The 524,837-nt window shown below is 46.0% G+C and overlaps 1 protein-coding gene across 1 annotated transcript; it reads right to left on the reverse strand.

Annotated features, from left to right (window-relative positions):
• Positions 1-110,752: 110,752 nt before the first annotated feature.
• CNTN2 (contactin 2) lies at positions 110,753-433,953 on the reverse strand. The gene is made up of 23 exons (XM_078644632.1): positions 433,120-433,953; positions 359,265-359,380; positions 327,773-327,917; positions 326,826-327,001; positions 322,543-322,638; positions 262,307-262,516; positions 257,431-257,533; positions 253,655-253,830; positions 247,815-247,951; positions 244,963-245,092; positions 232,672-232,822; positions 227,586-227,713; positions 213,055-213,230; positions 212,057-212,177; positions 209,414-209,572; positions 207,572-207,721; positions 203,819-203,889; positions 199,749-199,983; positions 155,630-155,745; positions 152,412-152,598; positions 151,141-151,253; positions 133,243-133,411; positions 110,753-112,453 (listed from the first exon to the last, which is right to left on the reverse strand). Exons 2-23 carry the CDS (start codon positions 359,317-359,319, stop codon positions 112,350-112,352), a joined length of 3,108 nt encoding a protein of 1,035 aa, XP_078500758.1. The 5' UTR covers positions 359,320-359,380; positions 433,120-433,953; the 3' UTR covers positions 110,753-112,349.
• Positions 433,954-524,837: the final 90,884 nt, after the last annotated feature.

Raw genomic sequence — 524,837 nt, forward strand, 5'->3', positions numbered from 1 at the left:
GCTTTCTGTGTCATACGATTAGTAACTGCTTAGCTGCAAAAAAGCTAGCAATTTATCAGACACTCTTTTCATTCTCGGCCCACCACAGGCATCAGTAACTGGAAAAAATGCTTGTATGTGTTTTGAAGATGCACAAAATCAAGCCTTTGACTTTTACAGAGTGCTCAAAATCTTGTCTTGTGATAGATGTACTGGCGAATTTGTGTTAAAAAGTCTGGTAGCAGTTTACAAATAGCGCTTTCTGCTAAAGAAGTGTCACTGTAGCACCGTGTTACCCTGAACAATGCCTCTCACACCCTTGCCCATTAGATTTAATAGCCACCACTATGCCCACGCTGTGTAAAAACAAGGGCTAATCGAACCTCCCTGCAGCCACACCTCTGCTCTGATGTCTTCCAGAGCAGCATATGCAGATCACTCTTGTACGAGCCCGGCCCAGGCAGCCACTGTGATTAAGAGTGGAAGGGGCTGCCGACGTACGAGGTGATTGGTGACAGGATCGCCACTTGCATGAAAACCAGGCCCTCATGAGTACCGGTACTCTCCTTATTCTAGGAAAAGTGATGCGAGAAAATGAACAAGTGCCGGTACTCAGTACAGGTGAGTACCGGCCCATTTAAAGCACTGGGAGTACTGCATCATCTGGTAAGCCTGCTCAAGCTGGGCCGCCAGAGGAAGGCGTGGTTCAGAAGAAGGGGCGGGGCTAGGGCTGTGCTTTTTCAGAGTGCCCGCCCCCTTGTGCTGCGACAGTCATTTTTTAGGTTTTGCCTGGCGAAAAGATGCGCTCTGCGCATCTTTTTCGCGCAGGCGAAATCCTGATGAGATCTGTAGTGTGGCTTTGGGTCGGCCCTCGTCATTGATTGGCTGGCTCCATAAATGGAGCCTAGCCATTGGACGAGGGGCCTGTCCGTCAATGCCGGACCAGATTCGGGGGCGTTCCCGCGTTTCTTTGGCTTTTGCCGACGTCACGCGACGTCAGCCGAAAGCCGGGAACGCCCCCGAATCTGGTCCGGCCGGGCCGCAGGCAAGCGGGAAGTCGGCGCCGGTCTTTCTATGCCAGGAGAAAGGAGTGCAGCTGCCAGCGAGGCCCCGGTGCAGGAGAGCCCCGCCCGCGGCACCCGAGAAGAGAGCCCCGGCAGAGGTAGGACACCGCATGCGCGCCCGCCATCTTGCTCGCCCCTCCTCCTAGCTGCCCGGCTGCCGGTGACCCAGCATCCCCGTGCCTGACCAGCAGCAGGAGAGAGCCCGGGAGCGGAACCCGAGGCACGGCAACATGCAGCTGCCGCCGCCCGGCCACCAGTGATGGACCTGCTCTGCTGTGCCGCCCCGTCGCGCCTGAACATCTCCCCCAGCCGGACCTCGGCTCTTTCCCTGTGCCCCGGCCGCACGCAGCCTACTGCGGCCTCTTAGTGCAGGGGCGACCCGCCCTCTCCGGGACACAATGCAGCAGCAGCCCGAGGCCCCACCTGAGGTGAGGAAGATGGCGCAGCCGGCGCCCGCAGTGCCCAAGAATGCCCTTATCCCGTTCCTTTCTTGGCAGAGTGAGAATGCCCTTATTGTGGCAGAGGTAGGTGTTCATTGCAGTGCCCACACTTGTGCATATTCTCATGGCCTCACCCCTTGAGTTTTTGTTCATTCAGGGAGAGGGTGGTAGATGGAACTAGAGTGAAGTCCAAACAATTACAAGTTGTTTATTCTATGTCTTTCTTTCCGAATGACTTGCAATCTGGTCCCCTGAAGTCCACATAGCAGTGAGACGTGGACTTCCATTACAGATTGTTTCTGCCTTCGGGTTCAGTTGTATTTTGTGTGCGTTCTGGTGTAAGGGTGTATGCTCCTGCCACTTTTAGGCACTAAAATAAAGAAATCTGCTTCAGGTCTGTGAAAAGGGAACCAATCTGAAGTCTCCGGACTCATGCATGAGAATGGCCTGGCAGTTGGGCGATAGATGTCCGCCCGTCCCTGAAAAGCCTTCATTATCTTTCCCATAGTGTGCCTCTTTCCATGCGAGTGACTGCTGCCCAGGGTCTGCAGCAGCTGACTGTGAGGGGACCTTGTTTTGCAGCTGGTTACTCCTGCCGTTGTACCTTCATGCTTGTGGGTTGACTGGTGTGCTTGGCCTTAGTCATGTTGTGGATTCCTTGTAAAAGATGCCTGTACATGTATGTGGGTGGCTTGGTATGTATGCATCTGCACTGGTGAACTCTGCATGGCGGGCGAGGTAGTCTGCCAGCACAGCTCCTTGTGTAGCACAGATTTCCTTACCTATCGTGAAGGCAACCCCTCCCTCACTTTCTGCATTTTGGCCATCTTCCAGAAGCACACTCCCAGCTGAAATTAGTCACAGCGACCACTAGGTAAGAAACCTGGCATTCTCCATGATTTGTGGTTAATGATTGCAGTCTCTGCCTTCTGGCTGCAGCAGTACATGATGATGCGAAGTCTGCCAAGAAATTAATCAAGAATAGTAGAAGTTTTATGCTGAGATGTACTCAATGAATGCCCTTGTAGGTGACCAACTCTCAATAACCAGACGTAAACATGACCATTGCAGGCTCCCAAGCTGGCTAAGGACACGACTCTTCGACGAAGAGTCCAGGAGTGGGAGCTCCTGCACGGTCTTTGTTCTGCTTCCCTGTTGCTTTTAAGACTTTTGCTCCCTGCCTCCTTGTAGGTTTGGCATTGTTTCATAATGTTCTAAAAGCTTGCATGCTTGGCATGGTCTTTATGCTCAAGGTGGGCAGTCAATCATCGCCGAAGGCATTTCAGGAATAGGCGGTTCATCTTCCTTGGAAGGGAGTGGTGGCAGTCTAGCGGGTCCTGGTCAGCTTCTTGCATTGAAGTCGTTACCTCCGGTCGATGGCGAGGATGACAGGTAAGGTCATGTGATGGCCTCTGGTGTACCCCTTCCCTTTCATAATTTGTTTGACTCGGTGATGGAGTGTCCTGTGACTTCGAAAACACTCTCCAGTACTCTCCTTTTGTACCTGCTGTTCTGTGCTTACAGTATTGGGTGGAATTGTGCATCTTGCTATGCATCAGGGTTTAATTTTGTAGATCTGAACCCTAATGTAATACTACTATGTTATAAAAGAATTATACACCGGTGAACTTTGGACAGCACTTTTTGGATGGCCTTAACTCCACTTAAACTGCATTTAGAAACTGTGTGTCTTAAAGCACACGTTTCCGTAACAGCAAAGTACTGCTGTGTGTTTGTGATGCGACACAAACTTTCAGAAGTAAAGTGCAATTTGGAGTTCATGTGTTAGATTGCAGCTCACATTTATTTAATGTATTTCTTTAGCGCAAACTTCAGCACATGGGCACCAGAACACTTTGGAACAATAAAAAAAGGAATGTGTTCACAACTGCAGTAGACGGAGAAAGTAATTTTGATATTCTCGAAGAAAGGTGAAGGCAAAGAAGAGTGGAGACCTGTCATAATTCTTGGTGGTGAATATTCCATGCTCACAAAACAGCTGAAGATGTGGTTTGATTTGATGTTAGTGTGTGTGGGGGCTTGCAGTGTGTTGGGGGCTTGCAGTGTGTTGGGGGGGGGGCTTGCAGTGTGTGGGGGGGGCTTGCAGTGTGTGGGGGGGGGCTTGCAGTGTGTTGGGGGGCTTGCAGTGTGTGGGGGGGGCTTGCAGTGTGTTGGGGGGCTTGCAGTGTGTTGGGGGGCTCGCAGTGTGTGGGGGCTCTCGCAGTGTGTGAGGGCTTGCAGTGTGTTGGGGGGCTTGCAGTGTGTTGGGGGCTTGCAGTGTGTGGGTGTGTGTGTGGGGGGCTCTGTGTGGGTGTGTGTGGGGAGGCCTCTGAGTGTGTATTGGGGGGGCTCTCTGTGGGTGTTTGTGTGTGTCATTTGCGAGAGATCAAGCTAGTGGCATTGTAAATGACAATGCTATTTATTTATGTTAAAAAAAACATAAATAAAAATATTTTCAAGAGCAATGCCAATAGCTCAAACTTTAACAAAGGCAAAACCGTTGCATTGTAAATGCTTGTTAGGTTTTGCCTGGCGAAAAGACCGAAATCCTGATGAGTTCTGTAGTGTGCTTTGGAACGGCCCTCGTCATTTATTGGCTGGCTCCATAAATGGAGCCTAGCCATTGGACGATGGGCCTGTCCGTCAATGCCGGACCAGATTCGGGGGCGTTCCCGCAATTCTTTGGCTTTTGCCGACGTCACGCGACGTCAGCCGAAAGCCGGGAACGCCCCCGAATCTGGTCCGGCCGGGCCGCAGGCAAGCCGGAAGTCCCGCCGCCGGTCTTTCTCTCCGGGCCTCCCTCCCTCCTTTTCCTTGTTGCCGTGTTGCCTCTGCCCCGGACGGGCCTCCGCAGAGCTGTGCCGGGCATCGGTCCGTCGCTGCAGAAGCCGTTCAGCGAGTACCTGGAAGCGCAGCGGAAGAAGCTGCACCACACGGCGGAGAGCGGAGCCCCCCCCCCCCGGTAAGTCCCTGATGTTTGCCATTCACGCTTTGCATGCTGACCTTTTTGAAATCCAATACTTATGAGAAAAGTAAACCACACGCCTCACAAGGCAAAGCATTCAGGCATTTAGAAATGTCTGAAAGTGTCACACTGCTGCTTATTTTCATGCCAGTGTAAGGGAAGACATGATTCTGAACATGTAATCGATGCGTTTTATAACATCATGCACAAAAAGAAGTACACTTCAGTTTATCTGAGTCTCGGTTAAATTTTTTGGGGCGGTAACTAAGGTAACTGCAAAATAATAGCAGCAAACACTGTTTCTGTTTGAACACTGATTGTTTTTCTAGTGTATGGGATCATCAACCATGTAAGAACTTTGTACCCATGACTGCTGCGAGTAATGGACTAGTTCTTCGCCATGTTTGAACTCTTGGGACGTTTCTGTTCCACAAAGGAGACAGCAGGGAGGGCCTGGTAGGAGGAATGTGACTTTTTTTTTTAAGTGCACTGTTAGCACATTGTATCCTATGCCTGAGAGAAGGGCCTGTGCGAAGCTCTAGCGGCCCCAGTGCCTATGTTTGGTCGGCCCGTGGCCAGTGCACGGAGGCAGGGTGTGTTGCACTTTTTCCCCCTTGTGCTGCTTCTCTGACATCCTACTGTTGTGGTGTGCAGTGTGTATTATCATCAGAGACAGAGCCTCTGCAGCCAAAAGCAAGTTGTTAGGAAGCACACTTTGCATTACTAAATGTATATTGCGCACACTGCGTCCTAGCAGTCCAAGTGCCCGTGGCGAGGTGTCACACAGAGCTGCAGCTGTGATTTTGGCTTCTAGAGCAAGCAAGGCCGCACTCTGTGACCCCTCCATAGGTTTCTAATAAACAGATCTTCTGTCGCTTACATTACTGATGTGACCGTGCAACAACCGCTCTAGATTGGAGACCTGGGACTGTGCTATGACAATGTCTTTGGAGTTCTGCTTTGGCAGAGGGTTGGCTCCCTAGCTAACGAAACACGCGATCAGAGACCGACAATCGCTTCAAGATTCACAAACACACCATGGTAAGTAGCAGTACTAGCATTCCCTGCCTGACAGAGTGTGAGAGAGTCCCTCCCCCTATCCCTCTCTTTCCCTCTCTCTCTCTTTCCCTCTCTCTCTTCCCTCTCTCTCTCTCTTTTTCCCTCTCTTTCTCTCTTTCTCTCTCTTTCTCTCTTTCCCTCTCTTTCCCTCTCTCGCTCTTTCCCTCTCGCGCTCTCTCTTTCCCTCTCGCTCTCTCTTTCCCTCTCGCTATCTTTCCCTCTCACTCTCTCTTTCCCTCTCTCACTCTCTCTTTCCCTCTCGCTCTCACTCTCTCTTTCCCTCTCGCTCTGTCTCTCTCTTTCCCTCTCTCTCTCTCTTTCCCTCTCGCTCTCTCTCTCTCTTTCCCTCTCGCTCTCTCTCTCTCTTTCCCTCTCGCTCTCTCTCTCTTTCCCTCTGTCTCTGCCAGTTAACCAAAAACCCAGTAGAGACCGAAGGGACATCACGCCCTTTGACACCCCCACATGACGTCACCTGGTTGACCCTTTGTTCCACTCTTCCCAGCCTCCCCTGTACTGCGCAGGGACATGTAGTAGGAGAAAACAGTAAAGGAAGTGTGCTCTTTTCTGTTTCTTCTGCTGCCTCATGACCTTTGAGTAATGGTAATGCAAAATGGGCAGTGTCAGCCAAGGGTATCAGCTGCTGCCCTGTGGAATACAAATTCATATCACTGTGAGAAAAGGGAGTGCGCTGCTGGCAGCCCACGATTCCACACTAACAAAAAGTAAATTACCATTGCATACATGGAACTCTTACTGCACTAGTGGCGCATGCTACCTCGAACATAGAACAGCTACTGCATTGCAATAATGAGGGCAAGCCTCTGTGTGCACGTTTCATGTTGTGGGTTGGTTTGTATGATAGTGGACGCCAGTATGCTTGGTAGTTACTGATGACCTGGCATTTTGCCATAGAAACTAATACTATTTGATTTTAGAGTATTGTTGCCAGAGATTAAAAAAAAAAAAGATTTTTTAAAGTTTGCATTGAGTAATAATTTTCTAGGACAAGAGAAGTGTAACACATTGCGTTTTGAATTGAAATCCATGTGCGCACTTTCAACAATGCATCCTGCATCCCTCCACCCTTTCATCCTTCCATCCATACATCCATCCTTTCAACATCCACATTTCAATCCATCCAACAATCAATAATCCACCCACATTTTCACACATCCATTCATCCATGCAACTTTTAATACATCAATCTTCATATTCTTCAGAAGGTACCTTATTAATGTTTTACAACAATACATGCACTCACATTCTAAGACCTTGACCTCCTTGTATATGGTGTTTCAGAAAATTTCTAAGCATCTGCCTGCGTCCATCTAAGAGTGGCTTCAATAAGATATATTGTACACCATTGTATAGTTACAAAAAAATATATTCTTCATAATAAAAAGTTGAAAATAACTCTCCAAAGATTTATAGAACTCTAAGGGCTTACTATACATTGCCAAACAAGGGGACAGCTTTCTGTGTGTGAGCAGGGTGGCTCTAAGTGTGGAGGGGGCTTTGTAGGAGGTGACTCGCAGTTTATAGAAGAGGCTCACAGTCTGTGGAGGGAGCTCAAAGTGTGTGTGGGGGGGCTCGCAGTGTGGTGGTGCTCGCAGTGTGTGTGGGAAGGGCGCAGTGTGGGTGTGTGTTGGGGGCTCTCTGTAGGTGTTTGTGGGTGTCATTTGCAAAAGATAAAGCTAGTGCCATTGCAAATAACAATGCCATTTAGTTATGTTAAAAAAAAAGGTCAAGAGCTTTGCCAACAGCTCAAACTTTAACAAAGGCAAAACCATTGCATTGTAAATGCTTGTTCCTATATATGATTATCCCCCTGTTTCATGCAGCTAGTGTTCATGTACGCCGCTGTGGTAACTTTTCACCCCGTGCCAGCTTGGGGGCTCAGCGTACGTTGTGTAGGGTTTTCCATTTTCTTCACTCTCCCCAGCAGTTCCACGGCCTGTGCAGCCAACGCTGGCTTTCTAGACCTCCAGTAGGAGGTGTTCGAGGCTGCCCCCGTCCCGGTATTGTGCCCGTTCTCCTGCTCGGCTTCTGTCTAAGTCCTGCCTAAGTCCTTGTTAGACTCGCAGCTTGTGAGTTTCAAGCACTTTGCTCCCCGGCTATCCGCTGTGCGGTATCTGGCACATGCGGGAGGCGACTATGGCGTTAGGCGGGGTGGACAAGGTGGTATTGGTTAGGCGCCCCCGCTCAGTGGCCATTTTCCTATTAGTCATTGGGGGTGGGGAAATTGGCGCGCTTTCCGGACTGTTGTCTGATGGTTGTGCCTCGCCATGCGCTATGTTCCCCATTCCTGGGGAGGAGCACTCTAGCCTCAGTAGCCTTCAGCACATGTTTATGGACGAGGAGGGGCATAAGTTTGGACCGATCGCCTCCTTGTGGGGGGCGGTCCGGTTGTTGTGGCTACCAGTGGAAGGTGGAACTGAAGCCATTGGTTTTATGTCTTTTATGTCTTAGGTGCAGAATTTCGTACAGCACGGCCATTTTAGGGGCTGTTTGTCCTCTGGTCCGACGCACGTTGTTAATGGCGTCTGTGTGCGGCCATTTTTGGGGCACTCCTGATGTCGTGCGCATGAGGTTAGGGCGCCCGGTGCGGCCATTTTCTTGGGCAGTTTCCGTCGAGATGTCCGGCGCATGGGGAATATGGTGCCCGTTGAACGGCCATTAGGCTTCTGTTTCATTTTGTGGGAGTCATGCATGTCCTATTCTATGACTAAGTGTACAGAAGTTTGTGTAGCCGCATCTCTCTTTGCAGCTTGTCTATCGGGGGGGGGGGGGGGAGCAGGCCTCGTGGATTGCGGCCGCCGCGCGCCAGGACTTTCGGGTCGTGCCCGTGCTTTTATTCTCCATTTTGGAAGCCATTTATAGGCTCACTCCTTCGGAGAGCGTTAGGCCTAGATCTAGAGGTTCCTGGTCGGTGGCTGGGGTCGGCATATGCCCTTGAGTGTTTAATTATTCACCACCACCCGGCGTATGTAACGTGGTGAATCAACTCTTTGCTCTTTCCTCCGTGGGACAAAGCGTGTTTTTCTTAACAGCTGGTCGCCGAGTGGATGAAGGACAGCCACCTGAAACTGAACTCGGACAAGACGGAAGTCCTCATCCTGGGATCTTCACCCTCCGCCTGGGACGACTCCTGGTGGCCCCCAGCCCTGGGCACCGCACCCAAGCCAACCGACCACGCACGCAACCTGGGCTTCATCCTGGACCCCTCCCTCTCGATGACCAGACAAGTCAACGCCGTCTCCTCATCGTGCTTCAACACCCTGCGTATGCTTCGCAAGATCTTCTGCTGGATCCCGACCGAGACCAGGAAGACTGTCACCCAGGCACTCGTCACCAGCCGACTGGACTACGGAAACGCCCTCTACGCCGGAACCACAGCCAAGCTACAGAAAAGACTCCAGCGCATCCAGAACGCCTCCGCCCGACTCATCCTGGATGTCCCCCGACGCAGCCACATCTCCAGCCACCTGAGGAACCTGCACTGGCTCCCCGTTGGCAAGAGGATCACGTTCCGGCTCCTCACCCACGCACACAAGTCTCTCCACGACCTGGGCCCCAAGTACCTCAACGATCGCCTGACCTTCTACACGCCCACCCGCCAGCTACGGTCCACCAGCCTCGCCCTCGCAGCCGTACCATGCATCCGAAGAGCCACCGCCGGAGGAAGATCCTTCTCTTACCTGGCTGCCAAGACTTGGAACTCCCTCCCCATCCACCTTCGGCTGACCCAGGACCATCTCGCCTTCAGGAAACAACTCAAGACCTGGCTGTTCGAGCAGTAGCATACCCCTCCCCCCAAGCGCCTTGAGACCCTCCCGGGTGAGTAGTGCGCTATACAAATGGCATGATTGATTGATTGATTGGTGAATGGGAGCAGAGTGGCTCGATATACCTGTAGTTGCTTGGCCTTTCTGCGGCAGCGGGCACATTTGCAGTTTAAAGGAGGGCTTTTGCAGTGCCCCGTGGACTTTCTCGAGCAGTCGGGCGGTGCGTGGTGTCACCACAGCCAGGCCGCATTAAGCCTGGACACGTGTAAGGGAGTTCGGGGGTGGCCTAAGAGCTTGTTTCGATGAGGCTTTCCGCCTTCGTCGTTGGGCCGAGGTTTGTGACTTGAAGGGCAGGAGGTTTCCACGGGATTGGTAACTCACTTCTTTATGATCTAAGTTGAAAGGGCTCGCCTAGGCTCCTGTATATACGTATGTGCCGCTGCGCAGCTCTGCTACGTAGGATGTTACGAGGCGCGGTCGTGCCATGCCCGCCTCCCTCTGCATCTCCAATTTAGTACCTAGGTCTCGAGATTATGTTGTTGCTAGTTTGCCAGGTTACCCCATCTTCTTATCGGCAGAATACTGGCTCGTGTGCGACCTTGTTCCAAGAAGATCATAGTTGCGCACGCTAGGTGGAGGTATCATGGCCCCTCTTGAGACCTGTGTATCGGTTACGGTGCCTTTTATAAACAAGGTGTTGGAATGACATGGTCGGACTTCGGAACGACGCAGGATTTTTACTTTGCGGGGGTAGTATTGACCGGGCGCGGCGTTTGAGCGGCATTCTATTAGGTATGCGTTTTAGTTTGTTCCCCTGGCCAGTGATGAGACGCTATTATTGGAGGCAATATGATAGGTACTGAGGAGGAACCTTGTTTAATCAATGCAGTAGCTCTAGGCAGTTATGGGGAATTATTTTTACTCCCGGAATTTTCTTCAGGCCGTTATACCTCTTCCCCAGCTTGGATGGTGCTTTTGGTTACACCCCATTACAGTTTTCGCTAGCATGTCTCACAAATAGGTCCTTGGGTGACAGACTCCAGTCTTCTAGTGTGGCGGGCTATACTGCTGAGCCAGCACGCATTAGGATGCCATACACGTAACGTTACGATATTCATACTAGAGGACCACATCCCAAGTATCTTATAGGTATATCGGGAACTTATGTCACCTGCATACGAATTTGAGTACCTGGTGAAGTACTAGTTTGACTATGGCTTGAAGTTATTTATGCTACACCAGAGGTAGCAAAAGGTACATTACAAGCGTAATGTGGCATGAATACAAGTTCAGAAGCGTTCTATGTTCTGGTAGAGATTATTTCTGGAATGCTTGAAAGGCAGTCAATTTCATTTCAAAGGGTTCAGTAGACTATGATGACACGTGTGCAAATACTGGAAGCTAAATCCAGGTTAAGAAGGAGCACTATGTATGTTACTAAAGATATGTGTCATGTGCAGGTTACATATAGTACCAATCTCAGGTAAAAAAATTATTACTGCACTATATGGCAGACTCCCATGCACATGAACACACAGGTAAGACACTTCCTTAGTCAAGGGGATTATCGCTAGCTTTATGTATTGTTCCCCTTCTTTTATTAGAGGGCATATTTGTATTTGGTTGAGGTCAATCTGAAGGCCTGGGATGAGGTGTTCTGGGAAGAATGGTAAGGGGACAAGTAAGGGGTGAATTTTATCACTCACTCCTATGTGCATTTGTCATCTTTGACTGTGCCTTCCATTAGGGTTAGTTTGCATGTCCTCCTCTTTTCCCCATGGAAGGGGCAGCTTCTCGGCATGCTCCTTGCTGTGTTCTGCAGGCTATGACCATGCATGAGTATGTAGGGCATGGTTTACCTTTACAATTGCATTTTACACACGTACTCCAGTACCTCCAAGTCACAGACGTGCCCATGTCTCTTTTTCGGAAGGGTTAGCACTTTCGGGAGCCACGACCCAACCAGGCCATGGTTGGTTCTCCAGCAGGGTCACTTTTGGCCAGCAGGTAGGGTCACCTGGGTTAGGACCACAGCAGTAAGCTGCAGGGGATTTGTAGGGGTTCCCCCACATGGGAGACAGTGGCTTCCTCTGTCCTTTGCAACTCCGATTGCAACAGGATTTTGTATTTGACAGGGGGAGACGATTCATACTTTCCTCTTCCTTATTCAGACCAAGCATTACACATTTGGTCAACTGGAACTTTCTTTTAGTACTGCCTCCTGGTTATCATTATTCAGCGGATAATGCATATGCACTTATTAAGGAACCAGCGCCATCTCTATTTTCCACATTTCTGATGGAGAAGGGTGTCCGGGTGCCTTGCCAGAACAGTGACACATGCTTTACGCAATCTTGAGCCTCTGTAAAGGCTGATTGAATTGCTACCTGGTACGTGGACCCCCTCCCCCCTATCATGCTGCTGGGCAGTAGATTGGCAGGGTCTGTGACTGACAGGCAAGGGCTTTCACGGGCCTGTATTAGCAACAGGGTCAGGCAGGGTGTTCGGCACTTTTGCCACATCGCATGGGGTGCGGTGGCGCCACAGTGGACACTTTTCATATTTTCCAAACCAGGCAGGAGTGCATACGCGGCACAACACACATGCGGTAGTATTTTAGGTTGCCCTTGGTAGATACTTAGTTAGGGGGCCCTGTTTTGATCAGCTTTGTATTCGATACAGTCCAGCTGTTTAGATCAGCTTTGTATTTGATACAGTCCAGCTCTTTCATACCCTCTTAGGGAAGAGTTACTGACAGTGCCCGGGCATATCTCCTTCTATTTCGGAATGTGTTTCCATACATTATTCGGGGATGGTTACGTGTTTGCAACACGTTTACGCAGCAGCTCACTAATAGTAATGGAATTATTGGGTGCCTCTTCCAACTTGCATTTGGAGGTTCAGTTTTGATCTAAAAGTAACCTTTTAGTGATGTTATAACAGTAGAACACATTGCCCTGGCGGCGTAGCGTGCAGCTTTGCAGGGAGGCATACCAGGCTTGTTTATCTTTACGCGGTGGGTCAGTAGCGCGACCATTGGTGTTGGTTTCGCTCTCACAGGTTGAGAAGAATATAAAGAGACTTGGACTTGGTCGGCGTCATTCTGATAATAGACTGGGTTGGCGTGCTCTGGATGAGGCGAAGCCGGCGCAAGCCGTTTTCCCCCTTCAGCGCAAGGTGTGTCTTCACGCAAGGCATAGTTTGCATGTGCTCATCACCGTACTACGGTGCCAGGCATTTCAGTCTGACTGTGCAAGTTGTGTTTCTCTGCTCTATCTGAGCTACGCAGTCTCATACCACACCTGGCACTGTGTCTCCCATAGTAGCGTAGCTTTGTTATTGTTTCACACAGGCACACTTCCAGCTCCGGAATAACTGACAAAAGCAGCCTTAAATCCTTGGCCTTTTAGAGTCTCTTGTTGGTCATTTGGGTGTATTTACTGATTGGGTCTCACCCAGCTTCATTATTCGATCGCTGGCAAGAAAGTGTTATTCAGGTCTTTTTATGTCACTCTTAGTGCACTGAAATGATGGAAATGTCACACATAGCAGTTGACATCTTGGTAGCTATGGATGGGGGCGGCTAGTTCTTGGTTGGCTATGCAAGAAAGCTATATTTGTGGCTTAGTTATCTTATGCACTAAGAAGCCTTTACTGGACCAGCAGATGGGCTTGTTGTATGGTAGCGCTTGTGTTATGGTTACTTTCCCTTTAATGGAACACTGTGTTCTTTACATCATTGTTAGAATGTTTATATTCTTAATACTGAGTCAGTTGCTGTGGATTGCTGTTGATGGTTGTATTAATAAACCTGCTCTTCCAACTTTACCTGCTTCAGAGCTTTTATTAGCTCCCTTTGTAGTTAAGATGAGAGGCATTGGCATAGCGGCCAATTACCAAGCAATTCTCAGCACTTTTGCCTGAGCAAGCTGTGCAGCCCTGCAGATTAGTTGTGCCTGCATTGCCACACATATAACTCATACATCCTGGCCCAGCCGAGACACTCACATAGTTGTACCCAGCATTGCCAGTTTTCTTTATCCTGGCAAATTGGCACTATGGTGATGCATTGGCAATTCGCACACATACCTCCTCCAGTCTGATCCCACTAGACATCTCAGCTCTGGCTCCACTGCGGTTCAGGCTGATACTTTATAGCCTCTACTTGTTTATTATCGTGGGTCACATGTGGGCACTTATGCAGCCATGTAGGCGATTGCTTTACGTGAAGGGTCCGCAAGGGGCAGGAATTACTCAGTCTATGTCCTACAACAGGGGTTAACTCGCAGTGGAGGGCCCTTGGCCAGGTGCTTGGGTAAGCTTTTCACCCAGACAGTATCCATTTAGTTGTTATTCAGGTACGAAGGTCTGGACTCCTTTTGCAGTGTTCTCATCCAGGAAGTAAGAAGAGGAAGTATTAGTTCCCCTAGTTACACAGGATGCATATACAGTTGTATAGGCTGCTTGTTAAAAGCTTCATAGGGTCCAACGAAGGCCAGGCACAGGGGGACGACTTGCACAAGTGTATTACACAGGAGATCCTCTACACAGTGTTATAAGGGATGTTGCCTGAGCAAAACTCTACCTGGCCTTTTACGCTTGATGGAGAAGCTTGCGGCCAGCGGTGGGCTGCCCAACTAATGTAATATGTTATGGAGGCAGGCTTGCACTAAGAGATAGATCCTCGAGATCTGCCAAGACAGTCAATACGACTCGATGGCGTTCCCACTGCCCAAGATGGGTCAAGTTTTGTTCTGGTAGCTCCCCCCCATACCCGGCTGGTACACTGGGACAGCCGTGCATATGTCACACTTCCCATGGCACGACAGTCACCCAAGGTGGGAACGGCCATTTTCAAGTCTTGACAGGACAGGACCAGCCACTCGCAGTATCTGGTAACTTTTAAATAAATGCATGTTACAAACACTGATCGGGTGTGCTGGGCCCAATGCCATTAACCAAAGTTTCATGGGGACATCAGGCTGTCAGATGTCTTTGAGGGACGGAGAAGGGCATTAGGGGCCTAGTGCATGACGCAGTATTTGCAGGGGCACAGATGTGTCCCAGCGGAGCCCCCAAAGGTATTTCTGCGAAACAGGTGACACAGAATCTGGTAGTCCAACACCGTTCTGGTGGAAGTTTCAAGGCCCAAACAGGTTGCTAGCAGGGACCGGGAATCTGTGTCCGGTCGTAGGGTCCGCAAGCAGGGTAGGCTGCACTAGTTGGCCCTTTATGGAGGAATCAGTGCCGATCCACAGGCAACACACTCTCATTTCCCTCCATCATGCTGTGACACCTTACTGTGTCGCCGTGGAGCTATGGAGAGGTACTGTTATTTTCTGGGCTTTGGGGCTCTCATGCACCCTAGAAGTAGACCGCAAGGGAACGGGCCACCCTTTGGGACAGGTGAGCTTAGTGGTCGGTTTTTCCTATCCTTAGCTCCTGTGGCATGGTGCTCTGTCGGGGACAAGCGATGCAGCTGGCTCGCAAGATGTTTTCTGCGCCATGTGCAATATTTTGAAGAGAGATTTGGCTTTATTGACTTGTGTGCTACACGCCAATCTCCCATGGTGTTTCAGGACGTTGGAGTCAGCGGTCCATTTTGCATGGACCTGATTTTGCTGGATAGGGAAGAGGCCCTAGTAATAGCGAGTATAGAACAGCTAAGAGTAATGCCGGCCTTGGTGGGGGGCCCTGGCTGCGACGGTCGCCACACCCAGGGCTGTGGCGGAGTTACAGGGCGATCCAGAGGCGGAAAGGTACCCGGGAGTACCCTCTTCAGGAGCACAATGGATGCTGAGGCCTAATATCCACAGGAAGTCTGTGCGGTGGACCCTGGGGGTGCGACGGCGCCCCGCTATCCTACGGGCGGTTGGAAACCTGTACAACCGGGGGTCGCTTGAACGCTCCGCCCCTCGTAGGGTGGGCATGAGCAAGAGGGTGGACCAATGGTTCACCGGAAGTGGGAGAGGCTAGCTCCTCACCACAACCGCTAAGCACCGATTGGCTAAGGCCACGATGCAAATTGGCCCACCAGGTGGTAGGCCGCGAGGGGCGGCTTGCCTTTGGATCGTCTGTAAGATAACCCACCTTGTTGGCATTTGTGTATGCTAATAAACCTGCAGCAATTTTTCTCCAACAAAAAAGTTGTCTGTCTGCTTAATTATGCGACATGCATGTTGCTGCAAGAGGGCTGGTGAGTGGGCCGATATTGGCACTATGCAGGCGACCGACACCTCCCCGCAGGGGACACTAGTAAGAGGGCGGCCCCCATAGTGCCACAAGATGGCACACGGGGGGAAGCCCAGTGCTATGTGATCCCTGCAAGGGTCACGCCCGTCACTTCCGGGCTGGTGTGGGCGGGGGAGAGTATATATTCCTCCCCCGCCCACCTAGCGGCCTCTTTGTCCGCTGTCCCCTCACCCTGACGCCATTTCCCTCCCTACCGCATACCCGGCGTTTTCAGAGTGGGGGGAAATGTCTTCTAATCTTTTCTCTTTTGTGTTGCAGGCGGAGTTACAGGGCGATCCAGAGGTGGAAAGGTACCCGGGAGTACCCTCTTTAGGAGCACAATGGATGCTGAGGCCTAATATCCCCAGGAAGTCTGTGAGGTGGACCCTAGGGGTGCGACAGCGCCCAGCTATCCTACGGGCGGTTGGAAACCTGTACCACCGGGGGTCGCTTGAACGCTCCGCCCCTTGTAGGGGGGGCGTGAGCAAGATGGTGGACCAATGGTTCACCCGAAGTGGGAGAGGCTAGCTCCTCACCACAACCGCTAAGCACCGATTGGCTAAGGCCACGATGCAAATTGGCCCACCAGGTGGTAGGCCGCGAGGGGCGGCTTGAATTTGGATCGTCTGTAAGATAACCCACCTTGTTGGCATTTGTGTATGCTAATAAACCTGCAGCAATTTTTCTCCAACAAAAAAGTTGTCTTGTCTGCTTATTTATGCGACATGCATGTTGCTGCGAGAGGGCTGGTGAGTGGGGCGATATTGGCACTATGGAGTGTAAGGTCTTTGCTGCGATATGAGAATAGGATCCCGTAATTTGTGGGCTTTTGGGATGCTGCTGGACATTAAATGTGGGACTTTAATATTGGCAGTGTTTCTGAGCTCTCTTCGCAACATCGGCACAGATAAATTATGTACTCTATTTACAAAAGCATGAGTGGTAGAGAATGGATGTGGGATTTTGGTATGGTCTAATGGTCACATCTGCTGACTTTCAAACTGAGGGTCCGGCATGGAGTCCTAGCGTCGGCTCCTGTGATTCTGGGCAAATAGCTTAATAGTTGCAAACAAGTTATGCTTGAGGTACTTCTGCGCAAAAGTTGCTAAGATCGGATGAGCTGTTTTAGTTGCCCATTAAAACCTGACGATTGGATGGCTCATAACACGAAGCAGACAGCTTCTGACGAGTCTTCTCAAAGGGGATTTCCGGGCTTTTGGGAGAATATGGCGCTCCAAATAAACCCCTGCAAAATATTTTAAAGAGCATTAATCAACCTTTAACGTCGCCATTCCACAGCCGTTTGTCTGTCATTTGATGTATTTTACCTTATTAGTTATTTTGCTCAGGGAAAAAATATGAAAACGTCATAATTCTCTCTGCCTATTTTTCCTTTCCTGGTGACGTTTTTATATTTTTTCCCTGAGACAGTTAACTAATAAGATAAAACATATTATTCATGGCAGAGAACCCTGTCACAGTGAATGAATCTCGATTGTGTGTCTGGCAGCAAAGCGATGCATTAGGTGAAGCCTAGTAATGATATAGGCCTGTCCTCCCTGAATGTTATTTTATTTCTATACATACATATTATAAAACGGAGGCATACGTCCTTTCTCCATCTCCGTGCAATTTTTTAGTCTTCCTTCCCATTTCACCATGTTCCTTTTCAATGTTCCAGTCTTTCGTGCTCTGTTCTATGTGCTCTTTCTTTTAACTCTCCCCTCTGAAACTACTTCTCACCTTTCTTGCCCACTTTCCTTTTTCTCCCTTTACACGTTTCCCCTCGGGGTCAGCTTTTTCCCTTTCATTCCCTTTCCACTTTTAATTATCTTCATCCTCCCTTCTCGCACTCCAATTTCTGCTGTTACCGGTTCTCTTCAATCTTCTCATTCCTCTGTACCCTGTCTTTGGCTACCGCTCTGATATCTTCTCCTTCCTACCACTCCCATTTATGTTTTTATATCTTGCCGAGGCAACACGTGTGCTGTCTCTGCGAGAAATCTTGTATTCAGAATATTGGCTTTGAACTACACCTATTTTTAAGGACTTTCCTTATTACATGTAATGTTACTTAGACAGTTTGTGGCACTATTTGTTCCTTTAAGCTAGAACACTTGAGACCAGCACTTGTAGCTTACCACCACTCTGTTTTACACCAGTCACTCTGCTTTACTCTACACAACTCCATCCAACTGCATTCGGCACAATGTCACCCCACTCTACACAACTACACTACTTCATCCAGCACCAAACAACATAGCGCCACCCACGCAACCCACTCCTCCACACAATACGCCTCCGCTCTATGCAACACTAATTCAACCAACTGCACTCCACACAATGCTTCACAACTGTACTCCACTTTACTCCACTCAGAGCCATACAGCACCACTCAATACAACGCCAATACATACAGCCACACCACGCAACATAATTACAATCCACATAATACCATCCAACACCACATAATTCAACTCCACCTAATTTCACACTTCTCATTACCACATAAATCCACTTTATACCACATAACAATCCGCATAAAACACTCCACATAAGTGCACTCAACTTAATTTCACTCTATATCACACTGTTCCATGCCACACTATTCAACTCCACTCACATCCATTGCACACTCGATAATTACAAAAAAAAAACATTATTCCACAAAAACACAATTCCACTACACAAAACATACATCCACTTCAATCCATAACACATAGGTAAGCAAGATTTACAACGCCAATAGTACTAACTCTTTCTCGTTTTTTTAACACACATCTGAATCTTAGCTCCTACCTATTTCCTCTTTTTTGCCACCAAACAGGTAAAGCTTTCCATATTGTCACCGACTCTTAAGGGCACTACTTTGTGTGGATTTACTTCTTGTGAACGGTAAGAATGCCACCACTTGCAGTAAAGTTAGAGAATGGCTGTAGTGGACTGGCCCACTGTCCTGTCCCAAGCTGTAGGCTGCAGTGGATGGATGAAAATGCGAATGACACAATAATAGACCAATTGATGAAAAGGGTTGGCTGAAAGCCTCTATAGCGAAGTGTGTGTGTGTATTTATATATATATATATATATATATATATATATATATATGTATATACACACACACACACACACACACAAACAGGATCCTCACTTCATCGGTGAGAATAAACAAGCCACTCCGGTTGTAAGGGGGCAGGTTCTCGGTTTTAATGGCACAACAAAAGATGCGTTTTGACCTCTCTCGGGGGTCTTGGTCACATATGTAATTTTAATAAATTCTAAATGTCTTGTCCAGGGTTCTTCAAAATCAGTCATGGAGGGCTGGAACAATGCCAGATTTGTAAGGTAACTACATGTATCTAAATGGGGGGGATGCAAAAAAATATAGCATGGATCTTGCCTTCTAGGACCGACTTTGGAGAACCCTGGTCTTGGTTAATGCCCGCAATAGAATAGAATGGAGTCAGGTAGGCTCCTTGCCTTGTATTGAAATCAAATTTGGTGGCAGAGAGTCCTGTTAGTGTCAAGGGTGCCATTCGAAATGCAAATAATTTTGCTGTTAAATTAGGGTGCCATATGGGATTTCTTACATTTAATGTCTATCACCCAAGTATACATTTTTTATACTATACTTCCTTCTTTTAAGAGCAATGTCTTGCAGTTGTTACTATTACACTCTTTTATCTTTCTCAATGTTCCAATCTCAGAAGGATGGTTGACTGAGTTTGCTCTAAAACTCAATGCCAATCCACATCACTCTACGCTTCGTCATTCTATTCGATAACACCACTCTACTCTTCCATTCTGACACCACCACTCTGCTACCACTGTTCTCAATGCCCCTTTACTCACAACTTAAGACCACTGCATTTCATGCCAATGTATTCTACGCCACTCTACTATATAACACTGCAGTCTACAACAGTCTACTCTGCCCTTTCTGCCACTGAACTCTACGCTACTGCACTCTAAGTCTCACCACTCTTTTCTGCACCACTATTCTGCTCTTTGCTGCTGCACTCCACTGTACTCCGACGCTCTGCAAGACTGCACTCTACTCCAATGAACTCAATGCCATGCTACTCTGCACGACTGCATTCAGTCACTGCACGCTACACCACTCTACACACCTAGCTTTGTCACTTCACTCTGCACCCCTGCGCTTGTCACTGCACTCTATTCTGCACTGCTCAACTGTACTGTCCTCTGCATCACTACACACTGCATCCCGCCATACCACTCTAATCTATTCTGCACCACTGCAGTCTATGCCACTGAACTCTACCCTACTCCGGTCTACACCTCTGCAATCTACGCTGCTCCACTCCACTCTACTCTCCACTCCATATTTAACGCAGCGCAGCACAATTGCATAATTCACTAATGGCATCCTCCTAAGAGAGTGTATGAAAGCTTCTAAGTTCTTTCGCTATTCAGCAGTCAGTAAGCGCTCATTACGGGGTCTGCCAGGATGAGCTGCCAGAGGTGGGAAGACTCCTCCGCACTTTTCCAAATGGCCATCCACACCTTATGCATCAGCCGTATCCGGCGTTGCGATTGCTTATGGCAGAAATTTCTGAATATCATTTTATGTTCTCCTACAATCCCCAACGCACACACACAACCCTACGCTGGTCAAAACATATATTTTACCAAAACAACTTCCATTCTGACCAATCTCCATCATATTCAAGAGGGTTTTTTTAAATATATATCGCTAATACTAGCCTGCCACTCCTGAATTTGTTTAGAGCTTGCTTGCTGTGCCAAGAGGGGGCGCTCAGTTTGGACAATTGTGGAAGCTGTGACTGTAGCACAATCTTTCTGGTACTACAGGGGGCAACTTGGTCCACAAATTGCACCTCCGCTTTAGAATATCACATACTTTCAACCAGTTTATCAGCCAGCCTATTACATTCATATCCAACATGAGACGGTCAGTGGTGACGTCACCCAGCGGCGTGCTGTTATCTCACTTTAAAATAACTGTGGCCTCTGCTTTCTATGTCACCTCACCCCCCATATGCGCTTCCACAAGCACCCCCTCACCCACCACATGCACCCCACCTCAACCCCCACATGTGCCCCCCACTTGCGCCCCCTCACCCCCCACATGCTCCCCCTCACCCCACACATGCTCTCCCTCACCCCCCACATGCCACCCCCTCCCCACCCACATGCGCCCCCTCACCCCCCACTTGCACCCCCTCACCCCCCACATGCGCCCCCTCACCCCCCACATGTGCCCCCCTCACCCCCTCACATGCTCCCCCCACTTGCACCCCCTCATCCCCACTTGCACCCCCTCATCCCCACTTGCACCCCCTCATCCCCACTTGCACCCCCTCATCCCCACATGCGCCCCCTCACCCCCCACATGTGCCCCCTTCACCCGCCACTCCTCTCAACAACTCTTATCACTTGCCTGGCTCACTCTTACTGACTCACTCTCTCACGGACTCACTCTCTCACGGACTCACTCTCTCACGGACTCACTCTCTCACGGACTCACTCTCTCACGGACTCACTCTCTCACGGACTCACTCTCTCACTGACTCACTCTCTCACTGACTCACTCTTTCACTGACTCACTCTCTGACTCACTCTCTCTCACTGACTGACTCACTCTCTCTCACTGACTGACTCACTCTCTCTCACTGACTGACTCACTCTCACTCACTGACGCACTCTCACTGACGCACTCTCACTGACGCACTCTCACTGACGCACTCTCACTGACTCACTATCTCACTGACTCGCTCTCTCACTGACTCGCTCTCTCACTGACTCGCTCTCTCACTGACTCGCTGGCTCTCACTCACTCACTGACTGACTCTCTCACTGACTAACTTACCTTCACCCTCCTGTTATTTATGCCTCCCCCCCCATACCAAAAAAAACGGCAGATACAAGTTGCCAGCATTGAAAGGACAAAAAAACCTCCAGACGTTATTTAATATGGTCGTTAAGTTGTACATAATGTTTCTTTGGTCATATCTAAGGTAACAAAAATGCTCCTGCCACTTCTTTATTATAACTTTTCAGCATGCAGCAGAATCTGTACAGCACAGCTTAAAGACATTGGTAAAGTCAATATATCTTGCTAAACACTTAAAAGTTCCCAAAGGCGAGACCTATTGGCTATGCCAATGCTTGTTATTATTTAGTTGTGTAAACCAGATGCTTCATCCATAGAACATTGGAGGCATTTCCTATTCATGCCCCCAGTGCTTTTCTTTGCACTTCGTAGGTATTATGTGATTGATTTTTTTTCAGCTTAACCTATTTGATCATTATGATCATATTCTAAATAATGTAATAAACACTGGATATTAAAAATAAAGTAAATACATAAGAACTATGCTATATTTTACTACTAAAAAGGCAGCCACAATTGCAGTTACCTTGCAGTTAAAGGGACTTGATTTGAATGGTGCAGCAGGTGCAGTGGCACCAGTGTCAAAAGCTCCAGGGACTCCACTAAACCCAGAGTATTGCTAACATTTAAAACTAAATAGGCAGTCACAATTTCAGTTACCTTGCATGTGAAAGGGGCTTGATTTAAATAGTGCAGCAGGTGTAGTGCCACCAGGACCAAAAGTTGTCATAACTGCACTAAACACCAAATATTGCTATATTTTATTACTAAAAAGGCAGTCACACGTGCAGTTATCTAGCAAGCACTAGGGCCACAATTTCAATAGTGCAGCAGGTGCAATGTCATCAGGACCAAAAGCTCCAGGCACCCTACTAAACACCAAGTATTGCTATATGTTATTCCTAAACAGGCAACCACAAGTGCAGTTAGCTTGCAGGCAACAGGGTCATCATTTCAATGGTGCAGCAGGTGCAGTGACACCGGGTTCCAAAGCTCTAGGAACCCCTCCAAACACCAAATATTGCAATATTTGACTACTAAACAGGCAGTCACAAGTGCAGCTACCTTACCGGCAATAGGGTCATGATTTAAATGGTGCAGCAGGTCCAGTGGCACCGGGCCTAAAAGTTGTCAGAACTCCTCTAACATCAAATATTGCTATGTTTAACTACTAAATAAGCAGTCACTAGTGATGTTACCTTGCAGGCATTATCAGCATTATTTGAATGGTGCAGCAGGTGCAGTGGCACCGGGCCAAAAGTTGTCAGAACTTTACTAAACACATAATATTGCTATTACATCAATTAATTCTGTTATTTCCCTCTTTGAAAAGTTTGCTATTGCTTACCAGCACTAAACCACTAGTAACGGCGCAGTATATTGCCTTTTTGTACATAAATGAGTCATAACACTTTAACAGTTTCTGTAACATATTGTACAACTACTCAGCAACCTACAACTCACAACAAAATACCAGCCTATTATTGATCACATAGGTGAAACCTAATGCGTTTACAAATGCTTGTTGGAGTAATCTGTTCTGCAAACAAACTAAGAAACTACTGATTTCCTAACTTCTTGTGTATGGCAAAGGTTTACACATTACTCTTCCAGATATATTAACAAAACATCCGCATATTGAAATAGTAATGCTGTAAGGAATACAGCCAGAACCAATCCTAAGGTAATACATCCCCATCATGAAGTCATGTGTGTGTGTGTGTGTGTGTGTGTGTGTGTGTATATATATGTATATGTGTGTGTGCATATGTGTGTGTATATATGTGTATATATATATATATTACCTACTGGCGGTCGCCAGTAGGTATATATAGTTAGGATTTTTTCTCTATGGGTTTTTTGAAAATTCTATGTCTAATAACTTTGGCGTTTGTGGACGGAATTGGCTGAAATTTTCAGGAAAATGGAACATTTTGTTTCTGAGCAGCCCCTGAAAATTTTGGGGGGGTTCGTCCAGGGGGGGCCGAGAAAAAAGGGGGGTCCCAAAACGTGTTTTTAACATTGAGTTTTCCATAGGGCGGTTAGCCTCACTTTTAGCCCGAACGGCTGAATGGATTTGCACGAAACTTGGCAAAATTGTAGGGACTGGTAGCCCGATGTGCCTTTTGTAGGTCTCAATATATGTGCTCCAGTGGATTTTGAGAAATTAACGTTTAAAAAAAGATATATATCTGTAAGCGCGCTCTGGGCAGCACTCCGGTCCGCGGACCTTAAGCGTACCGGAACTTCGCGTAGCTAAGCTGATTGGCTCTCCGGTGTCTGTCAACATTCTAAACAGTCCGGAGCGGCCGCCATCTTGTCTCTCGGTAGGATTGAGAGACAAGAGGAGGCCAAAACAAAGGGGGAAATAACCATAAGGGGGCATACTAGCTCCTCCCTGACCCCCTAGGTTTGATGTGGAGGCTTTAAAGGGGCCCCGCTAAGCAAAAAAAAAAAAAAAAAATTTTTTTTTTTTTCGTGGTTAGCGCCCGGTACGCGAACCGGGAAGCGTTCTGGGGAGCGTATCACAATGAAAAATGAATGATAGACTTTTCAAATGCTGTATGTTAATTGATTGTTGGTTTTGTTGATTATTATTTTTTTTTTTTTTTAAGTTTTTTTTATTGTGTTTCATAATTTATTAAACTTTCTAACATTTCATTGTCAGAAATTTCATAATCATGGAATATAGATTGTAGTCTCTGAGGTTGTAAAATGTCCTCATTTGCAAGGAGGTTATCTACTGCTTGTACACATTGCAGTAGTTCTTGGTCCCAAGATTCATCCATAAATTCAATCTCATTTGGATCAATGATTTCTGTGTTGGACTCTGGAAGGACAATTTCAAATGAAATGTTTTGTTCACTTTCCATTTTTCCTGAAATTTGCATAAAAAAAATATATATTAGTAGAGGTAGGGCACTGTTGGGATTAATTTTAGATAGGCAGTTTTTAACAGAGAATTTATCTTTGGGCAGTGTATAGTATCAGAGTGGAAGTAGGAATATAAAAAAGTGTATCTAAATTTATAAGTACTACAGAGGGATAGTATATAACTAACAGAAAAAGTTTGCCATATTAACTTAAAGTGCTCAATATACTTCAGTTTTAAAAATAACAACTTACCTTTAAAAAGAAGTTGAAGTTATTAATGAAAATTCTAATAGAAATGTACACCAGGAAGTAGTAGTCAAAATGGCTGTGTTTCCTTCTCTTCCTTTATATATATTCGGGTACATAACCAATCAAATGTCAGGTAAAAAAAGTAGAAAATGAAAGTAACATTTTAATTGGTTGTCAATTCCAACACTTCAGATGTGTTTTGTGAAGTAATTTACCTCACGGTATTTAGTGAGTTCTATAGGCTAAATGGTTAAATGGAATTCCAATCAAATTTGTGAAAATGGTAGGGATTGGTATGTAGTATGAGCTAATCTATATTTGGTGAAATTGTCTCAAGTGGCTTTTGTGTGAACTACTTTCCCACCTTTTTTGATGGTGCGCTTCCCAGGAAGCGACCCGGTACGCGAACCGGTGAGCGCCCTGGTACGCGAACCTTAAGCGTAACGGGAGTCCACCATTTTGTGTTTCGGTCGAATTATGATACAAGATGGAGGGCAAATAATGTTCAGAATAGGTAGAAGGGGGCATGGTAGACTTATCTTGACCCCCTAGGTTTTGTGAGGGTGGCTGAGGAGGCCCATATGTGCGAAAAAAAAACATTTTTTTTTAAAATTTCGCGAGGTTAGCTCCCGGTACGCGTACCGGGTAGCGCCCCAGGGAGCGTACTTTGTTGAAAATTAGTGAAAAAAGTTAGAGTAAAATAATAATTGTGAGTGATTAGATGTAGGGTAGCTCTGAGAAGAGCTTTTGGGGTTATGGTACATTTTGGTACTTATAAGTAGGTACCAATGCACATTTTTAAATTCAGAGTGAAAACTCTGTTGCCCTCATCTGAGAAGTGAACTCCATCTCCTCTGTAGATATCTTGCATGTAGTAACGCAAGTTATTGTTGTACAGGGAGCCCATTCCATGGTCTCTCATGTAAGCTGAAACAGATTTGTTTACATGCTTCCTCGACTTCTCAATTTGTGGACAAAATTGGTTTGACCACCTCCATTTCTGTCTTTGGCATATATTTGAATATACCAAGGCAGTCTGAGGAAAAAGTGCCATCAATTGCTCAAAGGTGTCCTTTAAAAGCATTTCCAGACCTACCCCAGTCAAAGTGCCCAAATCATTACCTCCACAGTGCACAATTAACAGGTCAGGTTTTGGCAAATGCATAAAGGTTTTCACCAATGGTATCAATTGGTGACATTTTAATCCTCTGTGGCCAAACCACTTAATTTCCACATCTTGTAAATTGAGGTTAGGTAAATTCCTGCTTTCAACGTACCTTTGAGCCCAGTGAATATAACTATGACCAACAATCCAGACAGAAAACATGGTGAGAGAAGGTTCTCCTGCAGTCAGATGAAGTGTGGCAATGAAATGGCAGTTGAAAAAATGTGAGTTTGAAATGAAAAAAACTGTGGAGTTTCTGTGTTCATGAAGTAGTAACAGTGATTGGTGGATTTTGATTGATGAAAACAGAAAGTTAGGGTGTAGAGATGTGTTCTTTGAAAGATGTATTTTGAGTGGTCAATAAAAAATCATTAAATGAAAGAAAGCACTGGATATGCAGGTGCACTGAGAGTTCAGAGTTCAATTGCAACATTGTTGTGTGAATTTGCAAACACCAGAGTTTCTCCAAGAGGTGGTTGCTATGGAAAATAGGCAGAAAGGGCAGAGGGGGAAGGGTTTTCATTTGAAAAAAAGTGAGGGAAGAGTTTTGATTGGGTGACATGAGAAATATGTGTGAAGAATTACACCATTTCTGTGCTTTTGATAGCTGCAGACTCTGGAGTGCATACCTTTTGCTCTGCTGAAGACAAATTGGTGTGTTTCTGAGACTGTTTTCAAACTCAAAGTATTTGCTAAGGTGAGAAAATATTTCTTTACTTTAGATAGAGAATAGTGTGCTTTAAGGAGAAAATTATGATTTATGTGGCGCAAATTGCTTGTAAATATGCTCTCACATGTGCATGGAAAATTTAGATTTTGAATGTTTGTGTTAAATAGCTATGTTAAAAGTGACCAAACCATGCTGGGAAGGCAATCAAAAAACGCTTTCAATATATATATATATATATATATATATATATATATATATATATATATATACATATATATATTCACAGAAAAAACCATAGGTTATAGACCATATATAGTTAGGAATTAGCATTTACAAAACCTTGAAAATTCACTGAAAAAACCATAGGTTATAGACCATATATAGTTAGGAATTAGCATTTAGAAAACCTTATTTTACTCACACAAAACCATTGAAATTCCATATATAGTTAGTTGCACTAACTATATATCGCGCACCCGCAATCCACTGCTGATGATGTCACATATTACATCATTCATGACATGGTCAGTGACATCACTGATGACATCACTGATGACATCTCAAATGACATCACTGATGACATCATCTAGTGTCTGTGTGTTTTTGTAAAGTTTAAATACGTTTTACATATTGAAGAATGAGTGGATGTATGGAAGACTGAGTGTGTGTGTGGCTGGCTGGGAGGTGTGTGACTCTGTGCATATCAATGTGTACTTGTATCAGTGATTGTATAAGAGAGTAAGTATGTGTTAGTATATGTGTGAAAAGTATGGTGTTCTGTGTTTAACTATAGATGAGGAAATCGAAGTGTGATTGATTCTTCACAGGACTGACTAGGTGTATGAGTGCATATGATAGTGTTCTAATAATAACTGACTGTATGTATGAGTAATTGTATGGGTGAATGAGTGAATGTGTGTGTAGACGTACGAATCAGTGAGTGCGTATGTAGTAACTGGTATTGGTGTGTCATGATGTCATCAGTGATGTCATTTGAGATGTCATCAGTGATGTCATTTCAGATGTCATTAGTGATGTCATCAGTGATGTCACTGAAGTATGGTGTTCTGTGTTTAACTGTATAGATGAAGAAATGGAAGTGTGATTGATTCTTTACAGGACTGACTTGGTGTGTGAGTAACTCCATGGATGAGTGGCAGTGTGTGACTGTCTGCATAGGTGTATGAGTGCATATGATAGTGTTGTAATAATGAGTGACTGTATGTATGAGTGATTGTATGGGTGAATGAGTGAATGTGTGTGTAGACGTAGGAATCAGTGAGTGCGTATGTAGTAACTGGTATTGGTGTGTCATGATGTCATCAGTGATGTCATTTGAGATGTCATCAGTGATGTCATCAGTGATGTCATTTGAGATGTCATCAGTGATGTCATCAGTGATGTCACTGACCATGTCATGAATGATGTAATATGTGACATCATCAGCAGTGGATTGCGGGTGCGCGATATATAGTTAGTGCAACTAACTATATATGGAATTTCAATGGTTTTGTGTGAGTAAAATAAGGTTTTCTAAATGCTAATTCCTAACTATATATGGTCTATAACCTATGGTTTTTTCAGTGAATATATATATATATATATATATCTATCTCAAATCAACAACTTGGCTCTCCGTTTCTTTTGCCAAATAACACACGAACTCCAAATGCTGAAGAAAAAGCCTTTAATGCAGTTTAAAGGCAACCAAAATACTCTACGCGTTTCGGGAGCTTACCTCCCTTGCTCATGAGTGAAAGTGTTTAGGATCTCAATAGGTTTTAAATCAACATGTGACATTTCCTGTGCATAATCATAGAAAGCAGACTAGTGCTGCAAAGAATAAATGTGAATAGTAACTAACGAAAACATTACTACATATTCCCAGTTCATATGTTAGACAGCTATATAGTACATATTCTGAAGAAAAATGTTTTATAATTTCTCTTAAACATAATTATTACAATAAGTTTATAATTTTATGGAATTTCCAACCTGGTTAATTTTCCCTTGGATTAACAAAAATTGTGTTTTTCCTCACTAGCTCTTGGCTAATTAATTACTCTATATTTTTCCACAGAGCTTCCACTTTTCTCTTGCCCCAGTGGGCATATGAAATTCAGTTCATTTCCGTTTGTCCAATTAGTTATTCCGCCCAAGTGGGCATCACCTTCTACCTCCCTCTATGTTCTCATAAGCTCTGAAACATTCATTCTCTTCATATATCGTCTCACTTGAAAGCTGCCACTAGTTCATATTTTCTTCCTCTTTCTGTCTTCGTTAGTATCTAAGAAATATATAAACAAAGAAAACAATTTACCACTTCTATTCTCCCATTCCCCATTGTGATTAAAAATCATTCTTTTCTTATTGTGAGACAAATATACTTCATCATTTCGGTCCTAAAGACTTACATGGTTAAAAAAAACTGTGGTAACCCCTCAGACAGTTAACAGAAAATTCTCATTTAGGTCCGCCATTAACTTCTTACAAAATGTCTATACTCTCATTACCTCTAACACCTCTTATAAGTTCTCAAAGCAAAACTCAAACACATGATTTTTCTTAGCTATTTCTGACAAGGCATAGTTTGCTCAATCCTTTACCCTAGATGTGTTTCTAGTTCTTCGTCACAGTTATGTCCTATCGGGGCTGTTGTTTGATACTTAATAATGAATCTGGATTCCAACCTCCGAAGTTTTTGTATTTTGTTCCCCCCTCTTTCATCATGTTTCACCATGTCTAAAACACAGAACCTCAGTAAGTTGGTATTTTGATTATGTTCGGCCTGGAAATGTCTTGCCATGGGGTATGCTTTATCACAGTTTTTTATTGCCCTTAAGTGTTCCAAAATCCTGATTTTGGCTTTATGTATGGTACTGCCTATATAGGCCTTTCCACAGGGGCAGAACAAAGCATACACTGCGAACTCAGTGTTACATGAGGTATATTCCTGTATTATGAAGGGTTTAGTCATTGGTGAGAGTTTTACTTCTTTACAGTTCTTACTGTGTTTGCACGCTTTGCAATTTCTACATGGAAAGAATCCTTGTATTCCCCTTGGTTTTTCCTTCCCTTGTACTATTGCACTGCACAATTCATCTTTCAATGATTTAGATTTTTTAAAAGTTATTTGGGGATATGATTCAACATATTCCGAAATTTCAGGGTCTGTCTGTAGAACCGGCCAGAAATTAGTCAAACTCCGTTTTACCAAGGATGCCTGACTACTGTAAGTGGTGATGAAGCGCGTTTTCATACCCTCACCTATTTCTTCATTTTGCCTCTTTTTTTCTTCCAGAAGTGAATCTCTGCTTTTTTCTGGCGCTATCTTTTTCGCCCTTTCAATGGTCTTTTCCGCATATCCTCTAGCTCTAAATCTTTCAGTCATATTCTTTTCTTCTTCTTGGAAGCTTGCGGTTGTGCTGCAGTTTCTCTTTGCCCTCAAAAGTTCACCTACTGGAATGCTCTGAATGAGTGAACTGTGATGGCAGCTGCGTGCATGCAGCAGGCTATTGCCTGCTGTCGTTTTCCTATAGAGGACACTCTCCAATTGATTATTTTCCACTTTTAACCTTAGATCCAGAAAATCAAGACTATCCTCTGCCCATTGACTGGTAAACTGCAGGTTAAACTCATTTGAGTTCAGTTCATCCACAAAGCTCTTTGCTTCTGTTTCTGTGCCTGCCCAGACCACAAAGATATCATCTATGTATCTTACCCATTTGATGACCTTCTCCTTGTACATTGACGATCTATAAACTACCTCCTCTTCCCAGTACCCCATGAAGAGACCGGCAAAGCTCGGCGCAAAGCAAGTCCCCATGGAAGTACCGAGGACTTGCCTGTAGATTTTACAATCGAAGAGGAAGTAGTTTTGGGTCAGACATAGTTCCATTATTTTCAACAACATTTGTGTGTGGTAGAGGTAAGATATTGACCTTTTGGATAAGAAATGCTTGCAGGATATATATATATATATATATATATATATATATATATATATATATATATATATATATATATATATATATATATATATATATATATATATATATATATACATACATATACACACACATACACACACACACAGACCAGACTTAAAATAAAGCTATGAGTCAGGTAGGCTCCTCTCCTTGTATTGAAGTCACATTTGGAGGCAAGGAGTCCTATTAGTGTCAAGGGAGCTGTTCTCATTGCAAATGATTCTACAGTGAAGTTAGGATACCATATGGTGATTTTTCCTACATTAAAGGTCTATCACCAAACTATGATTCATTTTTTATACTATACCTCCATCTTTTAAGCGCTATATCTTACAGTTGTTGCTATTACACGCTTTCCTATTTCTCCATTTACCAGTCTCAGAAGGATGGTAAAATAAGTTCTCTACAACTCTATGCCACTCCACCTCACTCTACTCTCTGCCCCTCCACAACACTCTACATTTTGCCACTATACTCGATAACACCACTTTGTGTCACCACTTGACATCACCACTCTGCTACCACTACTCTCAACGCCTTTCTAGGCCCCTGGACTTCTTGCCAATGTATTTTACAGCACTCTACCATATACCACTTCACTCTACGACAGTCTACTCTGCCACACTACACTCTCTGCCACTGAACTCTACGCCACTGCATTCTAAGCTGCACCACTATTTTACTCTGCGCCCCTGCACTCTTGATTCTCAGCTCTACAAGACTGCATTCTCTGAAACTGAATGGCATGCTACTCTGCACGACTGCAGTCTAAGTCACTGCAATCTGCATTGCTCTACGCCACTCTAATCTATTCTGTACCATTGCACTCTACACTACTCTGTCACTGCACTCTGCTCCACTCTGCTCTACACCTCTGCAATCTACTCTGCACCACTCCACTCTATGCCACTCTTCTCTGAAACAATCTACTTTACACCACTGCAATCTACTCTGCGCCAATGCACTCTACACCACTCTACTCAACCAGTGCACTCTACGCCAGTCTACTCTGCGCCACTGTTTTTTTACACTGCTTCAATCTAGGCTACTGCACTTTAACATACTCTAAGCTTTGATACTCCACTCGGTGATGCTCTACTCCATAAACCTCTACTCAACTATTTGCCACTCCACTCTACAACACTACTACATGCTATGTCACTCTTCAACACTACTCAACAATGCTCTACCTAATCCCCTCCCCTCCATGCCACTTTAGTCCACTCTATTCTAAAATATACTACTCCATGCCACTCCACTCAGACACTCGATTCTACAACACTTTACTCCACTCTCCTACACGACTCCACTTTATGCCACTCCACAACAATCTAGTCTACGCAACACTTAACGCCACTCTGTTCTACACCACTCCATGACACACTGTCGCTAGAATCTATGCTACTTCATCACATTGCACTTTTCAACATGCAACTCTTCTTTACCCCACTAACTTTTAGCCGTGCTGAACAGCCACGCTCGTGTACAATATGGCTAAAACATATTGGCAAATACAATAGCTCTTGCAAAGGCCAGACCATTTGGCTTTGCCAATTCTTTTTCATTTTAACCGATACTACAGACCATCGACAAAAGACATTGACAAGTCACATGGTCAAAAAGGCAAAACCTATTGGCTTTGCCAATGCTTGTTTTTGTATCCATTATTTGCTCTGCTAACAAAGTAATAAAACTGTATTTCTTAACATCTTGTGAATGGCAAACAAGTATTACTACTGGAGTTCACCCTAGAACAATACTTCTGCATTTTGACACCGCCATGCCGTAATACAGCCAGAACCCATCCTGCGGTAATACATACCCATTATTAATTAATCAACTAGTACGGTTCCAGTCACACTCTAAAGTTATCCTTGGATCATCCATGAGTAATGCAGCCTCATTCTGAAGTCATCACAAAATGATTCTGTAATATTACAGCCCCATCCTGAAATACTCAAAAGATCTTCCTGGAGTAATCCAACCTAATCTGAAATCATCATGGGCTCATTCTGGAGTAGTACAAGGTCATCACATGTTTTCTACTGAAGTAATCAGGAACCCATCCTGGAGTAATCCACCCTAATCCTGTAATCAGCATGGGATCATCCGGCAGTAGTTCAAGCTCATCACAGCTTTTCCACTGAAGTAATCAGCCCCTAATCCTGGAGTAGTTTCTCTGATGACTCTAGATAAAGTCATTCCATTTAAATATTTTGCCCTGTGGGCAGACTTCAGGATGGCTTCGGATGACATCCCCAGTTAATTGCAGGAATCGCCTGGCTGAAGTCATCGAATGACTTCAGAATCACTCCAGGATGATCTTCCTTTTTGACTTGGGTGAACCCGGTTACCCAGGTTCGAGGTCGACTGCTCTAGCCACACGGCTAACTCCTCTCCCAAAATCCCAGAAATACTTGCTAGGCCCATAGAAATACACTCCCTGAGACCACTCCTAGTTCAAAATTGATGACAACGCAAATTGTTAAGAATTCGCACACTCTGCATGCAAATGCAAATGCCAATACACCATACACCTACTTGGTGTTACGTTCTGTATTATCTGAACATATACAAAGAGAATTAGCTTGCCATAGTAAACCGCACATTTACGTGGAACAGTATATCAGACATGGAGCATCATGCATTTATTAAACTATGCTCTAATGTGGTTATTGCCCATGCATCTGAAAACAAGCCATTCTCAATGTTGTGTTTTAGTGGACACATCTACTATAATCAATGGTACACTCTTGTGAACTTAAGCGGGGATGTCAGTATAGAGCGAACGTGCTATCTACGCCAGCCTTGTTTCATGTAGCAGACCTGCCCCAGTGTGATTAAGCCAAAGTAGTTACGAGGGGCAGGCCTGTCATCTTTTATTTTTATTTTAGTGTGTTTATGCCCTGGAGTAATGCTTGTGCGTGGTTTGGTCCAAACCTTGAGGGAGGAGGACTCGAGGGCAGGTGGCCTGCGAGTCCTTCTGTACACAGGAATTTTCTGGTAACATAAGGTGAATTCTCTTGGTGGAAAGGTTTGTTGTATCTAGTCACATTTTTGCCTCATCTTTAAGTGGCATACATTTTTTTTTAACATAGTCTCTGTCTATATGATGCGCTCCTATGTCCTGTGACAAGGTTCGCGCTAATACTACCAAAAATAAAATGTGCTTTCTACCTATCACCCACACTCTTTTTATTTGATCAAAGACTTAACAACAGTGTTAACATTTGATGTTAGAGAAGCCATCTATTGGCCGAAATGCACAATGTGAAACTGGAAAATCTGGGATTACTCTCAGTTTTCTGCATGATCCTAGGCAAACACTTTATTTCACCAGGCCTCCCTTTTTAGGTCTCGCCTAGCGACGCAGTGCATGCGGTGTCCGCCTTGGCGAGACCTATTGTCGTGGGTTTTGCTTCTGAAGGAGGACAGGAGCTGTGCAAGCACGGCCGGCTGTGCAAGCACGGCCGGACAGGCGATGTGCACGTGTACGGCTACCGTTGTTTTAGCATAGGAATAGAATGGAATGGAAACTGTTCTTGTATAGCGCATGGCTACCCGGGAGTATCCCAACGCTTGGAACATAGGGAGGCGGAGTGGGCAGGGTTATTTTTTTAAGGAAAGACCCAAGTTTTTAGTTTCTTTCGGAAGGTGGGGTGGTTGGTTTCTTGACCAAGGGGGAGGGGAAGGGAGTTCCATAATTTCGATGCATTGTAAGAGAAAAGACGGCCTCCGGAGCGGGACTTCCTAATTCTGGGTACTTCTGCCAGGCGGAGGTCGTTGGAGCGCATAACGCGCACATGACGCGCTTTCACTTTCCTAGTCCACGCGCCGTGCACGAGCACGGCGTCTCGTTTCAGCCCTCGGTGCCTATAATCAGTCTCCAGTGTCAGCTCTAAGCTTGTTTCAGTTTAATATGGGCTTATTCTAAAAGACTTTGTATATATCAGAGGGAAATAAACAGCTACGAAAGGCTGTTTTACCCACCCCTAAATTTTGCATAAGCCAGGTTGTGCGAGAGAACAGTAAATTTAAGAATAAATGTACATACCCCTTTTTCAGTTGGACCTGGCACTGCTCTGTGTAGTGTGTATTAGCATCTGCACCACACAGGCTGTGCTGTCTTTTCCACATCTCACTGGCACTGCCTCTAAGCAAATTTGATGGTCTTCAATTCTGTCTTCTTGGCGGTAACCGAGCAATACCCTCTTCTGCCACACCGTCCGTGTGCCTCCCATTCAAAGACCAGCTGAGTATATACAGTGTGCATGGTGTTCATATATGAAACAAGGGGTTGACGTATGAAATCGCAGATGGCCATATTGGAGAGGTAGTTCCTTTCCGGTCAGAATCCAAATCATTAAGGCTAAGCTGCTAGCATGTTACAGTCTGAACATTTTATTGACATTGTCTTCCACAGTGATAGAGGAAACTCAAGATATTATACTTTGAGAAAATATTAATTGAATACTTTATATATGATTAACTTTCATTTTAATGAAACAAGACGTTCTAAAGATACTTTTAAAATTAATCTACTTGTTTTCTCTTTTTCAGGGCATACATTTGATTGAAAACGGGTGAAAAGCTAGAATTTTTCAATGGCTGCTTTCTTGTTTTGCATATTGAGTGCGCCAACAGGGGCGAGGACACCACAGGTTGATATGCTTGTCATTTTTCTGTTCAATGGCACACCTCTTTGAGAGACTAATAGCGATTTAACTGTATTATGGTAATGAACGATAATGTGTCGACATTATGGAGGTTGAAACTGAAAACGTGCGGTGCTTCTGAAATGGTGGCAAAGGTTGCGTGTAGTCTCGGGATGAGGAAGTTCTCTGGCTGAATGCCGGTTGAAGACTAGGACTGAGTGTGTGAACTTGGTAGGATAAGTGTGAGGACTGCTGATTACTTTCTGCCCAGCAGTTAAGCATAAATAACTCTGAAAGCCAGTAGAATAATTAGTTTAGGCTAAGAGGATGGGAGTGTGGATGACGGGTTCTGTGTAGCAACTTGCGCTGAATGCACTGGACTATTTAAGTGTACCTCAGCCACCAGTTCCTCCTGACAGACGGGCGTAAGTAACCTGGAAGAGCTAGTCCTTCTGAGCGTTTGAGTGCTGGAAGAACAAGCATTTGCAATGCAATAGGTCTCGCATTTACACGAGTTTAAGCTATTGGCATCGTAAATGACAATACCTTTTATTTATGTTTTAAAAAACAAAACTAATAGGCACTGTCATTTACAATGTCAGTAGCTTAAACTTGCATAAATGCGAGACCTATTGCATTGTAAATGCTTGTTGTTCATAGTCACAGAATAGAGCACCTTCAAGTATGTGAGTGCAGGATGTCTGCTGCTGAAAACGTTGCTTCTGTATAACTTAATAGCCTATCATGTACCGCAATTTATTGTAAGAATTTAGGGCATATACTAGGTGCACATCACCCCTGCCTTGTCTCGGAGTTCCCTAATAGCATTGCCCTCATTGCGCGGGCAGGAACATTCCATAGTACATTTTAAACTCTCACTTGTATGTATGTATGTATGTATTTTTGTATAGCGCATTACTCACCGTTCGGTCTCAGAGCACTCGCGAATGGGCTGGGCTATGGAGGACTGGCGTGGAATTTAATTTCTGTTAAAAAGCCAAGTTTTAAGGTTTTTACGAAAGGTTTTGTGGTTTGGGTCCGTTCTAAGAGATAGAGGAAGGGTGTTCCAGGTGGAGGGGCCTATTTTGGAAAAGCTTCTGTCCCCATTTCTGACTGTCCTGACCTTGGGGACCTTTAAATAGTGTTTGTTGGATGAACGCAAGGTTCTCCCTGGGCAGTAGCCTTGGAGTTTTCTCTGCAGGTATTTAGGTCCTAGACCATTGATGGATTTATGTACCAAACAACATATTTTGAATGAGATTCGCTTTCTTATTGGAAGCCAGTGAAGGGCTTTCAGGCATGGAGCTGAGGGGGTGCGCGGAGGAAGATCAAGTGTCAGCCTAGCAGCTGAATTTTGTAGAGTCTGGAGTTTGGTCAGAGCGCTATCATTTACATCAGCCAGTAGCGCGTTACCATAATCAAGGCGGCTGATTATGAGACCCTGAATGAGAGGTTTACGGGAGGCAAGTGGGAGCCACTTGAAGATCTTCCTAAGGCTTCTCATTAGTCCTATACTGGAGTGGACAACCTTATTTATGTGTGGGGCCAAGGACAATTTGTCATCAATGGTGACTCCCAGATTTCTGACTGAGTTTTTTGGGGTTGGGCATAAGCCTAAAGATGGAGGCCACCATTCCTCTGTCCAGACTTTGTTTGCCATGCCAAACAGCATGATTTCCGTCTTTTCTGCATTTAACATTAAATAATTATTTGTCATCCATTCTTGGATGGCCATCATGCACTGTTGGAATCTTAATTTGGCATCAGCTGGATTGGGGCCTAAAGTTATCAGAATCTGGGTGTCGTCGGCATAGGATACTGTATCAAAGCCATATGATTTGATCACCTTCGCCAGTGGGGATAGATATACATTAAATAATGTAGGGCTCAGTATAGAGCCCTGTGGGACACCTTTATCGTTATCCACATAGGAGGAGTAGAATGAGCCTATCTTGACCTGTGACCGTCTCCCTGATAGATAGCTCTGAATCCAGCTGTGCGCACGACCTCCGACACCAATCTCCGCCAGCCGTCTTAACTTGTACTAAATACTTTGCCATGCAGCAGTATAATTTGATGTACTGAGGTGAAATGCTTTGCATGTTCAAAAACTACACTTTTTAATTGTAAAGATACCTTATAATATTGTAACATGATCTTTGTGGCCTGATGTACACCCCAAATATGTTCATGCTTTGCAGAGCCATGGGGTCTTAGAGCCAGAGCCGGCCTTTGGTTCTACTGTTGCTCAGCTCTTCCTGTCAGTTTGTTGACTTGCCTACCTCTATTGTATTGTATTGTATGTAGATAGCTCAGTGGGTTACTGCATTTGTAACAGAGATCATTTTGTTATTATCAGTTAATAAGTCATAATCGGTCTAGTATAGCACATTGAGATATAAACCATCATCAAGGAGCTGCATGTAATCTGAAAGAGATGGCTTTTGGACCCTGTCTTAATCCTCATTCTTTTGTTACGCCAAAACTGTTATAAAGGGTCCCTTGGATATCCATGAAGTCTATTAGCACATGCAACCACTGCATAGCATTTTAAATCCCGACTTTGTCCTTCTCAGGACCAAGTGTTCTGAACATATGATGCCTACTAATTTGGAGATATGTGGCTCCAACACTTTGTAGCCCTCATTTGTCTCGTGTGATATTCCCTGTACATTGATTTGCACACTTCTATGACTCGTTTTTAGGGCTCGGCTTACGCCCACGAAGTGGGTGGAGCTTCGAGCTCCTAATGTTAAAGAGAAAAAATAGTATCTCTAGGGCTTTGGCCAGACACATTCCTTAGTGTTTTATGTCATCTGCCCAGTGATTCGTCTTCACTGTGGTGTCTTTTTAGTAGCCTTGACGTGATAGGCTAAATGTAGTTTTCGTCCGCCATGTTTGGCATTTTTTGTGCGTGTGCGCGCACAGAAGTACATTAATTATAATTAGGAGCGGTCAGGGTGCCTCCGTAAGTGAATCCAGATGGCCGGGCGCGTTCACCATTCAGCAGCGCTCAGCGCGCAGCTGCTGCATGCCAGGCCGGGAAAGGGCTTCATTAGCCTCACTCATCCGGCGCTGAGACAGCAAGTCCCGGGGGCCCACGGCCCCCTCCCTCATCCGTATCTGCGAAGCTCGGAACGTCCTGCCTACCACCTGCCATGCAAACGAGAAGCACCAGTATCGAACGACAACCCTCCTGTGTGCATTTATCACGTGTCCTTGTACATGGGCATCGTCACTCCCACATCTACGTATGCACATACGTACTTGAGGATATATACATTTGAATCCAGTGTACCTGTGCTCACCCGCACCTATGTAACAGCTGGGGACCTGCGCGCGACTAGACCCATGTACCCGAGCCCCGGCGGCGCACAGCACAAGCTCCTCGGCCGCTACACTTGGGAGGAGGAGCTGCTCTCGTACCCGGAGTGGATCAGCAGGAATATACTTCTATTACTACACATATTGTAATCGGCAAAAAGAAAAAAAGTAATCTCGTGAGCAGTTTTTTTTTTTTTACAATACGCCCCCGTTGGGAGAGCAATCATGCACCACTGAAGAGAAATCACTCTCTGCCTTTCTCTCTCTCTCTATATATATATATATATATATATATATATATATATATATATATATATATATATATATATATATATATATATATATATATATATATATGTATATGTATATGTATATATATATATATATATATATATGGTGTGGAATTGGATATATATATATATATGTATATATATATATATATGGACCAAAAGGAATCCTTATATCTGATTTTCCGAGTAATAGTTTGACTTTCATTGCCGGCTATTGTATATATTGTTGCTAATTTGTGTAGCTGAATACTGTTTCCTTCAATGTTTGCTTGTATAATTGCATGCCATGATGGGTGATGTACATTTTATGTCTCTGTTGACCATCTCTCATTGCAGAAGAGAGGACCAGGTGTACATGTGAAATAATGAATTGGTTTTGTGATGAATAAAGTTCCCTGCATCTAGCTTCAGGCTCCTTCCTGCTTGCCTTCGGGTCCCGGCTCGGCAGGTGTGTCCAGCTGCCCCTCTTTCCCTTGCAGTAAACCTCCATGTGTTTACTCTCCTCTGTGACACACTCCATGTCAGCCTGGTTGTTTTATAAGGAAAACATTTAACATAACCGGAGCCCGCGGCAATAATATACGGAAAGTCCGGCTGCCTCTTTCATTGCAAATAAAAAGTTGGTCTGATGCATTTTTAGGGTATGTTTGTTGCCAGTAAGGATTCGCCTCGCTTCAGATCACCCCGTAAAGATGTGGATAGTAAAGTTTCAAACATTAAATGATAGAGCTCCCCTTGATATGTGGATGCCATGGCCCCGAGAAGCATTGTAGCGCTGCGCAGAAAACGTAAGTCATGTAGCAAAAGCATCTAGCTGCAAACGAGGGGGCAGATTTATGTTAACTGGCGCATCCCCAGGGATGCGCCAGTTAACATGCGCCACAGTGCGCCACAGCTCCGCCACCCATGGTGCGCCGCATTTATGATGCGGCGCACCATGGGGCAAAAACGGCACAGATGCGTGACGCATCTGTGCCGTAAAGGTGGCGCATTGCTGGAGTTGCGTCGCAAGCGCGACGCAGCTCCAGCAAGGCTCGGGGGTGCCCATCTTCACAATGCTGCGTCAAGACCTACGCCTGCTTCAAGCAGGCGCAGGCTTTTGACGCAGCATTGGCCTGAAAGTGACTGAGTGAAATCTCATAGATTTCACTCAGCCACTTTTGCGAGGCGCACCTGCCCCGGAACGCCCCCCCTGCGCCGGAACGCCCACAAGCGGCGCAGGGCTTTACAACGTGACGCATCTGCCTAGATGCGTCACGTTGTAAATCGTTCGTAGGGATGCGCCACGTTTACGCCGCCTTGCGTGACGCAACAGCGGCGTAAACGTGGCGCAAGGGCCTCATAAATCTGCCCCATCATTTCTAACCCGCATGACAAGTTGGCGCACTGGTAAATTACACGACTCATCCAGAATCGTCATGGGTCGGTCAGTTGTCGAAGACTGGATTGAAACCCAGGCTTTTAAATCAAAAGGTCAGACATTTAGCATTCAAAACCTCTCCCCTTGCGTTGTCTTCATTAAAACACTTAAATAGGAAACGCAACACTTTCTTCAATCTGCCACGTTTGGGCTGTATGGGTACGTTTATTATTTATTTTTATACAGCCTCGATACTATCACAAATAAAAAAATAAAAACAACAACATGCTAACGGCTTGTACCTTCATACCGGGAGGCGAGGGGTGTTTACCCGGGCGATGGATGCAGAAATATGAAAGCTGCCCGACAGAAGACGTATTACTATATAACTTTGAGACACAAATGTGTGTGAACGAAAGGCTTTGCCAAGATCTGGTGACATTAGTGGGGGTGTGCGGGAGGGGGGCGGGTTGCCGAGATATTACATAGTTTACTCCCCCCGCCCCACCCAGGCCTCCTTTGGCCCTTGAAGTTGTTCCCGGAGTCCTCGCACACGCAGCAGCAGGGGCCAGAGCGGCAGAGCCCTCCGTGCAGTGAGTAAGCCCTGCGCCGGAGCCACCGGTTCTCTACAGAGAGGGAGGTGTGTGTCTGGAACAAAGATTCGATTCACGATTGTTTCAAACACCGCCCCTCGCCCCTCCACACACACACGCAGATTTCAGCTCTTTAGATTTTTGGGGGCTGCGCTGCCCTCGGTTTTTTGCTGAATCAGGCTGCTGCTGACAGCCTAGTTCTTCGCCGCCCCCTACAAAAGAAAGATATATGTGCCCGAAGAGAGGGAGTGGAGAATAGACAATCCCCCGGGGTTGGTCTGTGCTATCTAATACAGCACTGTATCAATTTATGTTGTGCCGCCACCACTTTAATAGCCTCTTGGCGCTTGAAGAAAAATGTTACTATAAGACCTCGATAGATCTACAAGACATGACGATGATTATTAATATTTACATTCTCTACATCTGGTGTTTCTAAGCGCTACAAATAGCACATATCAGTATAAAATAAGGCTTTCATTGTCAACTCAGGCTTTGATTGTCATCTGTGGAGTCTGGATATGTCTTCCAGGAGTTTGGGGTCACCTGTCATACAAAACGTTGTATGATACTAACACATGCATAAAGAAAGAAAACACCCTTGTGTTTTCATACAAAGTGCAGTTTGAGAGTGCAGATTGAGAGTGCAGTTTGAGAGTGCAGAGTGGCAGTGAGTGCAGACTGAGTGCAGAGTGACAGTGAGTGCAGACTGAGTGCAGAGTGACAGTGAGTGCAGACTGAGTGCAGAGTGACAGTGAGTGCAGAGTGACAGTGAGTGCAGAGTGACAGTGAGTGCAGAGTGAGTGCAGAGTGACAGTGAGTGCAGAGTGGCAGTGAGTGCAGAGTGACAGTGAGTGCAAAGTGACAGTGAGTGCAGAGTGACAGTGAGTGCAGAGTGACTGTAGAGTGAGTGCAGAGTGAGTGCAGAGTGACAGTGAGTGACAGTGAGTGCAGAGTGACAGTGAGTGCAGAGTGACAGCAGAGTGACAGTGAGTGCAGAGTGACAGCAGAGTGACAGTGAGTGCAGAGTGACAGTGAGTGCAGAGTGACAGCAGAGTGACAGTGAGTGCAGAGTGACAGTGAGTGCAGAGTGACAGTGAGTGCAGAGTGACTGCAGAGACAGTGTGTCAGGGTGCACATTTTGTGAGTGTGCAGAATGAGTGTGCAGGGTAAACAGTGTGTGACTATGCAGGGTGACATTGGGAGTGTGCGGGTGAGCAGTGTGTGAATGTGTAGGGGCAGTGTGTGAGTGTGCAGAAAACACCACACACACATACACCACACACACATAACGCACACACAAACCACACACCTCAGTCTCTCAACACCACACACTTGTCACCACTCAACACAACACACTCACCACCACACTCACTCCCCAGGCTCACCCCCACAGACTCACCACCACACACTCACCAGCACACAGAAAACAACACACACAACAACACACCCCCAGCCGTCAATGAATGCTTTCACCATGCACAAACACCAACAACCATCATCCATCTGTGCACGCTTTTACCAAGCACACACCCACCAGCCGTCAGTGCACCCTTCCACCAGGCACACACACCTCCAGCCGGCAGTGCACTTTACTTTTAAACATATTCATATAAAGCACAGCATGCCACCATTGGTAAAATTACAATTCAACCAACATACTTCCACTACACACCACATGCACACACTCCATAACACATGGCAAAAAGACATTGGCATTTACAATGCCATTAGCTCAAACTCAAATAAATCCGAGCCCGATTACATTTCCAATGCTTGTTTCTCTATACTATGTTTCTACGTTGTAAAGTGCTCTCAAATCATACATTAGAATGAATAGCGCAATAAAACAAAATAAATGTGTACGTTCTGTTTGCAACATTACTGTAATTAATCATACATATAGATCTGACATTCTTACAATGCATACATATCTCTTACACAGAGTGGTTGAACAAAGTAAATAAACTGTTGGCAAAGCACTTGTGAAGTTATAAGAAGCGGAGTGTCTTTGTTTTCCACCACTGAATTGATATGTAGGTGTTAGGCTCCAGATAGCACTAATCCAGGATAAGTATTTAACCAAAGGAGGGCCGATGGACGTTTAAGTGAGGCCTTGTGGCCAGCCGGAGGTGAAAATAGGAACCACGCCTTTTCTCCTAAAGGTTGCTGCTCTGAAAGATACAGAGACACCATGCGGCTGCTACTGATAAAGTCCCAGTGTTAACAAATTACACCAGCATATTTCACTGATGCTAGCATAGATCTGTCTCAACAAGAGCCGCTGTATCTGGCTGGATCCCCCACATTTTCTGCACTGATGAAAGGGAGGGGACACCTACAAGAGAGAGGCTGAAAACTAGTGCTTCAGAGGAAAGAGGTAATGTGAGCTATGCAGATTGAGGAGTTCAGAAGGATATGTGGAGAAAAGGGACCCTGCAGCCCTGGCCTCCCCTCACCGGTATGGGCATGCGAAATTGACCATGACCCAGTCTTCACCTGCAAATGCATAGTAGTGCTTTAATTTACAAATGGCAATTATATGACTATCGCTCTGTGTGCTCTCTGGAGAGGCCAAGGATTGAATGTGCATTTAGTTTGAATTAACGATTGGCAGGCACTGTGAGAAATTCGTACTACCTTCAGCTTTTGGCGTCTCAATCATGCCCATCATAAAAACCCACCCACAATCTTATCTCACCCCGTCCTGAAGGCGACTGAGTTCATAATTTGTACTACATTTGAATAATATGTTGTACGAAAATTAACTACAGTAACACATCATCTGAAACAAGGAAATGCTCTGGAGGAATGAAAGATTAATTAAAACAGGTGAAATGTAAACAGAATGATTTGCTGACTTGTATTATGTTTTTACAGGCATCGATGAGAAATAACGTTAAAAGCTTCAACATGAATATTGGAAGTCCTAGGGTGGGTCATAGGTGTAAGGGAGCTGCACAGCCTCACATTATTACCCAGGTAAGCGGTGGTATGACAGCAGGATAGCGCTAATGATGAAGGGGAATGGAGTTGGATTGGACAATGGGAGTGTTTACAGCATCAGGAGAGTCGAGGGAGTGTTAGTGTTGAGATGTTGGGGGAGGGAGGTGCAGACGGTTCTGGAAAAATGTGTCTTTTTTTTCTTTCTGCTCCAACAGGCTTACATACATTTGGTTTCCAAACAAACCTTTTTGCTGCTTGCAAAGACTGGGAGCTTTAGTTTGATCTTTGCTGCAACTAAAGGGCAACAACAAAGGTACTCTATAACTTTTAGTGCCAGAATAAGTGGTCATGGTGAAGGACTTTGGATTGGAAGGCAGGGAATTGAGCAAAGTAAGTGACCGTCTCTTCTCTGGCCTCTTCAATACATTTTAACTAAATGGGTGTGGGTCTCTTGTTTACTGCAGCAACCCTCAAAGCTGTCAGACAGGACACATCCTCCAGGCTTTTAAGTTTTTACACTGTCGTTTCACATTAAGTGTTTTCCATGAACACTACTGATTCAGCGCGAACCCAACAAATTGATCAGGGACAAATACTGAATGACTTCAAACTACTTTGGCCCATACACATTAACCCAAATCCCTGATGCACTGGGGTCAAGTTTATGTTCCTTTCTCCAACCTTTTTTACTGGAAAAAACTTATTTAAACATCCTGTAATTTCTATTTTAACATATGTAATTGACTTTTCATCTACTTGGTCGCTGAACCAACTAGCTGAATAGTTGATGGTAATGAAAATCTAAGAACATTAACAATTAATAATTTGACTAAAAGAACCACAAACCCTTTGGTAAATTTTAGTAATTGTGTCTAGTAATTTTAAATGCTCAAAGCAAACGTTATAAACTCAAACACTGGAAACCTCACGAGAGAGTAACAAACTAAGTCAATATAAGAAGAGAAGGGGGGGGGGGGACCGGGAGCTTGATAAGGTTCAGTGTCCGTGCTCCTGAATAAGTCGTTGTACCAAAATAGGACACAGTTCCGTGACAAGTGGGCGCATGTATGTCACCCACCGGACAGATACAGGAAGAGAAGAGGTAGAGGGTAGAGCAAAGGAGGAAAAAAGGGTGAAAAGAGGTAGATGCTATTCCCCGATTTCAAGGATACACCCCCGAAGGGGAAGGTCAAGTCTTGCCTCTCTTTCACCCTCACACACCCCGAAGGATGTCATGCTTCATCATCGGGCTTTTTTGTGCTCCTCGTCAGACCGGCGCTGCAATGTCTGACGGGCCCCCGAAGGGTCTCTTTGGCGGAGATCTTTTAAAAAGGAAAACACTGTATGGTGTGTGCAGGTGTGGGGGCAGAGATTGTAGCTGGGAGGGTTTCTTTTTAAGTGAAGAAGTGCGTGCTAGTGAGTTAAAAATACCTAAGGGCATCCAGCCTGAGGTACTTTTATTTATATGGTGTCCTTGGTAGAGTAAAAAAACAACAGGTTAGTGTGTCACGTGAGGCTTCTATGTGCCGATGTGACTGGTCAAAAGGTCGACATGTTTCACGCCTGTGTGTCAGACAGATCAGTGGCGTTTCTTCAGGACCTAAGTTGAAGTGCACGCCTGATTAAAAATGGTGGGGGGCACATACATAAGGATATCCGTTAATATCCTTATCACTAGTGGTGTAGTGTCCTACAACTGATCATAGGGTGCATAACAGGATCTCCGTAGGTAGATACTGATGTGTGTGCCCTCTGTCACAAGCCAGGTGCCTGAGGCTATTCGGCGCTGGTCATGCAAGCATCCAGGAATAGGTTATCGCAGAATGCTCGTGCTCCCTCACCTACCCCTTCCAGCGGCTGGAAGGGGTAGGTGCGGAAGCACCTGGCTTGTGACAGAGGGCACACACATCAGTATCTACCTACCTACTTGAGGAAGATTTTCTTACTTTGGATTCCTTCATTCACAGATTCATGTTATATAAATTGTCCTGAAGAAGGTGGGGCCCTGAGCCTTATCCACCGAAACGCGTCGACACCCCTAACAATGGTTTTTTTTAAAAACTATTTTTTATGAATTTTGTTGTTATATGTTGTTTTTAATTTGATTAAAACTGTGTGCATTTGTGATGTGAAATTAACGCGCACTAGGCACTGTATTAAAAAGTGGAACGTGTATGGTCATATCGTTCAAGCATACGTATTTGCTTTTTTAAAGAATAAAAGATTTATTAATTTTAATAAATTGTTCTATGCCAAATTATTATTGCCTTTGTGGTTCTACTACTAGATGGGATGCAATATACTAATTCTATATGTATGGGTAACTAACAATGAATGTGTGAGTGACAGCCCTTTCTCTGCACATAGGGACATAGTGTCTCTCTAAATAACAATTAACAACCCAGGGAATACTTAAAACATTTTTTGTCGTACTCCACATTACCGCACTGAAATGCATTGTCACACAAATGCCTAGTGTCTCCGCTGTCACTGAAGCGCTGCTTAAAACTGTTCCTTGTGGCAGCTGTCAGCATTTCGCCCGTGGCAAGCTCACACTGCTCCAGCAGGCTTGGGGCTCGTAGCTGAGCTATGACTGCTGGCAGGCTCAGACTCACTGCTACAATGTATCATTGAATCATTATTGTGTTGGTTCCCCGCAGCGCTGATCTCACTGTCAGCCTGACGTCATCGAGGTAGTGTCCAATGACTACTACAGAGAAAGCCAGGCCTAGTCAGGTTGTGTACGACATGCTTGTGCCGCAGTGGAACGTCACATCCTGCTGCCAGGGTAAAGAGTTCCGTTTGTTGTGGGAGGAAGGTAGCTGGCAGTGGCTACTAGTTTGCGGGCGGAACCGCAAATTTAGTGATGACTTTCCCATAGGGTGACCAACCGTCCGAAAATTTCACGGACCGTCCGTAATTGGGACCTCACGTCCGTTGTCCGTGAGGATCCCTTTTACGGACGCCTTTTGTCCATATTTTTGGCTATCACAGGGAGCAGCACTTGCTCCCCTGTGAGAGGCCTCACCCCCCCCCTTGATGGGGCCGCCTCGCGCTCCTCCTGGAGCACAAGAGCAGCCCCTCCCGCCCATTAAAATTCTGTATGCGGCTGATTGCCACATACAGAATGACAATGTGGCAGTCTTGGGGTGTTAAAGCATGTGGCGGCCTCCTCCTACCTTAGGGGCTCATTAGGATGGCGGACGGAAACGGGTACCGTCCGCCATGGTCGCGGCAAAATCACTCCCGACCGCACCGCGGAGAATCCGCGGTTGCGATTAGGATAATCAAGTCAAGAAACTCCGACCGCGGCGGACGGATCACATCAAACACCGTCCGCGGCGGACGGAACCCAACAAACACCGTCCGCGGCGGATGGAACCAAAAGAACACCCACCGCCGCGGACGAACATGACCGCGGGAACAGGCCCAACCGCCGCCATACCTGCGGAGGGTCCGGCCGCGTGATTAGGATAACTCCGCCATTCCAACGGAACTCACCGCTGTCCTCCACCGCCGCGGAAACAATACTTCGGAAAACGGACCATGACTACGGAAGGACCACACAAACACCATCCCTGCCGTCAAACCGATTACAAAATGGCAGACGGAAGTAAATAGAAAACACACCAAACAGAACACCCAACCACCTGAAACACACACCCCCAGGAACCACACGCCCCAATGACACCCCCCCAAGCACCGAAAAATGCACCAAAATCACCACACCCACAGAACACCTGATTGCCAACAACCATTGGGACAGCACCACCAAACAGAGTATAAAAAGAATCCCTCCCACTACCACAGTCCTTTGCATCACAGCATAGCTGCAAGCAAGAGCCACAATACCACGAACAGCAGACACACACAAACACACATACAACCTGCACACAAACACACACACCACACAAACCCACACAACACCATCCCTACACACCACACACTTGCACAACCCACCCCACCCCACCAACACCTTGCACATCACACACCATGGCACCAAAGAAAACCCCCAAATTCACAGACAGTGAGTTGAAGGTCATGGTGGATGAAATCATCCGTGTCGAACCACATCTCTTCGGCAACCTAGTCCAGCAGACCACCTTGGCAACCAAAAACCACATGTGGGACAGGATAGTGACCAGAGTCAATGCACCAGGGACCGTGCCACGCACCAACCACGAGATCCAGAGGCGGTGGCACGACCTCAAGGCAAGGGTGAAAGGCATCAGGGCGAAGAACCACCTGCGGGCACACCACACTGGCGGCGGCACTCCCCCGGAGCCCATACCATATGCAGAATGGGAGGAGAAGGTGCTGGGCATACTGCACCCTGAGAGCCTGGAAGTAATCGAGGAGGGACAAGAGGCTGGTAAGTACAAACCAATCACCACTATCACACTGCCATGGTCTGCCATGCACAACTGCCAACACACATCTCCCTGGCCCCAATCCATGCATGTGGACCACACAGTCACCCAAATGTTAAGTCCTGGCCTCAAATGCACACACCATGACCAAACACAAATGTTGCCTCCTACCTTCCCAGCCTTGCATGTTGTCAAAGCAGCCAGCACTACAACTCCGAACAGGCCCCCATGTCCACAGGGAGGGTGGTGGTGGGTGGGGTGTGTGAGAGAGGTGGGTGGGGTGTTTGCGAGAGGTGGGTGGGGTGTGTGGGGTGTGTGGGAGAGGTGGGTGGGGTGTGTGCGAGAGGTGGGTGGGGTGTGTGAGAGACCAGCACTACAACTCCCAACAGGCCCCCATGTCCACAGCGAGGGTGGTGGTGGGTGGGGGTGTGCGAGAGGTGTGTGGGGTGTGTGAGAGACCAGCACTACAACTCCCAACAGGCCCCCATGTCCACAGGGAGGGTGGTGGTGGGTGGGGGTGTGTGAGAGGTGGGTGGGGTGTGTGAGAGACCAGCACTACAACTCCCAACAGGCCCCCATGTCCACAGGGAGGGTGGTGGTGGGTGGGGGGTGTGAGAGACCAGCACTACAACTCCCAACAGGCCCCCATGTCCACAGGGAGGGTGGTGGTGGGTGGGGTGTGTGCGAGAGGTGGGTGGGGTGTGTGAGAGACCAGCACTACAACTCCCAACAGGCCCCCATGTCCACAGGGAGGGTGGTGGTGGGTGTGTGAGAGAGGTGGGTGGGGAGTGTGCGAGAGGTGGGTGGGGTGTGTGAGAGACCAGCACTACAACTCCCAACAGGCCCCCATGTCCACAGGGAGGGTGGTGGTGGGTGGGGGGTGTGTGAGAGAGGCAGGTGGGGTGTGTGCGAGAGGTGGGTGGGGTGTGTGAGAGACCATCACTACAACTCCCAACAGGCCCCCATGTCCACAGGGAGGGTGGTGGTGGGTGGGGGGTGTGTGAGAGAGGTGGGTGGGGTGTGTGCGAGAGGTGGGTGGGGTGTGTGAGACCAGCACTACAACTCCCAACAGGCCCCCATGTCCACAGGGAGGGTGATGGTGGGTAGGGGGTGTGTGAGAGGTGTGTGGGGTGTGTGCGAGAGGTCATTGATTTGTAGTGTTGGTACCAAAAACATGTCATGTCCACAGCATTGATCATGATAATCTTGTCCCTCAGGTGATCGCAACTTGACTGGCGAAAGCAGCAACCGCCAGCACCAGTCGCACCCCTCACAGCACGGACTCTCTGGAGATGAGCCCATTGCCAGCTCAGGCGCAGAGGACGACGTGGGGCCAAGCAGACTACCAGGGCCATCAGGCTCCCAAGATATCACTGCCTCCACCACCTCGGCCTGTGTCACCACACCAACAGCTGCCATTGTGAGCTGTGCAGCCACAACCACCACCACCACCACTACTCCTGCCTGCGCCACCCTGCCTGACCCATCGGCCGATGATGGACCATCAACATCCCAGGCAAGCAGGGAGAGTGGACGTGAGAGGACACAGGTGAGGGCACAGCTCACAACCAGGAGTGCAGTTGTCCGGCGAGGTGGGGAAGGACACCCACCCCATCCTGGCGCCGAAACCCTGGAAGACATCGCCAGAGTCAATGCCTCCTATGAGCGGTCGCAGGCACAGTCTGATCGGGCCCACCAAGACTCACAAGAGAGCAGTAATCTGTTGCGGTCTATTGATACCCGCATAGGCCAAATTGTGGACCTCATGGGCCAGCAAACTGCTCTGTGGAGGGACTGGCTATCCCGCGCCACACCACCACCCCCTCACCCAAGTTCCCAGCGGGACCGCTCACCAACACCGCCGCCACCCACACCTGAGCCCACGGACAGGGAGGTGGCCCCTGACCAACCTGCCCCCACAGCTGTCTCCGCTCCGGCTCCAAGACGGAGGGGCCGTCCGAGGCTGGATCCAGGTGAGAGCAGTGGTGTTGCCCCATCTACCCGCACTAAGAGGGGGCGCCAATGACTTCACCCTTGTCTGAGCCTGCCATTCACCCTGCAAACTATCCTGTCCCACAATGCCAAGCCTTGCCACACGTCTGTTGGACTAGCTGGACATCACACTTCGTGGTGTCCCCACGGTGTTTCATCTGCCATGACCTTCAACTCTCACTCCCCCACCAACACTTCTTTGTAAATATGCACCAACATCAATCATCAACCTGTAAATAAACATCACGTAAACACTCAATGATGTGTGGCCTCCATGTTTTAATCACATGATTGTCATAGAATGTAATGTTACCAGGTGCAGGGATCAATGTTGTTGAGAATCATGCCTCTGTGGGAGTGACCTAGGGATAATGAGAGAACAACAAACACAGGTCAGGAAAGAGATTCACACCCATCACAACACACTGTACTGCAACATCCCACAAACCACACTCATCACCAATTAAGTGGATCACAGGACACACATCAGGGAGCATTGCATGTACACCATCTTCCACACACTTGCAAACAGAACATACCAGAACAGGCATCATAGACACACCACATCCACACTCCACCACCAAACATACATCACGCATTGTCTGGCTGCACAAGCGGTAGTTACTCACATTCAAGGGAAATAGCGATCAATGAGCTGACGCCTCTGGTCCACACCTTCTTCCTCACCACTATCCTCATCAGTCGACATGGGTGGAATGGGAGGCCGAGCAACCTGTTGGTCTTCAGGGTCCATGATAAGTTCAATGTTATTGCGCAAGGCCAGGTTGTGGAGCATGCAGCAGGCAATCACGATTTTTCATACTTTGCCTGGTGAGTATGGCAGGGCCCCTCCGGTTTTGTCCAGGCAGCCGAAACCTAGACTTCAGCAGTCCAAAAGCACGTTCAATCACTCGACATGTCCTCCCATGGGCATTATTATAACGCAATTCACCAGGGGTAGTAGGATTCCTGATGGGGCTCAGCAGCCACGGCCGGTTTGGGTACGCAGAGTCGCCTAGGTGGGGGGATGACAGACACAAATTTCATTACCAGGAGTTGTGGGAACACCATGCCACACATACAACACAATTGTCCTCACAACACACTGACAACACAATTGTCCTATCAGCACACTCACCTACAAGCCACGCACGTTCTGGACGCAGATTAGCCATCAGTTGGGGGACAATGCTGCTCCGCATGATGTGGGAGTCATGGGCGGAACCGGGAAATCTGGCACACACATGCGAGATGATATTGTCAGCCAGGCACACCACTTGCACGTTGATCGAATGGTAGTGCTTCCGATTCCTATATACAGCTTTACGTGCCTGGGGTGGTATGAGACCAATATGTGTCCCATCAATGGAACCCACTACGTGTGGTAACTGGGCCAGGGCATAGAAGTCCCCTTTGACTGCTGCCAACTCTGCCGGACGTGGAAAATGGATGTAATCATCCTTGTAAAGCATCATGGCATTCAGAACATCCCGCAGTACCATGCTGAACATGGATTGTGACATCCCTCCGGCATGACCAACTGTGTACTGGAAAGTGCCAGTTGCAAAGAAATGAAGTGCCGCCATCACCTTTGTTGTGGGTGTGAAAGCTCCAGGATATATCCTGCGTAGCTGCAGATGAGGTGTCAATTGTGTGACAAGCTCCTGCAATCTCAGTCAGTCAAGCCGGTATTTGCGGATCACCTCCTCGTCAACCATGTCCTCCAGCACAGTGTGTGGTCGATGCACATTTGGAGCCCTCCTGTGTGGGTGTAGATGGCAGCAGATGTCAAATTACCAACAACACATAGCTGTGCAACACTATCACATCTTGACCAACACAACGCTAATAATACATGTTGCAGACAGTGACAATATGTGTAACCAGTCCAATATATAAGGCAATACAGCTGACTACACACACAATGTACAACCACAACGAACATTCTGTGTGCTAACATGTACAATGTAACGTGCACACATGTTCAAACATCTTGCAACAACACATGACTGAGGGCCCATATGTGGACAAGCGTCCCCACAGACACACATGTACATGCACACACAACATGAAATTGGAACACACCCTCCTTGTTTTCATGCACCCATGAACACACCTACAATGCCCCTTCAGCTGACATGCATGGGCACACAACAATAGACACACATACACAGAATGCATGTACACACACATCGTTGTTACTTGCACACACAAACCACACACTCACAACAGCTAATGAATGTGTGTACACACCCTTGCGGTACTGTGTAGATGTGTAGAAATGTAAACGTGTGTCCCCAAAACCAAAACGTCAACACGTCGCCATGCACATCTGATGCAACTTGGGCACACATCACTAGCCTTTGTTAACCACTGGCAAGGTCAACAGTATGAGCACACATGCAACAAATGGACATGAATGTCGCACGTGGTCACGGGCCATAGACTTCACATCAATATTCTTCCAGCATTCCGGACATGTCCTGACACACATGTACAACTAAGAAGATTACATTTCTGCGGAGACATGCAGTGTGTGTACATATGCCATCTGGGGACGCCTTCCACCAACACAGACGATGACCGTTTACACAGCAATTAAGCATGACAAATGCTGTATGGTCAAGGACCATCCCGGTTACACCCCTCAAAAAGCATGTGCGCACTACCACGACGGTGCAGCATTTGAATTCAATCACTCACTGGCGCCGCTATGGCGGTGCACGCATTCCGCGTGGGCGGTGCAGGCCAACACATACATTTGTTGATGCAATCTTAAATGGCAGTTGAGAAACCCCCTTACAGTGTCATTGCGGCACCCACCGCCAGGACTGGGCGGTCACCTACCGCCAGTCCAGGCCAGTCACCCACCGCCAGGACTGGCCGGTCACCCACCGCCAGGACTGGGCGGTCACCCACCGCCAGGACTGGCCAGTCACCCACAGCCAGGACTGGGCGGTCACCCACCGCCAGTCCAGGCCAGTCACCCACCGCCAGGACCGGGCGGTCACCCACTGCCAGGACTGGCTGGTCACCCATCGCCAGGACTGGCCAGTCACCCACCGCCAGGGCTGGCCGGTCACCCACCGCCAGTCCAGGCCAGTCACCCACCGCCAGTGCCCGGTCCTGGCGGTGGGTGACTGGCCTGGACTGGCGGTGGGTGACGCCCGGTCCTGGCGGTGGGTGACTGGCCTGGACTGGCAGAGGGTGACTGCCCGGTCCTGGCGGTGGGTGACTGGCCTGGACTGGCGGTGGGTGACCTCCCAGTCCTGGCAGTGGGTGACTGGCCAGTCCTGGCGGTGGGTGACCGCCCAGTCTTGGCAGTGGGTGACCGGCCAGTCCTGGCGGTGGGTGACCAGCCAGTCCTGGCGGTGGGTGACCGGCCAGTCCTGGTGGTGGGTGACCGCCCAGTCCTGGGGTGGGTGACCGGCCAGTCCTGGTGGTGGGTGACTGGTCTGGACTGGCGGTGGCTGCCGCAATAACACTGTAAGGTGGTTACTCAACTGCCATTTCAGATTGCATCAACAAATGTATGTGTTGGCCTGCACCGCCCCCGCGGAATGCGTGCACCGCCATAGCGGCGCCAGTGAGTGATTATTTTCAAATGATGCCCCATCGTGGTAGCGCGCACATGCGGTTGCCGGTGTGTGAACGTGACGGTCCGTGCACATGTAGTCAATGGGAACAGGTTACGCGTTGGGCATAAGCGCATTCAAAAATTGCGGAAGCCATGCACCGCCACACCAGTGCGAGACATTGGCTATTTTTGAATGAGGCATCAAGGGAAAACCACTTGCTGCAGACGTGTGCCACTGATATGTGCTCTGGGCCCTATATATGTGTGAATATTTTCGGCACACATTCACTCCTTCCAGCCACTGCTGCCTGCGACCGTCACCTCCACCTGCTGCTCCTGAGCTATCCAACAACTGCTGCCTGCGACCGTCATCTCCACCTGCTGCTCCTGAGCTATCCAACAACTGCTGCCTGCGACCGTCATCTCCACCTGCTGCTCCTGAGCTATCCAACAACTGCTGCCTGCGACCGTCATCTCCACCTGCTGCTCCTGAGCTATCCAACACCTGCTGCTGTAGTGCCACAGTCCAGGACCTTGCGATGTTGAGAGTGCAAGAGATCCGCTCTCGTCCCTTCACCGCAGCGGAGCTGGACGTCCTTGTGGACGGTGTGCGGAGACATGCAGTGTGTGTACATATGCCATCTGGGGACGCCTTCCACCAACACAGACGATGACCGTTTACACAGCAATTAAGCATGACAAATGCTGTATGGTCAAGGACCATCCCGGTTACACCCCTCAAAAAGCATGTGCGCACTACCACGACGGTGCAGCATTTGAATTCAATCACTCACTGGTGCCGCTATGGCGGTGCACGCATTCCGCGTGGGCGGTGCAGGCCAACACATACATTTGTTGATGCAATCTTAAATGGCAGTTGAGAAACCCCCTTACAGTGTCATTGCGGCACCCACCGCCAGGACTGGGCGGTCACCTACCGCCAGTCCAGGCCAGTCACCCACCGCCAGGACTGGCCGGTCACCCACCGCCAGGACTGGGCGGTCACCCACCGCCAGGACTGGCCAGTCACCCACCGCCAGGACTGGGCGGTCACCCACCGCCAGTCCAGGCCAGTCACCCACCGCCAGGACCGGGCGGTCACGCACTGCCAGGACTGGCTGGTCACCCATCGCCAGGACTGGCCAGTCACCCACCGCCAGGGCTGGCCGGTCACCCACCGCCAGTCCAGGCCAGTCACCCACCGCCAGTGCCCGGTCCTGGCGGTGGGTGACTGGCCTGGACTGGCGGTGGGTGACGCCCGGTCCTGGCGGTGGGTGACTGGCCTGGACTGGCAGTGGGTGACTGCCCGGTCCTGGCGGTGGGTGACTGGCCTGGACTGGCGGTGGGTGACCTCCCAGTCCTGGCAGTGGGTGACTGGCCAGTCCTGGCGGTGGGTGACCGCCCAGTCTTGGCAGTGGGTGACCGGCCAGTCCTGGCGGTGGGTGACTAGCCAGTCCTGGCGGTGGGTGACCGGCCAGTCCTGGTGGTGGGTGACCGCCCAGTCCTGGGGTGGGTGACCGGCCAGTCCTGGTGGTGGGTGACTGGTCTGGACTGGCGGTGGCTGCCGCAATAACACTGTAAGGTGGTTACTCAACTGCCATTTCAGATTGCATCAACAAATGTATGTGTTGGCCTGCACCGCCCCCGCGGAATGCGTGCACCGCCATAGCGGCGCCAGTGAGTGATTATTTTCAAATGATGCCCCATCGCGGTAGCGCGCACATGCGGTTGCCGGTGTGTGAACGTGACGGTCCGTGCACATGTAGTCAATGGGAACAGGTTACGCGTTGGGCATAAGCGCATTCAAAAATTGCGGAAGCCGTGCACCGCCACACCAGTGCGAGTCATTGGCTATTTTTGAATGAGGCATCAAGGGAAAACCAATTGCTGCAGACGTGTGCCACTGATATGTGCTCTGGGCCCTATATATGTGTGAATATTTTCGGCACACATTCACTCCTTCCAGCCACTGCTGCCTGCGACCGTCACCTCCACCTGCTGCTCCTGAGCTATCCAACAACTGCTGCCTGCGATCCTCATATCCACCTGCTGCTCCTGAGCTATCCAACAACTGCTGCCTGCGACCGTCATCTCCACCTGCTGCTCCTGAGCTATCCAACAACTGCTGCCTGCGACCGTCATCTCCACCTGCTGCTCCTGAGCTATCCAACAACTGCTGCTGTAGTGCCACAGTCCAGGACCTTGCGATGTTGAGAGTGCAAGAGATCCGCTCTCGTCCCTTCACCGCAGCGGAGCTGGACGTCCTTGTGGACGGTGTGCTCAGCCACTATGAACGGCTCTACGGTGCCCCCGGACAGGTGGTAAGTGAAGTGGGTAACATGTTGGTGGGCATGAGGTGGTCACTGACTCATTGCTTCTGCAAGGTTGGCGGTGTGCTGTGGGACCTTCACATGTGTTGTACTGCGCATGGCTACATGAAGATACGTGTTTCTGCAATGTTTATGAATGTCAAACAGTCCACTGACGATCCCCTCTTGTCTCCCATCCTGGAAGGTGAAGCTGCACCTTCTCACGGCCGTGTGGAGGACCATAGCACGTGATGTACGGGCAGTGGGGGTGTGCAATAGACGACACACACACTGCCACAAGCGCTGGGATGACATTTCCAGGCTCAGCAAGAATGTTGCAGAGATGACACTGGGGATCATTCCAAGAACAGTCCGCCTTGCCTGACGCACCATGACCCCTCTAATGCACCGCATAATTGCTGTGACGCATCCTGAGCTGTCCGCCCGGCTGAGAGGGGATCAACAGCAAACTGGCGGTAAGCAGACTGTATGTGTCTGTAACTTGTGAGTGCATGCATGTGTTCGTGCTCAGACACAGTGTTGACATCCGTGGTGCATATCTTTTGCATATATTGCATGTTGGTGGCATTAGCGGAGTGAGCGGTAGCACCCATGTCCGCCAGGTGGACATACCAGGTGATTTGTATTTGAGGGTTCCAGGACATGCCGTTGAGGTCTGGTGTCCCATGGCATGACATGTGTGGTGGCCTGCATGCACTTGCCCTGTTTGTATGATGTACAGGTTTCACCGACACCCACGGATCTATGATGTGAGGATGTGTGTCAGGGGTGGTTCGTGTCCAGGATGGGTGCTACATGTCAATCGACTGTAAGGATCGGTGTGACTTTGTAACCTTCAGTACGTGAGTGTGGCACTTAGGTTCACACCTCTTCCCTCTCTCTTCCAGCTTTGGCCGAGGGTACTGACACACAGACGATGGAGATGAGTGGTGGCAATGCATCCGGATCAGAGATGGCACACACGCAGACTGACACTGAAGAGGGCAGCCACGGAGAGGGGGACAGAACCGTCCCTGAGGACTCACATGTGGAGACACCATCGTCCTCATCCTCAGAAAGTATTGGTGAGTCAGCACTGTTGTCACAGACAGGGAGTGGGCAATCGACACCTTCAGTCGGGACACAGCACACAGGGCCCACACTGCCACCCACTGCAACATGTACTGCTCGTGCTCGCCAGAGGAGGGGGAGCAGAGTTGCCTTCGGTGCAGGCACCGCAGAGCCTTCCCCTGTGTCACAAAGTGCACTTTGTGCTGAGGCATTAGATCTGCTGCGACAGCTGTGTGTAGGGCAGACCAACATGATCAATGCATTCCAAGACCACAATAGGAAGTTGGGGCAGGTGGTGGCATTCATGGAGGGAATGCATGGCGATGTTGCTGGTCTCCACAGAACAGTTCAGTCATTGGCAAACACTGTGTCTTCAGCCATTGTACAATCGCATAGACAGGGTGCTACTTCTGTACCACCATCCACACCACTTGATGTTTCAGGGGAGAGTGAATTATCAGACCCGGCCTCTTATTCAGGTTATTTCACTAGGAGCAGCCACAGGCAGCAAGGCAGGGCACGGCGGGCACAGATACCATGCCCTAGGACTGGGATATCTTTCTCCGAAGACGACGTGAGGTACACTGGAGTTGACACACAGGATCATCAAGGGGTGTTGGGGGAAATAGCTTCACATGCTACACAGGCGTCCCCCACAAAAGGAACTCCCAAGGCAAGGGCACCTCCAAAGAACAGGGCCACTACCAAGGACAAGGACACTGCAAAGGAAAGGGCACCTCCAAAGAGCAGGGACACTCCCAAGGACAAGGACACTGCAAAGGAAAGGGCACCTCCAAAGAGCAGGGACACTCCCAAGGACAAGGACACTGCAAAGGAAAGGGCACCTCCAAAGAGCAGGGACACTCCCAAGGACAAGGACACTGCAAAGAAAAGGGCACCTCCAAAGAGCAGGGACACTCCCAAGGACAAGGACACTACAAAGGATAGGGCACCTCCAAAGAGCAGGGACACTCCCAAGGACAAGGACACTACAAAGGATAGGGCACCTCCAAAGAGCAGGGACACTCCCAAGGATAAGGACACTGCAAAGGAAAGGGCACCTCCAAAGAGCAGGGACACTCCCAAGGGCAAGGTAGCTTCAAAGGAGAGGGACACCACAATGGACAAGTCTGCACCCAGGGACAGGGCACCGTCCAGGCATCAGGGACATTCCAGAGACAGGACACCTCCCACGTCCAAGGCACATCCCATGGACAAGGGTTCTCCCATGGACACGAGCTCCATCAAGGGCAGGCATATATCACCCCTGGCTGCACTCAGGCTGATGGTTCAGGAACGTACAACACATGTGTCAGCGGTGGAGTCCCCCCATACCTCTACTCCCATCCACGCCCCGCAGAAGCAGAGGAAGGTATACACTGTTGTTGCATCCCACATTGCACATGATGCAGAGGGCAGAAGGCAGGCCCACAGCAAACGGCAGGCAGGGTCCAGCACGTCCCCAGAGAGCAGACCACCACAAGCACATGATCCAACTTTGATGTCTGATGATGCCACTCCACTTACCAGTCCAGTCATGTCCGGGGTGCCCCAACATTTCACAAAGAAACGGAGGCACACACCAGTGACACCTGACCACCTCAATGTTGCTCCAGCACATCTTTCCCCAGCTCCCAGGGCCACCCTGCCTCCTGGCCCATACAGCCCTGTGGCTCATCATTTCAGTGGTCCTTGCGGGTCAGCTGCAATTTACTCTCATGTGTCAGATAGTGGCACTGTGTCTATTGTACGCTGTCATGCATCATGTAGTGGCACTGTGTCAGTTGTGCCCTCTCCTGTTGCAGGTACTGGCACTGTGTGTGTCCGCCACTCTCATGTGTCAGATGCAGGCATGGTATTTGTTGGTCAGTGTACAGGGACATGTCCTGGCAGTGTGTCTGGGTCTATGGCTCATGTGTCAGTCAGTAGATCGGTGGCTGTGTCTCACACTCCTGTTTCTGGTGCTGGCAGTGTGTCTGGGTCTATGGCTCATGTGTCAGTCAGTAGATCGGTGGCTGTGTCTCACACTCCTGTTTCTGGTGCTGGCGGTGTGTCTGGGTCTATGGCTCATGTGTCAGTCACAACAGCTGTGGCTGTGTCTCAAACTGCTGGTGCTGGTGCTGGCGGTGTGTCTGGGTCTATGGCTCATGTGTCAGTCAGTAGATCGGTGGCTGTGTCTCACACTCCTGTTGCTGGTGCTGGCGGTGTGTCTGGGTCTATGGCTCATGTGTCAGTCACAACAGCTGTGGCTGTGTCTCAAACTCCTGGTGCTGGTGCTGGCGGTGTGTCTGGGTCTATGGCTCATGTGTCAGTCAGTAGATCGGTGGCTGTGTCTCACACTCCAGTTTCTGGTGCTGGAAGTGTGTCCGAGGCGAGTAGTTCAAGCACTCCACCAGATTCTGTGGTGTGAGGTTTATTTGCTATCACTCACATGTCATTTTACTTTGTGTGTAGATTGACGAATGTCACCACCCTGACAGTATTATTGTCCTTGTGACACGTACTTGGGTAGCCAGTGATGTACCTGCTCTGTTGGTCACAATGCCCTGTTGCTGTTCTGATACTGCATTGTGCCCTCATGTTATGCCTCTGATGGTCCTGCTCTGTTGGCCACAATGCCCTGTTGCTGTTCTGATACTGCATTGTGCCCTCATGTTATGCCTCTGATGTACCTGCTCTGTTGGCCACAATGCCCTGTTGCTGTTCTGATACTGCATTGTGCCCTCTCATGTGCTGCCTCTGCTGTAGATGTGACTTGCCATGGACTGTTGATGCACATTGCCCCTCTCACGTGCTGCCTCTGATGTACCTGTTCAGTGCAATGGACTGTTGATGCACTTAGCCCCTCTCACGTGCTGCCTCTGATGTACCTGCTATGTTGTAAACACTGCCCTGTTGCTGTTGTGATACTGCATTGTGCCCTCATGTGCTGGCTCTGATGTACCTGCTATGTTGTAAACACTGCCCTGTTGCTGTTGTGATACTGCATTGTGCCCTCATGTGCTGGCTCTGATGTACCTGCTATGTTGTAAACACTGCCCTGTTGCTGTTGTGATACTGCATTGTGCCCTCATGTGCTGGCTCTGTACCTGCTCTGTTGCAAACACTGCCCTGTTGCTGTTGTGATACTGCATTGTGCCCTCATGTTCTGCCTCTGATGTACCTGCTCTGTTGTACCCAGTGCCCATGCTCTTGGGTAGTGTACGATTATACCAATATTATGTTTAATAAAGCAAGTCAATCATGTGTCGTGGTTTGTCGTTGTCATTCCTGGTTGTGTACTTGAATTGTTGATATGTTGGTGCGATCGTAAAGGCAGTTTCAAAAACATGACACTTCCCCTCCCTATGTCACAGCCCTGGAAGGTATTCCCCTTTCGACGTCAATTGGTGTGTTGGTGTACTTGCATCGTCGTTGGTGATGGGCCATGACTTGCTGGTGGCGGAGCACGAAGAGTATCAGAAATGCGTGTAGCGCTGGGTCCATGACGGTGATCTGCTTGTGGTGGGTATCTCCGCTGTGGTGAGTCCGCCGTGTTCAGGCAGGTTGTTTTTCCGCAGCGATTTTATGTGTGTTTTCCGCCAAGGTGATTTAGAGGACGGTCGGGGACGTCATTCCGTACAGCGGTGTCTCTGGATTGGGTGCGTCCGCCGCGGGGTCGGGTGTACTTCCACGGCGGTGCGTGCTCTTCCGCCGCGTACGGAAATTTGACAGTGTTTCCCATACTAATATGGCGGACGAAGGGTCCGCGGCAGGTGGACAGAAAAAAGCCTTTTTCCGCCTACTCCAGGACGGCGGTCGTCCTTCCGTCCGCCATCCTAATCGACCCCTTGGTGTACAGCAGGGCAATCTGTTAGGGAAAAAAAAGGTAAAACGCCCATGCTGCTACGTGAAAGAGGCCCATTCATCTCCTGAGGCGCAGCCGGGAGAACGTTTCTGTTTTTAACTGAACTTCTGCTTTTAAAACTGTGTGCTTATTGCTTAAGTTTCTAACTGTGCTGCCCACTTAGGGCTCCTGTGTTGTTGCTCGATCCCCTTAAATTCTTGGCCACGCCCACCTGATAGCCACGCCCCCCGCCGAAGGCCTTTCACAGCGCTGACAACGAGCGCTCGTCAGAGGCTTTCACATCTCCTGAGGCGCAGCCGGGAGAGCGTTTCTGCTAAAAACTAAACTTTTTGTTTTAAAAATTGTGTGTTCATTTGGTTTCAACTGTGGTGTCCTCGCTGGGCATCTGTTTGCTGGACGATCCCCGAAGGCCATAAGCCACGCCCCCTCCCACTAGCCACGCCCCCAACCGAAGGCATTTAACCACGCTGAGTACAAGCGTCTGCCAGAGGTTATTCAATCTCCTGAGGCACAGCCGGGAGAACGCCATCACTTGTTTTTAACTTGTTTGCTTAAAAAATTGTTGTTGTATTTACTGATTTACCTGGCTCTGGGCACTTGTTTTCCTTGATCCCTATGCTCTGGGCACTCCCGCGCAGCTGAATCGAGCGCTGCTGCGGGCCACCACCCTTCCGCCACCATCCCCCAGAGGCTACAGGCCACGCCCACCACCTACAGGCCACGCCCCTTCCGCTTATCCCCTCCATAAACAATGTGTTTCCCCCGGTCGCGCAGCGGACGGGCGCAGCGGGCGCGCCAAAGGCAAGCCCGTCTGCGCCCGTCCGCGACCGGCAGGGACCAGGGGCCATGGACCCTGCCCTTCCCTTACCCTATACCCCAGCTCAACTCCTGTCCTTCAATAACGGTCAGTGCATTGACCCTCTTCTGCTTCAGCGCATTATTGCTCTGGACATCTTATCCCCATCAGTCCTACTACCCTTACCCACGCCATCTTCCCTCTCGTCCCAGTCTTGTCCCATTTTGGTTTCTTCTCCCCTCCCCTCCTCCAGCACGGCTACTGCCTACCTACTCAATACTAGATCTGCGGGTAGACATCAGCTGGAGATTTTCAATTTATTAGACACTGACACCCCTGATTTTCTTTTCCTTACGGAAACTTGGTTCTCTGCTGATTCCCTTCCTGATCTCCTCTCCGCCCTCCCCGACTCTTACTATGCTCTTCGGGCGGATCGTCCCACTGGTAAACTCGGGGGGGAGTGGCGATGATCATCCGTTCTAGTCTCCAGTTTCAGTCTCTTTCTTATTCCCCCATGTGTGGAGTAGATTTCCTAGTTGCCCGTTCTGTCAATCTTAGGGCCCCTCTTACTATAGCCCTTTTCTATCGCCCTCCGCAGTACATGTCCTCCTTTGTCCCTGCACTCCAGAAACTTATGGCTACGCTCGTTGTCAATAACTCCTCTGTGCTTCTTCTAGGGGATTTTAATTATTGGCCGGGCGATCCCAGAGAAGATTTGTCTTCTAAGGATTTCCCTGCTACCCTTCAGTCTCTTAATTTCTCCTCCCACATTCACTCCCCCACTCACATTCACGGTCATGTCTTGGACCAAATTTGGTCAGTTAACTGTCCCATTCCTTCCCCCACCGTCCTTCCCTGCACCTGGTCTGATCATTCACTGATTTCCTTTTCCATTGAGCTTGGAATGCAAGGGAGGCCCCCCTACCTAAAAACATCATGGCTCGAAATTGGAATCGGGTGGACCTTGACTCTTTGTGTGTCTCCCTTGCTTCTTCTGGCCCTGACCTATGCAACCTCCCTATTGACCGTCAAGTAGACGCCGTAAACCACTGGCTGTCCTCCTCTTATGATTTGGTCGCTCCCATCAGGAGAGTTAAGACCTGTCGCCCCCATGACGCTCAAAAATGGTTTTCAGATGAGCTCAAAATCCTCAAACTGGACCTTAGACGCTCTGAGCGTCATTGGAGGCGTAAATACTGCCCTGTTTTGCGAGCCAAATACAAAATGCTTTTAGCGAGTTACAAAAAAGCCATATTGCAAGCCAAAACCATCTACTTCTCGGAGAGAATATCCCTTTCAGCAAATAAACCTAAGGAGATCTTCTCTATAGTTCGCAATCTTGTTGCATCCGACAGAGCCAATTTGACCACCATCCCTTCCCAAGACCTTTGCCTTTCTCTTAATGACTTCTTCCTGGAGAAGATTGCCAAGATCAAATCTAATATTCCCTCTGTCTCTCCGTCCCCTCTTCTTTCTGTCCCCTCTTTGTCCTCTATTACTCTTAATCAGTTCCCCCCTATCTCCTTGGATGTGTTCTTGGCTCTACTCCAGAAAGTGAAGTCTGGTTCCCCAGCCGACTGTGCGCCTGCCCGCTTAGTGAATGTATTTTTCACCCATTGCCCTGACCCTCCTCTCTATCTTCTTAATTTCTCCATTTCCTCTGGTTCTGTCCCCAAGTATTTCAAATCCGCCATAGTTCGTCCTATTTTTAAAAAACCTGGCCTAGACCCCTCCCTCCCCTCTAACTTTAGGCCTATTTCTCTCCTCCCCTACCTCGGAAAGATCCTGGAGAGCTACATCACTTCTTGTTTCTCTTCTTACATCGAGGACAACCACCTCCTGGCCTCTCACCAAGCGGGCTTCCGACCGGCTCACTCCACCGAGTCTGTTGTCCTGTCCGTCTTGGACGAACTAAAGAGTAAGGCAGATTCCAACTTGCCCCAAGCCTTGGTGCTCCTCGATCTGTCCGCTGCGTTTGACATGGTCGACCATGCCATCCTTCTCGACCGTGTCAGCGCAGCGGGCATTCGGGGTACTGTCCTCTCTTGGCTCGCCTCTTTTCTTAAAGATCGAACTCAGGCGGTTCATCTTTCCGGTTACTCTGCTCCTTCCCGCTTGGTCCCCTGTGGAGTTCCCCAAGGGTCCTCTTTGTCCCCCCTTCTTTTCAACCTTTATATCCGTCCTCTTATTCTTTCCCTTCTTGATATGGGGGTCTCCGTGTACAACTACGCGGATGACCTCCAGCTTGTTTTTGATCTTTCCTCTCCCTTGCACTCCCCACCTAAATTTCACTCCACCTTGGTCTTTATTTCAGATTGGATGAATCGGAACCAACTGAAGCTCAATCTGGACAAGACGGAGCTGGTCTTGACTGGCTCTTCCTCCTCCCCTTGGTCGACTGCCTTCTGGCCCTCCATCTCTGGCCCTCCACCTTTACCAGTGGCCTCGGCAAAGACCTTGGGCATTAGAGTCAGTCGGGACCTCTCTATGCATGCCCAGATCGGCTCGGTTGTCTCCTCCTGTTTCCTCTCCCTCCGAATCATCCGAAAGGTGTCCCGTTTCTTCTCTTCTGACGCCCTTAAGCTCATTATCTTGGCCATGATTCTTTCCCGTCTTGACTACTGGAACAGCCTGTACGTGGGCATTCCAGCGTATGAACTTCGCCGCCTACAGGCTGTTCAGAACCAGGCCGCCCGTCTTATTCTTCACCTCCCAAAGTCCTCCCACATCACCCCCGTTCTGAAAACACTTCATTGGCTCCCCATCTCTCAGAGATCTCTCTTTAAGATGAGCTGTCTGGTCTTCATGGCTCAAGCCCGCACCGGCCCAGCCTTTATTAATTCCCTCATCACTCCCTATACCCCCAACCGTTCCCTTCGTTCTGCCAATCAGTTCCTCTCTAATGTACCTCGGTTCCGTAGATCCAAAACCGGAGTCACCAGATTTTCTGTTTTGGGCCCCTCCTTTTGGAACAGTCTCCCTCTTTCAATCAGATCCATCACCGTTTATTCCCAATTCCGCAAGGCTCTAAAAACCCACCTGTTCTCCATTGCCTATTCCTGTTAAACAGTTCTGGTTTCCCCCCTCCCTCCGTTTTTCACCTCTAGCGCCAGGAAGCCGCTTGGTCACAGTGCGCTTTACTAAGAACCTTTTTCATTTCATTTAAAAAGACTGTTTATTTAAAGAAGCATGAAAAACAAGTTAAAAAGAAGGGGTTATCGTTCTTTTACTGTCCCATCATTTTAGAGTGAGGTATTTTCAGTATTACATTCAACAAAGCCCTGGTTACTGCTTTTTCATTTTAAGCAACTAACACCCATTGACAAAGCCAATAGTCCTGGCTTGTTGTTGGTGTAATGATACTTGCTGTATTATACATCTGGATGCAATGACAGAAACAACTTAATACCAGTCGGGTGGAAGACTATGCTAAGCGCAGATTTTTTGCCAAGGTGTTTTAAAACCACGCCCTTAATTACATCGAACACACACTTTGAAGAGACCCCCAAGCTTTTTTACACCACTTAAAGCCGTGGAAACAACACCATGTCACAGTCACCTCACATCCTGGCACTGTGAATCATGCATGACTTCTACGTTTTCAGATTGCCTATGTGCAGAGGCATAGTGAACCCTCCCCCACCCCTTGCTTTAGGAACTTGAGCGAGGTGAAGTTCTTGATAGGCCTCTTCTGTCTGCGACTCTGCAGACAAAGGCTCAGCTCATAATGTGAAAAGGTGGGAACGTAAATAAGTAAATAAGTAAAGGAATGTGTGAATGGCTGTTTGGATTACTGAAAGGAAAGGATGAATAGATACATGGAAGGGTGAATGGATAGATAATGAAAGAAAGGATGGATGGATGAGTGAATGAGTGGAAGTATGGATGAGCGAATAGGTAAATAGATTAATGTATGGGGGAAGGGTAGATGATGGGCAAGTGAATGGGTGTATGGATGAGTAAGTGAATAGATGGGGAAAGGGTAAATGGCTGGATGGGTGAGTGAATAGATGGATGGATGGGTGGAAGAGTGGATGGATGACTGTGCGGGTGGATGGGGTGAAAGGGTGGGTAGATGAATGATGGGTGAGTGAAAGGGTGGATGAAGTGATGGATGTGTGAAATGATGGATGGATGGATATATGGTGGATAGGTTTGCAAATGGTTGAATATGTTTGGATATAGATGGGCACACAGATGGAAGGACAGATTGAATGGTGAAAGACTGATAGATGAAAGAATGATTACACCTTTTAGCACCCATTATCTTAAGTAACCTTTCCTATACAATGACTTTCACGTTAATATGAGTCATTGTCTCTATATAATGTGTGTGTGTGATGTAACGTACTCCGACACCCTGCCCTACATACTTGGGATGAGTAACACTATAAAAGAAATTAAATACACATGAGAGACGGTCTAAGTGAAGATGAGGGGCACCAATGGAGGGTGGTAGCAAGGCCGGACTGGGCATTGGGTGTTTCACTGGGAGGCGGAAAGGGGGGGGAGAGCGGTTTTGTTACTAGGGTCTGGCACTGCAAGGCTCCTTGTATTTCCAGTAGTTTTCAATCAACAATAAAAGCGGCCTCCCTTATATTCGGGTGTGGGTCACCATTGCCTGGTGACTAATGTACCTGCTGGAGCGGGATGCAAATTTTGAATCGTCTAAGGTAGCAAGCTGCGGCCATACTGAAAAACCGTGACGTGCACGATTGTCTCAACCTAATATAAACTTATTTTGACTTGTACTTAGGTGGTTCTCTATTTACTTACTTATATAGTATTGCGCGACCACCTCTGATGTGTCTGTAAAACGTAACTTTTGTCCCGAAGTTTTGTCCTGAATTTTTACCCTTTTTCCTGAATTTTTGTCCTGAATTTTGGCCCATTGTCCTGAATTTTTACATTCACCGTCCTGAATTTGTACCAATGCCAGTTGGTCACCCTACTTTCCCAGCGTTGCGTTGCCTGCTGCAGCTCGCACTGGCGTGGGCCGCTTGAAGGCTGTCAGCTGTTATTAAATATACCGACCCGAATTCAATTATTGGCCCAGCTGACAAGGGAGACGTAGAGGAGTCAATGACCCGGATTGCTGCTGCCGCCAGGATAGTCTGTCACGGGACAGACCCACCCAGGACTCACTGGACAGCCTGGACGACTATCACTGGTCTGGAGGCGGGACGGGCGGCAAACCTGAACTGCCGTGACCCGCGGCCTGAGCCTGCCTGCAGCCAGCTTTGCAGAGTCGCTGCCTGCAATTATTGGAGTGCCACCACCACAGTCCTCTGGACTCTCATCTGCGGCCCAGGTAAGTACTTGCCTGTGTGTGTTAATATAACACAAATGCCCATGGCAGCGCGCGACCAGGCAGTCTGTGGTGCCTGCCGGTGTTACTTAATTTAAGGTTGCATTGACCGGCGTGACGTTTGTTTAACTGGTTGTTCAGGTCGTTGGGGCCTCTGACGTTGGTCCTCTGTTGGGTCAGGGTACTCACGTGATGTCAGAGAGAGAGAGACCCGAGTCCTAATTCTCTCCTGATTTTGCTGGCAGAGAGGGGGGCCCCACCTATGCTGGCAATCTGTGATTTATTTTTCTGCTGGCCTGCGGGGCTAAAGTAGGCGCCAGAGGAGTGTGTTGTTGGGGCCTCACACTCCTGTTTAGGCTGGCTCCCACGTAGGAGAGACCCTAGATGGATGCTTTAAGCAGCATCATTAATTACGAAGGAGGAGCCTGGGCGCCCAGTCTGAGTTGGCAAAGGCTGGAGGCACAAAACTCAAATGACACACAACCGCAAAAAAATAGCTCATGAGCTAGACTTCAGAGCCTTGACTTGTTATGGTGCAAAGGAGCTTTGTGATATTTGTATGGTTCTAAATATATTTACTTAGCCATGAGTCTGAAAAATGGAATTTGTTTAACAATTATTTCTTACGCTTTGCAGCAGCTAACATTGAGTGTCTCATTGCTCAAATGGGTGTAATTTCTGATATTTACATGTTTCCCCCATCTTCATTGCTTGTTTTTGCTCGTGAAAAGTGTCACTCATAGTCGTTAAAATGTCACTCATAATTACTCTGAAATTATGAAAATGTCACACATAGCAATCTGAAACCTTGGCAGCCATAGGCCAAAAACACAGCAGCCTCTTACTGTTGTGGGCTGTGCCAGACGCACAAGGAACATACAACACTGTGCTTACGAGTTTTCAATATTAGTGGTTGTGCCATTTGGTCTTAAGGCAGGTACAGTGCTGTGCTGTCTGCTTTAGGAGGGTTGCTCTTGTGAAATTGATACCAGGATAAGGTGTTTAGCTGTAATGATAAATAGCTCTTATCAGAACATTAAAGTACTGACCAGTGCACTTTCAGGGGTTTTCAGCAAATTAAGCAAGCATTGAGCTGTAAAACATTCAAAGATTTCTGAGGGAGAGGCCTATTTCCCCACCACTCCCACAGTAAGGGTTAAACTGAAGCAGGCAGGTATGTTGTGGTGGGAGTAGTAGAAGTAGACTACCTGATTGATTGAAGTGGGTGGGCCTCCTAAGAAAACTTTTGGGCGCCTGTAGTTTTTATTAACAAATTTCTCTTTGTGTGTATACTAATATGCATTGTTTGCAATTGTAAAAGTGCCATTTTATATTGTGGTTGTTATGTATGCCTTGCCACTATACCTCCGCCTGTGTTATTTGAGATCTTTTCTGTTAAGCGTGCGTGTGTCAGTCTCGAGCGTTGCTCGCGTGCCCTCACCCCCTCGCCCCCAATTGTGCCTTCCCCGACCTTCTGCTCCGAGACCTTACAAAAATACCAAATGCAGCATAAACGGTTTTCCTTGACAGGGAGTTGTCCCCGGCCTCCTGTAAACGTCTTGGAAATGATGAATAGTGAGCACATTGTTTCCCCGTCTTGGGACCCTCCTGGAATTGCAGCCGAGGGCCGAGCTGCTGCCTCCTGTTCTCCCATCTTCTCGGCTAAGAGGGAGGGGCCACTATACTAGCAATCTGAAAAGAGAGGGGGCACAAATCTACATTCAGTGTGACTTGCCACTGCCCCTCTGTGGTGGAACGAGGTAATTTACAGAGCGCGCGGCCTTCGACTTCACACAGGTCAGTACTAGCTAGCACTGGGATTATCATTTTCAGGTAGGTCGACGTCGACAATGCACTAGATGTTTTGGGACTTAGAGTGCAATCTTAGCCATTCATCCACAAGTAGGTGTTTGGTTTCCCGTTTTTTAAGCCTAGAGTGTTGTTTTCAGTGGCGGCTGGTGACATTTGAAAGTGGCGGGGCGTTAACCAATTGACGTACAACAGTGTAGCGAGCGAGCCCGAACCACCTAATTCCCCAAGAAAATTTTGAAAAAAGAGTGGGCAAACGGTGCATTTTCAAGCAAATTTGAGAAAGCAGGAAGGTTAATAACGCAATTGTGAATCTGTTCTAATAAAGACAATGACTGGCAAAACTATCTATCGCTTGTTCTGCTAGGTGTGCAAAAAGAAACCAACATACTATTGGGTGTAAGGTTTGTCCCTGAAACAAGAATATTATCATGCACACATGAACACATACCCCAGTGATTTGTGGCACAAAAAGGTCAGGTGCACGCACTGCCAACCCTTTCAACCATGCACAAAGGCCAGACAATTCTCCAAGCAGCACTTGCTATGTTTCTTGGAATTCCAGGTTCCAGACTCATAGGATCTGCTTTTATTCAGTCGTACACACCTCCTAGTAGCAAGAGAAAGCAGTTTTGGTACAAAAACACATAGGGTGCAGGTTCAATATTGGCATGACCCCACTGAATTTACCCAGGGTGTGAGGAGAACGCTTCCTTCTTTGAGGGGGAATAAAGGGTATACCCCACTATCACCAGCCAGTACTGCTCCCAATCTAAGGGTCAGCCATTACGACTCGGGAGGTTACTACTCAAGATGAGGAATGCAGCCCTAGCCCCCTAGAAACCAAGCACCCTGGAACTAGTAACTGTGTGGTCTCTGTCATAGGCAACCAAGCAGAACATTTCTATAATAGGAGACACAGAAATATAATCACAAGATGGTGTATCAGCAACAAGAGCACAGGGCTTGGATCCTTCCGCTTCTACTTAGACACAGCCCTGCACAAGCTGAAGCAGACAAAAGGCAAGCACATCCCATCCTGCCAGAACAGTTGTTATTGCCAGGACTGAATGTAATGCAAGCACACCGGACAAATGGACTGAGGAAGGCAAAAGGGATGCCCAGCCCTCCACTAAAGGAGAATCCTGCAAGAGAACATCTCATAAAAAGATGACAGCCTTCACCAGTGAGGAGCATCGTTATTCAGCAATTGGCATACCTGTGTGTTGGTCAAGATGTTTGCAATCACAGCAAAGCGTGATTACTGAAATCATACCTGCGTGTGGTGCATGATTGCAGAAACAATAGTAGAGTGGGACACATGATTACAAATACCCCCGCAAAATATGGTAAAGTCAGCCTTGATTTCAGTGATCGGCCTACGCAGTTATCTATAGTACTGTGTACACAATACTTTAATATCAATGAGGTCGACTGCAATGTTGCACCACTTATGCCTCTCACAATATCAGGGGTATTGCGCTTGTGAAAAATAAATAGATTATGCCGGAAACGCTGCAAAATTGCATATTTACAGTGGTCCTGCTCCAGTAGTGAGCCCCACACATTCACAACGATACATAATTATTAACTGTCACTTTGCATACATGCATCGGCAGCTAGCACACAGTTCTTTAGGATTACTTGAGGTTTAGTTTACTTTAATATCAAGCGAGTACGCCGCCTCGGAGAGAATAAGTTAGAAGGGATCCATCAAGTCAGGCGGAATTCTGTTTGCTTTGTTGAGGGTTCATGAGAAAGTTGCTTCTTGTCTCGTCAGTCGCGGCCAGTGGAACGACTCCAGTCAAGGCCGGCATGATTCCGGGTGGGGGGGGGGAGGGTGGTACGCGCCGCGAGGGGTGCGGGGTGTCGGTTAATGTAATGAATTAAACTTACCAGGCATGAGGCATGTCCTTCGGTCCCGTGTTGCATCACGTCTGCAATGCTCAACAGGAAATACTGACTGTGCCAAATCATGAGGCTGAATGCGACGGGGGTGGGCGGGCGGCTTACCCTTGTTTCCTCATATCCTGGCATTTGATAGGGCATGGGGCGTGTCGCAGCGCTCTTGGAAATGACACACCGACACAGGGGTATGCTATCTGCTTCCTTCTTTATTCCCTGCCAGCCTCACACTGACTTACAAACTACTAACTTCCTGTGACGTCACTTCCTCTTCCTACTTGCCTGTCCTGTACCAAGCAAGGGTCAGGCGGGACGATGCTACATCTGCCCTGTTTTGCAAAGTCTCACTTCCTCTATATCTCTTCGACCAGACGTCGAGGTTTTCTTATCAGACGTTGCGGCCGTTCTCTGTGTCTTGGTGCTGGACTGTGGTGATTTGTGATTTCCACCATTCGCATGGGACTGTGGTGGCTTTGGTCACTGTTGTCACTCTGATTGGAGGAGTCACTTGAGGGTAGATTTGACACGGTCTCATGTCGGCTGCGCCGGTTGCATTTTCTAAAGTGTGAGATGTTTCTCGTTATTTGCTTGTGGTCAGCTTTGGCTGTGACCATGGTTCCTTTCCTCTTGGTGACTTGCATGGGAGTGTCGAGATATCGACTGTCTGCTTTGGCTCGCCGATCACTTCGCACTATCACCCAGTCTCCTTCTTGTATGTCAGAGTCTTTGGCGTGTCTGCGTTGATCAGCATATGTCTTCATTCTGTGCTTTTTGTTGTGATCGATTTCCACGAGGGTGTTGTGATCAACCGTGACATTTCGTTGTTGAGGAGTTTCATTCAGCATGGGCAGTCTTGTTCGAGGTGTTCTTCCTAGCATTACAGTGGCTGGGCACTGGTCAGTGGTGTTGTGCGGCGTGTTTCGATACGCTCTTAGTACTTCATTTAATGTCTGTTGGATGTCTCGGTGAGTTAGTTCTGCTTGCTGGATTGCCCTCTTTAGTGTCCCCATAAATCGCTCCACCATGCCATTTGCCTGTGGCCACAGCGGAGTGATTTTCTGGTGTTTGAAGTTAAGATGGGTTGCAAAGTTTGTGAACTCATGGCCGTTGAAGGGAGGTCCATTGTCTGTCTTTACTCGCAGTGGGATGCCCCAGGCTGCAAATATCTCATCAAGCACTGGGATCACTGTCGTTGCTCGAGTAGATGATATTAGTTGTGCGAATGGGAATCGGGAGTATTCATCCATGGCAACAATGATGTACTGTCCTGATTGTAGTGGGCCAAAGAAGTCGACCGCAATTTGTTGCCATACTCCGTCCGGCAGCTCTGACATTTGTAACGGTGCTGGCGGTTCTTCCCGGCTGACTACTTGGCATGTGATACAGTCTTTCAGGGTTGTCTCTACCATGTAATCAAGGGTGGGGAACCAGACTCGTTCTCTCAGAGCTTTCTTGGTTGCATTGATGCCTCTGTGTCCTTCATGTGCCAGGTTGATGACCCCTTGGCGTAGTTTAAGTGGAATTACGATTCTCCCCCCTCTTAAAAGGAGACCGTTGTCACTGATGGAGAGTTCCTCGCGTACCCGTTGGAATGCGGCCAGATCTTGTCGAAGTTGAGCTGAGTCAGAGGAGGACTGTTTCGTGTCCCTCCATGAGTTTGTGCGAATGCGGGTCATCACGGCTTGGACGAGAGGGTCAAGTGCGGATGCCTCCTGGATGGCCTCAACAGGAACAGTGGGAGGACATGCTGCGTCGACAACAAAATGGAGATATTCGTCAGCCACAGAAAGTGCAGAACGGGCACCTGCCAGCGGATGCCTCGACATGAAATCAGCTGGGTTCTCAGCTTTCCCAGGTTTGTGGATGATGGAGAAGACGTAGTCTTGGAGGCGCAGGCCCCACCGCTCAATGCGTGGTGGCATTTTTGCATTGGGGTTTCCAAAAATTGTAATGAGTGCCTGATGATCCGTGATGATCGTAAAATGCTTTCCATAGACAAAGAGGTGGAAGTGTTCGCACGCCCACACCACAGCTAGGCTTTCTTTCTCCGGCTGGGAGTACGCTTTTTCGGTATCCGTGAGACTGCGGCTTGAGTAGGCGATGATGTGTCGCTGGTCTGAGTCTTCGCGGTATTGGGCTAGAATGGCACCCAGGCCCACCGGACTGGCGTCTACCGTGATTTCAGTCTTCTTTTTCGTGTCGAAGTACGCCAAGTTGATGGCTGACCCCACAGCTTGTTTGATCACAGAGAATGCGTGCTGGCACGCGTCCGTCCATTCGAATGGCTGACCTTGGCGAGTAAGTTCCCGCAGCGGGTAGCTGATCGTGGCGTAGTCGCGGATGTAGCGTGCGCAATAGCTTGCCATGCCAAGGAAAGAGCGTAGGTCTGTGACATCTCGGGGCTTCTGAGTATCAGCCAGGGCCGCTACCTTTTCGGGGTCTGGTCTCATGCCCTCCTTCGAGAAGATGTGTCCATAAAATTTTAAGGTGTCTTTGTGGAATTCACACTTGCTGGCATTAAGTGTTAGGTTTGCAGTCATCAGTGCATGACAGACTCTGTCCAGGGCCGTGTCATGTTCTGTTTGGTCCTTCCCAAATACCAGCAGATCGTCACTGTAGGTGAAGGCATTTGGGATGCCTTGAATGACTCGCCTGATGGCCTCCTGGAAGATCTCGGCGGCCGAGGAAATGCCAAAGTTCAGGCGTTTGTAGCGGAATAGGCCTTGATGCGTGGTAAAGGTCGTGATATATCTCGACTTGTCGTGGAGCTCCAGCTGGTGGTAACCTTTATTTAGGTCGAGTTTGGAGAATACTGTGGCGCCATTTAGTTTGGTAATCATGTCACTGATATGCGGCCCAGGATGGCGTTCTCGCTCGATGGCGGTGTTGGGCGCGCGCATGTCGACACATAGCCTGACTTTGTTGTCTTGCCCCTTTTTAGGGACTACCACGACTGGCGATACCCAAGGGGTGGGTCCCGTCGTGCGTTCTATGATGTCTATTCGAAGGAGATCTTGGAGTTCGTCATCGACGGCTTTTTGTAGATGAAATGGCACCTTCCTATGATGTTGAGCAATGGGTGTCACATTTTCATTGATGTGGAGTTTTACTTTGAAGTGGTTAAGCTTCCCGAGTCCTTTGAATAAGTTGGGGAATTTCGCAACAATGTCAGGAGTGTCCTCCGTCATGTAGAGGAGTTCTACGAGTTTGAGTCTTTCCGCCGTGGGTAGACTGAGTAGACAGTCTGCCAGATCTGGTCCTTCCACTACATGGATGTAGGCATCAATTGTCCGGTCCTTGAACGTGAGAGTGGTGCGGAAGCGGCCTAGACAAGGTAGTGGCTTGCGTGACATCCACGTAAATATGCGGATGGCTGCCGGTTCCAATTTGGGTTTGTGTTTCATATTAAGATGTTCTAAAGCACAGATATAGTTCAAAGAGGCTCCAGAGTCCAGAACAAATTTGGCTGGATGGTCTCCTATCAGGATGTCGAGTTTTGGATATCGCTTCAGTCGGTCCGGGTCTGCAACCATACATATGTACTCATCACGGTCTGGGGCTGTTACCATACATATGTATTCATCACTGTCTTGTGATGTGGGGGTGCGCGATGGCGATTCACTGGAGGTGTCTCTGCGTGACCGATAGGATTCTGTCACTTGACGCCTGGTGCGGTGACCACTTCCGGAGCGACCTCTTGATTGGTGCGAGTAAGCTGACTGAGTGCTGGAGTTGGATGAGCTAGAAGACCTTCTTCCCCTCTCTTTTATGGCTCGGGCGCGATGACGTGGCTCATGTCCTTTGGTCGATGATCTGTGACTTGGTTGTTTGGCTTGACATGCAATCTCAAAATGATTGTCTCTTCCACAACGGTGACATCGTTGCCCGATTGCTGGGCATTGTCCTGAGTGCGGGTAGTCCTGTCCGCATCTGTAGCAGGTGGGTGTGGCTTTTACGGACCTCGTGTGTCGCGAGCTTCGACGTGAGGGTTGAGACCTGTGAGATTTTGATGTGGACTTGGTACTCTTGGAGGACCTATGTGCCTGAATACGCAGAGCGTGGTCTTTGTGATCCGATGATTTCTGTGTCCCCATCCGCTTCGCGTAGTCCTCCGCTTGATCATTAATACTTGTCAGTTCTTCAATTTCTTCCAGTGTATACGGTTTTTTTAGGAGTCTCCGGCGCAAGGTTTCAGATAAGCAGCCGTCAATGATGCGGAGTCTCAAAGCATCTTCCGTTTTGAAGTTGTCGAAGTCGCAGTATCGTGCAAGTCTTCTTATGCGCATGATGAAGTCGCTCATGCATTCATCTTTCTCCTGCGTGGCAAGGTTGAACGTGTGGCGCTCATAGTCTATATTGCGTTTGTGGAGAAAGCGTCTGTCAAGGGCAGCTTTGGTTTCATCATAGGTAGCTGTTGCTGCGTTGGGTAGTTCTTTAATGATTTGTGCAATGTCTGGACCAATCAGGTTTCTCAGAGCCACAAGTTTTTGCTTATTGTCTTGCACTAGGGAACCAACCATATAATCTTCAAAATCTTCACTCCAGGTTTTCCACGATGGGCCCATACTGTTGCCCGGGGTCAGTGGTAGTGGCTGTGGTTGGCGCATGAATGAGGCTCCGATGGGGTTATTCGCCATTGTGGGCACGTTGGTTGGAGAAGCTGGGCCTCCTGTACTGGGAGCTGGGCTTCCTGAACTTGCCGCGCCTGATGTATTTGGAGCTGTGCTAGCAGTGTCTGAGGAGCTATCAGGGCCCTGGTTGGACATCTGCGAATGATTCCCTCTGACTGGCTTTGTGAAGCGTTGTCCAGGCTGTATTTACGTATTGCTGGCTTCACGCTGTATTTTATGTATTATTTGTAGCTCCTTGAGCTTCTCTCTGTCTTGGCTGCTGCTTATTTTTGATATTGTCCCCAGAACCGAGTGGCGCCTGACTTTAAGATGGCCGCCATGGAGGGTGCGTGGTTCTGCCTGTAGGCGGGCGCCTGACTTCAAAATGGCCGCCGCGCGGGACAGTATGCCTCGTGTCTCAGCCTTGGGCTGTGCAGGCGGTGCGCGTGAGGGAAGCGGCGGGGTTTGAACTCACCCTCGCTCCACGCGCTGTATCTGGCTCTGGCTCCTCACTCCTCGGTCGCGCTTGGGATCGGGCACTGCTCTCCGGTGCCGCGCGAGCCCGACTGCACACTTCTGGGAGCACGGGCAGCGGTTGGGGTGCTTGGGGTGCTGTTCTGGCACACGCGCTCTTGCTTCTTCGCGCTTCTCTCTCCTGGGCAGCGGCGGTGAGCGCTTCACTCTGGCAGCAGTTTGGTGCCTCGTGGCTTTGGCGGATTTTTGGTTTCCGCTGCAGGGTTCGGTGGTCGGCCACGTTGGGTGGCTGAGCGATGAGCTGCTTGTGGGTTTTTATAGACATCCCACCCTCGTCGCCATTGTCGCAGCGCTCTTGGAAATGACACACCGACACAGGGGTATGCTATCTGCTTCCTTCTTTATTCCCTGCCAGCCTCACACTGACTTACAAACTACTAACTTCCTGTGATGTCACTTCCTCTTCCTACTTGCCTGTCCTGTACCAAGCAAGGGTCAGGCGGGACGATGCTACAGGGCGACTCTGCGCAAAACGCATCACCGCCCGAGCAGGAGTCTATCTACAGACGCATGCACTACACTGGGCATGCGCAGCATCCTAATGGTTTGTGAATGTGAGTGAGGGGCACCGCTCCTCACTCACATGTGCAGTCAGACCATCTTCTGGACTCCTGCTCTGGCCTGCGTGTGCAGGTGAAAGCAGGAGACATGTGCACTTTAACCCCTGAAGCACAGGCCGGCCCGGAAATGTAAACAGACGAATTGTGAAAGCTGTCAATTCGTCTGCTTACATTCCTGTTGCCCAAACTGCAGTGAGCAGTTTCTTTTGTGGGGCACTGCCCCGGCGCCCCTATGGACCAGCCGCCCCTGGTTGTTTTTAATAAACTTTTTTTGCTTCCTTCCTACTGTAGTATGAATGAGGAAGAAAGCTCGTCAAGGGTGCAAGGCACGTGCATAGCAGCGTCCTAAATGCTGGCATGAATGTTTGAAAGAATTTGTGGCTCACTCAAACTCTGGGCTGTGCCCTGTTCTGCCAGGGCAGACTGACATATTTAAAGTTCTCTGCCTTCCTGGTGGAGATCCATTCATGCACCTTTCAGAGCAGCCACTGCTACAGAGGAAGAAATGTGAGGAAGCATTGGCTCAACATCAATTTACCTGTGCAAATAAAGTTTCCTGAGGGCTGCGTTATTTCATGCGGCTGCTCAGAAACTTGTAGTTTTAGAAAAACAAACTCCCAGCCAAGCGAGACGCTGAAACACTGGCAGTTTGCTCTCGGAATGTGGAGTCATTTGTGGGGTATTTTTGGCACGAGGCTATTACTGGCAAACCCAAACAGAAAAAAAGTACATGAGGCTCCAGCCCTAAGTAGGGTGGACAATCTGTACAAGGGGTGGACTGGCCATAGCGGGGACCAGGCGTTTCCCCTGTGGGCCGGAAAGATGGGGACTGTTTTTTGACCAATGGGTGCCGTTTTTAGGTCTCCGCCTGCGTAGGCTGCGTTTGCGCAGTCTCGCTGGGGAGATCTTATGTTTTTGAGTGTGGGGTTTGAACCCGCCCCTCTTCTCCATTGGCTGGCTTCCTAAATGGAGGCCAGCCATTGGAGAAGAGGGGCGTCTGTCCGTTTAAGCCCCGTCATTTTGGGATTCGGGGGCGTGTTTTTTCATGTTCTTTCTCTCCTCTTCCCATTGGCTGGAATTTTACATTCCAGCCAATGGGAAGAGGAGAGAAAGAAAAACACGCCCCCCAGTCCGAAAATGTCGGGGCTTTTCGGAGAGCCATTTCTGCTGGACCGCGGCCGGAAGAAGTAGAGAAGCTGCCGAGTCCTCTGCCCCAGCCGGTGAGTGCTCGCTTTTCTTGCCTCTGTTCCCTGATTGTGCCCGTTTTCTTGCCTCTTCTTGCCTCTGTTCCCTTGTTGTGCTTGCTTTTCTGCCCCCTGTTCCCGCGTTGTGTTTGATTTTCTGCCCCCCCGTTCCCTCGTTGTGCTTGCCCCCCCTGGATGTTTCCGAGGCGTCAGGCAATGGTATATTGGTCAGCCGTGTAGGAAAGTTACTGTCCCGATGTCCGCACAGTATATCCACTTTAGATAAAGTATTGAAAATCACGACAAGAAAGCAAGGAAAGCACACGACTGGGCCTATGGTGACGTAGAGTAATCTGGTAACCATATATCAGATTAGCATCGAATTTGTGCTTCTGAGGTTCAGAATCAATGGGCAAAAAATGAACCAGTGACCAAATGTGTTTGAGTTTAATGCCAAGGCCACATGACCTCCCTGCCGCACCTGCTGGGGGCATGAGAGTCCGTAGAAATGTTTTCAGGGGGGGCATAATTTTAAATTCATCCATCCTCTGTGCGGTGCTGATGTCTCGGCACGCGGTAACTTCATCTCAGTAAATAGCTGCCAAATTGTGAGATTGCTAATGTGTGATATTTTACATTTGCCATGATTTTAGGTGTGACACCAATGACTTTGAGTGACACTTTATCATGTTATGGAGTACAAAGAGATTATTTGTAACAATAACACCTTTTTCTAAATCGTAATGGTCTATTTGGGCTTTGAAATCTGCTGCAATATTAGACCCACATGATGCTTGCATTGGTCAGAACTTAAAGATTCAATGAGTTGGATCCCATAAGCCATTGACAGGCAGTGCACAGCTGCCGCAGGTAGCCTGTCACCAGTACTACAGCCACCATTGTGCTCTTTACTCCTGCATTTGAGTCTGGTAAAAGTCAGACAGACGGAGGGAATACAGTGACAGTTTGGAGCCGCTATGCTAAACAGCTGGGTTACTGGCACGCCAGAGAGAGAAAAACAGACAGCATAACATGGAAAATCTGATTGAGATATTTCCTCCACCGTGCTATCTCTATGGCGAAAGTAATTCCATTTGTGAAATCTTTTCTAGATTGACTATTTTTCTCATGAGTCAGAAATGTCTCAATTTCCATCTATTCCTAAAACAAGCCCATAACTAGTCAATCACAGAACAACGCACCAAAGTCTCGGACAATCCTTTTGTTGTTTTACAGACTAGAACATTCCTAGCACACTTCTCTCTCTTTCCGACTCGCTTCTCCATCCTTCTCGTCCATTAATTCACAATCTCTTCCTGCCTCAATTGCTAGTCTTTTCCTTTTCTCTTTATGTATGTATTATCTCTTGCCTTGATCTTCTTTTTCTCGTCTTTTACCCTTTACCCCCTTATCATCATTCCCCTCTCGCTTTAATATCTCAACTTCTCTCTGTCGTCTTTCAAAACTCCTCAAGCTTTCCTGCGTTCTTTAGTGGATATTGCTTCTTGCTCCTCCTTTAGTCCCTATATCCTTCCGTGGCACCCTTTCCTCCATATTTACTATGCACTCTTCATCCCCACATATATTTGGTGCTGTTGTGTACATACTGTGAAAAACTCTCTATTATACACTGTTTAGATGCCTCAAGTGTCCCTTTACCGTGTGTGGCATTATAAGCTAGTTCTAGCTTTTTAAACAATATCACATTGCACTCTGGGATCTGTTGTTTTATTTTATTGCCCAGTGTGCAAAGTGATTCTAGGTAAACGTTCATGACTTAAGACTAGCAGAACTGGGAGTGAAACATGACTGTAGCACATGGCAGCAACTTGATATTGTGAGTGTTCCACTGAGCTCCTTAACCTGTCTTGTCATCTCTGTGTTTCTGCAGTCACCGTGATCATCTCAGATACTATCAGTTACAGCTCACTACCATCTCTGATGACATAACCATGGATACTTGGCAGCAGGGTGATCTGGGCATTGGATTTGTTGTTAACCGTCCCCGGCCTTCTATTTAGTTTACCCAATCGTTGGTCTCACCTCCACTGACGTCGTGGCTCTATTGTCTGGACTGACCTTGTGTCCTTCAAAGTGCTGCCACTCACATCACTGGATGACGGTAACAAAATGCTGCTGATCGCACAGAAAGCAGCTGGACATAGCGTGGCCGGGAAGTGCAGCTGAATAATGGAGGCCCACGGGGAACCCCCCGCGGCTGCAGAGCTGGAACAAGATCGCTGGGCAAAAGCCCACATAAAAATGCAGCGCTGGGATTGGGCACGTCATTTGAAACATGGAAGCCGCCCAATGGGTAACCAAGGGGGAGGCCAAGGGCAGAGGATACAAGCAGGGCACAAGTCCTATAAAAAGAAGTGGGGGGGACTGACAATATGCAAATGACCTCATGTCGTCACATGCTGAACATGTCCCGGTGTCTGAAAATTACACCAGGACACGTTCAGCACATTTCTGTGGGGCCCAGCTTCTTGGCAGGGGGGACAACGTCCACCCTGTGAAAAGAGTGGGGGGACGCCTGTAGTGAAGAATTCCGACACTTTTAGATTGTAGATATAATATTTATTCACTTAATATAAGAGATAACAGGTGAGAGCCAGGGAAGCGATGTCTTCCTCTCAACCGCTCAGCATACACTCTCCCGTGTTCCACATGGAACCCCCAACACAGTACGCTCTATATTCTACTCACGATGTATTAAAGGAACATACAACATAACACATCCCCCCCCTATACAATGAAAGGAAATGAAATAAAAATGTGAGGGAAAAGGGTAGCAAAATAAAAAGAATAAAGGGACAGGAAAAAAAAACAATAATTACACTGTAAAGTCCTTAAGCCAACCGGGCAAAACTCTTGTTCTTTTATCAGGTAAAACATCGACCTTACCCTGAGTACCACGTGAGTCCAAACGTGTAGTGGCACTAGCATTAGTCTGAACATTAAAACTACAACCCTCACCCACTCCCCCTTCCATACACAAAGGTGGGCTGGATTGTTTGGGCTCCAAAGAAGCAGAAGCAGAATCATTACCAAGTTGAGACTGAAGATGACTATTCTCAAAATGATCTTCTACCCAATCAAAACTATTGACATTGGGATTGGAAAACACCTCTACACAATTCTGATCAGGGTTCATTGCAATATTCTTAAGATTCCACACCCTTCCATCATCTAATCTTACCGAATTCCTTAAAATTTCAGCAACTTTACATGGCGGTTCGAAACGACTCACACCCTTAGACCCTTTTAGATTGTAGATATAATATTTATTCACTTAATATAAGAGATAACAGGTGAGAGCCAGGGAAGCGATGTCTTCCTCTCAACCGCTCAGCATACACTCTCCCGTGTTCCACATGGAACCCCCAACACAGTACGCTCTATATTCTACTCACGATGTATTAAAGGAACATACAACATAACAACGCCGTGTACCTGAGTGTACCCCCGACTCGAGCACTGGATAAAAGGGAGACAGGGGGTTCCCCTTCAGTTCATGTTTGGGAGTGCACTGACCTCGTCGTCGATTGTCAGCTCACCAATCACCAGTGGACGACAGTTTTTCTACCCAATCCCAGACGTGATTGAGCCTTTTACTGCCAAAAAAGTGCAATCTTTCCACAGTCAAGGCAAGCAGAACATACAAGTGGTCTGACATCGCTGTAGCGTCCCCCAACCAGAACAAGGAAGGAAGATATATTAGCTTATGTTACCAATCATGAGAGTCAGTGCTGCCATTTAGGGCTTTGCGCCATATAGTCCTTCTTCTGATTGGCCTGCAACCCAGAGGGGTGGGGTACGTGGTGCCAAGCCTTAATTGTGAATATCTTAAAGGAGAGGATCACCTGGCAACAGGAAGGTTCACTGATTTGCTGGATTAATGCCAGACGCAAGTGTAATATCTAGGGGGAGGGGCTGCCCCTCCCTTGTGGACACTCATGAACACTTTACTTGTAAATGTTCCTTGTTCTTCGGAAAAGGGTGATTAAGACGGACAGGCATCGATTACCATACACAGTGTCACCAAAGACTGTGCTCCAATCAAATATCTATGTTGGCGCATAAATTAAATGCCCTTGGCGAATTCTCCCGTCCAGGGCCATCACTAGGGGGGATGTGGTGCTGAAGGGAGCCTTTTCGCTCTCTCCTTAAGAAAACATATTTATGGATTTTTAATTGCAAGCAAGCCTGTTATGCTTGAGACAGTTTGAGTGGCCACACCACTAGATGGCGCCAGATGCCATGTTTTCCCTACCCCTGCTGAACATTTTATTTGAATACATGGGAACAGGTTCTGCTTATCGGGAGTGTGAGCTGCGAGGTAGGTCTTGAAGCACCTGCAGTGGTAAATGAGGTAGATAAAAGAATATATTTACAAAGAAATGGTGCAGCGCCACAAGCAATTTAGCTGCACCGCTTTGCATTGCGCCACTGCGCTGCGTCGCGTCATTTATAAAATGCAGGAATGCATCATATTTTAAAAAATACGTTGCACCCCTGTGTTTTGAATTTATACAACTCAGGCACCTCTGTGTTTCAGGGATGATTGTTTATCTGCAGGAAGGTCCACCTTCCTGCACGTAAACAATCTTTAAAGGTGATTTGCTCCTTCTATGTGTGCTGCAGAATTCAGCACACATATAAAGAGCCAAAACAGGGAGAAATTAAAGTATTTTTCCTCGTTGCGCCAATATAACGCCTGCTATTCAATAGAATTCGTTTCTAGCGCTGCCTCAGATTTACACATCCTTGTAAATCTGGGCCAGCATCAAAAAGCAATGGGTGTTGCAGTGGAACGCCCACAGCTATACTCATTGCACGCCTCTTTCATGCAGATACCTGCGTGAAAGGGTACGCTATTTACAAAGTGGCATTAAGCTGCAAAGTGGCATAACACCAATTTGTAAATGTGGAGCAGGGCATTGCGCGACCAAGCGTCCTAAAAAGGGACGCTCCGGTGGCGCACTGCCCTTGTAAATATGCCCCAAAGTGTTGCGCAGTCCCAGTTGTTGATACAGCAATCCTGAAAGAAATGCCAGTCTGGAGGATGAGTGATGAAGGCTTGGTCAGGCTGGCAACCACAGGAGGGAAGTATAAAAACAGATGGGCACTGTGGCAGACAGTAATAAAGGACAGAACGAACCTGAGAAGTGTTTAATTTAGCAACCCTCCAAATAGTGCTCAAGGTGACCTATCCCACAAAGACAAGGTTTAAGAGGCTTCTGCCTGGCCTCACCCTGAAACAGAGACCAAAAATCAGAAAAGTCTTTCAGTTTCTGGATGATTTTCATCAGATGCATGTGATGTTTGCTGTGCAGCAGTGCTTAATTTGAGCCGGTGGTTGCCGGTTGGGGCCACCAGCACTCATTTTTGGGGACCAACACTTATTTGCTTCAGACGGTAACTGAGAGGAAAAATAAACAAAGAGAAAAAATGAAGGAACAGAAAGACAGAAAAACTGCCACAAAAGGAGAAAGCATGAATCTGTAAGGGTGAGATAAAGGGGCAGAGGGTGCCTGGTGGTGGATTAAAAAGGCCTGAGATGGATTCACAACTATGCAGCCTTGATAGTGGGCGTGCCAACATTTAATTGCATAATATCAGCTGTGGGTTTCGGAGCAGAGCTTTGGGCACTGGCACTTTTCTTTTTAGAAATTAAACACTGCTGGGCAGCATGCACAAAAGCCCATGCTCTGTGGAGAATATTGTGGGTTTAAGGATTTTCAGCTGAAGGATGTGCAGTGACAGTTTTCACCACTGCAATCATAGGGGTAGTTTTGTACTCCAAAGACACTCATCAGGCATCTGGCTATCAGAGTGATGTTGGTCTCCAGGCCTACCAACAATCTTCATCCTTGTTTTTCTCGAAGAGTAAAAGAGTCCCTGTCTACAGAACCCTTTCGACCCTCCCAACCCCAGCTTGAGGCCAGGTTGGATGTCAATGACTACAAAGCTCACCAAATGGAAAAATGTTTCCCATAGTGGATGAAGCAGGAGTTCTCTGGTGGTTTGGAGAGAGTCCACAGAAGTTGTACTGCACTGTTTCCTTGTCCATGTCCCTCTGAAGCCATTCAACCCTGGATTTTGGGGCATTCACAGAGCGAGGTTCCACGTTCTACCAGGCCAGACTCAGAAAAAGAGACAGCTACATCCCGAAAAGGCGATTCCCCCTCCAACTCAACAGGACTTCCTGTGAAGGTGCCAAATGAGCTTGTGCACATATATAGGGGAAGTGTGGGTATTTTGAAATGGTTTGTGGGTTTTGAGATTGCTTGTAGAAGTTTTGAATGATGTGTCTAATGTAGCTGTTGTCATGAATCACTTGCCCATAGAAGGCATAGATTGGGACAATGACTGTAATTGATCAGTGAACTATGAGTGAATGAAGGAATCTCCGATAAGATGGTTTGGGCTAAAGCCGGCACTGTACCTGCTGTGATTTAAAGAAAGTAAGAGAGCTGATGGGATTCCATTTGAGACTTGTATTCATGGTGTATTGCACAAATGGAATGAGAGGATAAGAAGGAAGGGACCCTATTTTTTTCATGGTCATCACTAACTGACGATAACGGGGAAACTCAGAGATGGGTGGTCTACCCCACTCTGGCAATATCTCTCTAATTTGAGAGGTGGATCCAGAGAGCCTTGCTGTGTTCTCTTACAAGTGGTTAGTTTATAGGGTTAGATAAGGGCGGGAGCAGCTTAGCTCCAAGCCAAAGGAGAGATGAAATCTCAACAGACTGGTTCCAAAGCAGAGGGCAAGGACCAGAGCAAATCCCTAAGGTCCAAAGGAGGACATGGTGCAGACGGGAATTGGTTTTTAGGTGAGGAACAGAAAGGTTATACATTTTCCTCCAAATACGTCTGAATCTTTGTGAACCGTACGAAAAGCAAGGGAAAATTCATACTATACGGACCCTCACGGTGAACCGTGCAAATCATAAACTTGCTGTACGACCCGACAAGTACGATCCGGACCGGGGAACAAGAACGCGATTCGTACGGTAAACGTCGTATGAGCAATTCGTACGGAGAGCCACACAATCACATACGCACCGTACCCCTATGCACCGAACACCCTACGCACCGTACCCCTAAGCACCATACCCCTATGCACGGTACCCCTAAGCACCGTACCCCTACGCGCCGTACCCCTGCAATCATGGGGTGTACTCGCGTACCCGGGGGGGGGGGGTCTGTTTCGTACGCGGTTCGAGTCGAAATCTGCTTTTACGGACGTTTTGAGCTCCCGTAGAAAAAGAGTTTTACGGAATGTTGAGTGTTGACGTACTTGCTGGGTCGGAAAAAGCTGCTTCGATACATACGGATGTTGCGTACTGCGTGTTCCGAATGCGATTTGTACAGATTATTAAGTCGTATGGTCTTTCGTACGATTCGTACGGAGACCTGCTTTAGGTTCAGATCGTACTTCATCATACGTACGGGGACGTTTAAGGTGTACGATTCGCACGGGAAATATGCTCCATACGGATATTCGTAGGGGATTTTACCAAATCGGAATCGGCCCCTTAGTGATTGATTTAAAACATATTTTAAAATATTTTTACATTTAAAATATTTGTTGAGAATTTAAAATTATTAAACATTTTAAATTTCTTTTCAAACAAAAATTGTATTGTATTTTTAAAAACGAATACACATTTTTTGTACGTTTGAAAGCTCAATATAAGAGGGTGTTTATTCAGTCCTTTCCTTGATTTTATTTGGATTTGGAGTTGTAATAGTAAATGATTGTGGTTTACTAATCAGCACTTTTTCTTACTTTAAATGGATTTGGAATAGTAAATGGTTATGGTTTACTATCCAGCACTTTCCGTGAGTTTTTTTGGATTTCGAGTTGGAATATTAAATTATTATGGTTTAGTATCCAGCATTTTTCCTCAGTTTAATTGGAGTTGCTGTTGGAATAGTAAATTATTATAGTTTACTATCCAGCACGTTGCCTGAGTTAAGTTGGATTTTTAGTTGGAATAGTAAATTAATATGGTTTACTATCCAGCACTTTCTCTGAGTTTAGTTGGATTTGGAATAGTAAATTAATATGGTTTATTATACAGTAGTTTTGTTGAGTATACTTATTTTTGTTGTTGGGATAATCATTTTTAGTGAGGTATTATTCTGCTTTTTGTCAGAGTTTATTTTATTTGGAAGTAATTGAAATTTTTATATTATTTATTATTATTAATTTGTTGTATAGTTTATCTGTATATTGTTATACGTAAATAGATATATGTTAGTTTTTATTTTCAACATTTCTTTATGTGAAAACATTAATATTTTCATTCACAATTACAATCTTTTCATTTTTATATCAGAAAATGTATTATAATATTTAAAACATAAATCATAAATTTCGATGGTATTCATATTTTATTTATAACATACTTGTAACACATTTTTCATGTGTAAATATTAAATAATATATTTTTAAATACAATTTGTTTTTACAGTTTTGAAAAATAGTAAATTGTTTGGTAACATAGGGGCTCATTACGAGGGCAGCCCAATAGTCATGTCATGGTAAATGAAAATATTTGTATTTTTTTATTTATAAACAGTTTCATTTTTTGTATTTTTTGTATTAAAAACAATTTTTAAAAACATTTTTAAAAACATTTTGTATAATTGTATTATTTTTGAAAAAATGTATAATATGTATTTTACTATTCAGTATACTGAATATTTTGTGCATTTACATTGTATGAAATAAACATATATTTTTATATACATAAAATAATATATTTTAGCTTTTTTAGATAATATGTTAATCTATATTTTATATGTATATTTTATTTATTTTAAATATTGGGAAAAAACATTGCAATATATAAATTTATACATGTTAATGTAAATATGTTTTTCCATAGTTTCCATTATTTTCCATGGAGACTTAGTCTTTTTTTCATTTCAATTATTAGGCCATTAAAAAAAAATTCTCACTATTCTTTCTATTGGTTTTGTTTTTAGGTCATTTTGGAAGATGGAACCTCGCGGTTGGGAGCTGCTTTTCGTCCGTTCAGGTAAGTTTAATTTTATATACTTTTAACTTAGTTTTAGGGTAGGGGGAAGGTAGTAGTAGTGTAAATAGATTTGTTAAGGGGTAATTTCATTGTTTTTGGTGTAGTTAGGTGTTGTTTTGGTAGTTGAGTGTTTTATATGTTTTACGTAGTGTTAAGTATAATTAGAATGTTATGTAGTGTTAGTTATGTGTTTGTTAAATGTATAATTTTATATTTAGAGCCTGATTCTAATGCGTTAGGAAATCTTCCAGATCAAATCGGTTTGGAAATGGCTTCCTAATCGTATCGTAATCGGGTCCTAGGTGGGAATGCTTTCCTAAACGCATCGGAATCGGGCCCTTAATGCATAGTGTGGCAGGCACCAGGGGGTGCCCACCACAGGGAGTCCGATTTTCCCCAGCCACCCCTTTCTTCAATGGGAGCCTATGCATTCGGTCGGAACAAAGGCTCCCATTGAAGTCAATTGGAGTTCAACCAAATCGTATCTGGAAGCATCCGGATGCATCGTACTTAGTCGGTTGGACTATCTCTCGATCGGATTCGGTTGGAAACCATTTCCAAACCCATTCTGTTGGGAAGCTTTCCAAACCGCATCATAATCGGGCCCTTAGTTTTATGTTACAGGTATTTGTACATGGTTTTAGTTTGTTTGCTTAGTTTAGGGCCTATTGTATTTAGTGTTTGCTCGAGTGTGAGTTTTTGGTAGCTCTGTTCTTTTTTAATTGCTTCCATTAGTTAGAGTAATGTTGGTTGTCCCCTTCCTATTGTGGCTTGGACAGCATTATGCCGTCTTTCCACTGCGTTGTTTGTTTTGGCTTTTTGAGCCACAGTTCTCATGTATAAGTTCCACCAGGGGATCTGAAATTTAGGTTGTCTACAGTGCCCTGACCTATGTAACCTTCCCACCCAGGTGTCTTTGAAGTAGTCTAGGAAGGGACTTAATTTTGTCTCATTAACTTGATAGAAATGACTTTCTATAAGTAAGTTGTGGTTATTAGCTGCTTCAGTAGTTGGGACATAGGCTAGGGCTATTCATTTTGTTATTTGGTAAGCAAAGTTGCTATTTGTTGAATAATATATGCTCAAAATAGATTTCTGTAGGTGCCTCCATATGCTGTGATTAAAATGATAATAGCACCCTTGTATTGCAGTGTGTGGGTATAGTTTGAGGATGGATTGAATCATTGTCAGCTCAAAGTCTATTATGATTCTTTGGGGACAGCCATTTTCTGTGATTGTTTGACTATAGTTAGTAGTTCGGTCAGACTCCCATAGAAGTCAATGGGAGCCGGTCATACTACGCGTACATGGGCTCCCATTTACTGTATGGGTACGTCTCGCTCAAGGGCGCCCCCTACAGTGGGAACGCGTGGGTGCCATCCGCACCGTACATGCCTGTGTTGGGGAAATCCTTGGGTCTCCCCCTGTGTCCGAGTCGTAAGGCTGCGGGTGACGGGGGTCCGACATTTTGCGAGCCGGAAATTTCAGCTTGATCTGACTGTCCGACGCGTGTATCGTGCTAGCTCAGTTGGAAATCGTCTCCATTGGCATGGTTTGCTTACGGACGAGACGTACGGAGTGGTTCGGACCCGGAAACGATTCAGTCTGCGAATTTCGCATTGTTCGCATTGTACTTGCTCGCTCCTACAGCTGTATGAGTCAGGCGGAGAACACGTGTGTGGCTCGTACTTTTTCCGGCCGGATCGCGTTCGGAGCCCTTCCAAACGAGATCGGAATCAGCCCATAAGTAGTAAAAAAAAGGAATACTTACTAGTTGTAGTCATGAATTTAATTTTGTGGATGTTTTTTGTTGGTGCAGTTTGCAGAAGCTGACAAGAGAAAAGTATTTATTAGTTAAAATTGTTATTTTATTTAATTTATTGTTTATTATTTTGTTGTATTTGTTAGTTCCTTTATAAAGTTACTATGTTTGAATTTTTTCTTTAATGTAGATTTTGTAGTTTCTTGAAAGTTGTCTGTTGTCACTGTTTTTGGTGCAGTTGCATTGAAGTGTAAGCTGTGAAGTAAAGGAGAAAAGGTTATATTTTTAGTTTATCATATTATTTTCATAATTTATTAACCCACATAAATAGCTAAAGAATTGCGAATCTTTAATAGTCATGTTTAAGGAATTTCTATTTAAGAGTGATTTTTAAAGTTGTGATTTTTAATGTATGTAGGAATTGCTAAATAAATTGATATTTATACACAATCTGTAATAGAGAGTATAATATTTTGTTATTAATTCCTATGGGTGTAGAGGGTCATAGCAATCAATTGGAAACTATTTGTAGTTTGATAGTACCTATTTTGCTATTGCATTTTGAGTTGATGTATTTTAAAAGTACTTTTATTGGTTAAAAATGGGGCTATTTTGATAATTGGCTTGTTTGTGACTGGTAATAAGCTTGATGCATGTGCTAATTAGTTTTTATGTTAAAACATTTTGTAATACAAATTATATACTTACTATTTTTCATTGATGAAGTGGTTTATGTTGATGTTGCTGTTTAGTTGAATTTTGGGTCAGCTAGAAAAAGAAAAGTATCTGTTAGCAATGTTTTGTACTTTTATTATGTTTTAAAAATCGAATTAATTGAATTTTGTGTGAGTTAAGTTCTATATTTGCTTTGTTATATTTTGAATGATGTTGAGTCAAAGATTATGGGCACTAAAATGTTTCTCTTGTATTTTCTAGGTGTATTTGTAATGAAGTTTAATCTGTGATATTTAAAGAAAAACATGTAATGATTTTACTTAATTAAATGTAAAAAGTTGAAGTATTTATATGTTGTTATAAAGTTTTGTTCTTACCTGTGTAGTAGAAAATGTGATATAGTTGTTTATTTAGTTCTTCTTTCTACTCAGTTCTCTCTCTTGCAGTTTAACGCTCTTCCTCCTTGTTTGGCCGATATACGGTAACATTGCATTAATTAATATCTTGTTTTTATAGTGTTTATTTAATTAGTTAACCTTTTCTATTGGTTTGTTTTTGTTTCGTTGAAATATATTGGTCGATATATTTTTTCCGAATATTTTAGCAGTTAACTTATAATTAGTTTAACATATATATAATGTGTATTTAATGTTTGTATTTATGTTATTTATTGTTGTTATTTAAACATATTTGTAAATAAACCTAATTTAAAATATTTATAGTATATATATATATATATTTTAGTTTATTTTGGGTTTGTTGGATATTTATTTAATGTATAGTTAATTTATTTATTTGTGTTAGTATTGTAATAGTATTTGTTTTAAATAAATATTTTATTTATATATTCTTATAGTTAGTCTAATTGGGATATGTAATTTAATTATTTAATTTTAAATAGTATTTTTTAATTTTAAATCTTGTTTTTGATTTAGTTTATATGTATTTTATTGATATTTGTGGAGTCAATATTGTTGATATCGATATTTTGGGTGTATTTCTTTTAATGTTATCGATATTTTTGTTAACTAAATTTATGTTGTAGATATTTTTGTCATCAATTTTTTATAGACAATATATTTTTAACGATGTTTGTGTAATATATTGTGTAAGTATATGGTGTTGTTATTTCTGTTTACGATATTTTTTCCGCAATAGTTTTGTTGGTCGATGTTTTAGGTCTGTTTGACTCCCCCATTTCAGCATCAAGCAACAAGTATATTCTGGTTGTGGTGGATAATGCCACCGGGTATCTACAGGTGGTACCTTTGAGGAGCATGACTGCTAGTGTGGTACCCAGGGCATTCCTAGGCTTCTTTTCAAGGGTTTGATTTTCCAAGACTGTATTTCCAACCAGGCTCAACTTTCCCACATCATACCAAATACAGACCAATGGGTTAGTGCAACAATTTAGCAAGACCCTTAAGAGTTTGATGGAAACTCTACTAGAGAAACTCAGGTAGAAGTGAAATCTTCTACCTCTATTTGTCTAATGCATCTACCAGGAACTTTCATAGAAAGGGATTGGATTTTGTCCTTTTGGGCCTCTCTGTGGGTAGCCTCAGCATGGCCACCTCATCTTAGTTAGAGAAGGCTGGGAAGGACTTTCTGAGTCACTGAGGATGAAAGTATTGGACTATGTGATTGGATTCAGGAGGTTGGTGGCAGAGTAGATGAGTGAAGTGAAGAAAATCCTTCAGGCAAGCCAACAACTGATTTAGTGGTATGACCAGAAAGCAACACTAACTGGCTACCAGGGGGGTCTGGAGGTGTTGGTGCTGAAGCCCATTTGTTCCTGAGTTTTGGAGTATAAGTGGTGTGGATCTTACAAGGTAGTGAAGAAGATTTCAGAGGTGAGCTACTTGGCGGACACAATAACCATTCAAGAACCAAACAGGGTATTCCATGTGAACCAACTGAAGCCATACCTCCTGAAAGATTTTACTGTGAATATCCTGTCAATGACCGAGGAGTTTGAGGAGGGCAGTGAATCACTTGCTTACCTTTTGCATAGTGTTGAGAAGGAGGGCTCCGTTAAAGGGGTAATAATTAGCCCTGAGCTGAGTCATGAACAGCAAGAAGAGTATAGAGAAGTACTGCTGTGATTTTCCCATGTCTTCTTGTTCACCTCCGGATTGACACTTGTTTGTGTGCATGACATGTATTAAGATTGCTTGCAGCAAAGAGAAACTGGGTCCAAGAGTGCATTAAAGCTGATGTTGGAAGAATTCTGGACCTGTGAGAGAGTGACCATTCCTGTAGCACTTTGACTAGTTCAGGAGTGTTGGTGTGCAAGAATTGTCTACAGACCTTCACCTTTTTGTAGACCACCTGGCCCTCAATGAGGTTACCAAGACTGATGCCACCCGATTGCTAGAGCTAATGAATTGGGGCCAGCTGGGTACCCTTTGCTTCTTTGATCTAACAAATGACTAGTGCCAGATCACATTGCTGCCTAGTGGCAAGTAAAGGCCAAATTCTCAATGTAACAGAGCTTGTACCAGTTTAAGATCATGCCTTTTGGGCCCAAGAATGTGTCTGCCACCTTCCAGTGCTTAGAGAACTTTGTTCTATCAGTTCTTTGTGACCTACCTTGATGAGATTGCTATTTATAAAAATTTGTGGGAAGATCCCCTGAAGCACTTAGACCAGGTGTTGGTCACGAAATGGAGATCAGAACAAGCCATCGATACAACTGAGTGCCAAGTAAGGCACTTTTTAGTAGTATTCCTTTAGCATCAGGTGGGACACGGGAAGATCCTGTGGATTGCCTGCAAATAGTGGGTGGTACTTGCTAACCAGATCCAGGTGAGGGCCTTTCTACTACTCACATGTTATTATAGGAACTTTGTAGTCAATAATGCATGCATAGTTGTGCCTTGACATTCAAGAAGCAGCTTAAGAGTATGATTGTGACTGTGGGGTGTCAGAAGGCTTTCCAGGACCAATGGTCCTGTGTTGAAGGCACCTGAGTACAGTTACGCCTCCATTGTACAGACTGACGTGTCAGAAAAAGATGCTGGAATAATACCGGCTCAACTCAATGATAAGAGTAGAGACCCCATCCTGATGAAACTCCATTGGTTTCTCTTGCAGACACGCATCATCTTCAAAACTAGCTGCATAATTTACAAAGCTATAACAACCAGCACCCCGCTTATTTTGCAGACAAGCTCAAAATCTCTTAAGGATTTCACCTCACCTGCAGTCAGCACACTGTCAGACTGCAGAATAAGAAGTGTAAAAAAGAAAAAAACAATACAGCAGGGCTTTTCCATCTATGCACCCAATACTGGGAACAACATCCCCATATCCGCTCCAATTTAGGAAAGATTTGAAGACTCACCTCTTTAATGAGCATTACATACCAATGCATTGAAAATCCTTAACCCAGCTCGATCTTCTTTTATTTGTTGACTATATGTTTGTCTTTAACCATGTACAGTGCTTCACTGCCTTTTGGCTATGTTTGCGCCATAGAAATACCACATAGAAGTCTACATATATACCTACATTCAGATATTATCCAATAGCATTCATCCCTGGGAGATTGCTTCTTAGATAGCAGAACTGGGCTGACATTGACAGGAATGCTTTGTGATATTGGGGGCCTTCATGAAGAGGTTCTGGCATTACTTGTTTGATGCCACGTGTTTGGTCCAGATGGATCACAAAGCACTCCTGTGGTTAATGGTCATGAAAGGTGAGAAGTCAAAGTTATTTTAGTGGTCTCTCTCTTTACAAGACCTAGATTTCACTGTAGAACACAAAGCTAGAATGCAACACAGCACTACATTTGGACTCTCCTGTAGGTTTTGCTGATCTGAAGCCAGACTTCTCTAAAGGTGGAGTAAGATTTTGGATAGTGTTGTGAAGCACACGATCCTCTTCATGTTACACATGCATGTGCACCTGCCCTGAGGGGCGCAAGTGAAACTGGTATCCTTACTTTTTCTGGCCCAGATAACATGCTAATTTAGCATGTGTACGAGCTTAGGCCTGTCCATGCTAACTCCAACATCCAGATCCTGTTCTATGACATGGAACTATTATCCATGTCCGGGGTTGTTGACATGAAGCTCTGGAGGCAGTGCACCAATTATTATGAGTTATTAGGCCTGAACAATCAAGTGTCAGGAGAGGGGAGGATGAGTGAGAGGTGGAGTGTGTGTTCTAATGCTATTTCTGCACATGTGCCTTACTGCTACCCTGAAAAAAGTAGACTAATCCTCATCATGAACAAAGAAGACACCCTCAAAGCAACAGATAACTCAGCGCCTGCTAATGGAGGGTAAGAGGTACATTCCTGATGAGCTAACACTAGCATAAACATTTATCATTATAAATTCTCAACATGGAAATTTAATGAACTATGGGTTTATTCCAGGCCTGGGCGTAGTTCGCGGAGTTGTGCTACATGGAACTCCACAAAAGTGACAAAAAAAACTCAGCGAAGTTCCGCTAGTGGCGGAGTGCAGTGCGAACTGCTGTTCTCGCTGGTCCCCCTGCTGCTCGGGTAGAAATTCAACACGAGCGGCAGTTCACGCTCACAAACTTACCATTCGCGAGCGCGAGTGGGGAAAAAACTCAGCTGCACTACACGAAGCAGAGTTTTCTGCACTCCGCCAGCTCCCTGGAACGTGGAGTGCAGAAAACTCCACGAAAGGAGCAGAGTTCACCGCCCAGGCCTAGTTTATTCCCTGTACCTGGGAAACATACACACTTTTACCGCTGGTCCCCTAAAACCAGTTCCCATTTCATTTTATCCCAGCTTTGCATTCCCTCTTCCTATAGTTATATTTTTTGGGTTGTGAAGTTGGAGCCTCTTGACGAGACAGCGTCTTCTGATGTTAACGGGTTTGGATACGAGGGTTCTTGGGCCTGAGACTCTGAGGGGCCCATTAGGATGGCGGGCGGATCGTCCCGCCAAGCTGGCAGTAGTCACCACTGACCCGGCGGGGTGATCTGCCCGCCATCCACACTTCAAAGACCCTCCGCCATATTAGGATGGCTGGGGGGTCCGCGGCGGATGGAAAGACCGTCTGCCGCTTTTCCACCGGTCGACTCGTCGACCGGGCAGAAAACATGGTTAATATGGCTTGCCATCCATATTAGGATTACAGCGGAGATCAGCCATGGAAAGGCATGTGGTCCTTGCCTTTGAGGGCCCGTAGCGGGCCCCCAGGAAGTTGGGGGCATGGGGGGTGTACATGGGGGGGTACCTATGGAACCCCCCCTGCATTGGCATGGACAAAGTGGTAGGCACCGCGCGGTGCCTGTCACCTTGTGCATGCAAATGCCCAACGTGCATTCCCAGCATTGGAAATAGGGGATGCCACGGTGGCAGTGGCATCCTAATTGCAGGTGTGGGACCACCACACCATTTGCGGACGGTCCCGCATTCCGTTACAGTGGCTGGCGGCATCGTAATGATGCCCTTAATTGTGAAACCCAGCTAATGGACAGGACTGCACAGTGTTTTCAGATGGTAGCTGCAGCAGGTCCTCTTATTCCAGTCACGTCAATAGCTTAAAAGTTGAGGGTTCAAGGATGGCAAATTCTCTGGGTCTGGTGGCTCAGTGCAATAATGCTTCCAACCCAAAAATCTCCGTTTGACCGTATGATGACAACTTCACATCCTTGTGGGTCCACTCAGCCTTTCATTCTCCCAAGATCGATAAAATGAGTACCATTGAGTTTGGTAACAATAAGCATTTGTTATTTCAATGCCAAGATACCCTTCAGGGTGAACCTGTGGTTTACAGAAAGATGTTATTTTATTTTCAGTAATACACTCCCAATAGACCACTAACTGGTATCGGGGGGGCGGGGTGGAAACCAGGCAAAATGTATGAAGCTGAAATAATGACCTGGGTGCAGTAAATCTTTCTAATATATCACTGTTAGACCTGGCATCTTTGGCGTGGTTTCCCCTGTCTTTTTGCCTCTACCTCCTGTATTTTTGATGCTGTGCTGGATTTCGTTTTTGCTGGTATAGACGCTTTGGGCACTTTGCCACTGCTGATCAGTGTCAAAGTGCAAGTGCTCCCTGTGTAAATTGTTATTGTGATTGGTTATCCATGATTGGCATATTTGTGTCACCAAGAAGTCCCTAGTAAAGTGCACTGAGTGGGCCAGGGCTGGTGATAACAAATGCTACTAGTGGGCTTGCAGCACTGATTGTGCCACCCACATGAGTAGTCCTAAAATGGTGTCTCAGGCCTGCCACCGCAGTGCCTGTGTGCAGTCTCTGAACTGCCATGTCCTCCTGGTCAGTGTCCCCACTGACCAGGCCTAACCCTTCCCTTTCTGTACACATTGGTCACCCCTATGGTTGGCCCAAGGTACCCCCTTGGGCAGGGTGCAGTGTATGTGAAAGGTAGAGCATGTACTAGTGCATGTGACATGCTCTGGTAGTAAATTACAGCCATTTTCGTATTTCACTATTGTAAGGCTGTCTTGCCCCATAGGCTATCATGGGGAATGCTGGCTACAGTGGCTACCACCATATCTTTCCATAGGAGAAAGATAGGACATAAAGGTCTGGTATCCGTGAACTCAGAATTTAATAACACATCTTTTAGGAAAGGTTGTTTTTAAATCCTGTGTTTGAAAACAGCACTTTTAGAAAGTTGTTGTTCTCTTGTCTGACCTTTCTGTGTGCCTTGGCCTGTTTGTGAATTGACTGTCTGCTTTGTGAGTGACAGGGGCTGGGTGGCTCCCAGAGGCTGAGTGGGCCATCCCTGGGCAGAATAGCTCCATCTGCATCTAGAGTGGTGGGAGGGGTAGCACCTGGGCCTGAATAGGGCTGTGCCTGCCTTCCACAATGCTGGCTCCACCTCCTGCTGGGCGGCTGACGACCCTGCCCCTCTCTCTGAAAGGAAAGGAGAGGCCAGGAAAACAAAGTGCTCAAGAAACACCCAGAACTGGTTCAGACCGGGCTCAGAGCCCTCCTACACAAAGGGAACAAAGACTTTTAGGGGTATAAGTACAGGACCCCTGACTACAGAAAATTAGATCATGCTGGGATCAAGAAGAAAACTCTGCCAAGGAGAAAGCTGAAACTGAAGAAGGAAGACTGTCCTGCTGTTGCTCTGCTGGACTGACCTGCTGTTGCTTTGCTGCGAAGGAGAGGGAAAGGACTTTGCTTTGTGCTGTGTCCCCTTGCTTGAAGGAATCTCCAAGGGCCTGAGAAGAGCTGGCTCCCTGTTAAGAATTCCCAGGAACAAAAGGACTTCACCCCCAGCTTCCCTGAACTCTGCTGAGAGAGTTCTGTCTTGTTGCCGCTGCCAGGGCCGTTGCATCTTTCGTTTGCGGGACGCACCAGACCGTTGCGGGAAGATTACCATCGCTGGGAGTATCGCCGCAGAGCCTGTCGTCACTGAGTGAGATCGTCGCACCGCTTGCTTGCGGACCGCATCACGTCGCTGCGAGAGCCGTCGCAGAGCCATTGCAGCGAGAGGCCGCGAGAGTAGAAGAACGTCGCTGAGCTGCGCATCGTCGCCGCACCGGAGTTCGTCGCTGCCCCAAAGATCGTCACATCGTCCCTTTTGCGAGCCGCTTCCCCGAACACCTGTGCACCGGAATCCACGCAAGGTATCACATCCCTCCCCGTACAGACCTGAGTCACTGTAACACGCCCGCTACATCGAGCGGGGTTGTCGCATCGCCTCCCCAGGGTCTCAGGAATGACGCAACGCTTGCTTTTCACCGCTACAGCTTTTCACTTGGAACTTTGTTGCATCTAAAGGTACTGTTGGCTGAAACGTGACGCAACTGTGAACAATTCTAATGCAACCTTAAGAACTCTTTTGAAACCATATTCTTGAACTGTGTATGTTGGATTTTTGTCGTTTTGGTCTTGTGTAGTTTAGATTAAAATACCTTTATTTTTCTAAACGGTTGTGGAGTCAGTTTGTGGTGTTACTGTGAGTGTTGGTACAAATACTTTACACATTGCCTTCGATAAGCCTTGACTGCTCGTGCCAAGCTTCCCAGGGGGTGAGCGGAGGTTATCTAAGAGTGTTTCCTCCTTATCCTGACAAGAAGCAAGGGTCCCTATTTGGACAGGGATACCTACCTCTGCCAACTAGAGAGCCCCAGTTCTAACAATCACGGTTATAAGGAATAGTTTAAGGACTGAGGCCCCTCCGTTCTTAAGGCCTCTCTGGGGAGATGAAGGCTGGGGAGAGATTGTACAGCCTCTGTGAAGGCGAACAGTAGGGTGACGAATGGAAGGTCTGGGCAGCATGCCACAACAGTACTGACTGGAACTGGATGTAGGCAGGGTTTTGGCTGCTGTGGTTGATGGAGGTGCAGAGAAAAATACCTCTCTGCCATCCCAGGGGGCTCCTACTCTCCACAGATACCATTCACCCTTCTTCAGGGAAGCACAGTGTGATTCTCAAGGCCCAATCAAGGAGAACATTGCAGCTGAGCTCTCCCTTGTAGTGCACCAGGCTCCTGGGCTCATGTTCCTTATTGCAAGGGGTGACTGCTAGAATCATTAGGAAGCCCCCAGGAAACGCGTGGCCCTCGTGGGTCCCAGTCCTATCACAGGAAGGTCTAGCCTCATGGCGCATCTGCTCAATAATATGACAAAGTCACTTTGTGCTGGAAACCTGTCTGAGTCTTAGACTGTTTCTTTTCTCTGTGTATGTCGGTTGCAGTGACACCTATTACAGACCAGAGCCTACGTGTGAAAGGTTGTCACCTTTTAAACTGCAGGCAAATTGGAGACTCCCAGAAGTGCACCTACAAGCCATCTCGTAAATGGTACACCTTACACATACGGATGTACGATGTTACAACGCGTACATCACAACGCATCTTTTACAACGCAAGTTGTTACCACAACTTGCGCTGTAGGGTGCTGGACTTAGGAATAGTAAGATTTACTATTCCAACTCCAGCCTACGTACAGTAGGGAAGGTGTTGGAATAGTAAATCTACTATTCCTTAGTCTAGAGCACCCTCCAGCGCAAGTCGTGGTAACGACTTGCGTTGTAAAAGACGCGTCCTAATGGCACCACGGTGTTTTGACCGCGGTGTGAAGGTTGTAGACCACACATACCTAACTCCGTTATATTCGGATCCCCTCATATGACACCTTAACAATTCCAGGAGCAAGCGCAAATCACTGTTTCACTACTCACTATTACACACGAAGCAATCTGCAATCGTGATAGCCAGCATGTCAAGAAGATAAACTACTAATACAGGTCAAAAAGCACCATGCACTCCAATCTTTCAAATACCAAGAATAAACCACCCGACACTTCTTCAAAAATCAACCAGACCTTCAACAACCAGTCCCAGCTGCAAATACCAGTGATGAACATACTCACCAACAGTAACACAAGACAGCAAATGTCAACAAGCATTGGCAAAGCCAGTAGGTCTCACCTATGCAAGAACTATTGGCTTTGCCAACATGCACTTGCCATGTTGTACACCATTGTGGCTATTGTAGAGTGAAGTAAAGTACTGTGGAGTGGCATTGAGGGAGCTGCATAGAGTGGAATAGAGTGCCATAGAGTGGAGTAGATTGTCGTAGAATACAGTGACATAGAGTGCAGGAATGTAGTAAAGTGGATGGCAGAGAGTGGAGAAGAATGGCATAGAGTATAGTGGCGTAGAATCAACTAGTGGAGTTAAGTTGTGTGTCGTAAAACTAAGTGTGGTGTAGTGGCATAGAAGAAATTGTGTAGAGCATCACAGAGTGGAGTTGAGTGCCATAGACTGGCATAGAGTGTAGTAGTAACGTAGAGTAGAATTTAATGGAGTAGTGTCATAGAGTGGACTATTGAGGAGTGTAATGTGGTAAAGTGGAATGTCGTTGAGTGGCCAAAAGTGAAGTGGTGTAGAGTACAGTGGTGCAGAGTAGACTGGCATAGAGTGCAGTGGCATACACTCCATTGGTGTAGAGTGAATTGGCATAGAGTGCAGTAATGTATAGCCTAGTGGTTTAGAGTAGAGCGCAGTGACATATAATAGAGTGGTGAAGAGTAGAGGGGAGCAGAGTGGAGTGGTGCAGTGTAGATCGCAGTGGCACAGAGTGCACTGCCTTTCAGTGCTGTGTTGTAAGGTAAAGTGGAGTCATGTAGAGTAGAGTAGAGTGGGGTGGTATGGTGTGGCATTGAGTTCAATGGTGCAGAGTGTATTAGAATGGCATAGAGTGCAGTGGCATAGAGTGGAGTGATGCAGATTAGAGTGGCGTAGAGTATAGTGTCTTAGAGTGCATTAGAGTGTAGTAAAGTTGATTGGTGCAGAGTTGAGTGCAGTGGTGTAGAGTAAAGTGGCATAGAGTTCAGTGGCAGAGAGTGCAGTGGCAGAGAGTGCAGTGTTTCAGAGTAAAATGTTGAGTGCAGTGGTGTGGAGTGGCATAGAGTGCATCGGCGTAGAGTGCAGTGGCATAGAGTGATGCAGAGTATAGTAGAATAGCATAGAGAGCAGTGGCATAGAGTACAGTGGTACAAAGTAGAATAGAGTGGCGTATAGTGCAGTAGCTAAATGTGAAGTGGAGCAGAGTAGATTGGCGTAGAATACATCGGTTTTGAGTAAAGTACCGTAAAGTGCAGTGGTTTAGAGTAGAGTGGCATAGAATGCAGTGGCATAGAGTGGAGCAGCGCAATGTGGAGTGTTGCGGTGCAGTGCAGGGTGGAGTGGCATAGAGTGGGGTAGAGTGGCGTAGAGTGCAGTGGCATAGAATACATTGTTTCAGAGTAGGGTGAAGTGGAGTGGAGTCAGGCAGGGTAGAGTGGAGTGGAGCGATGCAGGGTAGAGTGCAGTGGCATAGAATAGAGTGCCATGGAGTGCAGTGTCAGAGTGCAGTGGTGCAGAGTAGATTAGAGTGGCATAAAGTGGATTGGCGGAGAGTGTAGTAGCCTAGAGTGTAGTGATGCAGAGTAGAGTGGCATAGAGTGCATTGGTGGAGAGTGCAGTGGAGTGGTGCCGAGTAGAGTGCATTGGTATAGGGTTCAGTGGTGCAGAGTAGAGTGGCAGAGAGTGCGGTATTGCAGAGTAGATTGTCATGGGGTGTAGTGGTGCAGACTGTCGTAGAGAGTAGTGGCATAGAGTGCCGTGGTGTAGAGAAGAATAGAGTGGCATAGAGTGCAGTAACAGAGTGCAGTGGAGCACAGTAAATTGGTGTAGAGTGCAGTGGCGTAGAGTGCATTGGTTTTGAGTAAAGTGGCATAGAGTGCAATGGTTAAGAGTACAGTGGCATAGAGTGGCACAGTGCAAAGTGGAGAGGTGCCACGCAGAGGGAATGGCGCAGAGTGAAGTGGCGCAGGGTGTAGTATAGTGGTGTGGAGTTCAATGGAATAAAGTAGATGGTTTCAGAGTAGAATAAAGTGGTGTGGAGGGATATAGGGTAGAATGCAGTGGCGTAGATTGACAGAATGTACAGCGTCAGAGTACAGTGGTGCAGAGTAGATTAGAGTGGCATAAAGTGGATTGGTATAGAGTGCAGTGACATAGAATGCAGTGATGCAGAGTAGAGTGCCGGAGAGCGTAGTGGTGCGGAGTAGAGGGTCGTAGACTGCAGTAGTTTAGAGTGGCGTAGAGAGCAGTGGCGTACAGGCCAGTGGTGCAGAGGAGAATAGAGTGGCATAGAGTGCAGTTGCACAGAGTGGCGCAGAATAGAGTGGAGTGGTGCAGTGCAGAGTAAGTGGTGCAGAGTGGAGTGGCACAGTGTGGAGTACAGGGGCGTAGAGCGCAGGAGAGTAGAGTAGAATTTTTCAGACGAGAGTGAAGTGGCATGCAGTGGTGCAAGGTAGAGTGGAGTGGTGCAGGGCTAGAGTACAGTAGTAGAGTGGCACAGATTGCAGGGTCAGAGTGCAGTGGTGTAGAGTAGATCAGAATGGGGTAGAGTAGATTGGCATAGAGTGCAGTGATGCAGAGTAGAGTGGTGCATATTGCATTAACATAGTGTAGTGGCATGAAGTGATGGGTCAGAGTGCAGTCGAGCAGAGTAGATTAGAGTGGCAAAGAGCAGATTGGCGTACAGTGCAGTGGCATAGAGAGCAGTGATTCTGAGTAGAGGTGCGTAGAATGCAGTAGCATAGAGTTCAGTGATGTAAAGTAGAGTGGCGTTGAGTTCAGTGGAGGAGACTGCATGGCTATAGAGTAGAGTGCAGTGGTGTAGACTGGCCTACAGAGCAGTGTCATAGAGTGCGGTGGTGCAGAGTAAAACAGAGTGGTGTAGAGTGTAGTGGCATAGTATAAGTGTTGTAGAGTAAAGCGGTGCAGAGTGCAATGATGCAGAGTAGAATGGCACACATTGCAGTGGCATAGAGTAGAGTGGTGAAGAGTAGAGTAGACTGGTATAGATTGGAGTGGCACAGGGTAGATTTTACCGGTGCAGGGTATAGTAGATTGGCGTAGAGTGCAGTGATGTAGAGTAGATTGGAGGGGACTACGCATGGTGTGGTAGCGCACTGCCATTACAGATAACACATCTTCAATTGAATTGACCATTACATTTGGACACATAGACAGTTTTACTGTTAAAAGTATACAGCGCACAAGCGATGATGGATGGAAATGTTTCACCTACTAAATTGATTTATTTTGATCGTAATAAAATGTTTGTTTCCACCACACTTCAGAATTAACTAAAATTTGCTTAATTTGTGGTTTCCTAATTCTGAGATATTATTAAATAACTGCAAAGTTCATTTACAGGCATTTACATTCAGTTGTGCGCTAGAACAAAATAACATCTTAATGCCTTCCTCCAGCACACCCTCAGTAACATGCATGATTATCACATAAACCCTTTCACTTTGAAGTCAAGGAAAGAAAGGTAAACACCAGGCTGCCTCAGAAGACATAGTCGTACATTTGACCTCTGTCTTTTTTTACACACAGCAAATGTGACAAGATAAGAACAAGATCAAAAGGCCTGTTTATAGAAATTGAACACTGGTGAAAGGATACACTAAACAAAAGATGCTCTCCCGGAGGGGCGAGCTCAAGCTAGACAGCCTCAAACAAATAAAGCCAGCAAATAGAAACCAAACAAATGTGAGTTACAAACCACAAAGCCAATGGTAAGCAAGGAAATAAGTTACTTACCTGAAACTACAGTTATCCAGTATTGGTATCTCTCATAGATTCACATGCCTGAATCATTCCCCGTCGCTGAGGCGGGAGTCCCACGGTAAATTACAAAAATAGTGCCATAAGTAAATAATAGTAGTAGGCTAAAAGAAAAAAGCCTAAGGCCTAAATCTAAGTAGCCAATCTACATCATTATAGTAAAAAGAACCAAAGGTCAGCTCCAACCAATCAGCTACCAGCACCCTCTAGAAGACTCTCAGCAGAGGCAGTTCTCCTCAGATTTTCTTAGCACAAGTGGGAAGTAAGTATCCCAAATAATAGAGAACTGACTCGCCGGGGAGGAGGGTGGGTGCATGTGAATCTATGAAAGATACCAATACTGGATAACTGTAGTTACAGGTAAGTAACTTGTTTTCCTATCCAGTATTGGGGTATCATTCATAGATTCACATGCCTGAATCAGAGTAGTAAGCAGTATGCCAAATGTACTGTCGTTTGCGGATGGTGTGAGGCAAGTGTTCATAAACTCCCAAACTGCATCTATAATGTTGAGAAAATTAAAATAACCAGTCCTTTAAGAAATCAAAAGCTATGTTAAAAAGACATTACCGATATAAAATTGAATACATAAACATTAAGATATGTATATATATATATATATATATATATATATATATTCCAAACGATTCCAAATATCGTACGCTCTCAAAAACGCAATGTGACGCCAGAAATCATTTCAGCGTGTTTATTCCTCCAACAACATGTTTCGGAAATGTAGCCTTGTTCCCTGAAATGATTTCTGGCGTCACATTGCGTTTTTGAGAGCGTACGATATTTGGAATCCTTTGGAAAATTTGAATTCCGGCGTGCTCCGCCGGCGTGTGCGCCAACTCCAGCGGGGCCCAAAGCAATCGGAAGGAGCTTCTAACGTGGTAATATATATAAACATTTCTTTAGATATATAAATATGAATGCTGCATACATTTTGAAAGCAATAGAACAGCATGTAAACAAAGAAAAAATACCTGCATCTGACCTTAATGAATGAGATGGAGTAGGACAGCCTGTCCAACCGCAGCATCTTCTTGTTGTGCAGATTGAAGACAGTAATGCTTCGTGAACGTGTGGACATTTTCCCACGTCGCAGTATGACAGATATTTTCCAGAGTCACTCCAGCAAACAATGCTGTAGAAGTTGCCATAGTTCTTCTAGAATGAGCTTTGGCTTTCCTCTGTAAAGCTTTGTTGGCCTTGTCATGGCAGAAATGAGTCGTAGATGCCAGCCATCTGGGGAATGTTGCTTTTGTCACTGCACTTCCAAGTATTGCTTGACCATAGGACATGAACAGTTGGTTGGATCGTCTGATGTCTTTAGTTTTCTGTAGGTAGAATTTTAAACAGCGCTTAATATCCAGAGAATGTAAAGCTCTTTCAGCTGGAGTGGATGGATTCGGAAAGAAAGTTCTTAATCTAACCGGTTCATTCAAATGAAACTGTGACGGTACCTTAGGGATGAATCTAGGATTCGTTCGAAGGGTTACGTAGTCCTGAGTAAAATGTAGAAATGGTTCTGTGATAGTGAAAGCTTTGATTTCACTAACCCTTTTAGTGGAAGTAAGAGCCAGTAAAAGGGAGACCTTCCAAGTGAGGAATTCGAGTTCAGCTATGTGGATCGACTCAAACCGACATTTCATTAATTGCTCTAGCACTGTGTTGAGTTCCCACTCTGGAGGGGGTGCTCGTACTGGAGGAAAGGCTCGGAAAAGCCCTTTCATGAATTGATTGACCAGTGAAGACGAACAGAGAGAAGAAAGCTTAGCACATTTTCTGAATCTGGAGATGGCAGCAAGATGGACCATGACCAAATAAAAAGTAAGCCCAGACTTAGCTAGAGAGAGCAAATAAGGGAGAATTTATTCCGCAGGAGCTTGAACTGGGTGACTATTATTCGCCTCACACCAACAACAAAATCGCTACCATTTTAAGCGATAAATCTTGATTGTGCTCTGGGCTTGAGATTTTGCCAAAATTTCACGACAGTCTTGTGAAATGTTAAGGTCCTTGAACTCTAAGAAATCAGGAGCCATGCGTGCAAGTGTAGGGACTGTGGGTCCAGATGAACCACCAGGCCCTTGTCCCTCGACAACATCATAGGCGTCAGAAGAAGACGAATCGGCTTGTCCTGAGATAGCAGCAGAAGTTCCTAGAACCAGTACTGCCGTGGCCAACGGGGTGCAATCAGAATCAGACAGCAACCCTCCAACTTCATCTTGCGGAGCACTTTTGGGATCAATGGTATTGGGGGAAAAGCGGATGCACAAGTCCCTGACCATCGCATGCACTGGGCATTCCCTCTTGAGCACTGTTGAGGGAACCTGCAGGCATAGTATTGGCATTTCTTGTTCTCTCTCGTTGCGAATAGATCCAGTGCTGGTTTGCGCCAAGCCTGGAATACTCTGCTCGCCTGTTCCTGCTCCAGCTCCCACTCGTGACAGTCTGATTGAGACCTGCTCAGCGTGTCCGCCAGAGTATTGTGGAGACCCCTGACAAGGGTTATCTTGTGGAATGTTACCCATTCCCACAAATCTTGAGCTCTCTACGAGAGCGTAGCTGATTTTGTTCCTCCTTGTTTGTTGACGAATTACATTTTAGTCGTATTATCGGAACGGACCAGCACTGAGGAATCTGCAATCCTTGGAAGGAACGCTTGCAGAGACAGAAAGATGGCGCGAAGCTCCAGTCTGTTTATATGCTGTTGTTTGTGTACATGAGACCATTTTCCTTGAATCTGCAAATCTTGCAGATGACCTCCCCATCCCTCCATGGAGGCAGCTGCAGTCAAAACGAAGTCTGGAATGATTTGAAGGAATGTGAGACCTTGGGCTAGATTCGCTGTTTGTGACCACCAATGCAGAGAATCTATCATGCGCGGTGTGACCCCGATGGAATTGTCGAACGAACCTACGGCTTCTTGCCATTGAATGTGTAACTCCTCCTGAAGGCGTCTCATTTTGAGCCGTGCCAAGGGTTTGAGATTTATTGCAGAAGAGCACATCCCCAGGAGTGAAGCAAACATCCGGACAGAAACTGACCTTCTTCTTGAAATTATAGTTGCCAGTTTTTGCAGACGTATTTGGCGGTTATGAGACAAGAATGCTTTGCACTGGACCATGTCTAGCATTTCTTCGAGAAAAGGAATGACTTGGAGCGGACGCAACTGTGATTTGCTCTCGTTGAGACTCAGCCCCAGAGAAGCGAAGAGATGAAGACATGCTGTTGTGGCAATGTTGGTTTTGTGTTCTAAAGGACCTTTGAGCAGCCAATCGTCTAAATTAGGGAATACTTGGATTGCTTGAGATCTTAATGCTTCTGCCACTGGTACCAAGCACTTCGTGAAGATTCTTGGTGCTGATTTCAGTCTGAACAGGAGTACTGATAGTGGGCGCCCGCCACTGTGAAGCAAAGATATTTGCGAAATTTGGGGTGGATAGGTATGTGGAAGTACGCGTCCTCCATATCCAGAGAAGCCATAAAAACTCCTTCCTTTAAACAACGTAAAATTTTGGAAAGTGTGACCATCTGGAAACTTTGCTTTTTGAGGAATTTGTTGAGCTTGCGAAGGTCTAGAATCGGTCGTCATTCCCCTGACTTCTTCTTGATCAGGAAGAAATGAGAATAGAAACCTGTTCCTTTCTGAGATAATGGAACCTTCTCTATTGCATTCTTGAGGAGCATCATTAAGGCTTCTTTGAATAATAAGTGAAGATGAGGGGGAGGGGGACCCCTGGGCAGAGTAGTAGGTGGCTGTTTGATAAATTCCAGGGTGTGACCGTTGGTTACTAGGTCCAGAACCCATCGATCGGATGCAGTTTCCTGCCACTTGTGCACAAAGGCTGGAATCTTTGCACCCATGGGTATGGAGGGTAATATGGTTAGCGCCCTGCGGAGATCACTGTTTCCTGTTAGTGTCTCAAATTTGATTCTGTGATCGCTTTCAACCACCCTGACGGGAGAAACTAGCAGTAGAGGATTGCAAGTATGATGATTGGTTATAAGGCTGTCTGTACTGGGTTTGGTACTGCCTGTTTTGTTGGTTTTGATATCCTCCTCTTGATGAAAAACCACGTCCTCTTGCGCCTCTGAAAGATCCGCGACTGTATTGAAGGGCACCTAACGATCTAGCGGTATCCGTGTCAGTTTTGATAGCTAAGAGGGCTTCATCAATATGTTTCCCAAACAAAGATTCTCCATCATATGCCATGTCTAAAATCTTTGTTTGCACCTCAGGTCTGAAAGTAGTGGCTTTAAGCCATCCTTGGCATCTAAGCACTGCAGCACCTGCTAGTTGACGAAAGTTGGTATTTACAATGTCCAATGCGCAATCTATGGTCTCAGATGCTGCACGTTCTCCTTCCAACAGAATTTTCCTTGCTTCCTGCCTATGGTCTTCAGGAATGAGGTCAATAAGACCCGCCATATCTGAACACATTTGGCGGTCATAACGGCCGATTATTGCTAGAGAATTAGCAGCTCTAATAGAGGCCACTGCCATGGTAGAATTTTTTTTGCCTATAAGGTCCAGACGACGTCCTTCCTGGTCCGCGGTGTAGTGATAGGCGTTGCAGGGTTTTTAGATCGTTGTTGGGTGGCTTGTGAAATTCCTAAATCAGGTTGTGGATGACCAATCAGACAAGATGGGCTGTTTGCAGGGGCACTGTATTTATTTTCTATGCGAGGGAGCACTGCCGGAATGGATGCAGGCGTCTTCATGATCTTAACTCCCTCATTCCAGATATAGTCTATGATTGGTACGGCCCTTGTGATTTTCCTGGACTCCTCCTTGAAATCATGTAAGAAGCATTCTGTCTGTTCAACAGTAACAGGCAGTTGAAATCTACTGCCACCCGCTGCATTAAATTATTAAAGCCCCCGATGTCCTCAGGGGGAGAACCAGAAGGTAGAGGAAGAGGTGGAGAAGGCATTGGTATTACATACTTGTCCCAGGGATCTGTATCATAAACATTTCCAGGCAATTTGCCCTCTTCAACCTCATCTTCAGAGGAGGTAGTGTCATGCTGCACATGTTCAGAAGGACCTGAAGGCTGAGCCGGTGTAACAGGAACCTCAGACTGAGGTAACGGATCAGGAACCACCACTGGTAGGGGTGGATTTTCTGAAATAGCCTGTTGTGGGGGAAACCTCTGCCAGTAATCCACCAGAATGCCCTTGAGTTCCTATATGAGCATAGGAGGGAGGTGACTCATTTCCCTCTGGTGTGACTCCCTGCAGTGAAATCTATGGTGTTGAACTATAATGTCCTCCTGGTAATATTGTGATAGTCTTTGTTGTCGTCGTCATCATCTTGACACTTGATTTTGAGCTCAGAAGGATGGTGAGCTGTGCCAAAAAGTCCCTCATCTTCTTCGTCTTCATAGTCATCATCCTCAACGTAAGTTTCTAGAAGATGCGAAGGCAGAAGCTGAGAAATCTTGCTGAAATCCTGATGTCTCTGAAAAGTTTTAAGTTGGTATAGTCCAGACGAAATGGGTGTTGACTACAAAGGTAAAACTATCACCGTCGATACATTAGACTATATTGGTAAATCCATCATCGATGGGCTCTTTCTTCGACAGGCTCTTTGTCGACGGGCTCTTCGTTGACGGGATCATCGTCAACGGGATTGTCGTCGACGGGCTCTTCGTCGACGGTGTCTTCACTGATGATGCCGTCATCGACGGAAAGGTTGTCGATGGCACGGTCGTCAACGGTAAAATCGTCCACAGGGCAGATGTCGGCGACGTAGACTTCGTCGATGATGAGATCTTTGTCGATGGTGCGGTCATCGATGGTGACTTTGTGATGATTTCCTCGTCGACGATTCTTCAACAGGCTTCTTAGAAGTAATAGAAATTCTGGTAGGCAGAATTGGCAAAGAAATGGCTCTCGTCTAAACAGTAGCCGTCGACGATGGGGCGGAAGAAGTCACAGAAATTGTCGACGAAGGAGTCAGAGTTATAGATTTAATGTGGCTCTTACTCACAGTTTTTGAAGTAGATGCCTTCTTGGACTTCTTGACTGATGATTAGGTTGGAGACAGCGTTGACCCAGAGGAAATCTAAGGTGACCTCCGTGAAAGGTCAGAAACATCATGGGAAGATTTATCATGTTTTTTTCTCTCACTTGAAGAGCTGTCATGGGATCTAGCTCACTTGTTAGAAGCTGAGGCTCTGTCATCCTCCTCAGCCAAAGAGATTTGAGCCACAAAAGCAGTCTTGCCTCTCTATCCCTAAGAGTTTTGGTAGGGAAAGTACGGCAGATCTTACAATCCTGTGCCTCATGCGTAGGATAAAGGAAATAAATACAGTCCTTATGTTGGTCACCAACATGGACCCTCTTCTTGTCACAGGTCCTGCAGGGCTTGAACAGAGCTTTTCTGTCAGACATTCTTAAGATGAAGAGAAGAAACTGAGTGGCACTCAGGGAGACCCCCTTCCACACGACGTGCAGTGAAAATCTGAGGAGTACTGCCTCTGCTGAAAGTGTTCCTAGAGGGTGCTGGTAGCTGATTGGTTGGAGCTGACTTTTGGTTCTTTTTACTATTATGATGTAGATAGTCTACTAAGATTTAGGCTTAAGTCTTTTTTCTTTTAGCCTACTACTATTATTTACTTATGGCACTACTTTTGTAATTTACCGTGGGACTCCCGCCTCGGCGATGGGGAATGATTCAGGCATGTGAATCTATGAAAGATACCCCAATACTGGATAATGGGCATAACACATTCTCAGGGAAGCTTTCTGAATGTCCCTCAGATGTCGTTAGCAAATCAGACAGCTGTGCTGCCTGGTAGGATTCACCCTAATATAAATCGATCTACCACACTCACGTGCCCCTTCAAATTCCAAAAATTAATCTACAAACAGAAATTCAGGCATGCCAAACTACGTAAACTTGATCTAAGCTCCAACATGATCACCCTCCTTTAAATGCCACAAATAAGCACACAATCCAAGACCAAGACTTTCATTCAAATACAAAAAAAATCTAATTCAACATCCTGACACTCTTTTAAATCCCAATCCCAAGCCTAAATCTATGGTCACGTTCATAAAGAATAACCAAAAAATAAACATATGATAAAACACGTGGCTGTTATTTACATTACAAAAACCAAACGTATTCTTTAACAGATACCCTAAAAATAGAAAAAATATAGCAACTGATATACCATCCTTCAAATGTCAGAAAGCATTTTTAGTGGCAAAGTCCAGACACTCCTGCAAACATCAGACATTAATCAAATCTTCCGTGCCCGTGCTCCCCTTCAACCAATATAAATCAACCTACGATCCAAAACCCTAACACTCCAACAAACAAAAAAATAATTTTAGACTGCATCTCCCAAAGCCTACCATAGACATAAAAAAATAAATCTACATTTGAACACCATGACCGTTGGTCAGCTACCAAAAGTTGTCTTAAGCTTACCCACCATTACCCAGATCCAGATTGAACTAGCCAAGATCACTGTTGACTCCAAACAAACGGGCCACCCTTTAACGCCAAAATGTGGCCTACTAATCACCAGCTAAATACTATAATAATGAATAGATAACACAGCCTTTAGCACCCAGATCCCCCTTCAATCACCAAAAAGTATCTTACATTCTAACAAAACCCAGTCAGCATGTCACATAACGTAAATCAACATACGGTGGAATAATTCCAGAACAGCGATATTGTTGTAAAACATTTTTGCCCTTGATATTATGTAATACAAGCAACCCAGACAGGGCAACAATCAATCAAAGTTCCAACACCCAGAAAGTCCTTCAAATGCCTCAGTTTCTCCAAACTTGCAGGAACAAGATGCTATTCCCACCACTAGGCCACAGTGAACAAAAGAAGACTACCCAGACATTTATTTATTTATTTAAAGATTTATAAAGCACACAGCTACCCAACAGGGTTTCCCGGCTCTAAGCAGGGCATGCGAGGTTGCATATAATTAAAACAGAGGAATTTTACTTGGTTATAAAGAAAGCTCTTTAGCTTTTTACGGAAGGCTAAAAGCGACTGACAGATCCTAAGTTCCAAAGGAAGGGAATTCCACAGTTTAGTTCCAAGATAGGAGAAGGAGCGGCCTCTCATATGGGTCAGCCACACTCTTGTAACAGAGAAAAGTAAGAGGCAGGCTGATCTCAGCTGGCGGGTGGGTAGGTGAGGTTTTACCAGGCTTTGTATGTACGAGGGTGCCAAGACATCCAAAAATAACTCAAGATTTGCCCAGTCCCCTTGCCACATCTTTGCAAACCCTCATACATAAGCAGCATGTGTTCAGAGATACAAAATGTGCACGCCATTACATTGTAGAATCCCCATTAAACCATTCTGAGGGCAAAGGGAGAAAGGGGTGATGCCCAAAAACAGATTCCCCAATTCCTAAAATGCCGCCCAAATAGCTCCAGGTGTGCAGGGTTTGTGTCGTGGACCTTCAGTGCCATGGGCGATCAGGTTTCCTGTGCCATGTTTGGTACACCCAACTCAATGGGCTTAACGGTCTTCACTATGGAGGAAATGAGCTATGATTTGAAGGAATACCGTATCGACACGCAAAATATTGGCTGCATTGTTGTCCTGCGCAGATTCCCAATGGAAGACTCCGTGCTGTCAGCCCCCCATTTCAAATGAGCGTCGGGGTCTTGTTCAAAGCACTGCAGCTCCTATAGCAAAACCCGCAGGCCTGGAATAACTACTTGGAAAATAGGACAGCAGGCTTTTGAAAAACAGAGAATACGTATAAATGCAAACCGATTTATTACCAAAATTGTACAGTGAGTGAAATCGAACTCAAAAACAGTCTTACGCTTGCGTGGCATGATAACTTTGTTTCATATTGTTGTGGCAGCCATCTTGAAATTCACTTTTTGGAAAATCAGGTTCATGTTTTGATCACAGCTCTCTCCCCTTACCATGTTATAACTAAGCAATACTGTGATTAAATATGTAACATATAAAAAACATTAGTGCCTGAGTTTTGATAAACACAACCTGTGAACCGAAGAATAGAGGCAAGCTGACGCAGAACCACCGTGAACAGGAAAAGCAGAGCTTAGGTTAAATTTTTCACTTCTCGATTGAAAAATTATACAAACGGCACCCTAACAGATATTTACATGACAGCCAACAATCTCCCAAACATTGAACAATCCACATTAATAAATACACGGAGGAATTTTCGAATATATAAATATGATGATGCATATATCTGAGGAAATGTACAGGCATTGTGTCTCGGTAAGAGATCTGAGAAGGTGCACAAGGGTTTGGTGCCATAACAAGACACCTGGGTATGTACAGACTTTGACAGAGGAGATCACTTTATATCGCCTCAGGGATCTCCTACATCGCACACAGCCTCACCTACACATCTTGCAACAAGTCACCTTGTGTCAACAACCATTTAATCCTTAAAGACATATATCTAGTGATCTGAAACATTTATACAGAATTTAGGAATGGCTGTTTGTTTTTCCGTCTCCGGTGTGTCCTAAAGCTGTTTTGTTTCTTTTGCTAGTGCATTCATGGTTGTTTTTGGTGTCTATGCCTTTTGTTTTATTGTTTTTTAAACCATCATTGTTGGTTTGCATTGGCACTAGGCAGGCCTGCCATCTTCTTTCATGTAATTTAAGGGGCGTTTTGGAGCAGAGAATGGACCTTTTCAAGCCCCCATTAAATCTATGCTAAAAATGGCACTTATTTGCTCATAGTAAGAAAAGATGGTGGAGTATAGTGAAAAACCTCTCAAAACAAGGGGCACTTGGCATTCCACACTGCTCTGTGGCAGACGCCTTTTCAGCTTGCTAGTGCTCCTGATTGTGGCAAAAGTCTCATGATTTTAGGGGTAACAGATTCTGAGCCATGGTATCTTTTTAGGTCAGTCACTTCCAGAATTAGGTCACTCCAGAATTTAGGTCACTCACCAGATGCCCCCTGAAATGACAGAATTTAATGAAACACTTTTTGAGGATTGGTTAGAATTTCCAGTACAGCATTGGAAAGAAAACCAAAGTCATGTAAAAAAAACATTCTTTCATTTGATATTCGTACTTGACTAGATAAGGCAAAAAATTGACTGGACAAGCAGCTTTATGTTTTGGCGCCAAATTTTTTCCCTTATTTTTGGTTTTAAAAAAGTTCTGTTTTTTTCGCTGTCCAGACCCTGATGTATGAAATGTTCTAGCTTCTAAAAAATTTTTTTCCTGATTATCAAGAAGGCCTCCTCTTTTCTGCACTTTGGACAGGCAGCCCTTTGGAGCCACCCATATTTTCTGTGGAGAAGTTTTCTGTTTTCCCCTCATACATCTTCGAGCAATCTGCAATGCCCTGGGTAGCGGTCAGTGCTGCAGAAAGCCAATCAGGGCCAGCATTATCACAGCACAGGTTACAGCGGTGGTCTTCACTGCGTTGGCTGAGTTATTGTCCACCATCATGCTAGTGCCTGTAACCAAAGCAAACACAAAGACGTTCAGTGACAAAAGTCAAAGATTTCAGAATGTTCACAAATATAGGAGTTGCATTAAAAACTATTCAGGTACAAAAACGGCTATGCTGTAATCAGGGGCATAACCTAGGCTCCTGCAGCACTTTAGCGGGTCCCACAACTTCAGGGGCCCCCCACCCAGCCAAAGGCCAATGAATATCTGTGAGATTTGGGAGACTAAGGGGCCCCTCATCATATTCTGCCTGCAGGACCAGCTTTAGCGCTGGTGGCGCCCAGTGCGGCAATATTTGTTGGCACCTCAATGACCACCTGCGCCACGGATTCTGTCACTACCACCCTTCAACAGTGCCCCCTCAAGTCTCTATAACCGCTCTCTCTCAGATGCACTTAATTAGTTTTATAGCGCCACCGCCACTCATACCAGTGTAGGGTGTCAGAGCACTGTACATCACACCCACTATACAGAGACAATCAATCATAGGTGTGTAAATCAGTATATACGAAATGTTACATAAGATAGAGGACTGCCAGGTGTAGGAGTCACATACCATCTGTACTGGTAGGCAGGATAGTTTAAGAGTGCTTGGTCTGGAGAAGCGCAAACTGAGAACTTAAAAGATAACACCATGGTTGGGGATTCACTTTAATAATCAGAATTCATTTCTCTCCAAATGAACCCTTTTTCCAACATTAGAATAATGAAAGACTGGGGAAAAATTTGTAATGCTGTAATCTATACTTTGCAGTTTGCATGCAGCTCTTTGATGATAGTTAATAGCTCACTGTTCTATGTTAGGATTATAACTTATAAACTGTAAGTAACAAAGGATCTCTCAGACAAAATCAGCAACCCACTGACCTATTTACATTATATACACATCGTGATCTGCATGGTACACAGTCTTTTCAGCAGGCATATTAACCTTCTGCGCTGCCTTACCATGAGTCAGAACTTCCACTAGACAACCATCTGATCTCTCTAGGAAGAACATTAATCACTGGAGTTATCTTGACATTTCTTTTGTTTCCTGAAAATTACTGGAGGCCAGAAACGCAGCAGCAGGTACTTTTAAAAACATAATATACTTTAAACACAATGCTCCCACCCGAAATCAGCGCCCGGTGCGGTTGCACCACCCGAGAGCCAGTCCCTATCTGCATGCAGGACCCATCATTTTGCATTGCGTCACTGTCTGTAATTGATACGTGGGTATTCAGCTGGTGTTGTGCAACGCATACGTGGCTAATATCACTCAGTTCATTTAAAAAAGTGCCTTAGTAAATACAAACTATGTAGGGGGTGTGGCCAACTGATGATGAAGTAGGATCCTTCCTCGTGGGGCTCCGTCTGCTGATCCCCATTCAATCCCATCCTACAATTATATACCCTGCGGGGTATCCATCTACCCACCACCAAGACCCCTCACTACACTGGGGGCCAGAACCTGCTGTCTTTGGCGAAACAGAGAGCAGATACCCCCGAAAACGTAGCCCGTTAGAGCTGCCCGGCCTGCACCCAAGATGGCGGCAGGCCTCGGGAGTTTAACTGCTGGGTGGACCTGAAGGCCAATTAGAGGCGCATGGTGGCAGAAGTCTGTGGAGGGAGCGATCCGGTACCGCAATTAAACATTATAAGGCAGCAAGGTGTAGATTGGGTCCGGAATCGGGACCAGAGGATAACCCTGATGGAGAACCTGCGGAGGCGCATCACTGTGGTGGAGAGAGAGAGAGGATTGCCGTCAGGCTGAAAGCCTGAGGCAGAGGGCTGCGACTGTCAGGGCCCGCAACAAGGACAACGGGGGTCTCACCCTGTGCCCTCTGGAAGCGAGAGCCGGTAAGCGGGGAGCAGCGACGATCACCCCGGAGACCCTAGCAGGCGGTGGCGAGATCCCGGGTCTAGACCAAGGCAGATGAAGAGTCCCGTTAACTGCGGGGGGCCAAGAGCACTGAGGTCAGGAATCCATAGGAGGAGGTGAGAGGGTGCTGTGGGGGCACTTGGGTGATTGGATTCCCTCGCCATTGAAGACTTGAAGAGGCGACAAGAGAAGGGACGGGATAATGAAGCAGCGGGCACAGTGCAGGTCCGGCCCCTCTAATCTCACTGAGGAGCAGTAAGTGAGCTTGAAATAACGTAGCAATACATGGCCCCTGGGAGTGAGCTGCCGGAGTACATACCCCACAGAAGAGGCAACTGGATGGTCGAAGCCACATCCAGCGAGCCCCAAGATACTTGCTCATCGTAACGCAACCCCGGGCCCAAGACAATATTAATGAGGAGGCTCTGCTCAATGGAGATCCAGGGTCGCTGACGTCTGCGGTGTGGCAGAGGAGGTAGGCTGGCGACGTGGAGGCCCATGGGTGCGGACTTCACATATTAAAGAAATACCAGGAATGAGGTCTTAGCAGTGCAGAGAGGAGCACTACTGTGGAGGCTCAGAGCACTCTGGCGAGAGATATTGTAACCCACCCGTAAGTGCGCAGAAAGTGCCAGGGTTACGTCTAGCATGCTGCAGAGCCTACTGATTGCCCCGGGGACAGCAGCACAATATGGTTAGTCTTTGGAGGGGTCCCCACGCCTAGAGATTAAGGAAGCTGGAAGAGCTTTTGACCCTTTGCAAGAATCAACCACAGACAGGTGGATCACCATAGAGACTGAACTTGGGACAAATACAGAACTGAGGCCCATGCCGGGGTCCTGGTCCACGCGAAGAGGGGAGGAAACAATCCTTTTAGGGATAAGAAGATCTGCATTGAGATTGGAGCGAGTACCTTAGAGGAGATCACGTGGAGAAGAGCACACAACTGTCCTTGTGTTTTACCTTGGTCTATTGTATGCGAGAGAGCTGCCCGACTGCCGATTCAGGGACGATGAACCTATACACCGTGAGTCGAAGATGGGGAAAACGAGCAAGGGTACAGTGGTCGCTCCTCAATCTCAAAATATGACAGACTTGGAGGATAGTTCAATCCTGGCCTCCACGCATGCGTTTATTTTATTTATTTATTTATTTTGTGGACTTGTATAGCGCAACGAATCATCCCCAGAGGGATCTCTCGGCGTTGTAGGTAGAAGAACAAGCAGTACCAACGCTCGAGGATATTCTACAGGCCATAACTGCCTCAAGTGGAGAATAAAAAAGATACAGTCCGGGAAGAAATGGGCCTGTTCAGAGTCGACCATTGGCGGTTGGCTGAGAGAGTGACCACGGTCGAAACAGATATGCAGAGCTTAACACCAGTGGTACATATGGCCACAGAAAGGCTGAAAGCAGGAGAGGCCCAAGTGAAGATCTTTTCAATGCGAGCTGAAGACGCCAAAAATGCATCGCACCGCACCAATGTGCGCCTCAGCGGGCTGCCAGAGAACATTGAGGGACGGGACATGTTGTCCTTCCTGGAGAAATGGTTCAGGGAAGTGGTGGCAACAGAGGGTTTATCCCCCTCTTTTCGCACTGGAGAGGGCACATAGGGTCCCTGCGAAGCCCCCCCCTCCCGGGGACCACCGCATCCTGTTGTAGCACGATTATTATTTTACAAAGACAGTGACCATATACTTGCATATGCTTGGAAGAAGGAACTCCTGACGGTAGACAATAGCACGGTCAGGCTATTTCCGGATTTCTCCAGGGAAGTTGAGCTGCAAATGGCATCTTATGTGGCAGTTAAGAAGAAGCTGAGGCAAATGGAGATCCAGTATGCAATGATTTTCCCAGTCCGACTACGAACTGTGACCACATTGGGCTCGGTCTTCTTTAGCTCTCCTCAGGAGGCATGAGACTGGATTGAGACGGCAGACAGGGCATTGAGCTTGCTAGAGAAACGGGGACCTGGGAGTCTGGAGTTGGGTACTGCCTTATTAGACGCTAAGGAGGAAGTAGCCAAGCAAACAGGAAGACTGTGCAGTTTCAATTACAAGAGGTACATGGAGTGCACACATGCAGAGAGGGACAGAACTGGTCCCCTGCTGGTTGGTCAATCCATCCCGGAGGGGTACCCCGGTCTTGGCCGTGCAGGATTCGGAAGAGCAGGTACTATATAAGCAGGAGGAAATCAAACTAGAATTCTACACCATGCTATATAGATCCAGGGGTGGACAGAGACTGACGCAATTAGGGAGTACTTGAATGCAATTTCCCTTACTGCTTTGGATGCAGAAGAGGCTGAGACATTAGGAGCCCCCATTAATATACAGGAAATAAGGGCGGCATTTAAGGATCTTGCCAAAGGTAAAACGCCTGGGACGGATGGGATCTCCATTGAGCTATACAGGGTTTATGCTGATGAATTGGCACCCAGGTTGGAGGAAGTATACGAGGCAGCTCTGGAGGAAGGACACCTTCTGAGGTCCGCCCGGGAAGCATTGATTGTCCCACTTCTTAAGCCCGGTAAGAGTCCACGGAATGTGATGCTTACAGACCATTATCGATGTTAAATTTAGATTTTAAAATACTAAGTATGATACTTACTATGCGACTCCAACCGCATATATCGACCCTTGTGCATCAAGTCCAAGCAGGCTTTATCCCAGGTCGTAATACGGCACTTAACATCAGATGGCTCATAGCCCTTATGACTGGATGAGGTATAGGAAGGTACGAAAAAATCGTCTTCGCAGTAAATATGGAAAAGGCTTTTGACAGCCTGGAGTGGGGATTTTTATAAGGAGTATTAAAAAAAAATGGGGATGGGATAGGAATTCTCTGCATGGGTCAGATTACTTTACTCAGGACCAATGGCTAGACTTATGACAGGGCAAACAATCTCAGAGAGCTGCAAAGTTAAACGGGGGACTTGACAGGGATGCCCCCTCTCACCGCTCCTCTTTGCCCTTGCCATGGAGCCTCTGGCTTCCCTGGCCCGCATGGGGGAGCGGTATCAAGGGATATGCCTAGGGACTAAAACACATCAAATTGCCCTCTACACGGATGATCTATTGCTCTATCTGGGTAATGCCCAGATGGATTCAAGTTCTAAGGCACTGATGGGTGAATTCGGAGAAACGTCCAGCTTGAAAATGTACTGGCATAAGTCCAAATTGTTGTCCAAATTAACCACAGGCGTTGTAGGTAGAAGAACAAGCAGCTGATGGCAGCTGGGACCCCTGTGGAGGAGTTGGGAGTTCTCACATGGGAACCCCACTGTCTGGAGTATCCCATGCCAAGTTGACATATTCAAGGGAAATCTAGGTAAGACTGTGAGGTCTTAAAGACCAATTTGGAGTTCTGGAGATGACACCCATTATCGCTAGCTGGGAGAGTGGCTCTCCTGAAAATGGTGGCATTGCCAAGACTACTATGACCTCTTCATGACACTGCCAATATGGATACCCCCAAAATGGCACGCAGAATTGCACTCTATAGTAGGAATATGCTACTTACCAGTATGCATCTGTTCTTGGCATGTAGGGCTTCTGACATTTATATCTGTGCATAGATCGCCAATAGATCGCCGTCTAGTGTTGGGTCCGGATGATTGCACATTGTTGTCCTGGAAGAGTCTTCGAATTATCACGAGATAGGTGGCTCCTGCCCTGGACTACAGTGCGCATGGGCATCTTCTCCATCCTCAGATTGTTTTTCGCCATTGTGGCAGAGATGGAGTATGATACAGTAAGTGATGACCATGCCTGAGAATAATTCTGAGTGCTACAGCTGCGACAGGCACTGGGGAGGAGGGCGGGCGATATAAATGTCAGCAGCCCTACTTGCCAAGAACAGATGCATACTGGTAAGTAGCATATTCCGATCGAGGCATGTAGGCTGCTGAATTTATATCTGTGCATAAAATAAATAGCAGTATCCTCCTTAGCGGCGGTTGCCCGTGCCAGCTGCAGCAGTCTGAAAAAGAGTTCTGAGAACAGCCTGACCTACAGCTGCTTGCTGTTTGGACTGTACATCCACGCAGTAGTGTTTGGTGAATGTGTGTATGGTGGTCCATGTGGCTGCTCTACATATATCCTTTAGAGGAATGTTACCTAGGAAAGCCATGGATGCCCCTAACTTGCGTGTGGAATGGGCTCTTGGGGGAACTGTTAATGTGTGTTTAGCCTTTTGATAGCAGATCTGTATGCACTTAACAATCCATCTGGCTATACCTGATTTTGAAATTGGGTTGCCTTTGTGCTGTGGAGAGAAGGCAACAAACAGTTGCTTCGTTTTCCTGAAATCTTTAGTCCTGTCTATGTAATGCAGGAGAGCTCTTTTAACATCCAGTGTGTGCAGTGCTCTGTCTGCCACTGAATCAGGATTTGGGAAGAATACTGGCAGGTCAATTGTTTGGTTAATGTGGAACTGTGACACCACCTTAAGCATAAATTTAGGGTTGGTACGCAGCACTACCCTATTAGCATGAATCTGAATGAAAGGCTCCTGAATAGTGAGGGCTTGCAGCTCACTAACCCGTCTTAGTGATGTGATCGCTACTAGAAAAGCCACTTTCCATGTCAGAAATTGTATTTCACAAGAGTGTAGAGGTTCAAAGGGGGGACCCATTAGTCTGGTGAGAACTATGTTTAGATTCCAGACAGGCGAAGGCGGGTGTCTCGGAGGAATTACTCTTTTGAGTCCCTCCATAAAAGCCCTAATGGCAGGCACTTTGAAAAGGGAAAGGTGCTGTCTGTTCTGCAGATAAGCTGCCATTGCAGCTAAATGTATCCTGATGGAAATATAGGCCAGATTGCATCTGTATAGGTGCAATAAATAACCTATGATGTTTTGCGTTGAGGCATCTAGCGGATGTATGTTATTATTGGAACAATAAATGACAAAACGCTTCCATTTTACCGCATAGCATGCCCTGGTTGTAGGCCGCCTAGCCTCCTTGATGATGTCCATACATTCAGGGGGCAGGTTTAGGTAGCCAAACTCTATGACCTCAGGAGCCATATTGCAAGGCTCAACTGTTGCGGATCTGGGTGCTGAATGTCTCCATGGCTCTGAGTGAGGAGACTGGGAGTGAGTCGCAGTCGCTGGTGGGGCACCACTGAAAGTTCTAGGAACGTGGTGTACCATACTTGCCTTGCCCACGTTGGAGCAACTAGGATGAGTGTCATGGAGTGCTGCCGCAGTTTGCGCGCTACCAGCGGTATGAGCGGGGCTGGAGAAAAAGCGTACGCAAATCTGTTTGACCAGTTCATCCATATCGCATTGCCCTGAGACTGCGGGTGTGGGAACCTGGCGGCGAAGGTTGGGCATTTTGCGTTTTCTTGTGTGGCGAATAGGTCTATGTCTGGATGACCCCACTGCTGGAAATACGGTTGTAGCACTGAGGGATGTATCTCCCACTGGTGCATTTGATGGCTGTGCCTGCTGAGCAGGTCCGCCATCTGGTTGTCCTTGCCTAGGAGGTGTTCCGCCATGAGGAACATGTTCCTTTGAATGGCCCACTTCCACATGCTCTGTGCTAGGTGTGACAATTGTGGAGAGTGTGTCCCTCCCTGCTTCTGGATGTAATGCATTGCAGTCATGTTGTCCGTCCAGATCGGCACGACTTTGTTGCACAAATGCAACTTGAACGCCTTCATTGCCATGAAGATTGCCATCAATTCCAGCAGGTTGATGTGCATCTTTTGCTGCTGCGTCGTCCATAGGCCCTGCACTGTGTAAAGGAGGACATGCGCTCCCCAGCCCTGGAGAGATGCGTCCGCTGTCAGCACTATCTGTGGCACAGGCTCTTGGAACGGTCGTCCCCTGCAAAGGTTTTGTGTGTTCCACCAATGCAGAGAGTTGTATGCACGACCGGTCACCACCACTAGGTCTTTTAGTTGTCCCTGAGCCTGGTTCCACTGACGCGCCAAGCACTCCTGAAGCGGACGCATGTGCAGCCTCGCGTGTGGGACTATAAAGATGCAGGAGGCCATCATGCCTATCAGCTGCATAAACACTTGCGCTGGGAGTGAGTGTTGGGGCCTGCATTTTTGAATTAGCTCTTGCATGCTGTTGACTCTTGCTGAGTTTGGCTGTGCTGTTGCTGTCAGAGTGTTTATATCTGCGCCTAAGTACTGTAGTAAATGTGCGGGTTGAAGATGAAATTTCTGGTAATTTAGTGAAAATCCTAGACTGTGTAGGAGGTGAATTGTGCGGGACATGTGGCTGGCACAATGCTGGGCCGATTTCGCTTGGATAAGCCAGTCGTCCAGATAAGGATAGATATGGATGTGTTGTCTCCGAAGGTGCGCAGCTACTGTTGCTAAGCACTTGGTAAACACTCTGGGGGATGTAGTGACCCCGAAAGGCAGGACTTTGAACTGGTAATGCTGGTTGTTTATGGTGAACCTGAGATATTTCCTGTGACTGGGGTGAATGGGAATGTGGAAATATGCATCCTTTAGGTCTAGGGTTGCTAGGAAGTCCCCTGACTGAGCAGTGGTAGAACTTGCTGCAAAGTGAGCATGTGAAAATGTTCTGACAGGATGTATTGGTTCAGGGGTCTGAGGTCTAGAATGGGCCTGAGAGACCCGTCCTTTTTTGGTATTAAGAAGTACAGAGAGTACACCCCTGTACCCTGTTGTTCTAAAGGCACGAGTTCTATGGCCCCTTTTTGCAGCATGGAGATGACTTCTTGCAGCAATAAGTGCATGTGCTCCGCGGACATAGGACGGTGCTTTGGGGGTATGTTGGTTGGAGTGGAGGTTAGTTCTAGACAATATCCGTATTGTATAAGCTGTCTCACCCACCTGTCTGTGGTAATGCCTTCCCAGACTGGCAGGAACTGCTGAAGTCTTCCCCCGACCGGTGGTACATGGTCTGGGGGCAGTGACAAGACGTCACTGTTTATTGGTGGCGGAGGATCTGGCATTATTATTTCCCCGTCCTCTGCCTTTGGTGCTGTTCCCACAGTATCCACCACTATTGTTCTTGTTATAGGTGGTTTGTGTGCCTCCTTTATTGTATTGGGCTTGCTGCGATGCTTGTCCCCTAGAAGCTCCCCTGTTACCGGAGCGACGAAAGGAACCGCCCCTGAACTGTTGTGACTGTAGAGCTCCCATGGACTTGGCAGTTTCCGTGTCTTTTTAATTTTTTCAAGGGTCGTGTCTACATCAGGACCAAATAGAAAGTCAGGGTTAACTGGCTGATTAAGCAGAGTTGTTTGGATTTCTGACTTGAAACCAGTTATGCGGAGCTAGGCATGCCTTCTGAGCATCACACTAGTGTTGATGGCCCTAGCTGCTGTGTCAGCTGCATCTAACGCACATTTAATGGATGCGTTTGAGATTAGCTTCCCCTCCTGTATCAGCATTTCTGCTCCCTCTTTGTAAGCATCAGGCAGGTGTTGCAGTAGCTTCTCTAATGTGTCGTAATGAGCCCTATCATATCAGGCTAATAGGGCCTGTGCATTTGAGATTCTCCAAATATTAGCCGCTTGAGCTGCTACACGTTTGCCAGAAGCTTCCAAGATCTTGGATTCTTTGTCAGGAGGAGGAGCATCACCACTTGTCTGAGAGTTCGCTCTCTTACGAGCATTAGCCACCACCAAGGAGTCCAACGGGAGCTGGCCTTTGATATACGTAGGGTCTACAGGCGCAGGCCGGTACTTCTTTTCAATCCTGGGGTTCACAACCCTTGCCTTTGTTGGTTCTTTAAAGATGTCACTAGCGTGTTTGAGCACACCTTTAAGCATAGGCAACGTCTTCACTGATCTTTCTGAAGTCGAGAAGGTATCAAACAGAAAGTCTTCCTCAACTGGGTCAGCGTGCATATCCACATCATGGTTAAGGGCTGCCCTCTCAAACAATGCGTTAAACGCAGCAGTGTCCTCATTAGGTGATGTTTTGACCACATAGGACTGAGTGTCAGGCGCGGTGTGTGGCTCATCAGGGTCAACAGGGTCAGTCCATGGTTGGGACTCCTCTTGATCCGTATCAATAGGATAATTAAACTGTTCTTCATTGTACCCTTCCTCTACATCTTCAGTGGCATGTGTGGGAGAATAGGTACAGTCCTGTCCAAAGGGCTGTATAGGTTCAAAAAGAGTAGGTGAGGTGGCAGAGTCCCTCTTCTTTTTGAGTGGAGTTTTGTATGACTCCATAGGATGCTCTGGAATGATTTTCCTTTTATAAATTGTGAGTCTTCCAGACTCGGAGTCGATGAATAGTTTGGACTGATTATCATAGGATGGCGCCTGGAACTGAACGTCCTCCTCCATGGGCTGAGCCTGTGAGGCCTCCGACAATGATTTGGATGTGTTGGTGCCCTTTTGGAGCTGGACCGCCTTAGGTCGTGGGGTTGGGGAAGTCCGTACTTTATTGGCGCCGTAAGCATTGAAGACGGACTGACCTGCTTTGTGGGAGGCGTAGATTTCGATTCGACCGACTTCGACTGTTCAGCATGTTGTTTATGGCCATGCGTCGACTCGAGCTGTTGGGGCGCAGCAGGTACGCTCCTCTGCTTCGATTTGATATGTTCTTTCGGGTTGATTTTGGTTTTCGACTCGAAGGCCTTGACCATTAGTGGCTTCCGAAGCTTCGGATCGAGGGTCTTTTGAGTCTTGAGTCCTCTGGTAGCGTCGCCATCTTTGGACCCTGACGTCGACGACGTGAGCGTGACGTGCTTGACTGTAGAGACGGGCTTAGTCGCTCCGATCTTCGGGTCGACACCTCCTTTCGACCCCGAGGGGCCGATGACACCTTTTGACTTGAACGATTCCGAAGTCGTCGAGCCGATGACTGTTTTCACCAGTTTCGGTTTCGATTTAGTGTCCTTAGGTTTCGGTTTCAATTTTTCCACTGATTGTGGTTGATCGACCGATGGCTCTTTCGAAATGTTCTTAGCCGGGCCTTGAAGCGGGGCTATAGAACGTGGATGAAGATCTTGGCTAAGGCCTTCCGGCGATGCCTCGACCTGAGCCTTGGAAGGTACAGAGTCTATATTGGGCCCCGCTACTGCAGTTGGGCCTTGCTCATCGCTTGAATCGTCGCCGACGGCTCCGATGGCTTGTGCGTCGTCTCCTACCTCGACGATGTCTTCATCATGGATGTAGATTTCTTCTTCGTCCTCATCATAGTTCGAGTTTTGATCCGAGGCGGGATCCGACTGTTGATCAGGATCCTCTTCTTCTACACCCTCTTCGTCGTCAGCCTCGATGATGTTCTCCGGGTCGGGCGCTGACTCTTGTGCCGACTGTCTCGCGGCACGTCGAAGCCGAAGAGTTTTCTTCGACCTGAATCGAGAACAGGCCATGCAGCTGGCCTCGTCGTGGTCCGGTGATAGACATTCATTGCACACCGGGTGCACATCGATGTGAGGGTATTTGGAGTTGCAAACGGGACATCGTTTAAATGGACTCCGTTCCATCGTCGATCGTGGATGGGGCCTTTGGTGTCGAAAAGGCAATCGGCCTTCGACGTCCGGCTCGAAAAACTGGAACAAGTTCGAGGCACCGAACGAAAGACAATACCGACGCCCCAAAGGCCTTTTGGCTTGTGAAAAAGTTTTTATATATATTCCGAACGCGAGTTAAGAAGTACATCCGAACCCAATGGCAGAAAAAAACAATCTGAGGATGGAGAGGATGCCCATGCGCACTGTAGTCCAGGGGAGGAGCCACCTATCTCGTGATACTTCGAAGACTCTTCCAGGACAACAATGTGCAATCATCCGGACCCAACACTAGGCGGCGATCTATCGGCGATCTATGCACAGATATAAATTTAGCAGCCCACATGCCTCGAACACATATTTCCTGTGGGGCACGGGTCGTAGGTGGGTTGCACTTAGAACAATGCAGCGATCGACACAGGAGGGTGGACTAACGTACCAGATTTTGAGCAATACTACCTCGCGGCCCAGCTACAGTGGGTGGCGAGGTGGATAGGAGACCTCCAATCTCAGACCCGAGAGATAGACCCATTTGCTCCAGACCTGGGAATTCTGTGGAAACTGCTGTTGGGTAGGGGCGGGGACATGCCTGAGGATACTGAAGTGGTCATGATAGCCAGACGGTGTTGGAGACGAGTTCTCCAAAAAACAAAGATAAAATTCCCATACTCACCTGACCTCCCTATAACCGCACTTCCTCGCAGAGCAACATGGGTGGGACTTGAAGACTGGGAAACAGCAGTAGTACTGAGAATAGGGGATTTGTATTACGGGGGTGAACTCATTCCATTTGACGACCTCAGAGAGGTTTTTGATCTGCCCCAGGGACACTTTCTGCTGCACGTGGGGCTAGTGGCGGCGATTAGAGCATATTGGAGATTGCACCCTCTGAGCCCCCTCCGCATGCCACTTGTGGGTACTTGGGCACTGGGGGAGGCAGAATCAAGGCTATCACATATGGGCTCTGAGTAGAGATATGGCACAACCATTGACTAGACTGCGAATGGCTGGACTGAGGACCTGGCCATCCCTATAGATGACAAATCCTGGGAAAACATATTGGGGGATCCCCAAATCCTAGAGAAATGCCAGCTTTCAACAAACTAATTTTTTCATATTGCACAGAGCCTACCTCACCCCAGGAAAATAAATTCGTTTTTTCAGAACAATGATGCGAAATGCCTGAGATGTGGAGAGGTGGGTGCGGAGCTACTACACATGCTGTGGACATGCCCTGAATTGCAAGCCTTTTGGGAGAAGTAACAACCACTACTGGGGGGACAATAGATCAACCGATCCCACCCACTCCAGCTCACTGCCTCCTGGGATAGCACACAATGCTAAGAATTAGGTCACCAGTCGATTTCAAGATTTGTCACTAGCTCTTGCGAAACGTGAGGTCACGCAACATTGGAAATCCCCCGGGGGACCAAAAATCCTCACTTGGAAGACCGAACTAGAGAAATGGGTGGCCTGTGAGGGGAGGATTCTCTCCGGAACGCCAAGAAAGGGATTGGGGCATTGGAGCGAGTATGTGACTGGGAGGCCCTGAGCAATAGCCTGAATTAACTTCGGGAAAAACGACCCCGATGGGTACGTCCCCACCAGGGACCCCAGAACCACGGGCGGTGAGGGAAGAAGACACAACACTCTAGAGAAGGGCCCTTGATATATCCCTCCATTGTAAGACGGCGGAGAAGTGATCTGCTGAGTGGGAGGAGGGCTGGGAAACAGGCCACGAAGATTAAATTCAACCTATAACATACGACTATGACAAATATAAGATGACTGTTAGAAATCTGCTAGGGGGAAGGAGGGAGGGAGTTAGATGTTGGGGTAGATAAGGGGATGAGTATTAACACTTGCGACATGTAATTGTAGCCATGAGTATAGAATAAATGCAAAGATGGACTGCATGATGGCATTCTATGTTGGAAATGTTTATTGTAAGAAAGCGAAATGTATAGCAAATGTGTTTCTTGAAACTCCAATAAAATATGTTAAAAAAAATAAAGTAAATACAAACTATGGATACTGAGGGTTCTGTGTAGGGTTTTGCGTATGCAGTAAGAATGGCGCCCTACCTGGTAGTGGTGAGTTCAAGCAATATACAACAAAGGATGGTACGGTGCTACAAGGTCAGAGGAAACCCCAATAACCCCTGATGGGTGTGGCAAGAAGAAGGTACAAATATACTTCACCTTAAAAGAAACCGTCTACTTGTGTCTACCTTGTTTCCATCTCTGCTGTTACATTGTGTTTCTTGAAACAGATACTCACTTATATCTACCATAACGTGTGCGCAGGACTTTTGTTACAAACTATGGACACTGTTTGGCAAGATTGCTGTTTGCTCTAATACAAGACCGAGGTACTTGAAAACGATGTCTGCTATTCCTAGTGATATTTTAAATCATTAAGGATTTGAAATATCACACTGTGTAATATTTTTTTCCAAAAAGGTATAAAAATCGTTTTCCTGTAAATGTGGTAGTTCAGAATGTGTAGAAAAATGCAGAGATAATCAGTTTTTCCTTTAAGTACCTTTAGTGCAATAAATATACTTGTTCGCCATAAATTTCTTCTTTCTGTTGATCACTGTGCATTTTCGAAAAATAGAGCAAAAGAATGAAAACTCGGTTCTAGTTTTTTTTTTTTATTTGAAAAGGTTAATTCAGGCTCCTTCAGGCTATTGCTCAGGGCCTCCCAGTCACATACTCGCTCCAATGCCCCAATCCCTTTCTTGGCGTTCCGGAGAGAATCCTCCCCTCACAGGCCACCCATTTCTCTAGTTCGGTCTTCCAACTGCAGCTATAATTATGCTATGCGACTTGCCTTTTCCCTTGGCTGCTGGCAGCTGGCTTATGACTTCACAAAGTAATTCTAACACCTACGTCTTTTCCTTATTTCAAGTTACTATAAATGGCACAACCTGACTGTAGTAAGGAAATTAAAGACTGGCTTTTATACACAGATTGCAGACTCCTATTTATTACGGTATGGTTAATACATTCGTACCATGGGCCTGATTTAGAGTGATGGTGGTTCTTCCTCTAAATGCATTGAAAGTGTGCAGTGTGGCGCCATCAACAAGACAGTGCCGCACTGCACACTTGGGAGTTTTATTCCGGTGGAGTGGGGGTAATTGAAATTTTTACACGTTTACATATAGCCGCGTTTTGGATAAAAGTAAACACTAGCCATTTGTCCGTGCACTCCGAATTGAGCTGTTGGACACATGGCCAGGCCTGCTATGGCCCTTACTCTGTCAGCTGTCTGAGGGTTATGTAAGCGGCCGAGATGGAGTCGTGCAAAAGAACTGAGCTATTGCCAGTGGTTAGACTTAATGTAAGAAGCCTCCCATCACCTTTTGTGTGTTTGTTGTCTCCGTTGTCTACATAACGAAGTTCTGCCAGTCGTAAATCAGGTGGTTTAACCTCCAATTTGGCAGAGAGGATACTCCGTCACCTTTGCGATGGAGTACCCTCTCTGCCAAATTCTAATTTTGGCCCCATGCCTACGGGTGCAGTATTTCACAGAAAAACACCTGATCTAGTTGTGCCAAATGCATGCTTAGGGCCTCATTTTGACGATGGCAGTGAAGAAAGCCTTCCTGCTGGGCTGCAGTGTGTAAAAAAAAGGGCAGCAATAGCTAAGCAGAAGTAGATACGGCGCATTCTTGTCCTTCTCTCCAGCACACAAACAACAGCTATGCGCCAACGCAGACACCCTTGTGCAATGGTTCAGGGGTGCCTGCATTGCAGGGATGATTGTTGTTGTGCATGAAGGGACGCTTTTTTGCTCCTTCTATGTGTGCTGCAGCACACATAGAAAGAGCAAAAAACGAGGAGAAATAAAAGTATTTCTCCTCACTGCACCACTCCTTCGCCTCCTCTGGGGAGGCATTGGATACAACGCATTCCTAGGTTTACGGTAGTTCTGGGAATGTGTCAGGTTCCATGGATGTTGCATGGGATGCCCCTTTCACACGCAGTAATGTATGAAAGGGTCCCATATTTACAAGGCCATGAAAATGTACGCAGGGTAACTTTATGTAGCCTTGTAAATATGGTCAGGCACACTGCACTGCCAGTGTGTCAAAAAAAAGAGAGATGTCGCTACTGGCAGTGCAATGGGCTTGTAAATAAGCACCTTAGTCGTCTTGGAAGAGATTCCTTGTGAAATTCAAGGGAATGTTTTTAATTGAAAATATGTCTTAAAGACAGCTGGATTTTCAAACTTTTGAATGAATTTCAGCTTAAACAGAAAATGTCAGTTCTGCACCAAGGGGCATATCTACAAGGAAACTGTGCAATGGCATATTTTGCAGTGCCACGCTGCGTCATTTCACTTAGAAAATGCTGGGATGCTCCGTATTTACAACAATATGGCGCACTCCTGTGTTTTCCCTTGCATTGGTGCTAAAAATAGCTGCCTTGTGTCACCACTGACACCCTTGTGCCATAGTGCCTGTGTTGCAGGGAATGATTGTTTATGTTATGTTATGTTATTAACACTTATAATGCGCACGCCTACTCAAAGAGGGTCCCGGCGCGAGCCAAGTGGGGGATGAAGAGAAGGGACCATTAGAAGAAAAGCAAAGTCTTCAGTCTTTTCCTGAAGAGTTTAGGGTCCTGGATACTGCGAAGGTCCAGAGGAAACAAATTCCAGGCCAAAGCTGCCTTGTAGCCGGAGAACTTCTACCAATTCTCTTGAGGCGAAAGCATGGAATAACAGCAAGAAGCAGCGTTGCTGAGAGAAGATGTCGCGCAGGGACGTAGAACCTGAAGCGATTCCTTAGGTAGAATCCAAGGGCTTAAATATTACTCTTTCAGCCACGGGAAGCCAGTGAAGATCACGCACATGTTGCCTTATGATAGATCTTACAGGAATGTTAGGAAGGCCCTTGCTGCAGCCTTCTGGACTACCTGCAGCCTCTTCAAAAGGTAACCTGGCAGGCCAATGTACAAGGCATTCGCATAATCGATGGACGAAAGGATTAAGGCAGGAGTAACCATTTCCTTGGCTGCTCTAGGGAGGAGGGGAAGACATTTTCTGAGCGATTTAAAAGTGCCAGAGCACAGCCCAGCTAGATTCTTAACCAGTGTAGTAAACAAGAGATTTTCATCGAACCAAACTCCTAGGTTTTTCATGGGCTGACCCCCGGAATTAGACATTGGATAGTCTGCCGGCCCAAGCAATCACCTGTACTGTAGTGGGAAAGTCCCAAACAGAAGGATCTCTGATTTGTCCTCATTGCATTGGAGCTGCGCAGAGAAGAGCCATTGGAAAAAGGCTGTTAGGGATGTTCTGGCACAAGAAGTGGATACATCAGTTTTGTTCCATGTGAAGAGGAGCTGGGTATCATCAGCATATGAGATGATCTTGGCACCAAGCTCCTCCACCAGCTGGATCAGCAGGGTGACATATATATTAAAAAGGAGGGGGCTCAAAGTAGGCCCCTGTGGCACTCCTGTGGTCACACTTTGAGGAGCAGACGAGGATGTGGGGAGCCAAACTTGCTGCGTTCTGTCCTCTAGGAACGATTTCAGCCAGTTCCAGGCAGACCCTGAGATACCAATGAAGGGACACCTTTCTGCACATAAACAATCATTAACGGTGTTTTGCTCTTTCTATGTGTGCAGCAGGATGCAGCATACACAGAAAAAGCAAAAAGGAGGAGAAATAAAATTATTTCTCCTCGTTGCATCAATCTAATGACTGCTTTTGCATGGCGTTAGTTTTTGGCACTGCCTCAGATTTACAGATACTTGTAAATCTGTGGCAGCATCAAAAAGCAATGGGTGTTGAGGTGGAGCGCCCAAAGCAACACCCATTGCATGCCCCTTTCACGAAGAAAACTGCGTGAAAGGGTACCGCCAAAGGCAAGCCCGTCTGCGCCCGTCCGCGACCAGCCGGGACCAGGGGCCACGCACCCTGCTCCCGCTTTTACTTACTTACTTACATCCCAGCCCAACTGCTCTCTTTAAATGCAACTCAGTCCATCGCCCCTTCCTGCTTCAGCGCATAGCCGCTTTGGGCATCTCTATCCCTCTACCCCCTTCGTCTGGACCTATGCTGCTCACTCCCCGGTTACAGGTTCCTCCCCCCCGCCCCTCTCCCCCTCTCTTCACCTATCACGGCCACTGCCTACCTGCTTAACACTAGATCGGCAGGCAAGCATCAGCTTGAGCTTTTTAATCTACTGGACACCGACGCCCCTGATTTTCTGTTTCTCACAGAGACCTGGTTCTCGGCCGACTCCCTTCCCGATCTTCTGTCTGCCCTCCCCGACTCCTACTACGCCCTTCGGGTGGATCGCCCTGCTGGCAAAGCCGGTGGGGGTGTGGCGATGATCACTCGTTCTAACTTTCAGTTCCAACTTCTTTTCTACCCTGCCATACTTTGCGTTTATTTTTTTGTTGCCCGCTCAGTTAACCTTTTGGCCCCCCTTACAATAGTCCTTATGTATCGTCCCCCTCAGAATATGCCTTCCTTTGTGCCTGCTTTGCAGGAACTCCTGGCTACGCTTGTGGTCAATAATTCTTCTGTGCTCCTACTGGGAGACTTCAATTATTGGCCGGGCGACCCCAGAGAAGACCAGTTCTCCAAGGACTTTTCGGCCACTCTCCAGTGCCCCAACTTCCTCCCCCACCTTCACTCCCCTACCCACGTTCATGGCCATACTTTAGACCAAATATGGTCAGCCAGTTGCACTATCCTTTTCCCCACAGTCCTTCCATGCACCTGGTCCGATAATTTTTAGATTTCATTCCCCATTGAGCTCGGAGCATCAGAGAAACTCCCCTTACCCAAGAATGTCACAGCTCGTAATTGGAATCGGGTCGATCTCAACTCTCTCTGTGCCTCCCTTATTTCCTCTCCTGCCGAACTTCAAAATCTTCCCCCTGATCTTCAAGTAGACGCCGTGAATCACTGGCTGTCCTCCTCTTGCGACCTGGTTGCCCCCTCAGGAAAGTCAAGGCCTGCCGCCCCCATGACGCCCAAAGATGGTTCACGGACGAGCTGAAAATCCTTAAACTGGACCTTAGGCGTTCTGAACGCCATTGGAGACGCAACTATTGTCCCTTCTTGCGAGCCAAATACAAGCTTCTTTTGGCTAATTACAAGAAGGCTATCCTCCTAGCTAAAACCACCTACTTTTCAGAGAGGATATCTTTGTCAGCCAATAAGCCCAAAGAGATTTTCTCCATAGTCCGCAACTTAGTTGCCTCTGACAGGGCCAACCCTAACCTCATCCCTTCCCAAGCTCTTTGTCTGTCCCTGAACGACTTCTTTCTAGAGAAGATCGCGAAGATCAAATCTAACATTCCTTTTGTATCTTCGCCACCTCTCTCTCCTGCTTTCCCTCTGTCCTCTTCTTCTCTCAATCAGTTTCCCTCTATCTCTCTGGATTCCTTTCTGGCTCTACTTCAGAAAGTGAAGTCAGGCTCCCCGGCTGACTGTGCTCCAGCTCGCATTCTGAGAGAGCTTTTCATTCACTGCCCTGATCCCCCCCTTTCCCTCCTTAATGCCTCCATTTCCTCAGGCCTAGTCCCGAAATTCTTTAAATCGGCTATAGTTCGCCCCATCTTAAAAAAGCCTGGTCTAGACCCCTCCCTTCCGTCTAACTTTAGACCCATCTCCCTTCTCCCTTACCTTGGGAAGATCTTGGAGAGTTATATTACATCCTGTCTCTCCTCCTTCATTGAGGATAACCATCTTCAGGCCTCCCGCCAAGCGGGTTTCCGCCCAGCCCACTCTACCGAGTCAGTGGTCCTGTCCGTTCTAGACGAGCTAAAGAGCAAGGCGGATTCCAACTTACCTCAAGCCTTGGTGCTCCTTGATCTGTCCGCTGCGTTTGACACGGTCGACCACTCCATCTTCCTCGGCCGTGTCTGCGCAGCGGGCGTTCGGGGCACCGCCCTCTCTTGGCTCATCTCTTTCCTTAAAGAACGGACTCAGGCGGTCCATCTCTCTGGTTATACCGCCCCCACCCGCTTGGTCCCTTGTGGGGTCCCCCAAGGCTCCTCCCTGTCCCCTCTTCTTTTCAATCTTTACATTCACCCCCTTATTCTTTCTCTTCTTGACATGGGGGTCTCCGTGTATAACTATGTGGATGACCTCCAGTTAGTTTTTGACCTTTCCTCTCCTCTGCACTCCCTACCTAAATTCCACTCCACCTTAGTTTTCATCTCGGAGTGGATGAATCGTAATCAACTGAAGCTTAATCTGGACAAGACGGAGCTGATCCTGACTGGCCCTACCACCTCCCCTTGGTCGGCCGCCTTTTGGCCCTCCACCTTCGCCCCCCCCCGCCCGTACCGGCAGCCTCCGCAAAGACCTTGGGTATTAAAGTCAGTCGGGACCTCTCCATGCATGCCCAGATTAGCTCAGTTGTCTCTTCCTGTTTCCTCTCCCTCCGGATTATCCGGAAAGTTTCCCGTTTCTTTTCCTCCGAAGCTCTTACACTTATTATTTTGGCAATGATTCTTTCCCGTCTTGATTATGGGAACAGCCTTTACGTGGGTATTCCGGCCTACGAACTACGCCGTCTCAGGCTATCCAGAATCAGGCCGCCCATCTTATCCATCACCTTCCCAAGTCTCTCCACATCACTCCTGTTTTGAAATCCCTTCACTGGCTTCCCATCTGTCAGAGATCTCTCTTTAAGATGTGCTGCCTGGACTTTATGGCTCGCGCCTGCACTGCCCCGGCTTTCATTAACTCTCTGATTATTCCCTACACTCCCAATCGTGCCCTTCATTCCTCCAATCAGTCCCTCCTCAATGTTCCGCGGTTCCGTAGATCTAAAACTGGAGGCACTAGATTCTCTGTACTAGCTCCTTGCTTTTGGAATAGCCTCCCTCTGTCTGTTAGATCTATCCCAGTCTACCCACAATTCCGCAAGGCCCTTAAGACCTATTTGTTCTCCCAAGCGTACCCTTGCTGATCTCCTTTCGGCAAATTTCATTCTCCTCAGCCCTCTACTTTCAGCGCCAGGAAGCCGCTTGGTCGCAGTGCGCTTTATCAAGAACTTTTTCAACTTTCAACTTTCAACCATATTTACAAAACAGCGTTAAGTCGATCAAAGTAGATGAACAGCACTTTGTAAATATGGTGCGGGGCATTGCGCCAATGGAATGTCGTTAAATGTGACGTCCTGGTGGCACAACCCCCTTGTAAATATGCCCCTTAATCTTTAAAATAGCTCAGTGTTCTGAGCACCAGCGGCAGAGATGTGTGTCAAAAGGGTAGGTTACAGGTTAAAAAATATAACGCCATCTCAACTATTCAGAGAATAATAAATTCAATACTGATGAGTTATAACACATAATTTCCAGTGCACAGAGGCAGTTACATTTTTGGTGAGTTTTATAAATTGAAATTATGAACTGGCTGTCTCCTGTGGTACATAATAATTTAGCTGTGATTAGTGGAAGTATGGGAGTTAGAAAGGTGTAGTCGTACCACTGTCCCTTGGTATGTGGACCTCAGCAGGCACGCCATCACCACCCAAACCGGTGGCCCTGATCTGCACTGTGGCATGGCTGGCATCTTCTGGCAGAGTGAGGTCCATCCGTGTCTTGGTGGTCACGTGGAGCGTGGGCGTGGAGTGGGAGTCCAGACGGTATAGCATCTATCAGGACATAAGGCAATCAAATTCATTTACTCCAATTTTTCTATTGCCTTCTTAGTGCAGAATATGGACACACAATAATAGTACAATTGCAATTTAAACATTTTCATTGGTGGTCGGACTTGACTATAGCATATGGTCAAAGGCAACAACAATCAGCAGTAATAACATATATGGGTGGACTTTGTAACAGATAAATATTAAGTGTAGAAGGTAGGATGCAACAGCAATACATGAGAGTGGATATAAGAGAGACAGGGACAAGAATGATAAGAAGTAAGGAGATAAAGACAGAGAAGGCATAAAGTTCTCACTGGCGAGGAGGTTCATAGGGGACATTTACAGAGATGCCAATAATGTAAGTGCAATGCTTCAGAATATAGTAATATGTTTCAGTGGTATGTGATTCTCTGGGCTGGTTTTGCATGAGATGAGATAAAAAATGGGTCTTGCCTGATATCAATGGTTTTGCCATGCTCTATAAAAGTTTAGTGAGCATTATATTTTCAGTAGCAGAATATTAAGGCATTACTACAAGGGAGTCTGACTAATCTCTCCCATAAAATAGGACGAATAATTGTGACTACCTGGCAACTTACTATTTTGAAGCACACTCTAATAATCTTGTGATCTTCGACAGATACGGCACCTACTATTAGACAGCCTGACATCCTCTTCCAAATGGAGAGTGCCTGGAACAATCAACTCACTCGCTCATGGACATGTATATTCCATACGGATATAAAATATTGAAAATGATGGGGAAAATAAACCTGGAGGCAGATTAGCTATCATTTGCAGAGATCCAGTAGATGCACCCCACTTGTACCTCCTATACCGTATCCTTTGAAAGCATACACTTTATCATCCTATGCATTACAAGGTCCCTGATTACTCCTTTACACCTTTAACTAGGTGCACATTGTGTAGACAGGGCAGTACGTCCAACTGCAGCAATAGTCTGCTGTCCTCAGAAATGGTGCAAACTATGAAAATTCACACTTGCTCAGAGGAGGATACATTTGTGAAAGAGAGGGCCTGCAGTTTTGAAACCACAGCTCTGTTTTTCAAAGGAGGCAAGCAACCCTCACCTGCACCTCTTGGACCCACCCAAAACTCTTTCCCACAAAGTGTCATTGGGGGTGCACTAATTGTGCCACCTCTATATGACGCACAATCAATGCTCCACCTTATGGCTGTTTCTGTAATAAGCCAGGGGTGCAATGGCAAAGGCTTCCATAATTCGCATCAGGCCACTCCCCATGCAACTGTGGGAGCACCCCCTTATGATTGCGCCGGTTCAAAATGTTATATTATAGAAGGGAGTCCCACAATCCTCTGCAGCTCCTTCCAAAATTTCAAAGTGCCCCGACGGGGTAAAAAATTGATGCCAATGCCATATACCCCTCTGGCACATTTTCCTAACATACTCCTAGATATATATGCATGAAAACACCACCCTAATATATTATCCACACAACCAACAACAACACCTTCACATAAGTACTATTTGACTTCATCACCACTATATTATTATCATATTACAGCCACCTACTGCTTAGTGACATTAACCTCCACTGGAATGACAAGAGTCATTGGCAGAGCCAATTGGTCTTGCCTATGAGAGCTATTGGTTTTGATTTTTAGCCATGCTGTCCAGCAGTGCAGCTGTTGTGCAGCATGGATAAAAGTAATGTAATAAAAGCACTATGCCACAGAGTGCTCAATTGCACTTTTCTTAACAAAATATAAAAGCTAATGGAGAAGTGAGTTGTGGGACAAGGCAACACAGAGAAGGAGAGAGTGGGAGAGAAAGTCTCAGGCGGGGTGAGAGGACATACAAAATATTCTGGGGAAGGACACAGACAATGCAGCATTGATGGCAAGCGGCCTGAATATGGCAGGGGCTGAGGAGATTGAAGAAACAGTCAGAGTCGGATACAGCCGTAACACATTTGCTAGCTGTGATACTGTATTATCTATGGTGGTTGGTGGAGCAGAGTAATACTATTGTAGGAGTTATACCCTGAAGCCAGGCTTTGACTTAAGTTCCAGAAGAAGAGGCATTAATGCAGCAGTGACATAAGTGATCGCTCAGAGTGTGGCATTGTCACAACAAGGACACACAGTGGCAAGCATGTCTTTGGTTTGGATTTCCAAGCAGCTCTAAAGTGTTGGGGTACCTAGTGCTCCTATTTACAAAGATCTATGAGGAGCTAATGGCAGAATACCTACATTATTTATCACCTTAAAAGTAATATTTTTTCATTAAAATATATGAAAGGGATAAAGAGTCTGTCACGTGACTTTCTTAAGTAAGGCGTCTGACATCAAAGGCAGTCACTGGAATAGAAACAACCTCAATTCACTTCTCAGAGTTTGTATAGATGATGGACGAGACCTATGTTTGCCTGTTACGCTGACATTGATGTATGGTCATTGATTTGTCTACTGAGCTTTAATTTTATGCACACAGTGTTAAATGCACTTGGTTGCACATTGCTATACAAAATCGATAAAAGATTTTAATAACAAAAGAAGATTTGGACTGCTTGCAAGTAGTCCACAGACCCATGTTTGACTTGTATATATTTTATGGCAAGAGGGAACCAACTATTCAAGATTTACAATAACAACCGACAAAATGTGTGCAGGGAAATCCCTTCAACAGGGTATGCCTGGGTCACATTTTGATCTGTAGGACCTTGAGCGACATTTAGGGCCTATCTACTATATTTTGACGCATGGCAGCACAGCAAGCCTTTCCGCTGCGCTGCCTTGCATTAAAATAAAAGGGCAGGAATGCGCCATATCTACAAGCTACAGTGCATTCCTGTCCTTCTCCCCTCTGCTGGCGCACAAACAGCAGACATGCGCCAACGCACGCTCCCTTGTGCCATGGTGCAAGGGTGCCTGTGTTACAGGGAGGATTTTTCTTATGCAGGAAGGGAACGCTTCCTGCACAAAAACAATCATTAATAGCATTTTGCACCTTCTAATTGTGCTTCAGAATGCAGCACACATAAAAAGAGAAAAAATTGAGGAGAAATAATAGTATTCTCCTCGTTGAGCCACTCCTACGCACAGGATTCTGACGCATTTCCAGGTTTACAACACTTTGTAAATCTGGGAACGTGTGAGGTTCCATGGATGCTGCGTGGAAACATCAACAGCAACACCCATGGAACGCACCTTTCATGCAGAATAAGGCAAGAAAGGGACCCATTTTTACCAGGCCAGGAAAAGTCATGCAGGGTGACTTCATGTGGCCATGTAAAATTGGCAGGCACACTGCGCCACCAGTGCGCTTTAAAAAGTGACGCACCGGCAGCATAATGGGCTTGTAAATGAGGTTCTTATTCTGAAGTATCAAGTGATTTAAGGGGTTTCTCTTATCGATTTGTGTGATTTGAGACATAGTATGAGTGTTCAGATCTATGTTTACATTTTCGGGCAAACAAGGGATTTGAGCAAGTTCTAGTGTAGCGGGTGAGGATTCTTATCTCTGTCTGCGTCCATTCACACTAGCATGGTGTTACATTTCCACTTTTCTCCTTGTCTTATCAGTTCAATTAGTGTCACTTGAGAAACTGCCTTGTAGTAAGTGCAATTCATGAATAGATTTATTCATGGTGGTTTCTTGTTCCAGATCAAACTAGTAATCTTTGTATTTTATCTAGGAACGAATTTGGGGGCATATTTACAAGAAAATGGCACAGCGCAGTGCTGCAAGCAAGATTGTTGCACCGAGCGGCGTCATTTTCAAAATGCACAGATGTGCCATATTTACAAGAATATAGCGAATACCTGTGCTCACCCCTGCGCAGGTGCTAAAACAGCTGCTAACGGAGGCACCCTTGCACCATGATACAAGGATGCCTGCATTGCAGGGATGATTTTGTTTGTGCTGAAAGCAACACCATCCTGCACAAAAACAATCATTAAGGGCGTTTTGCTGCTTCTACGTGTGATGCAGAATACAGCTCACATAGAAAGAGCAAAAAAAAGAAGAAATAAAGGTATTTCTCCTCATTGCGCCACTTTAATGCCTCCCCTTAAAAAACATTTGTTTTTGGCGTTGCCTCAGATTAACGAATCCAAAAAGCCATGGGTCTTGCTGGGAATGCCCACAGCAACACTCACTGCATGCTCCTTTGCCACAGAAAATTGTGTGAAAGAAGACCCACATATTTAAGCCCGTATTAAGCGAACAAGGTGGCTTAGCATAGCCTTGTAAATATGGGCTACCACAGAGGGCCATCAGAGCGTCAAAAGAATTGATGCTCTGGTGGGGCTAGGAGCTTGTAAATATGCCCCTCAGTTGTTAAGGGCACTAGAATTGCAAAAAATAACAAAATTCAATACAGGTAAAATGTGCATCTTAATCAACCATAATCGTGAACGGTAGATTATGCCATCTATCTATCATAGACTCGAGATCACCCACAAAAGGGGTGTAGTTTAATCTATATGAATCTTCCAGGTGTTCTGAGTCTAATTCCCAGATATCTAATTGGGTCTTTATGATAAATCAATTGCAGGGATTGAGGCAGTGAGTCCACTTCTGCATTGAAAAGTTGCATTTCAATTTTGGCAGTGTTCGCTCGATCCCCAGCAAACCCTGCAAAAGACACAAAGAGCTCAAAAAGTTTAATAATGACATTTGTATCTGGCTGCATATATAACACCAGGTCATCAGGTGTATTGCTTGAGTCTAAGAGACTCCGATATAGCTACCTTAAGTACCTCTGATCTCATCAGGACACTGGCAAGGGGCTAAACAAAATCATAAACAGCAGAGGCGAAAGAGGGCACCCTTGCCTAGTGCGCGGCGTGATCTTGATCGGATAGAAATGTTCCCACTTTCCAATATAAAGAAAGAACCTTGATATATTTAGGCAATCGATTTGGTGAGTGTGTCAGGAAATGTAGTCTCCTAACAAACTTCTTTTTTTTTAATATCTTTATTGAGGTTTTTTTAAAACAAAAATACCAGAGATTGTTCCACTCAAAAAGTCACACAAGACCCAGTTACATCGTGACAGTGTACTCATGACATGCATTATCAGACATCGTGTTCAATCCATATAACATATCTTACAACTGCTATGATCCCCATCGTTAGGCAGGCGGCCAGTCTCATTCGGGTGGCCATGTTCAGTCAGACTTAAATTAGTTGTCACCAGAGAATCTTAGCGGGTCACTCTATCTCCTGGTAGGGAGGGTGGAGCTCGCATTTGATGCGCACGCGCCATCCATGTCACCCTGTCTATGATAAGTCACAAAGTGTTCCCAAATATCCCTAGGCCTAGCAGTCGAGGGAATCATGTCCCAGTATGTCGTTAACAGTTCCTAGCAGCGTGAAAGGTCTGCCATACAGGCCTGCCTCGTCGGGGTCGGTTTCTTCCCTCAATGTATTGCCACCCTGCATTTTGCCAATAAAGGTAACATGGCCATCAATCGTCTGCATCTCATCGATACCCTCCTAACGAAGCCCAATAGACAAGTAAGTGGATCTGGCAAGAGAGTCTCCCCTGTGATATCACCTATCATAGCGCATATTTTCTACCAGTAAGCTGACACCCCGGGGCAGGACCACGCTAGATGTAAAAAAGTGGCCTCCGAACTCCCACAGCGCAAGCAGCCCGGGTAAGCAGCCAATCCCATTTTGTGTAGTTGTACCGGTGTACGATAGGTTCTATGTAGGTAATTAAAATGTATTAACCGTAGTCTGTAGTTGGGAGACAAATTCTCCATTTGGGCACAGCAGATGGACCATTGCGCCTCTGTAATTGTAGATTGCAGGTCCCCTTCCCATGCTACCCAGGACCCGAAGGTGTCGGTTGTCATTTCATTCTGCGTCAGTAGATTTTGTCCAGTAATAAGTTTGCATGGGGAAGTGGTTGTATATATATATTCTAGCGCTGCAAGCATGGGTGGGGAGCTAGAGAATGCGTTGAAGATCCTCCGCCAGTGTGCCCTGAGTTGGTAGTATAACAAGGTGTCTAAAAAAGTTGGTGCATGTTCCCCCGTCGTCACCAGGCTGGAACGGAACTTGCTCATCTTTGGGAATAGATCTGCAAATGTCACGATACCATGCGATTCAGCATGCCGCGCAGCCCCTCCGTCCTACAGTGGTGGGACTAAGGGGTTATCAATTATGGGCAACTTAGGTGCAAACAGCATCGGGCTGCCAGTCTGTTCGCGGCTGCCCTCCCATACCCATCGTAGACACTCTACATTGTTGATCTTCTTTTTAGGGATTTTATGATGCTGAAACACCGCAGTCCACAGCGGCAGTGGCATTGCCTGGTCATTATCCATCACAACGTGGGGCTGAAAGGGGTTGTGGTGCACCCAAGGATGCAAGAATTGCGCTTGACTGCAAAATGCATATAGCTGCATATCTAGCAGCCCCAGGCCTCCACGATGCAGCGGCAGAGTCAACCGTTCATAGGCCACCCTTGGTTGCCTACCCGCCCACACAAGCGGTATCAAGTTGGATCGCAGCCTTTTGAAGAACTGTGCCGTGAGAGGGATCGGGATGTTAACAAATAGGTACAAAACCTTCGGAAATACAACAATTTTTGCGAATGCTATAGACCCGACAGCGGGAGTATGACCCATAATTGAATTCAGGCCTCTAGCCAATCAATGACCCTTCCATAATTAGCTCTTCATACCTTCTCTGGGTCCCTACTGAGCCATATGCCCAGGTATTTGACTGGGTCCACTGCCCGTTGTAGAGGGTATTCAGTGACATACGGTTGAGTGGTATCTGTCAGGGGGAATAAGATGGATTTGAACCAGTTAATCTGGATCTCACAATGTCCGCCGTATCGTATCACCTCTCGTATGTCCAGTTCCAGATTAGCTACGGGATCTCAGACATAAAGGGCCCCATTGTCCCCATACATTGATACTATTAGTCCTCTAGTCATCAAGGCAATGCCCCTTTCAGCATGAGGTTGCTGCAGCCTGGCTGCCAGTGGTTCCATGGCAATGGTGAATAGGAGCGAGGATAGCGGGCACCCTTGTCTCGTGCCTCTGGTGATGTTTATTGGCTTAAAGATCCCGCCATTTAACCGGATACGTTTGGAGGGTATATAAGAGGCGTACTTTCTGAATGTCTTCGGAGCTTAGTCCCAATCGTCCTAGCAGTGGAAAAAGGAAAGACCATTCTAGCGTATCAAACGCTTTGGTGGCGTTCAATAGGGCTGCCAGGACTTTTTTGTCTGGGTGTAGATGATGCGTAACCGCGAAGACGGTGCGGAGATTTTGTGATGTGGCATGGCCAGGAATAAAGCCAGATTGATCTGACTATCAACGGCAGGAGGGGCAGCAGGCGGTTCGCCAGTACCTTCGCGTATATCTTATTATCAATATTAATTAATGATACAGGACGGTACGAGTCGCATACATCTGCAGGCTTGTCAGGTTTCAAAATTGGCACAATTACTGCCTCTCAAAGTGAGGGTAGCAGGAGACCCACCTCCAGCGAATCATGATACATTTCTATTAGGTGAAGAATGAGCAGAGGGGCATATTCTTTATAGAAGGCCGGTGAAAGGCCCAGGCACCCTGTCAGCTGGCAAGCTCGGAATCACACTGGCGATCTCCTCAGGAGTGACCGGAGTGTCTAGGTAGTCTCAGTGTGCCTGGTCTAGTCACAATAGCTGAATGGAGTTGAAAAGCTCCTTCAGCGCTACAGGGTCTCCCGCCACACCCGCTGGTATATGCGACTATAGAAGGTGGATATCACCTCAGGCAACTCTGTCGGGGAAGAAATAAGCTGAGAATCTGGCCCCCGCAGTTCTGCCATGTATGTCAATGCATTGGGTTTACGCAGCAGGCCTGCCAGTGTCTTCCCAGGGCGGTCGCCCTCCCCATATCTCCGTTCTTGGGCCTCTTTACCAAGGTAAGTGGGTTCCTATCAGCTTCCTCCGCAAAAGTGTATGTCGGCCAACGTGCCAGGGGCAGGATTGGCAAAACAGTCTTGCTCTAGATTCTGAATCTCTTGTTCCAGTCTACTTAAAGTACCTCGCAGTTACCGCAGCACCCCCAGTTGTTGCGCAATGTACTTGCTATATATGACTGCTTTGAATGCCTCCCACAGTGTAGAAGGCGACTCCACCGTGCCAACATTGCATGTAAAATAGTCTGTTTTTGCCACGCAGATACTCTCCTTGAAGGCTGCATCACGCATCGCATTCGGAGGGAGTCTCCAAGTAAAAGCACGAGGAATGGTCTGCAGAATTTGAAGCATTAGGAGCACCAGCGCATGATCAGAGTGTGTGTGCATGAGGTGTTTGGTCTCAGTAGTCTCGGCCAGTGCATCTCTGGAGACAAGCCTGTAATCCAGTCTGGACCACACACTGTGGTAGGAGGAGAAGCACGCTCCCTCATGGTTATGTGGTGCGTATGGCGCCACACATCCACAAATAGGTTGTCGGACATTAGTGTGGTATGTCCCCGCTGTCCAAGAATTCACTCGCAGTGCACTTGACCAGTTCAGCGCTCCCTCTAGTACAACGTTGAAGTCGTCCCACCCCTCACCCCCCCCGAGTACCATCTGTGGGCCATAGTTTGCAGCCAGCCTCCAGTCATTCAGGAAAAACTCTGGGTCATCAACATTTGGCCTGTACACAGCAATCAGAAACAGGGGCTGTTTGTATAATGTACTGATTGCGATAATATATATATATTCCTTCCTGGACAATGTGAAGGTGTATGGTGTGCCACGATATCTTTTTTATCAACAGGGATACACCCCTACTATAATTGGAATACAGTAAAGAGTGTGTCTCTTCCCACCAGTGGGCCTTCAATCTGTTGGCGGCACCTGCTGTTAAGTGAATCCCTTGTAGGAAGCATATGTCAATGTTGTGTCTGGCCAAATAGGAATGCACTAACCGGGATTTGCAGTAATCATTTAGGGCTCTTACGTTCCAGGTGAGCAACCTGGCACTAGTTATCATAGTGTTCTATCGTGATGTTGTGCCACATAGTGTTGCGTGTCCGAGGCCCCAGTCACCAGCACAGTGGCTTATATTGGCACTCGTACGGGTCAAGCAGTCTACAGTAAGTTCCACCATCCAGTCTGAGTGTTGTCCGGGATAGTTGAGTCTGTGTAAAGGTCCCTCCCTCCCTGCCCACCCCCAACTTCCCCAACAATAAAAAACTATTATGATCATCAAACACCCTCCCACTCACTCCAACCCCCAGCATACCCACTGTTAGATTTGGGGGTCTCTGGTTGGCACAGGTAAGGACTTGTGACAAGCAGGGACTCTCTCCTCTAGTCAGGATAAGGGGATTACCCTCTAAAATAACACCTACTCACCCTCTAGGCAGTGTGGCGCGAGCAGACAAGGCTTATCTCAGAGCGTTATAGGTTAAGCATTTGTGAACACATAGAGTAACTCAGTGACAACACCACACATGGACGCCACACCAGGGTTTGTATAAAAATAAGTATATTTTATATAAAGGCTTAGCACAAGGCCAAATATCGTAAGAAATAGGCCACAATACTGTTAGGAATGCAGTTCTTGGTTAAAAATGCGTAGTTTTTGGTTCTGTGTGCTTTGCGCTGTCTGTGCGGCTCTCACAAGGATGAAAACGTACTTAGGCAGAGTCAAAATAGGCGCAACAGACTCTCGGGTCCGGTGCGCACACAAACGTGGTACGAATATCACAGTACCTTTAAATTCGTAGTTTCCGACACGGACAATGCGTGTGCAGGTGAAGGTGTACCAGGAGCGTTGTCGGCCCCTCTTTGATGCGAGCCCGGCCCGTTGAAGGCGTCTCTGTGCGAGGCGTTTGAGCGGGGGCCACGGTGGGGGGGGGAGGCGGACGGTCCAGGACTGGGAGCGTTCACTGTGCGAGGCGTTGTGTGCGTCGTACCTCAGAGCGGGGATGCCTCTCACTTCCAAGCAGCACGATGTCAGGCGGCCAGTACGCTGCGAGCGTACGGGCCGTACTTTCAAGAGCGGGGCTGCCTGGTAAATCCTGGATAGCACGGTGTGGGGCGGACTGTATGCTGCAGACGTGCGAGCCGTACTCCGCCCTGCGGTGCGCTTCGTTCTTCCAGGGGGGGAGGGCGAAGCAGGGTGCGGTGCGGCCCGGGTAGCTTACGGTGCGAGCTACGGCTTGTAGAGGAGCGGAGTCACTCTGTTCGGGGCGGCAACGGCACAGGTTTCACGGCAGTCAGGGCTTCGGGCGCACCTCAGATCGCGGGTCCAGCAGTACGGGAAAAAGGGCACATTCCAGCAGCTCTTGTTGCGGTAGTGGGAGTCCAATAGTCCTGGGACTCCGTTCAGGGAGCAAGCTCACCCGCAAGCCCTTGGAGATCTTTAAAAGCACAAGTTGAACAAAGTCTTTTTCAGTCTTTTCCTCTCCTCTCCCAGCAAGGCAACCACTGCAGGCCAATCCCCCAGGTCAGGGACAGTACTCCTCCTTGCAGATTTCCCAGTTCCTTCTCGTCGGGCAGAGGTTCTTCTTGTTGCAGCAGGATCTAAATTCTTTGGAGCAGGGCCCCAATATTTATACCACAATTCTTTTGTTCTTTGAGGCCAGGGGGCCTTTGCCTAGTTCAGTCCAGTTCTTGAGCACTTTGTTGATATGACTCTGGCTTGTCTTTTCAGTGTGCAGGGCAGAGACATCAGACGCTCCACAGAAGGTGGAGCCAGCATTGTGGTGGCAGAGCACAGCCCTATTCAGAGTCCAGGTGCACTCCTCCCACCCATCTGGCTGTAATCTTCCTATTCACCACCCGGTTGCCCCAGCCTGTCTCCTGGAATTCCCCAGCCCTGTCACTCACAGAAACCAGACAGCAGATACACACCCTAGCAGAGGCGGGCTGAAAAGGTTAGGCAAGCAAATACCAACTTTCTAAAAGTGGTATTCGCAAACACAGAATATTAAAACAACCTTTACTAAAAGATGTATTTTATTATTCTGAGTTCAGGCATACCAAACTCGAATTTCTACCATGTTCCCTGAGTCTGTTAGGAATGTATATTGTAACAATTCTAACAACCCATTCTGGCCTATGAGAACTGGTAGCATTGCAATAGTGAAAAACGAAAATGACTGTAATTCACTATCAGGCCATGCCACACACATCAGGGCTTGTCCTACCTTATACTTACAATGCACCCTGCCATTGGGCCTACCAAAGGGGTGACTAATATGAAGATAAGGGAAGGTTTGGAGACTGGCAAGTAGGTGCACTTGCCCAGTCAGCATGGCAGTGTTAGACTGCATGCAGGTTCTGCAATGGCAGACCTTAGACACATTTTACCAGGCTGCTTCTGTGGGTGGCACAGCCAGTGCTGCAAGCCCACTAGCAGCATTTGGATTTACAAGCCCTGGGCACTCCTGGTGCACTTTACCGGGGTCTGACAGTAAACCAAATAAGCCAATCATGGAATCCAATCAACGTATACATTTTATACAGGGAGCACTTGCACTGTGGCACTGATTGGCAGTGGCATAGTGCTCTGAGCAGCTAACACCAGCAAAACACATGAGGCACAGTAACAAAAAGTGGAAGGGAGACCCACGACAAGGTGCCAGGTCTAACACCCACCCGCCTCAAAAACTTCAAGAAACCCAATAGCATAACAAGGTGGGATTATAGTTGAGACTTTTGGGGTGGGCATTGTCAGTTACGCCGATGATACACAACTGCTGTTTAAGCTCACGCCCGATCACAGAGAAGACGCCACCAACTTCTCTAACTGCCTCTCATCTGTAGCAGCCTGGATGAACCGCAACTGTCTACGCCTTAATGGCGATAAAACCAAGTTGCTGGTAGTAGGGAAATTAGCTTCAGCATGGTCGCATATGTGGTGGCCTATGGAACTGGGCAGTCCTCCCCGTCCGGTGGAGTCGGTGCGTAACTTGGGCATAACCCTGGACTCTGATCTTTCCTACAAATCCCATGTTAATAAAGTAACAGCCAGGTGCTTTAGTATACTGAAGGTTCTCCGTAAGATTCTGGACCTCCTACCTATCGACTCGAGAAAGACTATAGTCCATGCCCTGGTAACCCCCCACCTTGACTATGGTAATGCCCTGCTTCTAGGTTTGAGCCAAAAAGGATTACACCAACTCCAGTACGCTCAGAATGCCGCAGCTCGCCTTGTACTCAAACTACCCCGCAGAGCATCAGGGAAATCCGCTCTGTCCAAACTCCACTGGCTACCTATAAAAGAGCGTATTAAATTTAAGTCCCTCTGCTTCGCTCATCGGATCGCTCAGGGTATAGGCCCGGCTTATCTTCAAAACCTTCTTACGATACATCGCCCCAGTAGAGACCTGAGATCAGCCGGCACGATGATGTTTAAACTCCCCAAAATTACCAGAGCCAGGATGGGCGGACGCTCGTTCAGATATTTAGCAGCCAAATGCTGGAACGAACTTCCGCTCGGACTCCGGATGGAGCCCTCTGAGAACATGTTCCGAAGAAAACTTAAAACCTTTCTCTTTCCCCGGACATAATCTTTACTCCGTTTCTGTTGCCCTTCTGACCCAACCCTGTCTCGTCCTCTAAAGTTATTTTGCAGTATTCAGCGTGGGGACACACTGTTTTTGGGTAACCAGGCGCTTAATAAATGGTTTTATTATTATTATTATTATTATTATCCTGTGGGGCCATGGGTCACCTGAGGTACGACCCTCTCTCAAGGACTAGGATGGCCGAGCGGTTTATGGAGGGATTAGTAAATATCTCTTTACTATGAGCAGTGCACACTGCCCCCACCATTACCTACATCCACATTTAAGTGTGTCCATTGCCTCAATTTGTCTTCTCATCTGCACCTTAAGAAAGATCCCTGGAAGGGGGATCCCCGTCGTAATCAGTCATTATCACTTGTACGGCCTTCTTCTGCCGAACGGGGGGATATGGATGGGGCTCGCCGGTTCTTACTTAGTTGCTTGTCCAGTTTCATTGTAGCTGCTGGGTCCATGAATATTTGCATGTTTCCATCGTGTGTGACTCTAAGTTTCGCAGGATATAGCAGGGCATATTTCACCCCCAGTTGTTGTAAGGCTCACTTGGCGGGCAGGAATTCCTTTTTCGCCACCTGCACCGCCAAAGTGAAGTCCGGGTAAAATGAGAGGGTGTTTCCTTGGTGGTGCACCTCTCCCCGTTCTCTGGCCTGGCTCAGAATAATGTCCCGGTCACGATAGTTCAGGAGATGTGCTATTATGGGTCGAGTTGGGGCTCCAGGGGGTGGACACAACACCAGAGTGTTGTGTGCTCTCTCGACAATGAAGAGGGCGGAGAGGTCATCTCCAAATAGCTCTCGCAGTAGGTTTTTGAGGTAATCTTCCATTCTGGATATATCTGTACTCTCCAGAATACCAGTAATGCGGATATTATTTCTACGAGAGAGTGATTCCAGATCCTCGTTTTTTTACCCTTATTATTTCAAGTACTTTGTCCCATTTTTAATAATTTTTGCCTGTCTTCCACGTGCTGTTCCTCTAAGTCTGAAGTACGTGCTTCAGTTTGCGTGAAACCGTTGTTGTGGGTGTCCACTCGTTGCTTTACCTGATCTAGTCGAGCAGTGAAGAGGTCTAGCTTATTGTCAAAAGTTTTCAAGCTAGACTTCATGTCCATAAGAAAGGATCAGGTGTCTTCATCCGGGAGCGTTGTGTTCACAGCTTGTTCACTCTGCCCCTCACCATCTTGAGAGGATTCTCCCAGACTTGTGTGGTGCTACCCATCAAAGGTCAGTTTGGGCTGTTTAGCTTCTGGTTTGCCCATGGCTGGTTTCCTCGATCCACACATGCATTGCACCTCATGTCAGCATCTGGCGTTAGCTATAGAACATCAGGCTGCCCATGCTTTGCTTGTTGGTGGTCCTGGTACCAGCAACCCACCAGACGGGGGAAACCACTGCTGCGGTGTAGTCATCAGATTGTTTTAGGGCGGGCAAGGGACACTCAGCAAATGTTATTTCAGCAGGATTCAGGGCAGTAACCATTTACTGGGTATCATTGTCTGGTGGGTTGCGCAGGGGGGAGCGGGCCAAGGGAGAGGTCCGGATCGTGACACCTCTACACGGCAGCCAACCTCCCAGCAGTGGTGCCTGCTCGCGGCGCAATATGTATCTAACACGAGGTCCGCAGTACACGAGGCCCTTTTGCTTCCTCTCTCACTGCCACAGGTCACAGCTGTGCCAGCTCCCTCAATCAGCTGGTGTCCCCTCTGCACTATTGCTGTGCCATCCAGGCATATTTGCTGCCCAATTGCGGCTCACAGTCACTTGGCCCACAGGATTATTGATAACCAGCTGGGAATCTCCTGGGTGAAAACAGACAATATCCCAGGCGCAGGTATAGCTGGTGGGGGGAGCACCGGTGGGGGAGGGGGCTTGCACCGGTCAGCTTGCCGGGTTCTGACCCACAAGGAATTTCAGAGGCCTCACCCACCACCACACCCAGTGCCCTGCACACCCATCTGGTGGTAAGCGTGGCTCCGATCTTCTCCAGCAGTCTGCGACAGGCAGCGTCGGAGGGGGGCAGCTCCCTTGTCGCCTCAGACCACACACCATGCCCCACAGTCCACAGCTCCCGGCCCTCCAAAGCCGAGCTCGGCCACCAGGCACCACGGCGTGTCGCCCATTGGGGGAGGCCTGTAGTCCTCAGAACTCAGAGGCCGAGCCCAGCCACCGGGACCCCCGCCATGTCTCACAATTTGGGTGGCTTTTGTTCCTCAGCACTCCGAAATCAAGCTTGGAATCCACTTCTCGTAGCTGACTGCGCCAGTGTTAGCACACCTCTACATCTGTTCCAGCTCTCACACGGCTGTCCCTCCACTCGTGATCCCTGCAGGGCAATTAGTGCATGGAGGCCGCGTGGTAGGCCACAGCGCTCGGGGGTCTTAAGTCGCTACATGACGTGGTCCAGGATGAAAAAAGGCCGCTGTTTCTGTTGTGTGCCTCGGCGTTCCAGAAGATGGACTATCCCATTTGTTTAGTGCGGGTAGAGTCCCTCAGTATGCCGGATTATTCTGGATTTTGTAGCTCAGCCGGCAGAGCCCACTTAGAGTGCAGCAATTTTGCAGCCAGGCAAAGCCGCACCCCCCTTCCTCAAGAACTTTAAACAACAACTTCCAAAACTCCAAGTCAAGCACTTTCAAAGCATCTATGAAGAGCACTACTGTAAAAATCATATGCGCAGTGAAGTGTTTTATTGCCTCATGCATATTTGAGTAAAGCTGAACAATTTTTGAGTGTTTATGTGCAGGAAGAGACACCTTTCTGCACATAAACAATTATTAATGGCATTTTGCTCTTTCTTTATGTGCCACAGAATGCAGCACACATAGAAAAAGCATAAATGAGGAGAAATAAAAGTATTTCCCTTTGTTGTTCCATTGTAACACCTGCTATTTCATGGCGTGAGCTTTTTTAGCACTGCCTCAGATTTACACCTCATGGTAAATCTGGGACAGTAACAAAAAGGAATGGATGTTACGGTGGAAATCCCACAGCAACACCCATTGCACGCCCCCTTCACGCAGATACCTGTGTAAAAGGATAACATATTTACAAAGCGGCGTTAAGCCACAAAAAGTGACTTAACTTCACTTTGTAAATATGGTGCAGGGCATTGCGCCACCAGAACATCAAAAAGAAGTGATGTTCCATTGGCGCAATCCGATTGTAAATATGCTCCCTGTTGTTTTCATTTATTTTGTGGTATAGAGATCCTACTCAGTGATGACATCACAGTATCACACACTTATTTGAAAGCTTCAGCAGTGTAAACAGCAAATATTAAAACTGCATTAAAGCAAATACTAATTCCACATCTCCCCAGCCCTGGGTATGTTTGACAACTGAGAAAATGGAACAAATTGCAACATTACATTGCCATTTGGCAGATAATGAACCTGAGATGTTTTTGACTAACAAACACAGGCTCTCTATCTGGCAAATGACAATCTAATGATGCAATTTATTCCCCTATCAAATGGTAATTTCAAGCTCAAATTATGTTCTCTTTCACACAATAGTGTTCTCACACATTTCAGGCCAACAACAGCGTAAATAATTTTACAACTGCGCACTTTCAAAATGTAATACAAATTTGACCCCAGAACATACAAAAGAGCTCAGCAAAACGGAAAGATCCCCGGAGCAAGAACATTTCGGTCTGACCCCATAGGCAGCTTTATATTTTCCCCAGCTTCATACTCTCCAAAGTAATCACATCAAAAATAAATATAGATATACAGAAATTGAGGGGCTTTCAGGCAGTCCTCGTCATTCATTTGTTTGTTCAAGTGTTTTTCACATTTTCTTTCTGAGGCAATCCTCTTCATTCATTTGTCTGTTCAAGTGTTTTTCACATTTTCTTTCTGACGCAGTCCTCTTCATTCATTTGTCTGTTCAAGTGTTATTCACATTTTCTTTCTGAGGCAGTCCTCTTTATTCATTTGTCTGTTCAAGTGTTATTTACATTTTCTTTCTGACCATCTCAAGGCCTCATTTACTATATTTTGACACACGGCAGCACAGCAAGCCTTCCCTCTGTGCTGACATACATCAAAATAAAAAGGCAGAAATGCGCCGTATCTGGAAGATACGGCGAATTCCTGTCCTTCTCCCCTGCACCGGTGCACAAACAGCAGCTATAAGCCAATGCAGACACCCTTGTGCCATGGTGCATGGGTGCCTGTGTTGCAGGGATGATTGTTGCTGTGCAGGAAGGGACACCTTTCTGCACAAAAACAATCGTTATTGCCGTTTTGCTCCTTCTGTGAGGAGAAATAAAGTATTTCTCCTCGTTGTGCCACTCCTATGGCTCCCCAGGGGAAGTGTAGGACTGTGACGCATTTCCAGGTTTACTACACTTTGTAGATCTGGGAATGTGTCAAGTTACATGGATGTTGCGTGAGAACACCCATAGCAACACCCATGGAATGCCCCTTCACGCAGAGTAAAGCGTGAAAGGGGGCATATTTACAGGGCCATGAAAAGTCACGCAGAGTGACCTTATGTGGCCTTGTAAATATGGGCAGGCACTCTGCGCCGCTGGTGCATTGAAAAAAGTGATGCACCGGGGCACAATGGGCTCGCAAATGAGGCCCACAGTCTATAGAGCGCGGCAGTTGGGAAGCCCACCTCAGTTCTTGGCGCTCGTTACTATGAGTCATGACATTACGTTCTTGCACATGTGCTCCATGTCAGAGCCAGGGCTGATAGCCATTCTATGTCTTCCTATTTTTTAATTCATGTATTTTGTTGTGGATCATTCTTGTGATGGGTTCGTTTTTATTTACTTTTTTGGTAAACATATGTACGCCACCTTTAGACATTTTATTATTTTTATTTGTTTACTTTTTATTACTTTTTACTTTTTTACAGTCAATTTAATGTTTGCAAAATAAGAAATTTGAAAATCGCAGGCTTGCTAAGACCAGACCCATTAGCTCTGCCACTAGTTGTTTTCTGTGCTACTACAGCACCAAACTGTTGTAAGCAACCAGGGCAGCCAAGGTCAGACCCAACTGCATTATGCTTCAACCTATGAGTTTTTGGACATTGTGATGTTTATAAAGCACGGTGTGACATTGTGTAGTTGTCTGTGCCACACCCTTCATGGCACTGCCTGGAAGTGACACCCTGTGGTGCATATCCCAAAATTCAGACTGGCTCCTTTACAATCAAGCTAATGTTTTTTACACCTTCGGAAGGAGGCCTTACCTTGTACCCAGTAACATGTGATTCATTTTCCATCGCTACGACCGGGTCCCACTGGAGTCTGACGTTGGAGCCAGAGAGTTTCCAAGTGATGTTTCCTGGGGGGCGACTCGGTGCTAGAACACAACAGGAAGATGAAACAGGCACACAGGTGAGGTATTTTCCTGTTAGGACTCCCATGTTACCCCCCTTCTCTTGACTCTCCACCCTCGAAGCCTCATGACCTATCCATCACAAGTCAGTTCCCCCATCTAGCCTCCTTCTATTCCATTTGTAAACTCACACTTTATTTATTTATTTAGTGTTTTTATAGCGCGAACATGACCCAATCCTGGGTGTCGGAGCGCTTTACAACTCAACAGCAATTTGTTTTGTTCATAGTTTACAAATTACAAATAATATACATATTGCCTCTTCTGGGCGACCACTCGGGTTATGGTAGTACATGACATGACAAATTTGCATATAAAATCATTTCTAAAGAAATCGTGCAGTCAGAACTGGATGACAGTTGCAGGACCAGACCAATATCCATGGCTTGGTAGAGGTACCTTCATTAGCCAACGTCCCAGAATCTTGCATAAGGACTAGAGCATCCCAACAGGTCTGACTGAGGACCATATGGGAGACTCGATGAAAGCGACTTTAATTCTCTTAGGCCTTGCAAGCTTTCTCTCCAGGGGTTCGCACATTCATTTATCAGGCTTCGTGGCGTTTCCCTCCAGGGGTCGCATGTCCACTCCCTCCCCTTCATTCTCTGCCTAGCCTCGTGAATTTTCTCAGTTGGACCACATGCTCCATTCTCTAGCTCCCTCTTCCACACTCTTCTCCGCCCTCTCTCCATGCCTCTGTCTTGTCTTCTTCTCCTGCTCTGTTTCACACGCTCTATTTCGCCATCCCCTTCTTAGTGTCTCTCTATTCCTGTCTGACTCTCTTTATCCCGTCTTTCGTTCTTTCTCCCACCGTCATGGCCATTACCTCCAAAACCTCGCACTTTGAACTCTGCCTGGCCGTACACTATCTGTACTCTTTTCTCACCCAACATTAATATCGTACACCTGCTTTGTTTCTCGCCCAGGCCTCTGAAGAGAATGCGCACGGGCCCAGGTTGTTTAGTCTTTGGCTACCAGAGGAAGAAGGCCGGTAGGGCCAACCGCGTCCTCTCCCTCCTTGGACCCATTTTGTCCACTTATGGGTGAAGCATTTAAAAAGCACATAGACTGAGTCATAAGTGAACATATATGACACGTTGTGACCCCCTGAGGTGTGCTTACGTGCTTTGGTAGTGGTGAGGTTGGCGGAGGGGCTGGGCGGCCCAGTTCCTGCGCGGTTGTAAGCGCGGACCGTCACATAGTAGGTGGTGTCAGGCCTCAGGCCGGTGACGCGAGCAGAGGTCTCCAGTCCGGCCGTCCTGACTCTGTCTGCTGCCGCCTCCTTGTCCCCGTCCTTCCAGTACCGGATCTGTGCAAACAAGACGACTACGGTAAATCTATTTATTCTGGAAACTAGGCACCTGCATTGCCTAATACACTAAGCTGTTTTCAGATAAGTCACAAGGACGCAACCTCTCCCCTCGACTTCTGTAGGGTACCCCCACTTACAATAATACCAAGCATTGGCAAAGGTAATAAATGGGTCTCGCCTTTCTAATGAGTGTCCAGCCACACGCTCTGCCAATGCTTGCTTGTACAACATTGTTGAAAATAAGTATAAGAACAAATTCAAAATACTGGGGAATAAACATATCTTAAGCTATCTCAAAACTGTACATTTAATTCCATATTTTCACTTATAAATGCCATGGTTTATTTTTCAAATACTTTTCATTCAGGAAATGATTAACAGAATAAAAAAAATAAACAAGTGTCAGAATGTAAAGAAAAATATTTGTTTTAGTTTCCACAGGATTCAGAACTTAAAGACATGTTCCAGCCAATCGGACCCCTGCAGTAACGCAGGGAGCAGAACTATGGGCCTCCAGGAAAAGAGACATCCCCTTTCCAGTCATGCTAAGAACACCATTTGCCTTAAACGTCAAGTCAGTGAGTGCAGCAGCCAGCCGAACTCCCAGCATCATAAAAGCCTTTGTCAGACAAAGCATGTTCTTCCATGCAATATGCAGAGTCAAGGAGATAAATAAAAAAAACTTCCCTTAACTTCTGCTCTTTAGTCCTACCCAAGGAAAAATATACCTGTTGTGCTTTCACTGGGAGACGGGTGAAAGCAACAATGAGAGAGCAGGGGCGGTGGCAAGTGTTTGAGGGGGAAAGCAGTACACGAGGTAGAGATTTATAAAACATATGTTCACTCATTGAGTGCTGAATGAAAAAAGAAAGAATAGTTCACTGAATGTGAGTCATTGAAGGAGACAAATCGTGCAATCAAAAGGGTGGTAAAGAAGCCATGCTTCATGGAGGAACAAAGACAAGAAGGTGAAGGAAAGCTATCAAACTAGAAGCAAGCAAATGAGAGTGACAAGACAGCCAACCAATGGTATGCAATGGTCCTGTGCAAAGCCCAGTGTAGGGTTTTGGCATGGTCTATAAGAGATCTTTCGAAAACACACATCTAAAAGTTATCTGTAGGCAAGGCCTAAAAATGTATACTTAGTTGTATTCTCTGGTAGTGAACTTTTTTGTGTGGACACAGGTGATGCACCACATCTTTCAATGAAGAAAACAATGCCATCACATGCTGTTTAATTAAATGCAAAAATGCAGTTTAGTTCTTGATAAAAGCAAACACAGAAATCATACCGTAGGAAATATTTAGTGCCACTTTTAGAAAAAGTGTTTGTGTACTTTCACTGACTTGCGGTGTTAGTGAAGAAACACATATTGATTCTTAGGAATGTATTACTTCATTGACCCCAGAACTATGGTGGTGAGGTATTCCAAGGAGCTGGCTGCCTACCCCCCGTGCATGTATGATAATCCAGGATGCAAAGCTGGTCTGATAGTAGGGTTATCCAATCAGTGCATGAGGGCAGGTGCCTTTAACAAATCATTCATCAAGTGACTGATGGTTTACCAAACAAGTAGTAAATCTGCACACATTAAGTACTCCTTGAACGAGTGCAAATTTACAATGTTTTGGAATTCACAAACATTGGCAGTAGTAAGCTTGGAAGGTTGTTCTTGTCTCAAACTTCCAGGTATACTACTGGCAAATACCCAGAAGCTGATGGGATGAATGCTTGTAAAGAGTCTAACCAGTAGCAATTACTCAGGATAGCATTCCAACCCAAAGATTTGTGCCCCTTGTGCCACTCTAGATGGAGACCCATCTACTAAAAATCAGTACTGACCCTGATCCTCTTGGAAACAGCCCATTCTGAACAATGGTCATCGCACTCTTCCACCCTGTACCCACTTCTTTTTTAGTTAGGAATTTAGCGATTCTCACTCCTTCAAACCGCCCAAATCGCACTGACCAAGTAACCTGCCGTCCAACCTCTCGCCCAAAATACATCCACACTGCCACAATTCCATTTTTCCAACCTTTCAACCATTCATTATCTAGCCTTTATCCATCAATACATTTTGTACCCATTCTCTCCAAACACAGACTATCCCTTCCTTCCATTCACACATCCGTCCCACCTTTCACCCTTCACTCTGCCATGTTTTTATCATTCAGCCATTTATCCTTTTTTCCATCCGTCCATTCTTTCACCATTCCATCCATCCATTGACCATGCCATCCTCTCAGCCATTTTACCCCGTCAATCTTTCATCTATCTATACTTTCAACCAACCATCATTTCTCTCTCCTTTCCATGTTTGCTTCATTTCACTTTTCACTGTTCCCTTCCCTTCCCTCCTCTCCTTTCACTCTTCCTCATACCTTCCTTCCCCATCTTCCCCCTATCTATTTAGCTCTCTTTCTTGTATCCCCTTACTAGTCCATTCACTCTATTTCCCACTTTCTGTTTTAGGTTTCGCCAGCACAGCGCTTGATATCATTTCTTCCCTTGCCCTTCATTGAACTTGGCTCATTTGGCAGTCCCTGGCCCTCACTCCTCAGCCTTACTGGTATTCCCATTCAGTGTTATTTATAAGCTGGTGCCGGCAAACTAGGCCTGGGTGATTTTCCAATTATGCTGGCGTAATTTTGGAATTTTCGTTTTAGGCTTGTTACGCAAAATTCCCCAAATTCTGCCGATTATGTAATTATGCTGCTGTTCATGGTAGATATATAACAAGGGAGAACGGTAAAAACACAAACACTCAGAAAGCAAACTGCTGTTGTTCACTGCAATTGTGTTTTTGTGCTATTTATTTAGTGCAAAAGTTGATGCAAACAGCTTTTTCCCACTAAAATATAGTGCTAAATGACAGATTTGCATTTCACATAATTATGCATAATTTTCCCAAAATTTCAAACATTTTGCACACGCCTACTGCAAACATGCATACTGAAAAGAAACCAGACCACCTGACTGAAATGCTAAAACAGGGGCTCACAACTCCAATAACTTCAACTCACTTACCTCATAGCCCTGCAGCACTCCATTGATGTCCTCCTCCTCCACGGCCTTCCAGGTAACATCCATGTCAGACGCAGACAGCGCCTTGGCGCTCACGTCACTGGGAGCCACACGGGGTTCTGGGAGACAAGAGAGATTGGTGCTGATGACTCACCAAGACACACTTATCACTGTTCTAACAGAGACTGAGGCCAAGGCCACCTGTGCCATACTGATGCTGCATCCCTTTAGGGGGATGCGTTATTCCTGCTGGGGGTAGTGAGAGCACAACACTTGTCAGAGGATGTCTGAGGAAGGCCACACTAGTCCTCATAGTGAAAATGCATCAGCCCACATTCAGAAACCCAGGAGTTTGGAATCTGAGTTTTAGATCAGCAGGAAGCAGTGGCGGCTGCTCCGCTAAGGCTGAGGAGCATCGCCCCACTACTATTTGAGCAGTGAAAACGATAAAAATGAAATGGTAATGACAAGATGTTATTATCATTTTATTTTTTTGTGCGGGACTGGAACCAGGTCGGGCGGGGCTCACTACTGTCAGAGTGAGGAGTTGTTTGAATTCCCTAAGTGCACATAACCTCTTGGGTAGGCCAAACAGTCATGCGCATTTAGCATGTTCTCCGCCTGGCTGTGTTGCACAACCCAGTGGAAAACATGCCCAGGCTCCCAGGCACTGCCAGAGCAGTCTAATAGGCTGCTCAAACCAATCACTATGCTCATGTGATTGGCTGGGAGAGTCTGAGAGCCTGGACGCTTCCGATGTGCAGCAGAATGAGGATGGAGGAGAGGTCACCCCCTACCCCCCGTTTTGATGCAGCCGCCCCTGGATCAAGGATCAGTGTGCTGAATACTCATTGCTAAAATGTGTAGAATCATGAGTCAGAATCTTGGCAAGGAAAACTAAGCCTTCCATCCTTTTAAATAACAATTTCTGTTATTTACAGAGATTAGAAAGCACACAAGAGGGGTATGAAGTGTGATGCTAACAAATACTGACAACGCCAAAGGGTGTAGCTTTATTGAGCTAATACATGCAAGTTAAGCAATGAATAAATGGTATTAGCACGTGTTAGCTCATGAAAGCCAGACATATTTGCCTTGACAATGCTGGTATTACCTAGGCATTATCACATCTTGATACAAATGAGGCGAGTTTAAAACATGGCATTTTTTTTCAAACTACATCATATAACAATCTAAACATGATAAACAACCTCAACAGCCACTAATCACTAAGCTTATGTACACTGCATCACACTTAGATGAATTGTTAATCAAGTAAAATAAAGAGAAGAGTGCTAGTTTGCATGTTTGTGATTTATACTGTTTTCCAAACAACAGCTTTAATCAGCTTGCGCTGCCAAATAGCTAATCTGTAGGCATAGTTCTAAGAAATACCCCACATTTCCCTTGTAAAAGGAAACACATTTTTAAATACAACAGATGCACTCCAAGTTTCCATTGAGTGCCTTTAACCATGTGTTCCTGTTTGGTATAAGCAAAGTTGAAAAAAGAAGTGAAATGAAGTCAGGCTAGCCAGGAAGCTTTTTCTACAATCCTGCTTTCATTTCAGTGACATAGAAAGATAAACAAATTATATTAAAGATTTCCTTGCAATCTGACCATCTTTTCACATAGAAAAACAAACAGGACTTCGAGAGCACCCTTGCTATCCCATAGAGTAAAGCAAAGGTCAGGCAGCAAGCTGGAATTCATCATAGTACTGTATTTGTTTCTATGTGAAACAGAAGTCAGTAGAAAATGAACCTTCATTATAGTCAGATTTTGTTTCTATGACAGAAATGAGAGCAAGAAAATAATGTGGCTTCCTTGATATGCAGTCTTTGTTTACTAAGACACAAAGCAGGACTATAGTGATGGCTCACTTGCTATCCAACCAAGTGAAGTAAAGATTGTATAGCAAGGGAGCCTTAATTACAGTCCTGCACGTCTTCCTATAGAAACAAACGTATGATAGGCAGGGGACTTTAATCTTAGTCCTGCTTTTTTTTCGATGACACAGACATGAAAGCAACATTATCGTGGAGATATACTAGTCTTGAAGATAGAATCAAAAGAAATATTGGGGCATATTACCTACAAACAGCGATATTTATCGCTAAGTAGGGTTAGCGGCAAAATTATTATCGCCGCGCTTGACCGATTTTTATCGCTGAGATAACTTGCTATTAGCAAGGTTTATCTCAAAAGCGATAAAAATCAGGCGAAATGCGTGAATATCGCTGACAATACAGCGATATTCACGCATTAGCGTGAAACAGCTCTTAGCCATGTTATCCACCTCCCATTGGATAACATGGCTAAGAACTGGTATTAGCAGGCGTTAGCTTTTGGAGATATTCACGCTTAGCGCGAATATTTCCATCACTTCGCCTTTGTAGGTAATAGGCGATAGCGATGTTAGCGGCTGTTTTCAGTCGCTAACATTTTGGCACGCCCACTTTGCATGTCATTAGCGATAATTATCGCTGACATGCAAAGCGGGACCCAAAATGCTCGCTATCGCCTACAAGCTGTCGCTAACTGGTATTAGCGACAGCTTGCTAATTGGGCGAGGAAATTTTCGCCGCTTTAGCGGGAAAAAGTCGCGCTAAAGCGGCGAAAAGGCCCTTGGTAATATGCCCCTTTGTGCTTTGGCAGAGGGGCAGATAAGTCGATATAAGCTACAAAAAAGAATGAGTCAGCCCTGCTGGCAGCGCAAATTAAGACCGGCATTGGCAATTGGTTTCGCCTATGTGAAATCTTTTGGCTTTGTCAATGTTTTTTTTTTAATGTTGCACAGCAGTGCAGTTTACATTGAAAAATAATACTGGGAAAATAAATAAACTCCCACACAGCAAATACCAAAATAAACGCATACACAGAGCCACTGACACGAAACTTGAACATGACTCACCCATTCCGAAGTCAGGATTCCTGACTGTAAGTGCAATATAATTGCAACAAAATGCTGTTTAAAATAAACACTTGCACAGAGAAAGCGTAAGACCCGCCCAAACAAAGATCTGAACACGATATGGAGACTCCAATAAAAAAAAAACACTTGCACAAAGCCACTGGCATAAAGTACATTAGAAATTAAATTTAACGGCGAGCGTAGCTTCGGCGCTACCGCAAGATGGCGGTTTCCCTGTAAGCTCCGCTCGTCTGCGGGACTCGCTTACGGCGAAGAGCCGTCTCCTCAACCAATTAACCCACCGGAACAGTGGAATTTAGTATCGGAACATGCCGTGAGCAATTTGTTTTCTTTTTGCTCGTTTTTTATCTTCCAGTATCACCGCAACGGCTCCTGCTTGTTCTCCCTCAGCTGCGAGCAGCCGCCATTTTGTGCCGCCCGACTCGCGTTTTTTCAGCCAGGTAACATCTGAGGCTTTCCTTCTTCAGCGCTGCTGATTTTACTGGGGTTTAAATGTCTTCCTTTACTTTTGCAAGCATGGATGCCTTCATTGCTGACTGAATGCTGCCTTTTTGCAAACCATGAATGGCTCTTTCATTTTTCCCCAGCATACAATCTCCTCTGCGACACAACGTACTCCTCCTCTCTGTTGCCCTTATTTGCCTTGCAACCTAACTATCTATAATTGGATGCCACCTTGATACTTCTCAGGTACTATTTTTTTTTTTTTTAATGTGCGCTTTTTCTGCATGGAAATTTTGCCCTTCCCTCAGGATTTTGGAATGCACTTGCAATTTCCTAACGTTGCTAAATATATAGCATTTTGCTTTCGTGTGGCGGTTTGGGCTACACCACTTTCCCTTCCCATAGCCTTGCTTTTCGCTGTTCTGTTTAAGGGAGTGGGCGGCCGTCTTCATTGACCGCTGAGCCCATTCCTCCCTACATATTTTCCTAGCAGGCTAGCGGGGGATATTTGAGAATTGATTTCTCTATTACCAAGTGTGGATGAATTTTTCTCTTCCTTTGTACCGATACTTCTCCTGAGGCATACCATTTGCGCACATCCTCTGTGTATCATCTCCTATCTCCTTTATCTATTACAATGGCAAATGAGTCACATTCGGCTCGGTCCTCTGTAACTGGCACAAAGCCTAAAAGGCAGAAGAATGATCCCCCGTCACCTATCTCATCATCTTCTAACCCGGATGAGGTGCGAGGCCTCCAACCCTTCATGACTGCCACAAATGAGAAATTACAACAGATAGAGGATAGATGGATTGTTATGGAGAGTAAAGTATTAGACCTGGAGCAACGTGTAAGTGACTTACAGGATATGTCCACTAAAATTCCTGCACTTGAAATGGAAATTCATAAATTGAAACTTCATGCTGAGGATTTGGAAAATCGTAATCGTCGCAACAACCTACACTTATACGGTCTTCCGGAAAATGTTGAAGGTCCTAATATGGTTCTATTTCTCCAAAAATTTCTTCCTGAACTTCTCAATCTACCAGCTTCTGAATCTCCCCTCAACATTCAGAGAGCTCATCGTCTGGGTCGCCCTACTTCCAATCCTGCTAGACCTCGAGGAATTATTATGTTATTTCTGGAGTTTACTGAACTTATGACTGTTATGAAAACTGTTAAACTACGACGTCGTCTCACTTGGTCTGGTCACAATATCTTCATCTCTCAAGACATCTCTAATGCGACTAATGCACGTCGAAAAGAATTCTTGTCCCTAAGGCCAAAATTAGAGCTCTCAACATTCAATATGGTATCCTTCACACATGCCTCTGCAAGATTACTCATGATGGCCACTCTCGAACCTTCGAGGATCCTGGAAAACTTAAACTGTTTCTCCAGTCCTTTCCTTCCACTGGAATGGACACTAGCACTTGATCTTCTGTTAGTTCTTATTTCTTACGATATCTCTTTGTTTATCTGATTTATTTTTTCTGAAACATTGCTTCTCTCTTTCTACATTTTCATCTAATTGCGTATTTATTTCCCTCTTATTTCCGTATCTTCTTTCTCATCTACCTCTCTTATCCACCCTGTTCTACTTGTCAAGGCTCCTCTCGCTCTACCCCCTAGTTGTTTTCTATGTAGTCGGTCTTGCCTCGCGTCACTATGCTCCCTTGTCATTGCTCTTTCTTCTTCTTACAGATCTGGCTGTCCTGCTTTGATCTGTGCACGCCTTTCTCTATTTTTAACTTCTCTCTTTTCTTCCCCCTCTGTTCTGTCCTTTCTTCTTTTTTCTCTATTATCTTATCCTTTCTTGCATTATGGTACTTATTTTTATACCTTGGTAATGTAGGTCTGTATGTATTTTGTTCCATGTATAATTCTCTTTTGTGGTGTGTTTCTTCATTTAGTTCCATCCCTGAAATTTGTCAACTCCGAATATGTCTTATCTTCCATGCCCTCCATTATGTGTAATTTTGTCACGTGGAACGTTCATGGTCTTGGAAACCCAGTCAAGCGTCAAAAGGTACTGTCTCACTTGTCAAAATTTTATTCTCGGATTTCTTTTCTTCAAGAAACACATTGTACTGATGTTGAATCTCTTAAACTGAAAAGACAATGGGTAGGCCAGGTGGTGTTTTCTCCTGCTTCCCATAAAAAAGGTGGTGTTGCTATACTTTTCCACAAGGCTTTGGCAGTGCAAATTTTGTCTACACAAAATGATACTGATGGGCGATGGGTAATGGCAAAGATTGTTGTTCAAAATAAAACATTGGTCTTATTGAATATTTATGGTCCTGTTAAACCTGACCCCAAATTTTGGAATGAGATTAAGGTTCTTCTTTCCTCGATTGATTGCCCTAATAGTACTGTTGCAGGTGATTTTAACCAATGGCTAGACCCTTTTTCAGACAGATTGTCCAAATGTAAATCTCATCCCGATAAAACCCACAAAGCTTTTTAATCGGCCATTGCCTCTCGTCCAATGTATGATATGTGTAAGACATCTAACCCTGATTTATGTGAATTTACATATTTTTATAATGTTCATCATACTCGTTCCAGAATTGACTGTATTTTGACTAGTAAATCTTTATTGCCCTCTATCCATAAATCTGAAATTGGCTCTATCTTTATATCTGATCATGCCCCTGTATATGCTGTCCTTGATCTTACACATGTTTCCTCTAATTTTAGTCATTGGAAGCTTAACACCTTTTTTTTGGCAGATCAGTTTTTATTACAGAAGCGTCTTCTTTTATTGAAGAATTTTTTTAATTTAATAACCCATCAGATACTTCTATTCCTAACAACTGGGATGCCTTTAAGGCTTCCTTTCGGGCCTTTACCATTTCTTTTGTCTCTAAGAAGAAAAAGGCCTCGAAGAAGAAATATGAAGATCAATTACATAAACTTAAAGACTTAGAGCATGTTTATTTTACCTCCCGCTCCTCTGATGCTCTTCATGATTTAGTTAAGGCAAAAACTGAACTTAAGAAATTGGCACAACTGAAGCATGTAATATTTTGCTTAAAGTTAAATCTAAATATCATGGTGGACAAAACAAGGCTGGAAAAATGTTAGCTAATTATTTAAAAGTAAAATCGGAACGTAAGACTATTGGCCCCGTTTTGAATGAGTCCACTAAACATTTAGCTTCATCGGATGAGGATATTGCTGCGGTTTTTCATGATTATTATAAATCCCTTTACTCTGATGACACTTTTCCCACTACTCAAAATAAATTTGGAAGCCTTTTTCTCTGGTTTGCCCTCCCCTCCATCTCTCCCTGATGAATTTACCATGTTAGATAAAGACATTTCCTCTCAAGAGATTCTTACTGCTGTCAAAGCCTTAAAAAAATGTAAAGCCCCTGGACCTGATGGTTTACCTATTGAGTTCTATCATTCTTTCCACTCTATTTTTGTGCCTAAACTCCTTCAACTTTTTAATTCCTTCATTGCAGATGCAAAAGCTTCTGGCTCCTTTATGGATTCTTTAATTGTAATAATTCCCAAACCTGATAAAGACCACTCCCTATGTAAAAATTATCGCCCTATTTCATTAATTAATTATGATTGTAACATTTTTGCAAAATTTCTTGCTTCTCGTCTTGACACCATTATCCCCCTCCTGATTAAAACTGATCAAGTCGGATTTGTGAAGGGCAGATTGGCATCTGATAATGCCCGCATGTTTGCTAACATTATTTCCTATGGCAAACACTACAAATCTCCTCTTGCAGCTTTGTCCTTGGATGCTGAAAAAGCATTTGATCGTATTAATTGGCAATTTATGTTTCAGACTCTTCAATGGTTTGGTTTAGGGCCTTCTTTTATCTCATAAGTCAAACTCTTATATTCCTGTCCCCGAGCAAGCATTTTTGTTAATAATCAATTTTCCAGGCCATTTTCTTTATCAAGAGGCACACGGCAAGGTTGCCCCCTTTCCCCCCTCCTTTTTATTTTATGCCTTGAACCATTCCTGGAACGCATCCGTGTTAACTCCCAGATTGCAGGTTTCAAGCATGGCTCTGTTGAATCTAAAATATCTGCATATGCTGATGATATACTCATTTATGGATGTATGACGGTACCACGCGTACTTTTACAACGCGTACTGTTACAACGCTACTTTTACCACGCAAGTCGTTACAACGACTTGCGTGGAGGGGAGCTGGATAGTAAATTTTTTAATTTACTATTCCAACTCCAGTCCCCGTGGACTCTAGGGAAAGGAGTTGGATAGTAAATTAAACTATTTACTATCCTGGAGCGCCCCCCAGCGCAAGTCGTGGTAACGACTTGCGTGGTAAAAGTAGCGTGGTAACGGTACCGCGTTGTAAAAAATGCGTGGTTACCGTTGTATACCCTCATTTATATGTCTAACCCTACTGACTCTCCCTCATTTTATAAATGAAGTACGATTATATTCCAGTATCTCTGGATATAAACGTAATCTTTCTAAAACAGAAGTTTCACCCCTAAATGCTACATGTTATCAATTTATGTTTCATGACACTAATTTCGCTTGGTGCCCCTCAAAAATTAAATACCTTGGTATCTGGTTTTCGTCCTCTCTTAGTGACACCATTAAATTCACATTTTCTGCATTATTTGATAAGATCCAATCACTCCTTCTCATATGGTCTTCCTTGTACCTTTCATTGTGGGGCAGGTTGGATACTATTAAAATGATGATTGTTCCTCATATTTTGTATACCCTATCTAAGCTTCCTATAAAAATTCCCAATACTCATTTTTCCAAAATTAATTCTATATGTACTAAATTTCTTTGTAACAATAAACACCCGCGAATTGCCCTACATAAACTTATACGTCCTAAAGATGAAGGTGGTGTATGTTTCCCAGATTTTTCAACCTACCATTCTGCCTTCCTGCTTAAACAATCTTTCGCACTGGCCTATGATTTTATGGACAACCCTGTTCCCAAATGGGTTCTTTTTGAAAGCTCCCTCCTGAAAGGTTTTTCTTTTCAACAGATACTTTTTATGTCAAATTGTACCTTTATATCTACTAGTCCTATTTTAAAATATTCCCGATCTCTACTGTACAGTACTTTTTCTAAAGGTTTTACCCCTCTTCAATGTTTCTTATCTTCATGTGTATGGTTTAATAAATTCCTCAAGTTTAAAGGTAAATCATTTTACTATAAATATTGGAAAGAAAAGGGTATTGTTTTGGTTCTCCAATTTTTGTATAATTTTATTATTATTCCTTTCTCTACCCTCCAAACTACTTACCAATTACCTGACTCTTTCTTTACTGAATATGTCCTTATTGATAATGCCATACAGTCTCACCTAAATACTTTGTCCCTTTCACATATCACACCATCTTTAACACCCTCTACTCCTTTATACTCTTTATTTTCAATACACAGACCAAAAGCTGCCCTTGTGTATAAATTACTAATGTCAAATGTTTCTGAAAGACCTAAATCTTCAATTGAGATTGCATGGGAAACTGATTTGTCCTTTTCATTATCTATTGCAACATGGGACAAACTTTGGTCCAAATTATTTAAAGTTTCTGCTGCTGCTCGTATAACTCAGTCTTTGTATTTTATTTATCAAAGAGCTGTTATTACTCCTGTTACTATTTGTAAATTTTCACCTTCATCATCTCCTTTATGCTGGTCTTGTACCTCCGAAACGGGCACACTCACACACCTTCTTTATGAATGTTCTAATGTTTTTTCTTTTTGGACTTCTGTTTGGAATATTTGCATGCTAGTGTTTAATTTTACTACTACTTTAACAATACAAATTGTTTTTCTTGGCTCTTTATCACCTAATGTTGCTGTTACATCTCCTCCTTCTAGATTATTTGATCTCTTTATTGCATTAGCTTTTAAAGTTATTTTATCCTCCTGGAAAGACAATTCAAATATTTCATTTCTGACTTAGTGGAATTTTATTTGCGATGAACATAGAATTGCTTCTGTTTCTCCCTCCTCTCTTTCTCATAAGATAAAATCAGATCTTCTTTGGCTTTCTTTCACTACTTATCTATCCTCACACTCTCCTATGCATGAATCTTTTCTTCTTTTTCCCTTAATATTACTGCACATCATACATTTCTTTCTCTTTTTCCTTTTTCTGTCTTCCTTTCTTTTTCCTATCTTTCTCTTCTCTACTTTCCTTTTCTTTCTCTCTTTCTTCAAACACCATATATATATTTGATTGAATTACTATTCTCTAATTTGTATATATTGATTGCGTTTACTATGATATTTCAATGACTTTTTATCTTGTACTCATTTGTTGTTTCTCTCTTGTTTGAAAACCTAATAAAAAATTTACTAAACAAAAAAAAAAAGAAATGAAATTTAACGAATCGGAGAGGATGCTAGTCAATGATGTGGGGAGAGCACCGAGGAGGAGAGAGATGGCCTGCAGATGCACTCATATTGAGTGCAATATAGCAATTTTGTTTTAAAGTACCTTTCGTGGTGGGAATCCAGAGGGAGGACACTGGTCACTGGCCATTGACCTGAAGCTGTACTTTGGCCATGCTCCACGGAATGGACATGCTAAGCAGAAAGACATTTAAAATGGAAGCAGACAGATTGCTGACCAATCAGAAGCATGGAAAATAGAGCAACGTTGTTTTCAACTAATGATAAGTCAAGGTAAGTAATGGGTGGGTTCCTAGCCCCTTTTAAGTTTTTTTTTAATACAAGAGACTTCACAAGTCTCAGCACAAGCGCTGTGCAGGTGAAACCTAAAAAAGGAATACTCGGCCACAGGGAAATTTTAAGAGCAGCTGTCAGGCTTCTAAAAAAGAAAAATGAGTTAAACTGCAAGGCCTCAGAAAAGCATTCTTGATGTAAATAAGAAGAGTAGTTAAAAGACCATGCATGGGTCAGGCTTGCACTCACCCTGAAAATTACATTTGTGTTGACTCAATGGGTGACATAAGGATTTAATGTGACAGAAAGTGAAATGATTTCTGCTAGTTTAGAAATGCAAACAAATTCCTCGTGCATTGCAATAGAAGCACTCTGTAGAAGGTGGAATGATACACCAAAAATAACCCTCTTCTGAAGTTGACTTCATTTATATTTCTTAGAAAAGTTTTGACAAAAGCTCCGGCAGACAGCTGCACCTTCGAGCCTAGAGCTGAAAACACAGGTTATTGTTATCAGCTAGTCACTTTTTCAAATACAGTACACCTAAATTTTGGAGGAGCAATCACCAATCCTAATGACAAACCTGCTGCCACTCTGCAAAACCTTATGATTGTATTTGAGCATAAGGCAGAGGAAAGTATTGGCAACTTCTAATGGCTTATGGATGCTATGCTGTAGCACCATAAATGCACAGCCGAGGCAGTGGTGTAATATGTGCTTGTTTAGGCCTTAGTATAGTAGCTCACAACTTTTGTGGCTTTTGATTGTTTTTCTGTCTTAGGTTTATGAGATCACATGATTGTTTTTCCTTGCAGGTTATTCTTTTTCACCAAGTGCTTCAATCGTACCATCAGCCCTTCACTCCCCCAGCCACCTCCTAATCCGACTGAAGGGATAAATCCAATCCTATTGGCTACTGGTGCAATGTAGCATGCACCCCTATCTGAAACCCTCCTACCTCTTGAAATTTCCTGCACATAGATAACCTCTCCTACAAAATATTCAGGTAAAGGACAAAGAGCTTAATGGGGTCTTCCTCTGGCATCTTCCTTTTTTGGACCTTTTAGGACTCAAACCCTACCCTTCATACCCCTTTCCTCCCTTAAATTTCCCCTACCAGTTGTCATGAACACAATTATTCAAGTGTATGGATGTCAAGGCCAAGCCCTCTATCTCCCCATAGAGGTCGACTTACCCCCTTGCACTGAACCAAGGATGGTAAAGAAGACCCGGGCTAAGGGGAAAAAGGGGTAAGGAGGGAAAGCGTGAGACACACTCCTGCAGGCTATTATTCGGAAAACACAGAACAGCTTTCGGAAGCACAACATCTCTGGGCCATGTCAAGGCTATCATGGTCTACATCTAAGTGTGAGAGAACACAATTACTATAGGGATGACAACATGGAATAAACATTAGACATAAGGATAATAAGGGGCAGAACTTTCCCTGCAGAAGCAGGGAGGACACTTTAAGTAGTAGACCATGCATAGGAGCTGAAGACGGAAACCTCCGCTGCACCAGAAGAGCGGAGGCCTAGAGAAGGAGACAAACTGACAAGAGGGTAACAAAGCAGTTATTCACAACAAAGGGTAGGGACCCCATAGTGGAGAGGGAAACCGACAAAGGGAGAAAACAAAAAAGGTGAAGGGTCGATCAAGCTGAGTAACAAGCAGAGAAACAATAACCACTGTCGCAAAACAAGAGAACCCTATACAGGTGGGGTTGAAATACTTTGTTGGACCTGGAAGTGTGCCTGATTGTGCTGTGCCTCTTGTGGCTGGGACTGAGCATATGAGCCTGGGAAATATAGTAACTCGAGTGCAAGTGTGGATTTTCGACTGTCCTGTATGCCATCTCCTCCAAGTTCCCTGAATCTTGTGCCCAAACATGTCTTGCGACCTGATTCATGCATTTTATGGACTTAAGATATCTCAGGTTCTTATGATCAGTCCAATGGTAGTACAATATTGCGTTCGTTCTAAGTAATGGCTCCAATGGGAAAGGGCCTCCTTTATCACTAAGAGGCAGATGTATCATCCGTTTTTTTTCTCGTAAATGCTGCGATTCCTAAAAAAGCAGCGTTTGTGACAAAAAAATCGGCAAATGCGATGTATGAAGAAAATCGCATCGCAAAATTAAGGAATCGCAAAATTTGCGATTCCTTAATTTTGCACTAACATTTAAGGAATCGCAAAAAACGAATCTTTAAAATTCTAAAAAATCGTTATTTGAGAATCGCAAATGATGGTGATGATACATCTGCCCCTAAATGTTTTCTGTCATAAATGGAGCAGTTGATTTCTGCTGATGCTAAAGTTTGAGAATGGTATGCTTCTAGGTGAATTTCTTCAGTTTCCAGATTCTTCTGTGACAGAAATGTCCAACGACGAAAGAAGAGGCAACAATCTCTACAAAAAAAAAGACTGCTTTCAATAGTTGGATATGTCCGAGGATGGATGCATTAGTAACTGCTTCTTCAAGGGTTTTGGAGTTAAGATTCTTGCCCCTCTCCATTTTGGGGAATTTTGATATGGGCAGACCGTCTTAGAGAAATCTTGTATACATTGCCTATAGAAATTGGAGAACCTGGAAACCTCTGCACTTCTTGGATGATTTGTGGTTGGGGCCAATCACGTACGGCCTTAAACTTTTTCAATTCCATATGTATTCCTCTCTGGAACAATGACACGCCTGGAATACAACCGCGGGTACTTGAAAGAGACATTTTTCAAGTTTTGCAAAAAGTGAATGTTCTCTCAATCTTCTGAGTACTTATTTAACATGTATACGCTGTTTGTATACATTTTGCGAAAAGATCAAAATGTTATCCAAATGTATAATGATGTATGTGTCCAAAAGATCTAGAAAAAAACAATTTACAAAATGCTGAAGAGCAGTAGGGGCATTAAGCAAGCCAAAGGGCATTACCAAAAAAGTCAAATGCCTGTATCTTGTGTTAAAAGCAGTATTACTTTCAGCTCTTGGTCTTGTCCATACTAAATTATGGGCACTGTGTAGATCAATCTTGGAAAAAATAAAAAAATAAAAATGGCTGGTTTGCTCTGATCTAACAGCTCAGAGATCAATAGTAATGGCATCTAATCCTAATTGTAATGGCATTATGTTCTCTGTAGTCTCTGCACCGACTGAACTTACCGCTGTGGTTGAGGGATGAAGACAGGTGACATGGAGTTTGAATAAATATCTTCTGTAAATTTTCCAATACACATTTTTGAAAGATGTTATCTTCTTGTACTGTGAGCGGATATATCCATGGGGAATCTTTGCTCCTGGGACAAAGTCCACAAGGCTGATGCAGGGACAGTTGGTCTGCTCCTCTTTTAATAAAAACATTTTGGAAACCTTTATATGTCTCAAGTATCTGGGGATGTTACTTTTTTTTGTTTTGCACAACACATTAAGGGAATTGTACATTCCAATACGTGCCATGGCAAACAGCTCTAATGGTAATCTTGAAATGAAAAGTGAATACTTTGTTTTTGGCAATCAATAGAAGAATTAGGATTATATAACCAAAGTGTACCCAATACAATACAATATATAATGCTAGAGTGTCAACGAGTTCAAATTGAATGGTCTCCAAATGTCCATTTGGCAGAAATATTCTTAAAGGTGGAGTTTTCCAGCATACTTCTCCAGATATTAGAGGTGTCCCATATTTTGCTACAATAGGTTCTGGAATCACTTATTGCTGTTTCGGTAGACAATGTCTTTCCTAAAACGTTTGATATATAAAGCACTCTGATGCACCACAGTGCATAAGAGCAGTGGGGAAAGAGGGCCTTTGACTGATGAGATTTTGTACTGGGAGGTGGAAATGCTCTCTACCAAAGTCTTTACTGATGCGGCGAACCTTGCAATACTGGAGTGCGCCCTTCACAGTCGTGTTCTGGAGTTTCTTATCTGAATCATGCATTCCTTAACATCCTTTCTGTCTGAAATAAATGCAAAGACCTTCCCCTTCTTCAAGTTTTCTCTTAAAATGATAAAGTTCTGCAAATGTTTCCTAATTGTATGGCTTTGTCAAGGAACATAGGTTTTCTTTAACTGCTTCTCGAGCAGCAGGGATTGACATCTTTGCTAAAATCCACCTTTCTTGCCTTCTATGAATGTGTTGGGTATCACTTTGTAAGGTGCGTTTAGTGCAGTAGTGTTTGTGGATCTATTCACCACTAAAGAAAGAGCCAACTTCAAGCCCTCATGAAGGCCTTAATCGACTCCCCATTGAGGACTAATCTGTCTGGGTTACTTCAGTTATTAACTGTTGAAACTGGCTAATATAGGACAACAGGGGCCTGATTTACTAGTTAGTCATGCAGCACAGTGCAGCAGCCGAAAATGCTGCGCTACATGATTAGCATAGAGAAGGAGAGTACCTGGTGGCTCAGTGGACTAATGCGGCTACTTCAGGGGCCTGTGTTCAACCTCATGGTCACAGGTTCAAATCCCGGCGGGTCCACTCAGCCTTTCATCCATCTGAGGTCGATAAAATGAGTACCATTGAGTTGGGTAACAACAAACATCTGTTATTCAGCGCCAAGATACCCGTAGTGGTGAACGTGTGCTTTACAAATACACATGTTATGTTACAATTACAAAAATATGGCACTCTTCTCCCCTCTCTAGGTTTTATACTAGAAGGATACCCTTCCAGTACAAAATACTATGCTTAGATTAACTTTAAACCTTTTCCCACATTGTGAGTGCACAGATGCAAAGTCAGAAAAGAAAGGAGAAATAAAAGCATTTCTCCCTGATAGCGCCTATCTCAAATGAGCGCTATTTTCTGACACTAAATCTTATCTACTTTTTTAAGTAAATAGGGCGTAGCGTCAGAAACCTTGGGTGGTTGCATGGGAACGCCCATGCACCACCCATGGTACGCCCCCTTGGCACTAAGTAATGCAAAGCAACGCTCTGCACTGCTTTATGTTTAAGATTTAGCATCATTTTGCATCAGTTTTGTCTCTGACACATTGTATAAAATCTTAGTAAATAGAGCCCTAGGTCCTCCTTGCCTTGCCGCAGAAAAAAGAAAGCAGCATAGGCAGCTTTGTCTTTTGCCTAAAATGGCCATAAATTGCTGAACAAAGATTTTAAAAAGTTCAACAGCAGAGGGCTTTGGTTTAAAATTAAGGGAGTCGCCCAGGCTGAAGTGTCTTTGCTTAAATAAGATACCATAACAGTTATCTTTGCTTGATCAGTTGCAATTTGCTGAGGTTTCTCCATAAAGTGTAAATTGTATTGAGCCATAAATTCTTGAACGCGATGTGTATATCCAGTGAACCTTTCGTTTTGCACCAAAATGGAAGAAACATAAGGTGCTAGACCCGCTTGTGCTGTTACTAAAGTAATCCCTCCTGCATCTAAGTTGCATTGACACTAGGAGAAGTATCTAAATGTAATTCTTCTTCGCTGGATCTGCTGGGAAGGCTGCATGCCTCATTTAATTTCTCTAGAGAAATGTGCTTTCTTTGACAAGCAACTTCAAGATCATCTTGGATCTTATGAATTGCATTTGCAGGGGATTGGCCTCAGACTCCACTGTGTACGGTCTGGCAATCTGTCTTAAACCTAGTGGTTCGAGAATGTGGAAGTCAAGGCCAATCAATCTGTCTGCCCTTGAGGCCTTGCACTGACCCAAGATGTCAAAAAAGACTCGCGCTAGGAGGAAAAGCAAGGAGGGAGAGAGAGAGGCACACACACTCCTGTAGGCTGGTATTCAGACAACCCAGAACAGATTTCAGAAGCACAGAATCTTGGGGCCAAATAAAGTATATCAAGGTCTCTATCTAAGGGTGAGAAAACGTAATTACTAAAGGGGCAAAACATGGAAAAAACGTTAGACAGAAGGATAACAAGGTACAGGACTTGCCCGATGCAAGCAAGCGAAGGGGATGCTATAAGGTATATCCCAAACCCCACACAAGAGCCGTAGATAGAAAATCATGCTGCACCAGGAGATAGGAGGCTCAGACAAGGAGACGAACTGACAAGACGGTGACAACGCAAGAACTCACAACACGGGGCAGGGGAACCAGAGGAGTGAGGGAACCAACAATGGGAGAAACCAATAGAAGTGAAGGGTCAAACAAGCCGAGTTTGAACTATAGAGAACAGTAAAGAGTGACAACATCTATTACTAAACAGGTTGAATTACTTGGTTTGCAACAATTGACCTGAATGAGGGCCTGGTTGCGTCAGTCCTCTTTTCGCTGGGGCTGTGCATGTCAGTCTGGGAAATGTAGTCTTTCGAGTGTGAGTGCATATTTTCCACAGTGCTATGTGCCATCTCCTCCAAGTTCTCAATCTCTTGAGCCCAAACATTTCTTGCAACCTGACACCTGTTGCCTTTTTTCTTTAATCCAAATATATTCCTTCTCAATAGGTTTTTAAAATCTCATCTGCTCCAGTGATTTGTGGACATAGAGACCCTCATTTGAGGTGTGTGTCGTAATCCTTAGGTGGAACTTCCACCGGCTTGTGTAGCACATATTGGACCCTCTCCTGAGGTCTCTGTGAATTACTTGGGTTAATCATTCACCACTTTTGGCTGATACACCATAAACTCACTATTGAGATGTCTGTGAAGTTCCTTGGATTGCCTCTTCACCGTCTCTAGATGGACCTCATAAATCTTTTACAGAGATGCCTGTTGTAATCCTCCACATCTGGGGAGTCCACAGAGTCACTACTATGGTGCGTGTAGTATTCTCTGAGTCATTCCTCCACCGCTCCATGATTGACTCAAAAGGGATGAATATTATTTGCATGAGCTGGACATTAGGCCATAGTCCACTTGATATGTGATATGTGCTTGTGTCATTTGTCTAGAGTCTTTGGATGTTGGCCTGCATACCCAGCTGTAAACTTGGGGCCCTAGATGCCTGTCTGCAATGCATGCCTGTAGATGGTCACTGTCTCACTGGTTGGTAGATTCTAAAGATGCACTCCGTAATGCTTCTGGACAGTATCTTTACATCATCTATGATGGCTAACTGTATCCTGTGCTCTCCCAGGAGTTGCACTCCTGCTACTCATGCCTCTAACTAGTGCTTGCCCGGGTCTACTTCTCTGTTACCACTGAAAGGTAATGTAATGTAATGTAATGTGTATACTTGTAAAGCGCACTGTTGCCAGCCGGCGTCCTGGCGCTGTATACCGCTGGGGAACCCGTCCTGGCTTTCCCTGTGGGATGGTCCCTGCTGGGAATCCCCAAGGTGGAGCCAGGCATCCCCGGCGTTGATGGGGCCGTTGTGGAGATTAGGCAAGCTAATGCCCAGAGTTGCTGAGTGGGACCCCTGGTTAGAGTAGGCACCTAGGTGAGAATTATCGAGTCCGCTGACACCCTGGTCCACGACCCTGCCGCGTTGGGAATCGAACCCTGGTCCCGGGCCGACTTCTGCTTCCGGGTCTGCCGCCTCTAACCAGTGAGCCTCACCACTCCACTTCCCGATAGAGCATGTGCACTGACTGCATGTAATGAGTAAGCTCCTGTGTTTTTTTTCTCTTTCAATACTGAGTAGGCCCATGAAAGCATTTCTGTGGACGTCCTTCACTTGTTTGTGCGGTTACTCCTCATTGACGTAAAGACCAACTCCCTTTTTGGCTAAGCACCAAATCCATTTTAGGCAATGCAAGTTGCCATCTTCTCAATCTTAGGTAATGGAAGTTGTAATTTTCCTTTATTTACTCAAAATCACTGTCATGTCTGCCACTTACGCAGATGTCGTCTGGCCATATCTTACGAACAACCAAGAAAGTTTCAAGTCATTCGGCTAATGACACTTGATGCAACATCAGTCTGGTACAAGTGTCTACTTATCACCATATCAAGGTCAAATAAGAACAAATACAGCAGCCACGGCCGGTGGTAGTTGTAACTGCAGGGCGGTGACGTAGGGAGGGGGAGGGGCAGGGCGGTGGCTTGTAATGTATGGATTACGGACTTTAACAGGTAAGTAAACATATAAATTAATAAAACGAATTTCGTTGCGCGCACTGCATCTCATTTGGTGATGCAGTGCACACAACAAAATTCGTTTTATTAATTTATATGTTTACTTACCTGTTAAAGTCCGTAATCCATACATTACAACCCCCCCCACCCTGCCCCTCCCTACGTCACCGCCCTGCAGTTACACCTACCACCGGCCGTGGCTGGAATACAGACATATAACCAAAATAGTGTAGTCTGAATTGACGTCCTTTCACCTTATAGGTTTAGAACGAAACGTCTGAGACTCACACCTGGATGCACATAATCTACATAAGACATTCCTAAATTTATGTCAGCAATTCCAATCTTTGATAAGATTTAATTTATAAGGGCTGCCACTTGTCAGAAGAGGTCCTTCACCCAGATTATTGCATGAGATTCTGCCAGAGACGGTCTCGCCAATTGCAAGGGCACTTCGAAGATGCTGTTCTCACCTGCTGCTGATAAAGCAGAGTCCCGGAGGACAGAGAACACTGCCTTGATGCCTCTACAGATAATCCCAGCACTTGCTGTCAATAAGGTCTGTTGTGTGTCACTTCTCCCTAAGAAACTCTAGACCGCAAGTTGCTCTACTTTCCATGCTGTCTTAGAGTAGCACATAGGAGTAGGTTTTTGGGTGTAAAGTTTTGAATAACATTTTAAACATGCTAGAAACGTTCATTTTATGCTTGTTGCTTACAATGTGCTTTCTTGCTGATTTTATTATATCCTGTGCAGTTGTTTTAGATGCGCTGAGAAATGGGTTTGTCCTGTTGTGAAAAATGCTTTCAGTTGAAAGTGTCTATTCTTCTTAGTGCAGTGTGTGTGTGATATTGTTAATAATGAAATATGTTTGCTTCTGTTACCACAGTGCCCTTGATCCCATTGAAGGGAAGTGTGAGTAACCCAAAAGCAATAACTCTACTCCAATAGGTTTTTGGGTGTGATTCTGGGGGCTACAATGACCTGTCTTTCATATTCAGCGTTGGTGCATTCAACTGAGTTCACCTATGTCACCCATGGGTGGGTGTAGGAAAGTAGGATCTGCTTTCATGGTTAACCCCATTTTTTCCTGGTGTGATTTTATTTACTGTCTGAGTGGGATCATGCTAATCAGGACCCTAGTCACTGTGCTTCCTCCCCAAATTGACTATTGTTAGTCCTTCTGTACCTCTACGACTGGCTCCTGGTGCACCCTTGTAAGTCCCTAGTATATGGTACCAAAGTACCCAGGGCATAGGTACACCAGGGGTCTTTTATGAGCAGCAGCATGTATTGTGCAACCCATGAGAGACCACTCAAGCAGTGACTACAGGTCTGCCATTGCAGCCTGTGTGAGTTGGTGCTTGCTGCTCTCACCACAGATAGATGTTTCCTTATATATATCTAGGGGCTGCCTTTGGGTACCCCTCTGTACTCCCAGTTACAGCCTTTCAGGGTCTGAGATAAACCTAGTGCTGCTGCCGACCACAGACACAATTCTGCTCTCATGCTGCTGAGCCGAGCTCGAGGAGGGGGAGGTAGAACAATAGGTTTGCTGTCACAGGGAGGTGTGCCCACCTAGTGTATTGGTGTATTGGGCTGGGATGGAGGCTCTTGCCAGTGCCACTAGACTGCTTTGAAGGGCATGTTTAGTGTCCGTCTTGCATACTCCAGTGTGCGCCAGTTCAGGGAGCCCTTAGCTCCTGCTCTGGGATGAAACTGGAAAAAGACATGGAAGTATCGTCCCCTCTGCCCAGCCCCTCCTCTGGGAAGGACTCCAGAATCCTACTAACCCCCTTCCTAGGGTATTCAAGGGCGTACCTGTGGGTGGCTCCTCAGATTCATTGTGGGACAGGACTCAAGCCTAAAACCATGTCACTCTTAGACCGTCTGGACACTTGGACTTCGCTGGAATTTACTTGGAACCAAGACTGCTTCAAGGAAGACTCCTGCTGCTTCTTCATCATCTATGCTTCCTCCAGGATCTTCAACAGACCTATGGGCATCAAGGACACCCAAAGTAATCTCCCTTGGAGTGAAGGAGTCACTTTCCTGCATCTGCAGGCACCGCAACAAAGCTGACCGATCTGCTGCTCCTTAAGTCCCACAAGAGGTGGTTCGCCAACTCTCCCGAGGCCTGAACTGTCCTCTCTGCAATTTTGACACCAGTATCCCTTGTCAGAACCACTGGGACCAAACACCTGTGCAAAGCATTGACTTGCTGTTTCCAAGGCTGTTTGGCTCTGCACTCCAGAGATCTTTGGGCTACAAGAAGCTCCAGCCCAAATCCTCTCTTCCTGCCAAGTACAGTGACTATCCTGCATCTTCTGCACCATGGTCCTCTCTTCTTGGTGAGCTGCTCAAGTTCCTCTTGCAACTCCTGCGCCATCGTCTTGTGGGTCATCTTGAGGGTCTTCTCCTGCTCCAGTGGGCTCTCCTGCTCCAGTGGGCTCCCCTGCTTGCTCGGGCCTGCTCTGACTTTCCTGCTTGTGGTGAGTCCTTGGATCTTGCTGGTCCTAACGTTGCTCCTTCTTTGCTTTCCACGCCTGTTGCAGCTGCCAAGACTTGTTGGTGCTCCCCTCGGCCACCAACCCCCTGGTTCTCAACTTTCAACATGGGACAGCTCATGCATGGCTTCCTCACCGTCACCTGATCCTCATAGCTGCAGCGATAGGGTCACTGTCAACTCACTTGAACAGTCCGTCATCGGTAAGCATTGTTCTTCCGTGCCACCTTGTCACCTCCGAGTGGCATAGGCACTGTCCCCTCTGCTTACAGGTTCTTCACTTCCAGAATCCAACGTTGGATTCCACCGGACTCATGTACAGTATTCTCCAGCAGCATCTTTCCTGAAGTCCTCCATTGTGGTCTATGGCGGTTTCTGACGTCACTTCGCGCCTATGCACCAGACTTTCCTGGTGTAGGTATCCTGGTTCCTGGGGTATCCACGGGTGGGGTGACTCTCCAAGCTTCTGTTTTCCACAGGTTTTCTTCAGGGTCCACTGAGAAGGGTTCTTCTTCTTAAAAACTGAAACCGCAACTTCCCCGTTGACTTCTATTGGACACGCAGCTGTGCTTCCACTCTGCAAACAGCCTCCGTGGGGTTCTTGGGTACTTACCTTGGGGGAGTTCCTAATGTCCCCAGCTCCTCTGAGTTCACATTCCACTTTCTTCATATATGGCCTGATGTGCCCCTGGAGACCACTCTATTTTGTGTTACTTACCTATTGCATTTGAAGAATTGTTGTGTATTTGTGTATATATCTCTTCTCTGGGTAGGATATATACCAATGTCTTAGTGAGTGTTGTGTAATAAATAGACACACATATATATATATATATATATATATATATATATATATATATATATATATATATATATATACATATATATATATATTTATATATATATATATATATATATATATTCACTGAAAAAACCATAGGTTATAGACCATATATAGTTAGGAATTAGCATTTACAAAACCTTGAAAATTCACTGAAAAAACCATAGGTTATAGACCATATATAGTTAGGAATTAGCATTTAAAAAACCTTATTTTACTCACACAAAACCATTGAAATTCCATATATAGTTAGTTGCACTAACTATATATTGCGCACCCGCAATCCACTGCTGATCATGTCACATATTACATCATTCATGACATGGTCAGTGACATCACTGATGACATCACTGATGACATCTCAAATGACATCACTGATGAGATCACTGATGACATCATCCAGTGACTGTGTGTTTCTGTAAAGTTTAAATATGTCTTACATATTGAAGAATGAGTGGATGTATAAGTGTCTGGACGAAGGATTTAGTAGGTGCATGACTGACTGTATGAGTGAGTGATTAAATGTATCTCACTGAGTGCATGGGTTAGTGACTAAACTGTCTAAATTTGTGCATCATTATGTCTGTTGTTCTGTAAACTGCTGCATGTGTTGATCATTAGCTATACGAGAGGCTATATGTGTTATTAATTGGTTGCCCAAGTATTTCTATGGGAGATTGAGTTTGTGTGGGGGTGGCTGGAAGGTGTGTGACTCTATGCATAGATGTGTGAGCAGTTTATTCACTAGGTGTATGAGTTCAAGAGTGCATGTGGAAACAGCTACATGGGCAGTTGACTGTGTGCATGAGTGTATTGATGAGTGAATGGATATCTCAATGCTACATGTCATAGTAAGTACATATGTAAAACACAGTACATGTGAGAGTTGGCATATATAAATAACTGTGCATGAGAGCCACTGAATGAGTGAGTGGTTGTATCGATCATTGTGAACTTGTATCAGGGATTGTATAAGAGAGTAAATATGTGTTAGTATATGTTTCAATAAGTAAGGTGTGTTTAACTGTATAGTTGAAGAAATGGAGGTGAGATTGTTTCTTTGCATGACTGACTGGGTGTGTGAGTAACTCCATGGATGAGTGGCAGTGTGTGAGTGTCTGTATACACTGAGTGTATCTAAGGTTATATTAGAGTCTGAAGAGGTTTATCGTATTAGCACAAGAATGATGTCAAATGAGATGTCATCAGTGATGTCATCAGTGATGTCATTTGAGATGTCATCAGTGATGTCATCAGTGATGTCACTGACCATGTCATGAATGATGTAATATGTGACATGATCAGCAGTGGATTGCGGGTGCGCAATATATAGTTAGTGCAACTAACTATATATGGAATTTCAATGGTTTTGTGTGAGTAAAATAAGGTTTTTTAAATGCTAATTCCTAACTATATATGGTCTATAACCTATGGTTTTTTCAGTGAATTTTCAAGGTTTTGTAAATGCTAATTCCTAACTATATATGGTCTATAACCTATGGTTTTTTCAGTGAATTTCAATGGTTTTTTAATAGCAAATATCATAAGCTGTCGAATGTCAAGTACGTGGTAAGTGAAAACATTTTCGTGTTTATGCACACTGATCTGCTTTGAATGGTGCCCCCCCCCCCTCATTTCTATTAGGAGTACTCTCTCTTTGCAGATAGTGAAAGGTAGTTAACGCAGGCCTTTGCCCCCGTTGTAATCCGTCGTGCCTGCTTCTCTCTCCATTTGATTGATTGTTATCCAAGTATTTACTGTTTTAGAATTAGTTCTCTTTGGTTCATTCTCTATTTACAAACAAACACAGAGTCGCAATACTCTGTTTAGTCTTTGCAGATAACGAAAAATCGTGTAAAAGAAAAGGAATCGAGCAAAATCAGTAGGCCACTAATGGGATCTCTTTTTGACCTCGCTAAAATAGAAACATTAGGAACAACCCCTCATGACAAATACAAAACTAGTGAGATGAACTGAACTCCACACAATGATGGCTGCAAAACAGCTCGGCTCCGCCACCCACCCCGCCCAAAATAACGATAAAGAACGGCTGCCATGATTGGTTGCGGAATGACCACGACGGAGCTACGAAATGGTGCTGCTCTCATGCTAACCCCAGCTTCAGTCTGAAACATCCAGAAACACTGTAGACTACCAATTCGATCAGTTCCGGTAGCGCCCCAATGTAACCCGGTAGAGAAGAACTAGCCCTCCCCTCTTTGACTGATGGTTCTTGTTGCCTGTCCCTTCTGTTGTCATTTAACAGAACTATTTAGCCTGCTGAAAGGGGTTGTGTTCCGACCGCTGGTTGGTGGAGACATTTTGACTATATTCTGGACCTGCGTTGTCGCGTAATGCGTCATATGACGTGCCGCGTTAGCGCATCCGGAAGTCATCCGGGGCGCGCAGCGCGTAACGTAAGCATAACAAGTCATGTGACTTGTTAATAAAACTTTTCATTGGTTCATTTTACTTTTCTTATTGTAATGATGAAAGGCTTGGTCATATGACCTAAAAATTACGCTTTTCATTACTTCCGAACATTATTTTTTCTTAAATATATGTTATAATGTTCCAGGCTAATGTACTTTCCCGGAAATTTTACAACTGTCCTGCAAGTAAAATATATTCTTTTTTCGAGAAAAAGAGCGTTTCTTCGTCCCATGACGGAGCCGTTGAGCAAAAGAGGGTCGACCTGCTGTCTTAGTCGCCGATACGCCTGAATATGAGATTCTTATCGATCACTTTATGTTGCAGGAATAGAAAACACAACAGCCCATGACCATTTATCTTTACTGCGTTCCTTCGTATTATACCTTTTACCCTTCATGTAATTGGTCTGCTTTATTTCACTTGCCTTTTAATGATTCTAAAACAGTCACTATTATTAAAAACTTTACCAATGTATATACTACTACCATGTTTTCTTTTAAAAACCTTTATTGTGAAAATTTCATTATACAAATACGAGCCTATAACCACGTGGGCCTGCCACAGAGCAAACTGTAATCGTATATGATGAATAGACATTTACACTGTAGAGGAACGTAACGGGCGGGCCATTAGGTTGCAAGAACTAAGGTGTCTAACAGTTACGGAATCGGTGGACGTACATTTTATAATTAAAATACGACAGGGCCAGTTACAATAAAATTATCTAGATATACATTTGCGGGCAAGTACCATGGGTGACGTTAATTCGAACTTTCAACAGTACAGTAATCAATAACACATCAGAACTTAATATCAATAGGGATGTCTAAATAGTCAATCAATTCTCGTCCCCGCCCGCCATGTGCTTCAAAACTGCATACGTATCTCGTGATTTCAAGGTTCTGCAACCAGTACACAACAAGGAGTTACGAGTCCCATTTATTCCGGCGCCATTTTGGGCGAGGACGGGCAGGTCCAGGATATAGTCAAAATGTCTCTACCAACCATCGACTATGATGATGTTTATATGCTGTATTTATTAGAGTAACACTCATCTGTCCACATGAAATTAATTTGCCACAATCTAAACATGTCATTTTAATCTTTCCAAAGTTCTTCTAAATATTTGGGACCGTTTCCCTTGCCTCTGAAGCTCTCAGTGCCACTTCTTTGATGAATGTACTAGCAGGTCAGGGGTTCTCCTCCAAATCTCTCTTTTATGCAGCACTATAATTAATTGGTGCCACCTCTCCATATGACGATGCATGGTATAGTTACCACAACTATATTTTTTTTCGGTTCCTCTGGAGAGTTCATCGTGGCAGATGAAGCGTGTAACGTACCGGGCATTTACCTTTTTTTGCATGTACAGGAAAGGAAAAAAAAAATCGAGCGTCCGAGTTCTAAGGTGTCCCAGGGCCATTTTAGTGGACCAGGCCCAAATCCAAAGAACAGGCCGCCATTTTGAGAGTCCTCTTGCAGCCGCCTGTCGCTGTAGCATCAAGAGCAGCTGAAACTCAGCTGAATGGCAACTGAAACGGTAAAGGGGCCCCCTACTACAGCAGACGAGCCTCCACCTAGGAAGGCCCATTCACGCCGGCTCCCCCCCCCTTCGGGCACCCCACGCCGTTATTCGGAGCAGTATTGTAGGATGGCCACACCAGTGCGGCAACTTGCTAGACATCACCTCGGTGGTAACCGAATCTCAACGCCTTGTGGTGTCTTCTATTCAAAAAACATTGTTATGCTGCCTTCGACCTATTCGCCGCAAGTGCGCACACAACTCAACTGCATAGCTTGCTAGACACCACCTCGGTGCCATCCGGATCTTGGAATCTCAGCACCTTTTGGTGTCTTCTCTTCAGAAAATATTGTTGCGCTGCCTTTGGCCCCATTCGCACATCAGTCCGCTACTGACGCCATCTCACAGGCTAATGGGGCGCCCCACGCCGACTTTCAGCATTGTAGAATGACCACACCAGTACAGCAACTTGCTAGACATCACCTCGGTGCCATCCGGATCTCGGCGCCCCACTGCAGATGAAGTGCCTCTCAACTATGAAACCACCACGGTGACATCCGGATCTTGGCGCGTTGTGCTGCCTTCGGCCTATTCGCACATCGGTCCGCTACTGACGCCATCTCACAGGCTAATGGGGCGACCCACGCCGAGTTTCAGCATTGTAGGATGACCACACCAGTACAGCAACTTGCTAGACATCACCTCGGTGCCATCCGAATCTTGGCATCTCAACGCCTAGTGGTATCTTCCATACAAAAAATATTGTTACGCTGCCTTTGGCCCCATTCGCACATCAGTCCGCAACTTAGACATCACCTCGGTGCCATCCGGATCTTGGCATCTCAGCGCCTTGTGGTGTCAGTCAGAAAATATTGTTGCGCTGCCTTTGGCCCCATTCGCACATCGGTCCGCTACTGACGCCATCTCACAGGCCAACGGGGCGCCCCACGCCGACTTTCAACATTGTAGGATGGCCACAGAAGTGCGACAACTTACTAGACACCACCTCGGTGCCATCCGGATCTTGGCGCGTTGTGCTGCCTTCGGCCTATTCGCACATCGGTCCGCTACTGACGCCATCTCACAGGCCAACGGGGCGCCCCACGCCGACTTTCAGCATTGTTGGATGGCCACACCAGTGCGGCAACTTACTAGACACCACCTCGGTGCCATCCGGATCTTGGCGCGTTGTGCTGCCTTCGGCCTATTCGCACATCGGTCCGCTACTGACGCAAACTCACAGGCCAACGGGGCGCCCCACGCCGACTTTCAGCATTGTAGGATGGCCACACCAGTGCTGCAACTTGCTGGACACCACCTCGGTGCCATCCGGATCTTGGCGCGTTGTATTGCCTTCGGCCTATTCGCACATCGGTCCGCTACTGACGCCGCCTCACGTGCCAACGTATTTTCTCCGCATTTTATACCCTATGCCGCATAACAGGTCATGTGACTTGTTTATAAAACTTTTCATTGGTTCATTTTACTTTTGGTTTCCTAATGATGGAAGGCTTGATCATATGACCTAAAAACAACACTTTTCATTGGATGAAAACTTTTTTTTTTTCCCAAACGATGAAAGCCCCACCTTGTTTCTGGATGTTTCAGACTAAACTGGCGTCAGCATGAGAGCACCACCATCTCGTAGCTCCGTCGTGGTCATTCCGCGAGCAATCATGGCAGCCGCTCCCCACCAGAAGCCTGCAGGAGTCGGGGCCCCCAAAACTTTTGATGAATTCTCAAGGCGGAGGGGACGCTTTCGAGAATGGGGTCCAAGACCTAGCAGACAAGCGTCCGATTTCCAAGGTGTCCCAGGGCCATTTCAGTGGACCAGGCCCAAAAAGGAAAGAGCCTGCCGCCATTTTGAGAGTCCTGTGACAGCCGCCTATCGCTGCACCGCAAGAGTGGGCGCAACTCAGCTGAATTGCGGCTTTTGACACAGTGGACCAAAAACGGACGGAATGGCAACTGAAACGGTAAAGGGGCGCCCCACTACAACAGATGACACTCCACCTGGAGAGGCCCGTTCACGCCGCCTCCCCCGGGGCGCCCCACGCCGTTATTCGGAGCAGCATTGTAGGATACCAAAACCAGTGCGGCAACTTACTGGACATCACCTTGGTGCCATCGTTCTGCTGCCTTGGAACTATTCGCACAACAGTTTGCTACTGATGACCCACCCCCCGCGACGCCCCATGCCGTTATTTGCTGGGTGGCAACTTACTAGACATCACTTTCGTGTCATCTAGATTTCGGCGCGTTCTGCTGCCTTGGAACTATTCGCACAACAGTTTGCTACTGATGACCCACCCCCCGCGACGCCCCACGCCGGAAATCTGGACGTTGTGCTGCATTGGGACTATTCGCACAGCCGACCGCTACTTCGTTGTTTTTCCCTAAAAATGTTTATATGTTATTACTATTTTTGTTTTCTTGTATATATTTATAAATTATTAAAGTTTTATAATCTTACTACTTTGTCGGAGTGCTATATATTTTTAATGTGACACATAATTGTAAAAACTTTGATGTACAAAGAGTCATCCCTGGAATCTTCCGCTTCACGCTCGGTCCCCTCCCCAATCACAATACAGGATGGTTTTCAGATAATAGCAACGCTTCTGCTGTGACGGATCTCATCGAGTGTGGGCCTTGATCTACTATAACTCCTTTGAAGAGGGGTGATTCTTTACAGCTGTGGCCATAAACTACATCTGCAGGGCTAGCTGATAGCCTAGGACCGGCCTGGACAATCGGACACAGAGGAAAAGGAGTGTCAGAGGGTGCGGTAGTGAATAGGGCGAAAGGGAGGTGTCGGGCGGGCACAGGGTGTGATTCTCAGGGAAGAGCAGCGCAGATGGGGGGAGGTTTATTACCCATGCATAAGACAGAGAGCGGGGGTGACCACTGCCTGGGTGAGATGCTTGCGAGGGTGGGGAGCCATGCTAAGGATCGACAGCGTGCACAGAGTGGGTCTGGTCAAGGCATCTAAAATGGCTGCCGTGCACGACAAAAGTGTGGCATTTGAAAAAAGACAAGATGGCGCAGACAATGTTTTTCAACACTTCCTGATTTCCTTCGAATCGAACGTTAACAGACGTTGGGGCATATTACCAAAGTTAAGCGATATTTATCCCTAACGATGCATTGCAAAGATTTTTTTACCGTCAGAAATTATCGCAGATAAACCTTGCTATTATCAAGGTTTATCGCAAATACGATAAAAAACGACCGCAATGCATTAATATCGCTGAAAACTCAGCGATATTCATGCATTACCGAGCTAATGCTCTTAGCCATGTTATCCACCTCCCATTGCATAACATGGCTAAGAACTGCTCAGGGCAGCTGTTACTTTTTGGAGATATTCGCGCTTATCTCGAATATTTCCAAAAGTTGATAATAGGAGATAGCGATGTTAGCGACTGTTTCCAGTCGCTAACATCTTGGCATGCCCACTTTGCATGTCATTAGTGATAAATATCACTCACATGCAAAGTGGGGCCCAGGATGGTCGCTATCTCCTACTAGCCGTCGCTAACTGGTGTTAGCAACAGCTAGGTAATACAGATATAATTTTATCTCCGCAAAGCGGAGCGCTGTTACAGATATATATCTTGTTTTTGAACGTTAATTTCTCAAAATGCACTGAAGCACATATATTGAGACCTAGCAAAGGCACATCGGGCTACCAGTCCCTAATATTTTACCAAGTTTCGTGCAAATCCATTCAGCCGTTCGATTATTATTATTATTATTTTTTTTTGCCCCGCGGGGCCCTTTTTAAACCTCCACATCAAACCTAGGGGGTCAGCGAGGATCTACTATGCCCCCTTATGGTCATTTGCCCCTTCGCTTTGGCCTCCTCTTGTCTCTCGATCCTACCGAGAGACAAGATGGCGGCCGCTACGTACTGTTTGGAATGTTTACAGACACCGGAGAGCCAATCAGCTTCGCTTCGCAAAGCTCCGTAACGCGGAAAGTACGCGAAGCGGTGCGCTGTTACAGATATATATCTTTTTTTGAACGTTAATTTCTCAAAATCCACTGAAGCACATATATTGAGACCTAGCAAAGGCACATCGGGCTACCAGTCCCTACAATTTTGCCAAGTTTCGTGCAAATCCATTCAGCCGTTCGATTATTATTATTATTATTTTTTTTTGCCCCGCGGGGCCCTTTTAAAACCTCCACATCAAACCTAGGGGGTCAGCGAGGATCTACTATTCCCCCTTATGGTCATTTGCCCCTTCGCTTTGGCCTCCTCTTGTCTCTCGATCCTACCGAGAGACAAGATGGCGGCCGCTACGGACTGTTTGGAATGTTGACAGACGCCGGAGAACCAATCAGCTTCGCTTCACAAAGCTCCGTTGCGCGAAAAGTACGCGTCCTGGGACGCTGCCTGGTCCGCTGTTACAGATATATATCTTTTTTTAAACGTTAATTTCTCAAAATCCACTGGAGCACATATATTGAGACCTACAAAAGGCACATGGGGCTACCAGTCCCTACAATTTTGCCAAGTTTCGTGCAAATCCATTCAGCCGTTCGGGCTAAAAGTGAGGCCAACCGCCCTATGGAAAACTCAATGTTAAAAACACGTTTTGGGACCCCCCTTTTTTCTCGGCCCCCCCTTGACGAACCCCCCCCAAATTTTCAAGGGCTGCTCAGAAACAAAATGTGCCATTTTCCTGAAAATTTCATCCAATTCCGTCCACAAACGCCAAAGTTATTAGACATAGAATTTTCACAAATCCCATAGAGAAAAAATCCTAACTATATATACCTACTGGCGACCGCCAGTAGGTAATATATATATATATATATATATATATATATATATATATCACGCTCACTGGTCTGCCACACAAATGAGGGAGCACTCGAGACAGCCGAGAAGGTTAGACCATTTAACCTTTAATTCGTGGTATGAACAGCCAACACGCACAGGTTTTAATCACAGCAGTTCCTTCGTCTCGCCTGACGCGTTTCAAAATATTTTCTTCTTCAGAGGCTTTGGTACGAAGAATACGTGCACACTCCCACACACTGGCTAAATGGGCAGTGTCACGCCTCTCAGCATTGTGGGAGTTGTAGTCTTATGGTTCCTGAATGGTTGCACTTTTCTTAACTGCGTCTCACTCTGTATGAGTACAAGCTCTGGATGAGCCCCTTAGCGCGTCTCTGTTCTCATCCAACTCGCGCTGCTCCACAAAGAGGTAAGAAATCCATCCTCGGGGCCCCCGCCTGTAGTCGGGGTGTTGCTCGCCTCGCGGCTTGGCTACCGCTATACATCACGCTCACTGGTCTGCCACACAAATGAGGGAGCACTCGAGACAGCCGAGAAGGTTAGACCATTTAACCTTTAATTCGTGGTATGAACAGCCAACACGCACAGGTTTTAATCACAGCAGTTCCTTCGTCTCGCCTGACGCGTTTCGAAATATTTTCTTCTTCAGAGGCTTTGGTACGAAGAATACGTGCACACTCCCACACACTGGCTAAATGGGCAGTGTCACGCCTCTCAGCATTGTGGGAGTTGTAGTCTTATGGTTCCTGAATGGTTGCACTTTTCTTAACTGCGTCTCACTCTGTATGAGTACAAGCTCTGGATGAGCCCCTTAGCGCGTCTCTGTTCTCATCCAACTCGCGCTGCTCCACAAAGAGGTAAGAAATCCATCCTCGGGGCCCCCGCCTGTAGTCGGGGTGTTGCTCGCCTCGCGGCTTGGCTACCGCTATACATCACGCTCACTGGTCTGCCACACAAATGAGGGAGCACTCGAGACAGCCGAGAAGGTTAGACCATTTAACCTTTAATTCGTGGTATGAACAGCCAACACGCACAGGTTTTAATCACAGCAGTTCCTTCGTCTCGCCTGACGCGTTTCGAAATATTTTCTTCTTCAGAGGCTTTGGTACGAAGAATACGTGCACACTCCCACACACTGGCTAAATGGGCAGTGTCACGCCTCTCAGCATTGTGGGAGTTGTAGTCTTATGGTTCCTGAATGGTTGCACTTTTCTTAACTGCGTCTCACTCTGTATGAGTACAAGCTCTGGATGAGCCCCTTAGCGCGTCTCTGTTCTCATCCAACTCGCGCTGCTCCACAAAGAGGTAAGAAATCCATCCTCGGGGCCCCCGCCTGTAGTCGGGGTGTTGCTCGCCTCGCGGCTTGGCTACCGCTATACATCACGCTCACTGGTCTGCCACACAAATGAGGGAGCACTCGAGACAGCCGAGAAGGTTAGACCATTTAACCTTTAATTCGTGGTATGAACAGCCAACACGCACAGGTTTTAATCACAGCAGTTCCTTCGTCTCGCCTGACGCGTTTCGAAATATTTTCTTCTTCAGAGGCTTTGGTACGAAGAATACGTGCACACTCCCACACACTGGCTAAATGGGCAGTGTCACGCCTCTCAGCATTGTGGGAGTTGTAGTCTTATGGTTCCTGAATGGTTGCACTTTTCTTAACTGCGTCTCACTCTGTATGAGTACAAGCTCTGGATGAGCCCCTTAGCGCGTCTCTGTTCTCATCCAACTCGCGCTGCTCCACAAAGAGGTAAGAAATCCATCCTCGGGGCCCCCGCCTGTAGTCGGGGTGTTGCTCGCCTCGCGGCTTGGCTACCGCTATACATCACGCTCACTGGTCTGCCACACAAATGAGGGAGCACTCGAGACAGCCGAGAAGGTTAGACCATTTAACCTTTAATTCGTGGTATGAACAGCCAACACGCACAGGTTTTAATCACAGCAGTTCCTTCGTCTCGCCTGACGCGTTTCGAAATATTTTCTTCTTCAGAGGCTTTGGTACGAAGAATACGTGCACACTCCCACACACTGGCTAAATGGGCAGTGTCACGCCTCTCAGCATTGTGGGAGTTGTAGTCTTATGGTTCCTGAATGGTTGCACTTTTCTTAACTGCGTCTCACTCTGTATGAGTACAAGCTCTGGATGAGCCCCTTAGCGCGTCTCTGTTCTCATCCAACTCGCGCTGCTCCACAAAGAGGTAAGAAATCCATCCTCGGGGCCCCCGCCTGTAGTCGGGGTGTTGCTCGCCTCGCGGCTTGGCTACCGCTATACATCACGCTCACTGGTCTGCCACACAAATGAGGGAGCACTCGAGACAGCCGAGAAGGTTAGACCATTTAACCTTTAATTCGTGGTATGAACAGCCAACACGCACAGGTTTTAATCACAGCAGTTCCTTCGTCTCGCCTGACGCGTTTCGAAATATTTTCTTCTTCAGAGGCTTTGGTACGAAGAATACGTGCACACTCCCACACACTGGCTAAATGGGCAGTGTCACGCCTCTCAGCATTGTGGGAGTTGTAGTCTTATGGTTCCTGAATGGTTGCACTTTTCTTAACTGCGTCTCACTCTGTATGAGTACAAGCTCTGGATGAGCCCCTTAGCGCGTCTCTGTTCTCATCCAACTCGCGCTGCTCCACAAAGAGGTAAGAAATCCATCCTCGGGGCCCCCGCCTGTAGTCGGGGTGTTGCTCGCCTCGCGGCTTGGCTACCGCTATACATCACGCTCACTGGTCTGCCACACAAATGAGGGAGCACTCGAGACAGCCGAGAAGGTTAGACCATTTAACCTTTAATTCGTGGTATGAACAGCCAACACGCACAGGTTTTAATCACAGCAGTTCCTTCGTCTCGCCTGACGCGTTTCGAAATATTTTCTTCTTCAGAGGCTTTGGTACGAAGAATACGTGCACACTCCCACACACTGGCTAAATGGGCAGTGTCACGCCTCTCAGCATTGTGGGAGTTGTAGTCTTATGGTTCCTGAATGGTTGCACTTTTCTTAACTGCGTCTCACTCTGTATGAGTACAAGCTCTGGATGAGCCCCTTAGCGCGTCTCTGTTCTCATCCAACTCGCGCTGCTCCACAAAGAGGTAAGAAATCCATCCTCGGGGCCCCCGCCTGTAGTCGGGGTGTTGCTCGCCTCGCGGCTTGGCTACCGCTATACATCACGCTCACTGGTCTGCCACACAAATGAGGGAGCACTCGAGACAGCCGAGAAGGTTAGACCATTTAACCTTTAATTCGTGGTATGAACAGCCAACACGCACAGGTTTTAATCACAGCAGTTCCTTCGTCTCGCCTGACGCGTTTCGAAATATTTTCTTCTTCAGAGGCTTTGGTACGAAGAATACGTGCACACTCCCACACACTGGCTAAATGGGCAGTGTCACGCCTCTCAGCATTGTGGGAGTTGTAGTCTTATGGTTCCTGAATGGTTGCACTTTTCTTAACTGCGTCTCACTCTGTATGAGTACAAGCTCTGGATGAGCCCCTTAGCGCGTCTCTGTTCTCATCCAACTCGCGCTGCTCCACAAAGAGGTAAGAAATCCATCCTCGGGGCCCCCGCCTGTAGTCGGGGTGTTGCTCGCCTCGCGGCTTGGCTACCGCTATACATCACGCTCACTGGTCTGCCACACAAATGAGGGAGCACTCGAGACAGCCGAGAAGGTTAGACCATTTAACCTTTAATTCGTGGTATGAACAGCCAACACGCACAGGTTTTAATCACAGCAGTTCCTTCGTCTCGCCTGACGCGTTTCGAAATATTTTCTTCTTCAGAGGCTTTGGTACGAAGAATACGTGCACACTCCCACACACTGGCTAAATGGGCAGTGTCACGCCTCTCAGCATTGTGGGAGTTGTAGTCTTATGGTTCCTGAATGGTTGCACTTTTCTTAACTGCGTCTCACTCTGTATGAGTACAAGCTCTGGATGAGCCCCTTAGCGCGTCTCTGTTCTCATCCAACTCGCGCTGCTCCACAAAGAGGTAAGAAATCCATCCTCGGGGCCCCCGCCTGTAGTCGGGGTGTTGCTCGCCTCGCGGCTTGGCTACCGCTATACATCACGCTCACTGGTCTGCCACACAAATGAGGGAGCACTCGAGACAGCCGAGAAGGTTAGACCATTTAACCTTTAATTCGTGGTATGAACAGCCAACACGCACAGGTTTTAATCACAGCAGTTCCTTCGTCTCGCCTGACGCGTTTCGAAATATTTTCTTCTTCAGAGGCTTTGGTACGAAGAATACGTGCACACTCCCACACACTGGCTAAATGGGCAGTGTCACGCCTCTCAGCATTGTGGGAGTTGTAGTCTTATGGTTCCTGAATGGTTGCACTTTTCTTAACTGCGTCTCACTCTGTATGAGTACAAGCTCTGGATGAGCCCCTTAGCGCGTCTCTGTTCTCATCCAACTCGCGCTGCTCCACAAAGAGGTAAGAAATCCATCCTCGGGGCCCCCGCCTGTAGTCGGGGTGTTGCTCGCCTCGCGGCTTGGCTACCGCTATACATCACGCTCACTGGTCTGCCACACAAATGAGGGAGCACTCGAGACAGCCGAGAAGGTTAGACCATTTAACCTTTAATTCGTGGTATGAACAGCCAACACGCACAGGTTTTAATCACAGCAGTTCCTTCGTCTCGCCTGACGCGTTTCGAAATATTTTCTTCTTCAGAGGCTTTGGTACGAAGAATACGTGCACACTCCCACACACTGGCTAAATGGGCAGTGTCACGCCTCTCAGCATTGTGGGAGTTGTAGTCTTATGGTTCCTGAATGGTTGCACTTTTCTTAACTGCGTCTCACTCTGTATGAGTACAAGCTCTGGATGAGCCCCTTAGCGCGTCTCTGTTCTCATCCAACTCGCGCTGCTCCACAAAGAGGTAAGAAATCCATCCTCGGGGCCCCCGCCTGTAGTCGGGGTGTTGCTCGCCTCGCGGCTTGGCTACCGCTATACATCACGCTCACTGGTCTGCCACACAAATGAGGGAGCACTCGAGACAGCCGAGAAGGTTAGACCATTTAACCTTTAATTCGTGGTATGAACAGCCAACACGCACAGGTTTTAATCACAGCAGTTCCTTCGTCTCGCCTGACGCGTTTCGAAATATTTTCTTCTTCAGAGGCTTTGGTACGAAGAATACGTGCACACTCCCACACACTGGCTAAATGGGCAGTGTCACGCCTCTCAGCATTGTGGGAGTTGTAGTCTTATGGTTCCTGAATGGTTGCACTTTTCTTAACTGCGTCTCACTCTGTATGAGTACAAGCTCTGGATGAGCCCCTTAGCGCGTCTCTGTTCTCATCCAACTCGCGCTGCTCCACAAAGAGGTAAGAAATCCATCCTCGGGGCCCCCGCCTGTAGTCGGGGTGTTGCTCGCCTCGCGGCTTGGCTACCGCTATACATCACGCTCACTGGTCTGCCACACAAATGAGGGAGCACTCGAGACAGCCGAGAAGGTTAGACCATTTAACCTTTAATTCGTGGTATGAACAGCCAACACGCACAGGTTTTAATCACAGCAGTTCCTTCGTCTCGCCTGACGCGTTTCGAAATATTTTCTTCTTCAGAGGCTTTGGTACGAAGAATACGTGCACACTCCCACACACTGGCTAAATGGGCAGTGTCACGCCTCTCAGCATTGTGGGAGTTGTAGTCTTATGGTTCCTGAATGGTTGCACTTTTCTTAACTGCGTCTCACTCTGTATGAGTACAAGCTCTGGATGAGCCCCTTAGCGCGTCTCTGTTCTCATCCAACTCGCGCTGCTCCACAAAGAGGTAAGAAATCCATCCTCGGGGCCCCCGCCTGTAGTCGGGGTGTTGCTCGCCTCGCGGCTTGGCTACCGCTATACATCACGCTCACTGGTCTGCCACACAAATGAGGGAGCACTCGAGACAGCCGAGAAGGTTAGACCATTTAACCTTTAATTCGTGGTATGAACAGCCAACACGCACAGGTTTTAATCACAGCAGTTCCTTCGTCTCGCCTGACGCGTTTCGAAATATTTTCTTCTTCAGAGGCTTTGGTACGAAGAATACGTGCACACTCCCACACACTGGCTAAATGGGCAGTGTCACGCCTCTCAGCATTGTGGGAGTTGTAGTCTTATGGTTCCTGAATGGTTGCACTTTTCTTAACTGCGTCTCACTCTGTATGAGTACAAGCTCTGGATGAGCCCCTTAGCGCGTCTCTGTTCTCATCCAACTCGCGCTGCTCCACAAAGAGGTAAGAAATCCATCCTCGGGGCCCCCGCCTGTAGTCGGGGTGTTGCTCGCCTCGCGGCTTGGCTACCGCTATACATCACGCTCACTGGTCTGCCACACAAATGAGGGAGCACTCGAGACAGCCGAGAAGGTTAGACCATTTAACCTTTAATTCGTGGTATGAACAGCCAACACGCACAGGTTTTAATCACAGCAGTTCCTTCGTCTCGCCTGACGCGTTTCGAAATATTTTCTTCTTCAGAGGCTTTGGTACGAAGAATACGTGCACACTCCCACACACTGGCTAAATGGGCAGTGTCACGCCTCTCAGCATTGTGGGAGTTGTAGTCTTATGGTTCCTGAATGGTTGCACTTTTCTTAACTGCGTCTCACTCTGTATGAGTACAAGCTCTGGATGAGCCCCTTAGCGCGTCTCTGTTCTCATCCAACTCGCGCTGCTCCACAAAGAGGTAAGAAATCCATCCTCGGGGCCCCCGCCTGTAGTCGGGGTGTTGCTCGCCTCGCGGCTTGGCTACCGCTATACATCACGCTCACTGGTCTGCCACACAAATGAGGGAGCACTCGAGACAGCCGAGAAGGTTAGACCATTTAACCTTTAATTCGTGGTATGAACAGCCAACACGCACAGGTTTTAATCACAGCAGTTCCTTCGTCTCGCCTGACGCGTTTCGAAATATTTTCTTCTTCAGAGGCTTTGGTACGAAGAATACGTGCACACTCCCACACACTGGCTAAATGGGCAGTGTCACGCCTCTCAGCATTGTGGGAGTTGTAGTCTTATGGTTCCTGAATGGTTGCACTTTTCTTAACTGCGTCTCACTCTGTATGAGTACAAGCTCTGGATGAGCCCCTTAGCGCGTCTCTGTTCTCATCCAACTCGCGCTGCTCCACAAAGAGGTAAGAAATCCATCCTCGGGGCCCCCGCCTGTAGTCGGGGTGTTGCTCGCCTCGCGGCTTGGCTACCACTATACATCACGCTCACTGGTCTGCCACACAAATGAGGGAGCACTCGAGACAGCCGAGAAGGTTAGACCATTTAACCTTTAATTCGTGGTATGAACAGCCAACACGCACAGGTTTTAATCACAGCAGTTCCTTCGTCTCGCCTGACGCGTTTCGAAATATTTTCTTCTTCAGAGGCTTTGGTACGAAGAATACGTGCACACTCCCACACACTGGCTAAATGGGCAGTGTCACGCCTCTCAGCATTGTGGGAGTTGTAGTCTTATGGTTCCTGAATGGTTGCACTTTTCTTAACTGCGTCTCACTCTGTATGAGTACAAGCTCTGGATGAGCCCCTTAGCGCGTCTCTGTTCTCATCCAACTCGCGCTGCTCCACAAAGAGGTAAGAAATCCATCCTCGGGGCCCCCGCCTGTAGCTTGTACTCATACAGAGTGAGACGCAGTTAAGAAAAGTGCAACCATTCAGGAACCATAAGACTACAACTCCCACAATGCTGAGAGGCGTGACACTGCCCATTTAGCCAGTGTGTGGGAGTGTGCACGTATTCTTCGTACCAAAGCCTCTGAAGAAGAAAATATTTCGAAACGCGTCAGGCGAGACGAAGGAACTGCTGTGATTAAAACCTGTGCGTGTTGGCTGTTCATACCACGAATTAAAGGTTAAATGGTCTAACCTTCTCGGCTGTCTCGAGTGCTCCCTCATTTGTGTGGCAGACCAGTGAGCGTGATGTATAGCGGTAGCCAAGCCGCGAGGCGAGCAACACCCCGACTACAGGCGGGGGCCCCGAGGATGGATTTCTTACCTCTTTGTGGAGCAGCGCGAGTTGGATGAGAACAGAGACGCGCTAAGGGGCTCATCCAGAGCTTGTACTCATACAGAGTGAGACGCAGTTAAGAAAAGTGCAACCATTCAGGAACCATAAGACTACAACTCCCACAATGCTGAGAGGCGTGACACTGCCCATTTAGCCAGTGTGTGGGAGTGTGCACGTAATCTTCGTACCAAAGCCTCTGAAGAAGAAAATATTTCGAAACGCGTCAGGCGAGACGAAGGAACTGCTGTGATTAAAACCTGTGCGTGTTGGCTGTTCATACCACGAATTAAAGGTTAAATGGTCTAACCTTCTCGGCTGTCTCGAGTGCTCCCTCATTTGTGTGGCAGACCAGTGAGCGTGATGTATAGCGGTAGCCAAGCCGCGAGGCGAGCAACACCCCGACTACAGGCGGGGGCCCCGAGGATGGATTTCTTACCTCTTTGTGGAGCAGCGCGAGTTGGATGAGAACAGAGACGCGCTAAGGGGCTCATCCAGAGCTTGTACTCATACAGAGTGAGACGCAGTTAAGAAAAGTGCAACCATTCAGGAACCATAAGACTACAACTCCCACAATGCTGAGAGGCGTGACACTGCCCATTTAGCCAGTGTGTGGGAGTGTGCACGTATTCTTCGTACCAAAGCCTCTGAAGAAGAAAATATTTCGAAACGCGTCAGGCGAGACGAAGGAACTGCTGTGATTAAAACCTGTGCGTGTTGGCTGTTCATACCACGAATTAAAGGTTAAATGGTCTAACCTTCTCGGCTGTCTCGAGTGCTCCCTCATTTGTGTGGCAGACCAGTGAGCGTGATGTATAGCGGTAGCCAAGCCGCGAGGCGAGCAACACCCCGACTACAGGCGGGGGCCCCGAGGATGGATTTCTTACCTCTTTGTGGAGCAGCGCGAGTTGGATGAGAACAGAGACGCGCTAAGGGGCTCATCCAGAGCTTGTACTCATACAGAGTGAGACGCAGTTAAGAAAAGTGCAACCATTCAGGAACCATAAGACTACAACTCCCACAATGCTGAGAGGTGTGACACTGCCCATTTAGCCAGTGTGTGGGAGTGTGCACGTATTCTTCGTACCAAAGCCTCTGAAGAAGAAAATATTTCGAAACGCGTCAGGCGAGACGAAGGAACTGCTGTGATTAAAACCTGTGCGTGTTGGCTGTTCATACCACGAATTAAAGGTTAAATGGTCTAACCTTCTCGGCTGTCTCGAGTGCTCCCTCATTTGTGTGGCAGACCAGTGAGCGTGATGTATAGCGGTAGCCAAGCCGCGAGGCGAGCAACACCCCGACTACAGGCGGGGGCCCCGAGGATGGATTTCTTACCTCTTTGTGGAGCAGCGCGAGTTGGATGAGAACAGAGACGCGCTAAGGGGCTCATCCAGAGCTTGTACTCATACAGAGTGAGACGCAGTTAAGAAAAGTGCAACCATTCAGGAACCATAAGACTACAACTCCCACAATGCTGAGAGGCGTGACACTGCCCATTTAGCCAGTGTGTGGGAGTGTGCACGTATTCTTCGTACCAAAGCCTCTGAAGAAGAAAATATTTCGAAACGCGTCAGGCGAGACGAAGGAACTGCTGTGATTAAAACCTGTGCGTGTTGGCTGTTCATACCACGAATTAAAGGTTAAATGGTCTAACCTTCTCGGCTGTCTCGAGTGCTCCCTCATTTGTGTGGCAGACCAGTGAGCGTGATGTATAGCGGTAGCCAAGCCGCGAGGCGAGCAACACCCCGACTACAGGCGGGGGCCCCAAGGATGGATTTCTTACCTCTTTGTGGAGCAGCGCGAGTTGGATGAGAACAGAGACGCGCTAAGGGGCTCATCCAGAGCTTGTACTCATACAGAGTGAGACGCAGTTAAGAAAAGTGCAACCATTCAGGAACCATAAGACTACAACTCCCACAATGCTGAGAGGCGTGACACTGCCCATTTAGCCAGTGTGTGGGAGTGTGCACGTATTCTTCGTACCAAAGCCTCTGAAGAAGAAAATATTTCGAAACGCGTCAGGCGAGACGAAGGAACTGCTGTGATTAAAACCTGTGCGTGTTGGCTGTTCATACCACGAATTAAAGGTTAAATGGTCTAACCTTCTCGGCTGTCTCGAGTGCTCCCTCATTTGTGTGGCAGACCAGTGAGCGTGATGTATAGCGGTAGCCAAGCCGCGAGGCGAGCAACACCCCGACTACAGGCGGGGGCCCCGAGGATGGATTTCTTACCTCTTTGTGGAGCAGCGCGAGTTGGATGAGAACAGAGACGCGCTAAGGGGCTCATCCAGAGCTTGTACTCATACAGAGTGAGACGCAGTTAAGAAAAGTGCAACCATTCAGGAACCATAAGACTACAACTCCCACAATGCTGAGAGGCGTGACACTGCCCATTTAGCCAGTGTGTGGGAGTGTGCACGTATTCTTCGTACCAAAGCCTCTGAAGAAGAAAATATTTCGAAACGCGTCAGGCGAGACGAAGGAACTGCTGTGATTAAAACCTGTGCGTGTTGGCTGTTCATACCACGAATTAAAGGTTAAATGGTCTAACCTTCTCGGCTGTCTCGAGTGCTCCCTCATTTGTGTGGCAGACCAGTGAGCGTGATGTATAGCGGTAGCCAAGCCGCGAGGCGAGCAACACCCCGACTACAGGCGGGGGCCCCGAGGATGGATTTCTTACCTCTTTGTGGAGCAGCGCGAGTTGGATGAGAACAGAGACGAGCTAAGGGGCTCATCCAGAGCTTGTACTCATACAGAGTGAGACGCAGTTAAGAAAAGTGCAACCATTCAGGAACCATAAGACTACAACTCTCACAATGCTGAGAGGCGTGACACTGCCCATTTAGCCAGTGTGTGGGAGTGTGCACGTATTCTTCGTACCAAAGCCTCTGAAGAAGAAAATATTTCGAAACGCGTCAGGCGAGACGAAGGAACTGCTGTGATTAAAACCTGTGCGTGTTGGCTGTTCATACCACGAATTAAAGGTTAAATGGTCTAACCTTCTCGGCTGTCTCGAGTGCTCCCTCATTTGTGTGGCAGACCAGTGAGCGTGATGTATAGCGGTAGCCAAGCCGCGAGGCGAGCAACACCCCGACTACAGGCGGGGGCCCCGAGGATGGATTTCTTACCTCTTTGTGGAGCAGCGCGAGTTGGATGAGAACAGAGACGCGCTAAGGGGCTCATCCAGAGCTTGTACTCATACAGAGTGAGACGCAGTTAAGAAAAGTGCAACCATTCAGGAACCATAAGACTACAACTCCCACAATGCTGAGAGGCGTGACACTGCCCATTTAGCCAGTGTGTGGGAGTGTGCACGTATTCTTCGTACCAAAGCCTCTGAAGAAGAAAATATTTCGAAACGCGTCAGGCGAGACGAAGGAACTGCTGTGATTAAAACCTGTGCGTGTTGGCTGTTCATACCACGAATTAAAGGTTAAATGGTCTAACCTTCTCGGCTGTCTCGAGTGTTCCCTCATTTGTGTGGCAGACCAGTGAGCGTGATGTATAGCGGTAGCCAAGCCGCGAGGCGAGCAACACCCCGACTACAGGCGGGGGCCCCGAGGATGGATTTCTTACCTCTTTGTGGAGCAGCGCGAGTTGGATGAGAACAGAGACGCGCTAAGGGGCTCATCCAGAGCTTGTACTCATACAGAGTGAGACGCAGTTAAGAAAAGTGCAACCATTCAGGAACCATAAGACTACAACTCCCACAATGCTGAGAGGCGTGACACTGCCCATTTAGCCAGTGTGTGGGAGTGTGCACGTATTCTTCGTACCAAAGCCTCTGAAGAAGAAAATATTTCGAAACGCGTCAGGCGAGACGAAGGAACTGCTGTGATTAAAACCTGTGCGTGTTGGCTGTTCATACCACGAATTAAAGGTTAAATGGTCTAACCTTCTCGGCTGTCTCGAGTGCTCCCTCATTTGTGTGGCAGACCAGTGAGCGTGATGTATAGCGGTAGCCAAGCCGCGAGGCGAGCAACACCCCGACTACAGGCGGGGGCCCCGAGGATGGATTTCTTACCTCTTTGTGGAGCAGCGCGAGTTGGATGAGAACAGAGACGCGCTAAGGGGCTCATCCAGAGCTTGTACTCATACAGAGTGAGACGCAGTTAAGAAAAGTGCAACCATTCAGGAACCATAAGACTACAACTCCCACAATGCTGAGAGGCGTGACACTGCCCATTTAGCCAGTGTGTGGGAGTGTGCACGTATTCTTCGTACCAAAGCCTCTGAAGAAGAAAATATTTCGAAACGCGTCAGGCGAGACGAAGGAACTGCTGTGATTAAAACCTGTGCGTGTTGGCTGTTCATACCACGAATTAAAGGTTAAATGGTCTAACCTTCTCGGCTGTCTCGAGTGCTCCCTCATTTGTGTGGCAGACCAGTGAGCGTGATATATATATACATACACTCTATGGTTCTGTTTCATTTAACCTATACGACATGATTAGATCTGGTAAAACAAGCTGCTTAACACTCCTTCAAGATACACTTGAAGGCTGCTCTCCACAGCTACCACTTAGAGTACTTTCTTTGGTTGTCTTAAACCACTAAAATCACGGTAAGGGTTGTCTGGATTAGTGCCAGATTGTTTCACTTAAATAAGTGTGCGCCATATACTAAGCCAGCCTCAGCCAAAGTCATAGTTTATGCAACATCATCACTTTTTTATGGGTTTAGATCACTTATTATGAAACCCCGTATAGAATGCTGGCCTGAAGATCCCTCACCTGTAATTGTACTATGGAATATCCCGGTATCAGAATATTGTGGACAGAATATCGAGGGACAAAAATTCATCTGGAGGAAGTATAGACCTACTATTCTGAACTCCACATCTATACACTTTGAAGATATAAATATCTTCAAGGTGTTTAGATGCAGTGGGGACTCTTCTGCTAAGGAGGAGGAACGTCGTTCCACTGCTCGCGGACCAATGTCAATTTTTTTTTATAATAACGTTATTTCTGTTCTTATCACTTTTTTTGGGTCAGGTTGGGTGTGGCTGGCACTCCAGTGACATCTGGGAGGAGGAACAGTTGCTGCAGTACTGAGCACTTTGCATGTTTCCCACTAGGCTGCATTACATAACCTGGTGGAGAACATGCCCATCCTCCCATTCCCTGTCTGTTCGCCGAGCCACGGCGCTCAGTCAATTCACAAGTCTGCATCACAATGTTGTGATTGGCTTAGTGGAGGGAGCCTGTGTGCTTCCTGGTTCTGGCAGAGAGAGAACGAAGGACAACATAGGAGACACTGAGGAGTCGCAGAGAGGAGGTACTTTTTTTATTTTAATTTTGTAATTAAATGACCAGCACCCACCCCTTCACTCCCATTCCCTGACTGCCACTACTATTTAGATGTGGAGTTAGGTATAGAACATCTCTACTTATTTACCTTTCGATATTTCAGCAGCGATATTCTGGTGAGGATGCCATTGACATTCCCATCTCAGTATTCTGAAGCACACCCTCACTTGCCACAGCAATGTGGGGCATGTAAAGCATTTGCCATGACTGCCAGTATCTAGTGCATGCCATCCGCAGTGCCTCTGTTACTCGCGGATAGATTCTATGAAGACCCGCTTAATCAGGCACAACAATGAATTAAAGTAAATAGCATGTATTCTAGCTTTCACTCATCTCCATGCCATCACACGCCTAGGGAGAGTGCCCTACGTCTCTGTGGTCATTCATGCACGACACAAGAATGCTTCCAACATACGTCACACTGCAATTCAACACTCTCCCAACCAAGTACTCCCATCATATTACAGTGTCCTACATGCCTCCTAATGCACTTCACCCTTTGTCAGGCGTATGAAGTGCTATATAAATGTGATGTAATAAACTAGATAAATACTGGATATTCCCACAACGGTATTGTTTCCTCATGGTCATGCCAACCTAGAAACATGAAGTTGCAATGCATTCCGGTAAGGCATACAACACTTTCTACTGGAGAAGTTGGCCATGCTCCTTACCATCTTCTGCAGAGTACACTACTGCTGCTAGGCTCTCTGGCCCTTCCCCTTTGCGGTTGTAAGCTTTCACTTTCACTTCGAATGGCGTGTAGGGCACAATGCTCTCGTTGTGGTAGACGTAGTGCATTGATTCGGGCCCAGGCACCTTGGCCGTCTGCCAGTCCACCGTACCCTTTTTGCGGAACACCATGATGTAGCCAAACCCATCTCCGTTCTGGTACTCCCGTGTCATAGGCTGTAAGGACAAACACAACCATGCGTTAGAAGTGTATTCATTGCCTAAGACTACAGAACTGTGCCTTCAGCAGTGTGACGTTATACGGAGAATTGTACTTCGCTGAATTCAGTTCTGTTACACTACAGAGGCATTGACCTTGAGGATTTTCTCAACGCAATGACGTACCTCTGGGAGATACCCTTAGTTACTACTGTGAAATCATAGTGGGGGATACTTTCGTTTTAGTGGCATGAAATTTCCACAAGGCTCATAAGACGCACAACTTTGATAACGAGGCAGTTCATTCGCCACTCATTTTGGAAAATTAGCACTATTTTACATTGCATTTTGAGACATTAGCTTCTTAGCTTAGACCACCCCAGAAACTTAAAGGGAATAGTATTCTGATGTTTACAACACTTCGTCCTATTGACAGTTTAACAGGGAAATACACTTAATCCCTTAAATATGACACATATTGTGGGCATCAGGGCCTGTGAAAATCTCCTATGAATGGGCAGTTAACCAATCGACACCTCTGTCAATGACCCCTAAAAGCCTAAATCACGTGGAATCATTTCAGGAGTGCCCTCTGTAGACCTATGGGCAGAGACTCAAAGAAGTCCAGCGTACATCCATGAGCATCGACTTGTCAGAGTGACTGCATGCACCCGTGCATTACGGTGCATAGGCACTTTAGTGGTGCCTGGGAATATACCCTCAGATCTCTCCTTTTAGCCATGAGCACTTACACCAGAAGTACATGGATATAGGCTGGGCACTACCCCACAGGAGTGGCTGGTACAGTTAAGGCAGCTGCTCCATGAGTAGCCAGGCAACAGCAGGTACTCCATGAGTGCCCTGTATAGTTATTGGGAGTGGCTCTAGTGGTGCCTTGAACCACTATGGACAATGAATCCCCGGGGTGAGCTAGGGTACAGCAGTGAGATACCAAAGCAGGAATTCCTTGGTACATCTATAGGTAGAAAATCCCCAGAATGGCCAAGTGCAACAATGAGTAGCGAAACCAGGAATCCCTGGTTGCAGCCATAGATATCGATTCTACATCCATGATCCGTGACTCTATAAGTGTCTTGGTATAGCCACGTGCACTTACTCCTGGAGTGCTCCAGTGCAGCTGTTGGCACTTACGCTATGAGTGCTAGAGTATGGCTATGGGGAATAATTCCAGGGTTTTCAGAGCATAGCTATGGCAGTTAATGTATAGAATGCCTATAACCGATGTGGGCAGCGACGGACAATGGGACCCTCAAAGCCATGGCCAGCTCATCCAGAAGTACCTGGGCAAAAGTGATGGGACTTATCCTGCTGGGACAAATTATCAGATGCTAGACTTTCTACCTTCCAGTACCTCCTACTGTGAAATAGCTGACTGATCCTTTCCTTGCTAGTTAACCTTGCCATGCCCCCTCTGACCGTGCACTAGATGCTGTCCCTATATGAACAGAAAATTCCCCCAACCACCAAAAACTCAAAGTATTAGTAGCAAAATTTCACAAGAACAATTTTAATCAAGTGCAGCAGTATATATTATTCTACTTGTTTTTTCCACAGTTATCAGAAGAGTGATAAGCACTCTAAATATGTATTTGACATTTAAACAAAGAGCTTTAACAATGTATTTGCATTGCACAAAAAGAATGATTAAAAACAACAACACCACATATAAGAAGATAGTCCTAAATCAATGCATCACATTTGAAAATGAATCACACTGAAGTTTCTACACCACCAGGTCATTAGAGAGTCCATGCTGTTCAGCGTAAAGACACATACATGGGTGGATCTTTGCTAAGTGATCAATCAAAATTTCTCCAAGCTCCTTCATGTATTGCCACCGACACGTTTAGACCTCCTTCATAGTGGGACTTTATCAGTATGAGGTCATCATCAGGGTAATTACATACTTGATACTGGACACTGAGGGCCTCATTTACAATCTTTTAACGTATGGCGGTGCTGTAAGCCTTCCTGCTGTGCAGCCCTATGTCAAAAGAAAAGGAGCCAAAATGTACAGTACCACTCCTTTTCCCCTACTATTGTGCAAAACTGGCACCATGGTGCAAGGGTGTCTGGGTTTTAGGGTTGACAGTTTTTGTGGAGGAAGTGACATATTCCTGCACAAAAACAATCAATGGAGGCAGGGTGGCTTTACATGGCCTTGTAGATAAGGCCTTGCAGTGTGCGCCACCGGAACGTCACTCACAGTTACGCTCTGGCGACGCAGGGGCTTTTAATGAGGCCCTGAGTGATAAAGAACATAAAAAGACTTATAAGTAAATATATTGTCAATATTAAGAGAAAGACATTATGAAACGTGACATTTGAGTATGTACCCACGAGGTTTATAGGAGGTGCATACTTATAGAAAGAAACATTGCCAAGTGAAAAGCTAGCAAAAAAACAGAGGTCTCTAAACCAATTAACCAACACCGGTGAAGAGATTAGGCAAATCTCATCCTTAATGATGATTGCATGTTTTTTTTGTTGAACACAGCTAGCATGCTGTAAATATGGGCACTGTGAAAACTTACATGTGATTCAGTTTTATATATTTGATTTATCAATTTATGAGAATCTTCTTATATGTGCTATTGTTGTTTGCAGTCATTTGTTTTGTGCAATGTGAATACATTGGTAAATCTCTTTGTTTAAATGTCAAATTCATATCTAGAGTGCTTATAACTCTACTGATAACTAAAAAAAAACCGTAAAAATTATGTAAATTAAGGCACTTGCGGCCACATGCATCAACCTATTTAGGAAGTGCAAACGGTGCGAATCGGTAAATTCGTCCGTTTGCGCTTCCTAAATAAGTATTTGGGATGCATGAAACAATTTTTGAAAATCCGCATTTTTTTGCAAGTCCTAAAAATGCGAATACTTTTAAGGAATCGCATTTGTGCGATTCCTTAAAAGCAATGCATGAATTTGTAAAAAAATGCAAATTTTGAAATAGGAAGTGCAAATTAACACGAGGTTGACCCTCGTGTTAATTTGCGAAATTCTTTAAAAAAGCACAAAAATGCATTTTGGAAAGTGTCATGTTACACACACACATGTCCTTTGGACATGTGTGTGTGAAACTTGCACTAAAACAAACATTTCAAGGGTGCAGGGGGGGTCCTTTGGACCCCCCTCAGCACCCTTGCAATGCATCAACAAAATGTCATTGGAAAAAAAAACAATTCGCAAAAAGGCATTGATTCCTATGGGCCTTTAGGCCCATAGGAATCAATGTAATGCCATTCCTTAATTGCGATTCGCAATTAAGGAATCGCAATTTCCGAAAATTAAGAAATCCTAAAAACTTTTAGGATTTCTTGATGCATAAGATTTTGCAATTCCTAAATTGCGATTTCTTAATTTTCGCAATTTAGGAATTGCAAAATCCTACATTGATGCATGTGGCCGTTGATAAATTGTTCTTGAACTATTTTGCAACTAATACTTTGAATTTAATGGCGGCTGATTGCCTTTTCTGTTCACATTTTCATATATTGATTCCTCCCCTTAAGCCTTATAGGATCAGATCCCGTCTTGTATACATACTAGATGCGGTCCCTGGCAATGCTAAGGACATTGGCACCACAAGCTGCCCACGGCATCATAGCACAGCCCTACATGACTTGCTTTCCATAGCAACACCAGCTGCTTCCATGGCAACACGAGCTGCTTCCATGGCAACACCAGCTGCGTCCATGGCAGCACCAGCTGCTTCCACGTGAAAGATGCATTACTAGTTAACTTGAAGACCACAACGACCATGATCACCATAAAAAAGACATTCACCACCAGCCCCCACTTATCCCCAGGTGACCCCTTCACTTACTGCCCAGGTGATAATCAGTTCGTGGGGCGCTCCTCCTCCTCCATTCAATCCAGAAGGTGCAACCGTGGGGGCTGACAAATTAAAAAAGAGAACACTCATCAGAAAAGTATGAAGAGATCAAAAGTTCCACACTCTACTAGGTCGTGTCCTGCCAGCCTTTCAGATGTTCTCGTCCATGGTGTGACAGTATGTAGAGTTTCTGATAGAGCGTGCATCTCTCCATAGAAACGGTGTCTTTGTGCAAGGTTACCTGAAAAACATACTGTGATATTGCCAGTGCCATCTTGTAAATTACCATTGTTATTTTATGCACAGTACCTTCAAGAGGGTAGTTGAGGCTCGCTTTTAGGTGAGAATTATTTTGAGGGAGGTGTGGTAATACAACTTGCATGTCAGAGGGTCTAAGTTTCAGCAATGATGCAGACCAAGCAATCCTTGTGGAGATGTCGTTACATGGCAGTGATATTTTTGCATCTGGGTCTGAGTGCTGCGGGACAGTTTTGAGTTTGATGATGGTGAATCAGTAAGAATCTGAAAACTGTTGTTCCTCCTCTAGTTTATATTGAAGCCCTCAACATTCCGGGTTCTATACTTCTCTGTTCAGTTCATGGGTAAGTTGTTTAATGGTTGCCTCTCTGAGGGGTCCAGTTGTTTGTAGAATGTTGCATTGCTCTTATTGTTTAAGGACCTTACTTATGCAACGTGGAGGACTCTGGTGTTGGCTTTCGGATGTAGGTCTAAGCCTGTGCTGGGTTATAGGAAGTGGACCGGGCGCTATCAGTCCAGGATTGGTGCTGGGCCTCCACTTCCAGTCAATGTGAACACTAGGTTGAGCTTGCAGTTGTATGAATGACATCCTCTGCATGCTGGCAGTGTGTCACGTCTGTGTATTAGGTGATAAACTCTTCAGCTTGCACGTGACCGTATGCTCTATCAAGACATTGAAAGTCCTGTAGTGGCCGTCACTTGTGTAGTCCGGCTGTTGCTCTGCCTGTGTGTCAGCATTGTTCTAAAGCATGGGTACTCACAAACATTTGCCCAGCTTCCACAAAAAACGGTCTGTGGTGTGAAGTACTAGTTAGGAGGATAGTGTCCTGTGTGGTAGTGTCACTCTCTAATATTGGTCTCTTAGATGCTATAGCTATTTAGGTGTATGGTGTCCAGGGAGGGGTTGATCACCCAACACCACTACAATTCAGATCCGAACATCTGTACAAATTAATGACAAATCCCAGCACACAATCAATCAATATTTACAAAATAGTTAAATGATTTGCGGCAAGACAAACAATTTAAGACATGTATATTGTAGATTTAATCTTCTTGAAGCTCCAGCCAACACGTGTTTCGTCGATTGGGAGTAGAACCCGCGACTTCCTCAGGGCTTTATATGTTCTGGAAGAGATGTTGTGCCTTCATGCCGGTTATAACTTCATCCCGGCCTTACTATGGCTGGGAAAGTATACAATGTCACCACTTCTGTCTTGTAAGATGTCCAAAGACTCAAGGATAAGTGTTGTGTCCGAAGTGGAGTTTATAGTTGGCGGGTCTGTGTTTAGTCAGCCCGCAGTCACTGTTCATTGCTGGGACATTGTAGCGTCCAACTGCGGTGCCTCGGTATGGCCGTAATGAGGGGACCTGTGGTGTGACCAGGGGCCGCACTGATGCCAGAGGGGGGTGGTAAGAAATCTGGATGGGTCAAGGATTGTGTAAGGAGGTCTAAAACAGTTAAATAAACAGGCAGGCATTTATTTGCAGGTTAATAAATGCTTGTCCATTTATTTAACATTATTTTCTTAATATTAGTGCTCAGCAACTAAACAGCAGCTAGTGCTACTGTTCACTAGGTCGGCCGCATTTAAAGGTCAAGAGGGCCGCACTTTGAGTATCACTGTTCTAAAGGAACTACCTTTACCAGTGATATTTGAACCGGGGGGAAGGAGAAGGGCAGAAAGGATGTCCAGGGGGCGCGAGCCTCTGGCAAGAAGGAGAATAATGGCAATGTACGTATGGATTTTAAGTAAATATTTAAAGTTTTGTCATTATGAGGGGCCGCCATGGCGGTTCCTGTCTATAGCTTGTGAAGTTTGCTGCACTGTTTTCTTTTTCTATTCTAAAAGAAAATCCAGAAGCAGGATTTTTATGGGCAAAATACAAAAGAAAATGCTCTCCTCTCCATAGGTGTCTTCTCCAATGGCGAGGGGAGCGTTTACAGGTTTTCCCCGCCAGTGTTTCCCTGGCAGTGATCAGCAGTGAAATCTGACCTCGAATTCCATCCAGGTGGGTGGAATTACAGGCCTGCCTTCGATGGCCCTCATTTTGCAGGGCCGTTGGAGGGTTTTAATCACTGCAGAGATGGAGAAGTCTCAGCCCTGAATAATCATATGGCCCGCCCACATCTAAATCATGGTAAGGATACACCATTGGATGACCCCGTACAAAGTTATTTTTTACTCGAAGTGGGACGCACCATAAATAATCGAAAGGCCCTTGAACCAGACCCTGTTATGTAAACTGAAATAATGTCTCTGTTGTATGTATTACATTCTGTTTTGAACTGCATGATTGTAAATACTGCCCAGGCTGGGTCTCAAGGCACTGGCTGTGCCATACCAGACACTAATCTACATTTTTCGCTCTGAAAGCTGGTTGTAAATAGAACACTGTACTAGCTGGGCTTTAACTCAATCTATATCCAGAGTGGAAAACCACAGAACTGCTTTCAACTATGAGATTGAAGGTGTGTGTGTGTCTGTGTGCTACTGGGGTGGGCCAATTATAATCCCACCTTTGTTTTGCTTCCGACAGCCCTCCAATTTCTCCCTCTCGTCTCTAACTCCCCTGTGTCCTCAAGAAGATCATATATAAAGGAAACAGAAGACAGACTTCAGAACCAGTGCTTGCTTTAGTCTGCTGTGTTATACCCCGGCTTGATGGTGACCGATAAAGCTATGACCTCCGATCATTTATCCTTAGCTAATTAAGCAATAAGGCTGAACTATCGGGCAGAGGGTGACTTTCTGGGGAGAGTATTACTCATCTGAATTACCATTCTCACCGTTTCCAGCCTTTCTGTCAGAAAGTTGATTGTCTACGGTGTGTCAGACCAAGCTACCCTCGGGTTCTACGCCCTGTGTGTTGTTTTGTTTATAGTAAAGGCTTCTTAGTGAAACAGAGATGCTGGAGTGCTTTGGCCTATTCATAGCCAGCGCTGCAAATGGATGGACTGTCAGAGTCAGATGACATAAAGAGGCTCCCAGCCCGCTTCCTGCTAGCCACCCCGTCCCTCCTGGCCTTTCCAGTGTGAAGGGGTTGGTCTCCACAACGGGAGAGGCTGCAGAGTCTCACTACAGTCCCCCGTGAGGAGGACCCTAGACGTGTGGGGCAGTGCCAGCATGCGTTGCGCAAGCCTGAGGATTAACTCCAGGAAGACGTTTGGTCGTGTCTGGATTGGTAAATGACTGCGAGCCGTTGGCTCCACAGTGAACTCTGATGTAGAGCTCGTCTGACCTGTGATGTCCAAGCATAGTGTTCTACCTGTGCTGATGGAGGTGGCCCGCCTCCTCTTTTGCATTTCCTGCTGTTTCAGGGGCAGTAAGCTGTCCAATGAGGTGACTTGTTTCGCTGGTGGGCGGGCCTTCTCTGATAAATAAAATGTGGATGTGTGTATTGTCAGTGAGCCCGAGATATGTCACTCTTTCATCCCTTATCTCATTGGTAATCACATGGTCTCACGCTTTCCTCAGGTCTCACCTGCTTCTTGGGTGCGTATTTTTGGGGAGGGAGCGCTGGGCTCTCCTACCCCCAGGATGTTGCTGGCCAGCACTCGGAACTCATAGTCCATCCATGGAATGAGGTTCACCACGTCAGCCGTCTCGGCATTGCCCTCAATGGTTCCAGGATCTGAACAAATAGAAAGGTTAAGGTCAACATAGTGCGATAGCTTCACTGGGGGTAGAGCCACGACAACAGCCTATTAAACAACCCATGAAGGCATTGAGACAACAGTGCACAAAAGCACTGGCAACATCACGAGATCTGGCCTTTGTTAGAATGCAGATTATTTTATTTTTTGCAAGGTCATGCAATGTGCAAAAACGCCTTTTTTTTCTTCTTTTTTTTTAAATATACAAATAATGGTGTCACCTAGCAGCGCAGATATGTCAACTCTGGAACCAGTGGCGGCAGTGCATGTATTAGTGCTAGGCAGGGCCGGGAACCAAAACCTGCCCTAGCAAAGTGCTCACCCAGGGGGTGTGGGGGTGCCGCCGAGCACTTTGCCAGGGCCGGTTTTCTGCCGATTTTGTTACAGGGACGATTTTGCAGCTATGCTGCAAAAACGGCCCTATGTCAAAAACGACCCCCATGGGCCCAAAACCGGCCCCCACCCGTGCGGCGCACTGGGGGATTGCCCGGTGCCTGCTGCGGCCAGTCCGGGCCTGGTGCTAGGTCCGGGGGCCGACCAAATCAGTATGCACACCCTCCTTATGGAGAAAATGTCCTCCCTATAGACTACTGTGTGGCCGGCGTCCCAACCAATCACAACACTGTCATTGTAGCATTGTGATTGGCTTAGGGGAGGGGAGGGAGGCTGCCTGCTTTCTGTTCCTGCGGAGGCAGGAAAGCAGGAGCAGACCGAGCAGTGAAGACGCAGGACCCGGGAAAGGTATGTTTTTAATTCTAATTTTAATTTTAACCCCCCCCTCCCCGCGCGACCCCCCCTTCCTCCATCCCCCAACCCTGCGCGACCCCGCACCCGCCCCATTACCCGTGAGCCATGCCGGCCGCATCTACACACTGGTGCAGTGCGAGCTAGATCTGCACAGAGGTGCAGTGGGAGCTAGTCAGCGCTTCCCTCAGCTCTTGACTGTCCTGTGCTGGGATTCATGCAGTGCTCCACCTGGAGCTGGTCAGTACTACACTGCGAGCCGTCAAGTGCTCCACTGAGAGCTGGGCAGTGTTACATTGGGAGCCAGACAGTTCTACCCTCCCCAGTGTAGAACAGTGGCACCCTTGGGGCCGTGCAGTGCTGCGCCTGGACTGTGCTGCACTGGAAGACAGACAGCACTTCACTGGAAGCCGGGCAATGTTACATTAGGAGCTGGAACATGCAATACTGGGAGTCAGATAGTGATACACGTAGGGTCATGCAGTGACCCACATGGTACCGGTCAGAGCTACACTGGGAGCTGGGCAGTGTTTCACTGGAAGCAGACCGTCGTGACTGTGGCAGGTGTAGTGGGGACCAAACAGTGCTCCACCTTGAGCTGGACAGTGCCGTTCTAGGAGCTGGACTGGGCTTCACTGACAGCACACCAGTGTTAGGTGCTACCATTGGAGCCATGCAGGGCTGCTGGACAGCGCTTTTCATGAAGCCGTGCACTGCTACCCAGGGTACTATGTATGCTAAGGCCAGGCAGTGCTACCCTGGCAACTGGACAGTGCTATGTTGGCATGTGGTGGGACACCGGAAGCGGGATACAGCTTCAGGAGGGAGCACGTTATGGTGGGTTCCATGCAGGAGGCCCTGCAGTGCTCCATGCTGCACCTGGGGCTGGGCAGTGCTACAACGGAAGCCCAGCAGTGAACTCTTACCAGTGCGCGCTGGTTTCCAGTGGTTGGACAGAAGGCTGCGGTACTGGACGCTGTACTTGGCAATGGGGCTGTGGTTGTCAAAGCCGTGGCTCCAGCTCAGCTTGATGCTGGTCTCCCCGATGTCTCTGATCACCACACCTCCTGGGGGGCCGGGAGGGCCTGCAGGACGAAAGAAAGGGGGTTTAGGTTTGAGCCATGCTAGTATTAATGCACTCACACAATGAGGTAAAACATTAACTGAAAGATAACGTACATAACAAGCATTGGCAAAGCCAATAGGTCTCGTCTATGCAAGAGCTATAGACTTTGCCAATGTATTTTAGCCATATTATACACCGGCGTGGCTGCAGTTCAGCATGGTTAAAGTTAGTGGTGAAGAGGAGAATGGCGGGGAGTGTTGTAGAGTGGAATGGCAAAGAGTGGAGTAGAGTGTTGCAAATTAGAGTGGCAGAGAGTGTCATATATTGGAGTGGCATAGTGTGGAGTTGCGTAGAGTGGCATACACTGAAGTGGCATACAGTAGAGTGCATTGGCGTAGAGTGTTGCAAAGTATAGGGGCATAGAGTGCAATGGCACTGAATTCAATGGCGTACAATGCAGCGTTGTAGAATGCAGTGGCATAGATTAGATTGGTGCATAGTAGAGTGCAGTGGTGAAGAATAGAGCCAAGTGGCATAGAGTGCAGTGACGTAGAGTGTGGCGTAGAGTCAAGTGGCAGAGAGTGCAGTTGGATAGAGTGGTGTAGAGTAGACTAGCATAGAGTGGTGCAGAGAAGAGTATAGTGCTGTAGAGTGTAGTGGCATAGAGTGCAGTGGAATAGCGTAGAGTGGAGTAGTTCAGAGTAGAGTGGCATAGAGTTCAGTGGCAGAGAGTGCAGTGTTGCTAAGTAGATTGTCAGAGTGCAGTGGTGTAGAATGGAGTAGAGTGGCAAAGACAACAGTGACTTAGAATAGAGTGATGCAGAATAGAGTGCAGTGACAGAGTGCATTGGCAGAGTTCAGTGGTTAAGAGTAGAGTGGCATAGAGTGCAGTGGCATAGAGTGGAGTGGCGCCGTGTGGAGTAGAGTGGCGTAGAGTGCAATGACAGAGTAGATTGTTTCAGAGTAGAGTGAAGTGGTGCAGGGTAGAGTGTAGATGCATAGAGTGGCATAGAGTGTAGTGCCGTAGAGTAAAGTGGTGTATAGTGCAGAGCAGATTAGAATGGCATAGAGTGGATTGGCAAAGAATGCAGTGGCTTAGAGTGCAGTATTACAGAGGGGAATAGAGTACACTGGCATAGAGTGGAGTTGTGCAGAGTAGATTGGTGTGGCCTAGACGGGAGTGGTGTAGAGTGCAGTGGTGAAGAGTGCAGTGGTGTAGAGTAGAGTGGCAAAGAGTGCTTTGGCATAAAGTAGAGTGGTACGGGCTAGAGTAGAGAGGTGTAGAGTGGAGGTGTACAGAGTGCAGGGTATTAAGTGGTGTAAAGTGGAGTGGAACAGAGTTGAGTGCAGTGGGGTAGGGTGGTGAAGATAAGGGTGGACTGTCGAAGATTGGAGTATGCATGTTATGATAGCACACTGCCATTAAAGACAAAATATTTTCAATTGAAATGACTATTACATTTGCACAGACACACAGTTTTACTAATAAAACTATACAGTGCACAGACTAAAATGTGTGCAAATTGAACCCCCTAGTGTAAAGATTTGTTTTTATCATATTAAAGTATTTGTTTCCAACATACTTTGAAATTAACAAAAAATGTTCTTCATTTGTGTTCCTAATTCTGATATATTCTGAAATACTTGCACAGTTCATTTAAATGTTGTCGTGTGCTACAAAAAAATTATTTCGTTACCCAAGTATCCAGCAAAATTGCCACATAAATCCTCTCACTTTAAAGTCAGAGAAAGAAAAGTAGAAAAGTAAACAAGTGCCCTCGCAAGACTGTGCCTGATATTTGACCTCGATCTTTGAATGCACAGCAAATGTGACGAGATAAGAACAAGCTTTACGGGCTTCCTTACAGAAAGGAAGCACTTGGAAAGACACTGTAATTAACCTGATGCGTGCAGGCGGAATTCCGCCCGTACGCTGGGAATCTGTAAAGTGCACTTTACATGACGAGCTGGGCTCGTCATGAGCGTGCGAGGAGGCTACCTCATGACGAGCCCAGCTCGTCATGAGCGTCGAAGGGGTTAAGAGCAAGTGATCGTACGACTTCAAGCTGGACAGCCTAAAACAAATAAAGCCAGCAAATGGAAAGCAAGAAAATGTGAGTTACAAACCACAAAGCTAATGGCAAGCAATGGACAGAAGGCATTCCTTGGTCAACTTTCTGAATGTCACCAAGATGTCTTTAGAATAGTTTACTAGTGACAAAATGTTGTATCTGGTAACTAAAGAAGGAAAACTTTTGCAGTGAGTTTTATATAACTGTAGCAGCAGGATCCTTGACCTTGGATACAAAAATTGTGACCTAGATTTAGTTTATGATACCAGCTCATACCAAGCCTCAAGGTTAGTACTGTAGAGCTCCTTAATGACAAAAACTCATGACTGTGACAATTCTTTGGTATACATGTCCGGTGTGGCGCAATAATGCATGGTACAGGAGCAGTGAGGAAGCGGAAAGAGTTATGGATATTGATCGTAGCGGGTTACCTCTCACAAGCAGGGTGGCAGACTCCGAGGCGCTGTCCACAACTGTCTGTGCTGTGCAAGTATATTTCCCAGCATGCTTCAGTTGGGCGCCGACCACGGTCAGATCCCCAATGGCTTCATTCTGTGATCATGGAACAAAATGGAAAGATAAGGAAAGGCTTTGCGTCAATGTGGGCACCAACAAGGTCTCAAACTATGATTCTAGCTTTGAAGCAGACTGTCAGACTGACACTCAGTATGACAGCACAAAAACACTGTTACACATCACTAAAAGCATAAAACACTGAAGAACTATTATTGTCACACATTCAACAGTCAGTGCATCTAACACTGTCACACAGCCAACAACAACTCAGCCTAATTATAATGAATTCCGCTATTGCAGTGGTGTACAGGAAGATTTCTTATGATTCTCAGGAACTCCCAGCAGACCTTGGTTGCATCATCACGTAGCGCCGATACCTTCCCCAGGTGATCTGAGGTCACACAGACTCACATGAGCCCCATACTTTGGAAGTTCAGTGCCTCTCTTGCCTCACTCCAAGGTTTCTATGCAGACCACTCTTAAAACACCCACACCACCATTAATCCTCAGGCCTTTGACAATATGGGAGATAAAGCGGCCTCAGGGATCCCTCACCACATTCTGCAGGCTTCACATCATTTTAAGTTACACAACCATGCATACCGTGGGGGTACAGTGTCTCTCTGTGCCCTATAAGTTGGTGGTGCAGGGGGTGGCACATGCAGGTATCCGCAGAGTAGAATGGACTCCCAGGTACTCACTGATGCGGTTGTCAGGTTGTGCCCAGATACCTTCACCAGTACATCAAGGAGAACTTGTAGGGCCCAGTTGCAGGACTGGATGTTTGGAGCTCTTTATCTCTATCCCCTGACCCCCATACCTTGAAAAGGCAGTGTCGTGCCCCATACCTTTGGAATGCAGTGGGAGGCGCATATAAATACCATAATGGTCCCATGGATTCCCCAGTACTCACAGTTGTGGTCATTAGATAGTGTCCCGATGCCTTCTCCAGGTCGATAGGAAGGCCTTGTAGGGCCCAGGTGAAGGATAGGTCCATAGTGGGGTCGTGCGATGCGTGACACTGCAGCGTGACGTTGTCGCCCATATTGATGTCGGCATTGGTAGGTGCCAGGGTGATTTTTGTGGCATCTGAAAGAGCGAAGAGGACATATTAGCTTTTGGTGGGAGCGTGTCAGAGCAGGTAAAGTAACTAAGTTAGAAAGTAAAGAGCAGAGTTAGTGGAGGCAGACCTGAGAGACAGGTATTTGAAGGGTGTGTAGAGTAACTTGTCAGCACATTTACTAAACCTTCCCACAACGCAGGGTAGCAAACAAAGTTGCTGCATTGTGTAAAAAGGGAAGGGCAGAAATGCTTCTTCTTTACAAAGACATAGAGAATTTCTGCTCTCTCCTGGTGCTGGCACACTGTGTGCAACCTAGCGCCAAATCAGGCCTCCTTGCACCATAGTGCAAAGGTGCCGTGTTATAAGCAGGATTGTTTTTGTGCAGGAAGACATACCCTCCTACATAAAAAACAATCCTTAGAGGCATTTGCCTCTTTCTATGTATGCTGCAGAATGCGTGGAAAGAAGAAATACTGAGGAGAGATAAAGATATTTTTCCATGTTACACCTCACTTGGGGAGGCATAGCATTTGGACCCATTCCCAGCTTTACAAGTCTTTGTTTACCTGGGAATGGGCCACATTCCATAGTTGGAAGCATGGGAACGCTCATGCTCCACCCTTGGAACACCTCCCATGTTGAAATGTAACGTAACACAGCGCAAGCAGCTGCTTTGCATTACATTTCTTTACAAAGCCACGCAAATCAGGCCTTGTGTGACTTTGTAAATATTACTGAAGTCTTTGCGCTGTCCTCGCATGGCTTTGTGTGACTCAGGGACAACAAAAAGGCTTCATAAATATGGGCCTGGGGGATCCAAGGCTCCCTCGGTATGTCTCATGTGTAGAGTTCCTGAGAGTGCTTTTGTGTGCAGTACTGAAGCATTACACGGCCCCCCCATTCTCCTTGAAGTGCCTAGAGGCAGTAAAAGAGAGCATGAGGATTCATTTCAGAGTGTGCAGTAGGGGCAGGACAAGGATGCTTCAACACTTGTGGATACCCGTCCGGCTATAGGTAGGGCTTGTCCAAGTTCCTCCTGGATTCCACTCTTACATGCTTGACTGCTGTGTCTCTCGGATAGAGACAGTCTGCCCCTGACCAGTCCTCTTCATGTCTAGAGTGTGGCCTATGTTTGAAGATGGCCCTATCCATGGACAGCCTGGGGGCTAAGATGGCAGCAGAGAGCAGCGTTGTGGTGACGTCATCAGTTCCCTCAAGTATAAAGTATCCATAATGGATGTTATAGGCATTTTCACACAACCCAGTCCCCTTATCATAACTGTTGGTACCTACTCTATAGTCCTGCACAGGTTTATAGGGGGAGATTCCCAGGTCCTCTCCCTTTACTCATTGTAATCTCACTTAGCGAGGTGAGCCTCCGGCTTCTCCATTTGTTCAACAGAGGTAATACCTGAGTTCTCACCTTCACCGTTACCGGGACTCCTGTCTCTCTCTCCCTCCCTTCACAGGGTTACTAAATGACTCCATTACACCAATGCTCATCTTTGTTCCACTGAAAGCAACTTTCCAGGCCCAGTCCATACAGGATCTGCCATTGCTTGCCATTACCGTGTACATGTAGCGCATATCACATTCAATGATGATATAATTACAAATCTGACTTTTAAGGGAGTGAAGCTGATGACAAATAACTGAACTGGCTGGCTAGTGCCTAGAAACACGTACTGAGGCCCATAACAAAGATTACATATTACAACAACATCACCAGAGGCATGCTCAACACAGTGACCGCAGTAAAAAAACACAGCACAGCTACATAGGATTCGAAAACGAAGGACTATGTTGATCTTTTCGTAAGACCATAACATGTCATGCTCATCTTTAATTGGGAATTCTCAGAGGAATGATTTTGTTTAGGCCACCACACTCTTATGAACAAAGTTTATTAAAAAGTTCTTTCACTAGAACAGTACTTTTGTGATCTAGTAGTCTATGCACCACCTTCTTTAGATCCCAAAATTCACAGATTTTCCATCATGCCTTGTCACCCAAACAAGCAAAGTTGTTATTTTAGCCATTTGAACATATGGCCCGATGACACCACTATCGGGCACAATCAATGGCGTAACAAAACTTGAGGGGGCCCCTCTGCAAAGTACATGGAGGGGCCCCCCATCCCAGCGGCCCAGCCCACCACTTACCTCTTTTCCCCACCACCCACAAATCTGGTATATTTTGATTTGACTCTTACAAAAAGTGAGAAGGACCCTTAAACACCCAAAGGACTAGGGTTCAATCAGAAAAAACAAAGGCTTGACCTTTGAAGATAACTTCACCACTGTTTAACCCTACTCAGTGATCACTACAATCAACATACATACACTCATGATGATTACTGTTCTGACCAAAAGAACTGTGTGCTAGCACATAGACCTTGATTACAAATTTGTAAATACAATTTATGAAAAAGGTTCACAGGATTTAAAAACGTAATCATACAAATACATTGTGTGTGATAGCAGCAGCATTGAGAAAACCTTCATAAAACTACAACAAATGTATTCACTATTGACAAATTAAAAAAAAAACAAGAACTAAGCTAGAGATAAAAAAGACACTACTCTTTGTCATAGAAGACCATATCCATATGTTAAAATGTTAAAGATGCACCCTGATGTTCTGCAGCCCCCCAGCATCTAGAGTAACATTACAAATTTGTAATCAAGGTCTACGTGCTAACTCACTGTTTGTTTGGTCAGAACAATAATCCTCATGAGTGTATGTATGTTGATTGTAGTGATTGAGTAGAGTAGGGTTAAACAGTGGTGACATTATCTCCAAAGGACAATACTTTGTTTTTTTATATTTTGATTTGAAACAGCCAACATTTAATAAAATGCCTCTCGTTCAAAGTTTTAATAAGAAAGTGGGAAACACTCTTAATATATAAACTACACCATTTGTAATATAGTCAAAAGCAGATTATTTAACTGAGACAACAATCAGAACAATGCCAAGGAGTGGTCCTTTTCGCTTAGGAGTTGCCTATCGCTTAATAACAAAGAACTATTTAGGGTCTGAATTGGAATTTACAATTATAGACAATAACTAGAAACTTTGAAAGACAAACCCAAGCCTGGAATTTCACAGACTCGACTGACAATATGCACGAGGAGTACACAAGCCCCAAGAGAGAGAAACTAGTGAATTATCTGCATGCCACACATGTGTTTTCCCAGGCCTGTGTGTCTGGGTTTGAGAGGGCGAATGCAAAATACATGTCCATATAATAATTAGTCACCAGAAAGTGTATTTTACAACCTACATCCCTGGTGACATTTGTAAGTGGTGGGGCGTTAACGTTTGGGATGAGTGACATGTAGTGAGCGAGAGTAGAGTGCGAGCCCGACAGCGGTTCAGGAAATTTTTTGAAAAAAGAGTGGGCAAATGGTGCATTTTCAAGCAAATTTGAGATAGCAAGAATGTTAATAAGGCAACATTGAAAGGGTAGTTATGGCATCAATAAAGAGACTAGCTATAATTACCCTGAAACCTGGAGAGCTACTCTTTAATCTTGGACTTTGCACAAAATGTCTAATTCTGGCAATTCAAATTGGGATTACGTAAAATAATTATTCAGGGTGTGCTAATTACAAAGGACCTATAGAGTAAAAACAGCAGACTGCAGAAGATGGGGCAAATGCCTGGTTGAGATTTCAGAACATGGTACGGTTACAGCATCCAGAGTTCTGTTGTTAGAAAAAGTGGGAAACTTGCAATATCTTTGTTCTTAATTAATATTCAATTGTGTATGGACAGATAAACAGCAATCTGAAGCCTAAATTTTGGTAGAGTGTGCTACAAGTGGACTAAAACAATACAATCAACCAACAAATAAAAGCCAATTAATGTCTATTTTTCTCTCTTCATTTCTGGGGGGGTGTAGTATATCAGGATAGAGTCACACATGTCACTGCAAACAAACCCTTCTGCTGCGATCCTTGAATAAGCGTCACTTCTGAATAGTGTAGGGTACATGTTCTAGAGCACACCACAGGCCAACCCTTGATCAAATCTTCTTCAATTAATTTATTGTCTCCATGCTTAGGGTTTCTAAACTGCTCTGTACCCTGGAAACGCAACATCATTTTTGGCTACAGCAGTAACAAGCATTGACAAAGCAAATACTGGCTGCCAGAATTTTGATTTTGCCAATCCTCGTTTATTCATATTTTTGCTCAACTTTATTGTTGGGGAAACTTCCAGACCCAATCTAAGCAAAAATTGCCTAATAGTAAGAAATGTTTTTTTGGTCCCAAAAAGCACAGATTGCCATAGCAGTCCATTGCATTTAACTGAGCTACTTTGTATGTGCATGTTGTGATGCCTCTGAAAGAGCAGATAGCCTCCACTCACAGTGAAGTTAGCCAATAGATGAAGTGGAAAGTGGGTTGACCCCTCACTGTATGCTGAACTGATTGGGAGAAAAAGGTGAATAACACAACAGGCCAATGGATGAAAAGGGCTGACTGAAAGCCCCTAAAAGTACACACAAATACTTATCATGTTAGTAAAATCAAAGGTCTTGGCTAATGCAAGACCTAAAGAAGATGGAAATGCTCATCTATAATATCAGAGAAATGTATTAAATCCATCAGTGGCGAGTCCCTTCTAAGCTTCAATGTTCACACCGCAAAGTACTTCAGCAGTATGAACACCCAACCGCCTGAGCTGCACTTGGTCATTAAAGCACCCAAAAACCTGAAGGTGCACAAACGTCTTGAAAAAAGTGTAATCCGAGGCACTTAAATGAACTGCAAGCTATAAAAAGCCAAGGCGCGACTTGGAACGCACTTGGATGCGATCCAGACTTCAGAAAGATAAATTGCCATGCCGAACGCGACTTGGAGGTTAGAAAGAATTAATTAAAGGCACGAAAAAGCCTTACTATGCAGAAGTGATCTCGGAAGCAAGCCACAGCACTGCTGAATTATTCACAATTCTAAAAAAAGATACCCCGTGGCAGCAGCCAAGGCGGTAATATCTAGCCTTAGAATGATTTTGAGCTCCTTACACAGACCGTGTCATCATAAGCAGTTTCGGTGCCTCGGGGCAAGAAATATTCTAGGGGTCCCTGTTCGCAACAACTTTGAATTTTATTACCCACTTTTTCTTAAATCAAGCCCAATGTTACCTAACAATATTGAATTCTACATTAAAGGTTGAGATACAAAAATACACAAAAGTGCGCTAGAGAGAAAGTTCACTTTTTCATGGGGCCCCCGCGCAATTGCCCACGTTGCACATGTCTTAAAACGTCTCTGCGCAACGATCCTTCATGAAGAAGAATGCAGTGATCCAAGCGAATAGTAGGGGTGTAACAAAGCAGAAGAAGAGGTATAATATAGGCCATCCCACTCCCTGTACCCAATAAATATGATCCCTTGTGCTGATCACTACGAATGAGTTTCAACACCTCATGGGTATGGAGAAACATTCCTCTATGTTGCAGGGCAGCTGCCTACCTCATTTATGAAGCTTCATGCCAAGGCACTGACACCACACATTTTACGAAAAATCTGCCAATCTCATCAAAAGGGCTGTTTTGCTCAAAAAAAATTACTGTGCTCTCCCCGCCACAAAAAAGGTGGGGAGAACCTCTAAGTGGACAAGTTACAAGAGAATTTCAATATAATCTTTAAGGAAAAATATGGAAAGTATTTGAACCATTGATCCCAAGATGACTAGGAGGCCAGAGTTTTATTGCTTCTCAGTAAAGTTTCAGACCAGCAGAGAGTCCTCGTCGACCTGCGTGCGAGGTAACTGTCTTAGCTATTGAACCAGTGAGGTTCCATGACTGGCCCGCTCCTCAGCATGCAACTATATGAATCATGCTATACTTATAGAAATTCATGCAATATGGACAGGTTCCCACAATTTGTCTTTGGTCTATTTCAACTCCTTAGATGACAACTATCAAGATACCAAAGAAGGAATCTTCGCCTTGGACAAGACTTCTCTCTTACATGTGGAGTCCCTTGGAGCTTTGGGCCCTGCTTATTTACTTTTTAGGTCTCACTTCTAGGCATCTTTTACCTGTCTGTTCTTGAAGACCTATTGTTTACAATGACAATATTTAGAATGGGCTTTGGGACAGCCCATTGCTTATCTTGTTAATCTCATTTGCTTGATTCTAATTCAGTGGATTTCCTTCCCACATCGTGTGCTTATTTCTCCCTTAGAGCATATCGTCTTTACCTTCCTTTTGCTTTCTCTATTTTTGCTTTTTTAACTTTTTTCTTTCTCTTTCAGTACTCCAAGAGAATGCATATGTTTTCTTTCTCTCTCTTCTTTGTGCTGCATCTTCCCCTTTATCTGTGATCCGTTCTCTTAGTGTTGTTACCCTTCCAGCACGTCTGTTGCTTCCCCAACCATCCCATCTCCTTTCTCTTTTTTTGGTGGCTTTTTTACTACCCTACATCCGCCAGCTTCTCCGCTGCTCTGCCAACCCGCTCTATATCTTTCTATTTTAATTGTATTTTTTTTTCTTTTTTGAATGTCTTGGTGTTGGAAATTACCAATTTTTGTGTGGTGTAACGCCAGATTTTAGCCAAAAAGTAGCATAGGGGTAGCTCTTCCTGGATCTGAGCTTAACCTGTGCGTAAAGAAAAGAACTGACGTCCGCACACCTGAGTGGCACCTATATGGGCACCAGGACGTCATAACCGACGCTACAGATGCCGTCTACAACGCGCGCAGCCGATCAGAGCCACCCGACATTGTGCGCAAGCGGTGTTGCTGAGCAAAGGTTTCCGGATCCAGCCTGACGCCTGGGAAATTTAAAGGTAAGGAATCTGCAGCTAGAAGTCTCTATCAAATTGTTTTTCCTGGCTTTATATCTCTGTACACTTTACCTCTGCTAACCAGGGGTAAAGTGCCTGTGCTCCGCCTTTTAACATGATCAAATTTGCATAGCACTAATTGGAATATTTAATGTACCTAAACCACCTTAGCATATGGTACAAAAGTGTACTCAAGGCCTGTAAGTTAAATGCCACAAGTGGGCTGCAACACCCCATGGTTTCAACCACTACAGTGACAGTGTAAACGTAATTGTTGGCCTACTTTTTGAAGCCTTGCCGTGCAGTTCTTAAAACTGGAATTCGACCTTTTGAAATAACCCATTTTGAAGCTGTAAAACTTCCAAATAGAACTGTTGCCCATACGGCAGGGTGCATGGTATTTAAAGTAGGCGATGTAAAAGTTCAATGTTAAACATGTCCTTACAGTGAAAAGGACCCAAAAGCTATTTTCACTGGAGCAGGGTTGCCTGTTCCATATGAATTAACTGGAATATACTTTTACATTTAATAATGTTATCTCCAGCTAGGAACTTGAATAACTTCAAAGAGGCCTACCCTGTCACAGGCAAATATAAGAAGACAATTGGCAGGGCCCTCCTTTGTTCCCCCAGTCAGGTAGGCGCCAACCCCAAATGGAAGAGGAGTTGACCCCAGAACTAGTGTAGTGTCACCACAGAGGCGGTGTTGCACATTTCCATGGCCATACCTCTGGGGTGGGCACACAGGCTCTGCATAAGAGGAGAAGGAATTCATCATCTTAGATTTCGGCAGAGAGGGGCACTCTGGGATTATTTGCAGTAGGGCACACAGGAAGTGCTGTAAAAGTGAGTATGGTTGCCCCTGGGAACATTTACCATATTAGGTAGGGAGGGGCCAGGAGTCACCCGTACCCACAGGCTGGTGCCAGGAATAAATATGGCATAGTACCCTCATCAGAACACTTTCTGTACCTGTGGAAGAACAGATGTGGACTGGACTTGCTGTCTGTGACCTGAGAAGAGCCTAGAACACTGGCCCTACTCTCCCTCTTGTACCTAGGACAAAGAAGTGGACTCCAAGGGCCATGTGGCTGACCCCCCTCACTGTACAAGATACAGGGGCACAATAATCTACAAGTTGCTTTTCTGCAACTGCCCAGCTGACCATTTCTAAATGGACCTACTCTGGACCCTGCTGCTGGCTACTGCTGGTGTGAGTTTTGACCCCCTGGGTTGTTCCCAAGGTCCTGGACACTTGTGTGGTGTCATGTACTCCTCCAATCATCACCGGAAACCTGGAACGCAGAAACATTTTGGCTTCAAAAACCTCTGGAGGACTGGGACCAACCTGCCATTCCGATCCCCAAAGGGTCAGGTTGCTCTCATGCTGAACTTTTCCTCAGCAGCAACTTTGATTCAGCGAGACCTCTTGTAGAAGATATCCGGTCTCATGGAGCTCTCTTCGGCTATAGCCTGCAGCATTGTCCAGCTGGAAGAATCCAAGCTCCAAAAAACTGACTAAGTCTAAAGGTAGAAAACTTCACCAGGTAAAAGTGCCTAAAGTACACGGCTGGCAAGTGACTTTCCATGGGTGAGAAATTCACATTTTTACCGGTCGGAGATGTCCTGCCAAAAGTCATCTGCTTCACTGAGATCTCGTCCAGTGGCTATCTGGCGACATGGAACTCTTTTCTTCCATAACCTGCAGCCTTATCTCACCGAGGATTTTTGACTTCCATTTCAGAGTCCGAAGCTGAAACTTCCAACTGGTTGGAACCTGTTTTTTTATCCGTCCTGACTCTATCACATTGGGCCTTTACTTGTGGCTAAATACCAGCCAAGCGCAACCAGATAATAGCAGTTGGAGCGTAACTTTTTTGGTGCTATTTTCACATATTAACTTAAAAAATTCATAACTCTGATTATGGATGTTTGTCATTTTGGTGCCAGTTTATTTACTAAAATATACTTGATTTTTAGGTCTCGCACCTGTGACGGTCGCGAAGCGATGTCGCTGCGAGCCCTATTGTCGGCGGTTCTGCTTACAACGAGGTAAGGGAGACAAGAGATGGGCATGCGCAACCTGCCGTAATCGGATCAGGTCGCGCGTGCGTTCACCATCTCCTGTCTCCCTTAGCTCGTACAGCACACAGAGACTCACGCACGCACGCGCACGCACACACACAGACACTCGCGCACACATCCCCTCTCCCCCCCACCAGTAATCGGGTCTTTTTACACATGCATGCATACATACACACGCATACACACAAACGCGCACACACGCATACACACACATGCGCACACACAGACATACACACACAGACACACTTGCACACACATGCGCGCACACATCCCCCCTCACACCCCACTCACCGGGTTTTTTTCACGTGTCCCTCTCTCCCTCGGCAGCCAGCAGGTTATTCTCGGCAACAGGCGGGGCTCTCCACGAGCACGGGAGCCCCGCTAGCTGACACGCAAATCTTCCGGCTGGCTTCACGGGCACAGGAGCTCGGGGTAGGCTCCCGTCTGCTTCCTGTATTTTTGCGGCCCCGCCCCCGTCCCAACACAGGTTGCCTGGCTTCCTGTTCAAGCCGGGCTGCGGCGCTAATTTTTTTCAATACCTAACTTGTTTCTTCACTGGCCTCTAGTGGAAAAAGAACAAGATGGTCTTATATCTTCAGCAGACATTCTTATTTAAGTTGTATCTGTAGGAGGATGCGCCAGAATACAACGCACAGCTTGATGAAAGCCTGGCAGGTTACGAGGGACAATCGTTGACCTGTGATTGTTAATACCTGAAGGGCCTCTGTGGCGCGTGGAGGGAAGAAGCGACAGAGACCCGCCCACTTTACGGAACCGGGAGAAACTAAACTTAACTCAGCACTTCCTCCTCGGCAGGATCATGGCTACTGCAAACCAGCTCGGGAGCCTGAAGGACGAGGCCACGTGCTCAGTATGTCTGGAGTATTTCACAGACCCCGTCAATGTGGAGTTTGGACATGTCTTCTGTCTGTCCTGTATCACTCTGTGCTGGGAGGGGCTGCAGACAGACTTCCCCTGTCCTCAGTGCAGAGAAACATTTCAAATCAAAACCCTCCGACCTAACAGGTAGCTGGGAAACATGGTGGAACTATTGAAACGGCTTCCCTCCCCGAGTGCGACCGTCCAGGGGAAGAATGTATGCCATGAACATGAAGAGATTAGAAGCTGAAACTGTTCTGTGAAGAGGATCAGATGCCTATCTGTGTGGTCTGTAGAGAGTCCAAGGATCTCAAGGCTCACTCAGTGTTTCCCATTAGGAGGCTGCCCAGGACTACAAAGTGAGTCTGCCGCAGGTGTGTCGATAGAGCAGACGCTCATTCATTGCTTTCATTAAGGAGGCTGTCCAGGACAACACGGTGTGTGTGCCACAGATCTGTGATAGGGTTGGGGCCTTACCGAGCACTTTTGATTAAAGGATGGACAGCAAATTAGGACAGATGTTTGGCCCTACTAGTGCCCGAATGAAATGTTTTTTTTGTGCACCTGTGTATTCATAGCTTACAAATGTACTGTGTCCATACGTGACAAGCTGCTCCAATCCAGGGTTTTTACTTTGCATTCTGTGACTTGTAGTACTGGTTTTATACCAAGACATATACAACTACTAGTTCCAGAAGGCAAAGGACCTTGGGAAAGGTTGGAAGGATTTGTATTTCAAGGCACTAGGTGTCCGTTTCACAAGGCTGCTTACATGAATACGTTTAGGTTACAGGCATAAAAGCATATTAAGTGTAAGGAATTCACAAAAGGTGATTGTGCCCTCGAAGTCGGGTCTGGATGCTGAGTGAACTGGTACATCCACTTTATGATCTATGTTCGACCGCACGGTCACAGGTTGGAATTCTGGTGGGCCAACTCAGCCTTCCATCTTTCTGAGTTCGACAACAGAAATACCGTTCAGTTGGGTAACAATTAGCACCTTTTTCTCAGTGCTAACAGGCTCCGAAGAGTGAAAGTATGCTTTAAGAAAATCTTACACGCTCTAAGGTTTAAGATTACCTATAAACTTGAGAGTTTGTGTATAGTAAGGTTTTTATCTCACAGAGTGTTGTCTGTGTTTCGCTGTCCACAACACTACACTGGTGCCAGGAATTCATCCATGACATGCTACCAGAACAGGGGCTCTCTCAAGAGTATTTTGTCTGTGATGTGCTGTCCACGACACCACACTGGTGATGAGAACTCACCCATGGCATGTTACCTTCACTGCTGTATCATCGGGTTTTCTTTACTGTAGTGCTGCACGCTGGGCTCTCTTTTTTTACCTAAATTCCTGATGTAACTGATACTGCAGTCCTGGCACATGCTTTGCCCCCTGGAAGGAACAACACCTGCACCCTGACTGCAGCCAGGGGTTTTGCCCCGTTTCCCACGTTACTAGCTATGCATTTGGGCTCTACGTGGCTTATTAAAAATATATCCTCGTTGGTGCACACTGTCTGCCCATGATTGGGTGTCGTTCTTTGCATGTGCTCGGCTAGTAAGGAAATCTACCGAGCAAGGATCAAGAGTCAGTTTATGAGCTATGGTTTGCATGGCGGTTGTGTGAGTTATGGCTTGCGGCATGAACCGTAGCTGGTGCATCTTGGTTGTTTTTGGTTTAAAATCCTACCCATAGCTGGTCTTTCACCGTATTAAAGTGGAAAATATATAGATGTAATTATTTAATGACTGGGAAAATGGCTTCAGCACATAAGTCAGATCCCATGCTCTCACCACAGTACAGGTAATGTGCATGGGGATTCTCAACCCCTTGATCTTACGCTATAGGCCTGCGTAAAAGCTTGTTTTAATAGCTAATGCACAAAAAGGTGATCCACAAGCTTTAATATAACATTTATTGCCATTGTGGGGAGTGAGGCAGCATGACTCATTTTAGGCTTCGCCTCTCATGACCCCGTGCCACGCTCAGTGGTGGTAAAATACTCTGAGCATTTGATATATATCCATGCTACTGGCGGGCGCTAGTAAGAAGTTCTAGTTAGGACCTAGTTTCCATAGAAAAAACATTTTTAGTTTTGCTCATGAATTTGGCGCCATTTGAGGAATCTTCACCAACCTTTCTAATAAAAAAAAGAGAGAAGAGAAGGGGACAGGGAAGGAATACCCTCAACCTGCCAGGGTTAAAAGCATTTATTTTTTACAGATTTTTGCTACAAAAACCATGAAGATTTGCAAATCCCTGCAAAAATAACAAGCAATTGCAATGCAATAGGTCTCGCAGTTGTTAGAGTTTGAGCCATTGGCATTGGAATTGGCAATGCCTTTTATTTACGTTTTATAAACCAACACATAAATAAAAGGTATTGCCATTTACAATGGCAATGGCTCAAACTCTAACAACTGCGAGACCTATTGCATTGCAAATGCTTGTTTTTAATTGGGTTAGGATATATTACTTATGTTATGTTTTGACTTTATTACAGTTTTAGTACTGCAAAAATACTTTACACCTTATCTCTAAGTTAAGCTCACTTGCTCTGTGCTACAGCTTCCAGGGGGTGTTCAGGTTAATTTAATGACTTTACTGTTTAACCCTAAAAAAGCATTGTGGGTATTACTTGAGGTGGGTGCTTGCCCACTCATTACTCCAATTTCTTACAACTAGCAGCTGATGTTTACTACTAGGCTATTCCTTTCTCAAGAATGCATGTACCTTTTGTTTTTTAATTGCCACTGCAAGATGGCATCCACAACTTGTAATGGTATTTTATTTTTTAATGGCCGCTTTAACATCTTGATGCTTGGTGATGCAAGTGCATGAATATGTCATTACACTGGGGCTGCCTTTTTGCTTTTTTAATGCTATTCATCTACAGCAAACAAGCATTTTATTTAATTTTGCCAATGTAGTTCAGCATTGACAATTCAGCATTGTCAACAAGCATTGGCAAAGTCAAAAGTTCAGCTAACACCTATCAAAGGCGAGACCAATCGGCTTTGATAACACTTGTTAATATCTATACCTGTGTTTGCTTGCTCCCCTGAACAAGAAATTCCATCTTCAGTTTCAAATATACTCTGATGATGAGAAAAATTCAGCTGATTTTGAATCGCCTAATAAAAAGTTTGATTAACTCAAATGAAATTTACTTATTGGCTACCAATCAAAGAATGGTATGTATATAAATGTGTTGGGTTTGTAGTCAGAGCAGCTACTAAAATCCTCAAACCCACGATCACTGACTGTAAACAAACAATGCACCCCTAGATTTGTTGGGCAACCCATACAATATGGGTCCAACCGAGGACATTCCCTTCTTCATCAGTAACCAGTGCTTGAGGAAGATGTCAACACAAAGCTGCACAAGAAAATACTAATATGTTCTAGCCAGGTACTGTCTGTCTTCATTGTTAGTGGTTCAATAGCTGCTGCTTTAGATACACATTGTTCTAGCCCAAGTGTCAATTCTTTGCATTCTAGTGCTACATATGCAATGGAAATACCCATATTACAAATATTTTATGTGAGTGTGTGCGCACGCCTAGATTAGTTGTCTGTAAATAAATATATATTTTTATTTTGTGCTGCTTTTTGATTCCATCTCGCTTCTTGAACCCTTCTTGCACTTCCATCCCAGGGAACAAACTTTGGGACATATTTACAAGCAGGTGACGGAGTGCAGGTTAGCCCCAAAATTGCTAACGCCACGTTCCGTCACTTTAGAAACGCAGGGATGCACCATATGTACAATAATACAGCTCACCCCTGCGTTTCTCCCTGCGCTGGTGCTGAAATCAGCGCCTAGCGCCAACGCAGGCACCCTTGCATCATAGTGCAAGGGTGCCTGTGTTGAAGGAATGATTGTTAATGTGCACATAAACAATCCAGAATAGTGATTTGCAACTCCTATGTGTGCTGCATCGTGAAGCACACAAAGGAGTTGCAAATCATAATATTTTTAATGATTGTTTATATGCAGAAAGGGACACCTTCCTACACATAAGCAATCATTCATGGCATTTTGCTGCTTCTATGTGTGCTGCACAATGCAGTACACATAGAGAAATAGCAGAAATAAAGCATTTCTCCTCGTTTTACCATGTTAAGACCAGGTTTTCCTGGTCTTAATTTTGGCGCTGTCTCCTATTTAAGCCACCCTTGGAAATAGGGGTCAGCGCCAAAATCAATGGGTGTTGTAACGGAACGCCCACCACAACACCGATTGCCCACCCGTTTCACATTAAGTGTACCATGAAAGGGGTCCTATTTACATGGTGGCATTAAGCCACATTAAGTGACTTAATGCTGCTTTTTAAATAAGGCGAAGCCCCTATCGCCACAGGACCGTTGTTAAAAGTGACATTCCTGTGGCGATAGGGGCTTGTAAATATGCCCCTCAGTATGTGTGCATATGAGTTTCATCTTCAAAAGTCAGCTGCTGCCCAGCTAGCTCCCAGACAGGTATTTTCAGGCCAAGTGGTCATCCAAGGGCGTGAATCCTGCAATGGAGTTGAGAAGCTTTGTGTGATGGTATGTACACACGGGTCTTCTACTAGGAAGGTGCTTGAAATTTGGTAAACTACTCCTTACCTCGTACAGACAGGGTCCCAGTGCTGTTGGCCTTGCCCATGAAGTTCTCTGCAAAGCAGGTGTATCTGCCCTCATCTGAGCGGCTGATGTTTCGGATGGTGAGCGTGCCGTCCAATGAGATGGACACCCTGTGGAGACAAATTAACATATTGTGTAAAACACCCTGCTCGAATTGGCCAATAAGGATCTAGTCTATATCAATACAAGCTCTGCAGGGAGAAGGACTCACAGGAGAGGCACTTACATATGTATTTATTAATTTTGAAAAGGACAGCTGCATATCAAACAGAAACTCCTGGGCACCATACAAGAGGTTGGTAGCAGTCAGAGTGTCTACATTGTACCAAACAGGGTGGTAATTATGGGGGAACAAACCACACTACAATTACATACATGGCCTATATTTGTATATGTGGTTGATTTCAAGAATGGATCAAGGTCAGGATATGCCACCCAGCTGGATTCTTGAGGCGGAGCAGTTATACTGGGTGGGCAATCTTGACGAGAGATGTCTGAGGGTTGGCCACAATTTGGTTTATATTGTGGTCCTGTGAGAGGAACCTCGGAGGATGCTGGATCTGAACTGGGAAGGAGCACAGGGTGGACTGTGAATCGCTGGGGTGGGGGTTAGGAGAGGATTCAATGGCTAGGTGTGTAGAACGGTATGGAAGGGAAGTGCTAATACTTGGTGTTAAAGACCAGGATGAGGAGTTTCGATGGGACATAGATTTTTGACAGTATCTTGAGATGGGCGTATTTTTTAGTATATTGCCGAGGATTCATATTAGTCAAGTGTATTCGTTGAGTGTGCATATCACCCGGAGGTCTCATGGCGCTTGCGTATGACTCCACTTAAGCAGAAGAACAAAGAAAAGAGAAAAAGGATGATTATAGATGATCAAACAACCAGGTTTTTAGTTCCTTACGGAATCGTTTGTGATCTGTAACAGAGAGTAAGTGAGATGGAAGTTTATTCCAGAGAGTGGGTGCAAGGAAAGAAAAGCATCTCCAGCCATTCTTGGGGTAGGAAGAGATTTGTTGCTTGACCTGAGCGTCCTAGTTGGCTGGTACTAGCTATGTTTTTTTGCAAAATAGCTAGGCCCATTTCCATACATGTTCTTATGCACTAAACAGAGGATCTTGAAACGGGTTTGCTTTCTAATAGGAAGCCAGTGAAAATGCTTCAGGCTCGGCGCTGATGGCGACCTAGAAGGAAGTTTCAGTACCAGTCTGGCGGCTGTATTCGGTAGGACCTGAAGCCCAGGACCTGAAGCCTAGAATAGATCGTAGATCAGGGCATTTCCATAATCAATACGGCTTATGATTAGTCCCTGGACAAGTGGCTTCCTTGATTCAATTGGAATCCATTGAAAGATTTTTCGTAAACTGCAAACAATACCATAGCAGATGCTAATTATATGGTTTACATGATGTTCCATTGATAGCTGGTTGTCAATCATTACTCCAAGGTTCCACACCACTGGTTTTGGAGATGGACAGGGACCAATATTATGGGGCTACTAGTCACTTGACTAAAATGTGTATGCCCTTCCGAAGAGTATGACCTCCTTCTTGCTACCATTTAGCTGAAGGTGGTTAGCACTCATCCAGCTGTTAATGTGGATCATACAGTTTTTGAAGCAGATCTCTGTGTCGATGGGATCAGGGCCTAGGGTGATTAATAGCATTGTGTCTTCAGCGTATGACATAACATCAAAGCCATAGGACCTGATCACCTTAGCCAGTGGTGTCACATAAAGATTAAAGAGCATAGGGCTCAAGATGGAGCCCTGAAGGACTCCCATCTTTACTGGCCGACTGCGAGAGACCATGATGCCAATCTGTACTGTGGTGGTTCGGTCAGTTAGATAACTTCTGAGCCAATCTAGGGCCATACCTCTGACACCCATCTCCGAGAGCCGTTGTTCTAAAATGCTGTGGGAGATGGTGTCGATGACGGCCGACAGATCCAACAGGACAAGCATGGCTGACTGCCCGTTGTCCTGGGCTAGTCTGATGTTATTAATTACTTCGACCAGTGCTGTTTCGGTGCTATGAGTGGCCCTGAAACCTGACTGTGATGGGTCCAATAATCCGTGGCTCTCCAAGTGTGCGGTGAGTTACTTACTGACCAGGAACTCAAGCACCTTTCCAAAATACAAAAGCAGAGAGATTGGACGATAATTACTTGGTATCTTGGGATCAGCTGTGTTTTTCTTATAATAGGCCTGACCCTAACAGCTTTCCATATAGCTTGAACTACTGATTGTGAGAGTGACATTTTGAATAAATCAGTAAGATTTCTAAGGAGCAGAGGGGCGATGGTTGAGAAAAAGCGTGGTTAAACGTGGTCTACTGGAGAGCCCGATTTGATCTTGGCCAGGGCAGTTGATGCTTCATCTGAGTTAGGCAGAGTGAACTCCTCTGGAAAGGGAAGGGTGCTATCGGAGTCAATAAAAGTTGATTACTTTGGCATGAGGGGAATGCAAGAGCTGTGGGAGATTAGCTAGTATGCTGTTAAGGTATCCTCAATTGCTGATTAAGAGTGTGTTGGTAATGGAAGAAAAAACTGGTCTCTTGTAGGGCAGACAAGGGTGAATCTTTCTGATATTTAGGACATGGAACAGAGTTGTGGTTGCCATGGTGGAGATGAAAGACTTCAATCGCATACTATGATTAAAAATAAAACGAGATTCCCAGCAAGGTGAAGGAGTCACGGTATCAGGAGGGAACATAATAATAGATTGTAATGCAGATGGAGAAGAAATTGTAAGAGAATGTGTGATTTGGCTTTAGTGAGCAGAAGGCCATCTGGTATTTGGTAGTCAAAGATTTGAGCTTGGATAGACACCTTTGAAGAAGAAAAAGAGCTGTGCTTCATTGGGATAGAAGTGATTGACGGAGCCGAAGGCAAGGTGAATGTTACTGAGGAAGGCGATTTATGGGATTAGATGGAGCTTTGGTAGATGCCCACAAGCAAGGTGTGAGCCAGAGATTGCGAGGATCACCAGAAAACAGAAAAGAACCAGTTGGAGTGATTATATGAAAAATAGCCAGTGCTCTGCTCTTGACGTCTAAGGATGCAAGAGTTGGAGACATTTCATAGTTGGCCACCAGTGCTTAATTTGTAAAATGAATCAGTGCCAGGGCTCTTCTCAGGAGGCCACTGCTGCTTGCACCACACATTGCCCTTGCTGTGCTGCCAATGATAGTAACAACACAACTGTTAACCATCACACTCCTACAAGTGTAACAATTCAGACTATTTCTGGCCCCCAAAGCTATACGAATGGCTTGGGCAGCAGCTAATAGTTATTCTTTAATGTATATTGAATAAAAAATTGACTATTGTTGTGGTCATCTCTAAATTAGCCAGACAACGCCACCTTGTGGCAGACTGTCACCAGCGCCAATGCCAAGCGCTGGAACTCACCGGCTCAAATTAAGCACTGGGCCTCTGTCAAATGAGCGGTGAAGGGGGAGGAACAGAAAAGAGAGGAAAGAACTGGTGCTCTCAGTAAACCGAGGGACAGAGTTAAATAGTATGGGGATCACAACAAACACGTTTTCAGTGATTTGCTAAATTTAGGATGATTCACTTTCTCTTTTATCTGAAGTGGCAGTTCATTCCAAAGTTTGACTAGGTGAGTAGAAAGAGCGTTGCCACCAAGCCAGACCTCTGAACTTTGGAAATGTTCAGAAAGAGTGCTGTTTTAGATCATGATTGGCCAGCAGGGAGACCGTTTTCAAAATGTTCGGAGACAAAATAGGATCAGAGTGGTAGACGCTATGGTATACAGAGCAGAGGCTTTTAAATATCATCCCTTTTGAAGCAGAAACATGTGCAAATTAAGTGCTTGATGGGCAATTGGTTCTTTTCTATTGAGTCCCACAATTAGTCTAGCCACCATCTTCTGAATCATTTGGAGTCTGGCTTGTAAATATTTAGCAGCCGCGGTCGGTAGGGGAGTACCTGCCGGGCGGTGACGTGGGGAGGGTGGGGGGGCAGGGTGGCGGTTAGTAATGTATGGATAATGGAGGTTTGCAGGTAAGTAAACATTTAAATAAATCAAACAAATTTTGTTGCGTGCACTGCATTGCATTTGGGGATGCAGTGCGCGCAACGAAATTCGTTTGATTTATTTAAATGTTTACTTACCTGCAAACCTCCATTATCCATACATTACTAACCCCCACCCTGCCCTTCCCCCTCCCCACGTCACCGCCCCGGCAGGTACTCCCCTACCGACCGCGGCTGATATTTAGGCAGCCCCACATAGACTGAGTGACTGTAATCTAGGTGGGATATAATGTCAGTAATTTGATGTCAGGAGAAGAAGACTTTTTCTGAAGATTTTTGGTACAGCAAGTGAATTTGGTAACTGTGATGGTAACGAGATTTTAGAATCATAAATGACTTCCAGGTTTCTAATTGTCTCAGATGGAACAGAAGTTTGTCCCATATTCTCTGGCCACCAAGTGTTGGACCTGCTCTGACGGTTCTGTGGCACGCCTAGGGTGCACCTCTCCTGGTAGTCGTGTGCCCACTCTGAAGATGCTCAGCCTTTTCTTGGGTGTTTCTCAGTGCATACTAGACCGCCATGTCTGTTCAGGGAACTCTCTCTGCCAGTACTGGAGAGTGCCCACCTGGCACCTGCTCTGCCAGTCCTATTGCACCAGTGAATATTACACCTTCTCTCTCATAGCCATGATTCGGTGCACACTGCACGTCTCCTACCAGACCCGTTGCCAACATTGTGTCCACCATGCCATTTCTATCGCCCGCACTGCATTTGCTCTCCAGTCCCTATTAATCAAACTTCAAATGCTCTGCCATTTCTTTATCTGCACTGTCTTCTAAACTGGTTGTGCCCCTCCAATGCCCGCATCATCCACTGCTGCCATCCATCTAGTCTTACAACCCCAGGGCACATTGCTTCTGCCTTGCCTATCCTCTGCTTGCACTGCACACTGCGTCCCATGTGCTAGTCCTGTCTCCCGCACTACAAAGTCATCAGTCAAGTTTTGTGCCAGCAGTGCAGAATGCACCTGCCTTGCTGCCTCGGGCACCCCGGAGGACTTATACCTGGAGCTGTTGATCAGCAGTTCCGTCCCCTTGCTCCAGAAGACGGTGGGTGTGGGCGCCGCTCTTGGCTGACACTGAATCATAACCTCACCACCTCGTGCCGCCGGAATCAGCCGCTTCACTGGATTGAGCCTGAAATCTGGGGCAAGAGCTGGGAAGAAAAAGATATTCATTATGAGGATCAATGAAGACTTCAAGAGCCGACATGCATCATCAAGAGGGAAGTCCAATGAGCCAAGGTGTTCTCAAAGTGCATTACCATAGTGTACAGAAGATCCGAAGAGGCATATTTACAAGAAAGTGGCAAAGCGTGTCGTTAAGCCAAGATGGCTAACAACACGCTTAGTCACTTTAGAAACGCAGGGCTGCACCATATTTACTAGAATATGGTGCAGCCCTGTGTTGCCCCTAGCGCTGGCGCTGAGTTCAGCTGCCTAGCGCCAACGCAGGCACCCTTGCACTAAAGTGCAAGAGTGCCTGTGTTCAGGGGAAGATTGTTTATGTGCAGGAAGGTCCCCAATCCTGCACATAGACAATCTTGAAATACCGTTTTGTTACTTCTTTGTGTGCTGCTTAATGAGCCTTTCAGTTCACCAACAGAAGCATCAGTGAATAGGGTCTGAAACATAACTTGTCAACAATACACATTAATGGGCTCAACCAACAAGGCATTGATGCTTTCAGTTCACCAACAGAAGCGTCAATCATAGGGTCTGAACAAGTAGGAAGCCAGAAAAGAAGAAAAAAACATGTTGTCCCAAGAGTTTGGTGGCACCAAGCAAGTGAGCCCAAACCTCCCTAAAGGAGCACCCTTTTCTCTTCCAACCAAGCATCTATCCATTTGTCTCACCTTTCCATCCACCCGTTAATATCCACCATTTCACATTTACATTCTGTCATCCATTCATTCTTTCATTCATCATTCATTCTTTCACCATTCCATTCAACCATTGAGCATTCTATCCATCCATCCATTCCCTCATCCATCCAACCATTCTTTGACTTGCCCATCTTTCAATAAAGTCTTTCCTCCATAAATTGATCCTTTTGTCCAACCATTCATCCATCCACTGTCCATCAATCATCTTAGATTTCCATTTAATGTGTCATCCAACCATACACCATCAGTCCAGATTTCCATTTACTCTGTTTTTCTTTTATCCACCCATCCAACCATCCTCTCAGATTTGCATTTACTTTGCAATCTTTTCATACAATCCATCCATCCATCCATCCACCAATCCCTTTATATTAATATTTACTCTGCTATCTTTTCAGCCACTCATTCTTCTCTTCCTTCAGATTACCATGTGCTCTAACATCCTTTCAGCCATCCATCCTCTACGATGTCCATTTACTCTACCATCCTTTTACCCACCTCATCCATCCATCCTTTTACCCACTCATCCATTCGATAATTTTTTACTTTTCCATGAACCCATCTTTCTTTCTTCCTTCCTTGTAGCACAAATTATGAACTTTTGTCCAGCACATTGCAGTCAGATCAGATTTTTTTTAATCAGAAAAGGCTTTATTCGATTGATTAAAAACAATCATAAAAGCAAACATTAAAAATACATAAACAGTTCATACGTTAAAATTAATTACGGATATTACATAAGATCCAATTAAATAAATCAATATTAAACTTGCCAAAGCCTTCATTTCATTAAAAAAACAATTAGATAGGCGCACATTTCCTAAAACTTAGGACTTTTTAAAAAAAAACTGCAATCCTTAGAACACTATTCTCGTTGTCTAAGGATTGTAGTGCCAAAAAGCAGGACGACATTGACAAAGCCCATACTGTTTTAATACAGGTATCAGAAGCAGACTCCTTACAGAGGAATAGAATTTACAAAAAAGAGTAACATGGATAGTAGATTGAGTGGAAATATTATCACAGGAGCAGAGCTGGAGGGCTCGCGACCAGTCATTCATAATAGGAAAAGTGACTAGTCTATGAAAGACCCTCAACCTAAATCGAGTTAATAGGAACCTATCGTAGGCACGAGAAACAAAGGTTAAATAGGGTTGGATGTTAAAAGTTGTTAAGACCAACTGATTGTGCAGTACTGTGGGCTTTAAAATCTCAGATGACATTCTGAGGGTGTCCAACAGCGAAAGACCCTCTTTTCTTAATTCCTTCCTTGTTATTGCCCTGATTGTGGTATGATTAGTAAAATACTCTTTGTGCCCAAGATCTTTAAAAAAGTTGTGAACGTATCTTAGCCATCCATGGTATCCTCTTTACGCCTTCCAATTTTAAGATATCTGAAAGAATATCTCTATTCAGTTTGGCCTCCTCTTTCATCCAGAGCCTGTGACATAATAGCACAGGCTCCAGTCTAATTAGATCAGAGATGAAGGGAAGTCCTAACTCTGCATGACAGATGCATGCTGAGGTACCACTCGGGACAGCTAAGATGTATTTTAAGGAGGAATGTTCTACTTTCTGAATTGGGAGGAGGTCAGTAAACCCCGCTCCCGTAGACTGCAGCAGAAACACACTTTGCCTTATATATTTTAATAAGTTCCTCGGGGGTCTTTTACCCAGTTTCCTGGCAAAGGCGGTTAGGGCAGAGGCAGTGCGTAAGAGTACCAATTTTTTAGCTGCTACAGCTTGTGCCCAGGTGCCATTGTGGGCAAAAAGAATGCCCAAATAAGAAAATTTCTTTGTGGCGCTAATCTTTTGTCCTGCAACAAACGAATATGTGACGTTTTCCCGCAAACAATTACCCCGCATACCATCACTCCGCAATTATACCGCAATTACAATCACCCGCAAATTATCACAACGCAAACTTTTACAACGACTATGCCTTTACCACGCATGCCATTACAATGCAAAGGCATGCATGTTAAAGGTATACTCATTGTAAAAGTTTTAAAGGTAAGTGAGAGTACCCTACCCTACCCTACACCCTAATGTAGTACCCCTGCACAACCCACCCTCGACACCCAGTCCTTTTCCTACATTTACACTACCCAGCATTACCCCCAACCCTACCATAAACCACTTTTCTTCCCTACACAAACACTACAACACTACCCTACACTATACAAACACTACCCTAAACCCTAAACCACTACCCTACACTACACAAACACTACAACACTACCCTAAACCCTAAAACACTACCCCCAGCATGACCCTACACTACACAAACACCACAACACTACCCTACACTATACAAACACTACCCTAAACCCTAAACCACTACCCTACACTACACAAACACTACAACACTACCCTAAACCCTAAAACACTACCCCCAGCATGACCCTACACTACACAAACACCACAGCACTACCCTAAACCCTAAAACACTACCCCAGCATGACCCTACACTACACAAACACCACAACTACCCTAAACCCTAAAACACTACCGTACACTACACAAACACTACAACACTGCCCTAAACCCTAAAACACTGCTCCCAGCATGACCCTACACTACACAAACACCACAACACTACCCAAAACCCTAAAACACTACCCCAGCATGACCCTACACTACACAAACACCACAACACTACCCTAAACCCTAAAACACTACCCCATCACGACCCTACACTACACAAACACCACAACACTACCCTAAACCCTAAAATACAACCCCAAGCACAACCCTACACTACACAAACACCACAACACTACCCTAAACCCTAAAACACTACCCTACATTTCACAAACACCACAACACTACCCTAAACCCTAAAACACTACCCCCAGCACGACCCTACACTACACAAACACCACAACACTACCCTAAACCCTAAAACACTACCCTACACAAACACTACAACACTACCCAAAACCCTAACACACTACCTCCAACACAACCCTACACTACACAATCAATACAACAATTCCCTAAACCCTAAAACACTACCCTCCACAACCCCCGACACTACCTTAAACCCTAAAACACTATTCTACAATACCCTACACTACCCTACACTACACAATCACCACAACACTACCCTAAACCCTATAACCAGTGGCGGTTCGTCCATTGGGGGCGTTGGGGCGTTGCCCCACTAGCCATGGACGACCGTCACTGCTGCTGTCAAGTGTCACTGACACACTGCAAAAAGTGAAAAAAGTAAAATTATGAGCACACTTCAGAATAGCCGACAGTCATCATAATTGAGGCCGGACCGGACCAGAGTCACAAATCAGGACGTCATCGCAGAAGGTGTGGGGGGCGGGCCTGCGGCAGTGAGTGGCAGGCTGGCATCGTGTGACTCACTGTTATCAGCTTGGCAGGCAGCAGTGTGTGTGCGCATTTAGGACAAGTCATTTTTATGACTTGCCCACGCATGCGCACACACGCAAAGCCCCTTCCCCCCTCCGCCTCCTCCCCCAGCCGTGACACAGGCAGAGACCCGGGGGAGCCGGGTCTCATCATGGGCAGTATTAGCCCTGCTCTTTAGCCAATCCTGGCGCAGTGGCGATGTTATGCTGCGCCAGGATTGGCTGAGTTAACGCGCACTAGGATGGTTTTGCTGCCGTGCGTGCATGGGTGGCTGACTGGGAGGCTGCCTGCCGCCTATCTGATGATGTTCACAGCACTGAGTAATTCAAAAAGAAGACGGCGGGAGTCCGGTGTCCAAAAGCGGTACGGTAAAACCTTTATTTTTATATATTATATATTTTTCCCTTGAACCCCTCCCGCCTCCCCCCCCTCCTTTCCACGGTGCGACGAGTATTTCCACCCCCCCACCCGCCTGTAATGACCGCCACGAGTACTGCAAATGAGAGCCCCTAATATATCCTTATAGAAATTGAATTACTTATTCATCAGTCACAAAAGAAGAAAGGGAAGGGCAACTTAAAATACAAGGGAGCGTTTAGTGCCGTAGGATTGCGCTGACCTCTCACCAAAATGCCAGTCCTCCCTCCTGCTCCCCTAAACCACAGACTTCCAATCCCCCTGAGCCATATTTCATGGGGTCTGCAGGGGCATGGTTGTGGAATAAATAAAGCTTCTGGTAGGGGCCTAGATTCCTGAGAAGGCGGGAAACTCTCTCTTGGTAGAAAGCTGCGTTTGCATCGGCAGAGTGGGGAGACGCACAAGTCAGGTCACACAGGTTTGGCTTTCCTTCAGTCGTAGATAAGATGATTTTTCCTGTATTATTGCTTTGATTCTGCGGGCCTTAGCCATCCCCCTCCTCCCGCTCTTCCCTCGCAATGTCATTATTTCCATTTTTAACTGCGCATGCAACACACGAACATGTGTGTAACAAATATATAATAGCCTGTGTTTATTAGAACACTGATTTTACCATTGTCAGCACTGTGAATAGAAGCGTTCATTCACTAACTCACTGATACCCATTTATCAACCTCAGAAGGATGAGAGGCTGAGCTGTACTTGCTGGTAAAGTTGTGTCCTTCACACAGATACAGGAAGAAGGCAAAATACTGGCGGATGCACATATGAATGCAGAGTTTTGTATAGCGCTTTAATGGCATTAGCACGACCTCACAGAGCTGTCTGTTTTGGGCACCCTGTGAAGTAATTTGCATAGTTGTCAGAACCTAACGCCAACAGTACATTCAGTTCCTGTTTAAATAGTGTCTCGTGGAGTTGGTTTCAAACAAAGCATAACAAACCACGGTTCTATTTGTTTTACTTTCATACACTTTTTTCTTACTTTTATTAGGACACATCGCTCCATTCCCTCGGTCTGTAAGTAAGCACTGTGGAGAATTCTGCTGCAGGGCAGTGCGAGCCCGCAAAAACAGATACACAACATTCCCAGTGGTATGGGCCCCAGCGCCTGGCGCAGACTTCCAGGCGTGCTAATGTAAATGTTTGTGAATTGTAAAAATGGGAGTAAAGCGCGTCCAGAGAGAGATGAAAATCTCTGCTCGGACTTTAACACTTTGTGTGGTAATAGGACCCTGTGTCTTGACCCCACTGCATGGTCCCGTGTCTAAGAAAAACTGCCCGGTCTCCCACGCTGTCTCATTTTCCCTTAATGTACTTACCCACCCTACCCTCCATCTAATCCGTTCTCTCACTGGCTACATTAAATAAATAATGAAAAGCCAGAAACTAGAAGCAGATGGAGCGCCTGGCTGTCTGCGAGTCCTTCCCCAGAAATGTAATTTTACATCATGAAGCCTGTTTAAAAAAGAAAAAATGCTTGGAATTTTTATGTGTGTAGGTAGCAATTTGTATATGGCTTATCGGTTTTTCTAGCGCTACGATATTCCTCTATGTATGATTGTGCTTACTTGAGATGGGTTTTTCTTAAGTGGAATGATGCCTTTGCCTTGACAAGGACCGATGCAGTGTTTCAGCTGCTCAGTTGTTTAGTGTGGAAGTGGTGTAACACCCTGAGCATTGTATCATAAGGAGAATGCAGCCTGCAGGACATATGCCGACGGTAGCAAATGTAACACAACTTTAAAATGCAGGGGCAGGGCTTAGGTGACTGGAGCTTGAAGTGGCCTGTGGTGTAACAGAGGTGAACTTTAAAAGTGATCTGTTCATTGGTTACATTTTCGCCTTTAATCTAAGGGCTCTTGGGGTGCAGTGCCACTGCTCACGGGGTAAGAGTTGTCGGTCTAGTTAACAACTGGACCCAGAGCCGTAGGTGCATCAACCCACTGATCTGTCTCCTTGTATTTGGAACCTCTGACCCATATGTTGTACACAACACAAATCTCTGCGGCAGGTGCATTTACCCACTAAGATGTCGACTGAGATTAGAACATGGGGCCTGGAGGCTACACACAGATCTGTGTAGGAGTATTTAGTATTTAAAGTCACTAAACTCTAAAGACTTGGAACAGCAGAGCTGTTAATGAACTTTAGAGCTCCGCAATAGGCACATTAACCCAACGAGTTACCTGATTCAATTTCTAACCTGCAGCCTACAAAGCCTATTCATTCACGTTTCAGCTACATGCCCTAACATTCTCGATATCTCCTTCTTTGACCCTCTTCTCAGGTTTCAGTTAATTTGTGTCTGCTGATTAGAAATGGGGGAGATCACTCTTGTAAAAAAAACTGGGACAGCAACACAGTTAAAGCACTTTCACCCTAAAACTGGCTGATAGTATTCTAGGCATTTCAAACATGGTATATGGCATCTTCCTTCCCTTTTTCATTCAGTGGCGGCTCAAAGAGGCCTCATATGACAGTTCACAGCATTCTGAATTCCAACAAGCAAGCAATGGTGAGCACTGTAAGGTGCTTGAGGACAGTGTGAAGCTGGCACTGGTGGGCAGTGATGAGCTGGCTCTCATGGGCAGCGTGTGTGAAGGTGGCATTGGTGGATAGTGTGAGGTGTCAGAAACAGTGGACACTGTAAAAGTTAGCACAGGTGAGCTCTCTCTTCCACACTCCATCTTGCTGTCTGTTACCATACTTTTTTCTGCCACACTCTCAACATCTGTGTGGTCCTCTGTGTAATAAACTCCCTAAAAAAATCCAACACCCAGCAATTTCTTAAATGATACATAATTCAATTGTATTGCTTCATTAACCTTCCTGCTTCCTTAAGATTGCTTGAAAAAGCATCATTTGTCCACTCTTTTTTCAAAATTACCCTCCCGTAGGTTGTTTGGGCTCGCTCGCTACACTCGCTCGCCATAGTGCGGTACAACCATAATTTTACGCCTCACCACTTTCAAATGTCACCAGCCGCCACTGCCTATAACACTACCCCCAGCACGACCCTACACTACACAACCACCACAACACTACACTACACAAACACTACCCTACACTACACAATCATTACCCCAGCACGACCCCCCCACCCCTAAAGAAATTAACCCAAACCCCATTACCTCTCTCTCCTCCTGGTTCCTTCTTCATGAAGTCCGTTTTTTTTCACAACGCGTGTGCATTTACCATACATGCCTTTACAACGTAATTCGTTGTAAAGGCATGTGTGGTAAATGCACACGCGTTGTGAAAAAATGCGCAGTGATGGTATGCGGGTCGAAGACCTCGCGGAGTAATGGTATGCGGGGTCAAAGTCCGCGGAAAAGAAGATTTGTAGTAAACGTGGATTACCGCAACAAACATGTCTCTATTTTTCTTGAAGCCCCTACCACAGCGCATAATAAAAGTTTTTTTTTTTTGTTTTTTTTTTAAAAACCTTTATTATCACTTCACATAAATACAAGCATGGGCCTACAACCATCCCGGCAGGCCGCTAGTCAATGCGGAAGTTCAGCAAAGCAATATAGAAAGATACAGCAGCCCGTAATTCGGGGTCAGGTAAGAATCCAGGATATAACTCGTATTTGAGCGTACAGCATGATAATCAGGATTCAAGAAGGTTCATTTTACAGTGAAGAAAAACAAAACAGAAAAAATATCAGAATAATTGCCATACGGTCATACATGGTCCTACAATAGCAATACGAAACAGAAATCTGCGAAGAGTGCGAATACACTTAAAGACATGGGGGCAAGGCATACGAGTCAGGATAAATGTAAACAACACATACATGTCATGTCGAACAGCACCCCAGTCCTTAAAAACAAAACAGACTGTAGGAAACATGAAAGACGACGATACCGAGAAAAAGAAAAGACAAAGGGCCATAGGGACAAAGAAAGAACAAATAAACAATCCCCTTCCCCCTACCCCCCACCCTGCATCCCTGCAGAAGGCTACGGCCTACCCCCCCCCCCAGCAGCGTGCCTATCGCCCTAAATGAGAGACCAGAAATATAGAATAATAGAAAAGAAAAAAGAAGGAAAAAATATGGAGAAGGGCCATCGATCAAACTACCTGGCCCCCCCTCACCCATCGCGCACAATAAAACATCAGAAAAGCAAGGTCAGAACAGCCACAGTAAGCAATAATTATCAATTCAATCAATAACATCCCCGTTGAGCGTCCCACTAATCACCGTCAGCCAACAACGTGTTCCACTATGTCCTAGATGGTCTCACCCCTGGCCTTCCCTATCAATAGTACCCACATACGGCCACCCATCAGTCGGCATACAAAGCAGTGTGGTGGGTCCAACCGATCCGGGCGGACCGGGCAGCGCCAATACTCCATGGGACTGTAGCCCCCTAAACCCAGCCGAAGACGTATGGCAAAAATCCGTCTGTGTCAGTATCGATACCGGAAACATCCCCCAGTCCGAACACAGTTTCACCAGCCAGGAAGAGAAGGTCACACAATCCGGTACTCGTTGAAACACCGCTGGGGCAGCCCAAACCATGAATCGATGTTGTTTCTTCAGCCGCCGTACAGATAAGGGCCCCGACGAGTCACTCACATATACAACTGAGCAGTCCAAAGCGGTATCACATACCGGGTCTATCGGCGTCTCCACGAACGTAGGCGCAGCTGGAACATTCATCACTGACGCAGAGGCGAGCACAACGGCGCTTCCTTGTGATTAAACCATGCCCATGTGGATCGGCGGGACAACAATGGCGGCCATCCTCCTTCCCAGATCCCGGGCATCCCGGATAAGGGTCATATGCAGAGTTGTTAACGCAGCCAATATATCTCTGGACGTGGGCTCTTTCTCGTGTCGCCAGACCCCAGGACTCTCTCGTACAACGGCTTCTCTGTCCTGATGAGGTGTGCGTACGAGGGCGCTATCCGCCATCTTAGCTGATCCGGCCTCGTCCTTCTCCACCTCACCTCGGGACCGGGCCTCACACCAGGGAGGAACAGGATTCACAACGGGGATCTCAAAAGTCAAGGCAGGTTTCTCAGCGGAGAGTTACCAAAAGGCTAAAAACTCCGCCTCTCCCTGGGGCCCGCACGCTGACTCCGGGAAAAGTCGGTGATGTGCCCGGATACAACACCGGAATGGGGGGCCAAGTATCATGCACTCCCCTCGACCCAGCTGTATCGCACTCCCCACATGGTTCTCCGCTAGTTGGGCTGGGTCGGCACTGTCACCATCGGCCACCAGGTCTTCAGTTCCCTCCGGCCGACTCCTCACCATCACCAGAGGCCGCTGTTGTTGCAGTCGCGGCCGGCCACTCTCCGCACTCGAGACCCCGGTCCCAGCTCCGTGAAGGCCGCAAAACATTCGGGGACATTTCAACGGGTCTGCAGCAAGCAGAAGCCTCAGGAGCAAACGGTAAGTGAAAGTTATCCTTCGCCTACATAAATATGCCGTTACAGCTCAGGATAAGTGCCAGGATGTATGCGCGGGGTGAGAAGGCTCACGGAGCCGAGCGTTTACGCCGCCATCTCGGTCGCCATCTTGGCTCCTCCTCCCCCATAATAAAAGTTTTGGATGAGTTTACCCTTAACCCTAGATATTTCATAAAAAGGGAGAAACTATCCAAAACGCGCTGATGGCCCACTTGTGTGTGGGACATCAGCACAGCTTCAATTGCGTACAAAAGGGCTGGAATAGGGCGACCGGCTACTTGAGGGAAGTCTTGGTTGTCTTTAAGCAGAGCTTCCCTAAGACCCTACCTGCTTCCCTGCCTGACTACGCTCCTGATTAAGAAAGCAGCCGAACGCTCACCTTTGAGGCCATAAAGTACACGTGGCTTGGCATCACTATAAAAACGCTTAAGAAAATAAATAATGATTACATCAACCCCCAAAACTTCCAATAATTCCCAAATTTAGTGTGGACCACACAGTCAAAAGCGGCTGTGAGATCCATGAATGCTAAGAATAGGTTCCCTTCGTTACAGCATTCAGCAGGGAAATTGGTCTGTAACACCCCGGGTCTTGCCTGTCCCCCTTTTTGAAGATGGGCACAATAGTACATTTCACCCAGGTGGGTAGGAAGTCAGTACTGCAACTGGCATTAAGCACCTGCACCAGTCGGGGCCCCCACAGAGGAATATTTGACTTTAATATTTCTACAGGGACCCCATTCGGACCAGGGGCCTTACCGCCCTGACTTGCATGAAGGACCCGCTCCACTTCCTCTAAAGTAAACGTTAGTTCCTTGTAATGTAGGGGATAATTTAAGCCATGAGCCTCCTGGGCGCAAATATTCTTCATAACAGGAGGTTCGTCGCCACTGTACACCTGAGTCAGAAAGGTCCAAAAAGTTCTCCACCCCCGCAGCATCTGCTAAAGTCGGGAGTTAAAAACGTTCCTGTCCTCGCCCTGACAATGGCACCCTCAGGGTTTATTCTGCATGAGCAAAGCGGGGGTGTTCGATGTAGGTCGAGGAGGGCAGAATTCATGCCACATTTTGAAGGCACCCATTCAAAATTGCTATACACGCAATAAATGTAACAAACGTAATATCTTGAAGATATCTCCACGTTCCTGGGCCCATGTTGAAGTACCATGATGCAGCGACTACGGTTGTGGTGACAGGAGAAGTGGGTCAGTTTTGTTTCTCTAGTGCTTTTTTGAAAATGTTCCATAAAATGGAGCGTATTTCATGTTTAAAAGGGTATAAATAAAAAACATTCCAGAGACAATGTACCTCTTTCCTGACCCCATGCAGCACTGATTTCTGCACTGTTTTATTTATTACTCTTCCATAACAGTCTACAAGCGGAAAAATACACTCTGTTCTTGCCAGAGGTACAGACCATTTGCCAAAAGATGCACACCTGATGGGCAGGAAGAAAATTATCTGACACAGTCAAAGCATTCTCTGTACATTATTATATTAACAGACGTCTCAGGCATCATAAGTCCCCCACAGTGTGGAGTTAGTCTATATTTAAGCCACAGTGTCACTTCTCGACGTTCTGACATACAACCTGTCGCTTCTCTGGGTGGTGGACTCGCCCAGATTCTGGCCCGTGCCCACTCGACAGTCTGCCAGTCCCTTCTGGAGGTCTCCATTCCACGGGGTCTACGCATCCCTTCCAAAGGCTACCACTTCACAGAGTTCACGCCCATCGCGAGCCTATCATTTGGCAAAGTCCCCACCTTTCCCCAGAATGCGTTTTTGGGGGGCCTGTACCAAGTAAATCATTTATGCAGAGTTCGCTCCGTGTCGTAGCTAAGAAATCTTGGGGGCGTTCCACCCCATTTCAACTAGACATTTTTGTAGTGATTCCTGACCCGATGTGCTCCACGGGCAGTGTGTTGAACATGTTGTTTACTGGAATATATACTCAACCACGCAAACCTTCAAGTCAATGATGCCCCAAAGGACTCTGCCCCCCGGGTACTAGCAGGCCCTGTGTGAACTGGTCTCAGCCCCTTGGCTAGTACCAAGCCCTGTGTAAACTGGTCTCAGCACCCCGGCTAGTAGCAGGCCCTGTGTGCACTGATCTCCGTGCCCCCGCTAGTCGGCCCTGTGTCCACGGCGCCCATCGGTTTGGCTCCACGGTGAAGGCTGGCTTACCTTGTACTGCTAGCTCTGCGCTGCTGTAAATAGTTCCGTGTTTGTTCTCTGCCACGCATTGGTACATCCCAGACTCCTCCAGGGTCAACCTGGAGAAGCGAAGCTCTCCGTTCTTTACGTCGATCCGTTCCTGTGAGGAGAGACAAGTGAAAGTTAAGAAGAAAACAGGGAAAGATGGAACATGCTGCGGTCCAGTAAGGAAAGACTAGAGGCTGGGAACCTTGAGGAAGAGACCCTCGCCAGTGGGGTGGGGCAGTCGGGGCTTTGCAAGTGGCATGAGGTGTTACGCACTAAAATTATGTAAAACATACACATTTACTTAGATCATATCCTAAATTGTTCTTCTGCCGAAAATGACTTACTCCCACAACCAAATCCAGCCCAATGCACTGTCCCCAGGGCTCGAGTCCTAACATAATCACCCTCAGTGCAATGTTTAATTTGTAAAAAAAAAAAAAAAAAGTACGTGCCAGGGCCCTCGCGGAAGCCCACTGCAGTCTGCACCACTCATTGCCCCTGCCAGCGCTGCCAATGGCAGAAACAACACAAGTACAACCCATCGCACTGCTACAAGTGTGAAGTTTAAACTACCCCAGGCTACCCAAAGCTATAATAGTGTGATTTTTTTACATTCTAAATTGGATGGTAACTTATTTAACTGTTGTTGTGCTTATCTAAAAAAATTTACACACAGCGCCACCATTTGGTGGAGTGTCACTAATGCTGGTGCTATCAATTTAGTACCGAGCACCAGAAACCACTGGTTCAAATTAAGCACTGGCTTTAGTGTATCCAAAGGGCATTGCATCAATTCCAGGCCAGCCTAACTATGGAGTACTGCAGAGTACCAGGTAATTTCAGATTCCAGCGTCGTAATGTGCCACTGCAGCTTCCACAGCCAGGGAGGGGAGGGGGCAAACCATTAAGGCCCCCTAATCAGTCAAGGGCAATGAATATTTGAGAGATATGGAGACTCAGGGGTCCCTTATCACGTTCTGCAATGGGTGTGGGGGTTCGTTTTGCGATCCCACACTGTTTAAAGCCAGCCCAAGTCAACAAAGTGACAAAACCTCTAAACCCAGCCTGACGCTGGAACACTGCAGAATTAAAGCCCAACCATAAGACACTGGATTACTCCAGCCCCACCTACGACCCTCATCACTTCCTGTCTCGCCTAGAGACCCTGTATCAGTTCCCAACCCAGCCCAAGCAAGGACCACTGCAACACCTTCTAACCTAGGGACACTAAATTACTTACAAACCGAAAACTAACGAGGCACAGATGTCCTCAGCTGGCTCGGAGAGCTGTGACCCAGGCCCACCTTTTGTGGCATTTACCCTTCTCACTATCTGTCATGCCCTAGCTCACTCTTTCGCTCGATGTCACGCCCTAGCTCACTCTCTCATCACTCTCTCACCGCCGTCACACTCTAACTCACTCTCCCACTCGCTGTCACAGCCTAGGCCATTCTCTCTCCCCTGTCACACTCTAACTCCCTCTCTCACTCGCTGTCACACCATGGCTCATTCTCTCCCCCTCTGTCGCACTTTAACTCACTCTCTCGCTTGCTCTCACCCCTAGCTCGCTCTCTCGAATGTAATATAAGACGTGGAAACTGCACAGAATCAGAGTTTGCCCCCAAGGCAACGAAGCACAGAATTGTAAAATATATATTTTTTCCAAATGGCAAAGAAATGCTGGCTGGCAATGTACTGTTGACAGCCATTGTTATAGAATAGAGCTGAATCGTGAGAACGCCTATCGTGTGATGAGAAGCCCGAACCAGAGACACCAAGGATTTATTGATTTAAACCTAACCACAGCAGACCTTTCAGCCACCTTTGCAGGGATGACCCCATCTCCAACCCGAGCACGTGCCATTTGCGCTGAGTTCTGAAAGGGCGCAAGTTGTTAAATGGACTGAAATGATACTTGCACCAGTTTTAACACTTAGTGGCACAGCTAATCATTGTCCTGGCTGACCAATGGGCACGTTGACATTTCTTAATCCAGCCAACTCAACTAATAGATAATTCAACACCACCAACCAATACTGCATAATTTCCAAAACCTTCCTGGCCAACCAAGGGACACTACATCACTCCTGAAACCACTCACCCAATCAAGTAACACTGCACCGCCTCCAAATCCAGACAAGCTGAACCAATGGATGCCGGGCCGAATCACTTCTGAACCAATCAGTGGGCACTGCATCACTTCCATCATAAACACAAACCAGAAGGCACTGATTCACCTTTGAAATTATCCTATTCTAACCAAGTGACACTTTGACACCCCCAGCCAAGAGACACTGCTTCAGTTCCGGACCTTCCTTGGCCCAACCAAGAAACACTAAATCACATCTAAATGTAGCCAAAATGCACTGCTTCGCTTTTGAAATCATCCCAATCCATTTACAAGTCACAGCAGAACCTCCAAACTCATCCAAGCTGAACTAAGGGGCACTGCCTTTCTTCTGAACCAACCAATGGGAACTCCATCATCTCTAAACCCAACTCAACATCACTGCATCATCTCCAGACCCAGCCAAGATGAGCCAACCAAGGAAACCTGGAAAAAAGAGCCCTTAAATTACTTGTGGCCCAGCCCCTCACTCACAGCTGAAAACCACAGTAGCATCTCCACCCTTGTATTTGTTCCATGAACAAATTGGGATATATCCATTTTTTAACATGAAGTCCCGAAAAGATATGGCGTAGGATGAAGGTTGGGGTATGACTTGACAATGATATGACAACCTGTCTGAGGGCAATGCGTGAGCTAAGAACATGTGTTAAAGGAGCAGAAACTGCAGGCAAGCGTGAAGAGGAAATTATGAATGTTTTGATACCTGCGAGCTCAAAGGTTGGCCATTCCTCAGCCACCGGGTAGTAGGTCGCGGTTTGCCTGCAGCTGCGCAGCTCCAGTGCAAGTTGGAGCCGATATTGGCCTCTGTATCTGTAATAACCTTCAGCCACTCTGGAGAAGCTGAAAGAAGGAAGGAAAGACAGAGACTATGTCAGATACAGCAGGTTAGAAAGACACAAGTCACAGAAGATGGGGCTAAGATATGGTCAGACATGAAAGGGAGGCAATTTTTTAGGTCAGCTGTGAGGCATGGAGTGATGGAGGCCAGCTATACGTGGGCAGAGATGGAGATCAGCCATGAAATGCAAGGTGAGAAAGTCAACCTACAGTAGGCCTAGAGCTGGACACCAACAATGAAAGGACAAGATGGGCACATTTTTGAAAGGTCATGTGGATTGAAAGATGAAAGGGAAGTAGGGCGCTGGAGAAACTCTTTACATATCCTGCCTGCTCCTGAAAACTGTCACTGACATTGAACCGTACCGTACAGCAGTTAGACACCCTAGGGACAGATCATTGCTCACAAAATTTAGCGTGGGTTCTATCTGTACAATGATCTGTTTTCCCCTGGGTCAGTATAATCCCCATGCACCTTTAACCTGTCCATGTGACGGTCGCTTGCCCCAAACCCTAACACAACTGGTTTTATTCTGTAAATGTTATGATTTTCTGCATAGGAGGTGTTTAATACCACTTTTAAAATCGAGGGGTTTTAACTCAATTTTGACCTGCCTTCTTACATTTACAGTTATTACCTGATCATGTGGTGATGTTAGTGGTCACCGACTATCTAAAAGGAGCCTTATTCTGGAATAAAATAATGTGTGCCTAGCTTATAATAAGGTGACTGATAGGTTGGCTTGCTGTTTTTTTAACTGTACTAAATGACTATAGACTCTGCAATTTGATCCAATTAATGTGGAATGTATATTTGAATGTTTTTAAGGTTTTTATGTGGTTTTTATGTTTCTATGTGTACATGATACATAATCAAATAAAGAATAATTGATATCAAATGAAAGGTCATGTTATGGATCGTAGAGATTGAGGTCAGCCAAGAGGGGAAGAGAGATGGGAGTCAGCCCATAAGTAGGAGAATAAAGATGGAAATCAGTCATGGTGAAGTTGAGTGAGGAAGGTTTGGCATGATGGGGAAGATATATGGGGGTCAGCCATGAGTTAGCAGAGACAGTGTCCACCAGGAGAGCTAGAGAGATGAAGCTAGTCATGAGTGGGCAAAGATGGAGGTCAGTCAAGAGTGGGACAAGAGGGAGATCAGCCATTGTGAGATTGCTAAATGAAGGTCTGGCATGAAGGGAATGAGATATGGAGGTCAGCCATGAAGGAGCAAATATGGATGTCAGGTAGCAGAGGTAGAGAGACGACGGTCAGCTATGAGGGGGCAGAGATGGAGGTCAGTCAGGAGGGGAGAGAAAAAAGATGGAGGTCAGCCATGTGGGGCGGAAAGAGATATGGAGGTCAGCCATGAGTTATAAGATATGGCGGTCTGGCAGACGAGCTAGGGAGATAAGGCCAGCCACAAGAGGGCACAGATGAAGGTCAGCTAGGAGGGATATGTAGCGTCCGACCCCGGCCCGAGTACTGGTAAATTATCATGCCACACATGGAGCTTGATATTACACGTTTTTATTCCACAGTGTGTAACTCTGAACTGAATATTCTATATTTCACACTAAGGTCCCAATTACGATTTTGGATGGAAGGGCTCCGAGCGATGGTTGGAGCCCTTCCGCCCCAATCGGAACGTGCCGGCCAGATTCCTTTCCGACTGAGCCATTCCGATGGGCTCGGTCGGAAAGGAACCCAACTCGGATTTCCAGATGGCTTACGACGTGCTCGGAGAGCCCATCCGCCATCCGGAAATCCTTCAGTACTCCCCCAGTCGCCTCTTTACGACTGAGGGAGTACGATGGCAGTTTTTCGCTGTCTTTTCGTGCCAGTGTTTCTGGCACGAAAAGGCAGTCAGAAACTGTCTTTGGGGGCCCCCATGGGTGCAAGGCCGCCGAATGGCGGCCTGGTGGCACCTTTGGTGCCCTTATGTTGATCCCTGCACCTGGTGGCAGGCACCTTGGGGTGCCGGCCACAGGGTGCAGGGATGAACTGCACCCCTCCATTTCACAATGCGGGCATACATTCCTCTCGGAATGCATGCTCCCATTGTGATACATACAAGTGCGACCAAACAGGGTTCGGTCACATCGTACTTGCAGGCCCGTAACCGATTAGAGTAGTTCGGTCGGTCACAGTTAATGACCGATGTCGGACATCGGAATCGGGCCCCAAGTGCTGATTCATTTTGAACCGTTCTGGCCTCCATGTTAGCTGCCTATCTGTCATCTCTCTTCTTCACTCTCGCAGCCATGAGTACTCGCTCCAAACTGAAGGGCTTCTTTGTAAGAGGCCTGCGCCACCGGAGCTTCATTTTTTTTGACAATCCGAAGGTGCAGGCCTCTCAATCATATCTATAATGTGATGCAAAGCCACCCTGCATGGCTTTTTATGACCTCTTAGATATGGAGTAAGGCAAGGCAAGGCAGCATGAAGCGCTGCCTTGCCTTACTCTGCATCAAGAAGGCGTTCCATGGACGTTCTAATGGGGGTTTCCATGCAACATCCATGGATTTTGACACTCCTCCAGATTTACAAACTCACGCAAACTTGGGGCAGTGCCAGAACCGTACGCCTCCCCGGAACAGGTGTAACAAGGAGAAATGTTTTCTTTTCTCCTAGCTTTTTACTCTTTCCATGTGTGCCGCATTCTGCAGCACACATAGAATGAGGAAAACACCTCCATGAATTGTTTTTGTGCAGGAAGGTACCCCTTCCTGAACAAAAAACAATTCTGCCAACAATGCAGACACCTTTGCAACATGGTGCAAGGATGCCTGCATTGGCACTAGGCACTAAATTGTGCACTGGCTGAAAGGTCAGGAATGCTTTGTATCTCGTAAATATGGTGCATTCCTGCTCTTCTAATCGGTGTAGGGCAGCCCAGCACTAGACCTGCGGTACTGCCCTATGCCAATTTTTTGTAAATATGACCCTGACTGTCTCTTTCAGCATTCTTCGTCTGAAGGAATCGGAGAGGCAACCATCTATTACTCTGAAACGCTTAGCCTCTTCATTGTTTAAATCATTGAAGTTACAAAGCTTTATGAGCAAATCGAGTCTTTCTACAAACTCATGCATCATTTCACCAGCTTTCTGCCTTTCCTGACTGAAAATGTACCTTTTGTTGTTGACATTCGACATTGGATTGAACTTGGTGTTTAATGCATCTTTAATTTGACAGTACATCACCTCATCACTTCATAGTATTTTCTTTATCACTTCTTTTACACCGTCACCTGCCATAGTCTTTAGATATTTAATGACCGTCTTGTCATTTGCTTCTTACAGCGCATCAATGAAATAATGAAAGGTTTTGACCCAGGCAGTCCATCTGTTGTTAATATTTTGCTTTTTGGGGGTATCAAAGGGAGAATGTGGTTTCAGTAAGGCAGCAGCACCATACTTTGTACGACTTTCAGTAGCCATTGGAAGATGTCACTATTCCGGCTGCTGCTCACAGCTTTTCAGTCAGTCCACCGTGACTCACCAGACTTGTAAGCAGATCCCCATGCTTTGCTAGGGTTGTGGTGCCTGGTGCTGAGGTCGCTTTACTCTTCTTACTGAGGTTCTGGTAAGCGCATTCTCTACTTATGCTTGGTTGTCGCAGTTTCTAATGTTTCTCTGCATGCAACTGCTTCAACTCTCAGCGTTCTCTTGCACCTGGTCATCACTGCCTTTAGCGTTCCTTGATGTTTCAAATGTCTCTGCTTTCAGCGCATTCTTGCACTCGGCTAGCATAGCCACTAGTGCCTCTCTGTAACTGATTGTTGCTGCCTTTAGCGTTATCGTACTGTATGAATTATGATTTGTTGTTGCCCTGTGGCACAGCACTGTTTGTCTCAACTTCATCATCAAATTTCTAGTCAATGACAAACACACTTCTGTTAGGACTTTACTTTCTTCAGTCATTGCACTGGCTGGAGTGGCTCTTTGACTCCACATACACCAACCGTAGATTTTCTACTTCTACTGAGGCACACATGGCACGCACGAGCAGTTTGATGGACCACAGTAAACTCTCCAGGAAAGCACTCTCAGTTCTTCGGGTTGTGGGGTTTACGTAATCCCCTAAATCATCACCAGTTTTAGCATTCTATCCCAGCCTGGGTACTGGTAAATGATCACGCCACACACAGATCTTGGTATTACATGTCTTTATTCATCAGTGTGTAACTGTGAACTCAACATTCCATATCATGAATTCTATGACCCACAACCACGCACGTATGTCACTGTTCTACTGTGTCCATCAGGAACCAAAAGGGTCCGGTCATCTCTAACTCACAAGACACTACAGGATGCAATTGAAGGTCAGCCATGTTGGGGCTGAGAGATGAAGGTCTGGAATGAAGGAGAAGATATATATATATATGTTACCCAGGAGGGAGCAAAGACGGAGGTCAAGCAGGTGAGCTACAGAGATGAGGTTAGTTAGAGGGAGCAAAGATGGAGGCCAGGCAGGATTGAGTAAAGAGATAGATATCAGCCAGGTAGTCAGAGGTGTGGAGATTAGTCATCAAAGGCCATAAAAGTCACCTGACCTCCCATTTATGAAGTAACCCTATCATGGCTGGGAGGACATACATTTAAGTTACCCTCTTTTACAGATATATTGCAATCACCTTAGAGGTTTCATGTGCTGCAGGGCAATATCTGTATGAGAACGGTGTGGATCAGGATTCTTGTAGCTTTGTGGTTTTCATGCCGACACTGAGGGTGGCACACCACAGTTGCACATTTCCACAAATTTTCCTCATTACACCAGGCCATTCTTCTTCTGGTTGCCCGGATGCTGAGGTTTGCAGTTCACGCCTATTTATTTTGACATACCTTTCCGCTAAACATGGGAAACAGGTTTGGCACCTAGCCGCAGTGTGCTCAGAGCAGCATCCTCACAGCAACACCCCCATTGCAGTGTCTGCTTCTCAGAGCACTTGTGACAGTGTACTACAAGGGAGTGTACCCTGCAGTAGCTTACAGCCCCCAGAAGGAAGCTCCCCTAAGCAGCATCTCTCTGGCACAGGTCCTTTGAGAGGACGTCTGTCCAAGACAGGGCCTCTTTACCAGGGACACATCATTTTGAGCAGTCCTAGGGCAGTGTCTTCAAGTCATTAGTGATAAGGCTGCCCCTTGTAGTAAGGACCCAAGAGTGGCACCTTTGTGGCGGTACCTATAGGAGGATCCAGTAGCTCCATGTCTATGGCAGAACGACTGTGATTGCACCACTTAGTTGCACCCTTTGTAGCCCCTCCATGGTGGCTTCCAATGCCAGTGTCTCTTTGGTGGTTTCCATTTTCCCTATTACTGCAACACTGTGGCCACTGTGGTCCTGTGGCTTTGAACACTTTAGTAGCACCTACTGGCAGAGTCTGTGCATACCTATCAATAGTGCAGCAGGTGCAGTGGCAATCGGGCCCTCGGTTCTTAGTGACCCACTGCAACCTACTCACAGTATTTTAACATAGGAGGTCCATTTCCCTTGCTCGCATTAGAGCACAAGGGAACATTGCTACATCACCAATTATCAACGCCGTACACCACCATGGCAGTATTCTGTGATAGTGAACTCGCCTCACTGGTAGACCTTCTCGCGGAGTGTGAACCCTCTCCCACCTTTCTTAACCCCACCTTAAGATTCTCTCTCTTACAGCTTCTCTGTAGACACACACGCTGAGGGAGTGCTCCTCTCACCCTGAACGATGACACGTCCTTGGAAGGTATCACGCCCCTTGGCATTCGTGGCTTCACACTCGTATGTCCCCTCGTCCTCAAAGCCCACGTTGTCGATCTGCAGGGTTGGTTCATTGGATGTCCATTTTGACGACAGAGTACCATCCACTTTACGCCATTTAATTTGAGGGACAGGGCTGGAAAGAAAGATTTTAGAAAACGGTGAGAAAAAGGGAATGTGCCTAGGAACTGAAGCAGCATAGCTACCTAGACACGGGGGTATCACAAAACCCCTGTTAAGCTGCAAGAGCAGAGGGTGGAACACTAGGAAGTTGTGTGCTACATAAACCCTTTAAATTGTTGTTTATGGCTCCCTTCTCTTTCATTGGAAACATTGGCATAAAAACAGAAGCTCGTTGATGCCTTTGCAAGTCAATAGATGTGAAGAGCTGTGGTTCACAGTAGCACAATAATCAAGAGCGCACAGAAAGAAGATAAAGAGGGAGGAATGGAGAGAAACATGCATTATTAATGGATGTGGAGAAGGAATGATGACTGGAATAAAAGATGGACAGAAGGATGGATGGGAAAAAGGTAGAAAGAATGATGAATGGTGAAAAAGAAGGAGGGATGATGGATGACAGAATAAAGGAAGAAAAAGAAAAAAGAAGACAGAAAGATGACCTACAGTAAATAATGAAGTGAAGAAAGATGAAAAAGAAAGGATGAGAAAAAGAAGGAAAGAAACACAGATTAAAAAAGACGAATTATGCAGAGAAATAAAGAAAGGAAAGATGGATGGGAAAAGAGGAGAGAAAATGTAATCAAATGAGGAAAAGGATAACGAGAAAGAAGGGATGATGGAAACAATGAAGGACTTAAAGAAGAAACGAAGAAAAGAGAAAGATATGGTGTACATTAAAAATTACATGGAAATGTAGACGGAAAGTTGTAATGAAAGATGAGAAGATAGAAAAAAGTGAGAATAAAAACAAAGAAAAAAAACGAGTGCCAAGTTCCTTTGCCTGCTTGCTCACTCGATGCAATTGGGATATTGTGCAAGTGGGGTGTATATTATTTTTATGCCAACTCTATTGCCTGGACTCGTTAAACTAGGTACCGCATCCATTAGCTTTTATTGTAATTGTATTTAATGCACATAAAACACATCCATTAATTTAGTGTTGCAGCGCCACAAATAAAGATGATTTACCGGTGACCGCCGTAACGTCTAAAGTTGTTTAGACTATTTTCGCAAACTCTTCTCACGCTTCAACGCCTCGCCAGGGGTAGTAATCGCTATATAAATACAATTTCCGGACACTACGAGTAAATTAACAGTGATGCAAAAATTGATAGAACACAGGCATTTGGAAATACATACATACTCAATTACATACATACTCAAGGTTTCACACGTAGTGTCTGCTCCTGCCACCGGGTGGCACCAGCACCTCACGAGCCGAGAACGCAGAGGCTCTAAGAACCAGGAGTACCGAAATCCCTATGTAAAGTACTTCCCAGTACCTCTCGCGCACAAGCACAACTGCCAGCCGTCTGCACGTTTCACGCACTCTGGGCGTGGCCATAGAGATGACGTAGGCGGACATTCTGCTGTTCGATGAACCTCCTTACTTAAAGCGGGTCGCAAATGTAATGTAAGCAAAAACTCCCTCAAAATGTCGTGTTTTGAGGCCTTAATTCTAGGCATTTATTTAATGGGTGTTCTGCGTCTCTTTAGTAAGGTGTTTCAGAGGGAGGGTTTAAGGGGTGATTGCAATGAAACAATATAGACAATTTCTTCACTGTGTTAAGATTCTGCAAAGCCATGACAAGATACCTAAATGGAACTTTATATAAAATCCTCTGTATTCATTTTAGCATGGCTTTTCTGGCCTTGTTTATTTTATCAATCAGTGATCATGGAGGCAAATGTATAACACATTTTAAAGTGATTTCTTATGTTTACAGCTTAAAGTATATCCTGGCCAAAAATTATTGGCCTCAGGTGATTTTCCTAATTTTTGTACCGGTTCAAACTTTCGAATATCGGTCATTCTGGAGGGAAAAAAAACAGCGATGGGGCAACCCTAAATAGAAGAGAACTATGCAAGTCTTTCAGAGACCACGTTCAGAAAGCTAGGATCATAGCAGGTTACTAGAGTTAGTAGATTTTGAAAACCTAAAACTGGGACAGTCTAAAAACGCAAAGGTAGAATTATAAATTTGCATCGACTGAGGGGCACAGAAGGGCTTAGTTGATAAGGCTGAAAAACACATGAAAGATAGACAATGTGGCACTTTAGGGGAATTAAATGCAACTTTTAGTCAACTGTCTCTGAAAACTCTGACATGGCAAATGTACTGAAATTCGCTGAAATAGAAGAGGAAAAAATGAGGAGAAATAAAAGTATTTCTCCTCGTTGTGTCTCCTGGGGCGTAACGCAGGCTCCCGCATTCCCCGCGGTGCGGGGGGCCCCCAAGCTGCAGGGGGCCCCCTTAGTACAGTCCTCAGTCCAGAGCGCTCCGGATTAAATCCGGAGCTGGGGCACCTCTGTGTACATTGCAGGGGGGGCCTTAATCTTTCTGTACGCCACTGTGTGTCTCCTCACACCTCCCCTGGGGAGGCATAGGATTCTGATGCATTCCCAGGATTACAAAATGTTGTAATCTGGGAATGTGTCAAGTTCCATGATTGTTGCATGCGAACAGTCAGAGCAACACCCATGGAACGCCCCTTTCACTCAGAGTTTTGCGTGAAAAGGAAACATATTTACTAGGCCATGAAAAGTCACAGAAGGTGACTTTACGCGGCCTTGTAAAGATGGGGAAGCCCATTGCGCTGCAGGTGCGCCAATAAAAGTGATGCACCGGCGGCAAGATGGGCTTATAAATAAGCCCCACAGTATTTTCCATACGCATCATTCTATACACAGCCCCATAGCATAGCATACTGTGTTGTGATTAGCCTTCAAAGTAGATTTGGGATCTACTTCATACCGATCTTTGCAGCAGAATACTGTAAGTTTGTTTTAATAAAAGAAGAATGCATAAAATATTGTACACATAAACAAAGACAGGAGGAGATGCGGTTCTGTGCAGACTGTGGAGCCAACAGACCTGTCCTGAACTCTCAGCTGTTCGATCCTTGGCAAATCACTTTATTCCACTGTGCCTCGTTTCCTTAGCCAGCAAAACTGGGAGCAGAAGTGCACCGCAAGCAAACTTCTCACTCGTATGTGGTTCCATGGACACATACACCCCATATGTAGGAACAATACAGATTACTGCTGTAATGCACGCTGCACACTGATTTGTCTCTTTGTGTATTCTTTGCAGCATCACTTGTAGGTGTATCGATTCATATCATACGTAAAACATTTATATTACATCATTATTGGCAGTATATAATAAGCAGATCAGTAATTCAGTTCTACATCTTTTTCAATGCAATATAATGAGAGTGGGTTGAACGCTTTATGCCTGCAGAAAAAATGGGCACAGGGCTATATGATGAAATTTGTGAGACCACAAATAAAAAACTTAAGATGCCAATAGTTAATGCATGTAAATGGATTCTGTTTGAGAGACGTTTCATAGATTGGCACTGAAAGACTTGTTTTTTCCTTGGATGGCCTGAGATCAGTTGGTGCTCAATAAACGTTTTTTGAGTGGCATGGGACGGGTTGGCATCAGAGGCTGTGTCTGCGGCAACCAGGATTAATGAATGCTCAGAAGCTTGTTCTCCACCTGTACATGTACTCTTATTCTTGAAATGATATATATCATAGACTTACTTGCCGAAAGCGAAACACTCCAGGGTCAGTGTCTGCCCGGCCAGGGCATAGGTCTCCGCTGGGAACTTTACTTTCAGGCTGGGGGCGTACTGGCGGGCATTACCTGCAAGGACCCAAGGGAGAGAGTGATGACACTGGCACCTAGTGAGCGGATTTTGTACATTCAGTAAGCAAGGCAAAACATATGCTTCAACCACAGCGATTGCTGGGTTCTTCATTATTCAAACTCAGTGAGCATGTCGAGGATAAGGCTAGAGCTCTAGTTCCCCACTCTGAGATGGGAAGCCCCACTTCGGACCAGTGTGAACAACAAGGCTGCACTTTCATGTCTCTGAGCCCTCCTTCCATTGTCTTTCTTGACTCATCTGAGGTCTTAACACTGAACAACACACATGTGTCCACCTCTTGCTTGATATGACTTAACGCCTCTCCTTTTCACAACTCTACCGCTTCTTCAAATAGTCCTCAAGCTGGCTTGATTCTTCAGCTAGATACATCTGTAACGTTTATGACCACAGCTCCTCTACCTTACCCCTTCAAAACACGGCTATCAATACCCATATCTGAGATGCTGCCCCCAACCTCCTCACTATATGATACTCCTATTAACCTCTTTGATGCTGGCACCAACCTCCCCATATCTGCCCCATACCCTGCATAACAAATACTACCCATTCTTAGGAGCAGACAACACTGAGTTAACCCTAAATCAGCATGTCTAAGCATCCTCATCACTATAACCCTTTTCTCTCATAACACAATATAGATCCACTGAAATCACCAAACTGTACCCTAATGGCCTGCAGATCAACCACTGCTAATATTAGTGGCGTTTCTTCATCCAAATGATTTGAAACTTTTAGCTCTCACAGAAACCTGGTTCAGCCCAGCTTTGCAACCTGCCATGGACACCTTGTTCTTCCAGGTTACAATACCTTCTGCAAAGACAGACACTCTAAACTTGTGGAGGAGTTGCATTCATCTACAAGAATCATCTAGATTGCAAGTTCATTGAGACACATGATACACCAGTATTCAAATGCCTCGCCATAAACATCTCCTCTAACAAGGCTGTTCCTTGTGCAGTCAGTCTCATTTATTGGGTGTGTGGAAACAATATGTCTTCAATTGAAGACCTCACTGAGTTCATAAGAGTCCAGCTTTTCAACCAACATAACTTCAACTTCCCATTGAATAAACACAATAACAGAGCATTGAACCAGTTAAACGATTTCCTATCTGTTAACAATCTCTCACAATATTCCACTTCTAGCACACACATTGCCCTCATCATCACCAAACACAAATTGGGGCAAGTATCAAACTCTCTTCCTGTGGACGGGTAACTACTACCTTTTCATCTTCCCCACCTTTTACCTCCATCTGTTTCTCCCAAGAATAAAAGCTAACAACAAGAGACTTAAGAAACCTAGCCACCCTGTCCTTCCAAGAGCTGCTAACAGCATCAGATACTTCGCTACCCACCTCCCAGAATATCATATCTATTGCTCTTAACTATAATAAGAATCTTATTGACATCCTAAACATATAGCACCCTTAATGTACAGGATTAATCATCAGAGAAGCCCTCTCACAGACCATTACAGCAAACTCAATGAACAAAGACATGTGGTAAGAGCAACTAAGTGAGTGTGCATAGAGGATATACTCATGGAGGACTGTGTATGCTCAAAGCCTTAACACTCTCAGAACAAAAAGAGCCTCTTTAAAACTAGGAGAAATCGCCTTAAAACAAACTTAACTCAGCCAAGCGTTGTCCCAGGGAATTGTTCATGATTTTCAAAAAACAGCCCTCTTCTCTGATCCACCAAATACACAAGTCCAGACGGGAAATCTGCTAAATACTTAGCCAACAACATTGTTGCACTGAGAGAAGAGCTATACCACCTCACTAGAATCAGATGTTTTCTCAACTTGCCTCTTCTCACATTCACGTCCAGAAAACTATGGAGTGATGGGACTCTTTGTCCCTCAGTACATCTTCCCAGGCAGATAATTCCATTCTGCTATTCAGAGTCAAGAAACTTAAAAAAACCTTAGATCTCTACTATGTGCAATGCATTAAGGACTCACTTCAAGCAGTACCAGATGCCCTTAAAATTAGACCTTATTGGCCTCTCATAAAAAATACAAATGCAGACCCGTTGAAAGCAGAATGTTAAACCTATCACCAAACTACCATTTCGCACCAAAAAACGGGCAAAATATATATCATTGCAACTGAACGATCACATCACCAAGAACATCAACCTTGCGCACCTTCCAGTCTGAGACCAAACCACAGCACCGTAAACAGCCTTCTTGTGATTGTGGATGCCTCTCTCTCGAGACTCGTGACAATAACGAATCCCGCCTACTAGTTGCACATGAGTGGCCCTCCGCTTTTGACACCATTGACCAGGGCATCCTCCAATCACTCCTTGAAAACTGTTGAAATGCCACAGTACTGCACTGATCTGGTTTTGTTCATAACTCTCCAGCTGTATCCAACTAGTGAGGATTTCAACCTATGCCACTGCCCCGTCGCATCACCCTTTTGAGGTCTACTAGCTCCAGTCCCACAAGCCACTGATGAAACTTCTGCAGAAACATAAACTTTCCTACCAGCAATATGCGGATGACACCAACATCTTTGTAAAGATGGAATACACCCCATAACCTGCAGACCATATTACTGTGCAAAGAGAGTATATAAAGCTAGATGTGCCATATGACACTGAACCTTACTGAACATAAAAAGGAATTCTTCCTTTTGTCCTCTCAACCGAGCAGTGGATTACCACCACTGTGGCTTGAAAAACTAGGGACAATGAGCATTGAACACAAAGCCATCTCGTCAGTGAATTCGCTAGATGGTATTATTGACTCCAAACTCAATACGCACATCAAAATGACTACTAAATGTGCCTGCCCACACTTTCCTTCCCAGATCCGATCTAAAACAAGTGGTTCAACCATTAGTCATATTGAATATTGCAACACACTCATCGTGGGCATCCTTGAATAGAGGCGTACATCTCTAAAACCGACCCTGCACTCTGTGGCTCGTCTCATTGCTGGGAAAAGATTTGATCACATTAGTTCTATTATGATGGCTCTGAACCGGCTAGTCTTGGAGTCACGTGACACCTTCAGAAATGCCTGTATCACATACAAGGCCTTTGTACTCAGAATCCCCTTCATATTTAGCCTCCAAACTGAGCCATTGTGGCTGAGCAAGACATCAGCGAGGACAAGCGACACTGTGCCTGAACTTCTATCCACCATGGAAAGTGCTGCCCCCAGTAATGCACCTGTAGCCTCGAATGCCCTCCATTCGGATCTATGCACCTCTCCCACCTTCCCACTAGTCAGTTCACGTTGAAGAAACATCTAATGGATGCCACATATATTAGTGTCTTTCTCTGCTTGATACGTGTCATTTGGCCCTCACTGTACCTGGGTGCCCCTCGATCACTGCAGTCTCACACTTGCTTCCCTTTGACGTTTCTTCGGACATATTTGTTTCAGTATTTCTGCCGTGTCGACTGTTTGTAGCATCAAATTGTGTATTACTTGTGTTGTTTTGCTTTCTGGAAGTGCAGCCACTCTCCTCTGGGTTGAGCTGCTCATATAAGAACCTCACAAAATAAAATAATTCCACACTGTTCGCAGGAGCACATCCTGCCTCACTTGTGAGAATTTAGATGCTAGGACTCTAACCACTGCTATTGCTGGATCCCTCCTCGACTGCCCATCAGTGAGCATGTAGGAGCTATAACCCGAATCACTCGAACGCCAGCAACGAGAGCAGAGCATTATTGAAGTCAGTCAAACACTGCGCCGACCCCCTTTCACCACCCATGATGATCCATTTCACTGAAAATTCACCAACATTGCCAAGTCAATGCAACAACAGAATAAATTCCATACTTCACGACATTGACCTTGAAATTGATACAACACACCTGCCATCGCCCCTACTTCAAGTGCAGGCAGCACTCCTTCCACTCCTCAGTGCTGTCAACCTGTTCAGCATCCCTTAACTAGTTCTCCTGCCTTCTGATCAATACATTTGAAAACATTCCAATTTAGGGACCCAGATCCCCTTTTGCCCCTCAAGTAAGCATTCCCAGTTGGCTCAGTTCAAGAACTTGATCAGGCATGTTTTTGGAACAGATGGTCACCCTGAAGGGACCTCTTTGTTTGCACAATTAACAGATGTTTATTGCTACCCTACTCAGTGGTATTTATTCTATCGACCGTGAAGCATGAACACATGATATTGACATCGGAACACAAGTCCATACATTGATATCAGTGCTCGCATGAATCACAGTCATAAAAGCTGTTGACCCTACACTCTGAATCCCCTCATTTGAGGAGGTATTTCTTGACTCGCTTTCACGGATGTCCTTGAGTCTGCATCCCGAGCACCCCCTATTGTTATGGTTCATCCCACTGAGACATCCCGACTCTGCCGCCATTGATTCTAGAAGACGAGTCCTTACATTTTTGTTAATGCATCACCTGAATTACAGTCGCTGGAGACATTCACACTACAACACAAGTCCTTACCTTGATCTAAACCCTTAGCATCAACGTTGACATTAGAACATGAGACCATACCTTGATGCCAATGTACCACCTGCATCAGAGTCGCTGGAGACATTGACACTACAACACAAGTCCTTACCTTGATCTAAACCCTCATCATCAACGTTGATGTTAGAACATGAGACCGTACCTTGATATCACCACCACAATGTACGTTGAGTTCTAATATTGATATCAAGGCAGTATTTGAATCATCGCTGCTGAAGATCTTGACCTGGACTCTGAGCCCCCCGATGCCCCACGGATCCCCCTGACTCACTGTCGCCAATGACGTTGAGGGTGCTGAAGGTGCTGAAGACACTCTTGGTCACGAAGTCGAGGTTGCTGGTGGCGAAGCAGGCATAGCCTCCTTGGTCTGCTGCTTCCACTCGGGCAATGTAGAGGTTACCGGTCACCTGTGACACAAATCGTCGCTCGTCCACAGGCACAAACTTAGGGAATTCATTCAGGAGCCACCGGTAGAACAGCACTGCCGAGAGAGGGGGCAACAATCACTTGGGGAAGAGGCAAGTCAATTTTAGTACTTTTAGTTCATGTGAAACACCAGAGAAAGGGATGGAAAAGGGATGGAGACAATCATTACCAGATCACCTCGACTTTGGGGACAACTGCAACCAAAACTCAGTTCTTAGTACGAACAAAAATTACCAGCAATTTCAAAGGTCCACACTGACCAAGACTCACCAACAGACCTTTGTGCCAGCAGTGACCAGAAATCACTACCGGAACACAGGGGTCAGCAGTGACCAGAACTCACTCGTTATTAGGGTCACCGCCAGTTGTTGCTAGCGACCCCAGAGACTCGACAGTGAGTGGAGACACCGCACCTTGATGTCAAAAGTCTATGGATCTTGCACCAATGGGTAAGGGTCAGAACAGACCAGACCCAGGGGTTCTTGAGAGTAACAGTGAGCAGACCTTAGCAACAGTGTCTGGCTCAATCAGCTCGCAGGCCCCAGTATCATCATTGCAGCTGTCTTGCTGCTTCCCACTTTCAGCAAAGAGGTCAAATATTTAATGGGCACAAATCGTTGATCATTCGTTCACCTCCCAGAGATATTTGCTTGAGTGAGAGGCCAAGGAATGTAAGGGCTTGAACCTTACCTAAGTTGCCATTCCTCCCTAGGGTTGCAGCCTCTGTTTGTATCGTGTGATAAAGGGGGTTACAGAACTTAGGAATTAGTATAAGAAGGTGCACCGTGACGACACTTTCAAATCTACCTTTTTATTTGCACAGCTTCGTTTTTGACAAAAAATGTAAATATTCAATTAAAAATGTGAATTATAATGCTCTGGGAGATAGAATAGACGGGCATTGCCGGCTCAATTATCCTTTTTAATCTTACTAGACTGCACCGGCAATGTGCAAATTTGTTCAATATATGCAAATTCTGTAGCCAGTCATGACTTGGGGAGGATGAACTGCTCATTATACAACATATATCTAAATGTTCTCCTATAATGTGTTAGCTCTTGATAAAAAATGTTGAGCTGCTGGCATATTAAAACAGATTGGAACCTCAACTAGCCAATTCCCAGGAAATAATTGGTTAGGGTCATGTGACCGTGTGGTAGCTACAGACTGGGACAGGGATTATTCCCTCGTCCAGTCCAGTCGCTGTCCAGTCCATCTCTCATTAGGTGTATGTCATTGTGTACATGCCGATCTTTGGTGCTGACCGTGCTGTCAGTATAAATGCCTTCACGTAGCGGGATCCTTATTTGAGCGATGAGTGGGGAGACGCCAGGCCATTCTGGTACCCAAACTTACCACCGCTACCACAGTAGAAGTGGGCGAGCCCCTGAAGGCTCGAGCACCACATGCCCAGCTCTGGCTCAGCTCAAGGGCCTCCTGGGCTCTCGAGCTCAAAACCAGCTGAGCTTTCTGGTGAGCCCCTGTGCTCTCTTTGCACTTGGCGCGTGATAATTTAAGGTGCTGCCAGAGGGACACCTCGTAGCATCCACAGGGGCTTTCTGTACTCTGGTTTAATTCAGTGGTCGAAGTGGGCGGGATCGGCACGCGTGCCCCAACTTTTTCAATTTAATAGATCACTTTCTTCTACTTTTTTTATTTAAAAAATGCATCCCAGAACGCAGCCTCGGATTGGTAACGCGGGCACTCGGGCAATGCCCGAGGGGCCGATGTCTGAGTTCCTGCTGTGGGCTGCTTTTTTGAGCAGTCTGGGCCGATTTGGGCGGTGTCTCTATTTTCGTAATACAGCCAGCCGCCCAGTGGGTGGCTGAGTGGCCTTTCTGCAGGCAGATGGGCACTCATTAGCACCCCCCCCCCCCCCCACCACCAACACTGCAGGTCCCCCACCCACCAGTTTAGCATCAGGCAGAGGTATCACTCCAATTGTCTCGCTGGCCGGCCCATTAATGTATGCACATACTGAGCGGGGCAGGGGGCCTCAGTAGAAGTGGCCTCACTTGTTTTCAGGTGTGTTTCACTAGTGTAAACGAATGCGTGCATTTTTTTAAGCCCCCCCTTCCTTCTTTTTAATGCAATTACGCCTGAAGAGTGATTTGAGGAAAGGCATTATGCAAATGGAGGCCTATTTTTTCATTCCCAATCCGACCCTGCCAGGACGGTAGAAATAGCCATGGCCTAAAGATAAGGCTCGGCCGTTCGGGGATGCGCGGGGTAGGCACAGAAAGAAAATTACTCTTTCTTTTCCTGCTTGCCTAGAGAATACAAAGACAGTGTCCACTTCTCCTGTTCTGCCTCTCAGCTGCCTGCACTCTCTCTCTCTCTTTCTTCCTCTTATTCTCTCGCTTTCTGTCTAGCTCCTCCTCACTTTTGCTGAAAACCGTGACTTCAAGAAACCGCTCTAACCCTCTCTTTCCTCTCCTTTCCTGTATCCGTTCGTCCCCTGTTAAATGGATCCAAAAACTAAAGAAACCCTTTTGCTGGAAAAGTTGTCTTTTTCTGACATTTTTCAATTCCAAAGTGCTACCTCGGTACGGAGAGAAAAAAAGGTTCAAAATACGAAATATAACTAATTAAAGCAAGACAGAGTGGTCGCAAAGTGGCCAGATTGGTTTTATTCACTCCGAAACACAGTGAGCACCACTGAGTTTGCCAGTGAAGCGCTACTTTCGTCTTCACATTTTTCTATGAACAATATTGTTTTCCCCAGGTGGGGAAGTGCACCATTCCTGGAGGTACTCCTACACCTGGTTGATGCTGGAGTGGAAAACATTTAATCTGATCCTTATCAGCTGTTTTTCTTATTTTAGTGTATAAAATAGGTACCACAGCTCTGTGTTCAGGGATGTAGTCTTTTTTAAACATACCCCTTCCGTTTTGAAAGGATATAAGCAATGGACAATGAAACTGGTCCCTTCTGGGCCTTGTAGTAACGTCCTAAACTTTTCAGACAAAATCACTCACTGATTTCTGAATGGTGAGTGTAAAAGCGTTAAGGCAATCATGTTTTTCCTGCCTGCATTTAACATGCTTTACTTGATCTTGCATTCCCTATAAGTGTTTGCTTTTTTCAGGATGTTATTACTTTTTCTTTCAGGCAGCATATAGTACATAATTTGAACTTAGCCGTATCCAGGTGTTTATAGCGGGACACAATTGGGTTGTAGCTGAAGGCAGAGCAAGTTTCTCCTAGTGAGGCTGTATGATGTTCTGTGGGGGGAGAGGATGTGGCACAATGGTCATAGCTGCTGAATTCGGAACTGGGGAACCAGGTTCAGCTGTCATGACCTGTCCACCAGACCATTGTCCTGAGGGAGCACATTCCCATGCTAGACCTTTGACACCCTGGTATCTTTGCACTAGCAGGTGGACCCTAGTGGTGGCAAGTTTGGGTTAACCTTGAGGTCTGTCCACCACAATCCATACTGAAGTTCCCCCTCAGTCTTTGCGGGCAGACCTACAAAGCAGCACACCCTAGAGCGACAGTGACTCTGTCACTGAGGTCACAGGACCCTAGAGGCCGCTCCAACTCACCCATTGGTACCTCCATTGGCTTTGTTTCAGCAGTAGTAGTGCGCCTCACCAGGGATGGGCAATGCAGGATTTGTACGCACACCAAACTTAGGGCCCCATTAGGATGGCGGGCAGATCGCCCCCGCCGGGCCGGGGGTAGTCAACGCCGGCCCGGCGGGGGCGATCCGCCCGCCATCCTCACTCCAAAGACCCCCCGCCATATTAGGATGGCTGGGAGGTCCACGGCGGTTGGAAAGACCATCCGCTGCTTTTCCGCCGGTCGACTCGTCGATTGGCGGAAAACATGGTTAATATGGTGGCAGACACCGCCATCCATATTAGCATGCAGGCGGAGATGTGCCGCCATGGAAACGCATGTGGTCTTTGCCTTTGGGGGCCCGTAGCGGGCCCCCAGAAAGTTGGGGGGTGGGGGTGCACATGGGGGGTACCTATGGTACCCCCCCTGCATTTGCAAGCACAAGGTGTCAGGCACCGTGCGGTTCCTGTCACGTTGTGCATGCAAATGCACGACGAGCATTCCCAGAATTGTGGCGGGCGGTGCTGTGAGCACCGCCTGCCAGAATGCTGGGAACAGGGTTTGCCACTGCCACGGTGGCGGTGGCATCCTAATTTCAGGTGCTGGACTGCCGCACCCCATGCGGATGGTCCCGCATTCCGACAAAGTCCACCCGCTATCGTAATGGAGCCCTAAGTTTGCACACTTCACGGTCTCTGCTTCATGCACAAGCACTTTTAACATGTGCTGCTTGCTTTGGGGCACTGGAATTATACGGCAATAGAGGACAAAATTAAGTTGCAGTGTTGACTAAATTATGAAGCAAAAAAAACTGCAGCTTAATGCGGTACATTTTCTGATGCTTTAATATTTTGACATTTTTACACATACTAACAGTCTCTGCAAAGATTTTGCCTCATTAGTACTGGCGTAACATGCAAATGCACTAGTGAGAAAGCTGAGCATTCATCCTTTGCAAAGGGCCCTCCATTTTGCAGCAACACAAGTCACATTTTTTAGTAACTTTTGATCTGATTGAGCTACAAACAATTTTTTGTGTGAAAATCGTCAGATTATGCAGCAGATGATGTAATATGTGGCAAATATGGCAGAGCCATAATTATGTGGAAAACATTTGCAAACTAGGATATTTTGCCATTCGAGTTTAACCTATTCTTGTGGAAAAGGGAGGAGAAGTGTTGTTGATGACAGAAACTGCATGGCTCGGAAACAAGTGGCTTGTGATTCCACTTTTAAGCGTATTTGGGACATTCTGTGATTGGAAACATATCCCACTTTGTGAATGTATTTTAATGTGAATACCTCATATCAAACCTTAAATAAACATGTGTATCCATTGGTTTATTTAAATAACGTAATAATGTGTATCTGGTGAGTAAAATGACAAACAAATGCAAACAATTAGAATGTTTGCTGTTTCTGGCCACACCTCTGACTCTGCCCACTGACCCAATCCTCAGGTTATTCCCGCCATCGACTCTCTGCCCACAGTTCCCCTACTTTTTTTCCACTTCGACCACTGGCCTTATTCTACTCCAAAGAACGCATGGCATTGAGTTACAGAAATAAAGAAGTTCTACTAAGCCCAGTGCAACTGATCAAAGGGATATTTTTTGGGCAAATAGCGTGGCATGTAAACCGTTAATGTCATTTGTCGACTGCTAACAGACTGCACCGTGCTTCTTTGCTACCTCTGATAAAGCAAATCATCGGCCTCCATCCTTCTATAGCTGTTTTTATATCTGCAACATTATTGTCAGCATCTGACGAGGGAAACAGCAAAATTGGACTGCAATGTACACAAGGTCACACTTGCAAAATGTAGCACTTTGTACAGTGCCCAAGCGCTTTTCTATTTTTACCTGTGTGGCGCTGAAAGGCTGTTTTCATTTTCTAGAGATAAACAAACTTGGAATCCACCAAAAGGAAACATTAACATTGCCAGGCATATAAACACTGTTGGAAAACGAGGCAGCATCTGTGAGGCCTGCACAAATAACATGACACATTTGTCCTTCACTGGGAACCAAACACCCTAGGGCAGCGCCTGACTCTCAGAGGGTAGCGTTGCAGAGCAGTCTGAGGCTTACTCAAGGGAGGTGGTGTGGGCTAGTAATCGCCATTTGCAGGTGCGCAAAAATAACACTCAATAATTGATTGTCCAGTCTGTACTTTGCTTTATAAAAGTAAGAGTACATTTATTAAACACACACATCACTCAATACTATACACCAATTTACAAATATACATAAGCTGTTGGAATTACTTTGTGACATTGCATAACATCTCCACCCCTCCCGCAGGGGGGGTGGGGTCTAGTACCACCACTCCCATGTATGCACATCATCTTGCCCCCAATGCAATTAGTTGAACCTATCCTGGAGCGAGGGCCCTGTGCACTGGCCCCATCCCAGTGCCGTCTCCCTCCCATTACCTCAACAAGCATTAAACAGGGATACACCTGCCTTGGTGACACATGACCCTGACCAAGCATCTCCTACTGACCCTAAAGTATACACCTCTACATCTTAAGGGCTAACAGTCTGCGGTCTTCACCTAAGGGCAGCAGCAAGACTACATGTTTACGCACACTTTAGAATGACAGTACTCAGCACATTTGGATATCATTAAAAATGCATTGCAATTACAGCCCCTAAAGGCATCACAGATGATCACAGGATTAAGTTGTAAATACCGTCAGACACCCTAGCAGGAGTGTCTAGCCCTTAAATCCACTTTGCTTGTGACATCACCTTACACCAGTACTTCACATTGAACATCAGTCCCTCTAAAAGAAATAACCACTTATAAATGCATTTCAGTGCAATTACTCCATTTCACCTCCAGGGGATGCCGGTCTCGAGACATCTCCAACTCAGCGCTTCAATCTTTGATGCACTTCTCAATGAACCCCCAGCTGTAGAACAAAAGTTCCAGCCTAGGAGGTGATGCAATCTTCGCTGAGAGTTGAGGGGTTATTCCTTTTAAATCCTCAAGAAACTTAGGGTGGGACTTAGCTTTGTGCTGGGGGCGAGACTGCGCTGCTCCAGCAGCTCCCCCGGCACCTTTTCACACTCAAGGGTGACCCCTCTCCTCTGGGGGCCACCAAAATGCCAAAAACAATCAATTCCTCATGCCTTGCAAGGCATCATGGGGCGCTTCAAGCTCCTGCCGCTTTCTGGGGCCTCGGTGGGGGGCCCGGTCCCACCCGGACCCCCGGGTAAGGATATGCGACGCAGGGAGCCCACACCCGGCCGCTCCGCACTTTGGTTGGGGGCCCGGTCCCACCCGGGCCCCTGGCTCCTCCTTCCTTGTCCGGGGCCCCGGTCCCACCGGGACCCCCGCAGGCTCTCCACGTTGGAGGGCAGTCCCCGTGACCTGACCCACCCCGGGGGCCTTTCCTGGACCAGCGCCGGAGCCTCACGCGCTTCGCCGTCAGGGGGCCACAGGTCCAAGGTCTCTCACCTTCTGGGGGCCATATCTCAGCCCCTGAATGTCCGATCTGCCCCACTTTTGCATCTTCTTGCTCCTGGCGGCGCCCCACAGCCACTGGGAGCACTCTCCTCCACTCTCCGGGTCTCCAAGAGGGTGCACTCTGCAGGGAGCGGTCTGCACTGGCTCCCTGCGCCAGCCTTTCGCCTGGCTCTCCTCCTGCGCCTTTCTTCTCCTTGCGCAGAGGCCCCTGCTTCTGTGCCCCGGTCCTGGGCGCTTCTTCTGGTGCTGTTAGGGGCCTGGGTGACAGTCAGGGGGTTTCTCCTTCAAACTGCCCATTGCCAGGCTCCAGCACCTTCCACCTCAGCAGACCACACCCCAGAGAGAGCTTCTCTTCCTGTGCAAGTACTTTTTAAAAGTTGAGTAGGGGGCTGGCAGAAAGTCTCTGAGGGTCCTATCAAACAGCGACACATCACTTCCCTGCCCCTGCTCCCTCCTTCTTGTCCAGCCTCTTGGTTTGTTCAAAATGGAGTCGTCCAGTGTCTCTGGCCACATGGCCTCTGAAACCCAACTCTTTCCTTCTTGGTGCAGCCTGGTGCCTGGCACCCAGTGACAGCTGCTAATGGATGAGCCTGTAGCCCCACCCATCTTTTTCTTTGTGGGGAGGAGGCCTTAGCTTGTGGAAGAAAGGTTATCAATCCATCCAGCTGAGGTCAACCCTCAGCCTGGGTCTGGTCATGGCTGGCTCAGAGAAATATGACAGTTCTGTATGACCCAAAAGCAGTACAAATATGACTTTGGACTCTGCAGAATACTTATTTTCACCTACTCTACAATGGACTTTAGTGCATGTCTGGAATCTGTAGGCTTTGTGGAAGTCATTTTAGCCATGGGCCCCACATCCCCATAGGGGAATAATGAAGTGAAAACACAGTAAAACGCACTGACTTTCCCTGGCATGTTCCTTCCCAGGGTATAAAGCCTATTGCATGTCACCACCCAATTATGCATAAGTCCTGCCACACCATTCACTCTGTAGCTGCTCCTGGACTGCGAATGCTAGGAATCTCCCCTGCTCAGCTCCTACACGTGTGCACACACATGTACACCCATGTCGGCATGTAACCAGCACGGTGTCCCATACTACAGCTGCTGCGCAGCGGCCTAGTCAAGCCAGGCGGACACCAGTAAAATCTGCATGCAGTCTCCTTCATTATGAGTTCACTGTGGATAAGTCCCAGATTATGAGGCTCCTCCACAGTAAAAGCTCAACAATTAGGTTCTCAAAAAGCGAAAAATCCGGGCGGCCCCAGTGTCAGAACTACCTTCTAACACAAGCCGCGCCCAGCTGATTCCTACAGGGAAGAAGTAGCCACTCTACATGGGTACACTTCCCGTAGTCAGCGATAACTAGTTATAAGGGGTTCTGACCAGACGCCCCTTACTCACCAGTTATCCGCTCAGACCACCTGCTTCTCCCATCCATGAAATCTCCACCCATGACAGGGATCCCAGACTACCCTAAGAACCCTCCAGGCTCTACGTTAGATACCTCCAGGTCACTCATGGTCTACATGGACTCAGCCTAACTAGGCCCACCTTTGCCCTTGGGCAGGCAACACTATGCCTACCCCTTCTAAGGACAAGGTTACAGTGCCTCGGCACTGATGCGGTCTCCTAGGATAGGTCTACCTCACATCCCCGGGCCACTAGCTGGTCTCCTTTCCAGAGTTTGTTCCAACCAGTACCCTCTCTCCGTTTTGGTCCTTGCACCCTAAAGATGCAACCTCTCCGGACCCTCACCCTCAGCCTGCTGCTGAGGTCATTTTGCTGCCACCACCCTTTCGGGATGACTGTCTTCCCTAAAGAAAGCACAGCCACTCATGCTTTTCCCACACTGAAAAGCTCCTCTGACCACCAGCCTGACTCCAAAAATAGGACCTCAGACCGGTCTCACTACCCCACTGGCAGTGCTAGGGAGGAACACTGAGGGTGCCTTGTCAGACCCCATACAGCTCATTCCCCCGTCAGTAGCTCCACACGGAAACTACCCTGGGAACCTAGACCCCTTTCTTGTTCTCCGCTGCGAGAACAGGGCCTCTGCACCCTTCCCTCCGAGAGGCGCGCTCTCCTCCCGACGTACCCTTAGAGAGCCTGTGGGCCCAGAGTTAGCTAGACCCAGACCCACTTCTCATGGCTCTCCCCGACCTCCCGGCAGCGCCTTGGGAAACCGTCCAGGGACCTACATGGTCCCTGGATGGCCTGCACCACCCCTTCTGAAGAGCAGGGTCCCTTCACTTAAGATAGGCCCCACCTGCCTTCAGGGTAGTACTACCACTCTCAGCCAGGGACACTAAAGATCCCGGCTAGGCCTGCACCACCCCTTCGCGAAACACAGGGTCCCTTCACTGAAGATAGGCCCCACCTGTGTTCAGGGTGGTACTACCTTGCAGAAGTCCACCTCCTGCCTCGAGCTAGGGGAACATCCCCATGCCCCTGGTCCTTGGGTCCAAGTCCCACAGGACCTACCTGACTGGTTACCGGCTAGGCATCACCCCAGCCACCACTTCAGGTTCCCTCTACCAGCTCCTGGTCCTGGGGTTCAAGTCCCACAGGAACTACCGGACTGGTCACCGTCCACCACTAACCCTTCAACTGAAAACTAGGGAGCACACCCCCCACTCAGATCTTCACTGGGTCAGTTACCTAGCCCACCTAGGGGCTACCACTACACACCATCACTCAAGAACTACCCTCCTTTGGGGCCACCCACTACCAGGGGCCACCCCTGGGTTGCTCACCTCCCCACCAGTTAACCTGGGGGCCCTGCTGGACACTCAACTCTACCACACCCTCCTCCTACCATGGGAAAAGTTTGTTGGGGTCCCCCACCATGGGAACCCCTGGGGTGTTACTACCCGGGGTGAAGAAACCTCCTGCCCCACTCTTCAAGTGGTTTAGGCCTGCGCCAATAGCAAGAAACTTTCAGCGGGGGAAGGATATCTGGGTCCCCTTCTGTGGAAACACTCCCTGCCCTTAAAAAGTGCGGGAACCTCCCAGGACCCCCTTTTCTCTTGACCCCCATTAAGGTCCATTCACCCCTACACCCCCCTCTGTGATGTAGGTATCAGTTGCTGTCCCTATCTCTTGAGGAGACACCCTCCTCATGCAGGTGTAGTGCATGTAGTGTTATGGTTCAAAGGTGTACAATATGGTTTAGAACATTTGTTTGTAATCATTTCCTGGAAAGCACCATCCCGCTAGCACATGATAATCAACATAGCGCGGTCATATCAATACAGTTTACATTTAAACCATAATATCTTCACATGACACATATGGGCGCGGGGCTTTCCTTTCCCATACCTTTAGTTCATATAACCAAAACTTTGAACCATTCTCAGAGCCTTGCGCTCTTCCATTTGCTCATTACTGCATAGGTAATGTGTGGATAAACTGGACTGCACACCAGAATGGGATACTATGTTTCCCGCCGCTAGACACCAATGTTGGAAAACGAGGCAGCATCTGTGAGGCCTGCACAAATAACATGACACATTTGTCCTTCACTGGGAACCAAACACCCTAGGGCAGTGCCTGACTCTCAGAGGGTAGCGTTGCAGAGCAGTCTGAGGCTTACTCAAGGGAGGTGGTGTGGGCTAGTAATCGCCATTTGCAGGTGCGCAAAAATAACACTCAATAATTGATTGTCCAGTCTGTACTTTGCTTTATAAAAGTAAGAGTACATTTATTAAACACACACATCACTCAATACTATACACCAATTTACAAATATACATAAGCTGTTGGAATTACTTTGTGACATTGCATAACATCTCCACCCCTCCCGCAGGGGGGGTGGGGTCTAGTACCACCACTCCCATGTATGCACATCATCTTGCCCCCAATGCAATTAGTTGAACCTATCCTGGAGCGAGGGCCCTGTGCACTGGCCCCATCCCAGTGCCGTCTCCATCCCATTACCTCAACAAGCATTAAACAGGGATACACCTGCCTTGGTGACACATGACCCTGACCAAGCATCTCCTACTGACCCTAAAGTATACACCTCTACATCTTAAGGGCTAACAGTCTGCGGTCTTCACCTAAGCGCAGCAGCAAGACTACATGTTTACGCACACTTTAGAATGACAGTACTCAGCACATTTGGATATCATTAAAAATGCATTGCAATTACAGCCCCTAAAGGCATCACAGATGACCACAGGATTAAGTTGTAAATACCGTCAGACACCCTAGCAGGAGTGTCTAGCCACTTAAATCCACTTTGCTTGTGACATCACCTTACACCAGTACTTCACATTGAACATCAGTCCCTCTAAAAGAAATAATCACTTATAAATGCATTTCAGTGCAATTACGTCATTTCACCTCCAGGGGATGCCCTGCTTGAGACATCTCCAACTCAGCGCTTCAATCTTTGATGCACTTCTCAATGAACCCCCAGCTGTAGAACAAAAGTTCCAGCCTAGGAGGTGATGCAATCGTCGCTGAGAGTTGAGGGGTTATTCCTTTTAAATCCTCAGGAAACTTAGGGTGGGACTTAGCTTTGTGCTGGGGGCGAGACTGCGCTGCTCCAGCAGCTCCCCCCGGCACCTTTTCACACTCAAGGGTGACCCCTCTCCTCTGGGGGCCACCAAAATGCCAAAAACAATCAATTCCTCATGCCTTGCAAGGCATCATGGGGCGCTTCAAGCTCCTGCCGCTTTCTGGGGCCTCGTGGGGGGCCCGGTCCCACCCGGGTAAGGATATGCGACGCAGGGAGCCCACACCCGGCCGCTCCGCACTTTGGTTGGGGGCCCGGTCCCACCCGGGCCCCTGGCTCCTCCTTCCTTGTCCGGGGCCCCAGTCCCACCCGGGACCCCCGCAGGCTCTCCACGTTGGAGGGCAGTCCCCGTGACCTGACCCACCCCGGGGGCCTTTCCTGGACCAGCGCCGGAGCCTCACGCGCTTTGCCGTCAGGGGGCCACAGGTCCAAGGTCTCTCACCTTCTGGGGCCATATCTCAGCCCCTGAATGTCCGATCTGCCCCACTTTTGCATCTTCTTGCTCCTGGCGGCGCCCCGCAGCCACTGGGAGCACTCTCCTCTACTCTCCGGGTCTCCAAGAGGGTGCACTCTGCAGGGAGCGGTCTGCACTGGCTCCCTGCGCCAGCCTTTCACCTGGCTCTCCTCCTGCGCCTTTCTTCTCCCTGCGCAGAGGCTCCTGCTTCTGTGCACCGGTCCTGGGCGCTTCTTCTGGTGCTGTTAGGGGCCTGGGTGACAGTCAGGGGGTCTATCCTTCAAACTGCCCATTGCCAGGCTCCAGCACCTTCCACCTCAGCAGACCACACCCCAGAGAGAGCTTCTCTTCCTGTGCAAGTACTTTTTAAAAGTTGAGGAGGGGGCTGGCAGAAAGTCTCTGTGGGTCCTATCAAACAGCGACACATCACTTCCCTGCCCCTGCTCCCTCCTTCTTGTCCAGCCTCTTGGTTTGTTCAAAATGGAGTCGTCCAGTGTCTCTGGCCACATGGCCTCTGAAACCCAACTCTTTCCTTCTTGGTGCAGCCTGGTGCCTGGCACCCAGTGGCAGCTGCTAATGGATGAGCCTGTAGCCCCACCCATCTTTTTCTTTGTGGAGAGGAGGCCTTAGCTTGTGGAAGAAAGGTTATCAATCCATCCAGCTGAGGTCAACCCTCAGCCTGGGTCTGGTCATGGCTGGCTCAGAGAAATATGACAGTTCTGTATGACCCAAAAGCAGTACAAATATGACTTTGGACTCTGCAGAATACTTATTTTCACCTACTCTACAATGGACTTTAGTGCATGTCTGGAATCTGTAGGCTTTGTGGAAGTCATTTTAGCCATGGGCCCCACATCCCCATAGGGGAATAATGAAGTGAAAACACAGTAAAACGCACTGACTTTCCCTGGCATGTTCCTTCCCAGGGTATAAAGCCTATTGCATGTCACCACCCAATTATGCATAAGTCCTGCCACACCATTCACTCTGTAGCTGCTCCTGGACTGCGAATGCTAGGAATCTCCCCTGCTCAGCTCCTACACGTGTGCACACACATGTACACCCATGTCGGCATGTAACCAGCACGGTGTCCCATACTACAGCTGCTGCGCAGAGGCCTAGTCAAGCCAGGCGGACACCAGTAAAATCTCCATGCAGTCTCCTTCATTATGAGTTCACTGTGGATAAGTCCCAGATTATGAGGCTCCCCCACAGTAAAAGCTCGACAATTAGGTGCTCAAAAAGCGAAAAATCCGGGCGGCCCTAGTGTCAGAACTACCTTCTAACAAACACAAATGGACATGTTGTTGTCTTAGCACATAATGCGTGTCAGCTGGAAACTGAAAGGGGTGCAGGTACCGTGTAATGTGGTGAATGTATGACATTGTTCTGCATTCTGTCCATCAATTGATCTTTTTTTGCATTTGTAACCCCGAGTGGGACTGGTATGCCCAGACGTGGGTCCCGTGCTCTCCATGCCACTGGAGTCAAGCTATCCTGGTTGATGAAGGGTGAAACCCCGAAACCGGTCCTAGGATGCTTGTTTCCAGTCCAGGGAGGACCTTCCCTGGCAGTTTGGGCTTGACTGTTCCCATTGGGTGCAGGGTCAAGACTGATTTGCATATGGCTGGGTTCAAACTGGAATGGCATGTCGAGCAAAAAAACGATGTATTAAGGCCCAGATCTCTGTACTGGGGTGAATGTATGACATTGTTCTTCATTCTGTCCATCAATTGTTCTTTTTGCGTTTGTCATCCCAAGTGGGACGTGTATGCTCAGAAGTGCGTCCCGTGCTCTCCATGCACCTGGAGTCAAGCTATCCTGGCTGATGAGGGGTGAAACCCCGAAACCGGTCCTAGGATGCTTGTTTCCAGTCCAGGGAGTACCTGGCCTGGCAGTTCGGGCTTGACTGTTCCCATTGGGTACAGGGTGAAGACTGATTTGCATATGACTGGATTCAAACTGCAATGGCATGGGGAGCAAAAAACCAATGTATTTAGGTCCAGATCTCTGTACTGGGGTGAATGTATGACATTGTTCTGCATTCTGTCCATCAATTGTTCTTTTTGCATTTGTCATCCCGAGTGGGACGGGTATGCTCAGACGTAGGTCCTGTGCTCTCCTTGCCACTGGAGTCAAGCTATCCTGGCTGATGAGGGGTGTAACCCCAAAACCGGTCCTAGGATGCATGTTTCCAGTCCAGGGAGGACCTGGACTGGCAGTTCGGGCTTGACTGTTCCCATTGGGTGCAGGGTCAAGACTGATTTGCATATGGCTGGATTCAAACTTGAATGGCATGGGAGCAAACAAATTATGGTTTTAGAGTTTATTCACACTCTATTCTTCAGAGTGGGTGAAAGGAAGAAACAGCCAACACGTGTTTCGCCCCCTTACATGGCCATCCGGCCTGGGGCTTCCTCAGGGCGTGTAGAATTCTTATGTGTTCTATCAGCGTCGTGAGTAAAATGAAGTTCCTAGGGGTTCTCAATTACGGGCGTAATGCCAGGTCGGGGAACTGTATTCTGGTAACGTCGGTAGGCGTTTCCAGAATTTGAGAACCCGTAGGAACTTCATTTTACCCACGACTCTGATAGAACACATAAGAATAATACACGCCCTGAGGAAGCCCCAGGCCGGAAGGCCATGTAAGGGGGCAAAACACGTGTTGGCCGTTTCTTCCTTTCACCCACTCTGAAGAATAGAGTGCGAATAAACTTATAAATACTTCATGACAAACAAGTGCAAAATTGGAATCTGTTCCAGGAAAAATCTCAGATGAAAAGCATCTTGCCCAGACAAACCTGTTGAACCTTGCTTACTTTAGGGGGTTAGGGGTCGCTCCCCCTGTCAAAGGCAAGAACCAAAAAGAGAAAAATATACGCTCAATTTATTGGCTAGTAAGGGATTGAGACCTTTTACCCCCTCACTCCTTAAAATTATGGTTTTAGGCCAGATCTCCTTACTGGGGTGAATGTATGACATTGTTCTGCATTCTGTCCATCAATTGTTCTTTTTGCATTTGTCACCCCGGTGGGTCGGGTACGCCCAGAGATGGGTCCCTTGCTCTCCATGCCACTGAAGTCAAGCTATCCTGGCTGATGAGGGGTGAAACCACGAAACCGGTCCTAGGATGCTTGTTTCCAGTCCAGAGAGGACTTGACCTGGCCATTCGGGCTTGACTGTTCCTATTAGGTGCAGGATCAAGATTGATTTGCATATGGCTAGGTTCAAACTGGAACGGCATGGGGAACAAAAAAACAATGGATTTAGGCCCAGATCTCTGTACTGGGGTGAATGTATGACATTGTTTGGCATTCTGTCATCAATTGTTCTTTTGGCATCTACAGGGCATAGGGAACACTGTTTTCCACAGATTGTGCATTTAGAATGACAGTGGGGGTTGCCCAGCCAGAGTCCTCACAGGCTGTCACCAAGGCTGACAGTGGACATAGGGTGGCTAGATTTTGAGATCCAAAAACCGGGTGTTCTCTCCTTACATGGGCACTTCAGAAGAACGGAAAAATGAAGCAATGTATTCTGTTTTTTTTCATGCAACACAAGGTGAGTAGGGGTGGAGAGAAGGGTAGGGGGTATATGGTGGAGGCCCTGCCATCGTACCATTGATAATGTAAAGCTACATTTACATAACATTAGCGCTTTAAAAGGGCCGGTACTGTCCGGTACCGACACTTCTCAGAAACAAGCAGGTACACATATATCATATATCACGCTCAAAAATCCTCTGGCTCCAGACCATAATGCAGCACTCTGAGGAGGGGTTATTCTCACTCGATTTTATTTCACTGGTGATGGCATCTACGTGTTTCAGAGCTGCCGCTCCTTGTTCACGATGCAGTTCGCCATTTAACTAAACAATAAATACTTTTCCAAGTTACATAGGCAGTGACAAAGGACAAATCTTTTGCACATCAAAGCTAGCAACTGTGTTAATTTGGACGCCATTTTGGACATGTTCGATAACATTTGTCATTTCATTCTTTAAATGCAAGTGCCAAGTCATTCCTTTAGGTTCATTTGAGAAATGTGTAATTCATCATTTCTTCAATTTGAAAACCTGGTGAATATATAAATGTTTTCTTTCACATTTATAAATACTATGTTTAAATGCAAAACATACCTAGGCTGTCCATAATATACCTAGATTTTATACATGGTTATACAGTTTTAGTCAAGCTTCATTAAAGTGCTAGTGCTCTATTTTTTCTTTTCCTATTCATACTTTTTATTATTCTTTTTTAAAATTTGTATTTGTTAATCATTTTTGTAACCTCTAATTTTTATATACAGTACTTATATTTATTAAAGTGCTAGTGCTTATTCCACTCTTTCCATATATTACAATTAATATACTTTCATTCACAGAGAATAAATAACTAAAGTGCTAGTGCTAGGTTATTCCTATATTTATTTAAAGTGCTACATATTAAAGTGCTAATGCCCTTTGTCATTCTCCTAAAAAAAACTATTTGTTTCTTTAAAATTAAAAATAGTAAAATGGTTCCTTTGAATGTGCAGTTAACGCCACAATATTTAATATAGGCATGTGAACAGATCCTCATCAGTGTTGAGTCCGATTGGGTTCCTTGCTGTCTAACTCCAGTATAAAGTATGTTTCCAATTTACGGAGTTCATTTTCCCTATTCCCCCCCCCCCTATTCGTGGGGATTTCGGCTATACAGCTGTACCTCAACAATGTGGGATCGCTTTGGTGTTCTTTTCCGAAATGCCTGGCCACAGGGTAGCTTCTGTCCTTATTGATTATGGCTCTTCTGTGTTGTAGGACTCTCTTATGGGCAGGTAAGGTGGTACCCCCTATATGTATCTTTTCGCAAGGACATTTCAGCATGTAGACTACAAAGCTAGATTTGCATGTTAGATACCCTCTTACTTTAATGACTTTGTTAAAAGCCGTTTTAAAATGTGTGAGATTTTCTCTTGGTATTCGCTTCCTACTATACGATCTTTCACAGTCTTTGATTTCCTATATGTTACTTCTGGACGTTTCTTAGCAATTTGGACCTAATATAGGATCCCCTTTGATAAGGTGCCAATGTTTTTTTTAAATAGATCTAATTTTATCATGTTTAATGTTAAAAGTCGGAACAAGCCTGTGTGTTTTGAAAACTTTTTCCTGTTCTTTCCTTTGCTGGGTTTTGGATGGTTCAAATAATATTTTTTCTCTCTTTAACTTTCTAGCTTAATTTGATGCCTTTTGTATAGTTTCCTGTGGATACCCTCTTTGAATAAGGCAACTAGTCATCTTTGTTTCCACTTTTAGATACTCTTCCGGACTACTGCAGGTTCTCCTAGCCCTGTAGAATTCACTAAAAGGTATACTTCGGATGAGCAGTACAGGATGGGAGCTACCTGCATGCAGAATCATGTTCCCCGCTGTGGGCTTCCGGAAGGTTGTGGTTCCTAACTTATCAGCTTTTGTGGTTATTCTAACATCAAGGAAATCAATTGTAGTCTTAATGTACTGTCCCACAAATTTTTTATTTAGATTATTTTTATTCAGGTCATTGATGAAAAGATCTATATTTGCTTCTGTGCACTGCCACAGCACAAAACATAATCAGTAAATCTGACCCATAGTAAAACATTTTCCATCCATTGTTCCAGTCTCTTGCCTTGGAGCACCTGCTCTTCCCACCAGCCTAGATGGAAATTGGCATAACTGGGGGCGAAGCAGGCGCCCATGGCTGTCCCTTGTTCCTGCTGGAACAACTCATTTCCAAGCATAAAAATATTTTTTGTTAGGCACCGCTTCATCATTTCCAACAGCATTCTATTGTGGTTTAAAAATCTCACAGGTCTCGTTCTTAAAAAATATTTAGTGGCCCTTAAACCATCAGTATGTCTTAAACTTGTGTATAGTATCGCTAAATCAAGAGTTAATAAGACCATGTTGTTGTCCCAGCGTACATCATGTTTATGTTTTAAAAAGTCAGTAGAGTCTATTATATAGGAAGTTACATTTCTTTCTATTGGATTTAAAAAATAGTCAATATATTTGGAGACATTCTCAAATAGGCTGTTGCATGAGGAAATTATAGGTCTCCCTGGTGGATTGTCTATCCTTTTGTGTACTTTTGGCACCATATATAAAAAAAGACCAAGGTGACTGGATTCTCCTGTTTGATAAACTTGACTTTGTCCCAGCTTAGGAGTTCCTGTTGTTTCCAGTCTTTCTAAAAATTGATCTTTCACTTCATAATTTTCTCGTCTTTCTTTATATCACTAAGTTTTATTCAGTTGATTTAAGGCCTCATCTCTGTACATATTTCATCCCCAGAGCACAACATTCCCTCCCTTCGTTGAGGGTTTCACTAGGGTTCCTTCTTCCTTTTGTATTTTTTTGATAACTCTCTGTATCTGGACTTCCTTTGGATTTATTTTTCGTTTCTGATTGCCCATTTTGTAATATAGTTTTCTCAAATCCGTTGTTATATTTTCAGAGAAAATATCTATATTGTCTCTTGTCATGTGTGGTATAAAACGTGACCATGGGCGAAAAGGAGTATAATCCGTGTTTTTCAGTTGTAGAACAGAAGAACCGATTTCTTCATTGCTTCTTTGTTGCTCTCTTATGTCATGTTCCATCTCACTATTTTCATTTTGTAATTTCCATAAATCTTCTAGAAAAGGCATATCCATGGTAGGTAGAATTCTTTCCTCATTTGGGGGAGGGTCAATTTGTAGAGTTATTGAATTTTCTGGGCGGTTCTTTGTATTCCTATGTAAGTTTGATAACTTTATTTTGCAGTCCTATCTGTAAAGGTCCATTCTACAATGTGCGTAGTTGAATTCATTTTTACCACAATATGAAAGGCCTAGTTCTAATACTGATTTGTCTTCTTCATATAATTTAATATCACTTTGATTTTTTATTGTATTGTTGGAAGTTATTTCTTTGGAGCGCATTGATGTGTCTGTTTGCCCTCCTCGAGTTTCTCCGGTATCCTTCTCCTCCTCTCCTCTGTTTCCTCTTCCTCTTCCCTTCCCTGACCTCTTATCGTTTGATGGTCCGTTTTTGGTCCAACTGTAAAAAACGGAGCACATCTGTGACAGTTAGCCTCATGCTGGTTGCTCCTCTTCTAGTAGATTCCTCCTGTTCCACTTCCGAATCAGTGTCTGAACTAGCTTCACTTTGTGAGGCTTCTTGGCATGTCACATTGCCACTCTGGCATTGTTGCCTTCTTTCAGGATGAAATCTTTTTGCAAATGTATACATTCACCCATGACCGCAATCTAGCCAATCAAGTATAAATGTTGTCACTGTTCTATCTTTAATTCTCTTCTCATACTTTTCCAGTCTGTTCTTCAAGTCACCTTTAAATGTAATTATTCTTGTTTGATCCACATTTTTATCCAGTTGGGCATCCAGTTCTTTATTCTTTACTAAGACTTCTTGTCTCTCTATTTTCTATTTCATCACTCATGTCACTGACCATGTCATGAGTGATGTAATATGTGACGTCATCACCAGTGCATTGCGGGTGCGCGAGTTATAGTTAGCTCAACTAACTATAACAGGCAAATGTCTATGGTTTTATATGAGTCAAATGTTCAACTAACTATAACGTCCCTGAAACCTATAGTTTATTTAGTGAATTGTAAAGGTTTTTTAAATGCTAATTCCTAACTATAACGTCTGTAAAACCTATGGTTTTTTCAGTGAATTTCAAAGGTTTTTTAAATGTTAATTTCATATTTTAATGTTTATAAAACCTATATTTTTTTAGTATATTTTTACATATTTTGGAACTCTATTATACTTCTTTATTTTTTACTTTAAAAATTATGTAATATTTTATATCTTCCCCCAAAAATATGTATCTCATTTTATTTATTTTTTGTTGAGAAAACTGCACTCCCATTCCGGTAGCATACCAAGCTCCATCAGCATCCGAATCCGATCCACCATATTACTAAACTTGTAAATGATGCACATTTCATATCGGACGGGTTTGTGACACCGTGTCCCACGTAACATTATACACGCATGAAGTCGCCCCAGCTGCTACTTTGGTATCCGACAGGTGAGCAGTACCAAGCCACGCGTTACGTCATGTACATATGGGATCGCACCCACTGCACGTTGTGTATGCGACGAGTGCACGCCGCCAGGCCCTGTGTTACGTCACAGATGTATGGTGTTGTGCCAGGTACGCCATTCCCTCTTTTTTTGTCTCAAAAGTATATCTAAATAACTTTAAACAGTATATGACTGCAAGCGATACATTTATAGATTTCTAACTGTAATAAACGTATATTATGATAAATATACTTTCTCAAAATCGCGTCGGGTGCAGCCTCCTTGCACGCTCGGTGCGCGGTTACCACGTGACCTTAAAAAAAAGCATTTGATTGCTTCATAACATTTTCCATTGTAACAGTTGGACGACCCCACCCATTTTAGTCATTCTCTCTACAGGATTTGATGAGAGACACCTCTTCACCTGAAACAGCTTTTTTGAAAAGTTTTTTTTTGCTATATACACATATCTTATACTACATACAACATGCAACGATCATCTTGATCAATATTCATGGTCTGTACATTAGCCTTCCACGTGTGATGGCAATGCATCTGAAACGTTACATCAAAAAAACAAATGTGTGTTACACGATGCTCCTGGTGTGTGTGTGTGTGCACATTATTGTGCTGCCCTTCGGCCTGGGTATTGGTGGCTCTAAGAAGTATCATCAGCCACGGGCAGAGTTCACACCTTAGATCACATGTGACAAACAGTAAACTGTAATGTGTAGATTTGTATTGCTGTACGCTCTGTTGTCAGGCTTTACCTATATAAGTGTGTTATATGTGAGACTTTCAGATTCACATTTGACATGCATTAATTGACTATAATAAGCTTTATCACTGTGTATGGCGTAGCCTCACTGCTGATCCTCCCTCCATGCGAGCACATTCACATGTGTACGCTTCGCGATAGCAATACTTTCAATAATACCACACACCATTGACATGCATGTCTGCACATATCCACAACCTTGACAACGACATGTGATGTTTGCCATTCAATCTTTTCGAACAGCATCTCATTAGCGATAGTTGCCGCCCTCCCGATACATGCTACATTCATGTAAATTACGCATTCTGCGACGTCAAAACTGCAAAAGAAACACACATAAGTACACTTCCTGGCCAGGCAGGAACTGAACAACGCCCAGATCCCCGGAACAATTATTCACACCCCTACGATGGAATGGTGTACGCAAGCCCAGCCCACTTTGCGTACGTATAAATAGGCATCCACCTCGCATATCACAATGCGCAATCAAAAAAGGGATCCATGAGTTGTACACCATCCTGCCAATCAACACTGGTTCTAAATTGTGAACCCTACTGCCTGTCGTGTTTCCAAAGGAATCCATGAGGTGTACACCATCCTGCAAGCAACACTGCAACTGAATTGTGAACACTGCTGCCCGTAGTGTTTGCGCACACAACAATGACAGCAGGTGAGCAGTGGGGCCTGGGTGCACAGCGGCTCCAATTGAGCGCGATGCTACGGGAGGGGTATGCAGCATCAGCCTGAGTGCGCAGTTGCGAACAAGCGAAGTTGCCCTGCGTACTGATGTGATCTCTGACCTCATTCAGTCACATCTCTGTCTCATTTTAAAGACCTGCATGACCGTACCGTACTGTAGGCCTGAGCCAGCGGGCAGCGCTGCACTACAGACACGTGTTGAGCACAGTGCTGCGGGAGGGGTGGGCTGCATAGCCTGGGTGTGCAGATGCGGAAAAGCCATGTTGCAGTGCGTAATGATGTGATCTCTGACCTCATTCAGTCACATGTCTGTCTCATTTTAAGGACCTGCTGGACCATACTGTAGGACTGAGCCAGCGGGCAGCGCTGCCCTACAGACACATGGCGTTGGCTTTAAGGGCACTGTAGTGAGCTCATTACTAAGTGTACATGCACACAGGCTTCCGCCACTGCATTATACGCCCACATTATGCTTCTAGCATGCGCTCTGTTCCTTTGTATGTGAACCTTGGTATAACATTTTATTATTTAACCTTGTGTATTGTAGTGCACTCCAACTCCTCTTTGAACCACGATTACCACTAACAGTTGGTAGATCGTACTTCAAAAATGAAGGATGCACTCAACTGGTGTTTTCTATTAAGCTTGAAATAAACCTTCATTTTTCCTCCAGACGTTTCCACCATTAAATTATGTCTCCTTTTTCAGACACTGAATTAATTGACCGAAAATGGGCGGAGCGGGTGCTCTCCCCGTCATGATGCCTCGGCATTTTGACGCCTTCCATCGTGGTATAAAAACACTGTCCCATGACTGGAGACCTGCTCTCCCACCCTACAAAGGTACCCTGGACTCGGAGCTTGCACCGGCACATCGTTGGACACACCGATGGTGGCAGGTGAGCAGTGAAGCCTCGGTGCACAGGACCTACAATTGAGCACAGTGCGGGGGAAGGGGCTGGGGTGCACCAGCCTGGATGCACAGGTGCAGGCAAGCAATGTTCCAGTAATCTAATCTCTGGCCGTACTGCGGGAGGGGTTAGGTGCATCAGCCTGGGTGAGCAAGTGCAAACAAGCGATGTAGCCATCCGTAATGATGTGATCTCTGATCTCATTCAGTCACATCTCTGTCTTATTTTTACAATCTGCTGGACCGTACTGTAGGCCTGAGCTAGCGGGCAGGGCTACCCTACAGACACGTGTTGAGCGCAGTGCTGCGGAAGGGGTGGGGTGCATCAGCCTGGGTGCGTAGGTGTGAGCAAGCGATGTTGTCGTGCGTAATGATGTGATCTCTGTCCTCATTCAGTCACATCTCTGTCTCATTTTAAAGATCTGCTGGACCATACTGTAGGCCTGAGCCAGCGGGTAGCGCTGCACTACAGACATGTGTTGTTGGCTTTTAGGGCACTGCAGTGAGCTCATTACTAAGTGTACATGCACACAGGCTTCCGCCACTGCATTACACATGCACATTATGCTTCTAGCATGCGCTCTGTTCCTTTGTATGTAAACGTTAGCATAACATATTATTATTTAACCTTGTGTATTCTTGTGCTCTCCAACTCCTCTTTGAACCACGATTACCACTAACATTTGGTAGATCGTACTTCAAAAACGAAGGATGCACTCATCTGGTGATTTGTATTAACCTTGAAATAAACCTTCACTTAACCTCCAGACGTTTCCACCATTAAACTATTTCTCCCTTTTCAGACACTGAATTTATTGAGCCAAAATGGGCAGAGCGGGTGCTCACCCCGTCATGAAGCCCTCGGCATTCTGACTCCTTCCATTGTGGTATTAAGACACCGTCCCCGACCGGAGACCTGCTCTCCCACCCTACAAAGGTACCCCAGAGTCAGAGCTTGCACCAGCACGTCGTTAGACACACCAGTGGTGTCAGGTGAGCAGTAAAGCCTCAGTGCGCAGGGCCTACAATTGAGCACAGTGTGGGAGAAGGCGCTGGGGTGCAGCACCCTGGGTGCACAGGTGCAGATAATCAATGTTCCCGTAGCTAATAATGTAATCTCTGGCCTCATTCATATGTTTCATTTTAAGGACTTGCTGGACTACACTCTTTCTCACGGACACCAGCGTCCTAAACAAATGGGTGACTGGACGTAAACACTGGGTGCAGTAGGCGGACACTCTGTCTCTTCCTACCTCTGTTCTTTTGACTCTCCCTCCCCTTCTCCCTTCCACCCACTCCATCTCCCTCCCATTGTCACTATCTTCCTTTCATTCAGACTAATTTTCTTTTCCTCTTCCACGTGGCACTCATACTTATGTTTCATTTTTGTCTTTCAGGTTTTGTGTGCTGCTTCCGGAGGAGTCCCACCCACGTATTTCATGTTATACTGTTGTTTGTTCTAATAAACTTGCATTTCCATTTATTTGTGTTGTTTTAATAAAGGTTTTTTTTCTCAATAAATAATTGAATGTATACGTCTTCTTTCTCTGACAACACTTGTCTGTAGTTTATTGTGAAAATCGTCTGTTTATAGGAGGTTATGAAGGAAAACATTTGTAATTTTGCGGTACACCTACCAAATATAAACCAACAGACTATTACATAAATGAAGCCTGTGTAATTCTACAACTGCAAGGGTTCTTTGCGTGTATCACTTTATAACACCATGAGTACTGCCCGTGTGATTACAGAACCAATAAGGCACTGCCTAGGACCACCGAGGCTTCAGGGACTGGCGAGGCCCACCCTGAATTTTTAAGTAAAGCCCCGGAGGGTGGCGATCACAAGACTTCAGTTGGTCTCGAAGGCCCTTGAACAATTAGTAAACAATACCCGGGAAGGTGGCGATCCCCTAGGCTACGAAACGTCTCTGTGCCCTTCCGCGCCTAATTTACATGTGACATTAACATCCCCAGTCCTACAGAGACCCCGCAATATAATAATAGGATTAGCCACGGAACATTACCCACCAGGAGCCTCATTTAAATCAACGAGTGAGACCCCGCTTTTTTGTTTTTTATTCTCCATTTTTACCATCCGGATCCACTCTATTAAAGCGATACGAGGTTTTCCTCCCCTCGCTTCAACTAGTCAAACTAGAATTTGCTATCACAGAGTGGAAGCCATGCACCCGCCCTCTAACAACAAACATAACTGTCCCGCGGATGCACACTCCGGGACATTGTATGAGCTGCGCCTGGGAGGTCACGCTCCCTAGGACCACGATGCATTGGTTAGTATAAATGCATACTAATACTACTTACACACGTGTAGTACAGCGACCAGAGTGTAGTGAAGAGGCAGATGAAGTGCAAAATCTAAAAATATAAATCCTATCAGAGGTCGGATGACATAGTTCAATGAGCCGACGACCCTGGGATGAGTAGAAACAGCTGCACAAAGAAAACGGGTCTTCAGCACAACGCAAAGAACTTTGAAATATTGGTGAGTGCTGCCTTCTTTTTACCTTCTCCCGCTCGTCGTCAAATTTATGTAGTGAAGAGGCAGACAGCAGTGGATCCGATAAGTAGATTTATTCCAGGAAAACAAGACACCTTAAACACCCACCAACAGGAGCAGACAGCAAGGCATCCGTCTTCTCCAGCACTGTGTACAAACTCCCCAAGGTTCCCCTCATGATGGCCCTACATTCTAACTTTACATACCTACATTCTAGTAGAATTACAAACTAACATTCTACTATGTCTTACATTGGAATACTACACAGAGCACATTACTTTACAGCAATGAGCTCATGGTTTCATCCAGGAGTCTTCAAACCGGTGGGGGTGAGTAGTTAACTTCCCACTCCCTCTATTATATAAACGCAAATTAACACTAGTTCCACAATTATACTACAGTGCCCAGAGCACATCACTTTACAGCAATGAGCTCCCGATTTAGGCTCACGGTTTAATCCCTGAGTTTTCAGACCAGTAGGAGAAAGTAGTTCACTACCCACTCTCTATATACTATAAACGCATACTAACACTACTTACACAGTTATACTACAGCAGCTACTATCCTACAGTGCTCAGAGCCCATCACTTTACAGCAATCAGCTCGGTTTGATCCCTGAGTCTTCACACTGGTAGGCGTGAGTACTTCTCTTCCGGTATAGTATAAACAAACGGTAGCGGTCAGTAGTTTGCTTCCCACTCCCTGTATGGTATAAACGCCTACTACCACTACTTGCACACATATACTACAGCGCCCAGAGCCCATCTCTTTACAGAAATCACCTCGATTTGCTCCCCAACTCTTCACACCGGTAGGCGTGAGTACTTCGCTTCCTTTTTCCGGTATCATATAAACGCACGATAGCGGTCAGTAGTTCGCTTCCCACTCCCTGTATGGTATAAACGCCTACTAACACTACTTGCACACGTATGCTACAAAGACCAGAGCACGTCACTTTACAGCAATGAGCTCACGGTTTAGGCTCTCAGTTTCATACCTGAGTGTAGCAGCATATCATCTCACCACCATGTCACACTGAGCAACACCGCACTTTCAGACCGGTAGGAGTGACAACTTCGCTTCGCACTCCCCCTCAGAGGTTACAGTGCTCCTACCCTCCTATCCTACTTTTCTCGCCCTTTTTTCCCCTTACTCGCTTCAACGGAATCTCAAAATGGCGGCCAACACTTCCTAGTTGCAACAGCTCGCAGCACTCACAACCAATAAGTAGCAAGCTCGTGCTCGTAAGGCCTCAGCCAATCAGATAGCAGAATTCCCAAATATCGATATCTGTAAATTTCGATATTTCTCTAAAACAACTGAATGGATTTACACCAAATAAACAAAATCGTGCTTTCTAGACCAAGACCCTTCTCCCTGCTAAATTTGGTGTAATTCCGTTCACTCGTTCAACCTGTAGCTTTGTCTAAAGTTTCCTATAAAAACATGGAGAAAACATGTTTTGGGACCCCCCTTTATCTCGGCCCCCCTTGACCAATCACCCCCAAACTTTCACCATATGACCTGATATGAACAAAGAATTTGTTTTGAAAATTTCATGAAGATTCATCAAACTACGCCAAAGTTATAAGCAAAGCAAAAAATGTTCTTTCTATGGAAACTTGATAATATATATGTACAAGTATATATATATATATTTGTATATATATATATATATATATCAAGGACACACCAGAAATAAACTTTTATACCTGACCTGACACCGTTTTTACTTAGCCTTGTAAATATATATATGTGTGTGTGTGTGTTATATATAAACATACATGCACACACACACACACTTTTCTAATTCACCTTGCAATTGCTATTACATGACCTATGTTCTAAAAACCGGGACATTTATTCAAACTAAAGAACCGGGACAGTTCACCGAATACCAAGACTTTCTGGAGAAAACCAGGGCATCTGGTCACCCTAAGTGGACACAATGTCTAAAGCATAAATCGGTTTGCAAAGTGACCCGCAAACCATTAACCTGGTGTTTGCTGAATTAAAACCTCAGCTAGTTGAGAATGTTTTAAGAGCAACGTTTGTGAATTGGGGCCTGGTAAAATGGCAGAGCCATGCAAGAATAGAAATTATGCACAATGAGCCAGAGCAGACAAGGGGACCCTGTCACATGTGACACCAACTAGACCTTGCTGTTAACCAACTGCACTGTGCATTCTGAGAGTTGTAGTTTCGCCTTTTGGATTATGAGTAAGGCTCCCTGTTTTCCTGATTTTTACAGATAAATAAAGCAGAAAACATATTTGCGGCCTGTATTTATTTTTAAATGTGGATAAAAATGGAATGTGGGTTGTTTTCTGAGTGATTCTAAACGTGATGAGTCCTGACTGCTGGTCCAATAGCTGTGCGCATCGTCAGGCATTCAAGCATGAGTGTGCATTTATTGGTTAAATAAATGTGGAAAATGCTAGATTCAGCTTAATTATGTTCACAAAACCAAAGATGAATATGGGTAACTACAGAGCAAACTAGCAAAACATAAATATGGCTTAATACAGATGTTAATGTTAACAAAATAAATACCATAAAACTAGGAGCCTTACTTAAGAGTAGGGAATTGAAAATCCCAGTATGGATCTTTTTTCCTTTTTGTGTAGTCTTGGCATATACATAGTTCTGTTTTGCGTAAAGTGAATCATTTCTCTAAACCACCTTTTTGTGGTTAGTCTAGTTGATTTTCGTTTTTGCTGGCTCGGCTCGTTAATCAGCTGTAAGAGCCAAGCTGAATCCCTGGCTCGGCTCGTACCACAACGTTTCTGGCTTGCCCACCTTATATTATAGGCACTCATCTTGAGAGATCCTATGGCTGGTATTATAGGCCACATGCACAAGTATTACCATCGGCCAGTCAACATTTGGTGGAACAGACACCCTAAAAGGACAGCATTGTCTTTCTATTCATAAGAAGCGTTGTTTACCCTTTCACTGATCTCGGACTTCTCATTTGTAATGATCTCTCTCCTTGGCAGCGTTGTTGCAGATGTTCCAAAATCAACATTTTATGGCAGTTATTGTATTTGTAGAAACTGAAACAAACCAAACTAGAGATACTTTGAGATCGACTTTGAAACATGTGGAAAGTTTTCAAGTGTAGGTTTAAGGCTTCCTAGGCTCCTAAAAGGCGACGGCAGCAAAGATTGCATTGGACTTGTAAAATTTGTAAGAGCAATATCAGGTTATAAATTATGGCATCAAGGCTGTATGTGTGTATCATATGTGTGTGGTATTTGTATATCCTGAACTGAGCCAAAAGGCAACAGAGCACCGTACAGGGTCAAAGGCAAAGACGCAGTCAAAGTGTAATAAGAGGGGTTCCTGGGTTCTGAGAGGTGGAGTGGATTGCTATTGCATTGTGATTGAGTGTTCCTGAAGCACGTGTATCTTCCAATTCTTGGGGCAGTTCTGATTGCAGATCCTGTCTCAAGCAAGCGTTGGCAAAATCAACAGGTCTCGCCTATGCAAGAACTATTGCCTTTGTCAGTGTCTATTAGCCATGTTGTACAACAAAAAAGTACTATGACACGGCTAGTGCTGGCCACGTCATATGCTTCACTGGTAGTAGAGGTCTGGGGGATGGGGCAAGTAACAACGGGGGAGGGGGCAGGATGATACACTAACAGATACAAGGAGCTGTGCCTACAGGTGCAAGGTAAGGCATTAACAGTTATAAGTCACTGTTCTAGCACATACAACATGCAGCAGCATATGAAAGGCGCATTGCTAACAGATGCAAAGTGCATTGTAAACAGATGCAAGGGCTCATTATGGCACTCCGTTTGTTGATGGCAGATGATGTGGTGGTTTGACATCCGAAGCAGCCACCATGTGCTCTCAAGAAGCAGGTCAAGTACTGCCAGCTCCTAGTCACCCCTCTGAGGTCTTGCAAATGAATGCAGGAGGGGTGTGTGGGGGCGGGCACAAGGCCGCAGTAATAAAGTGTCCGAGGGCACTTTATTACTGCGGCCTTGTGAGAACCACTTGATGGATATTCTATAATGCTACTTTGAAGCAGAAAGTTGCAAGTGCTCTTTTGAGAAGCTAGCCCACTTTGCCTAATACCAACCTATCCACAGAGACTTCCTCCCCTTACCCTCTCTTAGTTCTGCTGCTTTCTGGAGCTGTTTGCCTTCTGTAATTGTCAAGTGCAATGAAAGGAAAGGTAGCGTATGGGGACGAGGGGCTGTGGCATTTCTTCCTATGTGGTGCTGGGCAGTGAGGCTGATAATTTTGACATGGTTGAAAGGCACAGACCCACCGCTCTGCTAAAGGAAGAAGGGAGGTGTTTGCTCCCAGCCCCCTCCCCCCACCACCATCAAAAGGGATAGCATAGGAGGGAGAACTTTAAAACCAAACCGTGTGTTTGTATGTTAAGGCAAAATGTGCTTGTGGAATCCGTCCTCACTCGTGGCTTGAAAGCCACCACACCCCATTACGCCCTGCCTGCAAGCAATAAAGCACCCCTTTTGTGACTTTCCCTGTATTCTAATGCATCCCATTTCTGGACGCCTGTAAAGAATGCACCGCTTTTGTGGTTATCTCCAGTTGTGGGCAGAACTCACAGAGCTTCACTCTGCAGAATTCCGCAAAGCGCAGTTACCTAAAATTCCGGTAAATTCCGCAGAGCTCCACGAGTGGCATCATTTTGGCACGTCCCTCTGCTCATGTTGATTTTTGGAGCTGGGAGCTTTCTCTGCACTGAAATCAGTGCGAATGGTACAACACGGTATGCCAGAAAATGCTGCTTCTTTCTGTCGCTCGAGTAGATTTTCTACCCAAGCGGCAGCTTCCTCAATGTGAACGTTGGCAACCTGCAACGCCACCCATTTTGAGAAATCTCGCTGGGAGGCGTTTTAGCACTTGAAAATCTCACTAGGGGATACAAATTCTCTGTAGCCAACTTAAAATTGGTGGGTTATGCTCAGTAAAAACTCTGCCAAGTGACGGTTGGTGGAGTTTTGCCGGAACTCGGCACTCCAAGCGGAGCATAGAGTGGGCAAAACTCTGTGAACTCCTCCGGCGCAGTGACATTTTTAGCCCACCCCTGGTTTCTCTTAAGCTATATAGCAGCTCGTATTGCACCATGCTTGTGTGTTATAAAGCCCGTCTTTTGCCATATTGTTTAGCACCTCTCTTATGGCCTGCTTGTATTTCACAACTGTTAATTGCATGTATATTGTGGTGTACCCCCTTTTGTGACGTGCCTCGATGCTGCAATCCTCCCTAAGTGACTTGCTTAAATCGATCAATTAGGATTTGTACAGCGCAGCTGCATTATCTGTGAGGCTCTCGAGGCACTGGGAGAGCATGCTGCCTGTTTTCCTATAGGTTGAACATCCAGGTCTTGAGGTCCTTCCTGAATTGCTGGAGCGATTGTAAGCCTCTGAGGTGCAGGGAGAGGTTGCTCCAGGCCTTGGTCGCCAGGCGGGAGAAGAAGTCGCCTCCATTGTTAGTACAGCGGATGCGTCAGATGGCTGCTCGGTAGAGCGATTCAGGGAAGAGTTTCCTGGTAGGCTGGTGGAAGTTCAAATGATTGTTGAGGTACGCCGGTCCTTTGTTGTGGAGCGCCTTGTAAGCGTGGGCAAGCAGCTTGAACTGTCATCTCTTCGCAACTGGTAAGAAGTGAAGCTACCTGAGGTAAAGCGTGGTTGGTTGGTTGGTTGGTTGAGGATGAGTCTGGCTGCTGTGTTCTGGATTGTCTGAAGTTTTGTCATGAGAATGGCGGTGATTCCTACATAGAGGAAGTTACCGTAGTCTAGTCTGCTGGTGACGAGAGCTTGCATGGCTGTTCACCTGGGGTTGGGTGGGAGCCATCTGAAGACTTTCCTGAGCATTCAGCGGGTGAGGAAGTAAGCGATAACACAGAGCTGAGCTGCTTCTTCATGGATACCTGGCTGTCAAGGATGATGCCGAGGCTACGGGTGTGTTCAGTGTGTTTAGGGGTTGGGCCCAGCTCAGATGGCCACCATTCATTGCTCCAGGGGGTTTCCTTGTCTTTTCAGAAGATGGCTACTTCTGTCTTGTCAGTGTTTAGTTTGAGACAGTTGTTGTTAATCCAGGCTGCCACTTCATCATGCCTCTTTGGAACTTGTCCTTGGTGGTCGTTGGGTCATTGGTCAGGTAGAGGATGACTTGGATGTTGTCAGCAGCAGGAGATGACGTTGAGTCCATGGCTCTTGATGGTGTTGGCGGGTGTGCCATGTATACATTGAAGAGGATGGGGCTGATTGAAGGGCCTTAAGGTACAGCAGCTGATGTTCTTAGGGAGTGAGGAGTAGGGAGGGAGGATGACCTTCTGCGTTCTTCCTGTGAGGTAGGATGCGATCCACTTGAGGGCTGTTCCTTGAATTCCGATCTGGTGGAGTCTGTTGATCAGTCTGTGAGAGGATACAGTGTCAAAAACTGCTGATAGGTTCAGGAGGAGGAGAGTTGCTCTTTCTTCATGGTCTAGAAGCATTCCAATGCTGTCTGTGGCGGCAACTATGGCTGTCTTGGTGCTCTGGTTTACTCTGAAGCTGGATTGGTAGGGGTCCAGGATGCTGTGGTTGTCCAGATGTCTGGTGAGCTGGATGTTGATGGCTTTCTTGATGACCTTGACTGGGAAAGGGGACAGCGAGATGGGTCGGTATTTCTTGGGGTCCGCGGATGGCTTCTTCAGTAGCGGCTTTACTTCTGAATGCTTCCATTTCTGGGAAAGTGGGCCGTGTGATTGAGGAGTTGAGGACCCTAGTGAGTTCTTTGCTGACGGGTTGATTGGCAAGGTTGAATTTATGGTATGGGTAAGGGTCTGCTGGGACTGCGGAGTGGATGGATCTCTTGATGAATGCCTTTTCCTTCTTGTTGAGGGTGATTCAAGCGGTGAGCTGGAGTGGGTGTGCATCGGTTGGCTTGATGTGATTGATGCTGTCCTCAGCGGGGGTTGGGGTGCGAAGTCTTGCTACATGGTGTTAATTTAGTTGTGAAAAAAGTCTGAGAGGGTGTTGCAGAGAGATTTTGAGGGTGTGATGTTGTTTTCAGTTGCTGAGGGGTTGATGAGCTCCTTGACTATGTTGAAGAGTTACTTGCTGTTGTTGGAGCTGTCCTTGATGCAGATGGCTAGTGCAGTCTTCTTTTTGTTCTTCAAGAGGTGGTAGTTTCAGTTGAGGGCGTCTTTGAAGTGTTTCCGGTCCTCGAGGGTCTAAATGGCAAGCCATCTTCTTTCCTTCTGTCTGCAGCCACGTTTCAGGGTTTTTAGTTCTGCTGTGAACCAAATGAAGTTTCGTGTTCCTTTCTTGGGGTCGTGGGTTTCATAGGTGTGACTTCATCAGCACTTGCCGTGATCCAGTGTGCAAAGTTGTCAGCCGCTTGTTCTGTATCTTCGGTGGTGGTGGGTAGGTGGGCGTTTAGGGAGTTTAGGGCATTGGTCCATTGTGGTGGAGGCAGGGGTGTTGGGGGGGCTTCCCAGATAAAGAAGTGGAGGCAGTGGTGATCGGTCGAAGTGAGCTCCTCGATGTGGGGGTATTTTAATTTGTTGCTGGCTGAGCAGATAGGGTCTAGCATGTGGCCTGAGGTGTGAGTGAGGGTCGGTGACCAGCTGTTTGAATCAGAGGTTGGCCATACTTTTTTGGAAGTCAGCTGTGTTGGCATCGTTGGTGCACTCTAGGTAAAAATTGAGGTCTCCTAGGAAGATGTACAAATTGAAGTCAATGGCAATAGGGGTGTGGAAGTCGGGGATGGTGTTGCAGATGATGGTTTTGTTGTTTGTTCAGAGTTGTAAGTTGAGGTGGTCCATGAAGGGGGTGGAGTAGTCTGTGGTGGTAGAACATTTGAGGTTCTGTATGTGGATTATAGTAATGCCAACACTGTTTCTGTTGGGTTGGTCCCATTGTGCGATCTTGTATCCATCAGGGATTGGCTGTGGCGATGTCTGGAGCAGATGCAGGGTTCAGCCAGGTCTCTGTGATGAAGTCTCCTGGGAGTTGTGGTGTACGGGAAAGAAGGGAGAAAGACCCGCGATGCGGGAGTCAACTCTTCCAATAAAGGCCAGCGGTCTGAGGTTACGTAGTTTTCGGCCTCGCTTTGCTACAGCCGCCATTTTGCGTTTAGTCGCCATTTTATGTTGCCTCACTCAGGCAGCACGGTTAACGCGGAAAAATGGTCTTTCTGCCCCTTTCTGCTGCTCGATGTTTTTCTCGTCAAAGAACACCCTTTGTCCTTGTGTGCGATACTGATGTCAGGGTTCGGCCGAGTTCGCAAAGCCATGTCTAGACTGATTAATCCATGACTTACTCCACTGTTTGGGTCCCACCATTCTTCTCTACCTTATCTTATTTAACTGGCCATCACTATTCTCTTTGTGTGTTCTTTCTCTTGTTACACAGCTCTTCTTTTGAAGCATTCTACACATGTTTTGCCACCTGCAAATTGAATTACGGGCACCAGTGTTGATTAACCTGATGGGAGGAGAGCACACGGGGTCTGAGAGGAGGGTGTCTTTTAGACATCTGATAGCTTGTTTTTGAACTATTCCTATTTGTCAGTTTTGTGTATATTGGGAGTTGTCATTGTAAACTTGTGTTGTATAATAGACTGTGCGCCACAGATTGAAGTGGCAGTCTCTTGAGAACCTACCTGTGTGGTACTTCTTAGATAACTGTGCTTAGCTGCAGCTAATAAAACTACTTTTCTACGCCAAACAGAGTGTCCCGTGTCTCTGTCGGTCGAGCAGGTGAAACCGGAGATCTTAGGCGTGCCCTGCGCCGCCTGGCCCATTAGGCTGGGTTCTCCAATTGGCGGCCCAACGTGTGGGCGACTTCAGCGGTAGTAGTTTGCCCGAGAGTCGTGAGGAGCTTCACAGGAAAATTCCGGAGGATTTCGCGAACCACTGCATGTCGAAGGGGACCGAAGGTCTTTTGAAGCGTGGCTACTCCTTCCCAACGGCTGCTGACGACTGCTGCCCTGACTGTCGCCCTGCCTTGGCCCTTTAGTGATGATTGATATCACGAGACGATAGACGGACATCTGTTGGCGTGAGAAAAGCATTTAGTTAAGTATTTGTGGGTAGCGCCCACTCTCTTTGTTTTGTATTTGTTATTCGATTAGCGCGCTAACCGAAGCCAAGGGGTAAGTACGTTTGTGCTGTGACTCTATTGTCTGAAAATCCCTTGACGTTTGTAAGGACAAACACCCTGATTCATCAAAGACCCGTTTTGCGAGTCTTTAATAGCGATTCATAAGGAATCGCTATTAAGGACTTGCAAAACGGGATTCATGTAGAAATTGCATAAAGAAATGCGATTCCTACACATTCCTTATTTGCGATTAGCAATTAGCTAATCGCAAATAAGGATGCGATTTCAAGGGTGCAGGGGTGTCCACAGGACACCCTGTAGCACCCCTGAAATGTAATCTACATTGGTGTTGCGCACACACATGTCCAAAGGACATGTGTGTGTGTAACATGCAACTTAGAAAAATGCATTTAAATGCATTTTTCTAAGTTTCAGCTATTTACCACGAGGTTTGACCTCGTGGTAAATAGCGGCCCTAAATAGCGAATTCGCAATTTTTAAATGTTTCATGAATAGCATTTAAGGAATCTCTAATAGAGATTCCTTAAATGCTAATCCTCGCAATTTAGCGAATTCTTTATTAGCGATTTTTGCATTTGAGATGATGAATCCCAAATGCAAAAATTGCACTCGCAAAGGGCCAGATTCTCAGAATCTGGCCCTTTTGCGAGCGCATTTCGCTTGATGAATCAGGCTGTATATGCCTGGATTTAGTAAGTTTAAGAAATTTTGTTGTTTAGGTTGTTTTACGGATTCCCGACTAGAGGATTCTTGTCCAATTCCTCCAGTTGGAACTCCTACTTACGAACTTTACTCAAAGCACGGTCTGGGTCCTAAAGTTTTTAATGAAACATGGACCCGTTACACTAAAAAAGACGGTGTTTTGCAATGGCCACAAAATGGGTCTTTTGAGTCAGATATATTAGATAATTTGGAAGCGATTTTATTCAAGAGAAAAGCCCGGCCGGCAATGTTCGACTCCTTTCGCCTAAGGCGCAAGGAAGCCAAACAGAAAGAAATTAAGCAAATGAAGAAAGATAAGAAAGAGCAGAGTATGTCGATTCTACAGGCTGCCCAACAATTTAAAAATGACGAAGCTGATCAGGCGATTGAGGTGTCAGAAAGACAAAATCGTATGGCCATAGATAGATGCTATCCTGTATTACCCATTGTATCAAAGAATAAAAATCCTGATGACGATTCTTTTATGTCCCATTTGTTGACATTACCTCCGCCTTATGTGTTAGGTGCTAATACACCGCCATTACAGCCCACTGTCAATCCAGCCGCTGTAATTCCTGCACAGTTGCCTGTCCCTGTGATTCCGTCTCAACCCCCTTTGCCAGCAATATCGGGACCCCAATCTCCTGTGCCCCAGCCTTCTCCATCTGTCGTTTCTTTTGCTACAGATTCCTCTTCTGTCTTACAGAATACATTGTCCCCCGTTTTAGTGTCAGATTCCCCTGCAGCTCGACGGCGTTTAGTCGACACTGTCTAGGGTCTTTTGTCGCCTTTTCTTGGACCTCTTTTCTTCTCTCCTGCCTCGTCTAGGAGGCAATCTCGTAGTCAGTTTCCAGATTTGGAAGAACGGACTAAATTAGATTCCCTTGCTTATAATTGGATCATGAGTCGTGTACAGTATAGTACACGTGATATCTTAGATACTTTCCTTCAATGGAACGCGCCCACACAGAGATACGTATTCAATGTTATGTGCAATACTCTGATTAAAGAATGGGGAGATGTAGATCTAGACTCACCTCCTCAGGATTTATTCGACATACAGGATCAATTTGATAAGGGACTTATTGTGGGTCCTGCTGTAGAGCATGCTGTTCAGAAACTTGTTGCTTTTCGATCCACCCTTTTCTCTCAAAATTCTCTTGAGCCTGATCCCGCGGTTTGTCGTAAGACGGCGCAATTCCCAATGCGAGAAGTCCCTCCAATATGGAGAGATGAGGTTCCTCAAGCAGGTGCTAATCCCGGTGTTCCTGCTCATTTTCAGCGTATATGGGTACACGATCCTTGGAAAAGGTCAGAAGTATTGGCACTCAAACAGTCTTTACCGGACCCTCGTAAGAATCCTGCGGGATATTATAAAGAGCTGTCTCAGACTGTTGACGCTTGTATTATGAATTTGGCAGATATTGACTTACTCATGGGGAATGTAGTCCCACAAGCAATATGGGCCAAGATTCGTAGGCAGGATCATGCGGCAGCTTTAGGTGGTGATTGGGCTGCCACTACAGCTGCAGATGCAGGTCAAGTAGGTGGGGCCAAACCGGATGTCCTGATCACAGACTTGCCTGGAATAATATTAGATTTGATGAAAACTTTAATGCCTGCGATGCGCGTTAATTGGGATAAGTTAGCGGCGTGTAAGCAAAAGACGGATGAAAGTGTCTCCGACTTCTTAACTCGGTTTGAGGAGACTTTCATCGACCATAGTGGGCAAGATATGAGTACTGAAGGTGGACAACGATTGTTCGTAGACAAATTTGTTTTTAATTTACTTCCAGAATAATCGAATAAATTAAAACAGTCGGAGAGTTCTTGGGCTGTCTCTTCCACTGCTCAGATATTGGCTACTGCTCAATATTATGAGAATAGGGATAAGAAAGACAAGGAGAAAGCAGAGAAAAAGACTAAAGACTTGAAAACAAAAGTCCTTCTGCAACAGGCTTATCCCCCTCGTTCTGCTCAACCCTCATTTTCACAGCCCCCACAGTTTCAGAGGTTGTTGCAGAAGCCAGTTCCCTCAGTTCCACGAGCTCCATTGGGCCCTAACCAGTGTGCTTACTGTAAGGAAGATGGTCACTTTAAGAATACTTGTCCAATTTTATTACAGCGGTATGGTGGATCATTGGCGCCACGGGGTCGTGGTGATTCTCGATCCATATCCAGAGGTAGGGGTCGTGGTGCGCCAACTCAGGAACGACGTCCCTCTCCCTCTCAGGACTCTACGAATTATTTTGATCAGCAGAATACTCAATCTGCACAATACTACAATGATGACTATTGTTTCGATAATGAGGACGTTGCTTTCCATACTAGCTAGGACAGCCATAGGCAGAGTAAGGGAGTCGTATCAGTTCCAGTAGATCAGGAAGGACCTTATGTTAATGTTATGGCATTAGGTGTTACAGAACCATTTCTCTTGGATACTGGTGCTATGAGAAGTTTCATAATGCATTCTAAACTCCCTGGGGCACCTTTGTCTGGCTTAACAAATGTTTCTGTAGGATTCTGTGGCGCCCCAGTTTCAAATCCTATCTCCTGTCCTCTGCCCATTTCTATTGGTCCATACGATTTGGAAGCTCCACTCCTTTTAACGACAGGATGCGGAGAAAATTTATTGGGTTTGGACCTACTGAAACGTTTACATGCTACACTGTATTGTTCACCCTCTGGTGTGCACCTCACTTTAGGTGATAAGTTGACTTTTCCAATGTATGTATCTAAAGAACAGCTACCACCCGAGTTGCGTTCACTTCCTGCTACACTTTGGGTTGTGGGTCCAAATGATGTTGGCTTGTTGCAAATTCCACCATATGTAATTACTGTTAAAGACAATGTTAAGATGCCACGTGTTCCCCAATATAAAATATCCAGTGATGGTGAGAGAGCCTTGTTGGCCATTGTTCATGATTTGGTTCAAAAGGGTGTGGTTGAAGAAACTAGAGGAAACGTTTGCAATAGTCCTGTTTTGCCTATTCTTAAACGTACTGATCCCTCTCAGCCACCTTTGTACCATTTTGTAATTGATCTTCGAGAGGTCAACAAAATTGTTGTCCCTCAATTTCCTGTTGTGCCAGATATCACAGCTTTGCTTACTATGATTCCTGCTTCAGCAGTTTGGTTCTCAGTGATCGATCTTAAAAATGCTTTCTTTAGCATTCCCATTCAGACCCCCCAGATTATAGCGGCATAGATGTGGAAATTTAGCGGCATAAAAATGGAAATTTAGCGGCACAAAAAATTGAAATTTAGCGGCATTATTGCGGCACTTTATTTTACTTGTAATCATTCTTTTTCAGCCTTAAATCAATGGAAACTAATGTAACAGAGTATTCCACTTTGAAATAGGCATGTTTAAAGTGCCTGCAACTCTACAGAAGCAGAACTCTGAATCTAACCTCGTGAGTAGGGGCCCTATTTCTTCATGGAATGTTTTAGCGTCATTCTCCCATGTGCATAATGGAAATGAATAGCATAGGTGGGAGACAAGCTTAGGGTGGCACATTATGCTAACACAATATTCACCTTGGTAGTTTGAGGAGCTGGAAATCAGCCAAATTCACATTAAATTTGGTAGCAGACCAGTGAAGCAGCCAGACCTTTAAATTCTTCTGCACGATTAGACTTTTTTGGGCGGCTCCTTGCATGTTGACACACACGCCTGAGGCATGTGAGCAATATCTGGTTTGGAAGAACCTGATACTAGTTTGTCCAGGCTGACTGAGACACAGCAGGCCCTGTACAGAATGTGCAGGCACTGTGAAGAAATTATTTATTTTATTTTTGGCATATAGAAACAGAAAGCTATACAGAAGCTGAAATACCATCACAATCAATTAAAATTCACTCAGCTAATATAAAATGATTTAAAAAATAACTAAGTTTAAAACATACATGGGCAGCCTCTATAGTGTACAAAATCTAAAATGATTGGGCCGCAAAACTACAGTTCCTCAATAACAAAAGAGGACGTGGCATCATCACATTCCAGTTTCTCTTATTGCAAGACATACTCAGTTCAGTTTCTGGAACGAAGCAAATCAATACACCAAAAGCCCTCTGCTCTTTTGAAATGTTCTGTCTATTCAGATGCTCACATCAGGCTGTGAAGTGTCTCTAATGTATGTAGAGGAGGTGTGATAGCCGGCGTCTCACCCGTCTGCTCCTCATCTGCCAGCACCCTGCCACCAGTGCCCTCTCTGCCCACACAACGAATTCCAGCGGCGGTATCACTCTGGTGCAAGGTGAGTGATGTATGGGAATTATTCTTTAAAAAAGTGTTCATGCACGGAGCTGACTTTAGAAGCAGGGGTTGCTGGGCCCAAATTCGCAATATAATTTGCATACAATTCAGATGCTAGACGGGGTCCGTTCCTCTGTCATTACTCAGGATAAATGTATGCAGGTTTTGAGACACAGTCTTCAAAGGAATGTAGCATTGCCATATACAAGAATCGCCGGACTAAAACAAGAACCTGTCCCAAGAAAGGAAGGAAATGGAACAGGACCGTTACGCAGATGTGATACGTGCATGCGCATCGTAAAAGAGAAAAAAAGAAAGCCTATTGAAATCGAACAGGAAAGAAGCTAACAAAGCATGTAGAGCCCGCTGGAGACAACGAGTCAGACAACGAGTCAGCAGTTCTACCAAGTGCCCTGAGGCAGAGAATACAGAGAAGCCTACACCAAGCTATGTTTCGGCTGCACGGCGGCACGTAGTGACGTGTGCGCGCGTGCAACCAATAAGAAGCAAGAAGTTTTTCCTCTCCTGGGAGACCTTTTTTTAGCGGCCAAAATAGTAAATTTCGCGGCCATCGCGGTAATCAGCCGATTTCGCGATTTTTTCGTGAATCGCGAAATCGCAAAATGCTGGAGGGTCTGCCCATTGCTGAAGAAAGTAGGGATCTCTTTGGCTTCTCTCTCGGAGGTCGCAGCTTCCGGTTTAGGCGCGCACCCCAAGGCTATTGTGAAAGTCCTTCAATATACAGTCAAGCTTTGAAATCACAACTTGATACCTTTTCTTTGCCCTCAGGTGCCACTCTTATCCAATATGTGGATGATTTGTTGATCGCTGCTGATTCTGAAAATGTTTGTAAAACAGCAACTGTATCGCTCTTACAGCATTTGTCTGATTTACATCATAAAGTATCGTCCTCTAAGTTACAATATTGCCGACAAGAAGTTACCTATTTAGGTCATCTCTTGTCGAAGGAGGGAAGGCGATTGACTCCAGAACGTATTCATGCAATTGCACGAATGCCTGTACCGTCCACACACAGAGAAGTGCGTAACTTCTTAGGCATTACCTGTTACTGTAGACAGTGGATTCCAAATGTTTCCCTACTTGCTAAACCTCTGTCGGCACTTACACTTAAAGACACGCCCCAGCCTTTGCCCTGGACTGATGAATGCCAAAAGAGTTTTACAGATTTACGTACTGCCTTGTGTTCTGCTCCTGTGTTGGGTACTCCAGATTACAGTAAACCTTTCACACTCTATGTCCATGAAAGGGAAGGTTGCGCATTATCAGTATTGACGCAACGATTCGGCGACAAACAAAGGCCGTGTGCCTATTTTTCTGCAACGTTAGACGCAGTAGCTAAGGCATTACCTAGTTGCCTTAGAGCAACAGCAGCAGCGGCAATTTCTATTCGTCAATCCGCTGGACTAGTGCTAGATCATACTCTTAATGTTATGGTGCCACATGCAGTAGACACTCTTCTTAACAGGACGAAAACTCAGCATTTAACGAGTGCTCGCTTGTCCGGATATGAGTTGACACTTCTTGCTAGTCACATACACATAAAAAGATGTAATGTTCTGAATCCAGCAACATTGTTGCCTGCTTTGGATGTTAACCATGTACAAGATCAGCATGATTGTTTTCTTCACACTGAAGAAGAAACGAAGGGTCGAATAGACCTCAAGGATACACCACTTGTGGATCCGGATGGGATCCTATGGGTAGATGGGTCATGTTTCAAGCTCCCTAATGGTGAAACGACAGCTGCTTATGCAGTAACGACGTTGTACACAGTGGTAGAAACTGCACGCATTCCGCATAATTCAGCGCAAGCTGCAGAATTGATTGCGTTGACAAGAGCATGTGTGTTGGCGAAAGGGAAAAGAGTGACTGTCTATACCGACAGCCAGTATGCATTTGGCGTTGCCCATAGTTTTGGTCGTTTGTGGAGGGAAAGAGGATTCTTTACCTCCCACGGCACCAAGATACAGCATGGTCAGTTGGTAACTGACCTTCTTGAATCACTTGCTCTGCCTACTCAAATAGCGATTGTGAAGTGCAGTGCGCATAAGAAGATTACTGATGACGTGGGTCGAGGAAATGCATTTGCAGATGAGATAGCGAAGGAAACAGCGAGGAATGTCGAAAGTCGCATGTATGTTGCAGGGACTGCTAGATGGGTTGCAGAAGCTGGTATGTGTGAAGACACAGTAGAAAGTGTGAAAGCGATCCAGAAGGAGGCCACTGAGAAAGAATTAAGTACGTGGAGAGAAAGTACGGGAATGTTGGATAGTACGGGATGTTGGACGGAACTGTCAGAGCATCAACGATGGTTGTTACCTGATGCGTATGTACTGCCTGTAGTTACTATGGCCCATGGACCAGCCCATAATAATGCACGGGGTATATGTAAGCTTTTAGCTCCAGTATGGCAGAATGTTGGTATTCCTAAATGTGCAGAAAATGTGGTGAAACATTGCATTGTTTGTTTGATGCACAATCCAGGAAAGGGAACTCCAACTCCAGCAAGTCACTTTGCACCCCCTACGTACCCATTCGAGGTACTGCAAATAGACTACATCCATATGGAACGTTTCAATAATCTCAAGTATGTCCTAGTGGTGGTTTGTGCCTTTTCCAGATGGATAGAGGCCTACCCCCTAAAGGACAACACTGCCTTGTCCACAGCAAAAATACTCTTGAAAGAATTCTTTCCAAGGTTTGGTTTACCGCGCATTGTCTGGAGTGACAATGGAAGTGAATTTGTAGGTCAAATTATGCAAAAGGTGTGTGTAGGTCTAGGCATTAGACAAAAATTCCATGCGGTAAACCATCCTCAGTCAGCGGGTCTGGTAGAGGGCTACAACGGTACTCTCAAACTTAAGCTAGCAAAGATTCAGGCCAGCACGAACCTTTCTTGGCCTGATGCTTTGCCTTTGGCACTCCTTTCTACTAGAACAACTGTTCATTCTCGTTTGGGGCTTAGCCCATACGAGATTGTGTTCGGACGCCCAGCTAATGTCTGGGGAGTCCCCAGACCCAAAAAGTACTCAGATATTCCCTACCCACTGTTGGTTGACTATTTGCATGATCTCACCACTAAATTGCATGTTATTCGTCAACAGGTCCAAAACGCTTTACCAGAGGCCTCTTCAGATCCCGGACACACCATCCAGCCTGGGGATTGGGTGTGCCTGAAAAATTTCCAGATAAAAAGGAACTTGGAACCTCGCTGGGGGCCTCCGAGACAAGTCCTACTTACAAGTCGTACAGCTGTGAAGGTCCTGGGGAAAAGACACTGGATCCACGGTGTGCACTGCAAAAGGGTACCATTGCCTTTGCCTTATGACCAGTGGGTCCGAGAAGGTATTGGTGACAGTGAGTGTGAGCAGGTACCCCGTTTTGTTCCGTTCAGCAGTGCACACCTGGATTGGACTAGCTCAGAGAAAGAGGACGATGATGTTCTACAGGAAGCTGTACCCGTTCATCTGAGACTCAATACCACAGATCCCGAACATTTGTTCCAGGACCAGACAATGCTTGGAAAGAGACGATATAATTTGAGGAAAAGATCCCCTAAAGACAATTAATTTTGACTTTCCTTTTTAATTCTGTTAATAAAGAAAAGTTTTCCCTTCCCTTATCCATCAAGTTGCAGGGTCATGGTAGGAGTCTTGAGCTGTGACCTGAATAGTGACTAGGTCAACAGGACTTGCAGTGTCATAGGACGGCTAACAATCACAGCCAAGTGATTAAGGAAGATTATCGTGAGCAACGCCTTTAGAGTAATGGATAGTGCAGGGAAAGGAAGTGATATTAAAATAATGAAGAGAGCTCATTATAAGAAATTATTATTTGGTCGTTGTGGCGTAGCACTATGTGTTTTAGTAGGTTTGAGTAGTTTATTAGCATGCATAGGATGGCTTATTCATGTCCTACAGTTAGTACCTGTTTCCGTTTCTGTCCCTCTAACTTCCTCGACTACTGTTTCACCGCATAAATTTTACTCACTCCCAGATCACGAGCAAATGAGAAGAATGGAATATTTTAACAATTCGTTTATTCAACTGTTACACCAGCATCAATTGATAGTAAATGTTACTGACTGTTGGGTATGTGGTCTCATACCACATAATACACAAAGAGGAATGCCGTATCTAGCCCTCCCCTTTTCCTATGAAGGTTCTGCTTGGGCCTATCTGGCTATGTTTTCCAATGCATACCAGACTTTACTTCGATGCCCTTCTGGTGGATCCTATAATGGTGGAGTGGATTTCAGTCACAGTTCTTTGATAAAGGGCATTGTAACTATGGCAAAGATTGCTGATATCATCAAGATTCCCAAAGACGAAAAGAGAGCGTATGATGGGTGGAATATAACTTGTTATACTCTTAGCCTTCCTGACAAGCTCAAGCAACAGAGTTCTACACCGATTTGGGTCCTACACCAAAGAGGTCGTTTGTGCTTGCAAATAAATGGCCAGAATACCAAAACTAAGCAAGAGAGGAGCAACTGTTCCCACACCTATGTCTATACCCCTTCTACACCCACACCATTAGTGGCATCACAAGGTGCATATTTCATCTGTCATGATAAAGCTTATACATGGCTTCCCACACACTTCTCGGGAACATGTTATGTAGCTTTTCTCCTCCCTCCCACATACACCGCTCCTGCTGACTATCACAGGAAGAGAGTTGCTAGAGGAGTAGTAGGTTCAGAAGATACAGCAGGGCAAGAAGGAGGGGATTTTCTGAAAGGGTTTCTTCCCTTTTGGGGTCCGATGGCCAATAGCAAAAATATCAGACAGTTGATCCGTGTGGTTGATGCCACTATCAATGTAACTTCTGGAGCATTGAAAAATTTGACTGCTGAGCTTCAGGCGGATCGACTTATGACTTTACAGAATAGAATGGTTTTAGACATAATCCTTGCAGATAAAGGAGGAGTTTGCAAATTGATTGGGTCTAGTTGTTGCATTTATATTCCTGACAACGCCCCTACAGTATACCAAGCCATCTCTAAGCTACATGTCATCTCTGAGTCTATCCACCAAGATACTGGAGATTGGTCTGTGATGGGATGGTTTTGGGGACTACTGTCCACTTGGGGATGGAAGGTGCTAACTTTCCTTGGAATGATTCTGGCACTCGTCTTTTCTTGTTGTCTTTGTCTACAGTGTGGTCCAGCCATGTGTGGACTTTGTGCCACAATCTGTGTCTCCAAACCAGTAGCACAACAGACAGAACACATTAAGATGATGGTGCAACAACATCTTAGTGACCTCATGACCATTGATATCGACTCAGATTGAAATGAGTTCCTTTGTACTTTGCCTGAGTATGGCAAAAGGAGGGTCTGAGGTTACGTAGTTTTCGGCCTCGCTTTGCTACAGCTGCCATTTTGCGTTTAGTCGCCATTTTATGTTGCCTCATTCAGGCAGCACGGCTAACGCGGAAAAATGGTCTTTCAGCCCCTTTCTGCTGCTCGATGTTTTTCTCGTCAAAGAACACCCTTTGTCCTTGTGTGCGATACTGATGTCAGGGTCCGGCCGAGTTCGCAAAGCCATGTCTAGACTGATTAATCCATGACTTACTCCACTGTTTGGGTCCCACCATTCTTCTCTACCTTATCTTATTTAACTGGCCATCACTATTCTCTTTGTGTGTTCTTTCTCTTGTTACACAGCTCTTCTTTTGAAGCATTCTACACATGTTTTGCCACCTGCAAATTGAATTACGGGCACCAGTGTTGATTAACCTGATGGGAGGAGAGCACACGGGGTCTGAGAGGAGGGTGTGTTTTAGACATCTGATAGCTTGTTTTCGAACTATTCCTATTTGTCAGTTTTGTGTATATTGGGAGTTGTCATTGTAAACTTGTGTTGTATAATAGACTGTGCACCACAGATTGAAGTGGCAGTCTCTTGAGAACCTACCTGTGTGGTACTTCTTAGATAACTGTGCTTAGCTGCAGCTAATAAAACTACTTTTCTACGCCAAACAGAGTGTCCCGTGTCTCTGTCGGTCGAGGCAGGTGAACCCGGAGATCTTAGGCGTGCCCTGCGCCGCCTGGCCCATAAGACTGGGTTCTCCAGGTCGCGGAAACCAAGAAGCAGGTCTCCTCCCAGTAGCAGAGGTTGCTGTCAGTTTTGATCTACACCTCAAGGCGCTGTAGAATGTAAAGATTTCACCATAAACGCACCCAAAGCTGTGTCTGTGCACATTTTATTAATATTGCCTAATCTCTGTTTTTATTCATGTGGCATAAGCAGACAAATTTATTGTGAAATATATTTTTCTGAGAGGAAGGAAAAGACATGCATAAATAGCTGCAATGCCGAGCCAACTAGTACTAACTGAAACACGTTACACATTCCTTCTTGTAAGACGTACATATAATCCTATAATGCTGAGCTAACCAACATTAACTAAAACATGCTTCGTCTTAATGGATGTACGGCTGAAATGCTGGATCCACGTTCTGCAACTAAAGGGACCCATCCTTCTTGCAAGACAAACATAAGCAGTTGAAATGCTAAGCCCATTTTCACCATTTAATCACGTTGTACCTCCCAAAAGGCGCGTTCGTGCTTCAGTAGTCTATGTCTCGAGCCAACTGTCCAAATAAGTGTCCTGGCCTCTGGGGCAAGGGATTCCTGTATAAATGATCAGAATAACTTAATGCACAGAAAGTCACGTTCCGTTAACCCCGTTCTGATGCTGCAGCAGGAGTCGCGTTTTCCAAAAATGCCCAGAGTGATCGACTGGACCGAAGCCATTCCAAATTAACGGCAATAATTTGAGACATAACCCACGAGAAGAAATGCTTCTCAAAGACAGTCATATGACTAAATACGATTAACAAGCATTTGCAATGCAATAGGTCTCGCATTTGAGAGAGTTTGAGCTATTGGCATTGTAAATGACAGTGCCTTTTATTTATGTTTTGAAAACCTGCAAGCGGTGCCTAAACACGCACTTTGTACTTATAGTTGTTGCTTACGAGAAGCAAGGCTGGCAGTAACTGCGCCTCTTTTACTGCCAGCCTTACTTCTCGTAAAAAAACATATTTTCCTCACATTTCTTTGATGGAGCGTTCTGGAATCTGCAGATAGGTTTGTCTTCAGGGGAGCAGAAAGACACTATTGCCCCTTCTGGGACGGGGATATAGCTTGATGCCAGGGTAGGCCGCCCCCCTCCATTTGTTTGTTTTGGCATTGTTTTGAAATACTTGGGGATATATGACGGTACAACGCGTACCGTCACAACGCATACCTTTACAACGCGGCCGTGACAACGCAAGTCGTTACCACGACTTGCGTTGGGGGGGCGCGGATTTCGAATAGTTTAATTTACTATTCTAACACCAGTCCCCGTGGACCCTAGGGAAGGTGTTAGGATAGTAAATTAACTATTTTTAGACCTTGAGCGCCCTCCAGCGCAAGTCGTGGTAACGACTTGCGTTGTCACAGCCGCGGTGTAAAGGTACCGCGTTGTGAAAACATCGTTGTAAACGATGTTTACCATACTTGGTGTTCGGTAGGCTTTCTGCCACCTTTGGGGAGCTGATTGGGGATAATAACCCCCATCTGCCTCCTAGGAGTGCAGGAAGACTGCCAGCATATTTTGTTGGAGTATGGGGGCATCACCATGCCCATAATAGCAGTTCCTACCCCTATTTTCTTTTTTGTTTAATTAAGTCTTGGTGTCTAGTGGGTTTTCTGCTCCCCGGGGCAGACTGGGTGTAATCACCCTCATCTTCCCCCTTGGGGGTCAGAAAGACTGCCAGCATTTTTTATTTGGGGTACATGGCCATGCCATGATAGGCAGCCACCACCCCTATTTTTTTAATATGTCCCTTGTATCTAGTGGACTCTCTGCCCCCCTTGGGGGCAGATTGGGGTAATCACCCCCATCTGCCCCCAAGGAAGGCAGAATGACTGCTAGTATTTTTTAGGGGGTGGTGGGCCCATGGCAGTGCACATGATGGGCAGTTACCACCCCTATATTTTCTTTTATATGTACCTTGTGTCTACTGGGCTTTCTGCCACCCCCAGGTGGGCAGATTGGGAGTAATCACCCCATCTTACTCCCAGGGGGGCAGAAAGACTGCCAATATTTTATGATGAAGGTAGGGGCATGCCTATGCCCTCACCTTCATCATATTTTTAATTAAGCCCTGGTATCTAGTGGGGGTAATCATTCTCTATCTGGCCCCAGGGGCGGCAGAAAGACCGCCAGCATATGTTGTTGGGGAATGGGGGTATGGCCATGCCCGTAACCACTTCTATATCTTTTTTAACTAAGCCTTGGTGTCTAGTGGGCTTTCTTCCAACCCGGGGCAGATAGGGGGTAATCACCACCATATGCCTACCATAGGGGTGGGGGAGTAAGACTGTAGTCATCAAATGTTCTTGGGGAGGACAAGCCCTTTCCTTAGGGGCCGCTCCCTTCATCCGTGGTGTCTAGTGGGTGGATCTATTCTTGGGGAGTGCTCTCTTGTGGTGATCCCCAACCAGGGATCCACAGGCCAATGATATAATTGGAAAGATGTATTATTTTTAAATTATTTAAATTAGTAATTTATATTGTCGAAGCTGGTTACTAGGTTTGTTGGGTTATAGGGTGGGAAGTTAATTTTGTAATAATTAACAATTACTAATGTATTAATAATTATTACATTGATTTATTATATACATTTTGTAATAACATTTAAAAAACAAAACAAAAAAAAAACCTTTTATTGAGCAATAAAATAAGAGTTACAGAGATGGGCCTACAACCACACGGGCTGGCCGCTAATAGCAACGCACAACATAAGTAACGAACGATCATTCCCGTGACCGGGCACTAAGAATGTACCAATTATTGCTCGAAGCTTAGGACAGGACATAACAATTTTTATATGAAACATAAAAACAACAAACTCTGAACAAGGCGAATGCACAGTAATCAAGTCAGCCCAGAAGGTGGAGGGGAAAGCAACTAATCAGGAAGACAAAAGCAAAGCAATGAAACTCGGCATGGCCGAGGGGGGGGGGCCAGCGGGGAGGGCAGGAAAATCCTAAAACCATATGAAAAATTTTCGGGAACGTCAGCCTAGGGGGACAGGGTAACATCGGGAGTGTCAACCAAGGGAGGGGCACAAATATCTCCACGATATGCATTCCACTGACCCCAAATCTTCGTCCACGCCCTGGGTCTGCCCCTAGCCACATAGACGGTCTTCTCCGGAACATGGACCAGTCCATGTTATCCTCCCACACCGAAACTTCGGGAGGTCTGGATGCGCCCCAAAGTTGCGCAATGTCCCGCTTCGCGACCATGTATCCCAAGGTCGCCCATCTGGTCTGGGTCACAGAATAGTCGGTGGGTTCCCACATGTTCAAGAGGCATCGTCGGGCCTCAGGCCGCAGGGTAATACCAGTCACAACAGTCATCACCGCAAGCACATCAATCCAATAGGCTGCTACCACCGGGCACTCCCAAAGAATATGCAGAAATGTAGCACTCATCCCACAACCACGCTTGCATAAACCATCCGGGGAAAAACCCATCACAACCAAACGCGGACCAGTTACATACACCCGGTGGAGGATCTTAAGTTGAACCAAACGGAGACGGGCGGGGATGGCGACCTCTTTCGGAGAAGAGAGTGCCGACTGCCAATCCTCGTCATCCAAGTCCAATCCGTCACCGACCCAAACCTCCCTAAGTCGGACCAATAAGTCAGCGCGATTATTAATCAGTTTCTTGTAGATAAGGGAGATAGTGCTATCGGGCAGGTGCCCATCCAGTATACGATCCTCAAGGGGAGAGGACTCGGGCAGGGTCACGTCAGGAGTCAGAACCGAGGCCAGGGCATGCCGGACCTGCAAATACCGAAAAAACTCTCTATCACTCAAGTCATATTCTGCCTTAAGGGCCTGGAAAGACTTCACTCTACCCTGCACACAGACGTCACCCACTTTACATATCCCAATCATATCCCAGCGGTCAAAGCCCTTAGTAGACCAGAGACACCCCAAACGTTCAGAAGCATAAAGCGGGGTCGCCATTGTCAGTCGGTTCTCCCACCCCAAACTCACATTCGCGGCGCGCCACACATTGACTGCGATCCTGGACGGGCCCACAAGATGGCGCCCGGCCGTGTAATAACATTTTTAAAGTGATTTGTTAGGTGCGGGTGGGTTTGTCGAGGTATAGGGTGGAAAGTTAATAATTAAATATTATTTCTTAATCGATTAAATTAATTTAAGAGTTCACAATTTATTAGCTATTAATTATGTTAATTGTGTTACATTTATTTATTTTAGTTATATTATTAGTGTGGACTGCTAGCTTTGTGGGTATATAGTGTGGAAAGTTAAGTAAGAAATAAAGGCAAATCTGTATAAATTTATAATTATTTATTACATTGGTTAATAATTGTGTTGCTTGTTTAATTGTGTTTTTATATATAATTTGTTGGGTCAATTATTAAAGTTTATATTAAGAGTTAGATATTTGGATTGAATTAATAGGGGTATGTTTCACATATGGTATGCATTTGAATTGAAGTACTTTCCCTACTGTTACATAGACTGGAGTGGGAGTGGTAAATGTAATTCCTCTGGTGTCCAACACTTTCCCTACTGTTGCACAGACTGGAGTGGGAATAATAAATGTTACTCCTTTGGTGTCCAATGCTTTCTCTACCGTTGCACAGACTGGAGTGGGAATAGTAAATGTCACCCATCTGTAGTCCCACATTTTCCCTTCTGTTGCACAGACTGGAATATGAGTAGTACATTTGATCCCTATGGAGTCCAACAATTTCTCTGCGTTTGCACAGACTGGAGTGCAAATAGTAAATGTTACCACCCGAATTCCAATGCTTTCCCTATTGTTGCACAGATTAGAGTGGGAATACTAAATTTTACCCCTCCGGAATACAGCGATTTCCCTACTGTTGCACAGACCGCAGTGGGAATAGTAAATTTTACCCCTCTTGAGTCTAACGCTTTCCCTACTTTTGCACAGACTGGAGTGTGTCTATAGTGTATGTATTATTTGCAAATTTTAATATTCTTTAAATATATATTTTATTATTTGTTTATTTGGTTAATATTAAAATATTTGTATATATGTCTATTTTTTATATAATTTTGTATGTTTTAGTATTTTTTATATTTATTTAATTTTGGAATCTATTTAATATTTTGCATTTGATTTGTTGATTTATTTAGTATTTTATGTACATATATGTACATAGATATATATTTGCTTTTTAAAGTAGTAAATAAAAAATAATATAATGTAAAATATATTTTTATAAGTGTTATATATGTATATATATCTTTGTGTGTATGTATATATAAGTATATATCTATACATAGTATTAAATGTTACTTACATTTATTTAATCTACATTATATTAATATGATATATAAAATATATAAGATGCACTATATTAATAAATGATATTTGTTTATGTTTTGAAACAATATTAGTGTAAAACAAGATATTTGTAAAATATTTTTGTACTTACCATTATAAGTATAGGGAAACAATATTTTTGTAATCAATTTTTTTTACTCGATATTTATGTCCCTCGATTTTGTTGGAATCAATATTCTGTCGAAGATCCAAGAATTTGGTGCAAATTTATGTCCACTAATGTTTATATATCGGGATTTGCATCAAAAGCCAAGGGTGGTTGCATGAGAATGCCCATGCTTCACCCATGGAACACCTCTTGACGCATAATAACACAAAGCAGTGCATAGTGCAATTTTACGTTACTTTGGGATACCATCCAATGCAAATAATGATTTGCTGTGGATAGTAAATTTCACCCTAACACTTTGCAAGAGGTTTGCTTCACAAAAGTGGCACACAAACTGTGCAAAGCGTTAGTAAACCTGGAAATGAAGTGTCAGTAAGAATGAGTGAGAAATAGTGAGATTGAGGACCCGATTGCGATGTCGGACTGACCGGAGTCCGTCCAATATCGCTCTGGAAATGGAACTGAACGGCCTCCTGTCGTTGCATGCTCTCATAGCAAAGAGCAGGGGTGTAGTTCATCCCTGCACCCCGTGGCAGGCACCTCAAGGTGCCTGCCACCAGAGCAGGGATCAACAGGGGGGCACCATAGGTGCCCCATAGGCCAACCATTTGGTGGCCTTGCACCCATGGGGGCCCTGCTGGGGCCCGCAAAGACAGTTTCCCAATGCCTTTCAGTGTCAGAAAGGCAGGCACAGAAAGGCAGTGTGAAACTGCCATCGCAATCCCTCGGCCTGAAAGAGCCGGGCGAGGGATTGCTCAAGGCCTTCCAAATGGTGGACAGGCTCTCTGAGCTCATCGTAAACCATTCGGAACTTCTGTTTGTAATAATTTCAACCGACTCCATCAAAATGGTTCAGTCTGAAATTACTACAAACAGGAGATTATGATGCTATAAGGATGGCTCCGACCATTCCTTACCACATCATAATCGGGCCCTCAGAGTGAATGCAAGTGAGTGAGTGAGAATCAATAATTAATAATGAGTGTAGGGGGGTGTAAAAGATCTGAGTGAATACAATGAGTGAGAGTGACTCTGAGTGAGAGAATGGGTGACAGAATGAGTGTGAGCAAGAATAATATGTGATGACTACAGGTTTGTTGTTGGCCCTGGCATACTGAAAGTAATTATTGTCTAAAGGAGAAACCCTGGGCAAAACCCTGGCACTGGCATACTTGCAGCAGTTTTTAGCATGACACAACACCTGCAACAAAATACTGGTAATTCTTGGCATAAAGGGAACCAATGGTAAAATTGCATATTAGAGGTAATTCATGGCATATAGGGCACACGAGGCAAAATAGTGGCATACTTAAGGACATTCTTTGAATGTCACACCAGTGGCACATTGGAAGTAATTTGTGGCATCTCACTCTATCCCCTGGCATTTTGATGACATCTAGGTATATGCGAGGGTGGCAACCATGACAAAATGCTGGCTCTGATATACTTAGGCAATTTTGACATGAGTCACCTGCGGTACATGGTTGGCATAAATTGCAAAATTTGGGCACTCGCATATTTTAAGATATATAAGGGAGCACTCCTGGAATATGGGGGCACCCATGACAAAGTGCCGGCCTTGCCACAATGGAGGTGATTGTTGGCACTTGGAGGCACCCATACCACGTTTTGAAAATAATGGGGTCAACTTGAGCGAAACAATGAAAAGATTTGAATATTGAATTAGTGCCCTTTCAGCACCTATAGAATTTTAACAAATGTATCTGGAAATTGTGCATTAAAATGCATAATTTCATCCATTTCTCTTAAAAATGTTCTCGAATGGAGGAGATGCCCCCTGGAAGAGGTCTGGCTTACTTGCCTTACTTGCTTTGCTCACTTACTACAACTCAAGGCAAGTACTATGCCCTAGATAAAGTCAACCCCATAAGGTGGATGGTGTGTAAAATAGACATTTATCTGTGTTACACTGTTATGCTAATCATGCAGTTTTATTATGGAACTTCAGCAATGTCAATTGTTGTGATCTTAGGGTCACGTTACATGCTTTCCTGGCAGAAATCAGGGTCATTGCTCATATGGTGTCACTTCCTGTGATGTCATTACGGTCAAATGATATGTGATGTCACTTCTGGTACCCCCTGGCATTTTAATGTATTGACACCCATGATAGCAGGAGTTGGAACCCACAGTGGTGACCACCGCCCTAAGCAATAAAAGGCGCAGTAGCAGCGCAGCTTGTCCACTGGGCAGTGGAGACTCCTTGTCTTGTTTCTCAGGCAGCAGTGCGTTATTCTATGCATCCAGTGACCCTACAATCTTCTCCAATCACATTTGAAGAAGTGTTATTTGGATGGTTTCAAGGTGTTAGGAGTAATTGAACAGCACCGTTGTGTTTATATCGAGGGGAGCGTTTGCAGTCTTCTTCTTAAGGGCTCTGACCTCGTCAGACATTTAAATACACCTCGCTGTAGTGAACTGGGGAGCAGGGCTGTCTTTGAAACATGGAAGCGAAAGTTACATAGACAGATGGGTTAGTTTCCCAGCATCCATGCCTGGCAGCATTTCTCTTGTTAAGATAATTATCTTGCCCAAAAATGTGCATTTATTTCAAGGCTGTTTCTTTAGTTCTGTCGGGGCTGCTCAGTAAGAAAATTAAATAGCTTTACTTGGGGGCAAATAAGGCGTGGGTGATCTGCCAGGAGAGGATGGAAAGCTCTGACCAGGGCGACTGATCGATTCGATTCTTCCGTGCCCGCCCTGGAGATCGATGGCAGATGGCATGGATCCAGTTTGCCTCACTCTGACTCAACGCAGCTGGTTTGTTTCTACAAACGTGGATTCATGGCTGGAAGTCTGGCCCCGCCCACTGCAGCCTGGATTTGTAAATGGCAGATCCCTGCATTCATTAAACTTTAATCCAACACATTGTACTGGACAAGGGAGCCCTGGGCAGTCTTCCAGGTGCTGGCAGCTCCCAGAGAGTCGACGAGTACCATGGAGGCAGCCAAGAGAGCCGCTTGGCTACCTGGCGGACTCATGTTCATTGGGGTCCATTCCCGGGCCATAATGTGTTGCCCTGTCACCGTGACTGGTAAACCTCACAACATAAGTGTGATTATAGGGCAGGACCACCTTAAGGTCAGGGATGCCCTAGTCTCCCTGATTGTCCGTACCCCTGTATGTCATACACATACATTATACCTGAAACCGGGGTCCTCAGTTTTATTCAAAGTGGAAAATGTCGCTCCCCGGCCTCAACCAGGAACGGACACCGTGATGAGGTGGAGAGGGGTTGTATGACAGTACAACGCGGGCTATTACCACGCGTGCCATTACAACGCTGTTTTTACAACTCAAGTCGTTACAACGACTTGCGCTGTAAGCGCTCGATAGTGGAATAGTTTAATTTTCTATTCCAACCCCAGCCCACGTTACAGTAGGGAAGGTGTTGGAATAGAAAATTAAACTTTTCCTTGTACAACAGCGCCCTCCAGCGCAAGTCGTTGAAACGACTTGCGTTGTAAAAGCAGCGCGTAGTAATGCCCGCGTTGTAAAGGCTGTTCCCCGTGGAGTCAAGGGTTAACAATAGCGGGTAGTGGCTGAAGAAACAAATTAATCCTCATTCAATTGACTTCGCATAGCATATGTTCCTCACATGCTACCGCATAAGTCAATCAATCAATCATGCCATTTGTATAGCGCACTACTCACCCGGGAGGGTCTCAAGGCGCTTGGGGGGAGGGGTATGCTACTGCTCGAACAGCCAGGTCTTGAGTTGTTTCCTGAAGGCGAGATGGTCCTGGGTCAGCTGAAGGTGGATGGGGAGGGAGTTCCAAGTCTTGGCAGCCAGGTAAGAGAAGGATCTTCCTCCGGCGGTGGCTCTTCGGATGCGTGGTACGGCTGCGAGGGCGAGGCTGGTGGACCGTAGCTGGCGGGTGGGCGTGTAGAAGGTCAGGCGGTCGTTGAGGTACTTGGGGCCCAGGTCGTGGAGAGACTTGTGTGCGTGGGTGAGGAGCCGGAACGTGATCCTCTTGTCGACGGGGAGCCAGTGCAGGTTCCTCAGGTGGCTGGGGATGGGGCTGCGTCGGGGGACATCCAGGATGAGTCGGGCGGAGGCTTTCTGGATGCGCTGGAGTCTTTTCTGTAGCTTGGCTGTGGTTCCGGCGTAGAGGGTGTTTCCGTAGTCCAGTCGGCTGGTGACGAGTGCCTGGGTGACAGTCTTCCTGGTCTCGGTCGGGATCCAGCGGAAGATCTTGCGAAGCATACGCAGGGTGTTGAAGCACGATGAGGAGACGGCGTTGACTTGTCTGGTCATCGAGAGGGAGGGGTCCAGGATGAAACCCAGGTTGCGTGCGTGGTCGGTTGGCTTGGGTGCGGTGCCCAGGGCTGGGGGCCACCAGGAGTCGTCCCAGGCGGAGGGCGAAGATCCCAGGATGAGGACTTCCGTCTTGTCCGAGTTCAGTTTCAGGCGGCTGTCCTTCATCCACTCGGCGACGTCTTTCATCCGTTCGTGTAGGCAGGTTCTGGCGGTGTCGGGGTCTCTGGTGAGGGAGAGGATCAGCTGGGTGTCGTCGGCGTAAGAGATGATGTTGAGGTTGTGCTGGCGTGCGATGGCTGCGAGTGGTTTCATGTAGATGTTGAAGAGGGTGGGGCTGAGTGAAGATCCTTGCGGGACGCCGCAGATGACTTCGGTGGCCTCGGAGCGAAACGGGGGGAGGCGGACTCTTTGTGTTCTTCCGGCAAGGAACGAGATGATCCACTCCAGTGCCTTCTCTTGGATACCGATATTGCTGAGGCGCTGGACTAGGGTGCGGTGGCAGACCGTGTCGAACGCAGCGGAGAGGTCCAGGAGGATGAGGGCCACTGTTTCCCCCTTGTCAAGCAGGGTCCGGATGTCGTCGGTGGCTGCGATGAGGGCGGTCTCGGTGCTGTGGTTGGCTCTGAAGCCGGACTGCGAGGGGTCGAGGGATCCGTTCATCTCGAGGAAGGCGGTCAGCTGTCTGTTGACGATCTTCTCGATGACTTTAGCAGGAAAAGGGAGGAGCGAGATTGGGCGGAAGTTTTTGAGATCGGTGGGGTCCGCTGTAGGTTTCTTCAGGAGGGCACTGATCTCCGCGTGCTTCCAGCTCTCCGGGAAGGTGGCGGTGTTGAAGGAGGCGTTGATGATGTTCCGGAGTTGGGGTGCGATGGTGGAGTCGGCCTTGTTGAAGACGTGGTGTGGGCAGGGGTCGGTCGGTGATCCGGAGTGGATGGTGTTCATCGTGCGGGCTGTGTCTTCGGTGGTCACCGTGGTCCAGGTACGAAGGGTGGCGGTGGGGGCGTTGGTTCGACGGTTGGGTGCGTGGGTGGGGCGCCGAAGCTGTTGTGGATGTCGGCGATCTTGCGGTGGAAGAACGAGGCGAGGGAGTCGCAGAGGTCTTGTGACGGAGTGATGTCGTTGGTGCCGGTGCTGGGGTTGGAGAACTCCTTGACGATAGTGAAGAGCTCTTTGCTGTCGTGGGCGTTGTTATCCAGTCGTTCCTTCAGGGATTTCTTCTTGGTGGTGCGGATGAGCTGGTGGTGCTTGCGGGTAGCGTGTTTGAGGGCGGTCATGTTGTCGGTGGTCCGGTCGAGGAGCCAGGCTTTCTCGAGGGTGCGGCAGGTCTTCTTGGAGTCCTTGAGGTCGTCGGTGAACCAGGATGCCTTCTTGCTTCTGGGTCTGCTGGGAGGGTTCTTTAGTGGCGCGAGGTCATCGGCGCAGGCGGTCAGCCACTGTGTGAAGTTGCGTGCTGCTTCGTTGGGGTCCGTTGTGTTGGCGGGTGTGCTCTGGCTGAGGGAGGTGGTGAGCTGGTCTGCGGTGATCTTGCTCCAATTCCTGTGAGGTACCTGTTGCGGGTGGTGGTGGGTCGTGGATCTTTTGAAGCTGAAGTGGACGCAGCTGTGGTCGGTCCAGTGGAGTCCGGAGGCGTGGCTGAAGGTGATGTACTTGCTGGAAGAGAAGACGGGATCAAGCGTGCGGCCGGCGTAGTGGGTGGGGGTGTTGACCAGTTGCTTGAGTCCGAGGTTGGCGAGGTTTTCCAGCAGGGCTGTGGTGTTGCGGTCCTTGTTGTTCTCCAGGTGGAAGTTGAGGTCCCCGAGAAGGATGTAGTCAGTGGAGGGGAGGGCGTGCGGGCTGATGAAGTCTGTGATGTCTTCGCTGAATTGTGTGCGTGGTCCCGGGGGTCTGTAGACGAGGGTGCCTCTGAGGGTCGTCTTAGGGTCGGTGTGAATCTGGAAGTGGAGATGTTCGGCTGCGGCGAAGGAGTCGTTGGCATCGGTCATGATGCGGATGGTGTTCCTGTGGACGATGGCGATGCGACCTCCGGTCTGGTTGATGCGGTCCCTCCTGATGATCTTGTACCCGTCCGGGATGGCGATGGCGATGTCGGGTGCAGAGGAGGCGTTCATCCAGGTTTCCGTGAGGAAGGCGACGTCCGGTGATGTAGCATCGAGGAGGTTCCAGAGTTCCACGGCGTGTGTCTGGACGGAGCTGGTGTTGATCAGGATGCACTTGAGGTGGTTGCTGCTGGTGTTTGTCTTGGCGGGTGCGGGGCAGGTTCGGAGGCAGGTGAACTTGCAGGTGCAGCAGGTGAAGGGTCCGTGGGTGCGTCTCGGGGTGGCTCGGCAGCAGGCGTGGGTCCGGCCGGCATTGAGTGCGTTGAGAGTGGCGGCGTCGTAGGTCAGTCGGGTCGTCTTGCCTCGGCGGGGAGGGCCAGGGGTCCTGGCGCTGGGCGCGGGCCAGGCGCGGACGGGCGCAGACGGGCTTACCTTTGGCGCACCTTCAGCGCTCAATCGGTGCTCCCGCTGCGCGCGTCCGCTGCGCGGTCGCTATGGGGACATCATAAGTAAGGACCCGGGAGGGAAGAGCAGCTGGGTGGCGGGAGCGGGGCGGCGAATGGAATCACAGGGGGGCGGGGCCGCAGGGAGGCAGCGGCGGGAAATTCCAAGAAGCAGCGGGCAGCGGGAAATTCCCAGGAGCAGCGGGAAATTCCCAGGAGCAGCGGGCAACCCTATGTTGTCTTCAAAGGCCTGGGAGTGACCACCGGCTGAATTCTAGCATGTGGGCTGGGCGGATGGCATAGCCAGTGGCCAAAGAGATAATTTTGCCTGCTTCCATGCCACCATACCCTGCATGTGTGAGAGCTGCTATTTGGGGGGACAGTGATGCTGTCCCAGCCATGCCAGCCACTCAGGGGCTGAAGGGAGGGCTGAAAGGAGTTCGGTTTGGTGTCTGCTTTGCACCTGGTTGGTTCAGTTGGGAAAGTTTAGTCAGATGCCATACATCTGATCTTTTTATAGTGTAAAGTTACAATGCGGGCAGTAGGGCTCACTCGTTTATAGTGCAAAATACATGTTAAATTCAGTAGGCTTTTCAGGGTAGATTGCTATCACACTAGATTTTGTCACAGGAAATCTCAAAGATATCCATGACATGCAACAGAGGTACAACATGGACATCGAGAAAAATAGTTGGTTCCTCAGGGCTCATCCATGATCTGCCCTTTTAATATGCACGTGGGCCTGCTTGCCAAGATTGTTAAGGCATGTGGTTTCGAAATAATATCCTATGCAGATGACACCCACTTGTTTATTTATTTATAAACTTTTATATAGTGCGAACTTGATCCCGAAGGATATCAGAGCGCTTTACAATTTGAAGGAAAGGAAGGTAACAGTTCAGTACATGAGACAAATGGAGAATCTACATAGACATTGAATCAAATAGGGCTCACATAACAGGCTGTTTACAAAAAAAAATTCATTTAGGCAAGATCTTGAGACTTCCAAAGTTAGATTTATTGACTATATGAGAAAGGTGGTAGCTTGGATGAGTTTCATCTGCCTGCAACTGAATGAAGGAAAGGCTCGACTCCTCCTGTTTGCGAAAGCGCAGGAATTCTGATGAGAAGATTGGTGACTGAAAGAATTAGGTCCAGTACCGTATCCCAAGAGTGTGGTAAAAAAGTTGTGTTTTTAGGTGGCTAATAGGTCATCTATCCATGAAGGAACAGGTTACCTCTGTTTGTGGTACCTGTTAAAGCACTTTTTGTTTGTTTAAAAAAGTGTTTCCTTGGCTGCCAATGAGTTCCAGGAAAACACTGTTCCAAGCAGCTTGGGCTATGGTAATACACCTTTGGTAGCGGCCAATGAGACGCGCCTCTCTCAACTGTAGGTGGTACAAAATACTGCAGCTCCATTATTATGAAAACGTCCGCCCAGCTCCCACTCTGTACTACCTTAAGAACACTTAATTTAATACCAATCAGAAAGTATAATTTGTTTAAGCGCATGTCTCACGCACAAATCGTTCCTGGGGAACAGCCCCTCCTACCTACAAACCAGAATTTACTGGTACTGTCCGAGCAGAAGTCCGAGATCTAAGCATTAAGCTCTTTTAAATCCTCTCTGCAGCCAAACCTCCAGATACGAAGGCCATTCCTTTTCCTCTCTAGTCTCCTTCCATTGGAACAAGATTCCTCCTTGTATGTGATCTTGCTCTGATTTTGGAAGGTTAAAAAATTACTGAAAACGTGGCTTTTCAAGTTTCTCCCTAGAGCCGAGATACTCCTTAGGGAGTGAGTTGTTTCCACTTTTTAAGCCCTTTTAACTTAACATAACAGCAACAGAAACAACAGTTACAAGACAGGTGTTGATAATTGTATTGCTGACACACATGCACAAACACACATGCACTCTTGACATTCTAGCCATCAGCTAATCTGGTGGTCTCCATGTTTAACCAATTTGTGCCCGAAACGTTCATGCTATCAAAATTCATCTGGGAGACACAGCACCCAAATAAATAAAACGCCTCACCCCTTGAAGTACTTATCTTCCAAAGTGCTCCTTTGAGAATTAGTGAATAAGTGAGTCTCGTGAACACCTAGTAAAATCTCAAGACCTACCAGTTCATAGATGCCTGAAATCACACATTGCAGAGGTGGACATGTTATCTCTGTCTCATAAGCTCAATATGTAAAATGGTAGACCTATTCTGTATGGTCAGCCCCACCCTCCAGGTGAACAGATAATGTTTCAAGGGCTGGGGGTCCCTAGACGAATACAACCTTGCACAGTAATCACAGCTCTAAACTGAGCTAGAAATCAGTTTAGTGCTGCCACTTTGGAAGGAAGTCGAGAGGACAACAGAGGTAACATGGTACACCATAGAAATGAATGTGATTTTTAAGAGTCTCCCATTGGCACACCAGTGCACAACCTCCTTCAGCTCAGCTGCAGAGAGTTTTAATGGGAGTCTGAAGGCCCAGTGACCTATAGAAGCAACTGCCTCTCTGAGCAGGGAGCTTGTTTCAATCTTGTGTCAGGGTATGTACTTTCGTCCTCCCTTCTGAAAATACAGGCTGAGCACCCAGAGTTGCGGGGTAACGGTAGCAGCTCACAAAATGGTGTCAGGAGTGGGACCTATTTGGAATACTTGGCAAAGAACCCGGCAAGGCAACGCTGCTGTAAGCTAACAAGAAAGAAAGTCAGCAATCCCTGCTTACCTGGGTAATGTGGTGGTGGGTGGCAGTGGATCACCGTGCCCCAACCCTCCGTGGCCTTGACTGCTCCCCGCTCCTCGGACGAGAACTCCTGCAGATCTGAAATCACGAGAGAGAGTTGAGAGCATATAGGGTGGCGTTGGGAACATGGAATGTACAAACTGTTAGGCCCCAAAATCATCAAGCCTGCCTACTGTATACTTTTTGTTAAATGACATATAATATATGCTCTCCGATTTTACTCATGCTCACCCAGGAGTCTCGTTCCATGGGCATTTAAGACTATTTTTGTAATTAACAGCAGTGCAGTTCAGGATAGAATTCCTGAAGCCATTTTCTGTTAAAGGTGGTGTGGTTTTGGACACAGTTCACGGCTTACATTTTGATGATTACAGTTACTACAAAACACACGTTTATGTTCAGTGAATAGCACATTTCACCATCAATGCATTCTCCTCTTCCAGCATCATCCCAGAGCACAGTCCTCACGAAGAACCACTCGACCTGGCATCTTACAGGATAAGAAATGTACGCAACAACGCATAAAAGCCGCAGATAATGAGCTTGTACTGGTGTTGAATTTAGCCTAAACCTGAGATAGCAATCTAAATCAAATATTTGTGTGAAATCTGGCAAAGCAACAACTCATGCAAATTGGCTTGGTTCAAACGTATCGCAAGCACTTAAACCAAAATAGAGAGTGCTGAGTTTTCGAATACTCCAGAACCTGGTCATATCAGAAAGCTAAGCAGGGAGGCAAATTAATGACACGGTTTCGGGAAAGTAAACCTTCCCCACACTGCGAATAATATTTGGACCACTTATTTCCAGTAATAAAAAGATCACTATATATAAGGTTCAGGATAGTTAATCTGCCAGTAATGGCTTCCACTAACAAGCATTTGCAATGCAATAGATCTCGCATTTACGCAAGTTTGAGCTATTGGCATTGTAAATGACAATGCCTTTTATTTATGTTTTAGTTTTTAAAACATAAATAAAAGTCATTGTCATTTACAATGCCAATAGCTACAACTCATGTAAATGAGACCTATTGCATTGCAAATGCTTGTTTCATCCTGCTACTTGGTGCTGCCCTGCATGGGAATTCCTACCTGGAGAATGACAATGCTGTCCAGAACTGCCCATTCCTTCCTGACTTCCGTGACCTTGCATGGCCTCCACTTTTACCCTTACTTTATCGGTACCACAGAATCAGTACTTCAAGGTTATTTTTTGGCCAAATGTTCTTCTGGGGGACAGTTCCATGGATTTACAACACAGTCAGCAAATCAAGGCCATTGCACTACAAGTCTTTGCTCATAGGTAGGACCACTGGAGTAACCCAATATTAGGGCCGCTGCGTTCTGGGAGTATTTAAATATTTTCCACACTTGCTGTATGATTCAGGTTTTTCGGTATCAGTTGCAAACATTGATTCTGGCTCAGATGGATCAAAAGAGGCTTTAAAAAGCATCAGCCGTGGTCCCCCGGGTGGGGGCAGACACTTTCCAAAGATTAGCTGTCACCATTTCGTTGCTTTGCGGCTGTATTCGGGTGTTAGAGTCCTGCTAATGAGGAGAAACGTTTGCCCAGGCAGTACTACTGTGTTGTAAAATGACAAAATAGCAAAATATTGCAACAGAATGTGCCATATTACGCTGCATCATTGCACCTATTCTGTGTCTGTTTACATTTGTACCTCTCCAGTCCCTGCAGCACCTGTTCTGACCTGGGTCTCAGGCTCTACAACGGCTCTGCTGACCTGCTTCTCTGGCTCTACAGCAACTCTGCTGACCTGGTTCTCTGGCTCTAGAGCGACTCTGCTGACCTGGTTCTCTGGCTCTAGAGCGGCTCTGCTGACCTGTTTCTCTGTCCTACAGCGGCTCTGTCGACCTGGTTCTCTGGCTCTACAACGGCTTTGCTGACCTGGTTCTCTGGCTCTACAGCAGCTCTGCTGACCTAGTTCTCAGGATTTACATCAGCTCTGCTGACCTGTTTCTCAGGCTCTACAGCAGCTTGCTGACCTGGTTCTCTGGCTCTCGAGTGGCTCTGCTGAACCGGTTCTCTGGCTCTATAGCGGCTCTGCTGACCTGGTTTTATGGCTCAATTAATACTAATGAAATTCCCCCATGGTCAAGTTATAATTTCATATGTGGCAAAAACTCACAACATTAAACCAAAAACCTTCAAATCAATACAGGTACAACAATAATCCCTTCTTTCATTTTACATATTTTATTAATTTTTTCATTAATTTATCAAAAAGGTTTTTTTCATTTTTTTGGATCTTTACTTATATTCATATTTTATCATAAACATTGATATTAATCCAATTCATATTAAAAGTTACAGTGTGAATACAATGTATTGGGAACATAAAGTGCTTTACAATAAAACCTAGCACCCTGTTTGTCACACACCAACCAACATACACACCTACTCATTCATACCACTTAACCAATTTACAAACTCAAAAAAAACCATTTCTAAGACTGAGGTAACACAGATATTATTTGTGCAATATCCACGCCAGGTCTACGCGCGTTTCGGCGGAGTCAAACCACCTTCCTCAGGACCAAACCAAAAAGAGTTACACTCTGATCTCTTTGTGTGTGTACAGGGTACCTTAAATTAAAGAACACCTGGCTTTGTCCAGTTTCTTTTGCATACGGGTAAAACCTTTTTCTTATTATTAGGTCTCAAGAGATTTGCCCCAAATGTATTCAACAGATGTAGTTGCGGAGACTATTCTCAATTTTAGTATATGTCGCCAGTTGGTACAATCATTTCATCGGGGCTTCCACTGTTAATTCCTCCCAGTTATTTCTCACATGTTGTCCCTTATGGGCAGTACTTTCTTTGCTCGTGTGGGAGTAGACGAGGCACCTATTTTTCTGTGGTTCGTGTTTCTAGTCACCTATCTCAGTTCAGGTTGAGGCGGAGTCTTCAAAGGTATATACTTCGTAGCTCTTAACTTAGACAGAGTCTTATTGCGTTCCTTAAGGCGACATAAATGGTTCTCCCGCCTCGTCTCTCATACCTTATCCCGCTATGCCAAAAGCGGCATAAGGTACGAAGAGCTACGAAGTATATACCTTTGAAGACTCCGCCTCCACCTGAACTGAGATAGGTGACTAGAAACACGAACCACAGAAAAATAGGTGCCTCGTCTACTCCCACACGAGCAAAGAAAGTACTGCCCATAAGGGACAACATGTGAGATATAACTGGGAGGAATTAACAGTGGAAGCCCCGATGAAATGATTGTACCAACTGGCGACATATACTAAAATTGAGAATAGTCTCCGCAACTACATCTGTTGAATACATTTGGGGCAAATCTCTTGAGACATAATAATAAGGAAAAGATTTTACCCGTATGCAAAAGAAACTGGACAAAGCCAGGTGTTCTTTAATTTAAGGTACCCTGTACACACACAAAGAGATCAGAGTGTAACTCTTTTTGGTTTGGTCCTGAGGAAGGTGGTTTGACTCCGCCGAAACGCGCGTAGACCTGGCGTGGATATTGCACAAATAATATCTGTGTTACCTCAGTCTTGGAAATGGTTTTTTTTTAGTTTGTAAATTGGTTAAGTGGTATGAATGAGTAGGTGTGTATGTTGGTTGGTGTGTGACAAACAGGGTGCTAGGTTTTATTGTAAAGCACTTTATGTTCCCAATACATTGTATTCACACTGTAACTTTTAATATGAATTGGATTAATATCAATGTTTATGATAAAATATGAATATAAGTAAAGATTAAAAAAAATGAAAAAAACCTTTTTGATAAATTAATGAAAAAATAAATAAAATATGTCAAATGAAAGAAGGGATTATTGTTGTACCTGTATTGATTTGAAGGTTTTTGGTTTAATGTTGTGAGTTTTTGCCACATATGAAATTATAACTTGACCATGGGGGGATTTCATTAGTATTAGTTGTGTATTGTCCTCTCTCATCCCCGGTCATTTAAATTAATCATAGAGGGGGTCCCAAAATGTATGTGATCACATTCCTGGTTTTATGGCTCTACAGCAGCTCTGGTGACATGGGTCTGTAAACAGTACCTGGTACTGCTATCTGAGACTTTGCACAGCACCCACTGCTGGCTGATATCTAGGCCTGTGCTCAGTAGCCACTGTTGATATATGGGCCAGTGAACATAACTGGCTGCTAACATCTGACAGTGAACAGTACTGATACCAAATTCAAGATGCCACCAATGCCCTGGCCGCTCATTAGAGCCCGTGCCCAACCACTCCCTAAACCCAGGATACTTACAGCCAAAGCGGAAGATGGCTTCTCTGCTGAGCACAGTGCCCTTGGTGTTGGTGGCCACACATTGGTAGATGCCCGTGTCAGTGGCTTTCACTGGGCTCTCAATCACCAGGTTGCCCCCAACCAGTCTGTAGCGGGGGTCTGTCTCCAGATTGAGGTCGGTGCCATTCATCTTCCACCTGAAGGACAGAGAAGGAGAGGTTCAGAGCTGGTAGATCCTGCACAAGTTTCGGTGTCCCCTTTGGGTCCTGCTTCAAGGACGGTCGTGCTTTCTGGGTGAAAACTGAAAAGCATAGGCTATTACCTGGAATTGGTTTGGGCTTTTTACCTGTAGTTTGTGGGTATTATCTGTAGTTCTGTAGTTATGAGAGCTCACCTGTCATGAGCATAGAGTTACTTGTAGGTGATAGAAGGGAATCTGTAGGGGGGCTTAACTTTTAGTTTGTGGAGGCTTTAAGATAGCTGTGGGGTGTTACCTGTAGGTGGTGGTTGGGCTCACTAGTAGTTGGTGGGGGACCTGATTGTAGTTGGTACAGGGCTTGTCTGATGTTAGTGGGGAGACTTGAGTTAGTTGGTGGTGAGCTCAGCATAGTTGGCGGGTGACTTATCCGTAATTGGTAAACACTTACCTGTGGTTATGTGGGCTTTCTGTAATTTACAAGGAGCGTGCCTGTAATTGTTCAATGATTTCCCGACGGGTTGCTAGATAATCTGGATTTAACTGTTCTTGTATATGTCATTGGTGGGAGGTCTACGGGAGGGTGGGAAAGGCTCACTTGGGGTTCACAAAGGACTGATCTGTTAGTCAGTGTAAGGAAGCTAGATAGAGGGTGGTAACTAGGTGGAGCTTACCTATGTTGCCTAGATCTAGGCTATTAGGTTGTGAATTTGTGGAGCAGAAAGTTTAATTAGGGGGTGGGAGCAGCATTGTGATGTGGAAGTGGTGTTACCTGTAAGTGGCTGGGGGGCTGGCCTTTGCCCGACAGGTCAGGGTGATTCTGCCCTCTGATGACCCCTCAGGAAAGAGGACATTGGATGGTTGTTCTTCAAACACAGGTCCGTAGCTCCCTGCGATGCTCTCTGTGGGTCGACAAACTGGTGGCATAAGCACAAGAGAAGCACAGAGGTCATCATTAAGGTACACTGACACACTGGGGCAGCTCCAGAGGGCAAAGAGCACACCAGCTCAACCACACAGTTTATTACTGGAGCATTTCCTGAAACCGCCACAGAGGGCACAGGAACACTTTGACACAACCACAAATGAATCATTGGAACATTCTCTGACACAGCCCCAGTCCCTGTTTCAAAACTGGGACACACCCTGACTCAGGCCCCTATGTTATACAGAAGCATGTTTCTCACCCACATATCATCAGTGAAGCATGCTTCAGACACCTGCGTTCTACTGAAGCATGTTTCTCACCCACATATCATCAGTGAAGCATGCTTCAGACGCCTGCGTACTACTGAAGCATGTTTCTCACCCACATATCATCAGTGAAGCATGCTTCAGACGCCTGGGTTCTACTGAAGCATGTTTCTCACCCACATATCATCAGTGAAGCATGCTTCAGATGCCTGCGTTCTTCTGAAGCATGTTTCTCGCCCACATATCATCAGTGAAGCATGCTTCAGAGGCCTGCGTTCTACTGACCCATGTTTCTCACCCACATATCATCAGTGAAGCATGCTTCAGACACCTGCGTTCTACTGAAGCATGTTCTTCACCCACATATCAGTGAAGCATGCTTCAGACGCCTGCGTTCTACTGATGCATGTTTCTCACCCACATATCATCAGTGAAGCATGCTTCAGACACCTGAGTTCTACTGAAGCATGTTTTTCACCCACATATCAGTGAAGCATGCTTCAGACGCCTGCGTTCTACTGAAGCATGTTTGAGGCCCACACGTTGTACTGAATCATTCGTCATGTCCACACGCGTCCACACGCGATCCCATGCAGATGTCTGTTGTTTTTGCTGCTTGCTAACCTCCACGACGCTGCGAAGCACCTGACTGCTGTTGCTCTGATCCCCCGCTGAGATGTGCTGGGCATGGGACTCGGCTCTATGAGCCAGACGGTATTTTCCCGACGGTCTGATACTGCAACTTTAAGTGCCACCCTTTGAGGTTATTTCATGTATCACTTCATGGCTCTGACTTTGGCCTATGTTGAACCTTTCATCCGCTGTTCCCTCTGCAAGCCAGTCCAGCTCAAACTACCTACAAAACCTCACAAGCCCGCTGCCCTGAAACTGGCATCGTTAAACTGCCGATCGCTCCCTAAACACGCGACGCAGATTAACCACCTCATAGAAGACCAGGAGATTGACATCCTCTTCCTCACGGAAACATGGCTCGCCCCACATTCGGAGTCAGACATGGTGCTAGCTACCCCACCGGGCTTCCTCATTCAGTCCCTACCCCGCCCCTTAGGCCGAGGTGGTGGTGTTGCCATCATTCATCGGGACTACCTTCATTGCAAATCCGGCGATGCGCAGATCCCTGACTCTGAAAGCCTGCAATTTGCAATCAAGCTAGACCCGACCAACTCACTGACAGGAGTCCTTGTTTACCGCCCTCCCGGTCATCCAGGCCCTTTCGCTAACTCTCTCCTGGACACTGTAGCGACCCAGGCACACTCCTTATCAAATTTCCTGATCGTAGGGGATCTAAACATCCATCTGGATGACCCTACCGACCCGGCAGCAGCTGACCTGATCTCCGATCTGGCAGCACTTGACATCCACCTCCTTAATTCTGGAGCCACTCATACTAAGGGTCACCTGCTGGATCCAGTGTTCACTAACACCCCTGCGATGCAAGTGAAGGAGGCCTCTCCCTTACCCTGGACAGACCATTTCTTAGTCTCCTTCCTACTACCAGGATCTTTCAGAACACCTCAAAAACCGCCTACCTACATCAGAGACAGGACCTGGTCCAGACTTCCCACCGAAGAATGGGCCAGGAATCTTAAAAACACCATCCCTGTACACGCAGAAGACCCGGTTGTCGCAGACAGTAATTTCAGAGAGTGGATCACCACCTCCCTGGACTCCGTACTCCCACTAAGAACCAGGGAGGATAAAAACGGTAAACCCGGGTCCGCCCCGTGGTACACTTCGGACCTTCGACTACTCCGCAAAAACTGTAAAAGAGCCGAACGGCTTTGGAGGAAAGACTGGCAGCACACCAGCAAGGAAGCATACCATAATACAGTCAGACTCTACAAAGATGCCATTAGGCACGCCAAAGCTTCCCATTATGACACGCGGATAACAGAATCCTCCAATTCGGCCAGGGAATCCTTCCTAATTGTTAAGGAGCTGCTTAAAGTACCTAACTCTCCTTCCTCCAGTTCCCCCCCAGTGGACAGAAGTAAGGATCTAGCCACCTATTTCGACGACAAAATCGCCCGTATTCTAGCTTCCCTCCCATCTCCTGGTCCCGCCAGCCATTTGGACAATCCTCCACCTCCCAGCCAGACCGAAAATAATCCCCGCCCTCAACTTGCGACATTCAGGCCAGTAACATACGTAGAGGTAGAACGAACCATGACCAAAATGAGAAGCGGATCACCTCTGGATCCGGCTCCCATTAGATTCCTCAAAACCGTGGCCCCTGTCATCGTCCCCACGGTCATGGAGCTTATTAATAGCTCACTTGCCCAGGGATCTGTTCCTGCCAGCTGGAAGAGCGCCGTGGTAAAAGCACTCCTTAAAAAACCCCAGCTCGATCCAGCAGATATGGCAAACTACCGACCAATATCACTCCTTCCGGCAATCAGCAAGGTAGCTGAGAAACTGGTCAACGGACAATTGTCCCAGTTCTTTGAAACAAACAACGTCCTACGGGAATCCCAAACTGGATTTCGCCCGGGTCATGGCACAGATACTGCCCTCCTCGCCGTCATCGAGGAGGCAAGGCGCATACTGGATTCAGGAGGGTCAGTGGCAGTGATCCTCCTGGATCTCAGTGCAGCCTTCGACACAGTTAACCATCGTGTCCTTCTCCACCGACTCGCGGCAGCAGGGATCACCGGGACGGCACTCAGCTGGATAGAATCCTTCCTCACCGGACGCACGTTCCAGGTATGGGACGGCAATTACCACTCATCCACCCTCCCCCTCACAAGCGGGGTCCCTCAGGGATCTTCCCTGAGCCCAACGCTTTTTAATGCATATATGGCCCCTCTTGAAGACGTGGTGACACCATTTGACATAAAAATGGTAAGCTACGCTGATGACACTCAACTGGTCGTCTCCTTATCCCAACTAGTCGACCACCCAGAGAACCTGGCCAACTGTCTCACACAAATCCACAGCTGGATCAGTGATTCATCATTAAAATTAAATGGGTCTAAGACGGAAGTGATGCTCCTGGGAAAACAATGGGCGACCATCCCCCCAACAGTCTGGCCTGACGTGTACGGAGAAATCCCTTCTCCGAAGCGTGAAATCAAAACCCTTGGAGTGTGGCTAGAACCTGAGCTCACCATGAAGACGCAAGCGGCCAAAACTGCGGGTACCTGTTTTGGGCTCATGCGTACTACCCGTAAGATTCTCCCCTTATTACCACCTGCTTCCAGGAAACTCCTTATCCAGGGACTAGTATTGTCCCGTCTGGATTATAGCAATATGGTCTACCTCGGAGCCCCAGAGGCCACATTGACGAGACTGCAGCGGACACAGAACGCTGCGGCACGTCTGCTCATGAACCTTCCCTCGAGAGTGTCAGCAAAACCAGCCCTCAAGGCCCTGCACTGGCTCCCTGTGCGCCAAAGGGTGGAATTCAAAGCCATGTGCACGACACACAAACTAATCAACGGATCTGGCCCTGCGATCCTCAGCAGCTTGGTCACCCCCTACAAAGCATCCAGATCCCTCCGTTCGGAGAATGAGCACTTAGCCAACATCCCCAAATTCAAAAGAACACGCACAGGAGGACGACGATTCTCGGTTCAAGCGGCCATGGGATGGAACTCCCTCCCACGCACCCTCAGACTGGAATCCAGTTACCTGGTTTTTCGCAAAAAACTGAAAACGCACCTATTCCCGAAATAAATGTCCCTCCTCCCTTCCCTTCCCTCAATGGATATCAGCCTTTTTACAGCGCGGGGATGCCCTTGGGTCACCAGGCGCTATACAAATCGCTAAAATAAAAAATAAAATAAAATAAAAATAAAAAACTGAAGCATGCTTCAGATTAACACACGTCATCTGCAAAGGCATGCTTCAACAAAGCCACAAAAGAACGTCATTGGAGGACGAACTAAGGGAAGAAAATGGAGCTTTGAGGATCGGGTAATCTTTCCAAAACAACATTATCTCGGTGTACGGAGCAAGAAGGTGTTGTTATTTGCTGACCTGAGTGTCTAACTTGCAGGGAGGACTGGGAAAGATAAGTAGGGAATGCAATACAAGAGGTACTCGACCCCAAGTGAGTACCAAAAATAGGGAGCGAAGTGCATGCAATAAAACTACCTTTCCTTATTTGCCATCTGCATGATTAAACAATTATTACATGATTAAATGTTTAATAAATACTATCAATCTGTAATACATCATGAAACATACCTTAACCGACAAGTAGTGTGTTGGGAGGTTTACCATTGTTAATGATCTGACCAAACTGTTGTGAATGTTTATTATATTTGATCAGATCATGCAGTTGATGGTGCTAATAAATTGTTGATTGATTGCTGGGTCCGCGGTGTGTTGTGTTGTCATGGCATGTTGTTCTAGCAGAACTTCGGGGGAGTGCTTCTCTCGGCGGATTAACATTTTTATTGCCAAGGGTTAGTTTTGTGTGACATTCCATGCCTGGATCCATTTAACATGTCTGTGTTACCATGTTATCTTGGTGTGACCGCGTTTAACTCATCATTTACTTTGAAATTGTGTATACACTTGCAGTTTGGGCACAATGCAGTAGAGGTAAACACCACACTGTAAAAGTATATGCATGAAATATATCTGCCCGTTCCGTCTTGTTAATTGCTCCACCAAACCCTCAATACAGCATCAAGCCACTAAACTGGTAGGCACACATGCATACATGCCAATAGGCCAGATTCAGTCAAGACTCCCAATTTTTGAAGCGCAAAATAGCTTTCTTTTGCTTGTCTCCCGCCTGAAATTGTTTCGCCCTCAATAGAAGTGGGGGGAATACATTCTCCCGATTCTTTTATTTCTCACTTTCCACATCTAAAATGTTGACATGTTTGCACATGCCACCTTTGAAATGGCACTAGAAGCATCTAGCAAGCATAACACATCTGACCCTCATCACCATGAGGCTTTTGCTGCTCTTTCATGCTCTTTCATGCACACTGTTGGGTGGATTTAAATCACTTCAAGAGCTGGACGGTTTGTTTTATCACAAAATCACATTCAAATGTTTTGCACGGGCAGATTAAGTACTGTGCCCAGAATCACAAGATGCTCTGCCGACGCCAAGACTCAAACCTTCTTCCCCAGTTCTAAAGTCCGCATCTCTGCCTGTACTCACATCTCCCTGCTTCATCTTCTCAGCCAAAACCCTTATGACCGTTTTACAGCTAGCAACATATGTTGTTTTATGTCCCCTTTGAAGCCAAAACAAATACCTGGGAAAGTCAATAAACCACTTTTTATTACTGTTACGCTGCGAGCTACAAACAATGCCACTTAGAATAATTTCAGGGTCACTGAGAACAATCCAAGAAACTGCACTAAATAATTGTAAAAGAAGGATGCTGTCTGTGTTTAAAAAAAATTTACATAGCTAAAAGAAATTTGCATAGTCAATAGCTTTCGCATAGGCGAGACCTATTTGCTTTGCCAATGCTTGTTCTTTGACTCAAGGTGCTGCTCTGCGTGTTTTGGCTATAGATGTGGCCCCTACAGTATGAAATTCAAGCTGCATCAAAGCCAATTTAAGGCCAGTTCCTAAGATATTAGGAAAAAATATACAGTCTCCCCATGGTACGAGGATTTCCTAGGAACTCGTAGTTGAGGTAGGAGTTCACACATTGAGGTCAGAGTTCAATCAATCAATCAGGTGAATTGTAAGTGCGCTACTCACCTGTGAGGGTCTCAAGGCGCTGAGGAGGAGGTGGGAGTGGGTCTGCAGATCTGTCTAGCCAAAGAGCCAGGTTTTGAGGGTCTTCCTGAAGGTGTTCAGGTAGGGGGCGCATCTGATGTCTGACGGTAGCTCGTTCCAGGTCTTGGGTGAAATGTGAGAGAAGGATCTTCCACCTGCTCTGGCTCTGTGGATGCGCTGGGTTTTGGCCAGTGCGAGGATGGAAGTTTGGAGGTTTCTTTTGGGTACATGGAAGTTGATTCTATTGTTGAGGTATTTGGGACCGTTGTTGTGTAGGCATTTGCAGGCGTGATTGAGGATCTGGAAGGTGACTCTTTTCTCCATGGTTAGCCAGTGGAGTCTTCGTATGTTCTGGCTGATGTGCTCATGCCAGAGGGTGCCGAGGACGAGTCTAGCGCTGGTGTTCTGTATCGTCTGGAGTTTGCGGAGTAGGGACTTGTTAATGCCGGCGTAGAATGTGTTTCCATAGTCCAGTCTGCTGGTGATGAGTGCATGGGTGACTGTCTTCCTTGACTCAGGGGGGAATCATTTGAAGTTCTTACGGAGGATGCAGAGGGTATTGAAGCAGCTGGAGGTGACGGCATTGACCTGTCAGTTCATGGTGAGTGATGAGTCGAGCACGATGCAGAGGCTTTTGGCGTGGTCTGAGGGGGTAGGTGGGCTGCAAAGGGTGGTCGGCCACCAGGTGTTGTCCAATGCTGAAGGGGTGGTTCCAAGGATGAGGACTTCTGTCTTCTTGGCGTTGAGCTTCAGGCAGCTGTTGGTCATCCAAACTGTGACGTCTTGCATTCCTTTCTGGAAGTTGAGTTTGGCGATGGTGGGGTCTTTGGTAATGAGAGGATGAGCTGGGTGTTGTCCGCGTAGGACACGATGTTGAGGCCTCGTTTTTGGATGATGGCTGCGAGGGGGGCCATGTAGATGTTAAAAAGGGTCGGGCTCAGTGATGACCCCTGTGGGACTCCGCAGGTGATTTTCGTGGGATCGGAGAGGTAGGGTGGCAGTCTGATCCTTTGGTTTCTCTCCAGTGAGGAATGATTGGATCCAGTTCAGGGCTGTTCCTTGTATGCAGGCGTTGTGTAATCTGCCGATTAGTGTGCAGTGGGAGACAGTGTTGAAGGCCGCTGAAAAGTCGAGTAGGATAAGGGCTGCGGAGTGGCCTTGGCCCAGGAAAGTGCGGATGTCGTCTGTAACGGCGAGTAGGGCGGTCTCGGTGCTGTAGTTGCTTCGAAATCCGGATTGGGATGTGTCGAGGATGGCGTTCTCTTCGATGAATTGCATCAGTTCCCTTTTTACTGTTTTCTCCGCAACATTGGCTGCAAAGTGGAGTAGCGAGATGGGCCGGTAGCTCTTGAGGTTGGTGTGGTCAGCTGAGGTCTTCTTTAGCAGGGACCTAACTTTTGTGCACTTCCAGTCGTCTGGGAAGGTTCCTGTTTTGAAGATGGTGTTGATGGTGTGTTGTAGGTCGGGTGCGATGGCGGCCGCTGCTCTGTGGTAGATGTGAGGAGGGCAGGGGTAGGTGGGGGCCCCTGAGTGGATGCCTTTCTTGGTCGAGGCGGTTTCTTCAGCTGTGACCGGTGTCCAGTTGGTTATGGTGGGTTGGCTGGTGTCTCTGGGGGGCTGGGGTCGGGGTGTGGTGTCTGGTGGGTGGTTGACGAAGTTGTCGTAGAGGTTTTGGTCTTGAGGTGGAAGTAGGTTCCAAGCTTATTGCAGAGGTCTTGGGATGGGGTGATATCTGTGGCTTTGCTGCGTCGGATGTTGAATTCCTGGATAACACCAAAGAGTTCTTTGGGGTTGGTGGAGTTGGTGAGGATTTTGCTGTGGGTGAAGTTCCTCTTGGTGGTTCTGATTTGGTTGTGGTAGTCGGTCATGGCGTCCTTGTAGGTGGTGTCGTTTTTAGTTGTCTTTGTGTTTCTACAGTTCTTTTCCAGGCGTCTGCAGGTGTGTCTGGCTTCTTGGAGGGTGGTGGTGAACCAGCCGGCTTTCCAGGGGTTGCGTAGCGGGGAAAGCTCGTCTGCGCAGTTGGAGATTCAAGTGTGGAGTCCTCTGGCTGCGGCGTTAGCGTTGGATACACTGGTGTGGCTGTCTCGGGTGAGGGTGGAGATGAGTTTCTCATTGGTATCCTTGCTCCAATTCCTCCGTAGTGGGTGTGGGGCTGGTTTGGGTCCCTTGGGTTTGTCGACGGCGAAATGTATGCAGTGGTGGTCGGTCCAAGGTGGTAGTGTTGTGTAGCTGAAGAGAACGCTGTTTCCTGCAGCCTACACTGACACCTTGTGATCAGAAATTGGGCATGATGTTATGAGTATTACCCCCCAAGAAAGGGTTGGGCACAGTTACCATTGTAGGTACAAATACCTTTCTGAATGGCGCATTCATTCAACAAATGTTTTATACCGCATTGTTTGGATATGAGACAGTCAGTCCACATAAATGGGGCTGCTTGGATTTTATGGGGAAATCAGTAGAACTTGCAAAATGGCTATAGTTACAAAACACATATAATCACCAGCAACAGCCAGGAATCCTCTTAAGAAGGGTGAATTGACTACCCCATAAGGTAAGACAAGGAAGCACTTCTGAGGTGAGAGTTCAGCTTACTGAGCAATTCTGTAGCAAGGTAATTGCGCCGAAGGGCATCACCTACTGCTTGCACCAAAATCAGCTGGAATGAATTATTAGTAGTATCATGTCTCTGGGGATAGGCAAACATCCACATTTAGTGTACCCCTATGTCCTGTCAGAGTTTAGCTCTCCACAGGTGGGAAACTTAAGAATCCATTGTAAAGCACATGTTTGGAAACTCATGACACCTGCAAAAGAAAACATGCCAGGCCAGCCAACATTATAACATGATGAGCAGGTGGTCACATGGACACAGTACCGGGGACTTTGGACCCTGCATTTTCCCAACAGGCCTACTCATGTTTGACTTTGTCCTACTCTTGCCCATGGCAGAAGCCACATCATTTCTTGAAATATTTCTGTTTTCTTATGATCTTCTGTGTCTGGCTCAGTTGTCCCAGCCTGTCAGAAGCTTCATCATGTCTTGATATCTCTCTATCTCTCCATTGGGCTAGCTGTGTTTCACTTAGTATCAGTTCCTCCCTCTGGTGTGAATAGAGTGTGGCATGGAAGGGCTTTGTCAGACATGGTTAAAATAGAGTCATTAGATGAGAGTGGTATAGTATACTTGTGCATGTACCAATTAGACATAGCTCAAAGAACAAGCATTGGCTAAGCCAATAAGTCTCACTTTTTGCCATTGGTAACTGATGTTTATCGAGTGGTGTGCACTGGGTCCCTGCTGACTATGTCCCAGTGCCAGTGCTCTTTCCCTATAACAAGGTAAAATGTTCTGATTGCCACACAATTGACACACACTTTGGCACCCCTGCAAGTCCCTAGTAAGTGCTACCCCTGTTACCCAGGACATGGGTAGCAAAGAGGGTACCTAAGGGCTGCAGCATGTATTATGCCACCCTAAGGGACCCCCATACAAATTGCATGCAGCCTGCCATTGCAGACTGCGTATCATGGTGCAAACAATGAGTGAAAATACAACATGGCACACTCACTGTGTCCCATGTCAAAGTCGCTACATGGAATACATGTAAGTTACACTACAGCAGGCCTTGTAGCCCTAAAGCAGGATGCATTATATTACATGTGAGGGCATATCAGCATGAGCAGATATGCCCTTGTGCTGTCTAGTTCAATTACTACAAGTGAACAGGGAAGCCATCTTAAGTACATGTACTGGGCGCCGATCATTACGTGTTCCCCAGCTACAAGATGGCTTCATTGAAACCTATGGTGTTCGGTATCAAACAACTCGTCTTAATAAATCTGTACTGATGCTAGTGCCAGGTTCATTAGGACATGCACATAGAGGGCACCTCAAAGGTGCTCCCTGGAAAACCTAACACTATCTGTCGCATCCAGCCTGCCACCACACACATGTTTATGACCACCAGCAGGTGAAAGCCCACGCTCTCTGAGGCCAGAAACTGCCTGCTTTGAAGGAAGGTATTCACACCTCCTCCACCAGGATGGCTAGTGATTTAGCATATCATCGTCCGGGGTTTCAAATTCCCTGTCACCTTTGCTATGCGACCATGGCTTCCCCCCGACCTGGGAGATAACACCCCCTGCCCTGAGGCCCATTTGGCACCACAACAGGCAGGGAATTAGTTATGCAGTAGGCGTGTTACACCACCAGGCTAGTCACACTCCTAAGGTGGGCTGCCTGACGTGCTCCATAAAAGAAGCATTCCACCATCTTGTTTTTTGGTGGAATTAGGAACTCTAGGACAGGGTATGTCCACTTCTCAAAGGAAGTGGTAAAATAGGGGTGTAGTGACTCCAAGGGTAAGTAGCCCATTGTCTGCTACCATTCACTTCCCTTAATGCTCTTAAATTCAGTAATTAAGTGGCCCCCTGACACCAGGAGCTCAGATTTGCCTGTCCCAAGAAGAAGAAGGACAAAGAAGTGCCAAAGACCCCAAGAACTGAAGACTGGGTGTGGACTTGGTGCCAAACCCTGGTTGCCTGCTTCTGTCTCGACAATTGGAAAGACTCGACTCGTCCTGCAGCTGTGCATCCTCCAAAAGCCCTAGAGGGCTGCCAGCACTTTGCCAACTAGTCACCCTCTACCTTCCCTGCAAGTCTGAAGGCACTGACTGTGACGTTCAGTTCACCGATCTGTTGACTACCAGGTCCACCAAGGCAGCAGCTGCCCAGGAGGAAGTCACCTTGCTCCAGGTGGTCAGATCCAACTTTCCACCAAGTTTGGAGATACCAGGACCCCCAGGAACCACCCTGCACCAATACCCAATGGTACAGGACCACTTGCAGCAAAGAAGGCTTGTTCAGTGTCCAGCACAGACACCAACACCTCCAAGACTGAGCTACCGAAGAGGGACTTCAGCTTCACCGAGGCAAGTACTGAGAGTGGCCCTGCTGTCCTGTTTTCCCCCCATCACCAGGTCGGCTCCATAACTGGGAGCCTCCAACGCAAGTGACACGCCGGACAAAACACTTCTGCACCCGAGTCCCACAGTCCAAGTTTGAGCCTACTGACGATGCACCCTGGCACCAGAGACCCTCCAGAATGGAGACCCCTTTTGAGTTTTGAAGGACTGTCCCCAAGTCCCCACTTGCAGCATTTTCTGCTTACTGGTTTTTCCTTAGACTTCAGCGGTAGAGTTCAAGGCTACCCTGGCTATCAGCACCTCTGAAACCGGGGTCCCAGGGCAGGTAAGACAAAACTGCTGGTGGTTCCAAGAACCTTGGCCTCTACTTACCTTAAGTCCTGAAGAACAGCCCTGTAAGTTGTTTTCAAATGACCCTATGTAGTGTATATTTCTCCCATTGGATAACATTACTGCCTTCGAAGTTCATGCCTGAAATCTGACAGGTGTATTTTCTAAATGTTTTGAAAATTGCTAACTCGAAAAGTACTTACCTAACTTTGTATATCTTGATGTCTAAATAAGTATAAAAATAAAAGGTTTTTTTCTAAATTGGTGTCGGATTTCCTTGAGTGTGTAGCTCATTTATTGACTTTGTGTGTGCAACAAATACTTAACACTCCCCTCTGATAAGCCTAAGGCTGCTCAACTACACTACCACACATAGAGCAATCCCCTGTTAAGTAGTAAGGGATACCTGGACTTTACACAGCATGTTGGGGGGGGTGCTATAAATGATGTCAGTTCCGGACAGGATGGCTGTCCTTGGACTTCAGACATTTTATCCCCAGAAGTTCAAAGGTGGATCAGTGTCCAGGGACAAACTTGTGTCATCTGCTGCCTGTTCTAAGATCTCAACAGATTATTTAATGTGTATATTTTCAATTACTGGTAGAGCTGAGGTGGGGTCAGTGGCAGGTAATTTATTTTCTCTTCCAAAGGATGGGTCTCCAACAGCTTCCTGTATTGGATTTTGCTGAAAAGTAGCGTGTTGATGCTGGGACCTGAATCAGGAGAATCTCACAGGCATCATGTTTGGGTCTTGGAGCACAAACCAGTCACTTTTCAAATAAAATGAAATGGGCTGCAAGTACTAGATGGCAAATGTGAAATGAACCATCTGAGAGAAATAGAGGCAGCGGTCACTCTGTGCTTAGCAGAGCCGGTGCATAAACAGACAACTACATTTCAAATTTCAGCCTCAAACTTGATGTTCTTTACACCAGAGCCTCCTCCCAGCTTTCTCTCTCCAGACATATCCGCCAGGTGGTGAGCATCTATCCACTAAGTGGCTCTTAGACATGGAACTGGTCTGAGTGCTTCGATTGGCAGTCTGGTATCGAAGCCCGTATAGTACAGTCCATATTGCTTCATCAGTTGGAACCTAATGAGGTAAAGTGGTTAACAGCAGGATAGGCGAAGGCCCCCGTGCGGAGTGTGGGTGGGTGTAGCACTTGGCCAGCAGCCAAATGACTCACTGTGCAGAGACTGTCTATGAAAGCCAGCAGGTAATGGCATCATTAATGAGGATGAGAGAGGCTCTCTCCATCCTTTCCATTTTTAAACTGCTCTTCTCTTGACCTTGTTCGTTAAGCGTAAATGTTACGTTCTGGTGCAGTGGTGCTAGAGTAAACCTATCCAAGTGGTATGAAGTCAAATCGATGGAAGGCGGAGGTAAATGGATTCATCACATATAAAGGAGCTGACAAATGACTGCTCCATGTTCTCAGCATCAAGAATGGTGATCCTTGCTTTGGGTGTCTTGCTGGTGCTGAGATAATTTATGGGCAGAAGTGGAAACTAATTTCAGTCCTGGTTTAAATGTTCAAACAGCCACACACTACAGGAAGGCGTGCCTAGAATGAGCCATGGAGGCTTTCAGGTGTGAGCCATGGGAGCCCACCCTGTTCTGGGAGCTATAGCTTGCAGATCCAGAGAGCTTCGGTTTGATCCCATGGTTTGGTCAACACTCAGGTTCCAGTTTGTGTAGTTGGCGTGGAGCGTCCGTTTGGGACGTCTTTTGAACGTAAAGAGGCCTATGTGGGAGAAAAGGTGGTGTAAGTACACACTTACTGTTCTTACATCACCTTTTTCCCTCAAACGGACGCTCCACGCCGACTACGTTCTATCGGTTTGACTTCCTTGGCAAACTTATTCTACATTAACTTACTGGTAAGCTGGCCGACAACGAGACTTCTCTAAACTCTTATCACAAACTGACACCTGGGTGCTGACCAAACCATGGGGTCAAATCGTAGCTCTTGGACACTGGCGTAACGAAAAGTGAGGGGGCCTCCCTGCACGGTACTTAGGGGTGCCCCCTCCGGGCTCAATCAGGAGCTCTCCGGCCAGAGTGCAGTGCCGAGGGGGCCCCTTGGAGGTAGGGGCCCCTCCGCACCGCGTGGGCTGCGGGGGCTTGTGTTACGCCCCAGCTCTTGGATCCACTGGCTCGGATACTCTATTTTTTTCCTTCTCTTGCCACTCTAACAACCCTTCTCTCACTCCTTTTCTACCACATATTTACCACAGGGGTATTTCCTTTGACTGGACAGCTGTTTTTTCCTGCAAAAACTTTCAGGCATGGGATGAGTGGAAGCAGTCACCGCCCACTTGGGAAGTGCTGACGCTGGCCACTGCTTCACAGAGACACGGAGTGCCGGGTCTCAGGACGCTCTCCTATTGGTTGTCTCAGTGTGCCGCAACCAATCGAAACGGGGCACACTGTTTTTAAAGTGGACACTTGAACATTTCTTTTTTGGCATTTGAGAAAGTCATTTGACGAAACGCGTCAAGCCACACTGTTCAAAATAAAGCACGCTTTCCTGAAGTACCCGCGTGGGCTCGTTCCTTTTGATGGAAGGGAGCATGGTTTGGATATATATATATATATATATAATCTCGTTGGCAGGAGGCATTTTTTTTATTTTATTTTGGGACAGGGAAGTGGGGTGTTATGTATGGCTCTCCATTACTCCTCAGCCCCTGCCTAGCAGTTGAGAGCAGGGGCAGATGATTTTGGGGTCCACATAACATAAAATGATAGATGGGTAAAAAGTGAATTAAGGGAATGTTTTGCACCTCTGGGTTTTGAGTGACACCATAGACAACTCGAGCTTCGCTCTTGTTGTCTGCTTGGAGTCACTCAGAACTCCTCAGTTAAACGCATCCTCATAATTCACTGTTACCAATCTACAATTCTATGTTTATCTTTGTTGTTTTGGGTCTTCTAATTCGATTTGAATGATGGAGCTATCAATTTTGTAAATTTGATTCTCCAAACTGCAAATTCTGAGCAGTCAGAGCTTACTCCAGGGAGCGGTAAAGAGCTTGGAATTCAGATATAGTGTGGCACAGTAATCACCCTTGATAAGCTCAAAAGCTCAACATCCGGCCAAGTTATGTCTCTTAAAAGGGAATGATTTGTATAACGGGCTGGTGTAATTAAAACCCATAAATGAGCTCTGTGACTCATAATCCCCACTGCTCCCCAGAAAACATCTTCTGATGCCTCTACTCATGCAAAGTGTCTCTACAAAGGTAAAGTATCTACACACTCCCAAAGTGTCCTGTGAAATGGTCATGGAAAGTTGCCACCCTGCGTCTTGTTCAGCACTTCGTGCCCTTGCACCCTTCTTTACAATGTTTCCAATCCAGCTTGCCTCCTCTTCCCCTCCTTGCCCAGCTCCTCTCCCCATCCCGTCTGCGCAGCCCAGCCTCTGGCCCTTTCTATCCATTTCCCATAGTTCTCATCCACTGGCCCCATACACCTGCACATACCCCATTGGCCCCATTCTTTTGTCTCTTTCTCACCAACTCTGTCAACCCTTTACTTCTCCCTTCCAGCGTGTGTCCCATGCCGCCCCTTGCTTGCGTCCCAGTCAACACCAACTGAGCCTGTGTCAGGTTCCCCTCTATTCACCCCATGGTGCTCAAGCTCTTTCCCCTGCCCATTGCCTCACCCTGTGTCATCTCAAGCACGGAGTCCCCTCAGCCCGTCTCAGGATAAACTCATCATCCCCTGGTCTGTGTCATCTCAAGGACGGCGTCCCTTCAGACTGTGATATACTAAGCACGGCGTCCCCTCAGACTGGGTCCTACTAAGCACAGCGTCCCCTCAGCATGTGTCATCTTAAGGAGGGCATCCCTTCAGACTGTGTCCTACTAAGCACAGAGTCCCTTCAGCCTGTGTCATCTCAAGGACGGCGTCCCTTCAGACTGTGATATACTAAGCACGGCGTCCCCTCAGACTGGGTCCTACTAAGCACAGCGTCCCCTCAGCATGTGTCATCTTAAGGAGGGTATCCCTTCAGACTGTGTCCTACTAAGCACAGAGTCCCTTCAGCCTGTGTCATCTCAAGGACGGCGTCCCTTCAGACTGTGATATACTAAGCACGGCGTCCCCTCAGACTGCGTCCTACTAGGCACAGCGTCCCCTCAGCATGTGTCATCTTAAGGAGGGCATCCCTTCAGACTGTGTCATACTAAGCACGCCGACCCCTCAGACTGCGTCCTACTAAGCACGGCGTCCCCTCAGCCTGTGTCATCTTAAGGAGGGCATCCCTTCAAACTGTGTCATACTAACCACGGCATCCCCTCAGACTGCGTTCTACTAAGCACGGCGTCCCCTCAGCCTGTGTCATCTTAAGGAGGGCATCCCTTCAAACTGTGTCATACTAAGCACGGCGTCCCCTCAGATTGCGTTCTACTAAGCACGGCGTCCCCTCAGCCTGTGTCATCTTAAGGAGGGCATCCTTTCAGACTGTGTCATATAAAGCACGGCGTTTCCTGAGCCTGTGTCAGCACAAGTGCAGTTGTTTGTTAATAAAATATATTTTTAAAAAAGTAATGCTGGCCTACCAAGCCATTCATGTAGCTTTGATAGCCTGAAACAGTCTTCATTGTTACACCTGGAGGGGTGTGATGCCTAGTAGTTGTGTTGGTACTGTCATTGGCAGATCTGGCAGGGGCAGTGTGTGGTGCAAGCTACATTAGCCTCCTGACAAGGGTTCCAGCACTTTTTTCACAAATTAAGTACTGCTTGCACCGCTGTTACAATTGCGGTATCATGTCTGTGTCCAAGAGAAAGAATGCTTTGCTGCTGCTACCTGTCAGGCTGCGTGTGTGTAAAGTATATAAATGTGCATCAATTATTAGGCGTTATACTACTTCTGGGCTGTGCATGAATGACACTGGCGTTGTAACTTTACACAGTCAGAGCACGTTATATTACTTGATGTTCTATGCATCAAATCCAAGACCCGCTTGTGCTGGTTACTCCTCGTTTTTTGCACAACGACAAATCATTTCTTGGTGCAAGTAGCCTTGACCTTTGAAAGCTGATCGCCGCTGCCCTTTGCTCCTCTTTGCATCAAGCATCAAAGCTCAATCTCACGCCAGAGCTAAGCTAAACGTGGACATAGAAGAGCACCCAATTAGAGTCACAAAATACTGGTAGTAAGTACCATCACAGTTTGGAAGGGAGAGTACCTGCACTTCTCACACTGTTAGAATACATTTAATGGGAGAGCACCAACACTTGTCAGAAGCGAGCAGGGGCACCAACACTTCTATCTTCCCTGTAAAGCACTGGGAATAAATATTTGCTTTAGCCCCTCTCACTCACCCCATGGTCCTCTTCCATGCACCAATCCCATCATTCACCCTGGACCCATGTTCGTCCAACTTCTGAGCAGAGCAATGAGCACAGACAACGAACACAGCTGCCAACCAGGCCCATGTACCGAAGGGCATGTTTATCCAGCCCTCCAGCCATGCCTGCTATGCTAATGTATGGATCCCATCACACCTTCTCAATGCAACTCAGTCCTAATCTGTAACATTCATTGTTAACCTATATTGAGGGCAGAGGCAGAATCGATATCTTCACCCCTGGCATGCAGCATTCCTGCGGATCCATGTGTGGGACCTTTACAGGTCTAGAAAGCATTCAACACACCCCCCACCCCCCGCCCACCCCTCGCCACTGCAGCATCATACCATATTCCAAGAGTGAATAGTGACTCTTCAAGCCAATCAGTGCATTTCACTCACAGAGTCACACCAGGGCAACAGCAGCCAATCAGATTCAAGAGCTATCGGTTAGGGTCTATGACATTCCGGGTTACTGGCCCAGAATATTCACCAGCCGCAGTTCCCTGATTCATGCTGTCCTGGGCCACCAGCGAATCAGACTCCCCGGCTGGAGGTCACCTCTAATGCTGTGGATACAGCAACCAGCTAGATTTACTGTCCTGAGGTCAGCAGAAGCCATCCAGATTCAGCAGCTTTTAGTAGCTTTGCAGCTAGAAACGTGAGAGAGCACAAGTTTGAAAAAATGTATAAATACGCCATATTTACAAGCACGTAGTTAGTTCACATGTACTTTGCACCAGAGTGTTTATATTTAGAAGTGAAATACACAGAGTGTCTTATATTCAGTGGTGAAATGCATAGAATGTTTAAGTAGAGTAACGATAATCATAACTGTGTGAGACTAATGTAGAAATGTTTGGGATGGATATGAAAACCTCATGTTCTCATGTTAAAGGAATAATGTAAGAGTTGAATGTAACTCTAAAACCCAGTATTTTGTGTAGGCCTCATGGCAATTCACAAGCAAATCTAAACGTGCTGCTAAAATAATGTGAGACAAGGTTGACATGGTTCTTTCAAAATGTACTATTGAACTTAGGGTTAAAAGTATATGCTTTATAGATGTGTTATTTTAGAAACGTATGCTAGTTAAGAATGTTTGCTGTTTAAATCAAGTTAACGTTTTAAGAGTGCAGGAACCTGCTGCATGTAAATCAAGTAGGCCAGAGCCGATAATGTCATGTAGTTTAAATCGTCATGTGCTCGTTAGAGGAGAGGTCGTGAGGTGTCCAGTATGAAGCTCAGAGAGTGTTTTATGGCCTAAGATATGGTGAAGTCTGGAATTTGAGGCCCACTGCAGGACGAGCTGTATGCAGGTGCGAGGGTCCTAATCAGCTCGAATGAAAGGGACTTTGTTCAGTGGCGCCTTGCGCAGGCCTGTAGGAGTTTCCAGGAATTTCAGGGGGTATCAGCGCACGGAAGAAGGAGCCTGGAAACCAAGGTCAACTTTAACGAGGGTCTTCAAGAGTACCATCATGGAGTTTGCCGCGGAAAGATGTACCACGTGAGGGGCGTCCCAAGGGGCGTTTCTATTGGAAATGTGATTTGGTATTAGGGAAAGTGACCCGGGAGGAGAGCAGAGCAGATGATTTTGGGAGCCTAAGGAAGCGGATGGGTAGGCAGATAGGCTGATCAGGAGAGACCCATTATCAGAGAAGAGACAAAGAGAAGTGCGTGATCTTCTTAGGAAGTCACCACGGCTGACACCTAGAGGGTTAAGATCTTGTTAAGTAGGGATGTCATTTAGTATAGTGTAGGGACAGACTAACCTTAATTTTCTTTTCTGTAATGACTTTGAGGTTGCAACTTGTATCCATTTTAGCAACCCTGATGGTATTCGAACTTGTACTTATTATTTTGTTCTTCAGACTCAGACTATTCAAGAAGTTCATGTTCATAGTGATTCCGATATACCTTTTGAATCTCATTTTGAGAAGTTTGTATCTTCAGTTATCTTTGACTTTATATTAAATCTTTAAAACTTAATTTTGGTCAGTGGTCATTTAGAGTGGTGTAAGTTCTTAAATTGATTGTTTACCTCGAGATTACCTTTTACTCAAGACAGGTACCAACGATTCAGTCGACAGGAAGAAGGGATTTGGCAAGATAATTAGTAACCAGTAATCCCGCGTTAGCAGTTGGTAGCAGAGTGAGGATGGTTATCTTCTTGAGGAAGGTAATCTAGAGAGGTTAGTTTACCCCAAGGCCCGAGACGTCGAGAGACGAGCAGCGGAAGAATCGTGTGCCGAAAGGTGCAGACGGTGCGAGAAAAGCAGCAGTATCGGAGAGTGAGTATAAAAAGGGTCATGCGTGAACAGATTGCGGTGTTTTGTGTTGTATTTGTATTGTAATGTCTTGCGGAGTTGAATGCCTGTAGTGTGAATGAGAGAAGGTTGTGAGCGCGCGCAACCTGGTAAACTGGTAACCTGGTAAACGGGTGAACTGGTGAAATCTTAAGTTCAGGCCAGAGCTTAAGTGGTTTTGGGTGTATCGAACATCCAGGGTAGTTGTCGACCATAGTACGGAGGTCACGAGGTACCATTGACCGCCGTGGATCCAAGATAGGGGGAGTGTAAGAGTGAGTGTATGAGTAACGGACGCTGGTCGAAAGTTACTGCGTGTGAGTAACCTATCGGAGAAGGCGATTGTCTGGAAGTAAACGGAAAGACATTTCGCCAAGTTAGGGGGACAACTACAGAAAGACTGTGGGCGTACAGTCAAAGAAAGGTGATCGCTTGGACGGAAGTAATCATTTTTCAGTGTATGAATGGGATGCGTGCATGACCGAGGAGACGAGCTGAGAAAGGAGGGGAACTGCTGCGAAGGGGGACGGGTGACGTCGGCTAGAGCCGCGCTGTGATTGAGCGGTTGGTGTGACGTTAGCTAGAGCCGCGCTCTGGTTGGGCGGCTAGAGTGACGTCGGAGGAAAGCCGCGTACGGATAGGCCAGTTAGTGAGAACGGCGCCGAGATTGGTGGAATATCATCAGGAAGTAAACAAACGCGGAGAAAAGAGAAATCATGAAGTGTTTTAAGTGTTTGAAAGGGATTTTTAAACGTAAACGAAGTGAACATTATTACGGGGAAGAGGCTCCCCCAGAGGGTACGCCAGCTCATTATATGGCAACGAATGTTGGGCTGCATACGATATTGTGGATTGGGGCTTGGAATAAGCTTACGGAAGGAAATGAGGAAATGCAGTTCCCGAAGTACGGGACGTTTAAATTAGAGGTGTTACATCGGCTAAAAGCAACCATGTCCTCATTGAAACCCTCACCTAGACCAACACAGTTTGAGGCTCTTAATGCATGGATTAAGGCTGCACACGACCGAAATTTGAACAGGCGTCAACAAAGGCTGACGCGATCGGTAAGGGCAGTGCGAGATTCCAAATGGGATGAGGAGGAAAAGCGTTGGAGGGTACAGACTATTGAGGTGGAGAAAATGTATCCGATGAGGGAGGTGTCAGGAGGAGGAAACCTCATGGAAGAAGACGAGGAAAGCGAGTCGGAGGACAATCTGATAAACAGATTGTTAATGGATAGACCACCTCCGAGAGTGGGATTGATAGAAGATAGAGGGCTCGCAAGGGAAGATGGGAATGAGATAGAGGGATATACACCACTCCCTATATCGGAATGGACACCTAGCAAAGGCGGAGAAACACCTCCAAACAACACTGTACAGAGTGTAGTGGGAAGGTTTGTGGTGCAGAAAACGCCAACCACAGAAAGGGTTGAGTCTGTGGGATTGCCAGACGCTCTTCAAGTGCCTGTTACCATAGGACCCATAGTTTCGATCTATAATTCTGAGAGAGATAGAGGGGAACAACAAAGGCAATTGGATAGGGAAAGGATTGAGATGGAAAGGAGGAATAATGTGACGAATGCATGGAAACAATTACCAGGTTCGGTAACGTGGAACACCCCATTAGACACAACTGTCGGCCCCAATTCAGAACAGGGAGGTCCGAGAGGACCAATGGATCTAAGGGGACCGCGGCCAAGATCTTTTTCAGAGTTAAGAGCTGATTTGAGGGAATGGGACGGGTCCATAGTATCTCCGAGTAACAGGACAAGAACGGAACCAGAGTGGGAAAGCAGGGGAAACGGGACTGTATCTCATTGTGGGGCCAGCGAAAGCAGTCAGGGCCGGGAAGGCCAAAGTCAAGAGAATAGAGGGGATGCAGGTCCTACAAATCAGAGAGAACAGTCGGAACAAAATACTAGGATTGTAGAATGTGAGGAAATGTCCCGTCTCTGGGGGAACGGAGGAGATGAGGCGGTACGGAATTTCCAGAATAGGTTTAGGTGCCTTCATCATACGCTTGGGGAAGACGTTCAACATTGGAGAAAGGAGAACAGCGATAGGTCCCGCCACGCCTCGAATACTCAGGAAGCACAGGGAAGTAGGGAAGAAAGAGGGAGTAATAGAACCTCTTATCCTCAATCCCGTGAAACTAGCCAGGATGGAGAGAGAGAGGCTGGGAGGCATGAAGGAGTGTTTCACCACCCACCCCGAGAAGACGGAAAGGCATGGGACTTAGAGAGATGGGAACAGGGGAGGACTCCCTATAATTCACCAATACCTAAACGTAGATCTCGGAGCTGGGATGGGAGAGATGCGGATGGAGGAGCTAAATTGAGTGTCTTGAAAGCTGAAATAAAGGCAAAAAGGCTTGATGTTACCAGTTTAAAATCAGATGTAGATGAGATAATAGATGGAACATTGCCTTTGGAGAGGATAGAATTGTATGAACAGGATGAGTTATTGTTCATGGCAAAGGATATTACTAGGAAAGCTAGAGCGGTTCATGAAAAACTGACTGATTTGGCAGACAAGTATGCCGTGGATTTGTCTAGGACAAGGGCATTACAGAGTAACCACAGATTACAGTACGCAGACCAAGATCTAGATGAGAAGAGAACTGCTGGATTAAAAACACACATAAGAGAGCTGGTAACAGGGATAAGAGTGTGGAGAGAACTGGATAAATGGGAAGAAAGGTGGTCGAAAAAGGGCACAGTTAGGCGAAGTACAAACGTGATGACCCCTGAGGGAAGGGTAATGCAGATGGAGGCATTCCCTTTGCGAGAAATATCAAATGGAAATTATGTACATGTGCCCTGGAGTAGAGGAGACTTAGCCGCATTTACCAACTCATTTCCGAAGTTGCGGGACAACCCAGTCGAGTGGTATAAGCAGGTAGAGAGGTTTGTTAAAATTTCGAAAGTATTGTGGATAGATTTGAACACGTTGTTTGACATCGTGGTCCCATCTGATTTGTGGACCCCTTGTAAGACTAGTGTCGAATGGCCAAATGCTGAACCATTGAGAGATGTTCGAACTAATGGACCAGCTGAGATAGTCATGCGAAAGTATGAAAGGGTAATAGCATGGCTGAAAGATAAGGTACCACCACAGGATATAGATTGGGTAAAAATAGACCGAACAAGGCAGGAACCCAAGGAGACAGTTCACGAGTTTTATGAAAGATTATTGAAAACATTCAAGCAATACAGTGGACTAGATGTAATGGATCCCAAAGACATAGGGCAGTTCGTGTCAAAGTTTGTATTGGGGTTGAGACCTGATATTTGTTTGATGATACAGCAACATTTAATCTGTTGGCAGAACAAACCACTAGATGAGATTTTACGATATGCGAGGTACTGCAGTGACGAGATAGATTCTAAAGCCAAGAATCTAAAGGAGAAATTGATGGTGGTGCAAATGCAGTCCGCTGGGAAGGGTGGTCAGCAGAAGCAGGGGATGGGACGAAAACCAAATGGTCAGAACAAGGATAATGAAGAAGGGCAGAGACCTAGGATAGACTTTGCCACTTTAAAGAAAACGACAAAGTGTCATCTGTGTCACCAGGTGGGGCATTGGCGACGCGAGTGTCCCTTTAACCCTGAAAACGGAGAGCAAGAAGTAGAAGAGCAGGTCCAAGAAGACCCAGTGCAAAAAGTGACAGTCCCAAGCAGTAAGGTGGCCAAAGGGGGGACTTCGGCTCCACGGGCCCAATTCCCACAGCCACCGAAGATAGCAGCTGGAGGAAAGGTCTTTAAACAAATGCCTCTGTTTATCGAGGAAGAAAAATGTTATTACATTGATCCATTGACAGGACAACGGGTGAGCAGTGAAGAAGACTGTACCCTCGGGGCAGTTCTAGAAGTGGATCAGAGAGGGCCATTTGTTGAGGCAGAAGTGGCAGGGTGTCCCACTACGTTCTTAGTGGACACTGGGGCTACTCGTTCGACTCTGAGATCAGCGGTGGTTCCAGACTTGCCGATGTCAGGGGAAACAATTCAGGTGGTAGGAGTCGCAAATAAAAGAATGACTAGTCCCTTGACAGAACCAGTGTCTGTGAAAATTGGAAACCACATGAACGAACATCAGTTTGTGGTTTGTGACTCGAGTCCGGTATGTCTGTTAGGTAGGGATTTGTTATGCAAATTGAATTGCACCATATACTGCACCCCACAAGGAGTGGAGGTACAGACTACCGACGATGATGCTACCTTTAAGGTGGCCAATTCAAAATTCTGTGTAGAACTATATCCTACTCTGACTGTAGAAGATCTTCCACAAGACTTAAGAGATGCAGTGGCGTCAGAGGTGTGGGATTTCACAGGAGAAGATATAGGATTGATTAAAGGGGTAGAACCGGTAAAAATTCTGGTAAAACCAAATGTTGAGTTTCCAAGAACGCCTCAATACAAATTGTCCCAGGAAACGATTGCAGGAATAAAGCCTGTGATCGAGTCAATGATACAGCAGGGAATACTGAAGGAAATCGTGGGCAGTCCTTGTAACTCCCCGATTATGGGTTTGCAGAAACCTAGTGGGAAGTTTAGGATAGTTCAGGATTTACGAAAGATTAACAACATAGTCGTTTCATGTTGTCCCGTGGTACCGAATCCATCAGTAATATTGTTTCAAATACCATGTCAAGCAGAATGGTTCACAGTGATAGATCTTTGCCAGGCTTTCTTTTCAATCCCATTGGATGAAGAGAGCAGGTACCTTTTTGCGTTTAAAATGGAAGATCGCGTTTTAACATGGTGTCGAATTCCACAAGGATTCACAGACAGTCCATCCATCTTTAATCAGTTGTTGAAAAAGAATCTTGAGAATCTAGTACTGCCACAGAACTCGGTTCTGGTACAGTACATAGATGACCTACTTGTTGCGTCAGAAACAGAGGAAGCTTGTAAAGTAGATTCAATTGCCTTACTGAATCATTTAGCTGAAAATGGACATAAGGTATCTCCGAGCAAGTTACAGTATTGTCTGACAGAAGTACAGTATCTAGGGCACAGGTTAGAAAAAGGGAAACGTAAGGTGTCCCCGGAGAGGATTGAGGCGATAATGAAAATGAATGCGCCTACAACTCAGAGAGAGGTTAGAATGTTCCTAGGAATGGTGGGTTACTGCCGACAGTGGATAGTTAACTTTTCACTGAAAGCAAAGCCCTTACAGAAACTGACGCACAAGGAGGTGAGTGATCCGGTACCATGGGATGAAGAATGTCTGGTGGCGTTTTTACAGCTGAGAGACGATTTATGTCGTGCTCCGGCTCTGGGAATGCCAGATTATGAAAAGTCGTTTTCACTCTATTGCTGTGAGAGAGAGGGATGTGCTTTGTCAGTCTTGGCACAGACCCACGGTAATGCCCGTAGACCAGTTGCATATTTTTCGGCTACATTAGATCCAGTAGCCGCAGCGTTGCCCGGATGTCTCAAATCCGTTGCTGCAACGGGTGTCAGCATTGAAAGGAGCGAAAGTATTGTAATGGGACATCCAGTAGTGGTGTATGTACCGCATTCAGTTGAATTGTTAATGACCAGGACGAAGACGCAGCATCTGACCAATAGTAGGCTCACGCGTTATGAGCAAGTTATACTTGCCGCAGAAAACGTGACTCTCAGGAGATGCTCTGTCTTGAATCCTGCTACTTTGATGCCATTACCTACTGTAATAGAAGGCGAAGGATGTGAAGACCACGATTGCCTTGATGTGACTGAACTATGCACGAAACCCAGACCAGATATAGTGGATGAGCCATTGTCTGACCCCGATGAAATTTATTTTGTTGATGGCTCATGTTTAAGAGACGATACTGGTCGGTTAAGAGCAGCTTATGCTGTTTGTACCATTACTGGAGTTGTGGAAGCCGCTTGCCTGGAAGGAGTACATTCCGCACAGGTAGCAGAGATTATTGCTCTAACTCGTGCCTGCATAGCAGGAAATGGAAAGAGAGTCACCATCTACACGGACAGCCAATATGGTTTCGGTGTGGTTCATGATTTCGGGCAGTTGTGGTCTCAGAGGGGTTACATGACCTCCTCTGGTTCGCCCATTCGAAATGGAGAATTTGTGCGATTGCTGATAGAAGCATTACAAGGTCCTATTGATATTGCAGTAGTGAAGTGTGTAGCTCATACTAAGAATACAGATTTTGTGTCACAAGGAAATAGATATGCTGATGAAGTCGCACGCTATTGTGCGGAACAAAGTTATTCTTTCTCAAAGGTGGAAATAGAAGGTGCAGAAGAGAAGACTGAATTAAGTATGATGTTAGAAACTGTAGACACTTGGGAGGATTTAAGAATAATGCAGGAGAACGCACCTGAAAAAGAGAAAAAGGCATGGGAAATAGCAGGCTGTGTGCGAAGTGAAATGGATTTTTGGGTTTCAGCAGATGGGAGAGCTGTGTTACCTGAAGAATTAGCTAATCCCATGGCGAGAGAAATACATGGTCCAGTACATCTAGGAAGGGATGCTATGATGAGAGTTTTTAGGCAGACTTGGTATTGCCCGAAATTCAGAATAGCAGCAGAATCAGTATGTAAGCGATGTGTTACCTGCCAACAACTGAACGTAGGCAAACGAACACCAGTCACACTGAGTCACATTGGGAGGTCAGGGGGGCCTTTCAATAGAATGCAACTAGATTTCATTGAAATGCCAAGAGTCAATCGCCTTCGGTATGTGTTGGTGATTGTATGCGTATTTTCCAGATGGGTTGAGGCATACCCTACACGTAGGTGCGATACACTCACAGTGGCAAAATTGTTGCTCAGGGAGTTGATACCGCGCTTCGGGGTGCCTGCCTCTTTGGAATCGGACAGAGGAAAACATTTTAACAGCGAAATAGTGAAGATGTTGTGCTCCACACTGAATATCGATCAAAAGCTGCATTATAGTTATCGACCAGAGGCTTCAGGAATTGTGGAACAAGTGAATGGCACTTTGAAGAATAGATTGGCTAAAGTAGTGGCATCCACATCTTTGAGTTGGCCAGATGCTCTTCCATTGGTGCTCATGAGCATGCGCAGCACACCTGATAGGAGGACAGGTCTCTCTCCCCACGAGATCCTGATGGGGAGGGCCATGAGACTTCCTACAGTTCCAACTACTGCTCTATTGAATATTACAGATGATCTGATCTTGGATTATTGTAAAGGACTGTCTGACGCCATCCATTCTGTGTCCCTTCAGGTGCATGCGGCTGAAGTTCCAACAGCGAGGAACCTGTGTCATGACCTGAACCCAGGGGACTGGGTCCTGGTTAAAAAACACGTCCGGAAGAACTGCCTAGATGTTCGCTGGCGTGGGCCCTTTCAGGTAATCCTGATCACGAACACCGCGGTGAAGTGCGGGGGGCTGCCAAATTGGATTCATGCATCCCATACTAGAAGAGTTCCAGCACCTCTAGAAGGAACAGCTCCCATCCCAGACGAAAGCCCGGAAGTGGAAGAAGAGTCGCAAGAAGGGATTGAGGCAGCTGAGGAGGTGTCGGAAGAAGTTGGGAACGCATCGGATTCAGAAGAAGAGCGAAGGCAGGACGGCAGTGAGACAGAAGACGCAACTGAAGGAGAGAGCAGAAGTGAATACGACTCAGACTCAGATCCGTATCGGAGCGACCAAGAACCAAGTGGGAGGACAAGGAATAGGAGAATAAGGCTTGGAGCTGCCACTTGGCCAACAAGAAGAAGAAGGCTAAGTTTGAGGTCGGCCCAAGAAGAAACGCTTACTCCTATATCCGAAGACTCAGATCCAGAAGAAGATATCCAGGATCAAGCCGAGGAGGGTCTTAGAAGATCAAGTAGGGTGCGAGTGCCTAGCAGAAGATACTCTACTCCCGACTGGACCTACCTTGTTGCAGATGTCTGGGAGACACAGAACAGGGAGGATCAGGGAAGTGGAACTGATCAGAACTGACCCGATCATCACAGTGCAAATAAAGTTTCTACTGCCAGGAGCGGAGACCGAAAGGTTGCTGACACTCAACATCGTTCATCCTGCTCTCCTGAGTGGAATAAGAAAATTGCTTTTAGAGACAGTTGAGTTTCCAGTTTGCTGTTCACGATATCCAATATTGGAGGGAACTCTTCTTCGTTTGGAAATGCTTGAACGAGTAGTAGAATTGCTAGGAGTGCTTATTGTTGTGGACTAAAACCATACTACGAATGTCTTCAAAGGGGTGCAGATCTGGAAAAGTGAAGAAAGTGATCTTGATTAGAACGGACCCCTTTGTAATTGTGGATATAGAACTGATAGTACCAGGATTAGAAATTGAAAAAACGCTAACTCTCAATTTCGTCCGTCCACTTGTCTTGAGCGAAATAAGGAGAATAATCCTAGAAAAGGTTGACTTTCCATGGTGTGGTACGAATTGTCCAGAACCTGAGGGAATGATACTTCGGATGGACATTTATGAAGAAGTAGTGTTACTCCTTGAGTCATACATAACTTCAGACGAAAATAAGACTTTTGAAAAGAAATTGTAAACTTGTTGCAAGATAACCTAGCGCCGAGTGGAAGAAGAAAAGTGATAGGGGTTTCATTTTAGTGGATGGAGAAGGGCTAGGGTTGTCTATATTACTGGACTTTGAACTGTTTTGCGGAAACAAATTGTCAAGCTTCCAAGTGTTTCAAGAAAGACATTGCAAGAGAGAAAGACTTTGTTTGAAAAGAAGAGGAAGTGAATGCTGGAAGATAGTCGAAAACTACACTGTTTGAGAACATGGAGGCTGGCAACCCGAACCGCAGGGCAAAATGTATAGCTGTTACATTTTTAGGAGTAGTGGTTTCTCTTATAATTTTAGTGGTAACTGTTTCATTCCTAGCGGGACACGAAGGGGATGGAACCACAGTTAAGGAGGATAGGGGAGTGTCCACACCGAGAACTACCACAGTTAAGGAAAAGGGAAACATCAATGAGAAAGACAAAGCGTTGTTAGATGCAGAAGTAAAAAGGTTACACATGGATGAATCACAGGGGAATTACAAGTCAAATGCTTATGCTAAGTTGCTTTATGAATATGTTGATGCCATGGAGGTAAAGGACTGCTATGTATGTATGCAGTTACCAATTTCGGTAGAGGAGGGTATCAAATACCATCATCTCCCGTTGACATATGGAATAACGTGCAGTTTATTGTTAAGTATGTTTTATGGACGAGACGGATTTGAGTATTACTTCTCGAATTTCGACTCGACATTGCCAGAGGTTCCGAATTTCAAGCATTTGAACAAATGGGACTACTACAAAAGCGAAGACAGGTTACACAAATGGTTTATTCCATGGAGAACGTTAGATACTTCACATGCTCGAAACAACAATCTGACTTGTCAAATATCAGAAGTTGAGAAAAAGTTTATAGCTCAGGTAGATACTAGATACAGAAAGCAGAAGGCATTGAAGGCATCAGGACAAGGAGAAACAGATTGGACCAAGGAAGAAAGGGCACAACAACGAAAAGGTAGTATTGGTCCAATTGCTTTGGATAAGGAGAAACGGGGGAAACTGTGCATTCACAGGAGTTACTCCTACTATGAAAACGTTTATGTAGGACAAGTCAATTGCGAACATGCTTTTCAATTGGAGTACTACTCTAAGAACTTCATGAAAGGGATGCAAGCAATACCAAATGTATATTTTGTATGTGGAAGATATGCCTATGTGAAGTTACCAGATAATTGGTACGGATCATGCTATCTGGCTGTTGTCTTCCCTAAAATATATCATGTTGAGAATTTAGACACGCCTAAGAGAGAAATATCAACTAGATGGAAGCGAGGGCTAGGTGCAGCAGAAGTAATTGGAGATGTAATAGGTGCTGCATTCCCTTTCTTAGGATTGATAATGAATGACATTAAGATCAGGAGGTTAGCTACAGTCGTAGATAGACTGTCTGCCAGTACTGCAAGATCCTTGATGCTGATAGAAGGGGAGATGCAATCGATTAGGGCAATGGTTCTTCAGAACCGACTTGCTTTAGATGTTCTGTTAGCAAAAGAGGGAGGAGTCTGTAGGGCCTTGAAGGTACAGGAATGCTGTACTTACATTCCAGACAATTCAAAGCCTCTAGAGAAGTATATACAAAACATCACTGCCATACACTACGAAATTGAGGACCTGGCAAAGGTAAATGTGTGGGAAAAAGTAGGCCATGGAATGGGTAAAGTTGGAAGTTGGTTTGCCAACTTAGGAAAGGGTATCGTTTGGTACATATTGAAACCCATCATCATAGTAGTGATTTGTGTAATCACTTTGTGGGGATTGGTGCGTTTGTATCAATGGTATAGAGCAAATAGGTTACAGAGAGCTATGAAGAAACAGGAAGAAGAGTTGACAGCGATGCAGGACACCCAATATAAGAGTCTGAAAGCATTAGAGAGTATGAAAAGAAGTGGTACTGTCCTGACTTCACTTTAAAGGTTCTACATTTTTGTGTCATGGTGATGATGACCCCTAAAGGTCATCAAAGGGGGGACTGAGAGAGCACAAGTTTGAAAAAATGTATAAATACGCCATATTTACAAGCACGTAGTTAGTTCACATGTACTTTGCACCAGAGTGTTTATATTTAGAAGTGAAATACACAGAGTGTCTTATATTCAGTGGTGAAATGCATAGAATGTTTAAGTAGAGTAACGATAATCATAACTGTGTGAGACTAATGTAGAAATGTTTGGGATGGATATGAAAACCTCATGTTCTCATGTTAAAGGAATAATGTAAGAGTTGAATGTAACTCTAAAACCCAGTATTTTGTGTAGGCCTCATGGCAATTCACAAGCAAATCTAAACGTGCTGCTAAAATAATGTGAGACAAGGTTGACATGGTTCTTTCAAAATGTACTATTGAACTTAGGGTTAAAAGTATATGCTTTATAGATGTGTTATTTTAGAAACGTATGCTAGTTAAGAATGTTTGCTGTTTAAATCAAGTTAACGTTTTAAGAGTGCAGGAACCTGCTGCATGTAAATCAAGTAGGCCAGAGCCGATAATGTCATGTAGTTTAAATCGTCATGTGCTCGTTAGAGGAGAGGTCGTGAGGTGTCCAGTATGAAGCTCAGAGAGTGTTTTATGGCCTAAGATATGGTGAAGTCTGGAATTTGAGGCCCACTGCAGGACGAGCTGTATGCAGGTGCGAGGGTCCTAATCAGCTCGAATGAAAGGGACTTTGTTCAGTGGCGCCTTGCGCAGGCCTGTAGGAGTTTCCAGGAATTTCAGGGGGTATCAGCGCACGGAAGAAGGAGCCTGGAAACCAAGGTCAACTTTAACGAGGGTCTTCAAGAGTACCATCATGGAGTTTGCCGCGGAAAGATGTACCACGTGAGGGGCGTCCCAAGGGGCGTTTCTATTGGAAATGTGATTTGGTATTAGGGAAAGTGACCCGGGAGGAGAGCAGAGCAGATGATTTTGGGAGCCTAAGGAAGCGGATGGGTAGGCAGATAGGCTGATCAGGAGAGACCCATTATCAGAGAAGAGACAAAGAGAAGTGCGTGATCTTCTTAGGAAGTCACCACGGCTGACACCTAGAGGGTTAAGATCTTGTTAAGTAGGGATGTCATTTAGTATAGTGTAGGGACAGACTAACCTTAATTTTCTTTTCTGTAATGACTTTGAGGTTGCAACTTGTATCCATTTTAGCAACCCTGATGGTATTCGAACTTGTACTTATTATTTTGTTCTTCAGACTCAGACTATTCAAGAAGTTCATGTTCATAGTGATTCCGATATACCTTTTGAATCTCATTTTGAGAAGTTTGTATCTTCAGTTATCTTTGACTTTATATTAAATCTTTAAAACTTAATTTTGGTCAGTGGTCATTTAGAGTGGTGTAAGTTCTTAAATTGATTGTTTACCTCGAGATTACCTTTTACTCAAGACAGGTACCAACGATTCAGTCGACAGGAAGAAGGGATTTGGCAAGATAATTAGTAACCAGTAATCCCGCGTTAGCAAACGCTCCCAGAAGGTGTGGGTTTCCCTTTCTCTCCACACAGGAAACAAATCAATTTTTACAAACATTAACAGAAGCTCCACTGTGGACAAGGCTAAAGGTCTAGACAAGCAGCTGCTTCTACTCCTACTGGTACCCACTGCATAGCAGTCCTTTGTTGGCTGTGCCCCCTCCCTCCCTAGCACACAGGTAATTATTGGGACATAGAGGACAAACATAGGGTCTAAATGTGACACAATCAGTGACATAAGTAAGGTAATAGGCGCAAATGTAAACTAGGAAATGGACCCTCGCTTCCCATATGGGGAGTGAAGGACAGCCATCGTATGATTGCTAGCAACCTCACGGTCCTGGGCCTGGGTGCCTCTGCACCTGCTGCACTAATGATAGCTCTGTCCCTGGACTTTATTGAGTAGAGGATATGTCCAACATCTAGGTCTGTGGTGATTGGACCCTCCTCCCATCACTCACCTGCAAAGCTAAACACTGCCATGGACAGAAACACGGACACAATGGTAGCTCGCATCTTGGTGGAGGTGGGAGAACGTCCGCGGCAGCTGTAACTGGGAGACACTGGGTGGTGGAACCTGTAGGAGACAGAGGACTGTTAAAGTCAGGAGAAGAAAGGAATCAGATGAATCTTAGCTCCGTGACACCTGAAGATGGAATGACACACTCAACACAGACAATAAACAGGTCAGGTGGATGGCCTCGCGGTGTGCCGGGTTACGGCCCTGTCTCTGGGACACTGGTCCAGTTGTAGTATCGCTCTCTCTTTCCATCAGCATCTCATGGTAGACAATGACACTCCATTGATCACGACCCTAGCAACTCCTGAGTATATCTTCTACTCGGTCTTGCACCACTCCTTGGAGGTACCAACTTACGTATACATTAGTTGTTATGACGGCCTTATAGTGAGTAGGAATTACAACCCCAGATCCCACGCTATGAGTCTGAGGTCCCTACGGAGAGGCATATGTAGTATTTATTCTACAAATACCTTCAGCCACCTCCTTTGGTAACTCTATGAAGGTTGTAGAAGAACAGCAGAGATCACAGACTGAAGAATGTATGTTTCCTTCAGGAGACGTCTTAACCTACTGAATATCTTAAAAACTCACTTATTTTAGCAGATCGTTCTCTGTAATTGTTTTCACGGCTTGCTTCTACTAGTACTCCGGTCAGTTATTTTAGATTATTTTTGGACTCTGGCATGTCTTGTGCCCTACATTATGGCAGCCCATTATATGTCCTGATGTTTTCAGTGTGGAGCCAGCATTTCCAGTTCTGTGTCAAAATCAGTTTATTGCTCAGTTTGTTGAAAACCTTATCAATACCATAACATATACGTAGCTGCATACAGTAATATACACACTCATTAAAATAGCATTGTGTCATGTATAAAAATGTTAACATCAAATAATGAACTATATATACCAAAAACAATGCACCATTTAAAATACTATTTCTGTATCTACCTCTGCTGAATCGAATGGAACCAGGCAATTCAAGGCCTTTTCCATTGGCATTATACCAGCTTGTTTAGTAAGTGTATTTTAAAACTTTTTTCATTGATCAAATTCACTCGGTAGATAAGAAGTAGAAGTCTACCTTTATTGCGATTTTTCATATTACAAGCACAATTCAAATATGCCGTTTGTTGATTTGTTTTGTGTATTTTAATTAAAAGACCAACTTCCATTAGAAATTAAAACAAATATGATTTCTTGGCAGTTTATTTCCTCTGAATACATTTCAGCTCCCAAATAAAACTTGTATTTATAGAAGTATTGCAGCACACTTGTATTGTATATATACTGAGTATCTTTAGCAACATATATATCTTCCCTCAGTGCCTTTAAATAGGTTCTGATAGCAAATTAAAATTCTATGTTTCTTAGTAGTTCTATATCAATGCCAAGACAATACTTCTTAAACAATGTAATTCTTTTTTTCAATTAATCTCTTCACAATACAACTTTCACTCTTAAAAGTTTCACTCAAACAAATAGCAACCATTGAAGGAGAATTGTTGCGCATGATGAGCCTAGTAAAAAAAACATTTTCAGAACCTCGGCTTCAGTTTCCAAGTTGTGCACTCCTACTTCAATACTTGTTCCTTAAAGACTTCTTGTCAAGAGGTTTTCCCACTGGGCACTTGGCACTTGGGACCCCCTATTATAAGGAATGACTTGGAACTAAGATGGCTTTGGGAGCTGCAGTGATGAAAGCTCCCCAACAAAATAAATTTATAGCAGCTGAAGTCCCTTCTCTGCCTCATATAGTATTAGTTATGCTTGAAAGTAGATTTGAAGAGTATGGAAGACTTATGAAAGCTCTAATGAAGAAAGTGGTATAGTTTGGAGGCGCCAAGGAGTACATGAGGTTTTGTCAGGCAGTAAACGATAATATATTAGATCTCATCATGGACAGATTTGATGAAGGAAAGAAAACATTGCTTACATAACCACACATACAATTACTAGCAGGCTTGGAGTAGCATTAGCACAGTTTGTAGTGCTTTGAGGGGGCAATCAAATATTGTAGATTTGATTTATGTGTTTTCTTTTCACAGTGCATGAGCTGACTTAAGGCAGTGGCAGCTCCTCCATTAAGGCAGAGGAGCGTCGCCCCACAGCTTCAACTGCAAGCTCAATACGAAAAGTAAAATGATAATAACTTTCCCCTATTATCATTTTATTTTTTGTATTGAGCATGCAGTTGAAGACAGGTTGAATGGGCGGGCTAGGCTCCCTGCATCACAGGGAGGAGGAGTGGTGGCTGCACCTAAAGTGCGCATGATGGTTTTGCCGGCCGTCTGATGCCGGAGAAACCATCAGGCCCACTTTGCATGTTCTGCACAGTCTGGGTGGAGAACATGTCCAGCCTCCCAGTCCCTATTTAAGCGCTGAACCATGGCACCCAGACCAATCACAACGCTGGTGTAAGGCAGCGTTGTGATTGGTCAGGGGATTCTGGGGGGTCTGTGTGCTTCCTGCTGCAGAGAGAACAGAGGAGAGGCGACGGCCGGTGGTAGTCAGGTGAGTGCCTTTTAATTTTTTTTATTTCCTACCCCTTCTGCACGCCCTTTTCTGCCCCCCCCCCCCCACCACCCCGTTCAGTAGCAGCCGCTACTGCCATTAGGCCCTTGTGCTTGTGTTCAAATGCAAGAGTTCAGATCAATTCACTATCATTGATGCCTGATCGTTTGTCACGCTCAAGGAAAGCAAATTTTGTGTACAGTACCTGTTGGAGTTGACTTATAATGCAGCTGATTGCCTATCGAGATTTCTTTTGGTAGGGAAGAAGGGAGGAATAACTGACCTTGAACTAGTTTCAGGTGTAAAGGGGCTAGTTATTGGAGGTGAGCTGTAGAAAGAGGTGGCAACATTCTACATCATCTGGTGAAGAAAGTGATCAGAGTTTGGCATAACAGAATTTGTGAGGAGCAGGAGGCAATGTATTGCTGTTTCATGAGGGTTGAAGTGGTTCATGATGCAAGTTGATGTGAGGGTCTGTTTTATGTTTACCAATTGACTGAGAAAATGTCTTGTTCACATTGGGCATTTTGAATAAATGGGCAGAAGCAGAACATAGAAATGTGTCCATACATATTGCTGGCTTGGGCAAAGTAGCCAAATGAGACAGAAGGCAAGGAACTGTACAGAGTGTTGGGCCATTACAAGGTCAAGTTGGTAAACTAACCATGTTTATCACTGGTGGAAGTTGCTGCAAAACCCTGTGAGAAGATGACTAGATGGCATGGGTGCTTTTCCATGATGGGTGTAAAAGACATGCATATTTTGATTCTAATCTAACATCAAATGAAGTGAATGGACATCTGCAACTGGAGCAAAAATTATTTTAATAGATTTGTTAATCAATTAAGGAGGACTGAATATTTTCACTATTGATAGTTAAGTTTGATTTAAATTTGAGCTATACTTTTAGAAGAGAGTGGCGATAGAACATTAAGGTACAGCAATGGACTGCAGACAGTCTGCCAGGCAGATGAAAAGGGTAAAACATATGATTGAGGAGTGTCATCAACTGGTGAGATGCTCCTTAAGGGAGATCGTGAACATGACAATATCCCCATTGATCATGAAAAAATAAGTTAATTGACTCCTGGTAGCATTGTGAGGTCTGGACTCTGACTAGTCAGTCAGAAGTCATACTGGCTATTGTCGTAACTTCTGTCTTTCGGTACCCAACGGACAGGATATACTGGCTCAGGGTCACCACGCCAAGACACAAGCTACTGACCATCCATACAACACTAAACCCCACGTTTAGAATTTCATAGGGGTAGGATGCTTCAGGTTCACGGCCTCTGTCTGTAAATGCTAGTAGTTTGACCTCATTCTCCAAGCTTGGTTGGCTTTCCCATTAGTCAGTTGGGGGTCTGAGGCTGACCTTTGATGGAGCCCGCACAGGGTGTACTGAGAGGTGAACAGGAGCAAAGTGCCTTGACAGCTCACAAGATGCCATGGGTGGATTCTGATGTTTAATGGGCTCCCAACACCATACAGCACAAAGGAAATCTCCCACAATGAGATGAGAGAGAGTTTGCAGACAATTCTTCGCACAATGATGCAATCTTGGGCAGGGCCGGACTGGGAACCAAAACCGGCCCTGCCAAAGTGCTTGGATGGCCCCCTCCAGGGCCGGACTGGCTACTGGGCAGTAGTGTGTGCTGCCGTGCTGGGGGCTAATTTTGTTGATGGGGACCTGCGTGTGCAAAATGAAATTCGTTTTGCTTTTTTTATTTCAAAACGCACGCAGGTTCCCATCAACGAAATAAGCCCCCACCACTGAGAAATTAGCCCCTAGCTTGGCAGCACACACAACTGCCCGGTAGCCAGTCCGGCCCTGGCCCCCTCACCCCACCCCCGGGGGTTGTGGGTGCCGTTGAGCTCTTTGCCAGGGCCGTTTTTTGGCCGATTTTGTTACAGGGCCGATTTTGCAGCTAAAATCGACCCCCAGGGGCCCAAAACCGGCCCCCACCCGTGCGGCGCACCGGGGATTGCCCGGTGCCCCCTATTGCCAGTCCGGGCCTGATCTTGGGGTGTGGTTGGGAGTGGCAGCAGCACTTCTTCATTGATCTTGTGATGAATTTGGGAAGGTTCTAAGTGCTTTTACAGTTTAATTCCTAATACTTGGAACCCACTAGCACTCGCTGCCCTCCTCGATCCCAGAGATTAACCTATCCTAGACTTTTAAATAAAAAGAGCAGCACAGAGTCCCCCTGACAGTCTTTTTCCCTGTACTTGTGCACAGAGCATCCCATACATCAAAATGTAAACTGATATTCTGTTCTCAATGGTCAGCTTGTATCCAGAAGCCAGAGTAGCTGGACATAACAGGCCTACAACTCACACAGTTGTGTCACACGATGTCAGCCCCCTTCACAATGTCACCCAGCGGCCAGCGAGGAGCTGATATCACACGTGTGCTGGGAAGACGAGCTGGGAACCACTGCACAGGACATTGACGCCAGCCATGGCAAGCTTTTGGGTTTGTTGGGATTTTTGGGTGGTTTTGTTTGGAGAAGGGAGCTTGGCAAGCATAAAAGGCACCTTGTTTCCCCATTATGGGATTTGTGGACCCAAAACAGAGAAATAACTAGGGGTGGGCATAAAACACTTAATTCCATGTAGCATAATCACCCGGAAATACAAAAAACACAAGATTACACAAGAAATGTAATGCTGAGGTTAGTGCTATTTCTTAGTGCAAAAATGCCCCAACATCAAAAATGGACTAGAGGATTAGTTTTGCACTCAGAAATAGCACTAAATGCAGCAGAACACGATTAGCGAGTGCAAGCAGCCACTCACACCCCATAATGTGGTCACAGACTTTTGACTGTTACTTCTATACCAGCCGCGGCCCGTGGAGGGAGTTGCGGTAGGGCAGGCAGGTGGGAGAGGGGCAGGGTGGGGGGTGATTAACACCGGAATATGGATGATTGTAGGTAAGTAAACAATTAAATTAATAAAACGAATTTCATTCCGTACCCTGCATCATTTTGCAATGCAGGGCATGGAACGAAATTCGTTTTAATTGTTTACTTACCAGCAATCATCCATATTTCGGTGTTTATCACCCCCCACCCTGACCCTCCCCCGCCCCGCCTGCGCCACCGCAACTCCCTCCACGGGCCGCGGCTGTTCTATACGGACAGGGGCGTAGCAAGGGGAGGCTCTTCCATTTGAGCGGAGGAGCATTGCCCCACTCACCAAAATGCACAAAAAAAGGCCCAGAGATGAAAAAGGAAATGGTAATCAACTTGATTGATTACCATTTTATTTTCCATTTTATTTTCCAATCCCCGTCCCGAACCGAGGGTCAGGACGGGGCGGGGCTTGCAGAGTGACGGCAGCAGAGAGGAGGGGAGGATGCCTGGGCACTTTTCAAAGTGTGCATGTCCCTTTCGCCAGCCATCTTGTAACAGCCAGCCAAAAATGCGCACTTTGAAAGCTCTAACCCAGCTGTCTTAATGCAGCTAGGTTAGAGCAAATATAGGGCACCAGTGCCCTCTGGAGCACTGAGAGCAGCAGCTCCCTCAAAACCTGTACCCACTATTTTCCAGAAAATTCATTTATTGGAGGGGTGTAACACCCAAAACACCCTCCTGAAGCTATGCCCTGGTTATGGACTTCCCATTCAGATACCTATCACCGATTGTTTTTGTCTTTTAAAGGAAACAATGTTTAACAGCCTGAGACAACTACTGTTTGAGCTTCGCATTTCCCACCCGTTAATGGCCAAGTGAAATTTAATGCGAACACGTTTTTTAGTTTTTAATTAAACTTTGACCTGGCAGCGATGCTTTTGAGCTATTTTTTCCATACATACATATCAGTCATGATTTTAAAAAGTCTACTCCATAGCTGGGACGTATTAACCTAAGCATGCCTCGATGTTTCACATTTAAAGGTTGGCAGATAAGTTAAAAGCTTTTTGAGTGGGCCTGCTTTATGATTCTCTAGAAAATCAATAGCTCTTTCCTAAATTTCTTCCTTCAGAAATGTCAAGTTGAAAGAGTACATTTTCTCCAGTCTCCTCTGTCCCTGGCGTATTGAAGTATTTCCTCAAATTTACATTTGCTTAGAGCATTGCTAATAGGACAATTACCAGCATCCTTCAGATTGCAAAAGACAAAGAAAAAGAAAGGATCGTCCATCAAAATGTGGTTTAGCTAGGCTGCATGAACAGCTTGTAGTTTGCTGAATGTTCTGTAACAGCTCTGAATTTCAGCAGTACCGTCTTAACACATGGGCACGCCGGGCAGTTGCCCAGGGGCCCCATGAGCATAGGGGTCCCATGCAGACCAGAATTTAAATCTAATTTTCCATTAAACATTTTTATTACTGTGAGTGCTTATGTAGGTAGGGCCCAGTGCACTGCTTTGCCCGTTGTTAAGACAGCCCTGCATTTGAGGGGAACTTACTGAGCAGCCATGTGTGACTTGCCTGTTCACTGTGCATGTGGGAGCTTGCATTGGTGATACCCATTTATTGTACATGTTCTGCATAGGATAGGAGGTTGCAGATCTGTCAGCTTCACAAAAATATTCACTGCGTGAGAATGGGGCTGGCACCTGGAGGGGTGGGACTTTGTTTTTACCCGTGCCTTGGAAGCACTTGGACTCTCCAGACCATCAAATAAATCTTCAGTGGCTGCCAGCAATGTCATCAGGAGGCTAAACATCTTGAAAGAATATCGGCTGTGCAGAGCCTCCAAAGACAAGCCAGAACAATGTGGTTGAAAAGCAAGTAGTTGAAGCTAGAAGCCATCAAAAGAGATGCTAAAAGGCTCTGCTCCGTGGGAGGGACAAACACAACATTAATGAGCTGGGACACAAGTAAGAAACAGGAAAATGAGAGTGACAGGAAAGCCAACCAATAGTAAGCAATGTGTGGACTCCAAATCCCTGTATGTTCTTGGTATGCCCACAATAGGTTTAGCAAAAAACAGCACATGCGCTGTCTTGTAGGTGAGACCTAAAACTGAATGACTAAACCTACTTGGAGCTTGATAAATTCTTCAATGGGCTCAGGTTTAGATAAGTTGAGAAGCCTTGGCATCAGGTATTTGGTGACTGAATGACATTGCATTACTTATAAATTCATCAGAGCCCATTGCATTTTCCACAGAAGTTATTCATTTCACCAAAATTGGGAAAGGAGAGCACCCGAACCATCCTTTTTAACTATCCCATCAATTTCAACCTCCACATTACAGAGAAACTTCACATGACACTATTTATTCCAATCTACTGAATCTCTACCTGGTGAGTGTGAAACTTAGGTGAAAGGAGCAAGTCCCTTCCTTTCCATGTTGCAATGTGTTGATTCAAAGATACTTCAAATGCAGCAAGTGTGCTTTGACATAGGGTGAGTATGATTTGTTAGTGCAATGAGTGTGTCTGCCCAGATGGATCTCCACTTGGGCCTGACAACTGCATTTGTAACCCATGGAGCTAGCCACACTGGTGCACTGCGGCTTGGCTGGTCTCTCTCTCACAGTCACCACGTATCATACATGCTGCCTTTAGCCTGCCTTCAGACTTGTGTCTCCTTTTACTGGTGCTGGGCTTCACTGAGAGTGGGCAACTTAAGACAGACAGGTCAGGGTCAAGAAGAGAACCTTCACAATGTGCTCCCCATGAAGATGAAGAATGGGCAACATGCAGGTCTGTACTCAGTAGATCACACAACAGATCCACACAGATGTTCATTGTAATTTAAAGTGCTGGCTTAAGGGACCTCGTATGTATGCTGTTCTGAAGGATCTGGATGCTGGTTTGAGCTGGACAGAACATTTACACTCTCTCTTTCTAGGACAACGTTGGGGAAGGAGACATAGGTCATTCCACACCAGGAACTCTGGATACTGAGGAGAATCCCGAAACTACTTGGAAACTCCTGTTTTGTCCCGAATTGGACTCGGAATGAGAGGCTTGGTGGGAATATTTGTGTATTCGAGCCATCTCCAGACAGAAACATGCATGAGCAAGAAATTTCTGGAAATGGCTCTCATGGGGAAGATGACCTCTTTTGGTGTGAATGGATGCAGCAGGAATACATCCTTCGAACGCAATCATTCACTGGAGCATATTACCACACACTTGAGGTTACGAAGAATGCATGTCTTTTACAAATCAGTGACAGTCGCAGAAAGAGTTCTCATAGTCAATAGGTTGCCACCAGTCAGTCAGCCTTCCCAACACCAGCTGAATGGCATTGGCAACCCTCTCAGAAGAAAACTGATGGTGCACTCCGGATGCTGCACTAGCCAGGTAGAGAATAGGATTATTATGGGAAGCACAACAATTCTCCCCTTTGTGGATTCCTGGGACTAGGTGGTGGCTGAGATCACAGTATGAAAGCGTTGAACAGGATAACCTGCAGGGAAATGGCAAAGGAAGAACACGGTGGGAGAGGTACTGGATACAGCTGCAAAACTTCACCCTTACACCTTCTATGACAGACAAGGTTGGTAGAGATTACTAAATGTTGTTGCTCTCCTTGTGAGGCATGTACAGGAGTACTTAGAGATACGAATGGCTGCCCACTCAGGCCTCCATCGAGGCGGTGGATGTGACACAGCTAAGGCGTGTAGCAGAGGCGCACCAGAGCATTCCTTTCTGGCGAGAAGACTTACTCAGACCTTCTAGACTACATCTCTGGTCCTTCCATGAGTACATGCACACGGGGCAATACATTCATATTCAAAGAATATGTACACAAGGAAATAGAGCAGTGAGAGGAGCAAGGTATGTGCTATTGCTGTATGTAATTTAATGTATCTATTTCAAGCACAGGAAAGGCGACCCACTGAAATGTATTCTTACACAAGTATAGAAATTGTGAAGAATCATGTTAAAATATTTACCAAGAAAATGTAAAGTACCAACAATGCAGACCAGGTCCGAATCCAGGTTCAGAATAATCAAAAAATGTATCTTGAAAATAATGCAAGGCTGTTAGGAGGTTGGGCCAAAAAGATTGGGTTATGGAAGTGCTCGCTGTAATATGTATGCCATTTTTAGGTCGAGTCTGGGCAGCGCAGCGAAGCATGGTGTATTGAGGAATGGAATCAAAGCTCCGCCCATTTCCCGCCCATCTTTTCAATTGGCTCCTGTTACAGTACTTTCAAAATCATTGCATTTCATTCGTGAATAGGCTTACTAGTCCCTCCTTGGTACCGCTTTCTCTGCATTTGTAACCTCCCATAATGACTGGACTTTTTACTTGTGGTCTTACACGGTCTATCAGCACTTGAAATGACAATGCCTTTTACATATGTGTTGCTTTTGAAAACACTAAAATAAAAGGCATTGTCATTTACAATGCCAATTGCTCAAACTCTCGCAAATGCGAGACCTGTTGCATTGAAAATTCCTGATATGAATGCTTGCCTGGAAGATGTTTTTGAGGTTGATTTTGATGAGGGAGTAAGGAAGTGAGGGAGTGGCTTGGGACAAGGAGAGAGAGAGGTTCTGCGTAATGGGATTCCCCATTAATATGGCACTTACAAATCCTTTGTCAGTATTCTCAAATAATCTAATTGCGAGGGCCTTTGTAATGAAAAGAAAACAATGTATTTTCCATGATTTAATTTTCCTTTAAATCAAATAGGAAACAATGTTTAGCCAGTACAATTTCCGGTGCTTTCAGTGACATGGATTGTCTTTCTGTAGATTGAATTATGTGAAATCCTATACACCTGTTTTGCTCCTGCCAGGATCCCCAGGGTGCCGGAAGTCGTGGTGCCGGCAGCTGTCCTCTCTTAGCTAAACTGAAAGGCTCTCTCTTCCGGAACCAGAATCACAGAATGTTGAAGCGACGCCGGAACTGGAACCTGGTTCCCTCGTTCCGGCTGTTAGGCCACATCTAAGTCTGCACCGCCCCCACCTCCGCCATCCTGGCTGTACGTCTGTCCCCCCTTGGCTATGGGACTGTGGGGCAGCAGTCTATCTAACTCGGGTGTCTGTCTGTCTGTCTTGGCTGCTCGGGAATACACGGCGCTTGGGAGGGAGACTCCGTGTCCACTGCCCTTCCCCGCCAGCAGCTGCTGCAATCCTGCAGAGTGCACGAGGATGCTTCCCTTGACCCCAACGACCCCATCTTTCACTTTTAACTCCACATCTGACAGTTACAGGAGCACTCCCCTTGTCTGAGTTGAAAGCAGGGCTATTAGCATTAGTAAGAAGTGACCTCATTAATTTGCCCCATCCCGCCCCGGGGAGGGCGAGACATGGGGAAGATTAAAAGATGTACTTGCCCAGAGACATGTCGCTGTCACTGATTGGATAATAGAATCGAAGGGCCCCTGGGAGCTGGGCAGAGACACTTTACTGCCCGAGAAAGAAATATAACCACTTGCGTCCACGGAGCCCCTCTCTGCCCCCACCTCTGCCCAGGACAGTTCAGTCCGGCAGACACACTCAGTGGGGAGCGTGGATTTGACTTTAAGCCTGGCCACATGCTGATCGAGAAGTCTACACTAGGCATTAAATACTACTCCCATTCTACACCTCAGGCTCAGACAAGCAATGATGCTTAACAAACTGAGTAGCTATTCACTCAACATCCCAGAAAGGGCTTTGCGTCTCGTTAGTGGTAGAGGAGAACTATAAAAACAATCCTTGGCAAAGCCAATAGGTCTCGAGTAAGAGACCTATTGTTTTAGCAATGATTTTCAGCCATGCTGCACCGCAGCCAGGATCCCACTGGGAACCAAAACCTGCCCTGGTAAAAATGCCTAAACCAATCGCACTCTTTCCATCCATTCTCTCTCTCGCTATCTCTCTCTCTCCCTCCCTCCCCATCACTGCTGCAATTTGCCGCAGGAGCTGGGAAAAGTGACAGGCCCCCAAAGACTCCAGCGTAAGGTACCTGGTGGAATAAAAGGCCTTTCCAGCCTGTGTGCAGCTGGCTAAAAATAACATTAAAAAGTGCTAATGCGCTTTTTTTTTATTGGAAAAGACAAATGGGATTGTTGGTTGGGGGACGAGGCAACACGGGGAAAGGGTGGTGGAGAAGTACTCGGGGAGGGGATAGGACACACAAAAAACAACGGGGGAGCACAAGGACAAATGAGGGTGGGTGGAAATGGATGGGGGCACAATGGAAGCAAGCAGACAACTGAGGACAGGCGGGAGAAGACGGGTCTGAGGCTGATAATGGAGGGGGCCAAGAGGGGCATACACAGGGGATATGGAAATGCACGGACAATGGAGAGTGGGTGGTAGGAGTCGAAGAACTAATCGGAAAAGAGGATGGTGATGAAGCAGAAACAGCAAGCGAAGGAAGTGGGGAGGAAGCACGAATGGTAACTTAGGGAGGGTGAGAAAGAGCAACACATAGAGTGGAAGAGTGCATGAGGGAAGTAAATAAAAAAAACAGGCACTGTTGTAGAGTGCTCCAAAAAAAAGGAACGCCTGCAAATGAGCAGCGCAAGGACACAAGTAGTGCGTTCATGCTCCAGGTAAGGGAACAACAGAGGAAAGAAAGCAGGTGGAAGTTGTCAAATAACAAGCAAGAAATTGATAGTGACAATCCAACCAATAATAAGCAGTGGGCGGGCTCTAAGCCCACTGTAAGATAACACTATGTCTCACAAGAGACAGCACATCTGCTGAATTAGGCGAGGCTCAACAAGGACAGGCAAAGCCAATAGATCTGGAGTTGGCTGCAGCCTTTTGACTTTGTCAACACTTCTTTTGCCATGGTTATGTAAATCTTTTATTGTTGGGTGTTCTGCTGAGCCCTTGCGAATGGCTAAAATCAAAAAACAATTTTGTTCTCAAAAGCATACATTGCCATAGTAGGCCCTGGCACTGATGGCGACTGCTGTGTGTGTATGTGCTGCTTGAGAAAGGGCAGAATACTGTCACTCACAGTGAAGCTACTCAACGACAGAGGTGAACCCAACCCATTAGCCCCCATTGTGTATGTTGTAGCGGGCAGAGAGAAAACATGAATGACACAACAGCAGATCAGTGGGTGAAAAGGGCTAGCTGAGGGCCCCCTAATACATATTAGATATAATTCTAAATCTAACGGTCTTGGCTAATGCCAGATCTAATGATGCCATACAATATCTTAATAGGAGTTGTCCACTCTGCCAATGTACCTCAATCTGTTCTGGAAACACAACAGCTACTTTAATTCTAGGACCCACACACTGCACTGAAATGCACCCAAATCACGACCAGCAGCACCTCTTGCTATTCCAATAGTGGGGCCCACATGCAGCTCGGTACAATTACTTTGCAAATAGAGTTCTGGGACCCGAACAAATCTCTGTAAATGCACAAAAATTCATGTAGAGTCTTCTGCTATCCCAGTACTGGCAAGCAGAACTAGAATTGAACCTCAGTCTTAGTCTGTCTTTTGCCCCATCAGGACAGGGAAGCTCTTCCCGATCATCACACACATGCAGATTTATTTTATTTATTTAGAGAGTTTTGTATAGCGCGAACGTGACCCTTGGGTATCAGAGCGCTTTACAGTTACACGAGGTACGATTAGATATACATTTTATATGGCAACATCATTCAACAATATGAGAGGTGGGTTAGGTATAAAGCTATATAGTGAGCTTTACACAGCCAATACACGTCCGTCCTTGCCTTCACAATCCCGTGCTATTTAGTTATGGGGCCCTTTGCATGTCTCTCATAATTGAACATCATCTTGAAATTCAAACCTAACACACAGCTTAATCAATGCACCTCAATTCTGGCCCAGTGAATCGTGTTATTCCAGTAGTGGGCGCCACACAACACTGTCAATGCACCTGATATCCTTGCATGAGGATTTCCCTGATATACTAATACTGGCAATGTGGCACCAGTTAGTAGTTTTCTGTGTGTGTCCATCAGCTGGGGGTCAGACTGAGGCAGTGCAGCTGTCCCAATCTGAGCTGGAGTCCAAATTTGGCCGCAGTGTCAACATAGATGTCCAAGTTGTGGACCTGCTGTGAACTACAGGGGGTGCAGCAATTTTTCGGCTCAGGGAGGATTACTTGACCACAGCCAAGAAATGAGTGGCCATGCTGGAGGTGGAGTGGTGGGGAGCAGAAGAGGGGGGGTGTACAATTAAAGTAATTTTATTTTGTCTAATTACGCATAATTTCAGCAAAATTATATGAAGTGCAAAACTGTCATTTGGCGCTATATTTAGTATCAAATGGATCCTGACGTCAATTTTTGATGCAAGTGCATTTTGCTCTAAAGAATAGTGGAAAAACACTGCAAACAACAGCCACGTGCGTTCTGTTGTTCCTGTGCATTCATGATTGTGGCATGTTCACAGTAAATTTTTACCTGCCGTGAATGGAATATTATTACACAAATTGGTGTTATGGCATAGATTTGAGAATTTTGCTTAACAAGCATAAAGCGAAATTCCTGAAATTACACAAATCACGCCAATTACTTTTACATTTCACCCAGGCCTAGTTGGAGGCTGACAGTGGGAAGACACTGCACAGGATGGTAAAAAGGGTACAATTGAGAATGGCCCCCTTACTTATTACCTGGGTCAAGAGAATTCATCTAGTGGGGTAAGAAGGCAAGCTCCAACCACCCCCTCTGCTCATGAGAAATGTGCAGACCATGATTCTGAAAAGAGAGGCAAAGAGAATGATACAAAAAGCTAGGGTTTTAGTGTGGAGGAACTGGTGGCGCTCTGTACAATTTACGGAGGTCAATTGGACATAGATCAATTTATGATGGTGCTAACAGGAAAGAGGCGACCCTACTAACCCCTTACTTTGTGGTGGAAAACCAACCACATACAACAATTGCAACAGTCCTGTGCACACATAATAAGTCAAACATGAACAGTGTATGTTCGTATTCAGTATAACAAAACAAAATTCGCTGTAGTTTTCTTTGTTCCTTTAATGTGTATTGGCACAGAGAACTGCCAGCCGACACGTGTTTCATCTGAGACACAGTGCTCTCCGACTCTTCAGGGCCAAAGTCTAGGTAGACGGTATGTGTAATCCCTGCACCGGTGACAATTCCAACCCGGTCGGGTTTCCAAGAGAGTAGCACAGTATTAGTGTACACTATTCTGGCATATATTGAGACACCGGATGGCGGTACAAAGTGCAGACCGGCATCCACCGCGGCTGGGGGAAGGCCGACTGGATGGTGAGCCAAAGTCCGCCTCTGGCTTGGTGGGGTCATGATTGGCATTGATACTTGTAAACAACTTTGCATCTCGCATCAAAATTTCATATACGTTTGTATTAATGTTTTACGCAGGTGTGCCTTTTGGAGATGGGTTGGTCTGCTTATGCACCTTTTTCTGGCCCTCTTTTGTGGGATTTTCCGTTTTTGGGATGGGAATGTCCCCTGCATCGAGTACAGTCATGTCCACTGCCCTGTGTGTTCAACTGTGAATATCTGGTATTCTGGTTACTGTATTTTTGCCCCCAGTGTCACATTAATATAGTGTGTGTGTGAAGACATAGGTCTGCCTTGACAAGTGTCTGGTACTGAACCTATTCTGGACATGGAGGGGCGCATCAAGTGCACCCTCAGTAGTGGCATGAGACCACTGCTCCTGTCACCGGCTCTTGTGTGTAGCGCAGTGACAACAGCATACTGTGTTTTGTAGTGATCTTTGCTTGACCAGACCGTTTTACTTGTATCACAACTCTACTGAATACCAAGAGGGCAGCTGTTGCCTGCTTGACAGGCAGCATCCCAGAGGTAAAGGGAAATGGAATCTTATCTGGAGGAAGAACTATATGTCTTCTCCTGGAAATGGCTAAAAAGTCCTGCCTGAGAGAGGAACAAGTATAAAAAGATTGAGAGAGACCCCTTAACACACCAGGGGAATAGGGTACTTGTAAAAAGTGAATTCAAAAAGCTTCCCTTGGCAAAGGTGCTGAGAATTTAAGCCCAAATACTAGTAATGGACACAAAACTACTCAAACATAAACATAAACATTTTTGCATATAAAATATATGAAATTTATTAAAAAAAGGTACTCTAAAACATTTAAAAACAAGTTATCATTTCATCAACTCCATCTACAATATCATCACAGTCATGGTTTATCTAAAATTCATCTATATTTCACAAATTCTCATCCTATACCCGATAATCTAGACACTAATCATCACCTAAGTTAAAGCAATAACATGTAAAGGATTATGTAACTAAAAAAAAGGAGAGACAAACACAGACACAACAATTTGTCATAAAGGTTTGCACATCAAAACCGTCATTCAAAACTCAATCCTAGACCCGCTTGATTTGTGTTGTTCTCAGGATGAGCCCGTCTCCAGCCTGCCGGCAAACCGTCGTCTCCTCGTGGTAATACTGCTGTATTACCACAAGGAGACGATGGTTTGCAGGCAGGCTGGAGTAGGGTGTGGATGGACTGAGGCTGAGACTTAGTACAAGAGTCTAAGAACAAGAGAGCTGTCAACTAAACCCACCCCAATAAGGACCAGTGTGCCGTGATATTGGGAAAAAATCAAGGTGACCAAAAGGGCGGTGTTTGCTGTGCCCCACTGTCCAGTAGAATACCAGAAAACACAGAAGGGTTACCGTTTAAAAAAAAAAGCTATTGTGCTACGATAATTTCGAAGGTAGCAGCAAAGGGTACTGAACAAGATAATAAGAAAAGACCCTCAGACTAACCCCGATCAGGGATGCGAACATACAAAAACGGAAATAGATCCAATGCGGTGTGATAAAGACATGTAACAAGGATTCCTATGTATGAGGCAACCATCCAGTGCCACAAAATAGGAGAGACTTATTTCTCGGTCTTGACAAAGATGGCACACTATTGAAAAAGTCCATCGAAACGCGTCGACGCTAAATACTGCACAATCGAGTAATCAAGCTCATCCTGAGAACAACACAAATCAAGCGGGTCTAGGATTGAGTTTTGAATGACGGTTTTGATGTGCAAACCTTTATGACAAATTGTTGTGTCTGTGTTTGTCTCTCCTTTTTTTTCAGTTACATAATCCTTTACATGTTATTGCTTTAATTTAGGTGATGATTAGTGTCTAGATTATCGGGTATAGGATGAGAATTTGTGAATTATAGATGAATTTTAGATAAACCATGACTGTGATGATATTGTAGATGGAGTTGATGAAATGATAACTTGTTTTTAAATGTTTTAGAGTACCTTGTTTTAATAAATTTCATATATTTTATATTCAAAAATGTTTATGTTTATGTTTGAGTAGTTTTGTGTCCATTACTAGTATTTGGGCTTAAATTCTCAGCACCTTTGCCAAGGGAAGCTTTTTGAATTCACTGAGAGAGGAACAAGCCACCCCATGGAGTGCAGGGCTGGACTGGGATCACAAACTAGCCCTGGCAAATACGTCTGACTGGCCCCATGGGGTGGCAGGGGATTGGGGGGTGGCTGGCAGGAACACTGCTGCTGTGCTTTTATTAGAAGGGGCCTATTTTGCAGCACTGCTGCAAGAGCAACTCCTATCAACAATAACTCCCACCACCGGTCCAAAAACGGCCCCCACTCTCCCGGCCCACTGGGGAAACGCCCGATGCCCGCTATGGCCAGTCTGGTCCTGATGGAGAGCCTGACTGCTGGTGTGAATAGAAGCAATTGACCTTGGTGCTGTGGTGTGTCTATGAGAGCCTCGCAAGAGTGGCGGAGCAGTGTCATCACTGGTGGTGTGGGAGGGACTCAGACACTAGTCAAGTCCCACTCTATTCACACAGTGCCACCGTGTGACACACAATATTGGCTACCTTCACACGGTCACCCAGTGAGGGGCAGGTATTGCACTGTGGTAGAGAAAACGAGCTGAAAACCACTGTCAACAGTGGATTTTGGGAGCATTTTCGGAACTGCCGACAACACCCCAGAATATCGCCCCTCCACCTCAGCAAGCTTTTTTTCTTCTTTTTGGAGGAAGGGTCTTGCGGGAAGGTGGGGGTACAAGTGCCTTTTAGCAGGGCATCTGCATGAGACCCCGCCCCCTCCTCATACAGTGACATTTCTGTTTTAGTTGGCAGGTATAAATTAAGCTTCTTTGGTCTTTGCCCCTTTTAAAGACCTCACTCCACCTTTTTAATCCCAGTAAAGACCCTTCCACAGCTCCTTTAGTATGGTGCTCTTGAGGCCCCAGGCTGAACTCAATACCCATTTTATGTCAATTATCCACACTATATTCTTTGTATCTTTCATTTAAGGGTGCAAGTCTATAAAGAGGCAACTAAAACATCGTGTTCAAATAGAGTCCGGGCATGTAGTATAGTATAATATGAATTGTACCCATGGTAAATTAAAATAATAATAAATTATGTTTAGAAAGCAAATTTGATGGTGCAGATTTCACAGAACCATATATATTACAGCTCTCAAAGCGCCACTGCCAAAATTAATAACATCCATCTTAAAGTTTATAGCTGAACTGCACCTGACAGCACACTGAAATTTACTGCTAGGTGTAGCAGTCTGCTTATAATCACATTTTTGGATTAGTTCCACAAATATTTACTAGAGGGGTATGCACGTACATGAACAAATACAGATGCACGCACATATACCTGTTTTAGTAAGAGGTGCTTTCACAGCTGCCACCCATGTTACACCTCTCTAAGAGAGAGAGAGAGAGAGAGAGAGAGAGAGAGCGAGAGAGAGAGAGAGAGAGAGAGAGAGAGAGAGAGAGAGAGAAAGAAAAAAAAACAGAGGCAGAGGGTCTCAAATAAACCAGCGAGGAAACAGAACTTTCCTGACCTGCTGGGAGTACAGTTCCGGTTTTGCTTTTCTGTTTCCGGCCGCTGTGCCACACCACACCACACCACGCCTCGCGGCCCCCGCAACGCGGGAGCCGCTCGCAGGCGGAAGACACTGGTTGTGACTTTGCCACCGGGTCCCTGAATGTGCATTGGAGCACCAACGCGGCCACATTGATAGCGGATCTTTTGCACCGAGGTTAGAGGCGGGACTGCGAGGACCAGCGTGCTGAGCGGCGCTCATCGGCCGCAGCTGGTCCTCTTCCCGCCCCCTCCACCTGCCCTTCCCCTTGATAAACTGAGTCAGGAACGCGCACGCGGGACGCGCGCGGGGCAAAGGCTGGGGCGAAGACTGGGCAAAGACAGGGCCGTTTTAGGCCGTTATAGACCGATTAAGACCGGACCGGGCCATTCCTCTTGGTTCTACATGTGAGTCAACCAGTAGCGTTTTTGTGTTAACTGTAAACCACCTATAATTTAAATAATGTCTGTCCGTGAAACCAGGAGCAAGTCTACCAAATCCTCTAAAAAGGCTACAGGTACCCTGGACGATTTTATTACAAGGACAAGCCTTTCAATTGATAATGAGATCACTAAACTCCAGCATAGAGTATCCTTGGAACTAGAGTCTGCAAGGAGGCTCTCTATCGAACTAGCATTAAGGAAAAAATCCTCCCTAGGTAGCATTGCCTCCTCAAAAACCCCTGAGCGCACTATTGGCCCTACACCAATTATCACCTTGGTCGAGGTTCATTCTACTGCTGAGGAAACAACTACCCCTTTTAATCAAGACCTTGTTCCCCCGGGTCCCTCTGTCAGTGTTGTATCTGAAAGCCTTCCATCTTCGGATCCACAGATAGGGAATACCAAGGGAATTAAAAATGGTGAGAAGCCAAAGGTATCGGTGGAAATAGACCCGAATAAAAGTCAGGTGCCTGTTAAGATATCACCAAAACATAAGAGAAAGAGGAAACACATATCTACCTATGCTAGGAAAAAGGCGAAGGTAGCCGTTAGTCAAAATATTATAGGGGTTGCCCCGCTAACATCTAATGTAACGATTGCTGAACCTGAATTAGAAAACCAATATGAGGAGAACTTTCAATCCTTAAAAAATAAAGTGATCTATTGGTTAAATTCGAACAAACCCATTCCGGGCCACATGAAAAGCAAAATCCTCATGGTTCGTAGGGTGCCGTGGGTAGGACCCATGGCCAAATCAATTATGGGTGACTGTATAGTCATTTATTTTGAGGAACCCCATAGTGCTGAACAGATTTGTAAATGGAAATCATATGGTGATACACCACCCATTGAAGCTAGGCCTTTATCGTTTTTTTACCCCCCACCTAGGCCTACACAACATGGGTATAATTGGAACAACGTTAAACAGTATCACGGTTATGTACCCAACTTGGCTAGACAGGCAGAACGAAATATGTGGTCTGGTATTCCTACCTTCAACAGGTATAGTTGTTTAGATGCTGTCGATTGACTTGTGACTATGCCTGATTGTATTCCCAAGTTATATGACACTTACTGTACACTGTGTAACAAGTCCGACCACCACCAGAATAAGGAAAGGTCTTTAGCAGCTTATAAGGTATGTCACGATCTGGATGTGAGTTGTTTAGATGGGGGAACCAACACTATTTTAAGAGATGTGGTTACTGAGACAGATAACCAAAGTGCCGATATACAGCTAGGTAGTGTGCATCATCAGCCGGTACTTATGCCGGCTTTTGATGACCAAACCTGTCTCAGTAATAGATTAACCCCACGTTTGCTCATTTTGTCCTGGAATATTGCTGGTGTAGGCAAAAATCTTAAGGATCCTGAATGGGCTGACTATGTTGATACTAGTGACCTTTGTTTACTGCAAGAAACATGGGCTATAGATGTTCTGCATAGAGTCGGATACAAAACCTATGGCACTAAGGCAGTCCAGTCTGATAGGGGGAGGCCGTCAGGGGGTTTGATTATATGGCTTAAAATCACCTTGGTTATGAGGGTTGAAATTATAGATACAGGAACTCCCGATATTCTGGCCCTAAAAATTGTACCCCCAAATGGAAATGAATGTTACATTGTCAACGTTTATAATAGACCACTTGCTCATTCCAAGGTCTCACCAACTCTGGAAACACTGGATCTCTTTCTGAATAAGGTGGTTGGAGATACTCCGGTAATTCTGGGAGGCGACCTAAACTGCAATTTCGAACCGGTTTCTGGTATTAATGATGTTTTTGAGGATGAGGACCAGGCGTACAAAATCCCCCAGCTTGAAATCTCAAATTCTGTTAAGTGCTCCACTTTGGCCGTTCAATTGCTAAGGCTAACTGCAGACCATGGACTTAGAGCATGCAATGGCCGCCTCCCTTCGGATTTGTTAAAACATCCAACTTTTGCGAAATCCAATAGTAATTTGGATTTCATACTTGTTTCCCTTAGCCTTTGGCATTATTTGATTGACTTGAAAGTGGCAAGTAGGGAGGAAAGTGATCACTACCCTTTAGAACTTTACATTGATGTGCAAATGTTTAGTGACATTACTGCCAACCTAGCTATTCCATCATCTGAGACTACCAATGTCAAAATATGTGAGGATGTACACGTAAATAATAACAGGCGTGCAGTAAAATGGCCCCATATTTTGTCTGATGGTAAGGCCCTAGCATCAGTGTACTCTCTCTTTGGGGAAATGTTTGGACCTATGGCTGGTCAATCTTTTTTACCTGTCCACTTCGATCACTTTATTGAACTGCACAATGTTTTTTTCTGCGAACTAAAAACCTACTTGTCAAAAATGCCAAGGAAAAAGCAACAAAACATAAGAGTGGGGAGTCATGGAAAATTATGGTATGATCATACATGCAGGCTGGCCAAGAGAAATCTCCTCCTTGCTATCAAAAGCAAATCAAAGGAAGGAGTCAAACTTGCAAGGGAGGTATATAAGTGTGCCCTAAAAACATCGAAAAAATTATGGGAAGAGTCGATCTGGTCAGAGATGCTAGTTGCTGCGAAGACTAATGATAATGTTGCTTTTTGGAGGCTGGTGGCAAACGAGGGGCATGCAGGCAGAGCTGTAAAAGACACGTTCTTGGATGAAATGACATGGGTGACCCACTTCACATCCCTTTATAAACAATATGACGGTGATGATAACAAGATACCATGGTTCCCTCCTCCTATTGAACCCCTTGACTTCACATTGGAGGAAACAATAAGGGCGATTAATGAACTAAAAAACTGCAAAGCACCTGGCCCTGATAAAATCCCGGGGGATCTATACAAACACGACATCGAAGTATGGGCTCCTTATGTAAATCGTTTGTTTAATGTTCTGTCTACAAATTGTTGCTTTCCAGATAGTTGGCGTGCAGCGGAAGTTGTGTTAATTTTTAAAAAGGGGAATAGATTGGTACCTTCAAACTATAGACCAATTAGTCTAATGGACATCCTGCAGAAACTATATTCCAAACACCTACTTTTTCGGATTAATGATTGGCTGGAGGATGCAAAAATAATCTCCAAATTCCAAGCTGGCTTTAGGAGCAAGACTAGCACCATAGATCAAATATTCAGATTCTGTTGTTTGATCTGGAAGTACGTGCATATCAGGAAAGGTCATTTGTATGTGGCTTTCGTAGATTTGAGAGCCACATTTGACCTCGTCCCTCGCAACTTGCTCTGGAGGACCTTAAGTGAGGCAGGCTTGCCAGGGTGTCTTTTGGCCCAAATAGTAGAGTTACATGCTGGAAATTATGCAAACATCAGGTGGGGTCCAAATGGCGAACTGACGTGTAATATCCCCATTGAACGTGGGGTTCGTCAAGGGTGTGTCTTGGCCCCTACCTTGTTTTCTTTATTTATTAATGATGTTCCCAATTATTTGAATGGTTGTACTAATGATTCCCCACAGCTTAACGGAGAGAGGGTGCCTGCGTTGCTCTTTGCGGACGATACCATTCTAATATCCCAGACCAAGAAAGGACTCCAGGCACTCTTAAACTCCTTTAACTGTTATTGCATGACCAAGGGCCTGGAAATAAATGCCGATAAAACGAAATGTATGGCATTAAACCCTAGCAAACCGGACAGAGGGTTTTTGACTTTGAATGGCCAGAAACTAGGAACAGTGGAAAACTTTTCCTATTTGGGCGTTACACTTGATTCCAAATTAAGTTGGAGGGCCCAAATTGAGAAAAGTAAGGTATCATATGCCCACAATGTCAAACCAATTATATGTAGACTAAACGCTAGCACAAGCAAGAGTGTAACCCCTGTTTTAGAGCTTTTTAAATTTAAAATTCAATCTGCTGTGTTGTACGGAGCAGAGATTTGGGGGCCGTGGGCCAGAGATAGCTTTCAGGGTTTGGATAATAAATTCATGAGAGCTATTGTAAGGGTCCCGAATAGTACACCCTTAATACCCCTCCAGCTTGATTTGAATTTTAAAAGAACAGATTATTTTGCCATTATAAAACCATTAATGTTTTGGGTTAGGTTGTGGTCCACCCCTGAACTGCTCGAATACAGAAATGGCCTTCAAGAATTGCTGATCCTTGATTCTTTTAACTCTATTCAGTGGCTTGTGCATATTAAAAAATGGTTCACGCTTCTGGGCCTGTACTCAATGTGGGAGAATCCTGACAATCTACCGGCTTTTTCCAAATCCATATTAAAGCGAGCCTTTTGGTCTTACATGAGTGAAAGGCTCAAAAATGAAAGCAGAGTTGGTTCTCTAATCCAAGATTTTTTATCTTTTAAAGATGAACCCCTCTTCGAATTCTTCTTGGATGAAATAGAGCCACCTATTGCAAAGTCCCTCTATCTGAAGTTTAGATATGGGATCCTTATGTTGAGTTATAATACAGAACGTTGGTCACAGAAAAGATTGGGAGGCCCGAATGTCAAAAGCGGGTGTTGTTCTATGTGTTTAAACCCCTGTAAGGAGAACGAGGTCCACATGTTGTTTGTATGCAGTGCCTACCTGAAGGCTCGAAAGAAATGGCTAAAACCCATGTGCACTCTCCTAGGAACCAGATCCTGCTCTACAGCATATAGGATCATAAAAAGCAATACAACTCAGTTTATTGTATTTAGTATAAGCAGGTTCCTTTATTCTGTGTATATTACTCGCAGGAAATTTGGTCAGATACTCTGAGTAGAACTTTTGTATATGCAGATAAAAATTTGTTGCCAAAATGAAATGCGTTTTAAAATGAGGAGATGAAAAGTAATTTTTGTACTACATTTTTAAACTTACTGTTTTAAAATGTTGTTGTATGTATGCTATTATTGTTTGTTTTTTGCATATATGTGTCTTTTATGGCCAAACTGGTCGAAATAAAGAAATAAAATATAAATATTAGAACTGATAGAACGGAGGCTTTATGGGCTGATGGGGAGTTAACATTCATCATGGTGACAGAAAGATTGAGGGCCTGATTAAGAGTATGGTAGTCTGAGGACTGTCAGACTCGCAGGGGGGCGTGGCAGTGGCAGTCCGACCAACCTATCACAAGTTGGGCGGTCAGACCATCATGGGACCTCTGTAACCGCAGAAGCCACAATATGCTTGACCGGACCGCCATGGTCCTGCCAAGCATATTACTAGTTTCCTCTCTGCCGCAGTTCTCATGGTGGTTCCTACTCCATGAAAACCGTGGTGGTCGCCTTGTGCCTCAGACACAGTGCCCCCCTGAGTGCATGCACCTCAGTACCTGCATGGCATGGATTGCACAAGTCCATGTCATGCAGGTACTGTCTGTAATGTTCCAACTGCAGTACCTATTTCATCAGCACCACCTGGGGACTGCCAAAGGACCACCTGCCAGTGACTGGTAAAGTCGTAATCTGCCGGGCGGGATGAACACAGGTATGGGTGTGTGGGAGCGGGGCTGCGGCATGCCGGTCCTATTCCTGCACTGCCAAACTTGTAATCTGGCCCTAAGAACACAAGAGAGCAAAAAAGGAAGACTGAAGTCGAGGAGCAATAAAAGAGAAGGAACAATTAAGTGGAGGTAAATGGAGAGAATTAGTACCAAAAAAGTAAATGTGCGAGGAAATAAAAGAAGGAAGAAAATTAAAGGGATAGGTAAACCTAGAATTAGAAAGAAAGAGGGCGTCAGCATGAAAAAAGGCATCTTTTAGCTATACCACAAGAGATATAAGGAAGAGGAAAAATAAGCAAGGCAGACTACAAAGGATAATGAAAGGGGCAAAAGGAACTGATAGTAAAAGCTGAAGAAAGGAAGTAGGGGATAGAAAGAATAGAAGGAGTAAAATGAAAGGCTGAAGAATTACAAAGAGAGCATAAACAGAAGACTGTGCAAGAGAGGGAGGTGGAGATATCCCCAGGCAAGTTCAGATGGGATTTGCATTGATTTACTCGGATGAGTGGTGTGATGGAATGAGAAAGAAAGGGAGAGAAATGACAAGTTGGGAAATGCATTTGAGCGAATGAGCGAGGTAGAAGAAAGGAAACTACCAATTTCAGGGAAGTCTGAAAATGAGAAATAGGGGTAAAGATTGAGGTAGTTGGGAAACTAGTGATGAAGAAACGCAAAGATTACAGAAATAGAGATGGTGGTGAAAATGACATTGAGTGTAGAGAGCATGAGAGGAATAAATCTAGAAGTAACAGATAAACTGAAGAGAAGGAGATATTTAGTGGTTAGGGAGGATTGAATGTATGAGGTTGATGTATAGAAATTAGAGAATATGAAGTGTGTAGGTTGAAGGAAAAGTGGAATATTGAGTGGAGAATCAGCAGTGAGTAGGATGAAGCTGGGAGAGATAGTGGTGAGTGAGGGATAGGTAGGAGTTAAGAGGGAAACGTGGAGAGGGAGAAGAAAAAGGTTGGGATAGCGAAAAACTGGGAAAGATAGAAATGAGAATGATGGAGGTAGAGATCCGCAGAGCAACTGCGGGGGACTTACATATTTTGGTGGGGGGAAGAAGTGGTGGAAGAATGAGAGATTGGGTGATTTGCGTAAAGTAGAAAGGGTGATAAAAGAATGAGAGGTAAACTCAGAATGAGAGAATTTAGAAACATAAAAGATAAAATATAGTAACACATCCATTGGTGCATTGTGAATTGACATTCTAACAGCACAAAGGCAGCGCTGTTTCACACTTTCATCTGTGATATGTCTATGGTCCTATGTCTGCGTCTTGGGATCCCTCAACATCACTAAGAATTTCTACTTTTGGAACCCCCTTTACCCAGACAGATTTTTTTTAATTCGATAACACCTAGAATATTTTTTGATCTGACTTGATATCTCCATCCTGAAGAATTTGTTGATCACCTTGAAATTATTTGCATCTCTGTAATCCTGCTGATATCTTGGAGGATGGTTGGAAGGGCAAGGTTCTTGAAAATGGTGGGTGCCTGGGTGATTGTAGTGGGGACCCCTCGCAGCACCTCGCAGGGAGGCCCGCTAAGGTTTCATTATTCCCCTGACTCACAAGCACGACTGGGGTGCTCTCAACCGCAGCTCGCCACTGAACACAACAGAGGAGACGCAGCACACCTGAAGGTGCCCAAGTGGCTCCTGACATCAACCCCATCGTTGCAGCAAAAACACTTGTCCGACAGTGCTTGAACTGCCTGCCCGAGTGAAGAAGTGATTGACATTACCATGTGGCACCCGTTGCATGCCTAGACGTTGTGGTCAATGTGACTGTGGCACTAACAGACTGACCTATGTCTGAGCTGTCCCTGCTGTCGAGAAAGAACTGCCCTGTAATCCGGTGATGCCCATCCTCAGGTACTCTGCTATTCTGATTGAGTAGCTAGCCTGATACTGACTCAAAGTTCTCCAAACGAAGAATGTCTCTTCGACAGCCAAGCTGATTCCTCAATCCGCTCTGCGCAGAAGTATGGAATGGCAGTGAGCCCCATTGGACTTAGCCAGTTGTGGCCCTCAGAACCTCAAAGCTGTCAAGTCATTACCTGAGCCCGGCACCTAGAAGAAAGTCACCTCCAGATACCAAGGAAGCCCAGAGGTACCAGATTAGAGGATGAAGACCTGTTGCAACCATGAGGCCCACCTGCTGATGATGCCATTGAAGCCTTGAGGATGGCTGCCATCCAAGGCCAGCAACTACTGTTGCTGCCTTCCGGATCCCACTGTATGGCCTGAATCCACATGGTCTGAGGAGGACTGCTATCAGGGGCGGCTTCTCCTCAGGAGCAGAGGAGCATCGCCCCGCCTGCTGCAAGCTCAGCAGGCAAACACAAGGAATAAAATAGCATGTCAGTGCCATTTTATTTACTTGCTATCCCGCCGGCTCAACTCTGTGTACAGCGCCAATGTGTGGCGTGGGGCTGAATCCTGCAAATGCAGGATGACAGCATTGGTCTACAGTGTGCATGTCGAATTGGCCGACCATTTTACAACGGCCAGCCCGACATTTGCACTGTAGAACGCAATCCAAAGGCTGTGAAACAGCCTGGGGATTGCTGGCACAGGCACCCAGCCTCAAAACGAGCGCTGGGTGAGGCTGTTCCCACCAATCCTGGAGCTGCTTTCATGCTGAAAACAACATGAGAGCAGCTCCAGGATTGGTTGGAGTTGCGTTCCACAGGTAGGAAGTGCTTCCTTTTCCTGCTCGTGGACAGCAAAGAGAGTGCCACACCAGTCGTGCTCCCAGTCCCGAATTTATGGTGAGGTGTGGCCTTCGTGCCTCACCATTTTTTGTTTCAGCTAGCTGCCACTGGCTGTCATGTGACTCAACGGTGACCCAGCATTTCTCGTGCACACAGACAGTTAGAAGGAGGCCGCTGCGGCTTGGCTCCACCCAGAGAACGAGTGAGGGAATGAGGATTGGCTGATTTAGCCCCAGAGACCAATAAGCAAGAAAAGCAGGAAATGCTGCGCCTGCACTCACTATTACACCAATAGCAATAGCCCATAGACTACAAGTAGGGAGAGGGGGTGAGTGAGGGGGTGACAGCCTATTAGTACCCCTAAATCGGGTACTTTTTGTGTTGTCTATGATGAAGTACTCTTCTTTACTGAAAGTTGAGCACTGGTCAGGACTACCATACCACTGCACTGTGGGCATTTGCTGACGTTTAAGCCTGCCACACTAAGCTCCCTGAGGAACCTGTGACTGCTCGCCATCCCTACCCTGAGCGAAGCGCTGACAGGTTGTACTTGGCTCCGTTTTGCGGGGCCATAGTAGGGCTGACCCCGTAACAGTAGAGGCAAACGGGCAGTAGAGGCAGCCCTCATGGCTGTGGCCCAGAGCTCCTGCCTTCTCTGTGGCCCCCAGAGCCTGGCGGCCATCTGATGGCTCATGATTTGAGAGAGCTGGGGCTTGCACCTGGGCACCACGGTGTGGCCTGGCTGCCAGAGCACATCTCAGAAGGGTGCCAGGTGTCCTGAAAAAGATGTCCCTGGCATTGCAATTCAGGTCCACAATTGTGTGACTGGCCCGTGGAATTTGGGCAGAGCTGTGGTCTTTATTGTGTCAGGGCCCCGCTGGACTATATGGTGCAGTGACGGCCTCTTGGAATGGTGAACAATAAGTTCACCAATTATCTGGTGACGATTGTTAAGAATGTCACTGTCTAGTGGACGCTATGATAATTTTGTTTTATATGTGCTGATTTTGTGAATTCGTAATACATACATATGACGCTACATGTAATCTCTGACCACAAACGGTACCCCTGGCTGTCCCAGTACTGGCTCTGCCCACAGATCTGCCAGGGGCGGTGCAGTCCAGTCACGGCCTGCTCCCTGGGATGGCGGGAGTTCCCTTGTCAAAGAAAAGCTGCAAGGAGGCGGAGCGGAGCGGGGGCTGGAGCGGGGAGGGCGCAGCTCCTTGTCATCTCGCCCCTGCGCCACCCTGAAGAAAGGGCTCAGTGTGGGCGAGGAGTGCCCCGGGCACCCGGGGTGGACGGGGTGGAGTGGCGCTGGGGCAACAGGCTGCTGCTCTGTGCTGGAGGGTGTGACAGATGGCGCCAGGAACAAGCCCTCTATTCTCCTCCTCGCCAGGCTTTGCCAGGGGAATTCCTAGGTTCAGCGCTAGGGCCCGGCCGTGCTGCGTGATGTGTGGGAAGGGGCACCGGAGGGGACATTATCGTAAAAAAAAGCGCCAAAGTATTAAGAAGGGGGGGATTCTCTTGCGACACTCCGCGCAAAGGTCACTGACCGCACACTGCTGTTGGCTCGCTGTCGCACGGTCCACTTAAGTGTCTTCTGGTGCTTTTCTTGCCCGTAGTAGACGGGCAATACCGGGGACATTAGGGGTGTGTGTGGAAGGCTACTCCATAGTAGGTACAGCTTGGTCCGATTACTCAATCCATGGATTCCATACGCATTAATGTGTGTATCCTCGGCCCGTGGGAGTAGCTTCCATCGGGGCAATGGCACCGGGGCCCAGAGGCCTGCGGGGCCACTGATTTCTGATTATTGTTCTTTTTTTACGATTCACATAGCAGCCAGGAGCCGTTTTCATCCTTTCATCCGTCACACTGGCTGCGCTGCTGCTCAGGCACCAGGTGGGCGACCGGGAATGTGCAAGTTACAGAGGAATCGGTGGCTCAGTCTATTGGCTGCATAACCAGGGGCATCATATGTAAGGGCAAGCACTGTGCCCGCGGGCCGCCCCACAGGGAGACGACTCAGTCAGACGGGCATCAAAAATGAGACTGACTTTGGCGGGGAACTCAAGGGTGGGAGAAGGGACTAGACAGTTATTGGAGAGACAGCTGCCACGCCCTCTGGGCGCAGTACCAGCGACCTCTGGCGTACGAGAGGGGGCTCTGCAGGTAACAGAGTAACAGGTGGATCACTCTCTACAGATTGACATTAAAACAAACCACAACTCACATCCAACCAGCCAAGTACTGTGAAAGGGAGCCCAGGAACCCGATGTGAATTGGAGCGCATCACAACCTTGTCAGGGGTATGAAGCGCTATAACATTCTACAACCAAAGCCTCCAGGCTATCGTGCCCCACTGCCTGATGTATAGTGCGCAGGTTGTAAACCAGTGTGTGGGACCTGCACACTGACTCGTTGCGGCCTGCCTGGCATTTGGAGATGCGACTGACGTAGCATGCCAAAATCTGTACTCGAAGGAGCAATGCTTAATTTGAGCCAGTGGTTGCTGGTGGAGCCCACCGGGACTCCTTTTTGGGGAAAGGCTCTTCTTTTTTCCTCACCAGATACTGACCAAGAGCAAGAGAGCGAAAAACAAACACAGGGAAGAGAAGGAGGATTAGAACGCCAGAAAACCGTCTGTTAGAACCGGGAGTCTCTGGTTGGCAAAGGTAAGTACCTTGGCCCAAGTAGGGACCCCTAGCTCCGGTCAGGGCAACGGAATAACCCTCTGAGATAACCCCTGCTCACCCTCTAGGTAGCATGGCGCGAGCAGTCTAGGCTAAACTCGGAGACAATGTGGATAACATTTGCACTTAACACAACAATAATCCCCAATCCACCACAAACTGAGACCACACAGGTAAGTATATTTTTATAAAAATATATAACTTTATCTAGTTTCAGCAAGGTAAATCAAGCAGTTGCACGATAATCACTTCATTATAAAAGGGAGGCACTTAATCTTAATTGGTCTTTCTTAATTTCAGGAAGTTCTCAAAACAAATGTCTCTAGTCTCTTCAAGTCAGCACAAAGATATGCCAACGATTTTGTGATCAAAAACGCTCTCAAAAATGATGAGCAAACAATGCCAGCGTAAAACAACTATCCCCCAAGGGTCCCCTGGCTTCAGGGACCACAAGCGCTTCTTGCGCGGCTCACCCGGTATCCTGGGCGAGGGGGGACTTCTTTCCCCGTGCTTGCGGTGACGCGGGTCCCCCAGGGGCACCTCGCGGGTGCAGGCTCAGTGTTGCTCCCGCCCGGCCGGTCTCAGGACGCTCTCCGCCCGCTCTGGATCCTTCAAAGAGCAGCGGGGAGCAGAGACGGCAGGCCAGGGGCTGGAGCACTTGCGGAGATCCCTCGGCGAGGTCAGGTCACTTCTTCCCGGGCCCGGCGGTGATCTCGCTGATTCCTCGGCTTCCTCGCGAAGGCAGCCAATCCCCTCGCGGCTCCTCAGGCGAGCCTCCACAGCACCCGGGAGTCAGCCAATGGCAGTGCGGCTCCCGGGACAGTAAACAATGACGCTCCGCGACTCCGGCCAATCACGGCCCACTACTGCTGATGACGCTGCGCCGCACGGGCCAATCCCGTCGCGGCGTTAGTGAGGGGGCTCGGCTCCCTCCACCAATGGGAGCGCGGCGGCTTCGTTCTTCGCCGCGGCAGCGCCTGGACCTCTAGGCAAGTTACGGGGGGGGTTCCTGGCTCCGGGCCGCGGTGGTGATTTGGCGGCAAAGGGTTTTCAAGGGCGCTGGTCCCGATGAGACCCCCCTCTCGACCTCTCCACCACGTTGGAGCGGATTTCACGAGGGGAGGCGCCACAAGCCTCCAACCCTCATAGGAAATGTGCCGATGAGCACACCGATCCCTTCCTCACGCTCCGCAGTCGAGTACACCACGCCCCCGGTCCACAACAGCACGATCTTGCAGCTGTTTTCTGGCAAAGCTTTAGGAACCTTTAGCCCTGGGTTCCCAGCAGGAGGCCAGCTCTTCTCAGGCCCTTGGAGATTCAGTAAAGACACAGCACACAGCAAAGTCTTGGTAGGTTCAAGCAGGCAGGGTCACAGCACGCAGCAAAGTCCCTTTCCCCTCTTCAGCTTTCAGTGGCCACAGCAGAACAGGTCAGCCCTTAGAGCACACAGCAAGGCAATCTTCCTTTAGTTCTCTCGCCGTCTTCCTTCCAGCAGAGGGTCCGTCTTGGTTGTAGAATTTCAGAATCTACTCTTCTGTAGTAAGGGGTCCTTTCCTTATACCCCTGAACGCCTTTGAAGTCCTTGGTGCAAGGGGATCCTTGGCTCTGGAATGTTTCTGGTGTTCTTCTTCCTGACAGCTTCAGGGCCAGAGGTGACAGTGGGTCGGCAGGGGAGTTAGCCAGCGCGGTGGTCAGGCAGGCACAGCCCAGCACTATCAGGCTCTTCTCTCTCCCCTTCCCCGTGCAACAGATGTCGCCTTTCACCCCTGGGCTGACTCCAACCCCCTCCGGGGCCCTGCAGCTCCTATCACGCAGGCATTCCACACACAGGCCCAGGCACCCAGAAAGGTTTATACAAAAGAACAGCCACTTTCTAAAAATGCTATTCTCAACCCCAGGATCCAAAAACACCCTTCACAAAAAGATGTGTCATTTAATTCTGAGTTCAGGGATATCTCTCATGGATGTTCCATCTTGTTCCTATAGGGAGATAGGCTGGGATCCAATGGGACCAGCCTCCCCAGGCTACCCTAGGGAGCCCTACAGCCCTACAGCAGTGAGCACACAAAGTGGCTGCTGCTCTCTACCCGAGCATGTTACCTGCACTAGTACACGCTCTACCCTATCCATTCACTGCACCCTACCCAGGGGGGTACCTGGAGCCTTCCATAGGGGTGGCTGATGTGCACAGACAGGGGAGGGTTAAGCCCAGCCAGTGGGGACACTGGCCGGGCTGACATGGCAGTCACTGACTGCATACAGGCTCTGCGCTGGCAGGCCTGAGTCACCATTTTAAAGCTACTCATGTGGGTGGCGCAATCCGCGCTGCAGGCCCACTAGTAGCATTTGTCATCACCGGCCCTGGCACACACAGTGCACTTTACTAGGGACTTCGTGGTGCTACAAATATGCCAATCAGGTATATTCATTCAATATCACAATTTACAGAGGGAGCACTTACCCTCTGACACTGATCAGCAGTGGCAGAGGGTCCAAAGCATCTAAACCAGCAAAAACGAAATCCAGCACAGCATCAAAACACATGAGTCAGAGGCAAAAAGATGGGGGAAGAACCACGCCAAAAGGTGTCAGGTCTAACACGTGTCCCCTCCAGCTGAAAGTGGGGAGAACTACCCAACCTCTTGGGAGTCCTCATCACTAAGGCGGAAGAATCTGGACAGACCGTCAGCGTTGGCGTGTTCTGTACCAGGGCGGTGCTCCACCGTAAAGTCCATCCCCTGTAGGGAAATGGACCACCTCAACAATTTTGGATTCTCACCCCTCATCTGCATTAACCATCTGAGGGGCCTGTGGTCGGTCTGAACACGGAAGTGAGTCCCAAACAGGTAGGGCCTCAGTTTCTTCAGAGCCCAGACCACAGCGAAAGCTTCTCTTTCAATGGCACTCCATTTCTGTTCCCTGGGGATTAGCCTCCGGCTAATGAAAGCCACAGGTTGGTCTCCTCCCTCATCATTGATCTGTGAGAGCACTGCTCCCACGCCTTGCTCTGAAGCGTCAGTTTGCACGATGAACTCACTTGAAAAGTCAGGTGCCTTAAGCACCGGTGCTGTGCACATGGCAGTTTTGAGGGTGTCAAAAGCAGTTTGACAGGCCTCAGTCCAATTCACTTTCCTGGGCTGATTCCTAGATGTCAGCTCTGTCAAAGGGGCCACAATGGTGCCATAGCCTTTGACAAACCGTCTGTAATACCCGGTGAGACCTAGAAAGGCTCTCACCTCAGTCTGGGTCTTGGGGGGTTCCCAAGCCAGAATGGTGTCAATCTTCGCCTGTAGGGGCGCCACCTTGCCGCTCCCCACCTGGTGTCCCAAGTACACCACAGATCCCTGCCCTATCTGGCATTTACTGGCCTTGATAGTGAGGCCTGCCTTCTGCAGAGCCTTCAACACTTCAGTGAGGTGTTGCAGGTGTTCCTCCCAAGTGGAGCTGAACACCGCAATGTCATCCAGGTAGGCTGCGCTGAATTGCTCCAGCCCTGCCAGTACCTGGTTGACCAATCTCTGAAATGTGGCGGGGGCATTTTTCAACCCAAAGGGCATGACACGAAACTGGAAGTGTCCTTCTGGCGTTGAAAATGCTGACCTCTCCTTTGCCCCGTCAGTTAAGGCAATCTGCCAGTACCCTGAAGTCAAATCAAAAGTACTCAGGTACTGGGCAGCTCCCAACCGATCCACCAGCTCATCAGCTCTGGGGATGGGGTGCGCGTCAGTCTTCGTGACCGCATTGAGCCCACGGTAGTCCACGCAGAACCGAAGTTCTGGGGGGCCACCGGGGGTAGCAGCTTTCTTAGGCACTAAGACCACTGGGCTAGCCCAGGGGCTGCTGGAGGGCTCAATAACCCCAAGCGCCAACATCTTGGAAACTTCTTCCTTGATGCTAGCTCTGACCTTGTCAGCTACCCTGTAAAACTTCTGTTTCACAGGCATGCTGTCTCCAGTGTCCACGTCGTGGACGCACCATTTGGTGACACCTGGGGACAGGGAGAACAGTGGGGCGAACTGACCCAACACTTGGCGACAGTCCTCCTGCTGTTCTGGGGTCAGGGTGGGGGAGAGGACCACACCATCCACTGACCCATCTTGCTCCTTGACTGCCAGGAGGTCAGGGAGAGGATCACTATCCTCCTCCCCTCCAACATCTGTAGCCATGAGCATAGTCACTTCAGTTCTTTCAAAGTGGGGTTTGAGGCGGTTCACATGTAGCACTCTCAGGGGCTGCCTGGGAGTCTTCAGGTTAACCAAATAGGTAACCTCGCTCTTGCGCTCTACCACCTCATATGGGCCAGACCACTTGTCACGGAGCGCACAAGGCTCCACTGGCGCCATCACCCACACCTTCTGTCCAGGTTGGAACTCAACCAGAGAAGTATTCTGGTCATACCACCTCTTCATTTCCTCCTGGCTAGCCTCCAGGTTCTCTTGAGCGAGCTTCCTGAAGCGCTTAGTCTGGTTGCGAATGGCCAGCACATAGCTGAACACATCCTGAGGGGTTTTCCCACGGGATTTCTCCCACCCCTCCTTCACCAGAGCCAGAGGCCCTCTGACAGGGTGGCCATACAGCAACTCAAAGGGACTGAACCCTAATGATTTCTGAGGCACCTCCCTGTAGGCAAACAACAGGCATGGCAACAAGACATCCCATTTCCGCCTCATGGGCTCCTCCAGGCCCATGATCATGCCCTTCAATGTGCGGTTGAATCTCTCAACCAAACCATTTCCTTGAGGGTGGTAAGGAGTGGTGAATTTGTATGTCACCCCACACTCAATCCACAGGGACTTCATATATTTAGAAATGAAGTTTGTCCCGCGGTCCGAAACGACCTCCTTCGGAAATCCCACCCAGGAAAAGATCCCCATCAGGGCACGGCCCACCACTGGGGCGGTGACTGTCCTGAGCGGAAGGGCTTCCGGGTACCGAGTGGCATGGTCCACCAAGACCAGGATAAACCTGTTGCCTAGGGCTGTCTTGGGATCCAGGGGCCCCACGATGTCAATGCCCACCCGCTCAAAAGGGGTGCTCACCACGGGAAAGGGTTGGAGGGGTGCCACGCGCTTCCCTCCACTCTTGCCACTGGCCTGACAAGTCTGACAAGACTTACAAAAGGCAGAGACGTGCGTCTTCATCTGGGGCCAGTAGAAATGGGTGACAAGCCTGTGATAGGTCTTGTCTTGCCCCAGATGTCCTGCGAGAGGCACGTCATGAGCCAGACCCAGTAGGAAGTTCCTGAAGCGCTCCGGTACCACCAGCACACGGGCTGCGCCGGGCTCAGCGAACTTAGGCTCACTATAAAGTAAGTCATCCTCCCAATAGATCAAATGCTCCTTGGACCCCAGGCCTGCGGCCTGGTCAGCAGCCTGCTGCCGCACACCAATGAGAGAAGGGCACTCCTTCTGAGCCTGGCAGAATTCCTCCCTGGAGGGACCACCTTCCTGCTGCCACTGGGACAGCTCAGGCAATTCCCCTAGTTCGGCCACCTGCTCCCCCGTAGGTTCCAGGGCATCCCCCTCTGGGTCTGCCTCCTCCTGGACCGTGGGAACAGTGGGGGCCGGTTTCCCGCGCCCTCTACCCCTTCCTCTCTTGGCAGGTCCCTGGGCCATTGTTCCAGGCTCCAGCTCTGTTAGACCGCCCTCTCTTGCTGTCATTGCACGGGTGGACACACAGATCCACGCAGGCAAACCCAACATCTCCAAGTGAGTCCGGCGCTCCACCTCTTTCCATGGGGAGCTCTCCAGGTCATTACCTAATAGACAATCTACAGGCAAGGCATCACTTACTACAATCTCCAAAATACCGGAGACTCCTCCCCATTCAAATGGAACTTTCGCCAGCCTGCAGTAGCGCACTGAACTGTCAGCTGCCACCACAGGCCGGAGTACCTGGGGAACAATTTGCTCTTCAGACACCCACTGACACCTAACAGATGTCACGCTGGCCCCTGTGTCTCTCAGAGCCTCCACCACCTGTCCATTGATGGTCACCTTCTGCCCGTATTTCTTAGTGTTTTGGGGCAGCAAGGTTTCCTGGGCCATCTCTCGGTCTCCTAAAGAGACAAGGGTCATCACTGCTAACCCTTCCTCCCCACTAGAGATCAAATCCCCTCCCAAAGCTACACTGGCCAATGCCGGTGCTGGAGCACCAGAGGGTGCTGGAGGTTTCTTTGGACATTTGGGGGCAATGTGCCCCACCTGCCCACATGTAAAGCAGGTAGGCGGGGGCCTGTTGTCCTGCTTGCCCTTACGGGGCCAGGACTTCTTAGACTTGGGGGGTTGAGACACCTTCTCCTGGGAACCAGTTTGGGGCCCTTTAGAAGACTCCTTTTGATTACCCGTGTCCCCCCCACTCTTCTGCGGAGGACCCTGTCCACCCTTGGCTGGGGTACTTACCACCCCCTTGTGGACCCTGGTGCTAGTCCACCGGTCCGCCTCTTTAGCAAGCTCACTGGGATCAGTTAACTTACTATCCAAAAGATGCTGGCGCAGCTCTGGGACACACAAACTACTTAAGTGCTCCCTACTAATCAAGTGACACAACCCCACATAATCAGTAACTTTGCTGCCCTTCATCCAACCTTCCAGTGCACGCGTGTACATACTCACACACTCCACCCAAGTACTTGAATCAAGCTTCTTGAAGTTCCTAAACTTCTGGCGGTACTGTTCAGCAGTGAGCCCATACCTGAGGCACAAAGCCTCCTTCATGGCGGAGTAGGACAAAGCATCCTCTGCTTCTAAGGGTGCCAAAACATCCCTCCCAGAGGCCTCAAAATGCTTCCACAATCCTGCTCCCCAATTCTTCTCAGGCACCTCATTCATCTTTAAGGCAAGTTCATACGCTCTGAACCACGCATAAATATCATCACCCCTCTGATAATTCTGTACCAGATCCTTTGGTATGTATACCTTACCCGCCTGTACTGGTTGTGCGCTGCCACCATTAGAACTGGGCACCCTCTCTTTATATTTGATGGCCAATTCCTTCATGCCCCTCTCATGAGCCAAGTCGAGCTTCTTCTCCTCCAAAGCGAGAGCATCCCTTCTCTCCTGCGCCGCTCTCTCCTGCGCCTCTCTCACAATTTCCAGGCGCAGTTTCTTCTCATCGGCGTCCGCTCTGAGTTTCAAAAGCTCAATCTCATGGGCCCTAGTTCTCTGATTCTCCTCCACTTCCTCTGGAGAAATATTCCTACTGGAGTGGGTGCTGCCGGCCCTAGACGCTGGCTTCGCCACTGGCAATTCACTGGGCCAAAACCCAATCTCCTGTGCGCCACCCTCTTCCATAGGAGCTTCTGGGACACCATGTTTGGCCTCCCACCAGGCCCTCAGAGCTGTCTGTAGCTCTTCCTTATTTGCGCCGCCCCTCACTGGGCATTCAAGCTGTTTGCAGACCTTTCTCAGTTGCTCCTTGTTATAGGTTAACAACTTCTGGATTTCAAATTCCACCTCCACGTCTCCATTCACGCTTGGCGCTTTCCGAGACATGATGCTTCCTACCCTTTTTCAACTAAAAAGGTTTCACCAAAAAGAAAAAATCCTGCGCAACCTGTTCCGCTAAACTAGACTAGTGATGTACAAGAAATTACTGCCGGTCAAGTGCAATTATTAGTTCAAAATCCGCACCGCGAGCCACCAATGTTAGAACCGGGAGTCTCTGGTTGGCAAAGGTAAGTACCTTGGCCCAAGTAGGGACCCCTAGCTCCGGTCAGGGCAACGGAATAACCCTCTGAGATAACCCCTGCTCACCCTCTAGGTAGCATGGCGCGAGCAGTCTAGGCTAAACTCGGAGACAATGTGGATAACATTTGCACTTAACACAACAATAATCCCCAATCCACCACAAACTGAGACCACACAGGTAAGTATATTTTTATAAAAATATATAACTTTATCTAGTTTCAGCAAGGTAAATCAAGCAGTTGCACGATAATCACTTCATTATAAAAGGGAGGCACTTAATCTTAATTGGTCTTTCTTCATTTCAGGAAGTTCTCAAAACAAATGTCTCTAGTCTCTTCAAGTCAGCACAAAGATATGCCAACGATTTTGTGATCAAAAACGCTCTCAAAAATGATGAGCAAACAATGCCAGCATAAAACAACTATCCCCCAAGGGTCCCCTGGCTTCAGGGACCACAAGCGCTTCTTGCGCGGCTCACCCGGTATCCTGGGCGAGGGGGGACTTCTTTCCCCGTGCTTGCGGTGACGCGGGTCCCCCAGGGGCACCTCGCGGGTGCAGGCTCAGTGTTGCTCCCGCCCGGCCGGTCTCAGGACGCTCTCCGCCCGCTCTGGATCCTTCAAAGAGCAGCGGGGAGCAGAGACGGCAGGCCAGGGGCTGGAGCACTTGCGGAGATCCCTCGGCGAGGTCAGGTCACTTCTTCCCGGGCCCGGCGGTGATCTCGCTGATTCCTCGGCTTCCTCGCGAAGGCAGCCAATCCCCTCGCGGCTCCTCAGGCGAGCCTCCACAGCACCCGGGAGTCAGCCAATGGCAGTGCGGCTCCCGGGACAGTAAACAATGACGCTCCGCGACTCCGGCCAATCACGGCCCACTACTGCTGATGACGCTGCGCCGCACGGGCCAATCCCGTCGCGGCGTTAGTGAGGGGGCTCGGCTCCCTCCACCAATGGGAGCGCGGCGGCTTCGTTCTTCGCCGCGGCAGCGCCTGGACCTCTAGGCAAGTTACGGGGGGGGTTCCTGGCTCCGGGCCGCGGTGGTGATTTGGCGGCAAAGGGTTTTCAAGGGCGCTGGTCCCGATGAGACCCCCCTCTCGACCTCTCCACCACGTTGGAGCGGATTTCACGAGGGGAGGCGCCACAAGCCTCCAACCCTCATAGGAAATGTGCCGATGAGCACACCGATCCCTTCCTCACGCTCCGCAGTCGAGTACACCACGCCCCCGGTCCACAACAGCACGATCTTGCAGCTGTTTTCTGGCAAAGCTTTAGGAACCTTTAGCCCTGGGTTCCCAGCAGGAGGCCAGCTCTTCTCAGGCCCTTGGAGATTCAGTAAAGACACAGCACACAGCAAAGTCTTGGTAGGTTCAAGCAGGCAGGGTCACAGCACGCAGCAAAGTCCCTTTCCCCTCTTCAGCTTTCAGTGGCCACAGCAGAACAGGTCAGCCCTTAGAGCACACAGCAAGGCAATCTTCCTTTAGTTCTCTCGCCGTCTTCCTTCCAGCAGAGGGTCCGTCTTGGTTGTAGAATTTCAGAATCTACTCTTCTGTAGTAAGGGGTCCTTTCCTTATACCCCTGAACGCCTTTGAAGTCCTTGGTGCAAGGGGATCCTTGGCTCTGGAATGTTTCTGGTGTTCTTCTTCCTGACAGCTTCAGGGCCAGAGGTGACAGTGGGTCGGCAGGGGAGTTAGCCAGCGCGGTGGTCAGGCAGGCACAGCCCAGCACTATCAGGCTCTTCTCTCTCCCCTTCCCCGTGCAACAGATGTCGCCTTTCACCCCTGGGCTGACTCCAACCCCCTCCGGGGCCCTGCAGCTCCTATCACGCAGGCATTCCACACACAGGCCCAGGCACCCAGAAAGGTTTATACAAAAGAACAGCCACTTTCTAAAAATGCTATTCTCAACCCCAGGATCCAAAAACACCCTTCACAAAAAGATGTGTCATTTAATTCTGAGTTCAGGGATATCTCTCATGGATGTTCCATCTTGTTCCTATAGGGAGATAGGCTGGGATCCAATGGGACCAGCCTCCCCAGGCTACCCTAGGGAGCCCTACAGCCCTACAGCAGTGAGCACACAAAGTGGCTGCTGCTCTCTACCCGAGCATGTTACCTGCACTAGTACACGCTCTACCCTATCCATTCACTGCACCCTACCCAGGGGGGTACCTGGAGCCTTCCATAGGGGTGGCTGATGTGCACAGACAGGGGAGGGTTAAGCCCAGCCAGTGGGGACACTGGCCGGGCTGACATGGCAGTCACTGACTGCATACAGGCTCTGCGCTGGCAGGCCTGAGTCACCATTTTAAAGCTACTCATGTGGGTGGCGCAATCCGCGCTGCAGGCCCACTAGTAGCATTTGTCATCACCGGCCCTGGCACACACAGTGCACTTTACTAGGGACTTCGTGGTGCTACAAATATGCCAATCAGGTATATTCATTCAATATCACAATTTACAGAGGGAGCACTTACCCTCTGACACTGATCAGCAGTGGCAGAGAGTCCAAAGCATCTAAACCAGCAAAAACGAAATCCAGCACAGCATCAAAACACATGAGTCAGAGGCAAAAAGATGGGGGAAGAACCACGCCAAAAGGTGTCAGGTCTAACACCGTCCCAAAGGGAGAACTCAGGAGCGAGATAAATGGGTCAGCGCGTGTCTGATAGTGGTTTAAAGAGGCCTGAGGTGGAATCAAGACCTTGCAGTCTTGGTATTCGGCAAGCTGACACTGAATAGGACCATCTGTGTGCTTCTGAGCACATCCTTTGGCACCAGGTCTTATTTCACAAATTATACACTGCGAAGGAAGTCCCTGGACCCAGTGACATGAATTAATGAAGCAGGAGACATAGCGCACACAAGAAAGTGATGGGGAGCTGCAAGGGATAGCGATAGCTGCGGCCTGTGCAGGTAAGAGCGGTGGGCCCGGGAAAATTAAATAAATCATTATTTTTCTCTCTTTGTCATCTGTCGAAATCCCCCCCCCCCACCCGACCACGAGGGAAAATTAAAAACTCCTCCTTCTCTGTCAAAATCCCTCCACCACTCTTACCTGCACGGGCCGCGGCTGAACATCAGGCCTCCATCCATGTGTTTGCATTCCTTCAATGTGGACATTTTCTATGTAAAGCTGCGTGGGACACAGGGTGATTTTAAAAAATGATCACATTGAAGGAAACACATAAAGGAAGCACAGATAGGTACTCTGCCACTGTTTGCTCCCCGATGGTCACCAAAGGGACAGCTGACCCTCAAGTCGAATGTGGGTAGCTCATCCATAGTTTGAAGCAGCAAATACATTCGTAAACCACTGATGTATACCATTGCAACTCTCACATTTGAAGGGATGTCCATTCACATATGCCTATTTGCAATTCTTAATGGGTTGTAGAAGCCGTTTTGCAAGTTGAAAAGACTCTGATGACTTTTGTACATTGCATAAAGATGCTCTGCAGCCACAAACCCAAAGATTTCATAAACTGTAAGCTTTCCAAAGGCAAAACTATCTTTGCTCATCAGGTCCATAGTTATTTTGGTATTTGCCAAAACATGGAGGGAGAACCTGACAGTCTCAAACTGTGGGTGTTTTTATGGGAAAGTGCTGGGAAGGCAAGCAATGGATCCTTCGGTTATGGGTGACAGGGTAGTAAAGTACTACAAAAAACTGCACGGATATTGCAATTGCTTGCCACACAGTTTCCCTTTTAGTCTGATATTTCCTGGTGCAGTATCCTGTGGGGCATGTGGGAGAGAGGGGCTATGGAGGTTCCCTGGGTTACACACTTCACTTGCAGAGTGACATTATAAAGCATTGGTTGTGTAATAGAGAATTGTGTGGTATTTTAAAAACTAGTGCATTCATTTTTATATCAGAATTTTGGTAGGCATTAGGTCTGGCTGGCAGGGCAAACTTGATCGGGTGCATTGCAAGTATGAAAGTAAAAGCTGCACTCCATTTTTTCCACATTTACGCTAAACATTGCACTATTTGACTGTTTGCACATATATATACACACATACATAGAGGGGTTATGAGCCAGTTACCTTATTGCATTGGTCTGTTTAATTGTAAAACATATTTAGATTCTACCTCCCACAGCGTGAAGCATGGGACAGTGAGTCTGCCCACTTCAGCCCTTTGCTGTATTCCACTGTATTTTGCCTGTTCGCTTGTACACATCCACCTAAAGATGTACCAGGGCTGATCAGTCAATACTTTACTATGCCAATGCTATTTCTTTACATTCGTTATCCTTTAAAAAAAATAATCATCCTTTTATATCTAAACAGTGTTTTCAGGTTAAAGTAATTCCAAGTCAATAGCTCTTTTTTTTGTACAAATAAGAACCATATTTTCTGTAGTCTGCATTAAAACTTAAAAGGGTTTCTATCTGTTCTAAATACACCTGCCTACTAAGAAGCACTTGTAGTGTTCTATTGAAGTTAAATGCAGTTGTTATTTTTTTGTAATTATAATTCTTTTTGCAGTCATACGGGTACCACATTTAAGAGGCAGCATGCATATCCAGCTCATAAGAAAAATTAAATTGACCATCGCAACAGCTCATTAAAGCCAGATCTGAGGGCTACCAAAACCGCATAAGTAATGGACTCCTCCAGTAGTTAATGATGAATCACTCTGATAGTTGTCTTGGCCTGAAGAGTGACTAGGTCTGTCGGCTTTGGCAAAACGTGTTCATAGAGTGCTGGCCCAGTCTCCAGCTCCCCAAACCGCATACGTATTAGACTCCTCCAGTACTTGAAGGTAAATAGGCTGTCCTGTTTTCAACATCTATTTTTGTGGATTTCAGTGGTGTTTTCTCAGTTTTCCAAACCTTTTGAAATGAGTGCTTATCAGTGCCTAACCCCCAAAATAGACACAAACTGTATTTTTTCAATGTTTACAAAACAAGTTTTTTTTCCCAATGATTATTATAAAGCACATCATTAATTTAAAGCAGAACCAATGCAGGGTATGTAGTGTCTTTTTATTGGCAGTGGGCCCAAATGACTTATGTTAGACAATTTTAAGCCAAGAAAGACTATGTATTGTACTCTCACTCACATCTCATTACCCTCTCACACATCTCAATTCCTCTCACTCTTTCTGTCAGCACTCAGTCTGGTTTCAGGACTATTACTGGGTTAAAGAAGTAAGAGTGCTATATTCAAACATTTTAATAAACACATTCCTGGATACAGTTGGGGTTATTTGTCTACTGCTTGCTGAATATTTGAATATTATGACAATGTAGGGGTGATCAGCCCTGTGAACAGCAGAGCACCTTGTGACTCTTTACATTTTTTAAATTACCCCAGATTGATTTGTAGGCCTGCATTTTATGGCACCTGAAAGCTGATGCTTTAAACATACTCCCCACTGTTTGGTTGCTCTAGTTGACCTACTAAATTAGTGTGGTGCTGCTTGTGTGTGGATCTTGTTTGCTGCTAAGTGTCCCCATAGGAAATGTCTCACTTTAAGTCATTCCTGACCTTTTAACAGACATCACGTTGTATTCTAGGACTTGAAGTTGTGCTGTTAACATTGTAACTATGGGCACAAAAGCCCCAGCTGTACAGCGCTGTTGGTTAAAAAGTCAGGATTCGCTGAAGGTATCACACATAACAATGGGACACCATGCAGGTATGAATTTGGTTGGTGTTGGCAGCAAGCAGCCACTGCAGGCCAACCCCAGACAGCAAACAGCACAGGGGCAGTATTCCTCCTCAGCTTCTCTGGCTCTTCTCCTTGGCAAAGGTTCCTCTTGATTCACAGAGGTCATTTAAACTCTAGGGTCTGGGCCCCTCTTTTTATACAGTAAATATCTTTCTTCTCTCTTGGCCCAGAGCTCTGAGCCCAGTCCAAGCCACTTCTGGGGGGCACTTTGCAAGTGCACAACAATCTCCATTGTCAGTGTGAGCCCTGGCTCCAGACACACCACAGGGGGCGGATCCATTATTGTGGAAGGCAGGCACAGCCCTATTCAGGTGCAGGTGCTACTCCTCCCACCACTCCAAATGCAGACCAGACCTATTCAGCCTAGCGGTGACTCAACCAGACTCACTGGAGCCACTTTACATCCCCAGCACCTGTCAATCCAATGCCAGCTAGTCAATACACATCCTAGCAGAGGCACACTGGATGGCTAAGCAAGAAAATTCCTACTTTCTAAAAGTGGTATTTTCAAATACACAATGTAAAAATCACCCTCACTAAAAGATGCATTTTAACATTCTGAGTTCAGGCATACTGAACTTTATTTTCCTACCTTGTTCCCAGGGGTAGTTAGACTTATAAGATGTTGTAAGCAAATGCCCCATTCTATCCTATAGGAACAGATAGCCTTTCTATAGTGAAAAAAGAAATTGGCAGTATTTCACTATCGGGACATGCCACACACACCAGGGTAACTTTCACATACACTGCACACTGCCCACAGGGTTACCTTGGGCCTACCTTAGGGGTGACTAAGATGTAAGAAAAGGGAAGGATAGGGCCTGGCAATTGGGTGCACTTGCCAAGTCGACATGGCAGTATTAGACTGCACACAGGCACTGCAATGGCAGGCCTGAGTTACATTTGCAGGCTGCTTATGTGGGTGGCACAACCAGTGCTGCAGGCCCAGTAGCAGCATTTGGTTTACAGGCCCTGAGCACACACAGTGCACTGTAGTACGGACTGACTAGTAAATCAAATCAGCCAATTATGGAAACACCAATCCATACATACAATTTACAGGGAGAGCAAATGCACTTTAGCACTGATCAGAAGTGGTAAAGTGCCCAGAGTCATAAAACCGACAAAAACATGTTCAGAAACAGAAGGCCACGAAGCAAAAAATCTGGGGATAAACCCGCTGTAAAAGCTAGGTCTAACAGTTGGTATGTGAAAAGTTGTGTGCCATGTATTCACTGCTATCCCATATGCACGATGACAGTAATCTTTTTCACAGGTACTTGTCACTAAACCTTGCATTGAATATTTAAAGCCTGGGGTGTTTGGTATGTGATCTGCTATCAATACTCATTTGTTAGAAAAGACGGCTGGTGTATCAAAAGGTTTACGCATTCTGTGGCCTTGGATAAATGTGATAGTACATATTGGCCAACATTCACTTGAGCTTGCCATTTTACTGATCAGTGAAAGAATTAAACACTGCCATAAGATCAAATATTATTTTAATATTCCATGATTCTCTACAGTGTGTAAAATAATCAGATCACTCCTAAAACTTTCCTCTAAACCCTACACCTTTAATCCAAGCACAAAAACTGGAGAACCAAAAAGAAGAAATTCCTAAATAATAAAACTCAAGGCGAATAATCATAGATTAGCCTTTCTTGCTGGTACCTTGTATAGGAAAGTTACACTGTGTTAGCCCCTTCACTAAGAAAGAAACATTGTTAATTCTTTCTCTCATTCTTTTGCTTGAATGACATTTTAGATTGTGGTTGTGCAGGTGTGTATCAGTGCATATATGTTTACACTGATGAGGGTTGTTTCCCTTTTGGTGTGGTTTTATAAATTATTATTTGTGTAAAAATAGCCTAAAAATGTATCACTTTGAAAACTGCCTTGGCCTGACATGGTATCAACTTTTAAAATCCGACTTGTCTGATCTACTTGTCTGAAGTGCCAGCTTCCAACCTGGAATACTCCTCAGTGAAAGAAGGAAAGCACCCTTAGTTAGGGTCAGTCCTCCAGAGTCTGTAGCGCATTTCATGGAAATAGACCAGGAATGACCAGCTGTGACAACAAGTGTAGGTAATTGGCCTGACTGGTGAACCTGCCTGGCCAGCAAACTTGCACACGTACAGTTGCTCATTCCCTGCCCAGGGCGACCCTGAAAGAGACTACACCCCACAGCTGTACTCTGTCAAAAGACACATACCTAGGCCTACCTCTTCTGCAGTACACTTGCACTACCTCTGGTGGTGTTGAACCTGCACCCCAAACTAACATTGATGTGATTTTAGGACAACCACAGGGTACAATCATATACACCTGACCTCCAACAGGCTGTGTGAAGGCCTAGCAACTGGTACCCTTTGTACCGGAGCTGGTATTTGTGAATATTAAGTCTTGGTCTATAAAGATCTTAATTTTGCAACTTTCCCTTTCCTCGTTTATGTTATCTCTGGTTGTGGCATAATTAGTGAACTGTATGCATTAGAGGCCTTTGGTTGCTATGGGAGATCATTATTATACTTAGGGTCTTAATTTGAATGTATACCAAAGGTATATTCATTAAAAAATAATTCTCTGGTTGGACTTTTACCTTTATTAACAGTGATAGCTTGGTGTACTACTATATTCAGATTCACCCTTTACACCATTGAGCTAGTCCTTGCCAGCTGGACTGCAACTTACACTGGAGAGATGAGGAGTATACAGAGTCCATCCTACATACTGCAATTCTAGTGCCTAGATTCATTGCAAGGGGAGAGAGAATGAAGTCTCGCCATTCCATTTGGTGCTGCCTTAACATAGGATGTGGGGAGAAAGCCTGTCAAGCATCATTCAATAAACTCACAGTGCAGGATGTGAGAGGCAGGACTGTGCAGGTAACACAGTCAACTTCATCATCCTGTGGGCATTACCAGATTTATGTTATTGTTAGCTACTCAAAACCTTTAAAGTATCATAAAACACACAATAACAACAAAAGAAATCTGATGTTCGTAGAAACATCTCCTGCGAGAAAGGGGGGCTGTGCTGACCAGCGTTACTAGAGGGGTCAAGAGTTAGTGTGGGGCCTTTATAGGAGGGACAAGGGGGCTCGTCCATGGAATGATTTTACCAGTTACACCAGACTCTGCGGATAACACAGTGACGGGTACATCAATCTGAAGTCTGATATCACCAGGGCATCAGTTGTGGGGTGAGAAGAGGGACTGCCACACGGACACAGGGCACAGGATAAATCCTGATATGAAAGAGGGCTTCAGCTACAGAGGCAAGTACCGACCAGGTAAGTAGGACAGGTGCGTAAATCTGTAGCCTGACATCACTAGGGCATCAGGTATGGGGTGGGTCTATCAAAGCCTCAGTGTGCAGCCTAATATAAACAAGCATTTACAATGCAACGGTCTCGGCATTGCAAAAGTTAGAGCTATTAGCATTGTAAATGAACGCGAGTTTAAGGTCTTGACATTGTAAATGACAAGGTCTTTTATTTATGTTTTAAAAACCAAAACATAAATAAAAGTCATTGTCATTTACAATGCCAATAGCTCAAAGTCGCGTAAATGCAAGATCTATTACATTGCAACAAACAACGATACACGCATACACTTACCCAAACACACTAACACATAAAACATGCACACCAACAAATAGCCAGCAGAACTCATGCACCAACGTTATAGGCAGCAAATAAATGCTGACATGCAGATATTGCCACAACTAACTACACACACACATACACACACCAAGAGAAAAATGGGCACCACCATACTTACATGAAAATGAAAATCAGTGTAAAAAAGTTAGAAACACCCAAACTCACACGCAACGCGCGAGCACACTTCACACAGACAGCCACATACACATCAACACAATATGTGTAAACTCAGACAGCTCTGCAGCCGCAAACGCAAATACCTGCACCTACAAACATACTGAGAGCCATACGGTGATAAACAAAAAACAACTTCGGGCCCTCCCTCCCAAGTATACACAAACACCTACTGAGTTAATCCTCCCGTGTGGAACGGAGTGGTCACCTCCTCCGTCCGTCTCCATCACCATGCGCAGACACACACGCACTAAGTAATACATCTCGGAGCCGGGTACCCGAGGCAGCATAACTTAAGAACACAGTGAAGGTAAAAAGCCACGCCAAGTCCCCTCGCCGCACTTACCTTCAGCTCCGTGAAGTCCATGCCCAGTCCACACCGCCACCATGACCAGCAGGACCCTGCCGTGCCAACTCTGCCCACAATTCGGCCTCTCCCTGCCCAGGTGCATTCCTCTCAAGCTGCCGCTGATCCGGGGTCGCCAATGAAGCATCCGTAATACGGCCCAGGGACCCTAAAATCTCCCTCCTTTCACCGGCGGAGACGTTGCAGCCGAGGTACTTTATTTTGCTCTGCCCCTTTGTATCTCGCAGGACCTCGGAAGGCTAAAACACTAAAAACACAGGAATACGACCTCACTCAATTCCGAGCAGTGTTACACAAACCAACTGTACGATCAATTTACAAACTGGCAGTTTCCGCCGCACGAGTGTGGAAAAGCTTACCGATGCTTGCAACAAAACCGCATGTAATTCCCGTGGTAAAAGAGTAAGGGTATCCGGTATATACCCTGTAATAATCAAAGGTACATTAGCTAACACGTTTCTCCAAAAGTATACATTATCGCCACAACCCTTCTCGTACTGGAAAGACTCAACACGAACAACGCCGTGAATAATCTTCGATGCTCGCACTCTGACGCCTGCAACGTACGTGATGAAGTCCGCAGTGTGTCAGCCATTTTCAAAGGAGCCCAATCGGGTTCAAAAGAACGATAAACGTCTGAACTTTATTAACACAATCTCCAAAGACAAGGAAACAACGTTTAATGGAAGACCATCTAATGGCCTAACAAACCGTATGTATTAAAAATAAAAAAAACAATGGAGTGGTTAATTTGCTATTCTGAGCTGGTGGTAACGTGCTTAAGGAAAGCGGTCCTACAGGGACGTTAACCAGTATTTGAACAAGTGATTGCAGCTCAGTGCCTACCTGTATATCAGCGCCGCGCGCCTCTCTGCAGACTCCCCCTGCATTCCAGAGAGGCGCGCGACGCGATCCGGTCAGCCCTGGAATGCTGTGGAGACAAGACCTGGCCGCGCGCACAACGTTATCCTATGGGGAAACGCTGCGCGCGGACAGATCTTGTCTCACTTCGGTGTTCTCAGACTGCTGAGACGCCGACAATAGTTCTCTGGCGAGAACGCGCTTTCAGCTGATAGCACGAGGGCATTAGGGATCACAAATCTATAGCCTGATATCACCAGGCCATCATTTATGAAGGTGGGGTCTATACAGAGGCATCAATCTATAAACTTGGTGTCATTAGGGCATGAGGTGTGGGGATGGACACAGACACTGGCGGCCCTAAACATTTTGAACAGCTGCAGCACCAAGGCTGGAATTGCACAGAGTGATGCACATGCATTTAAAACTTTTTTGAAGAGGTTGACACCTTGGTGATGGTTCAGAGCATAGTTGCATCGGCTGTGGTGAGGCTGTTCCAAATAACAATGACTTACTAGGTTACTACAATTTCTCAATTTGTGGAAAAACAAAGAATCAATAAGAACAGGTATCAGAGAGACTGTAGCAGGATTTTCAGGGCGCTGACTTAAAATATCACGTAAGTAAGAATGGTGTCAGAACTTGCATCATCATTCATTAATCCACCTATACATTTCCCTCAATGAGTTAAGCATGCATTCCAGACAGCTGTCTGTAAGCTGCATGTCACTAATGCCGTAACCGTTCATGTTCTGTGAGCAATAAAAGTTTGAACAACTCTGCGATGATGAACCTGTTTAGGGGAAATGGAAGATTACACTAATTGCCTTAATGTGAGAGAGGGAATTTTGTGTTGATATTGCAATGCACTCCCTATTCCATGAGGAACTAAAGCTTACACTGGCGTTGCCCAATTCGTACCTGCTTGTGCTGATGCTACCCTAGCTGCATCTGTCCCCATGCAGAAGGGATAATTGCATTGTTTCTGCCCAAGATGAAGCTATTCTATGAAGAGGGATGTTTCCACTGCTGCTGCCCCATCTTATAAAAAACAGAGGATAATTTGAAGATCCTTGCATAACATGCCCAGGGCAGTAAAAAGATGTTATTGTACCCAGGGCAAAACTAGTTGTTGGGCCCTGACCCAGATACCCTGATTAGAATCACAGTTTCCCAGCGTGACCAAATTGTGTGACCCAGGGCAATTACTTTTATTCCCTCTACTTCTTTTTTCAGTGATCACCATCTTTGAGCCAATTTGAAATAATTTAGTTCAGGGTGCGCACTGTACAAAATCCTCTCTTGTATATGGTTTAATAGACTACAATGTTGCTCCAACCATGCCAGCAGTAAAGGCCTTATATATGAGGTATAAGACAACTGACTTTCCTCGTCGGTCGCTAATAACATATTCACCAGGGCAGAAGTAGGAAAGAAAGCTATAGCCATCCAGGATCTGAATCTCACAATGTCTAATCAGGAAATCTGATTTCAGTCCCAGCTTCCAGAATTGTGTGAGTCTAGTGAATTACTTTTCTCCACTGTGCCTCCTTTTCCATGACGACTACATTTGAGAGCACCGTGAAATTGTTTGGGATGCACACTTTACATCAACCTCTCTTGTGTGTTGTTTAATAGCCCTTAATGTTGGTCAAGGAAACAAAACAACTGTTGTGCCTCTTAAGTCATTAGTAACATTATCACAGCAGAAAGGGAGTGGTTCCCTAATTTTAATAAGGGCCACCGGGGCAGTGATATAAACAAAAGGTGCTAAAGTGAAATAAGCCAAAATACACTTTTTTATGTAAAAGTTCATACCTCTGTTATAAATAAAGATGCAGTCACTAACATTTGCAGCAGAGGAGAGGTCCAGGCTGAGCCAAGAGCTGCTCCCTCAAGCCTCCACAGCACTGCCTTTCCAGACAGGATGCAACACCGATGGAGATGCCGAGAATTATGGAATTTAGCGTCCACTACCTCACTACGACTATCCTACTAGTGCTTGCTTCGAGGCAGGAGGTGCTTCGGTGTTGGGCGTATAGCTTAAGATCTTAAGGCCTATTCACTCCCACTGTCCACACCCATTTAGTTGAGAAAGTGGCTTGGCAGCATAGGCATGGTCTGTTTCATAGTGCAAGCTGCCATAACAATGACTTTCCCCAGGAAAGATGCTCAGTACTGACAACCTCACCAATAGTCTGTTGTGAGGCCTGCCCCATCGCCCCTTCCCATTCTGAGACAATCCCATTCTGAGACTGGTTAATATGCCCTATCAAGCAGAGATTGTTTCACAATATTTGATGTGAGATGCCTATATTTCTGGGGAATACGCTTGGCCACATAGCTCTAAAATATGGTGCTGGACAGGAGAAGTAGAGTGTGTTGCTCAGCCCTTCTGTTTTTAATCAGGTGGTAGTGATACCCCAGTAAAAAAACATGTTTTGCTTACCCACATAATATGTTAATGTAGGTCTGACAGTTTCACAAAGGAAGTACATAAATATCAACATAAGTGACATAACCTCACCCAAACTAGGGAACCCTTAACTAGCAGACTGTACAATCAGAGGATGTCAGTACTCTTGAATTCTTCCCAGTGCAAGATATGGTACCCACTGATAAAGCATATCACATTAGGTAGGTGAGCGTTCATCATCTTATATGAATACATTAATGTATAGTAATTCTATAATAGCCTTGGCTATTTCTTGCAGGAGTTTGTACCTCCTGTCTGTTTATATCGATCTATGAAAATTACATAACATTTCTTTAATGACTTTAGTGCATTGGCTACCTATGTTGTACCTTTCCTGTGTGTGTGAGAGAATCATGTGATGTTCTTTCTGTTACAGCCATCTGCCCTTATCTTATTATGAGTGTGAGGGAAGGTTGCCCTGTGGCTGTCCATGTTGTACATTTGTCATGTTGTGAAGCTCGGTATAAAACTTTCCACTCGAAATAAGAAAATAAGATCCACATTGCCAATACTTGTTTGAATGCATGATGTGAGTTAAAGTGTGAACCCTTGCGAAGTATGTAAGGGGAGTTTACTTTTGGTTGGTTTATTGTCAAGTTTAGAGTAAGTGACTTTGTAAAATGTTTAAAAATAGCTGAAAATAATTTCATTTCATGTATAACACCGCCAGCTAATTTTTGCATTTTAGTCAACATCACTTTCTATGTCGGGGTTTTGAATCTGTTCACAGCAAAACTAAAACGTGCTATTGGTTAAAATAAATATATATATATATATATATATATATATATATATATATTGATTATGGTATCTTATATCCTATTGAAACTATTAAACTCAAAAGTTTTACATGATGTTGGCTGGGGAAAAAAATGATGGTGGTATTCTATGTTGTAGTGCTGAAACCCAGAGATAGAATTTAGCTTGTGGCTTTTTCCCTTTTTTCTTGCAGGCAAACCCGTTAAACAGCCATGAGGTGAGAGGGCGGAGATAGACTTTCATCAGCTGCGGCCCATGCAGGTAAGCTAGGTGAGGCCTAGTGTGGGGGGGGGGGGGATTTTGACAAATGACAAGGGAAAATTAATTATTTCTTTAATTTTCCCTCGTGGTCGTCTGTTGATTCGCCCCCTCCTCCGCCCCCAAAACCCCAACCCCGCCGCTCTTACCTGCATGGGCTGTGGAAGCCTTTCAGATGCAAATGTCACCATCTCCTGCTAATGGGTACCGTGACCACTCCCTGGAAAACCAGCTTGCTAAAAGGACCTATTTACTAAATGAAGGGGAGCACCAGTAAGTTAGCCATGTGTGATTTTATTTTTTACGTTTTATATAGCAAGAATGGGGATTTGGGGGGGCAGCCGACCAAAGGGAGGCTTGCCCACCCGGGGAAATTTGGGGCAGCAGGGGGGGGGGAATAGGGGAGCGCTGCAGGCACCCGTAGCTTGGGCTGGTTGGGCTGGCTGGGCTGGTTGGGCTCTTTTTGGGCGGTTTTGGGCTGGCCGGGTTTATATACGGCCATTTTGTAGTATCGGCACCATTTCAGGTGCTGTGACACGGCTGCCGGGGGGGTTTCTTACCGAGCTGTTTTGTGTCTCGTGGTGCAGTAGGCCGGAGGCGTGGGCGAAGGCATTGGCCAGCGGGTGTCAGGCGGCGCGTGCGGAGCTGTTGTGGAGCGTCTTTTCACGGCGGACTGAGGCGGCGTGGTAGGAATGGCGGAGCGGGATCCCAGGGTGGTCGAAGCGTTGCGGCTGTTGGGGGAGGCTGGCCGGTTGGATGTCCTGCGGCCGGACTTGCAGGTAAGGCCCCCGCGGCGGCGCGCTGCCAACGGCGCCGCGGCGGCCGTGTGGGCTTGCGAGCCGCCGCGGTCGCAACCGCGGCCGGCTCAGGCTGCGAACAGAGGGGGCGGGGCCGGGGGCAGTGGCGCGAAGGCCGGGAAGCAGCAAGGAGCGGTGGTGCCGCGGAAGGCGGCGAAGAAAAGGGCTCCGAGGGCGGGGCAGCGAGGCGCGCAGAAGAAGGCTTTGGAGTTTGTGAGTGGCGGGAGAGGACCGGCTACGGAGGCGGAGGGGGCGGACGGGGCGGAAGGGGGGCGGGAGGCCTCGGTTTGTGACGCGGAGGTGGGACTCCAAGGGGGTGGGGGGGAGGGAGCTCCTGAGGTGCCGGCTGGATCGACTGCTGGGGGGGTGGGGGGGGGGGGGGGGGTGGAGGGTGCAGGGGGAGGGTCGCCACAAGGGGTGCATGGAAGTGGGCTAGGAGGAGGGGGGAGGGGGAGGGGGAGAGGGAGGGGGGGCGGTTTCCCCCGTGTTAATTGAGGAGACGGAGGTGGAGGAGATGGGTGGGGGGGAGGACACGGAACTGGACTGGGGCTCTTCGGGGTCGGAGGGGGGTGGGGGCGTGGGGGGCCAGGATACAGGGTCGGACGCGGTGCAGGGGAGGGGGGGCCATGGGTGCCAGGGGGGGGTGGCGCGGAGAGCGGGAGGGGCGGGGGTGACTGGGGGAGTGGGGGGGGTAGGGGGGTTGGGGGGGGTGGTATGGGGGTGATGGGGGGGTGGGGAGAGGAGGGGGAGGGTGGGGCGTGGCGGGGGGCTGGGAGGGGGGGTTCGGAGGGGGTGTGGGGCCCGTCTGGGGGTCGGCCGGGTGGGGTGGCCCGGGGGGCTGGGACGTGGGTGGGTGGGGCATGGGAGGCGGAGGTGTTCCCTCGCGTCGCGGCGGTCACTCGGCGGGGTGGGGACGGGGGGTGCCGCAGGGGTGGGAGTGTGGGGGGGGTGCGTGGGGAGGGGATGGCGGGTTTTTTCACCCCGGCATGCTGGACTCCACTTTTTTCGCTTGGCAGGAGCTGTTTGCGAGGCGCTCGGGTGAGCAGCATGCGGCTCCACTCCACCGAGAGGATGGGCCGGCTCTGTCTGGTGCGGGCGGCCGAGCTCCAACGAGGGACCTGGCGATGGAGCAGGGCAGCTGGCGGCGGGGGTCATCTACGCCGGCCCCCCCCCGAAGGGTTGTTGCGGCCGCCGGGGGCAGGGGAGTGAGCTGGGATGCGCGAACTGTTGAGCCGGTTGTGAGTGGAGTGGAACGGCGTGGGAGCGTGGATTTGGGTGTCTTGATGAGAGTGTGTCGGGAGAAAGCAGGTTTGAGCCGGATGGACCCCCCAGGGGGGAGTCGGGACTGTGTCGAGGTGGCAGATGGGGAGTCTGAAGAAGAAGGGGAGATTCGGGAGGAAGGGGGGGAGAGTAATGTTGTTGGCAGTGTTTTGCAGGTGCCGGAGAGGCGGGAAGTGCCGAGAGTGACGGCACCCTCAGCTCCACTGGTTAGGCGGCGGGATCCGGTTCGGACGCCGACCTTGACGCCAGGTAAGATGGGTGACGGAGCGGGGAGTGGCAAGCGGCGCTGTGTACAGGTCTCAGTGGGGACGGGGGGCGAAGGGGAGGAGGGATGGAGGCTGGTGCGGGGGCGGTATGTACAGGACACGGGCGTGGGCACGGATGGCGCGGCGGATGGGGAGGCCGGTGCGCGGCCGGGGTCCGAGGCGGTCGCCGGGAAGGACGCTGCGAGTGGGGGGAAGGAGAGTTGCGTGGTGCCGGTGCGTAAGTTACCATACATGGGGTTGACAAAACCACTGGGGGCGCACCTGTCGTTGGCCACGAAGGAGAAGATATGGAAAGGGGAGTACATAGACATACTGAAGCTTCTCCACAGGGAGTTGACGTCTAAGGAGGGGTCGAAGGAGGAGGAACAGGAGCTGGCCAGGCGTCCGAAAGTGCCTTTGACATTGGACAATTGGTCAGCGGCTTTCCTTATATACGCAAGTGTATACTGCGAGAAGTTTCCCGACCGTTCCGTGGCGCTATTTAAGTACATGGATGTGGTGCGGAGGGCCCAGGTGACGTACGGCGGGTTCGCGTGGTCGCACTATGACGAGGAGTTTCGGGCGCGCATGGCGGCTGACCCGGAGGCTTTGTGGGGGGAGCTGGACGCGGACTTGTACCAACAGACGATGGGCGGGGCCAAGTTCGGCCACACCATTTACACGGCCAGCGGTTTGCCGGTGGGTCCGCCCCCCTTTGCCGCGCGCCCCACCCGGGGGGTGGGGCGGGGAGAGTCCAGCGGACAGGCCACGGTTGGGGCCTGTTGGGACTTCAATAAAGGGTCGTGCGGGCAGGCAGCCTGCCATTTTAGGCATGAGTGCTCGAGCTGCGGAAAGCGGCACCCGGCGCTGCGGTGCTGGGGACCCGGGGGCCAGCCGGGACAACAGCCCGGGCATGGAGGTCCTCAGGGAGGGGGGGGCAGAGGGGAGGAGGGCGAGGGGGGGGGCAGGAGCTTTGGGCAAAGGCTCGTACGCCGGTTAGGCTGGAGCGAATGGAGCCCTGGTTGGCGGCGTATCCGCGGGCGGAGGACACTGCGGTGCTGCTTCAGGGTTTTCGGGAGGGGTTCCGCCTGGGCTATGAGGGCCCCCGGATTGCTCGCTGGGCGGACAATCTGAAGTCAGTGAATGCGCACAAAGGTATTGTGCGGGAGAAGTTGTTCAAGGAGGTCAGGGAGGGGAGGATGGCGGGCCCGTTTTCGGAGCCGCCGATTCCTGGCTTGATCATTTCCCCCATCGGGGTAGTGCCCAAGAAGGAAGAGGGACAGTTCCGGTTGATCCAACATCTGTCGTGGCCGGAAGGGGAGTCGGTGAACGCGTACATCTCGGCGGACTTGGCGTCGGTGACTTACTCGTCGGTAGACGTGGCGCGGAGGCTTGTCTCGGCGGCGGGGAGTGGCGCATTGATGGCAAAATGCGATGTCAAGTCGGCCTTTCGGCTTCTCCCGGTCCACCCGGCCGATCACCAGCTGCTGGGGATTCAATTTGAAGGGCTCATCTTTGTGGACAAGGCACTGCCGATGGGGTGTGCCATCTCGTGCTCGCTCTTTGAGCGTTTCAGTTCGTTCCTGCAGTGGGTTTTTTCCAGGCGCTCAGGCTCGGAGTCAGTGACGCACTACCTGGATGACTTTTTCCTGGTGGGGCGACCCGGTACGACGGACTGCCAGCGGCAGCTGGACGGTTTGGCCGGGTTGATGGGGGAGTTTGGTGTTCCCCTGGCGCCAGAGAAGACGTACGGTCCCAGTACGGTGTTGTCCTTTCTCGGTATCGAGCTCGACTCGGTCGCCATGGAAGCACGCCTACCGGACGATAAGAAATCAGCGATGTTGGGACTGGTGGCAGGCATGCTGGCTTGCAAGAAAGTGACGGTGCAGGAGGTACAGGTGCTGTTGGGGCACCTGAACTTTGCGTGTCGCGTGGTGCGGGCGGGTCGGACTTTCTGCAGGCGGTTGGGATTGGCGTTGTCCGGGTTGTCTTTGCCTCACCACCGCGTACGATTGTCGGCGGGAATGAAGGAGGACCAGCGCATGTGGCGGGCGTTTTTGGAACGGTTCAACGGAGTGCCCATGGCGCCGGCGGAGGATTGGGAGTGGGACGTCACCATGTACTCGGACGCGGCGGGTGTTGGCGGTTTCGGTCTGTACTGGGACGGACGGTGGTGCGCGGAACAATGGCCGGAACACTGGCAGGCGGGCGGCCGGAGCATAGCGTTCTTGGAACTATTCCCGTTAGTGGTGGCTTTCACGGTGTGGGCCAGGGAGCTGACGCATAAGCGCGTGTTGTTTCGAGTGGACAACATGGCGGTCGTGCAGGTGGTGAACAGGCAGTCGGCCAGAGACCCGCAGGTGCTGAGGTTGATGAGGGTGTTTGTGTTGCGCTGCTTGGAGAATGACATCCTTTTTCAGGCACGACACGTACCAGGCGTGGACAATGACATTGCGGATGCTTTGTCTCGTTCGCAGTGGGAGAGGTTCCATGGGCTAGCCACGGCGGCGGAGGAGGTCAAGACGCAGGTGCCGGGAGAGCTGTGGTCGGTGGGCGAGCCCGGGTCTTCCAGCTGGTAAAGAGGTCCGTAGCGGCGTCAACGTGGAGGTCTTACGAGCAGACATGGAAAGAATTCTTGCGGTCTGGCGCGGTAAGGCGGGGGGACCGGTGGCAGCGCGAGGAGCAGGTAGTGCGTTACATGGTGGGGCTCATGGACAAGGGTCTGTCACGGGTCACTATTGCGGGCAAGTTGTCAGGTGTGGCGTTCATGGGTAAGCTGTGGTGGGGTTACGTCCCGTCGGCGGGGGAGCTGGGGTCCCAGTTGCTGGAGGGTTGGGCAAGAGAGCAGGGCACTGCGGTTCGCTGCGGGGTCCAGTTACGGTGGCTTTGTTGGTCAAACTCATTGGCGCGCTGCCGGCGGTGTGCAGGGATGAAGGAGAGGTAGTGCGCTTCTCTACGTTAATGTCCTGGCTTTTCTATGGAGCGTTTCGAGTGTCGGAATTGGTGGGGACGAAAGGGGCGCCTGGGGTGGTGTGGGAGGATGTGGACTTGCGAGATCGTGAGGTGGCGGTGCGGCTGCGACGCTCCAAAACTGATCAGAGAGGGGTTGGAACCTGGGTGGTCCTGGGCCCGGGGGTGCAGGAGGGGGTTTGTCCCGCGGAGTGGGGTAGGCGGTTAGTGGCGAACCGGAGCCGGGACGAGGAGGAGGTGTTTGGCCGGGGTAGTGGGGGCAGAGTGACGGCGGCGCAGGCGTTGTGGGTTATGCGACGCGCCCTGCGGGTCTTGGGTGAGGACCCCTTGGCTTTTGGGACTCACTCGTTCAGGATCGGGGCGGCGACGGAGGCGGCGCATAGGGGTTGGGGGAAGGAGGAGATACAGCGGCTGGGACGGTGGAAGTCGGATTGTTACCGGACGTATGTGAGGCTGAGGGAGGTTGAAGGGGTGACGTCTTTGTGAATTCGAAGCCTGATATGTGTTTCTTTGCAGGTCCTGTGGCGGGGCCGGAGGTGGCTGTTTTGAATTTGTATGTGGTGGGACACTCATTTGTCAAGCGGGCTGAGCAGGCGGAGTGGGACAAGCATCGTGCACTGAATTTGGGATTGGATACTGGACTGTATCGGTGTCATTGGAGAGGAAAAGGGGGCATGCGGTGGCATGAGTTGTTGCCTATGTTGAATACGGTGGTCAAAGGGGGTGTGTGTCCGGATGTGGTAGTGATTCATTTAGGGGAGAACGACTTGGTGCAGTGCAAGGGCCTGGCTGTGGTTAAACAAATGATGAGGGACCTGAGGGAGATCAAGCAACGATGGGCGGGGTGCCATGTGATCTGATCCGAATTAATCCCCAGGCGGGTGTGGAGGTGAGCTGAGCGCCCAGGTGCGATAGACAGGGCACGGAGGAAGATTAACCGGGTGATGGTGGATTTCTGTGCTAAGGAGGGGGTGGGGAGAATGGTACATCCTGACTTGCGTTATGGTGCGGTGTATTTTTTCAGGGAGGATGGGGTACACCTCTCCAGATATGGTATGGAATTGTACATAGTGCAGTTGAAGGAGGCACTGGATGGAGCACTGGGGGTACTCAGATATCCTAGGAGGCAGGAGGCCTAGGGGGGGGGGTCGGAAGTAGTAAACAACTTCCGAGTGGCGTTTCCCTATGAGAAAAGGGGGGATTCACAGGAGGCCTGGGGCTGTAGGGGCATTTGGGGAGCGGAGGTCAGTAAGGTCACTGAGGTCATTTGCAGTTGGGGGTAGGTTGCTGAGTGGATGTGGACACTTTGTTGCACTGTTGGGGATACAATTAGGGGTGGGGGTGGAGGGGGGGCTGTTAGGCAGTTATTACTTAGCGAGTACTAGTTTTGTTCGGCACAGGCCAGGTGGGTGTTTTGTTGTGTAGGTGCACCTGATTCCAAATAAAGCGGCCTTTAACACACTAAGTTCGTGTCTGTGTCAGTGCTTCCCCCCCCACCTACTGGTGTGCCCCAATGGGGATTTGGGGGGCAGCCGACCAAAGGGAGGCTTGCCCACCCAGGGAAATTTGGGGCAGCAGGGGGGGGGGGAATAGGGGAGCTCTGCAGGCACCCGTAGCTTGGGCTGGTTGGGCTGGCTGGGCTGGTTGGGCTCTTTTTGGGCGGTTTTGGGCTGGCCGGGTTTATATACGGCCATTTTGTAGTATCGGCACCATTTCAGGTGCTGTGACACGGCTGCCGGGGGGGTTTCTTACCGAGCTGTTTTGTCCCGCCCTCCCTCCCTGTTTTCTTGGGGTGGGTCCCGGCAGGGTGGTCCCTGGGGGTTGCGAGGGGCTTTTGTTGGTTGATGGTGCACTTGAGGTTAGGGGACAAGAGTGGTTTGTCGCTGGAACAGGTGCCAGGAGGGGTGGTGTTTCCCTATGAGAAAAGGGGGATTCACAGGAGGCCTGGGGCTGTAGGGGCATTTGGGGAGCGGAGGTCAGTAAGGTCACTGAGGTCATTTGCAGTTGGGGGTAGGTTGCTGAGTGGATGTGGACACTTTGTTGCACTGTTGGGGATACAATTAGGGGTGGGGGTGGAGGGGGGGCTGTTAGGCAGTTATTACTTAGCGAGTACTAGTTTTGTTCGGCACAGGCCAGGTGGGTGTTTTGTTGTGTAGGTGCACCTGATTCCAAATAAAGCGGCCTTTAACACACTAAGTTCGTGTCTGTGTCAGTGCTTCCCCCCCCCCACCTACTGGTGTGCCCCAACGTTCGTTACCGCAGTTATCGGAGCGCTTTACATGAGCACGTTATATTTCACATGGTCACATTCAGCCGAGGGTTCCCCAGTTCCAAAGTCGGCTGCTCTGACCATAACACCACATGCTCTCCCTGGCTCAGGCGAGTGCAGCACAGGCTGCAGGTGCACCGCGCGAGCGCCGCCAATGGGAACGGGCGCGGATGTGTGCATCATGTTATAGCCAGCCCTCTCTCAGGCATTAGACATGGATTGAGATCTCTGCAGGTAACAACGGACAGGTGAGGTGTACTTAAGTACAGCCTGACCGGAAGGAAGGTACCTTGCAGTATGGGCTACGTCAGCCTCAATAACATGGCATAACATGGCGCGGTGTCGCAGGCGCGCGCTCGCACGTCGCGCACCGCGCGTCGCGTCTCGACGCTTCCCTGCCTCGAGCCTCCGACGCTTTCCCGCTCGGCCAGCCTCCAGCCTAGCGCCCCGCGCCCCGCGCGCTGCGTCCCAGTCTTTTAATAGCCTCGCAGCCAACCTGCGCCAGCCAATCCCGGCCCGGCCGCCCTACTTTTGGCTGCGGCAGCAGGTTCCGGAGGGTGGCCGCGCTGTCAGCCTGGCGGAAAGCTGACTGCCTACAAAGCAGCTGTCAAAGTGTCCTCAAGCATGCCGTGCCTGGCACACTGCGCAGTCTGTCTCTCTGCTGCCTGCACACCGACAGGACAGCTCAGGGGGTTCATGGCCATGCTCGTTGTCACAGCGCCCACAGTTGTCCGGTCTGAACTCAGGTATGCTAAATCGCAGATTAATTAGCACGTTGCTGAAGCATATGTGCAGCCTCCAGCGGTTTGAATTGCAAAAGAGTGAATCATGATCATTCCATGTACAATAACCTCGTGACGTCGAGTTCAGTGATAGCGACTTTTCCTCTGTTAGCGCTTCAACGAAGTGAAGGACTGTTGAGAAAGACAAGTAATTTCACTTGTTATTCCCTTTTTTGCTAGGCTCCCTGGTACGTTCGTTCATGGTGCATTGTAACACACTGGATGCCATTGGATTACCTATTTTCAACATTTGTTATTTCATTGCGCTTAGAAACCACAAAATGCGGTCTGAAAGTTCTTCTAGAGAGAGTGAAGGGGTGCCATGAACGGAGGATATTGCTGGAGTAGAATATACGAGCAGGAGAAGTATGTGCTGGAAGCAAGAAGGGGGTGCAGAAGAAACATACAGGGGGACAATAGTATCTGCCCGATGGCAACCACCACGAGACAAGAAAGCAGAGCTGGAGGTAGAGGGCAAATGCAGCTGGAGTGGGGGCGCATATGGGGAGAAAAGGAGGTGCAGTATGACTGATGAAGAGGAAGGGAGAAAAGAGGTGAGGTTCAGAAGGAGCAGAAACATAGGTCAGGTGAGAGGAATGATGAGGGAATGAGGGGTCGTGTGAGAGGAGGGGTGCACAAGGAGAGGGCAGAGGAGGGTTGTACATACCGAGGCAGGGTTTGGGAGTTCACCCCGCTTGCAGAGGAGAGGGTTCCGGATCGGAGGGACCCAAAAGAGGAGTGCTTGGAGAGAAAGACTGAGGAGGGCAGGGGGCAGAAGGAGGGGTGCATGAGGTGAGGGGGTGTAGGGGACAGCAGTAGGAGTAAAGCAAGAGAGGAAGAGTTCAGGAGGGGAGTGAGCAGGTGAGGAGCAGGAAGAAGAAAGGAGGAGGTCAGGAAAGAAAGGGGTGGGAGTAGACAGCACCAGGGATGCAGACAGAGTAGTGGTTCAGGAGAGTGGGGAAAGATAAAGGAGTGTGGGAAGAGAGGGAGGGGCAGATAGAGTGTTGCATGACCAAAGGAGTTGCTTAGGGGGAAGGGGGCAGAGGGAGGGTGTAGGAAGACTAAAGGAGGCAGGAGCGGAGCAGAAAGAGAAGAGGGTGTATGAGCCTGTTTAGGGGATTGCTAGGTAAGAATTGAAATAGTAGGGGCAGTAGTCGAGCCTGCCTTTATTGCCTGTCTGCAGGGAGCCCCAGGGGAAGACGCAGCGGTAGTCTCTCTTTATTCCTACACCCCTACCTGCAGCGCCTACACGCCCCCTAGAGGCGCAGCGGCCCGGATCTGTAATGGACCAGGCCACAGACTGAGCACCTTTCCCTGCTCATTCATGGGGGTGGAACGGGTGCTAGTAGCACTCTGCCTGGGGTCACTGGGAGATAGGGACAGGGTTCAATGTAACACGCATGGATGTGTCACCAAGACTTGAGTTACACCGGGAAAGGGTCACTGAGTGATCGCGAAGGGTCAATGTTAGACCATGAATGAGTCACTGAGAAATGGGGCCAGGGTCAGTATTACTCATTGCAATGGATCGTTCAGGCTCAGCTGCAGAAACCAGGCTGACGTCGAAAACTTCACAATAGGCCACTGAAAGCGGGGGCCGTGGTACACAGCGATCGCCCTTTTCCAGATGTGAAACTGTTGAGAACATTCGTCAATATTAGAGTTAAAACTGCATATCGTTTATCAATGTGTTTTGCGTCGCCCTTGCGCCACGCAAGGGGGCACAAAGGCGACGCTACTCTAAACTAAGATTTATCAAGCGACGCAAAGCCACCTTGCGTGGCCGTGCATGGCTTGATAAATCTGGAGTAACGCAGCGCAAATCGCTGCGTTGCGTTACTCTGCCCCAGGGAGGCGTCCCATGGGTGGAGCGTGGGTGTTCCCACGCATCCATCTATGGGTTTTGGCACATTCTCAGATTTACCATTACTGGTAGACCTGTGAATGTGTCAAAATGCTACGCCTCCCCAGCTGAGGCGTAATGAGCAGACATATATAGGAAAATGCCTCATAGAATTGTCTTTGCCAACAACAATCCCACTTACAACGCAGGCCCCCTTACACTATTGTGCACGGGTGCCTGTGTTGGCGCTAGGCAGCCACAAGTGCATCAGCACATGGAAAAGACAAGAATGCGCCGTATGATGTTAAATAAAGCACATTCATGCCCTTTACCACAGCACAGTAAGGTGGTTTGCTGCGTTGTGCTGCCTGAACATTTTATGAATGTACCCCTAACAGTTTAACAAAGAAATAATCAAATTTGCGTAAGCTTTCACAAAATAAATAGAATATGGTGGACATTAAAAATGTGAAATTTCAAACTGGCCTCTAGATATCAGTCAGTCAGTCAAAAAGCTTTTATTATCGGTTAAAAACCATGAAAAGACATATTTACAAATAAACACATACTTCAATACGATTCAAATATAAATACATATTAAAAAATGTAAAAGACCTCAGTGTGCCACATCATAAAAGGTTAAAAAATAATTGGGGAAATACAGACCTAGGTATCTCACAGGGGCAACAATAATTCCCTACCAAGCTGCTTGAGTTCTTTTTTAAGGAGATACCCTCCACTGTTATAGGATTATCGCACCCCGGGCCTCTAGATATAAAACTAGATATCCGGCTTGTGCGCCATGTTAGGGTTTACAAAGAGGTCCATCGTTCATTCTGCATTTTGGGAGTGGCCACCAGGAGCCGTTGGGCTGGTTCCTAAACAAAGACATTATCCTATGGGAGTATTACACCACAGACCGGTGTGGAGTTCTCATTATGTGGAAAAGTTTTCAAAATGGGAATAAACACTGGTACAATGGGCTTAAGGAAGGATACTCTTATGAGAGGTATATTCTGAGAGCAGTCTGTTTACCACAGCCACACACTTCTATACCTCCCATTCCCCTTGCTTCACATCACCCTTCCCTCCAGATTCACGGCTTTTTTCCATTGGGTTTATATAAATATCCCATAATCCCAAAATCAACACTAAATCTTAGTAAAATTTGATTTGTCGGGGTTCTCTGTTGGCTTAATTAAAAAAACATGCCCTCTTTGGTGTACTAGGATCATCTCAGGCACTAGGGGGCTCCACCACTGCCGGAACTTATTTCCTGGGATCTACTATTTGATTTAATATAATTAAATACCCTCTGTGTATTGAGGGACCAGGCTAGTCTTTGGGAAAAAAATGGGTCCTTATGATAAGAAATATGCCATTGGACTTGACCAGCCATCGCCCACTCCATACAGTCCTCCTTTCATCCCTGACCATTGCATGCAGTCCTCCTTTCATCCCTGATCACGGCATGCAGTGCTCCTTTCATCCCTGACCATTGCATGCAGTGCTCCTTTCATCCCTGACCATTGCATGCAGTGCTCCTTTCATCCCCGGCCACTGCATACAGTCCACCTTTCATCCCTGGACACTGCATGCAGTGCTCCTTTCATCCCTGGCCACTGCATGCAGTGCTCCTTTCATCCCTGGCCACTGCATGCAGTGCTCCTTTCATCCCTGGCCACTGCATGCAGTGCTCCTTTCATCCCTGACATGCTTAAATGTTACGCATGGACACATTACCTGAGAATTCGGGACAGTATTCAGTTTTATGACAAGCATGGGTCTCTGAGAGCTTGGGGTGTGATTTGATGTGACACCAGTAGTAGACTGTTTTAAGCAGTGCTGCAGTGATTAATGTTACCCCATGACTAGAACACTGGGAGCCCCCCCCCCCCCCATCAATGACCCGGTGGGAGCTGAAGCATGGTTCAAGGTTGTACTTAGGAGCGGGTCACGTAGAGCAGCTGGAGGGCAGGATTCCGCGTTGAGGCTGGACAACATAGATGTCTGGGAGCTGGCTTGATTAAATAAACCTTCCTGTCAAGCCAGATACCTAAATTATCCTTCAAGAAGCCAAACAAAATGCACGATCCTGTCGAACAATGCACACTTTTTATTTTTAAAAAGCTGGACCAGTGCACAGCTTCTTAGCACTCAATAAATACAGGCCTCATCGAGCCAGTACTTAGAATTCACTGCGGGATAGCACAGGGCCTGGCAAGACTTTTCAGAACATGAACCCGGCGTGTTAAAGGTAGCCCTTCTTAACTGGGTCCAGGCTGGATGAAGGTCTAAAGCCTGACTTGCCTACCAGAAGTTCTGCATGTCCAGCATTGTATTGTATTGTATTGTAAGGGGTGCTTATAGAGCGCACTGACACCATGGGTTTCCTGGCGCTGGATGGACATAGAGGGTACAGAGGGACTAACCAGATTGAGGGAAGAGCCAGGTTTTTAGAGACTTACGGAAAAGAGTCAGAGAGTTAGAGGCTTTAAGAGAAGAGGGAAAAGAGTTCCAAAGCTTGGGGGCCAGGTGTGCAAATCTCCGGCCTCCGGATCTACAAAGCTTGTAAGAAGGGACGGTCAGAAGGTGAAGATGGGAGGATCTCAAATTCCGGGGCGGGCAGTAGGGTCTGATCAGAGATTTCACAAAGGCGGGACAAGGCCCGGTTAGCGATTTGAAAATAAGGCAGCCGATCTTGAAGGCCGACCTTGCGGTAACGGGGAGCCAATGGAGTTTGGCCAGGAGGGGCCTGGCGGATTGCCACTTCGGGATCCCTAGGACCAGTCTCGCCGCTTGATTTTGCACCACTTGCAGTCTAGCTACCGATGTTTTAGGCAGACCGTGGTAGATTGCGTTAGAAAAATCTAAGCGGGAGAGGACGAGAGCCATGATGACCTGCAGGAGGGCATCGGGTGTGAAGAGGGATGCCACTTTCCTGATCCTGCGCAGCTGGTAGATACAGAACGAGACCACCGTCCCCACCTGTGGCCCAAGGGATAAACCGGAGTCAATTGTGACCCCTAGGCTCTTCACCGAGGCCACGGGGGTGGGAGAGGGACCAAGTTCCGCCGGCCAGAATTGTGGCCCCCAGGAGGTGGCGCTCCTACCGGGAAGGAGGAGCTCCGTCTTCCCGGGGTTCAATTTTAGCTGGTTGTGGCCCATCCACTGGAGGATGTGGGACATGACTGCCTGAAAATTGGGAATAGCAGAAGGGGAGTTAAGAGAAAAGATGAGTTGCAGGTCGTCCGCGTAATTAAACACGGTAACGTCCCACTGCCTCAAGGAAAAAAGAAGGGGGCGAAGATAAAGATTGAAAAGAAGAGGGGATAGAGAAGAGCCCTGGGGGACCCCGCAGGGCGAGTGCTCCCTGGGAGCCCTGAAGGTACCCAGGCTGAGGGTCTGAGACCTGCCGGTCAAAAAGGATTTGACCCAGTCCAGCGCCAGGCCCTGGATGCCAGCCTGCTCGACACGGTGGAAAAGGATGTTATGGTCCACCGTGTCGAAGGCGGCAGACAGATCTAGTAATACCAGGGCCTGGGGGGTACCCTTGTCAACCCCGTCTCTCAAGGCATCCAGCACCGCCAGGATCACAGTCTCCGTAGAGTGGCCGGGTCTGAAGCCAGCCTGGTTGGCCTCGAGGAAGTTGGAACTCTCGATAAACTGTGAGAGACAGGTGGTGACGTGGGCCTCCAGGATTTTAGAAAAGAAAGGTAAAAGGGAGATAGGACGGTAATTTGCTGGAACGGCGGGATCCGCCCCTGGCTTCTTCAAGAGGGGGACCAGAACGGCTTCCTTGAAGGAGCCAGGCACCGTGCCAGAAGAGAGAGAAGAATTTAACAGAGGGAGAATACAGTTGGGTAAAGAGTGGCAGATAGCCCGGAGTATGGACGGGGGACAACAATCGTCTGGGGATCCAGACTTGATGCGGGTGGCAAGAGTGGCCAGAGAAGTGGGGTCTAAGAGAGAGAATTGTGTAAATGAAAAAGAGTTGTGGGGGGGGAACAGAACCAGCGCCAGGAGAAGTAACTGGGATGGTGTCCTTAATCAATACAATTTTTTCGACAAAATAGGTGCTAAGAGCATTACATGCTTCCTGTGTGGCAACCTGGGTGGGGAGCGTCCTGGGGTCGGAGATAAATTCATTGAGGACTTTGAAGATTTCTTTGGATTGACATGGGGCCGATAAAATTTTTCCTGATGCATAAGTTTTTTTTGCTGTAAGAATGGCAAGTTTGTACCTATTGCGGGCGGCCACATAGGCATCTCTACTTAGGGGGTGGTAATCTCTACTCCACTTGCGCTCGAGTTGGCGGAGTTCCAGGTGGAGGGATTTGAGATGAGGGGTAAACCATTTGTGGGAATTGCTATGCCGGGATTGGGGGAACTTGGTTAGAGGGGCAAAGATGTCGCTGGCTGTCGTAAGCCAGTCTGCTACCGACCCGTAGAGCTTATCAGTGCCAGTGTCATTAGGTAGCAAGGGACAGGTTTGGGACAGGTGGGCTAGCAGTTTGGGGGAATCGACAGCCTTCCACTTGCGAGCCATGCCGCCCTCCCGCGGGGGGACCCTAATCTGGCCAACCGCCGATATTGTGGTGTCGATCATAAAATGATCCGACCACACACAAGGTGTTATTAGTGGGTGGGAGGACTTGACCCCATGGATCCAGATATGATCGAGGATGTGGCCGCCCTTATGGGTGGCCGACCTGACCAGTTGAATAAAATTCAGGCTCGAAAGACCCTCGAACAATTCGGAAGCATGCGGGCCTGCGTCCTCGTGCTGAAACCAATAATTAAAGTCACCAATGATGACAGTACGGGGGAGGAGGTAGCAATGTTGGTGAGTTGATCAATGAAAGCTGAAGGAAAAGACGGCATAGGGTGGGGGCGGCGGTAGAGTACCACGAGGGTGACTGCCCCTGCCTCCGTCCCAAGACTGAGAACCAGGGTGTCCACTTCCGGCAGGGTCATAACCGCAGAAGTAATGAGCACACTAGCGAAAGGAGATACCAGCTTCAGCACACCCTCAACCTACCAAAGCTCCTAAGAACCATAAAGCTGATAAACAAGCCATATCATCAGCTGAATCATGGAAGAAACTAACAGGCTAGAACCAGAAGGAACCATTAAATCGTCAAGTGCAGCAGAGAGAGGTAAGTGTCTGGATGGTGACCTTGCTTGGCAGGCCACATCTGCCTGACCACAGGAACCAGCGGAAGAGGCTGTACCCTGCGCCAATTCATTTGACGGGACACCGTCCAGAGCCTAACCACAACCTTCAATGGGGCAGGAGCACACTGCCAGTAAAAGTTACTATGATTTTTCCCACTGCATTATAGTAGATACAGTTGACTATATTTTTGAATTACTCACAAGACGTAGAGTGTTTGCCACCAGGGTTGACGCAGCCAGTGCTGGCAAATTTGGACACATCTTTCTGGGTTCTTGCCAGTCTTCCTCAAAGACCCTCCAGGTTGAATTTCAGCCAAATAGATTCAATGCTGAATGATGATCTTTGAAACATGTGTGACAATGAGGTCGGCCCACCTCGAAAATCCTCATGATGCACGAGGAACTTGTAATAGCAATACCTTACTGAGGAATGCAAACAGTGGGCTTGTATATGGGGCATGCCACAGCAAATACATGGCAAGAATGAGATAGAAGATACTCACAAATAGTGGATGAGTTTAGATAACTTTATTTAGAGAACTGAAGAATCTTAAACCGGTCCTGAAGAAAGCCAAGTGACCCTGACAGGAAGGGTATGTTGGTTGAAACATGTTGACCCCTAAACACTAGAGATATTAACTTTCTCAATTAGCTCTCTATCCGTTTTTAATATTGTCAAAATACCCTCCTAATAGATCGATATCAGTGTACCATAGACAATGTTAACGTTAGGATGCCCCTGAAAAAGAATATCAAAGAGTTTCCTTGGTTTCCATAGTTGAGCCCATCTGGATACGGTATGTATCTGGATGAGGACTCTGAGGTGAGAGATGTCAACAGTAACCTTAGTGGGTGGGAGTCCTATAAAAACACGTAGGCTTGCTCTGATAAAGTAGGAGAAGAGAGATTGAATAATCACTGACAGCAGGTCTCCTTTCTATTGGTTAATTGCATGAACTTGGAAAGTCGAGGGGGCCCTATTAAATACTTCACACTCCCTCAATTTGATTAAAGTTCAACAGAAAGAAGCAAGTATTATTTGGGGACACATGAAATGCGGCCTGCAGTTTATCAACTGAACCACTCTAAAGTGCACATCCTCGCCTGTTGGGGTGTCACACTGGGCCTACGACACCCTACGCCACCCTCCGCACTGCGTTGTGTTTGCACGTATATCGTTTCTCCCCATGATCTCCACCGTGCAGCCTAAAGGTCCCATTCACACCAGCACCAGTGCTTATGAACAGCTGCTGCTTGTAATGTCCACTCCACCAACTTTCCATCTGCAGCTCCTGACCGCAACCGAGAAACTCCAGGACAGGGCCGGACTGGCTACCGGGCAGTTGTGTGTGCTGCCGAGCTAGGGGCTAATTTCTCTGTGGTGGGGGCTTATTTCGTTGATGGGGACCTGCGTGCGATTTGAAATAAACCACGCAGGTCCCCATCAAGAAATTAGCCCCCAGCACGGCAGCACACACAACTGCCCGGTAGCCAGCCCGGCCCTGCTCCAGGAAGTATCAGGAGGGAAGCCCTGGCAGAAGAAAATCACATCAGTGTACAGACACACCACTGCTTAAACCTCCCCGCTGCTCCTGACTTTAACCACGAACGTGCCACTTCACATGGCAGTCCCAAGGACTTGAAATCCTCTATTGTGATTGTTAGAAATTGAGATTTGAGCCTGTTTTGTTGCTCGGTGGCATCCTAATGAAAAGATTTTGAGCCAGCTGGTAGCCCATGCACTAGAAAATCCTGCCTGTGACCATTTGTGATCATTAGCAGTATATGGTGTCTGTGTCCTTGGAGGTACAGGAACGTGGTCATCCCTAAAGCCAGCACGCCGCCTATCTTAAAGCAAATACACGAGTTTTCGAGGTTTTTTTTCTGAACGCCAATAATTTCTTCATGTTTCTTCTGGGGACCGGTTTAGAGTGCCGAACAGCCGGTGACAGAATTAAGAATACACGACTCCCAGTCTGGACTTGCAATAACCAACCATAAATCAGAGTTTTGTTTGGAAAATTAAAGCACACCTGCTTTACGCACCGCTCTGAGCTCTTTATGAACAGCTTCAGCAAGCACAGAGGAGCGCTCCCCATGGTGCTGAAGTAGCAGTAGGTGAACAGCGGCCCATTAAAGACTACCTGCAAATAAAGCGGAAGGGCTTTTGTGGAAGCTAACATGGGGGAGTTTGGGAAAAGTATCTTATCAGCTGCAAAATTCAACTTTCTGGCTAGAGAACAATTCTTACTAACACGCTCCCCAGGAGTCCCAAGGCTTTGCAAATCCCATCTCTGGTAGAAATGTTGTTTTCTTGTCATTGTTAACCATTCCTGTTAGTACTAACGGGCAGATTGCTTAAGGCCCGCGCAGAGCAGCACTGAGCCGAATTCAGCTGCACTGCGTGTAAGAACAATGACTGATCGGCGTTGTATTTACAACTGGTAGTGCACCAGGGTCCGCACAAGTAGCCCTGCAAACACAAACACTGAGACCAACATGAAAGTGATGTGACATTGTACCGCTGCGAAAAGGCTATTGGGGAGCAGTTTGTGCGACTTTACGTAAATCACATAACGTGTACTCTTGCAATTTGTATCAGGTATCAGGAACTTCGCGTTACGTCACTTAATGGCATATAGGCCTCTGGTATGGTGCGTTTCTGTGCAAAAAAAAAAAGCTTGTGAAAGTTGATCAGTACTATTGTTATGTTAAGCGCCCACTTGACTAAATCTGTGGCTATAAGCTTTGCATGTTCTTCGTTTTTTTATTTCAAGAAATGCATTAAATTGTAGATAGCATTTATATATATTCGAAGAAAACCTCTGCGATTGCTGCGGAAATTACGAGCCACTCCGGTCTAAAAAAAAAAATATATATATATAGATACGGGGCTCCTACGCAGGGCTGAGTTAAAACAGGATGTGTTTGTACAGTATTCCTGTGGGTTATTTTCATATATTCTGCTAGGGTCATCATATTAAGCTGTAATATATTGCATAGTAAGGTTCTTTCGCTCGTGGAAGTTGATCAATGCTACTGTTTTCGTCCTGCGAGCACCGTGCAAAACTATAGTAAATCTGGAGATGCAAGTGTTAAGTATCCTTCATGTTTAACAGTTTTATTAATGTAAGACAATTTCACACATGTGTCGCTGCACACAGTATTAAACCTGAGAGGACATTGCCCTTCACTGCTTATGGCGACGCTATATCACGCTGCATTCAGCATCAACCTTCATAGCACCTCACATGAGCTAGGCCTCGACTGCTCAGCAACAGTTGTCACTTACGTATTCCAGGAGTCCTGGCTCAGTATGGGACCGATGCCTTATCACCCCTCAGACTGCAAGATGCTTCCTCGGACCAACAGGACACGAAGAAACAGTCTGACAGTTTGGGGATTGACTACTGTCTTGCAATGCAGGTGTAGGACAGTGATTGACTGCAGTGCTACAGTGCAAGTGTAGGACAGTGATTGACTGCTGTGCTATAGTGCAGGTGTAGGACAGTGATTGACTGCTGTGCTATAGTGCAGGTGTAGGACAGTGATTGACTGCTGTGCTATAGTGCAGGTGTAGGATAGTGATTGATTGTTGTACTATAGCGAAGGTGTGGGATATGAATTAACTTGTACCATAGTGCAGGTGTAGGATGGTGATTGACTGCTGTGCCATAGTGCAAGTGTAGGACAGTGATTGACTGCTGTGCTACAGTGCAAGTGTAGGACAGTGATTGACTGCTGTGCTACAGTGCAAGTGTAGGACAGTGATTGACTGCTGTGCTATAGTGCAGGTGTAGGACAGTGATTGACTGCTGTGCTATAGTGCAGGTGTAGGATAGTGATTGATTGTTGTACTATAGCGAAGGTGTGGGATATGAATTAACTTGTACCATAGTGCAGGTGTAGGATGGTGATTGACTGCTGTGCCATAGTACAGGCATGAGATGGAAATGTATTGCTGTGTTATAGTGCAGGTGTGGGGTTGTTATTGACTGCTGTGTTATAGTGCTGGTGTAGGATAGCGATTGATAGTGTTAAAGTACATGTGTAGGAAAGGGACTGAGAGTTCTACAGCTGTGTACAGTGTGCCATACACAAAACATTAGTTTATGAATACAGGAGTATAAAGGGACACAATGCAGCTTTTGGAATGAATATTGCACCGTCGTGTTTTACATCTACCACATTACCACTGCATTATGAACTGTCTAATCCACAGCACTTCCTTCCCGTGGAGGGCTGTTCGAGGCCGCCTCGTGGGATGCAGTGGGCGTCAGTCTGAGGTACTCAGTCATTTGCCCCCGCCGCTACACCCGTGGCCCTGGCACCGATCTATAGGGCGCAAGTGACCCCACCTTCTCTCCTGCTCCTACCCTTCCACTCCCTCCCCCATGACTTCTACACCCTCACTCGACTGCATATAAGCAGTTTGGATCCATTTTGAGTTGGGCATAGATATAACTATGCATCGAAGGCATTGGGAAGAGTGAGGTGTCAAAGAGGGGCAAAAGAGAGAAAGTCCAGTCAAGGGTGCCCAATTTAGGTAGAAACGTAATTGCCGCTAATTCTACCAGTGCAAGTCCTTCCTGGGCTCATTGTTATTGTGGAAGACGTTTTGAACCCCAAGTTCTGCGTACTCTGTGTGTACCCCAAACTTCTCGCACTCTCTGTTCATGTGCCCCAGGCCCCTTAAGTGTCTAAGTACCCCATTTTCCATAATCTGTCTGTCCCTGTACACCAAGCTTCTCACTATACCTGTTCTTTTGCCACATGTCCCTCACACTCTCTGTGTACCACACACTCTACATGCGGTCTGTCAGTGTACCCTGAACTTCGCACAGTATCCATCCACGTGCCGCAGACCGCGCGCGCATTTAGTGTACCCCAAATTATTTATGCTCTCGGTGCACATGCTCAGGCGTCAAACACTATCTGCCCGCGTGCCCCAGGCCGCGCACACTTTCTTTGTACATCACGCTCCTCTCTCTGTCTGTCCATGTGGCCCAGGCCCTCGCACTGTTTGTCCGCGTTCCCCATGATGTGGGGTGCCCGCGCCCCTCACTCTGTCCACGTGCTCCCCACTCCTCACTGTTCATGTGCCTCACCAGACGCCTCCCCCCTCCCCCCCACTGTCAAAGTACCTCGAGCTCCTCGCGCTCTCTATGTGTGCGCATGGCCCTCATATTGTGTACCCCAAGCTCCTTATGCTAAGATTCCCAGGCTGTTCACAAAGTATTTATTTCCATGTGCCAGTCGGTCCTCGCAGTTTTTGCCCAGGTGCCTCCCGCTCAAGTATCCCACACTGTCTATGTGACCTGGCCCAGCCGCCCAGCTATCCACGTCCCGCACACAAGCTCCTCGTGCTCCAGGCTCCACGCGCCGTTGTCCACGTGCTCCAGGCTCCTCTTTACACCTGCCCCCTATTCAGGCTCTGCCCATGCCCCCCAGCTCCTCACACTCTACTCATTACGGTATACTTCCAGGTGTGCTACACGTGGGCACCACGCTCCTCGCGCTCTCTGCTCACAAGCGCCCTCCCCCCCCACCCACCCCCCAACCCCTTTGGCGTGGCGAATGTCTGCTAAAAGAGCCGAGGCTGCCCCCCCTTGGTAGAACCTTGCAGGGAGGCTGTGCCCCCCCCCACCCCCCCAGAGTGCGTGTCTCGTGTGAGAGCATTACTCTGAGGCTTGTGACGTGGAGGGTGAGCCCCTCGCAGACCCGTGCTGCCGAGCGCGTGGCGCTGCTGTGGAGTGTGCTACATGTGTCGAGGGGCCTGACGGCTGCTGTCACACGGCGTGTCTCCCCCTGGCCGGGCCCATGAGTAATAGAGCATAACATTCAGTGGATGCTTTTTGTTCCCAGTCCAACGCTGATGATTTATATATCTCGGAAGGATGAAAGGCTGAACGGCTCCACCAAGATTCAAACCTGTGATAAACATTGTAGCCTGCAGGGGACGCTTAAATTAAGGTACAGCCCGAGGTCGCTCAGCAGTGTTCCGCTCTATAATAGCAGGAGGCTAACAAGGTAGAACGCCACCTTTTACCTGTCATTGTTCTGGCATCCGGGAGCCAAATAACAGCCTTCAGACCCGTCCTACACATTTTCATTGCTATGGTGAAAAAAATATGTAGGAAGGCCGTTGCTTGATTTTAGAGGCATGTTCAGAGCTACCAGCCACCCCTTCCCCTCTGCCTGTCACTGTGGGCTCTGAGGCAGCCTACGCAAATTAGAGTTTGGTTACAAGTTCAGGGTGATTAGCGACTCCATTTGATTGCAAATACCTCTGCAGTAACGGGGGATATCCGTAGTTTCTCTGGCCATGTATACCACCCACCCCCGTACCCCCTACCCAACTCTTTCGAAGGGCCCTTTAGCCCCAGGATCGAGATGGGCCAGAAAATAAGCCCAGTCCCAAAATAAAAGTGCCCCCCCCCTCCAAATTGATGAATTAGATAGCTAAAGAAGTGACCCACGTATGCAGATCAGCGCAGTTTTGAACTTGTTAAGACACGAGTTATAAGTGTTTTGAGGTGTATGTGAGACTGCATGGATGTGTGCTTGCTGCAGGCAATGTTTGCGGTGATATCAGAGTTATCAATCGCATGCCCGGCATCCAGACTTTAAAACAGGCCCAGGAACAGAAAAAAACAGCTCACACTCACACACTGACCTGTCAGATCACCCTCCTGGCACTGTCAGATTGCCCTATAGGCCAGTCCTACCCTGCTTAGCCCCAGCCCACCCGGTGGTCGGTCGGTAGGGATATTGGGGTTGTGTGGGGTAGTGGGTGAGCTGGGGCATCCACGTGCAGGGCTCCATTCTGTCAGGCACACGCCCTCAAAGCCACTGGCCAACCCACCCTGCGGGTCCAGGGCTGCCCCGGCGTGCCCTGGTGTTGTTCGTGCCACCCCTCGCTGGTACTGACGGCAGAAGACGGGAAGGGCACCTACCTGTGTGTCCTGGACTCCACGCAGAACGCCCGACTCAAGAATGGAATTTCCTCAAAACCTGTGCAGGGGTTATAGGTTGGAGGCGATGACAGGGTGTCCTCAGTGTGCCAGATGCGGAAATTGGGTGTCCACGAGTCTCCAACGGAGAATCCCGCCCTGAGACGCTGACGGGAGGTGGTGGGCGCCTACAGGCTGCCGGAATCTGTATTGGGATCCCGGGTCCCCAGCAGCGCACTGCACGGTTGAGAGGGGGCGCCCCGGGGTGGGCACAGAGTGCTGCGTGAGTGAAGGGGTCGGCGGCAGCGCGCCGGAGCCAGGGACGAGCCTCCTGGGATCTCAGCGGGGTGCTGAGTCAGTCACGAGGAGTCCTGGGTCCCCGGGAGTGTACTGGAATGGACTAAGGGGGTCCCGAGATGCCCACAGGACAGAGTGAGGGGCGCCGTCTGACCCGAACAGTCCGCTGCGGGCTGTGACAAGCAATCCCAGGTCCAAAAGTGCTCCTTCTGCTTCTGGGCTCCCCTCAGGGCGCAGCGATCAGTGGTGGGGCCGAGGAGGTCCCATGTTGTGTACAGAGGCGGCAGGCATGGGCGGGGGGCTCTCAAAAGCTGCACGTGCTGAAGTTAGTGACAGAGGGATAATGTCCCCTACGAAAGGCCTGAGTGACAGCTGAGATCTTCGGGTCCTGGTAAGGTGCAGTTCTCACGGGTGGGTCTGGCCCCCCTCCACCCACCCGCAGGGCGCACAGGCTTGTTCTACAGTCTCGCGCCCCCTGCAGCCTTGTTAATCAGTCTCGGGGGTCTGCCGGCTGCACTCTCACAGTCAGTGCTGGGAGACGCGCAGGCTCTGCCGTTGCCGCCAGGGTGGGTGTGTTTGTGCGTCTCCAACATCCACTGCGGCTTCCCTGCATCAGGAGCGATGCTCCACCTCCTGTTCTGCTCTCCCCTCCCTTGCTCTCTCCACCTTCTTACTCCCCCTCCTTCTGTCCCTCCTCCCCCGTCCCTCCTTTCCCGCCTTCTCCTCGCCTCTCTCTCTGATCTCATACTCCCGAGTCCCCAGAGAGAAGCGTCTGCTCTAAAGTCAGCATCCGCCAGCAAACGGAGGACCAGCCCAGCATCCGAGGACCAGTCCAGGATACTGCATTCAGGCCCATTATACTGAGGACCAGCCCAGCATCCGAGGACCCGTGGATACTAAATACAGGCTCATTATACTAAGGACCAGCCCAGCATCCGAGTACCAGTCCAGGATACTGAATACAGGCTCATTATACTAAGGACCAGCCCAGCATCCGAGTACCAGTCCAGGATACTGAATACAGGCTCATTATACCAAGGACCTGCCCGGCATCCGAGGACCAGTCCAGGATACTGCATTCAGGTCCAGAATACTGAGGACCAGCTCGGCATCCGAGGACCCGTCCAGGATACTGAATACAGGTCTACTGTACTGAGGACCATAGCATCCGAGGACCAGTCCAAGATACCAAATACGGGCCCAATATACTGAGGACCAGCCCAGCATCCGAGGACCCATCCAAGGTGCTGAATACAGGACCAGTATACTGATGACCTCTCCAGCATTGAGGACCCGTCCAGGATCCAAAATACTGGCCCAGTATACTAAGGGCCAGCCCAACAGCCGAACACCAGTCCAAGATACTGAATACAGGCTCATTATACTGAGGACCAGTTCAGCATCCAAAGACTAGTCCAGGACACCAAATAATGGCCCAGTATACTGAGGACCATAGCATCCGAGGACCCGTCCAGGTTACTAGCTATGGATCCAATATACTAAGGACCAGTTCAGCATCCGAGGACCAGTCCAGGATACCAAATATGGGCCCAGTATACTGAGGACCAGCCTAGCACCTGAGGACCCATCCAGCATACTGAATACAGGACCAGTATACTAAGGACCAGCTCAGCATCCGAGGACCCATCCAAGGTGCTGAATACGAGACCAGTATACTAAGGACCAGCTCAGCATCTGAGAACCAGTCCAATATATTGAATACTGGCCCAGTATACTAAGGACCAGCTCAGCTTTCGAGAACCAGTCCAAGATATTGAATACTGGCCCAGTATACTAAGGACCAGCTCAGCATCCAAGAACCAGTCCAAGATATTGAATACAGGACCAGTATACTGATGACCTCTCCAGCATTGAGGACCCGTCCAGGATACAAAATACTGGCCCAGGATACTGAGGACCAGCCCCGCATCCGAGGACCAGTCCAGGATACTGAATACATGCCCAGTATACTAAGGACCAGCCCAACAGCCGAACACCAGTCCAAGATACTGAATACTGGCTCATTATACTGAGGACCACAGCATCCGAGGACCCTTCCAGGATACTGGCTATGGATCCAATATACTAAGGACCAGTTCAGCATCCTAGGACTAGTCCAGGATGCCTAATATGGGCCCAGTAAACTGAGGACCAGCCAAGCATCTGAGGACCCATCCAAGGTGCTGAATACAGGACCAGAATACTAAGGATCAGCTCAGCACCCGAGAGCCAGTCCAAGATATTGAATACAGGACCAGTATACTGATGACCTCTCCAGCATTGAGGACCCATCCAGGATACACAATACTGGCCCAGTATACTAAGGACCAGCCCCGCATCCGAGGACCAGTCCAGGATACTGAATACATGCCCAGTATACTAAGGACCAGCCCAACAGCCGAGCACCAGTCCAAGATACTGAATACAGGCTCATTATACTGAGGACCAGTTCAGCATCCAAAGACTAGTCCAGGATACCAAATACTGGCCCAGTATACTGAGGACCATAGCATCCGAGGACCCGTCCAGGATACTGGCTATGGATCCAATATACTAAGGACCAGTTCAGCATCCGAGGACCAGTCCAGGATACCAAATATGGGCAGAGTAAACTGAGGACCAGCCAAGCATCTGAGGACCCATCCAAGGTGCTGAATACAGGACCAGTATACTAAGGACCAGCCCCGCATCCGAGGACCAGTCCAGGATACTGAATACATGCCCAGTATACTAAGGACCAGCCCAACAGCCGAACACCAGTCCAAGATACTGAATACAGGCTCATTATACTGAGGACCAGTTCAGCATCAGAAAGCTAGTCCAGGATACCAAATACTGGCCCAGTATACTGAGGACCATAGCATCCGAGGACCCGTCCAGGTTACTGGCTATGAATCCAATATACTAAGGACCAGTTCAGCATCCGAGGACCAGTCCAGGATACCAAATATGGGCCCAGTAAACTGAGGACCAGCCAAGCATCTGAGGACCCATCCAAGGTGCTGAATACTGGCCCAGTATACTAAGGACCAGCCCCGCATCCGAGGACCAGTCCAGGATACTGAATACATGCCCAGTATACTAAGGACCAGCCCAACAGCCGAACACCAGTCCAAGATACTGAATACAGGCTCATTATACTGAGGACCAGTTCAGCATCAGAAGGCTAGTCCAGGATACCAAATACTGGCCCAGTATACTGAGGACCATAGCATCCGAGGACCCGTCCAGGTTACTGGCTATGGATCCAATATACTAAGGACCAGTTCAGCATCCGAGGACCAGTCCAGGATACCAAACATGGGCCCAGTATACTGAGGACCAGCCTAGCATCTGAGGACCCATCCAGGATACTGAATACAGGACCAGTATACTAAGGACCAGCTCAGCATCTGAGAACCAGTCCAATATATTGAATACTGGCCCAGTATACTAAGGACCAGCTCAGCTTTCGAGAACCAGTCCAAGATATTGAATACTGGCCCAGTATACTAAGGACCAGCTCAGCATCCAAGAACCAGTCCAAGATATTGAATACAGGACCAGTATACTGATGACCTCTCCAGCATTGAGGACCCGTCCAGGATACAAAACACTGGTCCAGTATACTGAGGACCAGCCCCACATCCGAGGACCAGTCCAGGATACTGAATACATGCCCAGTATACTAAGGACCAGCCCAACAGCCGAACACCAGTCCAAGATACTGAATACAGGCTCATTATACTGAGGACCAGTTCAGCATCAGAAAGCTAGTCCGGGATACCAAATACTGGCCCAGTATACTAAGGACCATAGCATCCGAGGACCCGTCCAGGATACTGGCTACGGATCCAATATACTAAGGACCATTTCAGCATCCGAGGACTATTCCAGGATACCAAATATGGGCCCAGTATACTGAGGACCAGCCTAGCATCTGAGGACCCATCCAGGATACTGAATATGGGCGCAGTATGCTGAGGACCAGCTCAGCATCCGAAGACCAGTCCAGAATATTGAATATTGGCCCAGTATACCGAGGTCCAGCTCAGCATCCGAAACCAGTCCAGGACCCTGAATACGGGCCCAGCATACAGAGGTCCAGCCCAGCATCCCAGGACCAGTCAAGGATTCTGAAAAGGGGCCCAAGATACTGAGGCCAACCCAACATCCTGAGTTCACACTAGAGAACCCGACTACACTCTAGGCATCCCGAAGGCATCCCCAGCATTCTGGGGAATAATGGGACATTCCAAGGAACGATTTTACATCATTAGGACCAACCCGGATTCTCACATCAAATAAGCAAATCCAGAGAACCATCGCATTATCCCGTGGACCAGCATCCTGAGGATCCAATGAATTAGCATGTTTGCAGCCGGATAATAAAAGGCTCACTCCGGCATCCCGATGATAAATCCAGTGTAATAAGCCGTTTAGAGTATCTTGCATACATGCTTCTTAAATATCATACTTGAAGCCCTCGGGCCACCTTGACATGGTGAGCACTTGCACATTGAGAACCAGTCCCGCATCCTACAGACCAGCAAAGGCTGAGTATCATCACTGTATCTTGAGGCCAACATTCTGAGTACCATCTCATCATCATGAGAGCAATTTGGATAGGCAGAGGACAAGCGTCCTACATTCACTTTACCATTCTGTGGATCAGCATATTGAAAGTGAGTGCCTAAAGTACCAGCCTATCATTCCTGAGAAAATTCCAAACATTCTGAGGATCAGTATCATTGCCTTCTGATCTGGCATCCTGAACATTGGCCAAGCATCATGAATGCCATTATAGCAGCTGTTGGCCTGGCATACCAAATAACCCTCCCTTCGTGAGTACATTCCTAGCTTCCTAAAGAACAGCATCCCTTGGAACAGCCAAATATGTGCAGACTATCCTAGCACCTTGACAACCTCCACAGCATCCTGAGGTCCAGCCAAGAAGCCTGAGAATTCTACCCCAACTGTACCTTTTTGCCACCTCATCCCTATCTCCTCCTTTTAATCCTTATACTCTCAACCCTCCCAATGCTATTCTTGTCTCCCCTCATACATTCCTTTCTCTTTTCCATGATCTCAAACAGCTGAAATCTTGAGCCCAGAGGGCCCATACATAATATTCCAAGGCTCATCTCACTTCTCTGAAGACTAGTCAAGATATTCTGAAGGCCTTCCCTGAATACTGAGGACTTGCCCCACATTCATTTGACTAGCCCAGCATTCATGAGCTCCTCCCATCATATTAAGGACCAAACATGCATCACAGAGGGCTAGCCTTGTATTCCGACTACAAGCCAAACTTTTATAGGATCACTCAAGAATCCTGAGGATCATCCCAGCAGCCAGAGGACTAGCACCAAGAAAAAAACCTGGTACACTGAGGAACACTATCTTGAGAAACACCATAGCATCCTGTGAACCAACATCATGAGGGCTATCCCAGAATTACGGAGGTCAGCCAATCATTCGGAAGACCTTTCAGAATACGGAAGGCAGTGACCTGAAGTGGCATCCTAGCATGGTGAGAAACAGAGGACATTATAAGTATCAGAATACTGAGGACCAGCATGCTATCTCAGGCACCCCTCTAGTGCCAACTCCAGAGGACCACCCCAGCATCCTAGGGATCAGCATTCTAAGGATTAGTCAACCTCAAAGACAACTCCATCATCCTAAAGCCCAGTTCCTGGAGGATAATCCCAGAATCCTGTGGATCAGCAGACTAAGTAGTAACATGAGTACAATATCAGCATCCTGATGACCTTCAAGTATAATGAGGACCAATCAATAAGAGAACCACCACAGAATCCTGGGACCATTCTAACATCCTGAGGACCACCTGGCACCCTGTGTACCATTCCTGCACTTCCAGGCCCATTCCAGTTTCCAGAGGAGATTCTGAGAGCTAAGCCAGCTAACTGATGGAGAGCCATGACCCAGAGGGTCAAACAATAATTCTCAGGACAGTCATAGCAATCTAAAGCCCAGTACTCGTATGAGAAGTCCAGCAGCCCAAGGGTCAGCTCAGTATGTAGATGCCCAGCCCAGGATCCTGCAAACCAGATTCCTTAGCAGCTGCCCAGCATTCTGGGGACCAGCTCAGTTTCCTGGGAAACCGTCCAGTATCCCGAGGCAAACTCGGTTTCACAAGGACGATGGCAGCATCTCGCTGGACAGTCCTGTGTTCCCAGGATCCAGAAACATAAGGCTAGGCACAGCATAAAACCAGTAGATCATTATCACGAGGAACAGCATTTTTAAAATCAGCCAATACTTTCCCAGAGAAATAGCGCCCAGAGGCACAGGATCCTAAGACTAATAAAGCATTATGTGGAGTAGCATCTTGAGCAGCTGCCAACATCCTGTCGATCAGATAAATAGAATGGTAACTATTTCAGGAGCCTTGTAACCAGTTCTGCCTCCTAAAGATTAGGTCGGACCCCTGCAGAGTAACCCAACATGCTTAGAACAATCTAGCATTGTAAGGACCAACCTAGCATTTCCAGAACAAAATTAGCTCACAGAAGAAGAGAATCTCCTAAAAAAGCTACACCAGCTAGGTATCTTGGAGAACAACCTGGCACAACGGGGACCAACCTTGCATTCTAAATGAAGTAGTCATCTTAAGAGCAATTCCTTCAGCCAGCAAGCACTCTGAGAGCAGAACCAGCGTCCCACGGGCCATTTAAACAGCATAGGAAGCAACCCAGCATCCCTGTGACCAGTTCTTACAACAGAACATGAACATAGCATCCTAAGGACCGAAACAACAAGGGCCAAACTTACAAGCAGGGTACCAACCAAAGATCCTGAAAATCAGCATCCTGTGTACAAACAGTTTGAAGACCAGACTAGTATTTTGTGGACAAGCCCAGTATACTAGGAATTACCAAGCATTTTAAGGACTAGACCCTTGAAGATCACCCCTGCTCTCTGAGGACCAACCCAATGCTTAAATGGCCACAGCAGCATCCCAAGAAAAAATCCAGTAACACGAAAACTAAGCCAGAATCTGGAGAATCAACGTATTACTCAGAGGACAACCCCAGAACTCTGAAGACCATCCCAGCATCCTGAGGGTCATTCCATCCTCCTGTGGACCAAATGAGCACATTGATGGTGTGGAATGTTTTCTCGAGCATCAGGGCAGACAGAGGTTACTAGGCTGATATTGTAACAATGCATATTTTTCACCACCGCTGTCCTCAGGCTCTACCCGATTATAGAGCCCCAAACTGAGCAACAGGAATTCTCTTTATCACTCTCAGGGTAGTGAAGTCAAGCAGTCTAAATTATGGAAGTAGTATCAAACTGAAACTCATAGCTCAATGAGACATAACATGGTATCTAATAAATCGTGGTTCTTCCATCGCTTTTATTTAACATGAAAAAGTATCTTACATTCAACATACAAAACAACTGTGTAATACAAAACAAGTGTGGAGAAACACAGTACACAGTTATCAGGGTGGCAATCACAATATGGTATTGTACAGACATACAGCAGACACAAGTTAGTGCAAATTGCCCTCCTAGGGGGAAATGATGGGTACAGATCTCATGACACCTCACTGGGTCCCCTGTTTATTCCTCCCAAAGTTAGCTATGGCGAGGTATTTGTTAGCGCCTGAAGTACTGCAACGCTCACAGTTCTCCCCAGAATGCCACACTCTTGCACTGTATCTTTGTTTTAGTCTTTGGAAGGCAGGGCAATGGCAAAAATTACATTGGCATAGATTTACACAACATGCACATGTCTGATAACCAACATTGCTACTTTTCACCCAAATCATAGCCCCCCCAAAGTAGAAGGGTGTTTCCTTTCGACAGAGACTGTGACAACTTCTCCCATTGTCTCCCCAAGCCCCTTCTGATCTGAATAAAGATCATTGCCATTTTTTCCATCACACATTGCCAACCTGGACATGCTCCACACGCCACCATCACACAAAACAACTACATTTCTCTTCCCCTCACAATGTACTTTGGACCCCAGTATTTAGATCTCCCTTTGGGAGTTCAACCGGGTCTCTTCACAAAAACATAATCACCCACAAGCCACTCTCACCCACACACATTGTGTTTATCGTGCTGCTTGTATATCACCTGATGTCTCTCCACCTCACTAGAATCAACCTCCTTCATTCCTCCTCTCACTTCAACAAAACAGGGTTAAGATTTGAGCCCGCAAGCCTTTCCCTCAAACAGTGAAAAGATGATAATTTGCTCACAACATTAGGAGTATTGCAGTGTGCTCACAGTTTCTCCCGGAGCACAGCCTTTAGCAGAAGCCTCTTCTCCACCACTAACTGAGCAGATGCTTTAACCAACCGGTTCATGAATTCAACCAGGCCATTGACCTGTGGTGAGTAGAGTGCAGTGCGTAAATGAGTGATGTCCAGTTCCTCCAAGAAAATCCTCATCTCACTAGAAAATAATTGAACCCCATTGTCTATGACAATGGACTTAGGAATCCCCTCTGAAGCAAACACATTTCTTAGACATCTCAAAACTGTTCTGGTTGTCACTGTGCTCACACAACATGCTGCATCCCACTTAGAAGTGTAATCCACTAACACAACACAAATCTTTCCCCGGGTGACAGCAGGTCAAAAGGCCGAAAAATATCAAGTCCCAACTTAACCCAGGGCTCTTCTGGAACAGCTATAGGTGACAACGGGGCTGCCCTGGTTACCTTAGACATATCACTTGCTGCTCACTGAATACAATCCCTCACTACTCCCTCCACCTGGCCATCCAAACCCGGCCACCTATAACGTTCTCTGACCCTTGCTTTATTCTGGTTCCTACTTAAGTATTCTTCGTGTGCAAGATTAACAATCTTGTCCACAACCCATCCGGTGGAACCATCCAACTGCCTCGAAAAAGATCACCATCTTCAATACAAATTTCCTCTCGAGGATTTCAAAACCTTCTTGCTTCCAACGTGCAATCTTTGAAATTTGGCCATCCTGAGACCACCAAATCTTTGACTACTTCTCTCATCTCATCTTCGGGGGCTTCGCTGTCCCACTCAAACTTGCCCCCTTCTTTACCCACATGACAGGATCTGTCACCACCTCTTCCCTGACTGCCCTCCCGGTAGGCCGACTGCAACAAGAAATCCGCAGACACATTCTCGACCCCGGCAGATACCATCAAACCTTCTACCCACCTCTTAATACGTGGAGGAACATTATCAACACTCCTGAATGCCAACAATTGCACAAGAGGTTTATGATCCGTTCTACGTATAAATGGCAGACCTCACCTAGTATTTTTCTTCAGTGCCCTTTAGTGAACTGGAGGCTAAAGCCACCAACTTTTCCTCACTATCCTTTTCCTGCAACAAAACAGCACCCAGTCCATTCAAACTGGCATCTTTGTCCTCCTTGTGACACCAAATGACCTAGGGTAGGCATTTTAGCAATCTCTCCCTTTACAAGTTTGAATGCCTCCTCAGTTTCCCCTGTCCACTTAAACGAAACTCCCTCCTTGAGCTGCATGCAGATGGGCTACATCACACTAGCAAACTTCTTAATACATTTTGAGTAAATCTCCACCATGCCAAGAAATGTTCTGATCTGATCTTTATCAGACGGAGACGGTGCCTCAAAAATGGAGCTAGTCAGTTCAATTTTGGGACTAATACACTCTCCAGAAATGGTTTGCCCCAGGTACTCAACTGACCCAACTCCAGACTTACACTTCACCTTCTTCAAGGTCCACACCTTGTCTTTCAATCTGGTCAACACCTGCCTCAACACTTCATCATGGTGCTGCCTATCCTTTCCATACACCAGGATATCATCCTGGAAGTACATTACTGGCTCAATACCATCTAAAAATCTTCGGAAGCATGCTGCCGCCAAGGCCAGTCCAAATGGTAGCCTTTTGAACCTATATGCCCCTGTTGTGAATCTATCTAAGACCCTAATCAAGATATCCCCGATTCATGCCCTTATGTAGTTATAACGAAACATATCCTTATAAAGGCAAAAGAATCATGTCCATATCTAGTCATAGCCCATGCAGTCCAAATACGGCAAGGCTACTCCCATAGACTCCTAGAAAGTACAACGCGTTCTTTAAACAAACCAAGCCTCCAGCAGCCCGGGAATTCCCCCTGCTTTTGTTTTGATTTGCACAAGAACTCCTGGAGTCCAGAAAGAACTGTTAGTTCTTAGTGACATCTTATGTCCAACCTTACGTCAAACTCGGCACCTTTCAGGTATAAATATACCGACGTTGCCTTAAGTAAACACACAGTGGTTTGGAGCAGAGCGGCTATCTACTTGCCCGACGCCGAGCTGATGCGAGAGCGGAAGGAAGCCGACCTTCCCATTTGACGCACTGAGAGAGACACTGTCTTTTCTCCGGCCGAGAAATTCCAGCTCCGGTGTTTCCAGTCACCCTTGCGGGTTGCTGGGAGATCGAGTCCTGAGAGAGAGATACAAGACCTCCTTCATTCTAGAACCAAGGTACGGAGCTGATTAAAACCTTAAGAGAATTCTTGATTCAGATTCTTGGCAAAAACCAATTTAACTTAAACTGCAACTTACTTACTCCTTCCCACGTATTAGGCTTAGGTCAGGTACACCGGGGTAGGTGTATCTTAGAAGCACCAGTTGAGTACGTTAGTCAATGTTTTTATGTATGTATATATTTTATCCGTTTTAAAGTATCATATGGCTAAGAAACCATATCAATGCTTTTACAGTATTATTTCATAATACTCCTTTTACTGTACGCACTTTACTTCATGATAAGTATTGCAATTGTGGCAACTCATTTCTCTTGCATGAGAAAGAAGACTGCTCAATAAATAACAACTTTTATTGAAAACGCCCGTCTCTCTATTTCTCTACACTCCTGGTGAAATTAAGCATGTACGATTGACTGAGTGAAATAGCTGTCTATTGTTTTCACACGACTCTAGAGATATACTTTATTCTGAGGGAGCAAAGTTGTCATGTTTATGCGGTTGTCAGAAACTAATCCCTTCTTGTCTAAATCACGAGAGTTAACTCTTTCCTGAACATTCGAGAAAGTTTCTAGTGACCTCTGAGCTAGCTGGGAAACCTAATTAAGTCTAACATAGTCAGTAGAGACCTAGATGACCTCAGTCCTACGTCTAAACTGCTGTTTATGTTATTCCAATGCGCAGAGCCTATTGGGAATATAGGAACTACACTACATGGTGCCCAACGTTTGGTAAGGCGATAATCTAACGCAAGACACTAGAGTAACTCAGTCGTGCTTTTCACACAGACCCCTTTTCCTGTAAAAACTCCAAAAGACGTCTGGAGTGGGTAAAAGGTTAATATCCACCGGAACTTAGTAGGAAGAGATTCCTATGTATTAGTTTTTGGTTTAGTCAACGTTGAAGGATACAGTGTTCCAATATATTGTGCACCTAATCTTTGTTTCCTTGAAACTTGCTCTGCAAAGCAACAAAACTTTTAGTCAAAAAAATGACGGAAAGTGACGATGAAAGGGAGAGAGCTAGAATAGCAGCTCAACTCCTAGCGGATGACACAAGTCTCCGAGATGAAGACCCGAATGCTATAATCATTCCGGTACATGTAAGAAGAACTATAACTCTTAAACTTATAGAAAATGGACTATCACCAAGAGGTGGTACAGTCATATTTGTTGTAGAGGCCAACGAATATCGGCAGACAGAGGTATTTTATTCATGGATACATTTTCCAGCAGCAAACGCTGTAACACAAGATTGGCACTATTACAAAAGAGAGGAATCTCCAGAGGAATACGCTCCTTTTAAGGACGTTGAAATTCCACTAACATACCAAGAGCACCTGCTCTGGTTTAATGGCGTCCTAAAACATCAAAATCACATCACCAGGCTCGGTCCACTAGGTAGACCAGGAGCCACATGGCCAGTTCTAGCCGGCTACACACCACATCCCGACATTGAAAAAATATCAGACTGGGAACTTTTAGCTCAGCTAAAACAGCTAATTAAAATACATAGACAATTGTTCCAATATGTAATGCGGACTTCAACAGTCCATCCAGCAATAACAATTCCACAGCACACCCCTCACCAGGGGAACCCAAATAAAATCACACCACAGAATATACAATCAGCCATTGGCAAAATACCCGCAAAACGGGAACAAATTCCATTCTGGTTAGCGCAAAAAATCACTCAAATAGAGGCAGTATTTCCTGATACTACACCTCATGAAAAACACAGAATTCTGACTATCTGTCTTCCAATGGGGATTACACCACATGTGGAGGACTGTGACACTTGGGGCACAGTCTTTGCTTTGATATACACAAAAACACATGGTGTTCCGTCTATGGCGGTTATACCAGATGTGCTAAGACAGATTCAAAATGAATACGGTCCAGAACCTGCTTTAACTCTAGGTATGACATTACTGAAAGACTTTAAGCAAGTCTTGGCTATATTACTAGCCAACATAAAAGGAGAAGCAGCATCTGTGGCGATCCGCCAGAAATTGAAAGAACAGATATAGCAGAACAACCTTTTGAACTTGCCAGAATCATAGAAAAATCCTATGAAGAACTAGGTTGAGATAGTTTGGGTGGGAAACCAGTAAAACCCCAACTAACTGAAAATCCTGAAAAAAACTTTATTAAAAATAATCTGAACACTCCAAAAAAGAGTTGGGAGGGTAATAAACAATCCACTCCCAGAGGAAAACGATTCCAGTCCAGAGGAAGGCCTCCTCAATGGAGAGATAGATCTCCAAAACGAGGAAGCATGTCTCCCCAAAGGGAGCCCTCTGAGAAAAGATACAACCTTAGAGATAGGGATAAATTGAGAAAACCTGATAGATATCAAGATATTGATACACGTCCCTCTCAATCTTTTCAGACTTCCTCACAGAAATCGGAAAGAAGATGACGGTCAGAACACAAAGTAGAGCACGTCAAGTCCAAAGACAAGGAACCTGCTCATCAAAGTAAAAAATTACAATTTACAAAGAAGAAGGTAGCTAGTATTAAAATAAAACATGCAGATGATACTGAGGACACAACTGAAAAACGGAGAATGGGCCCAGACAGTGCTAGACAGCGCAGCAGAAGTAACCATAGCTCGCAAGATCCAGATGAATCTTCTGGAGACAGTGGACACGAATGAATACATTCAGGTGGAAAGTGCAGACACCAGAGTTAGCAAACCCCATAAAATATACAGAATAACATTGCGTATAGAGGGGGACAAAACTAGGCAAGTAAGGGGTCTCTTTTGGGATAACCTTTCTAAGGGCTATGACATCCTGTTAGCTGAGAAAGACTGGCCACCAGAGTTTGTCAGGGAGTGCCTACATGGCGAAGAAATGATTATGCCTGCCTTCTCAAATGAATAGAGTGGGGGATAGAGTAATTCCAAACACGAACCGGAGGGCTTACTTGATTCAAGAAGCGCACATTGGACAGGGTCTGAGGCACCAAGAGATCTTGAAATCTCTAGTAGAATTACAATCAGAATACTGGTGGCCGGGGATGAGCGTGCAAATTTATAACTTTGCAATGGATTGTCAGGACTGCAATAGAGATCGCAGTCGTGAACCGGACCAGACATTTGCCAGGACACCTTTATTAGAAATCATTAGGCAATCTATACGCAGAAATCCAGCCGGAGAAATGCGCCCTCATAATTATTAAGACTAGATTCACTTAAGATGTAGGCCCCAGCGCTCGGCTGACGCCAGAACTGTTATAAAAGATTTGCGAGTTTTTATCGGCACATACGCAATTGGCATGCTACATTCTGACCAGGGTCCTGTGTTTAGCTCTCGAGCTTACAAAGAGGCCATGGCCAGCATGGGCATTGCATTGCGGTACTCTTCTCCCTTCCATCCTGAGGGAAATGCGGTAGTGGAAAGAAAAAAACGTGACATAAAGCAATCTATAACGGCGAGGGTATTAGGTTCGGGTGATGGGTGGGTCAAACATCTAACAAGTGTCCAACGTAGTCTTAACAATCTGCCAAGAAATTCTCTAAAAGGTATCACTCCTTACGAACTATTGTTCGGCACTAGAATGAAAACCAGGACTTAGATTGTCAGACTTCAATGGTGAAAGAAAAAACCTTTGATATCAAAGATCATTTGGCTGTTTTACAGGACTTAAATGAAACAAGAAGAAGTCTAAGTAACATAAAGTTAAAGCCAATAGCCACTGAAGAAAAACCACCTGTCCCAGCAAGACCTGTCTGGATTCCAAAGATTGGGGATCTAGTCAGAGAGAAGATCGCGGTGAAGAAGGAATTTGGGCCTTCTTATAGAAAAGCAGTACCTGTCTTAGCTGTCAGCGGAACAAGATCAGTAGTACTACCGCCCCTTGCTGGTAAAAAGGAGAACAGAGTTGTATCCATCGACCTGGTAAAACCACAATCATGTGGCCAATAATAAGTAGTAGGCCCAGTGGACTCCCAAGAAATAGCAGAAGACCAAATCTTGCTACAATCCAAGAGGTTCAAACTGAAAGACTAATCACATTTGATAAACCTGCAGTGAATAAAAAAGGACTATGCAACAAAGCCATGGAACTTGTGCCTCTTGAAACCCAAATTGCAACAGTTCGTCAAGAAACACCTGTCTACAACGATGTAACCTCAGACTATGCTAATGAAACAAAGAAAGATGCAAAGACTAATGAGAATCCGGAAGCAATTCCAACAATTGACAGAACTGCATCTGGCTACTTCATCAATTTCTATGACTTTTATGATGATCCAAGTGAACATGAAGAAACGCCAGCAACAAAAACTTTCAAAGAAAAAATGACTGAACTCTTTCATCAACTCAAAGAAACATATCTGATTTCACCATGGATTGAATTTTGGATTGTGTTAGGTGTACTTTTCCTCCTACTTTGGCTCATCATGGTTCTATGTTTGGGTCGATTTATTGATGCAAAATATAGTACAATGGACACAGCAAGTCAGAACATCAACTTGGTCCTAAAGCCTCACAGATCTTCACACATCGAAAAAAGAGAACTGTCATCAGTGAACATCACAGCCAATCCTATACCCGGTGGTGTAGAATGGGACAAAACGGATTATGAAATCTATGGCCCGATTGAGCTCTTGAAATATCCACACCAGTTCAAGGTTTCATTAAGTGACTTGTGACACAAAGTACTTTCTCTGATGATTGGGACTTTGAAAATATTAATAATATGATGTCAGATTTAGTAATGTCAGCTAAATTCACAGAACATGATTATTTGCAGGGTTCATCAAACTATGAAGAAATGTACTGTTAAAATAATTTTGGTCATCACTATTTGCATAAATCTGCTCAACCTAGAAATGTTTTTAATTATAATCAATGGGAACATTGTCCAACTCCACAAAAACATTTTATGAGAAATTCCCATACTTTTCAGGGTTTAATAACAGTGATCCAGAAACGTTTTATTTTTAAATGTTAAATAAGACAGGAATGAAAACAATGTTGACAAATACTAAATTGATTTATTCAGAAAATTTTTATGATAAAATGTCTACAGTTGGTTTTAAATTTTGGAAAAATGACATTGAAACAAAAACCATCTGAGGTTCAAAAGACTGGCAGGTACAAGGTCTAGAAGCATTATTTAGAGCCTGCATGATCCCAGAACAAATAATATTCCTGAATGACACCATTCAACAAACGTCCTGTCTTGACTTAGCCAAAATAAAAGACTTAAATAAACCGTCTATTCCGAAGCCCATACCTGATAGTAATAGCACTACAGTTGTGGAGATAGACTTATCCCATATTTTACACCAAAACAGAACAAATCCTGATTGGAAAAAATGGTTGATCTGGCCCACAGACACAAATAACTGTCAAGACAGATTCCTGAACAAAACACAGGGGTTCAAACAGAACAGGCCAGATCCAAGATATTCCCAGAGACAACATCCAGGGATAGTTACAACATACAGTGTAGGGAAACTATGCCTTGAGTGGCTAAAAAAATCCACACTGGCTGAAATTAAGCAACACTTGACTTTACTTAAAGACGGTGCTGACTTGCGAGATTTCATACTGGGACCTCGCAAACAGCGTCAAAAATGTTTGATATACGCCGGTATATACGCTGCTTACAACGAAGCTTGGAAAGTAATGCAAATTGAAACTGCTGAAAAAATACGAGAAATTGATCTTATTAATTTGGAAAAATCACTTTCTTTAGTGGACAATGGGTTAACGACTTTGTCCTCCAGAATTTATTCACTGGACAGCATTGTATCATCTGCTATTGATATAATAGAGCAGGACTTGCTAATGTTACAACATGGTCAGTCCCAATTGCGTTCTATTGTACAGCTAGGCTGGACATTGCAAAACCTGCCTTCAGGCTACGTGCCATGGTGTCTAATCAACACAACGTCATTATTTTCTATCTTTAACCTTACTGAGAAACAAATCAGTTTGGCACAAAAAGGAGCAGACTATACGATTCTGAGCATTGAAAAACTTGAGAGATTACTATTGACAATGTCAGAGAGACCTGTCATTGAATGGATAATACACGGAACAATTACAATTCCGATAACAACTTTCCAGTTTAAGTATTGCCAAAAATATATACCAGCAGGCCTGTATGAAAGGTTGGGTAAAGGATACATCAAATCAACCTGGAATTTACCTTATACACATAAATGTTACAGTGAAGGGAAAAAATAGGTATTCCTTAGTGGTAACAATTGTAAAAAATCACTAAGCGGTACACTTCTGTGTCAAGGTATTAACTTGCATGGAGCCTGCGAAGGGTCTTCAAATAACCTTTCATGTCACCTGCATGGCACTCCTGCAACACAGATAGAGCCTTTTTTCAGACAACTTTCCAACAGCAGCTATGTTCTAATAAGTGACCACAGCTGTTGTGGCATGGTGCCAGGAAAAGCCTATCTCGTAACCGTTACTTCCAGGGTCATTTGCTGTATGCAAGTATTGTATCCAAACAGCAATCCAGACATGGAGGCGGCAATATGGCCTTCTTTGAATATCTCTTCTATTCGAATTGATACTTTAAGCAGAATGAAGTCTATTCTTTTACAAACAACTGTGCCTTTAACCTCGTCCAAAGAGACGTATGATCTGCAAGTTGCAAGGACAGCAGCAGAGATACATACCCTATTATCAACAAATTGCCCCGTCCATTTCGTAGAAATGTTAGGTCAAATTTTAAACATGTCCGATACCAGTGGCATCGCACATGTATTTAAAACAATTTTTTCGGGACTGTTCGCACCCTTTGAAACAGTTCTGGGCATTTTCCCGAATTTTGTGCATTCGTTATTCGGCGGCCTGCCTCTTCTTTTGGGACTCGTAGCAGGAATTTTATTTTTGATCCTTCTGCTCCAATATGGCAAGCCAAGCCACAGACAAAACTCCAGCTACAATAGAAGAAACGATCCTAGCAATACGCTACCGAGACCGAATCACTAGAGTCCTCGGATTAGCCCGGCTAAGAGATCTGAATACAACTTGGTTTCTTTCATTCAGACCAATCTGGCAAGATTGCATCTAACCTGTGCTTCGATGTCTGCTATGCGGAGAAGAAAGCGTGTTGGACGTCTGTCTTACACTACCATCAGCAGTACCAATGGATATCGATACTTTGCTCGGTCCGGTAACGACTCATGCAACGTGTTGTCCCCAGCGGCTACCTATTCTGATGACGGCATTAGTTGAGACTTCACCATTACGATTAGGTGACGGTGAAGTACGAGATGAAAGCAGCACCACACAGGTACAACCTTCTGTGAGCATTGCTGATCCAGACATCGATGATAGCAATGATTCTCACATATGCACTATTTCGGCTTTTTCGAACTTCGTCGAACTTCCACCTACTGTTGTAGACCAATTTTTCGCAAGCCTGTCTGATATGATGTTCTCTCCTAACAACGAGAATGACTTTTAAAAACAATGAGCACACAGCGTTCCCCGAACTCTGAATTCGGCCTTCAGTTTTTGATAAACAACACTACTGAAAACAATTGGAACTATTTTTTCCCCTGAAAGCGAAATTATTTTTTCACTTCCAAAATATTTACCTTTTTTCTGGCACATGGTACTCTGCTTAAAGTAGAACTATTCTTAGAGAACAGAGCTTCTATTTTTAGGACCTCTAGAGACAATATTTTACCTCAGCCTCTAGCACATGTACAGTATTGTATAAATATGTGATGAAATGGTCTCAACCTTCTTTTCTGTATTCAGAGCCATTTCATAAATGTAATTTTCGCAATTCATTCAGCCAATATTTATATATGCATTTCCTGAATGATAACACTGCTTGAAAAACGTACAGTATAAATACTCATTTTCGTGTATTTACCATATACCATTTCAAATGCAATTTATGGATTTTGGGGTGGGTTGAAAAACACACATGCATCGTTATATGTTTAGTATTGCTTAGTATTTAGTATTGATGGACATTAATACGTGGAGTGGGTGTTGTGAATCTATCTAGGACCCTAATCAAGATTAAGCATGAGCGTAAAATCCGTTACGCTCACGGATTTTGCGAATTTTCGGTAAATTCGCGATCCGCGAACTCCCGCGAATTTACCGCGAATTCGCAAATCCGCGAGCGGCGGATTCCGGGGGCAAAAGTTCAAGCCTTGCTGGCCTGTTGTAACTAATTTACGATGGCGCCGGCAAGCTGCCAGCGCCATCCTAAGATAGTTACTAAATTAGCTTCAACAGGAAGCTCTAATAGATAAGATAAAGCAGGTCATCGAGCGCCTGCTTTATTTTATCTATTCGAGCTTCCTGTTGAAGCTAATTTAGTAACTATTTTAGGATGGCGCTGGCAGCTTGCCGGCGCCATCGTAAATTAGTTACAACAGGCACAAAACGGTGGCGTCTTCTTGAATAAATATGAAGGGCAGGGTTCATTCTGGCACGACGATCCTGGCACAAAAATTAAACCTCAACCGCAAGCACTTACAGATATCGATTAAGCATGTGCCCTAGTTGAAGCTTAAATTCAGTGACTCATTCATCGGCCCAAAAACAATCGTGAGCGTTGTCAAGGCTGGGCAGATGTGCCTTCTTCCCTAATATACCATCGAAAATCAGCTGTGATGCTGGACAGAGGCCTTTGCATCCTTGACTTTCACGAGCGCAATCCTCGTGCTGTTCCTGTGGCCAGTAGCTTCTGTATCTTCATCTGTTGCTCTGATCGGTCTCTGACCTTTAATGCACACAAGAGGCATGTGCACTCGCATGGAAGCCCCGTCCGTTTGGCCCCGCCCACACACTCGCGGTGTGCACCGTCTTCCCGCCATTTACCCACTATGATGGACAGCTCACTCAAGGGACCCCTGCGCCCTTCGGCGCCATTGCATAGTAACACACACCTGGTCGCTGTAGACAACTCTCTGGCACTTTAGGCGTTAAGTGTGAGCGGTGTATTTATTGAAGTTCAGCATGTACATCTTCGAGGATACATCAGGGCCCAAGGGAACCCATCAATTGACTTTACATTCAAATACAAGCACACAAATTCCACAGTACAACGAACACACAACCAATCATATGACTGGAACCTATACATCATAGAGGTGCATCATGCATGCACAGAAAGTAAAGACCAAGAGAGCCTGCAGGATGACAACATGCAGAATGCCACAATCCGTTTGATAGCAAAATTCATGCGCTTCCGTTTAGCTCCTGATGTTTTATTTTAGAATTATATGCCAAAGATAGGTCTCCTCGTGTGCAATTTTTTACCGCAATCGAACAAAGTGCATAATTGTATCAGATCTGCATAGACCGAATTCACACTTATCAGTTCTGTTTACCTGCTTGTTCCAAACTGTGATAAATGAAAGAACTTGGAGAGTTCCTAGTCTGAATTTTATGTACATGTATCTTTTAATTTTTCAAGGGACGCCTTTTATGAGAGAAATTGTTTTATTAATCTGAACTGTCTGAGCTGGACCCTCCTTTCATTGAGTCGCGCCTTCTCATGAATGCCCGGCATTGGGTCTTTATTACCGTCCTATTTCCAGATGTTAAGCTCTCAGGGTGGGTCCATATCTCCTGGCAGTATATGTATTTTAGCAACATCTGAACAAATGAACAGATTCATAGGCGTATTCCTGGGTAAATCATGCAAAGCTTTCAAATAGACTGAAAAGGCTGGTTTCGATCAAAGGCGTGGCCAACGAGGTAGCACTTACTGATTATCTAGTCGAAAGTACTCCAGTTGAGTAGAGGTATGGCACAAAACGGTGGCGTCTTCTTGAATAAATATGAAGGGCAGGGTTCAATCTGGCACGATGATCCTGGCATGGAAGCCCCGCCCCAAATCCGCCGATCCGCAAAATCCGCGGATTTTGCGGATCCACGATCCGTGAATATGCAAATCCGCGAATCGTGGATCCGCAAAATCCGCCCATGCTTAATCAAGATATCCCCGATTCATGCCCTTATGTGGTTATAACGAAACATATCCTTATAAAGGCATAAGAATCATGTCCATTCTAGTCATAGCCCATGCAGTCCAAATACGCAAGGCTACTCCCATAGACTCCTAGAAAGTACAACGCGTTCTTTAAACAAACCAAGCCTCCAGCAGCCCGGGAATTCCCCCTGCTTTTGTTTTGATTTGCACAAGAACTCCTGGAGTCCAGAAAGAACTGTTAGTTCTTAGTGACGTCTTATGTCCAACCTTACGTCAAACTCGGCACCTTTCAGGTATAAATATACCGACGTTGCCTTAAGCAAACACACGGTGGTTTGGAGCAGAGCGGCTATCTACTTGCCCGACGCCCAGCTGATGCGAGAGCCAAAGGAAGCCGACCCTCCCATTTGACGCACTATGAGAGACGCTGCCTTTTCTCCTGCCGAGAAATTCCAGCTCCGGTGTTTCCAGTCACCCTTGCGGGTTGCTGGGAGATCGAGTCCTGAGAGAGAGATACACGACCTCCTTCATTCTAGAACCAAGGTACGGAGCTGATTAAAACCTTAAGAGAATTCTTGATTCAGATTCTTGGCAACAACCAACTTAACTTAAACTGCAACTTACTTACTCCTTCCCACGTATTAGGCTTAGGTCAGGTACACCGGGGTAGGCGTATCTTAGAAGCACCAGTTGAGTACGTTAGTCAATGTTTTTATGTATGTATATAATTGATCCGTTTTAAAGTATCATATGGCTAAGAAACCATATCAATGCTTTTACAGTATTATTTCATAATACTCCTTTTACTGTACGCACTTTACTTCATGATAAGTATTGCAATTGTGGCAACTCATTTCTCTTGCATGAGAAAGAAGACTACTCAATAAATAACAACTTTTATTGAAAACGTCCGTCTCTCTATTTCTCTGCACTCCTGGTGAAATTAAGCATGCATGATTGACTGAGTGAAATAGCTGTCTATTGTTTTCACACGACTCTAGAGATATACTCTTTATTCTGAGGGAGCAAAGTTGTCATGTTTATGCGGTTGTCAGAAACGAATCCCTTCTTGTCTAAATAAGGAGAGTTAACTCTTTCCTGAACATTCGAGAAAGTTTCTAGTGACCTCTGAGCTAGCTGGCAAACCTAATTAAGTCTAACATAGTCAGTAGAGACCTAGATGACCTCAGTCCTACGTCTAAACTGCTGTTTATGTTATTCCAATGCGCAGAGCCTATTGGGAATATAGGAACTACACTACAAGAAGTAAGGGCTCTGGAAACCTTGTGCAGTATCAACTGATGATAAGCAGTGAATAAATCCATCATACTGAATACCTCAACACTCCTGAGCGTGCTTAAAGCTTCCGTGACACTTGGCAGAGGTTGGCGATCTACCCAGATTCAATGATTGAGGTCCCTGAGATCAACACACATTTGAATCTTAGCTCCATTGTCCTTTCGGTGCAAGAACAACCAGGGCCAACTATTCTAAGGACTCTATCTTCTCAATGATTTCACTTTGCAACAATATATCTAATTCCGCCAGCAAAGGCTTAAGCATTATATTTAGTACCTTCCTTGTCTTGTGCACAACTGGCTTTGCACCCTTCTTTAAAATAGTCTTATGTTCAAAACCTTTGAGAAGCCCCAATTGATCATGGAAAACTTCCTGGAACTCCTTCACCGAACACATGACGTCCTCCATAGTTGTCATCATCATAACTTGGTTGAGAGAATTGGAATTCAAGACAATTCCCAAATCCCTTTGGTGCCTCCCCCTCAACAAGCTGTCACCCCTTCTGGCTACATAAATCTTCCCTACAGTTTCTCTTCCTTGAAAATTTATCAACATTACTGTGTAACCCACTAGGTCTATATTCATGCCTCCATATGCTTCAGGATTGATATCTGGCGGTAACAACACAAGGCAGCTTGTGCCATCTGCCTTCTCCCAATTTCTTTCCCCCACCAACGTGAATGGAGGACCTGGGTCTGCCAAGACAGTGAGGCTTTTCCCCCTATCTCACACTCAGGCATTGTTATGAGACCACTGTCAACTGCAACTGTAAAGGAGGACTCAATCTGCAGAATCACACTTTGACTTTTCTCAAACACATTCAACTCCCCATGCACCTTCTTTCCTTAGCACATACGGGCAAAATGCCCCTTTTTCCTGCAACTACGACAAACCACATTCCTGGCCATCCAATGAGGACTATTTGTTAGATGGTATGAGCTCCCACATTTAAAACTTTTGAACTTGGAGTCCTTCCCTGCACCATGCCAAACGGCACCTCCCTTACCGCCCCAGATTTACATGAAATATGTTTTTGGTTGCTGCTAATAATCTTATCACCTGATGACTTTGCAGTAGTAGACCCTTCAGGAAGTGCAGACTCCCAGTCCACAGAACGAGAGTTGTTTCCTTGCATCTCCTTGACCCATTCAGCTGCATGTTCCATACCTACCACCATCTCAATGGCTTGCTTAAGTGAAGGGTTCTTTGGCAATAATTTTTCTTGTACTCTTGGGTCATTTGTACAATGTACCAATTGGCCCCTGATGAGTGAATCAGCCAACTCGCCGAATTCACAGGTGCACACAAGGCTACTTAGAGCAGCTACGAAGTTGGCCACTTGTTGCTCTTTACTCTGAACCCTCATAAAACAACTTGTGCCTTTCCATTAACACATTAACACGTGGTCCAAAATGCTTTTCAAACATAATGAGAGACATTTCAAAAACATCCCTTGGTTCACCTTTCTCATTCCCGGTGTTAAATGTTGTGCCCTTTGATTCCCAAATTGTGTAGTAACACCGCGTGTTTCCCAGCTGCTGAGAATTTCTCCCCCCCCCCCCCCGAAGGCCACTAAATAGGAGTCAAAATGGTGCTTCCATATTTTCCATGGTAGTATGGATGCTCCTGATTCTGACAGATATTGCAGAGGTTGTAACATGTTGGCTACCGCCATGACCAGGTACCTGCAAAGTAATTCATTATAACAAACTAAAGCAAATAACTAACACAATAGGTCAAAATAGCTAGCTAAATCAATAAGCTAATATAAAAGAATAAAGGGGCCAATGCATCAACCAAAATAACGGTTGCAAACAGGCCGATTCGAGGTATTTTGGCATTTGGCATGCATCAACCCAAATGCAAATTTGCAAAATAGGTAATCGCAATTACCTATTTTGCAAATGCATTTAGGGAATCTCAATTTGCGATTCCCAAAATGCTATGCAGGAAGCATGGAAAATTTGCCACCCTGCTTTAAGGATTTGCAAATTACCACCAACTTGAAGTTGGTGGTAATTTGCAAATCCTTAGAAAAATGCTCTTTTTGCATTTTTCTAAGTGCCATGTGGCGCACAAACATGCCCTTAGGGCATGTATGTGATCCACATGTGCACACTTACCTGTATTGGGGTGCCTCAGGGTGGCCTCTTGGCCCGCTATCATCCTTGCAAATTGCATTCGCAATTTGCGAGTACCTATTTGGTACTCGCAAATTGCGGATGCAATCCCATCCATTCCTATGGGCCTCTTGGCTCATAGGAATGAATAAGAAGCCATTCCTTAATTACGAATCGCAATTTGCTAATCGCAATTAAGGAATGTTAAGAATTCACAAAAATATTTGCTAATCCTTTATGCATAGGTATTTGCGATTACCAAATAGCAAATCCTTAAAATTCGCTATTTGGTAATCACAAATGATTACATTGATCCATGTGCCCCAAAGTAAATAATATGCACCATCAGGAACAGTGCTCCTCTGCGACCAAGATGCACCAAGTTCCTTTGCTACTGATTCACTAAAATGCTGTGTTCCTTTGTGCCTTGGATACCTACTGTTTCATCAAAATGCTAGGATCATTTGTTCCTTGATTGCACATTAATATAGTCAACCAGCATGCAGAAATCCTCTTTATCCGGAAAACTACACGTACAAGGATGGCAACACAGACTTCCTGTTTGCCAGTAACCCGGAAATGGTAACCCAGTAATGGTTGGCTACTGCGACATACACTTAATGTTGCAATGCGCTCTGATGGACCCCAAATGCTGAAAATGTGGTAGCTGCGTGGTCTAGTAGTTGAGGAATGGCAGTGATGCGCTAATCGATAATGATTTGTTCCATCTATGCACTCAGATGGCCTATCAGGCGCCACATGTCATGAGCTCACACAGCTCCACAATGCTGAATGTAGAGCACTGGTGTCAGCGGCCTTTGCATGCCGAACGTCAATGGTTTTTGACGCATTTTGACATTTATCAGAACTGGTACACTTGGGAATGCCCCAAAAAGATACGCCTTCTCAGGTGAGGCGCAACGAGGAGAAATCTCTTTATTTCTCCTTGTTACTTCCTATTTATATGTGTGCTGCATTCTGAAGCACACCTAGAAAGAGGACTATGCCTCTCAGGATCGTTTTCATTCAGGAAGGTGTCCCTTCTTTCACAAAAGCAACCCTGCATGCAACGCAGTCACCCTTGCACCATGGTGCAAGGATGCCTTCATTGGCGCTGAGCTTTTGCACCAGTGAAAAAGGCAGCACAAGGGAAAAGGCAGGAATGCGCCATATTGCCTTAAATACAGTACATTCCTTCCCTTTCCCTGTCAGGCAGTGCAGTGCAGCAAGGTGACTAGCTGTGCTGCACTGGGTAACATTCTCATAAATATGTCCCTTACATTGGTACTAAAACCTTTTGTTTGAACAGAAAAATAATCACTGGGTGGCTTCTCCCTTGCCTAGGAGCACAAAAGATATTTTGATATGCAACAACGTCTCTTAACTAGATTTAACTTCATCTTAGTTTCTGTAGCTAGGACTCACCCCACACCCTTTGCATGTTTAGACTACAAGGTAGATGGAAACTGATCTAGCACATCAGATATTGATTGAAATGAGATTATCGCAGACTCATGAGGTTCACATGGATGGTTATTTTCACACAGGACTGGTAAAACAGCATTCTCATTTTTAAAAGCTATGGTCAATCTCCTTCAATGGAGGAAAATACAGTATAATTCAGTATACATAAAAGTTCCTCCCTAGTAGGTGTGTGGACAAGGTAGGACTCAAAAGCAAAGCAGGTCAGTCAATAATCAGACTAAAGAAATGGGGACAGGATCAATAATATGAAGAGGACCACGAGAGTTTGAATTGCCAACTGCAGCAATCGCTTCGCTTCATAAGGGCAAGGTAGAAAATTATAAGGTTTTCAAATCCAATCAACTAATCAATGAGGCACGAGGTGGGCTTTCTGTTAATAATACATTGTACATAGGGCCGGACTGGCCATAGCTGGCACCAGGAGTTTCCCCAGTGGGCCGCCAGCGTGGGGGCCGGGTTTGGACCACTGGGGGGCCGTTGTTGTTACTGTGGGCCGGTTTGGCAGTATAGCTGCAATATCGCCCCCTGTAACAAAAGCAGCAGCGGTGAGACAGGAGTGGTGCTTCCAAAATGCAGCCCTACCCCGCGGGGGGCAGCCGAGGTGTTTGCCAGGGCCGGTTTTGGTTCCCAGTCCAGCCGTGATTGTACATATACAGGCCATTTTGATCTCCGGGGATTAAATAAATTGGCTCCCCTCAGGCTGCCCTGGAAGGTTGGGTATTGTTCTGGCGGTGCAGGGGAAGGGTTGGGAGTCAATTTGCTTGGTTTACTCATGTGTGCTCTGCCCCAAGTTTACAAAATCTCATTTCCAGTGCCACTGCTGACCTCAATTGAAACATGAGACTCCACCAACCAGAGCCAACTCTCCTTTCCCGCCCTTGGCTACTCCTAGACCTCACAGCTCCCTGCCATTCCCCTCAGCGTGTCTCCCTATTTGTCCTCATCCCCACCCTCTGAATGCCTGCTTAAAAGATTGCATTTGCAAAGACATTACTGTAGATTCGGTGGACTCTTTCTTGCATTCTTGTACGGCAACACAATGATTTGTAACAAACCAATTCTGAAAGACCCTTCAGATGCCAACCAATACTTATCATTCTCAATTATTCTTGTATTTTAGCCACTAGCCTTAGAATGAATGCCTGCTCCAGCAGTCCCCTGAGTGGTTTCCATAGCATCAATAATACCCAAGGATCAATGAACATATCTTTCAATCAATCAAGCTAATCAGCTGGGGATTTCCCTTTGTTCTGCTTGCAACTATTAATCTGTGCCTGGTCAGTGTGGCAGGACACACGTTAGGAATGCCATTTAACAGAGTATCTCTGGCAGCAATAAGAGCACAATCATCTAAAAGTGCTTGCCATGGGCACTTATCTGTGATCAACAGTTGGTCTTTCATCTCCCCTAGCACAACTCCATGTAACAATGTATTTACATCAGCCCAGTTGGACTTGTGACATTCAAAAATAGCTAGCAATTCTTCTTTGAACTGTCAGGGTTCTCATGAGTATTAGGGAATTGTTGGTGATATTTAGGAGATCACATGGGGAGCAGGGAAGATGAACACTGGCGCGGCTCCTTAAATCAGGCCTTGGGTACTCTTGCAAGATGGGAGGGCATTAGGATGCATCTGAAACTTTATTTGAACCACCACTGTCTTCATCGGTAGGTGAAAGGGCATGTCCTCAATCGGTGGTTTATTTATTTATTTATTTATTCAAAGTTTTATATAGCGCGAACAAGATCCTTACAGATATCAGAGCGCTTCACAAAGACAGGGTAGGGGCAATAGGAATGTACAGTGAAAATGGAAGCAGTATAATAGTCACTGACGTGGTAGGATAATAATAACATACATATTACATATAAATACAACAGGTAAACAAGTAATATAAGACGGCACCAGTCATTGATCCCACTACAGAGGTGTTCAGGTACACCTTGGGTGTGTGGATGGCTTATACCAATGTCTTAGTGTAGAGAGAACACTGAGTGGGGGCATCGGGAGAGTGAATCAGTAAACCAAAGTGTATCGTATATTGGTCGGTATTAAGAGAGTAGCGTAATAGTGACCCCCATCAAGTAGAAGTATAGTGCCAGAGGACAAGGTGAACAGCGATACATAGCAATGCAGAGTCTCTGATCCAGCACCTATAAGGTTCAGGAGATCTTGGCCAGAAGGATGGTTTTCACCTCTTTCTTGAAGAGTGCAGTGGAGGAGATAAGCCTGGTTTCAGGAGGGAGCGCATTCCAGATCCTGGGTGCCATTCCTGAGGAGCGCTTGTATGTTTTCTCTTTCCGGAATCTGTGAGGTTTCAGGAGAAGATTTTTTGTACTTCTATTGGATCTCGAACCTCCTGATATAGACAACTTTTGAGCGAGGTAGTTGGGTCCATTGTGGTGCACGGCCGCGTGTGTCATAACTGCAATTTTTAGCTGTATTCTGGCTTCAAAAGGCAGCCATTTTAGAGACTTTAAGTCTGGGGATATATGCGAGTGTTTTCTTGAGCCAGTAATGAGTCTCGCGGCAGCGTTCAGGGAGGCTCTTAAGGGTGCTGTTGTGGATAGCGGGAGTCCGCTGAGGGCCACAATTCCGTAGTCTATTCGAGGGATGACTAAAGCTTGTACAGCAGTTTGGAAGTCTTCGGCAGGGAGGAAAGGTTTAATTTTCCTCAGTGTGTTAATTTGGAAATTGGCTCCTTTTGTGGCTTTGCTAACGTGCTGCTGCATGTTGAGCTTGGCGTCGAGTGTGATGCCTAGGGATTTCGCCGAATCCACTATGGTAGGTTGGACATTGAGTGCTGTTAGGTTATTGAGCCAGGTTTGGGTGGTGGAAATTTTCGCCGGGGGTGAGATGAGTAGGAACTCAGTTTTCAGAGCATTTAGTTTGAGGTGATTATCAGCCAGCCAAGATTGAGTGTTAATAAGTGTGGAATTCAGATGTTTGATATCTTCCGGGGATTGTAGCTTTAGGTAAAGTTGTGTGTCGTCGGCGTACATATGGAATTGGACATTGGAAGCTTGGAGCAAGGTGGCGAGCGGTTCCATGATGAGGTTGAACAGTGTGGGGGAGAGGGAGGATCCTTGTGGGACACCTAGATCTGCAGGCACGGGTGTAGATAGCACATTGTCGATCTTGAACTTCTGAGACCGGTTGTGAAGGAAGGACGGAAACCATTTGAGAACAGTTCCCGATAGACCCATTCTAGTGCTTAGCAGCTCCAGCAGGTTCTCATGTTTGACCGTGTCAAATGCTGAAGAGAGGTCAAGAAGGATGAGGAGGCAGGACTCATTGCGATCAAGAATTTGGAGGGCGTCATCGATTATGTGTGTCATAGCTGTTTCCGTGCTATGTTTCGCTCGGAAGCCTGATTGATGAGGGTTGAGGAGGTCAAATTGATCAATGTGTTTTGTTAGTTGGAGTTGGACACATTTCTCCAGCAGTTTGGCCAGGGTGGGGATGTTGGTGATGGGTCGGTAATTGTTTAGGTCGGACGGATCAGCTGTAGGTTTCTTGAGTATGGGCGTGACTTGCCCCACCTTGAGTTGGTTCACTCTCAAACCCTCTTGCCCGCTTTCCAGCAGTCAACCTTACACTATCGCCTTAGACTTAGCCAGGTCAGGTGGCCAAGTGAACCAATGTGCCCACTGTAGGGACTGCATTTGACCTCATGGTCACGGGTTCATATTCGGGCGGTTCCACTCAGCCTTTCATCCTTCTGTGGTCAATAAAATGAGTATCGTTGGGTAACAATAAAAATCTGTTATTCAGTGTTAAGATCCCCTTTTGGGTAACTGTGCGCTTTAGAAATACACGTTTTGTTACCTCGGTTCTCTATGCAGTGCTTCAGGAATGATGGAGGTACCCAACAAGATCGCAAGTGGGGTGTCATTGAGTCAGCCTCTTGTGTCAAGGTTGCCATACTATCATCCTGCATGTTTTGCTTGTCGCCATGTGCTCACGTGTGGAGATTGCCTGTGCCCCTTCTGCAAGCCTATCCATTGGCACTGCTCAGTTCTCAAGGGATTCCAACAGAGCACCCTAGCATCGCCTGTCAGAACATCTCATACGTCCTTCTACTTCTCTTCTACCACTTCAGAAATATCATCAGTCATTCAGGTTAATAAATAAATAGAAGGCAGTAAAGTGGGGTACGCGCCCTAACTCTCATACTCAAGTGACTAATTTGGTATCTCAGTTTCCCTGGGTGTCTTTCAAACCCTGCGCATGAGAATATTGTTTTTGTCTCGTAGGTGTCTTATGCCAGTTTGGCGACAGTGACTACTGTTCTGACCTGCATTGGTTTTAAGGTTATTTCTACTTTTTCTTAAGATTATTCAAGCACCCTTTATAATAGGTACATTCTTTCGATAATACTTCTTGGCATTATCAATTGTGCACTGTATCCAGTTCTATGTATACCTGCATGTTGTTTACCTTGTTGGTGGCACATCATATGGGCAGGATTTCCTTAAAATGCCCCTTTTCGAAATGCAGATTTTTCTTTTGCCCCCAGGTTAGTTACTACGCCTTCATTCACTACCAGATAAATGTTTAGGTGTCTGCCAACCTTTGTGCCACAACTCATTCATGTGAGAGTGTGGAGTAGAAGGATAAAACAGGACAAATGTGTGGCTAACAGCTCTAGTCCTCCTGTCTAGACTTGTGGAGAGAGGAAGGAAAGTTTGTTTGCGGTGGTCCGCTGACCTCATTGTATTCAGAGACTTCCAGTCAGGGATGGTTAAGATCCACATAGTTTAAGAGGTGTTAGATTATTCTGCCTCTCTTTTTTGCACACATTTGTCTTGCTAGAATCTGTACTAGGGGTTCTAGGCAACTCTGTTTTTCCCTTGCCCACACTTTCTAGAGCCCCCTGCAGTGGATTTCTTGCATACTTCTAACTTCTGGGGGTATATTTAAATAAAATGTCAGAACGCGGTGCTACGCCAAATTTGACAATGTCGTGCTCTGACATTTTTTAAACACAAGAATACGGCACACCCCTGTGTGCCCGCTGGATTAAAGAAAGCTGCTTAGTGCCAGCGCAGGCAATCTGCCAATATGTTGCCAGGGTGCCTGAGCTGGCAGGACACCTTCCTGTACATAAACAATCAATAATGGCGATTTGCTCTATATTTTCTAAAAATGTGACCCTGCAAGCACCATCTGATCTTATTAGCGAGCCCAACACCAGGTTGTTCTCCACCGTTCTTTACCTAAGCTCTCACAGAGAATTCTCCGACTTATCGTTGGCGCTGAGGGCAGCTCCGGTGATTGCCTCTGGCTGAGAACAGGATGTTCCCAGCCTGCACATCAAGTTCTGTTAAAGAATATTCTCACACTCCAATCAAAGTCTGAAGTGGTTTCTTAATACAAAGAAAATGAATAGACTGAATCATAGGGTTCACCTGCTAGAGTCCCCCACCCCAGCCAGGCTGAATAGAGCAGGTTGCTCCTGCGCTGTCAAAGCACACATTTAGACACTAATGCCTATAACTTTCTAATTGGGTCATCTGAATGATTCTTTAAAAATACAGGCATGTGACTAGGTTGAGCTCATCAGACCAAGTGAAACGACTTTCACATAGTAACGATAACATGCACATTTTACAGCTAAGCAAACTAGTCTTTGTTTCCTCACCCTTGAAGCCAAGAGGTGGGAGCATCTCAACGTCAGAGATCAGTACATTCTGTAGGCAATGTTAGCATTAGCAAGAAAACATGGCTGAAACAAGTTATGGTTCTGCTAATGACATTTTATTCCACAGTCTTCCTGGTAATAATGCAGCAGGGTAGTGCCGGGGTTTTCCTACACTTCAAAGAGACCCTCAGCCTCCTACCTTCCACAGGAAGGGATCACAAGAATGCTTTGAAGAAGCCATACAATCCACATTGCTGTCACAGTACTCTCTAACCTCCAAGTTATGTACCACTCCACTGGAGAAAATCAAAATGAAATGGATTCCTGGGTTGCCACAGCCACATGTACACACTCCATGAGCATCCTACAGCACACACACATACACACCCATATCAGCCATGTCCCTCTGAATTAGAAAACACAGGAAAAAATCTGTAGGCAACTCGCACTGACATGCAATAGACAAAAAGGCCAGTTCTACCACTTTAATCTGTTACTGCCATTACTATCAGTCCTCCACAGCCCAATGAGCTGGCGTTAGTCATGCTCATACAAGAAGGGTCCATATGTTGTGCCCCTCCAGACCACACAGCACTACTCTGGATCGCATGCCATGTTGGAGTGGGTGTTCTGTGCACATGCATGTTTACCATGTGTGTTGAGGCCAAAAATACAGAAACCATCAGAGACTTGCTTTAGGAATTGGTGACCAGGGGCGCATGCTCTCCAGAGCCATGAAAGAACCCCTGTCCATCCCAACAGAGGGCGAGGGTATGAGCCAGAGGGTAGACGAGGACCTCAAGAGCCTGACAACCTAACACTTTAAGACACAGCCACACCTTCTGCAGACCAACCCATTATTATGAGGACCAGCCAGGCTTTCTAAGGAATAGTCCTGCCTCCTGTGAAAAAAACTTGGTAACCTGTGGGACAGCCCAGCATACTGCACAGTGCACTAGCTCTGCACTCTGAAGGCCAGTCCGTCATCCTGCAAACTAGTTGAGCATTCTAAGGACCAGTCCTTCATCACGATGCCCAATTGAGCATACAGGGGACCCGACCAGCATCCTTATCACTACTGTGCATTCTTAGAACCTGCTCAGTATTTTGATGACCTGCTAAGTATCCTGAAAACTCGTCCAGCATCAAACGAGACTCGTGTGGACCAGCACTTTAACCTGAAGAGCAGACAGGCCATACATCATGAGAATCGTGAGGTCCAGTATAACATCCCAACATCCTGAGTTAAGTCCAGGATCCTGTGATTTATCTAAACAGTTTGAGGACAATCCTTTGAACCAGCACAGAATAATCCTATGAACTAATGCCTCATTCCAGCACCCTAAGGATCAGCTGTACCTCCAGAGAACCAACACAGTAGCTCGAGAATTAATATATCATCCTGAGAAACAGTTCACTCTGACATCTTGCGGATCCTCTCAGCATCTTGTGGACCAGCTCAACCTCTTACAGTATAGAATCCTAAGAGCCAATATTCTAAGTGTGGCTTTCTGAGGACAGGCATTTTGGTGACCAGCATTCTACAGACCATGCAACCCTCCTCAAAATTGCAGCAGAACGACTAGCTGGCAAATGGATCCCAGCACCTGAAGGACCAACTCATCATCCTAAAAATTGCATAGCATTTTGAGGACCAGCCCCACTCCTGGTAAGCATCCCACGAGTAGGCAAGAATTCGAATACCAAGTCTAGCCTGCTGACAACCAATCAACCTCCAGAGAGCTAGGCATCCTAATGACTATCCGAGTATCCTGAGGACCAGCTCTGTCTCCCGTGGAGAGCCTAGGGTAAGTGTTCAGCATCCTGGAGCCAATCCAAGTATAATTTGTACCATCCCAGCATCCAGTGACTCAATATCCAAAGGGCCAACTTTACATTCATAGGATCATTCTACAATCCCGAGAACCAGCCCATCATCTAGAGGACCAGCTCCACATCGTGAGGATCAGCTCAGCACATTAGAACAAATACAAACTTTGTATGGCCTTCTGTCTTACTTAAAAGGTGCATCCTAAGGCTCAGTGCTGCATTTTAGAATACACGTTAGATCCCAAAGACTGGCATTCTGAGGAATACTCAAGCATCCTCAGGAACATCCTTACCACATCCTTGCCTCCTGGATGACTATTTCTGCATATGATAGTCATTCCATTATCCTTCTGCATCTTTGGGCAACCCAGCATCCTGAAAACTAGCTCAGCATTCTAAAGGCCATCCAATCATCCCAATGTCCATTCCAGCTTTCTTGTATTGATATGAAATCCTGAGAACCAGTGACCATGCCTGGCAGATATATGCCCCTTCTCTGGCTGAAACTCTTATTCTTCTTTTGACTAAAGTCATATTTGTTTCTCTCATGACTTGCCTCAGCACATGTGGTCAACTGAGAAATGGTGGGACTCATTATCAAATATAATACTGTTTCAGAATCACTTGTAGATTGTAATGTAACCACATTAGTCATATCCCTGTGCACCAACTCCTCTAAGGCAAAAGTCTATCAAATTTCAGGCTTGTGTCTCTGGTAAGCTGATGGGGCTAGGGAAAGGTCAGTCACATCCCAGTTTCACGTCTGAAAAGGTGATAGGCCATTGGGACAGTTAATTGCACCTCGGCTCAGACCCTCATAGTGGAAGGCATGGCAGGGATACACTCAGTCAATCATGCCCATGTCAGGGTGATAAGGCTGGTGTAGAGTCAGTCGAATGTCTGGATGGAAGGAGCATATAGTCTCCAGCATGTGCAAAGGCAATATGTGATGTCTTATCATTTTCTATTTTCAATGTACTATGTCTATTCTGAATGTAGACTGCTGTAACAGCAAAATCAAACGCTGTACCTCTGCCCAGTGCTAGCTCAACGAAATGTATTCTTGGGTTGTTACCAATGGTCATTCAGGAAGTATGGTAATAGCAGATGCAGCTGCTTTTTCATGCATAAAATATAAAAACATTATTTTCACTTTCATGGGGGTGCCAACGTTGGAAGCCAAGGGAGACATCGCTAGTAAGTGGAGACCCCCGATGCCACCCCTAGTTGCAGAATGGAGAAGGGGGAAGACCTGTGTGCCCAGCTGGAACGACCCATATATGAAGCCCGAGGTGGCTCTCGTAAGCAGGAGAAGATCTCAGGTGGGTGATGGGCATATCATGGTCTAGACGCAGGGATTTATTGCTTGTTAAATGTGTTCCTCTGTTGATGCACAGACTTGATAGACTGAGGTCTTGTTTTGTTGGTTTGTAACTCACACAGAAAATTAATACATTTAGGGCCATATGTAGGTGGACAAATACCGGTCGGTAACACCGAAAACGGCTCGTTTTCGGTGTTACCGACCGGTATTCAGCCATGTGAGATGTACGTAATACCGAATTGAATCGTTAATAACGAATCGGTAAAAGAATACCGTTTCCTTATTTACCGATTGGGAAATACCGAAACAATGATTACCGATTCGGAAATAACGAATCGGTAAAAGCCCCAGAAATGCGATGTAGCAAACATCGGTATTACCGAATATGACCAGATTCAGCAATAACGATTTGGTATTTACAGCGTTTCAAGAGCAGGTAGTAATCAGATGCAGTGCATAAAAACAGCCCCAAAATGCAACAGTGTGAACACAATGGCGGGCCTCTACCTCATAGCAAGGTGGCTACGCTTGAGAGCAGCAGGAGTGAGGATCTGGAGACGTGAAGAGCGGGTGTACAGACTACGCATCACATTGTTCCAATTGACAGAACCTGAAATCCATGAAAGATACAGACTGCACCCAGATACCATCCTGGACCTAATACAGGACCTAAAACCCTATCTGGAGCATCAGACACCAATGGCACACGCTATCCCCACCCATGTCCAGGTACTCTGCTGCCTGCACCTCCTTGCCTCAGGAAGTTTCCAGGGTGTGATAGCTGCAGTGGGTGGAGTGTCACAGAGCTGTCTATCCCGTTTCTTCAACACCTTCCTGGATGCCATGATGGACAGAATGGAACATTACATTTTCTTCCCCAGTACACAAGCGGAGCTGCAGAGGACCAAGCTGGAGTTCTACCAACTTGCGCAGTTCCCACATGTAATTGGCTGCATCGATGGGACCCATATACCCATCTGCCCCCCTGCAGCAAGTGAATACATATACAGAAACCGCAAATCCACCCACTCCATCAATGTTCAGGCGATATGTAATGCCAAGTACATTATAACTGACATCGTGGCTAAATTCCCCGGGAGTAGCCACGACGCGTACATCTTCCGGAACAGTGGCATCCATACACGTCTGCTTGCTGGTAAATTTGGAGACGGATACATACTAGGTAAGTCAATGTGACACACCCTGATGTACACCCTGGCTCAAGCTGTTGGTCACACAAATTAATGCCACTTACTTCTGTACATAGGTGACAGCGCATATGCCCTCCGGCCTTAGCTACTCACACCATATCTCAACCCAACCAACCCAAGGGAGAGGAGATACAATGTGGCACATAGGAGCACACGCAACGTGGTGGAGCGCACTTTTGGATTGCTCAAAAGCAGATTCCGTTGCCTCCACTTAACTGGAGGTGCACGTCTGTACAGCCCCATCAAATGTTGCAAGATAATTGCTACATGTGCAATGCTACACAATCTGGCCACGAAAAAAGGAACAGCAGTGGAACTAAATGACTCAGAGGACGAGGACGAGGACAACCCACAGCCAGAGCCCTGCGCAGCTGGTGTTGCAATTGAACATGATGGGAGACAGAGACGGGCAGAGATTACGTCAAACTATTTCTGAGTGAGTAACGACACAGAGCCAGTAACAGTTACATGTTAAGGTGTTTATTAGGCACACCTCCAGTATTGTGATGAATGTCCAATTGGCCATGGGTTACATCACCCATCTCATGCATGGTAACAGCCATAGGACTTTACTTCCTGCGTCCACGCGCTGCACGTGAACGTTCCCTATCGACACTGTCTGGTGTGTTGGACTGTTCCTGTGCAGCCACGTTACGTTCACTATGCCTCCTGCACTCTGTGGGTGAGGGCGTAATGCTACCACGACTGGTAGCCTCCTCACTGTCACCCCCCCTTCCATTGTGGCCGCCTTAGCATTCTGCATGACCTCTAAAACTGAGGTCATAGACACCATCCCCCTGGCCACGTCCCTGCTGCAATGCGCCATCTCCTCCTGCATGGCGATGGACCTGCGACACATCAGTGATGTCGCAGTGGCCAGCCGGTTCACCGACTTGGTATAGGCCTGGAGCCTCTGTCTCTCCCTGCGCCTGCCAAGACGGTCCTGCTCAAGCTGGCTGCAGAGGTTGTCCACTGAGGTAGCTACTCTCTCCATTCCCGCACACAAGTTTTCCCCCATAGCACTGATGCCCTTCTCCATCCTGTGCATATGCTTGTTGATGTGTGCCACCTCCTTGTGCATTGACTTCATCTCCCTCCATTGCAGGCGCTGGACCTTCAGCATGTTGCCTTCCAGTCCAGCAAACACACTGTCATCCTGCTCGAATGCTTCTGGACTGTCTGGCCTTGCCCTGCGGCATCTGGATGAGATGTGGGCGCCCTCGGATGGAGAACCAGCCCTCTCCCTGTTGTATCTATCTTCTATTGGACTTTGTTCGCCCACTGTGCCCTCCTCCTCCGACTCCTCCATCTGCTGGAGGGTGGCGACGGCATGCCTCCTGCCTGACTGTGGTGGTGGGGGTGTTGGTGATCGTCGCAGTGGGGACTGTGTGAGAGGGGATTGCGGCCTTCCCTGGCGCTGTGGTGATGGCTGTGGTGGAGGAATAGATGGCTGTGATGGCGCAGAGCTTGTGGTCCCTGCAGGCATGCTGACATCTTCATTTTGCCTCCCCTCTGGCCTGGCTGACTTGGCTCTGCTGCCCTCTGCTGCACTGCGAGATGACTTACCTGTAATGACACAAATGTAGATATACTCACTGCTCTGTCTGCAATGGAATTACATTAAACAACATGCCTACAGAGCACAGTGGTTGTCCTGACGTAGCCAATTACTTTACCATGCTATTGTGTTTGCTAGCCTGACTGTCCTATACATGAGTTCCCTCTGACTACATCACCCATAATGCATTGCAGGTAACCAGTAAGACATGGGGTGGAGTGGGAGCCCCTTAGCCACTATGGGGATTTGGGTTGGGGCGGGGGTAGCACAGCATGCTGGGCATGCTTCTTACCTTGTTTTCTTGCTGCTCTGGCGGAGCTGTCTGCGTCTCCCACGCCACTCACACTCTCCGGCTGGATGGTGGACTCCACCATCAGTTCCAGTGGTGTTGGTGCTGGGGCTCGGTTTTTACCTCCACCTGTTTTGCCAGCCTGCCTCTGTCTCTCTGCCATCCTCAGTTTTGCAGTCTTCCTGAGGTCGTACCACCTCTTCCTGATGTCCTCTATGGTGCGCTGGGTCACACCTATGGCATTGATTTTGTCCCGAATGCCACTCCAGATTTGCCTCTTCTGTGACTCGGGCACTTGGTGGGACTGGGCTCCAAAAAGCTTGTGGTGCTCTTGGCTGACATCCTGGATCAGTACCTCCAGCTCCTTGTCACTGAACTTCAGTTTTCTTTTACTGTCGCCTCCCTCCTTCTCCCTGTCCTGGCTTGCCATTTCAAAGCTTGTTATGTTGTTTTGCAGTCTTGCTTGTAGCTGTGTGGCTGTGTTGCTGCTGGCTCCTCAGCTCACCTGCCTGCCTGCCTCCGTCACAGTGAGCTCCAGGTCCTGTGCATCTGGCTGGGTGTGGCCACTTCCTGTTTGGGAGGTAATTGGGTGATACAGGATTGGCTGATTCATCAAATTACGATTTTTTAAATTACCGAATCGGTATTTACCGATTCAGTAATGGATTCTGTAACACCGAATCAGTATTTGACCTTAGGTATTTTTATTTTTTTTACCGATTCGTTCACATTCGGTATTTAATACCGAATTTTAACGAATCGGTAAACTTTAATGAATCTTTTTCTACATCGCGTTTACCGAATTCTTAATACCGATTCGGTAAAATTCGGTATTAAGGATTTGGTATTCTTCATTTACCTACATATGGCCCTTAGTTAGAAGAACAAACCCAAGACACTATTTTATTACAAGATTATGAGCTGTCTCATATGTAAGAAGCAATGGAGGAATTAAAAATTGATTTACAGTCAATCATAGATGAGTTCACTTGGTTTAGAATGTAGTGTGGAAAGGGCTATTGTCCAAATGCATCAGATGATGGAGATGTCTCACAGATAGATGTACCTTTATACTCAACTGCTCCAACATCCCTTGAGCAACCCCCACCTTATATCCCAAAAGCCCTACCACAACCACAGATGCCTTATACCGCTCAGACCAGAGATGGCAAAGGTCAACCATATGTACATTCAGAGGATATCTAAAGCAGCAAAGGCATCTAGCAATATCATAGCATAAGCATATGCAGAAAAAGCATTAGCATTGGCAAGTGACACAAATGCCTGAAAAAACTTGGAAGACCCTTTAAAGGAGTGTCATTTCAATTCAGACCACAACCATACTAGCAGATTTAAGGCTAACAGGACAAGCCATTGTCCTGCGACATCCCCTGACCGGCAGACATACTCACTCCCAGTACACAAACACAACACATTAAGTGCATACAAAAGGCATAATGGATAAGGAGAAGGTTTACCCACTTCTGCCAAAGCAAAAGAAATTCATATGTAATGGACTCACCATCATGTTGCACAACATCTACAACATAATAGATCAACGGAACAGAGGAGGCAGCAGCATTAATAATTAAAGCCATAAACCTGCAAAAACAGTATATGTCAGGATTAACCACAATCAAAGTTATTGGTATTAGACCTCCAGGCACAACAAACATCTCTAAACCACCACATCCTATGTGGCACATACACAATGACAACCTCAAACGTATAGCAAAAACAAAATACCAGATCCTTACCAGAGCAGACATGATGCATAAAATATTTAAAGAAAAACATGAGCTATCAAGCCAATATTACCATTGTCTCTTTAATGTTATTAGGGGACCGCTGCGGACTCCAGAGAATGTCAGGGAAGATACAGAAGAATCCTAGGCTTACAAAAGGGGAACACCTGCAGAAGGAACTTAAACAAACTGTTTGAAGCCAGTTAGGTACCCTCTCTACAGTGAAAACATCAACTAAGTGTGAAACGTGAAAAGTGTCTGAAGGGAGCTGATGAATTTTAAAGAACACAGCAACCTTATCAGCTCTTACATGCAGTGCATAACCTATACCTTTAGAGGAAAAATGCAAAATACTGTGCCCCATCGCCTAGCAACAATATAACAGTCGGGGAAGGGAACAAGAAAGGGGCAGAAATGGGAGAGACGGATAAATGCCTAAAAGAGAAGATGATGGGATAACCCCATGGAGATTTTAAGATTCGGAAAATATTACTTTCATGGTCAGAACTGCAGGTGGCATCATCAGATCATGGTACAATTACCACTACCAGTCATAAAATTCCACAAAGAAAGCTCTAGGCAGAGTTCAGAAATTACAACAACAGGGGGGGGCGTGGTCTCGTGCCTCTGAGTGATGGCGGCTCTCCTGTGAGCTCTGTAACTGGCGTTTTAGAATATTAACGCGCGGCAAAGTGTGCTTTATTTAATTCCTTTTCTTTCTCACTATTGACTGCCACATCGTTACAAGCCCTGTCATTGCCAGCAATATCATGTTACACCAACATTTGTAGTCAAACTGGTGTACTTATGCTGCCATTACTCTTCACCACAAATTCTTTTTTTTTTGTTCATCTTCCTATATGCCCCATTCTCTAGCTAAAATGAATGGAAATCACTTCAGGAGTGGCTGCATTTTCTGAATATATGACCTTTTGGGCAAGCTTGGGCTAGTTTTAATATTTGTTTTCTTTATTTTTTATTCTATACTCTCCATTTTTGTCATACACCCTAGCCTCATGTAAAATTGGCATTTGAAATAATACTTGCCATATCGCTTTTGCTTCTTCGCTTGCTAGCAAATACCAGAGTCCTGACGGAGGGTAACGTAATTCTTCTGATATATTGTTTTCTGGAGCCTCATTCCTTATTAGCGTGTTCTTAAAAGGCATATGGGCAGATTTAAATGGTCAGATTAAATTTAAAATCTCTTCTCATCCGCCTCATCATTTTTCCAAATGGCCAAAAAAGCTCCAACATCTGTCAGCGCCTCGTCTACAGGTACCAAACCTAAAAGAGCCAAAAATGATCCTCTTTCACCCATCTTATCTTCTCAGAACCCTGCTCTTGATATTATTTTGGATGAAGTGAGAGGTCTTAAGTCTTTTATGTCTACAACCAATGAGAAGCTTCAACAAATTGAGGATAGATGGATTAGTAGGGAAGCTAGGGTATTAGATAAGGAGCAACGCATCAGTGATCTGCATGATGTCTCTACTAAAATTCCGATTTTAGAACAAGAAATTCAACGTCTAAAGATTCACACAGAGGACCTTGAAAATCGGAATAGACGTAATAACCTATGCCTCTATGGTCTGCCAGAAAATCTTGAAGGTCAGGATATGCTTCTCTTTCTAAAGAAATTCTTATCAGAACTTTTAGACCTTCAACCAGAACCTTCATTAAATATTCAACGTGCCCATAGACTTGGTCGATTGCAACCTCATGCTTCCTAACCTAGAGGTATAATTATGCTGTTTTTGGAATTTACTGACTTAATGCAAGTCCTCTCTGCAGCCAAAGCAAGATGTCATCTCAAATGGTCCGGACATAACATCTACATATCTCAAGACTTATCTAATGCTACTAATGCTAGAAGAAATTAATTCTTGGCTCTATGTCCTCAAATGAGGCATCTGAATATTAGATATGGTATCCTGCATCCATGTTTGCGTAAAATTACTCATGATGGCTCCACACGTTCGTTTGATGATCCTCTTAAATTGATGTCATTTCTCCAGAACATCTCTACAAATTCTGCAGCTGGTTCTTCCTACTGTCCTTAATGTTCTTATTGCTTCTTCCACATACCATATTTATTATGGCTGTTTGTAATTCTATCACTTTTATCTTTCTCTCTGTCGTTTCATCTCTCATTGGTGCAGTTTCACCCCATGCATCTGTTGCTGTTACTTTCTCATAGATCTGGACTTCTTTCCTTGATCTATCCTCTCTTTTTTCTATTTCTACTCCCTTTTCCCTTTTTGTCTTTTTTCTTGTTTTTGTTCATCTGTTTGTTCCATTCGATGATGCTTAATTTGTTGCATGAGTCCATTAGTAATGTTTTTTTTGTAGCATATCTCTTCTATTGATCTCATACGTGGTGTTTTTCCCTTTTTAGATGTATCCCTGACGTGTATCAACTCCTTGCGTGTATTACGCCCCCATTCCCCCATCATGTGTAAATTTGTTACGTGGAACATTCATGGTCTTGGGCATCCCGTCAAAAGACAAAAGGTATTGTCATCATTTATTTATTTTCTTCAAGAAACACATTGTAATGATGCGGAATCGCTTAAGTTAAAAAGACAATGGGTGGGTCAAGTTGTTTATTCTCCTGCATCTAGCAAAAAAGGGGGTGTCGCTATGTTATTTCACAAGTCATTATCTGTACAAATTTTATCTACACAAAATGATGATGATGGACGTTTAGTAATGGCCAAGGTTGTTTTAGAAAACAAAATTATGGTCTTGTTGAATATCCATGGCCCAGTTAAACCAGACTCTAAATTTTGGAATGACATTAACATTTTACTCTCTTCCATTGATTGCCCTAATATTGTTATTGCCGGTGATTTTAACCAATGGATTGACCCCTTTTCTGATAGATTATCTAAATGTAAGTTTAATACTGATAAATCCCAAAAAGCATTCCAACCGGCTATTACCTCTCATCCATTATATGATGTTTGGAAAACTTGTAACCCTGATTCTCTTGAGTATACTTTTTTTTCCAATGTACACCTAACACGTTCCAGGATTGATGATATTTTGGTTAGTAAATCCCTGCTTCCATCCATTCAATCATCGGAAATTGGGTCTATTTTAATCTCTGACCATGCACCAGTTCATACTGTTTTGGACCTTTCCTTTAACTCTTCAAAATTCAGCCATTGGAAACTTAACAACTTCTTATTATCTGATACTACTTTCATCAAAGAAGCCAATACTTTTATTAATGAATTTTTCAAGTTCAATAATCTTTTAGACACTTCTGTTTCCAATAATTGGGATGCCTTTAAGGCCTCTTTCCGTGCCTTTACTATTTCATATGTTTCAAGGAAAATGAAAACTACTTGGAAAAAATATATAGATCAATTACAGCAACTTAAATTATTGGAGCATAATTATTTTACTTCCAAATCGTCATCGACTCTGCATGAGTTGATTGAAGCCAAATCTGAGCTTAACAAACTTGCAACAGTCGAAGCGTGTAATATTCTTCTTAAAATCAAATCTAAAAATCATGGAGGCCAAAATAAAGCGGGTAAGATGTTAGCCAATTATTTGAAAATCAAATCCGAAAGTAAAAACATTGGACCCATCCTTAATGACTCCTCTAAAAATTTTGCGTCGTCAGATGAAGATATTGCTAATGTTTTTCATGAATACAATCAATCACTGTATTCTGATGCCACGAATCCCTCTAGTCGAAATGTTGATACTTTTTTTCGAGCCTTCCCTCCCCTCTTTCCTTGCCCGATTAATTCAACTCATTATAAAGAGAGGTCACTGCCCAAGAGATAACTAATACCATTAAATCCCTAAAAAAATCAAAAGCGCCAGGACCTGATGGTCTGTCTGTTGAATTTTATTCTACTTTTGCCTCCATTTTCGTCCCCAAACTTCTGGCACTTTTTAATTCTTTTTTTGATGATGCTAAAGCCTCAGGCTCTTTTATGGATGCCTTAATAGCTCTCATTCCTAAACTTGATAAAGATCATTCCCTCTGTAAAAATCACCGCCCTATATCATTAATAAACTATGATTGTAAAATAGTTGCTAAGGTTCTTGCGTCTCGTCTTGAAAATATAATTCGATTGTTGATTAAAACTGACCAAATTGGTTTTGTGAAGGGCAGGTTAGTGACGACGGATAATGCTCGAATGTTTGCAAATATTATTTCCTATGGAAAAAAATGCGAATACCCTCTTGCAGCACTATCCCTGTCGATCAAAAGCCGAAAAGGCTTTTGATCGTATTAAGTGGCAGTTTATGTTCAGAACTCTCCAATGGTTTGGTTTTGGACCTACTTTTATTTCATATATTAAACTTTTACATTCCTGCCCACGGGGCAGCATTTTTGTAAACAATCACTTTTCTAGATTTTTTTCTTTATCTAGAGGTACACGTCAGGGCTGTCCCCTCTCTCCCCTGTTATTTGTTTTATGTCTTGAGCCCTTCCTTGAACGGATACGTGTTAATGCTCATGTTTCTGGTTTCACATATAATTCCATAGAAACCAAAATATCAGCATATGCTGATGATATATTAATTTACATGTCAAACCCCCTTACTTAACCTTCCTCCATTTCTGGATGAGGTCCGGTTATACTCCAGTATTTCTGGTTATAAGTTAAACCTCTCTAAGACAGAAGTTCTACCTCTGAACTCTATGTGTTACCAATAAATGTTTAATTAAACTAATTTTGCATGGTGGCCCAAAAAAATCAAATACCTTTGTATTTGGTTCTCTGCTTCATTGTCTACCACAATCAAATATACGTTTAATGCATTAACTACTAAAATTCAATTACTCCTGCTCACTTGGACTCCCCTCTATCTCTTATGGTGGGATAGGTTAGATACTATCAAAATTATGGTTGTACCACATGTCCTCTATACAATATCTATGTTACCTATTCGGATAGCCATCTAATATTTTTCTCAAATTAATTCTATTTGTTCGAAATGTTATGGAATAAGAAACATCCACGAATTGCTCTTACAAAACCTATACGTACTAAATCTGAAGGCGGCGTACGTTTTCCAAACTTTAAAGCCTATCACTCGGCCTTTTTGATGAAACAATCCTTTGCTTTATCCTATAATTTTGCTGATAGCCCTATTCCCAGATGGATTGTTTTTGAACATTCATTATTAAAAGATTTTTCTTTTCAGAATGTACTATATATGTCCAATTGTACCTTTATATTTAATAACCCCATTTTAAAGTACTCTCAGAATTTATTATACAATACTTTCACCACTGGTCTAACTCTATTTCAATGTTTTTTTATCCTCTATGATCTGGTACAATAAATCTCGTAAATATAAGAGATAAATTGTTCTATTACAAATACTGGAAGGAGAAGGGAATTATCTTTGTGCACCAATTAATTCACCAAAACTCTGTTATTCCATTTCTTGACTTGCAGGCACGTTATCATTTACCTAGCTCTTGCATTAATGAATATACCATAATTTCAACTGCTTTACAATCACAATTAGCCTCTTTTGATATCCCTGATGATACACCCTCTCTCACTACACCCTCTCCATTATATAGTTTATTTCAAATACATAGACCTAAAGCCGCTCTTGTATATAAGTTATTGTCGTTACATGTCACTGAAAGACCTAAATCCCCTACTGAACTTGCGTGGGAAACTGATTTGTCCGTTTCTTTCCCTATTTCGGCTTGGGATAAATTATGGTCTGAGTTATTCAAAGTTTCTGCTGCTGCTCGTATAACCCAATCTTTGTATTTTATTTACAATAGAGCTGTTATCACACCTGTTTGTATTTCCAAGATTTCCCCCTCCTCTTCTCCATTATGCTGGTCTTATTCTAATGATATTGGAACTTTGAGACATCAACTTTATGATTGTTCAAATGTATTGACGTTTTGGAAATCAGTTTGGGCTATTTGCATGATTTTTTTTATTGTGATCTTACATTATCATTACAAAATGTTTTTCTAGGTTCCTCCTTACCTGATGTTGATGAATCCTCCTCTATCTCCTTACTTTTTGACCTTTTTATTGCACTAGCATTTAAAGTTATTTTAATCATCTTGGAAAAACAATTTTAATTTATCTTCATTGACTTGGTGGAATTTTATTTGTGATGAACATAGAATTGCTAATGTCTCTTCTTCCATTCTATCTCAAAAAATTACATCTGATCTCCTCTGGCTGCCTTTTACAACATATCTCTCCACACATGCTCCTGTGCACTAACTCTCTTTTCCTTTCTTTTATCATATAACATTTTTAGAACATTCTATCCCTTTTCTTTTCTCTTTTTCTTCCCCCCTATCTTTATCTTCTTTTTCTTCTCCTCTCCCTTTCCTTTTCTCTTTATTGTTTTTCATATATTACATCTATAGGTTACTTGTTTATTTATAATTTGTAATATGGTTTATAATTTGTGAATGCTATTACCTTTGTTTTTTGTTTCTTTTCCTCAAACCTAATAAAATCTCTTAAACAAACAAAAAAAAGAAATGATAACAGGAGGTCCATGGATTAGGAGGAGTACCAGTGGCTGTATTTAACTCGGAACATGATGAGAATGTCACGTCCCTCAGAATCCCAGAGGGAGTATCGTTACTAGCAGACTGAATCAGTGACAAGTCTCCCTTGCCCGAAGCATTAAACAAAATGGCTTCTTTACAAACTGACCAAGTGGGGTTGGGCATACATAAAGGCCACCATACAGGGTAAAATGGTTACTAGTACTGGTGCAGCAAAGACCATGGCAACAAATGATCATGCACAATAACCAATAATGTAAACCATGATGTTGCAGGGCATATCTGACCCACCACATGAACTATCCATCAAAACCTTGACAGTGGTACTAGGCACAAAATTAAATTTCAAACAGAAACGGCAACATAGAGGACACACAATTTGATTGGGGAAAAAGATATGAGGCAGAACAACCTCATTATATATGTGGCCACAGCCTCAGATACAAATTATTACATCCAAGCAACCAACTCCAACGACCACCACAGACTAGTGATTCCTAAACCAGTGGAATAGCAGGGTCAGGTGGTACCTGGTGCGGAAAATTTCTTGTCACCCCCGGCTTTACAAAATGGCAAAAATATGGGTTTAAAACACATATTTTTGCCGTTTTGTCACCCCCCTCAGTGATGACACTCGGGGCAGCCCGTACCCACTTCCTACACCACTGTCCTAAACGTCCTTACGACTTACAGCCCAATTATGAGTACAAACAAAATGGACGCAGGCATGGTCAAAGTATAGACAGAGATTAATGGGAGATCCAGTGCAAAAATATGTACCCCATTCCTAGAGTCAGCATACCCAACATTAGTGCAGTAATTTAAGAGCGGTTGCACCACAATGTGTTTGCACCTGCACCCACATGTGAGGTTTTATGCTAGCTATTGGCCAGTAACAAAAAAGACAAACACTAATGAACAGAGGGAGATTACCAAGAACTAAATAAAGTTTTAGCCTTTATTGTACAGGTAATGGCCGCTTTTCCGGAATTAATTGAAAACAGTAGCCCCCAAGGCCAGCCGTGGCCCATGGAGGGAGTTGCGGTGGGGCAGGCAGGCGGGGCAGGGTAGGGGCACGAATTTCGTTCCGTGCCCTGCATCGCAAAATGCGATGCAGGGCACGCTACGAAATTCGTTTGATTAATGTATTTGTTTACTTACCTGCTATCATCCATATTCTGGTGTTTATCACCCCCCACCCCGCCTGCCTGTCCCACCGCAACTCCCTCCACGGACCACGGCTGCCCAAGGCCACAATATAGTCTTCATTGGATTTGAGAAGTGGATTTTGAAGTTCCCCCCTCATGGAATGGGGCATAGAGTGTACTACCTTCCAACTGGTCTGATGTTTCTGGGGTATGCCAGCAGGGTGGTTTACTGATAAATGTTATGTTATGTTAATTGAATTTTTGAGCGCACAGCTGCCCCAGCAAAGGGGCGTCCCGGCGCTATATCTGAAGGAGGTAACATAACCACAACGCAGAAGGGGTAGGGGGTGATTAATAAGATAAAGGAAAAAGATAAGTCTTAACAGCTTTCCTGAATGAAAAAAGGTCTTCTAAAGAACGTATGTAGAGGGGGAGTGCGTTCCACAATTTGGAGGCCAAAACCGCAAACGATCGGCCACCCAGTCTACATTTTTGGAACCGGGGAAAAAGTGCCAAATTTTGGCCGGCAGAACGGAGGCTGCGCAAAGGGGTGTATGGAGTCAAGAGGTGCTGGAGAATGGTGGGAGTGTCAGTTTTAAGAATTTTAAACGCAAAACAGAGGGTTTTAAACTCTATGCATCTAATCACAGGCAGCCAATGCAGTTTGGATATAGTACTACGGGCTGAGCAAAAGCGCGGCAAGCCCACTAAGGCCCTAGCTGCCGCATTCTGAACCCGTTGGAGTCGTAGGACTTCCGCCTGGTTGGCACCTACAAACAGTGAGCTCGCGTAATCGAGCCTCGATAATACGCTAGCTTGTATCACCATCTGGCGGGTGGGGGCATCGAATAATTTGAGGATAGGCCTCAAACCGCGCAGAATGCCAAAGCACGTGGATGCCACCTTCTTAGTATGGAACGAGAAGGTCAATTTGGAATCCAACCAGACGCCGAGATTTTTTTGTTCTGAAACAGGTGTTGGAGGAGGTCCCAACTCAGTAGGCCACCAGCTAGCACCCCACAGATCAGGATGTTTCCCCAATACCATCACCTCAGTTTTGAGGGCGTTAAGTTGTAAACAGTTGGCAGTAAGCCAACTAGCAACAGCCCTCAAACCATCCGCAAAGTTCGAGGCCAGTTGGTCAGAGCCCCAATTTGAAGACAAATTGACACTAAACAGTCCCTCAGTAAAGTTTTTGGGCCTCTCAATACATCACAACGGTAGATCCATTACACAAGACAGGTTGCAGGCTATAAAGACGTTGCTCCTGCCCACATGTGTTAGTAGCCAATAGTTCCTATTAGGAATATTAGGTTTTTCAAGAACATTCACACAATTGTTTGCACACTATGCTAAACCCTTATGTAACCTATTATGCGCCAAAACATGGATGTTGATAGAAGAACACTTAAGGCTCTCGGTATTACCCAGAGGACTTACCATAAAAAAGGCCCTGAACTGATACAGTCCTGACTGCAGCCTCCATACACCTGCTAGGGCCTTAAGGTCCATAAGCACATTGCTGATGGTGACTCAAAAAATCTGTAGCTCAAGAGAGCTCCTTCGTTATGGAACTCTCTACCAATTAGGATACGCAAAATTGAAAATGAATTAAGCTTCAGGAAGATGTTAAAGGCATGGCTGTTTATTAAATGAGGGGTGCCCACCTTGAGTTTAGTATACAGATTGACTGATGGCCGGGTTGAAGTCTCCGTCTGCTGTTGTAGCGCATGGAGGCCCATTTGGGGAGCCATGTGCTCTATAATTGCCTAGAATAGCATAGAATAGAACATACTGATGCACTTACTTAATTAAAACAATGTTTACAGGATGCATTAGCATTAGTCAGACCCAGCCCTGAACGCCAATATTATTTATGGCCATTTTAACAAATTACAATATGTCAGCAATGATATCACAAATGCTGGGAGACAAACATGATACTATTGGCTGTGCTTCTCAAATGCTGTCCCCAGTAGAACGGCATTGCACCAGCTACATGCTGTGTTTTAACAGTGTATTTGGCACTGTCCAAGTTCCACTACATAATTGGGAGCCAACAAATAATAATTAAGACCGATCACACACCTCTGAAAGTTTTAAAGTCATGGAAGTTGCATCGAGGGAATGTCAGCAGCATCCGATTAGCTAAATGGAAAGCACCTTTACTTAGCAGAGACATAGAGGGGCATATTTACAAGGGATATCACCAACAGAACGTCACTTTTAGTGATGTTCTGGCAGCAATATCCCCTTCTCCTTATTTACAAGGTGGTGTTAAGCCACTTTATGTGGCTTAACACCACCTTGTAAATAAGGCCCCTTTATATGCTTCACTTAGCGTGAAAGGGGCGTGCAATGGATGTTACAGTGGGCATTCAGCCGTAACACGCATCGCTTTTTGATGCTGCCCCAAAGTTACAAGGATGGGGCAGCACCAAAAACAAAGACCAGGTAATACCTGGTCCTAGGATGGCGATGCAAGGAGAAATTGTTAATTTATCCTCGTTTTTTTCTTTCTAGAAACAGCACATCGCCTTTAAAGATTGTTTATGTGCAGGAAGGTATCCCTTCCTACACTTAAACAATCGCAGTGCAGGCACCCTCGCAACATGGCGCAAGGGTGTCTGCACTGGTGCTAGGCAGTTTTCTTAGCGCCAGCGCTAGGGAAACATAGAGGTGCGTCATATTTTTGTAAATAGGGCCCATCCCTGCGTTTAAAAAATGTCAGAGCGCAGCGTTACCAATTTTGGAGTGACACCGCACTCCGACATTTTATTGTAACTATCCCCAGAGTGTCTTCCAGTCACTCCTTCCTACCCTCTCCTGACTTGTGTCTCATTACAGGGCACTAATCACAAATGAACTGTAGAAGTCACAAAGTCACTAATATGTCGTATCCAACTTTTAAACTATATACCCAGGGAAAAGTCGCTCCCAAGTGCACAACATATGTAACAGATGGGACACTCACACTTCGAGGACAACAAATATATTGGAGGCATAAGGACATACATCATATGCCCATACAGAGATGATAATGCGCTTCCAGTCACTGGCACTTTGGAAGCAAAAACGAGCAAAAGATCTGTATAATATGCAGAATTGGCACCACTCGTGATGGATTGAATGCATGCCAAGGAGGATTTGCCTGAGAACACAACCCACACCGACATTGTCACTGACTCAGACTTTGTTTTCCGAGGTTGCACAAGGTACCTCAATGACTGGGCCACATAAGGATTCCATTCAGACGGAGACCGATCAAACATGAAAATCTCCAGAGAATGGCCGATGACACCACATCCCACTTTGACAGGATTAACGTGACAAAAATAAAAGCACTTCGCAAGCAAGGACGTTTTGCAGCGAGGATGCAAGGGCAGACGCCCTTGCTTCAGAAGGAGCAAGCTGTCGCATGGGATTTACACTTGAGAACAATCATGTAAATCCTCAGCAGATTCACGTCACACAAGTCCAATGTCAACAGCAAAAAACAAGAGAAGAAAATATTCAAATGTTAGGAGAACTGCAGAGAAAAAATACTGAAAGCGCATACATTCTAGGGGAAGGACATGCAACATGACCAGGACAATGGAGAAATAATTTCTTCAATATTGGGATTTCGTGGCACTCAAACACCACATAGATTGCTCAGGAAAAAGGTCTAAATATGGTCACACAAGCAGATCGATTAAGGCACGCAGACTGTGTGATGCGCATTCAAATGCGGAAAAGGATTTTACACAAGTAATATATGAACAATAGTCACCTCTAGGGATAAAATGCTGAAGATGTGTTACTCAAACTTGGATGGTGGTCCTCATTGGAAAAAGGATCTTCAGTGTAATATTAACACTTGTTTGTCCTGTTTAAGACATGATCAAACACACAACAAGGGGAAGGTATCCTACAACAGTGACCAACAGCGGCGGGACCATGGCAAGTAATATATATTGACTACATAGTCCTTTTAGCTAGAACTAAGAGAGACAATAGTTACATTTTAGTTACAACTGACAGTTTCTCCAGGTGGCCAGAGGCTATTCCTGTTGTCAACTGCTCAGCACTAACATGCAAAGTACTGATATAAAGGATATGTTCTGCAGGTACAGATTGCCCCTTTGTATTTCAGCAGACAACGGATCCCATTTGAAGTCCAAAACTGATTAAATATTGTGTCAAAGCTTGGGGGCAGGACAGGAATTACTCATCCCCTATAGACTTGGAAAAGTAAAGAACCTGAACTTTAAACTTAAGCGAGGCATGAAAAAAGCGATTGATTCTCAAGGAACGTCATGGGAAGAGGCGCTGCCCCATAATCTGCAACAACTGCGCAGACAAAAACACTCAGCTACAAGAGTGAGTCTATCTGAAGCATTATGCAGAAAAACTATGCCAGGGCGGGGCTATTGGCATATGCCACCACAAACCACAGCAGGAAAGGAGTTTACGCTAGCCTCAGGTGAGTATGTTAAGGACCTCATGCAAACAATACAACAGATACATGTGCGTACGGCACAGTCTGATGAAAGTCCACAAACCATAATAAGGCAATGCTTCAATAAGTGGAGTGACAGGAAAGAAATGCAGGTTGGTGTATGTGATTCAAAGACAAGAGCAAGTGACCCTTGACCCTCGGGTAGGCCACTTCTCCACCACTGCAGCCCCGCCTGCCAGTCTTCTTGCCGCCTGCTCCTCCCTCCAGATCGGCGCTCTCCCACCCTACACGAGCGCCGCCCGGATTGCCTGCGCCTTGATTGTGTGCCCCGTGTGCCTGCTTTCCTTCTCTTTTTTCTGTACCCCCGAGTGAGTGAGTGAGTGAGTTCTTCCGCCGGGCTCCTCAACCCCGTTTTTCCCGCCGCTGCCTCCCATGCGGCCCGCCCCCCCACACCCATTGTCTTCTTGCCTCCCGCCACTCAGCTGACCCCCCCTCCCCTCCTTCCCTCTTATGTCGCCCCCAGAACAACTGCGCAGCGGACGCGTGCAGCGGGCGCGCCGATTGTGCGCCGAAGGCGTGCCAAAGGCAAGCCCGTCTACGCCCGTCCGTGCCTGGACCGCGCCCAGCGCCAGGACCCCTGGCCCCCGACGACACCAGACCTCACGACGGACTTACGATGACGCCACCCTCAACGCACTCGACGCCGGCCGAACCCCCGTCTGCTACCGAGCCACCCCGAAACGCACCCACGGACCCTTCACCTGCCAAGCCTGCAAGTTCACTTGCCACCGGACCTGCACCGCACCCGCCAAGCCGAGCACCAGATGCAACCACCTCAAGTGCATCCTACTCAACACCCGCTCCGTCCACAGACACGCTGTCGAACTCTGGAACCTGCTCGACACAACATCACCAGACGTCGCCTTCCTCACGGAAACCTGGATGAACGCCTCCTCAGCGCCCTACATCGCCAAAGCCATCCCGGACGGATACAAGATCATCCGGAGAGACCGCGTCAACCAGACCGGAGGAGGCATCGCTATCGTACACAGGAACACCATTCGCATCTCGACCAACTCCAACGACACCCTCGCTGCCGCCGAACACCTCCACTTCCAGATACACACCGACCCCAAGACCACCCTCAGAGGCACCCTCATCTACAGACCCTCGGGACCATGCACACAATTCAGCGAAGACATCGCAGACTTCATCAGCCCGCACGCCCTCTCCTCCTCAGACTACATCCTCCTAGGAGACCTCAACTTCCACCTGGAGAACAACAACGACAGCAACACCACCACCCTGCTGGGCAACCTCGCCAACCTCGGACTCAAGTAACTGGTGAACACCCCCACCCACACGCTTGACCCCGTCTTCTCCTCCAGCAAGCACATCTCCTTCAGCCACTGCACCGGACTTCACTGGACCGATCACAGCTGCGTCCACTTCAGCTTCAGGAGAAACACGACCCACCACCACCCACAACAGGCTCCTCGCCGGAACTAGAGCAAGATCACCGCCAAGCAGCTCACCACTTCCCTCAGCCAGAACCGTCCCGCCAGCGCAACGGACACCAACGAAGCAGCCAGCAACCTCACACAGTGGCTGACCGCCTGCGTCGACGACCTCGCACCACTAAAGAACCCTCCCAACAGGCCCAGCAGCAAGAAAACCCCCTGGTTCACCGACGAACTCAAGGACTCCAAGAGGAACTGCCGCACCCTCGAGAAAGCCTGGCGCCACGACTAGACCACAGACAACATGACCGCCCTCAAGCACGCCACCCACAAGCACCACCAGCTGATCCGCACCACCAAGAAGACAGCATTCAAAGAACGACTGGACAGCAACGCCCATGACAGCAAGGAACTCTTCAGCATCGTCAAAGAGCTCTCCAATCCCAGCGCCGGGAACAACGACATCACCCCCTCGCAAGACCTCTGCGACTCACTCGCCTCGTTCTTCCACCGCAAGATCGCCGATATACACAACAGCTTCGGCACACCAACCAAGCACCCACCCTCCGAACCAACGCCCCCTACCACCACCCTCTGCAACTGGACCCCGATCAGCACCGAAGACACCATCCACACGATGAACACTATCCACTCCGGATCACCAACCGACCCTTGCCTCCACCACGTCTTCAACAAAGCTGACTCCATCATCGCACCCCATCTGCGGGACATCATCAACACCTCCCTCCACACCGCCACCTTCCCGGAGAGCTGGAAGCACGCTGAGCTCAACGCCCTCCTGAAGAAACCTACAGCGGACCCCACCGACCTCAAGAACTTTCGCCCCATCTCGCTCCTCCCTTTTCCTGCCAAAGTCATTGAGAAGACCGTCAACAGACAGCGCGCAGCCTTCCTCAAGACAAATGGATCCCTCGACCCCTCGCAGTCCGGCTTCAGAGCCAACCACAGCACCGAGACCACCCTCATCGCAGCCACCGATGACATCAGATGCCTGCTCGACAACGGGGAAACAGCAGCCCTCATCCTCCTGGACCTCTCCGCAGCGTTCGATACTGTCTGCCACCGCACCCTAATACAGCGCCTTAGCAACATCGGAATCCAAGAGAAGGCACTGGAGTGGATCATCTCGTTCCTCGCCGGAAGAACCCAGAGAGTCCGCCTCCCCCGTTCAGATCTGAGGCCACCGAAGTAATCTGCGGCGTACCACAGGGATCATCACTCAGCCCAACCCTCTTCAACGTCTACATGAGCCCCCTTGCAGCCATCGCATGACAACACAACCTCAACATCATCTCCTACGCCAACGACACTCAGCTGATCCTCTCCCTCACCAACGACCCCGCCACCGCCAGAGCTAGCCTACACGAAGGGATGAAAGACGTCGCCGAGTGGATGAAGAACAGCCGCCTGAAACTGAACTCAGACAAGACGGAAGTCCTCATCCTGGTATCATCGCCCTCCGCCTGGGATGATTCCTGGTGGCCCCCTGCCCTGGGCTCCACTCTCAAGCCAACGGACCACACACGCAACCTGGGCTTCACCCTGGACTCCTCCCTCTCGATGACCAGACAAGTCAACGCCGTCTCCTCATCGTGCTTCAGCACCCTGCGTATGCTCCTTTAAGATCTTCCGCTGGATCCCCACCGAGACCAGGAAGACGGTCACCCAGGCACTCGTCACCAGCCGACTGGATTACGGGAACACCCTCTACGCCGGAACCACAGCCAAACTGCAGAAAAGACTCCAAATCATCCAGAACGCCTCCGCACGACTCGTCCTGGACATCCCCCGTCACAGCCACATCTCCGGCCACCTGAGAGACCTGCACAGGATCACATTCAGGTTCCTCACCCACGCACACAAGGCTCTCCACGACCTGGGCCCCAAGTACCTCAACAACCGCCTGACCTTCTATACGCCCACCCGCCAGCTACGATCGTCCAGCCTCGCCCTCGCCACCGTACTACGCATCCGCAGAGCCACCGCCGGAGGAAGATCCTTCTCCTACCTGGCAGCCAAGACGTGGAACTCCCTCCCCATCCACCTTCGGCTGACCCAGGACCATCTTTCCTTCAGGAAGCAACTCAAGACCTGGCTGTTCGTGCAGTAACGTATCCCCTCCCCCAGCGCCTTGAGACCCTTCCGGGTGAGTAGCGCGCTATACAAATGTCTTGATTGATTGATTGATTGACCTCCCTTTCCCTGCAGCTGCCTGGGGGGGGTCCTCTCACAATAACAAACAAAGTGTTACCCATTGTGAGTCTCTCACACATCCCAGGAATGGGATACTGATGGTTTCATATATCACACACAATGTCTGCCACAATAAGGGAAGCAGAAAATGTACCTCAGACTTACAGGCAGTTCACAGAGGAGGAAAGGCAATAAGAGAGACAGAATAGTGAGGCCAAAAAGCAAAAAAAGAGGCTTGAAAAAAATAAAAGTACGAACGATTGATGGGGTAGAATCCCCCAAAACGTTCTCTTGCTGTTCACAGGATTCATCTGGCGAGCAATGCTGACTCTGCGTCAACCACAACAGAGGGGAAGCATCAACACAAGTCATCAGCCAACAGCACAATAATCGCTGGCAGCAACAACAGCCATAGAACACATCACATCACAGAACACAGACAACAGCCATAGATAACATCACAATGTAAATGTAAATGTAAATGTAAATGTAAATGTAAATGTAAAATAAACTTGTAAAGCGCATAAATCACCCGAAGGTCTCAGAGCGCTGGCAGAAGAACCTCAGGGCCAAAGGACAGAGTAGGGCTATGGGCTTGCAGCCGAAAAGAGCCAGGTTTTTAAGTGTTTACGGAACCTTAGATGGTTAGGTTCAGACCTGATCTGGAGGGGAAGAGAATTCCAGGCTACAGGGGCAGTTTTACTGAAGGCCCTATCGCCATTTCTGACTGTGCGTACCCTGGGGATTGTCAGCAGTGATTTGCCAGTAGATCTGAGAGTTCTTAACAGGTTGTGGGGTTTAAGCTTTTGTTCAATATAGATTGGTCCATGTCCATTGATGGTTTTGTGGACTAGGCAACATAGCTTAAATTTTATGCGATTTTTTATTGGGAGCCAGTGTAGGGTTTTAAGGCAGGGTAGAGATGGAGTGAGCGGGGGGAGATTTAACACCAGTCTAGCCGCAGTGTTTTGAACAACCTGTAGGTGGGCCAGGAGGGTTGAATTTACTGAGGACAGTAGCGAGTTCCCATATTCTATCCGACTTATGATGAGACCTTGGACAACGGGCATGCGAGATGGAAGAGGGATCCTTTGAAAATCTTCCTCAAACCACGCATAAAGCTGAAGCTGGTCTGAACTACTTTGTTGACGTGTTCAGTCATTGATAGCTTGTTATCAATGATCACCCCAAGATTTCTGACTGAAGATTTGGGAGCGGGGCAGGGGCCTAGGGAATTTGGCCACCAGTCATCGGACCAGATCTTATCGGCCTTTCCAAATAGTACAATCTCCCTTTTGCTGGCGTTCAGCATCAGGAAGTTCTTTGTCATCCAGTTTTGAACGTCAACCATGCACTTTTTGAATCTCAGTTTGGTTTCATCTGGATCTTGGTTTATTGTGATCAATATTTGGGAGTCGTCTGAGTAGGACACGGTTCCAAAGCCGTGTGCTCGAATAACCTTAGCCAAGGGGGAGACATAAAGGTTAAAAAGGGTGGGGTTCAAAATTGACCCCTGTGGGACACCCTTGTCATTAGCATGATAGCAAGAGGAGTGGGAGCCAACTTGAATGACAGGATAGAGACAGCAACAACAGCCACAGACCCTACTACGATGACAGGACACAGGTATAGGACAAGCCCAAGTAATATGTCACAACACCAGCCAAAAGTCACAAATTTGGCATATTACAACCTGGTATTATTTCTTGCATATCTGTCATACTCCACTGATATTTTCAAAGTTTACGCCAACCCAGAGGGCTGGGGAGAGGGAAGTATGACGGTTTACCATCTTCTTCTCGAGGATAAAAATGTTTTTTGGCTCAGACTCAAATACGTGTAAAGGGGGTGAAACTGTACCAACACCCTTGTAGTATGATGGGTAAATGCAAAAAATTGCAGGTATACAATATTCATGATAGAGGACTTCACCCCTTACCCTCAGTTATTGATCCCACTCAAACTCACAGCAATACAGATTTTTCAGGTGACAGATGAGAAAGTCACATGGCTGCAGCAAAGGTTGGCAGATATAACGCATTTTATAAAAGACACGTAGCTAACTATAACAAGAAACTAATTATAACCATCACCCTCACAGTTCAACAACTGACTGACAAGGAGGGGAAACATCCTTTACAACGCAACTTTTACAACGCACTACCATTACAACGCAACTATTACAACGCAAGTGCTTTTACAACGCATGTTTTTACAACGCATGCCATCACAACGCAGATGTCATTACAACGCAAGTCTTTACAACGTAAGTATATTTTTTTAATAATTATTTTTTTAACTACAATTTTTTTTAATAAAGTTTTTATTTATATATATAATTTAAAAAATATATTATATTGTATTTTTTGTTTAAAGTAATATTTATTTAGTAAACAAGTAGTTTTTAATGTAAAAATACTCAAGCTATATTTTTAAAAGTGTTTACCTTTAGGATTATTTTTTGTAAAACATTTTTATATAATTAATACTTAAGTAATATTTTTTCAAAAAAATACTAATGCATATTTAATTTTTTTTAATTATTAATTTATTCATAATAAAATATATTGATTTAGTACTCTAGTACTCAACATATATATTTAGTACTCAAGTACCTTTTAAAAAAAATAAAGCTATTATTTTTAAAATAATATTATTATAATTAATACTCAATTATTTTTTTGTAATAAAATACTCAAGCATTTTAAAAAAATAAAAAAATTAAGAATAAAAATTAAAAGTAGTACCTTTTTAAATTTTTTGTTAAAAAGGAATCATTATTAATATTATAAATAATTTATGAAAATTAATAAGTAATTTTAATAATAATTAAAATGTTTAGAATTTTTTTAAATTTATATTTGCAAGACATAATGATATTTTCCCACGCTTTTTAAAATAGTATTCCATTTTTCAAAAAGGATGATTTATAATTTAAAAAATGCATTTTGAAACTTTAAAAAATATCTTCTTGAATCGAATGCAAGTTAATCCTTAAAAATGTTTTTTTGGTGATTCCCATCAAATCTCTTCATGTTTCAAAGCTATAAATATAAACGATTTGTAACCCAATTCCTTCTTTTTATTTTAAAGAACTCTCAATCTCTCATCCATTTTTCGATCGGCAAAGTTTACAAAGTCCATGTGCATCTTGTTAGTATTTCAAAGTAAAAAAATTTCATTCTACTTTCAAAGTTGATCCCAAAAATAGTCCAAAATCCAGAAAATCCAAGGTCTTTCCTTGTCCATCTTGAAAATAAGTCAAGTCCCACGTAATCCTTGTTTTTCAAAATCCATTTTTAAATTTTTTAAAAATGTTTTAAAGTTTCAAAATGCATTTTTTAAATTATAAATCATCCTTTTTGAAAAATGGAATATAAGAAAAGGGTATCTAAACATCCTTGGATTGCTTGGGTTATTGGATTTTGCAAGATAAAGGATTTTAATATTGAAAAAAAGAAGAAGAAAAAGAAAGAAGACAACTACAGGTAAGCTGACCCGACGTTAATTTTAAGAACATTTTTTAGAAAAATGTTTCAGCCAATTTAATTGAAAAGTTAATATAATTTAGGTAAAAGCAGGAAAGTAAGGTGTTAATTATATTTAAAAATGGAGAATGTTAGCAACATTATCAAGGTAGTCTAAAGCCACACACAACGAAAACTGGTGTAGTATAGCCAATAGTCTCTCAGACATCTCCTTTGATTTTTTTGAAATTCGTGGGTTTAGGCTACCAGTTAATGTTTGAGAAATTCTCATTTCTTGAAAACTTTGCTCCTTTTTCAAAGTTTCCAAAAATGAGTAGAAGTTAGGGTGTGGTTTGCCAATTGTATGGTTGAAGGAGTTATGCCTTCCCTCTATGGCATTGTTTGTTTTTGCTCCTCCTTCTAAACAGCTCGTGTAGTAGTTCCACCACTCCACATGGAAACGTGGCTTCCTCCTGCGACCCAAACTGCTTAGATGCCCAATCCATGTGTCCTCAAAATAATTTAGTAAGGGTGCCAATTTATATTCATTTTCGACAAAATATTCTGATTCAGAAATTGCAGTGTAGTACTCGTCTACAGTTTCAGGAGGAACAAAACAAAGAGCAGTTCGTTTTTTTAATTCAAACTGTAGTTTGCTATCCGTAGAGTAATCTGCAACCAGGGATGTTTTTTGAAGTTTACGCCAAAAAGCCTGGGAAAAATGAAAAAAACATCCCTGAATTTGGGTATCCGTGTACGTTTTAGTGATCACATTGATCATACTCAATTCAAAATCAACAATTATTTTCCGAGGACTTTTATTTGATGTTTTGTTTTTAATCACTAATAAAAGCTCAGTGTGGGTTGCAGATTGCTTATCAGGTAACAAACTATATACTAATGGAATTACATTATGGTTAATCTGTGCATGAATAGTGTAAATTTGGGTGAAAGGATGGGGTGTACTTTTAAACGTCCCATCCATCATCCAAATTTCACTATTCTCTAATATAACAAGGTTGCGGGGTGTACTTAAGATTAGAATAAGTTTTTGAGGGTTTTGGTTGTCATGCAGTAGGAAAGGTTCATTAGAAAAAGAAATAGATAGGTAATTAGGAATATGAATGTCAGAAAAGGTATGAGGAGTTTCAGTGTGAGTGTTACTTGCCTGCTTTTGTCTTTGGATAATTCTTCTCAAATTGGGAATAATAGGCATACTACTAGCAACATGACTGGGGACATGCTGTGCAACCTCTCTTAAAATCGAACCAGTAGTGTAATTGGAGGTGGATGCAATATCTTTCATTTCGTTAATAGTTTCCCTAACTTCAATCTCCATTGCAGAGGCAAAGTGGTTATGGTCTGTGGTTTTAATGATGTTATCTCCCAGGGTAACCGCTCTGCCGCTGCAATGGGTTGAGTAATATTGCACACACCTCCAATGTCTACGTGGTTCACTTATCCTTTCTTTACAATATATATATATCCAGCATGTTTTAATCATCTGTTTCCTTTTCGGGATTTTATATATTGTGCTGTTGGAAGGCTTGACATTTTCTGTAAAAAAAAAGTAGAATTATTTTATTACGTGTATATTTACATGTTAAACTTAAATCATACTACTGCACTATCCATCACTTTCCCTATTGATGCACCATCCTGGAGATAGATTAGTAATCCATAGCCCTACAGTATCCATCACTTTCCATACTGATGCACCTTCCTGGAGTTAGAATAGTAAATTATACCCCTACATTATCCATCACATTCCCTACTGATGCACCTTCCTGGAGTTAGAATAGTAAAATATACCCCTACACTATCCATCACTTTCCCTACTGATGCATCTTCCTTGAGTTATAATAGTAAATCATACCCCTTCACTATCCATCACTTTCCCTACTGATACACCTTCCTGGAGTTAGAATAGTAATTAATACCCCTACACTATCCATCACTTTCCCTACTGATGCACCTTCCTGGAGTTAGAATAGTAAATCATACCCCTACAATATTCATCACTTTCCCTACTGATACACCTTCCTGGAGTTAGAATAGTAATTAATACCCCTACACTATCCATCACTTTCCCTACTGTTGCACTATCCTGGAGTTAGAATAGTAATTTATTCCCCTACACTATCCATCATTTTCTCTACTGATGCACCATCCTGGAGTTAGAATAGTAAATCATATCCCTACACTATCCATCACTTTCTATACTGATGCACTGTCCTGGAGTTAGAATAGTAAATCATACCCCTACACTATCCATCACTTTCCCTACTGATGCACCATCCTGGTGTTAGAATAGTAATTAATACCCCTACACTATCCATCACTTTCCCTACTGATGCACCTTCCTGGAGTTAGAATAGTAAATCATACCCCTACACTATCCATCACTTTCCCTACTGATACACCTTCCTGGAGTTAGAATAGTAATTAATACCCCTACACTATCCATCACTTTCACTACTGTTGCACTATCCTGGAGTTAGAATAGTAATTTATACCCCTACTCTATCCATCACTTTATCTGCTAATGCACCATCCTGGAGTTAGAATAGTAAATCATACCCCTACACTATCCATCACTTTCTATACTGATGCACTGTCCTGGAGTTAGAATAGTAAATCATACCCCTACACTATCCATCACTTTCCCTACTAATGCACCATCCTGGAGTTAGAATAGTAAATCATACCCCTACACTATCCATCACTTTTCCTACTGATACACCTTCCTGGAGTTAGAATAGTCATTAATACCCCTACACTATCCATCATTTTCCCTACTGATGCACTTTCCTGGAGTTAGAATAGTAAATCATACCCCTACACTATCCATCACTTTCCTTACTGATGCACCTTCCTGGTGTTAGAATAGTAATTAATACCCCTACACTATCCGTCACTTTCCCTACTGAAGCACCTTCGTTGAGTTATAATAGTAAATCATACGCCTTTACTATCCATCACTTTCCCTACTGATACACCTTCCTGGAGTTACAATAGTAATTAATACCCCTACACTATCCATCACTTTCCCTACTGATGCACCTTCCTGGAGTTAGAATAGTAAATCATACCCCTACACTATCCATCACTTTCCCTACTGATACACCTTTCTGGAGTTAGAATAGAAATTAATACCCCTACACTATCCATCACTTTCCCTACTGTTGCACTATCCTGGAGTTAGAATAGTAATTTATTCCCCTACACTATCCATCATTTTCTCTACTGATGCACCATCCTGGAGTTAGAATAGTAAATCATACCCCTACACTATCCATCACTTTCTATACTGATGCACTGTCGTGGAGTTAGAATAGTAAATCATACCCCTACACTATCCATCACTTTCCCTACTGATGCACCATCCTGGTGTTAGAATAGTAATTAATACCCCTACACTATCCATCACTTTCCCTACAGATGCACCTTCCTGGAGTTAGAAAGTAAATCATACCCCTACACTAGCCATCACTTTCCCTACTGATACACCTTCCTGGAGTTAGAATAGTGATTAATACCCCTACACTATCCATCACTTTCCCTACTGTTGCACTATCCTGGAGTTAGAATAGTAATTTATACCCCTACTCTATCCATCACTTTATCTACTGATGCACCATCCTGGAGTTAGAATAGTAAATCATACCCCGACACTATCCATCACTTTCTATACTGATGCACTATCCTGGAGTTAGAATGGTAAATCATACCCCTACACTATCCATCACTTTCCCTACTAATGCACCATCCTGGAGTTAGAATAGTAAATCATACTCCTACACTATCCATCACTTTTCCTACTGATACACCTTCCTGGAGTTAGAATAGTAATTAATACCCCTACACTATCCATCACTTTCCCTACTGATGCACTTTCCTGGAGTTAGAATAGTAAATCATACCCCTACACTATCCATCACTTTCCCTACTGATGCACCTTCCTGGAGTTAGAATAGTAAATCATACCTCTACACTATCCATCACTTTCCCTACTGATGCACCTTCCTGGAGTTGGAATAGTCAAATCATACCCCTACACTATCCATCACTTTCCCTACTGATACACCTTCATGGAGTTAGAATAGTAATTAATACCCCTACACTATCCATCACGTTTCCTACTGTTGCACTATCCTGGAGTTAGAATAGTAATTTATACCCCTACACTATCCATCACTTTATTTACTGATGCACCATCCTGGAGTTAGAATAGTAAATCATACCCCTATACCATCCATCACTTTCTATACTGATGCACTGTCCTGGGGTTAGAATAGTAAATCATACCCCTACACTATCCCTCACTTTCCCTAATAATGCACCATCCTGGAGTTAGAATAGTAAATCATACCCCTACACTATCCATCACTTTCCCTACTGATGCACCATCCTGGAGTTAGAATAGTAAATCATACCCCTACACTATCCATTACTTTTCCTACTGCTACACATTCCCGGAGTTAGAATAGTCATTAATACCCCAACACTATCCATCACTTTCCCTACTGATGCACTCTCCTGGAGTTAGAATAGTAAATCATACCCCTACACTATCCATCACTTTCCCTACTGATGCACCTTCCTGGTGTTAGAATAGTAATTAATACCCCTACACTATCCATCACTTTCCCTACTGATGCACCTTCCTTGAGTTATAATAGTTAATCATACCCCTTCACTATACATCACTTTCCCTACTGATACACCTTCCTGGAGTTAGAATAGTAATTAATACCCCTACACTATCCATCACTTTCCCTATTGATGCAGCTTCCTGGAGTTAGAATAGTAAATCATACCCCTACACTATCCATCACTTTCCCTACTGATACACCTTCCTGGAATTAGAATAGTAATTAATACCCCTACACTATCCATCACTTTCCCTACTGTTGCACCTTCCTTGAGTTAGAATAGTAATTTACTCCCCTACACTATCCATCATTTTCTCTACTGATGCACCATCCTGGAGTTAGAATAGTAATTAATACCCCTACACTATCCATCACTTTCCCTACTGATGCACTTTCCTGGAGTTAGAATAGTAAATCATGCCCCTACACTATCCATCACTTTCCCTACTGATGCACCATCCTGGAGTTAGAATAGTAAATCATACTCCTACACTATCCATCACTTTTCCTACTGATACACCTTCCTGGAGTTAGAATAGTAATTAATACCCCTACACTATCCATCACTTTCCCTACTGATGCACTTTCCTGGAGTTAGAATAGTAAATCATACCCCTACACTATCCATCACTTTCCCTACTGATGCACCTTCCTGGAGTTAGAATAGTAAATCATACCCCTACACTATCCATCACTTTCCCTACTGATGCACCTTCCTGGAGTTAGAATAGTAAATCATACCCCTACACTATCCATCACTTTCCCTACTGATGCACCATCCTGGAGTTAGAATATTAAATCATACCCCTACCCTATCCATCACTTTCCCTACTAATGCACCTTCCTGGAGTTGGAATAGTCAAATCATACCCCTATACTATCCATCACTTTCCCTACTGATACACCTTCATGGAGTTAGAATAGTAATTAATACCCCTACACTATCCATCACTTTTCCTACTGTTGCACTATCCTGGAGTTAGAATAGTAATTTATACCCCTACACTATCCATCACTTTATTTACTGATGCACCATCCTGGAGTTAGAATAGTAAACCATACCCCTACACTATCCCTCACTTTCCCTACTAATGCACCATCCTGGAGTTAGAATAGTAAATCATACCCCTACACTATCCATCACTTTCCCTACTGATGCACCTTCCTGGAGTTAGAATAGTAAATCATACCCCTACACTATCCATTACTTTTCCTACTGCTACACATTCCCGGAGTTAGAATAGTCATTAATACCCCAACACTATCCATCACTTTCCCTACTCATGCACTCTCCTGGAGTTAGAATAGTAAATCATACCCCTACACTATCCATCACTTTCCCTACTGATGCACCTTCCTGGTGTTAGAATAGTAATTAATACCCCTACACTATCCATCACTTTCCCTACTGATACACCTTCCTGGAGTTAAAATAGTAATTAATACCCCTACACTATCCATCACTTTCCCTATTGATGCAGCTTCCTGGAGTTAGAATAGTAAATCATACCCCTACACTATCCATCACTTTCCCTACTGATACACCTTCCTGGAGTTAGAATAGTAATTAATACCCCTACACTATCCATCACTTTCCCTACTGTTGCACCTTCCTTGAGTTAGAATAGTAATTTACTCCCCTACACTATCCATCATTTTCTCTACTGATGCACCATCCTGGAGTTAGAATAGTAATTAATACCCCTACACTATCCGTCACTTTCCCTACTGATGCACTTTCCTGGAGTTAGAATAGTAAATCATGCCCCTACACTATCCATCACTTTCCCTACTGATGCACCATCCTGGAGTTAGAATAGTAAATCATACCCCTACACTATCCATCACTTTTCCTACTGATACACCTTCCTGGAGTTAGAATAGTTGAATAATACCCCAACACTATCCATCACTTTCCCTACTGATGCACTTTCCTGGAGTTAGAATAGTAAATCATACCCCTACACCATCCATCACTTTCCCTACTGATGCACCTTCCTGGTGTTAGAATAGTAATTAATACCCCTACACTATCCATCACTTTCCCTACTGATGCACCTTCCTTGAGTTATAATAGTAAATCATACCCCTTCACTATACATCACTTTACCTACTGATACACCTTCCTGGAGTTAGAATAGTAATTAATACCCCTACACTATCCATCACTTTCCCTACTGTTGCACTATCCTGGAGTTAGAATAGTAATTTATTCCCTTACACTATCCATCATTTTCTCTACTGATGCACCATCCTGGAGTTAGAATAGTAAATCATACCCCTACACTATCCATCACTTTCTATACTGATGCACTGTCCTGGAGTTAGAATAGTAAATCATACCCCTGCACTATCCATCACTTTCCCTACTGATACACCATCCTGGTGTTAGAATAGTAATTAATACCTCTACACTATCCATCACTTTCGCTACTGATGCACCTTCCTGGAGTTAGAATAGTAAATCATACCCCTACACTATCCATCACTTTCCCTACTGATACACCTTCCTGGAGTTAGAATAGTAATTAATACCCCTACACTATCCATCACTTTCCCTACTGATGCACTTTCCTGGAGTTAGAATAGTAAATCATACCCCTACACTATCCATCACTTTCCCTACTGATGCACCTTCCTGGTGTTAGAATAGTAATTAATACCCCTACACTATCCGCCACTTTCCCTACTGATGCACCTTCGTTGAGTTATAATAGTAAATTATACCCCTTCATTATCCATCACTTTCCCTACTGATACACCTTCCTGGAGTTAGAATAGTAAATCATACCCTTACACTGTCCATCACTTTCTTTACTGATGCACTGTCCTGGAGTTAGAATAGTAAATCATACCCCTACACTATCCATCACTTTCCCTACTGATGCACCATCCTGGTGTTAGAATAGTAATTAATACCCCTACACTATCCATCACTTTCCCTACTGATGCACCTTCCTGGAGTTAGAACAGTAAATCATACCCCTTACACTATCCATCACTTTCCCTATTGATACACCTTCCTGGAGTTAGAATAGTAATTAATACCCCTACACTATCCATCACTTTCCCTACTGTTGCACTATCCTGGAGTTAGAATAGTAATTTATACCCCTACCTTATCCATCACTTTATCTACTGATGCACCATCCTGAAGTTAGAATATTAAATCATACCCCTACACTATCCATCACTTTCCCTACTAATGCACCATCCTGGAGTTAGAATAGTAAATCATACCCCTACACTATCCATCACTTTCCCTACTGATGCACCATCCTGGTGTTAGAATAGTAATTAATACCTCTACACTATCCATCACTTTCCCTACTGATGCACCTTCCTGGAGTTAGAATAGTAAATCATACCCCTACACTATCCATCACTTTCCCTACTGATACACCTTCCTGGAGTTAGAATAGTAATTAATACCCCTACACTATCCATCACTTTCCCTACTGATGCACTTTCCTGGAGAGTTAGAATAGTAAATCATACCCCTACACTATCCATCACTTTCCCTACTGATGCACCTTCCTGGTGTTAGAATAGTAATTAATACCCCTACACTATCCGCCACTTTCCCTACTAATGCACCTTCGTTGAGTTATAATAGTAAATTATACCCCTTCATTATCCATCACTTTCCCTACCGATACACCTTCCTGGAGTTAGAATAGTAAATCATACCCTTACACTGTCCATCACTTTCTTTACTGATGCACTGTCCTGGAGTTAGAATAGTAAATCATATCCCTACACTATCCATCACTTTCCCTACTGATGCACCATCCTGGTGTTAGAATAGTAATTAATACCCCTACACTATCCATCACTTTCCCTACTGATGCACCTTCCTGGAGTTAGAACAGTAAATCATACCCCTTACACTATCCATCACTTTCCCTATTGATACACCTTCCTGGAGTTAGAATAGTAATTAATACCCCTACACTATCCATCACTTTCCCTACTGTTGCACTATCCTGGAGTTAGAATAGTAATTTATACCCCTACCTTATCCATCACTTTATCTACTGATGCACCATCCTGAAGTTAGAATATTAAATCATACCCCTACACTATCCATCACTTTCCCTACTAATGCACCATCCTGGAGTTAGAATAGTAAATCATACCCCTACACTATCCATCACTTTCCCTACTGATGCACCATCCTGGTGTTAGAATAGTAATTAATACCTCTACACTATCCATCACTTTCCCTACTGATGCACCTTCCTGGAGTTAGAATAGTAAATCATACCCCTACACTATCCATCACTTTCCCTACTGATACACCTTCCTGGAGTTAGAATAGTAATTAATACCCCTACACTATTCATCACTTTCCCTACTGATGCACTTTCCTGGAGTTAGAATAGTAAATCATACCCCTACACTATCCATCACTTTCCCTACTGATGCACCTTCCTGGTGTTAGAATAGTAATTAATACCCCTACACTATCCGCCACTTTCCCTACTAATGCACCTTCGTTGAGTTATAATAGTAAATTATACCCCTTCATTATCCATCACTTTCCCTACTGATACACCTTCCTGGAGTTAGAATAGTAAATCATACCCTTACACTGTCCATCACTTTCTTTACTGATGCACTGTCCTGGAGTTAGAATAGTAAATCATACCCCTACACTATCCATCACTTTCCCTACTGATGCACCATCCTGGTGTTAGAATAGTAATTAATACCCCTACACTATCCATCACTTTCCCTACTGATGCACCTTCCTGGAGTTAGAACAGTAAATCATACCCCTTACACTATCCATCACTTTCCCTATTGATACACCTTCCTGGAGTTAGAATAGTAATTAATACCCCTACACTATCCATCACTTTCCCTACTGTTGCACTATCCTGGAGTTAGAATAGTAATTTATACCCCTACCTTATCCATCACTTTATCTACTGATGCACCATCCTGAAGTTAGAATATTAAATCATACCCCTACACTATCCATCACTTTCCCTACTAATGCACCATCCTGGAGTTAGAATAGTAAATCATACCCCTACACTATCCATCACTTTCCCTACTGATGCACCATCCTGGAGTTAGAATATTAAATCATACCCCTACCCTATCCATCACTTTCCCTACTTGTGCACCTTCCTGGAGTTGGAATAGTCAAATCATACCCCTACACTATCCATCACTTTCCCTACTGATACACCTTCATGGAGTTAGAATAGTAATTAATACCCCTACACTATCCATCACTTTTCCTACTGTTGCACTATCCTGGAGTTAGAATAGTAATTTATACCCCTACACTATCCATCACTTTATTTACTGATGCACCATCCTGGAGTTAGAATAGTAAATCATACCCCTATACCATCCATCACTTTCTATACTGATGCACTGTCCTGGAGTTAGAATAGTAAATCATACCCCTACACTATCCCTTACTTTCCCTACTAATGCACCATCCTGGAGTTAGAATAGTAAATCATACCCCTACACTATCCGTCACTTTCCCTACTGATGCACCATCCTGGAGTTAGAATAGTAAATCATACCCCTACACTATCCATTACTTTTCCTACTGCTACACATTCCCGGAGTTAGAATAGTCATTAATACCCCAACACTATCCATCACTTTCCCTACTGATGCACTCTCCTGGAGTTAGAATAGTAAATCATACCCCTACACTATCCATCACTTTCCCTACTGATGCACCTTCCTGGTGTTAGAATAGTAATTAATACCCCTACACTATCCATCTCTTTCCCTACTGATGCACCTTCCTTGAGTTATAATAGTAAATCATACCCCTTCACTATACATCACTTTCCCTACTGATACACCTTCCTGGAGTTAGAATAGTAATTAATACCCCTACACTATCCATCACTTTCCCTATTGATGCAGCTTCCTGGAGTTAGAATAGTAAATCATACCCCTACACTATCCATCACTTTCCCTACTGATACACCTTCCTGAAGTTAGAATAGTAATTAATACCCCTACACTATCCATCACTTTCCCTACTGTTGCACCTTCCTTGAGTTAGAATAGTAATTTACTCCCCTACACTATCCATCATTTTCTCTACTGATGCACCATCCTGGAGTTAGAATAGTAATTAATACCCCTACACTATCCATCACTTTCCCTACTGATGCACTTTCCTGGAGTTAGAATAGTAAATCATGCCCCTACACTATCCATCACTTTCCCTACTGATGCACCATCCTGGTGTTAGAATAGTAAATCATACCCCTACACTATCCATCACTTTTCCTACTGATACACCTTCCTGGAGTTAGAATAGTTATTAATACCCCAACACTATCCATCACTTTCCCTACTAATGCACTTTCCTGGAGTTAGAATAGTAAATCATACCCCTACACTATCCATCACTTTCCCTACTGATGCACCTTCCTGGTGTTAGAATAGTAATTAATACCCCTACACTATCCATCACTTTCCCTACTGATGCACCTTCCTTGAGTTATAATAGTAAATCATACCCCTTCACTATACATCACTTTCCCTACTGATACACCTTCCTGGAGTTAGAATAGTAATTAATACCCCTACACTATCCTTCACTTTCCCTACTGTTGCACTATCCTGGAGTTAAAATAGTAATTTATTCCCCTACACTATCCATCATTTTCTCTACTGATGCACCATCCTGGAGTTAGAATAGTAAATCATACCCCTACACTATCCATCACTTTCTATACTGATGCACTGTCCTGGAGTTAGAATAGTAAATCATACCCCTACACTATCCATCACTTTCCCTACTGATGCACCATCCTGGTGTTAGAATAGTAATTAATACCTCTACACTATCCATCACTTTCCCTACTGATGCACCTTCCTGGAGTTAGAATAGTAAATCATACCCCTACACTATCCATCACTTTCCCTACTGATACACCTTCCTGGAGTTAGAATAGTAATTAATACCCCTACACTATCCATCACTTTCCCTACTGTTGCACTATCCAGGAGTTAGAATAGTAATTTATACCCCTACTCTATCCATCACTTTATCTACTGATGCACCATCCTGGAGTTAGAATAGTAAATCATACCCCTACACTATCCATCACTTTCCCTACTAATGCACCATCCTGGAATTAGAATAGTAAATCATACCCCTACACTATCCATCACTTTTCCTACTGATACACTTTCCTGGAGTTAGAATGGTAAATAATACCCCTACACTATCCATCACTTTGCACCTTCCTGGTATTAGAATAGTAATTTATACCCCTACACAATCCGTCACTTTCCCTACTGATGCACCTTTGTTGAGTTATAATAGTAAATCATACCCCTTCACTATCCATCACTTTCCCTACTGATACACCTTCCTGGAGTTAGAATAGTAATGAATACCCCTACACTATCCATCACTTTCCCTACTGATGCACCTTCCCGGAGTTAGAATAGTAAATCATACCCCTACACTATCCATCACTTTCCCTACTGATACACCTTCCTGGAGTTGGAATAGTAATTAATACCCCTACACTATCCATCACTTTCCCTACTGATACACCTTCCTGGAGTTAGAATAGTAATTAATACCCCTACACTATCCATCACTTTCCCTACTGTTGCACTATCCTGGAGTTAGAATAGTAATTTATACCCCTACTCTATCCATCACTTTATCTACTGATGCACCATCCTGGAGTTAGAATAGTAAATCATACCCCTACACTATCCATCACTTTCTATACTGATGCACTGTCCTGGAGTTAGAATAGTAAATCATACCCCTACACTATCCATCACTTTCCCTACTAATGCACATCCTGGAATTAGAATAGAAAATCATACCCCTACACTATCCATCACTTTTCCTACTGATACACCTTCCTGGAGTTAGAATAGTCATTAATACCCCTACACTATCCATCACTTTCCCTACTTATGCACCTTCCTGGAGTTAGACCAGTAAATCATACCCCTTACACTATCCATCACTTTCCCTATTGATACACCTTCCTGGAGTTAGAATAGTAATTAATACCCCTACACTATCTATCACTTTCCCTACTGTTGCACTATCCTGGAGTTAGAATAGTAATTTATACCCCTACCTTATCCATCACTATATCTACTGATGCACCATCCTGAAGTTAGAATAGTAAATCATACCCCTACACTATCCATCACTTTCTATACTGATGCACTGTCCTGGAGTTAGAATAGTAAATCATACCCCTACACTATCCATCACTTTCCCTACTGATGCACCATCCTGGAGTTAGAATAGTAAATCATACCCTTACACTATCCATCACTTTCTTTACTGATGCACTGTCCTGGAGTTAGAATAGTAATTAATACCCCTACACTATCCATCACGTTATCTACTGATGCACCATCCTGGAGTTAGAATAGTAAATCATACCCCTACACTATCCATCACTTTCTATATTGATGCACTGTCCTGGAGTTAGAATAGTAAATCGTACCCCTACACTATCCATCACTTTCCCTACTAATGCACCATCCTGGAGTTAGAATAGTAAATCATACCCCTACACTATCCATCACTTTCCCTACTGATGCACCATCCTGGAGTTAGAATAGTAAATCATACCCATACACTATCCATCACTTTCCCTACTGATACACCTTCATGGAGTTAGAATAGTAATTAATACCCCTACACTATCCATCACTTTCCCTACTGATGCACCATCCTGGTGTTAGAATAGTAATTAATACCCCTTACACTATCCATCACTTTCCCTACTGATGCACCTTCATAGAGTTAGAATAGTAAATCATACCCCTACACTGTCCATCACTTTCCCTACTGATACACCTTCCTGGAGTTAGAATAGTAATTAATACCCCTACACTATCCATCACTTTCCCTACTGTTGCACTATCCTGGAGTTAGAATAGTAATTTATACCCCTACACTATCCATCACGTTATCTACTGATGCACCATCCTGGAGTTAGAATAGTAAATCATACCCCTACACTATCCATCACTTTCTATATTGATGCACTGTCCTGGAGTTAGAATAGTAAATCGTACCCCTACACTATCCATCACTTTCCCTACTAATGCACCATCCTGGAGTTAGAATAGTAAATCATACCCCTACACTATCCATCACTTTCCCTACTGATGCACCATCCTGGAGTTAGAATAGTAAATCATACCCCTACACTATCCATCACTTTCCCTACTGATGCACCTTCCTGGAGTTAGAATAGTAAATCATACCCATACACTATCCATCACTTTCCCTACTGATACACCTTCATGGAGTTAGAATAGTAATTAATACCCCTACACTATCCATCACTTTCCCTACTGTTGCACTATCCTGGAGTTAGAATAGTAATTTATACCCCTACAGTATCCATCACTTTATCTACTGATGCACCATCCTGGAGTTAGAATAGTAAATCATACCCCTATACTATCCATCACTTTCTATACTGATACACTGTCCTGGAGTTAGAATAGTAAATCATACCCCTACACTATCCATCACTTTCCCTACTGATGCACCATCCTGGAGTTAGAATAGTAAATCATACCCCTACACTATCCATCACTTTTCCTACTGATACACCTTCCTGGAGTTAGAATAGTCATTAATACCCCAACACTATCCATCACTTTCCCTACTGATGCACTTTCCTGGAGTTAGAATAGTAAATCATACCCCTACACTATCCATCACTTTCCCTACTGATGCACCTTCCTGGTGTTAGAATAGTAATTAATACCCCTACACTATCCGTCACTTTCCCTACTGATGCACCTTCTTTGAGTTATAATAGCAAATCATACCCCTTCACTATCCATCACTTTCCCTACTGATACACCTTCCTGGAGTTAGAATAGTAATTAATACCCCTACACTATCCATCACTTTCCCTACTGATGCACCTTCCTGGAGTTAGAATAGTAAATCATACCCCTACACTATCCATCTGTTTCCCTACTGATACACCTTCCTGGAGTTAGAATAGTAATTAATACCCCTTCACTATCCATCACTTTCCCTACTGTTGCACCTTCCTTGAGTTAGAATAGTAATTTATTCCCCTACACTATCCATCATTTTCTCTACTGATGCACCATCCTGGAGTTAGAATAGTAAATCATACCCCTACACTATCCATCACTTTCTATACTGATGCACTGTCCTGGAGTTAGAATAGTAAATCATACCCCTACACTATCCATCACTTTCCCTACAGATACACCATCCTGGTGTTAGAATAGTAATTAATATCTCTACACTATCCATCACTTTCCCTACTGATGCACCTTCCTGGAGTTAGAATAGTAAATCATACCCCTACACTATCCATCACTTTCCCTACTGATACGCCTTCCTTGAGTTAGAATAGTAATTAATGCCCCTACACTATCCATCACTTTCCCTACTGTTGCACTATCCAGGAGTTAGAATAGTAATTTATACCCCTACTCTATCCATCACTTTATCTACTGATGCACCATCCTGGAGTTAGAATAGTAAATCATACCCCTACACTATCCATCACTTTCCCTACTAATGCACCATCCTGGAATTAGAATAGTAAATCATACCCCTACACTATCCATCACTTTCCCTACTGATGCACTTTCCTGGAGTTAGAATGGTAAATAATACCCCTACACTATCCATCACTTTGCACCTTCCTGGTGTTAGAATAGTAATTTATACCCCTACACAATCCGTCACTTTCCCTACTGATGCACCTTTGTTGAGTTATAATAGTAAATCATACCCCTTCACTATCCATCACTTTCCCTACTGATACACCTTCCTGGAGTTAGAATAGTAATGAATACCCCTACACTATCCATCACTTTCCCTACTGATGCACCTTCCTGGAGTTAGAATAGTAAATCATACCCCTACACTATCCATCACTTTCCCTACTGATGCACCTTCCTGGAGTTAGAATAGTAATTAATACCCCTACACTATCCATCACTTTCCCTACTGATACACCTTCCTGGAGTTAGAATAGTAATTAATACCCCTACACTATCCATCACTTTCCCTACTGTTGCACTATCCTGGAGGTAGAATAGTAATTTATACCCCTACTCTATCCATCACTTTATCTACTGATGCACCATCCTGGAGTTAGAATAGTAAATCATACCCCTACACTATCCATCACTTTCTATACTGATGCACTGTCCTGGAGTTAGAATAGTAAATCATACCCCTACACTATCCATCACTTTCCCTACTAATGCACAATCCTGGAATTAGAATAGTAAATCATACCCCTACACTATCCATCACTTTTCCTACTGATACACCTTCCTGGAGTTAGAATAGTCATTAATACCCCTACACTATCCATCACTTTCCCTACTTATGCACCTTCCTGGAGTTAGAACAGTAAATCATACCCCTACACTATCCATCACTTTCTATACTGATGCACTGTCCTGGAGTTAGAATAGTAAATCATACCCCTACACTATCCATCACTTTCCCTACTGATGCACCTTCCTGGAGTTAGAATAGTAAATCATACCCATACACTATCCATCACTTTCCCTACTGATACACCTTCATGGAGTTAGAATAGTAATTAATACCCCTACACTATCCATCACTTTCCCTACTGTTGCACTATCCTGGAGTTAGAATAGTAATTTATACCCCTACTCTATCCATCACTTTATCTACTGATGCACCATCCTGGAGTTAGAATAGTAAATCATACCCCTACACTATCCATCACTTTCTATACTGATGCACTGTCCTGGAGTTAGAATAGTAAATCATACCCCTACACTATCCATCACTTTCCCTACTAATGCACAATCCTGAAGTTAGAATAGTAAATCATACCCCTACACTATCCATCACTTTTCCTACTGATACACCTTCCTGGAGTTAGAATAGTAATTAATACCCCAACACTATCCATCACTTTCCCTACTGATGCACTTTCCTGGAGTTAGAATAGTAAATCATACCCCTACACTATCCATCACTTTCCCTACTGATGCACCTTCCTGGTGTTAGAATAGTAATTAATACCCCTACACTATCCGTCACTTTCCCTACTGATGCACCTTCTTTGAGTTATAATAGCAAAGCATACCCCTTCACTATCCATCACTTTCCCTACTGATACACCTTCCTGGAGTTAGAATAGTAATTAATACCCCTACACTATCCATCACTTTCCCTACTGATGCACCTTCCTGGAGTTAGAATAGTAAATCATACCCCTACGCTATCCATCACTTTCCCTACTGATACACCTTCCTGGAGTTAGAATAGTAATTAATACCCCTTACACTATCCATCACTTTCCCTACTGATGCACCTTCATAGAGTTAGAATAGTAAATCATACCCCTACACTGTCCATCACTTTCCCTACTGATACACCTTCCTGGAGTTAGAATAGTAATTAATACCCCTACACTATCCATCACTTTCCCTACTGTTGCACTATCCTGGAGTTAGAATAGTAATTTATACCCCTACACTATCCATCACGTTATCTACTGATGCACCATCCTGGAGTTAGAATAGTAAATCATACCCCTACACTATCCATCACTTTCTATATTGATGCACTGTCCTGGAGTTAGAATAGTAAATCATACCCCTACACTATCCATCACTTTCCCTACTAATGCACCATCCTGGAGTTAGAATAGTAAATCATACCCCTACACTATCCATCACTTTCCCTACTGATGCACCATCCTGGAGTTAGAATAGTAAATCATACCCCTACACTATCCATCACTTTCCCTACTGATGCACCTTCCTGGAGTTAGAATAGTAAATCATACCCATACACTATCCATCACTTTCCCTACTGATACACCTTCATGGAGTTAGAATAGTAATTAATACCCCTACACTATCAATCACTTTCCCTACTGTTGCACTATCCTGGAGTTAGAATAGTAATTTATACCCCTACAGTATCCATCACTTTATCTACTGATGCACCATCCTGGAGTTAGAATAGTAAATCATACCCCTATACTATCCATCACTTTCTATACTGATACACTGTCCTGGAGTTAGAATAGTAAATCATACCCCTACACTATCCATCACTTTCCCTACTGTTGCACCTTCCTTGAGTTAGAATAGTAATTTACTCCCCTACACTATCCATCATTTTCTCTACTGATGCACCATCCTGGAGTTAGAATAGTAATTAATACCCCTACACTATCCGTCACTTTCCCTACTGATGCACTTTCCTGGAGTTAGAATAGTAAATCATGCCCCTACACTATCCATCACTTTCCCTACTGATGCACCATCCTGGAGTTAGAATAGTAAATCATACCCCTACACTATCCATCACTTTTCCTACTGATACACCTTCCTGGAGTTAGAATAGTTGAATAATACCCCAACACTATCCATCACTTTCCCTACTGATGCACTTTCCTGGAGTTAGAATAGTAAATCATACCCCTACACCATCCATCACTTTCCCTACTGATGCACCTTCCTGGTGTTAGAATAGTAATTAATACCCCTACACTATCCATCACTTTCCCTACTGATGCACCTTCCTTGAGTTATAATAGTAAATCATACCCCTTCACTATACATCACTTTACCTACTGATACACCTTCCTGGAGTTAGAATAGTAATTAATACCCCTACACTATCCATCACTTTCCCTACTGTTGCACTATCCTGGAGTTAGAATAGTAATTTATTCCCTTACACTATCCATCATTTTCTCTACTGATGCACCATCCTGGAGTTAGAATAGTAAATCATACCCCTACACTATCCATCACTTTCTATACTGATGCACTGTCCTGGAGTTAGAATAGTAAATCATACCCCTGCACTATCCATCACTTTCCCTACTGATACACCATCCTGGTGTTAGAATAGTAATTAATACCTCTACACTATCCATCACTTTCGCTACTGATGCACCTTCCTGGAGTTAGAATAGTAAATCATACCCCTACACTATCCATCACTTTCCCTACTGATACACCTTCCTGGAGTTAGAATAGTAATTAATACCCCTACACTATCCATCACTTTCCCTACTGATGCACTTTCCTGGAGTTAGAATAGTAAATCATACCCCTACACTATCCATCACTTTCCCTACTGATGCACCTTCCTGGTGTTAGAATAGTAATTAATACCCCTACACTATCCGCCACTTTCCCTACTGATGCACCTTCGTTGAGTTATAATAGTAAATTATACCCCTTCATTATCCATCACTTTCCCTACTGATACACCTTCCTGGAGTTAGAATAGTAAATCATACCCTTACACTGTCCATCACTTTCTTTACTGATGCACTGTCCTGGAGTTAGAATAGTAAATCATACCCCTACACTATCCATCACTTTCCCTACTGATGCACCATCCTGGTGTTAGAATAGTAATTAATACCCCTACACTATCCATCACTTTCCCTACTGATGCACCTTCCTGGAGTTAGAACAGTAAATCATACCCCTTACACTATCCATCACTTTCCCTATTGATACACCTTCCTGGAGTTAGAATAGTAATTAATACCCCTACACTATCCATCACTTTCCCTACTGTTGCACTATCCTGGAGTTAGAATAGTAATTTATACCCCTACCTTATCCATCACTTTATCTACTGATGCACCATCCTGAAGTTAGAATATTAAATCATACCCCTACACTATCCATCACTTTCCCTACTAATGCACCATCCTGGAGTTAGAATAGTAAATCATACCCCTACACTATCCATCACTTTCCCTACTGATGCACCATCCTGGTGTTAGAATAGTAATTAATACCTCTACACTATCCATCACTTTCCCTACTGATGCACCTTCCTGGAGTTAGAATAGTAAATCATACCCCTACACTATCCATCACTTTCCCTACTGATACACCTTCCTGGAGTTAGAATAGTAATTAATACCCCTACACTATCCATCACTTTCCCTACTGATGCACTTTCCTGGAGAGTTAGAATAGTAAATCATACCCCTACACTATCCATCACTTTCCCTACTGATGCACCTTCCTGGTGTTAGAATAGTAATTAATACCCCTACACTATCCGCCACTTTCCCTACTAATGCACCTTCGTTGAGTTATAATAGTAAATTATACCCCTTCATTATCCATCACTTTCCCTACCGATACACCTTCCTGGAGTTAGAATAGTAAATCATACCCTTACACTGTCCATCACTTTCTTTACTGATGCACTGTCCTGGAGTTAGAATAGTAAATCATATCCCTACACTATCCATCACTTTCCCTACTGATGCACCATCCTGGTGTTAGAATAGTAATTAATACCCCTACACTATCCATCACTTTCCCTACTGATGCACCTTCCTGGAGTTAGAACAGTAAATCATACCCCTTACACTATCCATCACTTTCCCTATTGATACACCTTCCTGGAGTTAGAATAGTAATTAATACCCCTACACTATCCATCACTTTCCCTACTGTTGCACTATCCTGGAGTTAGAATAGTAATTTATACCCCTACCTTATCCATCACTTTATCTACTGATGCACCATCCTGAAGTTAGAATATTAAATCATACCCCTACACTATCCATCACTTTCCCTACTAATGCACCATCCTGGAGTTAGAATAGTAAATCATACCCCTACACTATCCATCACTTTCCCTACTGATGCACCATCCTGGTGTTAGAATAGTAATTAATACCTCTACACTATCCATCACTTTCCCTACTGATGCACCTTCCTGGAGTTAGAATAGTAAATCATACCCCTACACTATCCATCACTTTCCCTACTGATACACCTTCCTGGAGTTAGAATAGTAATTAATACCCCTACACTATTCATCACTTTCCCTACTGATGCACTTTCCTGGAGTTAGAATAGTAAATCATACCCCTACACTATCCATCACTTTCCCTACTGATGCACCTTCCTGGTGTTAGAATAGTAATTAATACCCCTACACTATCCGCCACTTTCCCTACTAATGCACCTTCGTTGAGTTATAATAGTAAATTATACCCCTTCATTATCCATCACTTTCCCTACTGATACACCTTCCTGGAGTTAGAATAGTAAATCATACCCTTACACTGTCCATCACTTTCTTTACTGATGCACTGTCCTGGAGTTAGAATAGTAAATCATACCCCTACACTATCCATCACTTTCCCTACTGATGCACCATCCTGGTGTTAGAATAGTAATTAATACCCCTACACTATCCATCACTTTCCCTACTGATGCACCTTCCTGGAGTTAGAACAGTAAATCATACCCCTTACACTATCCATCACTTTCCCTATTGATACACCTTCCTGGAGTTAGAATAGTAATTAATACCCCTACACTATCCATCACTTTCCCTACTGTTGCACTATCCTGGAGTTAGAATAGTAATTTATACCCCTACCTTATCCATCACTTTATCTACTGATGCACCATCCTGAAGTTAGAATATTAAATCATACCCCTACACTATCCATCACTTTCCCTACTAATGCACCATCCTGGAGTTAGAATAGTAAATCATACCCCTACACTATCCATCACTTTCCCTACTGATGCACCATCCTGGAGTTAGAATATTAAATCATACCCCTACCCTATCCATCACTTTCCCTACTTGTGCACCTTCCTGGAGTTGGAATAGTCAAATCATACCCCTACACTATCCATCACTTTCCCTACTGATACACCTTCATGGAGTTAGAATAGTAATTAATACCCCTACACTATCCATCACTTTTCCTACTGTTGCACTATCCTGGAGTTAGAATAGTAATTTATACCCCTACACTATCCATCACTTTATTTACTGATGCACCATCCTGGAGTTAGAATAGTAAATCATACCCCTATACCATCCATCACTTTCTATACTGATGCACTGTCCTGGAGTTAGAATAGTAAATCATACCCCTACACTATCCCTTACTTTCCCTACTAATGCACCATCCTGGAGTTAGAATAGTAAATCATACCCCTACACTATCCGTCACTTTCCCTACTGATGCACCATCCTGGAGTTAGAATAGTAAATCATACCCCTACACTATCCATTACTTTTCCTACTGCTACACATTCCCGGAGTTAGAATAGTCATTAATACCCCAACACTATCCATCACTTTCCCTACTGATGCACTCTCCTGGAGTTAGAATAGTAAATCATACCCCTACACTATCCATCACTTTCCCTACTGATGCACCTTCCTGGTGTTAGAATAGTAATTAATACCCCTACACTATCCATCTCTTTCCCTACTGATGCACCTTCCTTGAGTTATAATAGTAAATCATACCCCTTCACTATACATCACTTTCCCTACTGATACACCTTCCTGGAGTTAGAATAGTAATTAATACCCCTACACTATCCATCACTTTCCCTATTGATGCAGCTTCCTGGAGTTAGAATAGTAAATCATACCCCTACACTATCCATCACTTTCCCTACTGATACACCTTCCTGAAGTTAGAATAGTAATTAATACCCCTACACTATCCATCACTTTCCCTACTGTTGCACCTTCCTTGAGTTAGAATAGTAATTTACTCCCCTACACTATCCATCATTTTCTCTACTGATGCACCATCCTGGAGTTAGAATAGTAATTAATACCCCTACACTATCCATCACTTTCCCTACTGATGCACTTTCCTGGAGTTAGAATAGTAAATCATGCCCCTACACTATCCATCACTTTCCCTACTGATGCACCATCCTGGTGTTAGAATAGTAAATCATACCCCTACACTATCCATCACTTTTCCTACTGATACACCTTCCTGGAGTTAGAATAGTTATTAATACCCCAACACTATCCATCACTTTCCCTACTAATGCACTTTCCTGGAGTTAGAATAGTAAATCATACCCCTACACTATCCATCACTTTCCCTACTGATGCACCTTCCTGGTGTTAGAATAGTAATTAATACCCCTACACTATCCATCACTTTCCCTACTGATGCACCTTCCTTGAGTTATAATAGTAAATCATACCCCTTCACTATACATCACTTTCCCTACTGATACACCTTCCTGGAGTTAGAATAGTAATTAATACCCCTACACTATCCTTCACTTTCCCTACTGTTGCACTATCCTGGAGTTAAAATAGTAATTTATTCCCCTACACTATCCATCATTTTCTCTACTGATGCACCATCCTGGAGTTAGAATAGTAAATCATACCCCTACACTATCCATCACTTTCTATACTGATGCACTGTCCTGGAGTTAGAATAGTAAATCATACCCCTACACTATCCATCACTTTCCCTACTGATGCACCATCCTGGTGTTAGAATAGTAATTAATACCTCTACACTATCCATCACTTTCCCTACTGATGCACCTTCCTGGAGTTAGAATAGTAAATCATACCCCTACACTATCCATCACTTTCCCTACTGATACACCTTCCTGGAGTTAGAATAGTAATTAATACCCCTACACTATCCATCACTTTCCCTACTGTTGCACTATCCAGGAGTTAGAATAGTAATTTATACCCCTACTCTATCCATCACTTTATCTACTGATGCACCATCCTGGAGTTAGAATAGTAAATCATACCCCTACACTATCCATCACTTTCCCTACTAATGCACCATCCTGGAATTAGAATAGTAAATCATACCCCTACACTATCCATCACTTTTCCTACTGATACACTTTCCTGGAGTTAGAATGGTAAATAATACCCCTACACTATCCATCACTTTGCACCTTCCTGGTGTTAGAATAGTAATTTATACCCCTACACAATCCGTCACTTTCCCTACTGATGCACCTTTGTTGAGTTATAATAGTAAATCATACCCCTTCACTATCCATCACTTTCCCTACTGATACACCTTCCTGGAGTTAGAATAGTAATGAATACCCCTACACTATCCATCACTTTCCCTACTGATGCACCTTCCCGGAGTTAGAATAGTAAATCATACCCCTACACTATCCATCACTTTCCCTACTGATACACCTTCCTGGAGTTGGAATAGTAATTAATACCCCTACACTATCCATCACTTTCCCTACTGATACACCTTCCTGGAGTTAGAATAGTAATTAATACCCCTACACTATCCATCACTTTCCCTACTGTTGCACTATCCTGGAGTTAGAATAGTAATTTATACCCCTACTCTATCCATCACTTTATCTACTGATGCACCATCCTGGAGTTAGAATAGTAAATCATACCCCTACACTATCCATCACTTTCTATACTGATGCACTGTCCTGGAGTTAGAATAGTAAATCATACCCCTACACTATCCATCACTTTCCCTACTAATGCACATCCTGGAATTAGAATAGAAAATCATACCCCTACACTATCCATCACTTTTCCTACTGATACACCTTCCTGGAGTTAGAATAGTCATTAATACCCCTACACTATCCATCACTTTCCCTACTTATGCACCTTCCTGGAGTTAGACCAGTAAATCATACCCCTTACACTATCCATCACTTTCCCTATTGATACACCTTCCTGGAGTTAGAATAGTAATTAATACCCCTACACTATCTATCACTTTCCCTACTGTTGCACTATCCTGGAGTTAGAATAGTAATTTATACCCCTACCTTATCCATCACTATATCTACTGATGCACCATCCTGAAGTTAGAATAGTAAATCATACCCCTACACTATCCATCACTTTCTATACTGATGCACTGTCCTGGAGTTAGAATAGTAAATCATACCCCTACACTATCCATCACTTTCCCTACTGATGCACCATCCTGGAGTTAGAATAGTAAATCATACCCTTACACTATCCATCACTTTCTTTACTGATGCACTGTCCTGGAGTTAGAATAGTAATTAATACCCCTACACTATCCATCACGTTATCTACTGATGCACCATCCTGGAGTTAGAATAGTAAATCATACCCCTACACTATCCATCACTTTCTATATTGATGCACTGTCCTGGAGTTAGAATAGTAAATCGTACCCCTACACTATCCATCACTTTCCCTACTAATGCACCATCCTGGAGTTAGAATAGTAAATCATACCCCTACACTATCCATCACTTTCCCTACTGATGCACCATCCTGGAGTTAGAATAGTAAATCATACCCATACACTATCCATCACTTTCCCTACTGATACACCTTCATGGAGTTAGAATAGTAATTAATACCCCTACACTATCCATCACTTTCCCTACTGATGCACCATCCTGGTGTTAGAATAGTAATTAATACCCCTTACACTATCCATCACTTTCCCTACTGATGCACCTTCATAGAGTTAGAATAGTAAATCATACCCCTACACTGTCCATCACTTTCCCTACTGATACACCTTCCTGGAGTTAGAATAGTAATTAATACCCCTACACTATCCATCACTTTCCCTACTGTTGCACTATCCTGGAGTTAGAATAGTAATTTATACCCCTACACTATCCATCACGTTATCTACTGATGCACCATCCTGGAGTTAGAATAGTAAATCATACCCCTACACTATCCATCACTTTCTATATTGATGCACTGTCCTGGAGTTAGAATAGTAAATCGTACCCCTACACTATCCATCACTTTCCCTACTAATGCACCATCCTGGAGTTAGAATAGTAAATCATACCCCTACACTATCCATCACTTTCCCTACTGATGCACCATCCTGGAGTTAGAATAGTAAATCATACCCCTACACTATCCATCACTTTCCCTACTGATGCACCTTCCTGGAGTTAGAATAGTAAATCATACCCATACACTATCCATCACTTTCCCTACTGATACACCTTCATGGAGTTAGAATAGTAATTAATACCCCTACACTATCCATCACTTTCCCTACTGTTGCACTATCCTGGAGTTAGAATAGTAATTTATACCCCTACAGTATCCATCACTTTATCTACTGATGCACCATCCTGGAGTTAGAATAGTAAATCATACCCCTATACTATCCATCACTTTCTATACTGATACACTGTCCTGGAGTTAGAATAGTAAATCATACCCCTACACTATCCATCACTTTCCCTACTGATGCACCATCCTGGAGTTAGAATAGTAAATCATACCCCTACACTATCCATCACTTTTCCTACTGATACACCTTCCTGGAGTTAGAATAGTCATTAATACCCCAACACTATCCATCACTTTCCCTACTGATGCACTTTCCTGGAGTTAGAATAGTAAATCATACCCCTACACTATCCATCACTTTCCCTACTGATGCACCTTCCTGGTGTTAGAATAGTAATTAATACCCCTACACTATCCGTCACTTTCCCTACTGATGCACCTTCTTTGAGTTATAATAGCAAATCATACCCCTTCACTATCCATCACTTTCCCTACTGATACACCTTCCTGGAGTTAGAATAGTAATTAATACCCCTACACTATCCATCACTTTCCCTACTGATGCACCTTCCTGGAGTTAGAATAGTAAATCATACCCCTACACTATCCATCTGTTTCCCTACTGATACACCTTCCTGGAGTTAGAATAGTAATTAATACCCCTTCACTATCCATCACTTTCCCTACTGTTGCACCTTCCTTGAGTTAGAATAGTAATTTATTCCCCTACACTATCCATCATTTTCTCTACTGATGCACCATCCTGGAGTTAGAATAGTAAATCATACCCCTACACTATCCATCACTTTCTATACTGATGCACTGTCCTGGAGTTAGAATAGTAAATCATACCCCTACACTATCCATCACTTTCCCTACAGATACACCATCCTGGTGTTAGAATAGTAATTAATATCTCTACACTATCCATCACTTTCCCTACTGATGCACCTTCCTGGAGTTAGAATAGTAAATCATACCCCTACACTATCCATCACTTTCCCTACTGATACGCCTTCCTTGAGTTAGAATAGTAATTAATGCCCCTACACTATCCATCACTTTCCCTACTGTTGCACTATCCAGGAGTTAGAATAGTAATTTATACCCCTACTCTATCCATCACTTTATCTACTGATGCACCATCCTGGAGTTAGAATAGTAAATCATACCCCTACACTATCCATCACTTTCCCTACTAATGCACCATCCTGGAATTAGAATAGTAAATCATACCCCTACACTATCCATCACTTTCCCTACTGATGCACTTTCCTGGAGTTAGAATGGTAAATAATACCCCTACACTATCCATCACTTTGCACCTTCCTGGTGTTAGAATAGTAATTTATACCCCTACACAATCCGTCACTTTCCCTACTGATGCACCTTTGTTGAGTTATAATAGTAAATCATACCCCTTCACTATCCATCACTTTCCCTACTGATACACCTTCCTGGAGTTAGAATAGTAATGAATACCCCTACACTATCCATCACTTTCCCTACTGATGCACCTTCCTGGACTTAGAATAGTAAATCATACCCCTACACTATCCATCACTTTCCCTACTGATGCACCTTCCTGGAGTTAGAATAGTAATTAATACCCCTACACTATCCATCACTTTCCCTACTGATACACCTTCCTGGAGTTAGAATAGTAATTAATACCCCTACACTATCCATCACTTTCCCTACTGTTGCACTATCCTGGAGGTAGAATAGTAATTTATACCCCTACTCTATCCATCACTTTATCTACTGATGCACCATCCTGGAGTTAGAATAGTAAATCATACCCCTACACTATCCATCACTTTCTATACTGATGCACTGTCCTGGAGTTAGAATAGTAAATCATACCCCTACACTATCCATCACTTTCCCTACTAATGCACAATCCTGGAATTAGAATAGTAAATCATACCCCTACACTATCCATCACTTTTCCTACTGATACACCTTCCTGGAGTTAGAATAGTCATTAATACCCCTACACTATCCATCACTTTCCCTACTTATGCACCTTCCTGGAGTTAGAACAGTAAATCATACCCCTACACTATCCATCACTTTCTATACTGATGCACTGTCCTGGAGTTAGAATAGTAAATCATACCCCTACACTATCCATCACTTTCCCTACTGATGCACCTTCCTGGAGTTAGAATAGTAAATCATACCCATACACTATCCATCACTTTCCCTACTGATACACCTTCATGGAGTTAGAATAGTAATTAATACCCCTACACTATCCATCACTTTCCCTACTGTTGCACTATCCTGGAGTTAGAATAGTAATTTATACCCCTACTCTATCCATCACTTTATCTACTGATGCACCATCCTGGAGTTAGAATAGTAAATCATACCCCTACACTATCCATCACTTTCTATACTGATGCACTGTCCTGGAGTTAGAATAGTAAATCATACCCCTACACTATCCATCACTTTCCCTACTAATGCACAATCCTGAAGTTAGAATAGTAAATCATACCCCTACACTATCCATCACTTTTCCTACTGATACACCTTCCTGGAGTTAGAATAGTCATTAATACCCCAACACTATCCATCACTTTCCCTACTGATGCACTTTCCTGGAGTTAGAATAGTAAATCATACCCCTACACTATCCATCACTTTCCCTACTGATGCACCTTCCTGGTGTTAGAATAGTAATTAATACCCCTACACTATCCGTCACTTTCCCTACTGATGCACCTTCTTTGAGTTATAATAGCAAAGCATACCCCTTCACTATCCATCACTTTCCCTACTGATACACCTTCCTGGAGTTAGAATAGTAATTAATACCCCTACACTATCCATCACTTTCCCTACTGATGCACCTTCCTGGAGTTAGAATAGTAAATCATACCCCTACGCTATCCATCACTTTCCCTACTGATACACCTTCCTGGAGTTAGAATAGTAATTAATACCCCTTACACTATCCATCACTTTCCCTACTGATGCACCTTCATAGAGTTAGAATAGTAAATCATACCCCTACACTGTCCATCACTTTCCCTACTGATACACCTTCCTGGAGTTAGAATAGTAATTAATACCCCTACACTATCCATCACTTTCCCTACTGTTGCACTATCCTGGAGTTAGAATAGTAATTTATACCCCTACACTATCCATCACGTTATCTACTGATGCACCATCCTGGAGTTAGAATAGTAAATCATACCCCTACACTATCCATCACTTTCTATATTGATGCACTGTCCTGGAGTTAGAATAGTAAATCATACCCCTACACTATCCATCACTTTCCCTACTAATGCACCATCCTGGAGTTAGAATAGTAAATCATACCCCTACACTATCCATCACTTTCCCTACTGATGCACCATCCTGGAGTTAGAATAGTAAATCATACCCCTACACTATCCATCACTTTCCCTACTGATGCACCTTCCTGGAGTTAGAATAGTAAATCATACCCATACACTATCCATCACTTTCCCTACTGATACACCTTCATGGAGTTAGAATAGTAATTAATACCCCTACACTATCAATCACTTTCCCTACTGTTGCACTATCCTGGAGTTAGAATAGTAATTTATACCCCTACAGTATCCATCACTTTATCTACTGATGCACCATCCTGGAGTTAGAATAGTAAATCATACCCCTATACTATCCATCACTTTCTATACTGATACACTGTCCTGGAGTTAGAATAGTAAATCATACCCCTACACTATCCATCACTTTCCCTACTGATGCACCATCCTGAAGTTAGAATAGTAAATCATACCCCTACACTATCCATCACTTTTCCTACTGATACACCTTCCTGGAGTTAGAATAGTCATTAATACCCCAACACTATCCATCACTTTCCCTACTGATGCACTTTCCTGGAGTTAGAATAGTAAATCATACCCCTACACTATCCATCACTTTCCCTACTGATGCACCTTCCTGGTGTTAGAATAGTAATTAATACCCCTACACTATCCGTCACTTTCCCTACTGATGCACCTTCTTTGAGTTATAATAGCAAATCATACCCCTTCACTATCCATCACTTTCCCTACTGATACACCTTCCTGGAGTTAGAATAGTAATTAATACCCCTACACTATCCATCACTTTCCCTACTGATGCACCTTCCTGGAGTTAGAATAGTAAATCATACCCCTACGCTATCCATCACTTTCCCTACTGATACACCTTCCTGGAGTTAGAATAGTAATTAATACCCCTTCACTATCCATCACTTTCCCTACTGTTGCACCTTCCTTGAGTTAGAATAGTAATTTATTCCCCTACACTATCCATCATTTTCTCTACTGATGCACCATCCTGGAGTTAGAATAGTAAATCATACCCCTACACTATCCATCACTTTCTATACTGATGCACTGTCCTGGAGTTAGAATAGTAAATCATACCCCTACACTATCCATCACTTTCCCTACTGATGCACCATCCTGGTGTTAGAATAGTAATTAATACCTCTACACTATCCATCACTTTCCCTACTGATGCACCTTCCTGGAGTTAGAATAGTAATTAATACCCCTACACTATCCATCACTTTCCCTACTGATGCACTTTCCTGGAGTTAGAATGGTAAATAATACCCCTACACTATCCATCACTTTGCACCTTCCTGGTGTTAGAATATTAATTTATACCCCTACACAATCCGTCACTTTCCCTACTGATGCACCTTTGTTGAGTTATAATAGTAAATCATACCCCTTCACTATCCATCACTTTCCCTACTGATACACCTTCCTGGAGTTAGAATAGTAATGAATACCCCTACACTATCCATCACTTTCCCTACTGATGCACCTTCCTGGAGTTAGAATAGTAAATCATACCCCTACACTATCCATCACTTTCCCTACTGATACACCATCCTGGTGTTAGAATAGTAATTAATACCTCTACACTATCCATCACTTTCGCTACTGATGCACCTTCCTGGAGTTAGAATAGTAAATCATACCCCTACACTATCCATCACTTTCCCTACTGATACACCTTCCTGGAGTTAGAATAGTAATTAATACCCCTACACTATCCATCACTTTCCCTACTGATGCACTTTCCTGGAGTTAGAATAGTAAATCATACCCCTACACTATCCATCACTTTCCCTACTGATGCACCTTCCTGGTGTTAGAATAGTAATTAATACCCCTACACTATCCGCCACTTTCCCTACTGATGCACCTTCGTTGAGTTATAATAGTAAATTATACCCCTTCATTATCCATCACTTTCCCTACTGATACACCTTCCTGGAGTTAGAATAGTAAATCATACCCTTACACTGTCCATCACTTTCTTTACTGATGCACTGTCCTGGAGTTAGAATAGTAAATCATACCCCTACACTATCCATCACTTTCCCTACTGATGCACCATCCTGGTGTTAGAATAGTAATTAATACCCCTACACTATCCATCACTTTCCCTACTGATGCACCTTCCTGGAGTTAGAACAGTAAATCATACCCCTTACACTATCCATCACTTTCCCTATTGATACACCTTCCTGGAGTTAGAATAGTAATTAATACCCCTACACTATCCATCACTTTCCCTACTGTTGCACTATCCTGGAGTTAGAATAGTAATTTATACCCCTACCTTATCCATCACTTTATCTACTGATGCACCATCCTGAAGTTAGAATATTAAATCATACCCCTACACTATCCATCACTTTCCCTACTAATGCACCATCCTGGAGTTAGAATAGTAAATCATACCCCTACACTATCCATCACTTTCCCTACTGATGCACCATCCTGGTGTTAGAATAGTAATTAATACCTCTACACTATCCATCACTTTCCCTACTGATGCACCTTCCTGGAGTTAGAATAGTAAATCATACCCCTACACTATCCATCACTTTCCCTACTGATACACCTTCCTGGAGTTAGAATAGTAATTAATACCCCTACACTATCCATCACTTTCCCTACTGATGCACTTTCCTGGAGAGTTAGAATAGTAAATCATACCCCTACACTATCCATCACTTTCCCTACTGATGCACCTTCCTGGTGTTAGAATAGTAATTAATACCCCTACACTATCCGCCACTTTCCCTACTAATGCACCTTCGTTGAGTTATAATAGTAAATTATACCCCTTCATTATCCATCACTTTCCCTACTGATACACCTTCCTGGAGTTAGAATAGTAAATCATACCCTTACACTGTCCATCACTTTCTTTACTGATGCACTGTCCTGGAGTTAGAATAGTAAATCATACCCCTACACTATCCATCACTTTCCCTACTGATGCACCATCCTGGTGTTAGAATAGTAATTAATACCCCTACACTATCCATCACTTTCCCTACTGATGCACCTTCCTGGAGTTAGAACAGTAAATCATACCCCTTACACTATCCATCACTTTCCCTACTTATGCACCTTCCTGGAGTTAGAACAGTAAATCATACCCCTACACTATCCATCACTTTCTATACTGATGCACTGTCCTGGAGTTAGAATAGTAAATCATACCCCTACACTATCCATCACTTTCCCTACTGATGCACCTTCCTGGAGTTAGAATAGTAAATCATACCCATACACTATCCATCACTTTCCCTACTGATACACCTTCATGGAGTTAGAATAGTAATTAATACCCCTACACTATCCATCACTTTCCCTACTGTTGCACTATCCTGGAGTTAGAATAGTAATTTATACCCCTACTCTATCCATCACTTTATCTACTGATGCACCATCCTGGAGTTAGAATAGTAAATCATACCCCTACACTATCCATCACTTTCTATACTGATGCACTGTCCTGGAGTTAGAATAGTAAATCATACCCCTACACTATCCATCACTTTCCCTACTAATGCACAATCCTGAAGTTAGAATAGTAAATCATACCCCTACACTATCCATCACTTTTCCTACTGATACACCTTCCTGGAGTTAGAATAGTCATTAATACCCCAACACTATCCATCACTTTCCCTACTGATGCACTTTCCTGGAGTTAGAATAGTAAATCATACCCCTACACTATCCATCACTTTCCCTACTGATGCACCTTCCTGGTGTTAGAATAGTAATTAATACCCCTACACTATCCGTCACTTTCCCTACTGATGCACCTTCTTTGAGTTATAATAGCAAAGCATACCCCTTCACTATCCATCACTTTCCCTACTGATACACCTTCCTGGAGTTAGAATAGTAATTAATACCCCTACACTATCCATCACTTTCCCTACTGATGCACCTTCCTGGAGTTAGAATAGTAAATCATACCCCTACGCTATCCATCACTTTCCCTACTGATACACCTTCCTGGAGTTAGAATAGTAATTAATACCCCTTACACTATCCATCACTTTCCCTACTGATGCACCTTCATAGAGTTAGAATAGTAAATCATACCCCTACACTGTCCATCACTTTCCCTACTGATACACCTTCCTGGAGTTAGAATAGTAATTAATACCCCTACACTATCCATCACTTTCCCTACTGTTGCACTATCCTGGAGTTAGAATAGTAATTTATACCCCTACACTATCCATCACGTTATCTACTGATGCACCATCCTGGAGTTAGAATAGTAAATCATACCCCTACACTATCCATCACTTTCTATATTGATGCACTGTCCTGGAGTTAGAATAGTAAATCATACCCCTACACTATCCATCACTTTCCCT

Source organism: Lissotriton helveticus, chromosome 5_1 (assembly GCF_964261635.1).
Source record: "Lissotriton helveticus chromosome 5_1, aLisHel1.1, whole genome shotgun sequence".
Lineage (NCBI taxonomy): Eukaryota > Metazoa > Chordata > Amphibia > Caudata > Salamandridae > Lissotriton > Lissotriton helveticus.

Coding starts and splice junctions, on each gene's coding strand:
- CNTN2 (XM_078644632.1), bottom strand. CDS start 359,319: ATGCGAGCTACCATTGTGTCCGTGTTTCTGTCCATGGCAGTGTTTAGC. Junction 262,517..322,542: donor CCCACCACCACATTACCCAG/GTAAGCAGGGAT, acceptor CTCTCTCGGCAG/TGCTGTTCTACCGGTGGCTC. Junction 207,722..209,413: donor CTGGAAACCAGCGCGCACTG/GTAAGAGTTCAC, acceptor CTATTTGTTCAG/ATCCTGGAACCATTGAGGGC.